This window comes from Misgurnus anguillicaudatus, chromosome 13 (assembly GCF_027580225.2).
Source record: "Misgurnus anguillicaudatus chromosome 13, ASM2758022v2, whole genome shotgun sequence".
Lineage (NCBI taxonomy): Eukaryota > Metazoa > Chordata > Actinopteri > Cypriniformes > Cobitidae > Misgurnus > Misgurnus anguillicaudatus.
This window is the reverse complement of record NC_073349.2, coordinates 18,006,183-18,582,898: the sequence shown is the minus strand read 5'-3', so window position 1 is coordinate 18,582,898 and position 576,716 is coordinate 18,006,183. Positions and strand designations below refer to the sequence as shown.

Genomic DNA, 576,716 nt, shown 5'->3' with positions numbered 1-576,716 from the left:
CAAACCAAACCGTGTAAAAATTTTTATGGTCATTTTAAGGTACATGCTCCATTAAAACTCAATGCTACGAGTGAGCGAGCTGCCTGTGGTAAGATGGCTGCCAAATGCGGACGTTCCACTGAATTGACCAGCAGCATGGGCGAGACATCTAGCCTTTATACATATCTATGGTGAATGTACCGTAAGAGAAGCTATCGTAGCTGGCACAAACATGAGGGACACATTTTTGAAAAGTTGATTTTTTGAAAAGTTGCCTGCCAGTATTTTTTGTGATATTTACAAAAGTTTCACAAAATGTCTTCCAGGAAAATTTTCTTCTAAAAACATACAAATATATCAAATATATCTGCTTTCAAACAAACAATAAACAAACAAACAAACATACACTCTAAAAAAACAAACGGTGCTATATAGCACCAAAACTGTTGATTTGAATCGCAACCATAGAAGAACCGTTTCCAGTGCCATACAGCACCGGTGAAGCACCTGCGCAGAACCATATAGGTGCCATATAGCACCACTATAGCACCACATTTGGTTCTACATAGCACTATATGGTTCTACACAGGTGCTTCACCGGTGCTATATGGCACTAAAAACGGTTCTTCTATGATTACGAGCAAAGAACCTCTTTTGGTGCTATGTAGCACCGTTTGTTTTTAGATTGTACAAAACGGGGAAAAAACGTTTCATCCTGTCTATATTTTTTTCTCTGTTTATAAAATGTTAAATATGGGTATTTTTCTTTAAAAATATTTTTTTTTGCAAAAAGCTGAAATAATTGCATTTTTGTAAAGGAATTTTGTTAGAGATCAGATTCTGAAAGATTATCAAAACATACATAAAGTTTAAAATTAGTAAATAACGGCTTCAATTTTTCATAAATTGTGTATCGCGATATTGCAGATTAACATAAAAATTCACCAGGAACACTTTTATAATGCAATTTCTTTCTTAATCGATAACTTGTCAATGGCGGGGAAAGAGCTAAAGATATCAAGGTTATATACTCACAGATTGTTCTTTACATTATGTTCGATTTTATTTAAAAACTTAAGCTGCATTTTCACGGTCAGCCTCACAAATGTATTTGTTTTTAATTTATGATAATCATTAACAGCACAGTCCAAACAACGCAAAAATACCTGAATAATGGATCATGCTTGCTGAAACCATGGAAAATCGAACAGTTGTTAAAGCTCATTTATTTCCTGGTACAAAACATTAGTTGTGCTGTCTAAGTCACTAAACCCCTCATTAATGCCAAATCTATTCAGACAATAGGCTGATTTGTTCACAGATACGTTTAAAGTTTTCCACATTGCTATAACAACTTCAATTATGGCTGTTTTATTATCACAGTTACACATCATTAGCTCATCAGGCCTGAGGTTTATTTTACTTAAACAATGCAGTGCCGGCTCATTTCTTTGCTCTTATGCTCCATGGACTGGTGACCAGATGAAAGTTGGTCACTTCATTTCAATGAACATGCTTTAGGACATGGCTGTCAGTTCAAAGAAGGTTCTTTCGTCCTCAGCCGAAGGCAAAATTCAATTCATAGCTGCCCTTCAACTTGAAGCTAAATGTCAGAATAGCTTTGCTTCATGGTGTTTTGGCGTTGTTTTAACTCAACAGGTTGAACATTTTTCTTGATCTCTCCTTACTGTGACATGGATCATAAATTGCACCTTTCAGATCTCTGATACACCATTATCTTTTCTGTCATATCAAGCATATGACAAAATATATAGGTTTTTCGTTTAAAATCTATCATTGGTTTTTCGGTTTTTGCCTGTTATTTTCAGCTTTGATTGGATTGTTTTTCTCCTTAATTACAGGTTGGAATAATGTTCCTGACAGGTATCCATTTTCTTTTTCGTATAATGTGCGAACTTGTCATTGCATTATACAAAAAAAGCAAATAACAGGTTTTTGTTTGTACGGCTGGTATAATAACATACAGTTAAATTTTGATGATATTTTCAATCGCCTCTTTCCTTTTCCTTTTAACGAAACAGCAGCTCAAAGAAAGCTTTTGTGCACCCATTTCAGAGCAGCATTTTAAACGGCTTTATTGTCTAACAAATACCTGACATGAATGTTCTTCTTAAACAATTATGTCACATTTATACAGCTGATTTTAAGGCTCTACAGGCAGCATTATGGGATCAAAGAGCATTGCTCGGGTCAATTAGGCAGAAATTTGGCTCCCAGCAGTTTAGCAGGAGAGAATTAATGAGGCGGGGAACCTGTTGGAGTCATTTTACCAAATGCTGCTTAAAATGGGCTTCAGATAGAGTCTGAATACAAACCTACAATAATGCAACCTATAATTAGTATTTTACAATCAGGCTGTATTTGGTTGGCTTTGTACCCTTGTGACGGTTTACGCTCTAGAGAGCATAGTGCAAAACCTGTCACTGGGGCGTTACCCCTTTTAAATGTCAACTTTTGTTGTGTTCATCATTACGTTTATCTTACATATAAGCATAGCAGACACTTCGAATGTTACGAATGTTGAACTATGAATCTAAAGGAAACAGAGATATAATTTTACCTTATAATTCTATCAGTAGCAAAACGGGAAAAAAAAAACTTGTGTAAGTTAAATTCTGATATGCGTTGCTAAATGATAAATTGTTAAAGGTGCAGTGTGTAATTTTTAGAAGGATCTCTTGGCAGAAATGCAAAATAATATACAAAACTATATTATCAGGGGTGTATAAAGAACTTTCATAATGAACCGTTATGTGTTTATTGCCTTAGAATGACGTTAAACGTTTTATCTACATACACAGAGGGTCCTCTTACATGGAAGCCGCCATTTTGTGTAGCAATGTTTCTACAGAAGCCCTTAACAAACAAACTTTTTTTCTAAGTTGTCTCCAACGGTAAAATAACGTATACATGCAGCTTCTCTATGTGTTTTAAAAGCAAGATGTGAGCAGTGGACTGAGCCGTTGGTTGCAATTCACAACCACTAGATGCCATTAAAATTTACACACTGCACCTTTAATAAATCGGGATAAAACAGGGGCAGAGAGTTTCTGTCAAAAATCATAACGTTCAAACATTTTATTCTGACTCCACATTTCCATCTCCTAATGTCTCAGCGGTTCTCAAGTCAGATATATAAGATTGTGTAGGTCACGCATGCTCTCTGTGGGAGAAAGAGTTGACAGGATTTCACGGATTTCGACAAATTGGTTAAGTTTGTTGTTTCTGTCTAAAAGTTTACAAACGTTAAAATGTCACAAACGTGCTAAACTTTGATTAAGTAAACATTAAATAGGATCATTGGTGAGAAACGATAAAAGAGTGTGCTAGTCAGATCATTGCTAGTGGTTTCGGACAGAAAGCGTCGTCGTGTTCATCTTGAAAGAGCATGTATGGTGGTTGTATACATTTTGACAGATCCTGCACATCAAAGCTCCTTTTGATGGCAGCTAGAGCAGAGGTCCTCATCCACCAGATCGCAGTTGCCACCGGGTTGCAAGAACATCCTGAAAAATGTGTATAATAGCCATGTAATATCTTACTCGGGTATTTGGTCCTTTAAGAGCCGACTTCAAATAACACCGATAATTTCTACAGAGCCACGTTCTCTCTTTTTCTCAGTCTCTCTCTCTCTCTCTCTACCAGCGCATTAGCGATCACATTACTGCTGTCATTAGAGTTTTGAGCATACAGTACTTCTAAAACACAATTGATCAAAGAATTGCAGAGGTATGACTATGAATCATTTGCAAATGTAACTCGCAAATAATGTCAATACACGGAGACGTTCAACTCTGTAACATCGCAAATGACTGAAGTAATTTTAGAATTATCCAGTGATCGTGGCACCATGACCAAAATAAACTCTTTTACTGCAGTAATAATATTTATTGGGTACACTTTTAACGTATAGGTTTGAAAGGAACCTAAACATTAAGTCATGTGTCAATCATCAAGTCTCTGTGACTCCGCGCCCAGTGTTACATACATACATCAACTCAACTTTGATAAAAGTTTACTAGTTTACCATTGCCAGATTTATCCTGCCTTTAACACAGCTGTATCCCAGGTTTTCTTATGCTGCGTTTACACCAGCCACGGTAGAGGCGTGAAGTGCGAGTGATTTCAATGTAAATGTGAAGACGCGTTGACGCGCGTCTGGAGGTCTCGCGGTGCGGATGAGGCATTTTGCGCGGAAGACGCGATTCCGCCTCATTCGCGCTTCTAGTTCGCACAAATGGCGTGAATTGAACGCCTGGCGCGATACACACGAATGGTGCTTTTTTTGTGAATTTTGCGTTTGATGCGAATTGCCGGCTGACGCCCGAGTTGAAAAATGTGAACTTTGGCAGAATTTCACGGCGCGTTAACCAATCAAGAGCCTGCTTGCTGCTGTGGCAGCAGCCCCGCAAGGAGTCACTGATTCAACCTGAAGGAACGCTTGATATTGTCCGTAAGCAGTCACCCGGAGCTATACGACACAAGTCCTTTTTTTATATAGGAGACTGGAATAAAAAGGACCTCGCTTGGAAGAGTGTCAGTGAGGACATTGGGCAACCTGGTAAGTTGTAATACACATTTCACTTTTGAGTCATGTGACGATTATTGACCCGCCTTGTTTATTTTCCCCCTATAGTAACCCCGGGTTTCCATTCAAGTCAATGTATATTTTCACCGACTACGTTCCGAAATCCATCACAGCTCAGGCCATCCACAGCCCTCCGGAACAAATACGCAGAGGTTCTATTTTTGCCGGATGCCGGACAGCTCGGAGCCATGACTATATCGCGTGATCATACCTGATCTCGTGTTGTGATCTGGGCTGGTTTGTAAAAACGTCATAATTTAACTTCATAATGGGCGGAGACAGAACTAGATATTGCGCGATCATCACGTGAATTTGCGAGACCTCATGGGTCCTCGTCACTTCAGCACGCAGCCGCTCTGCAACAAATACAGAACTGGTGGGTATTGGCGGACGGCCGTAACGCAGCGGAGCCGATCTGCAGGCGCTCCGCAGTTGGTGGAAATCCGGGGTGAGGTTACCAAATACAAACCGGTAACTCTCTTGATAAATGCACAATCAACATCAGTCATCTTGCAAACAGACAACCGCATAGCATTTGCCCCTCCCACAAGAAGCAAATGCTTGCTTGCCAAATGCTTGCTTTTTCCGCACGTCTACTTTGCTCTACACGCGCAAATGCATTCAAATTGCAAGCGGCAAACTAGGCGCAGTAGACGCGATTTTGACGCCTGAAACGCGGTTGGTGTAAACGCAGCAATAGGATGTTAACCTGAGAACAATGGCTTTCTCCGTGAAGATGGATTTTTGCAGGCTGTCTCTGTAGTGAGCCCTAAACTGTGGAATTGCCCATACGTCCAAAAAGTCAAGAACACACATGCACTGTAAAAAAGTTGATTCAACTTAAAAAAGTAAGTTACCTGGCTGCTTTAAAATTCTCTCTTTTTTGAGTTAATACAACTTAAAAATATTAGTTGTCAATCATTTTTACCCAACTTTTTAAATATTTTTAAGTTGAATTAATCAAAATTTTACTTTTTTAAGTTGAATCAAAAAAAATCTTTATTAATGTGCTGATAAAGAAAATGTATAGCTTAAATGCACTGTAAGTCACTTTGGATGCAAGGGTCTGCCAAATGCATAAATGAATGAATATGTATAATGTATTATGTATCATCATAAATTATTCTGGTTCTGCTAAATCAGTGTCAAACCAACTCAAGTCCACTTTTATATTCATTACACATAGTTGCCTGAAACTCAATCTATCCTAAGGTGTACATCCTCTATTCTGTAAATATATATCAACTGATGTATAAGCGCTTGTCTGATCTGTGCATTAACTCCTCTGTAGTGATGCCAGGGTAAAAAATAAACGTCATTTGCAAGGCTCTACTGACCTTATTTTTCCTCTGGCATATCCAATCCTTTGTGAATGGGAAGAAAATAATTTATCTTGTATTTTAGTCACATTAGGGCCTCTAGCTTTTCCCTTCCCTTGCACAAAAGAAGACCCATGGAAATGTATTTATTGCACACACAAAATCTTCATTTGGTCCCAGATGCATTAGGTTGCATTAGGCAAAAGTTGTTTACTCTTGTTCTGTGGTCTCATTTATCAGAATCTGTTCTGTTACGGTGGTGAGAGAGAACAATGGGTCACAAAGAGTCGACAGACATTCATCCATCAGTTTTCTATTTATCCAACATTAGTCATCCTGTCTGCAATCGACAAAAACGACAGCCCAGCATTACTCATTATTGTACTAAATGACTCACAGCAGTGCGTCTGTAATGTTGCAAAGTTTACTTTGAAAAATGTGAAAATGCATGCAGCAGTTAGAAAGTAGGCTAAACTACATAGGTTTAGTAAAAAATAGATATAGGACAAAAATATAAAGAAGTTTTATTGCCCCCATGTCCAAAACCAACCTAATCTCATGGAAATTTGTACATAGAGTATTTTTCGAATTGGCTAACTTGTATAAATTCTTACAAAGTGAATAGTACAAAACGTACCACGAGTTCGAATTAGCCATTTTGTAAAATACGTACGAATTGCCGTGAGATTGCATTGCCAGACCCTGAGAAAAATAAGATGTAGCTAGGCTTTAATTTTAAAATTATTTTGGATCTGTAAAACTATAAACAAAGAGTATAACTGTAATATATTAAGTAAAATAAGAATTTAAGTAATGAAACTACTGTACTAACATTGAACTCACTGAATAAAGACCCATAAAGACTTAACTAAATTTACTAAATATTTACTAAATTGAAAAAACACATTTGCCCACTTTGTTTTGGTCTCAACTAAGTTTTTAGATCTCCTGCGTTTCCCTAAATCTCTTTTCAGTTTGTATGTTTAATCAGGGATGAAATTCACAGGTTTTGGAAATCCTCTACAACCCAATCTAAACCCACTGAAATGAAGACCTAAACATGTAGGCTATCATATACAAACTGAAGGGTGTTGTATCTAAATGCTTTGAAAGAGTGACCTAACACTAACTGAACTTATCTCCGCTGCCAACCAGCTTATTCTGGTAGTGTTACAGGAAAATAACAAGGCATTACACCCCAGGAGACTTTGAGAACTGTATGTCTCTCACAGTTTGAAGAACAGCTTTGGCTCACCCTCTGGAGGACCCTTCAATTATCAGCCCCATCACAGGGGCAGCCACACAGCACTGGCATTAAAATGGTGCTTCAGTGGGCAGAGAATGAAGTCAAATGATCATTATCAAGAATAAACTGCTGGTGCTGAGACTTTACATGGACACAATCACTTTGAAGAGGCTTCTGAGTTGAGAACAATTGCAGAGAAATGATTCTGACTGGGCTCTTCAGCCACACAGCTTGAGATGATGTTTCATAGCTAAAGTTTTGTGAGAGTCTTGAATTCAAATGTGAATGTATGTCTGGATCTTACAGTATTTATTCAGTATTTAATTAAAATTTTGGGCCCAATGGAAAAATACAAATATTTGGTTCCCCAAAGAGCCTTTCAGTTCGTAAAGGGCCATTAGGTCTCATCACATTAGGTGGCATCACATTGATAGGGGATCCCCAACAGCCTGTTTTGTGTGACTATGCGGTTTAAAGGGGATTTCACAATAAAGAAAAATAGTTGGATTTGTATAATAACAGTCAGCCACACAATGACGACTCATTTTTAAAATGACAAAATTGAAGTTTTATTAAGTAAATTACTTCAATTGGTATCAACTAAAGAAATGTAAGCTTTATCAACTTAAAATTTTCACGCAAGGTGAGAAAAAAATAAAAGCAGGAAAAAGTTATATTTTAGGCGTTATCAATTAAAGTCAATTTTTAAGTTAATCAAACCTTTACTTTTTACACAATGTAGATACCTATACTTTTGTTTTTTACTCCGTTTGAAATTATTATTAGAGATGCACCGATATTATAATTTCCCACAGATACCGATAGCCGATATTCAGAGTGATAACTGCCGATACCGATATTTTGGTGGCAGTTATGGCCGTGACTTCTTTTTCAAGTGCGGACAATGCGAAGTTCGTCACAACATGTATGTAGTCTGTCATGTGTGGTTCGTCATTTCAAAATATGTGTTCAGCACGTCAAGTGAATTTATGTGCATCACGTGTTTTGTCAAAATAAGTGCCTGCTGCAGACGCATCTAAAGGGTTTATGATAAAAGAGACACTCGCGTTTGCCAGATATTCACATAATCTCATGCGTAATCAGAGTTTACTGTTAAGTGAGTGTCTTGCGTGTATTTGTGAACGTGAGCGTCTCAATTATCATAAACAGAAAGAGCAGTCACCAGCCACCACATTAACTTGCATTAACTAAATTCTAAAGATTACCTTTTTAAATGTTATTCATTCACATAATGAAAACAGCGGTATACAGATAAGTAAATTGTGTGAAAAATACCATGTTTTTTATACATGAAACTATTGCTGGGCAAAGATCAATCGCGATCAATCGCATACAAAACAAAAGCGACCTTTTTTTTGCACAATATATGTGCGTGTACTGTGTCCAATCACCGTGTACATTTAACCACACACACATTCATATATTCATTTCAGAATTGTTTTGCTTATATATAATTTTTTTAAATGTATTTTTAATATATTTATTTAAATAAATATATATAAACATGTAAATGTTTCTACAATACATACATGAATGTGTGTGTATTTATCTATACACAACAATTACACACAGCACATACCCATATATTATGCCAAAAATCACTTTTATTTTGTATGCGATTAATCGCGATTAATCTTTGCCCAGCACTACATGAAACATGAACACATGTTATATTGCGCACTGTAAAACACAATCAAAGCTTCAAAACACAGATAGATCTGGACCTTTAAACTATTGGCCGACAGTAAAAAAAAAGCTTTTATTGTCCGATACCGGTTATTGGTGGATATATTGGCGATTCTTTCATTATTATGTCATAAAATCCTAGAAGTGCAGAGTGTACAAACTGCAATTATGTTCGTCACTGTGACCCAATTCAATAATCACATAGCATCCGCCTTTTTAAACAATTGGCAGATGTCCTATAGGCTGATATATAGTATTTTTATTTTATTGAATTGGTACCTAATGTAAAGACATTTGATTGGCACTCAGATCGTTCTAATATCTTCTCTTCTTTTCATGTAACTCACTTTCATGATAATGTTTTCATACCCACAAAACTTCACACTCAATTTGAACTCTGACTCTCTTCTCAGTTTTATTATAGCTGTCACTCACCCTGAAATCACCTCTGTCTGCAGCTCTCTGAAACAGAAGAAAAGAGCACAAGAACAGCCAAGTGCAAAGTCAAGGTTGCATGCAATCAGTTAAAAATCACACTGGTGCTCTTAGCCAAGGTAAGATCCATTTATCTCAATATGCATATAAATCATAAGGACTATCAAGTAGTGATTAATTGTATTTTATTGGATTAAATAATTAGCATATTATGTAATTAATTAAACTGAAATGTCTTAATTGTGAGTTCTATATCAAACGATTTGTACTGTGTTTAATGATTTTTATAAATGTTTTTTATAAGCTGAAACCCGTGAACTTAACTCTTTCCCCGCCATTGACGAGATATGGATGTCTCGTCAATGGAGATATCTCGTCAATCAAGAGAAAATCCTTCCCCGCCAATGACGAGTATTTCCGTCTTTCTGCGATACCGCTATTATCCACTACGTGGCGCCCTTCCGCAACTTTTTAAAACCGGAAGTATTGCCCTATGGCAAGCTGCTGCATGTCCGTGTCTGTTTTAAAGATCGCTCTGAATGGGATCTCTATGAAAAGTCCGTAACAGAAATGGAATTATCTCTGCTTTTTGCTCAAAATGTGGTGTTTTTGCAGAAACCTACCCATATTCAAAAGCTGATTACAAAAGAACTTCTGAAGGTAGGATGAAACATTTTTGTTTGAAAGCAGAGTGTCTGTTCTTTCATTTGGTATATTGTATGTTTATATATTTGAAGAATAACATTTTCTGGAAGGCATTAAACTTTTGTGAAAATCATGAAAAACGCTGGCGCTGGCTGGCAACTTTTTAAAAAAACGCTGGTGGTGAAAGAGTTAATTGGCACAGGTGAGTTAAGTTTTCTATGACCTCTTTACTCTGACATTTCTCACTATTTTTGCTCTTTCTGTGTTCATAGCTGATGGGAAACTGCATCTGGGGTTCTCATACTGCTTCTGTTTTTGTATGTGATGGCAGTATGTTGTGTGTTGTGCTTGTGTGACCTTTAGTTAGATGTCATCAGAATATTTTGTGTGTTTTGTCGAGTATACTTTATGTGCAGTTCAGTAACCTGCAGCATCTAACTTTTACATTCTTACCACAGATTAAACGGGTGGATTAAACTTTTTAGTTAAAGGGCAGTGCTTTAAGTGGGCCGGAACGCACCGGTACTCAGTACCGCCACTTTCAAATATAGCTCTTGAGCGTACCACCACCTCTCCGTGCGCCCAGAACGTGCTTTTGGCGTACCGGAACGCTCATTTGCACATCTGTTTAATTTAATCCTTTGGCTGCCCTGCCGCTTTTCAGAGCACCCTTCACAATGTACGCTTCCTAATTCGTCCCACCGAGAGCAGAGACTACACAACCCATACACCCTTGAGTTTACAAGTTAAAAGCGCATACGGACTTCCGGCACATCCGGGAACTTGACTGTAAATTTCGTCACCGCCCCTTTTTGGGGGATTTAAAACCAGACCTTCCATTGACTTCCATTCAAAATAGCGGAACAAAGCAACATTTTTACACAGTCGGCAGGCGTAAATAACTTATGAAATCACTCAGATTTAACATGTTGAGTAATTATCTGTCTACCCTGCCTGCCATAGAGCGTGAAAAATACATTAACACATTTAATTTGGTCAATATAAAAACATGTCCCTTTCATTCTCACAGCGTCAAATTTGTGTAACAATGCCATCCAGTGATTGCTGGAAATATCGCTAAGCCAGTTAGTTGTGTGGCTCGATGGAAAAGTGCACTCATTACTCTAAATATAAAGACATAATATATAAATACGAAGTAACTTTCAAATACGAAGTAAAATCATTCACTTGCTTCCCTGTTGACTCGATAAGGTACGAGTAAATGTCCGGGTAAGACACCTCTGGCCAATAGGGAGCGTTGAAACGTGCAATGAACACTTAATATGCCCTCCTGGCTTTAGACTCTGAGTAGTAAAAGAACAAGGTCAGAATCAGAGGACTCGCTGGCTGACATCCCACCAAGCCAGAATGATAGTTGCAGGTCAGACGCAAAGCTTTATCCAATACCCTTTTGTAGGTACGTGACAATCTCCGCTGTCGCGGCTGTCAGTTTGGTTCCCCTCGACGCAACTTCGGATTTCCTCAGGCGATGTGCAGAGTAAAAACATTCTTAATATTGTAGTTTAATTGCTAAACTACAAGTGAACGAAAATTCAATGAATTTGAACAACACGCAAAGTAGAAAACAATGGGACAAAATGAAGTGATAACTTTCTAGTTTCAAATGGCCAGTATTTTGTTATTCTTGAACCCATAGATCAGTGGTTCTCAAACTGGGGTCCGGGGCCCCCAGGGGGTCCGCAAGATGGTGCCGGGGGGGGGGGGGCAGTTTTATGACATTTTATAAAATACATTAATTTATCATGTGTAATTAAACCTAAAAAATAAGGCTACTAACCAACAGCACTACTTTGTATAACTTAATATGTTTTGTTTAAAACAGAAATACGTTTTTGGGCAAGTACAACAAAACATAAGTGTTCAACTCCTCAATTGTCTCTTACCCTGATTTGCAACAGTAAACTTTTAATAATGCTTTACAAATCGATCTGTTTAAGATTGCATTAACAGTTGGATTCATTACATTACCTCAGTTGTTGATCTGCTAAATTAGTAAGTTGATATTTTGTTTTTATATAATAATAATAAATGAATAATATTTAGTCTTTTGTCACACTTTATTTAAAGGTGCAGTGTGTAAATTTTTGCGGCATTCAGTTGTGAGGTTGCAAATTGCAACCAACAGCTCAGTTCACAGCTCACCCCTCACTTTTGAAACGCATAGAGAAGCTACAGTAGCTGACACAAGACAAACATGTTATTGTTAGAGACAACTTAATAAAAAAGTTTGTCCGTTAAGAGCTTCTGTAGAAACATGGCGGCACAAAATGACGTCTTCCATGTAAGGGGACCCTCTGTGTATGTAGATAAAAACGTCTCATTCTAAGGTAATGAAAACATAACGGTTCATTATGAAAGGTCTTTATACACCCCTGATAATATAGTTTTGTATATTATTTTGCATTTCTGTCAAGAGATCCTTCTAAAAATTACACACTGCACCTTTAAGGTGGATATATTTACTATTATTTATCTGGACAGGAGATGAGTTGTTATAACTACAGATGAGTTGTTATAACTTATAAAATATAGTTGAAAAAGTCAACTTAATTTTTTAAGTTGAAGCAACTCATTTCTTGTCAAGATAAATAATAGTAAGTTGACATGACTTGTAAATATGAATTGATTCAACAAAAAATTAAGGCAGCAAAGCATTTTTTTTACAGTGTACTAGTAATTTATAACATATATCATATTTATAATATTTTATTAAAATCATATTAATAGTACCACTAACCCTCAAAATGTCTGTGCACGGCTCTGCTGTCAGTTACAATTTTGTGTAAAATACCTACAAATTACTGTAAAATCAGGTTGGAATCGGAGTGCTCGTCTCTGTTAAGTTGGCTGATTATATAAAATTAAACCAAGAAGCTCCTAAAGGCCAGGAGACAACAGTGAAGATTGTATTTATCCACACTGAAATAAATCTCATGCCTCTGTATCACAGCCAAACCTCACATCATTCCACCTGGCTGATTTCAAACATTGAGCGACCGCTGTTAGACACGGCACAGCTGGAGAAAAGGCTGCAGACTTGAAGCTCAGGAATGGTTTTATTTAGAACACTGATCTGAAACCAGTTGCACAGACTTTCGATCATTATGCGTGGTATTTCAGAAAAGGACAGCTGGTCCTAGGTCAATTTATAGTTGCAGAGCTGTGGTTGTGTTGCTGATGTACAGCGTCCGTAATTTCCTTGTCAATCTTGGGCTTTCAGTTAACAGGGTGAATTGGTGCAATTACCATCATGGGCCAAACTGGGGAGGTGACAGGGAAAAGTTTTCACCTGAGTTTAAGAAGTTGCTGTAATGGCCTCAACAGACTTGGAACCATTTACAACCCAGCTCATTTACTGGTGTCTACATAAAACCGTTCTAAAAAAGTAAAGAACATTCTGTGAAACCTCGATTCTTTTTAATATTATCTAAGTAAGGCCATGTCAAAGATTAAAAGAAATGTGAAATCAATGATTGAATTCGAATTTGATGTTCCTATCTCAAAATTAGATATGAGACTTTAGCCGCGTCATATCATAAGATGTCTAACTCTTTCCCCGCCATTGACGAGATATCTCGTCAATCTGCAATACCGCTATTATCCACCAGATGGCGCTATTCCGCAAATTATAAAAACCGGAAGAATTGCCCTAGGGCAAACAGCTGTATGTCCGTGTATGTTTTAAAGATCGCTCTGCATCTGATCTATATCAAAAGTCCTTCACAAAAATGGAATTATCTCAGCTTTTTGCTCAAAATTGGGTGTTTTTGATGAAACCTACACATATTTGAGAGGTGATAAAAACAGAACACATGAAGGTAGGATGAAACAGATTTTTTTGTTTGAAAGCAGAGGGTCTGTTCTTTTATTTCATATTTTGTATGTTTATATATTTAAAAAGGAGCATTTTCTGGAAGGCATTAAACTTTTGTGAAAATCATGAAAAATGCTGGCGGTGAAAGAGCTAATAACCTATAAATAAGTGAAATTAAATAAAAACTTAAACCAAGCAACTTGTAATTACTGACTTTGCTTACATGATGGAATATCATACATCTCGCAAGTTATTTTGGCAAAAACCTATAACCAGATTCAAGTTTGTTTTGGCTTGAAGTGGGTAACTCAGCTGTAGTCTCCTCCTGAAAAAAATTGGTTTAACTTAAAAAAAAAACCCTAAGTTATATGGTTGCCTTAAAATTTTTTACAACATTTTGGCAAAACTAAGTAAATTACTTTTTTAGTTGAACCGACAAATCATTTTTACAGTGTTAGTTGGCTATTATAATGATGGCTATTGCTGTATCTAAATGTACTGTTTTGTGGCTGTTTGTTAGTAGATACATACGAATGTGTGAGATAAGTCTATTTTAAATTAAATGAACAAGTTTAATTCAGTTCAAATTTATTTTGTCACCATCCTACCAAACAGTGGCAGTGTTTAACATATATAACAATGAAACCAGTGTTGAGGAAAGTTACTTTTAAAAGTAATGCATTACAATATAAAGTTACTTCCCCAAAAAAATGCGTTACTTAGTTACTTTTCATGGAAAGTAATACTAACGTTATTTTTTAAGTTAAGTTACTTTTTTACTTGGCTGAGGCTTGATCTCTTTTAGGGCTTGCAGATGTTTTTAAGACTGAAGCTCTGCATTCAGAAATTGCATATTTCCATTGCAAAAATGTCAAGCTCTGGCCTGCAATCTCCGTTTCTGACTCAGGCGCGTATACATTTAAAAAAAATCAAATTAATTAAACTGAAAAGTAACTCACATTACTTTTTTAAAAAAGTAACTCAAATATTAATGTGTACATTTGTAAAGTAATGCGTTCCTTTACTCGTTACTTCAAAAAAGTAATATTATTACGTAATGCAAGTTACTTGTAATGCGTTACCCCCAACACTGAATGACACAACCTTGACTTAAAGGGATAGTTCACCCAAAAATGAAAATTCTGCCATCATTTACTTTCATGTTGTTACAAACCTGTATACATTTCTTTGTTCTGATATTTTGACAGAGGTGGAAAGTAACGAATTACATTTACTCACGTTACTGTAATTGAGTAGTTTTTTTGTGTATTTTTACTTTTTTGAGTAGTTTTTAAAATCTGTACTTTTACTTTTACTTAAGTATGTTTTAATTTAAAGTATTGTACTTCGCTACATTTTAAATCATATCCGTTACTGAGTAAAAAAATATTTTAAAAAGCAAGGTGATAAAGACGCGCAACGGATGTAAATGGCCGGGGCCCGGGGGAACGCGCAAAAAGAACCATGGAGACGGACGAGACAGGCGCGCGCTAATGCAGACCCCGCCTCAGTTCAAATCTTATGAAAGAAACCCCTGGTCATATTTAAGCGACCACTTTCCACTGACGCGAAGCGAGTGTTTCATTTCTATGAAAGGTAGGATTCATGCTCTTAAGTACGAAAATGCACGACGCGTTTTTAATACCATGCGCATTATCTTCCGAGGTCTAGCAGCTTCGCGTCAAGTCAAACAGAACTTCAAAACGTCTTCGAGAATGCGCAGGTCATTAGACATTGCAGAGAGAGAGCGAGAGAGAGAGAGAGAGAGCAAGAGAGAGAGAGAGAGAGAGAAGAATAAAGGTCATCAGGTCCCCAGGTCAGGGATGTAAGAAGATAATAAACGTGTCAAATGTATATAGACATGGCACTCATCTCATTATATGCTCATTTAACCTAGATATATAGTTTAATAAAATAATGTATGTTACCAGCAATACATCAATTACAACCTTACTATAGTGATTGTATTTACAAGCTGCTGACCACCTTCAAAAGTGCATAACTCACATGCAAAAATCATTAAACAATTCCATAAATGTTTCTTACTTTAAAAAAGCGTTTTATTTTATTAACTTTTTGTTATTGCACTTTAATTGTAAAGATGTTCCTACAATTAAAAACAACTAGTTTGAGATGTATATTCCCTTGTCGTTTTTGAACTATACTAGAATCCTCCACCTCTTCCCGCTGTAAAAAAGTAACTTTTACTCTGAGTAAAGTTAAAATGACTTACTTTTTACTTTTACTTGAGTAGATTTTTAGACAAGTAACTTTACTTTTACTTAAGTAAAATATTATTAAAGTAACTTTACTTTTACTTGAGTACAATATTTTAGTACTTTTTCCACCTCTGTATTTTGAGAAATGTTTGTAACCAAACCATTCATTAGCCCCATTTACTTCCATAGTATTATTTTTCCTACTATGGAAGTGAAAGGGGCTTCTGATCAGTTTGGTTACAAACATTTCTTAAAATATGTTTTATTTGTGTTTATCAGAACAAATTTTTTATACAGGTTTGTAAAAACATGAAAGAGAGAAAACAATGACAGAATATTAATTTTTGGGTGAACTATTCCTTTAATTCAATATGCCAATGTCCCTAGGGGATGTTGTACCATTTTTGTATCTTATTGGTGAAGGAGTTTTGACAGGCATTTTAAAATGTAACACACGTTACCTCACGTGGAAAAACTGTGAGACAGGGACATTAATAAGAAAGTCAATAGAAAAAGAGAGAGAGAGAGACACAGAGACAGATTTTTGCCTGACATGTTTATGATAACAAGTCAAGCCACGCTGAAAAGTAAAGACTCGAAATGAGCCCACAGGATAAAAGTTGATCAACCATCTTGATGGAAATTAAAGAGACTGAGATAATTACTCTGCTGTCATACAAAACACTGTGTGCTCTGTGATTGCGTATTGTGTATGTCTCACTATTTTATTTTGTTAATAAAAATGTAGAAATGTCGAGGATCACACTAGAAATGTTCACCCCTCTGGCTCTGTTTATAATTTATTAATTTAGTAAAATTACGGCAAGGTTTAAACAAACCCAATTACAAAGGCAACAGGTGACCACTGTTTGTTCTTAATCTTACCTACTGCTTTGAGGGTAATATTCAATGTCTCTCCTTCTTTTAAGAGCAGGACGTAATTTACATTTCACCCCTCTCTTTGATCTTCAGTCGGATTAATCAAAGTTGCCTGGATTTATGATCTTCTTTTTCATTTCGTACTTATCAACAAGGCTGATTGTGTTCAAACGGTTTCATTTCAGACTGAAATTAAAGGACTGAGAGATAACAAGTCACGTACATTCTCCAATTCTACATATCTCCAATTTTGCAAAATACATTTGTAAAATTGACTATGATTTACTTTTGCAGCCTTTGCTATTAAGAATCATTACACATCAGTTTAACCAACTTAAAATGTCCTAATGCCTTACTGGTATCATCCAGACAATACTGGCAACCAGTGAATAACAACAGCTTTATAACCCAGTGTGCTCTGTTTTTTTTTATGTTTAACATTATTAAACCATTCACTTAAGTAAAATATTTAATTAACATAAAGCTTCATTTAACTCTCCTCATAACCACAGCTGGAAATAACACATTATATTTGAAATACGTTGCATTTTTCAATAGATGCCTATTACAGGAGATTAATTACTGTGCAGGCACATGAAGAAATTTGATTACAGGGTTTAATATGCAAGAAGAGGGCATGTGTATGCGTATCTCTATACACCAGTAAGTCCATTGCTAAATATGTGATGCTTTAACACGCATGGAAATAGATTCATTACTATTTAAGATTTATTAAACTTTATTTAACCCTGGGTGAGTATCCTGTGGGTTTGCATAATATTTGCTGGCTGTCAGATATTTTTTATTTTTTGCATGGATTAACTGTGTTTATCAAAATATTTACAGAGACACAAATGTATCATGATATGGTAAAACACGTTCTGTGTTTATAAATACACACTTCACTTCCATCTGTGCCATTAGACAGGTCCTTGGTTATAACACGCACCGGCCGAGTAGCGTCTCGCTGCAACCTGCGGTGGACATCCAACCCCGCCCACATCCAGGCGTGACGTCAGTTACCACGTCCATTCACATCTCACTCCAACACAGTAGATGGCGATAATGTACCTTATGTTGGTGCTTCCCGAAGAAGAGAGAAAGCACGAAGTTGAAGTACTAAAGTTGTTTACCACGTCGGTAAGTAAAAGTATTTGTTTCGAAAGCCTAATGTAATTCCAAAATTTATTTATATTAATACATATATTTATGCTTGATAAAATCATACGATATATTCACAAGGATTGTACTGTGGTGCACGTAACCTCTTTTGCTGCTGTTAACTTTACGTATCAGATATCTGTCAAGCCAAAGTAAAATAAAACTTAATGGTAGCTTGTTTTGAAAAATTTTTAAAATGTAAAACATTGATAACTTAAAAACTGTGAGTCATTTGTGTAGTTTATGCACATACAGCTTGATATGCCTAGTTGAACTTCACACATGCACGTTATTAACGTTCAACAGTGTTGATAAATTTGTTGATACATTCTTACAGGTTACTTTATCTAAAAAAAGAACTGAACTGTGCAGGACCACATCCCATTTTTACTGTTTGAACTGCAGCCAGACTGTAGTACGCAAGGAAATGCCAAATGCTTTATGACAGAAGAACTTACGGCATCTTCAGCTCCCTCTGTAGCTGCATGCTCCACAAATAAACCTTTATTTATTTTTTATTACAGGATTACAGAAAGAACATAAAGTGGAAGTTCATAAGGAACATTGGTCCAGCATGGTCCTGGGTAGAGAGTCACAGCAAGATATTCCTTGGAGAGGTGATGGAGCCTGTCTTTCTCCAGATGGATTTGTTTTCGAATATCTGGAGGATCTGAACACGTTTATTTCAAACTGTTATGAGGAACAAGGCCTGTACGGGCCATGAAATATTCTTGTTCAATAATAAATACAAGAAATGCCCAGTGAAGCAAGAAGTGTCTTTTAATTTATCTTTAAGTATCTGGGTGACCTGGACATATTCATGTCAAGTTGTTAAAGAACAAAACCTCTAAGAGTCAAAGCCATGTTACTAAACTTCTACTAAAGTGCAATATGACATTCTAGCACATGCCACTTTTGGTCTCATTACACAATGTTTCCATTATTAACATTTGGCGTCTATGCTCCACTGTCAATTCTAACACAACCACTTTGTGTTTCATTGCACAATGAAACATACAATGTTTACATCTATGAACATTTATGCTCTATGCTGTATTATGTTGTGTTTTATACTATATTGGCTACTTCGTTGTGATTATACTGTATATTGTAATATTGTTGTGAATATTGTAAATTGTACAGTCATGCTTAGTGCTTCTAGTCTAGTGTATGAAACTTGTTTATAGTTTTAAACATGAAAACTGATATATATTTGTATTTATCATGAAGGCATCTGAAGCTTGCTCCACCAGAATGTCATTGCAAATGTACAGTGAAAATAAAGATCTTATATAATCTATCAAAACAAGTAATTTCTCTATTTAGTCTATATGTATGTATATTGTGTATGCTATTGCATATTGATCCTATAATTGACATATTTAGACTTTATGATGAAGTGGAACAAATGTTTAGAAAATTAAATGAAAATAAACTCATGAAAATATGTTAAGCATTAAATTTACAATACTAAAAAGTAATGTCCACTTAAATGTAAACTTGTTTTGGCTATGTTACAATCGATCATATTAAATGGGAATTTATATCATTACATGCTGTAAAGGAATAAGGTAAAGCAAGCATATGTTATTGTTTAACCAATGAAATTAGCTCCGTTTATAATGTTTTTATGAAATTGGGGGAGGGTGGCCTAGATTTAATTTATGTCATATTAGTTTGGATATCGTTTACAAATATAAGAATACGTGTATTGTTAAAACGAAGTATAACCTTTTATTTAGATTCTAAGATTGCAATAAACTGCTTTAACATACTTCGATAGGATCAACGGGTTTCCGTGGGGAACACACGCTTTGCCATATATGGGAGTCACGCGGTGACGTATTGGACGTGGGCGTGGCGTCTGGCGTGACACTTGGATGTGGGCAGGGTTGGATGTCCACCGCAGGCTGCAGCGAGTCATACTTGCACCGGCCCGGCGGCGGGCCCTAGGGGGCGTTTTTACGTGTTTTTGTACTTTGTTTAACATCAAATATTCAATCAACAATCATAAACTTTGCATTATTTGAAAGTTTAAACACTCCAAATTCATGTTCTGAGCTTATTTTTGCAATCAATACACTGGTGTGGAAAAAATTTAATGAAATGCAGACGGAATGCATATAAAAAATTTTGTGGGTACTCACATGGCTTGCCATATGGTTCTGACAATTTCTGACAATTCCCAAAATCTTCAACGTACATTGCAAGGTAAGGGTCCACTCTTCAAAAAGCATCCCACGTTTTAATCCATAACAATGAAAAATAGTGAGAAATCCAGCAATATCCTCCTTTGTTTACATCCGCGCGTCCGCTAAGTATGATCGATCATGTTTATTTTCTATCAAATATCGATTTTTATCAGTGAAAATCCATCTCTTCCTGCTTCGTTAGACTGTTCAGATAAATATCCCGCCCTATTTTTCTGTTTTGTCCAATCAGAAAAGGTTTGACAACTCAAAATCTCATGCGATCAATGATTTGCCTAGATAGATGTCCTTCAGCTTGCCATAGGCTTTTGACTGGATTACACCAAAACAAAGCCAGCCAATGCATAGTGAGCAAAGCTTTGATTGACAGAGGAAGTAACCAATCATGAAACGATTACAAGGATTCAACTTACGTCAGTAAAGTGTACTTCTGCGCAAATCTACAGAAGCGCATGGAGAGAAATGCCCACGCCCCCTCCATGCGCGTTTGTTTGTTTGGGTAGCATAGCAGCCAGCTAAGCTCTCCGGAGCCGCTGAGAAACCTCTTCAAATGTTAGATATAACATCTCCATTGTGGATCGTGGACTACAGATGACTTTTTTGTGTTGAAAGTGTTTTGGAGAAGTTGATAAAGAGCATGATCGCGGATCAACAATGCAAGACTGGATATAAACAAAGCGCGTCGTCGAGGAGAGATGGACCGGATTATGAGCTCAGCTGCGCTCGCTTGGATAAAGTAAGTGGATTCTTTTGTTGATTTACGTTACATTTCTTGTTTCATGTTAGCTGTTTTGATTATAAAGTAACACTGGAGATGACTAATATACGAGTTTTACATGGTTTCGTTTTTGTATGACATGTTATATAAATGCATCATATTTATAGCTATATGAATCAAATGCACAGAATATACAAACTAAAAACTAGAAAATAAGATATGTGGTGGAAAATATGAGTATTACCAGCTGAGAAATATAGGTTATTTGGCAAACATAAGACATTTGTAATTATAAATAAATATATTCATGTAATGTGTGTGTGTTTGTGTATATGTATTATGTTCATGTATATTACATCATAGTTTCTCATACAAATAGTTGTATGTCTCTAACTTTTGACTCAAACTAAAATCCTCTCTTGCTTTGTGTGTGTGTGTGTGTGTGTGTGTGTGTGTGATGTGATGTAAAACAAGACTTCAGCTGACACAGGAGGACTGGAATCTGGAGTGCATTCATGAGCGACCATATTCAAAATAGCAAGTATTTTGTTATAATGTGCAAATGTTTTTTTCTGAAATAGTTTTTTCTATGTGCTTTGGTGGGCAGAGAAGTTCTGAATTGATATACATAATGTAATATGTAGTCCTGACTCATTTTCTTTTGATAATCATGTCATATTGTTATCATGTGTATATTTGGAGTTTCCAAGTGCACTTTTTCTGAAAGGACGCCTGGACTTTTTTGAAATAAAAGCTCACAGAAACAACATTTTTTGGAGTATCATTCTCAAATTTGAATCACAGCATGGTCAGACATTCAGTTCACCTATATGGTGTCCCCAGGTGTCTCACATGACCATTTCATACCTTTTTTTGCTAAGTGAATGTTATTTAAAGAAAAACGGAAGTCATTTAATGTATATTTTACCTTGTTTTACTCTGTTTCTTTACTACTCTGAGTTGTTATGACTATTAGGCAACAATATGTCAAGTGTCTAGTTTCAAACAAGACCAGAATTATGAATATAGACCATAGGGTTTAAGAGCTGCAGATGTTTTAGTTTGGAGTTGTCGTTTTTCAGAAAATGCTCAAAAATATAAGTGCTAGCTAACAGGTTAATTAACATGAATTTGAATCAGCAGCATCTTATGCCATGTGACAGCTAGACTGAGACTGAAGTTGTGCACCTGCAGGTATGGCCTTGTCATTTCACATCACAAAGATTCATCACTGATGATGTTGATTTCAGCATAGGAGTACTCCAAACATTAACTTTAGTTCTCAATTAACTTCAAATTAACTTTAGTAAGTTTTCTAGGACTTACAAGTGAAACAATCATTTGAATACAGATCAAAATACAGAGCATTGTAATGCTACGTACACACCAAATGCGGGGCATTGCGTTACTGCTGGTTTACATCAGACACAAGTTCAACGATTTGCGCGAGTAGATTACATACAAAGTCGATGTATGTAACCCACAGTTATGCTACGTACACACCAAACGTGGGGCATCGCGTTACCTGCTCTAGATTACTCGCGGAATTTAACGTCGTGTCATGCAAATGTTTCGCTCGAGTTGAATATTTTCACTTTGGGTGTAGACACGTTTGAGGCGAATAGTGCATGTTTTCGCGGCAACCGCGCTGCCTATATCACGTCATTCGCATCGCCCCACGTGAGGACACGTCTGATCGTGTCTTTGCATTGACTTTGTATTTAATTTACTCGCGCAAATCATTAAACCCGCGTCTGGTGTTAACCCACAGTAATGCTACGTACACACCAAACGCAGGGCAGCGCGTTACTTGCTCTAGATTACTCGCGGGATTTAACTTCGTGTCATGTGAATTTTCCGCTCGAGTTGAATATTTTCAACTTGGGCGAAAACGCGTTTGAGGCAAATAGCGCGTGTTTTCGCGGCAAATGCACCGCCCATATCGCGTCATTCGCGTTGCCCCATGCGGGGGGGCGTCTGATCGCGTCTTTGCATTGACTTTGTGTTTGTTCTGCTCTCGCAGATCGTTGGACTCGCGTCTGGTGTGAACCCACAGTTAGTGTTCATACAAATAATAAATAAACATTCTGTCATTTTGTTTTTACCCTCATGTTGTTGAAAATCCATATTTAGAATATTTGACTTGTTTACTTACTAATTGTTTACCAAAAATGCATAACATTATACTAAAAAAAAAATTCTCAGATACAGGATACTTGATTCAATGCCTTATTGTCTGCTAAAGCTTTGCCTATTGGAAACATCCTTCCAGAAAAAGAGCTGAGTCCTGAGGTGCTGAGATTACAATTCGTATTTGAGTCTTTATTTTTTTAATGCAGGTTTGAGATAAGCCTCAGGCTAATCCAATTCGTCTCAGGGATATACATGCAATCTTTAACACCCCAAGGCTCAATTGTGACAAGATACATGAAATGCAAGATACATGGGTTGGTAATTGTTGTATCAGATGTACCCAAATTAATAGATTTTTAAAAGTGAATAACTTGAACACTTCATCAACATTTCATAGCTGATTGTAATCAAACCCACTCGTGTACTATAAACTCATGTTGTTTCTGATTAAACCGCCTCGCTTTACTAAACTGCTACAAGTCTGAAACTGTTGTATAGTGCACTTCTGTGTGCTGTAGGCAAGATTGCATCAATAGAGTGAGTTGTGTAGCTGGAGGAAATGAGTAAACTTGAAGGAGCATGAATAACCGAAGTGTCACCGCAGTCATTTCTCTGTGGCAGTTTCTAATGCCTGTCACATCTCACTATTCAAAATCGCATCAGAGCAGTCAGAAGAAATAACAATCTAATGATGCAGAAATTAAAAATGGAAAAAAGTGCTTGGACTTGCTTGACCCCATGTATTCAGTAAATTTTTTTTATTTTGAACGCTAAACATTTCAGTAATGTTTCTGACTAATTATGCACCCTTTAGTGTACAAACAGCACAAGAGTGTATGCTAAATAAATGGTCCAATCAAATTAGCCAATGAATTGCATTCAGAAGAAAGTGTGCTATGCTTGCTTTTTCTGGCACTTGCAATTTCTGGAGAACGATTTCACTGCAGTGGAATTAAAATCCAAAAGCAGCTTTGGGGCCTACAAGTATGATTTTTCCTGCCGCTGTCATTTCCACAATCGTTTGAAATTGTGGTGCTTCCAGGTAACACTCTATTTTAATAGTGAGTTACTAACTGTGAGTAACTTGGCAACTATGGTAACTACTGTAGCATTAATTTGAAACGTATTTTTCTAATGCTAGCCCTCTAACAGTGTACTAATACTCTAATGAGCTGACATTTAGTTGCGATTAAGGAGCGTTGATTGACATGTAGAGCGTTAATTAACATGTAGTTAATTGATATATAGTTAAGAATGTCTAAAGTGAACTATCAAAACAAAGTGAAACTGAAAACACTAGTTTTTATCATAAACCCTTTAGACGCGTCTGCAGCAGGCACTTATTTGACAAAACACGTGATGCACACAGGATCTCTCGAGGCGCACACACATGGCTACATATATAGTGTGACGAACTTCGCGTCGAGCGCCCTCGAAAAAAGAAGTCACCAGCCGCCACTGGCAAAATCACAACAAAGTTATGTGAGTCACTTCACACAAGTAGGCTACACCCATTAATAAGTAAGTATTTATTTAAAATTCTATGATTTTGTTAAACAGCAGATTTATAGGCTATTTTTTACAATGTACTGCATTGTTTTATTAAACTATGTATATACATATTTTAATAAACAATATACAATACATTTTAGATAACTTCAGCTAGGTAACTGGTATTGCAGTGGTGTGAAAAGTGTTGCCCCCTTACTGATTTTTTTTGCATGTTGGTCAGATTTTAATGTTTCAGATCATGAAACAAACTTGAATTTTAATCAAATATAACACAAGTAAACACAACATGCAGTTTTAAATGTTTTTTTTTTTATTATGAAGGGAAAACAAAATCCAAACACACATTGCCCCGTGTAAACAGCAGAATTTATGATACCATTTATCACAGCAAGTCTTCCAGGTCCCGAAGCAGCAAAACAGCCCCAGACGGACTCACACTACATCATATTTTACTGTTGGTATGATGTTCTTTTTCTGAAATGCTGTGTTACTTTAACGCCAGATGTAATGGGACACACACCTTCCAAAAATGTGACAAACATGCAAAAAAAAAAACACTGTATAGGATGTGGAGTGGTTCACCATTGTAAAATGTTGGGAAACACTGCCTTACCAAAAGGTTTAGTGAATGAAATGGATTATCATTTGTGTCTGGTTGAATTTAAGTGATTATGTCAATTAGCAAGTAATTTCTTCTCTGTCACCTATTTCATTCAGTGTAACCAGATCACAGTATTTTTTGAACTGTACAAAACCAATTTCATTCTGAGTTAAACTTATTACTTTCAGACTCACAGACTTTTATTACTTTCATACCAAACTTATTTTCTACACTGAAAAAATCTCCGGTTGCACATGATTGAATTTAGTTTTCTCAAAATTATTTTTCTTAAAAAAAATGGTTGGATTTACGTCATTTAATTGTACACCAGTTCAACATGATTAAACCAAGTTGTCTTAAAACGAAATTAATTTAAATTTATGTTATTTTCATTTTAAGAAAACCTAGTTTAATCATGTACAACCGATGACCAGACGTTTTTTTTTCAATGTAATAAACCTTGTGTGAACCAGAGATTTCACTCAAAACAATTGATCGATTCATGCATTAAAGGGACATTCCTTTTTTTTTTTAAATATGCTAATTTTCCAGCTCCCCTAGAGTTAAACATTTGATTTTTATCATTTTGGAATCCATTCAGCTGATCTCCGGGTCATAGCTGCCCATCAACTTGAAGCTAAATGTCAGAATAGCTTTGCTTCATGGTGTTTTGGCGTTAATATACAATAATATACAATATATGGCGCTAGCACTTTTAGCATAGTTTAGCATAATCCATTGAATCTGATTAGACCATTGGCATCGCGCTAAAGGATAACCGGAGTTTAGATATTTTTCCTATTTGAAACTTGACTCGTCTGTGGTTGCATCGTGTACTAGGACTGACAGAAAATTAAAAGTTGCGATTTTCTAGGCAGATATGGCTAGGAGTTGTACTCTCAAACTGGCCTAATAATCAGTGACTTTGCTGCCGTTACATGGCTGCAGCAGGCGTAGTGATATACACACTGACTGAAAATGCTCGAACTGATTTTGCCAAGTGGTTGATGTCCTCAGGGCAACATATTGTGTTGACCCAAGGACAACATTTTTCTAAATAAAACCTAAACCTACCCCAAACCCCAACCCTAACAATAACCAAACCCTAAAATCAGAGGGACATGATAAGTAAAAAACAATGGTCTAGAAACAGCTAATCTTGGTTGTAAGCTTAAACTTAAAACAAACTATAATCTTATTTCTGAAATCTGATTGGCTGATTGAAATGTTGTTCCAGGGTCAACATAATGTTGCCCTGAGGACATCAACCAGTTGGCAAACTCAGGAGAGCCGACTGAAAATAGTCCCCTTGGTTACTTTCAATAGCAGGGGACTATTTTCGGGCAGTGCGTAATATCACTACGCCTGCTGCAGCCATGTTACAGCAGCAAAGTCCTTGATTATTACGCCAGTTTGAGAGTATAGTCCTTGGCCTAGAAAATCGCAACTTTTAATTTTCCGTCGGTCTTTGTACACGATGTAACTACAGAAGAGTCAAGTTTTAAATAGGAAAAATATCGAAACTCTTTGGTTATTTTTTAGAGCAATGCTAATGGTCTTATCAGATTTAATGGATTGTGCTAAGCTATGCTAAAAGTGCTAGCCCCAGACCAGGAGATCAGCTGAATAAATTTTCCAAAACGGTAAAAATCAAATATTTAACTCTAGGGGAGCTGGAAAATTAGCATATTTTCAAAAAAGTTTTTTCAGAAGTGGATATTTTAACATGTTTTACTATTTCTGAGGACATTTAACAAACAAACAAATGCACACAGTCATTAATGGATTACCAGTTTAACCAAGGTGCATCCATTTTAATCACATTTTAATCAATAATACATTATAGAATTAAAAAACTATAAAACCAGACCTAACTAACCAAATTCATATAGCAAAGTTATGAAAAGGCTTGAGAAACATTACGTTACCAAGAAAAAATAATTCAAGCAAAAATCTTGTTTAGACATAAGAGAACATATAATACTCAGATGAGCACCCTATTCCCCATTCTCATACAAATCCACACAGGGATCTCATCTCCAAAGACAGGTTCACTGAGGGACAGGTCGACTTAAGAAAAACAAACCGAATCTACATAATGAGCGGCTTTGCGTGGGTGAAGATCAAGAGTGGTTGAACGAGACAGATCTCCAACACTCTATAGTCGCACACTCCTTTTATTGTTGCATTTGTTGCATGTCATTGGTGAATCCGAGATTAAATGTGATGCAATAATGCCATCTCCAGAATACCTGGGGGCGTCCGTGAATCATTAAGCATCAACACACATTTGCATGATTATGCGCACACACATAAAAGCACAAACCATCTACTTCTGTTACATATACAGTACACACACACATAACCAAATATAGGTGCATTCTTCAACAAAAACGCAAAAACGAATCTGTGAAAACTTGCATTCGTGGGGATGCTTTACTGGTGCTGTGAGAGGGGGTGTGTTTGACTCCCGCTGGAGGAGCCAGTCACGCTGAGGATGCGTCAGGGAGCATGTCTGCTGTAGGAAAGAGGCATGATATGTTGTGTCAGAAGGCAGTGGCCCTCATAGTTGACCTATGCACTCGGGACAGCCCACAGCTGGACCACGACACCTGTGAGGAGTTTCTCTTTCACATCTCCAATCAAGAGTACAACCACAAAGAACCTGGTAATGAAGATTTTTACAATTCAACTACTTTTACATTACATCATAAGTTTTGTGGATGTTGTAATATGTTCGTCTGTAATTCTTCTACTTACTGTTTTTTGTAGTTGTTTTGTGATGTGCTTAAATCTACTTTTCTGAATGAGTATTTCATTAAATCGGAAATGGGTTTTTTCTGCTTTTGGCACAGAAACATCGAAAATGACAGTTTTGGTTAGCACAGTGCCAATGTCTTGCTGTGTAGTATCAAGTTAAAATTATCTTCTCCTAGGATAGCATCACTCACAGACTGCATTTCTGTGTGGGCTGTGGTGAAAAATAATTATCATCCAGCTGCCAGCTAAATGACATTACTGTCTATTAAATCAGTTTGGCAACATCGGTTCAGTTTTTGAAGAGATAACGATTGTTTTGTGCATGGATGTGCCATGGGTTTTGTAAATATGTATTGGCATAGAAATGTTTATAGCATCGGAAAACTGTTATATTATTATCATCGCATATGAAATATGCTTGAAGATATTTTTTGTGACAGGCACATATTGGACTTGTCTTTCTGAGCTCAGGTCAAACGGGGTTCCCTCTGTATAACAAAAATAAGATCACCGAGATACCGAGATAAGGAATAGCTCTACATTTTTGACAAATGAGAGCACAGATGGTGGATTGTTTAATTGTCCTATAAAAATTTGTGTCACACTTATTGTATATTTAATCTGGAGCACTTAGTCATTACTGTATGTCAACAAGAGCTTCTCATATTATGTTATTGCATGTTTAATAATTTTGCTTGCAGCAATAAGGATATTTTTGGCTGAATGTGTACTGAAGTCAATGTGTTGACAGACCTCTGCTTAGAAGCAATGTAGACAAAATCCTATGTCACTTTATATTAACCTCACCAGGCAAATCGATGACACTCCAGCCCACCATTGGCATCTATATCTAAGCCGTGTGGGCACGGCATGTTGTCAGCCCATTATATTGAATCGCTAGTGCCAGAAAACGCCTAAACAGAGACTCTTATCTTATTGTTGAGGGACTTGGAGCGTCAGGTTCCCCTCAGATCACCAGAAGAAAATGTCAAACAGTTTGCTTTGTTTAGAAAGACGGTGTTGTTTTCATACGAACAATTTACATAGAAATTATGTGATTATGTGATAATAATGTGAGTTGATGAAAGGTGAAAGTTTGTCAAAATTACTGTTTTTTCTGTTCTTTCCAGTGTTGTGATTCTGTAAACAAATCAATTTTCACCAAATTAACGTCTTTAAAGATGCATCGCCAATGAGGGTATTCAAAATGTGATTGATAATTTTTGAAAACTCTGGCAGAGGAAACTTATGAGACTGTGTATCATATTGTTAGGTTATTTGTAGGCATGCACAGGTTTCTGTGCCAAAAGCGATATTCGATTACGTAGAATAACATCTACCGATACCAGCTTATACTGATAGATTTACTTTTCATTCCTTGTTTCAAATGACAGCCCAGTCTCACAAGGTTTTGTTATATAGTCACGTAACTTTTTGATTCTTTTTTCGTGATATTATCACGAATTTCCGTGTTTTGTCGTGATCGTATAACGAATTCCTGTTTTCGTTTGATTATCACGTATTGGTTACTATTTTCTTACCATTGTCGCTTCGGTTTAGGGTTAGATTTACATAAAATGACATCCCTACCCAAACCCAACTCTAACCCTAATGCCAGGCGACATATAAAAACAAATCAGAAAAAATAGTATAAACCAATACATAAAGTGACATTCTAATGCAAGCACCAAATCTAACCCTAAACCGAAGTGACAATGGTTTGAATAATCACACAAAAACCAAATTTGTTATACGGTCACGAAAAAACTTGATAATTCGTGATAATATTACGAAAAAATAATCAAAAATTTACGTGACTATATCACGAAACTGGGTAACAAATGTTGATTTTGTGAAATCCCAGAGAGGCGTTGTCCTAAAGTGGGGAAAAAATGCTTTTATCTGCTTATACAGATTATAGGCCGTTACATCAGTGCATCCTTAGGGCGCGCTCACACTATACAAACCAAACAGCGCCCGGGAACATTTGACCCCCAAAGCCTGGTTTGTTTGACTAGTGTGATCGCTCTGTACCATGCCAGGGCGTGGTTTGGTTAATCGCGCCCTGGCAAAGCTTGCAGAGGTGGGCTCGAGTGCGTTACTAGTAAAAGGAATCAGGCTTTGGGGGTTAATGGCGCCCGGGCGTGGTTTGGTTTGGATAGTGTGAGTACGCCCCTAGAGTGAATACACCCCTTAGTTATTTTTAACCCAGTGTTGGGTCAAAAAGGAACAAACCCAACCCTTTGGGGCAGTTTCCTGGACAGGCTATAGATTAATCCAGGACTAAGCTTTAGTTGTATTATGACATTTAAGTAGTTTTTACTAACATACATTATAAATAACAATGGTTTGAATCTTGAGACAAAACAATGACACTGATATATGTTAAAATATGTCAGTGCTATTTTTTTTAATTAAATAAAATCTGGGACTAGGAAAAGCCCTGTCCTCGAAACCACCCCTTAGGGGGCGTGCACACCAAAGCTTTTAAGCCCACGGCCGGCGTGTGTTTTCTATTGTTTCCAATGGAAGCTCAGTGTTTTTCAAAAAAGCCAGCAGCTAGGTTTTTTTGTGCTGAAATCCAGCGCTCTGCGCTTTTTCGCGCTCAGCGTTGACCGCAGAGAGTTGAAAAATATTTAACTTTTGGGTTGTGCACACCAAAGCTTTTAAACGCAGCTGAAAACGCCTGGAGGACGCCGAATGCCAGCTGTTTTATCAGCTGAGCGTCAACTTTCTTTAGCTGACAGTTTGGTTCTGAAAACCCTAAGAAGTTGATTGAACTCAAATGATTTGAGTAAGCTCATTCCTTCAAATTAACTGAGTAATGGGGTCTCCCAAAACGTGCATATTTAAGTTTACTTAACTTGGTGGCCACATAGACTGAACTTAAAAATTTAAATTCACCAAACTTGGAGTTTGTACAGTGCACTTAAACAATTAAGTTCACTTGGTGTTCATAAAGATTGAAGTTACATAGTCATTTAACTGTATATAACAATGTGTAATGAAAGGTATTCAGGACTGACTCTTTGTTAATGAATGAATGAACTTAATTCTCCACAAAAGCACACAACACATTGCACTGTTCACGTCTATCTTCATTTTAGTGGAAAGAAATACGAGTTAAATGTGGTGCATGCATACCAAAGGAAACACTGATCACCTGAACGGTCACTTAACAAAAACTATAATTGACAAAAAAAACATAAATAATGTTACAACGAGTGTAAAACTCTAAGAAATTTTATAATCAACTTATATGTCCTACCAGTTGTTATTCTTAGACCAACGATAAATCAATCTTAATTTCCAGGTGCAATGGCTTATGGGTATACCTCACAGCATTTTGAACTGATAATCTTAAGTTAATTGTACTTGATTTTTTAAGTTTATGGATTATGTAAGTTAATAAGTTAAATTAACTAGTTATGGATCCAAAAAGCAAAATTTAAGTCATGATTGCTTGACTTTTTGAATAAAAACAGCATTAGGGCTTTCAGTGTGATACTTCTGCTTTGTTTATCAGTTGTTGTAAGATACGCCGGTTGGTTGATGTGATATTTGTCCCGCCCCTCCTCCACTGTGATTGGATGGCCGTGTGAGAACTGACATTGATGAGCTGAGTTTTTCATTCAAAGTTGAATATTTTTAAACTCTTGGCGCTCAGCCGGCTTTCAGTGCGGAAAAAACGCCAACCTTCCATTGGAAACCATTGAAACGGCCGCTGGCGTAAAAGCTTTGGTGTGCAAGCGCCCTTAGGGTTGTAATTTATCCTATGCTGGGTTGTTTCAAATCAAAACCCATTGTTGGGTCAAATATTAACGTTTTAAGGGTTTATTTAACCCAACGGTTAGGTCCCTTTTTGATCCAATGTTGGAACCCAGCATTTTTTTTATAGTGTAAGTTTGTATTGCTATAGTTCTTATAGGGTTTCAAACACTTCCAGTTTAAAAGCTTTCATGCGCCTGTCTGTATATCGGAGAACAGCTGCTGTTCAGAACTGATGGGACACTGTGTCGCTGTGGATGACGGATGAAATGCCCGCACAATCCCATTAACAGTCAACAGATGTCTAAAGACGAGACACTCACAGTAGAGAAAAACAAATTTGCCTCTGTGAGGTTGAATTCGCTGTTTTATAACTGAACAGAGGGGCACCTTCACAATTGTCCTTGTCTGTAACGAAATCCATCGAAATGATGGATTCCAACACACAGGTGATGTGTCAGATTTGCACATCAGCTCTAATTACATCTCATTTTCATGAATTTATTAAGCTGGGCTCCCTAAACATTAGTAGATTTGCTGCATAGTGCAGTTCTTTGAAAGATAAACTACATTTTGCATTGCAGCTAAAAAATAAAAAATCTATTTGCTTTACTATGGGGTTTTCATCTACACGCTAATGTTTTATGCATTTTGAGGACAAATGGCCGGCAGCCATTTTGCTTCAGAAAAAAACTATACTCTTTTGCTGGTGTTAAAGATACAAATGGTAAGACAAGTTAAACAGTAGTGGATAATTTACATGATTATTATGTGTCTTTCTGGTAGCAGGGTAATTGTTACTGTGTTGGTGGCGTGCGTGTTTTAGGACCCAGGCTTAAGGGGAATGGGCTTGAGGGCGGGGGGTTGGCTGGGAGATGAAACCAGTCTGTCCAATATAAATACATGCTGCAGCTGATAAGAACATTAGCAGTGGTGTACTAATGCAGGAAGCCATGTGTGTACCATGTGGGTTGTTTCAGGAAAAAATTGTCAAAATATGTACCCCAGCTGTCACTGAGGATGTACCCTATTAAAATTACAAATTGAACCTAAAGAGTTAATAGTAGTATCTCAAAGGTACATACTGGTACCAAATCTATATCTGCACCTAAATGGTACATATTAGGAACTTTTAGGAAAGGGTAACTTTTAAAAGTGATGCATTGCAATATTAAGTAACTCCACAAAAAAGTAACGAATTGCGTTACTTAGTTACTTTTCATGGAAAGTAATGCTTACGTTTTATGTTTGCGTTACTTTTTCTTACTTGCCTAAGGCTTGATATCTTTTAGTCCTTGCAGGTGTTTTTTATGATCGCAAAAATGTCAAGCTCTGGCCTGCCATCTCCGTTTCTTACTCAAACTGTTCCCGCTCAGGCACACAGAGTGCGCAATTCTATGTTAATATGTTCAATTTAATTCAGTATATTATTTTATTTTTAAATTGAAATAATTAAACTGAAAGTAACTCGCATTACTTTTTAAAAAAAGTAACTCAAATATTAATGTGTACATAATGTGTTACTTTACTTGTTACTTCAGAAAAGTAATATTATTACGTAATGCGCGTTACTTGTAATGCGTTACCCCCAACAGTTCGGTATGTGTGTGTGTGTTAAAAGCAGTATAATAATTGTAATTAATATAAAACCAGGCAAAAAGTGTTAGATCAAACATAATGTGTCTTAACAGCCACAGGAGTACATGTTTGGTAAAAGTGATCCAGCAATCCAAACATTATGAGTGAGAGGAACTTTGAATAGACTGAAGTAATCCATAAAGAATTTGCATACTGTATATGCTATCACTCTTCCAGAAATGATTATTTTAGGATAATCTTGCGAGCTCTTTCACAAACTCTACCCCCACAGGACATTTTTCATCGGATCATCTTCAAGATAATGAATGCAGAAAAAAACTTTAATGAAACACTGTCCCTGTGACAAGAAATCCCTGATATTCTTGACTCAACTAGAATAGCACTGTAGAGTCAAACCTACACCTGCTGTATGACCACAGCTCTGGGGTAATTGCTTGACAGACTAATGAAGGAAGGGGAGAGGTTGTGCCACCCAAGTGCTAATTGGATGAGAACACAGTCTATTGCTTCCAGGCTTTGTAAAAGTCCAGCATAGACATTTATGAGTGAATACACCAAAACATGTTTTTTTAGAACCAGTAATAGTTCCTCTACGGCATGACTGTGAAGAACCTTTTGTAGCATCTTTACATGTAAGACCTCTGTACATGTAAGTTCATCAAACACTACATTTTTATATAATATTATGTAGTATTTATCATGATGCTGATTCACAGAATACTATCATTACAGATTATTTTAGCTTTGTATATCCATTATTTATTGTGCTGCATAACAGGCAACACTCATTTTTAACACATTACATTATGTGTCGTGTAATATGTTCCTTGTCAGTGTCAATGCAAATGAAGAAACATGCTTAGCAGCAATCTCTTCCTCTGGTTCCATGTCTCGCTGTGTTAACAGACAGCCTGGGTGCCACACACACCAGACGCATCTGCTCCAACGACAACAAAGCTTTACAGACATTATCTTCTCTGTTTCCTGGAATCCAATGAATCGAGGAAGCTAAAGCTTTGTTTTCCTTCAAAGGAACCCCTGCAGACATGACCACCGCAGCGGGGGTGCCGTCATTATGGGCATAATGTGAACAAGCAAAATAGTAACAACATGGAACATCAGTGCACAACAGGCTAATAAGGAAAAGAACAAGATCGTATACACGATCTTGCACAAGCTTTAAGCTTAAGGTCTATTTTTTGCCTACAGGTGCAGAAATAATGTTACTGTTTAAGCGAACCAGACAGTAATAGAAAATTTGTGAGAAGATCTAACGGTGTGTGAGAATAGACTATTAGCAAGAAATAGTATTTGAGTTGATTAATCCAAAGCCATTTTTTAAATGCTTTGGGGTTGTCTTAGATTACAATAAGTACATGTTGTTAAGTTGAAACTTTAGATTTTATTTCAACACGTAATACACAAAGGTTATTTTCAAAAAAACATTCAGTCAAAGGCTTTTCAAAGAACCTATATAACTGCAGGACAAGGCAAGATACCTTTTATAAACTAAACCAAAAATGGTTCATCTATGGCATCATGAAGCACCTTTATTTTTAAGAGTATATCATAGTCTTCACCTTTGTGCTGTGTTGCAATTTAATGCTCTCTGGCCTGGTTAATAATTGTTCCTGCGGCTCAGTAGGCAGAGCATTATGTTAGTAACGCAGCAAAGGTCAGAAGTTTAATGCTGATAAAAGAAATATATACTGTAGATTGAATGCACTATAAGTTGCTTTGGATAAAAGTGTCTGCCAAATACCTATTCTATTTCATAAAAGAGCCCTTATTACGTTGCTAAAAAGAACATTATTTGGTTTATTTGGTGTAATGCAATGTGTTTGTGTGGTTTACCCTCTGGGGCTTGGCTGATTTTGCATCCTTGATCAGTTTTGACCTGCACTGACATTTGTGCTTTTTTCAGTTGCTTAAAGGACACTCCACTTTTTTTAAAATAGGCTCATTATTAAGCTCCCCTAGAGTTAAACATTTGATTTGTACAGTTTTGGAATGCATTCAGCCAATCTCCGGGTCTGGTGCTAGCACTTTTAGCATAGCTTAGCATAATTCATTGAATCTGATTAGACCATTAGCATCACGTCTAAAAAAATAACCAAAGAGTTTTGATATTTTTCCTATTTAAAACTTGACCCTTCTGTAGTTACATCGTGTACTAAGACCGACAGAAAAGTTGCGATTTTTTAGAGTGATATGGCTAAGAACTATACTCTCATTCTGGCGTAATAATCATTATTATGTAATTGGTTATTTTGAGCGCTATGCTAATGGTCTAATCAGATTCAATGGATTATGCTAAGCTATGCTAAAAGTGGTACTGCCATGCCTGGAGATACCGAAACAATAAAAATCAAATGTTTAACTGTAGGGGAGCTGCAAAATGAGCATTTTATTTTCAAAAAGTGTCCCTTTAAAACATAATAATGGCAAAAGTCACATAACACTGTGTTCAGCACAAACTGGGCTACAATATTATGTGAGCAACATGTCTGTACATGTTTGTATATTTAAGAGAAAAATGTTTATGCATGGTTTTTGAAGAAACAACATTTTTAAGTCACTGATATAAGTCCACAAAACTCATACTAAACATGTTTTTACAAGACTTTTTAAAACAGGATCTAGTAGTCTAGAGTTTTTTTTCTTTAAAATGATGTGAAAATCATTCTGCCTACTCATTCACATAAATCAATATATTGATTTAGAATTTCTAAGACTATGTGAGAAGACGTGAAAGCTCCTGAATAATCTGTGAACGAAACCTGAGGAAACAAAACACATTATTTTCCACATACTGTACATTATTGTTGCTCCTCTATGCCCCGCCTTTCTGAAACGCATTGATTTTTACAAAACTCATCTTCTGAAAAGCGTTGTGTGCTCTGCTTGGCCAGCTATCCAGCATGTTGTGATTGGCCGAAGTATGCGCTGGAAATGTGACGAAATCCTTACCATATTTAAAAGATCAGCTTTCAAAAGAAAATAATATCATCTTTACTACCTCATCAATACGAGCCCAAATCTAATGACCATCGTGTCCACGTCAACTCGCTGCGGAAGTAAACAGTTGCCTACAATCCTAGCGTTCATTGAAGTCCAAGAAAAGAGATTTTAGTTGGAGATGATTACTCGCGTCATTGTAGACTCTGGGATTTGTAACTTTGCAGGTTTTTAAAATGTACCAACACTCACACACCAAAAAAAAAGTAAAATCATGAAAAGGAAAATAGGGGATTTTTATTGCATTTGTGACCACCATTATACATACTTGAATACATGTATCCCTCGGGTCACTTTTAAAATTCTGCCATGCAAGCCTACAGTAGAATCTACAGAATAATTCATTATCTCTCAGATGAATCTGGTCTTTCACTACAAAGTGATCCCAGTGGTGCATGCAGTGCTTTAAGTGGCCCAAAAGAGGTGCTGGTACTCTATTTTTTTTTTTTTTTTTTGCTGACTCGACTCCTATATTGAAGGGGTTTTATATTTAGCAGTCAACAGACGACCTTGTAAAAAATAATTAATCCTTTTATAAATTTGTGGATTTGCTTGAGCTAGAAATAGCTACTGAATAAAATGTGCAAAAGGATTTTGAAAAAATACCATTAGAAAGCGCTACTGTAGAAAGAGTTTTTGAACATAAATAAAATGTGCAAAAGGTAGATATGTGAGTAAAATTTTCAGCATGGTTAAACGCTAAAACTAGTGGTTCAGATAGAAAAAGCTTGAAAAAAAAAAACTTTAAAATGACACCAAGACCATGTCTATGGGGTCAAGAATAACAAAATACTGGCCATTTGAAACTCTAAAGTCATTTATTTTGTCCCATTGTTTTCCATTTTGCGGCTGGTAAAACTACACTCTTAAAACGAATGTGTTAAATTAACACATCTCTGTGTTATTTTTAGAACAACACACTTTGTGCTGTCCCAACATCTTGTGTTGTCCCTTTTATTTATATGAACTCTAAATCAGCACGAAATGACACATAATGTGTTAAAATTAACACATAATGTGTTAAATAGTTTATGTGTTAAACACCCTGGATGTGTTAATTTTAACACATTGCTTTGTGTTAAACTATTTAACACATTATGTGTTGTTTTTAACACATTATGTGTCATTTCGTGCTGATTTAGAGTTCATATAAATAAAAGGGACAACACAAGATGTGTTAAAACAACACATTCGTTTTAAGAGTGTACTGTGCACGTCGTTCAAATACATTGAAATTTCGTTTACTTTTAGTTTAGCAATTAAACTAAATGTATATTACAATTTCAAGAATGTTTTCTGCACATCGCCTGAGGAAATCCGAAGTTGCGTCGAGGGGAATCAAACTGAAAGCCGCGACAGCGGAGATTATCACGTACCTACAAGGCTTGCGTCTGACCTGCAGCTATCATTCTGGCTTGGTGGGATGTCAGCGAGTCCTCTGATTCTGACGGCGTTCTTTTACTACTCAGAGTTTAAAACAAGGAGGGCATATTACGTGTTCATTCATTTTAACCGAGCAGCTATGGTTGTGCGTTTCACACACAAACACACACCTCTCCAGAGCACGTTGACACTGACTGAAGGACGCATGCGCTTTTAACTTGTAAACGCAAGGGTGTATGGGTAATGTAGTCTCTGCTCACGGTGGAACGAATTAGGAAGCGTACATTAAGGGCGCTCTGAAAAGCGGCAGCGCAGCCAAATGATTAAATTAAACCTCTGATTTTTAAACAGATGAGCGTTCCGGTACGCTAAAAGCACGTTCTGGGCGCACGTAGAGGTGGTGGTACGCTCAAGAGCTATTTTTAGAAGTGGCGGTACTGAGTACCGGGGCGTTCCGGCCCACTTAAAGCACTGGGTGCATGTAATTACGAGCAAGATGAGGCGTGTATGTTATCATGCAATGACAGAGATATGCTTCTCATTGACTGCTACAAAGCTGTAAACCATGTAGGTAAAAAACAGCACACGTTTTTAGTAACAACACAATGTCTATAGCCCACTCTACTCATCTGGTCGTACACGAGACATTTCAGTTCATTACACATCAAAACAGTCGAGTTACGCAGCCAAGCAAAAAAAAGCATTTCAAAAGAGAACTGTTATCTCTCCATACAAACACAGACATTGTCACATGGATTGAATTGAGTTTTGGATGGCACTTTTTACCGAAACCAGAGGCCCACTTTATTTGAAATGCATCCGTGAGAGAATCATGAGCACAATAATTAGAAAATGTGATGGAAAATAATGAAATGATTCACTGCCCATTGAAACTGGAGGGGAAGAGATATGAGACTCGTGCTGCATGTTAAACAGTACGGAGGAGATATCAGTGGCAGGAGTGGGAAGAACATTTTGGTCAGACTGCCTGATATGAATGACTAATGTCAATGTTTTTTGTATAATAAAGTAATTTGTTCTGCCCTGTCTGTACCTTAGGAAAGTTGGGAACATAACTTTATTTCCATTAATGGCTTGCTGCCCAAAAAAGACTCTGTGACTCTGTTCCTTAGATTTTACCCGAGTATGTTACAACCCAGCACAGTACCAAATAAAGGTGTTCCTATACACTGATTATATCAGTGGTTCCCAACCTGGGGTCCGAGCCTCCCTTGAGGGGGTGCCAGAGTTCACGTGGAGATATGATCATGGGATCCGATATGCTTTGAGGAGCTCAAATAAAGATGCATAAAACGCTTTTTTTTCGTTTTTTAAAATCATATGCACACAATGCCAAATTAAGGCAGTTAAAAAATTATCCTATTAAAAAGTAATAATTTCAATTTTGCTCGTGCCATTTCAACATGATCGTCAAATGCATTTGCGCTAGGGTGACCAAATGAGATTGGCTGAAATTCGGGGCGGGGGGTTACACGTTACGGAGGGGAGGTCCTCCAATAATAGTTTAATTTATTTATTTTATTTAATAATACATGATAATGAAATTCAAACTGAACCAATCATATTGATATAAGTACATATGCACATAAATACATTTATATTATACGTATAGAACTATTTTATACTTCATCCAATAATAGTTTTCTTTATTTTATTTAATAATAAAAGATAATGAATTTTAAACTGAAGTTACTGAACCAATCATATTTGTATTAATATAAGTACATATGCATATAAATTTATATAATACATATAGAAGTATTTTTTTAACACAGTGCCTCGCCCTCGACCAATCGGACTCCATCATGCTACTGACTGTCACTGCCTGCACTTTCAACTGTCCTCGCGGTTGCTGCAACTTTCACTCTCTTAACAAAAAGGCGACAAAAAGGTCCTATTGTCTTTGTGCATATAGATGAAGTAGATACATTAATAGAAACAATACGATGTTAGCATATTTCGCGGAGGTTTTAACTGCTGCCAGCACTCCCGTGCCTTACCAGTTCATATCTTAATGCGTGCATGTATATATATAAAAAACAACAAGATGCTGCAGCCAATGAGCAGCCGGCGGGGGCTGGCTGCAGGATGACTCAACCTCCTCGCTTATGTTTTATCAGACAATAACTAACTACTCAAGATTTTGCTTCAGTATAATTTTCGGGACAATTAGAGCAGGCGTTCTGGTCTGAAAACGAAGTGTGTTTAGGCGCATTGTTGGCGCGTTGCTATTTTGAGGCAACTAAAATAGACTACGCCATTGACCAACTAAAACCTGGTCTAAAGTCTAAAGTCAATGGTGCAATAATGTTTTTTATTTAGGGAGCGCGTTAGTAATGTGCGCCTACAAACGGGACGACAGCGAGAGTTTGCTTACACGTGGATGCGCATTTTTAAATGTTTTTTTTTAAATGCCACCACACGGATTTATTGTATATGATGACTCTGTACCTGTGGATATGGTTAGATGAGAACCGTTTTTAAGTAATGCTTTTTAAAAAACCCATGGCGCTGTCCGAGCGCTGAAACGGCTCTCCGCACTTTTGTAAACTATTTATCTCCTGTTTGTTACAAATAAAGTATATTTTAGAATACAAACCTTTTCTTACATATTTGCTAATTATTTTATGAGATTACAATGATTATACAGGATATCAATACATTTACAGCATTTCAAATCCTGCTATTTTTACTTCCATGACTAAAAGAAAACATCTTTTAAAGGTTTTAATCCAAAAAATAACTATTTCAATAAAATGAAAACAACACAATTTTTTTTATTTTTCTTAAACTGGTGGTCTTCTTCCTCCGCTTAGTTTTTCAGTTTAAAAAGTCTGTCATCTAAATAGGGATTAGACATAGCGCCAGTGCAACTGGCTTTTAAAGGGGATGAGAGATAATACTCTCATTGGTTTATTGCACGTTATGCCCAAAACACACCCATTGCTCATTAGGAGAATAGGAACAACCCTTTTCGACCGTGCGCTTGGCGCACAAACCATTTTTCCCATCGTTAAATTAACAAAAGTGGAATCGGACACCCCCGTTTAGACCGTGCGCTTTAGACAATGCGCTTAGATCATTAAAATAGGGCCCTTAAAGTTTGTTTGTGGGACCTACCGTTATCGTACAATTACACCGAAAGTGACAGTAGTGCAACTGTTACAGCTTACGTGGTTTGTTAAATGTAACAAACAGAGAGTTAGAAAATTTTGTTTAAACAAATAATTCAATAAAAGTCTGTCTATATACTGTGGATATTGTTTATGTTTCTGCCTATAGATATAGATATAGATAGATAGATATCCACACATTCATCCATCCATGATCCTTCATCTAATGATCCTTGTATTATACATCGATGCATAGATTTTTTCCGTAAGGGCTGCACAATTAAGACAAAAAATTATAATTGTCAGTTATTTCCCCTGATCTTGTATTAACAGTTATCATTTTGATGAATAGTATTTACATTGTTTTAATTTCATTATCATTGTATACTGCAGGCTTAGTTGTAACACTGTGTTACTGTAACTAACCCCGCTGTGTAAAAATTTTTTTCAATCTCAGCTATCAGTTACGAGGAGTTGCTGATATGTTTCGAAATGGTGTTATGTTTTACGTAAAAAGACAGTGATTAAAATAAAAGGTTGGATTTGGTGACTCAGAAAAAAACAAAAAACAAACATAAGACGAAGATGCAATTAACCCTGCGTTAGTTTGTGTCCCACTCACCCCTATTATAATGCAAATTTTCATTATATTTTGCGTACATTATAGCCTGTTAGAATAATTAGCATGTGAAAAACCTCTAAAATCGTAAAAAAAACATGCAGCAAATATTGACATGTGCCAGTTTCAGAGAAGGACACTTGTAGTTAATGTTTGAATAGATGATAGATAGACTGTAACTAAATGCCTGTGCACGCCGACGTCAAACGCGCTGAACGACAGGAGATCAATGCAGAGAAGCTCATGTAGATTAGCTGAACAATATGTATGGTTTCTGCTGACCAAAGCAGAATTTAAGAGTACAAAAACGCTGCATAGAAAGGGTCTTAGACCTTTGTAAAAACACAAAAAAGAATCAATAACACGCCTTAAGTGTCTAAAAATAGCAAAAATAGAGACACCCTGAACAGGAAAGTAAGATTACTGTCAAATATTCTAGTATCACTTCAGTGCCATAATAGAATCAGCAGGATTTCATTCAATAGCAAGGATTCGATGCATTATGCATTGTCCACTGTGACATTATTCAGCTAGCTGCATTTCAATGCCTTTCTTTTTCCTCTTTTGTAAAAGCAGCTCACTTTGATCAAAAAATTGAAACAGAGGCCTGTGAAATGTTTATGTTTATCCCATTAGCTAAACAGAGAGTTTTAATTGGCTTGTTTATTTGCTGTGAAATTAACTCAACTGCCAAAGAAATTCATTGGCTTATAAATGCACTCGAGAGCACACTGAACCACAATGACAGAAATTCCCTGAGACATCAGAGCTTTGAAACGTCAAATATGAATCACCACCCTTATATTTTTACCCACAATACAATTCAGATAGCTTTCACAAAGTCTATCCTTAACCTTCTTCCTTCCTCTTAAGCGCAAGTGCTGGTCTGGTTCAGCTTTGTAAAATAGGATTGGTGGATTTCAGAGTCCTTAAAGGATGAAGCTTCAAACCTGAGCCCTTTCCTTCTTTGAACTTCTCGCCCAGAGTCCCTTAGCAGTCTTCGGGTGCTGTCAGATCTGTGTCACGCTTGTTGTCAATGATGACCAGAGGTGTAGATGTATTGTTCATTAGAATGATGAATGCCATGTCCACCGATGACTGATCCTGGAGCTGCTGAAACTGGCTTTACGCACGTGTTCAGACCACAACGTCATTTTTTTCCCCTAGCGGGACTTTAATGAAGCGGAATGTCTCGTGAGGTTTAATGTGTCAAAAAATGAAAAATTTAGTTTGTTACTTATTGACATTTAAAGCCCCTTTCATTTGTCTTACAAATACAAAGACATCTATCATCACTAACATTAATAAAATAAATGAGGCTTTCTTGGGGAATACAAAACACAGCTTTGTATACTTACTTGAAATATTCACTTATAAAGAATTACTAATACTGTCCAGAAGACATAAAATCTTCTGATTTGATCTTGTATATAATTGTCTATGGACAGTTTTATTGATACATTTGTAAGTCTTATATTTGAGTCAAACGATAGTACAGTATAAAGGGAGGACTCCTTTATCGGCGGTTTGTGAAAGAGTGTGAATCCAGCAATGTCAGGTATATGTAACAGTGACAAACATAATTTTCAAATATTCGTTACTTGATTTAAAAGTGTAATGCGGGACTGTGACTGTGAATTGAAACCAATGGCTCAATCCAAAGGTCACACCTCATTTTCGAAACACAGAGAGAAGCTACAGTAAATGCCACAGGCCAAACACGTCATCGTCAGAGAAACCCCCTATATCCATGCTATATAGTAGGCGAAAAGCAGGTTTTGGGCGCATCTATAGAACAGTTAAGGGCTCGTTATAATCGTGCGTAGGTCCTACGGCGTAGCAGCGACGGCGTAGGTTCCGCGTCGGTTTTCATTTATACTTTTGCGTCGTCGTCCGCGTCGACATGCAAACACACGTGCGACCGCTGGTGGGCAGTATCCACGCGTGTAATTACAGTAGCAGCGCGACCGTCAGAGAAGAAGAAACCGGGCAAGTTAACCACAAACGAAGAAAAAACAGCAACTTGTTGTGTATGTTTTGAGAAGACCAGCAATGATGGAAGTAAATAAACAGCGACTTTTGATGCAGTTTGAGTTAAATCACTCCTCAACTTGGCTCATCTTTGTTTTCACCGTCACAAAATACCTATGACGCTTTTTTTTTACCTGACGGGAGGGGTTCTTGTGGACCAATCACAGCGCTTGCGGTCCGCGTAGAACTGACGCGCTGTTAAAAATTTTGCGAGGTACGCGTCAGGCTACGCAGAGCTACGCACAGTAGCTACGGCATAGAACCTATGCACGACTATAAATCGCCCTTTAGTCTGCATTTAGGGCTACTATGCAACACGGTGGTACGAAATGGCAACTTACATTGTAAGGGGATCTGTACTCTAAGTACTGTTGATAAAAATGACTCATTCTAAGGTAATAAAAACAATAGCATTCATTTAGTAAGTTCTTTAAAGCCCGGAATACAGTGCAGGAGTTTTGCCCTCCTATAAGATCATTACCTTATCACACTGTGCGACATGGATCGTTTAAACTTGGGTACGACAGGCATGTAGACTGTACGATAAAGACACGGAAGCTTCAGCGGCTGCGTCACATGTTAGCGCAACGTCACCAGCATGCGCTCGTGGTAAACAAATACCGGCGCGCAGGTCGTAGCAGCAAACACACTGTGCGGTGATCATGCCAAATTTTTGACACTGTCAGAAAACTATCGTAAGCTATCTTTGGACGCAAGACCGGAAAGAGTCCGTCTTTGAACCTCTCTCATTGTACGACATTGGACCACCGATGAAAAGCCACGATCACAGAAATCGATCACGATGGCAATCTTTCGTCTGGGACAGCCAATAATCGTGCAGTGTATCCGGGGCTTAATACACCACTGACAATATAGTTATGTATATTTTATACCATGGTCTGTTTAAATACTCGATTCTGATTGGCTGGAAGGTGTGCATTAAAACCGTTTAATGCACAGATAGTTCCAGGCAGTTTGATTACAGTTAGAAATTAATCCGCTACTATAAACATTGGTAACCATAGTAACACAGTTACACTTACAGCCAGAGAGAGAGCGAGAGCAAGCCTCCGCTACGCGTCGGGTGGTTCTTCGCCTCTACGTCGTGCATTAAAACCCTTTAATGCATGGCTAGCCGTGGATTATCCCTTACATGTTGCATTTCTGTCAAAAGATCCTTCTAAAAGGCCCACACCTTTAATGTATTGTTTTTCTATATGATATGTGTTTCAGAGATTGTACACAAGATAACTGCTGAAATATGTTAAGATTTGCTATTCAATGTTATACAATTCCCAGGAAATGTTACTGCTCAGATGCCGATCTTCCCAAGCTTTATGAAAGTATCGATTTTGTTTCAGGTTTTTCTGTAAAATGTTGAAGGACTTAAAAATACAATCAAGTGGTGGAGTGAGCATATAGAGCTATAAAGATAATGTGGAGAGCACAGTTTAGATAATTTGGTCATTAAAGAAATGAAAAATATAAAAATTTGTGACCATGTAAAATCCAGCCTAAAGTCTAATTGATTTCACATTGATTTCAACCGTACTCCTTAAAAGGATAGTTCACCCAAAAATGAAAATAATGTCATTAATTACTCACCCTCATGTTATTCCAAACTTGTAAGACCTCCGTTCATCTTCGGAACACAGTTTCAGATGTTTTGGATTTAGTCTGAGAGCTTTCTGACCCTCCATTGAAAATCTATGTACTGTATACCTTCAGTGTCCAGAAAGGTAATAAAAATATCATCAAAGTAGTCCATGTGACATCAGTGGGTCAGTTAGAATTTTTTAAAGCATCAAAAATACAACAAAAGTACGACTTTATTCAGCACTGTCGTCTTGTGTCTGCTTGCACGAGACTGCAATGACGCTGCTGGCGTACTACGCTGCTGACGTGTTATCTGGTGCGCCCCAGCTTTTTTGTTCGCCCGGGCTTCATTTACAGTCTAAGGGAGACGTACGCTGTAATTTTGAAAAAAAAAATTGCAAACATGTCTGAGGATAACACGTCAGCAGCGTCACTGCAGTATCGTGCAGAAGAAAAGACAATGCTAGAATAAAGTTGTAATTTTTAAACCAAAGTGTATTTTCGATGCTTCAACAAATTCTAACTGACCCATTGATGTCACATGGACTACTTTGATGATGTTTTTATTACCCTTCTGGACATGGACAGTACACCGTACATAGATTTTCAATGGAGGGTCAGAAAGATCTCGGACTAAATCTAAAACATCTTAAACTGTGTTTCCAAAGATGAACGGAGGTCTTACAAGTTTGGAATAACATGAGGGTAAGTCATTGATGACATTATTTTTTCATTTTTGGGTGAACTATCCCTTTAAATATATTAAGGTTATATTTTCACAATATGTTCTTTACATCAAGTACAAAAAATGACTTAAGCTTTGTTTTCACAGACCCAGTCACATATCTGACTTTTGATTAAACACAGGTAAACCTAAACATAATTGGAGACGTGTTGGAGACTCATTTAAAACTCCAGAGAAGGAGACACATGTGTACATGTGAGATTCTCAAGGAAATAAAGCACATAACTGTGTGATGTAAGCAAGTCTCAATCTGTTGTTTGTTTTTAGTGCACCTTTTCTGCACTAAATTAAGTCACAAATTAAGGAGAATCAATTTGCTATTGCAAGCATAAAAATGCAATTTAACAGAAACGTTCTGCTGCGATCACTCTAGGGCTCCTGCGTTGCATATGTTACTTCAATCAAAATGATTTTCATTTATCACAACTGCTGTTTGAGGAACATCGGGTATTGCCCCTGGCGGGATAGATAGCAGGCAGAAGGAAAGCAGTCCCAGGGTTCGACTGCTACCCCCATTCAGTGCTCTGCTGAATGCAGCTGATAACATGATGGTAATCTAAACAGAGGAGACAGGAGGGTCCCGCTATCTTTCCGGCTCGGGTGAAGGCAGTGCTGCAGTATACGTTTGAACCCGCAGCAGTGGCTGTAGACTAAAACGCAATACACCCAGTAACATTTCAAATCAGTGCTGTGTCTCACACATGTTCTCGGTCATTGACAATTTCTCACATTATCTCCTTTTACTCAAAAATGGTGCCTCATCCATACTGTAGATTAAACATGTTTGATATTCATCAAGTCACCTGCATTAACATGCATGCGTCAAACTTATGCAGCGCTGCTCATTTGTTATTCCAGTTAGTCTGGCATAAGATCACAACTGTTTCTCTGTTGATAATGGCCCCCATGACAGAGAGGTCCATGCCCTGTGTGTTGTGCGTTGCGCTGTGCGGTGTGACACCACGGGGAATATGGGAGTGTGGAGTGTTTGTAAGTGTGTGCAGATCTGAATGAGGTATCTGCCCCCAGCCCAGTGCCGTATATTGCTGACTGGCTTGCTCTCACTGCCATAGAAACGAGCTTCTTAAGCACGGTGGAGGCGCATTCTGCCTGGGCGCTGCCGCGTGTTAGCATCACAAGGATCAGGGAGGAGAGAGAGTGAGAGACTGAGAAGATTTAAAGTGTAAAAAAGAGACACGTATAGGTGAGTATGCAACTGTTACACATTTTTGGAGCAGTTTGGTGACTTTCAATTGCTTGTGGACTGTAAAAAAGGATTTGTGCATGAATGGGATGATGGAGAAACAGGTTGCATGCGCATGTTGTGATAAAGAGAAACAAATGTTATTGCACATGTAGAAAAAAAGCAGACACGTGCTGCTTTAATTTTACTACCTTAGGGTGGTATTAGGGTGTCGGTGTGCGAATTTGCTACAATTTTGTGCGCGTTTGTGAGTGTGCACGTGTTTGCAGCAAGTGTCCACTACATCAAAGGTGGGATGCAGTTGGTTCAGAGACAGCTCTCATGATCGCTTTATTGCTTTTGTTTTATCTCCACATCCGTCTCCATGGCTGAATGCGAACACTTTGAAAACAGCTGACCGCTGAGCGGCACTGGATTATAGGTTAATTTTTTTTATCACCTGCCCTTTCAAAAAGCTTTGTAAATTTGACATCAAAGGGGCTTCTGCACATACGCACTGCGTGTGTTTCTTCTTTTTTGTTTTTGTTTTGTTGTTTTGGTCTATAGTTCTCTTTTTTCCATGTGCCGGCACAACATGTGGTGATCTTGTATCTCGTAGTATGAATTGTTCTCAGCAGTACACGGTGACTTTGACAAGTATGACTTTATTTGTTTGTTTTGTGTATTAAGTGAGCCATAATCAGGACTGCGGGGGACATATGGTCCCACAAGTGATACTATCTAACCTGCTGCGTAATACTTGCGTGGTAACTTGGCGCCACATTGTGCTACAGATCAGTGCGTGTGGAAGGTGTCGACTTCAATAACATTCAATTTTTTGAAGCCTGATCAACTGGGGCCGGTCTCAATATCTAGCCCTGCTGGAAACACACCGTAAATATGTCACTCCATCTGTGGGGCACAGCGCTGGCTCTCGCCAGTACCGTCACACCCTCGTATCATAGTGAGAAAGAGTCTCGCTCCAGCAGTGTAGCAGTGCAGTTAAAATTAGCAAACCTTGCCTCCCAAATATACAGCACTATCATAAATCAATAGTGTTGCATTATTCAAGAAGTAGAAAGCATTTTAGGGGCTGACGGTGGTAGAATATAGTGTAGATCTGCACATCATGGCTTGTGATGAATGTTTGTAGTGACACTTACCCACTTGCTTCATGCGGTCACTTGAGGTCCTTCTTATCAGATCTGCAGCGGGCGCAGATGTTTAGCGGTCACAGAGGGCAGATCATGTGATTAACGCAGTCATCATTGACTTGATAGGGGTTGATCGCTCTGACTTTTTTTGTTCTCTATTTCTGTATCTTTTTCTCTCACTTTCAATCCTCATCTTTATTTCATTCTTTCTCCAGGGGCTTTTTCCACCACATCTAAACAATTTTAATAACAATACCCATTACAGCAAAACACAATCATCTTTGACTTTTTAAATTAATAGGTCTTTATATTCATATATATATATATATATATATATATATATATATATGTATATATATATATATATATGTATATATGTATATATATATATATATATATATATATATATATATATTTATATATATATGTGTATATATCTATATATATATATATATATATATATGTATATATATGTATATATGTATATATGTATATATGTATATATGTATATATGTATATATGATATGATATGATATATGTCTGAAAATGATATTACATTTAAGCATTTGGCAGATGCTTTTATGTAAAATGCAGTCAAGCTTTACAAATGGCCATTTGCACTGCTAATATAATGCCTCACCAATTAAGTGACAGGAACATTAACTCACAGTAAAAACACATTGCATTTCACTAAATCAGATGCAAAAGCCACTCAGTGCCACCTCCGTCAAAATATGATGATTATATTAAAGGACAAGTTCGGTATTTTACACTTAAAGCCCTGTTTTCAGATTTATGATGAAATAGAACGGTTTTGACTGAAATTTCGACATATGCGGCTGCCCCGAGAATTTTTGGGTATTTGTGTTTCACCTCTCACCTCTACAATGGCTGAATAGGTGCACTGGAACAATCCTTCCTAAAATGCATGAAACTTTCATTTACAAAGACTTGAAACTCACCGAGTGGTCAGGGGTGTTCACTGATATGCTCGCACAAAAAATCGCTTAAAGGTGCCAAAAAATGCATTGAAATAATATGTTAAATTGTTCTTTGATATCTACATGGAAGGTATGTGGCTTTATTAAGTGCAAAAATTATCCAGAGAGGGTTTTACATGTCCATTTACAACCCTAGGATTTGCTTTTAGAATGAAATGGCCTATTATTACCTTATTTTAAAGGCGCTCTAAGTTAATCTGTGCGACGTCACTTTTTGTTGATGTTTGAACTGTTTTCAAACAAACGGAGCATAGCTAGCTCCTCCCCCTCCCCCTCCCTTCCATGCTTTCATTAACGCGCCCAACCCCCACCCCCAAATCCTTCTTGTCTTGGAACACTTTGTTTCGTGGTGCTAGGTTTGGCCACTGTGTTTTTTTTTAGGTTTGTGGAGCCTGGGTTGTCTACAGAGATCGCGTTTTTTTACCGTTTGATCAGCGGACAGGCAGCAAGCAGATAGTGAGGAGATGTTTGCTGTATGTAACAAAAAATGTTATGGGTTAAAACGCGTGAATTCGCTTAAAGCACCTTTAAAGGGTCATAAATAATAGGTGTGTCAACAATAATCGATTCGGCAATGCATCGCAATGCGCACATGCACGATTCAGCATCCATGCAGCAAAGTGCCATAATCGATTATGTCACTGTTTATTTTCTGGCCTCGAGTGGACAATAAAGTTGTGAAGTTTCAATTATTTCCGGAAGCATAACAACAACAATCAAGATGGCTGAGGCGGAGAGAGATGACAGTGATAGACGGGTAAAGAAAAACGCACCCTTTTCCATGGAAAGTGGACATATGGGCACATTTCGGATTCTACGAAGTTAATGGGAAGCTAGACAAGACTTACGCTGTGTGTAAATTCTCATATCAGGTATATAATTGTCATTGTCTTAAAGCTGCTAAGCTTCCGTTTTTTTTAGAATAGTTGCACTTGCCTTGTTGTGTATACACTGTAGTAGAATTCTGATGCATCGCAATGCATCGTAGAATCAAGTTGAATTGAATCGTTACCTGGTGAATCGTAATTGAATCGAATTGTGAGGGCAGTGCCAATGCACACCCCTAATAAATAATAATGTTTAGCTCTGTTCTGATTGGCAGAGCAGGTTTTTATGTGGCATTCACACCAGACATGGAAGAGGCGGCAAGCGCAAGTGATTTACATGTTACGTCAATGCAAAGACACGAATAGGCATCCTGCGGCACGGTAAGCACGAATGGCGCGGAACGCGCGGATGTTACGTTCCACGCAAAATGAACGTTGCCGCGGGAAACGCGCAAGTTGAAAAATCTGAACTTTGGCGGATATTCGAACCACGTTAACCAATCAGGAGCTTGCTCAATAGTGACGTGATGACAGGCAGCGAGCTGAGTCGCAGAAACCCCTCCCATGACGTGAATTTCCGCATAAATATCTCAAATGTCTCAAATTTCACATGCGGCTTTCACGTGCGAATGAAGTGAGTAAACCCAAAATGTTCAAGCGTCCAACTACGCGTGAATAGCGTATTTTTGCAGACTCTACCGTGGCTGGTGTGAACGCCACATTAGAATAGCTGTGTGTGTGTAAACAGACCTTATGTTTCAGCCTGATCAGACGAAGATACGAAATTTGAGGAACAATCAATTGTTTGGAGATTGTTAAAAATGCACCTATTTCATTGCTAAGAAACAACGTTATTTTGTGTATTTGGTATAATGCATTGTGTTTATTTTCCACATGCCGTACATTTTTGTAGCTCCAGATTTCCCTATCTTCCTAAAATGCACAGATTTTATACAAAACTGTCCCTGATTGGCCAGCTAATCCACACGTTGTGATTGGCCTGAATACCTCTGACATCAGCCAGAAATGTGATGCTCCTTACCATGTTTGAAAGATTCGCGCACAATGCAATGCTGACAGGAGAGAACTTATAGGCTGTGAGTCTAAGCGGTAGGAATTATAATAATGTCGGTCTTGTTTCCTACAATCTGTGGATGGTCAAGGGAATGTGAAGAAAAACATTAAAACATTAAATTATACAAAGAAGTAGTGATTTTGGTTAGTAGCCTTATTTTTTTAGGTTTAATTACATAGAATTCATGATAAATTAATGTATTTCATAAAATGTCCTAAAACTGGGGCCCCCCTGGCACCATCTCGCGGCCCCCAGTTTGAAAACTACTGGCTTATTTTACCTAAAAAGAAATAGGACTGTAAGTACACATAACTTAAGGCTTTCATATTTTATGAATTATTTCACATGGTACACGGCAAGTGGCGAAATCGATGTGCGGCTACAGCTTTTTGTTGTGTAGTGGAAGTGTTTTTTGCAGCATTTAGTGCCAATTTGTTTATCTTCAATAGCGCCTGCCATGAAGAGCCGTGTCCGCAAACGGATAGGATTTTTGGGTGCACGAGCAAGGTGTGTGGACCAACTCGGCTTCACTGCTGTAATTGCCCCAGTTTTGCCGCTTTCCACACGTCTCCAATTGAAAAAGAACTTAACCGTGTACCGTGTGAATCGCCCATTATAGTGCAATATCTGCATCAGTTTCATTCCAACTGTCAATCACTGAAGACCCCTGACAGTTAAAGCCTTTGCCTTAACAACATTAAACATAAAATTGAAGGTGCTGGCAGGTAGGGTTCCCTATGGCTTTGGCCCTGCGGAACGCTTTAGGGCTTCACATTAAAATGTCACTCGTGGACAAAACTGTGAAAAGTTTCCTACAGCAGCTGGTTGCATGAATCTAGCGAGATTTGTAAAATCTGTACTGGCAGGTGGCAAATCTGAGTGGTGAGGTGTGAGATGTGCTCTGGAGAACAAAGCAGTCTGTCTTATGAGCGTTAAATACCTTAAGTCTTCATGTGAAGAGTCTTCATTCTTGAGTGCACAATTATTGAAAATAACATCATTCAGTCTAGTAAAATGTGACAAGAGATGCATGGACTAATTCCAACAGTTTGCTTTACTGCTTCTGTAAGTTAAGTAAGAATGCTTTGAAGTGGAATAGTAATCTTACAATAGTCAAAAACTTTCACTGTAAAAAAATGTTTTTGCACTTCAATTTTATAAGGCATTTTATTTAAGAAGGTTGCAAAACCTGACACATTTTTAACCTCCAAACCCAACCCTAACAAAAACCTGTTTAAATTTAAAGATGTAATACAAAGCGTTATTTAAACTATGTCTATATGATGTCATGGGTCTTTAAATATTGAAGTTGAATATTTGAAGACTGCAATTGTCCTCACAAGTTGGTTTTTAATAATACTAATGTGAAAGATATAGCTCTAACAAGTACAACAAAACTTGTAGGTACACAGAAATAGTGTAAGGATACAAAATAGAAAAACAAAAGTAGGGTATTGTTTGTACTAGATTGTGCCAATCAATAATTTCGCAGTATTTTGCCCATGCAGTATTAATTCTTCATGTTATATTAATGTAAAAGCACAATGCTTCAACTGGTCTGAATCCTTTCACTCTATTCCCAGGTGAAGAACGTCCTGTACCCAATAAACACGTATCTGTACAGCTGGTCGATATCAACAAATCAATCATTAAAAGGTCAAGGGAACGTGAAGAAAAATGAGCACAGAAATAATGTTCATGGTTACTCTTGACGCTGAACATAACTTATTTTTCCTTGTCCACTGCTTTGCATTGAATATGTGCAAAACAGACTCTGCATCATCTTCTTGTCAGGCTTAATGCGGTACGATGTTATGCTGAACAGCCCGTGACTGCCACTGTCATGGTGCTGTCAGGATCAGTGAAGTGATGCATCTCGCTTCAGCTGACATGATGTTTATTTCCTGTCACAGGCCAAAGGCCAGAAGGAACCAAAACCCTGATTCACCACCCCGGATTTGATTAGTCAACAATTTGCCGAAGCATTAATGCCATTTTTATGTGCAAAGGTTCAAAGTTGCATCTGACCTTCAGATGAGCTAGGATTTGCAGTAGGCCTAAGGTTTGATGTGACTAATGCGCATAGACACCCTTAACGCAAAGGGTTGTGAAAAGGACAAAGTTAATTCTACTGGTAATCTTACTTTATTTTCAGAGTTAAAATGATGTTGGGTTTTGACTTAAGTATGCCGTTGGGTTATGACGGCAGCCCGAGGTTGGGTTTTGGCATCAACCCGACCTTGTGTTTGATGGCAGTCGGACATTGGGTGTTGATGTCAGTATGACGTTGGGTTATGACGTCAGCCCGACGTTGGGTTGTGGCATCAGTCTGACGTTCGGTTATGACGTCAGCCCGATGTTGGGTTGTGGCGTCAACCTGACCTTGTGTTTGACAGCAGTCAGACATTGGGTGTTGATGTCAGTACGACGGTGGGTTATGACGTCAGCCCGACGTTGGGTTGTGGCATCAGTCTGACATTGGGTTATGACGTCAGCCCGATGTTGGGTTGTGGCGTCAACCCGACCTTGTGTTTGACGGCAGTCGGACATTGGGTGTTGATGTCAGTACGACGTTGGGTTATGACTTCAGCCCAATGTTGGGTTGTGGCATCAGTCTGACGTTGGGTTAGGACGTCAGCCCGACATTGGGTTATGACGTCAGCCCGACGTTGGATTGTGGCATCAGCCTGATGTTGGGTTATGACCTCAGCCCGACGTTGGGTCATGATGTCAGCCTGACGTTGGATTGTGGCATCAGTCTGACGTTGGGTTATGACCTCAGCCAGAGCTTGGGTTTTGACTTCAGCCCGACGCTGGATTGTGACAGTAGTCTGACGTTGTGTTTTGATGTCAACCCAATTTTCATTTACAAATGAAACAGAACACATGGCCATTGTTACAGCTTGACTTCTGGCTGCTTTGGCCTTTTTAACTTCATCCCTTGAAATACAGACATTTCTGGTTGTCCACTTTCTTTTATGCACTGAAACACAAAGATTAAACATTAGAATAAGATCTGAGTAATCCACACACGACACAAATGCAAAATTATAGTGCTTCCATTGGGGCCCATCTTTATGACCTTGCCTAGGACCTACAAATCATACAAAACTTTATCAACTGTTGCTTGTCACATAAATCTTCACACACTCGTATACTGTTTCCAATCTCAATGCCATCCGATGGGATGGATGATGCCTAATGTTCCCTCCTTTATCTTTTGGGATGTTTTTACTCTCAATAATGAAGGATTTATATATCACTCCTGATGGACCCAATTAAATTCTAGGATATGTGTAATAGGTAGACATTTGTGATAGGGTCAGTTATTATGGAGACTGTGAATGCCGCAGTGAACAATGGGGGATGGGCTGTAGCTCTTTTATTGCCACTTCACGTATTTAATTGGCACACCTGAATCTGCTCAGCTATCCATGCGATAACAGAGGACAAAGTTGAAAATAACTGATTGTTGAACCTTTACAATACTGGTCATATCTATAGAAAATGTGTTTAAAGATATAATTCTAGCGACCACCAAAATGTCACTCTTGTGAAAGTCAAACAACTTTCAAATGTCAATTTATATTGCATATTTACTGATTTGGTCTTTAAACGCTGCATGATTTGATGTTTTTTTTATGCAAAATAGCCCAGCAGCTGTTATTCATATAAGCAAGTACTTATGGTCTGGCTTCAAAAATGAAAAAAAAAGACAGAGAAATATTTCACCTAATCTTATGGCTTCAGAAGTCTTTAAATAAAGCACACAAGTCAAAAGGGCTATTATGCTGTTTTTGTGTTAATCCTGAAATATCATGACTGTACATCTGCCTACATAAAGTATTTATAAATGCTGGGTTATGTTTAACCCACTGGGTGAAAAAAAAGAAAAACTCAACCATTGGGTTATAAATTAATCTCTGCTGGGTTGTTTTAGCCTAGAATGCTGGGTCAAATCGAATCTGTCAAATATACTTTTTGTAGTTAATTTAACCCAGTGGTTTGTTTCTTTTTGTTCCCACTATGGGTTAAAAATAACCCAGCGGTTCTTTTTTAGAGCGTGTAATGTTTTTTACATTGTTGTGCAGTGGTTAGTTGTGGGGCTCAAGTGGATTTAGTGCCTCTTAATTTTAAAGTGGTTTTGAAGAAAGTTGTCAGGATTTTCAGAGACATATGAACAATAAACACTTTAATATAAAACAAGAAAACAAAACCCAAGATGGGGCAAATAACAAACAATAAACTGAACAAAAGACAGGATTTACACAGGACTATACTAATTAGACTAAACTACAAAAAACAATAACAAGCAACTGGCCATAGGCTAAACTAAACAGACTTCAAATACTCACACTGACAGGACAAAACGGACCAGTACAAGACACCAAACACAAGGACTTTAAATAGGGAAAACTTAATGACACACACCTGAAAAGAATTAGAGTAGGGGATCGGGGAAAAAGTAACGAGACCTGAGAAATGCGTGGTCAGAATAAGCCAATACTAAAACCACGCATCTCCCACATGGGACACTGTACTGTCAGAACCCTGCCATGCTAAACTAGATCTAAATACAAACAGGAATCAGGCAGGATCCTGACAGTACAATGTTTTATGTGGGAGATGCGTGGTTTTAGTATTGGTTTATTCTGACCACGCATTTCCCAGGTCTTGTCACTTTTTCCCCGATCCCTTACTCATGATTCTTTTCAGGTGTGTGTCATTAAGTTTTCCCTATTTAAAGTCCTTGTGTTTGGTGTCTTGTACTGGTCCATTATGTCCTGTCAGTGTGAGTATTTAAAGTCTGTTTAGTTTAGCCTAATACCCCGTTTACACGAAGGAAAGACGCATATATTTCCCTGCGGTTTGGCCTGTCATTTACACGAAAACCGCGTTTTTATTACAGAAAACGATTATTTCTAAAACCTCCGGCCAATGTGGATATTTCTGATTACCCCGGTTATGTGTTGCCGTGTCAACTGGGAGAAACGGGGTTATAGGTTCTTAAACGTCACATTTTGCGCCAGAAAATGTTTAACGTCATGAGAGCGCCCTTACAGTTTGTTTGGCTACTGATCAATCAGGTTTATTATGGCTGAATCCCAAACCGCCTACTTCCATACTATATAGTATGTAAAAAGTAGGGATGCACCGAATCCAGGATTCGGATTCGGATTCGACCGAATACTGGGCTTTTTGACGGGGTTCGGGTTCGGCCGAATCCTAGATTTTTTTCCACCGAACCGAACCCTAGGCTTGCGCTACGCTGGTCGACGTCACGCGGCAGTTGATTACACACATCGGGTGCTGACGTGGAGATTAGCTTTTTCTTTCGGTGAGCCTTAGGGGCTGGACACACCAAAACTTTTAAACACGGCTGAAAACGCCTTGAGGACGTCAAATGCCAGCTGTTGTTCAGCCGAGCGCTTGGTAGCTGTGACGCTTCAGCTGTGAGCCGGTTGTTGCTGTGGTAATGTCCCGCCCCTCCTCCACTGTAATTGGACGGCCGGTTGAAAACTGACATTGACGAGCGGAGCTTCTCACTCAAAGTTAAATATAGTTTTCAGCGTGGAGCTGTTTGCTTATTGGAAAAACGAGCCTGTCGCAAAGCATCGCTTTCATTATGCATAGGCTTATGGTTATTGTCAAAATAGTTTTTCCAACTTGTCATCCTGGCATAATGTACAGTTAAAATTAAATAAAATGAAAAAATACATTGCTGTGGACGTTGTTTACTTCATGTGTTTTACTGTGTTAATGGAATAAGGATGCGAGTAGGATTCGGTATTCGGTTTCGGATTCGGCCGAATCTTAAACGGTGTATTCGGGATTCGGCCGAACCTAAAAAATCTGGATTCGGTGCATCCCTAGTAAAAGCGCTACTTTGCGTACTATATAGTATGGAAGTAGGCGGTTTGGGATTCAGCCCATGTTTGCTGTTATGAAAGGAACAGGAAGTCGCTCGTGTTCTTCGTTGGTGTCGATTCTGACGATTTTGATTGGCTTGCATGGCTGTATTCCCCTTCCTACACTGCCTCCCACAGGTTTGGCATAGTTATTATGCCGCTCAACGGCGTATTTATGCGGGTTGATGTAAATGGAAAGTTTTTTTGAAAACGATGTTGTGTGCACGATGTTGAAAACGGAGGCGGGAAAGTATTTGTTTCTCAAAATACCCGGCTATGTGTAAATGTAGCCTGAGTCCGGTTGCTTGTTGTTGGTTTTTGTAGTTTAGTCTAATTAGTATAGTCCTGTGTAAATCCTGTCTTTTGTTCAGTTTATTGTATCATTCACACCATTGAAACGGAGCACGGGCAGGGATCGAAGGGGGACGTCACTCAGTAACTGAAGGAATGCTTCTTCGCACTCAGTCCAAAGTATCCATTTCTCCATGAAAATTTTGCAGTGCATTGACAATGTCCTCATCCAGGAAATCTGGCCAACTGTCGTCAGTGTTTTCATCAGCATCACTGTCATCACCAACATGTTCAAAGCGGCTGACCTTTGGCAGGGTTGGGTTTGTGGCCCTCAGTTGTTTCAACCTTTTCGGGGTTTCCTTCAATTTCAGGCTCTTCAACAAACGTTCTTTTTCTGTGTGCTTCCAGCATGCGTATCCTGCTCACATCTGGCAGCCGTACTCCACGATGTAGAACGTTTTTAAACCCCGTTAAAGAAATTTCACCTTTACCTTTACCTCTGTGAATCTTGACAGAATGATCCAGCCAGTCAAGGACCCAGCAGGTATCGGTGGACTCGTCATGGACACTTATTGACAGGCTGCTTTAGGAGATCTGCCGCCTTCAGCCAAAGCCGTCTGCCCGGCCACTGCCACAGTCACAGCCGTCTGCCCGGCCACTGCCACAGTCACAGCCGACTGCCCGGCCACTGCCACAGTCACAGCCGACTGCCCGGCCACTGCCACAGTCACAGCCGTCTGCCCGGCCACTGCCACAGTATTATAGTCTTGTCTTGTCCATTGTCTTGTGTACCCCTTTGAGGAAAGCCTGGAGGCGTTCCTTTAAGGGGGGTAACTGTCATGGTCCTGCCAGTCTGTCATAGTTATTCATAGTTGTTCATGGTCCTGTGGCAGGATCATGGCGGTACCCATGTTTTGTGTAGTAGCACGTGGCCTTTGCTTTGTGCTGCTGTGTCTTGTCTCTGCCCCGCCCCCTTGTTCCCTCGTTAATTATTCATTATTGGTTAACTCCCCTCACCTGATCTTCCCTTGTTATCTTGTTTAGCTTCTCCTATTTAAGGCCCCAGTGTGTTCTGTCCTGTGCTGGATCGTTTTGGTTTGTCAGTTACGTCTTAGTGTATTTGAGAGTGTTCATAGCCAAGTCTTGTTAGTCTAGTCAAGTGTATTGTCTTGTTAATTATCTGGTCTTTGTTTTCCGTTTTCTGTTTTGCCCAACGTGGGCTTTTTGTTAATAAACCCCGTTTGAGTTCACCTTTACTTTGCACTTGGGTCCCGTTCTCTGTGAATCATGACAAAAGTGAGTTTAATATGTTAGCTGAGCAATGTTTTAGTGGTGTCCATTAATGAGACTGTTTTGCACACAGCCAGTATATTAATGCAGAACATTCAAAACCTCTATTGATGTTTCATTTCCTCCCACCTCCAGTTCATCTGTTTTTCCATTCAGTTTGTTTTGTGCTGGTATGGTATAAATATGCAAGTGGGTGTGAAGTTCTAAAAATAAACAGGTTTTTTTTTAGATATCAGCCAGGAATAAATTTACCATCATAATTAATTTCTGCTTGTTTTAAATGTAAATGTGTGCTAAGACCTGGAACAAACATTGAGCGTAAACTGCAATGTAACCCATTTGTTGACTTTTGGAGGATTACAGTGTATGTTTTTCATGTTTCATCTGGGAATGATGTGTATCAACTGTTGATATTCTGATTAACGAGTGTAGTATTCTCAGTGGATTGCCTGCTGTAATGTTTTTGGTAGAGAGCCAGAAACAAACACAAGAGCTTAGAACAGACGCATGAGACACCATGCGCATCTCTGGAGCTTTGAGATCCCTTATGTTTATTCTGTATTAGGTTTTAGTTCTGTAGATATCTTTACATGATCTAAAACCAACATCAAATTCAGGAATAAGAGTTGCATTCAGGTGCGTCAATACCTATTACTTATTTAATTTCCGCTCACGCTTTAAATCTAATCCCAAGAAGGTGGATTCCTAAATGTGGCCATTGGCTAAATTAGCTTTTTTCAAGTGTTTTATTTATTGCCTGATTAGAAGCCTAAAATATGTGTTAGCAAGGACAAGTAAACAACATTTTAATTAGTTCAAAGGCCTGTTTGCACATGGTATTGAGTTTCAAAAGTGGTTTAGAGGAGACATAATATCATTTTTACCTAGTTAAATCATACATCTGAAATGTGTCTCCTTGCACTTGTGTTTGTCAAGGGATATGTAAGTGATTTCATCACAATGTAAACACCTTTACAGGTGTGAGCACATGGAGTGTTCCAGCATGTTAATTAACAACAACAACAAATAAGAACAAAGTAAAAAATTAAAAACAGCTAATCGGCACTAAAATGGCACTTATTATGCAAAATACACTTTTAGAAGGTGTTTGGACATACGTGTGTGCGAACACAACAACATAAAATGAAAAAAAAAAACAATTCACTCTCTTCTTTTTTAATTTCTGTTAAACCAAAGCAGTCTCGTTAGACATGCTGTTTTGATATTTTTGTTAATGTGACATCACACTGATAAAGCCCCACCCACAGCCTCTGACTGACTGGTTAATTTTACCCAAAAGCTTTTCTACTTTACTTTCAAGACTATAAGCCGCACCGGAGTATAAGCCGCATCTTTAAAAAATGTGTCATTAAGATGAAATAACATTTCGTATAAGTCACAGTGGACTATACATCGCGTTTATTTAGGAATTTATTTCACAAAATCCAAGCCGAAGAACAGACATTTAATCTGGAAAGGAAAGTTATTCGACTAAACAATAGCGACAGAACAGCAGGCTGAATAGATATCTCTATGTTAAAGTAATATTATCAGTTATTTAAACGATAAACCATAGCATACAGAACTTACCTGGAATGTTGAATAGGCTAAATTAACCGAACAAGCCAACTAGCGTGAAGTTCGCATACTTGTCATTCCACATTACTAAACCTATTGAATTACTTAAATACAGAAGCAGCATATGGAGGACTCTCGCGGCTATAGACAGTAATGTTGTCCCTTGCCTCATAAATGTCAAAATTAATTCATACTGACTTACAAGGCACACCTGACTATAAGACGCAGCACCAGCCCAAAAAAAAAACGCGGCTTATAGACCGAAAAATAAGATAAAAGAGTGAAAAATAAATATGGATGGACATTAAAACTTTACTAAAACAACAAAGCTGGTGATGGTGGCCTTTTGACTTTTGCACAGTACTGTACTGTATATGTTTAAATACTTATGGAACCAGTAAAATAGTATATTTGTTGTGAAGTCTATGAAATCATGCTTGACGTTTAAAGGCCTTGAAATTGCAGTTCATTTCTTCAAGGCTCGACTATTGTAATGCTTTATATAAAGGAATAAGTCAGACATCTGTTTCGATCTTGCAAAAAGTTCAAAAATCAGCTATCAGACTGAATATCTTACTGGGTATCAAGAAGCAGGAACATATTACACCCATACTGATCTCTTTTCACTGGCTCCCAGTCATATTACAGGATTGATTTTAAAATTCTGTTATTAGTGTACAAATCCTTACATGCACCGGCTTATCTTTCTGATCTATCTGAGCATCAGTCTGGGCGAACTTTGAGATCAGCAAATTAGAACTTACTAAAAATGGACACATGAAAGAACCATGATACATCTAGGGGAAGAGGATTGTGTTTTTGCTATTGCAGCACCAAAATTATGAAACTTTTTGCCAAAACATATACAAGACTCAGCTACTCCCTGCTCAAAAAAACAGCATACTAGCAAGACCAGCATTGTGTTTTGGAGCTAGTTTGCTAGTGAACACCAGCTAAACCAGCATCAAACCAGCATAGACCAGCATAATTCCCATGCTGGTCCATGCTGGTTTGATGCTGTTTTTTTTTCAGCAGGGCTGTACAAGTTTTTAAAACAGAATTGAAAACACATTTGTGTTATATAAATAAAGTTGCCATTGCCACTAGTGTTGTGTTGTTAGTAACTTAAAGGAATATTCAATTTTCTGAAAAGAAAAATCCAGATAATTTACTCACCACCATGTCATCCAAAATGTTTCTTTGTTCAGTCGAGAAGAAATTATGTTTTTTCAGGAAAACATTGCAGGATTTTTCTCATTTAAATGGACTTTAATAGACACCAACAATTAACACTTAACTCAACAAGTAACAGTTTTTTTCAACTGAGTTTCAAAGGACTATAAACAATTCCAAACGAGGCATAAGTGTCTTATCTAGCAAAACGATTGTCATTTTTGACAAGAAAAAGAACAAATATACACTTTTAAAGCACAACTTCTCGTCTAGATCTGGTCGTGATGAGTCAGGTGACCCCACGCAATACGTCATGACGTCAAGAGGTCCCAGAAGACGAACGCGAAACTCCGCCCCAGTATTTACAAGTGTGTTGAAAGAGGACCGTTCCTACGTTGTTGTATGTCAACTGATACTAATTAATGTCTTTGTGTCAGTTTATTGTTTACAATAATCCGCAAATGTGCGTTTTATATATGTAACACGTGACCTCCCTAAGTCACTACGCATTTACGTTAGGTCGCGCTGGACCGGACCTAGACGAAAAGTTTTTTTATTTTTCTTGTCAAAAATGACAATCGTTTTGCTAGATAAGACACTTATGCCTCGTTTGGGATTGTTTATAGTCCTTTGAAACACAGTTGAAAAAAACTGTTACGTGTTGAGTTAAGTTTTAATTGTTGGTGTCTATTAAAGTCCATTAAAATGAGAAAAATCCTGCAATGTGTTCCTAAAAAAACATAATTTCTTCTCGACTGAAAAAGAAAGACATCAACATTTTGGATGAAAGAAAATGGAATATTCCTTTAAGTATGCTAGGATACCATGTTTTAACTGTCAAAAAAAATGGTCCATTGCTGTCACTGGGGCGGTATAGCGTTTTAAAACATAATTAGTACCTCAGATGTACTGTACATATTGGTACCAAAGTGTGCAAAGAGTGCATAGCACCTCAGGGGTAGGCTACAAATTGTATCAAATGTATACAGTACCTGAATGGTAACGGTTACCTTTTAAAAGTGTACTGCCCAAGTGACGCTTGAGATCATTTTTGATATTTTTATATTCTGATATGTAACCTAGTTTTAGGTTTTATTTGTAGTAAAACCATGGCAACTTCAAATGACCCATGGTTTTACTACAGTAAATTCCGTAGTTTAGCTTATCAAAGGAGGCTCTGCGCATTTACATACAAGAAACACTGGGCTTGTACCTGATGAAGGCATGTTTGTGCTAACAGAAATTGAATGTGAGGGAACACAGCATCAGTGTTTCTGCAGAGAGGTCTGTGTGATAGATTCAGATCGATAAACACTTGAGACAATCACGCTGTGTCAAATCTATACTGAGAACAGAAAAGAGCATAAATCTAATAGTGTGTGTCTGTGCATGTAGTCTGTTGTTAAAACCAGTGAACCATCCTGTGAGACATGCAGGTATAGAGGGCAAACAGATCAACTGGGTTTGCTATAAGGATATAGGAGAAGTCTAGTGATTAACATTGCGCTTCACTTAAAATATCATACCATTGTGCACCTGAGTAATAGTAAAATGATGATTCATTAAATCATGTGACCCTGTTTAAAACCCAGTCGTTTTTTTAGATTTTTAGATTTACTATGTAGATATACATAAAATCATTCTACATAATGTAAAGAACATTCTGTGAAAATATAGTCTTGATATCTTTAATATTGACTGAGCAAGGTCATTGATTGTCAAAGATTGAAATCAATGTGAAATCACTTTGAAATGAAACTTTGATGCTCCTAATCTCAGAATTAGATTTTGAGATTTTAGCCTGGAGTAGCTTGAGTCACATATTTTCCGGTATGTAAAAATGGGTCTATCACTTGCAAGATGATTTCATGGAAAGTCGTGTTATAGTCATGCAAAATTTGATCAATTTATTTGTGTCCATGGTGCGAATTTCAGCTTGTTTACGTGCCTTGAGCACAAATGTATTTTTCGTGCCACTCGCACAAATTTCTATAAATAGTTTTTCGTGTCTGTGGCACGACTTTCTTTTTCGTGTCATTTTATGTATTGTTTTCTCCTTTTATGTTGTTGCTATTTTTAAATCATTGTCGCTTGGGGATGGGGTTAAATTTGGGGTTTGTGTTAGGATGTACTTTTATGTATTGGTTTCTACATGTTTTCTTCCGTTTTTAACAATATTCTCGCCTGGAGTTGGGATTAGAGTTGGGGTTTGGGTTAGGATGTCTAAAAATGTAACAGAAAGTGATTCTAACCCCAGCGCCAAGCGATAATGGTAAGAAAATAGGAAAAAACAATGGGAAAACAATACATAAAATAAAATGAAAAAGAAGCCGTGCAACGCACACGAAAAATTATATATAGAAACTCGTGCAAGACGATTGTGCTCAGGATCAGCCGATCACTTTACATATATTATGCTTTTTTGCATCAGTCCAAATTTGTTTATTATTTTATGTATTTGGTATAATACACTGTGTTCGCATGGTTTATGTTAACAAAAACACATTATTTTCCACATACCGTACATTTTTGTAGCTCCAGATTTTCTGAAACGCACGTTTTTGTACAAAACTGTCCCTGATTGGCCAGCTAATCTGTACGTTGTGATTGGCCTGAATACCTCTGACGTCAGCCGGAAATGTGACGCTCCTTACCATGTTTGAAAGATTCGGTCACAATGCAATGCTAACATGAGTTAACTAACAGGATTTGAGTACAAGCGGGAGGAATTATGATAATGTCGGTCTTGTCTACATCACAAATCCCAGGAAGTAAACTGTTGCCTATAATCCGTGTGTTTGTTGTAGTTCAAGAAAAGAGATTTACGTTGGAGACGATAACTCACGTCATCGTTTACTTTGGGGTTTGTACCTTTTGCATATCGTTAACATGTACTAACACACACTTACACACCAAAGGAAATGTAAAAACATAAATCGGGCAATTGGTGCTCTTTAACTAAAAAAGCATGCAGAACACCCTAATTACTTCACATTTCGCATCGAACCAGATTTTTAATTCAAATATTTATCAAAATGTAGTAATACTTTTACTGTATACTGTATGTGCTCTTGGATAGCACAGTGGTTGAGCATTGTGTTAGCAGTGCAAAAGGTCATGGGTTTAATACCGAGGGAACGAATACTTATAAAAAATGTATACCTTGAATGCACCTTGTAAAGCGCTTTGGATTTAAGCGTCTGCCGAATTTAAATGTAATGTGACTGGAACAAAATTGCAATCACCATTGTAAGTGGAAAGCAGACAGCCCTATTTTAAAGACAAAACTGTTTAGCATGCTGGATCAAATTTAGTCGTTTTATTGCAATACGAGAAAAGAACATTACCTGTTACTTTGGTGACCTTTTAAAAACTAATGACTTTGGCCTCGAGACTTGAGTGGTCTTATCCTTAACAGCAAATCTATGTGATCTCTCTGCTTGTATGTAATTATCACTATAAATGAGCAAGCATAGGCACACATATGGTTACTATTTCTGTTTGCTTATCTAAGTTAGATACTTTGCTCCATAATTCAAACTGCTTGAAGAAAAATTATTTTTGGTTATTAAGATGTTTTATTAAAGTATAAATTCCCTCATATTTTTACTGTCTGCTGAATAAAATTATTAGCTCTGGCTGTTTAGGTCTATACACCCTTTAAATAAGTTTCTGTGGACATCGTTTAGTGTTTGAATTATCGTTAACTTTAAAGAAACCACGTCTGTGAAGATCTGAGAATGTTTTGATTATATTTTAAATAGACTCGGCTTACACCCTTGGGTTTACTTTAAAGTCTCATATACTCTAAGCGCATGTACCTAGAAGGAGGTTTCCCAGAACAATTTCGCCTACATGGAAAAACTAATTTCTCCAAATCTTCTGGGGGAAAAACAGTTATATGTTACTCCTAAGGACATGCTCCATAGGTGCATCTGATGTTGTTACAGTGAATATGTGCCTAAAGCCCTATAAGAGGCTGTTTATCTCCCTAAGTCTTAGCGCATGAATTCTGTATTGGTCCCGGTAGTCCTTCAGTTTGAGAACCCCGGCTTTGTTTGCTATTGCTTCAGCAGTCTGAGAATTGGGGAATTAGGGGATTGGAGAAGGAGAGGAGAAGGAGCTGTGAAATAGAGTGATCTAAAAATGGCCCGGATGTGGCGAGGAGATTTACTTGCAGAGCCAATATGTTCCTTCCGTGCAGATATGAGGGAAAATCTCCCTTCCTTCCAATGCTCGGGCTTTCATGTAGCTCCATGCAGTTCACATTTACTGGTTTATCGTAGTAATGGTCTTTTTTTAAGAGCATTGAGATGCAATGCAGTATTTGGCTTTGATCATACAAGCAATTTACAATTGGCAAATTCACATTATGTTCTTCTTTACAACTCAATTTAATGTATTCAAGCCAAGTTAATTGATATTGCACTAAAAACCACTGCAAGGTTTAGCTCTTTCAGGGGCTACTGTAGATCTTATTTGCATACATCCTCAGGAGTTATAACCAATCATGACCTCACTTCTGCAAGAGCCATACGGTGCATTTTCACCCAATAATAGTCGAAATCATCCAAGCTGGTCTTTGAAGCTAGCACCACATGTCCTTTAAACATTTCATAAGATTTTTGCCATACATCCCCTATCAATAACCCTTAGCGTTCACATGGGAACAGTGATTTAGTTCAAAGGCATGATATAAAAACACGTCTGTGCTCTCCCTAATGGTGGCTTCTCATTGTGATGCCAGTTCTTATCAGTGCGCCTCCAATTGTCCTGAAAATATCAGCTGGCACGGAGATGTGTGGGTGCAAGACAGAGTATATAATTGAGTTAACACACAATGTCACTGTATTCCTCTGTGATCATCCTTTGTATGTGGACAAATGATAACCATTTTCTATGTAATTAATAAATGGACTTTAGTAGTTGCTGTATTACTAACCACATCAAGACACATGACCCTTCTAAAATTGCCCCCGCTTATATCCCAATGTCCTTTGAAGACACAACAAAGCTCTTTGTTTTTGCCCAGAATTAGATGATGAGAGCTGACAGTTGCGTCTTATGGCTTGGTTTCCATGGAAACCAGGTTACATTTGAAGACATTTGAACGGAGAGCCCCCGGGCCCCGGTTGGCGCTCTGACTCGGTTTCAAAACAAGTCTTAATTGAATTTGTGGGCCTCTTGATATTACTCATGTGCTCCAGCCATGGCCCAACCCCGTTGAACCCTGTGCCTGAGGAGGGGAGGGGAAATTATCAACCCCCCCCCCCCCCTTCATGTGCTATCTCATAGGACAGAATGTTCTCCTCTCTGCTCCTGCAGCACTTGGCTGGAAAATTTCACTATATAAGCGCCAAAAGAGGCTTATAAGTTGGATACAGGTGTGAAATGAATTCGGCAAAATTAATTTATTATGCATGCAAAGGCTGAAACAACATTTATTTATTTATTTTGATGATTGCTTTAAAAATGTCACACCGTTGGTAGTTTGAAATAAATAGCTATGCAGAGTAAATAACAACATAGCCATAAACTATTAACATTTCGACTCGCTTTTTAAACAAGATGTGATGTCATCCAGTGTGTGCGCAGACTTGATTTTTAGTCATTAAATCAACATTTGACATCATATATTAAGTCTTGTTTTCATAAAAATGTGAGGTGAGATTATGCTTGAAACAAGAATTAGTATTGGTCAGTGGGGTAAGATTAATAAACTTAATTCAAGTTTCAATTTAATAAATTTTTTTAATGAACTTCAAAGTTTAATTCCCTTACCCACTGGCATTTTTTCTTTTTTTAAGCATAAACTTTTTAGAAAACAAGACCTAATACTCCTAAAAGTCATTTTGCTTTAAAAAGGCACCTATTGTCCGATTCACGTTTTTACATTTTCTTTGGTGTGTAAGTGTGTATTACCAGTGTTGGGGAAAAGTTACTTTTAAAAGTAATGCATCACAATATTAAGTTACTCCCCAAAAAAGTAACTAATTGCGTTACTTTTTTAAAGTTCTTTTCATGGAAAGTAATGCTTACGTTACTTTTGCGTTACTTTTGAGTTACTTTTTCTTACTTGGCTAAGGCTTGATCTCTTTCAGGCCTTGCTGGTGTTTTTTATGATCGCAAAAATGTCAAGCTCTGGCCTGCGATCTCCGTTTCTGACTTAAACTGTTCCCGCTCAGGCGCACAGAGTGCGTAATTCTATGTTAATATGTTCAGTGTAATTCAAGACATTTTTTTATTTTTAAATTGAATTAATTAAACTGAAAAGTAACTCGCATTACTTTTTTTTAAAAAGTAATTAAAATATTAATGTACATTTATAAAGTAATGCGTTACTTTACTCGTTACTTCAGAAAAGTAATATTATTACATAATGTGCGTTACTTGTAATGCGTTACCCCAACACTGTGTATACGTACATGTCAAAGATATGCAAAAGGTACATACCTCAAAGTAAACGATGACACGACACGAGTTATCACCTCCAACGTAAATCTCTTTTCTTGGACTACAACAAACACACGGATTGTAGGCTACAGTTTACTATCGGGGATTGGTGATGTAGTAAAGACCGACATTTTCATAATTAACTCCTGTTAGCATTGCATTGTGAGTGAATCTTTCAAACATGGTAAGAAGCGTTGACGTCAGAGGTATTCAGGCCAATCACAACGTAAAGATTAGCTGGCCAATCAGGGACAAAGCGCTTTTCACATCTATGAGTTTTGTACAAAATCAGTGCGTTTTAGGAAGACATATATCTGGAGCTACAAAAATGCACGATATGTGGAAAATAATGTGTTTTTTGAGCCATAAACCACGCGAACACATTGTATTATACCAAATACACAAACTGTTTTAGCAATGAAAATGTGCACTTTAGTATTTTTGTGTTGTTTTCTAGTACAAACATGTACAAATTCTAAGTAAAATTCCAACACAATCACATTACATGCATGATGTTGTGGTTAGGGCTGGACTTTCATTTTTTTTCATTTTATATATAATAATCATACATATTTGTACGATTTGCTTCAATAGCCAATTCGTACAATATGTTCAAATTCCCATGATTTCAGCTGAAAAAAATCATCTTTTTTGCGGTGTACAATTTAGCATCTAAATTTGTATGGAAATTGAACTTGTGCCCTAGGAAAAGCTTCTGTTGATTGACTGATTGCATTTGTGAACCATTATGTGTACGGCTCATTAAGTGAGTGTTATAAGCAGCACTCTGCTGAATATCAAGCTGGTTTGCAACCAGGTCTATGGGGAGTCACAGTGTCACGCAGTTTAAATTAATTACCCGTATATAACTGAGTGCAGGACAACCTCTGTGTTCATGCTGCTTCACTGGTTCGCGTCTTATTGCTCCTGTCTATACGCTGATTACATACAAATCATAATTTGTGTCCAGTTTGCATACTGTGTCCATACCATAAACATTTGCATTGGGCTATGGCCACATTCCAGATTCCGGTATCAGTTTTGGCGCTGTAAATATGCTACTACCGGTAATTTTTGACATGCAGTAATAAATCACAAATACATTGTTTAATCCCTTAATGAATCTGCCATATCTGCTTGACATTATCAGCACTGTCCAGCTGCGAGTGCTAACCAATCTTAATAAAGATCAAAAGTCAACACACAAATCGTTTCAGATGACAAAACACAAGCTGTGGCAGGGTGTGGATGTGAAAATCCTGTGCACACATAAATCCCTGGACCTAGAAATTTCATACCCAACCAGGATAAACCCTAAGCCTTTTAAATGGCCACTTTAAAGAAAGCAGTTTACAGAATTCAGAGCCTTTGACAGCTTATTCACATAAAAATAAAAACAGTCACTGTAAAAAATGATATCAAATCAAAATATATTTTTATGTTAACTAAACAATTTCATCTTGTTTTTATAACGTTGTAATATTAACTTATCACAATTCAAAACTTAAAATAGTAGGTTGAATTGACTTGGATAACCAAGTTGTTATTACTTCATGCTGCTACTTTTTAAAATGCAAATACACTGTGAAGAATTCTGTGTTGCAACAATGCATTCACACGGGGCGTACCCATTAACGCTTTCCATTCACTTTTAATGGGTGACGTCATGCATTGCCAAAATGAATTGTGGATCCGTCAGTTGCTCGCGGTAGAAGTTGAACATTTCTCAACTTTTCAAGCGACAACGCATGCATCAGCCAATCAGATCACCTTATGCAAATAACCTAGCCAGCCAAATACGTTTATGGAAGACAGGAGCATGTGTTGCGGCCACTGTGGTTGGTTAAGGTGATATTGGAGTAAAAAAATGTAAAGTTTAGTTTCCTGTGCTCATGTGAAACTTTCATGTGCTCACGCGAAACCTTTATGTGCACACATGATACTTTCACGTGAACACGCGATAGTTTCACGTGAACACGCGATAGTTTCACGTGACGCGCAATAGTTTCACGTGCGCACGCGAAAATAAATGCGGTAGTTTCACGTGCGCACGCTAAACTAACCTTTATTTAAGTTTTTCTCCATGTCCCCTTAAGGGCTACGTGGAGTTCAAATAAAGTTGAATTAGCTTAATTTATTTTATACAACTTTATTTTTATAATTTATAGCAACTCCTTTCTAGTCAAATTAATTGTAATTTCAAGTTGATTTAACTTAAAAATTTAAGTGCAACAAAGAATTTTTACAGTGTACTTTACTGATGATTCTGATACTCATTTCTGAAAGTATTGTACTGTAGTACCAAACTTACTTTTCCATCTGGCTTTGTCATAAACCAGTCATAAATTAAATCATTTAAAATACACAAGACATGTTTGGCTATGAACAGCTATAACTATAAATGTGTCCATCTTTGTATTTATCATTCCTGTTCCTTCTGGAATTTAACTATGAATACCATCTTTACATAATGTTGTGCGCTTAAAACAGTCAATTAATAATAAATGCTTTAAGGAATGAGGAGCTGTATGAAGAACAAAAGCCCCAAAAGACTCTAAATTAAATTCGGCCCCAAGCTATGTGAACTGTTAGTAGAGATTTATATTTCGTTTGAGCAAGGACACATTGTACACTTCTCTGGGAGCCCAAGGAGATCACAGCATGCATTATTTCCAATAAATCAAACCAGTCAAAGCTGTGGGTGGAGAGGATTTGTACAACCGCTTGAAAAATAATACAATCAGTATTTTTTTTAATGTGAGATGAGAATAAAAGTGAATATTGCCGGCTCAATATTACTGCACCTATAGAACCTATATTTCTATAGAGCTTCCACAAAATATGGCGCATCTCTCACCGCCCTACCCTTTAATTTTAAATTAATGTTTACACGGTGCTTGTCAGCAGTCTGCGAGCTTCTCCAATCCATTCGCTCTATTACAAGCAAACTCTCTGTAATCGTGAAGAAATGAGATTGAGCTTCCCTTCCGCCTACATGCATAAGAGTCATTCATGGATGGAAAACTTCTCAGTGAGAGCCCTTGATAAGACTACGGCGTCATCCGCTAGCATTGTTCTGTTGGAAAGAGATTATAGCCCATAGTGACACAATATCCACCATAACTTTAATTACTTTTTCGTCATTTCTGCACTCTGTGATTGTGAGTATGTGTGGGCATGATGTTATTTTATGGTTTTGCATATTTAGGCCCACAAGTGGTCTCTGATTTATACAGTATTGCTGTAAAACAACTTTAAAGTCATATAAATGAGATACTGTTAATGCAGGGAGACTGGGGCTAGTTGTCACGAGTGAACATAATTCACATTAGGGTACTTTTTAATGTCAGTTCGATGTACTTAAATATTTTGAAGAAATATAGCAGTGTAGTTTTATTATGTTAATTTCATTTGCTAATCGCTAGAAGGAATAATATCAATATACTCATTAATAATTTCTTAAATTAAATGTATTATATTAAATCTGTGTCAACCTTACCAAAATTTCCTTAATTATTACCAGTAACAAACTATAAACGTTGGATTTTAAATTTTTGTGCAGTTTCTAATGAATTTTCAACTCAAATAAAATCCTCATAAATTTAGATTTTTTAAATATTTATTTTTATATATTAATATTATTTATATATAATTTATTTAATATTGTTTAATACAAAATTGTTTAAAGATACTTTAATGCAATTACAGTAATTAAATGACTTTAAAAAAAGCTATTTAGTTACAGTAGTTAATTAATTAGTAATGTATCACACCCAACACTGTACTAAAACACACATTGAGTTTTGTCTCAGATACTTCCTCTTGTGACAACTAGCCCCGGTCTCACCTATACATAGAGATCGTTACTCATTTGACCCTTTTTGTACTTAATGCACTTTCCCTTCTGTCTGTCTCACTGTTGTGGCCATCTGTTTGTCCATATCGTGTGGCCCATTACTTCCGGCTGGCTTTAGACATCACTGTTGGCGTTCCCATTGGCGTGATAATAGCGTGTGGCTTGGCACTGCTGTTGCTTACCACATTTGTCTCCTGGAAGCTTTGCTGGGTTCCTTGGAGGAACAAAACGCTCTCATCGAGTTCAGCAGCCCTCGCCCCCGAAGACTGCCCTTCGCTTCAGCTACCATCTCTTTCGCAGAGTCCTCAGCCGTCCGAGGTCGCCATGGCGACTGAGAAGGAAAAATATCCTTTGGCATCAATGGGCTTCCTGGAGGCAGCTGTTAAAATAAGCCAAACATCTCCAGACATCCCTGCTGAGGTGCAGCGCTCCATGAGGGAGCACTTTTTGAGGCGTACGCAGCGCATGCAAAGACAGACCACCGAACCGGCGTCATCCACCAGGTAACAGGTCCAAAACAGCATCCAGGAATGCACATCATAAAGCTCATACACAAACATGTAGTTTTTATAAATATTCAAGTAGGTCCCTTATGCTTGCATGAGCATCCTGTGCCTGCAGTCATTTACAGTGGAGTCCAAAAGTCGGAGACAAACATGTTAAAAACAGAATATGAATTCATGTCAGAATTTTTCTCATTCACCATGGATTTGTATCTTTTAAATGATCTGGCATGGACTGTAAATTTGTAATCCTAATAATCCATGTTATTCCCAGCACAACCATCTCGCGCCTTCAATGAGATTTTGTGTTTAGTTTAAACTTAAACAACACATTTAAAATATGGACTTACACATTTACAGCACATTTATGCATTAAGCAGACGTTTTTATCCAAAGCAATATATGGTATCAGTAACATGCAGAAGTCTATACACCTGAAGGCATGCAGACCGAGCCAAACATCTCTGAATACATCCATACACACATACACACAGTCATAACTCATTTAAAGTCGTACCCGGATTCCCGCATAATTGGATCTGTGTGCTTTCTCCTATAAGCATTGTGGACGTGACAGAACAGTGATTCTTCCATTAAGAAAGGTCTCTAAAGACATAATTAATCATATCTAACTCATCCTAAGTCTCTCAGGAACATTACAAAACAACAAGAGAAGCTGCATTTTCAAGTTATATTGCTGATGATGCATACATTTCAGAAGGCTGTGAAGTCTTTCATCTAAGTCTACTTTGTTTTTGTACGCCTTAGATTATTTCTGTGTCACTTCGGGGTGTTTGTTTAATGTTTAACTGTTTAAAATAGTCCCTGGATGCAACTAAAGTGTCACGCATGCTGATTAATTTCAGCACACTTCATTATGGCAAGGTACTCCAATTATATATTTGTCATGTCATATTCGCCTATTAGGGAGTCCTGTCTAATTTAGTTTCAGTGTTTGCCTGCTCTTGGAGGCCTTTTCACAGATTTCAAGTTATTAACATTTCACCTTAGCTTAGCTCAGCTGGGAAATGGTGCTTTTATTAATATTAAGTAAAGTGTGGTTGAATTAATTCATTAAATTCATTCAAACCCATTCATTGTAGTACTGGAGCTACCTTAGAGGATAAAAATTACATAACAAATTATACATTACTCAACTCCTTTATTGTTACTCTTTCTCTTCTTTACCTTATGTCATCAGACACAGTTCATTCAAACGTCACCTGCCCCGTCAGATGCAGGTAAGCAGTCTGGACCTCGGGGACGACTACGAAGTGGACGAACAACCAACCAGCATAGGTCGCATCAATCCCGAACTCTACAAGCAGATCGGCACAAAGAACGAAGACTCCAGCAACGGTGAAAGTGGCAAAAACTGTGGGAAGATTAATTTTTCACTCCGGTACGACTACGAGAATGAGATGTTACTTGTTAAGATACTCAAGGCTTTTGATCTACCAGCCAAGGATCTTTGTGGCAGCTCTGACCCTTACGTAAAGATCTACCTGCTGCCAGACAGGAAACAGAAATTCCAGACTCGGGTGCATCGTAAAACGCTCAACCCCACATTCGATGAATCCTTCCAGTTTCCTGTTACCTACGATGAGCTGGCTGTCAGGAAACTCCATCTGAGTGTTTTTGACTTTGACCGATTTTCACGGCACGATATGATCGGAGAGGTCATACTGGACAATCTGTTTGAAGTGTCTGATCTCTCAAGAGAGACGTCCATCTGGAAAGACATTCAGTATGCTACCTCTGTAAGAATACTCTGCTTTCTTTACTGTGAAGTATACTTGTGGTATAATAGTTATGGGAAAGGGGTGATAAGCATTGTGCATCAGCAACATCTCTGACACATCACTTAAGGTTGGTTAGTAAGATAAAGGGTGATTTAATGAAACCCCAGCAAGTACTCCTGATTTTGGATTGGTCAGACAGTTTGTGTTTGGTGGAGATAAGGAAATCCATTGAATTATATCATAAACAACACAGCCATTAGCTTTATAGTGCCTGCTGAGCTACATGAATTCCTTGTTGGGTTATCAACATAGTCTGTGTAAATGCCATCCCAATTTTCACTCTTTCTGGGTTATACACCTGCGTCTAAGCAAAATGAATGAGTGTTCAGGGATCTAGTCTCATTAACACAGAGATAAGTTGGTAATTCACACATGAGGTTGACAGACACAGGCACGTTTGTTTAATGGTTGAAGTAATTGCGTTTTTTTGTGATGGGTACTAATAAGAGTTGGTGTCAATCAAAACGTGCCTCAAGACCGCAATATTAATCGACGCGCTTAACCTCCAAAATAGGTATTGAGGTCATCGGAGGTTAGTTGACGACTGCACTTCTTTCTAAAGCTAACCTCGCAGGAGCAATTCAATAAACCTGTGCTTATTGCTCTCATGGCAGGGAGCCGGCTGGACATTTGAACAAAAGCACTAAATTTATCTCACTTATCATCTGCTCACAACTATTAAAATTAGTTTAATGCCGGAAGACACATTCCAGAGAATATTAACGAACAGAGAAAGACATTAAAAATCAATTAGCCACTAAATCAGACAAACATTTGGGCTGTTCAGAGAATATATTTTTTTACAGCACATTGGACAATACAGTCGAATTAGTCCCAGTACAGGTATAGATACACTTTTCGTTCCATTGCCTTCTATTCATAACCAAGCGAATGTGTCAGACTGGAAGCGCAGGCTTGTATGAAGATATTTCGCTGCGTACCAAAGTTCAAGTCTGGTGAACTCTGTCTTGCTAATTTGTATCAGATGAAGAGATGTGACCAGTAGAAAATCGGTATGTCACGGCTTGACCTTTCTTTTCTTAAAAGCAAAGACGAATAGGAGTGACCACACACTTATCTCACAAAAAGTCTTATTTTTCAACCTTGATTGCTTGACTGTAATTATTTAAAGGAAAACGCCACAATTTTTCAATATTTTACTATGTTCTTACCTCAACTTAGGCTGCGTCCGAAACCGCATACTACACAGTAGGTACTGAATGAGATGAAGTACCTACTTACTTACCGTTAAAACAGTAGGTACTGTATAGAATGAATCCCGGTAGTATGAATAACGTTCGGACGTACTACATCCACTATGTTGCTACATCACGTGACATACGTCGTCATCACGTCATGTCATTCCAGCCGAATTCAGCCTACGCATTGTCTTCTTCGTTGGATAACTCCTCTCCCGGGGCATCATGGGATAGTGAAGTGTCCATCGTATGCACACTGCAAAATCTAACCGGAAGCAGTAAGTCATCCGGGTCCTTTTTGCATACTGTTTTTCGAATAATATGTATTCGAACATACTACTCGCCTCGCCTACTGCTTTTCACTTACTATATAGTATGGAAGTAGGCGGTTTCGGACGCAGCATTAGACAAATTTATACATACCTTCAATGTGTGCACTTAGTCTTTGTACAGCGCCTCATAAATGTGTTAGCATTTAACCCAGCCCAATTCATTCCTTAGGATCCAAACAGTGATGAATTTAGAAGCCACCAAACCCTTCCAGGTTTTCCTGATTTTAAAGACTGACATGAGTAGTCACACTCGGGAAAACATGGAAGTTTTTGGTGACTTTTAAATTCATCCCTGTTTGGATCCTAAGGAATGAATGGGGCTAGGCCAAATGCTAACACATTTGCGAGGCGCTGTACAAAGATTGAGTGCGCGCATTGAAAAAAGATAGGGATGTATTCATTTGTCTGAGTTGAGGTAAGAACATGGTATAATATAAAAAACGGTGGTGTTTTCCTTTAATTATTATTTATTAACAAAATTTTCCTTGTCATAAATTAATTAGATTGTAAAATTTGGTATAATTCAATAACAAACACTCCAAAAGATGCTGGGTTATTTTCAACCCAGCGTTGTGTCGAAAAGTAACACTGAGGAAATGTTTATATATGACCTAACAATTAGTTAAAGCAACCCAACATTTTGGACTGAAACAACCAGGATAGGTTAAATTATTTTTTAGAAGGCATTCGTTCAGTATCCATGAAGTTCACATGTTTTTACAAATACTTTATTGTGACTTGTTTACAGTTGTTTTACAGCCAAGTCTGGAATTGTGCCCATCCATCAATCTGCTTTAAAAAGTCTCTTATGTGTAATACTGAACAGCAACCTGCAAATAATCACCTTAGAGGGCTAGAGAGACATTAAGCCACAAAAACTAGAGTCATGGGATATGTCCATCAGACCGAGGCTTACTGAGCTCATTTAAAGTGATTCATATTTACACCACAACTAATACTGTTGAGAGGATAAATTCCAGCACCATGAGAACTTTTTCTCAAAGTTGGCAGTCTTGAAGTATACAACTGTCACTGTCTTAATGAATGGCTTTCATCTTCCTTTAATGTGTCTGTTTGCCAGGATTTTCAATTTTAGGGTCTTATTTAAAGCACACTCTAAAAAATGTTGGGTCGAAAAGTGATGAACCCAGCTGTTGGGTTGAATCACCCCCCCTCCCCAAAATGACAATTGAGGAAAAAATAATGTGTTCCAACCTGGCCAGCATGGTTAAATAACAACCTGATGTGTTGGGTTTGACCCTTTTTGAAAATAACCCAGCATTTTTGTGAGTGTAAGTCATTTACATTTGCATCTGATGAGCAGTTGCATATATCAGTAACTATGGCGTATTTGGTCAATTTTACTATACATAAAAATTGGTATTTGGAGGACGATTTTGAGTCAAATAACTTGAAGTTTTCAGTATTTTTGAATAGAAAAATCACATGCTGCGTTATTAAATTAGCTGTAATAAAATGACGGGTCACATGCAATAGCTTGGCCCCTGGTGGAAAGCCTGAAATGTTTAGCAGAGCTGATGTTTAATTAACGGGTTGCTGGAGTGGCATCCTGGAGAATAGCACGACATAGACAATCGTAACAGCTAATTGGTCACTGTTGCTACAGTATATATGTCCAAACTGCACTTCCTTAGACCTCAATATTGAGTCATAGGCTTATTAAACCCGACCTTCACAGTACAAATGCCAAACCACATTGTCAAATACCAATGAATAACTTCTGTCAACACTAAGTAGCCTTTGGCACATCAGTAAAATTACTGACATCCAATTGGCAATTTTTCTCTGTTCAGCCCTTGTGCAGACACGAAGGTAAATGGCTGCTAATACTTTATTGACACTGATGCGTCCGTGTGTCACAATCTCTGTCTGTTCTTTCCTTGGTTTGTTTGTTTCCCGCTGTCTTCAAAAAAGCTCCATTTCCTATCATCATCCATCCTCCCTTACTTGTCTCAGGACTCGTGTCATCTTTACTTGTCAGCCACCATCATCTTTTAAGCTTGCCTGTTTTCTACAGTGGTTGTTCGTTCTCATTCATGTACAGTATAGTCATATTTGGTGTGTCTTCATCCCTGTCTGCCTGTTTACTTCTTTGTATTCTTGTAATTAAAGTTTTGATCATGTCTCCAATCTTCTCCCTCCACACGCAAAGCTGACACAGTGATAGAAGCCAGCATGAATCGTGCACATCAAAGCTCAGCTTGCTAGAAACAAATCTATAAAATTTGAAGTGACATTCTATTTTAATTGACACAAAATTGCTAAATTCTTCATTATGATTTTCAGCACTGTAGTATAAGATCCAAGTGTATAAAAACACTAAAAATGCCGATAGCTTTTTCATTTTTTATTTTCCTTTTAATTACAAATTGTATTTTCTACATACAGTAGTAAGTTTAAGTAAGAACTTACATAAAATATATATTTTTCCAAATGTCCTGGTAATTGGTATGTCCACATTTGCGTTTATGACAGCGCTCCACTTTTAGCACAAAGTGAACACTTTTAGCAACACTAACAGTAGGAATCTGGTCTCTCATCCAAGCAGATCCGTCATGCATGCCCAATCCAATTTTGAGCCTATCGGATTTTGCATGCAATCTTGAAATCAAAGAAACGTCCGGTAATCTGTTACTTGCCTTTTTATCTGTTTAATATAAACATATATGATTAATTCTTCTCACATTTCAGAATTCGTCTGGTGTTGCATGTAATTGTAGGCGGCATGTGCTGCAAATGCAACTGCGCATTCCCAAACGTCATCAGCATCTTAGCGCGCGGGATCCTTGCTGCTGCATTTTGCTATCTGAAGAATTAAAACGTCGTCAGAAACGCATTTCCAAACCCCAGTATGGTAATGTGCAGTTAACCCTCGGTGTATAGAAAATATATGGTTTAAAATGTGACAGTCTCGACGTTATATATATAAGTAGATGTCTTGGTACAACGCCAAGGTTGTTACATGCTCACATATGAGGTAAAATTTTAAACAAAAATGCGTTTCTCTAATAATTTAATATAAACGGGTTTTTTTTATCATTATCGAGCATTAAAATAGATCAGGTGACTGCTTATGTTACTTTTATTGTTTATATACGTTAGGATTTAAATTACATTAATTATAGCAAAACGCAGTTGTTGTGCAAATGCATTAATTGCACAATTAAACAAGTAATTAAACAGAACGTAAACAAACCAAAAATGCCATTTCAGATGTAAATATGGAGCAAATATGTCATTATTCTGATTGAATTATTTAATATAGGCTACAGTAAGTATTTGATATGAAAGTTAGTCAACACCTTTATTTTGGAGTTTTTTATATGAAGTAAGGGGGGCTCAGATTGCTAGAAATGAGAGTGCCATGGAAAAGACTGAAAGCTCTATAATATATTTTTTTAATGTTTGTGTACGCACACATTTCTTTGAACTGTGAACATTGTGCCCCCTTAAATTGATGCATGACGCCCCTGCTTCCTAGTAGTGGCCAGGCTCAACCCTGCTTAGCTTTAGTTGGAGCTTATAAAGCAATATGATGCATTGCCAACATATTTCACTGGTGACCTCAACTTAATTTCCCTCACTAAATTTTTGTCAGTATTACTGAATGATAAAACTCTTTATTTCCAGGTTAAACCCAAATCCCTGATTATTTATGTGGACCCCACTGTACTTTTTAATAGTTGTCACTGTACCATATTTTTAATACTGCCAGCTATAGCATTTATACCCAGGCAGCAGACACTCCGGATCCGCAACAGAACTGCCGACTTTGGCACGGATCTGGTGGATCGTTTTCTGTCTGTGTAATATCTGATCCTAATTACCAGAACTTTCTGTTTATAGATGGTGCAATGTTGTATTTGTCTGAAACATCACTGCACCATTATTTTTTTACACTGTTTTCTCAGAAGTTCATGCATTGAATAGCTGACCTTTATAAAAGAGTGGGCCATTATGTTGTTACATTTACTTTTGTGTGTCTAACAGGAGAGTGTGGATCTTGGTGAGATCATGTTCTCGCTCTGCTATCTGCCTACGGCAGGCAGACTAACACTCACGGTCATCAAGTGCAGGAACCTCAAGGCCATGGACATCACAGGATACTCAGGTACATTTCTGTCATTTAACATTGTGCCGCCTCGTAGCATTTAAATACAAAGCCGAGCGTTGAAGTATCATTCAAAAGGGTCAGTTTATTTTTTAACAAGGTCGAAAGTGCATTTTGTAATTTTTTAACACAATCCCATGGCAATTCGTACTGTAGGTAATTTACAAGTTGGCTAATTCGTAGTATTTCATATTAATCCATAACGTTGGGGTTAGGGGTGGGGATTTATTATTGCTATTTTCAAATACACTGAAAAAAATGATTTATTCAATTTACTCAATTTTTTAATGTAAGTAGGTGCAATCAATTTATCAAAACTTTTGTTTAAATGTAGCTTAAATAAATTGATTTCAACCACTTACCTTTAAAAAATTAAGTAAATTGAATGAATATTTTTTTCTCAGTGTAATTGTATGTTTTTGTACAATTTGCTTTAATGAATTAGCCAACTTACATACACATTCCTTTAAAATTAGGCTGAATTCTCTCAATGTGCAAAGCTGCTTTTGCAAAGATGCTGATTTGCAGAGATGGGATAGTTAAACACTTTATTGGACTTGCAAAGAGTGTTTTATAGGCAGAGGTGTACAAAACAAATGTTTAGTTAAAAGAAAAAAATAAAGAAAATGGTCATGATAAATACTCGTACCAAAATGTTTACAAATGTTAACTAATTATACATTTTGTTGCATTTGTTTAAGACGTCAATAAGAGATATATTTTTTACTGCTTCTGGAAAACCGCTTTGCTTTCTCATACTGTTATACTGTATGTTAAGTCCAATCTTTTGCATGTTTTTTATTACAGATTTTTCTGTATGGGTTTAATTTAAACTTCTCAGTTTCCAAGGTATCCAGAAAGTAAAAAAACAGCATTTCAATCGTGAGACAGGAGACAATTTTAAGCTCCAATAGCAAAATATCTCCCACTGTCATGGTTATTCCTTAATGATATTTCACGCACCATCCATTTTTTACTTTTATGCGCCCAGTAAACGTTTTTCATTTGTAGTGAAATTGAATTCGCACGCGCTGGATAATATCTATTATGAATTGCCTCAAGCAAATTTGATGTCAGAACAAGTACTTCTCATCTGATTTATTCTGCCTGAGCTGGATGTGGTTCATGGCTTAGTAATGCTAAGCATAACAGATCAGACAAATCTTGCAATGATGGGGAACGATGGAAATCAGTATGTTAGAATCAACTTTAAAGGCATTTCATTAAAACACTGAATCTCAACGCCCTTCTATTCACACTGATTATTAACTTGGATCAATTAAAATAACCAGCATTCAATTCAGAAAATAAATTATAGCATAATTTTTAAGCTTTTGTTAGGGGATTCATTAATTCACATTTATTATTAGTGAATGCTAAAATAAGAAAGAGTTTAAGAAAATGTATAATTAATTTAATATAACTTTATAATAAATTGAAATGTATTGATACAAGTGTTTTGTCTAAACAGATCCCTATGTCAAAGTTTCCCTCATTTGTGACGGAAGACGTCTGAAAAAGAAGAAGACTACCACAAAGAAAAATACTTTGAACCCCACATATAATGAGGCCATTATCTTTGACATCCCTCCTGAGAGTATGGACCAAGTCAGCTTATACATCTCTGTCATGGACTATGATCTGTATGTAACACAGTCAGCTTTCTCTGATTTCATTTAAATGTGTTAGTGTTGATTCTTAAAAAAATCTTTTGCTAATACTATAGCTTAAAATGCACAAAAGGTTATTTTTGGAGGTATTTTCTTGAAAAAGAATGTCTGCTTCTATGTTCCTCAGAAGAAAATAATATGGGTTTGAGATGACATGAGAGTATTTTTGGGAGAATTGTTCCTTAAAGTAGAGATTCGAAAAAGGTCAGGTGTCTGAACATTCACTGTTCACCTCTCAACAGGTGGTTGGCTGGTAGGAAACCCTGCGTGTATTATATTCAGCAGTCTGAAGCAGTCTAAATCCATTTTTGTCAATCTGTTTATAAAGGTGAAGAACAAACAGCTTTAGATGAAAGACTCGAAGCTACACAATTCTCCTTTGTGGGTTCATATAGAGTACTCATCTAAAGATCAGTGCCACTAACAAACAGTAAATGTATATTGATATGTTTTCCCTGTGGCACTTTAAAAACCTCCCTTTGAATTACAAACATGCACATAGAGTTTGGAGAAGTGTGTCACACAATCAAGCACAAACAAACCGAGACGAGCTGATTAGGTCACGTAGTCCTTATCATCAAAGCTCATTATCGAAAGAAATACAGCAGTGTACAAATGAGCAGATAAACACATTATATTTATTTCTGGAAAAAAGTGCACGAATGGATGATTGTAATGAGATATTTAAGTCCTGGGTTTATGTTTTATATATGGGATTAGTGGTAATATAGCGTTCTGTTTATAAATCTTCAGATAGTTTCTATTTACCTTGGGTAACATTATTTATTTTCACTGTCTAGAGTGGGCCATAACGAAATAATTGGTGTGTGCCGTTTGGGGAGTGGTGCTGAAGGTTTGGGTAGGGACCACTGGAACGAGATGCTGGCATACCCCCGTAAACCCATTGCACACTGGCACCCCCTTCTGGAGCACAAGAAGTCTGAAAAAGAGGTATGTCACCCACACAAATTCAGTTCAAAATCCTGAGCAAAAATATTGGCGAGGATAAGATGTAATAAACTTACTGAATCAGGTTTCTTTTCAAATGCAAACTGCATAGAATCCATTTAAGACCGGATGGGATGCCAATCTCTTTGGAAATATTAAACACCCTCAAGCCGCTTCTTTAGACTTGTAATGTGATAAATAATGCATGAGTAGAATATTTCAGTGTTGATTTGAATTTACACACTGAAATATTATCTGGTTTGGTGAAAAGTTAAAAGTTACTGAACTATATGTAGTGTGGCAGTTTTATTTCCTCGGTGCTCTATACTCTACTGTATGCTCTCATTGATTGTTTTTTCATGTGTCTTCTCTTACAGTGGAAAACTAGGACGGCCAGTTTTGACAGTCAGGGGTCTTGTCCCTCCCCCAAACCTCCTGCCAGCCCTTGATCAGAGCCAGATGTAAACCCACAGCCTCGGCATCTTCACTCTCTTGCCGATGTCTGTCTGTCTGTCCGAGGAAAAGAAAGAGAGAGAAATATACTCCTGTTATCCACTTTTCCCCACGGGTTGCATCTGGATGCTTCCTGATAACCCTGATCTAAGATCAGACCCTGTCATCTTTGCCCATTGTTCCTCGTGTTCAGAATGTTCCAGGCAGTCCACAAGATCTTCAGTCGGCTCCTGGGGGTGTTGTGCAAACTACTTCTATATCTACCGTAGAATACTCTACAAAGCCAACGTTGTGTTCCTAGAATAGTTTGGTATCGTCAGCAGAAATGTTTCTTCCCCAGATTGAAATGTGACTGTGGTGTCCTGTATTCAGTCTGTGTGCAGTAGAACTTTCCACACAACACTGCAGATCTTTGCGGATGCGGCTGCTCAGATCTTAGATTTTGAAAGCAGGACCAATCGACTTGGGAGACTGAGGTTTTGAGAATGTGGGCAGAATGATGAAGGTAAATTAGAGGTTGAAAGAGAAAAATATTGTCTTATGTGGGAAAGCAAATGAAGAGATTTGAGGAGCTCAGATGCAAAAGGCGCTAAATGCCAACTCCATCAACAATGAGATTGACCGAATGCTCTCGCCACTTGTTCATCAAATACCTTCGCTTCAAATCCACTTAATCACGGCCATGGGCCATTCAGAAATTCGGCTTTGTTGGCAGAATCCGCTAAATGAAAAAGTGCACGAAAGATGAATTGGATGAACGAAAGCAACAAGCAAAACGACCATGGGTCACATTTAAATTTGGGTCCCTTGTGAGTACTTGGACCTAAATACAACCCGTATGTGGCAGTGACATGGATCACAGCCCCCTAATGTGTGGTTCAGTTTATTCATTTTTACATTCATCATTTGTAATGATTCTAGTTGCATATGTAGTGATTTTGCAATTGTTTACTATGTCTTGCCCAAAGAAGTGAATTTTTTTTAGAAGAGGAGGTTTTTGCCAAAAAAGCTTGCATGCACTTTGCAGCAAAAGACAAATTTCCAATGAAATGAATAAGGCATTTCAATAACTGACTTATAGCATTTTCATTGCCACTACTGTGAGAAAAACATAAGAGCCTGATAAAAAAAAGGTTCAGTTACAAAAAAACATGCAGATGCACTTAAAGGGTTTTGCATCTGAACTCCTCATTTGTTATCTGCTAAGCTATGAACATTTTATCTTTAAAATCCTTGTATGAATATAAACTGCGTGAAGGTATGAAGAATATAAAAAAATAGCAGTTTATTGATGTTGTATAAATGTTATATGTGAAAAAGAGACTACATTTTCTCAGAGCACAAGAATCACGAGAAAACAGAGATGGTTTACATGTAAAAACACACAAAAACACTTCATATGTAGCTGAGGAAATCTATTTGATTACATGAATATTCATGTGTATACCAGGAGTACAAAACTGGGCATTTGATGTAAGAGTTAAAACATCTGTCTTGGTTAATGAGTTTTTCGGTTTGCTTTTTAAGGAGGTGAAGCAGAAAAGTAGCATTGCATTTAATAGATTCAATTACTCTTTGAACCCTCCCAACGTTCCATTTTAAACGTCTTATGTTAACATCTCATTCAGTTGACATCTTTTATTGTGAGTTTAATTGGACTGTCAAAATGTTCCATATTTTGCTGGAAAATGTCTAGGGTAAGGATTATATGCCTGCATTTCCCCCCCGCACTATATGACAAGAGCAGGGTTGATATTGCATCAAAAAATTATGAGCTATTTAAAAGTATTCTTCTAGTAGGTTTTATATGGTTTGTTTTATTGGACACCAATCAATCATATTTTGTTTATGACAAATGATGTGAGGAAATACATACAAGTGCAAGTACATACAGTCTATATCCAGAACAGCTGTAACGTAGAAAATATTGTGAGTTAACAAAAATCCTTAAAGGGGCCATGGCATGAAAATCTGACTTTTTCCATGCAAGTGCTATGATTGGGAGCCCCAGTGTTAATTGCACAATTGAGTTTTAATTGCAACAAACCACCATCATTGTGATAAGTGTTTGAATTTCATCAGCTCATTTGCATTTTAAAGGACACACCCAAAACGGCACATTTTTGCTCACACCAACAAAGTGTCAATTTTAACATGCTATAATAAATTATTTATATAGTATTTTGAGCTAAAACTTCACATATGTGCTCTGGGGACACCAAAGATTTATTTGACATCTTAAAAAAGTCTTGTGCCATGGCCCCTTTAATATATAAATGATCATTTCCAAAATGAACACGATGCAATCTTGTTCAGGAATAAAATTTATATCATTTAGAGCTGGACAATGCAGGTAAAATAATCATTAATGCTACTTTTTGAGCAAAATTCAACAATTAAGTTGCTTTTATAACCATATTTTATTTATTTTTCTGATTTGGAAATAATCTTTGTCTGATTTACTGCCTACTGTCATTTTGTTTTACATTGCTATTTACAACATCAAGGAAATATAAATTGAATGGACTTGTTACTCTTTAAAGGGACAGTCCACTTTTTTTGAAAATATGCTAATTTTCCAGCTTCCCTGGAGTTGAACATTTGACTCTTGCCGTTTTGCATTCAGATGATCTCCGAGTCTGGTGCTGCCACTTTTGGCATGGCTTGGCGTGGTCCATTGAATCTGATTGGACCATTAGCATCGCGCTAAAGGTGACCAGGGAGTTTCGATATTTTTCCTATTTGGAACTTGACTCTTCTGTAGTTACATCGTGTACTTAGATACTAAAATTAAAAGTTGCTTTTTTCTAGGCAGATATGGCTTACGATATGGGTTATGGCAGCAAAGTCTTTGATTATTACGCCAGAATAAGAGTATATAGCAATATCTGCCTAGAAAATCGTAACTCTTAATTTTTCGTCGGTCTAAGTACACGATGTAACTACAGAAGAGTCAAGTTTCAAATAGAAAAAACATCGAAACTCCTTGGCCACCTTTGAGCGCGATGCCAATGGTCCAATCAGACTCAATGGACCATGCCAAGCCACGCCAAAAGTGGCAGCTCCAGACCCGGAAATCAGCTGAATGGATTCCAAAACAGTAAAAATCAAATGTTTAATTCCAGGGGAGCTGGAAAATTAGCATATTTTCATAAAAAGTGGAGTGTCCCTTTAAACCTACAATAAAACTCTATATACAAACTGCATTAGACAGAGCTTCCCGCTATATCTTGATACCATGTTTCAAATCAAAGCGTAAAGAATTGCAAACAGACAAACAGTTTAACTGCACAACTGTCACAAAGTCACAAGACATGAGTCCCGATAAAGTGAATCTTCTATGCAGGAAGTTTATTGTTAACTGAGGCAGCAGTCCTGCTGCTTGGGTATACAGCTCAAGATTTCAGAACAATGACTTTTCACTCATATCCAGCTGAGGTGTTGAAATATCTTGAAACATATATGGCACTCGGGGCTAGTTTTAGACAATGTCCTCCATCTCACAGGATAATTGTTAAGTTTTAAATATTTCTATATAGTAAAATAGATTTAATATTTTAACAGAATCTTTGAAAATACCAGTTAACTTGTTGAGGAAATGGTTGTGACAACGTACAACTTTTTTGGTCTTACCTGTTTATACAATATTAATATGTTGTAATACTCAAATAATATAGAGTGTGTTTCTGTAAGTGAATAATATACAATAAGGTTTAGAAATATAAACTGGTTATTTACCTCATCGCTAAATCTTGTGTGCTGTGTTTTAACAACCTGTTTCTTCTCCCTTGTGAATCGAACAACTTTCTAATTTTGTATTGATCATTTGTACTTGCAATATAAATTGTAATGTTTAAAGAGGTTCTTGTATTTCAAAAATGCCAAAATAAAACATTGGTTCAGTCATTTCAAGGATCGATTTGCTTTTGTGAATTCCCATTCCCAACAATCACTGAGTCAACAATCAGAAAACTGCATATTGTCTCATATATACATTTTTTGTTATAAAATGTGCAACTGTAGCAAAACCTCTGTGTACCAATAAAGTTGAAGAAAACAACTTTTTTATAGCCAGAGTTTTAAAGCCCTTTATGGGCTCCAAAAGCACACTTTCTATTCTTCGGGAGGTGGCATTATTGCCCACAGCTTCTTCTTCAGCGCTAACTTATAAATTATTTGGTACCCATCATCCCAGGCATAAAGCTGTCGCTCCTCAGGATTGTATTTTAGGCTGGAATGAGTGCCGTAACGCCTGGGGAAATAAACCAGAGGGGCTTCGCCGCTGCTTACCATATCATTCACATCAAATACACACTGCACACGTGAGCGACTCGGTGGCTTGGTGTTATAAACCACATAGACTGTGCCGCAGACAATAAAAGCCGCTTCGGCGTTGCTTCTCGGGCATGCCGTGTCCCACATCTGCTCTATGTCCAGAGAGTTGGAGTCCATCTTAGCTAGATTTATGGTATCCCCAGAAGGATACAGGGCCCACAGCCCATCCTCATCTGCTATTAGGTCCACCAGAGTCTCTGGATTAAGGTTGTACACCGGGCTGTTATCTTCAATGGGAAAAACTGCGCTGTCTGCAACCGTACCATTTTTAAGGTCATATTTAATAACTCGAAGCTCTGAGCTCTCGCTGATATAGTAGAGAAAGCCATCGAATACTGCATGCCCAGTCCCGTTCCAGGCAGACGGCAGGGTGATTTGCCTGCTTTTAGACATTTCTGATGATGCTGAGAGCTCTCGCACTGAGTTGAATTCATATAGGGTGTTATCAGACGTGCTGTTGAAGACATAGACTTTTGCTGACCTGGCATCTTTGGTCCACACACCTTTGGGACTCCCGAGCCTTTTAAGAATCTTCATCGCTCGAATACTGGATACAAGGTTAACGCACACTGTCAATCAAACAAATTTCAAATTACTTACAAGATGAACATTAACTCTTTCCCCGCCATTGATGAGTTATCTCGTCAATTAAAGGTGCAGTGTGTACATTTTAGCGGCATCTAGTGGTGAGGTTCCGAATTGCAACATACGGATCAGTCCGCTGCTCACCTCTTGCTTTTGAAACACATAAGAGAAGCTACGGCAGCCGCCACCGGACAAACATGTCATCATTGGAGACAACTTAGTAAAAAGGTTTGTCCATTAAAGGCTTCTGTAGAAACATGGCTGCACAAAATGGCGGCTTCCATGTAAGGGGACCCTCTGTGTATGTAGATTAAACGTCTCATTCTAAGGCAATAAACACATAACGATTCATTATGAAAGGTCTTAATGCACCCCTGATAATTTAGTTTTGTATATTATTTTGCATTTCTGTCAAGAGATCCTTTTACACACTGCACCTTTAAGAGAAAACATTTGCATAAAAACATGTTCCTGATGAGGCACACTAGATGGCGCACTTACACAATTTATAAAAAAATTGAAGCCAATTTTTTAAATAATTTTAAACTCTGTGTATGTTTTAATAATTGTTCTGAATCTGATCTCTAACAAAATTCCTTCACAAAAATGCAATTATTTCAGCTTTTTGATAATTTCATTATTTTTTAAGAAAAATACCCTTATTTAAGAGTTTATAAGCAGAGAGAAAAAAAATAGGTATGATGAATCCGTTTTTTCCGCATTTTGTTTATTGTTTGTTTGAAAGCAGGGGGTCTGTTATTTTATTTGATATATTTTTATGTTTATATATTTATAGAATAATTTTTTCCTGAAATGCATTTTGTGAAACCTTTGTAAAAATTACAAAAATGCTGACGGGCAACTTTTCAAAAGAAGGCTGGCAGCGAAAAAGTTAATAAAGTTCATAGCAATATTAAACAGATCTGCTTTATTTTTTATAGATTTTTTTTAAGATAACCCTTAGAAATGATCAATTAAAAACAAGTCAAAAAATGTAAGGGTTACTGACAGGGTTTTCCTGGGTACCAAGGTCTTGGTACTACAGGTATAAGGACAGTCATTCAGCCTGTACTACACAAACACACCACCAGCAATTTTCCTTTTTTCCAGTATCACGATTTTCCATGAGTAAACTCCAAACACATTCAGTGTTCCCAACCCACCAGATACTAAATTTAGCCCACGAAAGTAAGTTTGTGATTTAAGTTGAGATTCATCTTCATCAACCACCCAATTCCCTCTACTCACCAGAAACCTCAAAAAACTCGTCCTTGTTCCTCTCTTTGACAACCACGTCCTGTTCTACCATTTTGTCTGCTGCTTTAACACAAGGCTTTGGAGGATTCTTGGTTTCGATGTAGTCCATCTCTCGTTCCACTCGGTCCACCCGTGCTCCTGCTCCCTCCATGTCCAATCGCACTTTATTGTACTCCTTGGCCAGCTTCTCTAACAGATCTGTGGATTGCTGCCTAAATTCACTCAGGTCTGCATTGTAGCGGTTGTTTTGTTCATGCCACAGGGCAATACGTTCCTGAAAGTATAACAAACTGACTCATTAGACTAAATTTATGCCCAAGGATAAAGACATTGCAGTGGTAAATAGAGCATTCTGTGCTTATAAAAAGGGTTTGGCGCATATGCTGAGGAGCTTGGAGAGAATGTTTGATGGCCTCTTTACTCAAAGAGATTAGAAAGCTCATTCATCATTTGAAAATAGTGTTAACATAAAGATTTAGAAATCTACCTGTGATTCAATAAGGAAGGAGTCTCAATGATTTATAACATGTTATATAAGATTTTATTTTATTATGTAAGGGACTATTTACAGTCACCCAAAAAAGGCAAGTTGTAAGTTTTCTCCCATAAATCTTTTAATGTATTTTCAATTTATCTAAGTATAATTACATACCATCTCTTAATCTGGGGACTCCTAAGCCTTTTGTCATCTGTCAAAGGCTTAAAGGGATAGTTCACCCAAAAATGAAACTTCGATCACACTGTAGCTTAATAAAGTAAGTGTTTGTTCTGCCTTAATATTTTGAGTTAATTAAACTTAAAGGAAAACACCACTGTTTTTTTAAATTTTACTATGTTCTTACCTCAACTTTAATTAATACATACATATCTTTTTTCAATGCGTGCACTTTTAATCTTTGTACAGCGCCTCGTGAATGTGTTAGCATTTAGTGTAGCCCCATTCATTCCTATGGCTCCAAACAGGGATGAATTTAGAAGCCACCAAACACTTCCATGTTTTCCCTATTTAAAGTTACACGAGTAAGTATAGTGGCACAAAATAAAACTTTTGTTTGGAGCCATAGGAATGAATGGGGCTAGGCTAAATGCTAACACATTCATGAAGCGCTGTACAAAGATTAAAAGTGCACGCATTGAAAAAGATAGGTAATGCATAATTCAAGTTGAGGTAAGAACATAGTAAAATATTGAAAAATATTGTCCATTACTGTACAATATTAGTTAACTCAAAAAGGTGATGTAAAATTACATTACAAACACTTTTTTAAGTTGAACCAACATTAATGTTTTACAGTACATCATTTACACACTCTTGTTCTTTTAAACTTGCATTTTTAATTCGGTTGAACTCAAAAGAAAATATTTTGAAAAATGACTGTAAGCTCACAGTTGACTTCCATAGTATTTCCTTTTCCTACTATGGAGGTCAATGGGTAGCGTCAGCTGTGTGTTTACAATCATTTATCAAAATATCTTTGTGTTCTAAAGAAGAAAGAAACTATGCTTTTACACTCATCAGAAAAATAATGCTTAGGTCGTCAGATGCTGGTTTTACACACACACACACACACACACACACACACACACACACACACACACACACACACACACACACACACACACACACACACACACACACACACACACACACACACACACACACACACACACACACATAATCTCATGGAAAGTCGTGTTATAGTCACGAAAAAGTGATTAATTTATTCATGTCCATGGCCATGCCATCTTGTTCGACTTTTTTAGTCCTTAAAATTATTTTTTTTATTTTTTTGCACATTTCCTGTATTTTCTGTTTGTATCTTAATTAAATTGAATATATATATAATTTCCATCCATATTCATTGACACTATTTAAAGCTTTTGTTTATTAACCTCCTCAAGCAGACTTGTCTTTCCATAATATGGAGATTGACTAAATAAATTTCATTAATTTAATGAGGTGTCTCCTAAATCATGACAATAATTGTTTACTCAATCCTCTTATTATCTACAAAATGCTGAGCTTACTCTGCTTGCGGCAGTGTACAAAAAAGACAAAGATTAAAAATCTAATCTTCAAAGTTGATTAATGAATTAAACACATCAGCGGCTACGAAAAATGCATTACACACACTTTCAAACTGTTTATCTAAGCCATACCATTGATGTTTGGTTTAAGAAAACACGGTATGGTCATTGCTGTGTTGTGGTTGATATGTCTGAGGGGTTTTGCTTTACAGTAAGTGAGTAACTGTAGTGTAGTTGTGTCTCTGTAAACCTACACTTTAAAGAAAATATGCGTTTAGAGACACTACCAACAACTGTCATATAGTTTAATGAAAGTAATGAATTCTAATAATTGTTCGGTTAGCATTGTTATAAAGCACCGTACCTTCTGTGTTTCCAAATAAATTCATCAAATTTAAAAGTTTCTGCTAAAACTCTGCCTTAAATGTTCCTGAAAATAAGTCAAGCACTGACAGGATTGCTGACAACAAAGCTAAACAATGGCTAGACAAACCATATTTTTCTTACCTCCATAGCAATCATCCTGTTTTCCAGGTAGTTCATCAGGCCCTGGTAGTGGTACTGGCCTCTGAAACACGGAGTCAAAATGGTGAAGAGAATGAAGAAGATGATTGCTTTCATGGTAGCTTTGGACAAGAAACACTTTTAGGTACTCCACAAAATCAAAGTACATTCAGAACTCTGAGAGGCTGAGGTGAAGCAGCTGGATCTGGAGAGTTCATGTGTGTGCTCACAATGAGAAGGGACCAGTAACAGGGACTTCCAGGGTTTCAAATTCGCTGGCTTTCTCATTTGGCTGGAATGTTTTCACTAACACTGAGGGAGGAGTCATGTGTCCCTGGACTCTCTCTTTCCTTAAGACAGAATAAAATACTGTAACTGAAATATGAAGTCTCTGAAGTACAGTAAAATGTTGTGCTGTAAGTAAAATACCTGTTTTTTTCTGATTTTTCCTTGATGTTGTTCTTTCATCCCTTTTACAAATCTGGATTCATAGCCAACAGTCTGAAATAATATCCTACATTAATATCTGCAGGTTAACTGTCTCATACATGCAACTTTACATATATATGCTAGTGTAGTTACATAGTTATAAGTACATACTTGTCTTGAGTTATGCAAACAATTTCATTTAAATTGTGATATTAAAACCACATACGCACCTGAAATTCACATCATCCTCCTCATGCATAAATCACTACATGTGCATCTACAGCAGGAAATCTAAAGTGAAATGCACACTTTTAAATCTAAACTGAATTCTGCATAATAAAACACATTTATATTTATTATTTATTGTTTATATGTTCTACATTACATTTGTTTTCTATATGACTGAAGAGCCAGACTTCTTGCCAGATTTATCAAGGATCCACAAAGCCTAATGTAATGCTGTACCGCCGGGTTGCCTTAAAAAACTAACGTTGGACTGACCTCCAGATGTAACATTGGGTTGACGTCAAAATCTGAACCCAACGTCAGCCTGATGTCCAGGTGTAACGTCAAGTTGGCATAAAATGTAGTATCGGGTCCAGATGTAATATTGGGTTGACGTCAAAAACCAACATCATACCGACGTCAGGCTGTAATGTCAGGTTAACATCAAAACCCAACGTCGGCCTGACGTACAGATGTAACGTCGGCCTAATGTACAAATGTAATGTCATGTTGACGTCAAAAAACAACGTTGGCCTGACGTCCAGATGTAACATTGGGTTGATGCCAAAAAACAACATTGGCCTGAAGTCCAGTTGTAATATCGGTTTGACGTCAAAAACCAACGTCATTCTGACTACAAGCTGTAATGTAAGGTTAACATCAAAACCCAACGTTGGCCTGACGTACAGATGTAACGTCGGCCTGATGTCAAAACCCAATGTTTTTCAAGATGTAACGTTGGGTTGACCTCACAAACGAACGTGAGACTGACGTCCAGATGTAACAGCAGGTTGATGTCAAAAGCCAACGTCATACTGACATCAAGCGGTAATGTCGAGTTGACTTCAAAATCCACCGTTGGCCTGACATCAAGCTGTACCGTCAGATTGACGTCAAAAACCAATATAATACTAACATTAAGCTGTAACGCTGGGTTGACCTCAAAACCCAATATCAACTTGACATCAAGTTATAACGTCTGTGGACCTCAAAAAACAACATCAGACTGACGTCAAGCTGTAATGTCAGGTTAACATCAAAACCCAACATCGGCCTGACATCCAGATGTAACGCCGACCTGATATCAGAACCCAATGTCGGCCTGACGTCAAGGTATAGCATCGGGTTAACATCAAAAGCCAACATTGGCCTGATGTCCAGATGTAACGTTGATGTAAGATGTAACCCTTTCAGTTGGAAATGAAAATCGGGCTGACATCAAGCTTCAAAATAAGTTTTGTTTACTTATAAAAATAACTGCTTAGGAGTGATTCACATTTCTTGAGTGCGTCTTTTGCATGTTCAAGTTCGTTATTTCAAATGTAGGCTCATTATGGCACTCGTTTTTTCCAGGCGCGTCCACACTGCATCGAGTTAAAAACATTTCAATTTTTTAGAATGCCACAAGCGCACCGCAGGTCATGTGACAAGAACATGACAACTGAAAACAAGAAAAAAAAGACAACTGAAAGGAATGAAAATAAAAACCACTTACACTCAAAACACCCATTCAGCCATAAACTCTTTTCTAAGATGTTTTTTTCTGATGTTTTATAGTGCCGACTCAATCATTTCTTTATTTTTTTCATTCTAAAATCATTTATTTATTACTTTGTTTGTATACTGCACATTGACTCCTCCTTTGCCTTAACTGCCCATAAAAATTATATTTTCTACTGTAAGTCTTTTTTGTTTTAATAAAGTTATACATAGTTATAATTGCCTTTAAAACTAATTACTGTTTTTTCTCATTTGTAAATCTGGTTTGATATAAATAGGTTTTAAAATAATAGGATCTGCTATTTCAAACTCTTTTTGGGTTTTTCACTCTTCGGCCAACCAAAACGCAACTAGATCTCAGCCATATATTTTTATTTTTCCAAACTGAAGCTATAGGACTCAACCAAAAAGGTGCATTTTGCGTTTGGTTAGCTAGACTCACGTCACAACTCAGCCGAATGCTGTTTCACAGGAAAAGAGCCAGAATTAAGCCCAGTGTACGCCAGATTCGGCCCAGAACCTGTTGCTCTCTGGAAAGGCAATATTATCAACCTGGCAAATATGGAAGCGCTGTTGGTATATCGCAGCAACGGGCCAAAGCAATCAATGCAGCATTTATGTCTGTCTATCTATAGATAGGAGTCAGGACATCATTTTTTATATCCTAAATTAAAGGCACTTTTTGCTAGGTCAAACATTTTGCGTCTCGACAGGAGATCCCAACTCTGAGCAAAGAACTTATATTGACAAGAAGTGAAAGTAAATAGAACGTCCCATTGCAACAACAGCGCCCAGCAGCAGCCCTACGAATCCGCCATTTTGGAATGAGAGCGACTCGGGAGTCAACTAGAAGTAATGGCAATATCAAATTTAAACTGAATGATGATAACACAGAATAACATACAATCAGACCAGTGATCATTAATTCATTTTTACAGCTTATTTTCAGATATTTAAGCAAGTCTTCTACTTTTAAATAGGCTATATATACATACTGACATAAAATCATCCACACATATTTTGCCCCATATACATACACATATACACACATATACATCAGAATTGCTCGAAATGGATTAAGTACAAAAAAAGTGTAAAAAACACACACACACACGCACGCACGCACGCACGCACACACACACACACACACACACACACACACACACACACACAGCCACTGTCCAAAAGTGGCAATTATAGGATAACAGACAGAGCAATGCATCATGTTCTATAAGATTATCATGTTTGAAGCGGGATTCAGGGGATTAATATGTACAAAATATATTTCATACCTAGTAGAGTTGGTAACTAATAATAATAGTAAATGTGTAAAATAGCATAAATTAGAATTACATAATAAAGCAAGAAAAAAACTACCTTAAATGTGCATCTATTTAATGATTGGATTCCACAACTGACAACAACAACACATACATACAAGACAATACAGCGTTTCGTGTAGGTGTAGCAAGTGAACAAAATTTTAATTTAAAAAACTTACTTTTGCGCTTCTGATTTGGCTGTGAGATCCGCTGAAAATGAATTGGCTGTGAGAATTTTCATTCCAAAATGGCGGCCGCGCTACTGAAGCGCCATCTAGTGGCTGTTGCCAAAAACGAATCAGAGTTTCCCCTCTTGTGCTTCTATAATCTTTGCTCTGAGGGAGTAAACTAGCTGTGAGAAATCACTTCACTACAGCTGCTTTTGACAGGTAATGTGATGTCATACCTATAGGTAAGTTTAAGCTTCTTACTTAACACTAGATGATCTGATGCCCTGCTCCTTAATGCTCTCTTGTCTTCACTTGCAGAACCATTTAAGTCTAAATATGCTCGCAGTATACGCACACAGCTCATAAAACAAAGCCAAAGATTCAAATAAACCAATGTCCATGTTTTCTGCTATTCTTGTGTCACTTGTACCGCTGGAGTTGTTATGGCAACACTGCTAGCAGCTTGAACTCTTGATGTTGAAATGCTGGCATATTTTAGGGCACTTACCCGAGTAATTTGGAGAAATTTTAAGAAAAGGCTAAACTGAATCTCAATAACAAATGTAGCCTACTTTAGCCGCAGAAGTTTCCTTCTAGCTGCATGCTTTCTGTTTTATCATGTATGTCCACTAGATGGAAGTGTAAGCAAGCTGCAAAAAGCTTATGGCTTACCTGACTTCAATTCATTGGTTTATAATAGTTCATATAGTAGGTAATAATGCCATGTTAATAATAGATTATAATAATAAATCAATTTCACAAACCAAAAAAAAAATGTATGTACAGTGTAGTTTTTTCATATTAAAGCAGATTATTATAAACTTTTTATTCGGTGCATAATAAACGCTTTACTAGCAATCTTGAATTTTTAGACATCATTAAAAGATGGCAACTAGTATGAAGATATATGTGTCGTTTTCATGCACGCTTTTGTGTCATTCATTGTTGGTCCATTGTGAATAAATAGATACAGTGTCACTTATATTACCGTGGGCCGTTCACTGGTAGAACTCCTTCACCTTCTTAAACACAACCTAAATACATATAAAACAAGAGATATTTATTGGGTCGAAATAATGATTGAGTAGGTCAGAAAGCATGACCGCCTAGTGCCAGGTCATATAAAAGAACAGACTGTGCAGAAGAGCTATAAATCCCCGTGCCTCTTGTAAATAGCTTTAATACACCCGAGGCGCCAAATCACTTGACCTGTGTTAGCCTCGGCGTTTGGGAAATTTCTGCTTGACTGAATGTTCTAGACCCACCCCCCTTCTCTTCCCATTCTCTTGCTGTCAGTACAGGTAATAGTCAAGTCATAATTAGCAGCACACTTATTTTGTCTGACTCTAGGTCCATTTTGTGCACCTAATCAGGTTGCAGGCCTGAGCGGTTACCAACTGGACCTCGAAACAAAGCTCCTCGCGTTTTCACATTGACTTCCAAAGTAGTAAAAATAATACTTACAAATATTCCACAAAATTTCTTTCTCTGAGTTCAGCAATTAAAATGTACCTTGAATGCACCCTTTGGATAGAAAGCTTCTGACAAATGCGTAAATGTAAACGTAACATAAAGAGCATATTGATGTTTTATGTGTTTCTATAGGTGAAAAAATATTATACCCTTCAGCTGAGTTGTAGCAGAAGCAGACTCTTGTGCAATGATGTACGCATCCAGGAAACCGAGGGGCTTGATGAAGCATGTTTGCGAATGATGCCGCCTACGTTGTTGGTCGCAATGTCAATTAGTTCATGCGGGAACATTTATGTAAACCGAAGCGAATAAAGCCACGCTTATGTAATGCCTCCGAGCTAGGTAAAATCTGCATCATCTCTTTTACCAAATCCATATTCGAAATGTCATCACACCCCTAATTTGTACGTTAAACTACGTGTGTTAGGTCAAGCACTGCAGACATCAGACGGGCAGAGGACAGTCGGCACCGTTAGGGAAAGTCCTAACAGGGCGGCATTCATTTCGCAGAACGCATAGTACAGGACTCTTGCCCATTGGAAATAAAGACACAGTATCTAGACATGTCCACAGAGAGCTAAATCCCGGAGTTCCCAGGTGCCTGCTGAGCTGTGCCCCCCACGCAGGCTACGTCAGTGCCCAGACTACGCCTGAGAACCAAAAACAAACTCTCTCATCAAAGACAAACCTGTTCATTCGTACCTCACACGTGTCCCCCGACGTACTCCAGGCGAGTGGGCTGGAGCAAGTAAAGCACAGCGGCTCATTTAGGCCCCGTTGCAGCTGGGAGCCACTTGTGGGTTCATATGGGCCGCTGGTCAACGGCCAGCCGTCATGGCCAGCTTAGACTGAGTTGGGGCGTCCAGGCTTTTGGCCAGACCGAGACCTTGATGTCAGATTGCCAATGCTCCACTTGTTCTCTCTTTCTGAAAAGCTTTATGAACAACCGGGGGGCGTGACCGCATACTATTATATCACCGAGCACTAATTACATGAGCCACAACACATCTCGACAGCCAAACATGTTGTCTCACGCTCAACTCCAAACAGCCGAGCTCTCAGCGCCGGTGCTGTAATATGACTAATATATGTGGAATGTTTCAGAGTTTGTTCAGTGAATCCTTAGTGTTTGCTAGATAATGCAATTAACAGGATCTCAAGCTCGATTGTTCTTCAGAGTAGAGATAATGACGGTTGTGGATTGGTGGAACTAAAATGTAATCCTGATTCCAGGTCTAGGATTTAGAGTTTAGTTTCGGTATTTATAATAGCAGGTATAATGCGTGCTCTTAGGGTAATTGTCTGTAATTATCAAGGCCACCTACGGTACTCTATAGCATCCATCCTATGTGGTTGCTAAGGTGCTCTGAGGGTTTTGTACAATGTCAGAAAATGTATTTTAAAAACTATTTCAAGCTTCTTAAAGAGGTACTAATATGTACCATTTAGAAACAGATATGTATAATATGTATCTTTGAGGTACTAATATTAACACTGCACGTGCAAAGGTGTAATTTTGAAAGGGTACTGCCCAAGTGACAGCAAGGGACCATTTTTTCACAATTTTTGTCTGACAGTGTGATATGTTGTGGTATGATCTGTCAAGATCAGAGATCAGTATTCTTTTAAATTACTTATGGAGAGAAGAGACCCTTTACGAGGTTTAGCAATGGCCTTGTTTGAGGGATCACCAAATTGTGATGCATTCGGTTTTATATCCTGTTTGTGTAAACCCAGCTTTTTGCGATTAACCAGTCCTTCCAGAGTTTTTTTGTGATTGTTGCGGGCAAAAATCCTTGATCTTGCAGCACTTTTTCTTAAAAAATGCGATGGAATATGCGGGATATTTATGCAATTTTATGCGCAAAAATTGCGGGAACTTGCAAAAACTGTTTGCAGCTTTTCAGTGATGTTCACGTAACATAGTCACGTCACTTCATAACGTTTCCATGGCAACAGGGGACATGGTTCGCTTGTGTGAAGTAAATGCACATTTTTTTTACTTTCTGCTAAGATATATGTGATTTTTGCTACAAAAATATTTTGTGCACGGAAATCTGCAATTTATGCTGCGAAAGTGCGGCGTATATGCGCCCCCCACATAAATATGTGAACTTAGGCATCACACCCTAACCAAGGTATTTTTTTGTAGCGTTTCTTTTTAGGACAGTCGAGGTGCGAAATGTTGTCTTTCGTAGCCCTTTACTGTATCCGTAAGAATCATAGACAGTAAAAGATAGAAAATACGTAAATCGTAGCAAGCTAGCCAATGCTTGTCAGTAGCCTACTGGTACTCGGTAGGTACTCAAGATGGCAGCATGACATAAAAGGTCACATGACTGATTTTCATCTATAGTTATGAAACTTGGTTTGGTTCATCAGCAACATGTTCTAAATGCACTTGTAAACCTTTTGGTGCCCCCTAGTGGTCAAGAGATTTGAGGCTATATCTCTGCATCGCCTTATCGTATTTACACCAAATTTGGTGGGTGTCATGGCAAGCATGACCTGAGGCAACAACCATTGTTTTGGTGCAACACCACCTAGCAGTCTTAAGAAATGTGGCTATTTTGCCTAAATCCACTGCAAACTTGAATCTAAAATCATAACAGTCATCACCAATGATGATTCATTTTGTGCCTTTGATCGGCTTGACCCAGTATTGCTGCTTGCAGCTATATATTTAGATTATGAGACTTTAGCCTGGATTTTATAAAACGGGTTTCCATCAAAATGTGATGCGAATCTTTTTTTAAGTTCGCAAAAAATAGAAAAACAACCAAATGCGACGTGAGTGCATTTCCATTAAGTTGTTCGAAAAAAAAAATAATGGTGGTATCCATGTTGTGTTTTTATTGCTTGATACTTTATTTTAGTTCTTGAATGTAATGTAATGTTTATTGTACAGCACTTTGGTAAATACTTGTTTTTAAAAAAGTGCTCTATAAATAAAAATGTATTTGATTAGATTTGGTATTGATAACCTAGTAACAGTGGCAGCTCGTGACTGCTCATCCGAGGGGCGCAAATTCAAAATAAGTGATCAGAGTGTCATGTGTGTTGCTTGCGTTTTCAAAATATGTGTTTGTTGCATCATGTGAACCATGTGCATCATGTGTCAAAATAAGTGCCTGCTGCACACGTCTCAAAACCGTTTATGATAAAAGAGACGCTCACGTTCACAAAATACACGCAAGACACTCCCTTAACAGTAAACTCTGATTACATGAGATTATGCGAGCATCCGCCAAACGTGAGCGTCTCTTTATCATAAACCCTTTAGATGCATCTGCGGCAGGCACTTATTTTGAGAAGACACATTATGCACACAGGATCTCTCGACCTGCAAAACACATATTTTGAAAAAAGGAACTACACACATGACGGGCTACATACATGTTGTGACGAACTTCGCAACGAGCGCCCCTTGAAAAAAGAAGTCACCGGCCCCCATTGCCTAGTAACCAAAACAAGACACGCTTAGAAAATAGAGACAGGACTGCATTTAGTTACGATTGGGCAAGTTATATATTTATTATCATTATCAAGTCAAAAACCACCTCAAGCAAGCGTAAAAACTGTTTTTTATTTGAAATTTGCCGTTTCCATCACTTGTTTCATTTTCTCTTATGGTGCGTTTACACCAACCGCGGTAGAGGCGTGAAGCTCGAGTGATTTCAATGTTAAGTCAATGTGCAGACGCGTTGACACGCGTCAGGAGGTCCCGCGGCGCGGAAGAGGCGTTCGGCGCGGAGCGGAAGGCGCGTTTCCGCCTCATTCGCGTGTGAAGCTCGCGCGAAAGGCGCGAATTGAGCGCTGTGCGCGGTACGCGCGAATGGTGCTTTTGTGCATTTTGTGGTTCACGTGAATTTGCGTCTGACGCCCGAGTTGAAAAATTTGAACTTTGGCGGAATTTCGCGCCGCGTTAACCAATCAGGAGCCTGCCTGCTGCTGCGGTGGCAGCCCCGCCCGGAGTCACTCACTCAAGCAGTCACTCGAAGCTATATGACACAAGTTGTTATTTCTATAGAGGAGACAGGAATAAAAAAGACCTCGGTTGGAAGAGTGTAAGTAAGGACTTTGGGCAACCTGGTAAGTTGTAAATACACATTTCCCTTTTGAGTCACGTGACGTTTATCGACCCGCGCCGTTTATTTTCCCCCTATAGTAAGGTTACCCAATACAAACTGGTAACTCTCTTGATAAATGCACAAGTAACATCAGTCATCTTGCAAACAGACACTCACAGCAGTTGCCCCTCCCACAAGAAGCGGATTTTGCCTCGGACGCGCGTCAAATGCTTGCTTTTTCCGCGCGTCTACTCCGCTCTACACGCGCGAATGCATTCAAAGTGTTCAAGCGGCAAACTAGGCGCGGTAGACGCGATTTTGACGCCCAAAACGTGTTTGGTGTAAACTCAGCATTAAAGATCGGAAGGTGACCCTTAGTTACCATATATACCTTCACATTGGGCCCCCAATTTGCAAAATCCTCAACTGTGGATAATATAATTATGCCGCAATAGTTAGTCTGTCTGGAACTAAGCTGATTTAAACCACATCACTGTGTGACACTTTACATGTGAACGGCCCCTACGCTAATATGATTTTCTTTTTCTCTCCCTGTCTCATCCTTGACCCCGAGGACAATGAGACAAACAGACCCAGTTCCGGTAGATGTGAAAGTCGGCACACCTTTGATCTACTGGCCGTCCTTCAACGTGATGCCCAGCTGATGCCTGACCAACGATCACCGGCAGAACCCGCTTAATCTCTGCTTAATCTCCTTATCCATTTATATGTGTGTGTATATATCTCCCAAAGTTTTTTCCTCCTAGGATTTTTTTTTTATTTCCTCGGCTAAAAGCCCAGGGTTTTTTTTCTCCTAGGGTTTTTTTTTACCCCGGGGAGGCAGCCTTCTTGGGCTTAACTTAGCTTCCTCTTCTAGACGTTACATTAGTAATACGCTCGCTTATAATGTTGAGTCATAGCCGCAGCAAATTTAACTGCTTATGTTATCGTGTATTATGTTGTGCTATCTGTCGTTTTTCTGTGCTTTTCACTGCTTCTATTAATGTAAAGCTGCTTTGAAACAATTAACTATTGTGAAAAGCGCTATATAAATAAAATTGAATTGAATTAAATTAAAAAAAATTGTTTCTTATGTGAAACTTCAAGATGCGCATAAAATCGGGGACATGGAAACCCAGCTATAGACAGTGTCACATATTTAAAGTACGAATTTTTATTCCTACCATAGGATGAGGGAGAAAGAGAGTTGGGAGGGGTATGTAAATGAGTAAGAGATGCTGCCGCACAGTCAGACTGTCTGGCTACAGCAGGATCCCCAGCACTCAGCATCACATGATTCCAGGGGTCAGAGGTTATCCCTGCTGATGAATATCAGACTGAGGCCAGTCGCACTCACTAAAGAAAGGGAGTTGTTTTCACTCCCGGAGTCTGGAAAGTTTATTTCAGGAATTTATTCTGCCAGCATGAGATTGTAAACCTGTCCCACATTGAGAAAATTATGTCTACAAATTTTCGTTTTTTTCCCTTTAGACGCAATTTGGCTTCTAGAGTATCAGCAGACCTTTTTCTTTTCTGTTAAAGCGCTAATACACTTATCTGCATGCGGTAGGAAAAAGATAAAGTAAGCTGTTTTTTGCTATATAGTCACATTGTACGTATGGTCATCCCTTTGTTATTAAAAATGATCCCACTTCATATCCTTAATAGAAATGCCTCGAAACGCAAACACTGGTAATAAAATGATCACAGGCACTTCATATAGCACCTTGCTGTGGACGTCAGGGAAAGCCCTTAGATTATTGCAGCCATGTGGAGGGGTAGGCCATGTTATGAGCTGAAAAGCTGGTACAAATGTTGAGCTAAGCCGGACCATTACTGTATATCAGCCGCAACCACAATATATTCTCACCTAGGCGTGATCTCAACAATCCCGTACAGTTGTCGAGGAAATGTTTCGGGGTGAACTCAGCATGGAGGAGAAATGCGGCTGTGGTATGTGAGAACTTGCAATGCCAAAGTCGAAGTTGCAAATTATAGGTTTGACAGTTATGTAGCCCTAATATATTTTGGTTCTTGTTGAGTGTATTTCTTTACTTTTATGCACTCCCTTTTAACTTTCATGCACACACACATACACACACAAACCTTAAAGCTGTGGTTTATTAGTGAGGAACTTTTGCAATGATTTATACATTAAGATTACTTCTAAATCTAACTTTTACACACACCTGACAATGACAATATTTGACCCTGTCTATAAAATCCATCTAATTATGAGATAAGGAGCATTAAAGTTTGATTTCAATTTTACTTTTTAGTCAATATGAAAGACATCAAGGTTATATTTTCACAAAATGTTATTTACATTATGTAGGATGATTTTATGCAGAAAAGAGTAAATCACAAACATATTAGATAAAATCTTTTATGCATATTAGATAAAACATAAAGCTGTATTGCAATCTTATATCAGCAACTTAAGAGTCCAACCATCATCCAAAATACATCCACTGCATTTTCCAGTAGTGACATCAATAGGCCTCTGGATCCTCTATGCTGCCATTACCCTCATCCCAACAGGGGCACTGACATTAGAAAAGCAGAAAAACATTACCACCAAAGACCCAACAAACACCTCATCTGTAACGGCACTGACATTTATTAACACTGTAAGAAAGAAAGGATTGAGTGACGGCACGACGGCTGGCTGAGGAAAGGGAGGGGGTATGGGCTCTGCACAAAGCCGTGTCAAACCACACCACATACCATCACCAACGGGAGAATGAGAAATCCATTTGGATTGTTGACATTGAACTTTATGAACCAGAGAAGGCAATAATTCAGATTTTTCTCTTTCTGGCTATATTCATCTCACTCCTGTGCTACTCCTGGAGAAGCCTGGAACCCATAATCATGAACTGGTGGCCGGTTCAAAGGAAAAACTTATTGCATGTCTATAGATTGTGATTTCTGGTTATGAATCGATGCCTTTTGAAAGCAGGCAGTCTTTTGAGAAATACTCCCTGAAAATAACTTATGTAATTATGATGTGAAATACGGACAGAATTGTTGAGTTGTTCATGATTTTGGCATTAAGTTATAAGGAAATATGTGACCCTGTCTGTAAAATCCAGACTAAAGTTTCATAATCTAATTGTGAGATGAGGAGCATCAATGTATGATTTCACTCATTGATTTTATTGTAATTCTTTGACATGACCTTACACTGAAAAACATATAGGCTGGATTTACTTAAAAAAAAAAGTAAATACAGTGCATCATTTATGCATCCAATTTTTAAAGTAAGTTTTACATGGAATTTTAAGCAATTTAAGCAATTGCACTTTTTAAATTAAGTTTTAAAAATAATTTTAAGCAATTTAAGCAATTGCCATTTTTAAAGTAAGTTTTACATGGAATTTTAAGCAATTTAAAGTATTGCATTTTTTAAAGAAAGTTTTACATGGATTTTTTTTAGCAATTTAAGCAATTGCAATTTTTAGGTAAGTTTTACATGGAATTTTAAGCAATTTAACGTATTGCATTTTTTAAAGAAAGTTTTACATGGATTTTTTAGCAATTTAAGCAATTGCAATTTTTAGGTAAGTTTTACATAGAATTTTAAGCAATTTAAGCAATTGCAATTTTTTAAGAAAGTTTTACATGTAATTTTAAGCAATTTAAGCAATTGCAATTTTTTTAAGTAAGTTTTACATGAAAATGTGTAAGCAATTTAAGCAAATGCATTTTTAAGTAAGTTTTATGTGGAATTTTAAGCAATTGCATTTTTTAAAGTAAGTTTTACATTAATTTTAAGCAATTTAGGCAATTGCAATTTTTAAGGTAAGTGTTACATGGAATTTTAATCAATTTAAGCACTTGCAATTTTTTAGGTAAGTTTTACATGGAATTTTAAGCAATTGCAATTATTTAAGTAAGTTTTACATGGAATTTTAAGCAATTTAGGCGATTGCTTAAAATTCCATAACGCATACAAATTCCATGTAAAATATACCTAAAAAAGTGGATGCACTATATTTTTAAGGAAATACAGCCTATGATTTAGTCCACTAGTTATTTATATTTACTAAAATAATGCAAATAGTTTCAACCAAAAATTATTATTACATAATTACATTTTAATTACATGATAAAATTTAGTTGAATTTACTAAATAATGTGTTCCCTTTCAGTCGGTCACTACGACGTCACGTCGTGACCGACGAATTGGGAACCGCTTCGCGGGTGACCTATCTACTTCGAGAACTATCAAAAACGCCAATGAACTTGGCATGCAGGTATTTGCATAATGCCGGCGCCGCCCCGCCAGGTGCGTATATAAGGCACAGGTGCATAATACCAAATCAGCTTTATTGCTTCGAAGCCGGCAGACATCTGCTCACGAGAAGCTATTCTAACTGATCTTCGTAGATCCTGTTCTGGGAAGAAAAGTCTCAGCTTGCTGAAGTTGGTTGGGCAAAGACACCTCAGCGGAGGCTCGCAGTGTTTTTTTCCCCTTTCTCTCTCTCTCTGTCTCTTAATTTAGGACTTGAGTTCGAGTGAGTGCGTTTGCCTCTCCCTGTGTGTTTCACCAGCTCGCACAAAAGAGTGATTTCCCTAAAAGAGCAGCACGTTTGAGCTTTGTGTCTTTTTAAAGACAGCCACTCATTCGTGTCACGGTCGGGGTCGTCTTTTTAAAGATGGATTTCCGTCCGTGCTCCGTTTCTGGATGCGGTGTGTTTATCGCCCCCCAGGATGGCCACAAGCGTTGTCTCTCGTGTCTGGGGCTCCAGCACGCAGAGGCAGCGTTGCGTGATAGTTCATGCCCCATCTGTGAGGGCATGACTATAGCGGATTTGCGGAGACGGGTGTCGTTCCTCCGGCAACGGCCCCCGCCTTCCCAGTCTGGTGCTGCTAAGGGCGCAGCTACCAGATTGGCGAAGGATGACCTCCGTATAACGGTGCTGGGTCGGTCTGCTGGTTCGTCCAGTAGCTCCCAGCGCCCTGATCCGTTGCCAGCGGAGGTCCCGATGGAGACGAGCGGCCCGTGTTCTACAGTGTCCTCGCGCTCTGTCGAGCCTCCACCAGAGACGAAATCCACCGTAACGTCGGAGGGGGGGTTGTCAGCCTCAGACGTCGATCCGGATCCGCTCCCGCCTTCGGGCCAGGTTGCGGCTTCTGCGTTCGACCCTGAGATGGCAGCCATGCTCGCTCGGGCGGCGGAGGCGGTCGGCTTGGAGTGGACTAAACCTCCCCCACCTGAACCGTCCCGCCTCGATGATTGGTTCTTCGGGGGTGCCAGGGCTTCTCAGTCCTCGCCCCCGGTGCCTTTCTTCCCCGGGGTGCATGAAGAGCTGACGCGGTCGTGGAAAACCCCGTTTTCCGCCCGGAACCGGCCGTATCAGCCTTCACCTCTCACCTCTCTCGAGGGTGGAGATGCCAAGGGGTACACTGGTATCCCGTCAGTGGAGCGCCCGGTCGCGATGCAGTTGTGTCCGGCCGGTGTCGCTTCCTCCTGGCGGGACCAGCCTACTCTCCCCTCACGGGCCTGTAAGCAGTCTTCGGCGCTGTCCGGTGCTGCTTACAAGGCTTGTGGGGAGGCAGCCTCTGCCCTGCATGCCATGGCATTGCTGCAGGTCCATCAGGCTAAGGCTCTGAGGGATCTGCACGCGGGAGGTCACGACTCGGCGGAGTTCTCTGAACTACGTGCGGCTACTGATCTGGCGCTTCGTGCGACCAAGGTCACCGCACGCGCCGTCGGGCGTGCGATGTCTACCCTGGTAGTCCAGGAACGCCATCTCTGGCTGTGTCTGGCGGACATGAAGGACGCTGATAAAACCCGGCTCCTGAATGCTCCGGTTTCCCAGACCGGCCTGTTCGGCGAGACGGTCGAGGAGTTTGCCCAGCAATTCTCCGCGGCCAAGAAGCAGACTGAGGCCATCGCTCAGATCATGCCACGTCGGAAGCGTCCTGCGCCTGCCCCATCCACGTCGGCGCCTCAACCTGCTCCTCGCCGAGGGCGTCCTGCGGCGGCCGCCTCCGTTCCTCCCCGGGGCTCTTCTAAGAAGCGAGGAACCGGTCGTCAGCAGCCCGCCCCGCCCGCTCAGCCCGCTGCAAAGGGTGGTAAAAGAAGATCAAAGCGGCCCTGAGACGGGCGACCTAGAGATGGAGGGGATCGCTCTTCGGGAGATGGTGAAGGCACCACTCCCCCCACCGGAGGAGGGCCGGTTGGGGAATCTTTTGTTTCATTTTTCTGTTCCGCCGACTTTTCAGTCGGCACCCACAAATCCACAAAAAGAGCGAATTCCACTTCCATCTCTAGGTCTTCAGATGAGCTCCGGAGATACGAGAGGGCTCATAACCCCCCCTCGTTCTCCGACTCATCAGAGGAGAACGAGAGCGACGCACGGGCTCATAACCCCACCGCGCTCTCAGCCGGTAGGAGACAGCTACGGGCTCATACCCCATCGTCTCCCTCCTCCTTCGCCAGAGGGTGCATCGAGTGGTGTGAGGTGTCTTCAGCAGAGCCTCCCTTACTCAACCACCCAGCAACGGACTCAGGTGAGTGTTATCACACACAACACTGCTGTCGGTGCGGCCGTTACGCACACACCGGCGATCACCTCCGTTGCGCCCGCCGCGGGTACACCGATCGTGCCTTTAGTCCCTCTCGCACGGTATCTGGGGGCGTGGGAACAGCTTCCCAGCCCGTCGCGTTGGCTTTTACGCACGATTCGTCTCGGCTATGCGATCCAATTTGCCCGGCGTCCCCCCAAATTCTCCGGCGTTCGTTTCACTACGGTGAGAGCTGCCGATGCGCACGTCCTCCGTGCGGAGATCGCTGTCTTATTGGCGAAAGACGCGATTCAGCCGGTCCCTCCAGCCGAGATGAGGTCGGGGTTTTACAGCCCTTACTTTATTGTACCCAAGAAAAGCGGCGGCTTGCGACCGATCCTGGACCTGCGTTCGCTGAACCGTGCACTTCACAGAATGCCGTTCAAAATGCTGACGCCCAAACGCATATTTCCATGCATTCGTCCAAACGATTGGTTCGCATCTATCGACCTGAAGGACGCGTACTTTCACGTATCGATTCTCCCCCGACACAGGCCGTTTCTCCGCTTTGCGTTCGAGGGGCGAGCATACCAGTACAAAGTCCTCCCATTCGGGCTCTCTCTGTCGCCCCGTGTATTCACCAAAGTAGTGGAGGGGGCTTTACAACCCCTGAGAGAGAGAGGTGTCCGCATTCTCGCGTATCTGGACGATTGGCTAATAATAGCTCAAACACGTCAGACGCTGTGCGATCACAGAGATTTAACTTTAAAACACCTCGCTCGTTTGGGTCTTCGGGTCAACTGGGAAAAGAGCAAGCTTTGCCCCGTGCAGAGAATCTCTTTTCTCGGTATGGAACTGGACTCGATCGATTTGACAGCTCGTCTAACAGAAGCGCGTGTACAGTCGATTCTGACTTGCCTGAATACATTCAAGAGCAAGAGCGCGGTCCCGCTGAAACAATTTCAGAAGCTTTTGGGGCATATGGCAGCAGCCGCAGCTGTAACTCCGCTCGGACTGCTTCATATGCGACCGCTTCAGCGTTGGCTTCACGATCGAGTCCCGAGGAGAGCGTGGTTGCACGGCATTCACCGTGTTATCATTACACCTGCGTGTCGTCGCACTTTCACTCCGTGGTCAGACCGTGCGTTTCTCCGAGCCGGTGTGCCTCTGAGACAGGTCTCCAGGCACGCGATAGTATGCACAGATGCGTCAGACACGGGGTGGGGGGCCACGTACGATGGGCTTGCGGCTTCGGGGGTCTGGACGACACCCCAGCTGCATTGGCACATAAACTGCCGGGAAATGTGGGCTGTATATCTTGCGCTCGTCCGTTTCAGCAACGAGTTACGGGGCAAAGATGTATTAGTTCGTACAGACAACACTGCGACCGTGGCGTACATCAATCGTCAAGGCGGTTTACGCTCGCGTCACCTGTCGCATCTCGCCCGTCACCTCCTCACTTGGAGTCAGAAGAATTTGAGGTCTCTTCGTGCCATTTACATCCCGGGCACGCTCAATGTAGAGGCGGATGCGCTCTCTCGGGCTGCGCGTCCCGGCGAATGGCGACTCCACCCCATTGCGGTTCAGCAAATTTGGAGACGTTTCGGCAAAGCGCAGATAGATCTGTTTGCTTCCCCAGAGACGACCCATTGTCGCCTGTTCTATTCACTAGCCGACGACTCGCTCGGCGTGGATGCATTGGCACACAGCTGGCCGCGAAACATGCGCAAATACGCGTTCCCTCCGGTGAGCCTCATTGCGCAAACCTTATGCAAAATCCGGGAGGACGAGGAGAGCGTGCTGTTGGTGGCACCGTATTGGACAACCAGGAGCTGGTTTCCAGAACTCTCTCTCCTCGCGACAGCCCCTCCGTGGAAGATTCCCCTGAGGAAGGACCTTCTTTCTCAACAAGAGGGCACATTATGGCACCCGCGCCCCGACCTGTGGAACCTCCATGTGTGGTCTCTGGACGGGGCACGGAGGATATGAGTGATTTACCGCAAGAGGTATCTAACACTATTGCTGCTGCGCGAGCGCCGTCCACGAGACAGGCTTACGCGCTTAAATGGAACCTGTTTGTCGACTGGTGTTCTTCCCGAAGTGAAAACCCCCGAGAATGCCCGATTAGTGTTGTGCTTTTATATCTCCAGCGTCGCTTGGAGAATAGGCTGTCACCATCCACTATTAAAGTCGATATCGCTGCGATATCAGCTCACCATTCACCCGTAAACGGTAGAACAGTGGGTCAGCACGACCTAGTCATTAGATTTCTCAGAGGCGCTCGAAGACTGAATCCTTCGCGTCCCCCCTCTATTCCTCCTTGGGACCTGTCCTTGGTGCTGAAATCACTCCAGGAAGCCCCATTCGAGCCTCTGCATAGTGTGAGTGTTAAGTTTCTTACAATGAAAACTTTAACTCTCCTTGCTTTGGCTTCTGTTAAGAGGATAGGGGATATTCATGCATTTTCGGTCGATGAATCGTGCCTTCAGTTCGGGCCGGCTGCATCCAGCGTAACACTGAGACCCCGGCCCGGCTTTGTGCCCAAAGTTCCCACCACTCCTTTTAGAGATCAAGTGGTGAATCTCCAAGCACTGCCTTTGGAGGAGGCAGAACCAGCCATGGCTTTGTTATGTCCTGTTCGTGCACTACGTGTGTATATAGACAGGACGCAAAGTTTTAGGACCTCAGATCAGCTCTTTGTTTGTTACGGTGGTCAGCAGAAATGAAAAGCTGTCACCAAGCAGAGGATGTCACATTGTATTGTGGTTACTATAGACCTTGCATATCAAAAGCAGAATGTGCCTTGTACATTTAATTTACGTTCCCACTCTACTCGCATTGTGGCATCATCTTGGGCACTGGCTCGCGGTTCCTCGCTAACAGATATTTGTAGAGCTGCAGGCTGGGCGACACCTAATACGTTCACAAGATTCTATAGTGTTCGTGTCGAACCGGTTTCCACTCGGGTTCTTTCTACTAACTAGTTAAGAATGCCGAGGGTCGGCTCGTGTGTCGGCTTGGAGCCTCTATTTTGGTGCTGCACATTTGCACCATTATGGAAGGCCATCGGGGCAAAAACGTCTAAAAAACTGTTTTTGCCTCTCCTCCACCGCCCTGATAGCTGGTGTTGCGGAGCATCCGCTGTCAACCTATCACTGATGTATTCTCTGTAAACCTGTGTAGGCTAGGCGTCCACATTTGTCCCCTACGTGGGGTTCATTTGTGTGTATAGTCCGTGGGGTTCTAATCCTCCACGTTTTTCCTTAGCAGAGCCTGCTCTGCACCTCTCAACATACCATGTATTGTTCAGAGACTTTATTTTGAGCAACCTGTCGGTTGTTTCATATATTTTTATGTCATCCATTTAACCTTCTTAGGGGATGGCTTTCGCAGTGTTCTAGCTCCGCTCAGTTTAGACGCTTCTCCCAGTTCGCTGCTTCACTATCGTGGGTTAAGGAACAGGTAGTGACCGGCCTTCTGCATTTCGCCTTAGGTTCCGCCCCTTATGTGGAGGGCGGAGGGCTTTTGCAGGCACTGGAAGGGTTCAGCTGCAGTGGCGTTTTGGTAGGGATTCCCAATTCGTCGGTCACGACGTGACGTCGTAGTGACCGACTGAAAGGGAACGTCTCGGTTACGTATGTAACCCTCGTTCCCTGAAGGAAGGGAACGGAGACGTCACGTCCCGTCGCCACAGTTTGCTGTTCCATTGCTGTTCAGGCCGGGCACTGTTGCTCGGCTTCTCAGCAATAATATAGCTGATTTGGTATTATGCACCTGTGCCTTATATACGCACCTGGCGGGGCGGCGCCGGCATTATGCAAATACCTGCATGCCAAGTTCATTGGCGTTTTTGATAGTTCTCGAAGTAGATAGGTCACCCGCGAAGCGGTTCCCAATTCGTCGGTCACGACGTGACGTCTCCGTTCCCTTCCTTCAGGGAACGAGGGTTACATACGTAACCGAGACGTTCATTTAGAATGACTCACTTTTTTGTGTTATATTTACTCTAATTTGGTTAAAACACAATAATACATTTTTAAATAGAATTTACTCATTTTATTTAGTTAAATGTACTAAGCCACACATTTTTTTCTAGTGTACTTAGTCAATATCAAAGAAATTAAAATGATATTTTCAAAATAATTTTTCACATTATGTAGGATGATTTTTTTAAACAGTAAATAACTTGAGCTGGGTATTCACAGACTGGGTGACATATGACACCTCACTTTAATGAACTGGTTCTCAAACTTTTCGACTTACCTTCCCCTCTTGTGTGATGCATCCCTTCGCCCAATGCCACCCCTCCGCAAAGAAAATTCATGACATAAAACAATCTCAAAACTTAGAACTTGAATGTAAACAAATGCTTATTAAATGATACAATGTAGTGTGATTGGTTAGTAGTCGTATTTTCTATTGAGGTTTAATTACACAGAAATTATGATAAATTAATGTATTATGTCACCCCTGGCACCATCTTGCACCCCTCCGTTTGAGAACCAATGCTGTAATGGCATTAAAACATTCGTTTTTTTCTCCCTAATGAATGAAATAGAATAATTATAAAAATTAGAGGTTAGACTTAATATAGACCTACTCATTTAAATTAGCCTACTTAGTTTGTAGTCTCATATGGACTCGTATTACACAAACACTACAGAATGTACTGAATGAAGAAACAGCATATTAAGATAACACGGGTATGTCATTTAAGTCCAGGTCTGATGTTAATGTCCCAGACAGGCTTTGATAACAGCTCATTTTATCAGAATGCTGGTTTCATTCATTTGTTTACTCCATCATCCAGACAAGTTCCCCATGCATTTTCCCATCGGTCTTGTGAGGGGCACCGCAGCTCCTCCACTTGTCTTATCACTCAGAGCTGAGATAATAGAGGCAGATTTAGCCTGATTAGTGCTATTACTTCTATCCATGTCTCCTCATCAGAGATGCTTGACATGTTTTTCATAACAGCCCAGCACAGTGGCGCTGGGCAATGAGACTGACTGATGGCTACTGGACACGAGGGCTAAGGTGTTATAAGCCATGTCAGTTAATGTGTGGGAAATACATAGATGCATGCAACAAATGGATTCTTATGAAGGCCATAAATAAGGGGAGTATGCAAAAACAAACAGGATCATTATGAGAACTGTCACATTCCAAAAAAGACATGGATGCCGGGCTCAAATCTGTACATGCAATTGTCTCTAATTGAGACATTGATTCGGATAGATCTGCATTCTTCAGCCTCTTACGGTTTTCCATCGTGGCTCTCGGAGTCTGGGGAACCATCAACACGATACCAATCTAAACCAATGGCTCCAGTTTGGGCCTCCCACGGTCTCCGAGGGGCAACCTGTCCAACCCTAAAGTACCAAAATACCCCCTTCCCCCTCCATTTTTGCGGACAGACGGGCATTAACATGAGCAGTGTGCCACTGACAGATGCATGTCAGAGCAGAGGCAATTATAAAGACGTTCTCAAAGACAGCCCGTGTCATCACGTCTTGCTGTCGCCATTCTGAAGTGAACATGCCCAGCCGATCTGTGTTTATTAACATAATGATGTGGCTATGTGATTCATAATGTATCTACCTTCAGGGTGTTGCCTTGCAGATTTAAAGGTGAAAAGAATGCAAACGGAATTTGCTTAACAAATGTATGACTATATTACTTACTACATCATAACTATAATAACCAGAGAGTTTTGGTTACAAGCAAAAAAGCTAATAATAACATTGCTACATGTTATTTAAAACTGACAAGATGTTGACTGAATGAATTATGCTTAATCGCTAAATGTTGCTTTGAATAATCCCTAATTTAGATCATATAAATAACTTCACACTTTCTCTCTACACACACACACACAAACCAGAAATACACAAAGACGGCAGCATCGTTCTCATTCCTGGCAAGTTCTTCTGTTTCTTACCGGAGTCTCCTTGTCTGAGCAATAGCTCCCGCTCACAATTTATAGGAAAATCAGTCATTGCTCACTGTCTGTGTACTTTGCTCATTCCAGGCTTTACAGTGCTGCACATTTTAACGTAAGCTTGGAGAGAGACGTCAGGCTTATTTATAACCCAGAACACCACAAATACAAGTGGACTAAAAAAGAGAACAGGATCAAAGAGAAGAAAAAACAAAACAACGTTGCCAGGTAGATACATAGAGACAGGCAGTGGATGAAGAATGAGCCATGAGAGGCCATGCGTTACAGTGATTTTACCATGGGTTCCCTCTTGTATAATCACTCTAATGCCACAAGTGGCTTCTTGTATGTATAAAATAAGAACAGAGCAATTCCAGTGTTATGGATGTGGCATTTGCAGTCAAAACTTGAAACCATCTGTTTATATTTCCCTAAACCCCTGAAGATAGTGTCCAGACATCAGAAAAATATCAATCTATTTGCAAGTTTTCTATTTAAGATTAGGGTGTCATGTTCCTGTCCTCAGGTCACAGGTTTTTAAGTCTTAGGCCTGGTCCACACACGGACACGGGTATTTTTTTCCTCCAAAAAATCTCATCCACACATGCTCGGTTTAAAAGAAATCTCCGTCCTCATGAAAAAGCAAAAACAAGCTAGCAAGCACTGTCAAGAGCATGCCACACCAGCAGGCGGCAATATAACCCAAATCGTAAAGCCACCTCGGCCAATCAGAAGCCTAACAAAAGTGACGTCGCAAGGCAAAAACCCCGGTTTTACTGTCTACACGACAACACTGCAACCAGCGTTTCTTAAAGGAGCCATGGCATGAAAATCTGACTTTTTCCATGTTTAAGTGCTATGATTGGGTCCCCAGTGCTTCTATCAACCTAGAAAATGTGAAAAAGATCAACCCAGTAACTTAGTTTTGGTAAACCATTCAATACAAGCACATGAAAAATAGGTCGTTGAAATTTGGCTCTCCTTATGATGTCATTTAGTGCAGAGAAAAGCACAATTGAGTTTGAATTGCAACAAACCACCATCATTGTGATCAGTGTTTGAATTTCATCAGCTCATTTGCATTTAAAAGGACACACCCAAAACTGCACATTTTTGCACACACCTACAAAGTGGCAATTTTAACATGCTATAATAAGTTATTTATATGGTATTTTGAGCTAAAACTTCACATATGTGCTCTGGAGACACCAAAGACTTATTTGACATCTTTAAAAAGTCTTGTGCCATGGCCCCTTTAACTCTTTTGCCGCCATTGACGAGATATCTCGTCAATTAAGAGAAAACGCTTCCCCGCCAATGACGAGATTTTCCGTCTTTCCGCAATACCGCTATTATCCACCAGGTGGCGCACTTCCGCAACTTATACAACCCGGAAGTAGCACCTCACGTGAAAGAGAAAGAACTCCCTGTATGTTTTAAAGATCGCTCTGCATCTGATCTCTATCAAAAGTCCTACGTAAAAATGGAATTATCTCAGCTTTTTGCTCAAAATTGGGTGTTTTTGCAGAAACCTACCCATGTTTGAGAGGTGATTACAAGAGAACTAATGAAGGTAGGATGAAACCTTTTTGTTTGAAAGCAGAGGGTCTGTTCTGTCATCTGATATATTGTTTGTTTATATATTTAAAGAAGAACATTTTCTGGAAGGCATTAAACTTTTGTGAAAATCATGAAAAATGCTGGCGCTGGCTGGCAACTTTTTTAAAACGCTGGCAGGGAAAGAGTTAAAATCCTCACCCTGGCAGGGGTTTTTATAAAAATGTTTTGTCTCCTGACCCCGCCCCCTTGTCTCCTCTTTAATCACCTTGTTATCCCTTATGAAAACTAACTATGGTTTTATTGTGGTAAACTATGGTTTTATTACACTAACCATGGTTTAACTATGCTTTTTGAAAACCATAGTTGTCAAAACCATGGTTATTTTGTGGTTACCATGGTTTTCCAACAGTAACTATGGTTTTTTGGTTTTAACTGTAGTAAAACCATGGTTAATGTTCATAAGGGATTGTTTGATTCATGTCACCTGTTCCCCTCTTGATTTGCTCCGTTATTTAAAGGAACGGTATGTAGGATTGTGACAAAACTGGTATTGCAATCACAAAACTTGTGGCTAAAACTGGTACTGCAATCACACAACTGGTGGCCAATACACAACGTGACAATATAAACATCAGTTGAGGGCTACAACTCAACTTTTTAAATGACCATATCCTGGCCGGACCACTGTTGTGAGTAACAACAAATAAGTATTTGAAATGAAAATGATTTCTAGTGACATATCAGGGCCATTTTATGATTAATTAATATAAATTTCTTACATACTGTTCCTTTAATGCCCTTGTGTTTGCTGTACTGTGCTTGATCGCCTGTTTATATGGAGTGTTTGTTCCTAATCAAGTTAAGTCAAGTCATATAGGGGCGGTTTCCCGGACAGGGATTAGACTAGTCCTAGACTAAAACATTTTTAAGAGCTGTCCAAACTGAAAACAACTTGAACTGACATATCTTAAAATACACCAGTGCCCTTGGTTTTGCCTCAAAATGCACACAGGTAATGTTTTTAGTAAAGCATGTTTGTTAAAACTAGTTATTTTTCCTAATTAAACCAAGGCCTAGTCCCGGATTAAGCTAATCCCTGTCCGGGAAACCGCCCCATAAAGTCTAGTAAGTTAATTCTAGTCTATTTTGTCTAGTTTAGTGTTACCATGCAAGTCTTTCTGTTTATTGCCTTGTTTACCCCCTCGTAGGTTTTCTGTTTTGTTTTGTTTTTTGTTCAATAGACCTGTTTAGTGTTCACCTGAGTCTCCAATTGGGTTCTGTCTTCCTACATTTATGACATATGGAAACATGTATGCGTTATGGACAAAAAAGGACACATTTTTGGGAGACAATATACTTCATTTTGTGAATTAAAGGTGCCAAAGAATGCATGATACAATGTTACATTGTTCTCTGATATCTACATAGAAGGTAGCCTACATGACTTTATTAAGTGCAAAAATTATCCGGAGATGTTTTTACATGTCTATTTACAACCCTAGGATTTGTCCCTAGAATGAAATGGTTTATTATTACCTTATTTGAAAGAGTCATGAATAATAATGTTGAGCTCTGCTTTAACTGGCTGTTTCTCAGAGCAACTTATTTTCGTAGCTCTCTGTATGTGTATCAGATGTAGATACAGATTTTGGGGTGGGCAGTATGACCAAAAATGAGTGTGAGTCATTTTATTTCACGGTAACAGTATATTTCATGGTATGCATGTTTTTTTTAGTTTATATTGATTTTGGAATATAAACATTTGCAGAAATTTGCCACTCACTATAGCTTTGAACTTAATGCTCACCACAGTTTTAAAATATGGGCAATTTAAAGTTGGTGTTAATAATAAAATGCCTAGAAGATAACAACAGATTAAGTCTTGATAGACAGAATCTTGTTTTTAAATCAGCAATGCGCGACGCAAGTGTCTTTCACTAGTTGCCACGCAATTATAATTTTCACGTTTAGCGCTGCGTTGTTTAAATAGCAAATGCATTTGCGCCCATGGGCGTTCTGGTCTGAAAACGAGGTGTGTTCAGGCACATTGTTGGTGCGTTGCTATTTTGAGGCAACTAAAATAGACTACACTATTGACCAACAAAAACCTGGGGCAGGGAGATGCCTGTGATGTCATAAGCATTCAGTTTTTCAGATTGGGCTGTTTTCTAGCTGACATTTCTAAAAGAGGAATTTCTATGAGACTGAGATGTTTAGAATGTCTAGAACTTTTTGTATGTTTGTGAATGCGGCTAGACTACCATTATTCAACAAAGACAAGGTAAAAATGGTTTTTCATTCTCTGTCCCCTTTAATAGGAATTAAACATAGCGCCAGCGCAACTGACTTTTAAAGGGGATGAGAGCTGAGACTCTCATTGGTTTATTGCCCAAAATACTCACATTAATCATTAAAAAAATAGGACCAACCCAAAATGGCGCACAAAACATTTTTCCCGTCGTTAAATTAGCAAAAGTGGATTCGGACACGCCCATTTAGACGTTGCGCTGTGCGGTTTAGACAATGCGCTTAGATCGTTAAAATAGGGCCCATAGTATGCAGTGTATTATGTATTTTTGCATACAGTACATTAAAAATAGCAGTATGTAAAATGAACAGGTATGAATATATGCACAAACCTAAAGATATATATGAGAGACGAATCTATAGATATAGATATTATTAATATGACAGGTGCTATGATGCGATGACCATGGAGTCTTGATGCCCTTTACTTTCTATTAGACCTTAACCTTTGCGTGGATTCAGTGGTGCTTATTATGAAATTACAAAAATAACTTTTTTAGAACAATGTGAGGAAATTATGAAAAAATTAAAATTTTTAGATGAACTATCCCTTTTAATATTGACAAACCCAAATGTTGGGTTTAAATTAACTGGGTTGTTTCAACCCATGGTTGGGTAAAATATTGATATTTTCTAGGTAAATTTAACTCAACGGTTGGGTTTGTTCATGTTTTACTCAACCATGGGTTAAAACAACCCAGCATTTTTCTTTGTCTAAAAATAATGTTAATAACAATGAACACATTTCCAAGTTGAACCACGATGTGCTATATAAAATGAAAAATAAATTAAATAAGCACGTTTGTGGTTTTTTAAGTTTAGCTTTCTCTTCATCCGATCTTTCATCCAATGGACAGAATAAAGAGACAGGAGTGAGCTGTTCCCATAGTAACAGTGATGTTTGGTGGTGACTGGTATCAGTGAGACCGGGGCTGAACAGAGCTGTTTAGAGTAACTCGGGTTGCCATGAAAAAATTCTAAGCATGCACAAAACATAATATACAGGGACTCAGCGTCGCCCAGGGAGAGAGTCTCTCTGTCTGCTCCGCTCTCTACAGGTGGCCTTGTTTGGAAATGCTGACAAATAGGAAATTTGGAGCAATAGTAGAGAACCACAACTCATTCCAAAAGCAAAGTCCACTGCCATGGTCTTGTATAATGTCCAGGTATAATATTTTGTGTCTTATTTCAGAAATAGAGTATGGTCATTGGGTCACACATCTCAGACGTCAACTCTCATAATAGTAGTGTATGTATGCAGCATATTTGGGGACTGGGGTTAGTTGTCACGTAGGAAGTTGTCACAAAATCTCTATTCCTGTATGTTTTTAATTTAGTTCAAGTGCATACAGGCTTTGTTTGTTTAAGAGTGGACATTTATACTGCTTTCAAAGATCTACCGAATCCAATATTTGTAAAATATTTGTTTGTGTTATATTCAGATTTTGCAGTTTCAGTTTTATTATTTGAGTTTGGGTTATAAGGCCATTAAATAGCCTATTAAAAAAATTAATACAGATAAATTGTGAAAGATGGTTTTGAATTACAGGGTTCCCACTGGTCCTTAAAATTCTTGAAAGTTTGTGAATCTGGGGGGGAAATTTAAGGCCCTGGGAAGTTTTTGAAAATAAACATACATAGATACAGGTCATTGAAAGTGCTTGAATCTATTTTATGCAAGAAGTTTTATGGAAAAAAATCCATATTATTCCCTGTGTAGTGTAGGATAATATCATAAAAATCTAGCTTTTTAAGCAAACGTGCTAAACTGTTCACTTTAAATGCTTATATCTTCTGTATGCGAATGTTGATTCATACCAAAATGCTTTTTTGCATAGTTGTGTTTGACACATGAAAACGTCTCTGGTTACGAATGTAACTGTTGTTCCCTGAAAAGGGAACGAGACCCTGCGTCTCCCTTGCCATATTTCCTGCATCCCTGTAACGCCGTCTTTGGCAATATTTCAGATAACGATATACTTCCTGGATCCCACGTCACCCTGACTTTGTCGTTAAGCCCCATTGGTTGAATTTGATATACACATTCAGACGCACTTGGAGGGCGCGTCCCTAAAGTGTTACCGCAGTGACGCAGCGTGAGTTCCCTTGAAAGGGAATTGTAACAATGTATCTTAAAAGGTAACACGATGTAATCTTGCTCTCACTTGAAATGTGTCCCCACATTTAGTTCTTGAATTTGAAGGGTATTGGACCTGGAAAGTCCTTGAAAGGTCCTTGAATTTAAAGTTAACTAAGATGTGGGAAGCCTGAATATACAGCAGGTTCCCCTTGTGACAAGTTACCCCATAGCCAAACAACATCATTTCTGTAGTGGTTTATCTACTAAAAATATACACTAGGCTAAAAAATGCAATTAGCCCTGGCATCACAAATGTATTGCAAAGTTGAGGTATCCTTAAAATCCTAAAATCTCAAAAGTCAATTATTTCATTAAAACTATCATAGTCCACCTCTTTCTACCTGTTCACCTCCTTAAGAAAAAGTACAATATTTTACTGTACAACAATGACAGCACTGATTTATGAAAAGCATGTCAGTTATGGGTCAGGACTTAGTGTGTAACTACAGCTTCAATTTATCTCAGCAGATAATCCAAGCTGTTATCTTTCTACCTGTCCGGTTGTTGGGAATGAGGAATCCATTAATTAAAACTCTGTTAAACCCATAGACTAAAGACATATGCTCCGATTGTTTATACAGTGCTGAGCGAACAAGGAAACTTGCACATTCACAATGGAACCATTCATAAACGTTCAGTCTCCTCTCTGAAAAAAAAAGAGTTGCTCTTAGCATTTGGGCAAGAGGTAATTGGGATCACTCAGCTTGTCTGATGCTGATAATGGGGCAATGGGAAATTCCTGTCAGAGAGTTTGTGGTGCAAGGCAGTTTCGCAACCACCTTGGCAGCCTCTGAATGCTCCACACTAGGACAGCGCATGAGTTGAAGCATGCTCGCATAGCTGTCATTAAACATTTAAAACAACAACATAATAGCAATCAAGACAAAGCTCTTTGCATTGTGCTAAATTCTTCATTTTTAGAGTTAATAATATTAATAGAATCATTTGTATGGGGTAAATGGGTTTTTAAACACCTGCAGTGGCTTCTGAGTTACATATGATCAAATTCCATTCTGAACAAAAAATATATAACATTTTTGTAAGGAAAAAATGTAATATTATTAAAATTAAATAGTTTGAAAAGAAATATTTAAATAAGAAAGCAAGTGACAATGCTGTTGTATGAAATACATGTGTATGAAATATATGCAAAATTGAACAAGAACGCAAAAGACCTTTAGGGCCATTTTTAAAATGTATAAGTGTCGAAAAAGAGTTGATGAGTTATATCTACGTGCTAAAAATGTACTATAATATTAGTGTACCTAACCACATGTTTCGGTGCTCCAATTAATGTTATTTTAAGAAAATGGCCATGCAGCCCATGTGCCAAGAGTTTATATGCCAGGCAAAGCATAGTTAGTTTTTCAAACCACATGTTCCAATAACCACAGAATAAATCCTCAACACAACTATGAAGGAGTTTAGCGATCCATGTTTTCACTGAAAAGCAGCTTGTCTGAAAATGATGTCTAGAACATAACTCATTTTCACACATTAAACATCCATGAAAAGAAATAAACAACATTTGTAAATGTAAGGTGTTTTATGCATACAGCGAGTGTTTACATGCACATAACAGTACAGCTTTGTAAAAATGTAAAAACATTTTCCAAACATGAGCAGAGCTGTTAAATTATCCAAATATATATTTAGATTATAATAAATTATTATAATTTTAGACAGTTAAGTTTAGACATGATATAGCTTCTGTGTGTGTACAGGCTAACAGCTGAAACAGATTACCTGCAGATGCTGTGTTACTACCACTCACGTTTCAATTATTACCCCTAAGTGCGAGGCGAAAAGTGGTGCAAAATTGTCACAAGTGTTTGAGGTCTTTTATGTGTACATTTTTCACATAATAAGGGCTTAATTTAGTCAAACTGTTACAGACGATTCTCGTACAGTGCTCAATCTGTTCTTTATTCATTATTAATATTAAGTTCTATTTTGGATATTAAATCTGCATATTAAAGCAGCAGATAAAAGTACTCAAAAAATGAACTTTCACGGTTGCCAATTTTACTCAATTCTTTCATGTTGTGATAACTTAAAAAAAACTCAATTTAACAATGTGAACTTAATTTAATCAACTTCATTCAACAAAAAATGTGTCTTGTCAGCTTTACTTAAAGATTATTTGTTCAGCCAACATAACATTGTTAGATAAAAGTAACAGATTAATAAAACCAAGACAGACTTGCATCTCATTGGCTGAGGATTCTGCAGTGTATTATGGGTAATTGTTGTTCTGGCACCCTCTTGCAGAAGTGTAGCACCATTAGATAGGTACGCGAATAATAAGTGGCCAAATATGAGTCAAAGAACTTGTTCTGATATATTTTAGAACAAAACAAACAAGTGGTTTGGAATGTAACATTGCATTTCAAATATGTTTGTGATGTGTTTGATAAAAAAGGTGTATAATGAGTTGTATTGAGCAGATGCACTTTGGTTGATTGATTCGGTGTTATGGACTTAAATTTTAATTAAAAGGGTTTATAAAATGCATTATTAAAAAATTTTTGTCATCATTAATGACATTTTTCATGTAAAATTAACTCAATTTGTATTTGTTGACTCTACTAAGGTTTGTTAAGTTTACTTAAACTTCTTTTGAATTATGAACTCAATTATTGTTTGTTGAGATTACTTAAACAAATTGTGTGGAACCTGTTGACATAATATTTTTAATTAAGCCCAACATTTCATTTCATTTCAGTAAGGGGCAAACTGCTGGTATCAGTATTACAAACTTGATTGTCATGAAATCTAATTCATGTTCAAGAACAGCACTTAAACCACAACGTGTAGATACAAACTGTGCAATCGTCTGTTTTCAGTCAGATTTACTAGACATGGTGCTGTTTAGGCGGACAGTGTGTATGCTGTAACCTATCAATACGAGTGCTGAAATAAATATGTGCTGCCTGTGGTGTGAATCAGACTTTACAGCTGATGGTTTTACAACCGCCTGACAACAAGACTGCAGAACGTTGCACTACACAAGCTGTGGTATTGGCTCAAAATGAAAGCTGACCTTAGTGGTCGTAAGAGAAGTGAAGACAGTAGCAGAACTTGCCTAATATATCCACCGAAACGCAAACATGAGGATGAAAATCAATGCTATGTTTACACAACAACAATTTTGACTAATTTTGTGCACACACAACAACGCTGCCTAAAAGATCTGCTGTATTATGCGTGCCAGGCCAAAAGTGCGAAAACTCGTGCAATACATATGCCAAATTCCAATACGCCAGTCCTTCCTGTTCACTTAAAGAGCGCCTATTGTCAGATTCATGTTTTTACATTTTTTTTGGTGTGCAAGTGTGTATTAGTACATGTTTACGATATGCAAACAATATATACCCATAAGTAAACCATGACGCGAGTTATCATCTCCAACGTAAATCTCTTTTCTTGGACTACAACAAACACACGGATGGTGGGCAACTGTTTACTTCCTGGGATTGGTGATGTAGACAAGATCAACATTATCATAATTCCTCCCACAGCCTGTAAGTTAACTCCTGTTAGCAACCGAATCTTTCAAATATGGTAAGGAGCGTCACATTTCCTGCTCATGTCAGAGGTATTCAGACCAATCACAACGTACAGATTAGCTGGCCAATCAGGGACACAGAGCGTTTTTTAAATCTGTGCGTTTCAGGAAGAGAATGAAATCTGGAGCTACAAAAATGTAGGGTATGTGGAAAATAATGTGTTTTTAACCATAAACCACGTTGGTTTCCCTCCAAACTAGTGGTCTTACTGGGGCTGGTACTGACAACTGTGCGTTATCTATCGTTCCAGTGTGTGTTAAATCTAAAAAGGGAAACAGTGTGGTGATAACATATGCTTTTCTTGATCCAGGAAGTTCCGCTTCTTTCTGTACAGAAAGTTTGATGAACAAGCTCAACCTCCCTGGAAAGAAAGTTAACATTCTTCTCAGAACTATGAGTCAAGATAAATCGGTTGGGAGCTACGTTCTAAAGGACCTGGAGGTTTCAGGGTTAACTCAAGAATACTACTGTACATTGCCTGAAGTGTATACACAGAAGACCATGCCTGTGACCACAGCAAACATTGCCTCACATAATGATCTTAAATGTTGGCCTTATCTGAGTCATATCTGCTTACCTTTGATTAATGCTGGGATTGAGCTTTTGATTGGAGCTAATGTTCCAGAAGCATTGGAGCCCTGGGAGATCATACGCAGTCAAAACAATGGCCCATATGCTGTAAGGACCCTGTTTGGATGGACTGTCAACGGACCGCTTAAAGGAGTAGGCATGAATGGAGATGATGCTGTCAACCAACTTCCCGTGACTGTGAATAGGATTGCAGTAATGAAGTTGGAAGAATTGTGGAAGCAGCAATTTAAGGCCGATTTTCCAGAGACTGCTCATGAAGAAATGGTAGAAGCATCTAAAGAAGATCAGCAGTTTTTGGATTTTGTGTCCAATTCAGCAGTACTGAAAAATGGTCATTATTACATCGGTCTACCATTCAGAGATGCCAATGTAGTTATGCCTATGAATAGGAAAATCGCTGAACAATGTGCTTTAACTCTTCAAAAGAAGTTTAAAGTGAACCCTTCATTTCATGCAGATTACAACACCTTTATGGAGGATGTGATACGTAAGGGAAAAGGTACCTGCGGCCGAACTGGAGAGACGTGATGGACGTCTGTGGTATTTACCCCATCACGGTGTATACCATCTTAAAAAACATAAGATCCGGGTTGTGTTCGATTGTGCATCTTCTTATCAGGGTACATCACTGAATAGCAAGCTTCTACAAGGTCCAGACTTAACCAGTTCTTTGGTGAGTGTACTTGCACGGTTTAGACTGGAATCTGTTGCCCTGATGGCCGACATCGAAGCTATGTTCCACCAAGTCAGAGTTCATCCAGATGACTGTGATTTCTTGAGATTCCTGTGGTGGCCAGAAGGTAATGTAAACAGCAGTCTAGAGGAGTACCGAATGGTGGTTCATTTATTTGGGGCTACGTCATCACCAAGTTGCTCGAGTTTTGCATTGAGGAAATGCGCAATGGATCAAAAGCATCTATTTGACTCTAAGACGACGGATGTTGTTTTCAATAATTTCTATGTGGATGATTGCCTTGTTTTTGTACCTTCCGAATCAGATGCTGTGCAGCTGTACAAGGATCTTACTGGAATGTGTGCTAAAGGAGGGTTTCGTTTGACAAAATGGATGAGCAACAGCCGTGCTGTATTGGGTGCTGTGCCTGAGGGAGACAGAGAGAAAAAGGTAAAGGATTTGGATCTGGATTGTGACACTTTGCCACCGGAAAGAGCTTTGGGAGTGCAATGGTGTGCTCAATCGGATGCCTTTCAATTTAAAGTGGTAGTGAAGGATAGGCCTCTTACCAGGAGAGGGATTCTCTCAGTGGTTAGTTCGATCTACGATCCTCTGGGGTTCTTGTCACCTGTGATCCTGTCTGCCAAAAGGATACTGCAAGATTTGTGTAGAGAAGGAATTGGATGGGACAATGATATTCCTTCAGTGTATGTTCAGCGTTGGATGAACTGGCTGGATGATCTGCATCACTTGGAGAGTTTTAAGGTCAGAAGATGTCTGAAGCCTGATGGGTTTGGAGAAGTTATTTCTGCTCAAATGCATCATTTTTCAGATGCAAGCGAGCAAGGATATGGTGTGGTATCCTATCTGCTGCTCTATAATGACCAACAACTGGCATATTCTACCCTGCTGGTAAGTAAGGCAAGAGTTACACCATTAAGATCCATCACAATCCCTCGCCTGGAACTTACAGCTGCCACTCTTGCAAGCCGTATCGACAAGATCTGGACAAAAGAGCTCAATATGCCCTTTCAGAACTCTATTTTTTGGACTGACAGCACTTCAGTACTTAAATATCTTCGAAATAGGACCTCAAGATTTAAGTGCTTTGTGGCTAATAGAGTGTCCGAAATCCTGAAGGTCTCTGATGTAACACAATGGAGGTATGTGAATTCGTCAAACAACCCAGCAGATTTGGCATCTAGAGGAGTGAAGGTCGATTCATTTTTGAAGAATGAGATGTGGATTTCTGGTCCTAAATTTCTCGTTCAGCCACAAGAGGAGTGGCCAGTGGACCCCACCCAAAAGGACGCAATATTGTCTCACGATCCTGAGATTAAAAGGAGTGCTTTGGTAAACGTGACAGAAGTCAATGAAAATTCTGACTCCATATCACGTCTCTTTGTTTACTTCTCCTCTTGGATTCGACTAAAGAAAGCCATAGCTTGGATCCTTCGTTTGAAACACATCTTGTTGGAACGAAGTAAGAAAAGGAAACAACTGCAGGCTGAGCTTATCTGCTCTGATAAAGACCTACATGAACAAGAGATGATTGTTAATCAGGAAATGCAGAAGTTTGAACCCACAGTTCGTAAGGACTTACTTTCGTTGGAAGAATTGGAAATGGCCGAAATGGAAATCATCCGACTTTCTCAGAGAAAGAGGTTTCCAGAGGAATTAAAGAGTCTACGTACGTGTGGAGTAGTCAAGCGTAATAGTCCCCTCTACAGTCTTAATCCAATACTTCAGTCTGATATCATCAAGGTTGGCGGACGCCTTGATAATGCATTGATTCCTGAACACTCTAAACACCCAATGATACTGGCAAAAGACTTACACATTTCTAACCTAATCCTGCGACAAATTCATGAAGAAGTAGGACATGGTGGACGGAACTTTATGTTGGCGACTCTTCGACAGCGATATTGGATCCTTGGAGCTAGCGTAGCCATAAGAACGCTTCTGTCCAAATGTGTAGTGTGTAAAAGGTTCAACGCAATTGCAGGTCATCAACAGATGGCTGATCTGCCTCATGATCGAGTCTCACCAGACAAACCACCCTTTACCTATGTTGGATTGGATTGTTTTGGTCCTTTTGAAATAAAGCGAGGAAGAACCGCTCTAAAGTGCTACGGAGTCATCTTCACTTGCTTGACCATCAGAGCCGTTCACATTGAAATGGTAGCATCACTGGACACCGACTCATTCATTCACGCACTCAGACGTTTTATAGCTCGACGAGGACAAGTTGCTGAAATTCGTTCGGATAATGGAACAAACTTTGTCGGGGCTGATCGTGAATTAAAAGAGGCAATACAAAGTTGGAACCACAACCAGATAAACAATGTTCTTCTACAGAAGAAGATTAAATGGACTTTCAATCCTCCTGCCGGTTCACACCACGGAGGGATCTGGGAAAGGCTCATCAGATCAATAAAGAAAATACTGAACTCCATCCTTCGAGGTCAAAGTTTGAATGAAGAAGGTCTTCATACTTTCCTTTGCGAAGTGGAGTCCATACTTAACAACCGGCCCATAACCAGATCATCTTTGGATCCTAACGACTTGGAAGCTTTAACACCTAATCATCTCCTGCTTCTAAAACCAAAGTTTACACTACCACCTGGATGGTTTGAAAAGGAAGATTTATATGCCCGTCGAAGATGGCGTCAAATTCAGTATTTGGCCGACCAATTTTGGAAAAGATGGATTGGCGAATATCTACCTCTACTACAAGGACGCCAAAAGTGGATGGCCAAGACACGGAACTATCAGCTGGGAGATGTTGTACTGATAGTGGATGAAAACGCTCCTAGAAGTTCCTGGATCATGGGCAAAATTGTTCATACGATAAATGACAAGAAAGGATTCACACGGCAAGTTCAGATCAAGACGAACACATTGTATTATACCAAATACACAAAATAACATTGTTTTTTAGCAATGAAATAGGTGCTCTTTAATACGGCCCATATTTTGTCTTTTTATGTATTGGTTTCTAAATTTTTTATCATTGTCGCTTAGGTTTGGGGTTAGAACAACTTTTCGTAACATAAAATTACATCCTTACCCAATCCCCTAGCCTGGGTGCCAGCCAATCTTAGCCCCGCCCACAACATTTTGAGAACGGGAAGATCGGTCTGGGGTTTCTACGTTGAGGAGCTACTATGCTAGAGCTGGTTGAACCAATCAAATTGTCAGGGCGGGCTTTATACGATGATGGACAGATAATCAACAGTAATGTAATGAACCACGTCACCAAAGAGCGCGTGTGTTGAATCTGTTTACAACGAAATGGCTGCCGCTGTAGAATCCAGATGTGTGGATTCTGACATTGAGTCTGTTCTAAAAGATATCGACAGAGCATTGATTTTAAAAACAGAGAAACGCGAGCAAGGCATTTGTTGATGTTTTTGCCGTCCTTTCTACGGGATTCAGCAAAAGTTGGTCGCAACTGAAATGGGTATCACGGCGACGCAACTCGGCGTGCATGACGAGATGCATATAATTAGCGGTCGTTGCCAGCTTCTTTTCGGAAGCCCGAATAAGTGGAGGGACATGCTAGGCTCCAATATTTTCAAGCCAACGTCATGGGTATCGTCGTGGATGAAGTTCACCTAACGTACAAATGGTAAGAGATAGTCTTACTGTATGACTTAGTAAATACTTAATGTTGTGATATAAACGAAATGTTGTAAACGTTCGCTAACTCAGACTTAGTATAATCACAATGTTAGTGTCATTGTAGCGAAATAACTAGCAGTTCAGTCAGGCTGCAAAGACGTAATTTCAACATACGTCACACACTCTATTGCTCTGATTGGTCATAGGTCTATCCAATTGAGTGCAGAGGCATTTATCGGTTGAGACACTCCTCATAATTATAGCTCAATGGAGCGGTATCAGACTCAAATTCTGACTAGAATTTAGTATGACAACGTCAGGCTACCAATCCTAATCCCAACTCCAAGTGACCATGGCTTAAAATTAGACAAAAACATGGGGAAACCTGAATAACATCCTAAATCAAATCCCAAATCTAACCCCAAACCCAAGCAAAAATGGTTTAAAAAACAGAAAAAATTGAGAAACCAGTATATAAAACGACACAAAAAATGTGCCATTTTAAGTGAACAGGAAGGACTGGCATATCATATGCATGCAAAATTGGAATTTGGCGTAAATGTATTGCACGAGTTTTCACACTTCGTGCGGTTTGTATGCATCTACATGAGACTGTGTGCTAACATGCGCATTCTTTAACGATAGATACAAACAATCGTAGGCCGCCATTGTTGTTTTGTTTATATTCATGCATGCCTATAGGCTGAATTAATGCATGCTCATGACGTCACTGTTATCCAGTGGCGACTGGTGACTTCTTTTTTCGAGGGCGCACGATGCGAAGTTCGTCACAACATGTACGTAACCCGTCATGTGTGTGGTTCGTAATTTCAAAATATGTGTTCACCACTGCCGTTATCACAGATTTGATACATAGTTTACACAGAGATGAAATGGTTATCAAAAACTTGACCTTTAAAACCTGTCATCAAAAGATTGCGTATCAGAATCCCAAAATGCTGTTGTCATAAACAAATAAAACACATCTAAACGCATAAAAACTTTCCTGTTTACAGTTAAAGACGTTGTGTAAACGGCCCCTAAATATAATTTTATAAAGCTTTTGTGTGAAACACTATTAAATCACACAGAGATTTCTTAAAACACCAAGATCTGTGTGAAAACATAACTATCTGTTGGCTTGAAACTCTTAGAAAAACCTATAAGATATAAGTAGAAGACAAGATGTGAGTGACTTGTTTATCAGTGTGGCATATTAAATGATACTTGATGACACAATTAAATTACACTTAAATGTTCAAAATTACTTTCCAGTGTGCCCAGGTGGCATGCCACCATCAGTCTATTTGGCATGCAAAGGTATTTGAGTTATTCTGGATTATTTACAATGGAAATGATGCAAAGAAGCATTTTCCACACTACTGCATGGAATATTTTCCAGGCACTGCAGCTACAGTGCAGTTACAGTAAAACTAAAAGCATTGGAATTCTGTCCTTCCTGCTTTATTGAGCAGAAAATTAAAATGCTAGCAGAATTTCAAAGCCCATTAAATTCATTTCGAGTCAACCGCAGGTAGGCCCAGGTAAATAGATATTCTTTATATTTATTGAATACAGTTTATTTCCATTACACCACAATACAAGATACTGGAAAGCAAAGGTTTAAGCTGTCTTGCTTCATTTATATTCACTTGTATTGAGATCTATTGGAAGCCTAGAAACTAGTTTTAAAAAAAATAAATCTATTTTAATTGGCAGATACATTTAAACATAAATAATCTGTATTTTTTTTAATTGTACATGCGAATATATGTGCATCCTAAAGATGAAATCATTTTTAAAATAAGCTGGGGAAATAAAGAAAAGTTTGAGATGTAAAAAAACAGATGATGTATTTAACAGTACACAAAATGAAAACTCAGCAGGAACTTAACATGTCTAATGGATCATGATAGTAGCTTTGCAAGCACACATTCGGATCAGCATTATTGTCTGGGAGTTTTACCCACTGGACATAAAAACAGACTGATCCTCGGGGCTTATTGTTTTCTTTCTTTGTTTCTTTTTCCAAGTGCTTGATTCCTTCTTTTGGCCAAACGTAATGGAAAATCTGTTGTTTATGAATAGTACGGCTCTCAAACACGCTTTTTGGATCTGTATAGTAAATAAAACGTTGTCTAGCTTATGATATTTAGAAATACACAATACAGTCACGTATGCACAATAGAAGGTGTGCGTTTTGTGTTACACCTTCAAAACATATTAGACCTTTAAGCCCATAGATAAACCCATCTTGGGGTGTATGAAACCTTTCACCATATATAAAAACAAATTGTGTATATAAACATTATTGACTAGGAATAGGGCGCTGACATGGTGCACCAATATCTAGGTACAAAAATCTCTTATATATCATTTATGCATTTGGCAGACACTTTTATCCAAAGTGACTTACATTGAATTCCATTACAACACATACATTTTTTATCACAATGGGTTCGAACCCATGATCTTTTGCGCTGATAACGCAATGCTCTACCACTGAGCTATACAGGATCAAAATATATAATATAATATATATCTATATAAGTATATCACAAAATACGGTCTGGTTGGTACCATTCTGTATAAACACAGGACGCAAGAAAAAATTCACTGTAAATGGCACAGTCAAGGCAGATATGAATCCACTGTCCTCTGTCAAGTCTTTCAGTATTGCATCCGACTGTTTTCGCCTCTAGTAGCTTTGTGGGTTTTCATGTCCATTGCTCTTTCATGAAGTTTAAACAGGCAACAGCACTCGTATGAAGAGATATGATGCTGAGTGACAGTCCAAAGAGCAGCATTGCAGTCTTATGTGGCTCGCCAGATATAGGCGAGGATATAAGCGAGGCTATACCCCCAACAACATGCCCATGAAATCTGAACCATTCTGTATTGTGATAGATGCTCCAGCTGCATTGTCCACAAATATGGAGGTGTACTGCCCAGCCTATTAGAAAGAAAACATTGTATTACAATGTGAATTGCAGCGTGTATCCCAAAAGGTACAACATTTTAAAGGGTCACTCCATTTTTTTGAAAATATACTCATTTTCCAGCTCCCTCAGAGCTAAATATTTGATTTTTACCGTTTTGGAATCCATTAAGCTGATCTTGGGGTCTGGCGCTACCACTTTTAGCATAGCTTAGCATAATCCATTGAATCTAGACCATTAGCATCGCGCTCAAAAATAACCAAAGAGTTTCGTTTTTTTTACTTGTCTGTAGTTACATTGTGTACTCAGACCGACAGAAAATAAAAGTTGGGATTTTCTAGGCAGATATGGCTAGGGACAATACCCTCATTCTGGCATAATAATCACGGACTTTGCTGTAACATGGCTGTAGGAGGGGCAAGATATTACGCAGTGCCTGAAAATAGTCCCCTGCCATTGAAAGTTACTAAGGGAACTATTGTAGGCTGCTGTGTAATATCATTTCTGCCTAGAAAATCCCAACCTTTAATTTTCAGTCAGTCTTAGCACACGATAGTAACTACAGAAGAGTCAAGTTTTAAATAGAAAAAAATCGAAACTCTTTGGTTATTTATAGCGTGATGCTAATGGTCTAATCAGATTCAATGGACCGTGCCAAGCCACGCCAAAAGTAGCACCGCCAGCCCCAGAGATCAGCTGAATGCATTTCAAAACGGCAAAAATCAAATGTTTAACTCCAGGGGAGCTGGAAAATCAGCATATTTTCAAGTGGAGAGTCCCTTTAATGTGTTGTATACGTATAAAGGTACAAAAATAAACCTTTGAAGGTACCACCACCTTTCTTTGTGATGGTGTTTTACAATTTTAATCTTAAAGTCGCAATGAAATTTAAATGAAAAACTGGAATATACTGGTATTTTTTTATCACATAGCACAGTAGTAAAAACGTATTTAATATTTAACTGAAAGTATGTTGAACTATGTTTTATGTACTGTAGGTGGTTGCCTAAGGCTTACCTGAAGTTCGAGCAGCCCATGGACATACACTGTAAATATCTTGCTGTTACTTTCAAGACCAACAATCATTTCCAATGATGTACACAAAGTACAAAGAATATTTATTTAATGATTACTTTTAATAATATCATACATTATGGGGTGGTTTCCCGGACAGAGGATACTTAAAGACAGGACTAGGCCTTAGTTTAATTAGTTTCAACAAACATGCCTTATTAAAAACATTACTTGTGTGCATTTTGAAGCAAAACAAAGGGCACTGATGTATTTTAAGATATAGTCAGTGCAATTGTTTTCAGTTTGGACAGCTCTTAAATTTATTTTAGTATAGGACTAGTCTAATCCCTGTCCAGGAAACCGCCCCTTTGAGTCTTCTTTAATGCACGAACAGAACAAAACAGTTTTGTCACAATACAATGTATGTGATCTCATTTTGAGATCGAAGTTTGACATGATCTTACTCTGTCAGTATTGAAGATATCAAGATGAATTTTTTTTACAGAATGTTCTTTACATTATTTAGAAAACAGTAAATCACTTTAGCTGGGTTTTCACAGGTTTTCTGACCCAGATCAAGATGGCACAGCATCAGCACCAGTTAATAGCCACATAGTTACTTCCAATATAATTCTTATTAGATATAAATTCTGAAGTACCCATCTTATCCAGTGATAAATATGAAGAATTACCCTTTGGTACTGTTGCTAAAACCAGCAGGGACCCATTGAGTCAAAGGTGGGCCAGTAAAGGTTAGCAGGGTGATAGGGATCAGACGGAAGGCGAGAGGACATTTTTTAAAGGCCTGCTCTATAGTTTAACACAGGAAATGCCTTGCTGGTTCCACACAAACTAGAACAGTCAACATGCTTTATAGCCCATGAGATGCTGGACTAACAACCAACATAAACTGAAAGAAAGTTTATCCAGAATTTCAACCTCAGTTCTCACTCCCCAACCATCAGTACCTCTAATAGTATATTTCTTTTAAGTAAAATCATTTTTGCATGATTTGTGAAAGAGGATTTTTATGACATGCACTCACACGCCTAAACTACTAAAATAAAAACCACACGCTCAGAATTTATGAAGGAGCTCAAGAAAAATACTCATTTTCATTTGAAGCAATGTATTCCTTTGAGTCATGAATTTATATTGGAGTCATGATTTTATGTGGATGTGGTCTGCGGATGCTGAGTCCAAAATCGAGTGTTTGTCTCTAATAAACAGTTGACTTGGGGGTTAATTATACATAATACTGTATAATCATAATAACTTTCCTAGGAACAATCCTGGAGTCAGATCTTCGGACATTGTCTGGCAAAAAAAAACAAAAAAAAGAGCGCTACCAAGACGTTTGAGTGGCCAATGAACTTTTTTGTTGAAAACACAATAATTATATCAGATCACAATACTAAATTAGTTTTAATTTATGTTTAACAGAAAAAAGGAAACCAATCTGATTTTAAATAATGCAACATAAAATGATGTCAAAATTTTAAAGGGGTGGTTCAATAGTTAAGCAATATCGTTCGAGTAGGAGTGTGACACAGCTCCACATCATCACGGCTGTGATTAGGCCAGAGGCACGAGGCCGTAGGCCGAGTGCCGGAGGCAATCACAGCCGTGATGATACAGAGCTATATCACACGACTCCGAGACCAATATTGCTTTTATACAACAGTTCGACGGCACACGTTTGAAAAACGAAAACTAGAAAACAACAACGGAGTTATTTTAAAAGCCTCTTTGTTTGAGAACTACTTCTTCCGCCACGGATTTGAGGGCGGCCAGAATGACAGGTAAAACTTTCGGCTGCTTTGAAGCTCATAACAACTCAATGGACGGAAAAGCCGTTACTTTATATTACCGTTTCTTGGTCACAAAGTGTAGTTTTAAGATTAGTTCAGTCGAGAATGTATATGTATTATATTTAATTCTGCAGTCGATTAGTAAAGATAGCGCCTGTTTGAACGTTTGCTTAGTGAGATTCAGTACGAATGAGAACCAAAGCATGAGCGGACGTCAGTGTTCACTCGCCCCGCTGACCACCGCCCTCTCTGGGCTACATCTCTGACAGAGATTCCCTGGCTCTCATGTTGGCCTTGTTTGTTTATGATGGTCAAAATGAGATCAAATCAGCAGTATTTGGTGTCATGATCAATGATCAAACTATTACTTGTTTTTTTATTCATATTTAGTGTCTTTTGTGTTGTTATTGTTTTGGCGCGAGGTAAAAGTTAATAAAACTACTTGTATAACGTTACTATTGCTTTCTCATTTATTCTTAACGTGATACGAGCACTCAATTATTATTATTAAACTTTGTTCTTGTCAGTACTATATAAAACGTTTTTTTATAAGTGTCAGAGAGATGTTTTTGCATGCTGCTTATAAATAACGTTATACCAGTGGCGATATCTCATAACATGTTTTAATAGTCACGTCACAATAAAGTAAATGATCAATGTCCACATTTAAAAGCTGCGGTGCTTACCTGCTGTTTCACGGTGTTTTCGCGTTCTGATAAGAGATATAGCTCCAGAAAAAAAACGAGTGTTTATATTCCTCTTTCCAAGTGTTAATTGTCCACACGATGTGACAAGACATTTCTCCCATTAACTTTGACGTAACATCCAAGAGTGCTGATCTTTGACGGAATAATAACTTCCGATTGGGGATTAACAGACTGATTTATGAGCTAATAAACTAATGAGATACACGGAGAGTGATTCAAAACAGCGCGTCTGTGTTTTTCCATTCAGAGATGAGCCTGCTTAGGACCTCCATTCACTAGGTGGCGGAATGATACGAAAGGTGAAGCGGTTACAGTGCCGATATCAGCACAATATCGCATAGCTCTTAGCCAATCAGATTCGAGAACCAGAAAGAACTGTTGTATAATATTTCATATATTCTGACTTATTAACACAGTTATAGAGTTGTGTCCTCATGCTAAATGTAGGCAAAGTGTCAAAAAAGCAGTTGGGCGAGTATTTCTGTGCCAAATGCACTTCGCCAGGGTTCGTACAAGTTTTGCAAAGTTTTTGTAGATTACGGGTCCAGCTGACGTTTCAGGGGTTTCTATACGTATCACTTCTTTTTATGGGCACTCCATCGAAAAAAACCCGCCCACCTGTCAATCAGCGGGAGACGCTAGCACTTACAAACATCATATCACGCGACAGCTTTGTTTAATTTCAAAACTCAACAATGGCACGAAAGAAGAAGTGTGTTTTTGGATGTAAGGAGAAGAAATCCAGCCTTATGGAAACAATGGATATCATTTATTATCCGGGGTAGCAGCGGAGTTTTGTCTGGGTGTGTGTGTTTAACGCTGGATTTCATTGAAAAGTCCCAACCGGGTCATGAGTTGCATGCGGCAAGTAAGACTTCTGTCTTATGTTGGAAATAGTGCATATTATATAAATGACACGAACATATAGTGAATCATAAGTTAAACAGGGTTGTATAGTGTTGCATGACTCGTGACTCGCTCCTCCCGCAGTTCGTAACTCCTCCTTCATTTTTTCGTACGTTATCGGACAGATTCGGTAAAGCTAATCTTTCTTTTATAAATCTGATTAAACTAAAGACTCTTCGGAGATATAAAGGATGTAATACTACTCTATAGGTACTCCAGATTAACATCAGAAATGCAGAAACAGCATGTGTTATGGGAGCTTTAACCTTTCTATAAACTAAAAGGAAACTTACGTATATCTGTGGCAGAGTGATTCAATGCAGATCAAAACTCTCACATTATCTCTGGCTCTCAGCTGGTTCTTACTTTTCTTCACCTCAGTGTGGTCTACAAAAAAAAGAAGATGATGATGATGATAAATCCTCAAATCAATGCACACAGAAAGTAATATAAGAATGTCCTCTTTAAGAAGACTTGAGAAGAATACAGTTTTCAAAGTCTTGAGTTTTGTATCTACGGCGCATAGTGCCAGAGCCAGTCATGTTTGACCTCCCGCCGCGTCTAAATATTGGTCTCTTCTACAAGTCTGCAGTGGATTTGTGAATTTGTTTGGGTATGTTGAATTTTTTCTGCCACAGTCTACTGCAGAGAGCCAAATCCCTTTCTCGGAGTTGCATGGTGGCGCCACAGCTTAGGAGAGTTTTGTGTTCAGGGTCCCTGGGGCTCATATGACTGTAACTCAACATCAGCATTCCCTCTAAAGAGAGGATAAAGTCAACATGATCATCCATCCCGTCCCTCAAGACCATCAACCAACAGGAACATGGTCATGCTTTCTCAGGCATGGTACAAGTTTTTTTTTAATTGTGAGATATTGTGCAAGACACCATAAATCTCAAAAAACAAATGCATCAGTGGGAATGTGAGTTATAGGAGAATGCAATCCATGTGTTGAGAACATGCCAAGTCTAAAGTACATTCATTGCATGGTGCCATCTACTGTTGGAGTAAATGTTGCGTAATTCATGTGTTTTATGCTTTAGTGTTCGTAATTTTTGTATTTTATATGTTTTGTGGTTATCTTAAAGGAGGGGTTCAATTATATTTCATGCATTCTGACTTATTAACACATCTATAGAGTTGTTTCCTCATGCTAAACCAATGCAAAGTGTCAAAAAATGCACTTCGCCAGGGTTCGTGCGAGTTTCGGAAAGTTTTTTCAATTATGGGTCAAGCTGACGTTTCAGGGGTAAGATATACGCATCACTTCTTTTTATGGGCACTTCCCCCGGAAAACCCTGCCCACCCGTCAATCAGCGGGAGAGCGAGAATCGAGGATGCTAAGTTTCAGGCATCACTTCACGCGACAGCTTTGTTTTATATTAAGACTCAACAATGGCACAAAAGAAGAAGTGTGTTTTTGGATGTTAGGAGAAGAAAGCCATCATTATGGAAACAACTGATATAGTTTGTTTATCCGGGGTAGCAGTGGAGTTTTGCGTGTGTGTTTGTTTAACGCTGGATTTCAATGAAAAGTCCCAACTGGGTCATGAGTTGCATGCGGTAAGTAAGACTTCTGCGTTATGTTGGAAATAGGCACGTAAGTGCATATTATATAAACAACACGAACATGTAGTAAATCATAAGCTTTCCAGTCAGTAAGTTGACTCATGACTCGCTCCTCCCGCAGCTCGTAACTCCACTTTCCGAATTTTTTCGTACGTTATCGTAAAGAATCGGTAAAGCTAATCTGGCTTTTATAAATCTGATAAAGACTCTTCGGAGATATGAAGGATGTAATATTACTCTATAGGTACTCCAGATTAACATCAGATACGCAGAAACAACGTGTGTTAAGGACGCTTTAAAAAATCACTTAATGGTATTGTATTATTATCTGAATTGTTACTCTTAGACAGCAAGTAAATGAAATGTAGACTGATTAAGCCTCCTGCTTCCATATGTTTCCCCTAAAAAAACTATAATCCAACGTCTAGCGTTTTAAATGAGATCTTAACAATGTCACAAAAAGCTGCGTTCCCCGAAACCTTCTTAGCTCTACGTCGTTCTTAAGTTGTACCTTAAGCTGTACCTTATCGTTAATACGTGTTTCCCGAAACGTTCTTAGTTACGTATCACTTCTGTAAGTCGTTCGTTCGGAAGGTTGGTCTGGAGCACTCTTAGCTATACCTTATCCCACTTGACTCCGCTAGGGGCCATGACTGTGATAAAAGCTTGTGTATATTGCAGTCTATATAACTAAATATCTGTTAAAAAAAGTTGAAGTACACTCCGTGTTAAATTAGGCATTTTTTATTTATTTAAAGAATAAAACATTCACATAATTAGACATTATTACACTGATGGTTGTTAGATGTTTTATATTTTTTTCCAAAGGAACATCAGCTGTGAACTATTATTACAGGCTAAAGAAACTATTAAAAAAAGATTTTGGGAGGAGGAGTTGGTGAAACTATGGCAGGCAGCTATACAGCGAATCTTACTATTTTATTTGTGCATTTCATATCCGTTAAATCTTTAGTTTACCGGCTATTTTAGCTGCAAATAAAACAAATCAAGTTAAAAAATTGCATGCCACACGGGAGCACATTCATCACGAAATTATAATTTTTGATTTTCCTAAATATTATTATTGATGTTAATTCGACTTTGCATCGAAGTTTTTTTTATGTTTTATAACTTTGAGGCAACTGCATGCCATATTCTTTATAAACATTAAAAAGAAAATGCTCCACTTGATAATTGCTTGTATAAGGTCAACAAATTTTCCACATTAAAACTAATCAAAGCTTAAACCTAAAACAATCATACTATATATTTATATATCATATAATATATATATTATGTTATATTTAAGGTTAACAGACAGGCGCGGCTCCAGAAATGCGTCCATTAAGCGTTATCCGCATTGTAAACGCGCTGCTTGCGCAGTGTCCAAACACATAAACGCGTGAACTAATGAACAACAATTTGTTTTTCTATATTTTAAGTGTAATGCCAAGCCAGGTGACTTGCACGACCCACCTTATTCCCCTGTGCAACGCATTTATGGGAACCCCTAATATAAATTATCCTTTAAAGTGAAGGAATAATGGATGCATTGGAGCACTTTATGCATGATACTTTTGGACATGAAGTTGCGAGTTTTGCATGGATTTGATATAAAATAAAATATTCAAGGTTTATATTTAGTTGTTTGCAATTTGAAATATTTTTACCAGATATTCCCAATAAATGTAACTTGAACTATTTCTGAAATGTTTATTTAATAAATAACACCGCTCTCTCATAACGCAGCGAAGTACCTATTACATAAAGTGAACAATTGATTGTCGAGCAATCGATATCAACCTATTCAGCACCATCGCCATGGACAGCACCTGGTAACGTCGTACGTAAGAAAGTATACCTTAAGAAACCCTCTAAGGTACAGTTCGGGAAACACGCCTAGAAAAGGTAAACCTGTAGTGAAGGTTTAACTTAAGAGTCTTCGTAGCGCGCTAAGAGTCAACGTTATCGGGAAACGCAGCCCAGATTTAAATACAAGAGTTTGCAATCAAAGGTCAAAGATTACAATGTTCAAATGGTCTGAGCTAAGCTATTTTACATGTATGCATTTGGCAGACACTTTTATTCACCTCCAGTGACCTACAGTGCATTCAATCGATACATTTTTAACAGTATGGGTATTTCCTGGGATTTAACCCATTACCTTTGCATTGCTAATACCGAGTTACAGAATCACTTATAGCAGACTTTATAATTTTACAGTATAGTCAGCAATTGTCTCATTTGTAGCTTTTGTCTCTTATAAAATTTTAAAAGAAACATCTGAGACCTGTCAGACAATATGGTCGAAAAATTGTCCCTAGCTGTCACTGGGGCAGTACCCTTTAAAATTGTCCCACAATGTATACCATTTAGTTATATTAACTTATTATGTGCAAATTGGTACCACCCAGTAACAGAACTTTCTTTTACCATTTTTTCTGACAGTGTACTTAAATTTTATTAAATGTCCCAAACTATGAAATCTCTATTATGCATTATTCTTCAAATCGCTGATTATTATATTCACATACTATGTCTCTTACACTGGAAAAAATGAAAATAAAGGTTATGAAAGATTGAATATTGTTTACTGGTGAGGTGAACCTTTTAACCTTTTCTTACCAATATGAACATTGGCAGAGAACTGATAAATTCCAGTTACAGGAGCTGTAAATCGTCCAGTGGTCTGATCCATTCCCGTCCCTCTGAGGAAGGCACCTTTGGCAGGAGGCTGAAGGTATGAAACAGGTGAGAATTATAGAGGACATACAATAAACATCGCACATCAAATGACCAGTTTCTTCTTGACACTATCTGACGCAGAAACTACTTGTCAAACATAAACAGCAGTCACTCCTTATTAAAAAATTTGAATGATACACAAACACATAAAATGCAGACGGGCATTCCAAGCATTATTGTCTTAGATATTTGTTTATTATCTGACTGAGTTCTTTCCCTCCACCATCTAATAAAGCTGCAAATCAAAGCATCCCGCATACACTGTTAAAAAATGAACAAGTTTTAGGGCTCAGCTTGGGAGCACATAACCATTAAATGACTAGAAATATGTAGATATCTGCCAAGAATCCTCCGATTCTGTTTTTGATCATAACTGCAGCATGCAGCCATGCCAGACCGCATTATTCTGCATTACGCCTCCAGAACCCACCAACAGTTCCAGACGAAGACGCTTTAATAATGAGTGCTCCAGCTTAGTGTGCTAAATGCGGTTTCAGTTATGCCAGTTTTGTGCTGTCAACTTCGAAAACACGCAATGAATGCCTGTCTTATACATGTCAGACCAAAACAGACACGTGAAAAGAGTCCGATTTCTAAATTTGACATGCAAAACTGTTATTTTACCCATGTGACAGGTTTGAAAAACATATATATGATCGTAATTTCGCTAATATGAAAAAGTACAATTAGATGATTTATGATACTACTTCCCTACCATACTGCATTTACAAGTGATGAAGCATATTTAATAATGAATGATAAAGGATATTTAACAATAAGGTTGCATTTGTTAACATCAATAAGTGCAGCTAACATGAACTAACGATGAGCAATTCTTCTAAACAGTAAAATAGATTTGTTGGTTCAACTTAAAAAGGAACTTACCTGTGGCCAATTGCATAAACCTAGCCACTAAGTTAAGTCTTAAAGGGACACTCCACTTTTTTCGAAATTATGCTCATTTTCCAGCTCCCCTAGAGTTAAACATATGATTTTTACAGTTTTGGAATCCATTCGGGTCTGGCGCTACCACTTTTAGCATAGCTTAGCATAATCCATTGAATCTGATTAAATTAGCATCGCGCTAAAACATAACCAAAGAGTTTGGATGTCGTTCCTATTTGAGACTTGACTCTTCTGTATTTGCATTGTGTAATAAAACCGACAAAAAATGTAAAGTTGTGATTTTCTAGGCAGATATGGCTAGGAACTATACTCTCATTCTGGCGTAATAATCAAAGACTTTGCTGCCATAACATGGCTGCAGGAGGCGCAATGATATTGTGCAGCATCCGAAAATAGTCCCCTTAGTATCTTTCAATATCAGGGGACTATTTTCAGGCACTACGTAATATCATTGCCCCATTGTTACAGCAGCAAAGTCCTTGATTATTATGCCAGAATGAATAAGTTTATTCAGAAAACCATGAAATTCCAAAAGGTTCACATACTTTTTCTTTTATATGTTAACAAATGCAACCTTTTTGGAACGTGTTACTATGACTGCTATAGAGGATACTCCACAAATAACATGGATTTTCGTTGTACGCTGGTTATTGACATAATCAAAATAACACAAGCCTTAGTTTTTCCCTAAAACAGGGTGTTGTTTTGAATAGTGTCTATTTTTATCCCAACTACTCACTAGTCCAGAACCCAGACAGAGTACCTTTTGTACACCACAAAAAAGCAATGTGTCACACTGCATATAAATATTTTAAGAGGCTTTACTTGATTGGCTGATTGACCAATCCAGCATCCCATTACAGTACTACGCTCATATAACAAGAGCCAATCAGAAGTTACTACTGTATGACAGCTGGCTCTAAATTCATTTGTGAAGCACACACAGGTTGGAAGCTCTTAGAATTGTTTTTCAGTATTCGGAAAGCTGTCACTATGAAGACACAACTATGTGATTTGTATCCAGATGGAACCAAGACAAGCCAATTTAAAATCATTTTAAGAGTGGAATTTCTTAAGCTCTGACAAGAGCGTAACCTACCGCTACAAATAATTGATCACATGCACTTTTGAAGTTTTACTGTAAATGACTGTGTCCCTAAATCACTGGAATGCTTATTCGAATTGGCATTAATGTTAATTTGCTACTCTTGGTATTAGATACCCTATTTCCTTCTTTTTTTTATCAGCCTCTCAGCACTAATGTGCTCAATATGATACACTAGTGTAGTGATGCAAACAAATGAGCGGGTTTAAAACAAAAAGATAGTGAAAAGGAGAAATGTAGATACACATATTAAAGGGGCCATGGCATGAAAATCTGACTTTTTCCATGTTTAAGTGCTATGATGGGTCCCCAGTGCTTCTATAAACCAAGAAAATGTGAAAAAGATCAACCCAGTAACTTAGTTTTGGTAAACCATTCTCTACAAGCACTTGAAAAAAATAGGTTGTTGAAATTTGGCTCTCCTTATGATGTCATAAGGAGCTCTTATTATAATAATACCACCCCTTAATCTGCACTATCCGACCACAGCACTGCCATTTAGTGCAGGGAAAAGCACAATTGAGTTTTAATTGCAACAAACCACCATCGTGATCAGTGTTTGAATTTCATCAGCTCATTTGCATTTTAAAGGACACACCCAAAACAGCACATTTTTGCTAACACCTATAAACTGGCAATTTTAAAACGCTATAATAAATTATTTATATGGTATTTTGAGCTAAAACTTCACATATGTGCTCTGGGGATACCAAAGATTTATTTGACATCTTAAAAAAGTATTGTGGCATGGCCCCTTTAAACTTAATAATTTACCATTTTAAATCCAGTATGTCACATACGTGATTCATGTTTACCTCTATTCTCTAAAAAATGTTGAGTTGTTTTAGTCATCGTTGGTCAAATATGGAAAAAGCCAACTGTTGGGTTATAATTAACACATGTTTGGTTAACAAAACCCATAGAGTTATTTATAATCAAACAAAAACAACCTGTATTTGACCCAATGATGGGTTGAAACAACCCAGCATTTTTAAGAGTGTATCTTTATACTATCATCATTAAGTATTTGACACTTTTTAGATGTTCGTACTAAATTAAACCATAGTAGATGTATTTTGATGGTCCTCTTTAGACATTCTGACTTTAAGCAACATTGCGCCTACTGTAATAAATAAAAGTCCCCTCAGGTGAGATTAAATAATCACAATAATATGAGGTGTAGTGTATATGGTAAAAAAATGGACAACAAAATTATTTGGCCAAAAGCCAAAGCACATTATTTAATTCCAAAAAATAGTGGATTTTCCTGAATATACAAAAAATGCATAGAGAATAAACCTCATAGAATATAAAGCATACACTGACTGAAATATATTTGTTGATCCTCTTTTGTGGTAATATTTTCTAGTCATTGTCCTAGTTGGGTTATGTCTATAACATTGCACATGTTAGAGTAAAGTTAGAGTTTAGAGTAAAGATGTCAATTGTTTGAAGTTGACCATCACTTTTGACCACTACTGTACATGTCAAAAAACTCTCAGAAGAGTATAAGTTGAGTTTTAGTGTCTGTTAAGCTAAGTACTAGGTCGGTAGTCGGGCAGGTTTTAAGAGTTGTCTGATTTAGTTATTTTGGTGTGTTTTACACCGTTGGCTAAAGAAAGTCATTATCCCCTTTTGTTAGCCAATTCACCATATCGAATCGGCATTGGCACTTGTCTGGGAGACATATAATTGGAATTAGCTGTTCAGACCAACCTGTGCACAAAAAGAAAAACAGAAGTGATGAAGCAAGAACGTGTTCCATCTGTCATTCTAGTACGTGAATATTTGACAAAAGATATGTCTTATAAGTAAGGTGACCAGATTTTTTTAAAATGAAAAAGCAGTGACATTTCCTAGTTCAATGGTCAAAATATCATTGAAATCTTATTTGTTATGATCTATGAATTTAAAAAACGGGGACCAAACCTTTTTGAATGTTTTTTTGTGGGTTTTTTAAGGGGAGAACACCAAAAAACGGGACTGTCCCAAGAAAAGGGGGCCACACTCTGGTCACACTTTAAAAATGGCTGGGTTATTTTGGACCCATGCATAATGGGTATATATTGGACAGAACACATGCTGGGTTAAAAATTACCCAATGTTGGGTTGTTGTTATGCAACTATGGGGTAATAATAACCCAACAGTTGGATTACAACAACCCAGCATTGAGTCAATTTTAACCCAGCGGTGTGTTCTGTCCAATATTTACCCATTAGGGGTCAAAAATAACCCGCATATTTTTTGAGTGCACCTTACTTATACGGATATACAGTATCACGAAAACTTCTGTGATTAGTGACATTTGTGTGAAACTGGTAAGCGGGTCCTGCTTTGTTTTTATTTTTTGTATCCTAGCCGTCACTAGGTCTTCTGGTTTCCGTTTTGAATAATGAAAACCAACTACTGCCACCGACTGGTACGGAAAGTTATCTCACGCAGATGCAAAATAGATGCGCAATGGCTGTTTGGTGTGACGGGGCAACTTTGGACCCACACACAGCCGGCCACCAAGAAATGTTAGTCGACCTCACAGTCTGTGCTACTTTGTGGGCTTCGGTTTGATGTGTCCCTACCTTTAGAGGTAGGGTTAGCAAAGTTGACATACTTGCATTGTAAGTCGAATGTTTGTTAGGGGATCATTACAATAAATTGTTATAGGATATTCAGCAGACAGTGAACTAATATTTGAATGATAGTTAGCTGACTTAGGTTTTTTAGAGCCAACAGAAAGTCAGTGAGGATCATCAAAATAAAGTGATACTGTTTTTATAATTTTACTTACCGTCTGAAAGTTTTGCAGCTCTGTCAGAGTTTTCTTGTCGACGACTACAGGTCCTCTGAGTTTGCAGTGAAACGCTTCTTCGATTCTTCTGAACGAGGTCATGCCCTCTAAAGTAATAAGAGTTGTGGGCAGCTGACTGGGTTGGTTGGGCTTGTCCACTGCAGCTCGCCTCTCTGTGGCCTCTGTTCAAACAGACAATTAAACACATCACTAAAGACAGTTCATTATTTTGTATCTGACTAAATGTCCAACTAATCTTTATGATAGCAACTTGAGGATAAATTGCAATCCCTTACAAAAATTTTGATGCGTGTCGTGGGCCCTCACCTTTGATCATTTCTTTGAACTCTCGCAGGAGGACCTCTTGAGTGACCTCTGCCCCGGGAGATCCTGGAGGTCCCTGAGGCCCTGGAGGACCGGGAGGGCCCGGTGGACCAGGCTGATAATCAAAAGAAATATAATTGTTCCACTTTTTTCAAATCAACCTCGTGAAGCTCAAAAAGGGTGTTTCGCTTTATGTAAAACATGTCACAACTTGCAATGCATAATAAATTCCTTGGTAGCGATAAATATACGTTAAAAGATTAACATTCACAGTTATTGAATATATGTAGTGCAGTATCTCTATAATTGTACTTATTAGTTTTATTGTCATCTAAACTTAGCGCCTGTGTTCCCACCTAGCCGTTTGATTTATCGTCACTCAAAAAATATAGAGGAGAACTGTACTGTATGTTTTTATACCCTTATGTGCTTCTGTCAGTTACGTCTCTGACATTTGATAATATGTGATTGTTAAAAATTTTCCGCACCAGTGGTCGTTTTCGCTTTCTGCATTTTCCGGGAAAGTTGCCCACAGGTCTCTTCACGAAATCCAACCATGATCCAAGAGGGTCCACTCTCTGGTTCTCACTGACCTGTCGAATCAAAACCAGAATTGATGCATTTCTTTGCCACGCTTGCTGTTTTTTGATATTTTTAGAAGATACAGATGACAAACTCTTTTAGTATTAGATTCGGTTAACACACGCCAGAGAGAAAAGGCATGCATTATAATATCTGATGAATCATTGAAAGCGATCTATCAAATATTTAATGCCATTCTCTAGTTGTTGGCATTTCATGCAGTATTGTAGCGAAGCTGAATGAGTCATAATTTCTGCTTACAAACCCTCATAGGAAAATTTTGCCTAAAGATGCTATTAAATGGTGCCAGACATCATAGCAGGTTGTACTCTGTACCCTTTTCTTTCTTTCTCTCCTCTACATTTCAGTAAAGGAATAGGTCTTTGTGTGGCATGCCGCGCTATGCCAAACACATTCAGTCAAATAAGTACTTTACCCTTTGCTTATTTACTCATTTTCAGTAGTGCTCTCAGGTGCTACGTCAGTTTTGCCCAGTAGGGTCTGTAAAAAATAAACAGCCTTTCAAAACTGATCTGGTTAAAACAAGTTTCCATGAGCAACTCAAAATGAGAGGTCCAAGACTTGTTGCATTATACTGCGGGTTGCTTTATGCAATAGTTAAAAGTGGTTAACAGTGAATGCATTGCTGCTTTGTGAGCTTTCATGTTCATGTCTCGGAGGTAGAAAGCTAACCCAGAACGAGCTTATCAAATATGCTATATTTAATATAATTCACTTTGTTTGGCAGCAGTTTGAATCCTCCATATCCCAGCCTGGAATGTCTTCAACAACCATCAGCCAAGTGTAAGACATATCCTTTCCTTTTTGGGGAATATTGTAACATTTATATTTATTTTCTAGCTATTTTCTTAAAGAGCCCCTATTTTCCTTTTCATGATTTTACATTTCTTTTGGTGTGTAATGGGCGTTTCACACGGTACGCGGTGTGAAGCATTTAGTGCAAATATGTTTATCTTTAATGGCACCTGCCATGAAGAGTCGTGTCCATGGAAGAGGCATGATTTTGGGTGCACGAGCAATGCATGCGGACCGACTCCGCTTTACTTCTGTAACTGCATTGTTTTGCCGCTTTCCACACGTCTTTTCTTAACAATGAACTAAACACTCGCGGCTGCCGCGTACTGTGTGAAACTGCTTTAAGTGTGTGTTAGTAAATGTTCACGATCTGCAAAGTATACGATGACGCAGTTATCGTCTCCAACTGAAATCTCATATCTTGGACTACAATGATTAAAGGATAGTAGCGAATAGTTTATTTCTGCAGCTGGTTGACGTGGACTTTATTATAATTCTTAAATTAATTATTAAATTCTTGATCTTGCAGCACATTTTTTTTTTAAATGCGATGGAATATGCAGAATATTTATGCAACTTTATGCAATGAAATTGCGGGAACTTGCAAAAATTAAGGATGTGGTTTGCAGCTTTTCAGTGATGTTCCCGTTGCGTAATTACATCATTTCATAACGTTCCCATAGCAACAGGGGACATGGCTGCGCTTGTGTGAAGTAAATGCAACAATTTTCAACTTTCTGCTAAGATATATGTGACTTTTTGCTACACGAAAATGCGGGGATTATGAAATCATGCAAGCCCCGCATATTTTGAGTGCAGATATCTGCAATTCATCCGGCGAAAGTGCAGCGTATTTGAAAAAATGCGGCTCCCGCATAAATATGCGAACTTTGGCTGATTATGCATTGAATCATGCGATTGCATAATCACGTTTTTCTGCAGAGACTGATATTTAAAGAAATCGCTACTGACTATTCAAGGCCTGATTCAAACATGAGTTTAAGCAGTAAGGAGTAACGCTTGTTTTTTGTCGTTTCAAATGCAGACATGGTTTTATGTTTTAGTATCCTAACCTTTAGTATTCTTAGGGGCGGAGCACACCAAAGCTTTTTTATGCGGCTGAAAATGCCTGGAGGATGCCAAATGCCAGCTGTTTTTTTTTAGACTTGTCTCATCCCTCCTCCACTGTGATTGGACGGCTGTGTGAGAACTGACATTGACGAGTGGAGCTTTTCACCCAAAGTTGAATCTCTTTCAACTCTCGATGCTTAGTGCTGAGCACGGAAAAAACGCAGAGCGCCGGCTTTCAATGCAGAAAAAATCTGCCAGCTGCTGGCTGTTTTGAAAAATGCCGCGCTTCCATTGGAAGTGCTTTGGTGTGCACGCCCCTTAACATAACTGATCAGCTGTTATGTTCTGCTCAAGCTGCGCTGGCAAAGTTCGATCAGCTTGGTTATCTGCATTAGATTCAGGCTCGTATTGATAAGGTAGTAAAGACGATATTATCTCCAGTTGGGAGCTGATATTCCAAATATGATATTTGGCCAATCACAACGCACTATATAGCTGGACGATCAGAGCACACCGTGCTTTTTTCAGAACATTGAGCTTTGCTTTCTCAGGGCATAGAGGAGAAAAAATAATGTAAGATATATGGAGTATAATGTGTTTTTTGAACCATAAACCACACAAACACATTGTATTACACCAAATAACACTCTTTTCAACAACGTAATAGGGGCTCTTTAATAGCTATATACAGAAATTAAGAAAAAAAAACTCCAGTGTTCTGAGAATTTGCTTGCTTGTATAAAAGAACACGATGTTTGGGCCCAAACTAAATATGAATTTCGAACACCCAACCACAAACAATTCTAAAGAGCTGATGATGTTTCGTTTTGGATGAATTGCTGGGCTTCTTCAATCAAATAACCACAAATATGAATTGCATCTCTTTAAGCCCTTCCCTAAACTTCAAGTGACTGCGGTTGAGATAGAAGCAGAGATAGATACGAGTTAAAGAAGGTGAGCTGTCTGAAATGGAATTTGTTTAGGTTTGGCACTGAGACCCGGATCACTTATCTGTTAAACTAACATGCTGTGGCTCTTCAAAAAGACCTGCCCGTGTTAAGCAACAACAAAGTAAACTGTTGTTTTTCTTACATATACTGGAATGAGAAGAGCTCATATTTTTGGTTGGGTGTAACAACCCGTTACTTATGACAGGAGACAAAATAAACAACTTAACTAGCACACAAGTGAATGTTGGCTGTCGCTGTGTTATTGGTGCAAAAAAATGTCTGGAGACAGATTTGTTCTGATACAATTTCCCAAACACTGGAACAAGATGGGCGATTGGTTTTATATTTCTATTGTCTTATATGGAATGCTTTATAAATGCTGATTGTATCGTTGGTATGTAAAAATAGGGCAGAGTGGGTAAGAACTAGCCACAGGATTCTTATGTTACCAGAAAGCAAAAAATACTCAGGTCATGAAGTTCTCGTAATATTGTTGATACAACACGGTTCAATTAAGGATCTTTGACAGGTTCAAACAGCAGAAGCTTTTTCAAGATGACAAAAACTCAATACAGTGCCTAAACACCTCAAGAGTTACAACCAGTTTCCACAAGATTTGCAAGATGGACAAGCCAACACCTTCACTGAAGCACTTAAGAACATATGAGGAACCTCCATTAACACCACCGATGATCAGAGTCAGATCAGATAGTAAACAGGGAGGATCCATAATTCTGTCAAGGCAAGGATTAACTTGCCTGAAGTGCCTGCTTGGAAATAACGTACAAGTTTGTGAAAACGCATCAATTCTCCATGTAATCTAATTTTGTCATGTTCTCTCATGTTCTCTTACACACAAAAAGGAGAAAACAATATTTCTAAATGCTGATACGCACACACGTTATCACACAGATCGTAGCTGTGAACGTAATGATCAGCTCTCCACTACAGGTCTCTGAAACAATCTTTGGAAACACGAGAACATTTTATTTAGACTTTCGACTCGTGTGGAATGTGCAGTGGTTAGTTCAGTGCGATAAAGTTTCCAATATTTCAGTGCACTGTGTACACAGTTGATTCAGTTGACAGCGGTAGCATGGCTTGTATGAAAAGCTTTATGCTGAAGTTATTCAGATCATGACAGATCATGGCAAGCTGTTATTATCTCAGCATACCACTGGGGTGAATTTTTCTCCCATAAGTTTGTTTTGGGACAGTTAAAACAGCAGACCTTTGTGGAGAAAAGCTGCCAAATGCTCCATTAGAGACAGAGTTAAAAGAAGTCTAGTAAAGGGCTTTGGTGAGACTATAGATGTTATAACAGACCCAGTAAGCAAATCCTAAGCATATTACAGTAATATAAAAGGTTGAAGATGATAGGGAAAGTTTGTATAGCATAGTGCTATGAGAGATTTATTAACTGAATGTGAAACGTTTTAGGTATTTATGAGCCAACACAAAGTGTCTTCACTGTAAGGTCATTTTTTCACTTAAATTTTTAGGTTTAATCAATTTGAATTTACAATTCACTTATTGACTAGTGAGGAGTTGCTATAAATGATAAAAAATAAAGTTGAATTAGCTTAACTCATTATATGATTTAAAGAGCACCTATTGTCCAATTCACGCTTTTTAATTTCCTTTGGTGTGTAAGTGTGTATTAGTACATGTTAACGATATGCAAAAGGTACATATCCCAAAGTAAACAATGACGTGAGTTATCGTCTGGGATTGCTGATGTAGACAAGACCGACATTATCATAATTCCTCCCGCTTTGGACTCACAGCCTGTCCTGTTAGTAACCAAATCCTTCAAACATGGTAAGGAGCATCACGTTTCCAGCTGACGTCAAATCTATTCAGGCCAATCACAACGTACAGATTAGCTGGCCAATAAGGGACACAGAGCTTTTCAAATGCATGCGTTACAGGAAGAGAGTGAAATGCGGAGCTACAAAAATGTCCGGTATATGGAAAATACAGCCAAGTCTTACGAAATTTCGCTATATAGTCATGTAATTTTTTTTTTCTTTTTCGTGATATTATCACAAATTTCCGTGTTTTTTCGTGATCGTATAACGAATTCCTGTTTTCGTGTGATTATCACTTATTGGTTACTAAACTGTTTTGTCCTGTTTTCGTACCATTGTTGCTCCGGTTTAGGGTTAGATTTACATAAAATGACATCCCTACCCAAACCCAACTCTAACCCTATAACGCCAGGCGACATATAAAAAATAAATCACAAAAAGTAGTATAAACCAATATATAAAGTGACATTCTAATGCAAGCACCAAATCTAACCCTAAAGCGAAGCAGCAGTCGTTTAGAGGTAGGAAGAGGCAGTTGAGTGGCCAATGCGTGATAATCACACGAAAACAGGAATTCATTATACGATCACGAAAGAACGCGGAAATTTGTGATTATATCACAAAAAAAAGAATAAAAAAATACTATATCACGAAACCTTGTGAGACTGGGTAGGCAAAATAATGGGTTTTTTACCCATAAACACGTTACTTGGGAACGTTACTTTAAAAAAGTAATTAGATATAGTTACTAATTACTTCTCACAAATAGTAACTGAATTAATTACCAGGAAAAGTAATTACTGCGTTACTTAAAAAATTCTAATATTTCAAATAATTTGAATGCCCCTTACAAAATTAAATATGTTAAATGACTAAAATGGATACTAAAGAGAAATCACTAATTTTGTGGCAGCATGTGACGATGTGAGGTGCTTTATTAGATCAGAATTACTTGCCACAGACGTGGAGAGACTTTTTCTTCATGGGCATAAGTTGCACATTACACAAACATTCTTGACTTTCACCTCAACAATGGAAAAGTAGTGCTTTATACTTTGTGTTTGCGACCGCTACCTTTGAGCTTGTTGTACTTGCCATCGCCCTGTCGCCGGTGTTTTCGGAGTGATTGATGCTCGATGACCGGGCTGCATGTCAGTGCTTTGAGATGGGGCACACCGCTGCTCTTTGAGAAGAGAAAACGACGCGTATTTTCATGTCAGTCTACAAAAGTCTCCGACCACGCCAGAAAAGATAGCTAGATTTGTCCTATAAAGTCGCTAAAGTGATAGAAAGTTGCTAAATCTAGCGACAAAGTTGCTCAGACTTTTTTACATTGCTCGCTCGAACTCGGACTGTGTGTGCGTGTCTGTTTGTGAACTCTGCCTCTGGCTGGCTAACGATGGAAATTAAGCCAATCATCATCAGCTATGTGGTTCTCCCACCCACTCTAACACACACAAACCAATCATCATCAGTTATGTTTCTCACAACACACACACACACATACACACACAAGAGAAAAACAGTGTTTGGCCGAGAGAGCGAGCATACGCGGGTGAAAATCACTACAGTGAATCAATTTTAGTAACGCGCAGCATTTTAATGTCAGTAACGATAACGGCGTTATAACGGGGGAAACAGTAATTTATTTGATTACTCGTTACTGAAAAAAAATAACGCAGTTACTAACGCCAATTACTTATAATGCCGTTTTTCCCATCACTGCCCATAAACCACGCGAACACATTGTATTTTACCAAATACACAAAATAACGTTGTTTTTTGGCAATGAAATAGGTGCTCTTTAAAGTAACCGCTCACTATTCTCTTGTTTCTAAAATTTTAATAAATTATAATTTCAAATTGTGCAAATCTAGAAATATTACAAATGTTGTGTTAGGAATCAGCTTTGCCTCTGCCAATAATAATGATTAATCTATTAGGCCTCAAACATTATTGTTTCAAAAATGTAATTAATTTACTTTCAAATTTCACAACAAAGAAAATTCAAGGTTTATTAATATTTGTACAGTGTGTATTAATAACCTGTGCTGTAATAATGCAACATTTTTCCAGATCTCATTTAGAACTCACTATTTGTTTAACCTTTAGGGAAAATGAGAAAAATATATTTTAAGAAAGAAAAGTCACAGACATTTTTCATGGCAGCGCGCCACAGCAAACATAAACACAGCCATAAATATTTGCCTCCAGGCCACGTTCAACAATTATATTGCAGTGTTTGATTGTGAAGGACCTTGTAGACGCATTTAAGATTTGTCTTTTCATTTTATTATGCAGGTATATATGAAATGGTATTGGGATTATTGGGAATTGGTCTGTTTTATTATAGACGTGATACAGTGATAAAGTAAGGTGCTTTTGTTTGATCTGATTTTTTTGAGTACGGCATGAAAACGAAACTCTAAAAATTACTTGTTGCACTTAAATTTTTAACAATAATTCATTTTTAGTGATGAGTTGCTACAAATTATAAAAAAGAAATAACTTTAGCTAACTCAACTTTATTTTTCTTATTTATAGCAACTCCTCACTATAAGTCACTATTGTAAATTCAAGTTGATTAAACTTTAAAAAATTTACAGTGTGAGTTAACATCTCATATTGGTCCTTGAACAACAATCCTGTCATGCCACCAACCCAACCCTAACAATGGCACTAATCCTAACCATAAAAATCTTAAGAGCTGTCAAGTATGTTGTTCCAGTACCAGTAAGATGTTAAAAAATCTGCTTCATCAAATGACTGAGGGTTTTCTTGTTGTTTTTAGATGTATCATCACTGTCTGTGCATTCATCCATGCATGGCTCAATGATTTTTCCACCCATTGCTTTTGAGGAAAGACCTCCTCTTTTGTATTTGCTCGAGACCTGTGTGCATCCTCCATATCACCCACCCATCATCTCCCAATTCACCCATCATTTCACATCTATAGCTGACAAAAGAGAGCCTGATGGATAAGCCATGGCCACATACTTGTCTACAGATATTCCCTGTTATTACACACCTGTCAAGTCGAGATTGCGGTATGTGCCTATGTGCGAGATAACAACGTGTGATGAAGGTAGGTTCCATAATGCATCTTATTGGGTCAAGTCAACAGATTTATGGATTTGATTGGATTTGATGAACCAGTGCATACCTGCAATTAAGGTTTCTGTTGGTACCAAGTCATTACAGCTTTGGAACTCGACACACAAAGAGATACAAAAAATAAATTATTATTTGGCTGGATATCAAGCACCAGAAAGCTTCAAAGGGCATCATTTAACAGGTAACAGACCCAGCAGCGCTGTATATTTCATTACAGAGGCCTCATTACTCTGTAATTCCTTCCCTGTGGACAAAGTCTGATAACTAATACACTCCAAATGGACGACAGATACAGTTTTTCGTTCACATGTATGCCGAATATTTGTTTGGCAGTTACCGTAAAGTTCCTTTCATCGCATTCTTACGCGAGCAGTGAAACAGGCAGTTAAACACTGTGTTATTACTCATGGGGGGAAAGTTGGAAATTCGCCCGTAAAGCCCACACGTCATTAAATAATGACATCAAAGACGCCTGAATCTAATTTACTCAAAACTTACCCATTCTCACCAAGAACAATAAGACGTGCAAGTCAGAATACACTCGAAGTAGCGTACATGTAATGAGGCCCTTGTGCGGTTCTAATAACTCCCTGTTTCATGGCATTGTGGCAGGGTAAACATTGTTTAGATATTTACATGAACGTGAAGTGCGCATTCCTGGCTAGTGAAGACATGTGAAAAGAGACGGAGCCACGGGACCTATTATGAGATCTGCTAAAGAATTGTTCAGCCTTCCTCTCGCATAAAAAAGTTAAATAGGGTTTGATTGCAGCATCACACCTGCTTTGTGTTCAAATTATAACCTTCAGCTCGTTTGCGTTGGTACTCATTTTCCTATTATCTGTGGTAGGTCAAATGGACAGCTACGAGAAGATCCGCTCTAACCGTAATGCTGCACTCTCCTGGAAGATAAATAACTGTGGTTTCGAGGTTCTGGGAATGATAAAACTGAGTATAACTGTAAGATTATATCTTAGGTAAATAGCGATTAAAATGCTTCGTCTGTAGAATAATTTGGAATAATAGTAAAATGTTAGATAACTAAAATTGTCTGAAAGGTTATTGTTACTGGCAAAAATAAATTAAACAAAAAAAAATGTAAACTGTAAAAAAGTTGCTTCAACTTAAAAAGTAAGTTACTTGGTTGCCTTAAAATTAGGGCTGTCAAAAGATTAATCGCGATTAATCGCATCCCAAATAAAAGTTTGTGTTTACATAAAATATGTGTGTGTAGTGTGTATAATTATTATTTATATATAAAAACACACACAGTCATGTATATATTTAAGAAAAATTGGTTATATTTATATATAAAATATTTATGTTTCTATATAACATAAATTATATACATTTATATACAGTATATAAATACAAATATTTCTTAAATATATACATGAATGTGTGTGTATTTATATATACATAATATTTATACACAGTAAACACACATATGTTATGTAAACACAGACTTTTATTTTGGATGCGATTAATCGCGATTAATCTTTTGACAGCCCTACTTAAAATGTTTAAGTGTTAATTAATACTAAAAATATTTAATAAACTTTGTTTGAGTTAACTATTATTTTTTATGTTAAAATAACTTAAAATTCAACCTGATCTTACGAATTTCCGTAGAATAGACACAGAATATTTTGCTCATTTATCCATGTCACGGATCTCTGCAATTTTCCTTGTCCGTACCACAAACTTTCTTTTTTGTGTCAGTTTCACGTATTGGTTACTCAATTGTCCTATTTTTAAACCATTTTTACTTTGGTTTGGGGTTAGGATTGGATTAGGATGTGAGTTTGACTATTGGTTTATACTATTTGTTCCCGGATTTTTAAACAATTGTCGCCTGACTTTAGGGTTAGAGTTGGGTGTGGGTTAGAATGTCATTTTATGTGACAGAAAGTCGTTCTGTCGGAGCTGATGGTGTAGTGGACAGTGCTCCAACATATGGTGCAGATGCACTTCCGGCGACCCGAGTTCGAATCCCGGCTCGAGGTCCTTTGCCGATCCCATACCCCTCTCTTCCACTGTATTTTCCTGTCGCTTCTCAATCACTTACTGTCTATCAATAAAGGCAAAATGGGCCAAAAAAATTATATAAAAAAAGAAAGTTCCAAAACCCAAACCCAAGCGACAATGGTAAGAAAATAGGAAAAACAATTGAGTAACCAATACGTAAAACTGATACAGAAAAGAAAGTCTGTGGTACGGACACAGAAAAATGCAGAGATCTGTGACAATGACACGGATAAATGAGCGAAATATTCCGTGACTATAACATGGAAATTTGTGAGATCAGGCTGCAAAATTTTAAGATAAACCAACAAATCATTTTTTACATTGAAAAGTTTAAAATAAAAACTGTATTTTATCTATCTATCTATCTATCTATCTATCTATCTATCTATCTATCTATCTATCTATCTATCTATCTATCTATCTATCTATCTATCCATCCATCCATCCATCCATCCATTTCTTCATACTGTTCAGCACGAGCTGTGAGCTTATAATTAAAGGCACTGTTTCATCCAAATAAAGTGCTATCCATCCATCCATCCATCCATGATTCCAACCATCCATGCATGCTTCCATCCATCCATCCATCCATCCATGCTTCTATCCATCCATCTCTTCATACTGTACACACGAGCTGTGCGCTTATAATTAAAGGCACTGTTTCATCTATATATCCAAATAAAGTGCTATCCATCCATCCATCCATTCATGCTTCCATCCATCCATCCATCTCTTCATACATTACACACGAGCTGTGCGCTTATAATTAAAGGCACTGTTTCATCTATATATCCATATAAAGTGCGATCCATCCATCCAACCATCCATGCTTCCATCCATCCATCCATCCATCTCTTCATACTGTACACACGAGCTGTGCGCTTATAACAAAAGGCACTGTTTCATCTATATATAAAGTGTCATCCATCCATCCATCCATCCATCTCTTCATACTGTACACACGAGCTGTGCGCTTATAATTAAAGGCAATGTTTCATCTATATATACAAATAAAGTGTTATCTTTCTATCCATCCATCCATTCCTCCATACATCTATTCATCCATCCATCCGTACCTCCATCCATCCATCTATTCATCTATTCATATTGCACTCTTAAAATGGCTGGGTAATTTTTGACCTATAATGGGTAAATATTGTACAGACACTGCTAAAAATTACCCAATGTTGGGTTGTTGTTATGCAACCATGGGGTACAATAACCCAGCAGTTGGGTTAAAATAACCCAGCATTGGGTCAATTTTTAACCCAGCACGTGTTCTGTCCAATATTTACCCATTATGGGTCAAAAATAACCCAGCCATTTTTAGAGTGTGTACAGCACAAGCTGTGCGCTTACAGTTAAAGGCACTGTTTCATTTATATATCCAAATAAAGTGTTCTGTAAATATCAGGGTAAGTTTGTGCTTATAAAGTCATTTTTAACCTTTATCAAACAATACTTTTCAAAAACGCATAACAAATCTTTTTAGTTTTTTACTACATGCACTGTACAAACTAATTTGATGCCTTATTTTTTGTTTAATCAACTGAGATTTACAAGTTTCAAGTTCATTTATCTTGACAAGTGATGAGTTGCTACAGTTAAAATTAAATAAGTTAAAATAACTAATCTGAGTTGAAAAAGCAAATCATTTTTTTTTTATGTTGTTATCGTGTAAAAATAGCAAAATATTAGCAGCAGACTTGTTGGTGTTTTGTCACTTGTTTGTCTCTTTGTTGAGATTGTCCGACAAAGCAAGTTTTATAAATAGCAGCACATTGATCCTATAAATCTCATCCTATACCTCTAAAGGTGATCTCCATCACTAACTCTGAATGTCACTTTAACCCTGCAGTGGCACAATCTGAGTTTTACAGTGATTATGTCATTATGCTCTGATTGTATTGGACAAGATGAAAAGATATTTAGCAAGGGGTGGAAGAGTGACTAATCCTTCTCGAGGTGTCCCCTTTCAAGACCCTTTCTGTGAGGCATTGTGAGGGGCTTACGCAGCCTGCTGCCTCGGTTTTTCAGGGGGCCGCACCGCGCCTATCGGATGTCCCAGACACAGCGGAGTCAGCCTGGTCTGTGAATGACAGAATCAATGGGCTGGGAAAGAGCTCTGCCAAGGGTCTTTAAATATCTACCCACCTAAATTTCCCAGGAATTACATCATGGCATCCTGCCTATGCTGGGAAGAAGATGAAGAGGATGATGCAGTCATGAAGGAGACACTTGGGGTGTGATGATGAGGGAGCAACGAGAAGTACAAATAAGTTACAGCTTAGAGAGACCATGGAGGTTGACACAAGGTCACCAGTCATCGCATGTTTCCTGGGGGTTGAGCACTTCAAATAAACATACAGTATAAAGATAAGGCACAACCAGTATGCCACAATAGTGATTTGTAAAAATGAAAAACTCTATTACTGACATTTATCTGAATAGGGCAATAAGTCTTGTCAACAAGATCACTGAAGCACATTAGTTATGGAAAGAGCGGTTGGCATAAGGGTAGGGGGGTATTTGTAAACGCCAGCTATATGGGTGGCCTAGAACAAGAGCTAATTTTCCAATGGAAACCCCAATATCTAAACAATACGGAAGCCATAAACAAATAAAGATTTCAAATAGAAATATTCAGACCATGCTGGAGCCAGAAAATGTCAACGTACTAAAGCCTGATGACATTTTCCATGCTCATAGAAATCAATGGTAATTCTTAGAGTTGTGTTTGTTTTATACGCAGACAAATGCCATAACAAATTTGTGTGTGCCAAGGTCTGTATCGTAACTCGTAACACAAAACGATTATCAACGCAGCGTCTCTTACTGTAGCTCAGCATTGGGTCAGCATCGCAAAAGGTATGGGTTTGATTCCCAGGCACTCACTTTGAATAAAAGCATCTGCCAAATGCACTAAAAGTATATCATTTAAAGGCCATCTACCGTACATTCTGATAGAAAGTCTCCGCTATTGAAGGAACAGACTGATACTCTAATCAAACTCTTTGATTGTGCATTCTCCGCATAACTCAAGCAGTCGTCCACTTCACCCATATAGAGTCTGATCTTGAGCCTTATTTAGACGTGGTGTGAAGATCTGTCTCTGGAAACCATTCACAAGTGATCAGCCCAAATCTCCTTTACACCTGCTAGTAACATGCGTCCCAAGATCGTCTCCTATGGGACTTGTTATTGGATTTTAAAGCGACTATATACTTGACGCATCTTTAACACACAGACATTTTTCAAACTAATTTTAATATAAAGCTCATCTGTTCCTGTAAGTGTTTCTGTAGCTCAATATTTAGAGCATTGCATCAAAAAGTTGTATATTTTGTATATACACATACCCCTTATCCGCTTAATCCCGGCCTCGGGCCATTCAGAAATACCGGTTTGTTGGCAGAATGCATTAAGAGTCTGATAAAAAAATGCTACTTTACAAGAAAACATGTCAGACGCATTTGGGTTTTGCATCTAAGTATATAGTATATACATACATTAACACTAAGAAAGGATGTGTTAATTTTTTACACATTGTTTTGTGTTATGATATTTATCACATTATGTGTTTTTTAAAGCGACATTCCACTTTTTTAGAAAATATGCTCATTTTCCAGCTCCCCTAGAGTTAAACATTTGATTTTTACCATTTTGGAATCCATTCAGCTGATCTTCGGGTCTGCCACTTTTAGCACAGCTCAGCACAATCCACTGAATCTGACTAGACCATTAGCATCGCGCTCAAAAATAACCAAAGAGTTTGGAAATTTTTCCTATGTAAAATTCTATAGTTACATTGTGTACTAAGACCGACAGAAAATTAAAAGTTGCGATTTTCTAGGCCAATATGGCTAGGAACTATACTCTCATTCTGGCGTAATAATCAAGGACTTTGCTGCTGCAACATCGCTGCAGGAGGCGCAATGATATTACGCAGCAGCCGAAAATAGTCCCCTTTGTAACTTTCAATTGCAGGGGTCTATTTTCGGGCAGTGTGTAATATCGCTACGCCTGCTGCAGTCATGTTGCATCAGCAAAGTCCTTGATTATTACGCCAGAATAAAAGTATAGTCCTAGCCATATCTGCCTAGAAAATCGCAGCTTTTCATTTTCTGTCGGTCTTAGTACACGCTACAGAACAGTCAAGTTTTAAATAGGAAAAATATCCAAACTCTTTGGTTATTTTTTAGCACGATGCTAATGGTCTAATCAGATTCAATGGGTTATGCTAAGCTATGCTTAAAGTGGTACAGCCGGACCCAGAGATCAGCTGAATGGATTCCAAAACGGTAAAATCAAATGTTTAAGTCTAGGGGAGCTGGAATATGAGTATTTTTTTTTTTAAGTGGAGTGTCCCCTTAACACTATATGTGTTGTTTTAACACATGTCATTTTATATTAATTTTGTGTTCAATAAATAAAAGGGACAACACAAAATGTGTTAAAATAACACAAAATGTAATTATGTAAGTGTAAATAAGAATTAGTTGATATAAATATTGATACAGATATATACACCTGTTTCGTTTTAATCAGATCTTTTCAAACACATCTCCATTACCAGGTGTAAAGACGGGAGTCTATGGTGTCTAGACTGTACAATACCACTCTCTCCCTTCTTATCACACCAAACTTGCACTATATAGAAAAAACAGCTGCAGTCCTCTCCTTGGGCACATATAAAAAACTGTTATTGCCTAAAACTATCAGTCTTGCTTTCTGATGTCCCCTTACATTTTCTTTACCCTTTTACTTCGTGTGGTTTTGACACTTTACAGAAAGACTCTGTTGCTGAAAAGCATCAGTGTGTGCTTTCCCCATGTGTGGCATAGCATTTACATTTATGCATCTATGCATTTGGCAGGCACTTTTATCCAAAACCACCTACAGTTCAAGGTATATAATTTACCAGTATATGTGTTCCCGCTGGGAATTAAGGCCAGGACCTTTACGGTGCTAACGCAATGCTCTACCAGTTGAGCTACAGGAATTCTGTGAGATTAACTTGAAATAAAACCTTCATTTCAAAACTTTCAGAAGTAGCACCTTTGGGTCATATTTTTCTTTCAAATTTAGTTACTGAAATGAAGACACAAAAAGATTGAATAAATAGCACTTAAAAGAACACATCTTTTGCACTTTTTTAAGTTAAATCAACTAGGATTTACAAGTCATTTCAACTACCTTGACAAGTGATGAGCTGCTTTAACTTAATGAATCAAGTTGAATTTGCTTTAGTTATGTCAACTTTATTTACCACTGGCCAATACAGTTGATTAAACTTAAAAATGTAAGTGCAAAAAGATTTCTTCCAGTGAACATTTAACACTGCACATTAAACAGTAAATTAATTCACTTTTGATGCAAAGTCAGAGCGAAGATACAACAACATAAGGACTGACCTTAACACTGTCATCCTGTTCCTCACTGTTGGAGATGGTGGTGTTGAATGTTTCAGTGTGTTGTGGACTGAGCTCCTTCTGCTTCTTACGTGCCTTCCTGCCCTCAGCCCATCCTAGAAGGATGCACTGACTCCAGAGCACTGCCGTCACTAAAGCTAACAGCCAGAACCGCATCTTCACCCCACCAGTCTGGAGACTGCTATCCCGTGAAAAATCTCCTCTTGTTGTTCCCACTGCAGGAAGTTCTTGGTCAGGAATACAGAGCAAGTGTTCCTGGGTTTTAAATCATATGCTTGACCTCACCGAAGAAAATCAACAGGCAAAGTAATGAAGGGACCTTTTCACCCAGTGGGAATTAAGCTGGCTGATAGTTCAGCTTGGTCTTGATCTTCTTAAAAACCAGCAAAATGAGGTTGAAGCTCCTGTGGCAGCAGAAACAAAGCAAAGCTTACTCGCCTATGAAATGTGTCAAGCGGAGTGGTCCTGGGAAATGACAGGTCGCCGCTGAGCTGACAGCAAATGAACCCATTAGTGAGATTTTTCACGCTTGCTGTCCTATGGTGGGGGTCCAGAAGATAAACGTCCAGGCAGATGAAGTAAAGGAGAATGGATGAAGATTATTTAGATTTCCTCTCTCTGCTTCTTTGCCTCTGTCTCGCCGTGGAGCCTCAGTGGTGTAGCTGTCAGTGATCCATCCAAGTTGATTCTCTGGTGAGCAATGCCGAGCTCTCGCCCCATCAGTCTTCACATGTGGTTCCTTCTTGAAGCTGAGGTGGAAAAAAATGTCCCGGGGGAATTGGAAGTTGGAACCGCTCCAGTATTCGTAGCCTTTGGCCTTCTTTTGCCTTTTTTCCTTGCAGGGAAAAAATTGGTCCCCCGCGGCTGCCCCGGGGAAACTTCAAAGCCGTGAAGCACTTCACGAGACAATCGTGTGTTTTCTCTGACAGCTTCAAACGTGCCCACTTTCGCTCAAGTCCCCGGCCCTAGAGTAATTCATCAGCCTGGTCCGGCGGGGAGATAAAAACACATGCACACTCACCTCTAATTGTGCGATCAGCCTGGGATTTGTGGTGGGTCTTTCGTGCTCTGTGCTTGCTTGTTTCAACACAGTTGTGTATTGGTGTTCTCACTCTGTCTAGATCTTATGTTGCTACTTCTGCACTCTCTCACTGTAAGAGTTTATCACAACCCCCTTGCGCTCTCTCTCTCTCTCTCTCTCTCTCTCTCTCTCTCTCTCTCTCTCTCTCTCTCTCTCTCTCTCTCTCTCTCTCTCTCTCTCTCTCTCTCTCTCTTCCTCATCAGTGAAACTGGCAACCCCAGTGGGCTCAGCCCTGTTTTATCTCACTAATGAAATACTCAAGTCTTGTGAAAGCAAGGGAGAGCTCTTTGGCAGGCAGACTCAAGGGAATGCGTGTGTTCATGTGTAGAAGTGTAAATGTGTGTGTGTGAACTGTCCTACTTTGGAATAGCTATGTATGTGTGACATTTAGTCACAAAGAATTCAAACAACCCACAAAGAACTGCATTGAGGCATCACTAGATGCTTTTGCACTGTCAGGTGAGTGCGAGCTACAAATGGGCCTCACTTGGCCAATAGCATTCGACCTCCAGCTGCGAGGCCAAAATCGAGACGTGTCAGGCCAATAGTGCAACAGCGCTTTAGAAAATCACGCCCTATACACCCACCTGGACCTAACGTCGCACAATCCCACCCGTTAAGGAGGAAGTTACTTCAATCTAACAGGAGACAGGAGTTAGATCGCATCATCAGACAACAAACATAATGGAAAGAACCATATATACCCTGCTGAAAAAAACAATAAAACCATTACAGAAAATTCGATTGGTTTCCATTAAAATACCTATCGGAACCATTAGCTTTTACCATTAAAACCACTACACTGTAGTGTGTTTTGGGCCATATTCCATTAGAACCAATACATAGAACCAATACATACCATTAGAGACCAACAAAAACCAATACAATGTAGAACCAATAAAATTCCCAATAAAACCATTAGAAATTTCTGTAATGGTTTTATCGTTTTTTTCAGCAGGGTACCATAATGGTATATAAATATATACACACACACACACACACACACTGTATACACATTAATGGGTGTAATAACTGTAATTGCTTGCAAATATGTCCGTCTGCGTGTACACTAACAGCTGTAAAACATGACAAATGGAGAAAAAGACTGGTTTTAAAGCCTGGGTGAAATTGCGGTGTTAACATATCCTTTACTATTTCTATAATTTTCCCACATGTAAAATTTCTGTAATATGCCTTCGTATTTACACTTTCGTATTTACTATAGTGAACTGTAGTGTTTTTTTTTTACTTTACCATTGTAAATATTAAAGTATACTACAGTATTTTACTGCTGGTAATCAATTCACTGTGGTGGTGGTACTACTACAGAATACTATACAATGCATTAACCAAGTGTAGTAATTGTTATAATATAGTACATCATACTATATTTTAATGCAGTTAACTATAGTAAATAGTAATGTTTACAATCATATTATTTGGGTTAACACAATCTGCTAATGTCATTTATCAATTTGTACATACTGTTATACATGAAATAAAAAACAATCATAGTAACATGATAATAACCTATTAAATTGTAATAATTGTCATTTTTGTAACTGTGGTGTCACAGCTCTCTGTAACAACTGCTCGGTACCTGGAGCTCTTTCGCCCTCTGGTGGCTGAAAATAAAACATCAGAAATGCAGCTTCATTTTGAATGTACAGTGGCAAGAAAAAGTATGAACTTTTTTTAAAAATTCATGATTTTCTGAATAAATTTGTCATAAAATGTGATCTTATCTTCATCTAAGTCTGGGGTATTGACAAACATAATGTGTCCAAAAATAATTACACATAATAAATTCTGATCTGTCATGTCTTTATTGAACACACTCATTCAAAATGGCTGTGGAAAAAGTAAGTGAACCCTTAGAATGAATAACTGGTTGACCCCCCTTTGCAGCAATAACCTAAACCAGGCGCTACCTGTAGCTGTGGATCAGACCTGCACATCACTGAGGAGGAATTTTAGCCCATTATTCCTGGCAGTACTGCTTTAGCTCCGTTATATTCTTTGGACGTTTCATGTGTGTGGCCCTCTTCAACTCAATCCATAGCATCTCTATTGAGTTAAGGTCTTGGCCATCTCAAAGGGCAGATTTTGTCTTTCTGAAGCCATTCTGTTGTGGACTTGCTCCTGTGTTTTGGGTCATTGTCGTGTTGCATCACCCATCTTCTACACAGTTTCAGCTGACGTACAGACATTCTCACATTATCCTAAAGAATTGTCGGATATACTTGGGAATTCACCTTTCCCTAAATGATTGCAAGTTGGCCAGGCCCTGATGCAGCAAAGCAGGCCCAAATCGTGATGTGTCCTCCACCATATTTTACATTTGGGATGATGTTTTAATGTTGATATGTCGTGCCCTTTCTACGCCAGATGTAGGGCTGTGTTTTTCCAAATAGTTCAATCTTAGTTTCATCAGTCTACAAAACATTTTGCCAATACCGCTGTGGAGTGTCAATGTGCCCTTTTGCAAACTTCAGGCATGCAGCAATGTTCTTATACGCAGTGGCTTCCTTTGTGGTGTCCTGCACTGGATACCCTGCTTGTTCAGTGTTTTACGTATTGTAGACTCATTAACAGAGATGTTAGCAAGTTCCAATGATGCCTTTAAATCTTTGGTTGTCAATTATTTTTTGACACATTACATTTGTCAATAACCTTGACTTAGATGAAGATCAGATCACGTTTTATAACTAATTTATTCAGAAAACCAAAAAAATCCAAAATGTTTACATACTCCCCTGCCACTGTATTTTTTCATTTGAATAGTATTGTAACAGGACAGGAGATCTAACAGAACATTTTTTAAAGTAAAAAAATAGCGTTCATTGCAAAAAATAAATAAATAAACATACACTTGCTACCAAACGTTTACATACATCTTGCAGAATGTGGAAAATGCTGAAAATTTGGGGAAAAGGAATTTAGAAAAGTAAGGTTTGTTTTTAATTTAGTGCCCTCAATAAGTTATTCCATATGAGAGATTCTGTTTACAGAGAGTTAAACAAAATAATAACATAATTTCTGGGGAAAAAAAATGAAAGTTTACATACAACTGATTCCTAAAACTGCACAATGTTACCTGGACAATCAATGACAGTTTTTATGTTTTGTGATAGTTGTTTAAAGGCTTCTTGTTTGTCCTGATCTATTAAACTGTTCCCTTTAGTCCTGCAGAATATTTTAAGTCTCGGCTGTGTACACCCGTCATCATTTTTGCACCAAAACTAACAACATTCTTCAAAAACCTAGTGATCTGATAAGGAATGATTGGCGTTTTGACAGAAAGCTGGCTGTCCCATCATGTGTAGTTAGATGCTAGTACAGTAGATGGCGATACGCGGTGTATGCGTCCATTTAACCTCGCGTTAGAAGAAAAACACGTCATCCTGACAACGTAGCAAATGTTTCTGTTCTGAAGGCTTGTCAGATGTCAGACTGATTGCTCATCGATATCTTTTTTATTTGTGTTTAACCAGAACTCAGAGACAGAGATAGAGAAAATTGTTAAGGTTATAACCTGCTCCAGTGACCAGCATTTAGTCTTTAGTGGAGACGTGTACAGGAACTGCGTGATGAGCTGCTCATAGACGAGCATTACAATACGACAGGACATCGTTTACTCATCTGTTTATTTCTGCTGAGGACCGCATAAGACGACGGGTTCGTAGTTTATTCTTCATTTTGGGTCGGTGTTGTCCTGGTTCATATTCAACAACAACTGAAATAACGCTTGTGTTTATGCTTAAAACATGTTTTTGCTTTTTTATAGTATTTCTACATCAGTTTGTGACGTTGAAGGGGTAAAATGATGTCCAACTGGACTGGCTGCCTATCTATCGCATCGCTGGCAATGGTTTTGATGCTGGCTTTGAACGCTCAAGCAAGGCCTGCGAACATGTCAGCATTAAAAGACAAACATCCCAGCAGCAAGGAAGACAATGAGATCCTTCCACCTGACCATCTGAATGGTGTGAAGATGGAGATGGACGGTCATCTCAATAAAGACTTTCATCAGGAAGTGTTTCTGGGGAAGGAAATGGAGGAGTTTGAGGAAGACTCAGAACCGAGAAGGAACCGGAAGAAACTTATTGAAATCTTCACCAAGTATGTCTGAAATCATAAGCTTTACTATGGTACATCCTGTTGTTACTATATATTTACATCCACACATTGGATCAACAGTAGATCAAATGCAATGCAATTTTGTGTGTTATCAACATTACTAGTCATTAAATGCATTGAATTAGGGGGTGATGTATGAGATATTTTAGATTGAAATAATTTCTAAAAAAAAAACTTGATCCAGTAATCATGAATGATGTTCTCCTGTAGCTCAATTGGTAGAGCATTGTGTCAGCAATGCAAAGGTCATGGGGCCCAACCCCGGGGAACATATACTGATAAAAGAAATATGTTGCTTAAATGCATCATTAGTCGCTTTGTTTGAAAGCATCAATGATTATGTAATGTAAATGAATGCATGTGGAATGTGTGTTATCAAAGCATCAACATTTTCTGCATTTCAAACAACCGGTCCTTTACTCTTTGCCTCTAGGGTGGATATCAATAAAGACAGGAGTGTTAGTGCTAAAGAAATGCAGCGCTGGATTATGGAGAAGACAGAGGAACATTTTCAGGAGGCTGTTAGAGAGAACAAGCTCAGCTTCCGTGCTGTGGATCCTGATGGAGACGGTAAGTTACAAGCAAAGTTGGCCTTAGTCATACATTATATATCTGATTTATGTTTACTAGACATCAAGTACCTGATGATCAGACTTCTGTGTCATCTCCATACATCTCCAAATCCAAACCGTAAGTGAGCAGTCCTTTTAATTAAGTGTACTTGTATTTTGCTCTCTAAGGATTAGTAACTTGGGACGAATACCGTGTAAAGTTTTTGGCCAGCAAGGGATTCAATGAGAAAGAAGTAGCTATGAAGATCAAGAACAACGAAGAACTAAAAGTGGATGAAGAAAGTAAGTTTTGTGATGTTTCATGTGTAATTGTTTGATATATTTTGCTCTTAATAAACCCATTCATAATGTATCATAAATTAAACATGGTCATACCACAGCCCAGGAGGTTCTGGAGAGCTTGAAGGATCGCTGGTTTCAAGCAGATAACCCTCCAGCTGATCAGCTGTTGAATGAAGAGGAGTTCCTCTCTTTCTTGCACCCAGAGCACAGCAGGGGCATGCTCAAATATATGGTCAAGGAGATTGTCCGTGATCTTGGTAAGCATAGAAATCAAAAATTTAGGAGGATAATTGAGAACAAAGCTATAAGACTGTAAACCAAGTCTGCATGTCGTGTTTTGATTTTTTTCCGTTTGCTGACAAATTTCATTGAATCTTGTGTTTTAACTTATTGAACAGATCAAGATGGAGATGGAAAGTTGACTCTTGCTGAATTTATCTCCCTCCCCATGGGGACTGTGGAGAATCAGCAGGCTCAGGACATCGATGATGAGTGGGTTCGTGAACGGAGGAAGGAGTTTGAAAAAGTCATTGATGCTAACCACGATATGATTGTAACCATGGAAGAGCTGGAGGTTGGTTTTTCATTTGTGTTCTAGATGAATTGGATACGTTTGTAGGCTCCGTTCTAAGTCCTATTGAGTTGTCTACATAGTTGGCTAATTTAGAACCATCATTAAGTAAACTGGTTATTGATCTTGTGTTGGAAGCATGCCTGACACCTGAAAATGCTCTTTACAGAGGCATCTCACAAGGTTTTGGTCTTTGTCTTGCTGACTTGCTCTTTCTCTTTCAGGAATACATGGACCCCATGAATGAGTACAATGCCCTGAATGAGGCCAAGCAAATGATTGCTGTGGCAGATGAGAACCAAAACCATAATCTGGAATTAGAGGAGATCCTTAAATACAGCGAGTACTTCACTGGCAGCAAACTTATGGACTATGCTCGCAACGTACATGAGGAGTTTTAGGACATTTATCTTCGGTTTAAAAATGAAAAACTAAAGGCTATGCTGAGGCTTTTGTCAAAGTGTCTAAAGAATGAAGTTAGTCATTGCTTGCCTCGCAGATTGAAATTAAGTAAATTTGGTCGTGTTTGTAATTTTACAAACCTGAGCACCAGAAACCACTTTCTTATATTGCAATGCTGAACTGTGACAAATTATTAGATTTTGTCTTTGTAATGTCATAGCTGCTCTTATGTAATTTACAAATTCTATACAAGCTTGCCCCATAATTATTTTTAGGTGCTATCATGTTTATGAATTATTTTTGGAGTGTTAATAATTGAAAGAAATGTATGTATATGTGATGAGGGGAAGGTTTTCCACATGTAAATAATATAGTTATTTGAAGTGCCATAATATATAAATGTATTGTCATGTTTGGTGGCTTGAGGGCTGCAGAGATATGAAGACATGGGAGATATGAATTCATGCAACTGTAGCGTAGCACTTCTTTTTGAGATGATATTACATGCAGAATAGTCAAATTTGTCAAAAGCTTAGTTAAGAAATTATAGTAATTGAAAAGGCAAATCCATTCAGACCTATTGTATTATTTGCACTCTGTAACATTTTTATGCATCTCATTTTTGGTGGTTTATTTAAGTCATAATTGTATATAGCCTGAATATTATAATTTTATTCAATTCACCCTGTTACCTCAGTAATCCCTTAGTTTTATGTTTATTAAACAATGTTTTTATCACCACAGTCAGAGCAGTTTATTCCCTAAAACGTTTACTGTGCTTCTTTGAACGCTCACATTTTTATGAAATGAAAGTAAATGTGCTTAAATGTAAGACCAACTGAGAAGAAGTGGATTGTAATTGATCCTTTTTTAATCAATATGAAAATGAAAGGACAGTTTCATGTGTTTTCTTGGTTTGAGAATAAAATTTTAATTAAAATGCACAACTGTGTCAAAAGAATTAGTCTATCCCCGGGTTTCACAGACAAGGCTAAAGGCTAGTCCTAGACTAAAAAACAGAAAAATCTGAACACTGTAAAAGTCCCTTTTTTAAAAAAGTTTATAACGGCAACGTTTTGGTCAGAGACAATAACTTTTACAGTGTGCAGATCTTTTTTCTGTTTTTTGATTCATCTTTTGATCTTGCACCTGATCAAGACTTTTTTGGATGTGCGTATCCTGATTTCTCTTCATAGTCAATAGTCCTAAAACACAGTTGAGCAGATGTCTCCACTGAAAATAACTTGCAATATACAGATCCTAAAATATGTCATTAATTTGTCTTAAAGGGATAGGTCACCCCAAAATTTAAATTCTGCCATCATTTACTCACTATCGTGTTGCTACAAACCTGTATACATTTCTTTGTTCTGATGAACACAAATGAAGATATTTTGAGGAATATTCGTAATCAAACAGTTTGTAAGCCCCATTTACTTCCATAGTATTCTTTTTATCCTACTATGAAAGTGAATGGGGCCCACGAACAGTTTGGTTACAAACATTCCTCAAAATATCTTGGTTTGTGTTCCTCAGAGCAAAGAAATGTATACATGTTTGTAACAACATGAGAGTAAAAAAATCATATAAGAATTTTAATTTTTGGGTGAACTATCCCTTTAAGACACACAATAGCGATGTATCTTTCTAAGGCATGTTTATGAAAAATGCATAAGTGTCTTAATTTAACTAAGGCCAATATATATATATATATATATATATATATATATATTGCTTTATCTTTTTGGAAAATGTTATGTGTGTTTCTGGATGCTAAACACGAAGTCTTTGAAATGCATCGTGTTGCTGTTTATTCATTCATAATATTTTTTATTCTATTTTTATATCTGTTTAAACATATTTATATACTTATTCATAATTATAAATTATTTTACTTATTTACAAATAAAATTTATTAGAGAAGATGACAATATGCTCATAAAAGCACAAGAAAATAGTGGCCGTTTCTCAAACGGAAGGCTGCATCCTCCGAAGGTCGCATGCAGGTTGCATGCGTCATCAACACTGGTTTATTTCAGTTAACTTAGCATTACATTCGCAATATTACGACAATTTAATACTACATTTTATAATTGTTAATACTCTAAAATAAGTATTTATGATATTTATTATGACGTATTCAGCCTGCGAATGCGACCTCCGAAGGGTGCAGCCTTCTGTTTGAGAAACGATGGCCCATCGCCATTTTCTTTTGCGGAAGTTCCTATTATAAACACGAGGTGGCAATCAAGTGTCAAAATTCATAAAGACTTGGTATAAAATGTTGCTTTTAAACTACCCTGATAAATATTACTGTATGTGTTAATTACACAGCCTTCACAAACTCTAGTATACCTTCAAATATCATAAATACTTAATAAAAAAATTAAGAGATTTTTTTCCATAAAAAAAGAATGCATATCACTTGGATGTTCTGTGCATGTATGCACATCAATTTTAAAATGAATACAATTATAAAGATTCTGGTTTACATCCAAAAAAGAAACAGTCCCAAACGATGCAGTTCTAGCAGAGATCTACTACAGGGTGTGGCATTGTGTTGAGAGCAGACAGACGGGTTTCAAGTACAGCAGTGGTATAGAGAGGCTTTTTCACTGGTAGAGACTGTTATGTAAGGAGAGAGAGTCTTCCCACCTCCCCTCTCTGTTTTTGTTTTTCTCAATGAGCCAGGCTCTCCCTCATGCAGGCCCCTGCGCCTGTCCACTAGGCCCCTTTCCTGGAAACAGAGCCTGGCAGGGGCCACTCAGGGGCAGGTTTGGGGGAGAGAAAAACGATCGTAGGAGGGGGTCTCCTTCCCGTTCCTGCAAATCACATGGTTGCAGACGCAAGTCTGAACTGTACAGAAACCTCCGATTTAGTCAATCTGGGGACGGCTCTTGTTAGGCGTTTACATTAGTTACGATCAGGTCATTGAGTCTATTGACTGTAAGTCAAAGGGAGTGGAGAGGCTCTAGGTAGGATAAAGTAGCTTATATCATGTTCACTGATTATTTATATGTGGAAATAACCTGTCTTAATGATATCTCAGGTGTACGTACACCCTGTAAGCTGAGGATTTACAGGTTTTTAATATTATTTATTTATTTACTGTTTGTAAAAAATGCTTCCAAATACAAAAAAATTAAAAGAAAGTTATATTGTAACAGAGTTCACCTGACCAGCATGTAAAACAGTGTACTTGTTTTCTTGTCTTGCTAAGAAGCTGCAGGTTTTAATTTTACTCTGCCCTCGTTCAAGGCACCAATCCAAAATTGCAGCCTTGTGAAAACATTACGTTGCCCTTTTGGGTGAGAGGCTAGGATTACAGTTTGCATTTAATGGACTATTGGGGACCATGTACAGTTACTCTATGATGGAGGTTTACAAAGGGGAACTAGAACAGTATTCATTAAATAAATACATTTTGCTTGTGAAAAAGTCTTTATGATCTTTATGATTATATCTTTTTATTACATAGGTCAAAAATCATTTTCAGACTCGGCGTCTTTGCTGTAACTGTTATATTAATCTTGGCTCTCAGCTCAACACAAAACAAATCAAGATAGAGTTTTAGTACATACCTCTTTTATATCTCAGCTCTGAACTTTGTGGAATGCTAAGTTGACCGGACAAACAAGGGGCACTGTCTTCAGCAAGAAAGAGGCGGTGAAATTTCTGTAACACATAAGCATTTTTACTAACTATAGATTTAAGAGGTCCAGTCACTTATGGCAAAATATGGCAAAAAGCAGTGCTATTAATAATTTTTTTATGTAACGTTGTCCTTGTTCAAGGCACCAGTCCAAAATTGTATTAGGTTGCCCTTTTGAGTGAGAGGCTAGTATTACAGTTTAAGTGAAAGACAGCTTTAGTCTTTTTTATTTTTGTTTTATTTTAAAGTTTCTTTAAACATCTCACAATTTTGATGTTACTATGCATTATAGTAGTAGTAATGACTAATGTCATATTAATGTGACTGTATGTTGCATGGAGTTGCAAAATAACTTTTTAAAAGCAGAACCAGTTTTGGAGCTCTTCTATTTTAATCACATATCTAACATCTGCACAACTTCCATATTTTTTAAAGTAGGAATGTAAACAAGGGTACCATTCTTGTTTACGTCTTGGTTTTGTGGTATAGCATTGGTCCCATTTGGGAAAGGCAGGAATAGGTTTTTAACATTTTTAACAGTTCTAGGCGTACTCAGACTCGTCTGACAACACACATCTTCATTTTAATCATTTAGATTTACCGTCCTCTATGTTTCCCAAATTAGAAGATATGCAATAAAACACACGTGTGGAGGCAAAGAGTACATTATTGTTTGAAATTATTGTTTGCCCTATAAATCGCACAATACAGCTGTTTAACAAATAAATTATTGAAAATTATTAACTGTAGTACACTTAAAAAATTATGTGATCTACATGACATAAATGTATTAAAATACGTTAAGCAATTTGTATTATATTTTTATAAAAATTCTCAAGTTAAAAAATAATCAGTAAATTTGATTATACTTAAACGTTTAAGCCAGTAATTGTTTTTACATTGTTTATGCATTAGCAAATTTTAAGAGAGTAATTATTTAATTTAATTAACACATAACTGGGTTGTGCTACAGAGCAGTTAAGGTTGGTCAAGAGTGGCTAGGAGATTTTATGCAGCTGACCGTTGTAGTTTGACAATGATGTCTTCTCGAAAGTCCATTTATAGGCACCATGAATATTGTTGTCAAAGCAAACAAGTTATTATCCAAGAGCTAACACTGCCTGTGGGGCTGGCAGATTTCTTTCAGAAATTACTTTAAAGTTTAATGATCTCACTTACAGCTTACATATATCTTTAGTGATGCAAGTCATGTACGGCACTATATGCTCGAATCTACATAAGACTTTTTTTATACATGCAGTTCAATCTCAGCACACAGTACTAAACAACTTTAAATTACTAATGATAACGTGATTTAGTTTATTTGTTATTTACTACTTTAATACATTTTTTATTTTTAAATAGTTTATATCTATTAAATTAGTTTCTTTTCATCAAAATTAGCATTTTTGTCACAGTATTCCCAGTACAATTATGCACATATGTAATCCAAAAAAAAATGTTTAAATGACGTATCTACAATGCTACAGTGCATAGTGCTAGCAGGGCAAAGGTCGTAGGTTCGAATCCTAGGGAACACACATATACTGCCAAAGAAATACATGTAAAATGAATTGGGATGCATTTTAAAAACAAGGCGGAAATCGCTTTAAATGGCATTGCTCGTTTATGTTGCCATTTCCTCATTTTTAAAATAAGTATTCCGACGGTGTAGTTTAGGTTTTGGTTTAAGTACGACTGCTGCTTCGCACTACTGATTCGCAACAAAACCAGCACTGGAATGTTGTCAGTGTGGAGCGTGCAGAAGAATGCTTCAGCTACTCCCACTTCCTGGAGATCCAATCCGAAACGACCAGCCAGTTTCAAGGCGCCCCTTTGAGTCCGTCCAAAGCAAAACAATACACGGAAAAACACAAAAACGCTCAATTGTTGTAGATTTTCGATTATTACCTCTTTATATTACAAATCTGAACGAACTGGTCGTGTCGTTCTTTAAAATACGCTTTTGGATATAGCCCAGTTACGGGGTTGTTTATCTGTAGTAAGGGGAACTTGAAACCGTCCCGTGCCCCATGTCCTCGGTTGTTTTTCTTCTTTCGCCTGGATTCTCCATGTTGTTGGAGAAAAAGTGAGGGCTTTACCTAGACTAGAGGGGGCTAGGGATAAATATACAAGCGATAACGTAAACTGAGACTCAAAGGCTACAGAATAGCAGATAAGAAACAACAAAACAAAGTGTCATGCCCCTCCCATGTGGAAGAGAATAGAAGGCGGGAATAAATAAATAAGAAAATTATTTGTCGCCGTCGGTTTGAGATCGTTTTTGCGCGGACGGAAATTATTCATTTCAAGCATCGCTAGCTATTAATGCCACTAAATGCGGGCCGACTGTTTGTCGCTGGAAAAGGCTGGTTGGACGTTAAGGGTTGTGCGTTTGTTAGATGGAAAGTTCTATTATCACTCAAGTGCAGAGAGAGGATTCTCGGTCGCCTTCGAAAACAGGTAGGCGATGCACTGTCACATGTTAAATTATTATGTTCAGCGCTGTCATATGAGCTGAACACTTTGCAGTTATTTACTCTCTTTATAGTCAATGAGTCACAATGTTCAATAATAAAAGATTCGAACATGTTCGGTTCTTGAGCGGTGACAGTTTTATTTGTTATTGGGCTGATTGACGGGTCGCAGTCGCGAGCGGAATTCGTCAAGTTACAACGGTTGAGCTTGGCGGATTCCGCTCGCGACTGTGGCGTGTCGGTCAGCCCAATATAATTGTAAATAATATAAACATATGCACTTTATTTCTCATTTAAATAATGTCTTTTTATTATTTACATGCCTTTCTGTTGCAGTAAGGCAGATATTGATTGTTTACGTAATATAAACAGGTTTTTTTTAGATAACAGATTTTTTTCGTTAATATTTTTTGTTTCTGTATTTCTTATGTTTTGTTTTGTTTTATTTTTCTACCCCTACTGTTGGACGCTGACGTACATGAATAAACTATTCATATACGAATTATTTATTTATTTTCCCCTCCAAACAATGGATATGATGTTGACGGTTATGACATTTTAAAGCGTAAAAATACCACAATAATTTGTATTGAAAGAAACGTCTGTTTCCTCTTTTGTAATGTTAAACGGGCTACGTTTCATAGCTGGGTTAATGGATAATTCGAGCGACATTTTGTCCTAACGTCACGAACATTGTGTTTATATTTTTAATCGACGTACCTACGTTCACATATCTCACGCCGTACCTCACTGAGTAGAAGCAAAAATATCGAGTTTAAATGTGGAAAACATCGGCCTAATGGAGAACGCAAGGTGCCGCGGTGGAATGCACAAACACACCCCTCAGCACACGCCCTCCATCTGCCGTGCGACGAACAGCCACCGACATTGATTAGGCGTGTTCTACTTAATGCGGTGCTGCGCAGAACAATCAGTTATGACATCAAAGTAGCGCGAGAGCGATTCGAAAGCACACCTTTCGAAGTGCTCTCGCGGTATTTGGTGTCATAAGCTGATCGTTCTGCGCATCGCCGTATGGTTCAAAACAATAAGAAACAAACAAGCCGTAAAGGTTAAAGAAGGCCTTATTCTGAAAACGTCAACACAGGTGGTGTTTTGTAGAATAGAGACCACTGGAGACAATATCTGAGTCATTTTGTCCCTTTAGTTACTGTGCGACTGTGTGTTGACGTACAGTGTACCACTGTGTTTATCGTGTACCTCGTAAATATGAGCACAGCTCGCGCTAATTATGGATCTGACGTAAATACGTTGAATATAAAACTCGTACTGCCACTATTACCATGTGTTGTTGATGTTAATACAGGGTGTGATTACAGATAATAAGAAATAACTAGTAAACAATAATGTTTGGAATAGCCAAGCAAACATGCACATTTTTTAAAACCCATAAAACTACGTACGTTAAAGTACGTACTTACAAATGTTTATAAAATTAACACAACTGCACATTTCTAACATCAGCCATGACAGCAAAGAGACAGAAATAATGGCGCTCAGAGTGTGAACAAATACTGTGCTAATGTGAATAAATGCCTAAGGCAAAATATGTTTTCAATGTTTATGTAAAGTATTGTAATATCGAACCTGGCGAAATTACCATAAATGATGAATTATTCTGACAGTATTCAAAAAAGCAGATAGGCTACTTAAGTTTGTAATATTACTATTGTGATAAAGTAGCGATCCAACTATTATTTAATTTGTTGTAGGCTACATTATAACAAAGTTATGAAAATGCACTATATGAATCGAGGCAATGAGAAACAAAGCTTAGTAAAAAAATGTAACTGTGTCATTTTACTGCATAATACATTATTTAGCATCATTTTAATTTATTTCCACAATTTTGTGTATTTTTTACTTAGGGTACATTAGATAGTGAGTTGCCAGTGCAAAAAAAAAGTATTTTGTCTGGAATAATGTTGATCTGTTTTTTTTTAAAGCATTTCGAATTTTTGTCCATATTTATTATTACAAACATGAGCACAGGACAAAATTAGTGATGCAAAAGCAATATATTTAGCTTATTTTTTAAATACATTTATTTTCTTGGAAAAAAACACTTAAAGGGATAGTTCCCCCCAAAATTTAAATTTTGTTATCATTTACTAACCATCAACTTGTTCCAAGATATTTCGAAGAATGTTATTAACCAGCCAGATTTGGGGCACTATTGTATTATATTTCCTACTATGGAAGTCAGTGGTGCCCCAGATGTGTTTTTTACAAACATTCTTCAAAATAATCTTCCTTTGTGTTCATCAGACCAAAGAAATGTATACAAACTTGTGGGTGAGTAAATGAAGTCAGAATTGTATTTATTTGGTAAACTATCCCTTAAGCTATTTGATTAGGTCTTAACATGTTTATTAAAAAACCTAGTCCCTAACAAAACACCCACCCCTCTTTTTGTTTTATTCAGAATGCTTGGTATTGCTTCATCTGCATACGTCAATTGCTATAAAGGGAGTTGACTTGAATTCATGGATAGATCCATTTTTGTTATCAGTGAGTGTATAGATGGGCAAACACAGCACAGAGTAAATGATGACGATGGAGGCCATTTTCTCTCATCTTCACTCCGCCGCACATGCTACTCGTATGTTACATAAGACTATTCCTATGGCTACATAAGTTCCGATACGGGAAGAATGCATGCATTGTTTAAAAAATGCCATCATTCCCTTAGCCGAGAAAGGGGGAAAACATTACTAGTACTTAAGTTACATCATCAAATAAAAAACAATCATTGCATGGCATACTTGTGGAAGATCTTTCAAGTCCATTTAAAAAATATTTGCCTTCATATAATCCTAACAGACATGTCTGGACAAAACCGTGTTTCACTTACATGCTGATATTTGCAAGCAAAAATATGCAGAAGCCCCCAAATATGCAAGGAGCCCATTGTGATGCATTGCAAAGCTTTATACATATACCATAGCTCGTTTGTTTGTTTATTTATTGTTTGTGTGGTTATGCATTGTGCACGGGGCGTATACGTTATGCGAGAGCTTGTTTATGCCAGAATGCTGTATTAAAGCGGCAGGAGTGGTGTGTGTGCGTGCTAGTATGTGTATGTTTTACTCCGAAGGTACTGCAGAAATGTGTGGGCTTTCCCGCCCTCTGAGATTATATAACGTATACCAGCCGTGGCCAGCAGTCTCATTTAAAACAGATTTTCTGTTTTTGTACAACGTGTGCCATCACTGGAAAAGGGTGGCTGCTGAGCGTTTGGTCATTTTGATGTTTATAGGCACTTTGTTAAGAAACTAAAACATTTACTTTACATTACTTTTAATGGAAAATTGAATCACATTTTGTCTTAAAGTCATGCAAATTGTGTAATATTTACATTTCACATATGCATTTATATTACAGTGCTGTGCTATTTAAAAATCTGTCAAAACCCTGTTTGATGCAAATGTAACCAGCTGATATCTGATCAAACAAATTTTGGTAGTTGGAAAACAAGCTTGTTTTCATCTGTTGGAAGTAAAAAGTGGTTTATAAAATGATTAAAATGTGCTACAAGTGACATTGCTTGCTTTACTTGTTTATAAATCACACATGGCTTTTTATTTTAAATATATGAAGTAGTAGAACAAATATATGCAAATTATATAATTAATTAAACTTGTTTTATTGTGTTGCCCTACACTTCAGATCAGGTGAATAAAACCTCACCCAAGAAACCTGGAAGTCGGAACATCTTCAAAAAGCTCATCTGTTGCCTTCGAGCACAAGATGCCCAACTGCCAGCTTCACCTACCCATGATGCCTTGCTAGCACCTGAGGAAAATGGGACCAATGCCAAAATAATATAGTAACCTTAAATCATCATTGTATCACTTTGTTTTATGTATAGTTATTAAAAAAATACATTTGTACTTGGAAAGCCACTGCATTGTACTGCCCAGTGGAGTGAACGTGATAAACCATGGTGGGGTTTATTCTTTAACGTCTGAATGTATGAAATCGTGCACAAAACAGAAAAAAAATTATTTTTCCCCAGTCGATAATAAGCCTTTGATCTTGTTCGTCTCTGCGTCACAAGCCTACATTATTAGGAAATGAAAATGGGTATGGAAACTTGTACTCATCTTAGACGTTATGCCCTCATCTCTAGATACCAGGAGAGTGTCTTCTACCAGCAGTGACCTCTCAGGACCAGGGGAAAATCTGTGTTGTTATAGATCTGGATGAAACACTCGTGCATAGCTCATTTAAGGTACGCCCATCACACTACGAGAAATTGCATACCATGTCATGTGACGCTTCGGATAAAACCAAATCCATACATGTAAATAAAAGATGCTATGTATTCATAGTTGGCATATATACCAATGTTTATAAATGTCCACATTGTCTTTTCGTAGCCAATAAACAATGCAGATTTCATTGTGCCTGTGGAGATTGAGGGGACCACACACCAGGTGAGATGTGATAAATGCTGGTATATGTGAGAAAGACTAGTAATCCTCTGCCAGCAAGCTGGTGTTTTTATTGAATCGAACTGTGCAGGGTACATGTGCCCGAGGGAAGAGATGTTGTTCAATATTGAAAAATGAATGAAGAGCGCCCTCTGCTGGATTGCTGTGAGAATGCATTGGCAGTGCTAAAGGATTGTGATGTCACATCAAGCAACATTTCCAAACACTGGTGTTTCAGCTATAAATAAATAATACGGTCTATGAAAAATACTGATGTGCATTTGTGGTTGTCTTGAAAATTGTCTTGAGTTTGGCTTCTCCCTGATTCAAGTAATCCAGGATAGGTTAGTTCCCACTAGTACGGCCTATTCTTGATTACTTGTTTCAGGAGGCGGCTACCAGCGACAGAATATAGAACTGCAGAACATATTACTTAAAATGCATTTTGTAATTTACAACAGATTTTTAATATATATATATTTTTATAACAAGGAGAAAACCCCTCTAAACTATTTTGTAGGTGTATGTGTTGAAGCGGCCGTATGTGGATGAGTTTCTTCAGAGGATGGGAGAACTGTTTGAATGTGTTCTGTTCACTGCCAGCCTTGCTAAGGTAGCAAACCATTTATCAAGTTGTAAGTTATTTGACCTTAAGGTTAAAACTTAACCTGCCAAGTAGTAAAACTGAATTATGCCCTTATAGCACCATTTTCTTCACCCGTATCAATCTAAGCTTTTAGATCCATTGCATTTGACCTAAATCCATCCTTTCTTCCATGTCTTTCCTCCATCTGTTCCTATGATAGTATGCAGACCCAGTGACTGACCTGCTGGATCAGTGTGGTGTATTTCGGACACGGCTGTTTCGAGAGTCTTGCGTGTTCTATCAAGGCTGCTATGTTAAAGACCTGAGTCGCCTCGGCCGTGAGCTCCAGAAAACCTTGATCCTGGACAACTCCCCTGCCTCTTACATCTTCCACCCTGAAAACGCTGTGGGTTTTAATTTACTGCTCCTGTTTAGACCAGTTCTCCTTAAGCCTGTTTGGTACACGTTGTACCATTTATTTAACACATCTGAAACACACCTCAGCTTATTTGCAAAGAGATCCACTACTAGGTGCAATGCAAAAAATGTGCAATGCTGTGAGTGGAAGACCAGGATTAAGAACCACTAGTTTAGATGTTTAAGTTGTTCCCTAACCTCTCCATTTAGCACACATTTAGGGGCGGTTTCCCAGACCGGGTTTAGGTTAAACCAGGATTAGGGCTTAGTTATATTAGGAAATGTAAGTTGTTTTTACAAACATACCTTACAAAAAACAAAACTGGTGTGCATCTTGAGACAAAACAATGGCACTGATATATGTTAAGGTATGTCAGAGCTATATGTTTTTAAATTAAGGCAGCTCAAACATGCATTTTAGTCTGGGACTAGGATAAGCCCTGTCTGGGAAACCACTCCTTAAAGTTTTATAGTCATGGTTTACAGCATTAGCATTTTTAATACTTAAAGGGACAGTTCACCCAAAAATGAAAATTTTGTCATCATTCGCGCACTTTTATGTTGTTACAAACCTTAATACATTTATTTGCTCTGATAAACAGAAATGAAGATATTTTGAGGAATGTTTGTGACCAAACCGATTAGAGGCCCCATTGACTTTCATAGTAAAAATAAAGAATACTATGGGAGTCAATGGAGCCTCTGATTGCTTTGGTTACAAACATTCCTCAGAAAGAAAAGAAATTTATACATGTTTGTAACAACATGAAAATAAGTAAATTATGAAAAAATATTCAATTTTTGGTGAACTACCCTTTTATTATACAGTGGGGTTCAAAAGTCTGAGACCACTGCTTCTGTTTGCATTTATGATTAAAAATTTATTTTATTACAAATTATATTATCACCATAACAATTTGAGTGAAACATTTAGTGAAAACAATATGTTTTATATCATTAATTTTTCTGTTAAATGGACGTCATATTGTTTTTGCTGTATTTATTTTAATTAGCTGGGTTAATTGTCATCTTCCTAATTTTTGATGTGGTTTCAGACCTTTCGGTGAGCCTCTAAACATTAAGAAATATTTATACAACCCTTTAAAGTGCTTTATGTACTTAAAGGGGACATAATTTGACTTTTTCCATGTTTAAGTGCTATAATTGGGTCTCCACTGCTTTTATCAACCTAGAAAATGTAAAAAAAGATCAAACCATTCTCTGCAAGCATGTGAAAAAATAGGTCATTGAAATTTGTCTCCCCTTGTGATGTCAGAAGGGGATAATACCGCCCCTTAATCTGCACTATCCAACCACGGCACTGCCATTTAGTGCAGAGATCAACTCATTTGCATGTTAAAACAGCACATTTTTGCTCACACCTACAAAGTGACAATTTTAACATGCTATAATAAATTATCTATTTTGAGCTAAAACTTCACATATGTACTCTGAGGACACCAAAGATTTATTTGACATCTTAAAAAGTCTTGTGAAATGTCCCCTTTAATACACTAATATAATGGTGTTCATACTCTTAAAATACCTAAATTCAGAAGATTTAAATGATCACATGGAACAGATGCATGCACTTTTGTTGCCAGTTCAATTAAGCTATGTACATTTATGGTGATTTCTATTTGACAGGTTCCTGTGTTGTCCTGGTTTGATGATGCAGAGGACACCGAGCTGCTTCACCTCATCCCAGTATTTGAAGAGTTAAGTCAAGCTGATGATGTCTGCAGCAGACTAGAACAACTCAGGGGTCCATAATCCCTACACACTGTCAGACCAGGGCAAACCTCCATGTTGTGTTGCACTGACTGCCAATCACACACAAGCAGCTCATATGACAGTAGACTCCGCCCACTGACCTAAAAACATAAACACAAAAGCTCATAATCTACTGAAGACGGAGAACTGTGCGGTTCTGTTACTTGATCCGTGTGACCTTCAGCAATTTGGGGTGAAAAATATTTTTGTCAGTGGCTGACTCTGTCCTAAAGCCTTTTGCAATAATTATTTACCAATTTTGTATGAATTTTTTTACTTGTTTATGTTTTTTACATTTTTAATTACATTTTTGGGAGATTAAACCAGATGCTGTGGAACAGGATGATATACAGTGTTTAATCAAATCCATGTACTGTGGTAAACGGCTCAGCAAACGCTTCAAAGCACAGTAAACATTCGGGCCAATCTCTCTATGCAAGTTCTGCCTGAACTCACCATTACACAGTTTGTTTTCATCTTTATTGATTCATCATAATCATACTTTAAATATTTTCTTTTATGTATTCCAGACTCATAATGCAGGAATTGTGAAATGGCATAAGTGGGATACATATCGTAGTCCTTTCAACATGCTATGCATATTTTTTTTCTTTAAACACATATGTTGATACACTATTCAGTCTTATTCCTTTATAATTGCCTTTTTTATGTCACTGCGGTGCATTAATGTAACTTAATGAAATACCTGTTTTTACACTGTTTCACGTGTATTACAAGCACGTACTGTTTATTTGCTTTTGATATTTACTGTATTTATCTTAAAGTGGCCTTATCTCTGCTTCAGATCTACTTGATAAGAGTTTTGTTATACTTGAGAGGCAGAATTAACACCACACAGATTGAACCAAAGAAATGTACGTTGTTAAGTTTATATCATATGCTCGTTGAGGGTTTACACCATGCTGTATTGTGAAACTTATGCTGTCATCTATATGTGTATATTTGGTTGAAACTTGAAATGTCCCTTTTTGTATGAAACTTTACGTTGGCATACCCAGATGCTTCACCTCTTTGTTTCATCTTGTAATATTATTTAAACATGATTAGTTGTTTTTTTATAGCGCAAGTATTAAAATGGCCATTTTATAATTACAGCAAAATGTTTAAAGGGCGAAAATGATATGCCCTGATACGGTTTGCGTTATGTGATTTTTGACTTTTGTACTGCAGACAATACATTTTTCTGGGCAACCTTGTTGAAATGTTGAAATAATTTCTTTGTTCTCACTGAAGCATCACATCATTAATACGTAATTCAGACATATACAGCCCTAAGAATGTAAATATAATAATAGCTAACATATTCTTTTGAATTAGCAAACATTCAGATAATATATAGAGGTAATATAAAATAATATTAAAGGAATTGTTCTCCAAAAATGAAAATTCTGACATAATTGACGCACCCTCATTTTGTTACAAACATATATACATTTCTTTGTTCTGTTTAACACAAATAAATATTTTTGAGGACGCTCTAATGAGGTTCAGCGTATTATTTTAATAATTAGAAAGTCAATGGGGCTTTTGGTCGGTTTGGTTACAAACATTCCTCAAAATGTCTTCATTTGTGTTTATCAACACAAAGAAATTTATACCGGGTTGTAAAGACATGAAAGATGAGAAAATTATTACAGAATTTTTATTTTTGGGTGAACTATCCCTTTAACAAAGATGGCAGGTCCACATAAAGGAAACACTTGTAGCTTGTAAATCCTTTCTTTTGCCACTGGGGGCACCCAAACCCAGCTTAACTAAACCATGGCTTTTCAAACGTTTCCTCAGCCAAACCCCCTTGGCCTAAATATTTACTTGAACTATCCCCTGAGATTTTAAGTTAACATTTCAATAATTTAATAGCACATTTGCATGTTTAACTTAAAAAAAAAACATACATTTTTTTATCTATATTTTACATAGTTATTGGTATTAGTTGTTATTGGACCATCTGGTAACTTTCTTTTATTGGTACATAAAATGTTTCTGTCTTTTATGTTTCTGCATTTATAAATTTTAGTGTGTAATAGTCACATGACATACATTTTAAAGAAATAAATTATATATTTTGATAAGAGATGTACCAATGTAAACAATTTCCACCGATGCCGATAGCTTAGATCAGTGGTTCCCAAACTTTTTCAGCGTGTGGCCCCCCTTGTGTACAGTGCATTCCTTCGCGGCCCCCCCCAAAGAAAATTTGTGACAAAAAAACATTCAAAAACTCAACATTTTAATAAAAAAAAACCCATTAAATTATACAAAAAAGTAGTGATTTTGGTTAGTAGTCTTATTTTTTTTTGGTTTAATTACACAGAATTCATGATGAATAAATGTATTTCATAAAATGTCGTAAAACTGGGGCACCCCTGGAACCATCTAGTTTGAAAACCACTGGCTTAGATTATTCAGACTGATATCTGCAGATACTGATGTCGATACCGATAGTTTGGTGTTTATATTAACTTGCATTAACTAAATTCTGAAGACTACATTTTTTGAATGTTACTTATTCATTTATATCAGGTATGGGCAACTTCGGTCCTGGAGGGCCGGTGTCCTGCAGAGTTTTGCTCCAACCATAATTAAACACACCTGAAGCAGCCAATTAAGGTCTTTCTAGGCATACTAGAAACATTAAGGCACTCCAGGACCGAAGTTGCCCATCCCTGATTTATATAATGACTATTAATATTAAACATTAAACTAGTGATGTTCCTTTACATTTTTTATAAACAGAGCTCAAATTCATTGAATTTTCTTGTTCCCTTTCAGCTGAAAAACGATTAAAAATAGCTTTTATCAGCCGATAGAAATTTATGGGGAGATATCTCGGTGCATCTCTCATTTTTATGTAAGTGCTTTATTGAATAGTTTTTATTTTAAAAATACTTATTTACATTTTATGGTTTCACTGTACTTGATACATTTTTCATCAACTCACCAACCTCCTGCAACTAAAAAAAGAAAAATATGTAACAAACAACAAATATACTTCAAAAGGATTTATTGAGTTGCATGAGTGATGACGATTGCTTAGAAAGGAGATTATGAAAACACATATGGCTTTTGCAGGACAGAGTGAAACAAAAATCAGATAGCACCTTATATAAACATTTTACAGATATATTAACAACTTCATCATAAATTCTTTTGTAAACATACCAAACTAATATAAAATATTCCTGACAATAACAAAGTAAATAACAAAGGTTATAATGGCAGGCAAATGAGGAATCTAAGATGATAACATAAACTACATAAAAAAATCAATAAAGGGTTTTGTGTCAAACAGAGTGTCATGCGTATAAGATTAAAGGAGTAAAACATTTTTTTAATTTTACATGGGCCAGAAATGACTTTTGGGTGGCTGGATGAGAATGTATGCATATTCGGGAATGTTTCAAACTAGCTTTCTTATAGTTGATTTATTAAAATAACAGGTTTTGAGGTCATCACATACAAGTAAAGATTTGGGTTGTACTATTATCTACTAAACTATGGCTTTTTGTGCAATCACGTAATAATGGTAAAATGTTCACTTAACTGTCAAAATATTCAATGCAACACCTTGACTTGAATTGCAGCAAATATTTTCATTTGTTCAGATGCGTTTATGGAACAACATGACCATTCCAACAAAAATCCCTCGCTAAATAACTTGGATAATTTCTAACAGCTGTAGTGGGTTGTGTAAGGCAGATTTTGCATCATTACGTCAACCGAGAAAGAGAGTGAATGAATCGCCTGCCTTGTTTTAAAATGAGCTGGGAATGGTTGATTGTGTACTTATTTTTGTTGTCCATTAAGCCAAACATTAAAACCCTGGAGAATCCTGGGAAGGCCTTGTTAAATGTCAGTGATTGTAAGCAGTGTGATGAATAAAAAACATTAAATCATTATAAAAAAACAAAGTATTAATACATCATGGGCATATCTGGAGAACAAACAAACCAATAGACACATAAAGAGACGTATAAAGCCAGGCACGGTACATATTTCAACAGAACTTAAAAAAAGTAACCAATAAAATGTGGTCTTGTCTTACCACACCATTCAAAGAAAATAAATAAATAAAAACGTAAAAAAATTCACTGTGGAACACTGTAGCTCTGGACAGCACTTGTGTTGCTTGCTGCTACACGTTTTTTCTTTAAACACATAATGAACCAAACAAAACTCTTAAATGCAACACAAATGTGTTTTTTTTACTTTTCTTATTTTCATGAATATGCATATGAATCGAAAATCACATATATTAACATTCACTTTCCAATAACTTTACACAAATGTTACCAAAGAATGTGCACGGATGTTGCATGACAATACCAGAACATTCGGTGAGTTTGAAAACTGGAAGACTGCTGCAATGAACCGAGACTTTGGAACGGTCTCCGAAGCTAACTGAATGCTAAAATAACGAGTTCATGACATCACTACGATGCTACCACTTGAAACAGAGAACACAAATGAGGTGACAGAGTTGATATAATGGTTCAAAAAATGAGATCACAACTAACACGCTGTAAAAATCCTTCTTCCATCATCAGGCTATCTCAGATACAAACGTGTGTATTTAGTGTACAGGGGATATCATGTTCTGTGAGCTATTCTCTGTCGAAAAAAATGGATTTTTCCATAAGTATCCACCTTTGAAAAATGTCTGATGTGTGAGAATCACCACAAGTATCAGTTTTACAAAAAGGTTGGTACCTGGTTATTATTCAGTCCTAACCTCTAAAACTTCAGCCTTGACTACCACAGGAGGAGAGGCTGTCGTAGAGAGAGTCACTTAGGGACTCGGGGGTCTCGAGGACTTGTGGATGGCTTGGAGACAAACTATCATCTGGTCTCTCTCTTACCAACTCTAGACCAGTGTCCCTCGCCATCTCTGGATTAGCAGGAATACGGCTTTTGCCTCTACGTGCCTGATCGGGTTGAGGAAGACTTCTTGGGTCGCCTTCTCGGTTGCTTACGGGGGCACTAATCTTGTTGCGCTGCAGATAAAAGAGTCCAGTGAGTTTATACGCCAAAAGTATTTGCATTTCATTTTGATTCAAGCTTACTGCAATGAATAACTTCACTTTAGTGCTTTGTCTAAACTTTTACACTTCGATATACAAGCTAATTTAACTCATTCACCGCCAGCCTTTTTGAGGAAAGTTGCCCACCTGCATTTTTGTGATTTTAACAAAAGTTTCACAAAATTCCTTGCAGGAAAAATTATCTTCTACAAATATATAAACATACAAATTATATCAAATTAAAGAACACACCCTCTGCTTTCAAACAAACAATAAACAAACAACAAACAAACAAACAAACAAAATGGGGAAAAACGTTTCATTATATATTTACTTTAACCACTAAATTTTACCACTGAAATATGGATATTTCTCTTAAAAAATACAACATTTACAAATTTTACAAATTGCGTTTTTGTAAAGGAATTTATGTTAGAGATCAGAATCAGAATGACTATCAAACATAAAGGCAGTTAAAATAAATCATTAAATCTTTTTAACTTCCGCCATCTAGTGGATAAAAGCGGTTACACTTTCACTTTGAAATTCGTCCAGAAAGGCGTATTTATTAGTTAAATATTAACTCATAATTGACGAGATAACTCGTCAATGGCGGTGAATAAGTTAATAAAACACTAACATGGATGTTGTTCATTGTTTTATGATTCTAGACGAGATTTAATAAATTGATCCTCACCCTCTTAAATGAACTTTTATGGCTGACTGGCTCTACACCATCTCCAACACCAAGATAAACCTCCGATGGCTCTCCTGATGCTTTGAGGTTAGGAAACGTCCAGTTTTTGGTGGGGCCTATTTTCATAGGTGCTCCACAGATATCAGTGCCTGGAAAAGAAAATCAAAGCTGATTATTTAGAGAGGCAAAGGAAACTGTCATGATTTATGCATTACATTTTATATGTATCCATTTGGCATACGCTTTCATCCAAAGCAACTTAAAAGTGCATTACAAGGTATACATTTTTTATTAGTATGCGTGTTCCCTAGGATTAAAATCCATGAAATTTTGCGTTGTTAACAAAATAGTCTACCAAATGAGCTAAAGCAACACTTAAAATAACTTACTCTATACTCAAAACTGAGTAAAGTAACTAAGTAAAGAGCAAGTATTTTGACCATTCATGTGATTTTGCAATGAGTATAAAATTAACATCACAATTAAATTACAATAATCAAGACGACATTTAGTAGGGGCAAAAAAGTTGGTCAAAATTACTTTTAATATGACAGTTGCCTTCTTAAAAAGTCTTTTTTTAGTAGCACACTGAGTTGCCTTATGACCACAGAAAACATGTTAAGAGCTCAGATGCAAAAGCCGCTAAAATGCTACCTCCGTCAAAAACAGTGTTGGGGAAAGTTACTTTTAAAAGTAATGCATTACAATATTAAGTTACTCCCCAAAAAAGTAGCTAATTGCGTTACTTAGTTACTTTTCATGGAAAGTAATGCTTACGTTACTTTTAGATTACTTTTGCATTACTTTTTCTTACTTGGCTGAGGCTTGATCTCTTTCAGGACTTTCAGGTGTTTTTTATGATCGCAAAAATGTCGAGCTCTGACCTGCTATCTCTGTTTCTGACTCCTGTTCCCACTCAGGTGCACAGAGTGCGTAATTCTGTGTTAATATGTTCAGTTTAATTCAGTACATTATTATATTAAACTGTGGAATTTCCACTGTATTTTCCAGACTATAAGTCACACTTTTTTCCATAGTTGCCTGGTCCTGCGACTTATAGTCAGGTGCGACTTAAGGGCGATTTATAGTCGTGCGTAAGTTTGCGTAGCTCTGCTTAGCCTGACGTGCACCTCGCAAAAATTTTAACAGCGCGTCAGTTCTACGCGGACCGGAAGCGCTGTGATTGGTCCACCAGAACCCCTCCCGTCAGGTAAAAAAACTGCGTCATAGGTATTTCCGTTTGCGACGGTGAAAACAAAGATGAGCCAAGTTGAGGAGTGATTTAACTCAAACTGCAACAAAAGTCGCTGTTTATTTACTTCCATCATTGCTGGTCTTCTCAAATCATACACAACAAGTTGCTGTTTCTTCTTCATTTGTGGGTTAACTTGCCAAGCTTCTTCTTCTCTGACAGTCGCGCTGCTACTGTGGTTACACGCGTGGATACTGCCTACCAGCGGTTTGCGCGTGTGTTTGCACGTCGACGTGGAGGACGACGCAAAAGTATAAATGAAAACCGACGCGGAACCTACGCCGTAGGACCTACGCTCGACTATAACGAGCCTGTTATGTCAAAATTAATTCATACTGACTAACATGAACCAAAAGAAAACATTACCGTCTACAGCCACGAGAGGGCGCTATATGTTGCTTCTGTAGCCTACCCCTGAAAAAAAACTGTTAACTGAAACATTAACTTAAAGACAATGGAGAAAGACTTAACAAACAAATTGCCTCCCAAAAGAATAATAATTTTATAAATAGATGCGATTTATAGTCCAGTGCGACTTATATATGTTTTTTCCTCTTCATGATGCATTTTTTGACTGATGCGACTACTCCAGAGTGACTTATAGTACAGAAAATACGGTATATTAGGATATTGACCAAATTTCGAACCTTTTACTTTGCCTTTTATACTGAAAGGACAGTGAAGAGCAACTGGAGACTTCTTTATAAGTGGAAAATTTGAGTCAAATTTGTTAAATACCAATGAAATGGTTAAAGTGACATTTGTCAAAGGCATTTCAATTACTGACTAATAACCTTTTCATTTACTTTAAGTGTAACTACTACACTTAAACATAAGAGGCTCATTTACAAAAAAACATTTCAGGCGCACCTCTAGGGTTTTTTTTTTTTGTTGCAGCTGAGCTCTTCAAGTAACAGGGCAACAATTTGTAACATATCCACGAAAAATTCCAGGTCTATTACATTTTTGAGAGATCTCTGCTCCAAAATGGTTATGGCTGAGTAGTGTAATATTCCACAAGCACTTTAAAATTGAACACAATAAAAAATCCATCATATCATATTTCCATACGGATGGTCAAGTTCAACAAGTTCAATTAAACAGAAATCGTTACAAAGCAAAAGTTGAATTCATACCATCATGCACAATGTTTGCAATCTGGCTGGCTGGAATCTTGTTTTCCAACGTGCTGGTGTGATGATCAATATCCTGACTCCCCATATAATCCTCTTCTAAAGAGGACAGCTCTCTCTCCAAAGTCCAGGCCTTATGGGAGATTTTTATCCCTGAGCCATGTTTTCCCTGGGAAAGAGAAGGGTCGCTCTCCCCGTGGGTCTTTCCTTTGGGAATGCTTTTGCAGCCGGCATTTGCACTGTAGTCGGGAAGCGGAAACGTGCCAATGCCACTGTCAAGGGTATGTGTGGAGATTCCAGAACCTGCAAGAGAGGGTTTGAATTTAAAAAATAAAACAAACATGGTCTCGCACTATGCTTTGACTGATTTTATGATTTTTACTTGCATTTGGCTGTCGCTTTAATCCAAAGTGACGTAGGGCCCTATCATACACCAGGCGCAATTCAGCGCAAATCGCAACGCAAGTGTTTATTGCTAGTTTCAGCCCAGCACAGTTGTCATTTTTACGTTCAGTGTCACGTTATTAAAATAGCAATGATATTTGCGGCCATTTTTGCAACCATGGGCATTCTGGTCTGAAAACGAAATGAGCATACATGAGCATATTCATGAGCATACATCAGCAATTACACATGTTTAGGGGAATAGGGCATTATTAATATGCCATGTACACGGCAAAAAATGATTTTCAAGAAAAAAAAATCTTAGTATCCCCGTCTTGTTTTCAGCAAAAATATCCAAAAATTCCCAAATTAAGATGCTTTTTCTTCAGGATCAAAACTACCCAGGAAAATAAGTCTAGTTTTTAGACCAAAAACATCAAATTTAAGTGATTTTGTGCATAAAACGAGGAAAAAAATCTGCCAATGGGGTAGGCAAATTTTTCTTGAATTTAGTGTTTAAGAAAAATTTTCAAGATTTTTTTTAATTATCCCATTGGCAGATTTTTTTGCTGGTTTTGTGCACAAAATCACTTCAATTTGATATTTTTGGTGTAAAAACTAGACTTATTTTCTTGGGTCGTTTTACTCATCAAGAAAAAGCATCTTCATTTAAGAATTTTTAGATATTTTTACTGAAAACAAGACAAAAATACTAAGATTTTTTTTCTAGAAAATATTTTTTTGCAATGTAAGGTGGTATGTGCTACAAATGGGTTAAAGGAATAGTCTACTCATCTTCAACACCAAAACATGGTATCACCTCAACCAAGAACTGCCGAATCATCCCTCTGTCATCTGTGCGTGCGCACGCAAGCACCGGAGCGCGCTGCGACGCTACGATAGCATTTAGCTTAGCCCCATTCATTCAATGGTACCATTTAGAGATAAAGTTAGAAGTGACCAAACACATAAACGTTTTTCCTATTTAAGACGAGTAGTTATACGAGCAAGTTTGGTGGTACAAAATAAAACATAGCGCTTTTCTAAGCGGATTTAAAAGAGGAACTATATTTTATGGCGTAATAGCACTTTTGGGAGTACTTCGATTCGGCGCAGTAACACCCTCCCTCTCCCATTATGAGAGTGAGAAGGGGAGCGGACTTTTCAGGCGAGTCGAAGTACTCCCAAAAGCGCCATCACGCCATAAAATACAGTTACTCTTTTAAATCCGCCCAGAAAAGCGCTATGTTTTATTTTGTACCACCAAACTTGCTCGTATAACTACTCGTCTTAAATAGGAAAAACGTTGATGTGTTTGGTCACTTCTAACTTTATCTCTAAATGGTACCATTGAATGAATGGGGCTAAGCTAAATGCTATCGTAGCGTCGCAGCGCGCTCCAGCGCCCACGCGCACACACACAGATGACAGAGGGATGACTCAACAGCTCCCAGTCAAGGTAACAACATATTCCAATATTGAAAATGAGTAGACTATTCCTTTAACCACTATCAATAAGTCAACCCGTGGATTGGGTGCACCGCCGGGCCAGGGAGTGTCCCACATTGTCCCTCAGAAACATACACCTTGTCCCCCCTTGGGCTTATTAGCAGGTGGTCACCCTAGACGTTAGAAGGAGTAAAGAGCAGCTTCACCTGTAGCCTGGTAATAATTAAATGTTTTGCTTTAAACAAATGGAAAATTGCATTTATTTTTAATTGTTTTTTGTTTAATGCTACCTCACAGATTTATTGTAAGAACATTTTTTTTTTAAGAAATAAGGACCTTTTTTTTACAAATAAAGTGGTTTTAGAGTACAAACCTTTTCTTGCATATTTGTAAATTATCCTTTGAGATTACAGTGATCATGTAGGCTATCCATACATTTAAGCAATTTAAAGCCTGCTAATTTTACTTCAATGACTGAAAGAAAAACCAAAGGTTTTAAGACAAACTGGTGGTCTTCTTCCTCCGCTTAGTTGTTTAGTTTACAAATTCCAACATCTCAATAGGGTATTGGCAGGGGATGAGAGATGAGACTGTCATTGGTTTATTGTACGTTACACCCCAAACACACCCAATACTCATTACAAGAATAAGAGCAACCGTTCGTTGTTAAATTAGCAAAAGTGGATTCGGACACACCCTTTTAGGCTGTGCGGCGTGCGCTTTAGACCATGTGCTTCGATTGTGAAAATAGGGCCCTTACAGTGCATTACAAGGTATACATTTTATCACTATTCATCTTTCCTTGGAATCATACCTTTAACACCCAAAACATAGTCAAATACATCTACCATGCAGCTGTTGCTAAGCATGAATCACTTTGACGCGCCTAGATAATTCATCATCTGTGACTGTAGAGCCAGGTTATAACCTGTTTAATGTGGCTACAAGTTAACCAATAAAAATTCCACGCCACTGGAAACACTGAATGCCACACATTGTAATCATTCTTTACCTGCAAAGTGTTCATGATGAATGTTCTCAGCCAGGTTGTCATCTGATGTAACATCTTTACTCAGTAAAGTAGAAACCTGTGAATGTGTCAATTATTAGGTTATGTCCACTTAAGTAATTACAAACCAAAAAGTATATTATATGTGACCCTGTCTGTAAAATCCAGGCCAAAGTCTTATCGCCTAATTCTCAGATCAGGAGCATCCAAGTTGATTTCAATCTTTGACATGACCTTACCAAGTCAATATTAAAGATAAAGGTTATATTTTTACAGAATATAAGAACCACAAAAAAAAACCGTTAGCTGGGATTTCACAAGCAGGGTCACATATTAGTAAATCATCTATTGGTGATAAATGATTTTACCTTTTGCATGTCATCACTGCTTCGTGTCTGAATGGCAATGCCAGAACTCTGGTGACTAAATACAGGTCTGGATTTACAGTCAAATGAGAGACGCCGATGTGCCATGCTGATGGCCCCTGTGTCCTTCCCATCAACCCTAAAAGAATGAAAATATTGAATAGTTTATTTCACATTAGATGGCTCCGACATGGCTCTCAAATTGTACCCTGTCTATTACAACCCCAACCCCATAACCCACTAAATTTCTCAAGTACACCGATAAGAATACGCAACTTTCAAACCAGTTGACTCGAAAGCCATGTTCAAATTAAGCAAATTAATGCAGTCTTAAAGCACAACTTTCATTCCTGTTTTTAAAATGTGTATCTGATGTAATGACGTTCATACATTTTCAGTTGATACAAAGTAAGGATGCACTGATATATCAGCCTATATTCGACGTTGGCAGAAAAAGGATTTATTCCAACCAGCGTTGTAGTCGAGACCACCTAAACCGAGACCAAGACAAGACCAGAGGGTGACAAGACCACGACAAGACTGAGACCAAAGACAGACCAAGACCAAAACCATCAAACAATGGATGGAATTACATCTTGGATATTGTGGGCCTTTGAATTAATTAGTTGACAGATTGCATCGACAAATCAAATAAGAAATAAGTCAATGATTGTGTTTAAAGCCAAAAAACTTTTTTTCATCCAATCACAACAATGATGATAAAACATAAATCAAACCATGGACCAGCAATTTAGTGTAATTCACGCAGTTGTGGTCTCGATCGGTCTTAAAAATAAAATCCTGAGACCACTAAGTCTGAGACCAAGACGAGACCGACACCAAAGACATTCGAGATCAAAAAAATAGTCTTGAGACCAGTCTCGAGTACTGTAACTTTAAATCCAACTATTGGACATCGGCCGATTGTTTAAAAACATCCAATGATCAGGACAGATTACATCATGTCAATGCTGTGTGACTTGGGTAGTTTGAATAGGGTCATATATCTGTTTCTAAGTAATTGAATATCGGTATAGGTGCAGAAAGTTGGTGCATCCCTGAAACAAAGCATAAAATCTATATGTTGTTCTGTACTAACCGGTTAAGCAGTTGTTGCATGAAGTTGTCAGACGGCACTCCTCTGTACATCACAGACAGCTGTCCTTGGGCCTGGTCCATCACCACCTCGCAGGAATGTCCTTTTCCTTGTCGGTCCAAAGCCACTCCATTCACATAAGCCCGTTCCTCTTCAAGAGCTTTATGTAAGCCCTCAGCCTTCTCGATCAGCATAGAAATGTTCAAGCTCTCACCCTCTGGTTTTCTAGCAGCCCCCTTGGAATCCTTAGAAGATATATTGAGTTTCCATTCTCTCTTGTCATCTTTAACTTTTGATGATTCTGGTTTTCGGCTAAGAGCCGGCAGCTTACTCTTTCTCAGGCCAAACCAGCTAGCGATTCCGTTGGAAGCCTTTTGCTTGACCTCAACCATTTGCCCTTTATCTTGTTCTTGCAATTTCAGCATGTTTTCCTCAATGCCTTTCATGACCTTCTGTTCAATAGAAGACTGTAGACTGGGGACAGAGTGTCTCTTTTCTTCTGCTACTTCTACTGGCCTTGGTGGTGGAGGAGGAAGACTCTCTCCATAGGAATTCTTCTTCTTATTGGCCCTGAGATGGCTCCTGTCTTCAGATTTTGACATGTACCGCTGAAACTCCTGGGTAGGTTTCCCATCTCGGTTCATAGAAGGTGGAACAGTTTTGGTTGGTGACTTAAGCTGTATTTTACTGGGGCTACCACTGACATTTTTTCCATTGTATGAAAGGCTATGTGGCGTTGTATTTTTAACATAGGTGCGCAAAGCCTGTGCAGCCTCCAAGTTGGCAGATGGTGGATGCATCTTTGATTTTGGGCTGTCTTGCTTGGCTATGAATGTTCTGGGAGATTCATGTTCAGGTTTAGATACTAACGTGCTAGAGGGAAGAGACCTGACCACTTGCTCGCCATGCTGAAAAGACCCTTGTTTGGGGAGAGCACCATCAAGATAACCTGAATGATATGATTTATCATCATTGGTTTCTGTATTTTTCGGAAGTCTATATTCTACTGATTTACAATCGGAATTTCTGTCAGCAGTTTTGATTTTCTCTTGGGGATGTGCTACTATACTAGCTGTGGACTGAACCTCTTTCTTCTCTGCAAGCTGGGGACAAGCTGTTGATTCCTCCGGGTTCCTTAATTTACCAAGGGCAGCCAACCTTTCTTTAAACGAATGGCTCGATTCACCCGAATGCCTTCCGATCCCTGATTTTTTAGGAACAGGAGGTGGATCGTTCCTTTTGAAAGGTGATTCTCTGTTTTGTGTATCAGCATCAGTTTCGCTTTTCTCTTGGCTTCTGGAGCGTGTGCTGATCCCACTTTGAACTTTCTGGGATGTTGACTGAGTAGGTAGACTCCGAACTTGCTTATGCCAGACTGGGCTCTCCGAGCTGTCCTCTTGATCTGAAAAATCTGATTCTGGCGAGACATCTTTCTGCTTGAGATTTGTCGGCCGTTCCATAACAAATTTCGACTGCTTCACTTTTACTCCTTCACTACCAGGGCTAGAATTGCGAAGAGAAGAGCTCACTTCCCCGAGTAACTGGGATACATCTGTACTACATGTTTTGGAGATATCTGAGACGTTTTCATAATGTGGTATTTTTTGAGGGGTCCTCTGAACGTGAGAACTTTGTGTAGGTTTGGCTACGCGACTGGTTTTAGGTATACCACAACTAAGTTCTTTTGTCAGCGGTGTGGGAACATCTTCGGGCTGGGGTGGAGATGTGGGCGCAGATTGAGACTCTGATTTAGAAGCAGGCAGCTGTCTTTGCCTCTCTGTTGTGGTGGCCTTTCGTGTGGCTACAGGCGACTGGTGAACCTCATAGTTGTTGCTTCGGCAAGGAATCTTTGAGCTACGCGTCAACTGAGGACTGAGACGAGGTGGAGTAGGTACTGCGGTACGTTCATTAAGAGTGGGTATCTTAAGGAATTTGAGCAGTTTGGAGGGTGAGGCCTTGACCTCTCTAAGGCAGGAAACTTGACTTGGGCTGACCGCAAGTTTTGATCTACAGGTCTGAGGATCGGATGGCGTGCTGTCTTTCACGGGAACCGAGATGTCATCTAACACTTTTGAGGCGGTGTGATTTTCATTAGGAGAAAATAAAAGACCTTTGTGAACCATTTCATTGCTTTCCATCTCACAGTGTGCATTCTGTAAATTCTCTTTGAGTCCAAGAGTAGGCAGCTTTGAAGCGGATATGTTGCCTCGACAGAGATAGTCCGTGTCATCTTTTACTGCAAGCTCTTCACTGCCACGGTCCTTCTCAAGTCTCTGTGGCACTACAGCGTTTAAGTGCTTCAGATCAGAGTCCACGTCAATTACGCTGTCGTCACAAATTGTGTCATTGCAAGTGCTGCCACTAGACCTGTTTGACATAGACTCGAGCAGAACGTCAGATAACCTATTCTTGTCTCTTGTGTCTACTGAAATATGATCAGAAACCGGTCTAGTCTGATCTCTTTCTGAGATCGACGAACGCGAGCATGAATCCGGAGCTTCTGACTGGTGGGAATCTATAGATGGACCTTGTTCCGCTGAAAGAGCAGACAGGTCAGCAGATGTCCTATTTACAAACAGTTCACTTGTACCTGCAACAGGCTTCACAAGGCTCTGCAAGTCCGTATTCTCCTGAAAATCAGGCCGAGACAGATTGAGGTTATCAATAGTGATAGGTGATGAAGTGCAACAGTTGTGGCTACTCTTCGTTAAGCTCACAGAGTCTTTATTGGACAGCATCAGGCATGTGCTACAACTACCACACTTTACATTGCTGTGCTCTCCTCCATTCAAATGCTGATGTGTGCAAACATCTGGACAGGAATGGGAACAATGTGCTTTGGGTGCATTGCACCTGGACGAACTGTCTCTGCAGGCTAATACGGCCTCTTTAGAGGCAAGAGCCTGGCTGTAGTCACAGATTGAAGGAATGCCAGAGGAACGATGGTACCGAAGCGGATCTGTTTCTTCAAGCTTGCGGAGGACTTCCAAGATGTGTGCTTTCTTTTTCAAGAATGGAGACATGGCCTCCATGGAAGTGGATGAACCCTGGGTATCAGGTATGTAATTTTGTGCACATTCACTGGGTCCCTAAAAAACATAATTACATATTATTACTTATAGGGGCGGTTTCCCGGACAGGGTTTATCCTTGTCCCAGACTAAAACGCATGTTTGAGCTGCCTTAATATAAAAACATCTTACACTAACCCATCAGTGACATTATTTTGTCTAAAGATGCACACCTGCATTGCTTTTTTGTAAGGTATGTTTGTACAAACTACTTAAATGTCATAATATAACTAAGGCCTAATCCTGGATTAATCTAAACCCTGTTCGGGAAACTGCCCCATTAAAAAGATTTAACAAAAATTGCTGCTTCGCATTTTTTTTATTGTATATAGATTTTACCTTTGCCTGTGGATTTCTCTGAGCCTCTATTAGTTTGTTAGATTCACTGTGTTGCAGCTCGCCGATGTGGTCCAAACAGGGTCCTGGCTGCTTTGATAAAACACAATCAGGTTAGCTTTAGGCATCTTGTTATATGAATCAGTTATTGGATTATATACAACACAATGCACAACAAGGGTACTTTTGTTCCCTTTTAGTCACATAAACAATTGCTGCACAAACAGACTAAGAAAATTAAACAGGAAAATGTTAATTGAGCAATTTTCTTTAGTTTGCAAACAAACGTAATAGGACATCCCTGTGGGGTTTAAAGAATGCTTTGCGAAAAACACAGCATTTAAAAAACAACACGAATAGCACAGTGCATGATTTCTGTTATGATATTTTTAATCATACGTATAATCAGTTACCTGCTGGTGTACACATGACTGACTGTGTAATTTCTCCTGTAGGAGTTCACACAGGGTTCGGTTCTGCCTCTCCAAATCAAACACCCGCATTTTCAGCTTAATGCATTCCTCTCTCAGATCCTACGGCATAAATTTGTGTTTAATACATTTTGCAGATTATATTGCTAAAATGCCAGGTTAACAATATTGTAGGGCTGTCAACGTTATCTGAATTCTTTGTATGCCAAACTGAATTATTACACAAGGTCCAAAGAATTGAACACGCTACGATGCATAAAATATACTGCTTTTACCTTTTGATTGAGCAATGCTTGGACAACATGGTTGGCCACCTAAAAACAAAGCACAGGAATTTAAACATTAAAATACTTTACTAATCCTTAAAACCACGAATTAGAAAACTACTTGGCTCTCGGCATTAGCCAAAACCGTTGCAAATCTTCATTACAGAAAATGCACTAAGTGCAGAAAACCATATTTATCCTGTCAATCAAAACCCACCTCATCCAGGCATCGCTCATATGCTTCTCTCTGACTCTCATTTGCCAGGGAAAGAGCAGAATTCTCAGCCTGAACAAAATAGGAACAGTTAAACACAAAGTCAATACGAGACCGAAATCAAACGGAAATAAACACTTACCTGAAGTTCCTTCACTCTCTCCAGAAGCTCACTGCTACTCTCTTCCTCTAGATAGGACTCAAGATCCCCCTCCTCAGACTCAAAGTCCTCATCCACTCGATTTTGGGCCTCTTCCGACATTGTTTATACCTGACAAAGAAGACAAATATGTTTGTTTATTGGACTATTCCTGGACATCCGCTTAAAGGCACTTTGGATAAAATTGTCCAACAATGCTTAAATGGAAACGTTATTCATAGTGCCTAAAGTGGATGTACATAAATATTTATGTGTCAAAGGGACATTCCACTTTTTTGAAAATATGCTAATTTTCCAGCTCCTCTAAAGTTGAAAATGTCATTTTTACCATTTTGGAATCCATTCAGCTGATCTCCAGGTCTGGCAGTATCACTTTTAGCATAGCTTAGCATAATCCATTGAATCTGATTAGACCATTAGCATCACGCTCAAAAATCATCAAAAAGTTTATATCATGTACTAAGACCGACGGAAAATTAAAAGTTGAGTTTTTCTAGGCTGATACGATTAGGAACTATACTCTTATTTTGGGGTAATGATCAAGGACTTTGTTGCCGTACCATGGCTGCAGCAGGTGCAATGATATTACACACTGCCAGAAAATAGTCCCCTGGTATGAGAGTATAGTTCCTAATCGTATCGGCCTAGAAAATCGCAACTTTTAATTTTCCGTCAATCTTAGTACACGATGTTACTACAGAAGAGTCAAGTTTTAAATAGGAAAAATATCCAAACTCTTTGGTTAATTTTTGATTGATGCTAATGGTCTAATCAGATTCAATGGATTATGCTAAGATATGCTAAAATTGGTACCGCCAGACCCAGAGATCAGCTGAATGGATTCCAAAACGGTAAAACTCAAATATTTAACTCTAGGGGAGCTGGGAAAATGAGCAGGTTTTTTTTAAAAGTGGAGTGTCCCTTTAAATCATGTTCTGCTATCCCAAAAACAATATGCAGAAATAACATAAGCAAACCATATATAGTTTGATACACTGAGAAAGTGTTAAAGCTGTCAAAATCTTGCCGTTTTACGCATACCAAACAGCATGACCCAATGAGCATGAATTTGGGGCAGGATCTGTTTCACCAATTCTGGCAGACAATGGCAATGTTTGGGAATTACACACTTTAAATTATCTATTCTTAGTTTTAAACCCTTATCCACTTAAACCACAACTGACTGAGCAAGTTGTATACCAGCTTTCTAAACAATCTTTTGTACCTTACAAGCTGAACCGCCTTTGTATAATATTGTAAAGACTGAGACAGTTGAGACTGTAAAAACAGATCTAGTGTCCCAGATCTAGTTTACATTAACAGTGTCCTCAGAGCGGATTACACAGAAGAGGTTTGAAGACACCGGAGGATTCCTATCGTCATGCGACCTACTGACTTACTGACCGGGTCACAGATCTGGTTCTTCCTGACCTGCATTCAAACTTAGGAGGAGTAGTATTGAGCCATGTGATCTAGTGTATGATGCAGTATCATTCTCACATGTCGGATTTGAAGTAAAACCATATATAAAAGAACGGCTTAGCAAATCACTGTGTGGTTTTTAGGATGATTTATGTATGGCAGGGTTCCCACAGTCTCGAATAGTCACACTGCCCAAAGCAAAAAGTCTGGACTGACTGACATATAAATAGTTGTTGTTATAATTTCATAAATTTGATAGAGTACATTTTTGTAATTTACTAAATGTAAAGAACATTATTTAAAAAATATCGTAAGGTCATGTCAAAGATTGAAATCAATGTGTTATGAAATGTAACTTTATGCTCCTAATCTCATTAAATTATGAGATTTTAACCTAGATTTCACAGACAGGGTCACATATTTTTTTTAAAGCTTAGACCACCTAGAAACTGTTTCATGACTTTCTTATCGCAATTTCTTTAATGCTAACAAATTATAATGCATCAAATTTCCAGTAGATTTCTTTCATCCACCCCTTCCCATCAATGCACTATAGCACAAATGTGACCTTCATAGTGAACACCGGATGTAGTTGACGAATGGACTATCATTGCCAAACTGAATCTAAAAATCAATACGCATGTTCATGGGACTCATTTATAATTGATCCTCTAAGCATTTTGTGTGCTCACTTATGTGCCAAGCCTATGTATAGACGCCAGACTCTTTGCGAGTGAATAGTTTAAATGGAAACTCCATATCTGGAAGTAAATGAATACAAAGCTTTCTGGGGCCAGAGGGCTGACAGGGTGCGGAGGGTCAGAGAACACTGTACTGTTTTAACAGTAAAGGATGGCACTGGCGCAAGCTCGAGGCTACTCTATACAATTGCAAGCTCTTATAGAGCATTGCAGTGCCAGGAGGATCCCTTCACATGATAAACTCTATTCATAAAGACATGGGACAAAATCTGTACTATATAACTGTAGCACATTTAGCTGTATTTCATCTTATCCAAAACATCTTACAGTAAAGGGGATATAGCCTATACCAGTGATTCGTTCGTTTTTAATATATATTACATTTATCTCCCTTAAAAACCCTTAAGAAGTTGTGAATGTTTCCCCTAAAATATTTAGCTGCCAATGTGCCACATTTTAAAGGGGACATATCGTGAAAATCTGACTTTTTTCATGTTTAAGTGCTATTAAATTGGGTCCCTGGTGCTTCTATCAACCTAGAAAATGTGAAATATATAAACACAGTAACTTAGTTTTGGTAAACCATTTTCTGCAATCATGTGAAAAAATAGGTAATTGAAATTTGGCTCCCCTTGTGATGTCAGAAGGGGATAATACCGCCCCTTAATCTGCCCTATCCAACCAAGTCACTACCATTTAGTGCAGAGATCAGCTCATTTGCATTTTAAAAGACACACCCAAAAAGGCACATTTCATTTCGCTCACTTCTACAAAGTTTCAATTTTAACATGCCATAATAAATTGAATATATATTAAGGGTGTCACGGTTCTCACAATCCTCGATTCGATTACATTTTCGATTCTAAGGCCACGGTTCGATTCGATTCTCGATTTTTTTTTTTTAACCTTTTTTTAAGCACAAAAAATGCTATGCCATTTTTAGACTACACTTTTATGAAATCTAACCTTGAACCCGGAGATGCCCTGCCATGTTAGTTGTGCTGCCAATGGAAAAATATGGTATAAGCTAGTGATGCTCCGATCAATGCCGATCTCCGCTAAAAATACGTGGTCGATCACTATTCTGAATCGGACAGCCGATCTTATTCACAGCTATTTCATGTACTATGGGTTTTAATCAGTCCTTATCAATCTAAAATCATTGTTAGTTTGAGTCGTTTATAACATGCATTTGAAAAAGCAACACTCATCAAACATAATTATTAAACATATTTTTTATTATCATAAAAATACGTGAAAAGGTTTGAGGAACAGCAATATAAATATATCCCTAAGACATTTCCTGGAGCTGCGTGTCATCATTGCTGCGTGTGTATTGTTCTTCGTCTACAGCGCATTTTGAGTTTCTGCACGAGATCGCCCCCTAGCTTTTGGATGTAGTGGCATTTCGCCGTAATTCATTGAGAAGCATAGCAAGCATTATCGGCTGATCGATCGGAGCATCCCTAGTACAAGCACATACCTGATAAAACAAAACTTCCTGTCAGATGAACATTCCTGTCAGTATTTTGCACTTGGTCATTTAAACACGAGCGGGAGTAATGACGAGTTTATATGGACGCAAGCAAATATTATGTCGGAGTCCGCTGTGTGTGTTTCGCGGCAAGACGACCGGACGTGACATGGGGGCGCGGCAGCATCGACGATTCCATCTTTTAATTCAAAGTTTGAGGTTGTGACTTAATTTCGATCCATTTAAAATCGAAATTGTGACACCCTTTATATATACAGTATATATACAGTATATATATATATATACAGTATATATACAGTATATATATATATATATATATATATATACATACACACATACATACACACATACACACATACACACACACACACTAGTCAACATTTGAAGTGGATCTAAATCTTTAATAAAAGTTGTCTTAAAACCAATACCAAATTCCCGTTCTTGTCTTAGGACAACTTTGATGAACATTTATATACATATATATATATATATATATGAAGAGTTTGGTTCCAAAACGCAATAAATCCATTTTGACAAATTTTGGTAAAAACGTGTTTTCTATACCAAGAAAGTGACAAGATGAAAACAACTATTTTCTGTTACAAACTTTCACATAGCATCTTTAGATTATAACAACATAAAAAATTCAAATCCATAAGTTGATTTTCAAAGATTTATTATAAAAACTGATTATTTTTTCCACAAAATGCAATAAATCCATGACAAGTTTTTAATCAAAATGCTATAAATCGATTGAATCAATAGCCTATATAAATGTGCATTCATCTTTGCCATGTTATATTCATTTAGTTGACTAGTTGTACACACTAATTAAAAATAAAAACATTAATGTCATTAATCAAAACACTTACTTTGTCATATTAAGAACCCTGTCATTGCGGTACTTGACGTCGTCAAGTAGTTTATCGCATTTTGGGAAAAAAGGGAGAAAAGATGACAGAATAACACGGCGGATATTGGATTTTGAGTAAAATTAAGAATTTACTTGTAACTACTGACCTGATATAATACTGATTTTGGCAGTAACTCATTTTTTTCAAAAATGGCGTTTATCGCGTTATGGAACCAAACTCTTCATATATATATATATGGTATTTTGAGCAAAAAACTTCACGGACGTATTCTGGGGACACCAAAGATTTATTTGACATTTTAAAAACGTCTGGTGAAATGTCCCCTTTAAATTAAAATATGAATTTAGTCATTTTACAGTTTTAATCATAAAAAATTTAGTTTTGAAGAATACCTAAGCTTGCATTTTAAGACGCTTTACATAGCCCGTAAGGAAAAATATCCGAGAGCTATCCTGTAATACATTTAAAAGGTCTGGTTATTCTGTTCAGTTTAAACGGCAGAAAATACTCTTAAAGGGATACTTCACCGATTTAGCATTCAGCTTTGTATCTGTAGAAACCCGGCAGTATTACTGAATGACCATGTTTCCCTCCCTCATTTCCCCCTGAGAGGAGAGATATCTGCATTTTGGTTCTGCAAAAAAGTCCTCCGATGATGTAATATGACGATTTTTGCATCATCGGAGGACTTTTTTGCAGAAACAAAATGCAGATATCTCTCCTCTCAGGGGGAAATGAGGGAGGGAAACATGGTCATTCAGTAATACTGCCGGGTTTCTACAGATACAAAGCTGAATGCTAAATCGGTGAAGTATCCCTTTAAGTAGAAAAGCCAAAAACTCACCGAGAAATGAATATTGTAAAAATCCAAAGCCTTAGGCCCTTAGGTTTACACCTGGGAATAAGATGCTTTTTGGTCGAACGGATCACAAGTGGACGACGCTAATACAGGTGTAAACGGTGTGAAACTTTTTAACTTGTCCACTTTCGACCACATTCAGAGGTAGTCGAAAACACATTCGACCGGATCGCTACGCTTATGTGGTTAAATGTGTTCAAACACCCACAAAAGAGCGCCTACGGCTGCTCTCCGCCTCTTTAATTTTTTGTTTCATTTTATGAGCGTGTGAAAAGTGCGTGAGCTTATCTCATCAAATATCTGTGACAGCCCTTACGTATACATGTACAAAATATGTGCAGCATGTTTACTAACAACACAAGTAGCTCTCACATATTATTAGTGCGTGTCAACTAAAACCTGTCATTTCCCACACTCGTGTTGTAGTAATAGCAGAGGGACTCACCCATAGACCGTCCCCTCGAAGTTATCAGGACAGATGCATACATAAAAGACGGATTATAACATCAAGTGTGAACGGGAATGCGTCTCTCTCATCCACTTGTCATCCGATCGACGAAAACACATTTTAATACCAGGTGTAAATGTGCTGTTAGGCATAAAATCATAATAGATTTAAATGTGTAAATAGCAAGTTTATGTGATATCCTTCTTTGGTCTGCATATAGCTGGAGGAGCAAAAATAACTGGTATTCCTGGTTAGTACTCCAGTTTCATTCTCAAGCAAACAAAAAAAGTTTGGCTAAAACATCCGTCTGAAATCAGTGTGCCATGCTCAATTTTCATTTGTGTCTGTCTGAAAATGTAATTTGCGTCTGCCAAAAAGACAATATTAAGGACGACGCCCTTTAAGGAAGTAACATCTAACCACACCATGGTAATTACGCGATGACAAGACGGTAATAAATTTTGTTCGCATTTGTAATACTTCTGGATCAGCCAGAACCATTTCATGACTTTGTTTCATTTAACTGCACTGCTAATGATTGTTTTCCGATTGCTGTTGGCTAGGGTTGGGTCACCCTCAACCTCAAGAGATCCACCAAAAGCCTCGATCATCTTTCCCTTTCATCTATGAATCACTGGTGAGCGTTGAAAAATTAATGGGTAAGCCGATTCTGGTGAAATACAGCCTCAGAAGCGTATTTTTATCTTTAAGATAATACTTAAGGGTGTATAATCAAAAACAGCGATGACTGCTAGCAAAGATCTGTACTGTCAGTCTCTATGAGAAATTCCCCTTTACAGCTACTGTACTTTTTTTTTTTGAAGTCTACAGAAAGCTTTACAGACATGATCCAACATTCCTCAAAAGTGATGTAGCTTTATATGTTTGATAAAATAACAGAGGGCCTACAGCCTTGATAAATAAACCACTTTTTCTCAGTCCTGAGAAAGTAATGGCTTCTCCAACCTTGCATCAATACCTAAAAGCACAACCTGACAGAAGCCCTCAATTTAAACAACACGTCTAGACCATTTCATTTCATCTCCACGTGAACTAAACAGACATTCTTAGTTTCCGTCCTGAACTACCACACCTGGTCTAACCACACAACTGGTTGGCACTCCTCAATAAGGTGTGTTAGTACAACAAGGCATGACCAAGTTATTCCTCTACACCTCATATGGTGCCTTCAGGACCAGGTACAAAAACCACTGACCTATTATTTATGAAATGTCTTTTAGACGCATCATGAATGTCAAATGATTAGAAATGACAGCTAGGAATTCAAATCATGACTAACATTTTGCTGTGATCATAGCGCAACTACGCGAGCATTAGCCATACCTACAGTTAAATCATTACTAACACACTGAAGTACTCTGTTCTCACGTCCTAAGTGGAACAAGACTAATCCCCTGTGCTCTTATAAGGACCTAAGCAGATTAGCATCAGTTTGCATCAGGCTCTAAACTTAATGTTTGCGCTTTATACGGACCCATTGTGGGAATCATGTTGCTCTTTGCTGGACACGCGTGACAATCCACCTAGATTAGTAATGGGATCTTATGCGGATTAAATGGATCATTAAATATTAACTGGAGCACACAATCATATTGTATTCACGCTGGTCTCTAAATTTCAAACACATTTACTACAAAATACAGCAGTGATTGCCTAACGGGGCATGTGCTGTTTCTGTAGCTCAGTATGTAGAGTATTTTGTTAGCAGCAGTCAAGGGTTTGAATCCTAGAGAACAGACATAAAATTCCCATAAAATTGCTTTCTGTGTTCCTGGGATCGATCCCGGAATGGGGATCTAGAACATTTCCGATATCAGTCCTGGAACGCGGCCTGTATGTAGTAGAGGCATGAACAATGTGTGTTGTAGTGATGATGTGTGTGTCGTTGCAACGATATAGTTATCGTGCATCCCTTTGGGGTTTTTAATGTTCACAAAGAAAAATGTGTGCGAAATAGATGAAGCAGAAACCAAGAAGCTCCTAACTATCCACGCTAAAGCCGAGATCTTTTGCCAGCTTAATGGAATGGTTTGTGATGCGCTAGCTTATGGTTGAATCAGAAAAAATGCAAAAGGGTGAATTCTAGAGAGAGAAGACAAAGCTAAGGAAATAGGGATGCATAACGATTAATTGCGATTAATCTATAGCAGAATAAATGTTTTTGTTTACATCATATATATGTGTGTGTGTGTGAACTGTGTATAAAAATTATGTATATATAAAAACGCACACATGCATGTATAATTTTAAGATTTTTTTATATATTAAGTATTTATTATAATATAAATTATAAATTAATATGCAAATGTAAATGTAAACATTTCTCAAAAATATACATGCATGTGTGCGCATTTATCCATACAAAGTTATTATACACAGTTCCCACACATACATGATGTAAATCAAAACTTTTATTCTGCTACAGATTAATCGCTATGCATCCTTATAAAGAAACTTAACGCTACAGAAAATATTCCACCAAATGCACGATTAAATGAAATTACACTCACACCTTAATGTCACAAGTCGCCCACACATATTCCAGAATATCACTGTTGGTGTAAATGCACCAAAATTAAACGATCCTGGGATTAATCAGTGTATTTTCCAAAACCTCTATGTGAAAAGGACTTTACTGAATAAATTTATAGCTTGAATGCACTGGAAGTCACTTGGAATAAAGTGTTTGCCAAATGCATAAATGTAAATACGCCAGGGGCTAGTTTTTGTTTTCGTAGGCATGAATTCAAAATGATTTTTTGTTTACAGTGAACAGGTTAACCCATTCAGTTTTTTAAGGTAATCCAGGTTTATTCTTAATTATATATATATATATAATTATATATATATATATATATATAGTTATATATAGTTATAGTTATAGTTATATATAGTTATATAGTTATTGTGCATCAATTTGGGGTTTTTAATGGAGATCAACATTCACGAAGAAAAATGTCTGCGAAATAGATGAAGCAGAGACGAAGAACCTCCTCACTATCCACGCTACAGCCGAGGCCGTTCACCAGCTTAATGAACGGTATGTGATGCGCTAGCTTATGGTTGAATCAGAAAAATCAGAAAAAATGCAAAAGCGTGAATTCTAGAGAGAGAGAAGACAAAGATAAGGAAATTGGGATGCATAACGATTAATCGCGATTAATCTATAGCATAATAAAAGTTTTTGTTTACATCAGTAATTCTCAAAGTGTGGTCCGCGGACCACTAGTGGTCCGCCAAACCCTCCAAGTGGTCCGCCAAAAGATGACCTAAACTAGGCAAGTGTTTATACAATCGTCACTTATTTCAGTAGATTTTTAATGCACTTGCGAAACTGTGATATCAGTTCTTGCCATTCCGTTTTAATAACGTAAAAATGTATCGGTGGCTAAACCAAAGAGGAGTCAAAAGAAGGATCAAGTGTCAACTGAAAGCAGCTAAAATCCACAGATCTATTAGTTTTGTAATGTACTAGTTTTTGTTCATGTGTAAAATCCCTGTAATTTCAGTGATTTTGAACATTAAGGGGAATTTTTTTTCAGTATTTTATTGTTACCATAGTTACAACCATAGACTTCATATACCCACCACCTCCGTTTAAAACTAATGGCTCTTTGGAATGACATTAAGTGGGACCTAGTCTGTTATAGTATGTTTAATTGCATTTTTTTTTCACATGTGCAGTTTGTTGTTCATATTAAGCTGCAACTCATTTCACATTTACTTTTTCAAATGAAATAAAATTCATATAATAATTTCTGAACATAGCATTGCATTTGTTTAAAAAAAAGTTTTTGACTTGAAACAGTTGCATATTAAACTTAAACTTAGCTTGTCCTTCCTATTTTGTTGTTTTTTTGGGGAGTGTTAGAGTGGGATTTTGTTAGGTGGTCCTCAGAAAAAAATTGGAAGATAAAGTGGTCCTTGGGCTGAAAAAGTTTGAGAAACACTGGTTTACATCATATATATGTGTGTGAAATGTGTATAAAAATTATATATATATAAAAACACACACATGCATGTATAATTAAAAAAAAAGTATATATTTAGTATTTATTATAATATAAATTACACATAAATATACAAATGTAAATGTAAACATTTCTTAAATATATACATGCATGTGTGTGCATTTATCTATACAAAGTTATTATACACAGTTCACACACATATATGATGTAAACAAAAACTTTTATTCTGCTATAGATTAATCGTGATTAATCGTTATGCATCCCTATAAAGAAACTTAACGCTACAGAAAATATTCCACCAAATGCACGATTAAAATGACATTACACTCACACCTTAAAGGGATAGTTCGGCCAAAAACGATATTAAACCCATGATTTACTCACCCCCAAGCTGTACGAGTTGCATATGTCCATCGTTTTTCAGACAAACACATTTTCGGATATTTTAGAAAATATTTTAGATATTTCTGTTCATTAAATGTTATGTTACGGGGTCCAGCAATAGTCCACGACCTTCAAGTCCAAAAAAGTGCGTCCATCCTTCACAAATTAAATCCAAACGGCTCCAGGATGATAAACAAAGGTCTTCTGTGGGTAATCCGTGCGGTGTTTTTGTAGAAATATCCATATTTAAAATGTTATTAACTTTATAAACTAGCTTCCGGTAGCGCCGCCATTTTGGAGTGATGCGCATTCAGGATGAGAGCTTACGCAGCGTACAGAGTTTCTCTGCTGCTGCTCGGTGCCCCCGCCCTCCGAATTTGTCATACGTCACTAAGAAAAGTGCGTACACTACGCTAATCCTCTCTCCTGAGTCTAAGATGGCGGCGCTACCGGAAGCTAGTTTATAAAGTTAATAACATTTTAAATATGGATATTTCTACAAAAACACCGCACGGATTACCCACAGAAGACCTTTGTTTATCATCCTGGAGCCGTTTGGATTTAATTTGTGAAGGATGGACGCACTTTTTTGGACTTGAAGGTCGTGGACTATTGCTGGACCCCGTAACATAACATTTAATGAACAGAAATATCTAAAATATTTTCTAAAATATCCGAAAATGTGTTTGTCTGAAAAACGATGGACATATGCAACTCGGACAGCTTGGGGGTGAGTAAATCATGGGTTTAATATCGTTTTTGGCCGAACTATCCCTTTAATGTCACAAGTCGCACACACATATTCCAGAATATCACTGTTAGTGTAAGTGTAAATGCACCCAAATCAAACAATCCCGGGATTTATCAGTGTATTTTCCAAAACCTCTATGTGAAAAGGACTTTACTGAATAAATCAATAGCTTGAATGCACTGGAAGTCACTTTGAATAAAGTGTTTGCCAAATGCATAAATGTAAATACGCCAGGGGCTAGTTTTTGTTTTCGTAGGCATGAAGTCAGATTTTTTTTTACCGTGAACAGGTTAACCCATTCAGTTTTTAAGGTAATCCAGTACACTGAACATATTTCAGGTTTATTCTTAATAATTCAATACAATTGATAAAAAACTTTATCAACCAGTGATTGAAAATTGCTGTGGGTAAAGAAGGCTTAAATGTATACAAAAATACAATAAAACCACACATCAAACAACATCAACTGATAACGATACTTGAACCTTTGGGGTTGAAAAACAGATATATGACCCAATGATTTTCTGGGTGGTGGTGGGGGCGCATATTTTTGCTCTATATACAGTACTATCATGTTATGGAGTCAATTTCGTTGACACGCAAAACGGAGGCAAACAAGTACCCATGCCAACAAGAATCTTGGCGGTGCTCTGCTACAATGCCAGCCCCTTAATCCAGGGATTTGCTGTATAGTAAACATAGCAATAAAGCATTGTGGCATACCCTAAACAGGGCCCCAAACTCATTTGTCTGTAAAGCAGTACATTTATTGAAGCTAAGCTTCTGAGAGACTACTGTTAGTCTTGTGCATTAAAACACAAGACCTATATTCCCCCATACTTCTGAGTCATTGGCTTGGTATGATGCCCAAAGGAGAAGTCTGCTGAATGTGACTAAGACTAGAAATCAAAGCTTCGCTCTGCAGACGCGAATCTCACAAAGCATGGCAGAGTCAGACACCAGAGGCCACTGTCTGTTTTACTAGACATATCAAACATAGGAACGACACTCTTATCTGACAACGTAAAGGGAAAAGACTGAGTTTTCATAAAGATTGGCAAACAACTTGCTAAAATGAGTTAAAGGGAACTACATTAACATGACATGTATGGCAGAGTGCACATACACTGCGTTCAATTTATACATTTCTTATCAGTATCTGTGTTCCCCTCAAACCCATGAGCTTTGCATTGCTAACGTTACGCTTTGAAACCCATTGAGCCACAGAGAGACGATTCAATCAGGGAGATGGATGTAGTAGATTTTAAAAGTGCTGACATTCTTTATCCGTCTCAAAGATTCAGGCATCCATTTTATTGCCTCTCTGCAAAATGCACCACTTAAGAGCATCACAACCAAAAAAAAGACAAATAACAATCACATGCCATCCAATAAATGTATGTCATTAATTATACACTTTAACCAATTACAACAGAATGGGTGGCAGACAGGAAAAAACATTTTAATATGGCTAAATGGACAAAGCTGATCACTCCATTCATTAGTACATTTCAATATTCTTTCTATACAATCTATACTTGTCCTTTGATTTGATTCATATGCAAAAATCACAAGCTTCAGCTGTTTAGGTCACATTAATGAATACACAAATGAATGAGGAGACGTGGATTTGGTGCCTACGATTCCTTTTCTGGGGGGATTTCATACAGTTAAGAATGATATCTTGAAAAATGCAAATACGGATTTACACGAGTATAGATAAAAAGGGTTGTGGATGTTGGGGGAGGTCCTGAACGGCTCAGAGGGGTGGAATAAAGCCAGTGTGAAGGCAATCAAACAGAAGTAGGGCTCACTGGGATCCCAAAATGTGCTGCGAGCTCCGCCTGCATCCCCCACACTGGAGGAGTTATTAGGAAGCAGCCAATAGGCACCGGCTCAGACGCTCTCTGATTATTCACACCCTGCACAATGGGCACAGAGCCCACAGACACCTTCATAACCCAATTATTGATCTTTGCGCATGATTTACGAGCAGATAAAATGATCAATCAGGCTTCGAGAGAAAATAAACTCTTTGTAATTGCAATGAATTAATGAGTTACGATGAATAAAAGCAGATGATGCCTACATTCAGAAAAGAAAACAAACAAGAAGACCTTCAGGCAAATCCCTAAGGGCATTAGTTTTTCTCTTTGATGTCAATTATTTTGGCGATAAAGACTCTTTGAAGTAAGTGAGGCGGCTGCTATTCCTTAATGTGCCATTAAATATATACAATCTTTAATAATGCAGCTTATGCATCTCCATTATGCGCTTAAAGAGCATTTTATATGCACACTGCATCAGTCACACTCTTGACAGCATGCAGGGCCCCAAAATTTTATGGACTGTGTAGTCCTCCATTTTGCTCCAAACATGAAAGGTAAGTCATGTTTCTCTGAGGCTTTGAGCAAAGTTAGCGTGCAGCCATCTGCAAACTCATGCATTATTGTTGTTTTTTACGCAGGGGTGCACCTATGTGGGTTATGTCTGGATGATATATATATTATCTGCTTTTTTACGTTCCCAACTGGAGCATGAGCTACCAAACAGCTCAAAAGCTATTGCTTGTTCAAGGACTGTTTTGATGTGGGCAACGTATGAACTTTACCATATTTAACTCAAAGCCAACTGCAAGAAATAAGGTGAATCACTCGCACCCAAACAATGAATCTGTCAGACATCAGAAAGATAAACGCGTGTTGTTGCTGATCCGGTTCAAGCTGACATATGTGTGCATTAACATTTTAACATGCAACTGCTTCTCTAACCCAGATATAAATGAAATGTAAGACTTTAGTCCTTTAAAAAGGACATCCTGCTGTTTTAAAAAAACAGTAGACTCTTTATTCATTTAACCTGGTTTATGTAAAGCGTTGTGCATGCTTAACATATGGAAATGATGCAAATCAATGCCACGATGACCTACCTACAATAAATGTCGCACTGAATGGCGTGCAAATTTTATAGCATGCATGCACTACTGCAGCAAGTTTAATAAAAATGAAAAAACAACTGCCCGCAAGAAATAAACGTTTATCTGATATTTCCATTGGAGCACAAAATATATCACATACTTAAAAAAGTCACTAACGTACAAACAAAATGGAGCCTTTGTACAAAAACAAGGTTTGTGTTGCAAGGGTAGTTATGCATAAAATTACCTTTAATTCCAGTCAGAGCATCCCAGGCGTTTTAGTGCAACCCATGCAAGGCAACCGTGAAGCAGAGTGCCACAAAAAATGGCCTTGCGACAGAGGCGAATTGTCAGCAATCTCCCTTCCTTTGCGAGCATACAGTACTCTCCTTTTCAGGGAACTAGATCGGCTGTCCTAAGGTAAGTGTAAGGAAACTGTCTGTAGCGTCTGCAGTGGCCTCCATGTCCTCCCATTGTTCACGGGAGTGTGAGGCAGGCATCCTACCCCAATAGACCCAGCCTACTACAACAGCTGTGGGCCAGCCCCCTACCTCTCCTCTGAGTATCTCTCCCTCCTCCAACGGCTGCAGCTAAACATTAACCCTACAACTGCCGGCGAAGCCATAAAATCGAGAGGGTTATATTTCAAGCGAGACAACGCCGCACCCCAAAACAAAGATGAGGGAAGAGGCCGAAATCCCAACGAGCACGAGGAGAAAATGGAGTTACCCAGGCAACTCGGCTCCCGTCAAGGAGCGGGAGCTTCTTTTCTAAGAGGATTGGACTACTTTATCAGACTTGCACTGATTGGATTGAGACTGCAGAGGCTGTGGCGGTCAATATAGCGGCATGACCACAAACTGACCTCGATAACTGATGAAGATAGATGCTTATAGATGTTAGGTCACAAATACATGCAAAGGCAGCTATAATTGTGACTAAAGGCCCAAATCATACGCACAGGCGAGAATACTTTTGATTTGTACGCATACACAAGCGTTCAACGTATGCGCAATGCAACAAATTGCAATACCTTTTCTGGCCTACATACTAAATATTCCTTTGGTCATGCGCACTGTACGCTGAACCTCGCTTACACGTAAAAAGTAAAGTATACCTTCAAGGGTATTTTTCCACGACAACATTTGGTCTAAAAATGGAAAAGGTTTTAATAGGGCTGCATAACAACTAATTGCAACTAATCGTTTGCAGAATAAAAGTTTGTTTACATCATATGGGTGATTCTCGCAGAATTTGACTTATGAGGTGTTTTGATAATAAAAGTAAATGTAAAGTAAGAGTATCACAAATATCTCTTCATGTACTATTTTGCCCATGATTTCAAGTGACATCATACAAACCAATTTTGTTGTTTTTCCAAATTTAGGGAGAAAATTTTCATTACCGCAACGTGTCCATGACTGGATTTTGGTTCTTTGACCTGGAAATATTTATAATTAAAAAAATCTACAAAATAAAAAGCTTCAGTGCATGTTATACTATAAACATTTACAGTAAAGAAACATGTGGTATTTGGTGATCATTGGTAAATGTAGAGACAATAATAGGGAATATAAATGTGTCCAAGACCAATTTTCTCATCCTCCGCAACAATTTTCAATAGGAATGCACCGATACCGATACTGGTATCGGCCTCGATACCACATTTTATAAAGTACTCAAACTCGTTAAAAGCAATTACTCGTATTCCAAAAAAGTGGTATTGGTGTTATTTTTTCTCTCCAGACAACTTTTTAGTTCTCATTACCGAAACAAGAGTTTGTTAATAAATGCATATTTTTAATGTAATATCGCATTGCGGTAATGATAATTTTTAAAAAAATGTAAATAATTCTATAGGAAATATTTTTTAAATCCTCTAAAAATAATGGTTATAATAAGTTCAGACTTTAATCTTATATGGGCAAAAAAATTGGCTTCAATGGCATTTAAAAAAAATCTGATGCTGGACACCATTTAAGTCTCAAAATACATACATGCATGTGTGTTTTTTATATATACATAATTGTTATACACAATACACACACACATATGATATAAACAAAAACTTTTATTCTGCGATTAGTTGCGATAAGTTGTTATGCGGCCCTAGGTTTAAATTTGTTTACTAATTTCGCGTACACCACAAGATTGTGCACACAGATCAGCAAAACTGACTAAAATGTAAATTTTTTTAAAGAAGCGTTAATAAACTCAATATCTTGAATAGCACACACAGTCCTTTAAACCACCACTGTTGCGCATACTTGCAGACTGAACAGGTAATACGCATGCGCTTACGTCACCATTTTCACATATTCTTGTTTTTATCATTTAAATAAAAAAGAAAGCCATGTCATTTTCAAAAAATTGTACGTTAAAGCCTATTTCAAAAGTTCACATTTTCTAGACCCAAAACGCAGTTGTTATGCATGCAAACACCTTGGTTGAAAACATTGTGATGTAAACGTGACCTAAATTGGGTCAGACACACTCGTAACTTCACTATTCAATCCCAAAGTTGATTACACCAACGTAATCTTCTCCTAATAAAAAAAATCCATTGCCACTACAACAAATTCTTGTAAGCATAAACTTAAAACATAAAATATCTTTTCAGTGTTATGTCTACTAGGGTGGTATACAAGGGCAAATGGTTAAAAACCTGTCCCTGAATGTGAACGAGTCTCAGATCATGCCCCACTAATTCATATGTGCATGCCTGAAGGTGGATTTCCACCTCTGCTATGTTAGCGTCTTCACATGAATTCACTAAATTAGATGAAATAAACCAAATGCAAGGGGGTCACATGTCGTCTTGGAGTCAACAGTCAAGGGGCTGGGAACATTGGAGACAAAAGGCCATTGTGATCCCTTAAACTCCACTTTCACCTCTCTAAACACCGAGACGGATAGACTTACGGTTTTACACACAATGATACAGAACCACAATGAGGTACAATGTGACACGTTGGTCTTAAATGTCACGTATGTAGAGCAGGGAGTTCATATTGGGGGTTGTCATCGCGTTTTGTGTAAGCAATGTGTTGCCAATTCACTACTCAGCAATGACATGCAAACCGGAGCACACTTGAAAGCGTCGGTAAGCCCCAGGTGCCAAGTGACATTAACATGCTTGTAACAATTCTGCTCCTTAAACACAGCTGGACATTTGACCCAATTAGAAAATCTCAAAGGAAGCAACGCGGGCAATTACATTTCGAGTTAATTTAAGCTTGAATTGGCAATGTTTGGAAGTGGATATTGGGAGTGTTACATAACTGTAATGACGTTGAAATTTGATTGAGATTGTTATGAACATTTGGATTCTGTGTGGTGGATGATGACGCTGATGAAACATTCAAGAGAGAGATATTCTTAGGATCTCAGAGGATAGTGCTTTTCTCATCTATATATATGCACACATATACACACACATTATTTGTTTATGTCTAGCTCTATATACAGTATATTGGCCTAGACGTTTGCTTGTGTGTGTTCCACTTCCATTTGCCAGCAGTTGGTCAATGACAAAGCATTTGGGTGACTCGGGATTAAGAGAATAAATCAGGCTCATGGCAAAAAAGCCCCATTGAGAGTGAGACAGCTTAATGGGCGGTAATGTGCTGAACTCCATGTGAGGTGGAGGGGTTGATCCACCTTTTAGAAATGTGACACTAGTCTGGGGCGGGGGGTGAGGGAGCGGCAGTAGACCACGGTGCTAAACTGGCCAGTCTTTATCATCATGAGTCTGAAGTGTGTCTTCTCCTGATATAAAAAGTATTATCTTTTATAATAAACCAATCGTATTACACTTACCTAATAGCATTAAACCTATTTGTTAACTGGGAATGTGCAAACCCTAAACAGTAAAAACATGCACAAAAAAATGCTTGACAAAGCATATTTGACTTGGAGGTCAAAAACATGCAAGTCAACGCTGTGTTTATTGCACAAGGACATCTGGTAAAACCAAGGCGAATAATCTTGTATCCATGGTTACCACCTTGACTAAAATGTCACGCTGGCTACTGTATTGGCTACGCTTACAAAAAATAAAACTAGGGGGTGGAGAAAATCAGATTATGTTCCTCCAATGATAAACCAAGCTACATATTTAACAAACCTGGAAAAATGCTCTTTCGTTGTAAAATAAACAACTTTGCATAATAAAACAGTGGGCTATACGCTTGGTTAAAAAGCGGGCATGTGAGTTGGTGTCCCCGTGCCTGTACTGCAGTAAAACGCAGTGAAGCCTGGCCTTCTGCAGACTGCAGAGCCAGTGAACATGGACACAGCCGCTAAACATCTGGACACCAGGCGTCGTGGCTTAAAGCAAATGCCCTCCGGCACCTTCCAGCTGGGCCGATGCAGTCATTTTAACTCCCTACCTTCACTCTTTTGTTCAGGTCAACGTGACCACAGTCCACTTAGAAACGCAAAAATCCATATTTAAGCCGCATTAAAGCATTCCGCGTGCATGCTAGCTCTTCATTTCCGTTTCTGATTAATCCTTCTGCTTAAGTCTGCGCTGTATAAATATGCGATTTCTCCCATCCAAAAAAGCTACCATGATAACAGACTGCCGAAATTTCCCTAAAAGCAGACTGCTAGGGTGGAAAGAAGTGACCCGCTAGCATGGTAGGTTGCATAGTTAACATAAACATAACATACATCAGCTTTGGTAAGCCTCTCGGGGGAATACTTTGGTGTAATTAACGGGCTAAAGGTCACAAGATCCTAAACCACCAAAGCTTTCATTTCGGGACAAAAAAGGAAAATGAAAGCATGGGGGCACTTTTTGCCTCTTTCAAACAGGGTGGCTTGGCTTTTCAAAAGGGTCCATGACTGTAGCCCCTTTGTGCCAGAAAAAAGGGACCCCTACCATATCATATGTATGGTGCTGTATAAATGCCCCACTCTAAACCGTTCACCACGAGGTTTGTTTGACTCTCACCGCGGCCCAACCAAATCGTGGACATTTATCCCCTCTCTCCCCAAACAGGATGTGCCATTGACCTGGTTTGCTTGAATTGATTAAGGCCACATTCCTAAGCATATTTCCGAGTAAAAGTATGAATTGAATGTTTGTTGCAGCCGAAGACTGCCGCACTGTGAGAAACCAAAGCAAATGTTTGCTTCGGATTTTTTTCGCGCAGTGTGAATGCGAAGCAAAATAAATCCAAATGGTTTGCGCCGGTGCACTTCTTTCGGTACGTCCCAGCTGACGGGTTCTCTAAGCACCACTGTTCGACGTGAAAGATACTGTTACTGTCGAAGAACTAAGTATACAGGAAGTTAACAGGAATGTTTGACAGGCCCACTGTAATAATATATACATAAAGTGTGCAAAACACAGCATATATATATCTAGAATGGATATGCCAGAAAGCCCTCACTGTTTTTGAGCGCACACTGAACCCCAAAACTGAAACAAAGGCTGCAAAAAAAAAAAAAAAAAAGAGTAATTGCCATGGTACAAATATCTGCACTGTTTGTGAAAACAGTAGTAATGTCTTGCGGAGATGGCAACCAACTCCCCCGCTGTGTACGCGGCATATCTTTCCAGCATCCCGGAGTAATTGATGAGTTTCTACATGCTTATATGATCCCCCAATCCATAACCATGGTAACTGTTTGCCGGAGAGCAGGGGGGCAACGCGCCAAGGGGAAAAACTGATAACAGACATGGCAGACCCAACGCAGCATGAGTAAAATGAGCGCCTGTGTGTCTTGAGGGAATTTAAACATGCTTTGTGCCAACAGTGACCCATCAGCCTTTCCAGCCTTTTATGTTGACAAGCAAGATGCTGCTGTAACAATGGCTTACATTTACTCACTCCAATGCGAGACTACTGAACTCCAATGGTAAAATCACGCACTGCCAAAAAATAATTTCATACCTCTGCCCTATTTTCAAGAGAGCAACGTTTAGATGACCAAAACCATTTAAAGGGGCCATGACATGAAAATCTGACTTTTTCCATGTTTAAGTGCTATGATTGGGTCCCCAGTGCTTCTATCAACCTAGCAAATGTGAGAAAGATCAACCCAGTAACTTAGTTTTGGTAAACCATTCTCACATGAAAAAATAGGTCGTTGAAATTTGGCTCTCCTTATGATGTCATAAGGAGATCTTATTATAATAATATCCCTGAATCTGCACTATCCAACCACGGCACAGCCATTTAGTGCAGAGAAAAGCACAATTGAGTTTTAATTGCAACAAACCACCATCATGATCAGTGTTTGAATTTCATCAGCTCATTTGCATTTTAAAGCACACACCCAAAACGGCACATTTTTGCACACACCTACAAAGTGGCAATTTTAACATGTTATAATAAATTATTAATATGGTATTTTGAGCTAAAACTTCACATATGTCCTCTGAGGACACCAAAGATTTATTTGACATCTTAAAAAAGTGTTGTGCCATGGCCCCTTTAATGAAGTGAAAATACCGGTCAACAAATTTAGATTTAGGGAAGGGGTCACTTCTCTACCTTCTAAGTTGGTTCCTCAATTTTGTGTCGTGTAGAAGTGCAAAACAACAATTAGGAGTCATAAGCTTAAAATTAAGATCTCTGCACGTTATATCTGATATACAGCTTTGTGATGGCAGCTCCTGTATAGCAGCTGATCAGAGCCTCGGCCCTGTATTAGGATCAGGTGGCCAGAAAAATCTCCCCCAACCATTCTGGGCTCCGATCCATAAAATAACATCATGAACCACAACCTGGAAAAACAACGAACAGCACTGTTCACAGGCTACAACACAGAGTAACAACTACTGGCCATGTGGGATTCGTAATGTGTTGAAATGGATTTCTGCGCTCACTGATAGTATCTCTGTTTAAATACATATACATAGGAACAATAGCAAATATGCGAGGGCACAGCAATTATATTCAAGAATTTCAACTAGACACTTTTAACCTGAGTCAGTGGATTTTTGCAGAATTTGCTAAGCTGATATGTATGTGAATTAATTGCCAGGAAAACTTATATAATGAAATGTTTGGTGAGTATGGTTATCATTAAAAATGTACATAATAAATGTTAACATTTTAGCACAGTACAAACCAAAGAACATTTGCACGCATACGTGTTTCCTTGAAAGAAATAGGACCATAATTGCATAGGAGTCCAACAAGAAAATCCGCCTCACTCAAAAGTGCCTGAAGCATGTGTGTGTTCTCCAAGTAAGGATACACCCACATTGGCATGTGCTGCTGAATCTGTCTTGAAAATAATATACAAAAAACCCCCACACACTGTTTATACTCAGAACAAAGATAAATTACCTGTTTGTCTACAAAAACATTAAGTTATTTTTGCACACAACATGAGAGAGAACTCAAAAAGGAAACCCATCACAAACATCCTGAATTCCTCTTTAAGTGTTTTGGAGTCATTAATAGTGTGCTCTTGCCTGTGTCATCTGACTCCCATTAAAGACAATGTATGTCTCCCGGGCATGCAAAAAAGATCAAAAGCAATGCAAAGATAATGTTGTGATCATAGGGAGTAGTTCACAAAATTACCAAACAACCATGACCATCAGTAAACAGTGAGCGAGCCCCCCTGCTGCATGTAATGTCCTTTGTGGCCATTTGGTAAGCAATTTGAAGTTTATCTCGCTTTGAATTGCTGTCAGCTATTTTGGGGACATCATTTATTTCATGCACTGTGTAATGGGCATTAAAATTCCAAGCAGGAATAAATATCTCAACTGCACAATATTAAATCTAGTGGAATTGTAGGTTGTACGACCTTAACGTGGTTTTAAACATGAGACTCGCAAATGTGAAAAACATCTGTAAAATATTAAAGAGGAGGGGCTGAGGGCATGCGTTTACCCTCAATTACTCTTGAATTAGTTGCTGTTTTAGGGTCTCATGCAGAATGAACTCTTCCAAAATTAGCAATTTTACAATGCAGGCAAGTAAACACTAAAGTTGTGGGTTGTCTATAAATATAGCTACACGTTTGCTATGCTTGACAAAGGGGGTGGGGGAGTATACATTTAACTATGTGAAACAATATACATAGTGATCCGATGCAAAGGATTAGAAAAAATACAACTGTATTTGTTTATACACTGACCCATATGTACGACTCATTTTAAAAAGACAAGTTTCATGCATGTTGTTTCTGAACAAGGCAGGATATCATCACGACAAGCATCCTCAGTCTACAAAACCCACCGGTGTCCCACATAACGTTACTAGCCGGATGGCTAATGCCCCACATTTCCTTTTTCCATCTTAAATCCCACACATCAACGTTTAACAACAAAACAAACCAGCTATGTGCACATTACGTTGTATTTTGCATCCTTTCAACAATTAAACAACAAACTGTGCATGCGCTAACCGGGGTAAAATAAATCTTTACCTCGCGCGATCCTTGTTTCTTCTGTCAGAAAATGTCCCCGCTAAATATTGCTAAGAAATGCCTTTAACTGTACTTTTACACTGGCAGCGTGTGGACATCTTTGTCTGTTTTCCCAGCCGCTGATCTGAGGTTTTATCGTCGTCTCTTCCCATCCATCTCTCTTCCCGTGTTTAGGTTAAAGCGCTCGGCAGGAAAAGTGATGTCATGGCTCGAAATTGTGTTGCCCGCCCCACTTGGAGTAAAAGAATCTAGGCGTATTCGACCTCGTGCAGCTTTGCGCAGAACGATCGGCGTTTGACATCAAAGTACCGCGAGAACGGTTTAAAGTTATGCTTTTAAGTCACTCTCGCGGTACTTCAATGCCATACACCGATGATCTGCCAGCGCCCAATGAAGTAAAACACGCCTCCTATCTTCATGCGCTCCACGTAGCATTTTCAAAAGCCTGTTTTTTATTCTATACTTAAAAACACTTTTTTTGCAGTATAATTTAATATATGCTCAACCAGTTTATTTTGTTAAGATAAAATATCCGACTCCAGCGCACTGGTGCATCTGCAGTGAGTCAGCATTTGTGACTAACCAGCAACTCAGCATTATTTTGTAGTCGTTAACATTTATATTTTAAGTAAATATAGTTAAATAATAAGATACTATATAGTTTTTATTTATGCAGTCTCGTTTGTAACTAAAATGACCGATATTGTATTCTGTAAATAAGCATTCAAGAAAGTTTTTCATTGTAGTTTTACACACACATGACAATAAAAGACTTTCAGCCAACTACCAAGATACAACTTCGTTGTCCTCATGTGCATCACTGTAATGAATTGGAGCAAGACATGATGTAAAGATTTATTTTAGTAAACAAATCTCAGTATGAGTTATTAATGCCATAAGGAAACAAATATCTACTGTATAAACAAAGTGCTTAAACACTACGCTATGTAGTTTGGCAAGAATCTAGATATCATACTGCCTAAAATGAAACACCACATTGCCTTGTCTGAAATCATGTAAATGCCACAACCAATGAATTTGCATTTAATGGTTAAACTTGCCCGTTAAGCTTCACAAGAAGCACAAATTGTTACTGTGCTATTTAAAGAGAAGGTTGGAATCACGAATGCTTCTGCAATCCACATAGGCTTCCTGGAGTATGGCTTTTAAACATAGTTATTTAAACAGTTTCAACAGTATGGCAGCTGAGAAAATCAGGTCACATGGTGCTCAAGATAAAGCATCTGTTGTTTTCATGTGAGAGTCCCTTGATGAATTCTGTGTGGATACCGCTTGTCCAACTGCTTCGAGCATTTCAGACTCAACCTGTAAAAAGACAATAAATAAAGTGCATGCTCACTTTACAGAACAGATTTGAATGATTGCACTTACAATCGTAAATGTATTACTGTTTATTCCAGCAAATGAAAGTAACAAAAATACCTGATCTTCCACAGACACCTCATCTCTATCTGAAAGCTCTGCATCTTGGGCTTCAAAACCTTGCTCATCCCCTGTCAGAATATCCATGGGTGCTTCTGCAATCTCTCTTATGGTTTGGTCTTCTAAAGCAAGAGCTGTGTCAAACTGCAGGGGAGATGGTGGACACTGCAAACCCTCATCTTCAACATCAAGATCCTACACATTAAGAGACATGTCGTCAGATGTAATGACATCACTGATTGTGATGTTGAAGAATGAAAGATGAATTCATAAAGCAGATTAAACAATTACTTTCAGGATAATACATTTTGGGGCGGTTTCCCGGACAGGGATTAGACTAGTCTTAGACTAAAATAAATGTAAGAGCTGTCCAAACTGAAAACAACTTGCACTGACATATCTTAAAATACATCATTTTGTCTCAAAATGCAAACAATTAATGTTTTTAGTAAGGCATGTTTGTTAAAACTAGTTATACTTCCTAATTAAACTAAGGCCGAGTCCTGGTTTAAGCTAATCCCTGTACGCAAAACCACCCCATAGTGCAGACATCAGTGACTTACAGTATAGTACACAAGCCCACCAGTTAGTTTGAGACAGTCATAATAATTTCATTTATATGTCTCAATTCATGGCACATTTCTTCAAACTAACACATTAAAAATGCTTCAAGAGATTTCTAAAAGAAACAGGGTTCCCATACCTTTGTTAACTTCAAATTCAAGGACCTTTCAAGGACTTTCCAGGTCCAATAACCCTAAAATTCAAGGACTAAATGTGGGGTTACATTTCAAGTGAGAGCGAGGTTACATTGTGTTGTCTTTTAAGATACATTGTTACAGTTCCCATTCAAGGGAACTCGCGCTGTGTCACTGCGTGACATTTTGGGGAATCCTCCAGGGGTAAGTGCGTCTAAATGTGTATATCAAAATCAACCAATGGTGAGGCTTAACAACAAAGACAGGGTGACGTGGGAGCCAGTAAGTATATCGCTATCTGAAATATTGCCGAAGATGGCGTTACAGGGACGCAGGAATTATGGCAATGGAGACACAGCGTCTCGTTCCCTTCTCAGAGAACAACAGTTACATATGTAACCCGAGACATTTTCATGTGTCAAACACAACTATGCAAAAAAGCATTTTTGTATGAGTCAACATTCGCATACAGAAGATTTAAAGCGAACAGTTTAGCATGTGTGCTTAAAAAGTCTAGAATTTTTATAATATTATCCTACATATTGATATTATGGATTTTTTATTCATATTTATAAAATAAAGTAATTTCAAGGACCCGTGGGAACCCTGAAGAAAATACGTTTAACAGTGTCAAGGTTTTAACAAGCAATTGTTTTGTCAACTAGCATACAAATCTGAAAATCCATCTTTCTGTTATTTGAAGTGAAAGTAACACACACAAAATGAGCAATGTGTGTAAATTAGTTTGTATGAAAGCAATGTTTTAGTAAACAGACATATGAACAAAGAAGAGCTCAGACACAAAACCCACCAAGTGAATCATGAATAATTTTTTGTAAGTAAAATTTTTTTATCAGGATTTTATGTTTAGGTTCAGTTTCACTTTATTGGGAATAAAAATATTATTAGTCAGTAACTTAAAATGTTCACAATTATTTCAAGGGCAAAACCCTCTAAGTACATGCAAAAATCTCTACTTCTAAAAGTCTCCAGTCACTCTTCATTGTGCTTTCTGTATTACGGTAAAAGGCTTAAAACTTCAGTCAATATCTTTTCGTACAATACTTATTTCATAAACCTCCTCTAACTGGGTTATAAACCATTACACCTAGATATGCGCGCGCCACAGGTCATCCAAATCTTCTGTGCATTTAAGAGGATTTTGCTGAACAACCATTTTGGATTCGGACAACAAACCATTTCTGAATGGCCCGAGGCCATGATTAAGCGGATTTTACTGGAAAATACTTGATGAACGTAAGCTACATGCCGAGAGCATTCGGTTAACATCATTATCTTATGTTTGACGAAGGTGGGAGTGTACGTTTTTGCATCTGAGCACTTTAAATAATGAGACAGCAGCACATAAGAGGAAAATAAGACTTTCAAAAATAAAAAATGAAATGAGGTACACTAAGAGCATACTGAAAATGTCAAACATTTAAAATTAAAGGTCACGTTCTTTCTGATCGCATTTTTAAACGCTAATTCGTGTGTAATGATGCTATAATAGCATAAATAATACCTGTAAAATGATAAAGCTCAAAGTTCACTGCCAGGCAATATATTTTGTTTAACAGAATTCACTTTTTCAAAGCCTACAGCGAAAGGACGGTTTGGACTACAGCCCTCTATTTCCTGCTTTAATGACGTCAGTAGAACAGTTTTTTGACTAAACTCCGCCCACAGGAATACGTCAGTCGCCAGCTAAGCTAACGGCAAGCTAAGCTGCTATCGAATCACAACACACTAAACAAACTACACAATCAGAACTCGTTATGTATTTCTGAAGGAGGGACTTCATAGAACAAGGAAGACATCAGCCCGTTTTTAGGACAGTGAAAACAGCGCTATACAGATAAGTAAATTGTGTGAAAAATACCGCGTTTTTTTACTCGCGAAACATGAACACATCTGTAAACACAATCAAAGCTTCAAAAACACAGAAAGAATGGGACCTTTAAAGATGACTAAACATTTAGAAACACTTGTTATTCATTTATGTGACACTACAGGCAGGTGCATGATTTCCACAGCAGGGGATGTGTTTGAGCAACTATGCTTGCAGGCATGTAGATACTTGATTGATACTTCTGTAATCTGTTTTTTGATGAACAAATTTTGTAATTATAGTAATTATACTGTTAATATAAAACTTTGTTTGAAGGGATGTGCCAAAACAATTTTGAAAAGCATTTGCACACAGTAATTGTTTAATGAGGAAAAGATCAATACAAATCATACATCACTGAATTCCAAAGGTAGATTTTCTGTTGGTTGAAGCTCTGCAGCACTAAGGTACATATCTGTGGGTGCAGTCGTTAGTTGCTCGGGGGCAATAGATTCCTGTTCAGGTTGGTACATGGGTGGAGGCAAAGACAGGTGCAAAGGGCAACGAGGCTCGCCTGACTGTCCCATGTGCACGGGGCGATCACATGGAACGTCCTTTAGACCTGGGCACATCTTGAATAAAACTTGGCTACTGTCTTGATAAATGTCTGTTGTTAAAGGTTAAGGCAAAATATATTATATGTAGGGCTGCACGATAAATCGCATGTGATTGTCATGGGGATCCTGTCAGTAAAGTCGGTTCCTTGATTATTAATCAATTGCCATCATTTGGGTTCCCACAACTTAGTTAACTTTAAATTCATGGACCTTTCAAGGACTTTCCAGGTCCAATACCCTCAAATTCAAAGACTAAATGTGGGGACACATTTCAAGTGAAAGCAAGGTTACATTGTGTTACCTTTTAAGATACATTGTTACAGTTCGCTTTCGAGGGAACTCGCGCTGCGTCACTGCGGTGACACTTTGGGGACGCCTCCAGGGCTAAGTGCGTCTGAATGTGTATATCAAATTCAACCAATGTTGAGGCTTAACGACAAAGACAGGGTGGCGCGGGAGCCAGGAAGTATATTGCTATCTGAAATATTGCCAAAGACGGCATTACAGGGAAGCAGGAAGTATGGCAAGGGAGACGCAGCGTCTCGTTCCCTTATCAGGGAACTACAGTTACATACGTAACCAGAAACATTTTGTGTGTCAAACACAGCTATGCAAAAAAGCATTTTGGTATGAATCAACATTCGCATACAGAAGATATAAGCATTTAAAGTGAACAGTTTAGCACGTGTGCTTAAAAAGTCTAGAATTTATGATATTATCCTACACTACACAGGGAATAATATCGATTTTTTCCAGAAAACTTCTTGCATAAAATAGTTTCATGCACTTTCAATGACCTGTTTCTATGTATGTATATTTTCAAAAACTTCCCAGAGCCTTGAAGTTTTCCCCCCAGATTCACAAACTTTCAAGGATTTAAACGACCCGTGGTTTAAGATAGAGCGGCATTTCCTACACAAAGCTATAGTTTACTGATAACCGGGACAATTTCACCTTCATTATCGTGGACGTATCGCCTGGGCAAGCTTTGTGTAGTAAATGCTGCTCCATCTGAAAGCAGATCATGACGATTTACTACTAATCAAGGAACCGGCTTATTGACAAGATGCGCATGACATTTATAGTGCAGCCTTAATTATATGCATATTATAAAAATAATATTGGCATACTTGGAAAACTAATCACAAACACTTATTTGAAAAGAAACCAAAGGCTGAAGGATTTGGTAAGAAGTATTGCTTCAAACTGAACTGACTAAACCCATTTACATGTCATGGGCAAGTCAACAGACTATTGGAAGACTTTGATATTAGCCGCTGTTTGAAACCAACAGCTACAGTAAGCTGTGGGCCTTGATTCAGGGCTTCAAGAGACAGTAAATATGTGTCTCTATATAACAAATCTTTATGAATTTCCAAAACTATTAGCCAATTGTTATTATTCACTACTTGATAAAGTAACGTTTAACAGATCTGAACAATAAAAGAAACAGATACTCCAATAACAAAAAAGGATACGCGATACACAATGTCGCGTCATCGGCAGGCATTGATTTGAACAGCGCGTTCCTTCCACAAAGGATATGCATCTCTGGCCTGAGCGCATTGCCTGTCAGAAAGAGCACAAAATAAATGTATTTGATGAAAATTACTGACCATCACAGAAGGTTTCATAAGCTTTTTTCTGCAAGAATTGATTTTATATATTTAACCTTATTTTTAATTAGGAAAATAAATAAACTTTTGATGTCAGATTCAAGCTTTTTACCTGTGGTGTTCCACCATCTGTAACCGCTTGCCTGCGTTCTCTTAGCTGGCGATGCAGCAAAGCCTCCACACCAAACCGCCGACGATACCGACGTAGGGCCTTTAATTTTTTCAGGTTTTCTCGTTCCTTCGAGGACAGACCCTCTGGGCCTGTAAGCAAGCTGCTCCCTGCATCACAAACACCAGTGATCATTCACATAAATTACGGCACATCACCGCCAGTGTAAATTTCAATCAATTTGCAACTGCCTTACCAACGGTCTCGTGCTCGATTTTGCGGCTGTGCAGGTAGCGCCTTTTCTTTTCTTTCAATAAGTGTTGAAGACGTTTAAACTGGTCTATGTAGAGCGATTGAAGTCTGATTAGCTTTTCACGTGTGATGAGTGCCACTTCCTCTGCAGTGTACACACCAGCATGCCTACAGAAAATAAGTAAACCTCCATTAGTTGGCATCTCAGGTAACATATAGAAACAAACACTGTTTTATAGCAAGCAGATCAGTGGATTGAGTTAATGGGGAACTCTCTCTCACTTCAAAGGGTCTTCATGGTCAGTGTCTAGACTTTCAGCCTCACTGTCAGGGTCCCCTCTCCAAGTCTGATCCAAAACAACCTGGTCCTGCTCCTCTTCACTCCAGCTGTCATCATCTAAACAAGGAAATGCATACAAAATGTATTACCATAAAATGTATACATAGCACACAGAACTTACCTGGTAAAACTAATATCACCAATAACCTTCCTTAATGATTACAAGACCAACAACCTGCTTGTTTAAAGGGGACATTTCACAAGACTTTTTTAAGATGTACAATAAATCTTTGGTGTTTCCAGGGTACGTATGTGAAGTTTTAGCTCAAAATACCATATAGATAATTTATTATAGCATGTTAAAATTGCCACTTTGTATGTGTGAGCAAAAATGTGCCACTTTGGGTGTGTTCTTTTAAATGCAAATAAGCTGATCTCTGTACTAAATGGAAGTGCCGTGGTTGGATAGTGCAGAATTATCCCCTTCTGACATCACAGGGGGAGCCAAATTTTAATGACCTATTTTTTCACAGGCTTGCAAAGAATGGTTTACGAAATCTACGCAACTGGGTTGATCTAGTTCACATTTTCTAGGTTGATAGAAGCACTGGGGACCCAATTATAGCACTATAACATGGAAAGAGTCAGATTTTCATGATATGTCCCCTAAGTATAACTAGTAAGTATAATCTTACCCAGTATGCGACTAGCTTCACTACGCCCCTCCTGACTGTGAACTGCAGAATCTGGCCGACTGTAGCCACTTAGCTGAGACAACAGAACGTCTGGTGAAGGTCCTGATGAGGCTTTACGCATTTGAGCTTGCTGAACCAACGCATTTCTACGTGCATGCTCAGCACAGAACGTTACCCTGCAAGAACAGAAAGCAGCACAGTTGTTTAAACATTTTTCATACTCTAGGCATCATAACTACATTAAAATATAAACATACTCACGCATCTTTTTTCTCTGTTTTTGGGGCTGCGTTGGGGCAGCGCTTGCCATTTTTGTTGGACACATAACTGCACTGCTTGTACGGGGCATTTTTATCTTCAAGAATGTGTTTGATGCAAAACTCGAGGCCCTCCAGTCGAGGATGCGAACAGGGTCTTTGGGTATAGGCGCAGGTCTGGGGCTCTTGGGTTCGTGCAGCCTGTGTCACTCTACCCCTGCTGGACGGTAACACGTGGATCCGAATCCTGTTCATCACTGATGCGAAGTGAAAATCAAATTAAGTAACTTAAATGCAGACCATTATTAGTGACAAACATTTTGGAGACCTCAATTAACATGTTATGCATAAATAAAGACGTGTGCCGTTTAATATAACGTTACCAACATGCGACATTCCCTCAGATTCTAGAAAAACGTGTACGTAACGTTATCTCTCTTTAGATCGTCCAGAAATCCAAATATTATTGTATTTATTTTGCATTTACACAAATGTCACCTTCAACAGAACAATGACTCCAAGCTCTCACAGCAGCAAAAGAAATTAAACGACCGATGTTATAATTTTATGGTGAAAGCGCCAAATTCATACCCCAATGCTGCGGCCATCTTTGAATTGAGAGCTAACGTAAACGTACACACATTCATGAATCGAAAAAAACGTAACCTCACCTAAACTGACTCAAAACTGTTTCGTTTTTATACGGAGTGCGTTCCGACAATCCTGTACATTCAATCTTAAATTTCCTCTGGAAAACTTACCGAATATATTATGTTTTTATTAACCTTTTAGAGATAACGACCCTTGCCGATCCACCCAGTGAAGTGCTGAAGTACCACAATACGCTGTAAAACGAACGTCATCCATTTTAGCACCCGCCCACATTTAAGTTCATTGGCTCACAATCGTATAAGAAAAGATTTGATTGGAGGAAAATACTTCCTGGGTGAGTATCTCTCTTTTTTATTGGTTGTTTTTCATGCTCTACCAGCAAACGTTTGCATACAGTATCCATGAGTGTAACAAAATAAAAGCCGTTATATTTATTTATTTTTATTGTTTTTAATATTTGATGAAAATGACAATAAATAGAAGTAGACATTCTTTATTTAAGTAATTAATTTAACACAAAATGTAAAGCGCAGAACGTTTTGTTTCTAAATTCATGCTTAGTTTTGTGAAAGAGATTTATCTTTTCCATAGAGTTGCCATGACTTGTACATTCTTCTCAGTTTCCTCAGATTTGGTTTGGGAAGATCCTGTAGGCATGTAAAACATTACTATTAACATACACGCTTAAGTGTTTTATATATAGTACTATATTCTTGAATAAAAATCATTATGGACACAGGGTGGATATTGCACAGTGTTATTAAGTCTTTATTCAAACCTATTTAAAACTGTCCTAAAGTAGCACATTCAAGAGGGGATTTGTACCTGCTGATCTTCTAAGTGGTGAAGATCTGCAAGTGGGACAATGGAAGGTCTGCCATGGGCACATTGGAAGGGAAGCTGACAAGAGGAGAGCGAGCTCACCAGACTACAACATTCCTCTTTACTCAGAATGTGATTGAACTTAATTGCTCCTGTAAATTTAAATCACATATTACTATTAAAATCGGCATGAAATTGTTTAGACACATTGCAATTTTTATATAAAAATATATATTTTTTTGTTTTATACACTAACCATGACAAGCTTGTGAAGCAAGTACATTATGAACTGTTAAAGGCAGCGTTCCTCTCACTCTTCCTGTTGAGCGCAGAAGCTGCAAATGTGAAACAAAAGAATGAAACCCATTAAATCCCTTAAAGGGGACTTTTTAAGATGTCAAATATATCTTTGGTGTCCCCAGAGTACGTATGTGAAGTTCTAGCTCAAAACACCATATAGATAATTTTTTATAACATGTTAAAATTGCCACTTTGTAGGTGTGTGCACAAATGTGCCGTTTTTGGGTGTGTCCTTTTAAATGCAAATGAGTTGATGTCTGCACTAAATGACGCGTTGGTTGGATAGTGCAGATTAAGGGGTGGTATTATCTGACATCACAAGGGGAGTCAAATTTTTATTTTCCTATTTTTTCACATGCTTGCAGAGAATGGTTTGCCAAAACTAAGTTACTGGGTTGTTCTTTTTCAGATTTTATAGGTTGGTAGAAGCACTGGGGAACCAATTATAGAACTTAAACATGAAAATAGTCAGATTTTCATGATGTCCCCTTTAAACTTTAAATCTACAAGAAGACCATTTGCAATCCAGCCTGTGAAAACCCAGCTAAAGTCCTCATTTTGTGATTTACGATTTTCTACATATATTATGTAAAGAACATTATGTGAAAATATAACCTTGATATCTTTAATATTGAAGGCCATGTCAAAGATCAAAATTAAAGTAAGCTCAATGACTGTAATGAAACTTTGATTAGCCGGGATTTCACAAGTGGGGTCACATTTGATTTGTTTACCCTACTGAAAAATCCAGCTAAGACCACCATAAGCTGGTAGCTGGTTTTAGCTGGTATAAGGTCTAAGCTGGTCCTCCCAGCATGAAAAAGCTGGTCATGCTGGTGGGCCAGCTGGTCTTCCAGCCTGACCAGCTAAGTCCAGCTAGACCAGCTTAAAAAGTGACCAAAACACAGCTAGACCAGCTTCCTACACCAGCAAAACCAGCTAAAACCAAGCTGGAGACCAGCTAAAACCAGCTCACCAGCTTGTGCTGGTCTTAGCTGGATTTTTCAGTAGGTACATATTAGAAACAAATTAATTCAACATCCTGGCTCACCTCAATTTGTTCTCGTAGGTAGTCCTGCAAAACAAAAGATACTGTTTAATAAGAGAAAACAAATGTATGTTTCTAAACTACATAAAAACATCACTGAATATTAAATAAGTGAGCTTAACCTCTGCAATGGTTTTAATTATAGACTGCCTTCCACGCCGGAGCTCTGCATTCTCTTTCTCTATGAAACATGTGGGAAGTCTCTCCAATAACACATTTAGTGACTCACTCTTCAGGAAGCTCACATCTAAAGCAAGACCCCTCAGAAAAGCCTGACAAGACCTTCAAGGACAAGAGATATTTATAGAACCATTAATTCAGTGCAGAACTCATTGAAGACACATGTAGGTTTCAGGGACATGATGATGGTGTAGTCAGGAATGTTGAATCCAGACAGCAGCTGCACTGACCTCAGAAGTCTCATATCTTCCTCTGTCACACTAATCTCCAAGGGTGGAGTTACAATCGAGGAACACAGCCTCTTTTTTCCAGGTGTGTCTGGATCATCCTCGTAGGAGTCTGCACCAAACAAGCAGCAGCATGAAGAGAATGTTAATGAGTTTTAACCGAGTAATATTCCTACTTGAAATTTGTGACAAAGAAACATTACTGGTGCGCATCTGGAGTTAAAGGGACACTCATTTTCCAGCTCCCCTAGAGTTAAACATTAGACTTTATACCTTTTTGGAATCCATTCAGATGATATCTGGGTCTGGCGCTACCACTTTTAGCATAGCTTAGCATAATCCATTGAATCTGATTGGACCATTAGCATCGCGCAAAAAAAAAAACAAAACAGTTTGGATATTTTCCTATTTAAAACTTTACTCTTCTGTAGTTACATTGTGTACTAAGACCGACAGAAAATTAAAAGTTGAGATTTTCTAGGCAGATACAGCTTGAACTATACTCTCATTCTGGCGTAATAATCAAGGACTTTTCTGTGGTACCATTTTTTGGTGTGATTCTAATGGTCTAATCAAATTCAATTGATAATGCTAAGCTATGCTAAAAGTGGTAGCGCCAGACCCAGAAATCAGCTGAATGGATTCCAAAACAGTTAAAATCAGTGTTTTACTCTATAGGGGAGCTGGAAAATGGGTATATTTTCAAAAAAAGTGGAGTGTCCCTTTAAAGGGGACATTTCACAAGACTTTTTTAAGATAGATGTCAAATAAATCTTTGGTGTCCCCAGAGTACATATGGGAAGTTCTAGCTCAAAATACCATATAGATAATTTATTATAGCATGTTAAAATTGCCACTTTGTAGGTGTGAGCAAAAATGTTCCCTTTTTGGCTGTGTCCTTTTAAATGCAAATGAGTTTATCTCTGCACTAAACGGCAGTACATTGGTTAGATTAAGTGAAGAGTTTCGTTGCAAAAGGAGATAACCACCGTTTTGTTAATTTTTCAGAAATCGTTTTTTGGTTCTGCATTCCAATTAATTTCAATGCAAGTGCAGTTGGTTTGTTTTGATTTAAACCTTCATAACTTAAAAAATACAGCTAAGTAGCACCATAAAACAAAATAATAACATGATAACATAATAATAAACATGTTTTGACAAAAATGTTAAAAAATGGATTTATCTCGTTTTGCAACGAAACTCTTCAAGTGCAGATTAAGGGGCAGTATTATCCCCTTCTGACATCACAAGGGGAGTCAAATTTGTAATGACCTATTTTTTCACATGCTTACAGAGAATGGTTTAGCAACCATGAACTACTGCTCCTCACTGCCTTAAGCCCAAGATACATTGCACGATTTTTGGCTGTCCCAGACGAAAGATTGCAATCGTGAAACAACAATCACGATTTCTGTGATCGTGGCTCTTTATCGGTGGTCAGTGTGATAAGGTATGACCTTATAGGAGTGCAAAAATCCTGCAGTGTATTCCGAACTTTACAAACAGACAGTGAGCGCTTTCAATTAAAATAGATCTGATTGATACAGTCTGAGACAATAGTATCTAGTGGACAGAGTACAACTTGCTGATTGTGGAAACTATGGTAATGCAGGACTGTAAGTGGGCAGGGTTTAATCAATGTGACCTCACATTGATAAGAAAATCAAAACGGCATGTCTAATGAGACTGCAATGGTTTAATGAGCGGGTGGATTTTTTTCATTGTAGGGTGGTTGTGTTCACACACTGCTAACACACATTATTTCCAAACATTATGATTTTGCATAATAGGTGCCCTTCAAGTTATAATATATGCTTTCTTATCGGACTAGTCACAGAATCATTTTTTAAAATATGGACAGTCACTACATTTACCCAGCACCAACGCCTCCAGTCGGACTCTTTCATGGGCAGCATGTTGATCAACCAACACAAGAAGATTTCCTGCAAAGGGAAAAAACAACAACATGTGTTTAAAACAATGGCATGCAGTTCAATGTAATGATTTTCAATGTAATGTCACCTTCATTGTTACTGCTTTCAGACACTTCATGCTCTGCTGTATTTATTAAACAAGCAAGAAACTTCTTGTCCACTTGATTGATGACCTGAGGTAAAAACAAACTTGAAATTCATTTTCATTTAAAACAAGTAGTTTTTACTAAAGGTATTGTAAGTGTCGAGCACAAAAAGGATAGAGGGGAAATACTTGCTTTCATCGTGTGGATCATATTCTTGGTAAACCGGCAGGGGTAAAGAATGTTGTGGATTTTCACAGCAAGGCCCTCCGCTTGTCCACTGGTTACATCCAAAGCAACCTTTTTAGAATTAATTGGAAATAAGTGTATGTTCTTTAAAAACGAAAACTCATGGTGGCAATATAAGTGAAAGAAAAAACGAACCTCTGGAGGTCTTATAAACACTGGGTTGGTCCATTCTGAAAACAGGGCTGAAAGTGAATTTGGACCTTGGACATCCTCTTAAAAAAAGAAAAAAGACAATTAGTAAAGGTGAAATCCAAAGTTTTGAGCCTATATGCTGCATTCTATATAAATTTGTACCTCTGTTGTCTGTCAATGAGCAAAGAGCTCTCTCTGCTCTGGGCTTGGGCAGAAAGGGAAGTACAATATTTGTCTGAAATGGATAACACCTGTACTCAAATCCTATGAGCAGAGAAAAGCGGATTATAATACATATATACATATTTTTATAAAGCTTTCTATGATTTAAAGATAAAATAGTGTCCCCTGCATTATTCCTACCTGTTTTTGAAATTACGCTAACCATCATGTTAGTAATATCTGTGGTACATGGCACTTGAGCCTCCTCCACAGGAGGAGAGTTGTATTTGCTGAGCCCTGTAACCTGGTTAATGTAAACCAGCTTACCTAAAGAATTGTCATAATGGGCCAGCCAGTTGCTGGAAACTGGGATTGCTTCTTCACGACTTTCATTTATAGTCTGCCATTCATCTTTTGCACTGTTAGACAGTGGATTATGCTCAGAGGTTATCCCAACTTCATAAGCGGTGTTAACACTTCCTCCAAAGGAAGTCATACACGGGTTGCAGAGGTGTGAATCTTCTAAAGCAGAAGTGATTTTTGTGCCCTGTTCAATCAGATCAATGTCTGGATTTTCTGTACAAGGATCGGCTAAATCAGAAGATTCATATTCAAGAAGTTTTCCCTGATCGTTTCCCAAGGATCTTTGTTCTAATTCAAAAGACATGGAATCGACAGGAGACATCTTATCAGAAAAAAAGTCTTGCACATCTGGACAAGACAAAGTTTCATTAATGAGCCATTCTGCCCTTGTCCTAGCCTCGTGTGATGGCTGATGCTGGTGTAATGTCTCTTTGTCACGTTTTAAATGCGAACGTTTAACATTCAATGATATATTGTCTTCTTTGTTCCTTGGTGAAGATTTAGCAGAACTTGTAGTATGTGCAGATACGGTATCTTTAATGTCCATTAGTACTGGCCTGTCGGTGTACTCTAGCCCAGTAAAACCAACAGAGAGGTCATTTGAATTTATAAAGGGCTCTGGGTATAAAATACTGCTTTTGTCCATAGACAGTTGTTTTTTATCACCATCCTTCCCGAACAACCTTCTGAACTTGTCAAGAGATCCAGTTTCAAAAGACAGAGTTAATTTACGGCATGCTGCAGTTCTGACGCTCTTTGAACTGGGACCATAAAAAACATGGCAATCCTGTTCGGCTCTTGCAGTGTCATTTAATGGCAATTTTCTCTTTCGTGGATGAAGTTTGTTCGACAGACTGAATTGCTTCAAACTATCCTCCACCCATCTTTCATCTTTCATGGATGAAGTATTGAAGTACAAAACTGAAATCTTGTCACTGTTGCCTTCTGTCTCTGTCCCAACCGTTGAGTCACTATCTGTACAGATTTCATTTACATGTTGGTCAAGTATTTCATCATTTTTGCTATTGTTAACAACTGGTAATGTGGTCTGTATGGGCAAACTGAAACTTTGAACCGTCTCTGATTCTTCACTGGGGTAACCTTTTGTGTTTGGTGTAGATTGCTTCAGCATTTGAACACCACCAGAGACTTCCATATCATCATTTTTCTCAGTCAGAGCTTTATATGCTTCATGTGTTTCGTTAATGTTTCGTTCTTCTGCAGGGGTCTTTACACTCCTCACTGGGTCTTGACTACCAGTTGGACCATCAATGTCATTCACGGAAGACTCCGTCACTAGGTTTTCTTTAGCGAGGAATGATTTTACTCCTTCCTCAATGCAGATTAGAACATTATCCCAGTCTTTGAACTCGATAAGGGACTTGGCTGGTTCTAGGCATATGTCATATTCAGAGTAGTGACATTTGATATTTAAAACATAGACTCCATATAGATCCATCCCACCCCTTTGTTTAGGACTTGATGTCAATGCGGATGAATTTGGGCTGTTGTTTTGTCTAGCTGTGCAGCTCACTTTCTTCAAAAGACTGTTGAGTATTTTATGAATGCGTGTCTTCAAAAGAAGCCTCCCGTTTACGTATAAAAATTGTAAGCTGTTGTTGTAGTGACCCTCACGACCAATGTGACCTGTCATTTCAAACTGCTCATGAGCATAACTGACCTCTCCAAGTTTTTGGGCTCGACTCAAGCCGTGAATCTGAACAAACCTGTAAAAGGTATTACTTGTTTTGGAAAGCTGTACTATCATTTGGGAAGAGTTTTCTTTTTTTAATGTGAAGGACACAGATGGATGCATTAAAGATATGGCCTCCATTCTCTTACGGATACGTTCAGTCTCTAAAACGTCATCTACTCTTTTTCTTCTGACTGGCATGTTGTGGAAGAGGTTGTAGACTGACACGGTTGTCCCTGCGGACGGGCGAACAGTCTGTGCTTCAAAAACATCTGATTCTTTTGTCTCATTAAATCTTTTAACGTAGGTTTTTGCAGTCTGCTTAGTTCTAGAGTTTATTTCAACCACCTCAGCAAGAGAGACAATGCTGGAAATGGCCTCACCCCTGAACCCATAAAAGCGGAGGTTATCCAGATCTTGTACTGTACTGCATTTGCTTGTGTTGTATCTGATTCCTACTTTCTCAATGTCTTCTCGACACATTCCTGAGCCGTTGTCGATCACCTGCACTTTGAAGGCAGCTACATCTATTTTGACAGCAACACATGTTGCTCCGGAGTCAATGCTGTTTAATATGAGTTCCTCTATACACTGCTGTAATGAGAAGATTGTTATGCCAGAGCGCAGTTGTGCTTGAACATCTTTGGGTAAACTCTTTATCATTCTGGAAAAAAGGGAAAATTGCACAGCAATTAAACGTGGTAAATATTAATCATTAGCGTTAATATCAATACACATTATTTACTGGAACTAGAGAGTTTTTAATTGATACTTTCAAATGAATGACAAAAAAACTTTGTTTTTGTTTGTACCTCTTTGGTGGGGTGTGAAATGTCAGCTGTGTACACAAGCAAATGATAAAAGTTAACTTTAAATAGCAAGTTTAACATTTTAAATCTCTGTCAGTCAGCTGTGACCGTGTGACGTTACACAAATAACAGGGTAGTCCGTTTGCTAACAGCTAAGTTTAATTTCAGTCCGTTAAAATTGAAAGGTTTCCTTTACCTTTGACTATTAATGGGTGTTTCTGTACATACTCAGATGTGATAAAATAAACGTGTTTCTATTATTTATTAATGAAATACAGCGATATATTTTGAAGTCGCCGCATCTGCAGCGGAAATGACGTTGATAAATGGACAGCGTGAAGTAAACGACATCAAGGAAAAGGTAACATTGCGACGCACGTAGTAAACAAAAGACTCACAATTATGCAAATATTTATCTTAAGTAAATTAAAAACGTACGTTTTTTTTTAAAGATGACCTAAGCCCGTTTTTCATTTATAATGTTTAGCTAAACATTTTGACAGTTTCAACGATAAGTTAAAGAAAACGTTAAAACAACTAATTAGGTTATAAGCGCAATAAAGTATAATGTGATGTTACGACTAAAATAAGGTTGTACAAATTAAAGTTGTATGTATATCAATAATTTTTTAAAGAATATATAATCCATTAAAAAATAACTAAAATATTAATTCTAAAAATCCATGAGAAATACAGCATGGCATAATTATGTATAATAGTATGTCAACAGTGTACAATAAAGTCCGGTTTTACTTTTGAAACGGGATATTCCAGATATAATGAAGATTCTAGTTTTAACAATTGAATTTACACATAAATTAACTCTGGATGCTTTACCATTAAGATAAGATACCATGATTGATAAATGTTATATTACAAAAAATATATATTTTCTGAGTATTTTTTAAGAGACACATTCTTGACAGACCATATGCAAATGACAAAGAAAAAATACTTACCTGGTTTAATTTGTGTAATTTTTGTAGCTTTGTTTAACAACAGGAACCAGATCTGTCAGCATCAAATAATTAAGATGTGCATGCTGTCGAGTATATGAAAAAGATGTGAATGAATTGACAAATGTATCATAATTATTATAATAAATGTGACGTTTATTAGTAGTATCAATACAAAAAACCTACCAAAGTAATGTGATCACATTTAAACCTATTTTTTTACTCACTGGGGTATATGAACTCACTCAATCTCAAAAACAAGTGCAATTAGACTTAAAATATATTTTACCCCCATAAAAAACAGAAATGAAAGCCATACTTTGTGTGTAAAGTCTTTTCCTTGCTTATTTTTCTCTTCTTTCTTTTCTTTCTTTTAAATATAACTGAGTAGACTAGAAAAATAAATCACAGTCACCTTCGTGGCCAATTAATCTTGTAAAATCAAGTCATAAATCATACATAGGATTCTAAGATCAAGACTATTTCATTGTGTTTATTATAGGATTAGCAATTGCAAAAAATATTCAAAGCAATCAATATCCAATTTTCAGGGAAACTAATTGCCTTACATTGTGCTAGTTAGTGAAGGATGAGAGTGAAAGAGAGCGAGGAGAGAGAGAGAGAGAGAGAGAGAGAGAGAGAGAGAGAGAGAGAGAGAGAGAGAGAGAGAGAGCGCGTTTGATAGTGGTCAGCAGTAAATCTGGCTGCTCTCCAGGGTGCTGAAATGGGTTGCCGCTGAATGTCGAGGGCATCATGGCATGACCTTCAGAGATAAAGATGGGTCGTATGTAATGTAACCCTAGCCTCCTAAGTTTTCAAACATTCTGTTCATAATTATGTTGCAAAGAAGCACAGAAGGAATCTGGTAACAGAGATACTGAAGTGCACCAACCTGAATTTCTGTCTAACAGTCAGGGCTGTGTATCTGTCAAGGCTTATACACGTGTTAGTTAACGCGCAGAGCATCAGGGAATAGAAGGTCGCTTAAAGATGCTGCACATCACGAAATGGCGCGATATGAACTGCAGAGCGCGTGCGAGTGGGCGTGAGGATGGGTTGCGAAAAACTACACGCTCCTCGGGGGATGCCTGTCCTTTAAAATGCATTTCATTAATTGAAATAGATCAGCCATGTTTTTACTGGAAAAGTGAATTAGTCAGACTCTTCTACCACTCCCAGCCCACCCACCCCTCTCCATCTCTCTTGCGCGCTCGCTCTCTCTCTCCCCCTCTCACACACGCTCACGCACGGCCACGGGAACGCTCCTGGCTGCCGTGGACGACATCGAAAGGTATAAAGCTGGAATGGCAGATGCTGCATAAACCCAAATGGATTTTAGGAAAGAAGGGTCTTGTCTTCTGGTGCCTCAGAAAAGCCCGTCGCACGAACAAACGGCGTACAGAATGCGGATCACAGGAGACGTGTAATGCGAACTACTTGAAACATTTCTGCAAATAAATCCTTGACGACGATCAATCCACGGTTTGCCAAGAACACGTGAATGAAACTGGAACATTGAAGAACTAGCTATCCCTGGCCTTGCACCACATTTCAACGGTGTTGGAGCGCAAAGGAGGAGAGAGACCATAGCATCAGTAATAAGACCAGGAGAATCTCAGCACCCTCCCACGACGATACCGAACCACACAGCTGAGGCGGATTCATCTGCAGCATTGGGGTACAGGATCGTATCACTGGATTTGGTTGAAGACTGTGTTTGTAGGCTAATACATTTGGATAGCGAGATCTGGTGAGCACTGCCATATGCACCTCAAGAGCATCTTCCAGTTTCGGACTGAGAGGCAGGTGTAGGTGCAAGGGCGCATCCATGAGCGTCTTCTCCCGGGACGGCATGTTTTTAGTTTAGGCGGATTTGTTGAAAAGACTGGTGGAAGAGGAAAGGCGGGTTCTGAAGTTTTGATGCATATGATCACAACCACCATGATTTTTATGATCCTCGGTGCTTCAGTTGTAATGGTAAGTCTGTCACATTTTCATTTACAGCTTTCAAATGTCAATTTCTGTCATGCTTTAAAGTGAAACGGGGGTTTAGAAAAGCACTGAAGTACGTGAAGTCCACTTAAAATCTAGTTAAGACAATGTTTCTATTATTGGCTGATATGGACATGTATCAATGTGTATTTCCCCCTGCAGTGGTCACAGTACCAGGTCATGTAGCGGTTGCTGTGTGCCAATACTGCTTGTCATGTCCCGGTTGACTCGAATGGTTCTTTGCAGGCGATAGCGTGTTTAATGGACATGAACGCACTCCTGGACCGCTTTCACAACTACATCTTACCGCATTTACGAGGGGAAGACCGCGTCTGTCATTGCAACTGTGGAAGGTAAAAAAGGATAATAATTAATAGCATCTTATTATTACGATAGGATTAAATGGTGCATCTATACCCACAGCTTTTAGGCCTGAACCATTCTTTAGGCTTCGAGAGACTGTCTGTGCTTTAGCTTTTCATTTATTTATTGGGAGATCGTCACATGACAGGCCTTGAGGTATTCGTGGTTTTTGTGTCATATTTTCGGCCGTTAATTCGTATGGTTATCAATATATCGGAGCTAGCTAGGTTGCTTTGCGTCGGTGTTGCCTGTATGAGAATCTCCTTGATTTCTCAGCTTGTGTTTTTTCTTTCTGCGTATCAAGGTGTGATTTTCTCCTAGTCACAGCTTGAGATGCTGTTCTTTTTGATATTTTTTATGCCACACAATTGCAAAACGTTGAAATTGAAGAGTTTATATGTATGGTAATTGAAGTAAATATGCAAAAGCAGTTTGTGGTTTTGAGGAGTGTAATACAAAATAGGCTTAGTTTATGTGTAAAAAATACAAAGATTAGGTGGCCCTTTTAAATTGCATTTGTTTCTTTTTGATAGCATATCTTATGTTATTATGAAATATACTCTTTGTTTCCTATTCTATATATCTTAGGCCTATATGTGATCCTCCCAAGTCTCATAATATGAGCATCAAAGTTTGATTTCAACCATTGATTTCACTATAATTTCAATCTTTGACATGACCTTATGAGACAATATTACATTTATCAAGGTTATACTTTTACATAATGTAGGATGATTTTAACAGTAAATCACAGAAAATTACTTTCACATGCAGCATTGTTGCCTCTGTTTAATCACAAACTGCTATGTCAGTTCATCACTTGTTGTTTATGTTAAAACATTTAGATGAGAATGTTAATGGGGTCAAATTAAAATAGTTTTCATCTATATAAGTAGTGTATGCTTTAATAATGTTCCTAAATGTTGGTTAGTCAAAAATATAATACAAAATTACTTTATAAACCAGACTACATACATTATTACAGCAGCAACATTCACTTATGTAACATAGTTTTCTGTGTCATATATCAGGACCAAATTATTGAGTTATTGAACTGTGTTTAGTGAAAACTTGCTCAGTGTCTTGGTAATTTGCAGAAATAAAGCATGAGTTAGTTTTTTCTGCATAAAGCTTTATGTGGTGGTTTAGACCTTAGTTTAATTAGGAAATACAGTTTTAACAAACATGCCTTACCAAAACCATTACTTGTCTGTATTTTGAGGCAAACAAAAGGCACTGATGTATTTTAAGATATGTCAGTGCAAGTTGTTTTCAGTTTGGACAGATCTTCAATTTTTTTAGTCTAAGACTAATCCCTGTACGGGAAACCGGCCCTATATGGATATATATATATATATATATATATATATATATATATATATATATATATATATATATATATATATATATATATATATATATATATATATATATATATATATATATATATTGGTTACTCTTTACACATATTGATCACAGACAAGCTCTTAATGCAAGTTATTTTCTTGCCATGTGTGTTTCTGTAACTTTCTGTAGGACAATAATTTCCATTAACCTAAATCTGTATTATTACTTTCTTCTATCACACTTAAATATATGTGTTACTTTATATTTAAATGTTTAGTCTCAGTATTTTTTTTCATTTGACAGCTTCTTCCGTGGCATAGTCACAGAATTTTTTACTCATTTTTCTGTGGCATTATCACAGATCTCCGCATTTTTCTGTGGCAGATTGGTTACTCAACTGTTTTGTCCTATTTTCTTACCATTGTCGCTTCGGTTTAGGGTTAAATTTACATAAAATGACATCTTTACCCAAACCCAACTCTAACCCCAACCCCAGGCGACAATTGTTTAAAGTATAGAAAATATAAAAGAATACATCAGAAAAAGTAGTATAAACCAATAGTTAAAGTGACATACTAACGCAAACACCAAATCTAACCCTAAACTGAAGTGACAATGGTTTGAAAATAGGAGAAAGCAGTTGAGTAACCAATCCGTGAGAATGCCATGGAAAAATGAGCAAAAAATTCCGTGACTATCCCACGGAACTTTGTGAGATCATGTTGCAACAACTCGTCACATAGGACACCAAAAGTTAGATAAACACATTTTTTATAATACATTGCAAAAATTACGACTGCATCTAGTATGAAGTCAAAAAACAAACTGGTTCCAAATAGATCCATAATACCAGTACAGAAAATTTGTTTAGTATGCCCTGTTCGGGAGTTATTAAAGCACTTTTTTGCCCTAATGTGATTTGTGTAGGTGACATAAAGTGTCCTAAATGTATATTTCCTTATCTGTTGTTTTCAACACATATATACATATGAAGAGTTTTGTTGCAAAATGAGATAACAATGCAACTGCAGTTGGTTTGTTTTGATTTAAACCTTCATAACTTAAAAAATACGGCTAAGTAGCACCATAAAACAAATTATAATAACATGATAACATAATAAAACATGTTTTGACAAGAATGTTAAAACGGATTTATCTCGTTTTGCAACGAAACTCTTCATATATATAATTTTTTAAGTTAAGTTAAAGGTTGTTATTAATGTCTTTACCCTATTCTAAAAATCATTTGTCCTCATTCACAGGCATCATATTCACTATGTAATTCCATATGACGGAGACCATTCACTCGTGGACTCATCTGAGAATTACTTTGTGAGTGACAGTGTGACCAAACAGGAGATGGACCTCATGCTGGGGCTGTTGCTGGGGTTTTGTATCAGCTGGCTGTTGTTGTGGCTGGATGGGGCTTTACACTGTGCTGTGAGGGCCTGGAGAGCCAGTCGCTACTATGGTGAGTGGAAAGAACATTGTAACCAAATGTACAGGGAGAGCATATATTTCGAAAGATGTAAAGACCAAAGATCGTGTTTTTAGGACCCATTCAGACCATCCCAAAATTATGGATATTAATGGAGGTTTTTTTTACATCACAATGCATCAAATCATGTTTGACAATTTAATCAGTATATTTTTAACAGAATGTTGACATTTTGTGCTTGAACTTGAGGTGGAAAGAGATTGAGTTTTCTTTCTGTGCTTTTTATGTGTTACTCTATGTTAGCACATCTTCAAATCACTGTGTTAAAAATAAAATCATTAACATGAAACACTTTGCTGTCCAGACCAAGTGCCTTATAGTGTCTGTGCCCTAGCAAAATTATCAAAGTTTGTGCTGTTAACGTTTGGTGCATTAGTAAAACTAAATGAATGGAAATAAAGATTACACTCGTTAATTATACTAGTATATATACGATTAGCTAAAGTCATTAAATAAAGCACAGTTGGTGTTATAGAGTGATATTATACCAGAATTTGCATAAGACTAAATCCTCAAAAATTTCTGTCCCACTGTATTAATTTTATGTAAATAAATATATTTCCAAACCTTTCAAAAATTCGGTTTTCTGTCCCCAAACATTTACACAGCTCTATTTTAACATTTTCATCAGCTGTCAGCACTCCTTTTCTGCCCTGTTATTATCACCCTCAGTAATGAATGCATTAAGATGAAGAGCGTGGCTGTAGAAATCAACAGCAGGCATTCACTGAATGTAACTGAATCACAGCAGTTGTTTATAGCAGTTGCAATGGACTGTTAGAGAAAAAGTACATATGTTCTGGGAAAAGATGTAGACGCTGCTTTTAGTTCAAATACAATCACTGTGTTCCACAGATGCATCATGTTGTGGCTTATAGGAATAAACTGCAGTAAAAACGTAATGGTAAAAGAACTTGGGTGGCCAGAAACAATATGCCTTTTGCCTTTAATAGCATTAAAGGGATAGTTCACCCAGAAATCATCATTAACTCACCCTCACGTTTCTATTCTGTGGAAAACAAAAAACAATAGTTTAATAAATGATAAGCACACAGTTGTACCCATTAACCTCAATACTAGGATAAACATATAGCATCAATGGGTTGTGTCGTCAGCTGTGTGCTTACCAAGGCTTTGAACTGGTTCACGAAGCGCAAACCAGAAACTTTTGATGTTTTGCAAGGAACAGAAACGAAACCAGAAACTTAAAAAATTTATGTTCCGGATCAGAATCGTTTTTTTTGTTCTTTGACAAGATTTCTTTGCAATACTCGGTGAAGTTCACTTCCAGTCACTAGAAAAATGAGAAGCTTCACCAGCAAGTAGCCTACTCAAGCCAAAGTCTCTAATGCTCAATCATAAGATGTAAATATCTTAGGCTACCAAGTATCTCAAGTACTTAATACTAATTAATGGTGTAACGGATCGCAGTTGATCCGTACAGATCACTACCCACGATCGGCTCGCATGCAATTCGTGCATTAATACGCAAATTTAAATAGGGTGAAAGTTGATAATTTGCACATGTTTCAAAGGCTTGCAAATGTTAACACTTAAGTGATTTTAAACTATTTAGGCGCTAAAGTGAGTAATTTCTGTACGCACAGACGCACATGCGGTTGAATGTTTCCGGTCCAACTCCAATCAAATGTGATTATCCCTATGCCCTTCAAAGATCAAAACTCTTGAGGTATAAACTTAAGAAAGAGTTGCGCTACTGTGTCTCATCCTGTAGTAAAATACATTTGGCGAATAAAGCACTGAAACACAACGTAATTTTCACTTTATGTGGAGCGACTGTTTATGCTGCATCTTCTTCCCGAAGGGCCGTTTGGAGTTTGTCCTCCGTCTGTGTGTGTGCACGTGTTTAAGTGCAACAAATTTACAGTTATGCCACTTACATAATGTAGCCTTTTTTTAGTGTTTGATGACAAGATAGAGACTTAAGGAAAATTATGTAGACTTCATAGAATAATTTAAGTTTAATGTCCTAATGATCAGCCTACTTATTTGTATGTCCTACAGCTGACATGGAACGTTATTAACCGTTTCTGGAACTTTATTTTTTGTTCTAACCAATTTTAGGGTTGAACCGAATACCGGAAACATTAAAATACTGTTTCTGTTCAGAACGAACCAAATGGGGAAAAAATCTGGTTCAAAGCCCTGCTGCTTACTATCATTTATCAAAATATCAAATTTTGTGTTAAAACAACATAAGGGTAAATATTTTTTATTTTGAGGTAAACTATCCCTTTAATACAAATGTTGGTATTCCAAATGTGTCCTGATTCAAGAGAAGATGCTACATCCATAGGCTTTAACCTACTGCAAAATGTTGGGAATGCCCCTCTAGTGAAAAGCACCACAGCTGTGAAATCATGACGTTTGTGGTGGGTCAGCCTCATTTAGCCTTGTCAAAATAGGGAGTGAAGGTGAGTCTAACAGAGAGAAAGGTGGGAGGGAAATGCAGTTGTACCCCCACCCCCACCAGTACGCACACGCTCTTGCACCCTTGCACTGTGCAAGTGCTAAAAATAGACAAAGAGCAGCTGGAAAGAGAAGGCAACTTGGCGAGACATGTAAGAGTGCGCTCACATACCAAATATATATATATATATATATATATATATATATATATATATATATAAAATACTGTATTGTACACCGAGACAGGAACCATTTAAAGTGGCCTTATATGTACCATTTAGGTAAGATATATACCTTTGAGGTACCAATATGTACCCTTTAGGTACAAATGTGTTTATATATATATATATATATATATATATATATATATATATATATATATGCATACATATCCATACATTAATTCAGTCCCAGCTTTTAGAGGTCACCGACAGAGGTCCTGCATCCCTTTCATAAGCGTATCTTCACTCAATTCTTCCTACAACGTACCTTTCTTTTGATTTAGATAAGGCTTAAAAAAAAACTTATTCACTGTCTGCCTTTGTATACCCTTCACAATAGTCCTAGTTGGATGGCATACTCATGAAATGCTATAAATAACCACCCACCCCTATTGCATCTCTTTCACGCACACTGACACACTTCCAACAGGGCCGGTTGTGAGGGGCGGGGCCATCTCAGGAGCTCTCTCGCAAGGTCCTGCTATATCTCAACCTCCGTCTTCAACCCACATGCTGTTTCCATTAACACGTTGTGTAGACATGCTGGTTTATTGTAGGATGTTGTACATTTTGTTCTATTTCTAACCATCTTATTAGTAAAGTCATTAAGAACGTATGAAACTCCACAGGGAATTCAATGTTGGGTTTTTTTTTGTCGAATTGCATTGACAGTACTCATAAGCTAATGACTTTCTCAATTAATCGCTCACAGATACCCCATCCTGGTCATGGTTGCCACAGTTTTGTAACCTTCGGGATCTCCGTAGACGTGCGCAGCTTCGGCAGCTGGAGGATTCCAGTGGAAACATGGTGCACATCAAGCAGAAGCTTTATCATAATGGTCACCCCAGTCCTCGTCACCTCTGACTCTTTTACGGCAGTTTTCCCGAAACTGCTCCATTACCAGCTGCTGCCTCAGAGACCCACTTTAATCGTTCCAGTCTGAACCATCTTTTAGATCTTCTAAAAGCACTCAACACATTTAAATATTTGCCAAAATTCAAGACGAATCGTTGCCAATGTCCTGATCTGTGTTCACGTCCGTCACGTATGAGACTGAAATGTGGGGCGAATGTTTTTTCTGTACAGACATGTTATTTTTCATTGCTGAATCTAGGCATGCACTTTTAGAACGGGGAAGATGGTTTTGTGAGACATTGGGAGTCAATTAATTTTTATCTTGCTTCCCCTACCTTTTTTTAGCTTTTTCATCTGAATATGATTTTTTTGGGAGATGGGGATACATGGGTTGGGGTGGGTGGGTTGGAGGACATGGTTTTGTGATAGTGTAGTTAGAGATTAGCTATACTGCTAATGTAAATAGTTATAAATATTGTTTTATGGGATTGAAGTCAAAAGAGTAGGATGTTCTAAGAAAACTAGTCATGAATTGTAAGAAAAAGAAAGAGGTAAAAGACAAAATAGTGTATTTGAATGCAGATGTGATATGTGAACGTTTTGGATGGATGAAGAAGAGACTTTAAAACGACTGATTAGCTTTGTTACTATGTGAAATAAATGAATGTAATAATTTTATCTGTAAATAAATGAGAGTGCAGGAAGATTGAAATGAACGTTCAGGGCTCTTTTTGCTGTTTCAAACGTCATCTGTCAAATGCTTGCATTCGCTTTGTCTTCCCTACACTGTGTCCAATAGCCCTTCCAGGATTGCTTTAAAAACTACTCCATACTCAAACAAGAACAACCAGCCTGCCAGCAAAAAGAGTCCTGACCTAATTTTCTCTTCCTCTTTATGTCCAGACATTGCTGTTGTGAAGATAAAATGTCTGTTTTATTAAAAGTGCCACTGCAGCACAACAGTGACCCCTAATTTTTGGATGTGTCATTTCTTAACAGCTGAAGGTGTTGTTGCATTGGGCAAATTACAACCAAGGTAAGTTACACAGCCCTGTTATTTGAAATTGCCATTAACATTATTGACATTAATGACTTAAATAAACAAAATATTTGGACAAACTCTTAAATATTACAAATACTTGAATTTTGATTCTGTTTGAGAAATAAAATGGGTGGAAGAATCCAGAGGGATCAAAATTAACTAAACCTTAAATAAAATGTACTGAACTAGACTTAAACAAGCCTAATATTACGGAGATGCCATAATTGCTCTGTTCCCATGCAATATTGTAATGCATGTACACTGTCAGAATTTTTTTCCAAATATGTACCATCACAAAACCCTTCCAAAATCGTACACCTTTGTTCCTAAAGAGTTTATTATAATAACTCAGAGGTACACATTGGTACTAAAGAAAGCTTATTAGCACCTCAAAGATACATATTCGTATCTCAAAGGCAAATATTGGTACCATACTTATACGTACTGATTCTGTACCTATTGTACATATTAGGACCTTTTTTAAGGGTATTGCCACAGTAACAGATACAGTAGGTTTGAGTGAAATGCACATTTCTATACAGCCTTAGCAGTTTCAGTAAATGTCTTGTAAATTTAAACAAATTTAAAGACAAAAAAATTACATTCATAAGAAAAATAAAAAAATTCAAGGCATCATGTGGTTATTAGACAAGATTTGGTTGATTTACGAGAAAGTAACAAACATCAATGTATGGTCAATTTATAATTTGACTTTTTTATACTGACATTTACCGGGATAAATATGCACCTTCAAGGGGCGCATTTAAATTAAACGATCTGATTGTTTGACCTGAATGCAAATGCACTCTTCTGATATCCTGCTTTCTTCGAAATTCCCTACATGGAGGTCAAACGGATTTGTAAAAAAGCTCTTCTGGCAGAAGTGGGACTCGCTTGACAGATAAACGTAGACCACTCAAGTTGAAGCCCGAATAAGCCTGAATTGCTTTTGATCCAGGCGTCACTATATCTCCGGGTGGGACTGAGAAAAGGCCAATAAACATCTTCATCTGAGTTTTACCTTGAAGGAATGCTTCTTCAACCATAATTCTTGATTTATCTCAAACAAGCAAGGGATAGTATAGTCAGAACAATAGTGTAAGTCAGCTCTCACTGTTATTGCAGGTGCTTGGGATAAAAAATGAACCTTTTATGAATAAATAATGGGCCTTTCAAAATGCATGTATTCACTGTTTTTTCTCTTAAGCTGATGAGAATGAATAAGTGCTAAATTCCTATAAATAAATAAATAAATATATATATAAATATATTTTATTATATTTATTATTATTATTATATTTTATCATTATAAATAAATTCTTCAGAATAATTTTTATAATAACAAGAAGATAACCTAAATGACATCATCAATGATTAAATTTTATGTTCAGGACAGGGTTATATAACCCTGGGTTAATTTCAGGGATAACCTCACTTACAAAGTGAAATGCTCCTTTAACCCAGGATTAAAAGCGCGGTTTAGAACGAAGAGAACTTGTTTAGATATCACTGTAGTTGGTTGCCTCAGTACACTACAACAACCCAGGTAAGAAAATTTAGCAAATATTTGATTTATGGCTAAAAGACAATGATTAATATATATATAATATATATACAGTTTTTACGTGAGGTTACCTTTGATGAAGTGGTCATGGCTACCATCGTTTCCAATCACTGGAAACCGAAGCACTTACGTTTATGGAACAAAATTCAAAATCCTTTCTGGGTTTCCGTCTCTGAAGACATCTGTAGAAGCATAGCCCAGGCTTGTCTCCTCGTCGGTTAGTGCGTTTTATTGCACGACAACTATTCAGTAGGCTAGTATTTAGGCTAAACAAAACAACAACAACAAAAAACACTCAATTCTTAATCTGCGGACAACGGCAAATAGCGCTCTCTTGCCCTCCAGCGGTGCGTGTGCGTGACGTCACATGATTTGCGTCATCGCATTTGGAGGCGTGGCAATTATCAGCTTGTGGTATTTAACTACTATTCAAAGTTTTAAAGATATATTCTCCTACATAACAGTACCCAAGTGTAAAATGTCAGTCATGTTCAAATCTCTCAGTCGCACCTGTAAGAAGTTGATGGTAAGCTGATTATTGATTGTATCTGAAAATTATGCGCATGATGATGCACCCTGATAATGTAAAGAATTGTGCGTACGGTGTCTTATAATTTCCCGCAAGTTAAAGTTTAACTTTGACTACAAATACAATCTCTTGTAAATTTTATGTAGAGAAAATTGCTTTTTTAAATACCTAATGGAGAAAATTGTTAGAAAATGTTTGAGAAAATATTGTTTGGTCGTTCACTTGTCATTCACGTTAACATGTCTACAGAGAACTTTGTACCTCTTTATTACCTGTACATTTACGCTTATCTAAAGAGGTCCTGTTAAACTTTCAAAATGTGAGAGTACAATTGGGTTTGTCTTTTAATATTATATCTGTTTGTGCAACGATGCTTTTTGAAGGGATCACAATAAATGTAGTTTATAGTAGGAACATTGCGATTTATTTTCTAGTGCGAGTTTAATAATGGTGACATAAGACGGTAATTTATCAATTACACCGAGAGATGGCGCTCTAGTAGAAACCCGCGCTAGTGGATTTCAACATTTTTGACTTGCCCCAGTTGTCCACAACAATATCCGAAGGCCACTTACAATTAATTTTAATCCGATAAAATATATTTAGGTTGACATAACTTCAAAAATGTATGTTTGTTACGAAAAAACCCAAACACTGTAAAATAGCTTTTTTTAATGCTTGTTTTTTCCATTATAAATATTTTTAAGTCATCTTTGCTCCCTTGGAAGTTTGTTGAGGCGACCCGGGGTTCAATAATTACATGAACTTCAGTCATTTTTAGATAACATCTTTCAGTCATTTTTAGATAACATCTTTCAGTCATTTTTAGATAACATTTTTCCTTTCTCTGTCTACTGCAGCTGGTGCGATATGCCCAGATAGCAGCTGGCCCCTCTCCTATCACTGAGCCAAAAATAAAGACATTTCAAATTTACAGATGGGACCCTGACACACCTGGTGACAAGCCACAAATGCAAACCTATAAGATCGACTTGAACACAAAGATGGTTTCCCAATGTAGATGTGGTCCAATGGTGCTAGATGCCCTCATCAAAATTAAAAATGAGATAGACCCCACGCTCACCTTCAGACGTTCCTGTAGAGAGGGTAATATCAGATAAAACAAATAAAAAACTTTGATAATTATATAGACACATGTGTGTGCTGTGAGATGAGTGTGATATTATTTACATATAAATTATAATCTTACAGGTATATGTGGCTCTTGTGCTATGAATATCAACGGAGGCAACACTTTAGCCTGTTTGAACAAAATAGATACAAATATCAGCAAAGTAACAAAGATATACCCACTGCCTCACATGTATGTTGTAAAAGATCTCGTCCCTGTGAGTATGCCATTCTACGAATAACCATTTAAGTGTTCGCATTATTCAATCCACATGTATCTTTCAATTCATTTGGTGTCATTTTAGGATATGAACAACTTTTATGCACAGTACAAGTCCATTGAGCCTTATCTTAAGAAGAAAGATGAGTCAAAACAGGGGAAGCAACAATACCTCCAAACAATTGAGGACCGTCAAAAGCTGGTATTTAACATCCTGCCCAATTTAGATGAATTGTGTTGACGTGAAGGGTGAATGTGCTCTTTCCTAATAATTTTTAAACACACTTTTCCATCTGTTCATAGGATGGACTGTATGAATGTATTCTGTGTGCATGCTGCAGCACTAGTTGTCCTAGTTACTGGTGGAATGGAGACAAGTACCTCGGCCCAGCTGTGCTTATGCAGGTATATATTATTTACAATTTGGCTTCAGGGCCATGAATGACTTGGGGCCCAGAGCCAGGGACGGACTGGGGCTAAAAAACAGCCCTGGACTTTTTCACAAATAGGCCCATCATCCGGCCATTCTCAACTAGCCGTGCGCAACAGACACAAGGATGTCCTGATACGTACAGACTTTCGGACAAGGTTATTTAATATTTTGTCAATGTCATTTTACACTTTGATGTATAATAAGGCTGTGAAATAATGAAAATGGCGCGCCCTATTAATTTAGTCTGTAAAGCTTTCACAAACAACCACCAGGTCTTTGCCAATTCCACAATACTAAACACAAATATAAAAGAGAAGGAAAAACTTTACTCTGATGGAAGACAGACAGAAAGTGCAAGTTAGGATTTTTTGGTTAAACTAATATTTGGTCAATTATTTAACCCCTTTCTTGTATTTTAGCATGTTTAGAGTGGTCACAATGCATGCCTGATATTTTCCCGTTTAATTCAATACCTTCATTGTAGCAGAAAATGTGAGCTCATTACAACCTCTAATATACAATAAAGTCAATGAAAGAAAAGAAAACCAATGCAATACGATGAATGTCCAAAAATATGACACCAACAGACTGTTTTTAAACATGGTTGGATAAATATTTTTTACTTTGGTGTGTGTGTGTGTGATTTTGGTTAGATGACAGTTGTAGGTTACAGTTTGACAAGAGTTTACAGTTTGACAAAAGCACAATGTTTTGTTTCATTGCGACTGCACAAAACTATAAGCAAACACTTTGCAGTTTGAATGATGTCCCATATGAACAAAATGACGGAGTATGTATTTTTTACGTTACCACTCTTCAATCGCGCCCGCGCCTCTCTCCCTCTCTCTCGCGCGTGCGCGCACGCACACACACACACACACACACACACACACACACACACACACACACACACACACACACACACACACACACACACACACACACACACACACACACACACACACACACACACACACACACAGACTCACATCACGTCTCTCTCTCTAAGTAGTTGCGCATTACGTTAATTTTCATGCGAGTTTTAGTTTTATTTATTTTTATATCGTGTATATTATATTATAATATCACGTGTCCTGCTACTGGCACTTACAGGACCTCTTGCTGATGTGAAGTTAACTTTGTCTGTCCCTCATCATGACCAGGCTGCGGATGCTCAGGCTTGCGAACATAGACGCTCGCGAATTCCGGTAATCCGTGGACCAATCACGGCTAGTAGGCCGACTCTTCTTCCTTGTTTTTTTTACACGTAGCAGCATATAAGTGATCGTATTAGTGCCCCTGTTGTTGGCTCTTCATATTGCGTTATAAGACTTTTTTTGACGTCGGCCGGGCGACGGCCCTCCGTTGAACGGCCGTTCTGGACTTTTCCAGACTGCACAGATTGCCAATCCGTCCCTGCCCAGAGCAAAATGATTTGGTTGGGTCCCCGAGGCTCAATTAAACATACAGTCAGTGGACAGTCATTTTGCCAAGACGCATGCACATGGTTCACGTGATGCAACGAACACATATTTTGAATTTGTGCCCCTTGGAAGAGAAGTCACCGGCCGCCACTGCATACAGTACAGGTCATTTATTATTTTTAAGTTTATAACCTTTATAAATGTACAATAATTGTTGTAATCCTGCAAACACATTGATTGTAAATCCTGAATATTGCCCAGTTCTTGGTTTGTTTAGATCAACACATTCATATAAACAATATTTGAACTCTTGTTAAGTGATTTTGTCACCAATTCAATAGGCCTATAGGTGGATGATTGACTCTCGGGATGACTTTACGGAAGAGCGTCTCTCCAGATTACAGGACCCTTTCTCCCTTTACCGCTGTCATACAATATTGAATTGTACGAAGACATGCCCCAAGGTAGGTTTATAACCCTACCATTACTCTGCTCTTCATTTGATAATGCTTAAATCAGGATTATATTTGTTAGACAACAAAGTATGTTTGTTTATGTTTTTTGTTAAGTGTCTATCATGCATTAATTTAACTGTTTAATTTGATCTTTTTTGTGTTTTATCCTCTTTAGGGACTCAATCCTGGAAAAGCTATAGCAGAAATTAAGAAAATGATGGCAGTTTATAAAGAAAATAGATCTCTTAGCTAACTTGAAAATATAGAAATTACACTGGTTTAGAGTTTATTGTGTTTTAATTATTGTATATTACTCAACAAATATACATTTTGAACGTATGTTGTCTGATAGATAAAAATATGTTTATTTTAAACAGCAGAAACAGCCTTCATTTGCATGTGCACAACAAAAGTAGATCTGGAAACATCTGCACAACATTTATGATGAATTAATAAATTAATAAAAGAATTCATGACTTGCATGTTTACTTCTACCCTACTTAAAGTTTAGTATAACAGCATTGTGAGTATTTTTGACACTTGTATACTGAATGGATGCTTGTAATGTTCCCAATTTCTAAATCACTGTGAATAAAAGTGAATGCCTATAAATGAGTCTTTTACAATGCTATAAATAGCATGGGGATACCTGTATGTTTCAGTCATAGACTGTAAAAAGGGTTTCAATGCACGATTTTGTAAAACAGTAAAAACGACATGCATTCTCACGATGTCCTCCAGATGGCGGTGTTCAACGGGTGTGTTCTACTAAGTACCGAGCAGAACATAAAGGAAGAGGGGCTGTAGCGTCACATTACACAACTGAAACTGTACTGTATGTTTCGGCTTATTACAATGGCTTAACATTGTTAAGTATGCGCTTTAAGACTCATGTTTTAATACACAGATGGATTCCCGTGGTAAGTGCATGTCACGTGCGCATTCTTTTACTGAATGAAATGTCAACAAATCTTAACATAAGAATTAGTCGAACTTGGCAGCATTTGATTCATGCATTATAATTAAATGTAACATATAAATTTGATGCATAAAATAAATATGTGTGCTTTCTGCATGCCGTTATTGTAATCGTTTAACCGAGTCTGTGTATGACAGCTGTGCTACTGCATAAGTTTCGTTGTATGGAAACTAGTTTGTGATTAAAACAGCCAGATGATTAAAAAAACAATACTAACGTTGAATTACGCATCGCTAGAAGTTTTTGTTAGCATTTGTTTTTGCTACAGTCTCTAAAACAGCCAGACAACATGGATTTAATTAAAGACAGATTGCTAACGGGACCATTAGAAAGTTAACACATGAAAAATACAGTAGTATACTGTAATATTTGTAATATTATGAACTGTAGTCAGAGTATACTGTAGTAATTACTATACGATTTAATGTATACATAATATTTCTGTACTACAATCAATCGATAAACTGTACTTTGTACACAAGTGAACTGATAGTAAATTCTGTACTAAACTTTAATATTTACTATGGTAAGGTTTAAAACCACTATAGTGTCAAAGAATGTTACCACGGTTTACTATTGTGCACAACCCTTATTGTTGTATCTGATCTGTTTCGGCCTTTTAAAGCACACAAAAGAGACAAGTTCGACTTCATGACATCACAGTACCGCGAGAGCGATTCAAACGCTGTGCTTTCAAATGGCTCGCGCGGTACTGTGATGTCACGCGCGCATGAAACCACGCCCTCAGATTATTAAAGAATGTGGGCGGAGCTGTGTTGGTTTACCTGTGCAAGTATTTCTAAGTTCACTTCAGTCAGCTACCTACCGGCAAATTTACAGTGAATTTTCAATACCTCGTGGATACTTTATCCCCCAAAAACAACTAGAATGCCGTAGAAACATTTTTTTGAATGTTACTGGGTGTTGCAACAAAAACAAGATCAAAAACAAAGTGAACTGTGGTAAGTTTACCTTCCTGTAAAATACATCTGGAGTTCTTCAGTTAATAGACTGGTAATTAGTAATAGCTAAACTAAAGTGTCTGAACACTCGAAGGTAGTTGATTTTGACTTCATAAAAGATTCCTATTGTGTTATAAAGGAGAACATTTGCCTGATACACTTACTTCTGAATGTTCTTGTTGTAGTTTTTACTCAATTGTGGTGGTAGAACCAGTTTTTCAAGATCAAGCTCCGTAAAGTTATCCTGTCAGGGAGTTATTGTATTAGATGTCTTGCAATGTGTCATTATGTTAATAAGTGTGTTAATAAGTGTGTATCTAAAGGGCAAAAATGCGTTTACATTTGCTAAAAGGATTTGTTTTAAACACGTTAGCTCATCTTCAGATTTAGCTCAAATTCAGAACACAGTGAAGTGTTTGTTGAACAGTATGGCTATAAAAAATTTTCAATGTGCTGATTTTTAACTGCTAAAAATGTTAATGCATTAAACTCAATCATGTATATTTTGGTCTACGAATGAATCAGGCATTTGTTAAATGAAAGTCAGAACAATCTTTTTCCATGCGTTAAAAACATCACTAAGAAAGCACATGATCTTAAAAAAAAAGAGGAAAAAGAAGTTCACACACATTTAGTCTATGGGATTAACAGAGAGATCTGAAACTACAAAGACAGCCGTGGTCTTTAAGCTGTGTGAAGTTTAAAGCTGTAGTGAAGCATGGCTACAGTATATTTAAGATGGTGATGTGAATTTTAATATAACCTAGGAATATAAACCAATAGTTTATGAACTGTGGGAAGCCGTTGTGTGTAATGACTAATCTGATGTCTTTCTTTGGATAAAATATTTAAATGTTTGAATTAAACCTGTTCGAAATAGTTTTTGAACTTTGCTTATTTAAAACATGAACAAAATGTGATGTATCTTAATGACAAAAGTTCAAGTAAGCATGACAAATATCAAAAACATGTTTGGCTTCTGTTTTTTTGTTCAGCTTTTTTTGAAAGACAAAAAGCTGACTTTAACACAAAAGTCGACTTCAAATGCCATCACATGATGTTAAAAATAAAGCATCATGATGATTTGGTAGAATGTGACAGTGGTGTGCACGTGGCAAGCAAACAGGAAGTAGGATTCTTCTGTATTTGGTTAAATGTCTCAACAAAATATAGCACCCATCTGACAGTAGATACTAGTATTTACAAAACGGGAGTGTACAATACAAAGACTGTGCTTCGTGTCTTGTCAGTTGCTTAACAGGATTGATAATTCATCATCTTGTGTTATAGCGAGCTGGGGTCAGGGCTCGGCTGAGGCGACCTCTTCAGATACAGAACCCCTCACAAAGGATCCGACGCCCGGGGAACCCTGTGCTGTCTCACATATGGTACTATATTGTGTCAAATTTAAATAAATAAATCAAATACAGTATTTTTTAGCCATAATAATGTCTTTATTATAATTTTTTTTCAGGATGTTCAGGGGTACAGATGGGTATGTTGGAAGGTGTGGCTGTGTCGTATTGGGGCAGTATGTTCTTTAGGTCTACTGCTGGTGCTCTTCAACTGGCGCCCTCGCCTCGGCTTACTGGCCCGGTGTTGCTCCTGTCCCGTTCCAATGGCGGATGTTTTATTATTAAAAGTATTGCCTTATCATGTCATGTTATTGATGGTTTAAATACTGATTTGTTAAATGTTAACAAAACAGGGAATGGAATATAAAGAGAATATAAATCAGTCCAGTTTTTGTATTTATAATTAAGGATTTTTTTTGTTGGTTATCACAGGACAGATATGGCCAGCAGTTTGTTATTGATGTGCATACAGAAGAGATTGAGGAGGGCAGGTACAATCCACAATGCAAAAATTGTTTACATGTACCGAAATCATCTACTTGGGTTATTTTTTTGCATTTGATGTGGTAAAACATTTTGTTTTACCTACAATTGTAAATGTGTAGTTTCATAAATCGATGAATGTAATGAATTACATTTGTTCTGATTGAAAAATAAATATATCACCTTCATCATTATGTGACACTTATGATAATGAACTTGTCCTAAGATGTATTTTTCACATTATAGTTTGGAGTATGCAATAGGAGAGGCAGATGACAATGAATGGAGAGACACTGTGCAGCTGCACAAAGATAAGGTAACATAAGGGCAGTCAAAAAATGTCACGTTTCTTGACCACCCTGGTTAATCATCTTGATTCATCTTTTCCTTCAATCTAGAAAACATTGCTTAGATATTATGTGTTTGAGGGCATGCGTTACATATGGATGTCCAAGAAAGGTGCTTACTGCAAAGCGAGGTACTGTCTGTTTGTATTTGTTGAGAGCTTAATACTGTATGTTTATGTAATGATAGCCGAAGGCTGTATGGTGGTAACATGTCATCTGTCCCCAGTATTCTCAATGAGAGTTGGACCTGTGTTGACTTGCATGGCCAAGGGCAAGGATTAAGTCGTGCAGACCAAAGTTCAAGGTCTGTAACCTAAATGTCTATATGACAAAGGAAAAATAATATGTATCTTACACAAGGCCTATATATTTTTTTGCCTTGCATTGTTCTTCAGAAAGCAGATTTTTGGGACCAATATTATTGATGTTCCTGTGAAGTCCTATTTGCAACTTCTCTTTGAGGAGGTATGTTTTAATTGTGTAATCATACATGCAATAATTTACTGTTTGAAATATAAACTGATCCAGTTTTCTTTGTATTTTCCAGGTCCTCAATCCATTTTACATTTTTCAAATGTTTAGCATCATCCTGTGGATGTCAGACAAGTACTATTATTATGCTGCTTGCATCGTCATCATATCCTTAATTTCCATTGCCGTCTCTCTTTATGAAATTCGTAAGGTGTGAAAACTTTATAAAAATGTTGTGTTTGTTAACAATTAACAGCACTTCTGTAGAATTTTACCCCTTAACTGGCGCTGTCCCGTGAGCTGGTCACCTAAGTTTACTTCAATATTTTTCGTGTAAATAATACACATTTAATCTATCACGACAAACTCTATATTGTTGGAAATGTCTAAGAATGTAGTTTTTATATTTTAAAACCTTTTAGCAGTAATAATAATGCAGTAACTGTAATTTTTTCTTTTGTGACAAGAGTATGCAGCAAACCCCACAGCAAACCAACACAAACCTCAGTTTTTTATTTTATGTATTAAAAATAATACTATATTGCATTTTTTATTTATTACAAATAAATGTAAACTGATATAAAAAAATATATTTTCACCTACAGATACTTCTGTAAAAAACGTTAATGCCAGAGTTATATTAATTTGAAGGTGTACATGACCTTTTCACCACCCCCCACTCAAAAAACGGCTGCACCAGTTAAATGTTAATATTATAAATTCATATAAACATTTTACTATAACATTTTTAATATCAAAAGTTGTATTAGTTAACCTTAGTTCATGCACAGTGAACTAACATCAAACATTATATTGGCATTAACTAATGTCAACAAAGATTAATATATGCTGAAATACTATTTTGCTTATTGTTAGTTCATGTTTGCTAACGCATTTACTTATGTCAACAAATGACGCACAGATGCAAATGCCATTAAACACCACCTTTTTAAAAATAAGATAATGATGCTATAATGCGCTCTGTACGTATTATATGTTCATTAAATAATTTTGCTTCAAATTTGCTTAATCTTAGCCTCAGGCAATTCAGAAATACCGGTTTGTTAGCAATAGACATTTTTGGAGGAACGCGCCCAGATTTTGGGAATTTGGCTTGTTCGCTGTGTCCCCCAGAGTTAGATAAGTCCATACATACCTTTCTCATCTCCGTGCTTGGTGCTGTAACTCTGTCTGACGCAGCCCCTGCTAGCTTAGCTTAGCACAAAGACTGGAAGTGAATGGCTCCAGCTGGCGTGCTGCTCCCAATGAGTGACAGAATGGCGAAAACATTTTCCTATTTGTGTGTTGTGATTTGTATAGTCACACTGTGTACAAATAACAAGGTCATATGAGACACAGCTATCTTTTAACAGTATGTGGGAACTATATTCTCAAAGACGAAGCACAGCTACTTGGGTGGAGTGATTTGCAAAACTCCGCCTAAGTAGCAGTACTTCGCCTTCTGAGAATATAGTTCCCTGTATGTATACTGTTAAAAGATAGCTGCGTCTCATATGATCTTGTTATTTGTACACGGTGTGACTATACAAATCACAACATATAAACAGGAAAATGTTCGCATTATTTTGTCGGTTGTTGGGAGCGGTGTGCTGGCTGGGGCTATTAACTTCCGGTCTTTGTGCTGGGCTGGGCTAGCGGGGGCTGCGTCAGAGAGAGTTACAGCACGCACGGAGATGAGAAAGGTATGTATGGACTTATCTAACTCTGGGGGATACGGTGAATAAGCTAAATTCCCAAAATCTGGGCGTGTTCCTTTAAAAGTGGAGATTTTTGCATGTAGAGCGTTTGCAGCGAAATCCAGTCAAATTTGTTAAATGCCTAAAGTGACATTTGTAAAAAATTAGGCATTTCAGTTACTGACTAATATAACCTTTTATTACCATTAAAGTGAAATTACTAAACATAAGAGCCTGATAATAAAATTCTTATCTTCAAGAAAATGTCAGCCGCACAGAGAGTTTTGCATCTGAGCTCATTAAATACAACTTTATTGTAAAGTGTTACCTGCGTTGCTTTTAAGTTCTTACATGTAGTTTGAATTCATATAGTAAGATGCAATTTTATGTCTTTTCAGCAAAGCACCACTCTCCGAAACATGGCACGCTTGGTGGTAAACGTTACTGTGCGCAGAGACACTGGAGGTATGACGGTACACGATTTAGTTGTTTCCATGCAAACTGGTGTCAGTGTTGTTCATCACATGTTTTTTGTGTGTACAGAAGAGGAGTGTGTGAATTCTGAGGAGCTGGTACCGGGCGACTGTATCGTGATTCCAGCTGAGGGGCTTCTCCTGCCCTGTGATGCCGCCCTGCTGGCCGGGGAGTGCATGGTGAACGAAAGCATGCTGACTGGTGAGAGAACACAAGCCGTATGTAAACTATAGCATAATTGTATAGGAGAGCGTGCAAATATTAGCCAAATCGTTTAGACACTAGCAGTTCATCAGTGTATGATATATGTTTGTAAATATAAAGAAGTTTGCTTTATTTTCATGTTTCTGATGTGCGTCTGTCAATCATTGTCAGGGAAGTAACCCAGACAGCAGATGACTCCCGTCATCCGTTTCATAGCCATTTTAATGGAGTTTCCACATTTTTTTTATTGCTGCAGGGTTCCCACAGCGCCTTGAAAACCTTGAAAATTTGTGAATCTGGGGGGGGATTCAAGGCCATGGGATGTTTTTGAAAATATACATACATAGATACAGGTCATTGAAAGTGCTTGAATCTTTTTTTACGCAGTTTTTTTGCATGGAGTTCCCTGTGTAGTGTAGGATAATAGCATTAAAATTCTAGACTTTTTAAGCACACATGCGAAACTGTTCGCTTTAAATGCTTATATCTTCTGTATGCGAATGTTGCGAATACCAAAATGCTTTTTTGCATAGTTGCGTTTGACACATGAAAACGTCTCGGGTTACGTATGTAACTGTTGTTTCCTGAGAAGGGAACGAGGCGCTGCGTCTCCCTTGCCATACTTCCTGTGTCCCTGTAACGCCGTCTTTGGCAATATTTCAGATAGCTATATACTTCCTGGCTCCGGCATCACCCTGTCTTTGTCGTTAAGCCTCACCATTGGTTAAATTTGATTTACACATTCAGACGCACTTACCCCTGGAGGCGTCCCCAAAGTGTCACCGCAGTGACGCAGTGCAAGTTCCCTCGAAAGGGAACTGTAACAATGTATCTTAAAAGGTAACACGGTGTAACCTTGCTCTCACTTGAAATGTGTCCCCACATTTAGTCCTTGAATTTGAGGGTATTAGACATGGAAAGACCTTGAAAGATCCTTGAATTTGAAGTTAACTAAGGTGTCAGAACCCGGTTGCCGACTCGTATACAGATTCTGTTGTAACCTAACTTTTTTATCTTACCATCTCACTGACTGGTGAGAGTATACCTGTAATGAAGACGCCATTGCCTGCATCTGAGGACACATTCAGTGCAGAGTCTCAGCGGAGGCACACTTTGTTTTGTGGCACACATATCATCCAGGCTAAAGGAGGCGGTCGTGATGGAAAAGGGGCTATAGCTGTTGTAACAAGCACAGGTAACTTTAGAGTAAATGTACATTTTTATTACACAAAGTAGGGTGTAGAAGTCTACTAGTGTAATATTTTGCAGTACAAGCAAAATCCAACAGCTTTATGATCTCAGACTTTTGATAACCTGCTATATGTAGATTAAACCTACCCGGATTCACAGACAGAATAGTGATCACGTCTAAATCAGTGTTGGGGAAAGTTACTTTTAAAAGTAATGCATTACAATATTAAGTTACTCCCAAAAAAAGTAACTAATTGCGTTACTTAGTTACTTTTCATGAAAACTTGCTTACGTTACTTTTTAGTTACTTTTGCATTACTTTTACCTTGGCTTGGCCTTGCAGGTGTTTTTATGACTGAAAAGTTCTGCATTCAGAAATTGCTTATTTCATCACAAAAACGTCAAGCTCTGGCCTGCCATCTCAGTTTCTGACTCAAACTGTTCCCACACAGGCGTGTACGCATAGATTGCATAATGTGACTATGTTTAGTTTAATTCAGTACATCATTTTTTAATCAAATTAATTAAACTAAAAAAGTAACTTGCATTACTTTTTTGATAAAGTAACTCAAATATTAATGTGTACATTTAAAAAGTAATGCGTTACTTTACTCGTTACTTCAGAAAAGTAATATTATTACGTAATGCACGTTACTTGTAATGCGTTACCCCCAAGACTGCGTCTGATATATCACTGATATATCTGATATATATTATAAACAACTCTGACCTAGGCTAGAAGATGGAGAAGCTACAAAATGGCTTTTACTTGATGGCTTTCTGTGTTGTTTTCACATTTAAACCACCTTGATTTCTGTTCCCCAGGGTTTTTTACGGCCAAAGGTGACCTTATTAGCTCTATCCTGTACCCTCAACCATTAGACTTCCGCTTTTACAGGGACGCTATGAAGTTTGTACTGTTCTTAGCAGTTTTGGGTGAGTTGGGTTATGTCTATACGTACACCGTGACTTCTGTTTATGCATTGATCTAATAATACAGAATATTGTGTCTTATCAAGAGAAATGTGTTTGTTACAGCACTGTGTGGCACTATTTATAGCCTTGTGATACTTTCAAGGAGTAATGTAAGTATTTTTAAGTTGATATTTCGATTTCAACTTTTTTTTTAATTTTCTTTCACTTCAAATAGGTTTCTTGCACATTTTGACCTTTATGCAAATAACCCTTGCTGTGAATGGCTAACCTCTTTGCATGTAAAACGATCAGGGGTCTTGCTTAAATAAACTCAAGGCACCTGTTTCTAGGATCTCTAAGCAAGGCTATGCAAAACTGCAAATCCATCCTACTTCAGGTTTACTTCACCATGACATCCTTTTAGGCATTTGAGTGCTTTAATGGCCAAAAGTGAATAAACCGTATGCTGTGTCATAACTGATCTTTATATGTAAAAAAAAAATCACTTTTGAGTTTCTCAATGCTTGTTCTTCTTTCAAGACCAACATTCAAGAACTTATCATTAGATCTCTGGACATCGTGACAATAATCGTTCCACCAGCCCTTCCTGCTGCTTTAACTACAGCAACCATCTACGCCCAAAGCCGTCTGAAGAAGCATGGGGTGTTCTGCATCAGCCCTCCTCGCATTAACATCTGTGGCAAGATATCGCTGTTCTGTTTTGACAAGGTGAGAGAACAAAGATCATTGTAAGATTGCCAAATGAGGGTATATTCTAAACCTAAATTTACAGCGGGGAAAATAAGTATTTGACACATCAGCATTTTTATCAGTAGGTGGATTTCTAAGTGGTCTATTGACACAAAATTTCCACCAGATGTAGCCATCAATCCAAATATTGAATTCATACAAAGAAATCAGAACATTTAAGTATACAAGTTGAGTCATAATAAATAAAGTTAAATGACACAGGCGATAAGTATTGAACACACTTTATTTAATACTTTGTAGAAAAGCCCTTGTTGGTGACTACAGCTTCTAGACGTCTCTTGTATGGAGAGATCAGTCGTTTGCATTGCTCAGAAGTGATTCTGGCACATTCTTCCACACAAATGGTCTTTAAATATTGAATGTTCCTTGGGCGTCTTTTATGAACTTTGATATTCAGTTCTCTCCATAGATTTTCTATGGGATTTAGATCAGGTGATTGACTGGGCCATTCAAGCAACTTGACTTTCTTTCTTTGAAACCACTTCATTGTTTCCTTGGCCTTGTGTTTGGGATCATTGTCTTGCTAAATTGTCCACCATCTTTTCATGTTCAGCTTTCTGGTAGATAGCAGCAGATTTTTATCCAGATTGTCCCGGTACATTTCTCCAATCATCCTGCCTTCAATAATATGAAGTCTGCCAGTACCCCTTGCTGAAAAGCAGCCCCAAACCATAATGCATCCACCCCCAAACTTAACTTTTGTTATGGTGTTCTTGGGGTGGTGGGCAGGACTATTTCTTCTCCCAAACATGGTGTGTTGAATGACTGCCAAAAAGTTCAATTTTGCTTTCATCTAACCATACTATGGTCTCCCAATAATCCACACACTTCTCCAAATGCTCTTTCGCAACTTCAACCGAGCCTCAACATGCTTTTTGTTCAGCAATGGAGTCTTGCGTAGTGAGCATGCATGGATGCCATGACGGTTCAGTGCATTGCTTATAGTTTTCTTTTAAAGAACAGTACCTGCTGATGCAAGGTCTTCCTGAAGTTCTGCCCGAGTGGTTCTTGGAGAACTCTCCTGATTATTCTTTGGACTCCTCGGACAGGGATCTTACGTGGAGCACCTGATTGTGGCCAGTTTAAAGTGAAGTGATTCTCTTTTCATTTCTGGATAATGGCCCCCATAGTGCTCACAGGAACATATACGCCTATAACCATTCCCATCGAAATGCTTATCGTCGAGAGTTCTTTGCTTTTACCCATCATGAAGTCTTTCCTGTGTGCCTCCTGGGTAATGAGAACCCTTTATAGGCCATTAATTAGGACTAAAGCAGCTGATATCAATTAGTCATTTCACTTTATTTATTATGACTCAACATGTATAGTTAAATGTTCTGATTTCTTTGTATGAATTCAATATTTGGCTTGATGGCTACATCTGGTGGAAATTTTGTGTCAATAGCCCACTTAGAAATCCAGTTACTGATAAAAATGCTGATGTGTCAAATACTTATTTTCCCAGCTGTATATGTCAAACTATATTTGGCTTTTCAAAGGCTTTGTATCAGGCTGATTAATAAACTTTGTTTGATTGCTTTGAAAAGACCCACTGTTTGTATAAAGATTGGCTTTTTTGTCCTCTGGTTTAAAACTAATTCCTTTACTGTCAACTCATGGCAACTCCCATCTTTAGTAAGAGTGTTTACACAGTATATATGTTTAGAGTATAACCCATGATGACTAATATGATCTCTGCAATGTGATGCCTAAACTGCTACAGTCTTTGCTAAACATCAAGATCCTGTTCAAAGTACAAACATAGACCCTTCAGAAAAGTCACTCCACTTGGCGCCCATATTTGCAAAGCATATGTGCAGTTGTGCAAAACTAAAGTCCTTCAAAAACAGCTAAAATAATGTGTTAAAAACACAATAAAACAACATATTTCTGACAAACAATTAAACCTGACCAATTGATATCATAACCTTTGTTTCTTAAGCTCAAATTGTGCTAAAATACCTTGTTCAAGGTTGTTTTAACTACTGTTCTTGTGCACAGATTGGCAAGTACCTTGCACATACAAAGCCCCTCCCCTAGATAATTATCAGTCTTTATTGATTGATGATTGGTTCTTTTTATTATAAAGCTGGACTAATATCACCCGAATGGCCAAATTGAGTGTTTCATGATTCAATGTTATATCTATCGTCTTTGGTATAAATGACAAGACTATGGATGTATTGTATTCCCAAGTCAAACTATGCAAATTTTTGTTTTTAGACTGGTACTCTTACAGAGGAGGGTCTGGATGTGTGGGGTGTGGTGGAAGTTAACGGGACAGCATTTAGTGAGGTGGTCCCTGATCCTCGCGGCCTTCCTTCTGGACTCATGCTTTCAGCTCTCGCCTCCTGCCATTCTTTGGCTTTGCTACGGGGTCAAGCAATTGGAGACCCTCTAGAGCTCAAAATGATCGAGTCGGTTGGATGGGTAATGTCCGGTTTCAGTCCTTAATGCCATTCTAGATGATTCTTTTGGTGAACTATTTCTTTATGAAACTCTTGTATGGGTCAGTCTGTATGATAACTTTGATGTTATGTTGCATTTCAATGACAGGAACTTACAGAGCCTGAAAATGAGCTGGGACTTGACCCTGAATTTGGAAAACACAGAATATTAGCAGTGATGAAGCCACCTGAATCTGATCTCCAGTCTCAAGAAAATGTAAGTTATGGCTGAACAATAACATAAGTCATGTTTATAAGTCGGCTTTGATGAAGGAAGGTTTATAACAGATGTTTGATTGTTACACTCCTAATTAAGATGTTCTTGCTGACTGTTTTTCAGTCTATCTATGAGCCGGTGGCAATAGTGCGTCGATTTCCTTTCTCCTCCTCTCTTCAAAGGATGAGTGTAGTGACTGTTGGACCTGGAGGAGTTTCTCCTACTGCCTTTCTTAAAGGAGCGCCTGAGATGGTGGCCAGCTTGTGCCTTAGAGAAAGTGGTGCGGACCTGACCTCCTGTACTTTGATTCTTTGTTCGCGCAGTGTTTACAGAATGCTGTGCACTCACTTTTGTTCCTCTTTTTGTAACAGTGCCTACTCATTTTTCACACATTTTACGGGACTATACAAGCAAGGGCTTTAGAGTCCTAGGATTCGCCTACAAGCATCTTTCTAAGGAGACTGATGTAAGCACTGTTGAAAGGTCAGCTGTTTTATTTTATGTACATATTTACCACATATTTGCCAGTATTTTATTTCAAAACTTTGAAGCGTACAACAAAGAAAGTACAAGCCTTTCTTAATGTCAATACTGCCACATGTGTAGCACATACAGAGAATGGATATTGCATTACTCTTATGCCCTAGGTGTATACAGATACGCTACATAATAAACAATATAACATTAACCCCTTTAGACCCTCCATCCACTGGAATGAACATCACATGTTTTGTGGTTCAAACCAATAAAAATGTTGATCAACCAATCACTGATTAAACACCTGAAAAATCAGGTCTGTAGGGGTTAAATACTAACGGAAGAGTTTTAAACAAATTGCAAATACATACAGTCAATATTTACATTACAATATTTAATTTTTTTTAAATATATAATATGAAAATACAAGGCACATGGCAGATAGAGTGTCAGTAAGTAACAGTGCAAATATACTGGGTATGGTGCAAAGAGAAAATGTACAGACTTAGTAAAGCATTAGTATATTAGAACAAACTTGTGAATTGGGCAAAACAGTAAAAATATTATATAATTATATGTAAATTATTATAGGTATACACTGTAAAAAATAATTAATTTTAATAGTAAAAAAAATTATAATAAACTAAAAAATAATAAACAAAAAAAAACTTACAGTTAAAACCTGCCATAGATTTAACAAAACATTCAATTTGATTTTACAGTAAAATCAAGCAAAATGTGTGTTTTAAGGTGAAAATCTCTATAATGTTTAGCGGGATTACACTTTTTTTATTGTAAAATATTGTTAAAAACAGTAAATGATTACTGAAAGTTACTGTAAAATTTACAGTGAAAAACAGTTAAAGGACGTTTTCACAATTCCCTGCGTTTTTAACTGTAAAATGTTTCCTGTATTTTTATGGAGATTTTCCAGCAACCACAGCTTCCACTTTTTTTCTGTACATTTTTTTACAGTGTACAAATGCAGGATCAGTTTAGCATAATAGTTTCGGTTTGAACTCATTGGTTACTCGCGTGGCAGCGCTGACATCAGATCTTGATTAATGTTTGCTTTTAGGGTTGAGTTGGAGAAAGACATGAACTTCCTGGGTCTATTAATAATGAAAAACCAAGTAAAGCCAGAGAGTGCAGAAGTAATCCATATCCTCAAATTGGCAAATCTTCGGCCTGTAATGGTTACAGGTATGCCCATAAAATACCTTAACCACTGTTACGTTGGATAATCATTGTACTGTATATACACTGTGTTTCTCACTATGATTCAGGTCTAGTGGAATACTCACTAAACATTTGAGTGTTATTGTTGTCTTTTTTATTAGCATCATGTGATATAATTATGGTCATGGTTCTCCTGCTCTCTCAGGTGACAATATCCTGACAGCTGTAAATGTAGCACGTACATGTGGAATGGTGTTGTCAAATGAGAAGATCATTTTTGTTCACGCATCGCCCCCTACTGCAAGCTCAATGGCCTTACTACAGTTTCATCAAGGAGATGGGGTGGTGGGCACCATTAATACTCAAGAGTCTATGGACAGTTTAACACAGGTTTGAACATTTGGCAAGATAAAATCGCCATTGACATCACATAGAAATTTATTAGTTGAGAACTGTTGTTAAGATTTCTTTTTTTTGTATACCAAGGGCCTCTATCAGCATGGCGGTGCCTATCATTTGGCTATTAATGGAATGTCCTTCGCTGCACTTTGCGATCATTTCCCTGAATATCTACCCAAGGTGACTTACTAGATTAAGTTTTGCAAATATCGATTCATTTCAATTTTAGATTGGTGATGCTCCATTGTTTTGTGCTCATTGATTGCCTGTGTTACAGATCCTGATGAGAGGTACAGTGTACGCCCGAATGACTCCAGAACAGAAAACCCAGCTGGTGAAGGCACTGCAAAAACTCAAGTGAGTATAGCATTGGTATATTAGCATATACACTACCGGTCAACACTCACTCGTTCTTTATTTATATATTTTTCCACATTACAGAATAATAATAAACTTGTCCAAACTATGGCATAACACAAATGCAACTGTGGGAATTAAATGGTGTGACTAAAATCATCTGTTATATTTTATCATCTGAAGTGAAGTCAGTCTTTTCTTAGAAATTGTGTGTCATTTTTTCAAGAAGCTTCTTGAAGTTTACCTTACACATTTTATCTGGGCTCTTATTGGCTGCTTTTCTTTCAATATTCAATCGGTCATCTATTTAACAAATATTGTAAAAATATAATATGTTAATTTTCTAACAGAAATTAATCTGTTTGACACACATATATTTTTGTCTATTAAAGTAATTTCAAGCATTACATTTATACACCTCTTGAGATTAAATGATTTTTAAGACCAACATTTCATTCAAGTGTTTCAAATTTTTTGACTGGTAGTGTATATATTGGTATAGCATTGGTATAGCAATGCAAAAGGTTGTGGGTTTGATTCCCAAGGAACACACATACTAATAAAATGTATAGCTTAAAGAGTAACTTAACCCTAAACCAACTTTTTTAGTTAATGATCTGTAAGAATGATGCTTTATTAGTGCAGTTCATTGATTTTAGTTAGTATTTTGACATTTGGATATAAAGCCCTCTTCAGGTTGAACGGTTGCTACTGCAGTTGAATTTTCCTATTGGATGTTGGGTCCAAAAATGCCTCGTGACGTAAGCAGGTTCAAGCTCACCACGCCCTTTTTACGATTTCACCACTCACTTAGTTCGTACCCTCTATCTCCATTTGGATCTGCCCACTTTTCTTGCATTTTTCAAATATTGCCAGTGGGTGGAGTCAGGCTCTGACTAGGGGTTTAGTTACGCTTTAAAGGCACCGTAAGTCACTTGAATAAAATGCATAAATGTAAATACAAGGTGTAGTAAAGAACTGAAAAATACATTGTTTAAGAACTGACATGCATATCAATATTTTAACATTTAAAACTACAATAAATTCAGTAAACATGCTTACAATTATTAGTATAGAGAGAAGAGGTCTTCACAGGTCCACTTAGATTCGAAAACCTGAGGTTCGACCCGAGACTCGAGTGGGTTTGGAGAGAGTACGCATTTGAACAAATACAGTACTGTTTATGCCAAAGAAATTAATATTGAGAACAATGGATCTGGTTAAATCTTTTAATATCTTTTTACAAGACTTTTTTAAGATGTCAAATAAATATTTTGTTGTCCCCAGAGTACATATGTGAAGTTCTAGCTCAAAATACCATATAGATAATTTATTATAGCATGTTAAAATTGCCACTTTGTAGGCCTAAGCAAAAATGTGCCGTTTTTGGGTGTGTCCTTTAACATGTAAATGAGCTGATCTCTGCACTAAATGACAGTTCCGTGGTTTAATAGTGCAGATTAGGGGGCGGTATTATCCCCTTCTGACATCACAAGGGGAGCCAAATTTCAATGACCTATTTTTTACATGTTTGCAGAGAATAGTTTACCAAAACTAAGTTACTACTGGGTTGATCTTTTTCACATTTTCTAGGTTGATAGAAACACTGGGAACCCAATTATAGTCTGATTTTCATGATACATCCTCTTTTTCCTATATCTTAAAATGCCTTTTCTAAAATGATCAGTGTCTTTTAACTGTTTCTCCTTCTTTCTTTAAAGTTATAAAGTGGGAATGTGTGGAGATGGAGCCAATGACTGTGGAGCTTTGAGGGCTGCAGATGCTGGAGTGTCATTATCTGAGGCAGAGGCATCCGTGGCTTCTCCTTTCACATCCAAGTCTGACAACATTAGCTGTGTACCTCTGCTCATTAAGGAAATAAGCATGGATTATTTTTTATTCATTGCTTCATGTTTGTGACTGTCAAGACATCCAAGTTGTAATAATATAAGGGTGAAAACTGAACACCAGTACTAGCTGCAAACTTGTCATATTAATTCTTCAAATTCGCAACTGCTGTAACATTATTGCCAAATAATAAATTAATGACCAAGCAATTTGTGTTATGTTGGTAACACAAATGACGCATAAATTTGGTGCTTTTTTCCAAATGCACGTTTACTGTTATAAAATGCCATTATAAATTGGTGATAATCTGCTTGGCTTCTCTTCTTGATGTAATAAAGGCCCATATTTAATTGTGCATTTACATTTTAATATAGATTTCAACTTAGAGGGCATGTGATTTTGGACCGGTGTTGTGTTTTGACCCATAAACATAATTATACTTAAATAGCGTATTGTATTTTATAGTGAATTGCATGTATTGTTTTCTAAAATGAAATGAAATGCTTAAACTTATTTTGATATAAAAACTTATTTTAAACAGGGAAGGCAGATGTTCACTCGTGACCTCATTCAGTCTTTTCAAGTACATGGCCTTGTACAGTATTATCCAGTTTGCCTCTGTGCTAATACTCTACACTGTAAGTATATAACAACACATTTTATATCAGCTAAAATCAACATTTTAACAATACCGACTGTGGTTTTCCTACTGTAGGAGAAAACAAACTTGAGTGACTTGCAGTTCCTCTTTATCGACTTGATCTTGGTGACAATTTTGGCTATAGTGATGGGACGGGGAGGGCCCAGCGATGAGCTTCATGTCCAGCGACCACCTGCCAGTCTTTTGTCCCTGACAGTTTTGGGCAGTTTACTGGTGCACACCTTTCTGCTAATCCTAGCACAGGTGTCTGCACTGCTTATCACCATGTCTCAAGACTGGTAAGTAGTTTGCCTGAGACCTAGTTTACAGTAGATGTTCAGCCCCAGACTATTATTTTTTAATTTTTGTGACTGTTTTCAGGTATGTGCCTTTAAACGCCACTGTTTCAGGGGCGGCCAACTTGCCCAACATGGAGAATACAAGCGTATTCTCCTTATCAGGGTTTCAGTATATCATCATGGCCATTGTGATAACTAAAGGATATCCTTACAAAAAGCCGCTGTTTTACAATTGTGAGTTTTTTTATTATTCCTCACGTCATAAATGTAAACAAAATGTTCATGTTTTTTTCTCTGCTGTTAGTTTGGTTTCTAGGTACGCTGCTGATCTTCTTTGCATTAATGATCTGGCTGGTGCTTAACCCTTATACCATCATGCATAAAATTCTCAAGATCTATGACATTACAGACATGAACTATAAACTGCTCCTGTTGGCTTTAGGGGCACTTAACTTCTTCATATGCTACCTGCTTGAGGTAAGAACAAGTATACCTAGAACGTCACTGAATAAAATATGTGAATTTGCATTACTCATGGAGTTCCTCTTTTTCGTAGATTCTCATTGACCGAGGTGCCTTGAACTGCCTTCGCAAACTACGAGGCAAACGCGAGTCCAAAAAGCAGTACAAACGTCTGAACATACTTCTGGCAGAAACGCCCTCATGGCCGCCACTGAACCAGCCCTTGTACCCACCACAGAGTACCATCATTGGTGTTAGCTAACACCAGCTTCCCTTTTTAGCATTCTGGCTCTCCCGTTACACATATTCAAGGTCGCCAAATCTGGTACCACCTCTTAAAGCGCTGGTTAGGTGTGTGTACCGGATGCTATCCTTGTCTGCCTATTATATATGGCACAGAACTTTATACAGCAACTGAAGTAAACTAATGATCTCTTAAGTGTTGGTGTTTCTAAAGCAAAGTTAACAAATACATTTTGAATAAATAAGTATTTTTGAATGGGTGTGCTGGTTTATTTGAATAAGTGGCTGTACTCTACAGGTGAAAAAAAGAGGTAAGCTGGGAACTCTTTCATGAATGTTACTATTTGAGTCACGCCGATCTGAATTGCTGAACGGATAAAAGGGTTGTTTAACCATATACAAATTCTGGAATCATTCGAACCTTTTTAAACCTATAAAATTATTTTGAAGAATGACAAAGGAAGCTAGTAGTGCTTCCAATACAGTGAAAGTATACGGTGACCTGTGTGGTTGTCGCACTTCATTATGCTCGGGTAAAGAAACAATTGTTATAAAGTCAGTGTAAAGTCATTTAAGAGAACTGTTCCTAAACACATTAAAAATGGTAAAAATGTATTGCTGAAACACGTTTATGGAATTATTTCTACCACAATGCGTACGCTAGATCACATTTTCAGCACATGAAAGGGTATTTACTAAAGCTGTCTTTTAATTTAGATTAATCACATGATTGTCATGAGTTACTACTCGTGTCATGAGTTACAACTCGTGATTAAACGCAACTTCATCACACATTTTTATCTGTTCTATATTTACCTTAATTTAACACACTTGAAGTTTTTAATACTCTAATCAACATGGGCAAATATGGATGCTTTATGCAAATGTATGTTTATTATTAGTAAAAATAATAATTTTCACCCCTAAAATGCACCATAACACAATCACGAACAGTGGGCGTGGTTTCAGCGCCGACACTGGACACGTCCCCCACATAAGAGCAGAAAATCGTGCGTGTTTTTAATTTGTTTAATTTATTTGATTTCTTTTATTATTCAAATTTGCCTGGATTGTTAATATTAAATTTTTTGGTTGTTTTTACAAACTGAGAACATATTTAATATCGAGTTAAAGGTCACGTTTTTCCTGATCCCATTTTTCACACTTTAGTTAGTGTGTAATGTTGCTGTTAGAGCATAAATAATATCTGCAAAATGATAAAGCTCAACGTTTACTGCCACACGATATATTTTCTTTAACAGAATTCCCCTTTCATAGCCTACAGCTAAAGGCCTGATTGGACTACAGCCCTTTACTTCCCGGCTGAATGACGTCAATATAAGACTAAACTCCGCCCACAGGAATACGTCAGGCTCTGGCTAAGCTAAGCAGGGCTGCGTTCAGCCCCGACAAAACGTTGCACAACGTTTAATAAACTGAAACGGTGAAGCATTGAACACCCTGTTGTGATGACGCTAAAGTTGCAACTACGGTAGCTGAGAGGCCATTCTTTGTGTTCTTTTTAAAATGTTTCTGAAGCCTGATGAAATCGTTATAAATGTGTGTTTAATACTGTAAAATACCCTCGATGTTACAGTCACTGACCTTGCCGTCCAGAATGAAAGACAACATTCCAACTTGAACCCATTGAGCGAGCTGTCTCTTTACTATCGCGTGGTTTTATACATCTTGCCGCTGATTGGGCCGACATTTCTGACACACCCACCAAACAAGAGAAAACGCTTCTAAAACCTGTTGCATTCCGTTGCACACCGTTTCAAGGAAACATGTCGTTCAACCCGGAAACCGTAGCAAAACGTTGCGCACCGGTGTGAGATTGAACGTGCCCCTGCTGTCGAGAATCACAACACAACACACTAAACAAACTAAACAATCAGAACTCGTTAAGTATTTCTGAGGGATTGACTTCATAGAACAAGGAAGACATCAGCCCGTTTTTTGGAAAGTGAAAACAGCGGCACAGAGATAAGTAAATTGTGTGAAAAATACTGCGTTTTTTTTACACACTGGAAAATATGGCTTTCTTACTTAGTATTTTTGTCTTGTTTTCAGTAGAAATATCTAAACATTCTTAAATTAAGATGCTTTTTCTGGATGAGCAAAATTACCTAATTAAGACCGTTTCAGCAGTAACAACATAGACAAGCGGCTGCATGTAGCTTCCGGTGGACTCCGCTGAGAATAAATAACAACAAAGTTCTTTACACGTAGTTTATTTATATAACAAGCAAAAAAACAACACATAGATTACATAGGAAACCTAAACATTTGCTAATTTCGACGAGGCATTTGTTCAAGAGATCAGTTTAGCAACTAGTCAGAGCATTAAAAAAACGAAACCGGAAATAAGGTTCGGATCCAGACGTGTATCACGTGCTTCCAATGAAACCGTCTATAGACAAAAAATATACAATTTAAGTGAATTTGTGCTTAAAACAACCAAAAATAACTGCCAATGGGGTGAGAAAAAAAAATCTAAAAATAAGTTTTCTTTTTTCTTAAACACTTAATTTAAGCAAAAATTTCAAACCCCTTTAGCAGATAATTTTTTTAAAAGTTTTAAGCACAAATTCATTTAAATATTATAGTTTTTGTCTGAAAACTAGACATATTTTCTTAGGTCATTTTGCTCATCAAGAAAATACACCTTGATTTAAGAATTTTTAGATATTTCTACTGAAAAGACAAAAATACTAAGTAAGAAGAATTTTTTTTTTTTGCAGTGCATGAACACATCATAGTGCGCACTGTAAACACAATCAAAGCTTCAGAAACACAGGAAGAACGGGACATTTAACATGGACTTGAAATGTAAAATTAACCCCTTCAGACCTGATTGTTTAGGTGTTTTAATCAGTGTGCCTTATTTTGATTGGTTAATCACCTTTTTTTTTGGTTTGAACCACAAAACGTGATGTCCATTCCAGTGGACGCAGGGTATTGAGGGGTTAACCCTTACAGACGTTGTGTGTTTCTGTTTATCACAAAACAACACATTTCAACTCAATATCATAATTTCAATGTTTCTATGAATGTAACCAGTAACCATGGCCCACATTTGTGAAATTGAATTTCATTCCTATTCTGTGACTCAAGTAAAATTGTAGGTAAGCATAAGGAAAACTTAAGATTATTGCTCAAATGTATGGTATCGGTTGAGATGAGTGTCCATACCTGTATGGAAAAATCCAAGCTAAAGACTCAATCAAATTGATTTTGGAAGCAGAGAATGTTCTTTAAATTATGTAGGTTGATTATGTGTTGAAAAATTTCTTAAGCTGGGTTTTCACACCTAAACAGTCTTTCACAGACTGCGAAAAATATCCCTATAGGCAACGTTAAACCAAAACCTGAAGAAAAATATCCAGAAACGTTATTTAAAAAGTCTTTATTAAATGGCCATTTTTAAAAGTATTTACAGGCAGATTGCTGTGTTCTCAGGAATTCAGACAAACCTGTCTGGTCTGATGTGTTACAGCACAATAGGTGAACAATGACATATCAGGTTAAAGGGTATTACCACCATAAACTTCAGGGTCATTTCAGAGACATCATTCATGGACAGCACAGGAAAGCAAGGTGTTTTAGGGTGACAAGAAAAGGTAGTATGGCTCTTCATAAAAGGACATTGTATTGCAAGAGCCAGAGCAACTATAGGTCAACTGACTTAACACTTAAAGTTGCCTTGATAAGCCACTGGTGCTATGCACACATCTTAGGTTTCAATAAACGTTAAATAATCTCTTATAGGATATCTTATCTGTAATCCAGTCTTGGAGGTGTTTTTCAAACCACCTAAGCTTTTACTTCATGAAAGCTTAACATTGCACCATCGATCAGTTAAAAGCCTATCCTCTCATACACAACTTCATCCTCATAATTCCTTAAAACAACCTGAGTTCCTACATCAGTAAAAAAAAGAAAGAAAAGAAAATGGTCAACAGCAGATCTGATGAGAAAGTGAAGCGAGGGGAGCCAGCGTAATCGTTTTTCCCCCTGCTTCACTCCCTTTGGTTTATCCCAGCACAACACGTATATACAGAAGTCTCTTATCTGTTAGATTTCAATTAAAATACACAGCTCTAAAAATGACTACTGCCTCAAATCATCTAAAAGGCATAGAAACTGCTTAAAAATGTCATTTGCTGCACTCGTTTAATTCTCTACTCGTTTGTTTTTATTCTTTTGACTTTATGTAGAAATCAGGACAGTCAGAGGAAGACCCATGAATAAAACAACATATGAAAATAATATAACCGTAAACAATAAAGAACAAACTAAGTCAGCTTGAGTTTCCACAACGACCTCACCGTTCCTTACCGATTTAAAAGCATATGGCAACTTAAAACAAACACAATACATACAAAACAACTTGGGTGGAACAGTGGGGAAAGAAGATGTGAACATTTCATGATCAATCTAGAATTATTGCTGAAAGAAGCTGGTGCCTAATGTCATCATGTATACCGCAATGGTGACAGAACTTCCAGCTCTGCCTTTGTCACCGCTATCTTCTTCTTCTAATGTCTTTTCAAAGGGATTTTCACGGCTTGCTCAAATGGTGTGACGGCTGAGTATAGGAAGTAAGGGACATTGGTTCTGCAGTTCTGTTTTCCTCCGTATTCTCTTTAATTTAAAGGCGCGGGGCTGGACGTCACAGTGAGCCGTGTCCGGAAGCGAGGTCCTCATCACAGTGTAAAACCGGGAATGCAACATTCCCCATCCGCTCCTCTGTGTAACGTTGTCCTCTGAGTGCCACACACTGGCATACGTGCCGTGGTGGATTTGAGAGGGTTTTAGATTTATACGAAAAGCATCCCATATTCTAAATATTGATAAAATTATTTGAATTTTGACTGTATTGGGAGATCGACCCAATATGACTTCTCCCAGGAAACACTGTTATTCCTATCTGCGCTGGTGAAAGCCTTGTGTACCATCTGGACCTGCTGGTTGTCGAACCACATGGTTTCCTGATCTGCTGTCTTCCGAAAGTGTATGGTTGCTTCCGCGTGGGGATCTGATCGGGGAAAAATGACAGTAAACCTTTTTAAAACATATTTTAGATCATTCAAAAATACTAATTTTGACATGAACAAAAGTACAGTTCTCCAGGGTTCCTACTCCATGCCAAATGTCAAATTCCCTGACTAAAAAGCTTAATTTTTATAACCTATGTGTGAGATGCCGTAAGCCTGATAATGTAGTGTACACTGAGTTTATAAGTAGCTTAAAGGTGCTGTAGAATGTAAAACTGTACAACCAATCAGAGCAGAGCTCAACATTATTATTCATCACCCTTTCAAATAACGTAATAATAGACAATTTCAAAGCCAAATCCTAGGGTTGTAAATGGATATGTTAAAACGTCTCTGGCCATTTTTTTCACTTAATAAAGCCTCTTACCTTCTATGTAGATATCAGCAAGAGAGTTTGAAGAGTTTGGTTCCAAAACGCAATAAATCCATTTGGACTAATTTCGGTAAAAATGTGTTTTCTATACCAAGAAAGTAACAAGATGAAAATCACTATTTTCTGTTACAAACTTTCACATAGCATCTATAAGTTATAATAACATTAAAAATTCTAATCCATTATTTGATTTTCAAAGATTTATTGTAAAAACTGATTATTTTTTTCCACAAATGCAATAAATCAAAACACTATCTATTGAATCAATATATAAATGTGCATCATCTTTGCCGTGTTATATTCATTTAGTTGACTAGCGGTATACACTGATAAAAACCATTAATGGCATTAATCAAAACACTTAGCCTGCTTTGTCATATTAATAACACTGTCATTGCTGCTGCTATACTTGGGACGTCGTTGCTTTTTTGACAGCGATCAGCTATAAAATATTTTGGTCCTGCTCGATTTTCGTTGACTTCGAGTAAAATATTGGAAAGTTTTTCATAAGATCCCTGGGGTCAATGTGTTAGCATGACAGAAGCTTTATGCTGTCGGGAGAACAAGCATCAAACTGCATTTTTCTGTCTCCCGAGTGCCTCTTGCGTAAATTATTCAATTTTGATGGCTTACGTTTTCTCCCTGTCACAGAAAACCACCATAGGTTTATCAATGCCATATTTTGTTTTTCTTTGTTTGTTGACCATGAAGTACAAAGTAGATGAGGAAAACTAAGATTCTGTGTGTATTCAATGCGCCACCATTGTTGTTTACAATGCGTGGAATGGTGCGCTGTGATTTGTTAAACGGATTTATTGCATTCTGCTGAGAATTTATCGCGTTTTGGGAAAAGGGAGAAAAGATGACAAACTAACACGGCAGATATTGGATTTTGCTAGGGGTGTGCTGGTTTCGGATTTGGTGATGACGGTTATGACGAGAGTCAAATGTGACGGTTCGTAACATAACCGTTTGGAGGGAAATGGACATAGCAACAGTAACTAAGGGGGTTGGATCTTTGCGAACGGTCAATTGACCTGATATTTTCTCCATGTTCGTGAGTCAACTGCACATCTCACTTATGCTGTTTTCCAAAGATTCAAATACAGTTGGAAACGACATAGACAATTAATAACACAGACTGTTAAAAATTGTTTTAATCAGTATTTAAACATTCTCTATGATCATAAATGTTTTAAAAAATATATTTTAATAACACGGTTTTGTCGGTTATAGAGTAGGGATTGACCGATATGGAGTTTTTTTGTGCCGATATCACACCCCTAGAGTTTGCATAAAATTAAGAATTTACTTTTTAATACTGACCTGATACAATACTGATTTTGACGGTTAAATAAAATGGTGTTTATCGCGTTTTGGAACCAACATCTTCAATTTAACATCATTTCAATGCATTCTTTGGCACCTTTAAATGCCTTTTGATAAATGCAAACTACGATTTAATGCGACAAACAAAATCTCTAATATTCCATGATGTGGACAAAAAATTCCCTGACATTCAATGCCTAGAATAGACCTTTTAAATTCCATGATCCGTAGGAACCCTAGTTCTCCCACAAACTGCAGTAACCGTGCATAAATCTAAGTTTTATTTCCACTTTATTCACTGTGTCAGTAATTTACCGGTCTGAATTAGGCCTCTCCTGGGGTGTTTCATCAGGTGTAGCACTGCCAAGTATTCTCTTCCTGGCTTCTGCATATTCAGCCTCTCGCTGAGCTAAGGATTTCACTTGCGGGGAGGGTCGGTTCTGCGTCACAGACGATCCCAAGGATCCATTACTGGAGGGTCGCTTCAAAATACGAATCTGAGGTGGGGGCGCGGCAGGGAGCGAGTCATCCTGGATGACAATCGCCGTCTTCATTGGAGATCGGCTTGAACTGCCACTTGAAAGTCTGAAAGGGACATCAAAAGATGATTGCAGCTAGCACATAAGGGAGAACGTGGGCTCAAAAACCTGAGGATGACCTGACATACCTCTCTTTCTGACTGATTCGAAGCTTTTCCTCTAGTCTTCTTTCCATTTCCTGAGTAAAGAAATTAAGATTTAACTTATGCGGCAATCTTATAAGTAATAGTAATATGAGTGAAGTGCTTTATTTAAGGAAGGGCTGCTGCAACATCAAGTTTTCAATTTCACAAAGTTATTTATAAATCTCTAGTGCTGTGGCTAAATTAATGGCAGGGCCAAATTACAGAGTGGTGCTTGAGTATTCTGACAATATGAGGGCTTATCAAAGCAAAAGACTTAATGGAGGGAAGATATGTTTACAGTGGTCAGGCTGTAGGTGTTACTGTCAAAACAATGTTGAACTTATGATTTAACTTTAACAGTGAACATGAGAAACCACAAAGGAGTGCATATTGCTATATCATAAAACAAATGATTCCTATTTATTCCTATATTTACACTTTTCTAAGCTAAGCTACTACACCAGAGCAAATAAAACAATAGGTCATTATTAATTCTTACAAATTAACCTTTACTGTCAAGTGTCAATTGTCATTTTTTAAGTTTTAGGTTAGTCATGCAAATGAAATAAGACAGATCTAAATACAATCATCTGATAAAATGTTATCATATAGTAAATGACTATAACTATACCTTTTTATAAACCTTCATTTCCACATCACTTCAAACACTTTTGCTAAAATAATAGGCATGTTGATTGAATAATCCAATAATATCTTTTGAAGAGACCTCAAAGACGTGTTGAGAACTTAACTGCCTGTTGATTATCTGAATGGAGACTACCCGGAACTTTGAAATCGGCGTAAGTTACATTTCAATTCATAACTTTGAACATAACTAAACTGAAGACTACGTTTATTTCAGCACGACACCCAACAGGTCTCAATTCATTGGAGCAGCCATCTTTGATTTCTTACGCGATGGCAAAGAAACCTTTTCTAATTCGACACAACTTCTCCCGGCTAACTAGCGCTAGTTAGCAAGCAATCTCGTTTCATCATGCCGCTTGCCTATAAGACATATTGTTTAACATGACGCTAAAGCTGTAACTTTAGATCGTGATCGTCACTATTTATTCACACCGGTTAAAAATAGGAAATATCCCACGGTATCTGACTAGTTTCCCTTTAACTGTGGCCTACTTCCCAACTCTATACACACACACTTGGGTGACTAGCGCGCTAGCAAGAAGCTAGTTAGTTGTATGAATCGCCCTAAAGCTCCACGTGAAGCTATTTACACTGTGATGAGAGTTCGTACGAGTGTGAAGAAAGTACATTATCGCGTATTTACCCCACTGTCGGCAGCCTCTTCCCAACTCTCGGCGACCTCCTCATCATCCATGTTTCCACTCTTAGCTACTAACTAGGGGGTTCCCTCGATCCACAAGCTAACGCACATTTTCCCTCTACAGCGTAAAAGAGCCGCTTAGTGAGTCAAAGTGTTACACCACACCGCCACCTGCTGTACGGAGGACATGAGGATGACTGTACGGAGGAATCTTGTGGAAATAAATGTACACAAATGAACAGAAAGCTGACAGCTAGAGCTGCTAACACTCGTTTTTTCTTTTTTCTTTTTTTATTGAGCTTTTTTCGATTTTGGTTCTGTTATGACAAGTTCTACGAATCAGGTGTAACACATGTATTTATAGTTTTAAATAGTCTACAACAGTGGTTCTCAATCTTTTTCAGCGTACGGCCCCCTTTGTGTATGGTGCATTCCTTCGCTGCCCCCCCAAAGAAAATTTATGACAAAAACAGTTCTAAAACTTCACATTTTAATTAAACAAAACATTAAATTATCCAAAGTAGTGCTGCCTTATTTTTTTAGGTTTAATTTCACAGAATTCATGATAAATTCATGTATTTTATAAAATTTCATAAAACTGGGCCCCCCCTGGCACCATCTTGCGGCCCCCTGGGGGCCCTGGACCCCAGTTTGAGAACCACTGGTCTACAAAACAGCAATTCACCGTACAGGTGCCAAATGCATTAACTTTGAACTTTGACCAGCCTTGAAAAATAAAACTAACCTGTAAGACTAGTCTAACAGCTTAACAGCCGTCGACAGATCTGTCTGCCTGAAACTGAAACCATAGCTTTCTACACATTTACATGTTTTTTTTTTTACTTTTTAAATAGTTTCAATTGGCGGCTACCGAAAAAGGTAATATAGATAAGCATAGGACGAAAACGTCGTACGTAAACGCCTGTTGAAATATTTTGTCTGTAAGTTGACGATATAGAAGATTTGAGAAAAAATATTGCCTTAAAATTGTTTAGCTTGCAAAATAAAATTTGTAAGGTCAACTTCATGAAGTATAACGAAGTGACTAATAAAAACTTCTTTAAAAGTCGAGACATTAGCTGTTTTCAGTGCAAATTTTAATGAAAATGGTTATGCTTAATCTTTGACATATAAGGTGGAAAATTATGGATAAAAAAGTACGCGGGACATTGGGTCAAGTTCATGGTATCCCATTACTTGAGTGCATAGTGAAACAATGGACAAAAGTGGAAAATTTCCAAGCATCGAAAGAGGATTTGCTTATTGCCACCTATCCAAAATCAGGTAAGGTGCAGATCTGTTTTATTTGCACAATAAGGAATAAGAATTAAACGATAGCATAATGAAAATAACAATACAATCGCTTTATCCGTAATAGGAACTACCTGGTTACAGGAAGTAGTGGACCAAATTTTAAATGTTGGAGATGCAGAAAAGTGCAAACGCGCTCCCACTCATGTGCGAATGCCTTTTATAGAGATGGCCCCTACAGAAGGTGTACCCTTTGGTATGTTGTACAGAAACTGAAATTTTTTTGCATGCATATTTTAATCTATCCTATATATGTGCATCCGAAATAATAATATTATTACTTATAGACGGTGTAAGTATTCTAGACACCATGGATCCCCCACGTGTAATCAAAACTCATCTTCCTATCCAACTTGTGCCTCAGTCTTTCTGGGAGGCTGGTTGCAAGGTTAGAGGTTTTGCTGTTTTAAGATTGTTATTGTGCTGTATTTAAATCAACAACTCATTTTAAAGGATCTATTCTCTTTTTAGGTTATATATATGGCCCGTAATCCCAAAGACACTGTGGTTTCATATTATCATTTTAGTCGCATGAGTATGAACCAGCCAGAGCCTGGCTCTTGGCAACAATTTCTGGAGAAGTTCATGGCAGCCCAATGTAAGTCATGCAAGACAAATGTTAGATGAACTTCTGATAATTTTATCTTTTTAGTGGGTTGGGGATCTTGGCATGACCATGTTAAAGGATACTGGAGGGAAAGGCATAGCAAGAGAATCCTTTACGTATTCTTCGAAGACATGAAAGAGGTCTGTTTGCAATATCAATTAAACCATCTATTTGACCCTTCATCAATGAATTTTTTTATTTATTTGTTCCTGCTTACACACAACATACAAATTCAAAATATTCATAATTTACTTGTTTAATATTATCTATTAATATTTTTAGGACCCTCTTCGTGAGGTGAAACGCATTGCTGTATTTCTTGAACGACAGTTATCAGAAAGTGCAATAGATTGCATTGTACAAATGACAAAATTTTCTGCTATGCGGGAGAATCCCATGGCAAACTACTCGACTATCCCAGACACAGTTTTTGATCGTACATCCTCAGATTTTATGAGAAAAGGTGATTACTTACATTTTTCAAATATATATATATATATTTTTAATTAATTAATTAATTAATTAATTAATATATTTATATATTTGGATTTTTTTTAGGTGAGGTCGGTGACTGGAAGAATCATTTCAGTGCAGAAGAAGATGCTGTATTTGAGAATCAGTATCACAAACTGATGGCTGACTGTCCTATTCCAATACGATTCACAATATGAATGACTTATCTAAAATAAAGAATTTATTTCTTAGACCAGAAAACATTAAGTAATGTTTCAAACAGTAAATATCAGAATAAACAAACAAATGTAAAAACTCTCCTTTATTTCTGTGCTTATTTTATGATGTAAGATGTTTTAAGTAGATGACTGATAGGCATTGACTGTTCAAAGCTCATGCATGCAGTATAAAGTTTACATGCCATCATAAAATCTGTGGATCTTTGATCTTCCAGTATGTAAATATCTCTTAATTGTTATAAAATAGTCACCAGTAGAGGGCAGAAATGAAATGGTAATTTCTTTGTATTGCTTTCTTTGCAAGTTTGAACCATTAAATTTATTATCATAAAAAAAATTATTCAGTCAAACTTTATGCTTGTGAAAAAAATACCCCCCCCCTCCAAAAAACAAAACAAAAACAAATACACCATGAAGAGATGACAGGTGTAAAAATGAATCAAGGCTTAAGTGACCTTTGATACTCTGCTCCCAATCCTCCAACTCTCATATCAGCTACTGATAAAGGTTTTACATGAATGAGGTTTTCAAACAACTCAAAAATAACACAACATAAGGTCAGTGGTATTGGGGATTTTGACTTCTGCTTGGATTTTGTTTGTGTGGTCTGTTTGACGTTTCACTTTAATAGGCATGTCGTCCTTTATTTCCTGGTTACTTCCAAGCGTTCCTACTTGGTTAACACCAGGAATTGATCCTTTACATAGTGTTTTACAAGGTGAGTTATAAAATGGCTCTTTTGTTAACAAATCTATTTATATTCTGTTTCATTAATATCTTTAATATTTATATATTTTACTATTTTCACATGTTTTTTTAAGTGTTTTTTTTTTAGAACAGTGATAAGCTGTATGCACTGTGAAATATCTCTATGTCTTCTGTTTGATATTAATCACAGGTATAGTGGGTGCTTGTGGAATTTTGGTTCTCCGTAACCTGTTAAAAGTTTACTTGTTTGTTGATGATCAGAGGTAAGGATGTTAACTAAAAATAAAATGAAATGTTTTGTTGTTAAATATATTATAAATACAAAAAATACACAGCTATTAGGTCTTCATAAAATATTAAGTTTTTGTGCTTTTTTGATGCATGTATCACCCGTCTATGAAGTGTTGCAGATCCTAAAACAGACAATAAACCAAACAAACGAACTGCTGGACTAACAGAGAAAATTCAGTTCTGGGTCCTAACATTGATTCTTTCCATTGTGGGATCTCGTGTGGCATCACTGGTGGTTTTAGAGTTCTCTCTCCGAGTCATTTCAGCGCGGATCACAGGAGGATCAGTACGAAAATTATTTACAATGAAATTCTGCATGACTATAGCTAACTCTTTCTGGGTTAAATACAACTTTTCTCTTGTTTAGGACTCAGTAGTTGATCCATTGTTACAGCAGCTCATCCAGTGTCAGTTCTCCCTAGGCTGTGCACTAAGCTGCAGCCTAAATTTCCTCCATGAGGGGGCACCACAAGCCTGGCTAAGCCTCCTCCTTGCAGTTGGCCTGAGTTGGTTTTTGGCAAGCCAGTGCTGCAAACTATGGCAACATGTTCAGACAATGTATCCAATACACAGCACACAGCGCTACTGTGGACTCTGTATTGGGCTCTTAACTACTGGCTCTTCTATATTAACTTGGCTCTGCAGTGCACTCATTATAACTTTTAGTGTGTCTGGAATTGCTGCCATATCAAACATAAACCAACATTTTCTTTCAACAACCGAGGCTCTGAGGTTTTGGACCCCACTTACAATATGCTACACTCTACTGGTTGTGTATATGAATGGTAAGAGAACAAAATAGTAGGACTAAGAAAACAGATTTATTGGGGGAAATACCATAATATCAGTTTATGTAACAATTAAGTGCGCCCCATGCCAACAGTGACCATGGTTTGAATCTCTTGCCATATTAGAGTATATCATTCATTACTGTTCTTTCAGAGGATCAACGTCAGCCTGGCCAGCAAGCTCTTCTGAATACAGTTGTTGTGCGCCTTGGTGGGCTTTTTGTTTTACTGATAACAGTGGGCAGGTGGTCAGATGTACTCCATGTCCTGATCTGCTTCATTGGTGAAGCTGTATGTCTGCTACTATCTCAAGACCTTTTGGAAGCCATATATAAGGTTAGCACTAACATGCATGCTTTAAGGTCTCTCTATCTGCACTGAACTAAGTAACAAGTTACAGGACTGTATCCCAAGATGTACCATAGAATATTATATGATATATTTTGAGCATTAAATGTAATAACTTATTTTTGTTGTTGCATTTATGCATCTTTGCAGCATGTTATCCCTGTTCCTGAAAGATCCATAAAAAGGCCAGGAAACCAGACTGGACCAAAGAAATGGGAAAAATTTGACTGAGCTTGGATTAAAACAACAGCAGAGTTATATTTTAGAGTTATAACAGCAATAGTAATATTTTACAGCACTACTTTCTCTACAAAAACATGGTCGCTCAGGAATGCCACCTAAGCAATTCCATAAAGGACTATGGTTTGCACAGTATGGACACTGTACATTTATACACAAGGATTATTTATGCATCTGTCCCTTTCCATTTTAACCTTATTGAATGAATTACATCAAAATAAAACTATTTAAAATCACTAACTTTATGTATGATTAATTCAAATCCAGCTACTTCACACCTAAATATAAGTAACACTGATATTATTTAAAGAACACTTCTTATGAGACAGACTGTACCTCATACATAAATAGCTTTGTGTTATTACGTCGTTATTACGTACCTTAACTCTTCACACACAATTTTTATATGGCTTATTTTAATTAAGCAGCTACACTCGCAGGTCATCAATGCATTTTAACATCCAACAATAACATTTAAATGTAGCACACAGTTGCACTCCAAGATATTTTGTAACACTGTAACAATTTAGTTTCGTCAAATCATACAGGGCAACGTTAAAAGTGCAGTCATAACATAAACTCAAAGAAATCTCTGGAAACAAAATGGCCGGGGCGCATTGTATTCTTTTGTTGTGCTTGGTCTTGTCTATTCTAGGTCATGCTCAAAATGGCGTCATATTTCAAAGAGCATTCTTTAGTAGAATGACGCCAACAACTGTTTCAACGATTAAAAAACACCTAAAACCTTCAGAAACGTCGATTGCGGGATTTTTTGTAATGTCAAAGTCGTTATGTTTGACCTGCACTTGTTTTTCTCCAATGCAGCTGTTTTTCGATATTTTAATGTGTAGAAGACAGATGGACCATTTTATCAAAAAGATTCCAGAGGATTTTGTTTACAATTCCATCGTTTCCTGTCAGATAAATACACATTACAATTACGTTTTTGCCAGACGGTTAAACAATTTCTCCATTCCTTTAGAAGTAGCCGTCTGTGGTTTAGGAACGAAGAAAGAAGAATAATAAAGTGTCCAAATGTCCAGGGGATTCATTTATTATATAACATAAAACAATACTGAATAGGTCTGCGCTTTTGTATTTCCAACGTGTAACAAATCCAATCCCAAAGATACTGTCAATGGATTTTATTAGGTCAAATCCAGAAATATTAAGGATTTAGGCAGATCCATAAAATCCATACAATTCCAGTGAAGACTGAATCGGAAGATTATGTGGCTTGCTCAAGATACAACCCGCTTCGTCTCGGTACAAGTTACAGAAATTTCTGCAAGTCAGTGGGCTTTGTAATTGCTCTTTGTCAAAACCCTGTGGGCGTGTTGGGCGCATGCGGAATGGAGCCATTGCGGTCCCTGTTTTGCCGCATTCTGGCGCATGCGTGAATCAAACCTTACGCCTCGTGCTCTTTTAAGTCAGTAGGCATAAATGGAAAGCGGTCAAACCCGTCTTTGAACATTTGAAATGGTTGGTCACTCTCTGTGCTATTTGAAACAGTATCGATTGCCACGCAAACTGCCTTGTAATTAGTCAGACCTTATGTAGTTTTCTTTGAATTATGGAGAGTTGACTAAAGTTGCTGAACTGAACTTAATTATTAAGCTTACATTTGACGCGAAGCTTGTCTTTTAAATAACTAATCATATACAAGGCGTTGTTCTAGATTTATCTGTAGTTGAGACTGCGGGTAAAAACAAATAAATTCCCACAAAATAACGAGTAAAGAAGTGGGACATGTAAGTCCTTAGGGAATTATTTAGTTGACAAAAATTACCATCTAACATGAAAATGCCCCAGCACTTTAATTGGCACCCTATTAAGGAAGTCGTGTATCTATGGCTCTTTTGATGCTTTTTGTCTTAATTTAAAAAAATAAAGTGTATCATGCAGATGTTATTCAACACAAAATGCTTGTAAAGAAAACAAATGTACAATTTGCAAACTTATACGAGGCAGTACTAATAAATTAGACATAACCGATGAGTCATTATTGTAGATAGCAGCAGTGGTAAACCACATACACTGCCTATCTCAAAAAATGTCTAACTTGCATTTAGGCAGACTTTTTTTCACAAATAATGTCACATGTCAAACTGCATTTAGGAGAACGTACTCAAATTTCATATTGTATGCAATCTAACTCGACATACACTAATATTAGTCCAATGTAAAGATACACATTTATCAGATTAAAAGTGATTCACATATAACAATGTGTTGTCCGGTTTCATTCATGTGGTATTCCAGAAGCTCGCTGCATACGTTCCTTCTAATGCGCGATCTCGTCATGAACCGGAGCGCGCTCCTCGACAGCAAGGTTCAGGCTCTCGTAGTCAACACAGCTTTCAAGTGCAAGCGGGTCTAATCGTAGTGTCCAGTCAGAGGAGCTACTCGTCGTTTTCGAGCTTGGCACATCTTCTCAGCGTCCCAGTCATACACACATTCAGTGGAGACGGATTTACCTCAATAAAATCTTCTGTATGATCGGGGGACACCAAAACGCAGTATGGTCCGGGAAACCAGACATTTATGGGTGGGGAATTTACCAGAAAATGTACGAGAGGAAAAAATTATCGAGCACTTCAAACGGTGAGTGACAATTTTCAGCAAAGAGAACATCTAGCAATGTGCTTCCTTTAGACGAGCCGTAATCAAGTGCCGAGAGAAAACAACAGAGACCCACCGGTGTGTGCTTAAACATCCCAAATCTGCACCTTAAATATGTGCTACAACTTTAACAACAACATGGCATTTGAGTTGGCTCATTTTGGCTTCGCTTATTTTGACGCTGGCTAGTAAGTTAGCTCAAGAGTCGCAGTTGTCGCTAGGTTGCTAATTAGCACAGAGGGTCGCATATAAGCGCATTACTTGTGGCTGCACAACTCTCTGCTTCAGTATGTTTCAAATTGCAATCCAGAACTAAACATTATTTGTAAAAGTATGGCTAGCAAGTACTGTGTGTTGCTCGATGGCTAAAAACACTGCGAGCAAGTTGAATGAGCTAAATTGTGTCTACTACTGAAGGCATTACTGTGAAGCTTTGGTGGGTGTTGTTTTGAACCTTCTCGGCTCAAATGTCATGTATGTCAGGCAAGCTGTGACCGTCAAGTAAGACAATGGAAGCTTAGGGGCACTTTCAATACAACGTCTTATTGTTACATGACCATTTTCACGAGCAGTTTTCAAATTATTGTTAATGTGTGAACATGTGGCAAAAACTTGTCTGTCCTCACCAGTGTGACTTTTAAGTTGTCACTCGAAGGTTTGTATATAGAGGGGAATATACTTGTGTACTGTACACTGGTGTATGGCTGTCCTTTTTGCACATTCTGGCAACTATAACGTTACGTTGAGTGTAAGCATTAAAACTCGTCATCCATGATCCATTTCTCATCTCGCCTCTTTACTTGCTGTAAGTCCAGCATTACCAACAACATATGTGGGGGTGTATTTTTTCCCCCAAATTTGACCTGCATGGCTTAAATTCATTCAGAAGCTGTTACTTGGGTTTAGATGAAAGGTGGTGAAACTAAATGATGTGCATTTGTTTTGATCGGTTAGGGCATCTGTAATTAACTGGAATATTTATTTATTTATTTATCTATCTATTTATTTATATTTATAAAACAACTATTTGAGGAAAGCAGATGCAGTCGAACTCAGATCTCACGTTCGTTTATAATATGTTATACTTTTGTAGCTAGTTTTACGATGGAGATATCCATGCTCCACTGACAGGCTGTAGTTTATGAAGGCTAGACCTTAACGCCTATGCTTGAGAAAAGAGCTATTTGCAAAGCAATTATTAAATAAAATTTTAACCAACTGAAAACGTATACATATAAAACGGGTCATTTTTATCGTTCGCTTTGCCTTTTGTTCAAATGCACTCTTGTTCAAATGTTTGTTTAGATTTGGCATTTTCGGAAGAACGAAATCGAAACGCTTTAATTAATCAAGCTTACGAGATATTACTAATGCACGCAGGGTTTATTACGTTATATATGTATCTTCTGTTTATATCTGTATCCATTTGCGCGGGAGAATGATGTGGTTACAGTGACTGAAAGCTCAGGTCAGTGCAGCAGAGGTGCTTATTGAAGATGCGGAATGAATAAGCAGTGTGAATAGGTTTGTAAAATGGCGACGGTGATTGTGTGTAACAGTGAGTGTGAGAACTGGTGTGTCAGGCAGCTGCTCACCTACAGCACAGCACACAGCGGTGGGGTGAGCTGCACCCATTCAATGCCTATTGTTTTTTTCCTCATTTTCATATTTTCACTGATGCCTACCGAGTGTTATTTTAGCCATCGGTAAGCCTGTCATGTATTGGATATCATTTATATCGACAGTTCAAACATTGACAGAAGATAAATGCATTAGTTAGACCCACGTCGATTTATGTGCTGCCGATGTTTATAGGCCCAATTTTGATCAATGTGGCATAACGACTGAGAAGAAATCTATATAACAATTAAAAACTATGACTAATAGTATAACACACTGGTAGTTTGTTATTAAACTGCACAGAGCCGGTATAAGATTTTGGCAGTATGATAACCTTTAGCAAAAATAACACGGTTTCACGGTGTTGCGGTATTGCCATTGCAACCCTAAAATGTCTTATTTTCAAATGCCATGTAAAAATAAAGCCTTTAAATTATAATATGCTTTCAAAAAAGATATAACATTTTCGTAATGTATATTAAAGGACAAGTTTGGTATTTTACACTTAAAGTTCTTTTTTCAAATTGTTTATGATGAAATAGAACGGTTTTGACTGAAATTTCGACATATGCGGCTGCCCCGAGAATTTTCGGGGGTTTGTTGTATCAACTCCCACCTCTACAATTGGTGTATAGGTGCACTGGAACAATCCTTCCTAAAATGCATTAAACGTTTGTTTACAAAGACGTGAAACTCACCGAGTGGTCAGGGGTGTTCACTGATATGCTGACACAAAAAAATCGCTGCAAAAGATGCTTTCCAACAGGTGTTTTAGCATTCGTTGTAAACTTGTGGACCTATTTTTCCAAACGCCTCACACCCGTACATTCTTCTGCTGAGAGCTTAAATAATAGACACTCCAGCCCAGTTGGTGGCGATAATCCACCTTTGCCAATTGCAAGAATACAAACAAAGTCCCGGCGCGGAGTAATACCGTACCTCAAGTCAATGGAGTTGGACAAAACTACGCTAAAACCTGTTGGAGTGCATCTTTTGTAGCGGTTTTTGTGTGAGCATGTCAGTGAACATCCCTGACCATTCAGTGAGTTTCACGTCTTTGTAAATGAAAGTTTAATGCATTTTAGGAAGGATTGTTCCAGTGCACCTATACACCCATTGTAGATGTGGGAGGTGAAACGACAAACACCCGAAAATTCTCGGGGCAGCCGCATATGTTGAAATTTCAATCTGAAAACAGGGCTTTAAGTGTAAAATACTGAACTTGTTTAAATGTAAAAATCAAATCAATCACATGACTTAATGATTTAATGAATTTGGCACAGCTTATACCTTGGAGACGGTATCACAGAACATTTTAGTGGTTTTGAAACCTTGACTGTTTAAAACCTTGGTATACCTTGAAACCGGTAACCGGGCCATGCCTTGTTGTATAATGACAAAAATAAAGCATGGCTGAAATAATAATAATAATAAAACATTGTTCCGTAAATAATGATATCACAATCAGTTAATAACTGTTTTTAAAGCTGTAAAATCCGATACTAGATGCATACCTAGTATGCATGTGATTATATGCTCCATATATGTCATGAGCTTTTCAATAGTGAAATCAGCAAACATGGCATGATAAGGTACAGAGCAAATATTATCACTTATAACGTATCACCATGTCATTTCACACGTGATGCTTGCTTGCTTGATTGTAGTCAAGTTGCTTGGTGGCTGTATTATCACACGCACACGCTTGAATCACACTGGAAAAAGATAATACGAGCCGTATTGGTTCATTTGTTGTTTGCAATTCTGTGGTCCACCAAAAACAGACCACTCTTGTCATAATCCTGCCTTTGCAGATTCCCAGTACGCATGATGTGTTTTCATACAAGTATAATTGACTGAAAGTATCATGTAATGCATTTGCATTGGCAACCAATCATTTATAAAAAAATGTGTTTGCCTTTTTCTTAATAGATATGGACGTGTGGAGAGTGTCAAGGTCCTTCCAAAACGTGGATCGGAGGGTGGAGTTGCTGCCTTTGTGGATTTTGTGGACATTAAAAGTGCTCAGAAAGCTCATAATTCCATCAACAAGATGGGAGACAGGGACCTACGCACCGATTACAATGAACCAGGAACTATTCCCAGTGCAGCTCGAGGCCTGGATGATAGCCTGTCCATAGCCACTCGTGGGCGGGATGTTTCAGGGTTCACAAGGGGGGCGGGGGGCCCTGTGTATGGGCCCCCTGTGTCACTTCACAGCAGAGAGGGACGCTTTGAACGCAGACTAGACGGGTAAGTGGACATAGTTTTTCTGAAGGCAGGGGGACCATTCGTTTCTTGTTACTCATCTCTCCCTCCCGATTATTTCCGTCATTAATTGGGCTAATTTATTGTTTTGCGGGCGGGGGACATGAGGGAAATTAAGTTAACACTCTGCAGGGTAGTAATTTATGCATCACACTTTGATAGTTGAGGTGTGTCATCACTCACCGTGTAAAACAAGTTTGCAAAAACATGGTGAACGTGCACAGAAATGCATAATTACGTAGAGCTTAGCGTGCCTCTGCATATGGGGATTCTCTCTGAGCCGTATGTCTCTTGAGTTGGATATCGCAGCGAAGATGTTATGGATATCAGAATATTCTGGGATTTCTGGAAGCCAGAGAGAATCGGTGACCGTGACCGTACCTGGGATTGCCTTATTCTGGAGTACTGTACGCCCAAGGTGGATTAATGCCTTACCAAATGTGGTTTTGCTCTGTTATTTTAACAGCATTGCAGTGTTGAATTAAGACACATTTATTGGTAATTGGATTATTGAAATGGGTGGTTTAGGAACAGTTCATTCTTTCCGTGATCTGGAAACCTCTGGATGATATTCTCTGGATTCCTAATCAAACTGGATTAATACTACCTATACAAGGATATTCTATACCTACCTTGCTGTTTTTTGGGATTATGCATGGTGTTAGGGTTTTGCTGGTAATTACATGGGGTACTTTGGCCATTGATCAACATGGTAGAATGTGACAGAAACACAGTGAGCAAATCTATTTATTTATTCATTTCTTATTTCTAAACCATTTAAGTTCATTTTTGCCTTTTTTAAAACTCCAAATAATAAAAGAATGGATTTATAGTAATATACGTTCTAATTTGGAAAAGTGTACTGTTTTTTTGGATCAACAAATTAAAGCATGGAGGTATTGCTGTTGTGGGGCTGAATATTATTCAACTTGGATGTTAAAAATCCCATTGGATTACAAAGCCCCATACTGGATCTAGAAAGACTATGGATACAGTGCTGTCAAGAAGAGACGCAACAAAAATTGGAACCTTTCTGCTCATGGACTATTCCTGTGCCAGTGGATTATTGATCTTCTTCCAGACATCAGTCAAGATTCCAGTGGGATTTGTAAAACAAGAAGACAACTCCCATATTTCCAGAGATGACTTGGATTACTCACAACAGTTAGAACATTGTTACTTTGTTTTGGTGGCACGTCTGGAAACGTCTTTTCAACATCCTAAAGAATGTGGTTGTACTGTAGGATTCAAAATAAAGCACCAGAGATTTTTTTTATCTACGCCGAGAAGAGGGATTTAGTAGCTCAAAGGCACCATGAAAAGCTTTTTGCAGTTCTTCAAATATCGAGAGAGAGAATTTGTTTCAAAGGACTTCTAAATGAAGAACAGAAATGATGCTGTGAAGAGAAACAATGCTGTGGATTTATTACGTTTTTGGACTTAAATCTTCATACTGTTTTTTGACCTGTATGGGAATTCTTGTATTGGACTTGAACTGGACATCCTCCCTCCTAACTATTACCTCCGTATGCTTTTCCCAGATAACAACGTAATTTTTTTTAAGATTCATGGATTCTTTTTGGCTGAACTATTATGTTGGATCCTGAAAAATAAGGATTACTTCGTTGATTTTTTTCTTACCATTTTTACATTCTACATTTTTAACCCCCTTTTTTGCTCACAAAGTTCTGTCTCCCTAAATTGTATTTGGAATTGTAGGTCGGGTTACCGCTGTCTTAAAAGGTTGGTATGTTCTGCCATGTGTATATTAGCTGTTCTCTAACCCCTAGTATGATCCCCTGTCTTTTCCATCTCCCACTAACAGATGTAGCCGTTAAAACAGGCTGTTTTATAGTAGCTTGTTGGCATTTGAACATTTTTACCTCACTTTGCTCTCCTTTTCCTGATACTCACTTTCTTTCACACTCCCTGGCTTTTTGCCTCTCTGCTCAACTAGGTGAATAATTTGAATAAGGTTTCAAGAAAAAGGTTAAAAGGATTATTAAAGAATAGAGAAAAGTTGGCCAATCAGAAAACACCTCTATGGATTTGGAGGAGATGGCAAATGAGCTTGGAGTGTTGTGATGCAATGTGTCACCACTGTTTGTCAGTTCTTGTGAAAATGACAGGAATGAAATATATGTACTTTAAAGGTTGATCACAGTCAAGTTACACAGCTGGCTTTCACTAAACCAAAGCATTCTTTTCTAATAAAAACCAAGTGGTATAATGATGATAATAATAATAATAATAATAATAATAATAACAGCTCATTGAAGAACAATAGGTCAGATTTACTGATATATGAATACTATTTTTACTACTATTATTGACTAACAAAGACTTATTCTAGCAATACATCTACTGTATTAAAATGACAGAAATGTATGTTTATTTAAAAAAATAAATTAATACAGTTAATAAAATAAATTGTTTTAGAGAGGTTTACAAAAAAATTGTAAAATGAGCATTACGAAATAGCTAAAGCCACGATCTTACTAGATTTGCACAATTTTTAAGCATACCCTTGCAACAACCGGATATGTTATCTCGTGTAGTTTTTTTTATTCACACAAAATTTATCCTGATGTGCTTGCACCATTATGGTTGCTTTTATTATTTTTGTACAAAATATAATTGTGTATTGTTTTCCATTTTTCCTCCACCTGAAAAGGTCACACTCACTGACATATTGATCACATGCCTTCACGTGATACGAATTCACAGATCATAGTCCAACATACTTGTACTTTGGAATCCCGTGAAATGTGATTTTATTTATCTTGCATTATTGGTCTGACGTATTTGCGCGTAAGAAGTAAAGTCTGTGGAACAAAAAGTGCAGTGTGACCATATCTTAAGTCTTTAAATACAATAAATATAGTAGTTAAATCTCTAAAGGGGGTCGCATAACGGTTGAGTAATGCCACGACGCGTGTTCGACAGCTCGCAGGTATGACTCAGTGCACATGCACATTCAATAGTGTAAGCTTATGCTACGTACACACCAAACGTGGGGCATTGCGTTACTCACTCTAGATTACTCGCGGGATTTAACCTCGTGTCATGCAAATTATTCGCTCTAGTTAAATATTTTTGAGGCGAATAGCGCATGTTTTCGCGGCAAACACGTCGCCCATATTGCGTCATTGCATTGACTTTGTATGTAATCTAGTCATGCAAATCATTCAACTTTCATCTGGTGTAAACCGACATTTAGACAGGCTGCTAATGCATGTTTTGCATCTGGAAATAAAATCTATGTTAATCGTTAACGACTTTGGACAAATATGATGTTATTTAATGTTAAACTATGTATGTGGCGTGACAGGGATTTGTGCAGTGTACAAAGTCACAGCTTTGTCAGGAATTTTTTGGTTGTGCCCGGTGTGCGACCTCCCTAAAACCTTACTATAGAAACAGAGAAGCTATTCTAAAATAATCAATATTCTTATATAGCTGGTACATTAATAACAGTTACTGTGTTGCTAGGAAACTGTACATCAAAGCAAATGAACAGTTCACAGTTAGGCATTGGTGTCTATATTAAAAATAATATGTTATTATGGTTATATGTGTTTTTTATCTGTTAAATCATGATTTTCTGCTTTTTTAATATTTGTTGCAGTCTAAAGAGTATTGAAGTTTTGCGAAATGAAATAATTGCTTTTGATAAAACATTTATCTTTTTAAAAACAGAATACTTATGAATGTAGAATGTTACAGACCTTTTGATCTTTTTAGAAAGATTCACCATTCTTGAAGCATAATGCGTCATGTCAATCAATCATAGAAAGTAGGTTGTTTTAGACAACAAATTCGTAACTAAACTAAACAAATTGAAACTAAACTGGTTTCAGCAGTAACAACATAAACAAACAGCTTTCGTGGAACAAACGTGACTACCGGTAAACTTCCAAAGAATCACTAAACAATAGTCCTTTTGAGTAGTTTATTTCTGATAACAAGCAAAGTAAATATCAAATACACTGAGCTAACGTTACTGCGTAAAATAAATGTATACAATGTTAACTAGAGATTGGCTGCCAAACTTCCCTTGACGTAGCAGTGATCCATGATCGCTATCTTTAGGAAACCAAAACATATATTTTTGGTATTTCTTCCAGAGTCCAGTTAAACCACTAGCCATACCATTAAACAAACAGAGACCGGAAGTTAACCTCTGTTCAGATGCTTAAACGCAACAATGCACGTGCATCCGATCAAACCGTCTATAGTAATAAAACATTTCTGCAGTGGATATGTAGTTGCAATTTCTCACGCAAACAAACCTCAATTTAGCTGCACAAAATGTCAATTTCCTGTTCAATCCCAGGAAATGTACATACTAATAAAATGCACAGCTTGTAATGCACATTAAATCGCTTTGGATAAAAGCATCTGCCAAATGCATAAATGTGAATGTATTATGAAAATCACTAAAAGCTTTTTCTTTTAAACACATTAATCTTTAATACATTTTTCTACCCTGTGTAACTTGGAATGTGACTGACCGTGGCATGCATGACTTTTGTCATGCATATTTCTTCTTTATTCAAATATGAAAATGCAAAATATAAACACAAATTACAGCAAAGACAAAAACAAGCAGATATACAATAAATGCTTAAGTTTTTTTTACAGTGAACTCTTAAGTTGTTTTACATGGTGTCAGTATTTGTATTAAGCACTACAATAAATAGAATGATCTAAGAGGATAACTTTCCAACATGCACCTGCAGTTGTTTTGAATAATTCACCTCTTTAACGCATGTCACTTGATACTCATCTCTATCAGGAAACCACCTAAGAAAAATAACATTTGTTTCATTCTTTCCATTTTTTTCTTTGCCATCCTTCATTCCTTTCCTTATCCTGTAGGACGACAGACAGTCGGGAGCGCTCTTACGATCACAGTGCCTATGGACACCATGAACGCAGCACCAACAGCAGTAGTTTTGATCGCCCACGCCACTATGAGACTGATTATTACAGAGACTCAAGGGACCGGGCCCTCAGTGGAGCCAGTGGAAGTGGCAGTTCTGCCAGTGGCAGCATTGGAGGGAGCTCCTCCGGGGCCAGCGCAGGGGGCGGTGGGAGCGTCACGGGAAGCAGCAGTGCTGGTGGCAGCGTCAGCGCTGCCGCAGGAGTAGGAAGTGGAGCGTCAACACCAGGAGCTATAGTCTACTATGGTTCACGAAGTCGAAGCCCCAGTCGTTTTGAGACTACAGAGACTCGGTACGAGCCCCGTGCGAGGGAATCTTTCACTTTGGCCAGTGTGGTCCATCGGGATTTATACAGAGATGAAAGAGGGAGACGAGGAGAAAGGACATACCACCACAGTCGAAGTGGTTCACCACACTCTTCACAATCACACAATCCATCACCGCAGAGGCTGGCGAGTCAGGCCGCACGGCCGGCGCGTTCCCACAGCGGCTCAGGATCCCGCAGTCGCTCCTCCAGCTCTGATTCAGTCAGCAGCACCAGCAGCAGTGGCAGCGGCAGGTACGTTTCAAAAGATCTCATTAGCATATTTTATGCAGGGAAGTTATTTAGTGTCAAATGTTTTCGTGACTTCTTGTACTTGACCTGCAGTGTTGCACTTTTAAGGGTTTGGTGGTCAGGCATTCATTTGAAACTTTAAAATACTTTGACCCAGCCCAACTAAAGACATTCTTAAGTTGATTTTCTTTGAACGTGTGAACTCTGTGGAGCTTCCAAATATTTATCAGAGCATCCTGACCAGCTTGACCAATAACATTTGGTCAACCAGTGGTTTGAGGTTGCTGTCCACCAATCGAATACTTGATGGCAAGTCTTTGAAAACTGGTGACTGGTTGGACAAAATGACACAATTCACCTTTACACCATAAGCATGTTGATGCTGAAAATCCCACAAGCTTGGGAGTTTCAGATTATGTTTAACTATCTTGATAACCTTGATAACAAATACTTGATTAGCATGTCGTGGCCATATGTAGTAGGATACTTCTCAGGTGCTTAGTCCTTGATCTTTGGACTGAAGCCACATGCTTTCATAATGACATGTGATAGCTTTGTGTTCAGTGGTCTTGGTGATCACCTAGGTGTCTGAAACAGTCCATAACCATGGTTACTGATTACAGATCATTACCTCCATTAGGCCCGCTCTAGTCTTTTTTCTTGTCTAAAGCCCTATTCGCATGGGATTAGTATTACCTGGTGACCTTTAGTCATTTGTGATAATTGTGGTTGTCTGTGATCTTAATCCAGTGTAAATAGGCCATGTCAAAATTCCACCGCCAATGACTTAACATATTTCGCCAAACAACGAGGTCATGTGATAATTTTGCGGCTGTTTAGACAAAAACTCTGATTAACATGGCGTCCCGTGTAGCTAGAACACGGTGTTATGCAAAGCCTTGACATCATTACTGGCGTCACTTATGCCGCGTGAATGCGCCACGCGAAATTCAGATGTAGGGGGGTAATTTCTTAATCACATGAGGTCCCCAGATAATACTGATCCCGTGCGAATATGGCTACATTTACATGTTCTCAAATATGCTTGTTGAGTTTATTGGTAAATGTTCCACAGGAAGCCTATAAAACTTTTCATCTCCATGGAAATGTACAGCATCGATCCAGAGAGGAGTTAATTTGCATTTTGTGACACAATAGTTGAACTTAAAATGTTAGTTTGCAGAAGGTAACACCCCATTCAAGTAAATATTTAGTAGATCTACCTTTGTTAACAATTATAATCATGTCTGAGCCACAGAAATTTTACCTATTCTTCCTTGAAAAATTGTTCATGTATTGAGATCGAGTTTGTAACCTTGTTCCTCAACACGCATACATTTTCTGTTTAGTTGAGATCTGGTTGCTTTTAAGCTGTGCCTGTTTTGGCTGTGAATTTATGCTTGTGGTCATTGTCTCAGTGGAAACATCTTACTAGCTGCAGGTGTCTGTCAAGCTTTTCTCGCTTTATTCATTTAACCCCAATAACCCTTTCATTTTCTTTCAAGCATCACAGTAGTGTTGTGTGGTTTACCCAAAAATCTATACCACGTTTTTTAGCATTCTAGTGGTTTCACAGATTATCACGATCCTTCCATAAGACTTCTGGATTTTCCTCTTACTTTAAAATGAATGCTTAGTTTGTGGTTCATTTTTAGTAGGTACGTTTACTAGGGCTGGGTATTGTTAGCAATTTCACAATTCGATTCGATTTCGATTCTTGAGGCTTCGATTCAATTCGATTCGATTCAATTCAATATTGATTTACTTCCTTCGATATCGATTCAATAATAAGTAAATACACAAGCAATTAAGTACCCGAGTATATTTTTAAATAATGTGTGTAGTATTACTAATGTTCAGAGGTTGAAAAAGTACTAAAATATTTTACTTTAAGTGAAAGTAAAGTTACTGGTCTAAAAATCTACTCAAGTAAAAGTAAAAAGTAAATCATTAAAAAGTTACTTTTTTTTACAGCAGGGAGAGGTGGAGGATTTTAGTATAGTTCAAAAACGACAAGGGAATATAAATCTCAAACTAGTTATTTTTAATTGTAGGAACATCTTTACAATTAAAGTGCAATAACAAAAAGTTAAAATTAAAATAAAAAGCTTTTTTAAACTAAGAAACATTTATGGAATTATTTAATGATTTTACATGTGAGTTATGCACTTTTGAAGGTGGTCAGCAGCTTGTAAATACAATAACTATAGTAAGGTTGTAATTGATGTATTGCTGGTAACATACATTATTTTATTAAACTATATATCTAGTTTAAATGAGCATATAATTAGATGAGTGCCATGTCTATATACTTTTGACACGTTTATTGTCTTCTAGCGTCCCTGACCTGGGTACCTGATGTCAGACCTTTATTCTCTCTCTCTCTCTCTCTCTGCAATGTCTCATGAGCTGCGCATTTTCGAGGACGTTCTGAAGTTGTGTTTGACTTGACGCGAAGCTGCTAGACTGCGATGAATAATGCGCATTGTATTAAAAACGCGTCGTGCAAATGAGCATTAAAACCCGGTCTGCAATTTCGTACTCGAGAGCATGAATCTTCATAGGAATAAAACACTCGCTTCGCGTCAGTGGAAAGTGGTCGCTTAAATATGACCAGGGGTTTCTTTCATAAGATTCGAACTGAGGCGGGTCTGCATTAGCGCGCGCCTGTCTCGTCCGTCTCCATGGTTCTTTTTGCGCGTTCCCTCGCCCATCAATCATCCGTTGCGCGTCTTTATCACCTTGCTTTAAAAAAAATACTCTGTAACGGATATGATTTAAAATGTAGCGAAGTACAATACTTCAAACAAAACATACTTAAGTAAAAGTACAGATTTGAAAAACTACTCAAAAAAGTAAAAGTACACAAAAAAATACTCATTTACAGTAACGTGAGTAAATGTAATTTGTTTCTTTCCACCTCTGCTAATGTTTGATCACGTTGATGGTGCAGGCTTGAAAGAAGTGCTGCTGTTTGCCATCTTTGATCTTTCTGTTTTGATATAGCGCGTCTTGTACAAGGCTGAATGCTCTCACTAGAGTGTTGCCCACAGCGCCGCCACTGGCCGGGGGGGCTGAATCGATTCATAGGATTTGATGAATCGATATTGAATTGAGAAACAAATAATTGCAATGCATTGATGAATCGATATTTTTACCCAGCCCTAACGTTTACATACAACCAAATAATCCATTTGTAATCGTGTTTATGGCTCAATCGTATTGAAAAGCCTTTATGTAAACACCTAAATCAATACGATTGGGGTCAATCGGATGCAAATTTTGATCGTATTGAAGGAGGTGGTGTAGTCCGATATGTGATCCAATCAGCAGGAGAAAAGTATGCATGTAAACACGTGAATCGTAGTATTTTCTCAGTCGAATACAAAAATACATTGTGCACATGCGCAGAACATTTGTGCTCAAGTTCACGTCTTATATTTACCTCTTATTTACGTCTCACATAATTCTCGTCACAGAAGCATGCAATAGCAAGGCAATGGCACCACGCATTATTAAGGTAATGGGCGCTATACACATGCTGTACATTCTGCAGCATTCAGGTGTATTTTCATAACAATAGGCTACTTAAACAAATAAATAGCTTCGTGCATTTTGAAAATTGTGTTTTCATTGCCTATATCCGAAAATGTTTGAATTATTTAGAATTTCAGAAAATTTCTGAATATTCTCCTACTCAACTTTGTACATTTATCCATAGATAAAGCGTGAACTCGACGAGATTCCCTTCATTGGTTATTGGTATTTGAGCTGTAAATATTCATTGGGATGCTTTTGGGCTAGTTTTGAATGTCCATAGGGATGATTTTGATACGCGAATCTGGGAACCTTGGCTGTGCGCTTCTGCAGACGTTCAGTTCAGATTTTATACAATGTACATGTAATCGAACATTTTTGTCAGATTGCAATGTTTTGGGTGCATGTAAACTGCATTGTTGTTACCTTCAATCAAATTAAATTCAGTCGGATTGACAATATTTTGTGCATGTAACTTGTGCATGCTTTTTTTGAGAATATGGCACTGGATGACATCAGTATTGGCACATTAGATCTGTTTTACTTGACATATTTTCGTTTTGAAACTGTGGCGTAACAAATAAGATAAAGGTGGGCTGCCACAGTCACATAGTTTGACTTTTGTACTCGCGTCTCGCATCTTTTGCAGCATCTCTTTGCAGCGCCTTATGCTGATTAATTTCATCTCGCAGTGCAGCTCATCAATGTCAGTTTCAGGACAGTTGACATATCTGAAGACCCCGCAGGCGGAGCAAGCAATGCAAGCTTTTGTTTACAGTAATAAGTTGACATGTAATTCAAACCAGTTTATCATTTGAACCAATATATTGCCCAGCACTACTTCACATTTGGGATGGTGTATTATATGATGATAATTTAAAGTCCGATGCCTAAAAAGCTAAAGAAACCATTAAACCTTTCTTAAAGCTAGTTTCAGACTTTTTTTTATTAACATTGTTTATCTCCTTAAAACCCTTTCATATATCATATACACTAGTCAACATTTGAAGTAGATCAAAACCTTTCCTAAAAGTTTTCTTAAAACCAATATCCAATAGCCGTTCTTGTTTTAGGACAAATTTGATGAATGTTTTTGATCCACTTTAAATGTTGACTACTATATATCATGTTTGTTGCTACTGAAGTACTCTGGCAACTACAGGGCTTCAGACTAAGTTTTACCAACTTTGCTACCAACTTTCTTAGTGGCTTGGAAAACTTTCTCGTTTGTCACAGCTTTCAAAGCACACTCAGTCACGGATACGCAAGGATGAATTTGAGACATTGTAGTACAAATGATTTCACCAGCATGTGATTTGGTCGGACACTTTTATTACAACAACATTAATCAATGCATGCAGTTGAATGGTTTTGCACTGATGTAAAGACCTCATGTTGGCAAAATGTTTTAATCTTTTAACTCAGAAATACTGTATATGAGATGCCGCTTTATCATTGCTCATCGAGAGAGAGAGTGAGATTTTTTTCTCAAAAGCATTTTTAAATTTAAAAATAAAACAAAATAGTATAATTTTATGTTTTTATGCATCAATGCATAATTGCTTCATATCAGCATCGCAATGCATCTATTAAATGATGATATTCCACAGCTCTACCATGCATTCACGCAAATGCAACCACGTCAAATTTTAACTCGCACATTCTCAAAAAATGGACTCAGTCTGTAGCCCTGCTGTCATTTGCACAGCCTTTCGCCAATCCCTGCCAGTGAAGCTTGTTACTCCTTCAGTCATTGGTCTCTCTCCTACCAGTCTCGTCCTTGCACGGTTATGGGCAGCACAGTTTTTGAGGCAGATTCAAGCGGATTTACAGTGTCATATTCTTTCCGTTTCATAAAGATTAATTTACCTGTAGTCCACGAGATATTCGGTCACTTAAAATCTACACGACCTCCTTTTGTGTGCATTTCAACTACATTCCACAGAGTTGCTTATAAGTTTATAAGTTTCTTATTATGTTCTGCCTCAACACTGACTTTTCTACAGGAAGTGTATATATAATAATCTTTAATCAATTGATAATGGTTAAAGGAATAGTCTACTCATTTTCAATATTAAAATATGTTATTACCTTAACTAAGAATTGTTGATACATCCCTCTATCATCTGTGTGCGTGCACGTAAGCGCTTGAGCGCGCTGCAACGCTTCGATAGCATTTAGCTTAGCCCCATTCATTCAATGGTACCATTTAGAGATAAAGTTAGAAGTGACCAAACACAACAACGTTTTTCCTATTTAAGACGAGTAGTTATATGAGCAAGTTTGGTGGTACAAAATTAAACGTAGCGGATTTAAAAGAGGAACTGTGTTTTGTGGCGTGGTGGCACTTTTGGGAGTACTTCGACTCGGCGCAGTTACACCCTCCCTCTCCCATTATGAGAGTGAGAAGGGGAGCGGACTTTTCAGGCGAGTCGAAGTACTCCCAAAAGTGCTATTACGCCATAAAATATAGTTCCTCTTTTAAATCTGCTTAGAAAAGCGCTACATTTTATTTTGTACCACCAAACTTGCTCGTATAACTACTCGTCTTAAATAGGAAAAACGTTGATGTGTTTGGTCACTTCTAACTTTATCTCTAAATGGTACAATTGAATGAATGGGGCTAAGCTAAATGCTATCGAAGCGTCGCAGCGCGCTCCAGCGCTTACGTGCACGCACACAGATGATAGAGGGATGTATCAACAATTCTTAGTTAAGGTAATAACATATTTTGATGTTGAAAATGAGTAGACTATTCCTTTAATCTAATGGTTATTTCTGTTAACTATTCATGTGCATAAATAAATAAATAGTTTTACAGTGTTTATTAGTCATTTTCTGTAGATCATACCAAATCAAGTACACTATGATCCAATTCTGTAATATAGCACCAAAGGAGTGAGTTGTTGTCGAGTCAGCCATGTTGGGAAGCCCTGGAGCAGATAAATGCTCAATCTGGTCAGGAATTGCCCCCAGCAGGTTTTAGGCCAGATATTCATCTTTGGGAATCACTTTATATGCTGGAAGTGCATTTGAGCATAAAACTTTAAACTTTTGTGATTTCATTAAGCCCTATGATTCAAGCTAAAAATTAATCAGAGAAAGTGCATTTTGGCTGTTTTTTGTTTTCGCCCTTTAGACATTTACATTTTAAAGAATACCCTTGGCTTAGTGAAATCAGTGTCTTCTTAGCTTTTACATTTGCTAATTGTAGTAATAATTTAATTGAGTGCCGCAGGGATGACATTTTTGTAGGCCAACCCGGAAGTTAGCGGGACACTGGTTCTCTCACAAAAAAAAACATAAATTTTTCCCATAGACTTTTGGATTATCACACAAATAAGATATGTGTTTAACAAAAGTTTGACAATTACACGTTTTGTCCAACAACATAATCTCCAAAGATTAACACAATTTCTAGAAACTCTAATGCGTTTACTAGAAATGAAAAGCTAACCTTACTGCACATTCACACCGCCACCAGCGTCAAAGTGCCCGGAAGTCATTCATTTTTCAATGAAGCTATCTTTACACTCGCGCCTTGGTCTGTAACGTGAGTCTCCGCTAACCGCACGCTCAAACAGACGAGGGTTTATAGTCGACGTGCTCGCTGTTGCACTATTCTTTGAAACAACAGGGGGCGACGCAAGCAATCGAGTCAAAAACAAACACAAAGAAGAGGATAGTAGAATTTCGCTGAAACAACACTGGTGCTTGTAACATCAGAGCTAGATATGAAGAGTTTGGTTCCAAAATGGAATAAATCCATTTTGACAAATTTCGGTAAAGCGTGTTTTCTATACCAAGAAAGTGACAAGATGAAAACCACTATTTCTGTTACAAACTTTCACATAGCATCTTTAGGTTATAAAAACATAAAAAAATTCAAATCCATAACTTGATTTTCAGAGATTTATTATAAAAACTGATTATTTTTTCCACAAAATACAATAAATTCATGACAAGTTTTTTTATCAAAATGCTATAAATCTATTGAATCAATAGCCTATATAAATGTGCATTTATCTTTGCCATGTTATATTCATTTAGTTGAACAGTTGTACTACACATTGATAAAAAAACATAAATGACATTAATCAAAACACTTTATATAGTCATATAGTCATTGCTACTTGACGTCGTCGCTAGGGCTAGGCAAAAAAATTGATTCTTCGATTAAAGGCGGAGTCCACGATGTTTGAAAAACGCGTTGGAAAAGGAGACGGGCCGACTACCAAAACACACTTATAGCCAATCAAATCAAATCAAATGCCGGGTTGCGTATGTGTGGAGCGAGTCTATCAACAGAAGGTCCAGATTCTATTGGGGTAGGGGCGTGTTTGTTTAGGTGATTTCAAATATCAACATTGGCTTTCAATCATCATGGACTCCGCCTTTAATCTGTTTTTTTTTTAAACGTGGTCGATTAAAAATCGATTCTCAGAGCAGAATCTATTTTTTTTCATATTTATTTACGCAAACATTGAACGGAGGAATGGAAGCATTTTAGATTTCACAAGCAAGACGTGTTGTTGCTTTTAATTTCTTTTTATTAATTACCCACTTGTAAACTGCTGTTCACTGTTCTTTTTTATTAATATAGTATTTGTATTAATCTATATTCATTGAGTTGAATCGAGAATCGAGTATAAAAACCTACCTGAGAACCGGAATCGAAAATTTAGCCGAGAATCGCTATTAAAGTATTATTTTGTTTTTGTTTGTTTGTTGATCACGAAGTACAAAGTAGATGAGGAAAACTAGGATTCCGTGTACTCAACGCGCCGCCATTGTTTGTTTACATTGTGTAGAATGGTGCACTGTAATCTGTGGAGCGGATTTATTGCATTCTGTAGAAAAGGAGGAGTGGCGTGTATCGCGTTTTGGGAGAAAAAAAGATGACAGAATAACACAGCGGATATTGGATTTTGCGTAAAATTAAGAATTTACTTTTAAATACTGACCTGATATAATACTGATTCTGGCAGTAACTCATTTTTTCAAAAAATTCCCTGTTCATTTTCGGATGCGGAGCCGCTTGCGCAGTTACAAAAATTGCCATGCACACCTCCACGCGAAATGGGGTCTCGTGCACGCACAAATGTCCTCATGCGGACGCTTCGAGTATAAACAAAGCTTTATGGTCGTTATGGGCATTGAGGAGAGTTGAAATCAGCTTAACTTAATGGTAATGAGCTGATGCGGTTCGGCAGCAACAGCAGCGTAAGACGGAAATGTTCAGTGGCAACCAATCAGACGGCGGAGGAAGATTCCAGAAAATGCATTAGAGCGTCAGAGCATCCACTACACTTTTTCTATAGCGCCGTTGGCAGGGCAGCCAGAGCTATTTTTTGACACTCCTATCGACGGCGGTGTGAACGTACTACACGCAATTATGCTACATGCAAACTACCTGATAAGGAAATACTTGATGAATCTTGATGTTGATGAATCTTTGTTGTTTGAGAGTGTTGTATTAGATGCTATAACTACTACCTCTGCATTTTTTGACTTGTCAGTACTGTTTTTGAATCGGATAGAACGAAACTTAAAGTGCAAATTACCCATTTTGCCAAGATAAAGATGTGAAGGTTTTTGAGCTGCTCAAAACAGCCATTATATTAGTAGCGTCTAGTATGATCTTTATCGTTATCAATTCCTTGCCATAATTATATCTCTGTTATAACATGCACCACCAGTCTTATTTTAATATGTTTTGTGATGCACACACATCTAGAGCACATGACCTTCCATAACGACTACACCCAGACAATAGACGCATCCAAATTCAGTCTGAATCAGTACATGAAATCACAGATGTCTTCTGCTAATAGCTGAACTAAATGTCATTTGGAAAGCAATTTTTATCTGAATGATTATTTTGTTAAACCTCTTATTTATTTTGCTTAAGTAAAAGAAAGATTATTAATGGCTAGATGCATTTTTGAATGACTAATATATGTAAATATTGAGTGTTTTGGTAAACAGTGGTTTTTATAAGCATAAACCAAACAGCTATCTTTGTGTTGTTTGCTCCTCTAAATTGCAGGATGGGCTCCATCGCTGTTTTAGAGAGAACTATGACTATGTTTTAACTAAAATGCAGAGTGGTTCATTTATCTGAAAAGGTTTGTTGTTAAATAAATTTCCTATATCAGTAGTGTGTGCTTGGAGGAGAAAATGCTGTAGGGGAATTTTAAGAAACAACGGCTGGTGTATTTTCACACTGCCCACTTGAACTCCCCCCACCCCCGTGAGATCCAGTTGGAACTGGAAATTTCTAGCCACCGCTGGCTCCTTGCCCACTCCCATAGGCCAGCCCCTATCAGCAGCACTGAGAGCAAGAGCGAGTGGGAAAAAGAGGGCAGTACAGCGATGTAAACAGACAAAAGGAAAGCAGTATATATGGCTGAATCATAGTGGGAAAAGTAGTTAACCACTGTAATGCCATGGCCAAACCATAATGTTAATGTTAAGAATTCAAGATGTACATATTAAGTCGTTGAAATGTGTAAAGATATTGAAAAGATAACATTTTGATTACTGAACATTAATATGCCTTAATCAGCACCACAATGTGAAAAATAGGCAACCATATCCTAGTAGATGTCATTACATGAATGCTGTTTTGTTTGTTTGATGTTTAATCTCATTGCTGACCCTTAAGACCAATGCTTTACACATGTATTTTATCATTTTACTGTTTCATGTTATTTATTTTCCCCTTGTTCGTATGCCTCTACTTTACAGAAATGTTTTTTTCTGTAAAGCTGCTATACAACCATGCAAAATAGCACTATTAATAGGTGAACTCATTCACCATTCAAATAAATTTACATTTTTACTTTTTTTTTTTAAACAAATATTAGCTTTCAATGCAGTGATTTGTAGGCATATCTTGCTTTACTCAATAATGTTTTATTCTAGTATAGGAATGTATATTTTACTTTTAAAAACACTATTATTTGAACCTTAAAAAAGAACCAGCACCCTTACACTATTGACGTTTAGCTTGATATGTGCCAGATTGTTTGCAAGTTTCCTTGTCTTTTTGGTGACCGGTATAGTCATTCTTAGCAAATAAATATTAAAAATGTTATTTTATGCAAAGACCAAAGATGGGATATTTAAAAAAAAAGGTGGCATTTTTTTGCCTTTAGTGCCTCTTAGAGGTGGGAAAATGAACTACAGTTGAATTGAATCAATACAAGTTGTTTATTTATACTTACTTAACATTCCACCACTAAGCAACCCAGGTGAAAAAAGTACACTAAAATCCGCTTTAAGTGCACTATGTAAATATAGGTATAACTTTACAATAAGGTTCATTAGTTAACTACATTAGTTAACATGAACTAATAATGAACTGCACTTATACATCATTTATTAATCTTTGTTAATTTCAACAATTACTAATACTTCATTAAATTCTTGTTAATGTTAGTTATTGCACTGTGAACTAACATGAACAAACAATTAAAAGCTTTCTTTGTATTAACTAACATTAACAAAGATTAATTAATACTGTAACAAATGTATTGCTCATGGTTTGTTCACGTTAGTTAATGCATTAACTAATGTTAACTAATGAACCTTATTGTAAAGTGTTACCTAAATATACTATTTTCATGCACAAATTTTGTACAATTAGTAAAAAAGTGAGTTACTTCTTAAGATAAACATAAGAATGTCTATGTTGGGAATGCATGTGCTATTTTGAGACACCATTTATTTCAATACACTACATTGTTTTTAAGTATTACTAGAATTTAGTATACTTTTTCAAGTGCACTGAACTGCTACTGAAGTAGAACTATACTTTTAATTAGCATATTTTGTAGTGTATAACTTTTAAGGGGGTCCCACACCGGCCGCGCAGCGCCGCGTCGAGTCACGTCTAGGACAACTCGGAGGTATTGTAAACCGGAAGTGCACATTAAATAGCGCAGGCTTCGTCAGATAGCGTCTACTTCAAAATGCAAAATATACGTTAGCAGCCAATGTTAATCGTTAATGATTTTGGACAAATATGATGTTATTTAATGTTAAACTATGTGAGTGGCGCTGTGTTTGAGCAACTTCCTGAGTCACAGCTAGGCGGCACGGACAGGCGCTACCTGGCGGCGCCGGTGTGCGTATACTCATTAGAAACATTGTTCAATTTTTTTTTTTTTAGAACGGCGCGGCGCTGATCTGGGTGGCCGGTGTGCGACCCCCTTTACACTTTTATTTAAATAACAATGTAATACAAGTGTACTTGCTTATATTTATATTTTTTGTACATTCAGGTATACTTTATTTTTTTCCTGGAAATTAATTTAACTTTATATCATTTTATTTACATGGTACTTTAAAATACTTAAAGTGTGTGTTTTCTTTTTACTCTGACAGCAGTGATTCCAGCAGTAGCTCCAGTGATCGTTCCCCAGCTCGTTCTGTACAGTCCACAGCGGTTCCCGCTCCTTCTGCTCAACCTCTACCTTCACTAGACAAAGATGAACCTCGCAAAAGCTTTGGTATTAAAGTGCAGAACCTCCCTGTGCGCTCAACAGGTAAGGTTTGATTTAAATTAAGTCCAAATTAACTTTTAAAACAACACAACAAAACAATATTGCTGAGCATTGTTTTGGAAAGATTTCATATATATGTGTATAATTTTGGTCAACCTGTTATTTCAGATACAAGTCTAAAGGATGGTCTCTTCCATGAATTCAAGAAGCATGGCAAAGTGACATCAGTTCAGATTCATGGTGCCTCCGAGGACCGATATGGATTGGTGTTCTTTCGCCAGCAAGAGGACCAAGAAAAAGCCCTGAGTGCATCTAAAGGAAAGCTGTTTTTTGGGATGCAAATTGATGTCACTGCTTGGCATGGCCCAGGTTTGTTCCCTATGTTTTGTACAAAGTTAATTTGTTGTTAACTTTAGAGTTAGCAGTGGACTCATCTTGGTTCTCTAATCTTTTGCTCAATAGAAACTGAGAGTGAGAATGAGTTTCGGCCTTTGGATGAACGTATAGATGAGTTTCACCCCAAAGCAACAAGGACATTATTCATTGGAAATTTGGAGAAAACGACAACCTATCACGATCTGCTAAACATATTTCAGCGTTTCGGAGAGATTGTTGTAAGTAGATATTATGGAAATCTGCATGCATGATTCTGGAAAAAAAATTACTTATTTTAACACGATTTTGCCTTTACTAGGATATTGATATCAAAAAGGTAAACGGATCACCCCAGTATGCCTTTCTCCAGTATTGTGACATAGCGAGTGTCTGCAAAGCAATCAAAAAAATGGATGGTGAATACCTTGGCAACAACAGGTTAAAGGTGAGGATGAGATCAAATTGATTAAATAATTCAAAATATGTATGGCTAGTATATGGTTTCCTTTCACTGACAGCCAAACTTCATTTACAATCTTTTTTAAATTCTTATTAAAATTAAGCCTTTAAAATTTCTGTGAGAAATATTCGTTCAAGTAAGTAAGTTTTTTTTCTTTCCTGCAGCTTGGGTTTGGCAAGAGTATGCCTACTACATGTGTGTGGTTAGATGGCTTGGCCTCGAATATTACCGAGCAGTATCTTACAAGACACTTTTGTCGTTATGGACATGTTGTAAAGGTACTTATACTTGCGATTTTACATTTCTGTTTTTGTGTTTACGTTATATATCTTAATTACTTTCATCAATAGAATGTACATTTTAAATCTTTAATTATATAAATTTCTAAAATTGCAATTATTTATCAGGTTGTGTTTGACCGACTGAAGGGAATGGCCCTCATCTTATATAATAATATAGAGTATGCGCAGGCCGCTGTCAAGGAAACAAAGGGTTGGAAAATTGGAGGAAATAAAATTAAGGTCTGTAAAACAGTATTAATCATACCAGTGCACTTTTGATTGACTGTACAACTGTTTGTTTGTTGATCTTAAATTTTTAAATGATTTGTTTGTAGGTTGACTTTGCCAACCAGGAAAGCCAGATGGCTTTCTACCGTTCAATGCAGGCATCTGGACAGGATATAAGAGATTTCTATGAAATCATTTCTGAACGACGGTGAGCTCTATATTTTAATGTCTTACTTGTTGTGTGGTATCATGGTTGTCTTCATATCCACTCAAATTCTTTGTTTTTCCGCTTTTACAGAGATGAGCGCCGGCCGCCATATCATGAGTTCACAACTGACCGGACATACTATGAGAATGTGCGTACCCCAGGCTCCTACACAGAGGATCCACGTCGAAAATATCCTGGCAGAGGTCGAGAATTTTATTCAGAATGGGATCCTTACCAGGGGGATTACTATGACCCACGATACTATGATGACCCCCGTGAATACAGGGATTATCGAGACCCCTATGAGCAAGATATTCGGAAATACAGTTACTTGCAAAGAGAGCGTGAAAGAGAAAGGGAGCGTTTTGAAACAGATCGTGAACGAGACCATGGTCGACGAACAACTGAACCACATAATCAAAGCCCATCCCATTCACGTCGGCCTGCCAGCCCTGCTGCTTCCCCGTCCATTTCAGAACGTCCACCCAGTGACTCTGAGCATCTTGTTTACAGTCACTCATCTGAGCGAAGTGGCAGCTGCAGCTCACTATCTCCACCACGCTTTGAAAAGCCAGACAAAATTCGTTTGGAAAGGCACAGTAGGAGTGATAAATCAGAGAAAGACAAATCTCTCTTTGAGGCGGAGCGTGGAAGTGGAGGAGAAAAAGAACGTCATGCTGGCCGTAAAGAGAAAGGAGAGAAGGATAGAACCGAGAAGCAGAAGTTGAGGAAATCCAAACTTGCATCTCCCACTGTTCCATCATCAGAAACAGACTTTGAATTTGACAGGGACAACAGCCCAGAGGCTAGCTTAACTTTGCGAGGGAAAGCCAACAAATCATTAATCAAAGAGAAAGACTCCTCTGGAAAAGGAAAACTTGATTTGCTGCCTTGTGTTGTCCAGCTGACAAGAGTAAAAGAGAAGGAAGGAAAGTTAATAGAAAGTGTCTTCATTGAGAAACAAAAAACAAAAGCTGTGAGTGATCCAGTGCGGTCTCCAACCACACCCCCCTCAACTGACCACAAGAGTATGTCTTTTCGCATAGAGACTCAAGGTAGAGATTTCTTTAAGCAAGGAAAACCTCTCAAGGAGAAAAGCTTGGCTAGTCAGGTTGAGATTGTGGATAAAGAGAGCAAGGTGAAAAATAAAAAATACTTTAAAACTGATCCAGCATTTGACACCATTTCTTCTGTGGATGCAGACCGCTTGGCTGCACGTAAGAGGCGTTTTGATGACTCATTTGGAAAAGCTGATAATTTAAGCAGGAAATGTCAGGAGGAAGATGAAGGCAAATTAAGGAGAACCATTGATGATCATTTGCCAAAAGACACTGATTACGATAAAAAGATTAGAAAAGAAACTCACAAGAGAGAGCAAAAAATTAAGCCAGAAAGAATGGCTACTGTTAGTACAACAAAAGAAGAGGTGGACACTATTATGTCAGCGGGGCTCAGTCTAGATCTCCGGTCTCGTCTTGGGGAACCAACTGAAGAGGCAATTGATCCCTTAGACTGTCTTGATCAAAAAACAGAAACTTTTGGAGGTAATAGTCAACCAAGTTTAAGTCTTGCAGTCTCTGATGATGGGAGTGTAGAAATGGAATCTTTAAGAGACCAAGAATCACAGCACTTAAACTACGAATTACTCTCCACTAGGCTAGAAATAGATTCAGAAAGTAAAGAAAGGTTTCTCTTAGATATTGATCACTCACAGAGCTGTAGAAAACAAATGGAGCAAAACCGTCGCATGCAACAACTTTTGGAATGTAATAAATCTGATAAAACTGAAAGCACACCCAGCACTGATGCAGAGGACTTTGACCGTCGAAGTCTTGTGCATGAAGTAGGAAAACTACCCCAGGATGTAACTGGTGATTCACCACCAAGTAAGCGAAAAAAGTTAGAAGCATTAGAACTGGACAGTTACCACAGCGTTAGACAGATAAATGATGAACCTGATAGGAGATTTCCTGCTAGGACATCTTTTGCTGAGGAGGACAGAACTGTATCACAGTTAATGGTAGATAATTCACCAGTGGAGAAAGAATGCTTTCCCTTTGAGGTATGTAAATACAACATTGATAATTCAGTGCGTCAAGGGCCTACATGCCAAGCAGAGATTTTAAAAGTTAAAGCATCAATGCCTGATGAGGAGTTTTGTTGGGAGAGCAATATTCGGCAAGGCGCAGTGAGACAAATGAGCTTCCCTACCAGCATTGTTAAACAGGAAAGTATACGAAAACGTCCTGAGCATGAATTGGAACCTGGGGAGGTTCAGTCAGACTCTGATGATGATAGTGACAGCAGGCACCTTTCAGTGAAGCCAAACTTCTTTAAAAGAGATCATGAAGAGAGGTTGGCAGACATAAAGTCTTCTGAGTCTCTTGAAAAGAACAAGTTCTATGAATTTGCATTAGATAAGACCATAACACCAGACACCAAAGCCTTGCTTGAGCGTGCCAAGTCTCTGTCTTCATCTAGAGAAGAAAATTGGTCTTTTCTTGGTCATGATTCAAAATTCAAAAACTTTCGCAATAGCACAGACAAAGAGAAGTCTGAACCCACCCCAAGACCTATTCCTTCATGGTACATGAAAAAAAAGAAAATCCGCTCTAATTCTGAGGGAAAGCTTGATGATAAAAAGGATGATGCCAAACATGAGGAACAAGAACGACAAGAGCTCTTTGCTTCTCGTTTTCTTCATAGCTCAATCTTTGAGCAGGACTCAAGGCGACTTCAACACCTTGAACGTAAAAATAATGATCCTGAAGTTAGACCCAGTAGAGATAGTATTATATGTGATCCCCAATTGAACCAAACTGGAACAAAGGGTTCAGACCTCTCCAAAGAGCCAAAAGTATTGTTTCATAGCCGCTTTTTGGAGCTTCAACAACAAAGAGATAAGAACCAACAGCTGCACCTTTCAGAGAGAGCCAATGTACCTGATCAGTTGGACGAAGAGAAGATAATGGAGGTAGAGCTTGGGCCTTCCAATGTATCAGAAATTTCCCAAGAAATGTCAGTAAGTCCAACTACAACATCCTCTTTTTCCAAAGTTTCTGAGACTTTTGTGCAGTCAGATAAGCCAGTTTTGCCCTCTAAATTAACAAACATAGATGTTCCAGCAGTCATGGATGAGAAGTCAGAAGATTCTTCATTAGTTTCTTCTCCATTAATTAGCCTAAAGGAGGAGGACAAACCCGTCTCACTAAATGCCACACCCCTTAAAATCACGATTAACGAAGAGTTAACAGTTGCAGAATCTAATGAGAAACTGAATGAGGACAGAAGAACTGTGACATTAACTGTGGAACAGAGTTTTGATGTTAAACCACCTACTCCTGGTGCATCATTAAATAATACTGAGCCAGAATGTAATCCCTTACAGGCATCTTCTGTGTTGATTCCAGAGGCTAGCCAAACTCAACAGACTGTGGAGCTTCCAGAAATCAAAACCGAACCTGTTAGTGATTCTGTGCACCTGGTTGCATCCCCACTTGAGGTGGAGTTGCCAGTCATTGAACCAGAGGTTGAACAGCCACAAACACTAAGGAAACACCCCAAGAGTAAAAAGACAAAAAGTGTCTCACCAGCCACAACACCAACTCCTCAAGTTGGTAACGAGAAACCAGCTACGAGAAAGAGTGAGCGCATTGACAAAGAGAAGCTAAAAAGATCACCCAGAGGGGACTCTACAAAACTTATGACTGATTCTAGGAACTTAGCAAAATCTCCTGTTCATGCTACAGATTTGGAGCAGGGCCATGAATCAAACGTGAACTCTGGGAGAACACGACAGCGGAGGAATGTGCGGTCTGTTTATGCAACACCCCATGAAGGTGAAGCTCCTCAACAAACTGGAAAAGAGACTACAGAACCTCTCCGTTCTACTCGCAAGCGTGGTAGTGATAAGGATGCTGCAATACAACATATGGTAAACACACCTGCTCCACACACCAGGAGAGGTCGTCCACCTAAAACCCGCAAGAAAGGAGAGGATGTGTCACCAGTTAAAGCAGATCAGACCAAAAATTCTGAGGGTGAAGACACTGAAAATAAAGAATTAGTTAATAGTGAAGTTTCTATAATACCAGAGGGATGGCGATCCCCACGAACTCAAAAGGTGCATTTGTCACCTGTAAGAGCAGGACAAAGCAGAAAATCATTAAAATTTGATAAAATGTCTGATAGTTCAGAATTTAATCAGACAGATAAAGTAGAGACGGATATGCCTGCTACCCTAGTGCATCAAGATGAAGCCAAAGATGAAATTCCAATGGAAGGTGGGCAGGTCTCACATGAAATCAAACAACACACTAAACGAGAAAAAGAACTTGAATATCCTGCTGAGGAGAAATCTACAGATAATAAAGAAACCCTTCCTGTAGATAAAATGCAGACATTAGAAAAAAACGAAAAAGTTAAGACATCAAGATCCACACGGAACACAAAAGTTACATCTGATGAAAAGTCCCTAAATGTAGTTAATCTCACTGTGGATGCAGTTAAAGATTCCCTTCATTCTGGTGTTGAAAAACCTGTAAATTTTGAGGACTCTTTGAACAAGACCAAAGCCCCACTATTAGAAAAAGAGGACCCAAATATCCCAATTTACCACAAAGAGAATGATCATAGTCCTGAGAAAAAGGAAGAGCCTCTATCAGAACCGGAGCCTCCTTTTGATCCTGTGGTTGCCTTGCTTGCTCGTCAAATGGAACTGGAAAGGGCTGTGGAAAATATTTCCAGGCTTACAGATGAACAACATCCAGTACCATACAAAGAACCACAAACTGAACCACCAACTTTAATACCACCTGTTGTAGTACAACCAGTAGATGAAACTGAGGTAGAAAAGCCGGCCAATCCAGCAAGTGAAACTGAACTTGCTGCAGCAATTGATTCCATTACTGCTGAGGATATATCAGGTGATGCAGATGGATTTTCTGCGCCAACAACATACACAGCTCTACTTTCCACAACAGAGACACTAGTTTTGCCTGTAGCAAATGAGGTTAATGAACCTGAGACAGACTTGACTATAAAGAATTTTATGCAGGCTGAACCAGAAAGTTTAGGTCTAGAATCGAAGTCATCAGAAACAAATACCACAGAAGCTTTAACAAAATCTCCATTATCAGAGGCAACCAAAAAAGGAGGACGAACACGACCAAAAACACCAAAGAAATCTAGAGGTCGAAAGGTTTCTTTAAACAAAAAAATTGAGATTGCAGAGAATACACTGTTGGAACCCAAGTCAACAACAGTCAAACTTCCAGAGTCGATCCCAGAAGAAATTCAGACTGCCAACCCCAAGGCAGCAACATCCACAGCTGCAGCAGCTGTAGTCACTGTCGCTGCTGCATGTAAACATGAGGCTACATCTACAGTGATTTTGGACACACCAAAAGAGGCAGAGCAGCCTGCGGTTGACCAGCCTGAACCTCAAGAATCAGCCTTCCACACTGGAAATAATAGTCCTTCATATTTAAGAACACAACAAGCATCTCCAGACCCTGTAGCACCTGCCCTTACTTCACCCACAACCTGCCTGAATTCACCTGCATACTCTGCAAAGACTTCTCTCACACCACCTGAGTGGAAAACCAGGACAGAGGAGAAGGCAATACCACCTAAAACACAAGTTAGTGTCACTTTGTCTACATCTGGAGTGGGGGGAACTCCATCAAATCCTCCCATGCCCCCTGACACAAAAGCTTCTGATATTGACCCTAGCTCCAGTACATTGCGAAAGATTCTAATGGAGCCAAAGTATGTATCTGCTTCAAACAGTATTGCAGTCCCAACCACACAATTCACAACAACTTTAGCCGATCCACGGATGTCTGATAATGAAAATTCAGTTGAGGCTCTGTTGCCTTTAAAGTCTTCTCTACGTGAAGATAGACCTAGCCCTATAACCCAACTTGTACCCCGTACAGTACCACCACAGCCACCTTCTTTACAACAATGTGAGGGTCAGCAGATCTTAAAGGAGAAACTGGCTATAACGTCTACTGCTACTTCTGTCATTAGTCGGATACCTATGCCTTTTGATTTTGAGGAAACACCTCGTATCTCTTTGAGCAATCGTAGTCCTGGAATATCTTTACCCAAGCAAAAATATCGTTCAGGCAGTAATGAAAATAGCAGGTATCATGGACTTACTCTATCTGATGATGTAGGAAAAGTTGGACGGCCTACTATTGAAAGCACGCATTGTAACATGGGGTTAGGTAGTGGTTTAAGAGTAAATACATCAGAGGGTGTAGTTGTATTGAGTTATTCTGGACAAAAGACTCCCGGATCACAGCGGATCATTGCCAAAATTAGTCAGGTTCCACCAGCCAGTGCAGTTGATATTGAGTTTCAGCAATCTGTATCTAAATCTCAAATAAAACAAGAACAGCCATCACAACCCTCCACCCCAAAAGGTTCACAGACACCAACAGGTTATGGACACACAGGAGTGTTATTAACTGGCCAGTCCTACAATGCTCAAACGGTTATTTCCTCCATTAGTCAGGAAAGTCCTATTTCTGAAAAATCTGAACAATCCTACCACACCAGTCAGCAAGGAAGCTCAGTGAAAACCTTCCAGCAGGCCACTGGCAATTCTCAACTTCTAAGGTATAGTCAGTCAGTTACACAGCAGCAACATATAAAAAAAAATGGAGCAACTGAGTCTGTTTCAATAAAAGTTGAAATGAAACCATCACAGACCTTCAATGTAAACCCAGTTTTAAGCCCACACCACCCTTCTTTATCAGGCAATCATATTTCAAGTCCAGGGGCTTCACATGAACGAGTGATCACACAACCGAAGCAGGATTCACATTCACCAAGGGCATCAGGTCATTCAGCTTCAAGCTTTCCGAATGTTCGTCCTCCTAGCAACTCTGTTGTTTTGGGATCAGCTGGCCCTATATCTCAGTACTCGTCAAATCTACACCATGCTGAGCAGTCAGTGATAATGCCCCCACATAGTGTCACCCAGTCTTTGCCCTTAGGTCATTTGTCCCAAGGAGATGTAAGAGTCAATAATCCTTTATCTGGAATAGGTTATGGTATTCATGCATCTCCACGGTCTGGACCTCAGCAACGCCCCACTACTCCCCAGCCTGCGGTGATCAGAGATGTGGTTCTGAAATCACATGCTGGTTCAGCTGCTGGTGGCCAGATTGGTGACATAAGCAATGATGATATGCAAAATCACCCACAAGGACATCGTAGGGCATCTGCACCCCAGATACAGCCAGAAAGCATGGGAATGCAGCCTGAATACAAAGGTCTGCATCACCGGGCATTGCGCTTTGATCAGTACAGCAGAGATGTACGGCTACTTGTGCACCAGCATTTAGCTGACCATCAAGGAGTTGAAAGTCGTCAATCTCGAACACCAGACGGAATGCAGTCTCCCTCACACATATTGTCTACTAAGTCATCCCCTGTTTTAAAGACTACTCCACAAATTGTGAGGGATGCACCAAAACCAATGGAGATAAAGATGCCGCCCTCCCCTCACTCAGAGAGCAGGATAATAGGACACCCACCAAGCTCTGTGATGGTATCTCCTCAAGGAGTACAGTTGATTCATCCTGGCAATGCAAATCACATATCTGAATACTACAGAGAAATCCGTGGTTTTCATTCCCAATATCCAAGTCACTCAGTAATTGGGGTTAATGTGGCTAATCGTGGAATTGCATCTCAGGTGAGATACTGCTTGTGATATTGTAAAGTTAATATTTCTGTTAGCCGTGAAAAATCTTGTATTGTGGAATCTGTAGATTAAAGATGTGCAAGTTGTGTGAGATTTCGTACCTAATGTTATATTTATGTATCCTGTTTATAACCAGGTATCACAAGACGTTGACCATGGTCAGAGGCATAAGGCTTCTTCTGTCTCCTCTATTGGGTCAATGGGAGGTACTGGTGAACCAAAACATGACAGTTCACACATTCGACACCCGAACTCTATGGATTTGTCCCACATATCACGAGTTCAGGGTGAGACTGGATCACCCTCTTACATTTCTCCAGTGACTTTAACTCCCAAGTTGGACTTGCCCATCTCTGTACAGAAGGGACCTCATGGACAGATTACTAACCAAATGGCACCTCCATCCTCAGCCTCATCTCACGTGCGATCAGACATTAAACTTGATCACACAGGGCGGTCTGTTGATATGGTGCAGTTGTTAACGGTTTGTATTTTTTTTAGTAATTTAATCATAATTGCTAATAAAAACAATACATTTTTACCTTAATAGTTTTTTGTCTTCCTTAGAAATACCCAATTATTTGGCAAGGTCACCTGGCATTAAAAAATGACAGTGCAGCAGTACAGCTGCACTTTGTTTCTGGTAACAATGTTCTGGCTCACCGCTCACTGCCACCACCAGAGGGAAGTCCCTTGCTTCGCATTGCCCAGAGAATGCGCTTGGAGGCATCACAACTTGAAGGGGTTGCAAGACGGATGACTGTAAGCATCCCATTCTCTTTCTTCGACTATCAATAATTTCCATGAAACTAAATAAATTGTGTTGGGAATTTAATTAAAAAACCCTTTTTTTAGGTTGAAAGCGAGTACTGCCTTCTGTTGGCATTGCCTTGTGGATTGGACCAAGATGATGTCCATAACCAGACCCATGCTCTCAAAACTGGTTTTATCAATTACCTGCAAGCAAAACAAGCTGCTGGAATTATCAACGTCCCCAACCCAGGCTCAAACCAGGTAAGTACTCAAATTTAAACATAGACGCAAGGCAAACTTAGCGTTGACGGATACTTCTCAGAAAATAGTTGTTTAATGTAACACAATTATTCTAATACACAGCGCTTTCCCACGATCGAAACCAAACATTTTATGAGTGGTAGGAAACGGTTACAGTTATGTTTTCCACTTCGCCGTGGCACGATTAATTTTACTCTGAATTCTTAGCAGGGTTGTCTAACTAAGTAGTTGTCCTAAAAACAAAATATGATAATTCATCATAACTTGCTTGCTTTTTACATCACATATCGTCTTTCGTTATCAAATCAACAAAGTACACATTTGTATTACATTCCAAAGGACATGTGGTGCTTTTCCATTGCATAGTACCCCACGGTTTGGTTTGGTTAAGTTTGGGTGGGGTCAGCTTACTTTTGGGAGCTTTTCCATTGGGTGCAGTACGTAGTACCCGATACTTTTTTTGTACCACCTCGGTTGGGGTTCCAAGTGACCCGAGCTGATACCAAACGTGACGTGAAAACACTGTAGATCACTGATTGGTCTGAGAGAATCGTCACTACCAGCGTCATCGCTACAATGTAAAAAATTAGCTTTACCTTAGTGCTAGCTTGGACTGTCTCGAGCAAACATGTTGTCATCTGTGCTCTGCTTTAAGTTCCCAAACTCCCTTTTAGCGATGAAAAACATTCACAGGTTCAGAATCAGGGACACTATAATAGTTTTTTTTCCAGACTTGCAGTTTGTTGCGGAACATTACCGACAAGCACGTCAGCATTATATATGCCTAAAATGCAACTTAAATGAGCCTCAGCGGAGCGCCGTCAACTGACGCCACGGGTGTTTGAACAGAAACTGTCAGACAAAGACAGAGGTAGTGATAAACGTGATGTGTAAACATTTATTTGTGTTGATCAATTTTAATTTACTTGTATGATGTCACAGCAGTAGGCATCGCAAATATAACGACAAGCCTATAATCCCTCCCACTCCGAAGTGTTACTAAACTTGATGGAAAAGCTAACCACGCCAAAGTGAGGTGAGCTGGCCTGGCCTGACCTGACCCAAACCGCGGGGTACTATGCAATGGAAAAGCGCCAATAATGGAATGGTTACACAATGAGAACAGTTTTGCACAAGGATGGAAAAGCAGCTATGGAGTCATTAGTGAATGAAAATGATACAATGAAATAACATCTTTGTTTCCTTTCTCTCCCTTACAGCCAGCCTATGTTGTCCAGATTTTCCCTCCCTGTGAGTTTTCCGAGGGCCACTTGTCTCATCTTGCTCCGGACCTTCTCAATAGCATCTCTAGTATCTCTCCCCATCTTATGATTGTTATCGCTTCTGTATAAGAAGTTTGCAGCTTCTCACACATACAGTATGCCAACACCAGCCTTGGGAACTTGCCAGTTTTTTTACTCTGAAAAGGAACTCATTATATTGAGAGTTAATTCCCTTTTGGCCATTTACTCACTCTCTTTTTGTTCGTTCACCAGCTTTTTAAATCCATTGAAACATTGCCGCTTCCATCTCACTGTGCACCACTTTGAAGTGCACAGAGTCAGTGGAGCTACTTACAACGATCAATTCTCTGATCATTTATTTTATTTTTTCTTCTTTTGGAGATTTTTATCTATGGTTTTTAAAACAGTGAATATCTTTGAGATTATTAGGACATGGGGGTTAAGTTTTCTTTCTTTTTTTATTGATATTGTACTGGTTTTTTTTGTTTCTTTCAGTAATCAAGATCAGTCATTGCACTATGTTATGAAAATCAAAAAAGTGAGACAACTTTGTATAAATTGTTTATTGAAGTTGTACCTTTACATTACTACATGGACATGCTTCATTCACCAGCCATTTTGTGGTCAAGAATAAAAATGTTATCTTGTCAAAGCAGTTCATAGAATTCCTTTGACGATTTTTATAATGTAAAAAATAATGTAATATAAAGCAGCTATTGTTCAATCATAAGTAAACAAGTCACTTCCATGTCATTTATAGAAATGGCTCTCGATATAACCCTTGTTCTTTCCAAAAGGGACAAAAATGGGAGTATTACGAGTTGTACAGTTTACACTTGACGCCTCAATAGGGGACTGTATGTATACTTTTCTGCTTTCCTCTGAACTGATTTTAAGGCGTGACTGTAAATATGTATATATTTAAAGACTTTCAAAGCAGTCATTAGACATTGCAGATAACAAGATTGACAACCTATTGCCATCAACCATGAAAATTAATTGTCTGTTACCGATTGAGTGTCTTTGTGTCCTGTGCCATAATCTTTTCCATGGAGAAAACTAAATTAATTGAGATTGATCAAACTTTATTTTGATATTTTGTATTTGTGACTTGATCTATAAGGCCTGCTTGATCTGTAATTGCCTTTGTTTTATGCTTTCTATTCCCTACCTCTAATTTCATCTTTTTTTATTGTCATGTACGTAACTAAAGGGGGAATCTTAACTGATGATGCTGCCTTTAGGACCCCTAAAATGTATAATTTTGTTTCTTTCTTGGTTATTTTTTGAACATACCTCTGAATGTCCAACATGAACAGTGCAATGCAAGTGGTAAAATACTTTGTAAAAAGAAAAGAGAGATAAACTATGTATAAATCTGTCGGGAGACATGTTTAGAGGCCTGATTTGGGTCTAATTTCTTCACTGATGTCTCTTTGAGCCAAGCTGTATATAATCATTTGTGTTGTCATGTCTCTGTTTTTGTCATATGTCAGGGTCATTGTTTTGTGAGACAAAACAAAAATATGTAAAGAAAACCGATGCAGAAAGTATAACCATGAGTCTTAGTTTTGCAGTTTATTTGGGTTGACTACAAAATTTCTCATGGTAATTTTGAAGGCACTTACATTTTTGATATACAAAATTTAAGATATCAGAATACCAAAAGAAAGAGCAAACAAAAACAGCAGATCTTAAACTTTTGTCTTTGTTTTATCTTATTTCATCATTTTGAGTGTATTTTGCTGTTCCTCTATGAGGACATTTTAAAATGTAAAATAAATTTTGTTGGTTAACACTTCTGCAGATCATTAAATGGTCATTCGCTATCTCTATGCTGGTGTTGCTTTTTTGTGTGTCGCTTTTTTGCTTTTTAGTTTTGTTTGGTAACTTGATGCATATATTGTTCATATACAATTGTAATTTATCGTACAAAACGGCAGCCTTCAAAATCTGAAGTGTAGCAATTTAGGGTAAAATGTTTAGTTTTTCAATGGTAGTGACGAAACCTCCACTTGATGGCAGTGTTGTGCTAACATTCTATACAGCTAAATAACTAAACGCTAACTCGCACTGTCTTACAAGCTCTCTGAATTGTCTGTAACTGTTATTATACATTATAATAAGACATCAAAACCCTTTATATTATCAAATACAATATATGAATTCGGATAGACAACCAGGTAGCTTCAAACCAAGTCATAATAATGTTAGGCATTGATATATTTTCAAATACGTTTGCCCTGAACTCGATAATAAAGTCACAGTTAAGACGCTAAATTGAAAGTTGTTTTAAAGAAATTATTGTTTATTACCTGACATTGAGACCGTAACAGTACACACCCTGTACGACCCTGTGCGGTGTTACTGCAGAGTTTTAAGCACAGCACCACATGGTCACCCGACATGCAAGCTTATGCTATGTCCAAATGAAATGTGCTGAACCATATCGCATTTTTAAATCGGTCGCTTTTTGTCATTTGTCAAAAAATACAATTTTGATGTTATAAAAAATAAAAACCATTCAAATCAAATAATTTTGTTTTGTCAAAAGAGGAAAAAACAATTCCCCTAAAAATAGAGAGTGAGTGGAGTGGAAAAAAAAACTTTTTTTAAACAACGTAATTTACATCGTGTTAAGCGTGTATTTAAGCACGTGACTTATAGGCCCAATCTTAATCTTCTGATTGATGTTTGCTAAACTGTGAAGTAAAAAAAAATCCTAGATAATAGTGTTATATAATAGTAAATATTAAAATATTCTACAGTATTTACTACAGTTTGTCAGTTTATTATAATACTGCAGAATGGGATAAGTGCATTTATTTCATTGTTAAAGGAGTAGTCCATTTTCTTAAAAAAACAAAAATCCCGATAATTTACTCGCCTCCATGTCTTCCAAAATGTTGATGTCGTTCTTTGTTCAGTCGAGAAAAAATTATGTTTTTTGAGGAAAAAATTCCAGGATTATTTTCACTTTAATGGACTTTAATGGACCCCAACACTTAACAGTTTTAATGCAGTTTAAAATTGCAGTTTCAAAGGACTCTAAACGATTCCAAAAGAGGCATACGAGTCTTATCTAGTGAAACGATTGTCATTTTTGGCAAGAAAAATAAAAAAATATGCACGTCTTCCTCCGGTCCTGTGACGCACTAGCGCGACCTCAAGTAATACGTCATCACGTCAAGAGGTCACGGATGATGTATGCGAAACTACGCCCCACTGTTTACAAGTGTGGAGAAAGATGACCGTTCTGATGTTGTTGTATGTGAAATTATACTAATTAATGTCTTTGTGTGAGTTTATTGTTTAAAATGGTCCGTAAATGTGCGTTTCATATATGTAACACGTGACCTTTCCACGTCATTACGCAATTACGTGAGGTCGCGCTGGCTTGTCACACAGTCGGAGGAAGACGAGAAGTTGTGGTTTAAAAGTGCATTTTTTTTTATTTTTCTTGTCAAAAATGACAATCGTTTCTGTAGATAAGACCCTTATGCCTCGTTTGGGATCCGTTTGGAGTCCTTTGAAACTGCAATTTTAAACTGCATTAAAACTGTTAAGTATTGGGGTCCATTAAAGTCGATTAAAATGAGAAAAATCCTGGAATGTTTGCCTCAAAAAACATAATTTCTTCTCGACTGAACAAAGAAAGACATCAACAGTTTGGATGACATGGTGGCGAGTAAATTATCTGGATTTTTCCATTTTCTCTGGTAAACAGTATTTTCAAGCAAGCAAAAGCATGTTTTTTTTGTGTTATGTTTGTAAAATGTTTCATAAAAGAGTTTGTGTGTGTGTGTCTTACATTAATAGTCTGATGTATAAATTTATAAACTTCCATGATGTTCCAGAGAGAATTCATGGAATTCCCAGGGGCAGTGTCTTGTGGTGAGGATGGCATGATACTAAAAACATCTCTCAGTAGATTTGTGAGTGTGGTGAGCTGGAAGACGCATCACAGATGACTTTTCTGATGATCAAATTTTATCCCATCCTGACCACAATGCACGTTTTTCAGAAACACTATCTCTTTCCAAAGCTGTGGCTTTTATGTCAGATTTAATAATAAAATGAATACACATTGAATGAATGAGCACCTATATTTTAAGATCACATTTTAGCGGTAGACAAAACGAAGTTACAGACAGCTTATCCCGAAGACATTTCCCTCTCATCTTTCCTTTCATCGCAGTAGGAAGAGGGGTGTGTTCGTGGAAAATGAGAGGTGAAATGCCTAAGATTTACAGTGCTATGACAGGCCAAGACCAGGAATGTTAATTGACACCCGTTCCCAGTAAAACAGTAATGCATTTGGAGGAAGTACGGTATGAATCCTGAAGAAAGAAAGGAAAATAAAAGCATCTATATTGCTCATCTTCAGCCGACGGCAAAGGTAGCAATAGTGCAGTAGGGAGCTTGGTATGTAGTAAAAACCAAAGTTAGAGGACACAAAGCAAGAATAGACATGCAAATATCTAATTCTTTTAAATTGCTGCGAGTGTTTTTCACTGCTTTATTGGGGCCATATGTAGGATTTTCGAGTCCATGTGATATGATACTTATATGGTATTTTTCTAAACACAGATTGCTTTAGGAATATCTGTTTTGCATTTATTCTCAAGTCTCATGAACATTAGAGCAGGTTTATGAAAATATGAGAAGGATTTGCTCATGAAAATGATTCAGATGTACATTAATGCATTTATTTTTCTTTTCGAGATTAGTTATGGTGTGTGTGTATACAGGTGCAGGAATGTAGTTTGTCCGTTGAGAGGTCGAAGCGTTTTTTCATGGCACGTGCTTCATCTTTTTAGTTCACTGTAATTCTATGGACATAAACCACACTGACTAGGCTCCAAAAGACCAAATTAGAAAGAGAAGGAAAATGTTAAGAATGTTGAAAATAGTAGGGTTGGCTTTTCTTTTTCTGATAAGTGTCTACTTTCCACCAGTCATTTGGCCACGCTAAACATCTTTGCAATTTAAATGATCTTACAAGTTGCTGAGCTGATACATTCCCTATCAAAAATAGATGTGCATATGCAGTGTGCAGACTCCTGTTTCCTTAAAGCTTTTAACCAAGAAATTCTCAATTTATTAGTCACTGCATAACTGTATAATGTCTGATAAAATAGACTCCTGGGTGTGTGGGTTGATGCATTGATTGTTATGGAATTTAATTTTGCAATAACGGCTGGTTTATAATCATTACGGCACTGTGAGAAAAATGGTCCCTACACTGAGGGCAGTACCCTTTAAAAAATGTCCTAAGTACCATTTAGGTACAGATTGTACCTTTGAGCTACTAATATATACTCTTTAGGTGCAAAGATGTACTTTTTAAAGAGCACCAATGGTCCATTTCATGATTTTACATTTCCTTTGGTTTGTAAGTGTGTATTAATACATGTTAACAATATGCAAAAGGCACAAACCCCAAAGTAAACGATGACGTGAGTTATCATCTCCAACATAAATCTCTTTTCTTGGACTACAACAAACACACGGATTGTAGTAGACAAGACCGACATTATCATAATTCCTTCTGCTTCAGACTCACAGCCTGTAAGGGGCTGTTTACACTTGGTATTAAGATGTGTTTTCATCGATCGGATCACAAGTGGACGAGAGAGACACATTAAGTTTACACCTGGTATTTAAATCCGTCTTTTTTGTCCACTTTCGACCGCTTCTGTGCTGAATACTATGAGAGGGTGGTCTGTGAGACGGTGGGCGAGTCTCTCTGCTGTCATTCAAACCCGAACGGGAGTAATTATGAGTTTATATGGACGCAAACTAGTATTATGTCGGAGTGCAGTGCTTATTTAGCAAGTAAACATGCTGCAGAGTGTTTTGTACATGAGTATGTAAAAGCTTTCTTTGAATTTTCAGCGCAATTGATGAAATAGGATCGCGCAACTTTCACACGCTTTCAAAACGAAACTACGGAGATCAGCCGCTTAGTTTTATCAATGAAAGGCTAAAAATAACGCTGTTCACCGAATGTTGACGCCAGAAGTCAATAAAGACGTAAAACTTGTGTTTAATGCCTTTAAACCTTTAGATAAATGGGCGGAGAGAAGGCGGTTGCGTGTGGCTGTTTGAACGCATTCAACCACATGTGCGTTCCGCAACTCCAAAGCAATCCGATCGAAAGTGGTTTCGACCACCTCTGGATGTGGTTGAAAGTGGTCGAAAGTGGACGAGCTCAAAACGTTTTGAACACCGTTTACACCTGGCATTAATGTCGTCCACTTGTGATCCGATCGACGAAAACACATGTTAATGCCAAGTGTAAACAGCCTTAAGTTAACTCCTGTTAGCATTGCATTGTGAGCGAATCTTTCAAACATAGTAAGGGGCGTCATATTTAAGGCTGACATCAGAGGTGTTCAGGCCAATCACAATGTACAGATTAGCTGGCCAAAAATCTGTGCGTTTCAGGAAGAGAGTGAAATCTGGAGCTACAAAAATGTGCGGTATGTGGAAAATAATGTGTTTTTTTAACCATAAACCACGCAAACACATTGTATTATAACAAATACACGAAATTATGTTGTTTTTTAGCAATGAAACAGGTGCTCTTTAAAAGAGTACAGCGAAGGACCATTTGGGGCTGTATTTTTTGGGGAGTGTGGGCCAATACATAAGGAAAAACTTATTTCTGAAACAAATGAACCAACTTACATTAATGCATTTGCCAGCAACTTTAGCCAAAGAATTCATTAAGTTAAAAATACAGTTGGATGGCAAGTGACTCTGCCTGTAAAAAACCTAGATAACGTCATTTTTAGTGATTTTTTTATTTTCTATTTCATAATTTAAAGAACATTCTGTAAAATATAACCTTGACATTTTTAATATTGACTGACTAGGTCATGTCAAAGATTGAAATCTAATTTTGATGCTCATAATCTCATAATTAGATTATGAGACTTTAACCTGAATTTCACAGACAGGGTCACAAAGTGTTTACCTCACTTCTCTAAGATTTTAAAGTTTTTTGTATCTCTGTTGCTGCTAAGCTTGCATTATGTTCATAAGCTGTTCATATATCTGTCCTAAAGAGCCTTTTCAAATTAGTTTTCTTCATTTTCTTTATTGTCTCGGGATGAGTTGTGCAATATTCTCATTTTTAAAGGGGTCATAGCGCCCAAAAAAATCAGACTTTTTTCATGTTTAAGTGCTATAATTGGGTCCCCAGTGCTTCTATCAACCAAGAAAATGTAAAAAAAAATCAACCCAGTAACTTTGTTTGGGTAAGCCATTATCTGCAAGTGTGTGAAAAATTAGGTCATTCAGATTTCGCCTGTTTTGTGAGGTAGGTAGCAAGGCAAATTACAATAATACCGCCCCTTTATCTGCAATATCCAACCACAGCACTGCCATTTAGTGCAAAGAGAAAGAGGGAGAAAAAATAATTGACAGCACAATTGAGTTTCAATTGCAACAAACCACCATCCTTCTGATCAGTGTTTGCATTTCATCAGCTCATTTGCATTTTAAACGACACACCCAAAAACGGCACACTTTTGCTCAAGCCTACAAATTTGCAATTTTAACATGCTATAATAAATTATCTGTGGGGTATTTTGAGTTAAAATTTCACATATGCACTTGGGACACCAAATACTTATTTTACATCTTAAAAAAAAATCTCATAACATGACCCCTTTAAGTAACAGTGTTTTATTTGTATAATATAGTATATATATATATATATATATATATATATATATATATATATATATATATATATATATATATATATATATATATATATATATATATATATATATATATATATATATATATATATATATATCACTAGCATTGTTGATTTAGTAAAGTTTTAATGTCCATCCACAATTTTTTTGAAGTAAATGTCTTCTTCAGGAATCAGTCAGTATTTAGTGTGACCTCTCTTGGCACGAAACACATCTTGAGCTTTTTTGAGGAGACTGAAGTCCTGAAGTCATTTAATTAGAATGAGAAAGTAGAATTTAATTTCATTTAGGTTTAAGAGATCCTGCAGTTTCCTGCTATTGCTCAAGTGGAAGGGGAGTTTACCCTAAATACTTGACACTTCAGCATTTACTTTTATAGGCCTGTTTTTTATACTACATCCACATTTCCTGTATTTTCTGGTTGAATTCTAATAAAGAGACAGAGAAATAGTTATATATGATCACTAAAGGCAAAAACAACAAATCCCAGTGCTGCTATACTACACCAATTAAGTGTTTTATAACTTTTATAACATATTTGTAAAACTACTAAGCATGTGAATATTTGCTTTTAAAATTAGTTGAGGGCTGTAAATGGTCAGTCACCCTTTAATATTAACCCCTTTTACCTTACATGACAGAAAAAAACACAAACACACAAATCTACACACAAATAGTCTGAAAAGAATGCATGCCTAATACTAAAAAAAGCTGTAATAATCTTTCTTGTTGTGGTTCTCTTACCTCTGACAAGCAATCATGTCATTTTATAATCATATTTAACAGACATAAATTGCTGCTGAGGAGGTTAAATCGTCCAGTACTATTTAACCCTCCAGTACATTTTGATCTAAGTACAGTATTCACTCAAAGTGTCACTCTATTACCGTCATCCTTAAGCAGACATTTGATAGCATAAATATAGGCTTTATTTATATCATCATTTCACTTCAATGACATACTGTATTTATGTGATATGAACCTCTTTCAGGATGGCAAATTTAAACCAAACCGCTTGATTTTTTTACAGGGACCTTTGAAGAATGAGCCTAAAGCGTCGTTCTCAAAGTCTCAGCACAGTTCATCATCACACTGGATGAAAGAATGGATGACAAAAACAATAAAAAGTTTTACAATGAGAGCTGCCTGACCTTTCAGTTAGGGGAGATTGAAATTAAGATGCCTGAAAACGGAGACTGCAATGCGTGACTGAGTGTAATGATAACATTTCTAGATAAAGCCATAATGGATGACGTATATCCATAAACCAAGCTGTTGTGATTCAATTGCTTACAGAACAGTCCGAAGAAAGCCATAGGATTTGATTGTGCTCCTCTTTTCATATCCAATACAATGGCCTGGTATATGTTTAGTGCTGGATCAGGTGGCACTAGGGAATGGAAAAGGTCAATGTCGCTGCGATAGGATTCACCTGGTGACTGATCTCATGTAAACACGCAACCTCCTCTCTGACATCATCTCCTCTGCTCGGAGGCTGAAATATAATCCTGAACACAAGTAAAGACGGGTTTTCCTCATAATAATGTCTCACATAAATAATGTTTCTCCTTATTTCAGTTTGGGCAGAACAGACTTGATCTCGGACCAAATCTTATAGTGCAGGTACAGTATCTGGTTAATTTTTTTAACTGCAATGTTTACAATGCCAAATGTTTGCCAAAGTGCCAGTTTGGAGGTAGGTACCAAAGAACAAATAAAATGTTGAAGATGCTTTGGGTTAAAGTTTCTAGTGTACAAATAAATGTTTGCTGCTTAATTGAACATGATCCAACAAAGTCAAAGTCCAACAATAGGCTATCTGAGTTTTGGGTGACTCACTATTTGGGCATTTGTGATTCTGGGTTGATGGTAAAATGTATCCAATATTGTAACTGGATTATAAAGAGTATCAGAAAAGAAAAATGAGAAGAAGACAATAAGCTTTTCTCATTATGTTGAAAAACTGTCCACCTTAATTTTGAAGAGGTTATATTATATGCCAGGGTAAAACAGACAAAATAGAATAAGTCATAAGAAACACACACACACACACACACACACACACACACACACACACACACACACACACACACACACACATTTCCATAGATGTAATGACTTTTATACTGTACAAACTGTATATGCGTGCGTCTCATGTTTTCTTGTAAATTAGCATTTTTTCCCAGGCTCTTATGTTTAGGTTTAGTAATTTCACTTTAAAGGGGACATATCATGAAAATCTGACTTTTCCATGTTTAAGTGCTATAATTGGGTCCCCAGTGCTTCTATCAACCTAAACAATGTGATAAAGAACATCCCAGTGACTTAGTTTTGGTAAACAATTCTCTCTTAGCATGTGAAAAAATAGGTCATTGAAATTTGGCTCCCCTTGTGATGTCAAAAGGGGATCTTATTATATAATACCTCCCCTTAATCTGTACTATCCAACCACAGCACAGCCATTTAGTGCGGAGATCAGCTCATTTGCTGTGATCTTTTGTTGTATTCAGGTTCACCAGGGTGATCCTCACGAAATCCAGACTTAGAAGGTGTCCTTCAGATTTTTTTAAAAAGCCCTTGAAGCTATTTTTTTGCACATGTAAGCTTAAGGTCTGAATTTACTATAACCATTACTTTAACGGATTTAAAAAATATTAGAATTATAGAATTATTTACATTTTTTAGATTATCATAATCAAAAATTATCATTACCGCAACATGATATTATATAAAATGTATGCATTTACAAACTCATGCTTCGGTGATGAGAACTTAAAAGTTGTTCAGGTACTATGACACACAAAATTTCAACTTTTATCTGGAGAGAAAAAATAAAAACTGCTTACCTGGTAGCCATCTTGAGTGTTACAGTTAATTATGTCCCTTCCAACAATTTTTTTAATGTTAGTTCATTGAGGGCTTAAACAATGATTGAAAATTGTTGCGAAGGATGAGAAAATGTTTCTTAGATACATTTATTTTCCTTATTATTGTCTCTAAATTTACCAATAATTACCAAATACCACATGTTTCTTTACTGTAAATGTTTATAGTATAACATGCACTGAAGCTTTTTATTTTTTAGATTTTTTTAATTATAAATATTTCCATGTCAAAGAACCCAAATCCAGTCATGGACACGTTGCGGTAATGAAAATGTTCCCCTTAGATATGGACAAAACAACAAAATTGGTTTGTATGATGTCATTTGAAATCATGTGCAAAATACAAACATACGAGATGTTTGTATATGCTTCTTATTTTGATACTCTTACTTTGCATTTACTTTTTTTATCAAAATGTTTCATGACACCTCATAAGTTTAATTTCCTGAGAATCACCAGGTTTAAATGTGATCCACAGTTTCGCGTGCCATCATTCATCTAATTCATCTTGCGCACACTTAGAGGACTTTGCTATCTATGTGGGCCTTAGCAGATTCTGCCAATAAAGCAGTATTTCTAAATGGCCTCAGGCAGGGATTTAGTGTATTTGTGTTTGATAAACATATAACACATGCTGAGAGCATTAGGTTAATATCATTATATCATTTTTGAGAGAAGTGACATTAGGTCCTCACACCGAAGTGATTACTAGGTACACACGCACACACGCACGCACGCGCACACACACGCACGCACGCACGCACGCACGCACACTTTCTCACGATTAATAAAATGCCAGTTGCTATTCGGGTACAGTGGGCATGTGTTATCTTGAAAGAAACATATATGCAGGAGAACAAAGCAACATTTTATATTGCATAAGTCATTCCTGCCGGTTCTAAGTCTCCCACACCCTTCCAACACACCCAATTTATTTGTAGTTAAGGTGAAACATGTGAGGGACAAGTAGGAGCAAGCAAAAGGAATTACGTGAAAAGGAAATTTAAAGCAGAAATTCTGAGGGAGAGAGATTCAGAACAATAGTGCTGTAGGAACATCATCAATAGAGCAGTTACATCATGTACTACACTCTTCTTATTAAGGTAAAACACTCGTAGAGACTCAAGTATTGCTACTTTGTATAACTAAAACATGCTAATTTATACAATTTAAACTACATGCAACCAACTAATTTACTACATTTAATTGCTTGATTCATTCATATGCTTTTTTTTATCACAGTGTCGATATATTGATGGCCATGCTGTTTGCTGCTGTATTAAAGTATCAGTGCTTGTCTGTGGATTATTGTGAAAGCATGCCTACATTTGGAACAGGTTGGGTAACACAGCATCTGCATTTTAAGTGGTCACCATGTGCCAATGCGTTTAAAAGGAAGAGTTCTGCTGTCATCTGGTGAATCATTCTTAAGGGTCGTATTTACAATCAGGCCATCAAAGACAGGCACGTTCTCGCACCTCACATAAAGCCCCCATGAGAAGATGATGGGCCACAGATTCACAGCCCTGCGTAAGATCTGACATCTGTCAGCGAATGATTTGCAACCTTCAATTTAAAACCTCTACTTACCTGTCTGTTCAGCTGTCAGCTTTATTTGTAGAGTCCGCATGATCTGACCTCAAGGGTTCACCCCATTCAGGCCAAAACATTAATAGAAAACTTTTTTAAATGTATATTTTTACAATAATTCTGACTTTTTGTTTATGGAATTCTATTATGGAGATTTTATACTGAATTCCATTTTTTTTCTGGAATCTTAACGCAGTACACGGTCAGAAACAATTGTAAAAAATGGTCCCATTGGAGGCAGTACCTTATAAAAAGGTCCTAAAATGTATATGTATACATTTGGTCCTAATATGTAATATGTAAAGGATTATTAGGAACACCTGTTCAATTTCTCATTAATGTAATGGTGTGGGGGATGTTTTCTTGGCACACTTTAGGCCCCTTAGTGCCAACTGGGCATCGTTTAAATGCCACTGCCTACCTGAGCATTGTTTCTGACCATGTCCATCCCTTTATGACCACCATGTACCCATCCTCTGATGGCTACTTCCAGCAGGATAATACACCATGTCAAATGCTCAAATTATTTTAAATTGGTTTCTAGAATATGACAGTGAGTTCCCTTTACTAAAATGGCCCCCTTAGAGCATCTTTGGGATTTGGTGGAACGGGAGCTTTGAGCCTTGGATGTGCATCCCACAAATCTCCAATAACTGCAAGATGCTATAATATCACTATGGACCGACATTTCTAAAGAATGCTTTCAGCACCTTGTTGAATCAATGCCACGTAGAATTAAGGCAGTTCTGAAGGCGAAAGGGGGTCAAGCACAGTATTAGTATGGTGTTCCTAATAATCCTTTAGGTGAGTGTACACTCTAATATACACTCTTTGGTACTAAAATGTACCCGTGAGATAATATGAACTCTTTAGGTACAAAGTAGGTTAGTTTTTGTAAGAGTACTGCCCTAGTAGAGACCATCAACAGTGTACACTATGTTGCGTGACACCCAAAGGATCTTTTATTAGTGTAGATTGTAATCTACCCAGTGATTTTTGTGACCAACATAACCGAACACCTCATTCCTGAGCTATTGCTGTGTAAACCCACAGTCTCCTGTTTTTATCAAACGGATAACACATTCTCATTTTTATCTTGTTTGTGACTGATCTATGCTTTGATCCTCCTCTCCCTTTCCTCCTCTTCCTTATGCGGTACAGCAACATTATGAGTTTCCTCCCTCTTCCAATAATTTACACAGCTGCCCTCCACTTTCTCTTGGCACTGACCCCCTCCTTTATTGGGTAAGGGAGGAAGGAAAGTCCAGTCAGCTGGTTGGGGCGGGGGGGTTGACATGCCTTACGTTCCTAATGCCTACCTCAATAAACCAATGTTAACATCCCAGGGCTCAGACTGCTGGAACAGGTGCCTATTGCCGTCTGCTCACTCAATACAACACAACAGTAAAACTTCACAGGGAGCAGTTAAATGACCACAAACTTAAGTTCAGTTTAAACAAACAGTGTAGACTTTAGTCGTTTTATCATATGTTAAAGCACCCAACCCCTTCCTGTTATTTACCGCTTTATCCAGGCTCATCTGATATATGCATGACTGATCGTTTTCAATGCTGGGTGGTTCATGAGCAATGAATCAACAGGTGGCTATTCAACAAAGATCTCATTAATAGAGCACAAGTAACGTTTGGATGTGATTTATACAGACTTTATTAGGATAAGGTAAACTTGAAATGTGATTCCAACAAGTGCACAATCTCTTACACCAGTTTGAAACAATTTCCTCCTATACAGTAGATTCATTTTCTGGTGGATGAATTGTGACAAGGTCATTCGCCTGCATCGAACATCTAGACCATCCATTTATCCGGCCTCGTGTTAACTGAGCCTTGAGCATATCTAATTGAACAGGAGGTATATTGGTGTGTTCCAAGTCAGAGCATTGGAATGTTGTTATAAAGGAGCTCAGTGCCCAGAGAGCATTTATTCATTCGAGTGAATATGCACACTGCTTCATGCAGCGATCACATGACGACCTGGCTATCAGTCGCTGCTCATTTTCTTGTCCGATTCAAAAGATTCTTAGGTTTGTTTGTGTTGCGTGCGTCGGCGAAATGATAAATGAGAGTCAATCTGTTGTACCAAAAACAAGAATTTAAATTGCTGCAATCTGCAATTTAATAGATAGCACAACTTTTATTCCCCTTTAAATGAGTTTTGAGCCAAGAAAGAATTGTTTATTTTAGGTCAAAAATAGTCCAAAATGCTGTAGGAGAGTCTACATTTTGATCAGTACAATAATCGGTTTATACGTTAAAGATGCAGTGTGTAGATATTAGCGGCATCTAGTGGTGATGTTGCGTATTGCACCCCTCCATTTCAAAGCACGTAGAGAAGCTACAGTAGCCGTCACACAACAAACATGTCACTGTCTGAGACAACATAGTGATGTACTTTATAGAACAGTTTGTCCGTTTAGTGCTACTATAGAAACATGATGGAACAAAAGGGCGGCTTTTATGTAAGGGGACCCGCGGTTTATGTAGATAATACGGCTCATTCTAAGGTAATAAAAACAATACAGTTCATTTTGTCAGGTCTTTACACACCACTGAAAACATAGTTATATTATATTATATAACATTGCTGTTAAAGATCCTTTTTAAAATTTACACACTGCACCTTCAAATGACAATCAAACATGTTAAAGCAACACTAAAGAGTTTTTGCTCTTTGCTCCCCCTACAGGTTGGAAGCGGAATTGTCCATTACCACTGTCGTAAATAATTTAACCTAGTGCAGCAAAGCTGGCTCTGATTGGATTGTAGGTCTGCCGTAAAGCAAGTTTTTGTAATTTTCACTCGAACTACAGGACCACTACCCGACGGTTGGAAACTTCTTTAGTGCGGTTTTGGCCAATAGAGGGCTGCAAAGCGAATGTGGACGTGCTGTTAACTCGAGTGGATGAACGACTGAAACTATTTGGGAAACGTTATTTTAAGGTTACAAAACTCTTTGGTGTTGATTTAAATAGAAAAGGTAATCTTACAAATAGAGATTATTTAAAATTTGTTTGTTCATGCTGCTGCTACAGTCTCACTAAATGATGTGCCTATAGTCACATAATTTTTTGATTCTTTTTCGTGATACTTGAATTTTGATCATGAATTTTCATAATCGTATCACAAATTTCTGTTTATGTGTCACTGTCACGTATTGGTTACTCAACTGCTTTTTCCTTTTTTCAAACCATTGTCACTTCGTTTAGGGATAGATTTGGTGTTTGCGTTAGGATGTCACTTAAGTATTGGTTTATACAATTTTTTCTGATTTCTTTTTTTATATTTTCAGATTTTTAAACCATTGTCACCTGGCGTTAGGGTTAGAATTGGGTTCGGGTAAGAAGATTACCCTAAACCGAAGCAACAATGGTAAGAAAATAGGAAAAAACAGTTGAGTAACCAATACGTGACAATGACACATAAACAGAAATTTGTGATACGATAACAAAAATTCGTGACAGTATCATGAAAAAGAAAAAAAATGATGTGACTATAGGTACATAATTTCGTGAAACTGAGCTGGCTGGTTACCCCTTAACAGTAATACTTGCTCTCACATGTATTATATGTTAATAAAATATCTTTGCTTCAGTATCTTTGCCACACGTTTTTTTAGCAAAGTCTTCTGAAGTGAATTAAATGAACGACGCATGCGGAAAGACCGTGGATCACATTCAAACTTGAGTACCTTGTCAGTACTTGAATACAAACTGAATGTGACAGCCACATGGATCACAGTGCCCCCTAATTTGTGGTTCAGTTTCTTCATTTTTATATTCCAACTTTCATTTTCTTAGTTGCATTTTTAGTGATTTTGCAAAGGTTTACTATGTCTTGTCCAAAGTAGTGGAGGTCTTTGCCAAAAAACTTGCATGCACTTAGAGGTTTTTGCAGTGAAAGACAGTCAAATTTGTTTAATACCAATGAAAAGACTAAAATGACATTTGTGAAAATAAGGACATTTCAGGTACTGACTTATAACCTTTTCATTGCCATTAAAGTGAAATTACTGAACTTAAACATAAGAGCCTATAAAAAAAGAAAAGTGTTTTGCATTTATTCTCCAAACGTAAGATGTTGTGATACAAAGTTACGAGTGCTAAAGATCCCACCCTCCTCCTTCCCAATCAAAAGTGAGATATGGGCTGTATTTCAAAGATGCTGAGGAGTCGGAAAATCGGTTGGAATGGAATTTCTCTTTATGTTCCTTCCTCGCGACCGCACAGTCTTGCAGTAATTTGAGGGTTAGGGCCACTGTGGCATCTCCCCCATCCCATCATTATGTTCATCTGCAGCTACATACAATAAAGCATACAGTGCGTCTCAATCAAGATCCTGAAACTTCTTTTAACCCACAACTACCTGAAGGGAAGCACTGAATGTTTGTGCTTATACAGTAAACACTTTCTCTCACTGGTTAGATGCAGAAGTCACTTTAGTATCCTTACAGCTGTTCATATTCAAATTTGCTGTTTTATGACGTCAATGTGTGTCATTGGTAATACTAAAGTTTGCCACATAAACTGCCCGTGGTGATGGTTCCCAATTGAAACTGATGTTTAGCCTCTTCATGTGGCCCAACGTCCCCAACTGTGTGTGGTCTTGTGCTCTCAGCCTATTTTAAAATTGAAACATAGTCTTAGTAAATTGAACTCTGAACACATTTTAAGTAAATATTCTACCAAGCCTTTGTATTGTAATTCAAATCATCTTCTCGAACCTTTGACCCGGTTCACACATTTACCTGCTGACTCTTATCATGTGATAGGACACAATAAACGCAAAATTGATACGGATACGTTTGTAACCATAACAAACTGACAACCATAAAAGTATCACACCACATCTACTTCGACACAAAATAATATGTTTTATATAAAGGTTTGTCATTTGAATATACTCAGTTTTTCAGATTTCTATTCAAGGAAGTGGCAGAAAGAGTTTGAGGAGGAAGTCTTATCACAAAGGTGATTCAGTGAGATACACATTAGCTCACACATGCATCTTTGAGCAACACTTGCTGCTGTATGTTGATGGGCTCATAACAATGGACCTGCTGTTTGCTACTTTGCCGATGAGTGGACTACCACCTGTCCTCCAACAGCGATCCCTTCACGACCTCCCCCCACAGTTTCAAACTACCCATCTCCATCTATTCATGACTGTTAAGTTTTAAAGTTTACGATATGTTCATTTCCACAGTATAATCTCACACACTTGTATCTAGCATGCTCTACATTGTTTCATCTCAAATTGTTCTTATATATGAAAAAATACAGTATGCAAATAGCCTACATAAAATATGGTCACTTAGTACTGGGAGAAAATTTAAATGGATCTCTTTTCCATTAAAGCATAAAAAACAAATGAAGTTATATAATTATATAAAATGGTTTTATTTGTGCTTTACTACGTTCAAAATATTACATTTTCTCTCTCAAATCAATCTGAAATTCATGTACTCGTGTGAAAAGAGGGTGTGAGGTGAGAACAGTGGGGCGTGGAAGTAAAGGAGATGGTATTGTTAACCAAAAGAATCTCTGAAACACTGGGATCAGCCTCTGGTGTGAAGGACTTTGTGGATACAGTGGCTTCAATGGTGTGTAAAGAAGACAGGAACGGCCAATGACAGCAGAAATAAACTCTGATAAACAGGTAAAAGACCACAAAATGGGGCTTTTGTAATGCAATAGACCTTATTTTTAACTGAATGATGAAGAAGTCCCTTCTTTGTTCTTGAAACAACTATGTAATAGTTTAACATTTAAAATAAATAAAATGAACTAAAATAATCTATTCCCTTTGCTAGACATTCCCTGTGCTATATCCAAAAGAACTGAAAGTGCTGTCAAGTATTTCCTTTCATATCAGCACTTTTTGTTGTTGACTCCTCTATGTGGCTGTCATTGAAGTCAGCTAAGCAGGGCTCTCAAATCACAGAGAGCTTGACTCTAAAATTCCTAAGAGTTGCTAGGGGACACTTTTGTCACTGGTGTCCCACATAAGTTATGTATCCAAATCCAACCTTTTCCTATTAAGCATGCCAACATCCCAACAATTTTGCAAGCATGCTTTTGATACATTTAGATAAACACTAAAAATGCTAGGTTGTTTCAACCACTCGATTGGGTCAAATGTGGACAAATCCAATGATTATTACACATATAAAGACAGGCAGACCGTATATACAGACATAGATTGATAGACAGACAGACAGACAGTATATATTCACTATAGAATTAATATTACAGAATAGCCTACTAAAGTGTATGTTAACTAAGTTTATTACTTTAAGTATTCTTTAGTATTTATGTTGGATTGTTACTCACAAAAACCTCGTTAAAAGGTTTGGTTTACTGTAAATGTTACAGGTAGGTTGAGAGGTCAGGGGCGGGGTCGGATCTCATACATGTGAATGTTCATGATCAACCCTTCTTCCTATAAGGACGTCCACTGCATTCCAGCGGGCGGGTTCACGGCGCTCTGCATTTCTCAATGAGTTTGCCGAGAGCGCGAGTGAATTCAGTGTGGAGAAACCTACAAACCTGTCCACTTCACTGAAAACATGGATTACAGTCGGATTACACGTGTTTTATTTTTCTGTATATTTATGAACTGTGTATTTATTTCTCTTCAGAAAAAAGAAGGTACGTGAAATTTGCTACTTTTTTAGACTTTTCAAACATATCTCAGTCAGTTTGACTCACATGGTTTAAACTGTGTTCAAATGCTACGTTCTGTTGCGTTTTGTATTAAATGTATTAAATGCAAATTATTATTTGCCTGTGATCGGCACAATGTAAAATCTCCCATGGCTTTTTTTTACATTAAACCTCTTATGTATTAGTTAAACTGGTTTTGCGGATCTCGTGCGACTCTGCGCGATTCGGTGTGAATTTCGAAACGTAACGATAAATAATTAAAATTAGTAAATGACTGACATTTTTATGTTTGACAATTTCTGACAAATTTGTTTTTTGATTTTATAATAAAACCAAGTAAAGTGCGTAAATTGCCTTTCAGTCAGTGACTACAAATAAGTTACTGCATCGCTCTTTGGAGCACGCAATATTTTCCCTAGTTTAACATCAACGGTATTTTTTAAAGGTCCACGTTTTGCACGTGTGTACTTTAAAAACCATGCGTCTTTTTACGTTTTTGGCATCGTAATGAGCTATGTATCCTGTCAAAAAAAAGTTTTACCATAAGCATATTTGTGCGTTATTACAGAGGTGCTGTTGGATATGACGGCATCCGGAGCAGAGTTGGGTTGGTTGACATCGCCTAGTGATAGTGGGGTAAGTTGACTGGATTTCTTTTATAACTGCTGAATTTCTATGTGCCAAACTCATATTTCAAAAGGTTTACGCTTGTATTATTAATTTTTTAATGTGGGTTGTCATTAGTGCATTGGGATTACTGCGTGACTTTGGAAAATACTTTGGGAAAACTTGCCAGTATCGTTGCCTGCTCAACACTTGTATTCTCTTGTGATTTTAAAGGCCTGTGTTAGGGATTGTAAAACTAAGGGTGTAATTAACATTTAAAGGTTGGCGCATATGGTGCTTCTGTGACGTGAGCAGCAGTTAACTAGAGTTTTAGCATAATGTTAACTAGAATTAACATTCTTCTTCATATGATAATGTTCAGAGATGGCAAGTACCGACTTGTCCAATCAATAACCAGCCTGACACTGAAGGTTGTACCTAAAATTGTAAGGCAAAATGTTAAACAGCAAAGAAGTATAAAGTAATAAAAACCTGTGTAGTTATTTTTTTTCATGTGTAGTGGAAAAAGCTGAGGATTTAGGAATGCGAACAAGGTGTCAGCATGTTTGTTTTATGGAAAGTTAGCTGTATCTTAATGAGCTGCTGTTCATTTAGACTTCAAAACTTATGAAATACTTTTAACCGCAGCAGCATTCATTTTAAATGGAAGCATTTGCTGCTGAAACGCTTTTATTGCCATGCCACACACTGAGAAATCAATCCTACACTCCTGTAATTAATGGCAGAGGTTCGGAAATAGGAGAATGCACGCAAACACATACATACAGCATTTGAACATGTATGTGTTACGGTACATTACATCAGCCAAGCATCAGAAAGACTGTTGCATTGTTCTTTGCCAGAGGTTAGTGGGTAATTGACCATCATCCTCCTCACTACTACTTAAAATTCCACGGTTTGGACATTTTGTGTTATTTCTGTCCTCAGCACACGCTGGCATCTTTTCTTTGAAATTTCTGTTGGTTTTGACTTTATTGCTAACATCCATTTTACATTCACGTTGCAGTGGGAGATCGGCCAGAGGGCTGTGAACGGCTCTCTCTTATATAACTATTATATATGTAACGTGGAGGAACGAGAACAAGACAACTGGCTACGTACTACGTTCATCCAACGCAACCCAACCGCCTCTCGGGTCTTCGTGGAGCTGCGATTCGTAGTCCGTGACTGCAACTCTTTCAATGCAGACTCCCTTATCTGCAAAGAGACGTTTAACTTGTACGCCTCTGAAGCTGATGCCGACATCGGTACTGCTTTCCGCAAAGGCCAGTTCCGGAAAGTGGCGACCATCGCTCCGGATGAAATATCCAGTCTCGGGGAGATGAAGATGAACGTTGAGACCAAAATAGTGGATAACCTTTCTCATAAGGGCTTTTACCTGGCCTTCCAGGACATTGGGGCCTGTGTAGCTATTTACTCTGTCAGGGTTTACTATAAAACATGTCCAGCAACAGTGAAGAGCTTGGCAGCGTTCCCTGAGACAGTGGCAGGGGGAGAAAATCAGGCCCTGCGGGAAGTGGCTGGGAGTTGTGTTGAAAATGCAGTTAGCGAGGACCAACCTCGCATTTATTGCACGGCGGATGGGGAGTGGGTGGTACCCGTGAGCCAGTGCCAATGCAGAGCCGGGTTTGAAGCCATGAAGAATGCGTGCCAAGGTAAGATGAGTTCCTTTGTCTCATACACTTTTCACATTAAGAAATAATCTGTTGTGACATCTGATTTCGCTTAAGGACCGGTTTGGGTCGAGAATTTGAATATTGAGAAGACTTCCACATGGATTGTGATTTTCATTCCATTTGTAGTAGCCTATATCATTATGCAAACTACTATATCATTTTCAGAAAAGTAATGTTTTTGTTTTGTATGGGATGGATGGACAAATTTTACCACATTACTTTTTGCCAGGTTTTGAGATAAGCAAGCATACGATAATGCACATATGAGTTTTTGTTTTTATTTAGGACTGCATAACGATTATTCATATATATATAAAATTTTGGGTGCACCTAACTTTTGTTCTGGTGCACCTAAGAAAAAAGTTAGGCGCACCAGTGCAACCAGTGAAAAAAGTTAGTCTCGAGCCCTGAATTTTCTTATAAAATATAATGTAGTATTCTATATATTCTACATTCATTGAGTTGAATTGAGAATCGAAATCTGAAATTGAATCGAGAATCTAAATGAATCAATTATTTATTCATGTATGTATGTATGTATATATATATATATATATATATATATATATATATATATATATATATATATATATATATATATATATATATATATATATATATATATATATATATATTATAATTTCGCAACCGATTAGTTGCGATTAATCGTTATGTACACAAAAGCTAAATTCTTTACTTTTGAAGTGGGTTAGGTTTGGTGGTTTTACACCATGCAGTTTTCACAAAATGTAGTATTCTATATATTCTACATTCATTGAGTTGAATCGAAATCTGAAATTGAATCGAGAATCTAATATATAATCTATATATATAATTTCACAACCGAACTATTTTTCACATTTCAAACATATGTTTTTATCAGCTATTTTATTTCTGCTGTTACACCTAAACGCCGTGTTTCACAAACATGTTTGCTCTCCTTAACTTTGGGTTTGACTCCCATAACCCCCAGCGTTCTCAACATAAGTTCAAAAGTCAGCGACTGTTGCGAACAATTGTGCTCCAGGCACAGAACGCTTTCAAGGACTGTTTTAAAACTCGCTTCGAGCCTGTAACAATTTCTCTCAATTAGCCAAAGCACGTATCATAATCACCTGCTTTTTTCTCTCTCCTTTACTCTTGCCACATCACGGATGGAGAAATAGTCATGTGACAGTCCTCAAGTGTTTTGTGGCTGCCGTACGAGCACACGGACGTGCTTGGACCTGTTTACGATCATTCCGAGTTAAACGTCCAATGACACTTTAACATACATTGCCTACGATACTACCACATGAAGTGACAAGTAAAACACATCCAAAGTTTCTTATATAAATAGTGCCTCAGCATGAAATACCTTTTCTTCTGCCTGGCACGCGCATTGTTTCGTTTGCATAAATTCCTTGATTTATAGACCCAGGATTGTGGAAACAGGTGTGTGTGCCTGTTGAAAAATGAGAAGAGAGATAAAGTGTTGGACTCGGGAGAGGAAGGAGGTTGTAGTGGTAAGGTGCAGAATGGAATGTAAAGGTAGCAGAACAATGTAGTGCTGTGTTCAGCCAGAGACATGACCCCACCTCCCCACCTCTTTCACTTTACTGATGCATTCCTGCTAGGTTTATTAAGGAGCCTCCCCAACTACTGCAGGCTGGAGGAATTCCCTGGGGAGAGCTTCAGGCCAGAGGCGACTCACATTGATGGATGTACTGTTGATTAAAGGCAATCATTGTCAAATACTAAGATCAGGGAACTGAAGAACAGAATGGGGTAAATCTGTGGGTGGGGTCCAACCTTTTTTTGTCCGAGAGGATGGCAAACTGTCTACGGTGGGATTACTTAAAACACAAACATAAAAGCATTACGCGCACACAGACAGAAGCGAACACCGTTGCATTCAAGTTGAAACAGTGTTGACATTGACACAGTTTTCCACTAATAAAACACACCCATTCTCAGTCACAACGCTCCGTGGAATAAAAGAGCACATACCTTAGGTGACCATACAAAGACACGCTGCCTTATCTATCTTAGATTGTTTCATGCACACACCCTACCATCAGCGGTAAGCTCCAACTTTTCCAGAGCTGGATAAACGGCTAAAGTTACTGGAACATTTTATAGGCAGTTGGCCTCTTTATTGTTGTTCTATAGGAAAGTCTGAGGTCTGATGGTCTTGAATCTTTCATTGTAATGCAGTTCAGCGTAGTGGAAGCCTTGTGCTTAAGATTTTTTTTCCTCACTGAAACGTGCTGCAGCCGAGAGTTATGGGTGACCAAGCTAGATCTGTATGTCTATTATATGTGGTGAGTGGATGGCTGGGTAGTAATTGACTTTGGGTGTGTGTTCTCAAGACCTAAAAGTACTGGTTTTGGATGTATCTTCCTATCCTATTGCTCATGTCTTTCTGTCTCTTTATTTGTCGGTAGAATTTTACAATAAAGTTGTATTTGTTAACATTAATTCATGCACGATGAACTAAAATAGACTGTATTGTATTGGCATTAACTGACATAAACAAACATTAAAGGGACACTCCACTTTTTTTGAAAATATGCTCATTTTCCAGCTCCCCTACAGTTATTTGTTTTTGCAGTTTGAGGAATCCATTCGGCTGATCTCCGGGTCTGGCGGTGCCACTTTTATCATATCTTGGCATGGTCCATTGAATCTGATTAGACCATTGGCATCGTGCTAAAAATAACCAAAGAGTTTCGATATTTTTCATATTTAAAGCTTGACTCTTCTGTAGTTACATCGTGTACTAGGAACTATACTCTCAAACTGGCGTAATAATCAAGGACTTTGCTGCCGTAACATGGCTGCAGCAGGCATAGTGATATTACGCACTGCCCGAGAATAGTCTCCTTGGTTACTTTCAATAGCAGGGGCCATATCTGCCTAGAAAATTGCAACTTTTATTTTCCGTCGGTCTTAGTACAGGATGTAACAGAACAGTCAAGTTTTAAATAGGAAATATATCAAAACTCTTAGGGTATTTTTAGCGCGATGCTAATGGTATAATCAGATTCAATGGATTGTGCTAAGCTATGCTAAAAGTGCTAGCGCCAGACCCGGAGATCAGCTGAATGGATTCCAAAACGGTAAGAATCAAATATTTAACTGTCCCTTTAACTGACATGAACAAAGATTAAGAAACGCTGGAAAGCTGTTTTGTTTATTGCGCATGTTCGCAAATGCATTAAATAATGTCAACAAATACAATATTATTGGACAAAGGCAGGGTAAAAGTGTTCCTGTAGCTCATTTGGTTGCGCATTATCGATCCAAAAGGTTATCAGTTTGATCCCAGGAGACACACATACTTACAAAATGTACAGTATAGCATAAATGCACTGTAAGGATAAAGGCGTTTGCCAAATACGAATGTAAAGTAATAATATTTTTTTACCTTCCTTTACATTGTTCCACCTTTATCCCAAATTGTACAGGCTGATCATAAAGAGTTCTTTCGAATTAAACCAACTGGTAGGCACCATGGATTATATTTATTGTTATTGGCTGTTCTGATGACCTTATATTATTTTTGGCCTTGATTGCGGGTCTTGGATGTGACATGTATTGAAAGGGAAACATACCATTTCACACGGCCCTGCAAACTCTGTTTACCCTCCTCTGTTTCATTTCCAGCGGTGTCTTGTAAATAAACAGCTTTGCTTATCTCTCTGACCGTCTTCCAATACAAATAGATCCTTTTAGACCATACCCAGTTTACACAGAAAACATTTTAAATAAACTCATATACCACGATGCATGCAATTGTGTACGGTTAAAAGGCTTGAGAAACTTCACAGAGAGTGCACTGTGTGGCAACAGATGGATCTCAGGTCTATAAGGAGAATACAGAAATCTTGAGTCTAAATGCAGCCTGCAAAGTAAGATATCCGCTGAGCTCGCAGGGTCACTGAACACAATGTACACAAGGACAGTCAAAGTAAAAGTTAAGATAAATATAGAACATATAAGTGAGCCGTTTATCCAGTAAAGATCATTTGCATTTGAAGTATAAAACAGCATAGCAGTTTCTTCTACCAGCTAATTTCATATCTGCATTATCTGATGCTTATGCTCTCCTCTTTCGGCTAAATAACATAAATAGTTTATCTCAACCTTTAGGATTAAACTTCATTCACTAAGTCCACCCCAGCAACTCATTTTATCGCAGTGTCATCTGCCTGGACAGGTTTACATAACGATGAGTACTTCTATGAAACAGTTTGTTTGTCTACTTTAATCCTCTGTCAACTTAGTGTCAGGTTTGAACATCACATGACAAATGCGGTTATTATGATAGTCATCTTAATTTCAATATAATGGTTTATGTACAATTGAAAATAAAACTAAACACTGGAAACCAAAGTCCCTCACAGGCGAGCAAAGTTTAATAGTGACTAGGGCTGGGCAAAAAAAATTTGATTTTTCGATTAATCGTTTTTTAAAACGTGGTCAATTCAGAATCGATTCTCAAAGAGCAGAATAGATTTTTTTTCATATTTTAGATTAACGTTAATCAAATTACTAGTCTTCTTCACTAGATGTCACCTTCTTTTTTTGCCTTGCGCGATGTTACCAAGGAGCGAGAGGTGAGCCTGTCATTCTTTCATCAAGTGCTTAAAATGGCTGTTTAAGGTGCTTCATTGACGTTGATGCCACCTTCACATAAAAAGTAAGAGGTATGGAAGCATTTTAGATTTCGCAAGCAAGACGACAACGTTAGTGTTGTGTTTTTTAATTTCTTTTTATTAATTACCCACTTGTAAACTGTGTTCACTTATGTTCACTGTTATTTTTTATTAATATAGTATTTGTATTAAATCTTTATTCATTGAGTTGAATCGAGAATCGAGTATAAAAACCGACCTGAGAACCGTAATCGAAAATTGAATCGAGAATCGAATCGATTTGATAGCTTGTGAATCGAAATTGAATCGATCTGGAACATCTTAATCGATACCCAGCCCTAATAGTGACTCACTATAAGGAAGGATCTGGGGATTTTTCCACCTTCGTAATGTAATATGTCACATAAAGTATGAGCAATATCAGTTTTGTCTAATACACTGAAGTCCATTTTATTTCAGCATTGTGTGCATGTGCCGAGCGTTTTGTGCGTTGGTGTGTGAGTTCAGCAGTTTCCTGCTCTTGTGTCAGCTCCGTGTCCCCCGAAACAGGACAAGCTATACCGGAAACCGGAGGCCTGTTAATCCTCGCTGACCCTCCAACCCGTCAGCTCAGGGTTTTTATTGTGACTGCCAGCCATGAGCTCCATTCATCCTACTTATAAAAGTATTTTGTTTATTGCTATGCTTCACTTTTTGGCTTAAAGATGCTTCCCATCTGTGTTGTCATTTCAACGTTTAGACAATGAGGTAGTGTTTTGAATGTTTTGGACGCCAGTGCGTAAGAATCTTCAGTGTTGCATGAGGTTTCCTAATTAACCCTTTTCCTAATGAACAAATCTTTTGCATGGGTCTCCTTTTGTCCACACTCATCTTCTCTTCCTCATGCCCTCTTTCCTTTAGAATGAGTAAAAAGTGTGAAAAAAGAAGGATTAGTGCATTTATTGTGTCGGTTAACGACTAGATGAAAGAGTAAGTGGAATTGTAAAGCGTAGATGTAATTCTCTTACAACTCTTCCATTGGTCTGATAATCCTTTGCACTAATGCTCTCACCACACCTAGAGACCATTCACTCCCCAGTGGCCTCATGTTACCATTACATCCCCCTCTACACATACAGACACACACAGATCCAAACACTGACACACAATTCTGGCTTTGTCCGTTCGGGAAAACCAATCCAAGCCACTGACCATTTAGCGATGGTTAAGGTTTTCTGCAGAAAGCTATTATGTGATATAGGGTTAGGCTTTTCTTAATAACATTATTACTTTGCATCAAAACTCTGCAGAAACGTGGATCTCATGACACGATTGCCCTTAATCTTAATCTTTATTTTCTTACGTGCACGTTTTATTTTTTTAATGGCTCCCCTTTTGTATTTAACCTTTTCCCCTGCGAAACGGGCCCCGGGCCGCTGTCCGCACTTACTCTACTGCCGTGTTTGTTTTACTTGGCCCTCAGCACCTGGTGGTGCGGTACACTTTAACTCAACTCTGCCTAAGGCTACATGTAAGCCCCTCTGCGCCTAGTTTTAAATGACTGGGCCTTTTGTTTATCTTTCCTTTTTCTTATTTGAAACACCCCCGCCAAACTCCTGTCCTGGAGGGCTTCGTGCTGTCCCGCCACCGTGTAAACATTCATTCATTCGGCCCTTCTTCCCCTTCTCAGGCGATCCATCCATCCATACATCCGTCCATTAATGTCACGTTCTCATCAGTCTTCACTTTGACTGTTTCACTCAACCCACACAACTCACAGACCCCGGCAGGTCAGCGGCGAGCAGGATTCAGCTACTCTCACAATAAACAAACAGTCACTCAGAGCCTCTTAGGGCCTAAGCCCGTGGTGCCAAAAAATGAGACGGGGCCCTTGAAACAGACACGGTTGCATCTCTGCAGGAAAGTTTGTATTGCGGTAATGTAATCAAGGTTCCTCAAAAGCCATAAGTCTTTGCTTTCCATGACCGATTTTTGCATGCTTTGATTGGCTGACTTAGGAAGGAAGCAACGCGTCGGCCTAGTCCTTCCTGCTTCCTGTTGTGTCCGAAACGCAAAGACAAAGCCCCTGAACTGCATTCCTAGTGTATTTTGGAAAGTGAAAAGTTCATGAAAAATGCCAAGTTAGGCATTCAATACAATAGACTTTCGCTTTGAGGGTTAGAGGTGCTAATAAGCACAAAGCATTTTCAATAAACCCTTTAAAGTCTATTCTCAAAGAAGTTTTTGGAAAATACCGGTGCACAAAAGGATTGACGTAGCACTTGAAAGCCACCGTACACGGCACTCCAAAAATGCTGGTGTTTTTTTGTCCGTTGCTGTTAAGAAGCCAACCAGCGTGTCATGTGGCATCTACACTATTCGAAACAAGTGTTTTCTCTCCAGCCGTGCCGAGTGGCTTTCCGCGCCTGTTGTCCAGACTGAATGAGCTGCCTAATGTTGTGCTAGATCCTCACATGTAGCCATGAGGCAGGCGTGGGGACTTAAGAATTTGGAGATTACGAATGTGTGTTTGGGGGGGCCGCAGGCATATGAAACTGGCTTCACCGCAGCTGCTGTTTGGCCCCCTTCTTGGTGAATAGGACAATTCTTTTTCGTCTTATTCTCCCCCTTTCCTTTCAATTCCCAGTTGGACTTGTTATACCCCCCTTTTTTCTCTCCCTCTCTCTCTCTCAGTCTCTATGTCTCTCACACCATGCCCACCTCCTCCGCAGAGAGCCGTGTTAATGAGTTGCAGTAAAGTCTCCGCAACAGCTGGCACAGAAACTCGATGAAGAGTTGACTTGAAAGAAGGAATAAATAACACATTGGCTCGATCTTCCCTGCCACACTAAATTCTTTTCATGCTGAGAGTTTTCTTTTGAAATAAGAGAATGCGTGCTTTCAGATATTAGAGGTAATGTATACCACTGTTAACCCCCTTCCTGTGAGGGAGACCAAGTGGCTCAACCCAAAACAAGGCCTCAATTGATACAGAGCATTCAGGAAGAAAGAGGCACAGCAGTCTGTAATTATAACTGTTTGGCAAAACTTCAGATAACAAACTATTAGAAAATGCAAACAGTGATTTGGTTTGTGGCTATTGTGTTACAGGAATACAGTAACCCGGGAAGACGACTTAGAGACTCAAGTTACACTTAAAAATACATGAATGTCATCACATCGGATGATTAAATGCCAAATTGTTTGTTTGAATAAAAATAGCTAACTAACACACTTTTCAAGCAAACCCTGCTAGATTTCAAATTAGTCGAGTATGATTGTGTAACTTAAAGGATTAGTCCACTTTCTTAAAAAAAATCTAGATAATTTACTCACCACCATGTCATTCAAAATGTTGATGTCGTTCTTTGGTCAGTCGAGAAGAAATTATGGTTTTTGAGGAAAACATTTTCTCATTTTAATGGACCCCAACACTTAACAGTTTTTGATGCAGTTTAAAATTGCGGTTTCAAAGTGCTCCAAACGATCCCAGTCGAGGCATGGGGGTCTTATCTGGCAGGACGATTGTCATTTTTATAAATGTAAAAAAAAAAAATAATAATATGCACTTTTAAAACACAACTTCTCGTATATCTCCGGTTCTGTGACGCGCCGGCGCGACCTCACGCAATACATCAACACGTCTAGAGGTCAAGGATGACGTATGCGAAACTACACCCCAGTGTTTACAAGTGTGGAGAAAGAGGACCGTTCCGACATCGTTGTAATTAATGTCTTTGTGTCAGTTTTCTCGTTTAAAATGGTCCGCGAATGTGCGTTTCATATATGTAACATGTGACCTTTCCACGGCATTACGCAATTACGTGAGGTCGCGCTGGCTCGTCACACGGCTGGAGGAGGAGGAGAGGTTGTGGTTTAAAATGGCGCATTTTTTATTTTTCTTGTCAAAAATGACAATCGTTTCGCTAGATAAGACCCTTAGGCCTCGTTTAAGATCGTTTAGAGTCCTTTAAAACTGCGATTTTAAACTGCATTAAAACTGTTACGTGTTGGGGTCCATTAAAGTTCATTAAAAAAAGAAAAAACCTGGAATGTTTTCCTCAAAAAACATAATTTCTTCTCAACTGAACAAAGAAAGAAATTAACATTTTGGATGACATTTTTTTAAGAAATTGACTAATCCTTTAAGTAGAAAATGTCTAAAGTTATGTGATTAACTATTTCTATATGTACATTTGTGAACTGGCTTTATTTAAAATGTAAGTAGAAAATAGCTTAACTGAAATCAGTTCTGTAAAAAAATATATTTTTGTATTTAATACGATACTCGTAGACAAGTTGGGATAAGTTTAATATTTTTCCTCACCATAGGGTGTAAACGTATCCATTCACATTCCTAAAGTGTCTTTTACACTGACATGATTCCCTGGATATTTAATCATTAAATCATATTTAATCTCTCGTGTCACGCTGACAGCACACGTTCACGAATCATGATATCTCACCTGCGTCAGACACATGGTGTAAATGATTGTGTAATGCAACTAATAATCTGCCCGGCTGTGTCTCAGCTTGTCCTTTGGCTTATTAAACCCACACGTGAAACTGAACGCCAGATATCAAGCGCTTCATTGTGAATGTAAAAAATTGTACAGTATGGATAGACAGGATACAGTGTGTGTGCATGTGTGTTTGTACGGGGTGGTGAGGGATTGTGAATATATTTGAAAGCGGACAGAGGAAGGACATGAGTTGGTCACGTTGGAATGTTTGTAGGCAGATTCCGAAGACACTTTTCTTTTTCTTCCTGTTTGTACATTTAAACATCCGATTGTCTAAATATATGTATGTATGTTTACAAATTCAGTTCTTTCTTTGCCTTTCATATATTCATTCATATTTAAACACTTACAGCATAAAACGCCTATATTTAATAGTCATAGAAAATGTGGTACTTTCAAAATCATAGAGGTGGTTTCCCGAACAGGGATTAGCTTAAACCAGGACTAGGCCTTAGTTTAATTAGGAAATATAACTAGTTTGAACAAACATGTCTTACTAAAAACAGTACAACAGTACAAAACAAAGGGCACTGATGTATTTTAAGATATGTCAGTGCAAGTTGTTTTCAGTTTGGACAGCTCTTACTTTTATTTTAGTCTAAAACTAGTCTAATCCCTGTCCGGGAAACCACCCCATAATGTTCAGGCATGGAAACATTATAAGAGAATCAAAGCGTTTCCACAGCTATACACAGTACAACATGTAGTGAAATCTTTGGACTTCTCCCCACAGTACACGATACACAAGAGAAAAAGAAAATAAGATTACAAAATTTAATAAATCTAAACATTTAAGATTAAGAAAAACAAGATTAAGAAATTAAGATATTTATTTTTAGAATTTATTACAACACAGTGAACCTAATATGATACCGTATTTTCCGGACTATAAGTCACACTTTATTCATAGTTTGGCTGGTCCTGCGACTTCTAGTCAGGCGCGACTTGTAAGTCAGTATGAATGAATTTTGACATATATAAACCAAGAGACATCATCCATTATTGCCTACAGCCATGAAAGTCCGCTATATTCTGCTTCTGTATTTATGTAATTCAATGAATTTAGTGATGTGGAATGACGTGTATCGTGTAAATAACTGATAATGTTACGTTAACGTGCAAACATCTATTCAGCCTGCTGTTCTGTGTGCTATTGTTTAGTTGAATATCTTGCAATTAAAAATTAAATGTGTGTTCTTCGGCTTGGATTTTGTGAAATAATTTTCTAAATAAATGCGATGTGTAGTCCATTGCGACTTATATATGTTTTTTGGTCTTTATGACGCGTTTTTGATTGATGCGATTTATACTCCGGAAAATACGGTAACTTTATAAAAGAAGAAAGAAAAAAATATATGAAAAGCATTTATATGAGTATGCATATGACTATAATACATTTAACCCTGCATGTGAAAACCCAGCTAAAGTAATTTTTATTTACTATTTTCTATATAAAATCATCCTACGTTTTGTAAAAATATAACTTTGATATCTTTAATATTGGCTGCGTAAGATCATAGAGATTGAAATCAATGATCTTTGATGCTCCTAGATCTTAAAACTAGAAAAAAAGACTTTATTCTGGATTTCACAGACAGGGTCACATATATGCATAATAGTATGAAAAAAGCAGTAGCAACAGTGCATAATGGCTCAGCTTAAAAATACTTTGTCAGCTAGACGCTCTTTGTGACTGCAATTTCCACAAAACTATTGTTAAAAATCCTTGTCCAGTAATAAAAGTCATGGAATATAATAGATTCACCAGTCAAAAGGTGTGGGAACGCATGGTAATACAAAGCATTAATACAATATTCACCAGACAGTTGAACAACAACAATATTTGTCTTTCTTAAAACGTTTTAGGCCTTTTGTTAGTTGAAGGATTCATCCTTCATGTTGGTTTTATTAGTTTTGTTCTGTTTTCTTTCGTGGAGTTTGTCAGAGATGGTTCTAGTCTGGAATGTGGGATGACTGGTCCTGTTTGTAGAGAATGGGGGGGATGGTTCACACAGGATGAGTAGGAGTGTGCTTACTTAGTCTTGCTCTGTCAACTTTGCACACTCTTGCACAGAGCCTAAAAACTGTTGAGAAAAAACACCACATCAAAGCAGGTTCATTAATAGTGTTCATACACATGACATGTACAGTATGCCGGGAGCAGTTTAATTGCAAGATGTTCCCTTTGGTCTTTTTGCAGAATGTCGCCCCGGATACTTTAAATCTTCAGTGTCCACCGAACCTTGCAAACCTTGTCCGAAAAACACCCAACCCTCGGGCCCAGGTGCCGTTAGCTGTTCCTGCATGGAGGGCTTTTACCGGGCACCTGAAGACCCCGAGACAGCAGCTTGCTCAGGTGAGAAACCACCGACGTTCTATCTCACATCTTTGTTCTCATTGTGACCCAGTTTAGCCACCTGTCATTTTATATTTACCTTTGCAGATCTTTAACCATGTCACCCTTTTCTTTAGGGATTAACTTAACCACAAGTTCCTTTGAACAGGTGAACAGGTAAATAATGGGCTTGTCTTCTTTGTCTGCTTAGGTTTACCTTCGTCTCCTTTAAGTCTGATGGCCACAACAGCTCAGATGCCAATAGGAAAGCTTCGATTGTCATGGAAACCACCCGCGGACACCGGTGGGCGCAGTGACATCACATACTCCGTAGTTTGCGAACGTTGCGAAGGAAAATCGTGTCAGTCCTGTGGCGAGAAAGTTCGTTTCGACCCAGGTAACACCGACCTGAAGGAGGCAAAAGTCACCGTGAGTGAACTTGAGCCGCATCTGAACTACACTTTCACCGTGGAGGCCCGGAGCGGAGTGTCGCGGTTCAGCAATAAAAGAGCGGTCGACAGCATCAACACTGCATTGCATTATACAGATCTGTGACTCAATTTACTATTATACTAGCAAAATACATCCGAATTCACCAAAATTAAAGGTGCAGTGTGTAATTTTTAGAAGGATCTTTTGACAGAAATGCAAAATAATATACAAAACTATATTATCAGTGGTGTATAAAGACCTTTCATAATGAACCGTTATGTGTTTATTACCTTAGAACGAGACCTTTTTATCTACATACACCGAGGGTCTCCTTACATGGAAGACGCCATTTTGTGCTGCAATTTTTCTACAGAAGCCCTTAAAGGACAATTTTTTTCCTAAGTTATCTCCGCTGATGACATGTTTGTCCGGTGGTGGCTAACGTAGCTTCTCTATGTGTTTCAAAAGTCAGGGATGAGCCGTGGACTAAGCCGTTGGTTGCAATTTGCAACCTCACCACTAGATGCCGCTAAAATTTACACACTGCACCGTTAAAGCAAGTGTGAACACAAAACAAAACATACGAAAGAAAAAAATACTATATGTTTACAAATGCCATCCATATGTGGTTTGAAATCTGATTAAAATGACATTTTCTGTAATGCAAGTCAGTCTAAATGGTCAGATCAGATCAGATTTCACATTGTTTATTTTTGCAACACACATCTAACATCATACAAAGTATGCAGTGTTGTCTGGAGCTGTGGTCGAATACACAGCTCATTTTTATTTTCCCATAACTATGCAACATTGTCTATGTACTAGTGACTCATAGTGAATCTGTACGAACAGATCTAAACGTAGGCAAAAAAAATCATCTCTACATAGACAGCTGATTTGAGTCATACTTTTACGTGATCTTTTTAGCTAAACCATAGCCATTGGGTTCTTCTGATTACACAAAGAGATCCAATTTCTTTCAAAATAATCTTAACAAAGCCTTAACTTTCAGAAAATGTGCTAACACTTAATTTTTGTTTATTAATTCCAGATCCCCCGAAAGTAACAGCCATGCATCTAGTGGAGAGCAGTCCCACCAGCCTATCGCTGCAGTGGTCCGTCTCTCATCGAGCCAAACCAGTCACCACACGTTACGAACTGATGTATCGTAAGAAGGTCAGGAACGTGTCCTCTTAATCTCCGAAACTCGCCTCGCAAATGCTGATCTAAAGCAGCCGTTGTTATTCTCCATTTCATCATGGTCTTTCATTATCATGTCCACAGGAAAACGATGAGGAGAAAGCCCGAGGAAAGGTCACTACCTACACCGTGCTGGTGCTGGAAAAGAGCTCAGTACAGATCAGTGATTTATCTCCTTCCACTGTATACTTGTTTAAAGTCCAAGCCCTGAGTCCAGAGGGAAACCCGGGGAGCTACAGCATGGAGCAGGAGTTTTCAACACTCCCACAAGGTAAACAAAGTAGAAATGCATACCATTGTCATTATATAGGCTGTGAAACTATTTGGGTTTTTGTGTGTAGCTTGTTATTCTGTTATGGAGTGACTTATTTGACTGTTGTTGTATTTTCAGCCCAAAAATCTGGAAATACTGCGGTGATCCTCGGTGCAGCGGTCGGTGGAGGCGTCATGCTTTTCATCGTCATAGTGGTCCTGCTTCTTCGAAAACGGTACATAGACACTCGAGCTTTGTTTCTTTTCTTTCAGTCAATCAATCCATTCAGTTCCACTTTTTTTTTATCTCTCGCTGGTGGCTCCTCCTCACCATTTTGGAGGAAAAATCTGGTTCGCTGACTGCTCAATAAGTGAATCTTAACAAGTGGCATGTTTTTCAAGAGCATATTGTGTCAAATAAGAGCAGTTTGTTTTTTTGGGGTTGGAGACTCGTTGTAGCGATTCTGTGAAGGTGACCCGAGCCTTTCGTAGCTCCGTGTGATAACCTAGACCTCCGTCACCACTTGGCAAACACAGGCAGCTTTTTTATCTAAGCACTTCTCATTGAATAGATCCACCACTAGCCACTTTTCAAACTTGGGTATGAATAGAAACTTGTAAAATGGAGCTTTCATGGAGTTGTTTTTCTTTTACAGCCGAAGAAACTCTCACACCAGACAGGGGCCAGAGGACACCTATTTCTCCAGCCCGGGTTAGTGGTGTTGAATTTCATTCAAAGAAGTCGCTTTCTTCTTTTATTACAAGGTGTTCTTTTTAAAAGCTCACTAAATTCTCTTTAATCCAGACCAACTGAAGCCGTTGAAGACTTACGTTGACCCTCACACGTACGAAGACCCCAACACGGCCGTGCTCAAATTCGCCAGTGAGATCCATCCTAGTCACATCACTAAGCAGAAAGTCATCGGTGCCGGTTAGTACATAGAAAGTTTTTTCTTGGCGCACTTCACTCATTATTTATTTGAAGTTATGTTCCAGTTCATTGCAAGTGACAGCATTTTTACAGTTCACTGGAGTGACAGCTCCAACAAGGCACGAATCAGATATTATTCGATTCAAAGTCTACATGTTAGAGTTGGAATATTTTTAGTGTAGCAATTCTTCCCCTCCGGAGAGCTTGTTTTTCTTTTCAGCGTCACTAAGAATGAATCAGTGTTGTTTTTTTAAGTCACTCGGGAGGTTTTTTTATATCCCACATGAGGCATAGTGCTATTTAAAAAAGTAAGTTAATCACGACTTTAAAATAAAACAAACAACCGCTAAATTAGTTCTGTGTCTTTGAATGAGATGATCAGTCTCTCAAACCGCCCACAGGACATGAATCTTGTCCACTTTTTGTCTTCTTCTACACAAATTCTCATGCCCTTATGACCCCCTCCCATGAATCCGGTCATATTGTCCATGGCCTTAGCTCAAGGTACACTTGTTACTCACCCTCCCTGAATGTTATGTTTTCAAATAACCCCTATGTATCATGAGACAAGATGTTGTTATCTGATGCCTGCATGCCTCTCAATTGAATGGTTTGTGTGCTGTAGGTGAGTTTGGAGAGGTGTATCGGGGAATATTGAAAGCACCCGGGCGGAAAGAAACAGCAGTAGCTATAAAGACGCTGAAGCCAGGATACACAGAGAAACAGAGGCAGGACTTTCTCAGCGAAGCCAGCATCATGGGACAGTTCACGCATCAAAACATCATTCGCCTGGAGGGGGTGGTCACCAAATGTGAGTGCGATATTCACAAAGTTAATTATTTAAAACTTTAATTTAATTTAGGGCTGGGAAAAGCTTAATCGCGATTAATCGCATACAAAATAAAAGTGATTTTTGACATAATATATGACATAATATATGTGTGCTGTGTGTAATTATTATGTATATATAAATACACACACATCCATGTATGTATTTAAGAAACATTTACATGTGTGTGTGTGTGTGTATATATATATATATTTATATATAAACAAACAAACAAACAAACAAACAAACAAAAAAAAATATATATATATATATATATATATATATATATATATATATATATATATATATATATATATATATATATATATATATATATAATATTTAAATTTTTATATATTATATATTATATATACATTTTTTAAAATTATATATAAATACAAAAATCTGACATGAAAATATGTATATATATTATGCAAAAAATAACTTTTATTTTGTATGCGATTAATCGCGATTAATCTTTTCCCAGCCCTAATTTAAATGCAACTTTTTTACTTTTAATGTTTTGAATGTATTTCTATACATGTTTTTGCTTTTCGTGTTGTAAAACCTCTCGGTCTGTATTTTTTCTCTTTTGCAGTTAAACATGCCATGATTATAACTGAGTATATGGAAAACGGCGCTCTCGACAAATACCTAAGGGTACGCTAGTTAAATTCATTGCTTAGATTGTAAAATGTTGACAGATGGTAATGGCATGTCAACCATTTTGTAAAAATGCCCATCCCAAAAAAAGCAAAAATAAAACTCTTCTTTTCTTCATAGGATCATGATGGCGAGATGTCCTCTTTCCAGTTGGTCGGTATGCTCCGTGGCATTGCGGCCGGAATGAAGTATCTCTCAGACATGAGCTATGTACACAGGGATCTGGCTGCCCGCAACATCTTGGTCAACAGCAACCTGGAGTGCAAAGTGTCTGACTTTGGTTTGTCACGTGTTTTGGAGGATGACCCCGAGGGAACCTACACCACCAGTGTAAGTTCACGTACTGTAGGACGTCAATAGAATTGTGGTTAGAGTCTTCTTTAAAGCTGCTCTTAACCCCAGACGTCTTTATTTGAACAAAGCTACAACCTGGTTATTTTCCGAAATTACAAGTGACACTCGTCTGTATGGTTTTTCCAATAGGGAGGTAAAATTCCGATTCGCTGGACTGCACCGGAGGCCATAGCTTATAGGAAATTCACGTCAGCCAGTGATGTGTGGAGTTTTGGCATTGTCATGTGGGAGGTCATGGCTTTTGGGGAGAGACCTTACTGGGACATGAGTAATCATGAGGTACAGGAATGCGACATGGCACTGACTCTAAACAATAATTTGGTGAATCCGCCGTTTGTAAAATCCGATTTCTTTCTTCTGCTAGGTAATGAAGGCCATTAATGAGGCGTTTCGGCTCCCTGCACCGATGGACTGCCCGTCTGCTGTGTATCAGTTGATGTTGCAGTGCTGGCTACAGGATCGCTCCAAACGGCCCCGCTTTGGTGACATTGTCAGTCTATTGGATAAACTCCTGAAGAGCCCGGATTCCCTTAAGGCCATTGCAGACTTCGACCCACGGAGAGAGCTTTGGACATACATAACCACCCAAAAAAGGGGATTTTTAAGTCATTAATTTGAGTGAAAAACTTATCAATTTAGTGAGGTTACCCATATTAACTTACTAATACATATAAAGGGATCATTTTATTATATTTTTTGCCGCTTTTTGTCACTTTGGAGCTTGACAGCCTTGGTCTCCATCCATTTTCATTATGTGAAAAAGTTTATCTTTACCAAACATTTACCATTTTAGTGAGAAGGAAAGGGAGTCATGCAGGTTCAGTATGAATAAGTGTAAATAATGGCAAAAAGTTTGGTTGTTTTTTCATGGGGGTAAACTGTTGCTTTAAAAAGAGTTTTGAGGCAGAGAGATGTTCAGACATGTACCGTCTATTACACAATTTTAAATAACTAAACAAGTCTAATTGTACATCAAACCAGCCCTTGGTAAAGTTAAGACATGTACAACAGTATGCACCAGTGTGACGCCTGGAATGGTGTTGTCATCCGATGTTTATCGCACTGTATATGTGCACAAAGGAAAAAATCTCTATCAGATCCTAAAAACTGAACCGACAGGTTTTCCTCCTGAAGTGTCCCTTTACCACCCAACAATTACAACAAGGAAAAGCCAAAATAAAGTCTCACTGTGTGGTTTGCTGAAAGTATTTGTGTTCTGTCCCTGTCAGAATTTCCATTCGGCTTCCCAGCACCAGCGGCTCAGACGGCTCACCCTTCAGGTCTGTGGCCGAGTGGTTGGAGTCCATCAAGATGAGCCAGTACAGTGAAAACTTCAGCATAGCCGGAATCGTCAGCATGGAGCAGGTGTTGCAGATGAAGAGCGAGTGAGTAATGCACAGTTTCTCTCATTCCGGCCTTTGGGAATTCTGTGGAAGGGAAGAGTTGCTGTGAATAATTAGATGAGGTCACACGGACTGTCTAAAGAAAGATCCAGAGAAGGTGCAATTGGCTCGGTTCTTTCTTCGATGTGTCACATCCTGGTTTCCCAAATATATTAAATGTTAGGTTTGACACACACTTAACTAGAATCAGTTCTCTAGGGCTGTCAATAATTAACTAATAAAAGCAAAAGCATCAAGCACATAAAGAAGTCCTTTCAGTTGTAAATTTCATGATAAGTATATTAAAGAGTGTACTTTTCGCAACCATTCAAACAAGAAATACTAAACATAAATAGATGCGATTGAAGAAGAAATTGAAAAAAAGGAGACTTTTTGTTTTTAGTAATGCATTTAAAAGTATCCTGTTTGGACATGCAAAGACATATTTTGCAGTCTTTTTCTCTCCTACCTCATCCACAAACTTTTTTTAGGTTTCTGATATTACATTATGTAAACCAATGGCCCTAGATGTACATCACTTGTAATTGAGAGTCCTGGAAATTTAGGAAAATTTTGGAGAACTCTCTCCCGTTGCGCACAGAAACAGCCTAAGCTGATGCTAACTGGCCAGGACTGAATTTAAAGATGATATCAATAATTCTCAAGAAACTGAAATATTTTCCATGTTTTTGTTTTATGGATCTGGTAATTAAATGTGTCTTAAGTATGTGCTTTGGTTACAATGATAATCTTGCACAGCCACAGACCATTTATAATTCACTATGTCTGGCCAACATGAAAACCACATAAATAGTAATAGTGATTTAACCTCCTCGATACTTTAATTCAAGTCAACCTTTTAAAACGGTAAACGGCATTTTATTATTCTAAAACCTATCAACACCTTAAATCGCTGTTTATTGAAGCAATCTTTAATGAAATAAGATCAGGAATAGGCTTGGATATGAATGGCCTGGATGTGGTGAATTACGCCATGCTGTTCTTCTTCTGTTCTGCCATCATCCCATTCCTCCCACTGTTTGGGCTTCATTTCCCAAAGCCTGAACCGCCGTTTCTGCCTGCTGGGTTATGCGACTACTCCCCTTTAGATCAACAGGATTGAATTTTAAAGATAGAACATGCCAGATGAAAGGGAAATGGGATGGTGAGCTGATGTGAATGTGGAGGTGGTAGACTTTGACCTTCAGCCAATTTAGACAGGAAGCTTTTAAATTGACCAATCGTGGTTTGTTTCATTTTTACTTGCCCTTTAGGGGCGGGCCATAAGATATTATTACACATTATTATTACATATATTTTGCAAATAAGAACCGCCTAAAATTAATAACACAGACTCATCCTGGTACTGTGAGTCATCTTGACAAGCAGTTTAATACTTTTAAATATATTCAATATAAATACGCAGAAATAATAACACATGGCATTTTATGTACAAATGATTTAACCAAATGTATGTTCGCCTTTCAACTTGTTTTACCGTGGGTTCACACCAGACGCGTTTGAGGCGTCACATTCGTGTCTACTGCGCGTAGCTGGACGCGTGAACATTTTGAGTTACTCGCTTCATTCTGCGCGTGAAATTCTAGTTATTGAGACATTCATGCATTTATGGGAGGGGCATCTGCGACTCCACTCGCTTCCTGTAATCATGTCACTACTAGAGCAAGCTCCTGATTGGTTAATGCGGTGCGTTTTTTCGGCAAAGTTAAATTTTTCAACTCGTGCGTTTTCTGCGGCAACGCTCAATTTGCGCCATTACTAGAACTAGATGCACGAATGAGGCAAAATCGCATCTGCCGCACTAATGCTATGTTCACACCAAACGCGGGGCATCGTCTTACTCCCTCTAGATTACTCGCGGGATTTAACTTCGTATCATGCAAATTTTTCGCTCGAGTTGAATATTTTTAACTTGGGCGAAGACACGTTTGAGGCAAATAGCGGGTGTTTTCGTGGCAAATCGTGCCCATATCGCAGCATTCCCATCGCCCCACGCGAGGACGCGTCTGATCACGTCTTTGCATTGACTTTGTATGTAATCTACTCGCGCAAATCGTTGAACTCGCTTCTGGTGTGAACCAACAGTAACTGTACATTCACAAGGGGCGTAAGCGTTAACGCTTGCCATTCACTTTTAATGGGTGACGTCATGCATTGGCGAACTGAATTGTGGATCCGTCGCCACGGTGTCACTGGAAGTTGAACATTTCTCAACTTTAGATCAAACTAATGGATCAGTATAAAAAACAAGCAAATGATGTTTGCCGCTACATCTGAAAGTTGCATCAGACAAAGTGGGCGTTCCCAAGGAGTGCCGTCTGAAGCGGAAACTAATGGAGGTTGAGACAACAATATTGGGACCTGCGGAGGAGGAAGTTCGACTGATGAAGGGGTTGGAATAGCTGAATAATGTGTGTGTCTTAAGGGAGGAGGGAAGCGGTGTTGCTTCAAGCCCTGAGACCTCTGGCTCAGCTCCCATGGGTGGTTTTAGCCTGGAAGCTGGGTGAACTTTGTGCGGAGGACCAGAAGGGTCTTTGATGTGTCATTTTTTATGGTTGAGTGTTCCATTCGGTGTCATCTGGTAGCACTCTTTAAAACCAAAACTATTTACAGGTCTTCCACTGGCCAGCTCTCCTTCATAGTGGGCGCAGGGAACCCTTGTTAAATCATCAAGGCGCTAATTAAAAATATAATTAGGACCTGGATACATGCTGTGTGGCGTACAGGGCCTCCCTCAAAATTCCATTATGAAAGATAAGTTTATAGTTTTCCAGCACCCTCCCATTCTCATCTCACACGATTTTTCCTTTCTGTTCTCAGGGATATTCGGAACATCGGAGTGCGTTTGCCGGGGCACCTGAAGAGGATTGCATACAGCATCTTAGGACTTAAGGACCAGACCAGCACCCTGAGTGTATTTGCAGTGTGAACTCTTGTTAAAATTTGCCAAATGGAAAAAAAACTTGTGTACTGAATAAACTCAAATATGCCTTGGGATCGGACTGCAGGGACAGCCCTTGACCTGGCCATAACCCTCCAGCCTATCAAGATGGACTCTCATCGCCGTTAAGACTTGATGAACTCATCAAAAACGGAGGGGGTGGGGGAAAAGTGCGAACGTGTAAAACAATCAAAAAGCTATTGATGTATGCATCAAACCATGTACATTAGATATATATTTTTACCATACGCACATGTTTATTTTTTAGAGACGTGTATAGTAGTTTCTTTAGTTTCGTTTTTTTATATGCATGCTTAATTTTGCCAGACTTTGATCAATGCTAGCTTGCAGGCTTCACATTTAGTAAACGCAAGCATTGCTCATCTGATGTTGTTATAGGGGAACTGGCCGTCTATTTGACTGAGCTCTTTAGCTTGGTGCTGCGGCAATGTAACATGCCTCTATGCATTAAGAAAGGGAACCGCATAGACACACACATACGTATTTCTCTACCAGTGAAATCATAGCTGGTGGTTATGGGTTTAACTTAAGACTTAGTGATGTTCAACAGAGATCAAGGTGATTGTAATGCGCTCTGGTTTCTATCACGGCTTGAGCTGGCCATGATTGGATGTCAGTCGCATTGATGGCATTTCTACAATTACAATCTCAGCGCTATATGCTTTGAACCATCAAGTTAAACCCTCTGGTTTAAATGAAACGGAGAAGTCTTCAAATTCGACGTCTTTTTTGCAGATGCAGCACCATGAAATTAAAAGCACTTAAATCAGAAATCTCAGCAGCTGCGTGGACGCGACTTAAATGCGGGTTGTCTCATCCCTTATCATTATGGAAGCTTGCATTCAGGATCGAAGGGAACACGGAGCAAGCAAAATGACAACATGGAAATGGTTAAAGAATGAAAGCGAGGAGATACCGGGACAGATTTTGGCACGCAAAACTGTAAACCGTCACGTCGGGCCGAATCAAATGGGAAAACATGTTTGGCAGTGGGCTGCAAACAAATGCACGGATCTGAATTTGAGATATTTGCATTGAGCGACAATCCTAGCAAACTAAGGAAATGATCAGAAGAAATCTGCTTAGGTTGATATAACAACGTCTGTTATTCATTCTGTATCAGCAGATTAAAGCGCAGTTGCCTGGAGCTGTGAATTGTGTGGACAGTCTTTGGCAGATTTAGTTTATGATTAACTGATACAAGATATGGAGGAATGAAATGTTATACCCTGCATTGACCTTCTTTGATTATTTCCTCTGAATTACAGAACCTCAGTGTGGTTTAAAATGGGAGTGTAGATACGAGTATGGAAAGTTTAATGGTTTAATGATAAACATGAAGGTTTGGGTTATTTGTATTTACAGAGGATAGAATCAACTACCTAATGTCCTTTAACATTTATGGGGCCACTTATGGTAAAATATATTGCAGTTCTTTGTTCATTTTAACTTTATTTTGAATATTGGTACATGTTGAATGCAAATGGGCTCTTACATATTTCTGAAATGACATTTTAGTTTTTGTTGGCAGAACTTTCTTTACTAAAAAGTGTGCTTTGGGACTGTAATGACAGGGCACCACATTTTGTATTTTTTTATTACCTGTCTTGGTTTTTGATTTATGCTCTATGCTAACTTACTTTTCCAAAACATTATTGAAATTTTGAATCGAACACAGATCCCATTCATGAGCACAACTTCCACACAAAAAAAACTATAATGATTGGGCCAATTGTTTTATACTTTATTTAATAGTTTTATTTATTTTTTAATTTTATTTATTGTCTTAACAACACTGAATTGGGATTTATTTGTAATTGAAGTTTGTCTTTCAGTCACAATAAAATCTTGGTAGATTCTTTGAATTCAATGTCGCTTTTATTTTCCTATTTTTTATTACACACAACAGTAAGAATGCATTGCAATAAAATATAATAATGCAATAGAAAATAACATAAATAAACAGCTTTTTCATTGTAATAGCCTCATATGTAATGCTGTGGTAAAGGAAGCCGCAAACTTTGCATCACTGCAGTATTTAATTGCTCCTATTTAATTAGGTGCAGTTCAGCAGTAAACTATTGCAGAATCAACGAACCTTATAACTCTTGAGGGATGATTTACTTTGTTCTCAATTGTTCCCCATCCACAGCCTCACTGAACCCAAATTAAGAGCTTCTTTTGTCTGGCGCCCGGAGTATTAAATTTATCGGCTGCTGCTGAGTGATGCAGGTAACAAAGCCACTAATGCACCCTTTGATAAGGTGGAAATGTCAAGGATGGAATGTAAATATTTATATACAAGTGTAATCGGACAAGGGAAGCTGGCAAAAAAAAAAAAACGAATGCCATCATGGAAGTCAAACAGGTAGAGCAGGGGATAAAAAATGTCCAGCTTTCGTTTCGTCGTCCATTATGTGTGCGTGTCTATCTTTGACAGTGCAGATTTGTCATCCTTTGTTTAGCTGTACCTGCATTAGTGGTCTGGAATAGTGTTGTGTGGAAAGACCTGAAAACCAGAGCTTTTCTTCATGCCTTGTATATTTACATTTATATACATAATGCATGCCTCATGTGGTTCAGTGTGTTTATGCTTGTCTCTTGTGGAAATGGGTTAAGGAAAGTACAAAGAGAGAGAAAGAGAGAGAGAGTCACGTTGCAGTGAGGGGACGTCATGTATGTAAATGACACATTTACATAAACATGTAAGCAATGAGCAAAACTGTTTACATCAGAAATGGACCAAGATGTGAATAATTGGAGGCACATTGTGTGTGTGTGTGTGTGTGTGTGTCTGTGTCTGTGTCTGTGTGTGTGTGTGTGTGTGTGTGTGTGTGTGTGTGTGTGTGTGTGTGTGTGTGTGTGTGTGTGTGTGTGTGTGTGTGTGTGTGTGTGTGTGAGAGAGAGAGAGAGAGAGAGAGAGAGAGAAAAAGAGAAAGAAAGAGAGAGAGACAAAGAGAGAGAGAGAGAGAGAGAGAGAGAGAGAGAGAGAAAAAGAGAAAAGAGAGTAAAAAAGAATAAAAGAGTTAAAATTTTTATCCCAAAATGTGTAATATAATTTGAAATTGGATGGTATTTAAATATATATATATATATATATATATATATATATATATATATATATATATATATATATATATATATATATATATATATATATATATATATATATATATATATATATATATATATATATATATATATATATATATATAATTTCTGAAATTATTTTTAAATTCAACTATATATTTTTTAAAGTTTGTGAGGAAACATAAATATATTTTTTTATTAATTAATATAATTATAGGGGTGCACGGGGCAAAAACGCGGGGTTAGTTGTAACACCGACTGTTTACATTGTTGTACAAGGTTGAGTGTTTTGGTTTTCCAGTATTTTTTTACGCTGTCAAAAGACGATTTCCCGCAAATTATTGGAAATGTATAATGTTTTTCCAGAGAGTTATTGATGAACGAGTGTTTTGGTGGCATGTAAGTAAATTTTTTAACCGTTTTTTTTTGGTTTCTAAGTTGGGTGTGTAAGATACCAAATTCAATGCTATGTCATATTAATCCGTGTCTTTTTGACTAAAACAAAGCATTTTTTTGAAATATGTTTGCAAGTATTATCAACTTTTTTAGTGGGCTTGAAAATATTTTGACCCAGCAGGGTTAATTGTAACGCTGTGTTACAACTAACCCCTCAGCACTTACGATACGAATTGTTACTGGCTGCCAACAAAATAAATGTGCCTGTCTTATCAAAAATCGTGTGTCAAATTTATTTTTGTTCATTTCTTTAATATTTATTGAATAAGGTCACGTCAAAGATTGAAATCATAATGAAATGAATGACTTAAATCAGACTTTGATGCTCATTATCTCAGAATTTGATTTTGAAACTGTAGCATGGTTATCACAGACTGGGTCACATATAAAAAAAGTTTTGTCATAATTGTGCTGCTTTTTCTCACATATTGAGACATTTGTATCCATTTATAATTGAACTATTGTTAGAAAAACACTGGATGAATGAATACAGTGTGGATACCTGTCTATTATAGACAGATATATAAACAATATCCACTTCAAGTATAGACAAAATAGTATTGAAATCTTTGCCTGCAAACTTAATTTTTAGCACACTGTAAAAAAAACTTTGCTGCCTTACATTTTTTGTTAAATCAACTCAGATTTACAAGTCATGTCAACAGAAAATAGTTGTCACAACTTATAAAATATAGTTGAGAAAAGTCAACTTAAATTTATAAGTTAGAACAACTCACCTGTAGTTATAACAACTCATCTCTAGTCAAGGTAAATAATAGTAAGTTGAAATGACTTGTAAATCCGAGTTGATTAAACAAAAAATGTTAAGGCTGCAAAGTATTTTTTACAGTGCAAGTGTTACAACTAACCCCCTGCCGGTTACAATTAAGCCCACCTATGGGGTAAGTTGTAACGTTTGCACTTCTGTCACGTTTGGTGTAATTGTCCAAGAATGTTAAGTACTAGAAACAAGCTTCAAATTGTCATTTGTAGCAGAGATGTGTGTGTTTCTTATAATATATATATAATTAATCAAACTCAAATATTTTTTGAATGATTGAGCCAAAACCAAAAAGCGTTGTGCCGCGCTCTCTCCTTTATATAGAATTATCTAAAATCTCTGCTATGTAACTACCACAATCTTCAATAAAGGCAAAATAATACCGCATAATGAAATAAATAAATAATTAAATATAGTAGAAATACACAAACCAAAAAAATTTAAATGTGACCATTTGAGTTTGGGAAACTATAGAATTTAAAGCCTTCTCAATTCATTTCTGAATGGCGCATGACCCTGGTGCATACGTTTCTTTGCCAAGCCTAAATTACAGGCTACTATAGCATAGGTGAGGACTGCATTGAAGGCTGGGCCACTGTGTTTTATGCTTTGTATACATGGTTTAACCTTAATGGCCAAATGTCCAGTGTGAGGCCTGTGGCTTTCATTTTTAGCTTTCCTCCATTCGAGTGGCTTTGAAGTGTTTTTGCTCTTTAGAGAGCTCGCATTGTAAAAATCATCATTATACTGTTCGAGTATAAGTTTTCCTTTTATATTTATTTCTCGTCTTTTCCATTGCCCGTTTCATCTGAACACACAAAGCCAGAAAGCGTTGTGGAATTTCATCCCTGGATAATTTTAGAGACGGGTTTCTAACCAAAAAACACATCCTCCCAATTTGGGGCTATATTGGTCTTCCTCTCTCACTTTTTCTGTATGTTTCTCACTTATGCTTATTGCTCTTTTTCCCTGCAGATCGTTCTGTTTGTCTGCATGGCTCTTTTTTAACAACTTGTGTTGATTCTCAGTTGGCTTTGATTTTTACATTGCGAATTTGGTTGAGATCTAACACAGAGAAATCGAAACTGTTTAGCACAGAACTGTGTGTCCTTAAACAAACAGAAAAATAGCAAACTATACTTCCTTCTATAATTTTCCAATGACTTTATGTTATTGGTGACATCTCTCTGGAAACGCATTTATTTGCTTGATAAACACATGCGCTGACACATACATTTGTTGCAGGGCTCAAACAAATCCTGCTTTGTGATAAGTGTCCTTGATTTTTAAACACAGCTTATCTTATCTGCATTTTTACAACATACAGGGCTGTGTAGTTTGTTTAATTACGATCGCTAGACTGTAACTTATCCGTCAGTGCGCCTTTCTTAACTTTATTTCAGGTTTTGACAGCTTGACAATGAAATATGATCTTTTTCCTTTCCGTGTTGCTGATCAGTTACGCCATGACTTTAAGACGACAGCCGCAAACGGCACAAATCTTGGTGATTGCTTCCCCTGAAGTTTCACAGTGTTGTTGTAAGTTTTTCAGGTCAAATAATGACTTGTTCAACAACACAAGCTCTATTTTCACTTCTCTGTAGTCTACTCACAATTAGCTCTGTTTATTCTTCTTCCTAAGCATCCGCGACAGTCCTTTCAAACTTTATCGACCCTCTTTCTGCTGGCATTCTTCAGCAATTCCCTTCGCCCCCTCGCTCCTGTCCGCATGTGTTCTTGAAGCCATTAATCGCCCCTGTCTGCACAATGTGAACCCCAGCAGATAATTACTGTAATTAAACCAATTAGGCAGCATATGGAAAGAGAGTTTGCATGCCCCGAGGACACAGAGGCCTGCAATCGTCCCCCTACGTGAGCTGGTGCTGAGGTGGTCCTTGGATCTGGCACTGCTTAAGGAAGGGGCCGAGTAAATTGCTTCAACCCAATTTTGGATTAAAGCAATTTCCTTTTAGCCGAGCCTGAATGCTGCGTCGCAGGCAGATGTACGCTGCTGGGCTCTGGATCCTCACATTGTGGCAAGAAGGTAACAATATAGGACAACATAATCAAGAGTGAGATGATATTTTAAACCGTGAAATTGCACCTTAATTCTTATAATACTGGGACTTATCTCTCAGTGGGTTAGGTTTAGATATGAGTTTATTATAAGTGGTCTTAATAGCTATTTTATACTATTACATTGCTCAATGAAGTGCTTGATTTTCTGATCATTCTGTGGTCAAATAGTTTTGGATAATGACAGCGAAACTGGCAGGTAAATTGTGCTTTCGGCTGTTGTTCCAGGCATTTGATCTTATACGCAGTGCTAGTTTCGCTATTCATGGCACTTTGCAGTTTCCTTCATGACTCAGGATGTTTTTGGTAGGTAGCCATGTAATAAGATTTCACAATAAGTCTTTGATAAATCATTATTTTAAAATAAATTATGCAATACCTTATAATTGTTCTGTCAAGATTTATCTTGCAATATTGTCTGACTAACACCTTTATTAAATTTTTAGTACCTAAATCTTTTTTTTTTGTAGTTTTTCCTCAAACATGACACATTTTACACGAAGGGTAAATGCTTTGTAATAAAATATTTATAATTAATTTAATATTTATATTACATTAAAATGAGTTAACTCGTCAACTAAGAGAAAACGCTTCCATGCCAATGACGGGTTTTTCGGCAATCCATATTTCCACTATTATTCATCAGGTGGCGCTCTTATCCAACTTATAAAACCCGAAATCAACCTCTTAGGCCAAACAGTAAAACTCTGTGTATGTATTGATCATTAATCTGAATCTGATCTCTATCAAAATTCCTTCACAGAAATTCAATTATCTCATCTTTTTGAAGAAACCTACACTGTAAAAAGTAAAACATTGCTGTTTTTCGTTTGATATAATATTTTTTCATTCCATAGCCTTAAATTATTAGATTGTTCAGTAAAATTACATTTTTTAATTTGTATGTATTTCAATCTATTTTCTTAGATTGATACAATATAAAATTATAACATAACAATGAAATTCAAATTCGATCAAATGACTTTTCTTAGATTAAGCATGGTTTATATTTGAGAGGTGATAAAGAGAGAAAAAATAAAGCGTTTGGGAACAAATGGTGCATTTTTTTTTTAAAGCAGAGGGTCTTTACTTTTATTTGATATATCGTATGTTCATATATTTAAAGAAGAACATTTTCTGAAAGGCATTAAACTTTTGTGAAAATCATGGCACTTTTTTTTAAAAAACACTGGCGGGGAAAGAGTTAAGAAAAGTGGAGATCATTAATGTGTGAAACACAAGTTGTGTCCAACCCGATCTCACAGAAATTCATCATATTTTACGAGATGGCCAGTTTGAATAAATTCGTACATTGTGAAATGTACAAAAAAGGTATGATTAGTAAAAAACAATGTTAAAGCCACAAACTAGCCCCACATCTAACCCGTCACAGGGCGAAGGCAAAAGGTACGAATGAGATCATACGAATTCATACAAAAATTTTGCACTTTACATTTTTTTAAAGTATAATCAACTTGAATTTCAACTTTTTTCTTGACTAGTGATGAGTTGCTGTAACTTATAAAATAAAGTTGAATTAGCTTAACTTATTTCAACTTTATTAGCAAATCCTTACTAGTCAAGATTAAAATAAACTTGTAAATCCAAGTTGATCAGTGGCAGCCGGTGACTTAATTTTTTGAGGGCGTTCGATGCGAAGTTCATCACAACATGTATGTAGCCCATCATGTGTGAGGTTCGTAATTTCAAAATATGTGTTCTGAGCGTCGAGTGCGTGTATGTGCATTACGTGTCTTGTCAAAATATGGCCTGCTGCAGACGCGTTTAAAGGGTTTATGATAAAAGAGACGCTCGCGTTTGCCAGATACTTGCTTAATCTAATGCGTAATCAGAGTTTACTGTTAAGTGAGTGTCTTGCGTGTATTTTGTGAACGTGAGCGTCTCTTTTATCATAAACGCGCAGGGACTTATTTTGACAAAACGCGTGATTCACATGGTTCACATGACGCAACAAACACATATTTTGAAAACACAAGCAACACACATGACACTCCGAACACATATTTTGAATTTGCGCCCCTCAGCAAATTTTTTGAGTGCAAAAAAATTTGTTTACCGTGTATGTATAATTCATGTGAGATTGCGTAGGTAGTGTTACCCTTTATCAACCTTTGTGTATCCAACTTACAGTACACTGGCTTTCTTGAAAATACCCTGATTTCTAAGGCAACACCTCCCTTTTTTAATTTATGTTTTATAAATTTACTATTATTATATTATTTTTTCTGTTCACTAACAAGACATTACTTGTGTGCATGCCTGCCAAATTCTGTTTCAGTAAAGTTTATTTCTGATGTAGGCCTAAGTCCCAGTGGTGTTTCAACACATCTGTCCTAGAGCAGTTTAAATTAGTCAAGTTTACGTTTTCTCGTCTTACATTACGATATTAACTGCAGTAAAAATATTTTCGTGTAACAGTATCAGCCAGAAACAGGAACAGACAGGAAGCTGGATGCCTTCTCTACTTGACAAGCATTTGCAAGCACCGGACCAAACCTCTACCAAGAGGCACTGAGCATTGGTAAAAACAACAAGCATTGGCACATTCAGATCATATCTACAAATCCGTCTTTCAGCATTTTCTACGAGGCAGTAAAAGAATGTGTAGAGTTTTCTGTTCGACGGCAACACGTGGGGGGTTGTGAAGGATAGCAGCAGGTGAGACTGGTGAGATTAGGTTTGTCTGAAGAGGTGTGAGAACAGACGACAGTAGGGAGTAAACAGTAGTGGAAACCTGCTGAGCCGGTGCATGGGCCTTTACAATGGGAAAAAACACTGGACAGGAAAAGCAGATCAGGTTTCTAAAGGCGCTGATGTGCTGAAACAATGAACAAATGAGTTCATTAATGACTTTTGGCATGTGGAAAATATACTATCAACAAATCTTATAGGATTTATGGGTTTGTGGTTATAAACCTCTGCTTTGGGAATCCCCTACAGTCCCTCTGAATAGCTGATGACAAATGGAGATGTGTTTAATATGTTTCAACATGAAGCGGCTATTTGTTGCCATTATTATGTATATAATGCAAATATAATATATATATATATATATATATTTCTTAGCCCCTTCAAATAAAGATGTTTGGGGTGGCACTGCTGTCGCACAGCAAGAAGGTCCCTGGTTCAAGCCCTGGTTGGGTCATGTTTTTCTGTGTGGAGTTTACATGTTCTCCCTGTGTCAGTATAGGTTTACGTTGGGTACTACAGTATATGGTTTCCTTCCACAGTCCAAAAAGTATACACATAATGATATATACACACACCGAGGGAAGGGCAATTTGACATCTCCAATTCACATAAACTGCATTTTTAATCTAGCAATTAACCACCATGAATATAGCCATAAATGCTAAAAATGGCGTTAAGAACTCTTATTCAAAACAATATTAATATTTAAAGAATTTTGTTTCCATATTTGTTGCAACAGTTTTGGAAAGGACGTTTTCTGTGCTGAAATGACTGTGCGCCTGTGTACAAATCATTGATGGGTTAGGTTGATGAGGTTTGGGTGATGAATGTTTGGCTCAGAGCCTGCAAGTCATAACAAAGATGTTTAGCTGGGTTTAGGTCTGGGCTTTATTCAGACCAGTCAAGTTCTTCAACACCAGACTGAATCAATCATTTCTTTTTGAATCTTGCTTTGTACATGGAGCATTGTCATTATATATATATATATATATATATATATATATATATATATATATATATATATATATACATTTTACGTTTTACATTTTAAAATAAGCTGCAACAAAGATTTAGATGTTTAATAACATTCTCTGATATATTCCTTTAAAGAGTTAACCTTTATTTATTTACTATTTGGTAAGTGACCATGTAGGCTAAGCAGGATAAAGTCCAGTTGTCCGGTCATTATGACAAAATAAACCCCATTAGGATCTCTAGTCTAGGTTTTTTCAATAATGTCAAGCGAAGTCAAGCACATTTATTTGTATAGCATTTGTGTTATGTTTCATTGCTTCAAAGCAGCTTTACAAGAAAGACAAAGAAAAAACTCAGAAGAAAAGAAAAGTCACAGAAAAACGGAAATTATTAAACATATTGGCATATGTATATATATGGGCCTATATAATAGAATATGTACACTGTAAAAAAACAACTTGGTTTTGCAAGTTAATTCAAGCTACTATTTTAAGTATTATAAAAACAATTTGAAATTGTTTAACTTAATTTGTAAAAAAATATTACTTATAAAAAATATATATATATATAAAAATATATATATATATATATATATTACTATTTCAGCTTTTGACATTTTGGAAGAAACCTACCCGTATTTAAAGGTCACGTTCTTTCTGATCCTGTTTTTTAAAGCCTAGTTAGTGTTTAATGTTGTTTTAATAGCATAAATAATATCTGTAAAATGATAAAGCTCAAAGTTCACTGCCAGGTGATATATTTTCTTTAACAGAATTCGCCTTTCAAAGCCAGCGAACGGCCGGTTTGGACTACAGCCCTCTACTTCCTGCTTTAATGACATCAGTAGAAAAGTTTTTTGACTAAACTCCGCCCACAGGAATACGTCAGTCGCCAGCTAAGCTAATGGCAAGCTAAGCTGCTATCGAATCACAACACACTAAACAAACTACACAATCAGAACTCGTTACGTATTTCTGAAGAAGGGACTTTATAGAATAAGGAAGACATCAACCCGTTTTAAGGACAGTGAAAACATCGCTATGCAGATGCAAGTAAATTGTGTGAAAATACTGTGTTTTTTTACACGTGAAACATGAACACATTATATTGCGCACTGTGTAAAAACAATCAAAGCTTCAAAAACACAGAAAGAACGGGACCTTTAAGAAGTTATAAAAAGAGAACAAATGAAGATAGGATTAAACTTTTTTCCTGTTTTGTTTGTTTGTTTGAAAACAGGGAGTCTGTTCTTTTCATTTATTTTTTTTGTGTTTATATATTTATACAAGAATAACATCCTGGAAGGCATTTTGTGAAACTTTTGTGCTTTTAAAAAAAGGCTGGCGGGGAATGAGTTAAGATTGTAATGAACAGATGACTGAACATTATCCATTCCTTAAATCTGTTCAAGATTTAGTCAGTTATAAAAATAATAAAAAGGACATTGTCACAGCTTTAACAGAGTTTTAAATAACGTGCTTTCCAAAAATCTGCAAAATGAAACTTTTCTTAACTTAATCCATTTAAAATTGATTTTATGTAATAAACGCTAAGCTGCAATAAATAATTCTAAAGTTAAACTGAAATTTTGTAAAGCTTGTGTTATTCATATGACTACAGGGCACTGATTAATGCATTCAGTCTTGCCTCTCCAGGGGAATAACCACTGACACACTCATAAAAATGGATTATTGCTTTAGTCGTGTTATTTATGGTAACAGCGATATGTAAACTGAATGGAGACTGAGCAGAAGAACACAAAGCCAAAGACCTCCAAAGTCAGCAACCAAAAATAAATTCTTCTCTCATGGAGTTTCAGCTTGTGGAAATGTTGGAAAAGAAGTGACTGGGGATCAAACTGACAAATCCCATGGGAAGGAGGAAGGATTTTCTTCCCTGAACAAAACATTATAATCACAGAATCTCTTTTAAAAAAAACTTTTGTGTTTTGTGAATTTGTTCGTTTATTGGTTCAGAGAAGCTGATGTTTACAGTGTGGTTGAGAACAGAAACTGCATGTAATCCTTTAAAAATAGTCTTGCAGTTTACTATATAGGCCTACAAAAGCATTTCGATGGAAACGTTCCTTTCTTTCAATAATCTTACCTACATTTTGGAAAACAGAGGGTTAGCATTTTCCAACAAAAATATAAACAGGGGTCTTCGAACTGACTCATGTCATTTCTAATAAATATATTCCTTGTAACTATAACTAAAATAAACAGGACAATTGGAGAAGACAGCTACACCCATTATAAAGTATTATCAGAATTAGCGTGACATTATTTAATAAACAAGCCTAATGTTTGCAAAGGTTTATCAGTCATATCATAATGAACCAAACAGCAGTGTTTATATCTGAGTGTTTAACACAGCACCTAACAATCTGCTATGAACAGCTGGAACACATTAAAAGGTTTGTTCATCCAGTAAATACCAAGAGAGTTTTGATTATTCTTTTTAAGCCACTTTGTCCCTTTGGAGGGATCAACAAAACACACGGATGAAGGTGAAAGTTATTAAGATCATGAGGAGAACACAATGTACAATTAAACTGAAGATGCACATCCGTGTGGACTAGGTTTGTGTTTCTGCAGATGTTCATACTATACCCTGATCTTTAAGTTGGCCTAAAGTTTATCACATCTCAGTGTGTCTTTAGCAAGATATTATATTAGCAAATCTAAAACAATATGCTACTGTTTGGGTTGTCTGAAACATCGAGTGGAGATCCACCTGGTCAGGTATGCCCTTCACAAAGATGTATCTTGAATGATGAAAGAGTACTATTATACAACACAGGCACATGTATGCTCCAACATGAAATACAGTTTCTCGTAAATTAAAGTTTATAAACAAACCATGTTTTGTCTTGTTAAAAGGTGATTTGTTCAGGACCTCGACTAAACCCTACTGAAAAATCCAGCTAAGACCAGCATAAGCTGGTGAGCTGGTTTTAGCTGATCCCCAGCTTGGTTTTAGCTGGTTTTGCTGGTGTAGGAAGCTGGTTTTGCTGGTGTAGCAAGCTGGTCTAGGTGTGTTTTGGTCGCATTTTAAGCTGGTCTAGCTGGACTTAGCTGGTCATGCTGGAATACCAGCTGGCCCACTAGCATGACCAGCTTTGTCTGGCTGGGAGGACCAGCGTAAACCACCTTAAACCAGCTAAAACCAGCTAAAACCAGCTACCAGCTTATGCTGGTTTTAGCTGGATTTTTCAGTAGGGAAGGCATATGAATGATGATGGTTTACATTGCAATTGGTTTTGTCCTACGTTTTAGCACTGTGCGTTACTACATGATGAAGACGAAATATAGTCAATAATATTATAATAAAAATTGTTATTTAATCGGTCCATTGACAATGTAGCAGCAATATATAGAGATTTGGGGAGGGGGTGTCAATATAAGTGGATAAAGTGCCACATTTTACCCCCATTCACTCGGAACATAGCAGTTATGATTAAACAAATGTAATCATAAACGTTATTCATAAATTTGTATTATATTATTATGTAAACATGGGTTGCAGAAAATTAACATTAAAGTGAATGTTCCCCAAGTTTGCCTACTTAAATATAACCTACCTGCAACGTTCTGGGAACGTTATTTTACGGTTGCTTAGCCTACGCTACTATTTGATTTTCAAATAAATAACCAAATGAGTAGGCCTACTAAATGCTAAAGGTTGGAAATAGTATGTTGGATGGGTTGCATCTGTGATTTTAAATGACCATTGTGAGGCGTATGATGCAAACAAACTTAAAACATGTAAACACGTAAGGTAAGATCTTAAATTAGCTTACCATTTCCACTTGATTACAAACGACTTCACCCACATGGAGGGGCATCTTAAAGGTATTCAGTCGCTCTCTTTAATTTAGGATGACTTCGCTTTTCCTTCCGTGATTCAGTTCTCTTTGAATAGATGTAACGTTAATGATATATCATGTAGTTTTCCAAGTTGGGATAAAGAGAAATAGACCCGGTTTGAGGGGCATGGAAAAACTGCTGGAATTGTAAAATGTATGTGCCCACAAAAGTCAGGCATACTTATAAGCAAATTTAACCGTAAGTTTCTACGAGATATGATCAAAATAGAGCCTCGTATTTTTAAGATGAAATCATGAGATGTGTGCGACACTGTGCAGATAAATCTGAATATGACGTCAAAGTACCGCGAGGGCGTTTCGAAAGAAGCGTTATGCTTTCAGGTCGCTCTCGCGATATTTGATGTCACAGGCCGGTTGGTCTGCGCACCGCCGCATTAAGTCGAACAAGCCTTGTAATTACATTCAATAACCACAGTAAGTCAGGCTTTCCCCGATTTAAGCATTATACTCTTAGGGCGCACTCACACTATCCAAACCAAACCGCGCTCGGGCGCGTTTGACCCCCAAAGTCTGGTTCGTTTGACTAGTGTGAGTGCTCAGTTTCCCGGACAGGGATTAGACTAATCCTATACTTAAATAAATGTAAGAGCTGTCCAAACTGAAAACAACTTGCATTGACATATGTTAAAATACACCAGTGCCCTTTGTTTTGCCTCAAAATGCACACAAGTAATGTTTTTAGTAAGACATGTTTGTTAAAACTAGTTATATTTCCTAATTAAACTAAGGCCTAGTCCTAGCTTAAGCTAATTGCTGTCTGGGAAACCACCCCTTAAACTAGAACTAATACATTTACACGCAACTTATTCATTACACTAAAGTGTAGAGAAGTTTAACAAGAAAAGTTAAATGAATTGAAGTGTTTATGCAGTATTTAACATTACATTCATGAAGAAAATGCAGCACTTTATGGGGCGGTTTCTCGGACAGGGATTAGACTAGTCATAGACTAAAATATTTTTAAGAGCTGTCCAAACTGAAAACAACTTGAACTTACATATCTTAAAATACATCAGTGCCCTTTGTTTTGCCTCAAAATGCACACAAGTAATGTTTTTAATAAGAAATGTTTGTTAAAACTAGTTATTTTTCATAATTAAACTAAGGCCTAGTCCTGGATTATGCTAATCCCTGTCCGGGAAACGACCCTATATGTTATTGCTTCTTTAGGATAAATTGGATAAATGCATAGTTTAAAAAAATGTAAGTGAAATGTAACATTCTGTGTGCATGCAGTTACAAGTGATCAGAAATTTCCCATGTGCACGAACTTGACCTCGAGGGTGACGTCAGTAAAAATGCATTTCAACAATGTTTGCTTACTGAATTACAGGTTTACAAAAGACAAACTGAAAAGAAGCCACAAGTTCAGACGTGTGCGTCCCTGACGTGTTCTTCAAAGATTGACTTTAACCAGTATACAAAACTCTGTGAACTCCTTGTCACAGTTAATAAAATATCAATGCTAAAATAATATTGACCTACATTAATCCTTATTGGTATATTTAATGAATGTGTTTTGGGTTTATTAACTTTTTTCTCTTGTTAAAGTATCTTTATTTAATGCTTATGACTATGCTATTAAAACAAAATAACCAAAATCTCATGATGGCCCAAAAATGGCCACATGCTAACCAGAACTGTTAGGTTGCTGTGTACATCTATACATTCACTTTCATTAAAACACATTTAATTTTTTTTCAATCTCGCATGGAATAGATAAGAGTCAAAGTTATTGAACAAATACAAAATAATATTATTCAAATTTTGCAAATACAAAGGATTAAAGTTTCTGAATAGTGTGCTCAGTGTGTCAATATTACTATAGTTTATCTTTACATATAATATAAGAAATGATAATATATTAATAATGACAGTTCCAAACCATAATACCTTGATCCACATTCAGATAATTTTTAGCACTTCATCATTTCTGTTTTGCCCTTGAGGAAGATTCATATCTACCCAGGAATTACTGTATGATTCTATAGCCACATAATTCACATTAATTTAAATGTTATACATAAAAAAATGTTTAATACACATTAAAAACAAAAATGAAAGCAATTTTCAATCATTTCAAAAATACAGTCTATCCTTTTCACATTCAGTGTGCTGTTGAATGCACATTCACCTAAGTAACACTAGAGGGCAGCACAATGCCAACGTCAAAGTGTTGACTTATGAGCTGCTATCGTGTTTACCTTAAAAAAAAAAAAAAAAAAAAATATATATATATATATATATATATATATATAAATGCAGCTTAAATTCAAGCACGTTCCACTAGCTGAACATATCTAATCTCATACCCCAAATTATCCCCATCTCTCTCCCTGTTATCTGTCATTCAGTCTTCAATCTCATTCTGGTTACTTTCGAATGATTACACACAAATTTCACCCATTTATCCTCAATGAAACGGTGGTATTTTCAGTATTCAGAGGGTGTTGAAGTTGCAGCGCTGAGGTGGAAAATGAGAGCAGGGAGGGGAGGAGAAGAAGAGAGGAGGGACTCTACGTAGACAGTCAGTGTGATGTTTTCCCCACTTATTCTCTCTCCTTCTTTTCCTTTTCTCACTTCCATCCCTACTTGTTAAACAGACAGTGCTTCATTCACTGTACAGATGGACACCAGATCTTATTTGATCCTTTTTCTGGACCAATCTTTTTCCTTCCCCTCTGTCATTTAGTTCTCTCTCTCTTTCCCTCTCTCTCTCCCTCAGTTGTTTATTTCCCCCTTCGCCCCACTTTAACTCAGCATGGTGAACAGATAACTGCTAAGCTGTTGAACATGGGCTCCTGCCTCTGCAAAGGTCACCAAGGTCAGTCTCATCCTGATTGTCTCTGACTTTATCTGTCTCTGGATCTCATGCAAGTCTTGTTCTCTGTGTGTCCTGTGTCCATCAGCTTACCTGTCAGTCTGTTCAGCCCTCCACCTGTCTGTTATCTCCACCTCAAATCATTCACATGGTATGTTGATACATATATTATTTAGAATGCAAAATGTGCATGTGTGTTTATATAGTTGTGTTTAAAATAACTACAGCTTATACGAGTGGTTTTGGCAAACAGTTGTGATAAGTATAGATAACATGCAGAGTTTTATTACTGCGAATGTGGCTTTTATGTGTTATGTCCTCCTGGTTCATACCCCGAGCGTTTAAATGCTTTTATTATTATTTTGTGCTTAAAGAAGCTGCTTAGGATTCAAAATGGGAATTTTTCCTTGAAGTTTCCCTGAGCTCTGTGTACCAGAATAAAGAAGAGAGGAGATTATTACATTTGCATTTGAAAATACATATATCATAAGACTCCAAAACAGTTCAGTCTGTGTTTATGACGTACCACATTTTATAAATGAAGGTTAGGGTAAAAGATAAAACAACTTAATCTTCAATGTGTTCTCCAAGGAAACACCAAGCGGCAGGGTTGCAGTGAAGTGTATGATCTGTAAATCCCATGGAGCAGTGTTTGTTTGTCTGAGCTCTGTGCAAGGGTGAGAAGGATCAGGGACAACGTAGCTAAGGTGAAACGGTTGTGTGTTAAATGCCAGGGTCGAAACGTATGTATAATGCATATGTTAGATAGATGAAGTTTCACTGTAATGAATGGGAGGTGGGTTTTATTGGGGGGACAAACGACCAACGTGTGACATTGTAAAGGTCACGCATTGTTTGTTATTTGATACCTATGAATTAAGTGTCCCTTCAGAACGTGCTGGTGGATCCCTGAAGCTCTACAGGTCTGAGATTAGCTGTCTTCTTTAAGGTCTCACCTCAATGAGATGCAGGCCGCGACGAAAACATTCTCGTGCACTGGGGATCCCCAGGGAGGTGTTGTCAAGACAATCTCTTGTTGCTATGGAAACATGAGAGCAACAGGAGTCGGTACCCGTCCATCCACTCCGGTTCAAACGCTAAAGGGCATATCCATTTATGCATTTAGAAGATGCTTTTATACACAAATCGACTTAAAGCAAATTAAAGGTATACATTTTTGGCTAAGACAATGCTACCAGTTGAACTACAGGAACATCAGTACAAAGTTTAGACACATTTTTATTATATTTTTTCTAAAATATTGAAAAATAGTACACATTAATTTATCAAGTTGTATAGTTCGAATTATGTCAAAGTTATAGGTGGTCCCCTAGCTCAGTGGTTTTCAAACTGGGGGCTGGGGGGGGGGGCAGTTTTATGACATTTTATGAAATACATTAATTTATCATGAATTCTGTGTAATTAAACCTAAAAAAATAAGGCTACTAACCAAAAGCACTACTTTTTGTATAATTTAATGTTTTTTTTTAGTAAAATGTTGAGTTTTAGAACAGTTTTTTGTCACAAATTTTCTTTGGGGGGTCGCTAAGGAATGCACCGTACACAAGGGGGGCCATACGCTTAAAAAGTTTGGGAACCACTGCCCTAGCTAATATATTTTAAAGCATTTATATTCACATCGCACTGGAAGAATGTTACAACTTTGTTTATGTTACAAACCTGTAAACATTAAATGTTTGAAAAGGTTAAACGTATATATTCAACTATAAAAATATACTTTATAAACTTCTTTATTTTGGCCAGGAAAAAATATTTTTTGCCATATGGGTTGTATAATTATAAATGTATTTGTTGCCATGAAATACATTTTGAAATATTTGATATATGAAGGTTAAAAATAGGTTAAATATAAATATATTGTCAAATTAAGAAATACATTTAATTAAGGTTTAGTATAGGCACACTTTAGGGTTTACATTTATTTCAGAAATGTTTTGGATTCGTTTATTGCGAATTCGGGACAAATAATGGACAGCATCACTTTGTGACAGCGTAGCACGAAAAATTAAAATTCATGTTGTATTTTAAGTTAATAAAAACCAGATGTCCCCCTTATTTATATTTTTGTGCTTTATAGCAGGTCTGGGACCACCCATAATATATATATATATATATATATATATATATATATATATATATATATATATATATATATATATATATATATATATATATATATATATATTATACATCTCACGTCAAAAGCCAACTCACGTCAAAAGCCAACGTCTGTCTGGCATCAAAACCCAATGTCTGTCTGAAGTCAAAACCCAACGTCTGTTTGATGTCAAAAGCCAACGTCAGTCTGACGTCAAAACCCAACGTCTGTTTGACGTCATAGGCCAACGTCAGTCTGACGTCAAAAGCCAACGTCTGTCTAACATCAAACCCCAACACCGGTTTGAGGTCAAAACCCAACGTCTGTCTGACGTCAAAAGCCAACATCGGTCTGACGTCAATAGCCAACGTTGGTCTTTTGAAGTCAGACAAACATGTTTAATGTCTGAACCCAACATCGGTCTGACATCATACTGACGTTGGTCTCCCTGCCAGAATCTGACTCTCTTTAACGTGCGCATGACACTGGTTTATTTCTCCTTCGACAAAGACCAGTAATCGATAATGTAAGAAATGCAGAACAATTTGTGTGCATGTGATCATGCTTTTTATATATTTAAAATATTCATTATTTATTTAAAAATACACCTCCAGAATAAAAATGATCATGGAAAATATTTCAGTTAGTGTGTCCAAACCTTTCTCCGGTGCTGTATATGTTAGAAATTTATATTAAAAAAAAATTTACAGGTAAATAACAACATTGTTGTCTCTACAGATCTTCAAAGTGCCCAGCAACTTCCTATGGAAGAGCTTCAGTCTTACGCTGAAGGACAGCCTATTTTCCAGGTGCCTTTATGAGTTTTTAACATGATTATGCTAGTTTATAATCATCAGCAATTCACAAAAAATAATTAGCCATCATACAGAAGTCTCTCTGTGCCAGCGTATGAAAGTGTATACATTTCAAAGATACATAGGAGTGCTTTCACACCCAAACAGAATGTGTGAGAGTTAGGAAAAGCATCTTGTTAGGTGTAATTAACGCTTGTGACTCACCACCTAGCTAGGATTTGTGATATTTCAAAAGCTTGTATTCGTATGCTATGCTTTCATGTGTATTTACTGTTTTGTTATTTCATTTAGGGTAACCATCAGTCCTACAATGGGGGTTTGTCAGATAAAAGGAGCAGTAGTGGGTATGACATTGGAGAACTGGCAACATCTTCCCTGCTGGGTGAGCAACACGGTGCAAATTAGACCCAGCGTGTGATGTTTTTTGTTGTTGTTGGCTTTTGTTATCATTCAGAATCATTCATCTGAATAATAAGTGCATGCTCTATGTAAGCTTCTGCTAATGTAATTTCCCTCTTACTAAATATGTCATTTATAAACGCTCTCTCTCTCTCTCTCTCTCTCTCTCTCTCTCTCTCTCTCTCTCTTTCTCTCTCTCTCTCTCTCTCTCTTTCTTTCTAACACTACCTCTGTAGCCACCTGTTTTTTCTTCCTGTTTTTAGCTTGACTCCTCCACGCCCACTCTATTCAGGAAATTAATTACAGATATTAACAAGGCGTTAAAAATAAACAACTTTTTTATACTTTTGGTTTAATTATAAATGTAGTCACCCTGCCAATAAATGTGTATTATGAGGAACTACTGACAAATCTCTGATTAGCCGAATTGTTTCATTTCTTTATTTTTTGCGAAAAATTTAAATGATCTGAAGCACTTGGGGAAAGCTATTAAAAAGACACTTTTACAACCCATCACAAGGATGACAGCACATTAGTCAAATGTTAGAATCACTTCTAGAGGCATGCAGTTAATGGCTTATTGAGTTTCTTTCCCACTCTTTGCTTCTAATGAATGAGAGAATATAGAATATCTTTCGTACAAAAGAATAAAGTCATAAGGTGCTTCTCAAATTGGACACTTGTGCACTATTTTACATCATTTTGCAGTATAAATAGCATAAGTAGGTTCACGTCGAAAATTCCAAAAAAGAAATGCTCATTCAACCGTATAAATTAAGTGTCTTACGCTGGACACTTCATGCACTCATCAGTCTGAGTTTTGCTTATGTAACAGAAGACTGACGTTGATCACCTTGCCAGAATCTGACTCTCATTCACATGCGTATGACACTGGTTTATTTCTCTGTCTGCCGTCAAACCCAGCGTCGGTCTCACGTCAAACCCAACGTCTGTCTGACGTCAAAACGCAACGTCTTTCTGACGTCAAAACCCAACGCGGTCTGACTTCAAAACCCACCGTTGGTCTGTAGTCAAAATCCAACGTTGGTTTAATGTCCGAACCTGGTCTGACGTCAGACTGACGTTTGTCTCCCTGCCAAAATCGGACTCTCCTTTATGTGCACATGGTTTATTTCTCTGTCTGAGGTCAAACCTCAACGTTGATCTGACATCAAAACCCAACATCTGTCTGAAGTCAAAACCCAACGTCTTTCTGATGTCAAAAGGCACTGTCAGTCTGAGGTCAAAACCCAGCGTCGATCTGACGTCAAAACCAACATCCGTCTGACGTCAAAACCGGACGTCAAAACCCAGCGTCCGCCTGACGTCTAAAACCCAACGTCCGTCTGACGTCAAAACCCAACGTCCGTCTGACGTCAAATCCCAACGTCGGTCTGACGTCAAAATCCAACGTCTTTCTGATGTCAAAACCCAGCGTCTTTCTGATGTCAAAACCCAGCGTCGGTCTGACGTCAAAACCCAGCGTCCGCCTGACGTCAAAACCCAGCGTCCGCCTGACGTCAAAACCCAACGTCCGCCTGACGTCAAAACCCAACGTCCGCCTGACGTCTAAAACCCAGCGTCCTTCTGACGTCAAAACCCAACGTCCGTCTGACGTCAAAACCCAACGACGGTCTGACGTCAAAACCCAACGACGGTCTGACGTCAAAACCCAACGACGGTCTGACGTCAAAACCCAACGTCCGTCTGACGTCAAAACCCAACGTCCGTCTGACGTCAAAACCCAACGTCCGTCTGACGTCAAAACCCAACGTCCGTCTGACGTCAAAACCCAACGTCCGTCTGACGTCAAACCCAACGTCGGTCTGACGCCAAAGCCAACGCCCATCTGACGTCAAAAGGCAGCATCCATTTGACGTCAAAACCCAACGTCCGTGTGACGTCAAAACCCGGTCCCACGTCAGTCTGACATTGGTCTCTCTCCAAGAATCTGCCTTTGACATCAGACAGACGTTGGGTTTTGACGTCAAAACGCAACATCGGTCTGACGTCAGACTGACTCTGACTCTCCTTCACGTGCGCATGACAGTGTTTTGTTATTTCTCGTTTAAATGGACATTTATCTTTTCCATACAGTGACACAAAGTCCAGTCAGTGATAATGTAAGGAATGCAGAACAATTTGTGTACCCTTTTTTGATCATGCTTTTGGCTTTACTCACTGATTTACACTGCCATAGAGTTGTTCAGTTCTCTTTTAGTGTTTGTGATGTGTTTTCCTAGTGTTGCAGTATCTAAAATCTGTCAATTCAAGGTTGTTATGGTTGTGTATAAACTGTATAAACGAAGTTAAATTGATTTGAATTGGCTTTTGCTATTATTTCACGTCGTTTGTGAGGTTATTCTTGTGATTGTTATGTATTATTGACTACGAGTTTAAATCTTCCGGTTAGTCAAAAACAGTGTTTACTCTTAAAATGAATACATTAGACAGTTGAGTGCATAGTGCATAGTTTAAAAGCATACTAGTGAATAGTATGTAATTTGTGACACAGCTATACAGTTGTAAAAATTACATGAAAGTAAGTAAAATAATTTTTTGGGTGAACTAAATCCCTTAATTATTCCCAACAATGTATCCATAATCCAATGTTATCATTTTTCTCTCTCTCAAGGCCTCGCTTCCTCACCACCTCCTATTTTCCTTCATTTCATTTGATTTGCATTTATGCTAATCCCTCCGATCTCCTCAGGACTGCTGGCCACCATTAAGGACCACATCACTAAACCCACGGCGATGGCCCAAGGCCGGGTCGCCCATCTGATTGAGTGGAAGAGTTGGGGAGGCGAGGCGACGTCTGGAGGCTTGTATGGATGGAGTAGAGATGGCGGAGGCTGGGGGGGTGTCGGAGCGGCACTGCAGGAGGACGAACAGCTCTACTCTCACCTCACTGATGAAATCAAGGAAGCTCGATTTGCTGCAGGTGAGACAGCCTTTTTACTTTTAAACATTGTGTGGTAACTGCAGGATTGATTGTGCATGATGCATGACATTGTACTGCACTTACAGCACACAATACATATGAATGTGACACAATTCATATAATGCAACAATTTTTTTACGTTTAACAGTATGTAAAATGATTACAAAAGCATGCATCACTAGTAGAATTTCTCATATGGATTTATCTAGGGATGCACTGAAATAAAAATTCTTGTCTGAAAACGAAAACCGAAAAAGAGGAAACCAAGGCCGAAAACCGAAAGAAATTATTATGCCAATTATTAGTACCATTGCATTTATGGCTATCACTGTGTACTAACTTTACTAGGGGTGTGACGGATCACAAAACTCACGGTTTGGATCACATTACAGTTTTTGAGGCACGGATCTGATTATTTTTCGGATCAGCAAAAGGGGGGGTGGGGAAAAATCTAATAACAAATAAAGAAATTGCAAACATTTATAAAAAAGAACAAAGTTGCACATTAAGTAAGGTCTGAAATTAGCATTAGGTACAGAAATTGAATTAAATGAGTCATAACACTGTCTTTATTGTTTAAATTAAATATAATTATTATTATTTTTTGATCTACAGAAGTGATTTTCTCTTTGTTTTTGGTTGTTTGATTAACATAAATGACACAGACTTAAGTAGGTTAATTGAGGTTACTGTCTCTTTAAGACCAAATAAGCACAGACTGGTTTCTGACTCTAATCTATACATACACTTAAGACATAAACAAATGTTTTTATTAGAAAAAGAATACTGTGGAGATCATTTTGTTTGTGTCCTGTAAAGAACAGAAAGATTTTATGTTCGCTTGCTTTTTGAAACGCGTCTCTCCGTGTATTCACAACTGAGTGCCCTTAAACGCGCGCACACACAGTCACTCCACATAAAAACGTTACGTTGTTTTTCATTGCTTTATTCGCCAAATATATGTTAATGGACAGTATGATACACATTAGTACAACTCTCTTTAAAGTTTACACATCAAGAGAGTTCTGATTGATCACGTCTGACACATTTAACCGCATGTGCCTCTGTGCGTACACAAAGCTGCTCACTTTAGCGCCTTTTTGCAGTTATACGTCAACACCGCAGATGTTGCTTCAGACAAGCACGTGCATGTCGCGGTTTCTGTTTGCGTCATCACATCATTTCGGCCGTATTGTTTCATTGACAAAAGTATTTCGGCCAAAAACCGAAAATGCTCGTTTGGGCCATTTTCGAACGCAGAATATTCGGTGCATCCCTAGATTTATCCAAACCCTAAATCTATTGTGAGGTGCTGCCTTTCCCTCATATGACTCTTTCCGTTGTCCTCATGCTTACATCATGCTTCCTCATAAGTCACCATAGCAACGATGTATATTACAGATAATAAAACACTCCCTGAACAAAGAGACCTGATTACATCTATATCTAAATGAATGAATACATTTGCCACTAAATCATAGCAACATCATTATGGTGGTAGACTTATGGGTGGGCACCACTCACATTTCATAATGTTAAATGTTTTATTTTTTACATAAGATGTATGTATGCAAAACACAGAACTTGTAGTGAACATCTCTGCTGTTGTAGCATGGCGTTCTGTCTTTCACAGGTGTGGCAGAGCAGTTTGCCCTGGCTGAGGCAGCGATGAATGCCTGGTCCACACAAGACATTGAAAGTCAAGCCACCACCAGCACAATCCCATTACAAGGTAATTGTAGCACCACCATTAAACCCACTGAAAAAAGATGTAATCAAAGTTTCAATCCTGTAATGGAAGCAACCGTGCTAAAAACATAAGCATTGTTGTAGCATCTGTTGTCTTTGAGACATCGGGTTGGTGTTTGTTAATGATAATTTATGGTGGGAGATTCTCTGTGCTACAAAATGATGATATTCATAACATTCAGGTGTTCCTAACTGGTAGAGCATTGCATTAACAGTGCAAAGGATCATGGGTTAGATCCCAGGGAGCACATATACTGATAAAATATATAGATGTAATGCACTGATAGTCACTTTGGATAAAAGCATTCACATCAGCTGAATAAAAGTAGCACAGTACTTTGTATCTGCTTTATTTCACCACGTACCTCTCTCAGCCTGCATGTGTACAAATACTCTTATTTCATTATAAAGGGAATGATAGCTCTTTCACAGTTATAGGGAGAGAATAATGATAAATGGCCAACGCAGACGAGCACCCAGGTGCAAAATGGATCACAACATTATACTGTGGTATTGACTCTGAAGTCTTACAGCCGTTCTTTAGAAATGACTGAAAAAGAAATGTTTCTGTTGTGAGAAATGAACACATTAGATCTTTGTTGAGCTTGGACTTAATGGGCTTCATCATTTATGATATAGTTTTCATTTGAACAAAGAATTTTCATTTAATTGCTTTCAGTTTTCATTCTAGAGAAAGATGCCTCTTTGTGCTTGAGGTCTTTTTAATTTCTGCTCTCATAATAATAATGATAATAATGATATCTTTACAGACCCCGAGGGCCTTTATCTCTCTCAGTTCCTGTTGGATGGAGGGAGTTTAGGTGTTCCTCAGCATCTCTACAGAATGCACATGGAGGCTAATGATGAAACCAGTTCTCTGGGTCCTTCTCAGCCCCCTAAATCCCATTCCCCCAGCCAATCCTCGCAGCGTCCTGAACAACAGCAGATCATTTCTCAGTCGGAAAGGGCCATGCGACACGCGGACAGCATCTCTTTGTCGGAGGATGAGGTTTTTTATAACTGACTGACGGCTGGTGATGAGAAGGATCAGCATTTTTCGTCTGTTGTTTGTGTTTGCCGATGCGAAAGAGAAACGGGATGAAGTTACGCCTAACAAGGTTATCGCTTTACTGTTGAAGTACATTGCTCAGCGTCTTCAAACAATGAATGCAGGGATCGATGTACGTGCGATCATGCTAATTCCATATCATATGACCTTTCTGCGAATGAAACCTTCTCTGTTTTCAGTGATGATGACTTTGAGTCAAACCCATCTAGACGCGTATTTATACAGCAACTGCTTGAGACTCACTGCTCCGCCATGAAAAGAAGTGGATGTCTTTTAGCACTAAACAGAGAGCCAAAATAGACACGCTTTCATCTCCCAGATATTACACAGACTTTTTTCCTGGTGTATAAGAAGAGCTTGTTGATGCTACAGAGTGCATAGACGTCTTATGTGAAGAATTTGAATGGCCCAGGATAAAACTGCATATGCCTTTAAGTAAAGCTGCAATCATTAGCTGACATTGAGATTGTAAAGACTTTGAAGTTAGGGATTTTGAGTGTAAAATATATAACACACCAAACAACTGGATGTTGAAGTGTATACTTGCTGAAGTGTGTACTTTCTGTGCTCACCAAACAGAACTTTAAAATGAATGATTGTTGCAAACAATCTGAACACTGCCATTGGTTGTACAAACTTAGTCCAGCCCCAAACTAATGCCATTGGTCGGGATGCTTAAATAAACAGACCCTTTACACTTCAAAATCAACCCAAATGGCATATATATATATATATATATATATATATATATATATATATATATATATATATATATATATATATATATATATATATATATATATATATATATATATATATGTTATATTTATATTAGGGCTGTCAAAAGATTAATCGCGATTAATCGCATTCAAAATAAAAGCTTGTGTTTACATAACATATGTGTGTGTACTGTGTATAATTATTATTTATATATAAAAACACACCCAATCATGTATATATTTAAGAACAATTTTTTATATTTATATATAAAATATTTATATTTATATATAATATAAATTATAAAAATGTATATACAGTATTTCAATGCAAATATTTCTTAAATATATACATGAATGTGTGTGTATTTATATATCCATAATATTTATACACAGTACACACACATATGCTATGTAAACACAAACTTTTATGTTGGATGCGATTAATCGCGATTAATCTTTTGACAGCCCTAATTTATATCTGATAGGATAAGGTATTTTACATAAATACACACTTTAAAGGAACAGTATGTAGGATTGTGGCAAAAACTGGTATAGCAATCACAAAACTTGTGGCTAAAACTGGTACTGCAATCACACAACTGGTGGCCAATACACAAAATGACAACATAAACATGAGTTGAGGGCTGCAACTCCACTTTTTAAATGACAATATCCTGGCCAGACCACTGTTGTCAGTGATATAAGTATTTGAAATGAAAATGATTTCTTAATGTCTAGTGACATATCAGGGCCATTTTATGATTAATTGATATAAATTTCTTACATACTGTTCCTTTAACTTTTTAAAGGTGTATAGTCACACTTGCCACAGATTTATACATTATGTATGGTGAATTCAGACTGTCAAAAACTGTCCCAATCAACCTGAATTCATCCTATACTCTTAAAAAAAGAAAGGTTCCTGTAAGGTTTTTTGTTGGTTACATGAGGAACCTTACATATGCAGAATGGCTTTGTTTATGCTAAAGGTTCTTTAGACCAGTGGTTCTTAAACCTTTTAGGCGTGTGGCCCCCCTTGGGTCAAGTGCCCCCCCTTGTGCCCTCCGTGGCCCCCCAAAGAAAATAGTAGTGGTGATGGTTATGTAGTGGTGATGGTTAGTAACCTTATTTTCCTGAGGTTTAATTACACAGAATTTATGATATAAAATGTCATAAAACTCTGGCCACTAGGACAATCTTGCGGCCCCCCCAAAGGGCCACAGCGCTTAGTTTGAGGACCACTGCTTTAGATGATAAAAAGATCATAAAAAATGGTAAGAATCTTTGACTTAAAGGTTCCGTGTGGAACCAAAAGTGGTTCTTCTATGACATCACTGCAAAAAACCCTATTTACAACCATTATTTTAAGAGTGTTTATGAAGAGCTCGGATGCAAAAAAAGGCTAAATGGCACCATCATCAAAAACGAGATAATGCTTTTGGAACGTAGCATACATTCATCAAATACTTTTGCTTGTAATCTGCTTAATCCTTGCCATTTAGAAATTTGTTGGCAGAATTCGTTAAACGCCACAATGATTTTTCGGTGCACAGAGGAAGAATTTGATAAATAACTGCGCATGTACATCTTGGTGCAAGTTTTTCCTCGGTTAAAGGAGGTTTACTGAATATATTAGTATATGGACAAAAATTTTGAGACTTTTATTCAGAAAGGACAGTGAGGAGTGACTGGAAACTTTTGTACTTGATGGTTTCGCAGCAAAAGACAAAAAATAAAATTTTAATTACTGACTTATAACCAGTGGCGGCTCGTGACTGCTCTTCCAAGGGGCGCAAATTCAAAATATGTGTTCGGAGTGTCATGTGTGTTGCTTGCGTTTTCAAAATATGTGTTTGTTGCATCACGCGAACCATGTGCATCACGTGCTCTGTCAAGACAAGTGCCTGCTGCACACGTGTCAAAACAGTTTATAATAAAAGAGACGCTCACGTTCACAAAATACATGCAAGACACTCCCTTAACAGTAAACTCTGATTACGCATGAGATTATGCGAGTATCTGGCAAACGCGAGCGTCTCTTTTATCATGAACCCTTTAGACGAGTCTGCAGCAGGCACTTATTTTGAAAAACCACGTGATGCACACACGATCGCTCGACGCGCCGAACACATGTTTTGAAATTACGAACCACACACATTTCGGGTTACATACATGTTGTGACGAACTTCGCATCGTGCACCCTCGAAAAAAGAAGTCACCGGCCGCCACTGCTTATAGCCTTACCTTTCCAATGCCACTGAAATTACTGAACCTAAACATAAGAGCCTGATAAAAATGCTTATTTACAAGATGTCAGACGCACATATAGAGGGTATGTGTATATGTAGAATTGAATTGAAGTGTTACCTCAGCTGCCTTTAAGTGACTTGCCTTCATACAGTATAGTGTTTATGATTGTTATATTTGTGAAAAGTCCTTTGTACATGTCAAGTATGATTTTATCTTAAAATCTATATTGCTGAAGAAATGCTTGCGAACAAGTAAATTCTTGCACTTTCGTGTTCTGTAGGACACAAACGCAGGAGAGCTGGAATAACAATCATCTACCTTCTCTTTGTAATTAGCCCTATTCACACACTACTAACAAAGAGAGGTGTCGGAGAGAAAGAGAGATTGTGAGAGAAAGGAGAGACGAAGGGATTATAGAGGCAGAATGAGTAGAGGAGCGATGAGTGTTGGGAGGTGGAATGGTCAAGTGTTATCGTGCTCTAGGGTCTTTTAATAGAAGTTTACACCGTGTGATCCTATTGTGGTGTTAGATAATGTGCGGGGCTGCTTTTGTGCTCTTGGGGAGGTTTGCTGTAGGATTTAATTGTGTAGACAGACGCTCTGAGGTGGTGAGCAGAATCAAAATGGTGTTGTAACTGGAATTCGATTTCAACGAAATATATTATGGAGAATTACGCTGAGAATTTAAATGAATTCTTTTAAAGCCTCTTTGGTGTTTTGGCATACACAGAATAATGAGGAAAGTACAGAGAAAAACAGAAGCCTTTGTTTAAAATGGTTTCTTTTGTACCCTGTTGGTCTTAGTTGAGAGGTTACAGACATATTCAGTTTCACTACCCAACAAGCAATTTTGCATTTTAAAGAGACATATAGGCTAAAATACAGTAAACAAATGAATGAAAATTGAACAGATGTCTAACGACAGCCCCAAAATAAATAAAAAATGAAACCAAACACCTTGTAATCACTGTTGGCTTTGCTTACATGATGGAATATCATACAGTGGAAATAAAAAGTATGTGAACCCTTTGGAAATTCATAGTTTTCTGAATAAATTTGTCACAAAATGTGATCTGATCTTCATTTAAGTCAAGTGTATTGACAAACATAATGGGGCGGTTTCCCGGACAGGGATTAAACAAGTCCTAGACTAAAATAAATGTAAGAGCTGTCCAAACTCAAAACAACTTGCACTGATATATCTTAAAATACATCAGTGCTCTTTGTTTTTCCTCAAAATACACGCCAGTAACGTTTCTAGTAAGGCATGTCTGCCGAAACCAGCCATATTTCACAATCAAACCAAGGCCCAGTCCTGGCCGAAGCCAATCCCCGTCCGGGAAACCACCCCAACGCGTCCAAAAATAACAACACAAAAAATTCTAATCTTTCATGTCTTTATTGAGAACAACCAAAAAACTCATGAAAAAAAGTATGTGAACCCTTGAGATAATGACCTCAGAAAGCTAATTGGGGTCATGTTTAGACCACCTGGAGTCTCATTAAGATAATACGCTTGGAGGTGTGGTAAATGGTAAATGGTAAATGGACTGCATTTATATAGCGCTTTCATAGACCAATGGCCATCCAAAGCGCTTTACATATTGCCTCACATTCACCCATTCACGCACACATTCATACAAGAACACAACAAAGTTATTGATTCTAAGGGTTCACTTACTTTTTCCACTGCCAATTTGAATGTTAAATGAGTGTGTTCAATAAAGACATAAAAGATCAGAATTTTTGTGTAATTATCTTTAGACACATTGGCGTTGTTTCCCGGACAGGGACTATCTTAAGCCAGGACTACACCTTAGTTTAATTAGGACATATAACTAGTATTTAACAAACATGCCTTACTAAAAACATGACTTGTGTGCATTATGAGGCAAAACAAAGGGCACTGATGTATTTTATGATATGTCAGTGCAAGTTGTTTTTTAGTTTGCACAGCTCTTACATTTATTTTAGTCTAGGACTAGTCTAATCCCTATCTGGGAAACCGCCCTATTATGTTTGTAAATAACCCCGACCCAGATGAAGACCAGATCACACCCCACGACAAACTTGCCAAAAAAACAACAACATAAAATTCCAAAAGGTTCACACACCTCCCCTTGCCACTGTATATCTCGCAAGTTATTTTGGCAAAAACTACATGTTCCAAATTCAAGTTTATTTTGGATAGAAGCCGGACTATATTAGATTTATATTTAACTGACAACAGTAGGGTTCAACCAATTAAAGGGATTTGGAGTTATTTTAGTAAATGTCTTTGCTCCTTCAAGCTTCATATTGGTAGAAAATAAAAACTTTTGACTTTAAACCCCCCCAAAAGTGCATCCATCCTTCAAATAGATAATCCACACGGCTCCAATGGGTTAATAAAGGTCCAGGTAATCGATGCGATCTTGAAAAAAAATCAGATTTTAAGTAAACTGTAATAACTAGCTTCCAGTAACAGCGACATCTTGGACTCACACGATCCACGCGAGGTTTAAGCGTAGTGCGCATTTGTTGCCATAGGTACGTGTGACTCTCAGTGACTCTCATGAATCGGGCGAGTCCAAGATGGCTGCCAACGGAAGCCAGCAACCACAATCTATAAAGTTAAAAATATGGATATTTTTCTTACAATATCGCATCGATCACCCGCAAAAGAACTTTATTAACCCATTGGAGCTGTGTAGGATGGATGCACATTTTTGGGCTTCAAAGTCAGAAGTTGTTCCCTGATCCCTGTTTTTTCGCATTATAAAGCTTGGAAAAGCAAGGACACTTACCGAAATAACTCCAAATGTGTTCGTCTGAAAGATGATGGACATATGTATCTCGGATAGCTTGAGGGGTGAGTGAATCATGGGGTAACTTTGAAGGTCCCGTTCTTTCTGTGTTTTTGAAGCTTTGATTGTGTTTACAGTGCGCAGTATAACATGTGTTCATATTATGTGTTCAAACCCGGTATTTTTCACACAATTTACTGTTTAGTTTTTACTGTCCTAAAAACGGGCTGATGTCTTCCTTGTTCTATGAAGTCCCTCCTTCAGAAATACGTAACGAGTTCTGATTGTGTAGTTTGTTTGGTGTGTTGTGATTCGACAGCAGCTTAGCTTAGCAGAGCCGTTTGAGATTAGCTGGCAACTGATGTATTCCTGTGTGTGAAGTTTAGTTAAAAACTGTTTTATTGACGTCATTCAATCAGAAAGAAGAGGGCTGTAGTTCAAACCGGCCATTCGCTGTCGGCTTTGAAAGGGGAATTCTGTTAACTCTTTCGCCGCCAGCATTTTTAAAAAAAGTTGCCAGCCAGTGCCGGTGTTTTTCATGATTTTAACAAAAGTTTAATGCCTTCCAGAAAATTCTTTAAATAAATAAACATACAATATATCAAAAGAAAGAACAGACCCTCTGCTTAAAAAAAAAAGTTTAATCCTACCTTCAGTAGTTCTTTTGTAATCAGCTTTTGACTATGGGTAGGTTTCTGCAAAAACACCACATTTTGAGCAAAAAGCTGAGATAATTCCATTTTTGTGACTTTTAATAGAGATCCCTTTAAAACAGACACGGACATGCAGCTGCTTGCCATAGGGCAATACCACCTGGTGGATAATAGCGGTATTGCGTAAAAACGGAAATACTCGTCATTGGCGGGGAAGCGTTTTCTCTTGATTGACGAGATATCTCGTCAATGGGGGTGAAAGAGTTAAAGAAAATATCGCCTGGCAGTGAACTAGTTTGAGCTTTATCATTTTGCAGGTATTATTTATGCTGGAAGAACGTGACCTTTAAAGTTAATAAGCTGTCAGTCAACACAAGGACTAGATAAATTTGAAAATAAATTGGCAGTGCACAGTGTTTAGGAAAGTGTTGTGTTTGTTTCCATTTAGTACTTTGGTAGAACATTGAATTACAAAGGCATTTAACCTGGGGGACTTTTAGCCCTTTTGTACCCTTACTAAATCCCTATTTCATAAGATCACCTCCTCATTTACAATGAATAATAATTGCTAAAACTCCATATAATAATCCAAATAAATCACCACTAGATGAAACCATAAAGATGATTATTAAAGTAACGAGATTTACAGTGAGAAGTATAAATGAATGCCCGTTTTCAGTCCACATACAAGCTTGTCCTGCACTCTAAGAAAGAGAGATACAAATCTGTCACTGGGGTGGTACCCATTCGGAATGTACACCTTTGTACCTATTAGTACCTAAAAAATACTTATTGGTACCTCAAAGGCACATATCTGTATCTAAATGGTACACATTAGGAAATAATAATTATTTAAACAGTATCATCCCAGTGACACATTTTGTACCTTTTTTTCTGCATTAGACCTCCTTTGCCATTTCTTCGATTATTTTCTTCATCTGAAATAAAAATAAGGGTTTTAAACAAACAATTTGCTGCATTAATATAGTGGGTGTAACCAGTGTGTATTTTTCAGTATTTTGTTTGTGCATGTCTCTTATCACCTCTTTCCTTGTGAGGACACCATACAGCCGCCCGATCTCTGTGACAAACAATCTCTGCTCACCCGTGACACTCATGATACAATGGGCCTGACAGAACAAACACAAACATGCAATGTTTAAAACCATGTGCACAATACACGCGGTATAAAGAAAATCTATATGTTAATCTATATGCACACTGCACCTGCTTCACTGTGGTTTCTGGAGTCAGATGTAGTCTAACTGGTTTAATGGCACATGCTTCTTCTAACTGTTTATATAACCCCTGCAAGACAAATGATTCAGTGATGCTGAGAAGCCGGCCTCTTAATTCAAATCCGTTCATTATTCTTTCATTACCAATGTAACTTTGCACAATTCATGTTGTGACTCAGCAAATAATAGGTTCAATTACCTCATTTTTATTCTCTTGCAGAAAGTCTTGCAGCTGTGATTTGTTGACTGTGCCCAGGAGAGTGAGGGAGTCTGCAGATGAGAGGAGAGAAACTAAACTCAAGCCTTCGAGTATTAGTCCCATTTCGCTCAATAGCACTTTCATTGTAATGTATTGAATCATTTTCTGGAGAGTCCCACCTAGGCTATTTCTCAAGTCACAATTACTGAATAACTTGACCTCTGGCATCTTCAATAGCTCTCAATCTGCTTTGTCAAGCACTGAGATGAGCTACATAGAAACTAAAGTCAAGAGGTGAAATTGCCGCTGCACTGATGACGTGAAAGATGAGGGCTCAACAATAAATATGGGGCAGTATGATTGAAAATCAGGCTAGGTGACGTAACAGCCACTTGCGGTAAAACATGTCCAGACTTCACTGTTTGCTATGTCTAAAATGAGATAAAAAATTAGAACCATTAGCCTGGCTAACACCAGACCAGTCTCATAGAGAATTAGACATGGTCTGTCCACATGCTAATTTTCTCATATTTGAGGCGTGATTTACGAATGCCCAGAGGCGTTTATTGGCCGCTATGAATGTCTATCAAATACATTTATATGTAGCTCATAGCCAATCGTTTCAATTATACCAGATGACATATGTAGAGCAACATAAATTCAAGCGTCAACAACTTTTATCGGTACGTGTGCACACAGCTGAAAGCTATGCAACTAAACGGGTAGCTGTATATTGATATTGAAAAGCAACACAACTTATAGACACTGTGAAAACCACAGTATGTAGACTACAGGCATAATGACAATATGATATTAATAAATACCACTTACCATTTATAAGTTAAATGGACTTCGTCGACGAAGATGCCTAGCAGGTTGGTCCTATAAAACTCCGTGGCTATCATGTCTTGCCATATCCAAACATCCTTCTTGGATATGAAATTGTTTTACGCCAAAAGTTTTTTTATTTTTTATAAATTTGCGTTTAAAACTACTTCGAACACTATCTAAAGCTGCATTGAAAAGTAACTTCGCGTCTGCTGCCATGTTGGATAAACAAAACTGCTTCGGTGTGTCGCATAGACGTCGTCATTAGTCCCTTTCACACATACAGTCTTTACTGGTAATTTACTGGTAAATTGCCGTTAACATGTCATGTGTGAACAGAACCTTTCCGGTAAATCAGTGCTACCAATTTACCAGTAAGACAGGTTGTAAGATTACCAGTAATTTACCGGTAAGCGCTGTGTGTGAACGAAAATTATAGGATTACCGGCAGTTAGAATGGACGACGTCAGACCGTGCTGACAGCTTCGGGCCAATCATAGCGTTTTAATACAGATGACGCGTTTACCCCCGCAGTGTTTACTGACGTTTCGACACACATGCTGCTTGAAACTTGAGCACACCTGAAGTTTACGTCCACATTTCTTCACCACAGTTGTTTAAAACAGCTTACCGCCGAATTGCCGACGTCCTTAGCACGCCCTCTGTGAAGCCTAAAGTGCAAACTGTTGTTAAAAACGCATTTTCGGTTTGACGTCGTCTCATTCAATGTTGTTTGGTCATGAGCAACTTCGCGACTGTTTACCACAGACATGAAAACAACAAAATACGGACCGTGGTTATGAACGACGTGGATTGTTTACAAATACAACACTGAGCTCGCCGCGTGCTACAGGTACTTCCGCTTTCTCAACAAATTTACCGGTATTTTGATACTGGTGTGTGAATGATGTCTTACTGGTAAAATAACGGAACGCCACTGCGTGTGTGAACAGCACATTTTTGTATTTACTGGTAAATTCATTCTAGTAAATTCATGGTAATTTACCAGAATTACTGTGTGAAAGAGGCTATTGTCTTGCTGCCCCCTCTCCGTTATGTGATTGGTTCCCTATTTCCGGGGAAAAATAGGTCCATGGTTTCCATGCTAGACTTGCAGCGTGAATAAATTTGCACGCAAAGCAGCATAGGAAAACCCAGGCTAGAGAACTAAATTGTATGGCAGAAAAGCACTTAGTTGGCAGCACTACGACCTCGGCGCAAAGTAACATCATCACTCCTGACAACTCCCACTCTGGCTCAAACTTCCATCAATATTACTGCACCTGAGTTCAAAGTGCTGCAAACTAAGTGCTCTTCCGCCATACAATATAGTTCTCATTTTTTATCTGCTTAAAAAATCGGCATGTTTTATTTTGTGCCACCATACTTGTGTAACTTACTCATATATCAGTTTTTAAATAGGGAAAACATGGAAGTGTTTGGTGGCTTCTAAATTAATCCCTGTTTGGATCCTAAGGAATGAATGGGGCTAGGCTAAATGCTTAAACATTCACGACGCGTTGTGCAAAGATTCAGTTCACGCATTGAAAAAAAATAGGTATGTATTAATTTGTCTAAGTTAAGGTAAGAACATAGTAAAATATTGAAAAATGGTGGTGTTTTCCTTTAAACCCTGAAGATCATTCATCAGACTAACCGTGAGAGTTCACAACAGGGATTTCTTCCTCAGTGTTATCGTTTAGGATTTTCTGCACGCCTGTCAGTCCCTCATCCCTCTCCAGCACTTCTCCTGCTGGGATCACAAACTGCTTGATCTGAACTGAAGCCAACCTGTTGGAAGGTGTTTATAATAAATTCAATATACTGTCCAGCCGTCATTGCATTTATGTATACCCCAGAATTTTTTACAGATCTTGATTTGGTAAAGAAACAGCAGTGCAGCTATGTCACTTTAAAGGTGCCAAAGAATGCATTAAAAATAATATGTTAAATTGTTCTTTGATGTCTCCATTGAAGGTATGTGACTTTATTAAGTGCATAATTTATGTCAATTTCCAACCCTAGGATTTGCCTTTAGAATGAAATTGTCTATTATTACCTTATTTGAAAGGGCCATGAATAAAAATGTTGAGCTCTGCTCTGATTGGCCGTTTCTCGGGGCAGCTCATTTCAGTAGCTATGTGTGTGTGCAAACAGACCTTATGTTTGAGCCTGCATCAGACAAAGTTATAGATGTTGAGGAATAAAATTAATTATTCAGAAATTGGAAATTGACATTTTTGTTTGTATGGACCTGCAAAACGTAATTGTAACATAAATAGTAAAACTTCAGCCTAAACATAGCCTAATATAGCATTAACTAGCATATAATGCTAACTCAGCAGTCACACCTTGGTTTTTAGCATTGTAACAACATTGTACTTAATGTGTAATTTAATCTTGGGGGCATACATCACGACTGGAATGTCATAGTCGGTGTTATGTTGAGTTTGGCCTGTTTTCCAGCTGTCTTTTACATAAGAAGAAGGAAACAGTCGTGTTTGAGGGTGTACTTATGATGAAATGTCATTACCAAGGACAGAACGTTTATTGTTCATCTAAGGTAAATACAGTTTTACATTCTACGGCACCTTTAAGAAATATGAAGTAAAATTTCCAGACATAAAACGGTACAATCTGAAGGCAACAAGCAGACTGTTACTCACTTTGGACAAGCACGAATGAGGGATGGCAAATGTGGGAGCTTTTTAATAAGAGATATGCCATCGTAAAAGGATGGACGATGCTTTGCTCGAGCCACCGCGTTGGACACCAACGTGGCAACCAGGGCAGGGACGGCGTGAGTGCACTGGCCGGTCATCTCAATAGCCAGTAAGGCGGGAGAGAGAGTCTGTGTTACAGCTCCAGAGAAAGCAGCTGCTCCTACACACATCAATACATTATAGAGGCCTTATCGTCTGAGTCAGTCTGCAGTATTGATAATCTCCATGCAGTAGGTTGACAGGTTAATAGGTTTGTTTACCAGCCAAAGCGTAGCCCCCAGGGTTTATCAAAAGCTTTGCTGAGAAAATGTAGGCAGAGCCTTCACCCACAAAACGGCCCACAGCTGCACCTAAACCACAGAAAATGGCTTTTTAATAAGGGTGTAAGACATCGATTGGTTCACTTAATAAAGTAAAAGGGTTTGGTTAAATAAAATACGGCAATATGATTCTGCATACATTAGGAGATAAATATTTTGGCTATGCCATTGGGTAAGCATGGGCAGTGAGGGATGGGGTATGCTATCGCATTGGTCATTATAATAGCCATAATTGTACCTACCATAAATAAACACGGGCATGAAGTAACCAGCAGGTAAAGGCAAGGTACACGCCACAACCAACCGTCCAACCTTACAGAGAGTCACAATATTAGGATATTCAAATCTTTGCTTATTTGAACAGAATACTATTTAATTCATTTTTCACCTTTGTAAGAATAAAAAATCCCAGTGTTTTGAAGTAATTCCCATCGGGTGGGTTCCATGCTTTCCAAAATGTGTTTTGAGGCTCAGGCAGCCCTGTTGCATTTTGGGAAATGGTGTGCCATGAAGTGGCATCTAACAGGGAAGAGAGCAGCTGCTTCATTGTGAGCTATTAGGAAACAAAGTTAAATTTAAGTATGAAGACAACAGAACAAAAACTGTTTCGATTTTACAGCCAATATTTCTGAAATAGATCCTCACCTCAGCTGCTATGAAATGTCCTGCTGAGTGATAAAACGTAAAGCAGGCAAGAAGAAATGCCACGATGGCTGAATAAAGAGCCTTTCTAGATGAATATTTCAAACATGAGGCATCATAGTTAGATCACTACTAATATTATTAGGCATTTAATCATAAAGTGCATCTTAGTTAACCTTTTCAATGTTCTCTAAAAAATACTCTGTGCCAATAAAGTTTTTTGATACTCACTCTGTTGCAAGGAATCTGCTAATGAGTTTGTTTGTCTTGACAAACCGCAGAGCCCAGCGATGACAATATAAATAAATACAGCAGATAAAACCGCAGATCAGCCTGATTTAGCAGAAAAGCATGCACATGTAAGACACATACACAAAACCATTGAAGAGTTTGGATGCAAAACCCTCTATGTGCGTCTGACATATTTTCTTGTAAATTAGCATTTTTAATCAGGCACTTATGTTTAGGTTCAGTAACTTCACACTCAATAAGGGCAATGAAAAGGTTATTAGTCAGTAATTGAAATTGCTTATTTTCACAAATGTCACATTTTTGCCCAATTTATATTTAAAGGGACACTCCACTTTTTTTTAAAAAAAATGTGCTCATTTTCCGGCTCCCCTGGAGTTGAACATTTGATTCTTACCGTCTTGGAATCCATTCAGCTGATCCCCGGGTCTGCGCCAGCACCCTTAGCATAGCTTAGCATAATCCATTGAATCTGACTAGACCATTAGCATTGCGCTGAAAAATAGAATTTTTCCTATTTAAAACTTGACTCTTCTGTAGTTACATTGTGTACTAAGTCCGATGAAGAGCCTGCGTGCTCGAAACGTAACCTGATGCCATGCACTGTTTTTAAACAATAAATATTTTTGATACTTTTGGAGCTTTGGTGTTGCCGACTTTGCATTACTACAGACCGTTTCAGCAGTAACAACATAAACAAGCGGCTGTGGCTGTCCGCACGTAACTTCCGGTAAACTCCGCTAAGAATAAATAACAACAAAGTTCTTAAAACGTAGTTTATTTATATAACAAGCAAAAACAACAACACATAGATTACCTAGGAAACCAAAACATTTGTTATTTTCGACGAGGCATTTGTTCAAGAGATCAGTTTAGCAACTAGTGAGACCATTAAAAAAACCGAAACCGGAAGTAAGGTTCGGATCCAGACGTGTATCACGTGCGTCCGATGAAACCGTCTATACTATTACGTTTTATTGTCGAGCACCCAATTTAAATTGATGTGCGTGCTTTAGCCTGCTTATTTACTAAGACCGACGGAAAATTAAAAGTTGCGATTTTCTAGACAGATATGGCTAGGAACTATACTCTCATTCTGGCGTAATAATCAAGAACTTTGCTGCTGTAACATGGCTGCAGAAGCCGCAATAATACTATGCAGCAGGCGAAAATAGTCCCCTTAGAATCGTTCCATAGCAGGGGACTATTTTTGGGCACTACGTAATATAATTGCGTCCTGCAGCCATGTTATGGCAGCAAAGTCATTGATCACTACACCAGAATGAGAATATAGGTCCTAGCCATATCGGACCAGAAATTGCAACCCTTAACTCTCCGTCGGCTCTAGTACACAATGTAGCTACAGAAGAGTCAAGCTTCAAACAGGAAAAATATTGAAACTCTATGGAGCAATGCTAATGGTCTAATAGATTCAATGAATTATGCTAAGCTACGATAAAAGTGCTAACGCCAGACCCAGAGATCAGCTGAATTGATTCCAAAACGGTAAGAATCAAATCTGTATTTGTAGGGGAGCCGGAAAATGAGCATACCTTCAAAATAGTGGAGTGTCCTTTTAACTAATTTGACTGTATTTCACGGCAAACCCCTCTAAGTCCATGCAAGCTTTTTGTGCAAAAACCTCCACTTCTTAAAATAATCCAACAAGACATAGTAAACAGTTGCTATGGTTGATTTTTCAAAGGTTGAAAAATCAACATGTCATTTATCGGATTCTGCCAACAAATCAGTATTTCTGAATGGCCTGAGGCTGGAATTAAGCGGATGTGAAGCAAATGTATTTGAGAAACATATTATACATGCTGAGAGCATTCAGATAATAATATCTTAACAGAGGTGGCATTTGGCAGGTTTGCATCTGAGCTCCTCAAAGATATTTGATAATAATATTACAATAAACCCATTATTATTTATTTAACGTAATGCTTAGTCAACATTGTTGATCAGGGACAATAAAAAGACAATAAAATGCAGATGGGTTTATGTATGTCACAGACAGAAGGGATTGATGAGCAGTCACATATTATTGCTGAAAAAACTTGATAACTTACCCAAGCAGAGCAAAAAGAAAAATTTCAAATGGCTGGAAAGGCAACTCTGCAGGATAGCTGGTTTTAAACAGGGCCTGAATGGTTTCTGTAGGCAAGATGTATCTCTTATTGTCTCTTTAACATCCTTACATTTTCTGCCTCCTACTTAAAGTTCAATCACATCTAAATTCAATAATGCATCAACTCATTGGGTCACAAAATACAGCCATTGGGATTTCTCAAGTGGTGGGTCGGAAATCTGTGCTATTGCATTAGAAAAGCAAATAATAACTTGCAAATGATAAAATGCAATTATACAGTCATGCAAAATATTATTAACAGCAGATAACGCTTTTATAGCACCAACATCAATCGCACATAGCTGAATTTTTTTAACTAACTTTAAACAATTACATTCTGTTTTGGGTTACCCATTAACCTCAAGTCAGCCACCATCAGGGGGCGCTACAGGTAATGTAAAGACTCTCACCTTGATCTCTACTGAAGACTGAAAGCAGTCTAAAGGTTATTGCTCCACAAGCTGCTGCAAAGAAGCATGGACAGTAATTGCTGACCGAATAATGAGACCCCATTACCTCTATACTGAACAAAACCCCTGTGAGAAAAAAATATAAAAATGAGTTAAGCAGTTTGATAGTCTGATGAAATGCATTATAATTTTTCTTCTTTTCTTAAAGGATACCAAGGTGGTTACGTCAACTTGCCACTGATTGGAGCCCCAAAACAGCTTGCTACACCCACTGCTGCTGCCACAACCAGCATTTCTCCTTTAGATGTTCTCTGCGAGACTCGGATGAAGAGACTGATATGAGTCACCAGCATAAGTACCGTACAATTTCGATCTGTTTTCATAATAAAAAATTACAGAACTGTGAAACATTATTTATTTCACAGTACGTGTCTGCTACCTGCTTTCCACCACGACAGGAAACATGCAGACGATTCATGAATGCACCCACCATGGTGGATAAATGGACAAAGGGACCCTGTTAAGATGACAAGTTTTATTGCAAAAGGTCATAATACTCAAAATGTCCATTTATACACCACATACAAATCACACATTTGCATATTAAACGGGTCCTTACCACTTTGCCAAGAAACACTGTGCTGCCTGAAGCTAGTGTACAGGTCATGCCAACCACTTTAGCGAACAAATTGGAAAGAGACAGGTAATCTGGCATGTCCATTCCTAAGAGAATAGCTCTCGCCTCAGGAACACCAGAACCTGTATGAATGAATAAATTAGAATGTAAAAAATCTGACCTTCTTACAAAAGCCATGTTTGTGTTCTCTTTCAGATTTGTGATGCAGTTTAAATTTGTCAGTCGAGTTGACCCCTTACAGTGTAGTGACCATTTTTAGAGTATTTTTTACCATTTGTTAAATGATGATTTTACTTCAAAAACCATGTTTAAATTTGGTTACTATAGCAAACTGTGGTTAATTTTTTAATAATCCTGGTTTAGTAACCATGTTTTTTATTTGCAGTAAAACAATTGTTATTTTATTACAAATGGTCTGTACTATGTATATGTAAGTAATTTACATATACTTACTACAGACTATTTGGTTTATATTAAAATCTATATTTTTAACTACCCACTCTCATGTCTCTCAATACTTTTTTTGAGGAACATCCTTCCTAAAATTAACCATGGTTTAATTAAAGTAGAAGTGTAGTAAATACGTTTTATTGTTTTTATTACCATTTGTAAAACCATGATTTTACTACATAAACCATGGTTAAATTTGGTTACTGTAGCAAAACTATGTAACTATTAATTTGTAGTACAGTAATCATGGTTAAACATGTTTTATTGTTTTTATAAACATTTGTAATATTTTACTAAATAAATCATGGTTAAACTATAGTTACTGTAGCAAAACCATGGGTAATTATTGTAGTAACCATGGTTTAATTATAATTAAATACGTTTTTTGATTACCACATGTAAAACCATGATTTTACTACATAAATCATCACTGTAAAAAAATCAGTAAAACATTTGTAAAATTAACGGTAAAAATACAAAATATGTAAAATAACGGTCACAATAAATTACAGAAATTTTCCGTGATACAAAAATACATTTTTTTCTGCAATTTTACATTAACACTGTAAAAAAAATCTGTTAAAATTGTAAAATTCCGGCAGCTGGGGTGCTGAAAAAATACCACAAAATAACGGTCACAATAAATTACAGACTTTTTCCGTGATACAAAAATTCTGTTTTTTCTGTAACTTTACATTAACAATGTAAAAATTATTTGTAAAAAGAAAACAGTAAAATTCCAGCAGCTGGGGTGCCGGAAAAATACCATAAAATAATTATAGATATTTTCCGTTGTACAAAAATTTTTTTTCTGCCATTTTACATTAACACTGTAAAACAAATCCATAAAAAAATTTTTTAATTCTGGCAGCTGGGGTGCCGGAAAAATACCACAAAATAACAGTCACAATAAATTACAGAAAATTTTGTGAAACAAAAAAAAAATCTGTAATTGCACTGTAAAAAATCTGTAAAAAACTGTAAAATTACGGCAGCTGGGGTTCCAGAAAATTACCATTAAATAACGGTCCCAATAAATTACAGAAATTCTCCGTGATATAAAAATACATTTTTTTCCTGTAATTTTACATTAAGTTACACCGTAGTTACTATAGTAAAACCATGGTTAGATTTTTCGTGTCCCCCTTTAGTTCAAAGAGAAGATCAAGGGAACTGGCAAAGATGAATGTGAATAGTAGTGTTTCAGAAGCTCACCCGGTAGAGCATTGTGTTAGCATAAAAAAAGGTTTTGGGTTCGATCCCCAAGAAACACACACACACACTGAGAAGATGTATAACACAACTATGAGTCACTTTGGATATAAGCATTTGCCAAATGCATAAATGTAATCTAATTACATCATGACATGGGCAGAACCACAACTTCCCACATGATCAATATGCTTACCAATATCATTTACTCTAAATTGATTTTAGCATTCAAAATTTTTAAAGATACTCAAGGGGAGTGTTGACCTGCAGAGGATGGGCAGATGCTGTGGGAGAAGCCGGTGGATAGAGCACAGAGACAGGCAGGGTACAGCGTCCAGCAGAGGAACTGCAGCAGGTGCTGACCCTTAAGACAACCGTACAGCCATTGGTGAGCTAATAAGAGACAAGGGCACAGGCTTTGAATGATCGGTGTGTAAATAAATGCTAGTGAGTGTAAGGTTAAATCTGTTTTTGAAACACCTTGCCACACAGCTGCCAACAAGCGACAGTGCTTAAACCATTGACTATTCCAGCTATATATATTTATGTAAATCAGCCTTTTCTCATTATGTAAATTTAGTACTGTATTTTTAAAAAGGCATCGAGAGCAGCTCACCATTTATCACTTTGGCCACAGTCAAATCCATGAAGAAGCTTATTAGAGCAGTAAGCATCCCTAAAAGGGCGTAACAATACCACTCCATACTAGCCAAAGAGACCATAGCCTTCTTCATACACAAGACACAGTCTGCACAGAGTCAAAATCAATCAATCACTTATTGTTGTTAAAAATGATAATACATTGAGTTTATGTCACTGAAATGATTCAACCTCACCTCTGATACGTAACCGACTATGTTTCCATGGTTTCCAGGGCTGTTTGTTAGAGCTGATAAGCTTTTCCTCTGCATTATCTGCATCAGTCTTATCTTGGTCTGTGCACTGATCTTTACTTTGATCTGGACGTTTCACATCTACACAAATCTGGTCCATCGCCTGAAGAAGTAAAACTTGCTTGTTCAATTTGAAATGAACATCTGATAAATGTGACCTGGAATATTTCTCATCATTTCACGTCAATTCCAACTCCAAAGGTTTTTTGCTGTCACTAAGTTCAAAGATAAAGTTGAAAGAGAGCTTACCTGTCAGCCTGTGTACTCCACATGAAAGACGTTGAGGTCAGTAACAACTCCCAATTCACAGCCACCGTGGCGTCACTACATGCAGCATGAATGGAAAATGAATCTTTAACTTATTTATGGTGCACGTCCTCGACTGCTTTGCCTCTGGGCATGCAGTGAATTGGAACAATGTGAGATTGAAGTTGTCTTATTTGTTTTTCTTTCAAATTTTTATCGTGCATATATCAGATACAGACGGCCTTTGGTGCTTTTAATTGGGGGGTTGATGAAATGACCTGTGATTCATTGTAGATCCCTGTGCAATGGCAGGAAGTGCAGATCATAGAAAGGGATGAAAAGCAACTGACCTTTCATATTATACGCATATACCACTCACCTGCTTGTGAGTCTCTTGTTGCATTGGACATTTCAAGTGATTGCCCATATTACATTAACCTTCATTCAAGGTGAAAGCAATCAGGTGCACACACCCCTCCACCCAAACACACTGTCACATACAATCATTCATTTCCAATTAGTTGTGTTTTGCTCCGAATTTCTAAAATCTGTGTTACTGCTGATCAAATATAAAAAAGTATAATTCCACATAGTGTCAGTCTGTGGGTGTTTCATTAAGTAATTACAGGCAATTAAAATAATAATGCATAATTTTTGCAAAGCCTTTTTACATCCTACCCTGTGACATTTTTGACAGGCATGATGAGTGGCATTGGCACTAATTAAGATGATAAATAATTTTTTTTACAAAAATCATTTAGATCAGGTTTTGCAGTTGACACACAAAAGTAAGAGTGTAAGCATTTAAAATCGGATTGCTAATAACACATTTTTGGTGGACTTTAAGGACTTCAAGGGCACACACTCGACAGTTTTAAGATGAACATTAAAACTTTGGTGTTTCCAGAGTATGTATGTGAAGTTCTAGCTCCAAATACATATAGATAATTTATTTTACCATGTTAAAATTGCCTGAGCCATTTTGGGTGTGTCCTGTTAAATGCAATGAGCTGATCTCTGCACTAAATGGCAGTGCCGTGGTTAGATTAGGGGCGGTACTATCCCCTTCTGACATCACAAGGGAAGCCAGATTTCAATGATCCAATATTTTCACATGCTTGCAGAAAATGGTTTACCAAAACTAAGTTACTGGGTTGTTCTTTTTTACATTTATTTTTGTCAAATCAATATATATATTGATGTTACTTTAACTTAAAAAATAAAGTTGAACAATTTCAACTTGAATTTATAAGTTATGTCAACTTTTTTAAGCCAAAACTTAAAACAGTAGGTTGAATTGACTCGCAAAATCAAGTTGTTTTATTTTTGTGCGGCATATTTTTTACAATGTAGGTTAATACAAACACTGAGGACCCAATTATAGCACTTAACTCTTTCTTCGCCATTGATGAGTTAACTCGTCAATTAAGAGAAAACGCTTCCCTGTCAATGTCGACTATTTCCGGCAATACGTAATACCGCTATTATGCACCAGGTGGCGCTCTTCCGGAACTTATAAAACCCAAAAGTATAGGGCAAACAGCTGTATGTCCGTGTATGTTTCGAGGATCGCTCTGAATCAGATCTCTATCAAAAGTCATTCACAAAAATTGAATTATCTCAGCTTTTTGCTCAAAATTTGGTGTTTTTGAAAAAACCTACCCATATTTGAGAGGTGATAAAAGAGAACGAATGACGGTAGAATTAAACTTTTTTTTTTTTTAAGCAGAGGATCTGTTCTTTTATCTAATATATTGTATACATTTCTGGAAGGCATTACACTTGTGAAAATCTTGAAAAATCCTGCCACTGGTTGGCAACTTTAAAAAAAAAACGCTGGAGGGAAAAGTGTTATACACGGAAAAAGTCTGATTTTCATGATATGTCCCCTTTAAATAGCCCCTGAATATTACTTTTATTTTCCAGTCTACAAAGGATTTGACTCTACCTTACAGCTCAGAACCAATTTCATGTCATTTGATTTTGTAGTGAAGCCCCAACACCCACTGAATGACAAAAGGTAAGCTATTTATTTGAAATTTCAAAGCCCCTGATCAGTTTGGATTTGTTTTCCCTCACGGTAAACTCGATGTGTTTTATTCTCAGAGTCGCTGAATCAATAGTAAATATGTTTGAAATATCACAATAATAAATCATGCCCGCCTCACTGTGTGTGTCTGATGAGTGCTTACCCTCTGTCATCCCATATTATGTTTGTTTTTCCTGTAGTTTTTTCTCATACAGGTCTAGAAGTCAGCATAAAGTCATCTAACCAGGCTATTTAAAGTAGTATTTCATCTTATTTAGTATTGCATGATGTTTGTTTCCAGAGCTGCATTTTTTCAAGCAGTGACAGTTAAAGGGCTAGTTCACCTTAAAATGAAAATTCTGTCATGATTTACTCATCGTCATGTTGTTCTAAACCTGTATGAATTTCTTTTTTCTGATGAACACAAAAGAAGATATTTTGAGAAATGATGGTAAACACACAGCAGATAGTGACCATTGACTTCCATAGTAGTAATAAAAATATGATGGAATTTAATGGGTACCGTCAACTGTGTGCTTACCATCATTTATCTAAATATTTATCACAATACTTCCAAAATATTTTTTCATACTATGGAAGTCAACTGTCACTATCTGCTGTGTGTCCATGATCAGCCATGATCAGCAGCTGAGACTAACATAAGCACAAGCAATGTAGCACAACACAAATTTGATTTCTAGTTTACATTTCAGTGTAGATACATGGTTTTATCATTAACAGGTGAGGAGAATCAAGATAAGTATTGTTATTTTATGTTAAAACACTCATTTCAATGGCAACTATAAGTAGGACAATTACAATTTGATTTCCCTGAAAAATAAAAACAGTGGAGCTTAAAACATCCCCCAAACTCCTCCAATATAGTCCTTAAAAATCTGCCATCATTGTTTCTCAGTTCTGCAGCCAGGGCTACAAATGCCATGTAACCGGTCACACTGAAGTCATTATGAGAATGCTGAATGACTGATGGCACCACAAGAATGCAAACAGGCCCAAATCACTCACTAGTGACAATCCTATATCCTCGCTCTGAAAACAGGCAAAATTAGAGTCACTGAATTAAATCAATAAAATATTATAATTTAACTCAAATTGTTGCTGTTCTATAACAATTAGTTGATGGCTGTTTTTAAGTGACTGCCAATGGAGAAAGATTTTACATCCAGATGGTGCTGTTACAAGAACTGCCAGCAGGGGTTAAGTGGGCAACCCATGGTGCACAAAAGCTTTCAATTCTGACCAAATTGTTTACCTCCGCATGGCCTTAAGTCTTTTCATGTTCCCCATAGAGCCGTCCAGTGACATCTTTGAAGTAGATCAATACCTGCAAGGGTGTCAGTGAACTTTATAAAGTGTACTCACACTAAGCTTGAGGACAAACTGTGCCAGTACTGATTATAGTGCTGACTGATGATTTAATGCTCTCTCTCTCTCTCTCTCTCTCTCTCTCTCTCTCTCTCTCTCTCTCTCTCTCTCTCTCTCTCTCCAAAATCAAAATCAAAATAGAAAAGATGCATTAGTGACATGCTGTAGGAGTTAATAATGACTTTCTTGACTAGAAGAACTTCTTTACGTCTTGAATTATGCACTGGAGATGACACCAAAATTGTTGGAATGTTAAACAATTCCAAACATATGCTGTTTATCATCTTGAAACCTTATATTTCCAAATCCTGTGCTGTGCATCCCCACTACACGTTTTAAAGACACACATGCTAAAATAAATGTAATACTGTTATCAAGAATAAACCAGAAATGAGTCTAAAAAGTTTATTTTTAGCAGTCATTTTCCAAAAACAAACTCCTCCTAATCCATTTTCCTAACATCGTTTGTCGCTCTACTACACACTCTCATCTGCATTCCTTCCAGCATGTGAACTTTAATTCTACAACCCTGTTGTTTATAAAGAGACAAGCGTTCTTAACTCCGCTGTAATTTAGGTTACAGATTCACAGAATAAAAGTACATCTGCAAATCAAAGCTAATTACTCTGGATGGCAAGCTGGAGAGAAATGGATGCAGAATGGGAGAGATGGCTATTTCAGGAAGTGTGTGTCTGGAATGCCAGCTGCTTGCTCGCCCCTCTCTGCCTATCTCTCTCTCTCTTTCCTATCTCTGAGTCTTTGTCACAGTCCCTTTCTCAACCTCAAGCCCTCATCACACAAAAACTTTTCCGACCACAGAGCCCCTATCCCTCACGGGATAAATATAGCACGCTGTCGTCCTACAATTAACACACATACTCATGTGAGCGCATCTACGCAGAGAGACACTCAGTGGGCAAGTAAACCCAGACCCACCATATAAAGACGGTCTGATAGACAATACCCACAGACTGTGAGAAGAGTTTGGTACGAAGCAACGCTCAAGAGTGGATTCACACAGTGTTTTTAATAAGGACAGGCACAAAGCTACCTCATTTATAGCCTTTGGGGCTCATCACTGTAAAGTTCGGATTGGATATTGATTTGAGCCAACGAAACCCTCTAAACACTAATGAGTGTGACAAACTCTTCTGCTTATCGATCGGAGCGCAGGAGCAAGACTTCCTCTTCATCCACCACTAATCCATACATGGAGAAAAGCAGAGGACTCTTTGCTGAGGACTTTGGATCTTTCATGTGTCCAAATGATGCTTTGGGATTTCCAAGTGAGTTTTAAAGCTTAGTGGCAGTTCATTGTGTATCTCTATTATTTAACTTTTACTCTTTGAACACTTTTGTTTGTTTTCCCACAAAATCTCTTTCTATATATTTATACATATAGTCTTCACTGTTTTTCTACTCACATGCATATCTACAAAATATTTGTATTTATTTCCTTTTCCTTAATATTTCCATTTACAGGTCACTCACTATGATAAAAATGATAAATGTGACATCTGATGGGTTTATTTATTGTAGTATATTTGCCTTCGAGACTCCATAAGACATCTGACAGTTTGTCTGCATAAGCGGTGTGAGCTGTGTAATCTGTTACCTTAGTTTGTATATGTGAAAGTAGATGAATGTTCACACAGTGCTCAGGCATGTGTAAAAGTATGCAGTTAAATACATTATTTTAATGTACTGGCATTGTCAGTGCCTTATTCAAGGGCATCTGGGGGACAAACTGAGGGTGAGAATTTGTGGCGCAGAGTTAAAGCTGTGACTTCATTGTTGGGGAATGACTCAAGTGGCGCTGCCCCAGAAAATGACTGCGGGCTTATGAATATGAAGTATAGGGTGAGATTCATTAAATTCCCATATGTCACTAGCTAGGTATCAGTGCATAGCAAGAATGCCCATTTGCAATATAGTGACAACTGTGCAGACTCAAAGTTGATTTAATTAACTCTGTCATAAATATACATAGCAGGGGTCTTCATGTCTTTTCAGGGAAGGGACCCTCTATAGGTGGAAACACTGTAAGAAAAAAATTGGTCAAAATATGTACCCCAGGTGTCACTGTGACAGTGCCCTTTAAAAAAGTAAAGCTTTGCAACTAAAGAGTTCATATTAGTACCTCAGAGGTACGTATTGGTACCAAAGAGAGTTTAAAGGTGCAGTGTGTAAATTTTAGCGGCATCTAGTGGTGAGGTTGTGAATTGCAACCAACGGCTCAGTCCACTGCTCACCCCTCGCTTTTGAAACACATAGAGAAGCTACTGTAGCCACCACCAGACAAACATGTCATCGTCGGAGACAACTTAGTAAAAAAGTTTGTCCGTTAAGGGCTTCTGTAGAAACATGGCGGCCCAACATGGCGGCTTTCATGTAAGGGGATCTTAGTTGTATGCAGATAAAACGTCTCATTCTAAGGTAATAAACACATAAAGGTTCATTATAAAAAGGTCTTTATAGACCCCTGATAATATAGTGGTGTATATATTTTGCATTTCTGTGAAAAGAACCTTCTAAAAATTACACACTGCACCTTTAATATTACCTCAAAGATACATGTTAGTACCTCAAGGGTATTGCTACAAAATGTATACATATCTGTACCTAATAGTACATATTAGGACCTTTTTAATGGGTACTACCCCAGTATTTCTAGCAGTATAGAGAGAAGAGTTATGAATTATGAAACTGGGTGTTCTGGTCTATAATGTGTCTGGTATCACATTATTACTGTACATTTATATACTGTGTTGTGATGCTTACAGTACTAAGGCATTAAAATAATCATTGTTGATGTCAAGTGTCATGTTCTTGTATACATCACATTACAGTTCATACATTTTTATGTGAATAAAGAAAATATACACCTTTGCCTGACAACTGTCAAATTAATTTTTTTGTGTAGTGCATACTTTTCCTTTCACAAAAATTTGTTTGAGATCAAACAATATTTGACAGTCCATCTGTAGACAATATTGTGTTTAAATTGTAGCCGAAGGGTCTGATAAAAATATAGCAGTAAAGCTTCAAATTATTTTCTCACACTTGTAATACCAAATATAAGAATGATAGTCCCAGATATTGTTAGATAATAAATATTTATGGTTTCCTTTAGACAGAACAGGAAGCCCTGGGAACATCAAAACACTGGGAGACACATACGAATTCACAGTGGATGTCCGAGACTTCTCACCTGAGGATGTTATAGTCACCACTTCTAACAATCAGATTGAAGTTCATGCTGAAAAGGTAAAAACAAATGCATTTTTTAATGCATCTGAATCTTCAAAATATACATTCAATTATGTCTGCATTTTACTCAAAAGCTTGCTACTGATGGCACAGTGATGAATACTTTCAACCATAAATGCCAGCTCCCAGAGGATGTGGATCCCACCTCGGTGAAGTCATGTTTAGGGGCTGATGGGACTCTCACTATAAAAGCACAGAGAAACCCTGCAAAATTGGAGCATGCACAAACGTTCCGCACGGAGATCAAAATGTAGATCTTTGTCCTTCAGTTTTCTTATGTTAACTGAACTTTGCTTGTTACTTAGTTTTGCTTTGTCATTCCTACATGATCTCCTCTCATTACTTTTTATTACACTATACTAATTTAATCATGTTGCTGCATGTGTGCAAAACACTGAAGACAAATACACTGCTAACTTCAATTTCCCAGTTACACTGCACCTTATACATATAGTATATAGTGGCATCCAAACGTCCGACAGCACACTTAAAATAATAATAAATTTATGTTAAGATATAAACTTCGAACAATTTTTTTAATTCCAATTCCTATTTCTGTGTTACTAATCAGGGTTTTGATATTGACTGAGACTGTCAACATTCTGCCTTTATGTTTCACAAAAGAAAGAAACCCATATAGGTTTGGAACAACATAATGATGACAGATTTTTATTAATTTGTTTTGTGCTCAGTTTTTCCTCTACTTTCTTTATACTAATGTAAAGGTCCTTTTTATTGCTTATATTTGAACAAACATGATGCTGCAACATTTTCATCACACAACAAAATGGGTCATAATATTTCTAATGATAATAAATGTATTAAATTAAAAATGACGCAATGCAAATTGGGCAACCCATTCCCAAGTGTCCTCAAACCTTTGCATTGAACTTACTGTATAATTATTATCAAAAGTTACATTTTTAAATATAAAACTGTGGTGTTGTGTGTAATTATAAACACTAATTTAATTAAAACATATTAAACAGAATAAATCCAGCTAATTCATCCTTGTAAATATTTGATATATATTTAAAGCTTGTGAGTCAGTGGTTTGTGCTTTCAGTATAGTGGACATCATGACCATGAGCAAATAACAAGTAGGCCTACTCAGTGTGCTATTGAGTACTTGCTCTATGAATAGAGTCTGCTGTCATTTTTCAGTCTTATCATCTACTATTTTTGTGCTGTATGTCAACTTTCAAGCTGTCACTGCTGTAACAGATACAAATGAATGTCAATTGGTACTTGCACACAATGTTTTTTAATTTTCTTTTTTTGCATTAAATTAATAATTTAATGTGACAGCTAGAACTGGGCTATAGTTTTATATATTGCTAATAAAACACTGTCAATGCTTTTCCCCAGAATAAATTATCCTTCTATCCAGATGGATCTTATGGCACTTTTAATATAATGCTGGAATAATCAACAGTGAGTGTGGATGTATTATTCTAAATCTTTTTTCTTTTATTTTTTGATAAAATCTGGATTTTTCATGAACTATGAATTGCAGTACTAAAGTACTAAAACTTAGCTGGCCTGTTCATTTTTGCCCAAAGCTACAGCGTCATGGTTCACTGGTTATTTAGTTAATGGCTAAAATGTGCACTAAAATAAGCATACAGGCTGATGTTTGCCCGCAGACTTGCATGTGTGATTTACATTTCCATAATGAATATAAAATGGTCATGTTTAAATGCAAAACGACCAGAATAAATAAAAATGCAATTTACTTTTCAACATTTCCTCACTTCAGTCATTTCTGTATTTAATGAAAGCTCAAGCGCGCCGCCATGTGACAGAAACAAAAACTGCGCGTGCGCAGTTGATGCTCGACGTCAGCCATTCGCTCGGCCACTATCAATCGATTAGAGAGTGGAAGATGGCGGCTCATCGAGGCTGAGCATCGAGATCGATCACCGAAACACTCGATTGGACGGATCAGTTGAAGTCCGGGAAAGCTTGAAATTCGTCCATTATACGAGGTAAATAATCTAAAACATGACTCGATCATTAAATTGCTGTTAAAATCATTTTTTAGAGTAGGCTTTAAACGAATGCGTGGGGAAAATAAGTAAAGACGAGGCAGATTTTCTACGCGCCTCTGCCTGCGCCATCTTGATCCAGCAGGGCCAGGCACGCTGAATTAATCCCGGAGCAGAGTGAAGAGAGAGAGAGGACTCATAATCAATCCGCAACATCGTCAAAACATTCGCGATGGGCAATGGCTCCTAGATCAATAGACAAATACGTTGTCGCTTTCTACACGACTCAACCAGGCATCACTATATTGGTTGTTAAGGATAGATTGAAATTGAACGCAGGACTAAATGTCCTAAGCGACCTCGAGATAATCGTATCAGTGTCGCACTGAAATGTTATGTTACATAATGATAATGTTTGTTTGTTGACAGAAATAATCAAGTCTGTTTTAGGTGATTCATGCACATGCTCATAACGAGACAGATGCACCATAACGGATTCAATTTGCTTCTTAGATTACATAACTGTTTAATGTTATAACCAACAACATCCAGAATTTATAAAACACAAAATGTGACCCAGTCTGCGAAAACACAGCTACAATCATATTTGTGTATAAGATAGATTTACTGTATCCTGCATAATGTTAAGAATGATTTATGAGACAGGGTCAAAAACATGCAACCCTACTAACTATCAGCTATAAATAGGAAGCTAAATGTTTTTGATTTTGTAAATACAACTCTGCAACTGGCTAAGATGTGATGTGCATTACAAAAATCTTAACTTTTGCTAAAGGTTATTTAAAGGCGACATTTCACAACACTTTTTTAAGATGTCAAATAAATTATTTGGTGTCCCCAGAGTATGTATGTGAAGTACTAGCTGAAAATAGGGTCTTCACAATGATTAAACAGTCATCTCATCGCCATTGTTTGACCTTATCGTGATGATTTCAGATCACCACAATGATTGCACATCTCTCTAAAAAACACAAGGGGGAGCTGCAGCTCCTACAAAAATGAGACAGTGTCCTTTAACTCTAAATTTCTGCCTTCTGAGGCAGCATTCCAAGGCAGGAAGGCATCAAGGCAAATCCGAATCCAATGCTAGGTTTATTTTCTGACTCCTGAGATACCTCCGTTGTCCTGTCCCACAATTCTGTATGTGTGGGCGCTCTCTGTTTATATTATAAACATGTTGCCTATAAAGTGTGTCCGAAAGCGTTTCTCTGAGCTGGCTTCATGCCTCCGAAGTCATTGCCCCATGAAGCAGCGAGTCAACAAGTCAGCTGCCTAAAGGGGGTCGCACACTGGACGCACATCTCAGCGCCACGCTGTTTAAAAAAAAATCGAACACATTGTTTTCTATGAGTGTAGTACGCACACCGGCGCCGACAGGTGGCACCTGTCCGCGGCACCCAGCTACGACTCAGGAAGTTGCTCAAATCCCTGTTGCGCCACAGTGCGCCACTCACATAGTTTAACATTAAATAACATTACATTTGTCCCAAATCATTAACGATTAACATTAGCTGCTAACGTATATTTTGCATTTTGAAGTAGACACTATCTGACTAAGCTTGCGCTGTTTAATGTGTACTTCCGGTTCTACGATACCTCCGGATTGTCCTAGACGCGGCGCTGAGCTGCGCATCCGGTGTGTGACCCCCTTAAGTTTTCGGATGCAGCCAGTATCAGATGGCCCTCCTTAACATACATTTCCAAAACAGCAATTACAAATTTAGGGAAGTGAAGGATGCTATTCTTAAGGATCTGTAAGGAATTAATTTTTTTGCAGCCACGTAAAAGACATGTGGTTCAGTACTAATATGACCTTAGTAGGATTGGCTTAATTTTCAGCTTTTTTTAGACACTTTGTTGTGTATCTTATGAAGAATTTTCAGTTTTTGAAAGATATATTCATTAAATAATTACTTTTAAATATGTGTTATGTGTATTAATATTTAGAGTCCACGATGTTTGAAAAACGCTTTGGAAAAGGAGACGGGCCGACTACCAAAACACACTTATAGCCAATCAAATCAAATGCCGGGTTGCGTATGTGTGGGGCGCGTCTATCAACAGAAGGTCCAGATTCTATTGGGGTAGGGACGTGTTTGTTTAGGTGATTTCAAATATCAACATTGGCTTTCAAACATCATGGACTCCGCCTTTAAATAATCACAACAATGTGTGAAAATTATTTCATGAACTAAAAAATGTATGAGAATTAAATGTCAAAGCAGTAAAACAGACGATTCATCGTCATAATTGATTAGACAATGGACTCTATGCACGCTTAACTTCCGCGTTTGACTCGAGGCTGCTCTTCAGTTTCCGGTACGGGAGATTTAAAGCGGAGTGACGGCAGAATCGCTAAATGTACTCGTTGCTTGCTGGATTTACCCAAATTTACAACCTGTGATGTGTGAAGAATTGTCCAGATGTGCGAACTCGAGAAAGGTTGCAAGTCGTCTTATCTCTGTAATCATTATGATGTGCTCATCATACTAGCAGAGCTTACATTGTGCTGTTTTTATGATTCAGGATTAATGTCTTTGTAATGTTATCTTAAAGTGTCAGGTAAATTAAAAGACGTAAATGAAATCTCACTGCTATATGAGGAAAAAGCAACAAACTGCAGCAGGACTGATATTAAATGTGACGTTTAATACCTTTTTTTTTGTATATTCACGTCGATTGTCAAAACATTTTTACTTGGATATTTTTGAGTTATATCTTGGAACTTTATAGGATATAAATAACAACGCAAAAAGAACTATTGACTATGGTAAAGTCCATTTAAGAAATCTATTCCATTATTTGTTTATTTCTTGTGCTGTTTGTTTATTTTAATACCCCGTGTATTTAGTTTGTTGTGTGTGTGTTTTATTTTTCTCTGAAGTTATTCTTGTTGTCATTGATATGAATTTTCTATTTGTATTTTGAATTTGTTATTAATAAAGCATACATAAATGCGCAAAATACACTTTTTTTTACTGTTCTAACATTTTGCTCGTATAACCACAGATGTTATTCGCTAGTACTGATGATAACAATTATACAAAATTCATAAGTATATCAACAACAGATGAATAGCACTGTTATCAGGGCAATTTCTATCTAAAACTAGTGTTAATGCAGAGACAGGGTAGCAGTGTAGAAGTTGTCATGCTTGAGTCTAATGCTGTACACACCAGTGGTGGCTAGAAGTTCGGTTCTCCCGTCTATAAAAATATACTTTCATACGTTTAAATGTCATTATGGTATTAAATGTGAAGTATAAGTTATTTCTATGTAAATTAAACAAGCATCAACAAAATTTGCAGTGTTATTTTGGCTGTTTTGGCATCCAACGTTACTGAATATCTTCGAGCTCTATGACTGGAGGAAGTAGTCCAGCATCCTGAGATTTCACCCGAAATAAGTCAAGCACCGCCGTGCATAGAGTCCATTAACCGTCAGCCAAATTTCATAACCGTGACAGCCCTAGCTGAAAATACCATATAGATATTGCCAAATTGCCACTTTGTAGGTGTGAGCAAAAATGTGCCAATGTGTCTTTTAAAATGCAAATGAGTTGATCTCTGCACTAAATGTCAGTGCTGTGGTTGGATAGTGCAGATTAAGGGGCGGTATTATCCCCTTCTGACATCACAAGGGGAGCCAAATTTCAATTACCTGTTTTTTCACATGCTTGCAAAAAATGGTTTCCCAAAACCAAGTTACTGGGTTGTTCTTTTTCACATTTTCTACGTTGATAGAAGCACTGGGGACTAGTGCTGTGTTCAAAATATCGATACGACGATACATCGTCATGGACGGCTGACAATGCGCGCATCGATACAGCATCTTCCGTATCGATTCGGATGCACTTTTTAAAGTAACGTGACCAATCGCTGCTGATGCGTGATCTATATGGAAATAACGCATGTGTCCCGCGGAGTACGTAGAGTTAAAGGTAGCGACGTATACTTTCACTTTACGTGTCTGTCTCGCTGGCGCACGTGCCTGCATAGTGAGCCGTGTACTCGCTCTCTCTCTCTCTCTCTCTCGTATTTAAAATCAATGAGTTCAGTATGAAAGCGAAGATATCTTAGCCTATACTTATTAGTCGCTCTCTTATTAAACAGTACTAACGCATTAGAGAAGAAACACGACAAAGATTTGCATGTAAAAAGTGTACATCTAGAGAAGAGATACAGAGCAACTTCAAACTATAGCTGTCATATTAATAATCTGATATCTATTAAATAGTATTAAGTCTGACTGCATGTTTACACATATATAAATAGATATAGGATAATAAAATGAGAGACAAATATAATGCCTAGAGTAAGACACTTTTTCTTTGTAAAACTGTTTAAAAAAAACATAAGTTAAGTATTAACTCTGAGATTTTAAGAATTTCTATGAGTTACACCAAAAGCTAATAAATGAATGGTAAAAAGACAACCGTTACAACATTGCTTATTCAATGTACATTAAACAATAACAGTAATAATGTTACCTAATTCTGAACAAAAATGTCTTGTATCATGATGGGCATCGTATCGGGGCCCTTGTATCGGGATACGTATCGAATCGGGAAACTGTTGGCGATACACAGCCCTACTGGGGACCCAATTATAGCACTGCAAAAAGTCTGATTTTCATAATATGTCCCCTTTAAATTATTTTGGAAACACAAATATGACCGAAACACTGGTTGTGATCCTCAATAAATCAAATTATAAAATTATTTTTTTATCCCATCAGGATAGTCTCTCCTACAATCCACTCCATCAGTTATGGACTTTCCTTGGCATAGCGGGAAAGTCCTTGAACAGCTGAATGAACAGCGTCAGTTGGGTCTTCTTTGTGACTGCACGTTTGTTGTGGATGGAGTAGACTTCAAGGCCCACAAGGCAGTGCTGGCAGCATGTAGTGCTTACTTTCGCACTCTGTTTTTGGACCAGAAAGATGTTGTTCATCTTGATATCAGCAATGCATCAGGTAAGCCTGCTTTCTGATGGAGAACTTTACTTGATTTAGTGTCCTTATGCATTTCTAAATGACTTTTTGTTTCTGCAATGGGTTCAATGCTTGGGTACAGGACTTGAGCAAGTTCTTGAGTTTATGTACACGGCAAAACTCACCTTGAACCCTCAAAACGTGGAGGATGTGCTTGCCGTAGCGTCTTTTCTTCAAATGCAGGAAATTGTCAACGCTTGTTCGGCTTTTCAGTCCTTGGCTGTTCCTTTATCATCCAAGCCTGGTAAGTGCTGAGTTCAGATTTTATTTTGAAAATGTAGGTATTAATGCATCTCATGGTTGCTCTTCCTCATTTGTGTTACTGTAAAGGAGTATTAACAGAGTCTGTGGAAGAACATCAGACATCTTTAAAACCAGAAGATGCACCATCTCAAGAGGAGCAGGCGGTGGTCCAGAATGTGATACCCGAAGAAAAGGAAGCCCCTGCACAATCGCAAACAACACAAATCCAGGAGGATTCATGTAGTACAGCTGAGAAGCAAAGCACAGAGACTCAGAGAGCTGTCAGCAAAGCTAGTGGAGCGTCTAAGCTCACCAGACAAAAGAAAGCTGATGTCTCGGAGTCTAATATAGAAAGAGAGGAAGAGAGAGCCACAAAAGATATTCCACAACATCAAGATGATCCTAATGATGCAGACTACACTCCAAGTCAGTGTTTCTTCTCTGTTCTCATTTATTTTGTTAATGTAATCTTTCGAGACTTGTGTGACACTATATTGTTCCCACAGAACCCCAGAGGGCGGCAGCTAAACGGTCGTATGTTAGCACAAGAAGCAAATCGAAATATGCAACTGCTGCAAAAGGTAAACATCTACCTTGTATAACAGTGGTCTTCAGCTACCGCACATATATGTTTTTTTAAAGACGTTAACATGTTTTAACAGTTAACCGAGGTGAGGACAGTGTGTCAAAGGATGAAAGTGTTCAAAGAGTGGAAGAAGATGAGGATGAAGAAGAGGTGGAGGAGGAAGAGCAGATGGAAACAGATGAGGGAGAAACAGATGAGGGAGAAACATCTGATTCAGAGGATGAAAACCTGAAGACTGGAACTGCGGCTGAGCGCACCGAGTCAAGAGCATATGGCTCTGTCACTCACAAATGTGAGGTGAGGGATCCTTTTTATGCTGCGTTTACACCAACCGGGGTAGAGGCGTGAAGCGTGAGTGATTTCAATGTTAAGTCAATGTGAAGACGCGTTGACGTGTGTCTGGAGGTCCCGCGGCACGGAAGACGTGTTTCAGCCTCACGCACGAATGGTGCTATTTGTGCATTTTGCGGTTCATGCGAATTTGCGGCTGACGCAAAAAAAATTGAACTTTGTCGGAATTTCGCACCGCGTTAACCAATCAGGAGCCTGCTTGCTACTGTGGTGGCAGCCCCGCCCGGAGCCACTCATTCAACCAACGCTTGATATTGTCCGTGAGCAGTAACCCGGAGCTATTCGACACAAGTTCTTATTTCTATAGAGACAAGAATAAAAAGGACCTCGCTTGGAAGAGTGTCAGTGAGGACATTGGGCAACCTGGTAAGTTGTAATACAAGTTTCACTTTTGAGTCACGTGACGTTTGTCGACCCGCGCCGTTTGTTTTCCCCCTATAGTAAGGTTACCAAATACAAACCGGTAACTCTCTCGATAAATGCACAATCAACATCAGTCATCTTGCAAACAGACAACCGCATAGCGGATTTTGTCTCTGACGCGCGTCACATGCTTGCTTTTTCCGCGCGTCTACTCCGCTCTACATGCGCGAATGCATTCAAACTGTTAAAGCGGCAAACTAGGCGTGGTAGACGCGCTTTTGATGCCTGAAACGCGGTTGGTGTAAACTCAGCATTAGACTATAGTGTTTAGACCTTAATAAACACTTAAAGGTGCCAAAGAATGCATTAAAATAATGTTAATTCTAATGCATTGAAATAATAATTATTATTTTCTATCCATTGTAACAATCTGATTCTTGCAGGACTGTGGGAAAAAGTTCACACACACAGGCAACTTCAAACGACACATTCGCATTCACACCGGTGAAAAGCCGTTTAGCTGCAGAGACTGCAAAAAATCCTTCTCAGACCCAGCTGCCTGCAAAGCACATGAAAAAACACACAGGTGAGTCCTATCTGCATTGAAAGCTGTAAACCACATTTATAGAAAGAACGTGCAGTTGATCTTACTCATGTTCCTGCTATCGCACGCTGCTACAGCCCCCTGAAACCATACTGCTGTTCTACCTGTGGAAAAACCTACCGGCAGATCAGTCTGCTAAACCTACACAGGAAGCGGCACACGGGCGAGGGGCGGCACAGCTGCGAGGACTGTGGGAAGCTCTTCACCACGTCTGGGAACCTGAAACGCCATATGCTGGTGCACAGCGGAGAGAAACCCTACCACTGCGATTACTGCGACCGGGCATTTTCTGATCCCACTGCCAAGATGCGGCATCTAGAGACCCATGACACAGACAAGGGTCACAGATGTCCACATTGTGATAAGAAATTCAACCAGGTGAGGGATCATTTTAAGTATGTGTGTTTTATCTGGGCATCGAACCCATGACCTTTGCCCTGCTAATGCAATGCTCTACCAATTAAGCTACAGGAAACACCATATGTCTAAGTGGAAAAGCAGTTAAAGTTGTAAGTGCTCCTGTATAGCTTAGTAGTAGCGCATTGTGTTAGCAGCACAAAGGGTCACGGGTTTGAACCCTGTGAACACACATGATGATGAAAAATTGTAAACCTTGTAATGCATTGTAAGTCACTCTGGATAAAAGCGTCTGTCAAACGCATAAATGTTTTTGATTTGACCCTTTTCAGATAGGGAACCTAAAAGCGCACCTGAAGATTCATATTGCAGACGGGCCACTTAAGTGTAAGGAGTGTGGGAAGCAGTTTACCACCTCAGGTGAGATTTATATGCACTAAGGTGAGATGCTATATAAACATGATTGACAGAATTGTAATATTTGCTTTTACTGTACACAGGTAACCTAAAAAGACATCTACGTGTACACAGTGGTGAAAAGCCATTTGTCTGTATGCATTGCCAGAGAGCCTTTGCTGACCCCGGGGCCCTACAGAGACATGTGCGAATCCACACAGGTACAGCTGTTACTTTTTTAAAGGATTAGTCAATTTTCTTTAAAAAAATCCAGAACATTTACTCACCACCATGTCATCCAAAATGTTGGTGTCTTTCTTTGTTCAGTCGAGTAGAAATTCTGTTTTTTGAGAAGAACATTCCAGGATTTTAATGGACTTTAATGGACCCCAACACTTAAGAGTTTTAATGCAGTTTAAAATTGCAGTTTCAAAGGACTCTAAACAATCTCAAATGAGGCATAAGGGTCTTATCTAGCAAATCGATTGTCATTTTTGGCAAGAAAAATAAAAAATATGCACTTTTAAACCCCAACTTCTCGTCTTCCTCTGGCTGTGTGACGAGCCAGCGCGGATGATGTATGCGAAACTAAGTCTCAGTGTTTACAAGTGTGGAGAAAGAGGACCGTTCCGACGTCGTTGTATGTCGAATAATACTAATTAATGTCTTTGTGTCAGTTTATTGTTTAAAAGGGTCCGCAAATATGCGTTTCATATTTGTAACACGTGACCCTTTGACGTCATTACGCAATTACGTGAGGTTGCGCTGGCGTGTCACACAGCTGAGGAAGAAGATGTGGTTTAAAAGTGCATATTTTTTATTTATCTTGTCAAAAATGACAATCGTTTCGCTAGATAAGACCCTTATGCCTCATTTGGGATCATTTAGAGTCCTTTGAAACTGCAATTTTAAACTGCATTAAAACTCTTAAGTGTTGGGGTCCATTAAAATGAGAAAAATCCTGGAATGTTTTCCTCAAAAAACATAATTTCTTCTCGACTGACCAAAGAAAGACTTCAACAATTTGGATGACATGGTGGTGAATAAATTAACTGGATTTTTCTTTTTTCAGAAAATGGACTAATCCTTCAAACATTTCACGTGGAGTGGATTTGATCTGACTGTATTTTCCTGTTTTAGGTGAAAAGCCCTGTCTGTGTCTGATTTGCGGAAGAGGCTTTACACAGGCCAGTTCGCTCATTGCTCATGTACGCCAACATACCGGAGAGAAACCGTATGTGTGTGACCGCTGTGGCAAAAGGTAACTAAGATAATGCATGAATGATTTCTCAATGGCACCTTTGATGAAAAGAATGATAATGATGACTATCTAACCTTAAAGGTTCGTCCAGTCCAGCCAGCTGGCCAATCACATCCGTCATCATGACAATATCCGGCCGCATGTATGCCAAACCTGCAACAAAGGCTTTGTCAATGTGGGAGATCTCTCAAAGCACATCATCATTCACACAGGTAGGATACAATATCTTCTATATTTAAGCTTTATATTACGCGTTTATCTGTCCTCTGCTATTAATTACTTTCTGACTGCAGGCGAGAAACCTTACCTGTGCGATAAATGCGGGCGAGGATTTAATCGCGTGGATAACCTCCGTTCCCATGTGAAGACGGTACACCAAGGGAAGGCAGGCATGAAGAGACTGGTGTTGTCTGAGGATGACAGTGAAGAGAAGCTCCTCCCCGATTCTGCCACGGGCTCAGAACTCGACACTAATGAAGTCAGCATCGTAACCGTGACTACCGAAGACATCGTGACTCTGGCCACAGAGGCTCTGGCTACCAGTGCCGTAGCACAGCTTACAGGTGATGGAGCTTAATACGTGGGACTATGGGGAGGTATTGTGTGTTTGTGGTTCCTCTCTGACTTATTACACAGTACTTTGAATAAATAATACTTGAGCTGTGAAAAGTTTGAAAAATAAGATTGTGGTGGTTGAATGATCACCTGACATTTTGTGTTTTTCTTGACCCCTAGTTGTGCCGGTGGCAACCTCTGTATCTGCAGACGAAACCGAAGCCCTAAAAGCAGAGATCACAAAAGCGGTGGAGAAAGTGCAGGAGGCAGGTAAGGCAAAGATAACAAACAGCAGAGGCCTGTAATTAAATCTGAATTGTGATATTTTTAGCTGCGATACAATTTTGACAAGCATGTTAACTGCTGTACTCCTTGCAGATCCCAACACCCAGATCTTGTATGCATGTGACTCTTGTGGTGAGAAGTTCATGGATGCCAGCTCTCTTGCCCAGCACGTCCGAATTCACACTGCCCAGGCCCTGGTCATGTTTCAGGCGGACTCTGACTTCTACCAGCAGTACGCAGGAGACGGCACATGGCAAACCACTGAGCAGGTTATTCAAGGGGGGGAGCTCTTGTTTCGGACTAGGGAAGAGGAGGGTGAGGAAGTTGAGGGAGCTATAGCCCAGCATGAACCTCAGAATGATGGGGTAGATGAGGTGACCGAAACACAGATGGAGACGGAGGACGGGTCTGTGAAAGTGGAGTCTGAAAGTTAAGCATAGTGAGAGGTCACTGAACTGTATAAGCCAAATGAGTCACGGACATTGAGCCACATGGAGACGGTCACAAAGCTTAAAACATAACAACTGAATTTTGAGTCTGTCCTCACTGGGATGGTTATTAAATAATATGATGTAAAATATTTTAGGTTGAGCATCTTGTAAAAAAACATGGATTGGTGTAAGATGATGTTACACACAAAGCACCGTGTGTGCAGAATAATAAAATACAAGGTTATATTGATTGTTTAAATAATTAAATTATATGCTCTAAATCTGTTTGTCAGAAATATTAACACTGGGTTAAAAGCTGTATATATATATTTTGTCAGATCTTGTATTCACATGCCACAGATCATGTTACTTTAAACATATTACTGTCCAACAGCTTTCATTTCTCAACAAAGCGTGAGTGAGCTTATATTTATTGCTTCATTTTTATGTCGAGCTTAAGCGTTTTTGTAAAGAAGACTTTAAATTGCTTCAGTATTGAATTGCTAATGTAGTTGTATTTTCATAACTGGTAGATGCTGAGTCAATTCTAAGAAATAAATGGTACATTTAATTTTATATAAAAATGGATCATGTTTATAAATAATTTCTGGTCAGAAGGCCTTATTCATAAAACACCACCAGATACATTTCTGTGTAAACTGTTATAACCCCGTTTAAATGAATGTGTCAGCTTACACAAGAATATGATTTACATAGAAAATCTGTCATAAATACGATTTCATACTGCTTAATGCATTGCATTCTAACTTACTGAATTGTCATACTACATAGTACATATTTTAAGATAAGATTGCTTGAAATGCAGTTTTTGATTGTCACACCTGTCATCAAATGCTTTCATATACTGGTGTTGTAGGTAGTTATTCATATACATGTTTTGTAAACATTGCCTTGGGATTTATCCAACAAAAAGTGGATGCACCACAATTAGACACATAAACTATTATTTAAATGGAATTCTGTCACTTTGTATCAACACTCAACATCATACGTTTGCAATGTAGTTGTTTCTTAATAAACTAATATATTTTGGTTGAAAACGAGTTGATAAAAATTGCATTCTGCACCACTGCCATGCAATCAAAACTAATGGTTGTTTACTATAATTTTATGGTAGTCGAAGATGTTTGTGAAAACTCTTTAAGAAGAGGTAGGAGAATGTAATCAGTTTTGAAACAGAACCTCTTGAAACACCGAACATAGTTTTTTGTTAGAAATTAGTTGACAATAACAGGCACCAGAGGGTGGTATTTTGTTGTTTGAAAATGCTTGTTTTGTTGAGTAATTGGAAATAGATTGCTGTAATTGCAGGTCACACTTTAAAATGATGTTACAAGTTGCAAGCTACTTTAATGATGTTTCACTTCTAAAAGAAAGTAATGTGTTTACTATAAATGAAAAACAGGTATGAATTGCGATTTAAAATATATTCTATTTAATCATACATTATCTAGCCAAAACTATGTAATTAATGGGTTTGCATGTCATTTACACGTATTAGTAGCAGATGTATGAAGTTACAAGCAGACATTTTTCATAGAATGGTTAATGTTTTCTTTTCCAGCATAATAATGCTCTGTGCACAAAGCCTGGTCTATAAAGAAATGTGCTGGGTCTAAAATCTGCTCTAACGCTTTAAGATTAACATCAGTGATTTTGCGTCTGCATGCATGATGCATTTTTTGTGTAAACCCATTAACAATTATTCTTGAAACGAAATAGAACAAAAGAACGTAATGCAATTTTAATTTCTTAATGGTTAATATTTTTTGATACACCGAAACAGAAGCAAAATTGTGCGGCACTGCACCCTGCTGGTCATAAAAATTTATGACAACAAATGAAACATAAATTCAGACTAAAAGGTAAATCAGATCGAGTATTTTCCTTTTAAAATATTTAATTTTAATATTGGCGAATCGTATTTTTGTATTTTTTTGTTTTGTTTTAGTTTTTAAGGTAAATCCATGCATGTTAAGTTAAATATTTTGTTCAAGTTTAATTTAATGTCCTCCTAAATATACATTAGTATTTCTGTACAACTAAATAAATTAAATACCTTACAATTATGTGTATCATAAGGTGTGTTCGACTTCATGTGGCGCCTTCAAGAACTGACCGGCGGATGACGTCAAGTACCGCGAGAGCGAGTCAAAATTAAACCTCTCACATCAGTCTCGCGGTACTTTGACGTCATTTGCTTGTCGGTCCTTGCAGCGCTGCGTTAAGTCGAACAAGCCGATATTCTTCCTGCACACACGTGATTCCATGGGGCAGCACGCTATTGGCTGCAGCTCCTGGTCAGAGTTCACGCCGCTGTAACGCTGACGTTGTCCAACGGAGGAAAATGGCGAATGGTTGCTTGTCAGTGAGGGACTCGGCGACTGTTTCAACATTATCCTGCAAAAGACGAAGATCTACAATGGTCCCTACATTGTCTGGCTCCTTCTCCAAGAGCACTCTTTTTATTTTGTCAACGGCTTTGATGCTGCAGGCGGTTTTAGGGGACGGAAAGACTCTCGTTTTGCTTGACAATCTCAACATCAGAGACACTCATTCAATCTTCTTCCGCAGTTTAGCAGGTGAGCTGCATATCATACAATGCGGCTGCGTTACTTAAAACTATATTTTATTTATTAATGCATTTTAAATAGATGTATTAGGTTAACAACAAATGTATTTTATCTCATTTTATAGTACGCCTCTAATAGGCAGTATGAGTGTTGTTTCCCAGTCTAGGCTTTGAGTTTGAACCTAACAGAGAGACATTGTACTAACATGACCAGCAGTTGGATTTGAATATTGCCTATTTTGTTTGTAGTGCTCTTATCTGGTGGTCAGACATTTTAATACTGGTTTAAACACATCTCTGTAAACTTATGTCTATCCACCAGCTTTCAGATATCAACAAAGTGACTAGGAAACTTTTTTTGTTCTAGTTTAAGCCTTTTTTCATTGAACAGTCAGTGCTACAAGTTGCATAAAATTATAATTTTTTGCATACTTTCGAATCATTAAATTAAAGTGATAGTGTGCATAACAATATAGGTTTGGAAAAATTAGCATGTAGTATTTTAACTATGACCACAATTTTTTTCAGATCGTGGGTTCGACCTTACATTCAAGTCTGCCGATGATCCTAGTCTCTCTCTGATCAAGTATGGCCAGTTCCTCTACGACCATCTCATCATCTTCTCTCCATCTGTGGAAGGTGAGTCAATCACAGCAAACATACCGTTTTATGAATATTTTTATGGCTATATGTCTACTTGTGTGTATATTTATTGTTTTAACAATCTATGTCATTCTAATGCAATAGATTTTGGGGGCAATATCAACGTTGAGACCATCACAGCGTTCATAGATGGCGGAGGAAGTGTTCTAGTTGCTGCCAGTTCTGATATTGGTACGGTTCCAGTTGTAATTTTTAAACAAGTATGCATGTATACGCATTGGCTTGTAGGTAGTAATGTTAGCAATAATCACATATCTTTTCCAGGTGACCCACTGAGGGAACTAGCCAGTGAATGTGGTATTGAATTTGATGAGGAGAAAACTGCTGTCATTGACCACCATAACTATGATGTTTCTGACCCTGGAGAGGTGCGTTAAAGGAAATTTTATTTAATTTACAAGTTATACGTTGCAACGTTCTTGTTGGAAAATGGTTGCATGTGTTTTAAAGTCACTTCCTTTATGACAGCACACATTGATTGTTGCCGATCCAGCAAATCTTCTTAAAGCCCCAACTATAGTGGGCAAGCCCACCGATCAACCAATCCTGTTTAAGGGGGTTGGGTAAGTGTCTTTTAATGTATCCCATGATGGAGTTTATTTAAAACACTGCTGTTCAAAATTCAAAGTTACAAGTGCTTCTCTTCCTCAGTATGGTGGCTGACCCTGATAATTCTCTGGTGCTGGACATCCTGACAGGTTCCTCAACCTCTTATTCTTACTTTCCTGATCGTCCTGTCACACAGTATGTAAAAACGTTTGTGTCAGTTGAAGTGTGTTTAAATTATTTTTAGGGCTGCACGATAAATCGCATGTGTTTGTCACGCGCATCTCGTCAGTAATGCCGGTTCCTTGATTAGTAGTAAATCGCCATCAGATGTTTTCAGATGGTGCCGCTTTAACTACACAGAGCCGTAGTTCCCTGACAATCGGGGCAATTTCGCATTAATTATCGCGGACGTATCGCCTGCGATATGTATGCGATATGGCCCAGCTTGTCAGGGAACTACGGATCTGTGCAGTTAATGTCGCGCCATCTGAAAGCAGCTGTTGGCGATTTAATTCTAATCAAGGAACCGGCATTTCTGACGTGATGCGCGTGGTATCGCATGCGATTTATCGTGCAGCCCTAATTTTTGTTGCTTATAGAGACAGAGCGCAACGCGTCATAACCTGAAAACCACACCCACCGGGGGGAACAATCCATCCGTCTCCATTGACTTTGTATTGCGAGAGGCTGCCTCCTTGTCATATCGGGCTTATAACAAAAAGCATAATAATGCCCAAAGTCTTCTGTGTGACAAGATGTACTTTTTTATAAGCTGTCAACCCCAAAAAACAAGTGTTTAAAGACACAAAAGTGGATATGGGCAACTTTTCATACTACTATTATTAGAACTACGCCCACTGGAGGGAAACATAGCTGGCGGTCCACTTTTGTGTCTTTAAACGTTCGTTTTTTTTTGGGGTCGACAGCTTATTAAAACTTTTTTTTTTTTAGCTTGTTAGCTGTATACCTTTGTCACACGGCAGCTTTTAGGCATTATTCTGTTTTTGTTATAAGCCAGAAATGACAAGGAGGCAGCCTCACACAATACAAAGTCAATAGAGACGGTTGGATTGTTTTCCCCCTGTGGGTGTGTTTTTCAACATCTTTATTAAAGGAATATTTCACCCAAAAATGAAATTCTGCTATCTTTTGCTCACCCCCATGTTGTTCTAAACCTGTATAAATTTCTTTGTTCTGCTAAATACAAATAAAAAGTTTGTTAACAGATCTGGGGCACCATTGATTTCTGTAGTTTTATTGTGTCCTACTTTGGAAGTCAATGGTGCCACAGATCTGATTGGTTGCAAAGTTCAGAAGAACAAATAAATGTAGGTGTGGATCAATGTGAGGGTGAGTAAATGATGATAGAGTTTTATTTTTGGGGTGAACTATGCCTTCTAAGGGGTGATGTTTCTCCAATATTTGTTGTAACTTACAAACTACAGTATGGTTTTTATCTATGTCAAAAACTGCAATAAAATTTTATGAAATATGATAAATAGGATGGAAAAATGGCTATGGTGCACTTTTTGCTTTTATTTCTCATTCTTGTAAATGTGTGGCACATGTTTGACACACTTGGTGTCATTTTTGCCCTGCTTAGTTTTTGACACCCACTCATCTTAGTCTCTTCTTGTCACACAGTATCCTCATGCAGTTGGAAAGAACACCCTCCTGATCGCTGGTCTCCAGGCTAGAAACAATGCACGTGTGGTTTTCAGCGGGTCTCTGCATTTCTTTAGTGATGCTTTTTTCAACTCGCCTGTACAGAAGGCTGCACCTGGATCAAAAAGGTCTGTCGCTTTATTGGAGTATATAGACATTTATGCTTTTTTGTTAGAGTATTTTTGTTATTCTGAGATGTGAGAAATAAAGGCACCAAATAAAGCTAATGATAAAAGATATTGATTTTTATAATGCAGGTGTATTTTTTTCTTAGATTTGAACAGACTGGTAACCAAAAGCTGGCCGAGGCCCTGTCCCGTTGGGTGTTTAAAGAGGCAGGTGTACTTAGGGTTGGGGCTGTTACCCATCATCCAGTTGGAGAGAGCACACCCCCTGCTGCATATACTGTTACTGACCTTGTGGTGAGACATGCCATAATGCATTTGATAAAGCCTGATACACAGATATTATAGTCTATTTGAGAAGTTTAAGAAATATTATTGTATAGTCATGGCTTACTATCTGAATCTGAATCATCCCAACAGGAATACAGCATTGTGATTGAGATGCTGTCTGGTGGCAAGTGGGTGCCATTTGATGGCGATGATATTCAGCTGGAATTTGTCAGAATTGATCCATTTGTTAGAACATACCTTAAGAAAAATGGTATGTTAATACTGTATTTCTGTGTTCATAAGTTCTCATTTGCAGGTATTTTATTGATAAATACCATTATTTACATGCGACTGCTGTTTGTTTAGGTGGAAAATACAGTGTACAGTTCAAGCTGCCAGATGTCTATGGAGTATTTCAGTTTAAAGTTGATTACAACAGACTGGGCTACACGCACCTGTACTCCTCAACTCAGGTAAAAATAAAAATGGAAATTGGAAACCTTTCATTCCGTTGACTTTATTTTCTGCATACTCCAAAAGAGGTCATTTAGATTTTATATTTTCATGTATAAGATCCAAGCTTGGGGAAAATATTTAGTAATTCTCTTGTTGTTCCACAGGTATCAGTCCGGCCACTGCAGCATACCCAGTACGAGCGCTTTATTCCCTCAGCTTTTCCATACTATGCTAGTGCCTTCTCTATGATGGGAGGACTTTTTGTCTTCAGTATCGTCTTTCTGCATATGAGAGAAAAAGAGAAGTCTGAATAAAATAAAGTTGAGAAGTGAAAAGAAATGAGAGAGATTAGAGGCTTCAGACCTCTAGCACATGTAAAGATAAAAAGATGTGGGCTCATTTTCTTGAGTTGGTTGGTGTGCCACTACAGTTTAAGACAGCATTTGTTTTTTTGGGGTTTTGTTTGTACATTTGTTTTCCTTGGATTTTTCTTAAGGGTAATCAATCAGGAAATACATGTTTTTTGTTTTATATGGACTGGTTAGGCCGTTTGGTTATTTAAATTGATTTATGGGGCACATCATCTTATTTGTACAAAAAGAAGAGTAAATTGGGTTTTTAAGTGAAAAATTATAATACAACATGCACTGATGTATTGCTCTTGCTAAAAAATGGTTTTGAAGTCTACCATTTGTAGATGAATGAGGATTGGATGTTAAGTGTGGTTAAAACATCTGAAGTCAGTAAAGTTTTGACATTCCACCACTAAATGTTTGTGCTTTTTATTGGTAAATTACACCTTCTTTGGGTCACACAGGTGCGGTTTCCAGGACAGGGCTTTTTACAAACATAAATTACAAAAACATTACTGGTGTGCATATTGAGACAAAACAATAGCACTAATATTTTAAGATATGTCAATGCAAGCTTCTTACAGTCAAGACAGATGAAACATGCATTTTAGTAGACTTAACCACTGTCTGGAAAACTTAACACCATCAGTAATCAAGATTAATAATCCACACTATGTTGTGGTTTCCCAGACAGGGTTAATCCTAGTCCCAACCTAAAATGCATGTATGGCTCAATTTAAAAATATCTTGCACTGACGTGTCTTAACATAAATCAGTGCCATTGATTTGTCTCAAAATGCACATCAGTAAAGTGTTTCTACTTGCATTTCCTAAAATAGCTAAAACCTAATCCTGGATTAATCTATACCCTGTCTGGAAAACTGCCCCTTAATCATTGATAAAAATGCATTTGACACCCAACATTTTGGTCAACTTAGTTTTGGGACAAGTTAAATATGTGACCACAAAATAAGTTACATGCGTATATTTGTAGCAATAGCCATATTGAAAATTATGATATTATTATCATCAGGTTCCATATTTTGTAAATTTCCTAGCAAAAAAGTATAATTAAAAATATGGGTTTCTAAGTTAGGACTTCATCTGTACAATTTTAAAGGCATTTTAAATTTAAAATTTAGACCTGTTACATACAGGCATTTAACCACTGCATTGTGTTGTTTTGAATTACGTGGATCATGTCATAGCGGACTTTTATTTTGAAATGCTACATAATTTAATAAATCGAACACTTATAAAAAATACACAGTTTATAAATATAAACGAACAATTTCATGTTTTAAAAAGTAAAATAAAATAAAACGTCTTTAGACAGTCATAAACTGAACTACTTCAGTTTATATGTAATTAACAGCAGCATACACTCGTCTAAATTTAATCTGCACTGCAGTCAGGGGGAAAGTTTCAAAAGGAGTTCATTCTGGTTGTACTCTGTTACTTTAGCTTATTGACTGCTTAATAAGATAAAGATGAAGTAAGATTTAAGTAAGTTACATATTATAGGACTCTATGCGAGTAACTTGAGCGCATGAAATGGGTAACGTTAATTTAATAACCTGTCTAAAATTAGCACTTAGTTCGGCACAGAAACAGGCGTGTATTTTTTTTTATACAAACGAGTAACCTTGTACATAATTGCCTTTGTAAGTTAGCCCCGTAGCGTTGCTTTAGTTTTTGTTTGCGAAATAAACAATTAGCCGTTTAAGCTAACAATTTATTCGCCCTTAAGTGTTGTGCCAGGAGGGAACAAAGAGATCAACGCAATTTCTTAAATGCTTTTGACAAGGAAAGTAAACCTCTTTCAAAACATTTAAATAATTTGTGTCAACATGTGTATTTGTATTAATGGACTGTGAACATGCCCGTGTGTCGGGAATCGGGAGCGCGCGTCAGCTGACATCCGCTGAGAGAGTGCAGCGAGACATGGATCAACTCAAAGTCAAAGACAGGATCCTCGAAAATATCTCTCTCTCTGTTAAGAAGGTAAGACATTTCTGTACATCCAGCGAGAATATATTTTGGTTTACTTGAGTGTATTATTTGAAGGTATGAGTGAGATTGTTGCGGTTTACACTATCAAAACAGTCGGGCCTCCCCCTACATTATAATAGGTATGTTGCTAACTCCGCTGTCGCGGCTGACGTTTTGGTTCCACTCAGCGAAACTCAAGATTTTCTCAGGCGGCGCGCAGTGCTGTTTAAAATAATGCTTCTGTTGGTTTGTTGATGGCGAAATTTCTGAGTTTTTATTGTTAACACCACCGGAAGAACCATAGGTACCTTCTCGTTTTCAGTCACAACCTTTCATGTTTAACCACTGGCCGTGCGAGCTCGCCAAAGTCGGTTGTTTGAAAAATAGTCGTTGTTTTTGCTGAAGTTGAGTAAAGACATTCTTGAAATTGTAAAGACATTTAGTTTAATTGCTAAACTACAAGTGAACGAAATTTTAAGAAATTTGACCGACTACCAAAGGTGGTTTTACCTCTACCAAAATCTGCTTGAATGGTAAAGAATGGGACGCAGCCGTATAGCCATGTAGATGATATCTGTATATATAGACTGAATAAAGAGTGTTATTTGGTGTAATTAGTGGTTTGTTTTTTTATATATCTGACTTTTCAGAAGTGGAATATGTAGAGGATATATCAAACAGCTTATCCTGAAAGATTCAGGTCAATATCTTAACGATTTAAAAAGTTATAGCTAAAAACTTCATAATTTTCATGATTCGGTCACACATTTTCTTGAATTTTAATGGAAAACATGGGACCAAATAAAGTGATGATTTTCGAGTTTCAAATGGCCAGTATTTTGTTATTCTTTAACCCATATACATGATATTGGTCTAATTTAAAAGCTTTTTTCAAGCTCTTTCTATCTGAACAACTCGTTTTAGCATTTAACCATTTTAAATTTTTTTAGCAACATACATAATTATAAGCAAAACGCCTTAACACCTTAAAAAAATCGTGAATGTTACCTCATAAATCAAAGTTTAAATAGTATCAAATTAGTATGCAGGCAGTTGGTCACATTTTGTTGTAAAAGCCTTCATTTTGTACGTACAGCGTTGTAATTACTCGTGTTTATCCGTGAAAGACATGAAAGTGATGAAGTCATTCGGGGCTCAAGTCAAGTAAACAGTTAAATGCATGATGATGCATTAAAACCAGATGATATGATACTCCGTAAACAAGTGGTGTCATCAAATGAGTTCCTATTATTAGGGCAAACATGGGTTGCTACCCATTTTGGGGGGGCCATCTCAGGTCATTCTGTTTCTACAGTATAACCTTCTTTGAGTTTTATTAATGAATTGCATGTTTGTTATGTCTATTGATCTGTACACTTAACATATCTAAGTGTCACTCAATGCTTTGCAAAATCTGTCATCTTTAATCTTAGATATTTAGATATTAGCCTATATTTTATGACATCATTAGCATTAGTGTGTTCCTATAGATTTGTGATGGACTTTAAAGTTTTACTTTCACAGGATCACGTTGCTGAAACAGCAAAATGTTTGAAATGCATTTCTTGTTCATCCAGATTGCAACAGAGTGCTTGAAATGCCAGCGCTGCCTGCACTTTAAAGGCCCCATGATATCAAAATTTGACGTTTTTTGGTTATAGTATGAAACCAGTGCACTTCAAAACATTAACAAAATTCCCATTACAAAATACAAGCGTTTAAAACTTAACAGTCTTTTATATCAGCCAATACTAATCAGTAATTTTTATGACATCATTCTGCACTTCAGCTTTATCAGATTCCAGGCGGTGAGGTAAACCATTTTTAAAGAGGCAGGGGATCCTCAATATGCCCCGCTCTTACTTCTTGTTTGAGTGGAAATTGTACACATTTTTTTATTCTGTTGAACACAAAAGATGTTTTAAAAATGATAATAACTACACTGAACCGTTTCGCTTGCACAGTAGGAAAACTAAATACTATGGAAGTGAATGGGTACTGTCAACAGGGTTCCCATGCGTCCTTGAAATCCTTGAAAGTTTGTGAATCTGGGTCAAAAAATTTAAGGCCCTGGGAAGTTTTTGAAAATATACATACATAGATACAGGTCATTGAAAGTGCTTGAATCTGTTTTATGCAAGTTTTCTGGAAAAAAATCTGTATTATTCCCTGTGTAGTTTAGGATAATATCATAAAAATTCTGGACTTTTTAAGCACACGTGCTTAACTGTTCGCTTTAAATGCTTATAATATCTTCTGTATGTGAATGTTGATTCATACCAAAATGCTTTTTTGCATAGTTGTGTTTGACACATGAAAATGTCTCTGATTACATAACTGTTGTTCCATGAGAAGGGAACGAGACGCTGCATCTCCCTTGCCATACTTCCTGCATCCCTGTAAAGCCGTCTTTGGCAATATTTCAGATAGCGATATACTTCCTGGCTCCGCGTCACCCTGTCTTTGTCGTTAAGCCTCACTATTGGTTGAATTTGATATACACATTCAGACGCACTTACCCCTGAGGCATAGGCAAAGTGTCACCGCAGTGACGCAGCAAGAGTTCCCTCGAAAGGGAACTGTAACAATGTATCTTAAAAGGTAGCACAATGTAACCTTGCTCTCACTTGAAATGTGTCACCACATGAATTTGAGGGTATTGGACCTGGAAAGTCCTTGAAAGGTCCTTGAAATTGAAGTTAACTAAGGTGTGGGAAACCTGTGTCAAATGTGTGCTTTTATTTATGAAAATATTTTGTGTTCAACAGAATATAGAAACTCATACAGGTTTGTAACAACTTGAGAGCGAGTAAATTATGACAGAATTTTCATTTTTTTGAGTGAACTATCCCTTTAAGGCACTTAGGTGAATTGACCAGGCAGAGCAAACTCAATTTGTGTGAATCAATATCAAGCGATCATTCTTTAACCTTTCCTAACCTTTAAACGTGTAGTTGCAGAGTTACTTTGCCGCCTGTGAAGATGAGACGCCGGCCATCAGAAACCACGACCGGGTTCTTCAGAGGTTGTGTGAGCACTTGGATCACGCTCTTCTCTATGGGTTAGACAAACTTCACCACATTTATGTTTCAGTTCAAGGATTTTAATAGAGATATGTAAGCTTACTGGCTATTTTCTTTATTGGTGTAAAGGTTGCAAGACATCTCATCAGGTTACTGGGTCCTCGTATTACACTTCACGCGGCGAGAGGCAGTCCGACAGATTGATGAGCTCCAGCACATAGCCACCAATCTAGGCAGAAGTAAGAACAAACCTTAACACCACCCATGATGACTCTGTGATGTGCATTATGATTGGCGTGAAGTAAATATCAAATATTTGCATAAACTTTGCAAAGTCAATTTTATCTCTTGCATGTATTTAAATGTTTTGGTACTGAGTAAATATGTGGTCTTTGTTGCATGCATCTAAATATGTGGTTGTTGTTTAGGTCGTGCCTGGCTCTATTTGGCACTTAGTGAAAGTTCTTTAGAAAGCTACCTCCGTTTGTTTCAAGAAAATCAAGGACTGCTGCAGAAATACTATTACAAGTGAGTGACTTGTGTTTATACTGTTCCTGTAGCATAGCTGATCTTGCAACGTCAATGCAATGGGGTCAGTCCCATGGAATGCATGGGCTGATAAAATCATGTGTTAACATCACACACACTGTTCCTTTAAATAAAACTGTGCATATGTAAAACACTTAATGGTATTAAACATTATTGTTCTACATTCATGTAACCTGTTATGTGATTTGTGTTTGTGTACATTATGCATATGTGTTTGCTTCTTTACAAAAATGCATTGGTTTGCAGTCATGATCATCTGACTCTGTTTCTTACACTTGTCTCTGGGCTAGAATTCATCCGCTTTGACCTCGAACTGGTATGACTGTGCATTGATTTGTCCTTGAAATAGATCAACTGTTCCCGGACTTGTAGTACATGATACTGAATGCATTTAAGTACAACATTTTAGACTAGTTCTCTTTAGACTATGTATATGAGGAGCTGCAAAAAGCAGCTAAACGCCACTTATTTTATGCTCATCAAATACCTTTGCTTCAAATCCTCTTAATCCCTTTTTCACGAAGTCCTCTAAGTGCGCAGAAGATGCAGAGAAGTAGAGGTTTTAAACAAAAAAGCTTAAAGTCGCCATGAAACGGAAGTGGCGATTGCCTTATTTTCCCCGTGGTGACACATATCTGAGTGAAACCGACTTCTAAAATGAAATAAGACGGGGCTGGATTTGATCTGATTGGATCGTTTAAAGTTGGGTCGATTGGGCATTATAAGGGCACGTGATTTTTTAAAAGAAATAATGAAATTCACAGATAAGTCGTTAGAAAAAAAACACAATATTCCAAAACAATTGACAGTTTTTCATTTTATATTCATGGCAACTTTAAATGCACTTAGAGGGTTTTGCAGCAAAAGACAAATTTGTTGAATACCAATGAAATAATTAAAGTGACATTTGTGAAAATAAGGCATTTCAATAACTGACTAATAACATTTTAATTGCCATTAAAATGAAATTACTGAATCTTAACATAAAGCCTGATAAAAATGCTAATTTAAAAGAAAACATGTTTGACGCACTTAATAGGGTTTGCATCTGAACTCCTTATATATTTGCCACTTTTTTGCTTTGTAAAGAAGATGTTGGATTTGCCTGCAAAACAAGTAAATCCATTAATTGATATTGTTATAGTTTAATTTTTATTTATATTTGGTCACAGGATGTGCCATACCTGGATGTTGCTCCTTACATGCCAGAATACTATAAACCTCAGAATCTGTTGGATTTTGAGGAGAGGTTGCCAAGCTCTGACAGTCTGTCTCTGCACTCATTTACTTCACTAACCTCCACCAACCTTGAATGGGACGACAGTGCCATCGCCCCGTCTAGTGAAGGTATGCTGCTCAGATTGAATTCCCAGTGTCACTCTCTCTACCTTTGATCCTGTCTCTCTTTCATTTACTTCTTACCGATTTTATCTTTTGCTTTTCTTATTATTTTTTATAAAGTGGTGTATTTAATTCTACTACACCAGGATGGCAGTAGTACACTACAAAAATATTATCCTCCTTTGTATTATGGACAGTCATTGGTCACACATAAATGCTTTCATTCATTCCATTCAGTGACACCAAAGCCCATTATGTCACAATGTCTCTTCAGTTGTTGCTTTTGGTTCCTCATATATCAAGTTTCAGTTTTAATATTTACCACATTCTGTTTTTTTTCTCCTTATCTCTTCATCTTCATAATTTCCTGCTTACTGATGAGTCTTATTTCTCCTTTTTAGATTATGATTTTGGCGACATCTTCCCTGTGTTGCAGTCATTGCCAAGTGCAGACTGGGAAGGTGGGGCTTGGTTATTTACCCCCTCCCCAATCTCAATCATTACCTTGTCTGTACTTTCATACCCACTAACCAGCAATCATGCATGTCTATTTTATTTGATGCATGCTGGTTTCATGCAAAGTTAGTAAAGCGGTTGTGCTTGTGGTCTGGAGATCATGTGTGTAGATTTGCTGGCATTTTTATATTTTACTCTATACGCTTGAATGTACTAATGGTTTTGGACTAAATGTGGTATTATGGTAAATTATACATTTGCACCATCTAAAATTCGCTGTCTGTTATTGGCCTGCATTTCCTGTTTTAGCACCTGCATCCATTTTGCAGCTGCTCTGCATGTTTTCTGACTGTTTTACCCAAAAACTTTAAATACAGCTGTTTTGAAAGTGAAGTAATTTTTTGTTTGTGTTCACTGGTTGATACAGCAGTTGTCTTCAACTGGAATGATGACTGTGTGAACGCAACATCATGCAGAAGTAACAACAGTTCTGGTCGCTTTATCAATAAAGCTGTTGATAGACACTAAGGGGGCGTGCACACCAAAGCTTTTATGCCCGCGGCCGGCGCAGAGTTGACAGAGATTAAACTTTGAGTGAAAAGCTCCGCTCGTCAATGTCAGTGCTCACACGGCCTTCCAATCACAATGGAGGAGGGGCGGGACATTACCACAGCAACCAACCGGCTCACAGCTCAAGTATCAGAGCTACCAAAGCGCTCAGCTGAAAAACAGCTGGCATTCGGCATCCTCAAGGCGTTTTCAGCCGCGTTTAAAAGTTTTGGTGTGTCCAGCCCCTAAATCCCTGCTTAAGGCCCACACCTTTTAGTCCTTTATGTTTGAGATTTTGTTTATTCTTCTCACTCACCTTTCTGACAGAAGGAGATCTGACTGACCCTGTCCGTTCCTTTGGATCGAACTCTCAAACCGTTGTCAATGACTGTGTGGTAGTGAGGGGGTCCACAGGCACCATCAGGACCACGAGCCTATCGCGACACAATCCCTTTAACGACGACTCCGACACAAACACTTCGGCGGATGTCACTCCGGTGCACGTGGCTAGCCGTCATCTTTCCGCAACAGCCGAAGATGTGGAAATCACCAGCGATGGGCTGGAGGTCATTAGGTAGGTCTTAAAGGGACACTTTTTTTAAAAATGGGCTCATTTTCTAGCTCCCCTAGAGTTAAACAATTGATTTTTTACCGTTTTGGAATCCATTCAGCCGATCTCCGGGTCTGGCGGTACCACTTTTAGCATAGCTTAGCATAATCCATTGAATCTGATTAGACCATTAGCATCACGCCCAAAAATGTCCCTTTAAAAATTAAACATTTTTTTTGGTGATGTCAAAAATAACCATCTTTATGCTACACCAGGATGGCAAGGCGCAGAAAACCTGGTAAGAAACGACGGGCAAGGGGGTCGACGGATTCCATGAGCAGTGAGCAGAATCTAATCTCTCCAGATGGACCCGACGCTGAGGAGTGCCTTCAGATTTTGGTTGAGAGGGACAACCTTAATGTGGACAGTTGCGGTTCTCTGGATGGACCAGATGGTCCTGAACCAGAATCCATGAGGAACGGAAGAGAGGATGAAGATCCGGAGGCTGGACTGAGGCTCCCTGTGATGACAGACACCTCTATGGACAGTGTGGGCCAACCCCTCAGTGATGTTATGGACAGGTTGAACGGTTCTCTGGATGGAGAGACCTGGGAACAACGTGAAGGAGACGTAGGAGGAGCTCGTGCTAGTCCTGATGGTACCAACTCTGCCACAGGACCCCCTCAGCAGCGGCCCTTTCGAGAGGACATGGATGGAGAACCTCCGGACCCAAGCTTCTTGCAGGCCCCACGTCCACCTGCTGACTTCTACTGCTTTACCTCCCAGAGTCCAGACCCTGCTGCCTCGTGTGGTGGCCACAATGACTCTTCAGGGAATGATGAGCCGCAGGATGTTCCTGTTGGCCATGAAGATGAGGGAAAAGCAGAAGAACAAGCTGCCTCCGTCCACATAGGGGAGTCGGTTGAAGAGGAACATAGTACAGCAGAAGAGCAGGAAGAAGATAAAGACAAAGCGATACAGAGCTCCCATCCTGCAGAGTTTAAGTGAGATGATAAACTGTGGTTATGTTTTGATCAGTTAGATGTGAGCCTTGAATCTAATGTGTTTTTTGGGTTGTTTTTGTTGTACAGGGTAGATAACAATCACCTACTGCTGCTCATGATTCACGTATTCAGGGAGAATGAAGAGCAACTCTTTAAGGTGACTAAGATACAGCTTTAATAAAACATTCCAGTCTGTTAATTCTGTGAATTTGCAATATTGTAATGTTTATGGATTTGCATGCTGTGTTTCAGATGGTGAGGATGAGTACAGGCCATATGGAAGGAGATTTACAGCCTCTTTATGTGTTATTGACAGACTGTTACATTTATCTCTTGCGTAAAGGTCAGCGAACCCTTCTGAAGTTGTTGGGACACAATTTGTTTGCATCGTTTTTGCTGACCTGTGCCATTGATTTTTAGGGGCGGCTGAGAAGCCTTATTGTGTTGAAGAAGCTGTATCTTATAATGAACTGGACTACATCTCTGTAAGTAGATGAATCGGCATCTAAATAATCTGTTTAACTCTTTGCATAAAGATTAGAGCCGTGGTTTTGTGCCGCAGGTTGGACTACACCAGCAGACTGTGACCTTAGTGTGCACCAACAGAAGACGACAGTTCCTTCTGGACACAGCAGACTCATCTCTTACTATCTGGTTTTTTTTTTGTGAACTACTAAAGTAAATCTCTGAGATTTAATTAAGCAGCATCATTTTATGTTTCTTCTCAAACTCTGCAGCTGGTTTCTGTCCGTGTTGCAATCGGCAATGGAAAAAGGCTGCCGGGAGACGCCATACCCCTCTGTTCTCACTGACGCCACTATGGAGAAACTAGCTCTCTATAAATTTGTGTGCCAGGAGACTCACTGTGAGGTAAATGGAGATGCATCATCCTGAATAATACATGAGTGTCTGGCAGACAGTGGCTCACTTTGATAATCTTTATGCCAACTGTTCGTGTAGTGCCTACAATTAAAGCATATAAAATGCTGAGACGTTCAAACATATCCATTTTGAGATAAGGTTTTACTGTTGACATCAAACCCATACATGAGACTCTTAAAGGAATAGTCAATTTTCTTAAAAGAAAAATCCAGATAATTTACTCACCACCATGTCATCCAAAATGTTGATGTCTTTCTTTGTTCAGTCGAGAAGAAATTATGTTTTTTGAGGAAAACATTGCAGAATTTTTCTCATTTTAATGGACTTTAATAGACACCAATACTTAACTTAACACTTAACAGTTTTTTTCAACGGAGTTTCAAAGGACTATAAACGATCCCAAACGAGGCATAAAGGTCTTATCTAGCGAAACGATTGTCATTTTTGACAATAAAATAACAAATATACACATCTAAAGCACAACCTCCCGTCCAGATCCGGTCTTGATTCGTCACCTCTACCACACGCAATACGCCATGACTTCAAGAGGTCACAGAAGACGAACGCTAAACTCCGACCCAGTGTTTACAAGTGTGTTGAAAGAGGACCGTTCCTACGTTGTTGTATGTCAACTGATACTAATTAATGTCTTTGTGTCAGTTTATTGTTTACAGTGGTCCGCAAATGTGCGTTTTATATATGTAACATGTGACCTCCCTACGTCACTACGCATTTACGTTAGGTCGCGCTAGACCGGACCTAAAAGAAAAGTCGTGGTTTAAAAGAGCATATTCTTTATCCCTCTTGTCAAAAATGACAATCGTTTCGCTAGATAAGACCCTTGTGCCTCGTTTGGGATCGTTTATAGTTCTCCGAAACTCCGTCGAAAAAAACTGCCATGTGTTGAGTTAAGTATTAAATGCTGGTGTCCACCAAAGTCCATTAAAATGAGAAAAATCCTGCAAAGTTTTCCTCAAAAAACATAATTTCTTCTCGACTGAACAAAGAAACACATCAACATTTTGGATGACATGGTGGTGAGTAAATTATCTGGATTTTTCTTTTAAGAAAATGTAATATTCCTTTAAGTAGTATTCGGACGGGATTAGTTTTACACATAGAGGTGGGGTAAATCAATTTTTATCGGAGCTTCTCAGTGATTAGTCCCGTACGAATGCTCCATGTCAGTAATCATTACAGACAATGTCAGTCAAAGATTACGGCGACTTTTACCTTCTGTAAAAAGGTCCACACATAAATTTCGTCATTTCTTGTTATTTTGCGCATTTTTTTTATATAGAAGCACTGAAAGAAGCATTTACTTGTGTTCTAGGCAGAGGAACAAGTCGGTGGAAATAAATCTGATATGAATCGGATACATGCTTTTGCGTTTGCCATGTAAGCAGACAGATTGGATTATTCCAATTTTAAGGGTTCTGGCTAGAGGGAATACAGCTAAGGCAAGGCCAAACCTCACTAGATATTGGGTTTAGGTATGATTAGGATGAGAAACGGCAGTTCTGGCTAAATAGAATACAGCTACGGCTTAAATCCCATGAAATATTGGGTTTAGGGTTCGGTTTGGGGGGAGGGTTAGGATAAAAACAGCGCTCATCTGGTGAGATTTCACGAGAATTGGTTGTAGCTGTATCCTTTCTAGCCACAAACCATCTCAAGACATATCGTGCGTCATTGAAAATGCAATGGTGGCAAATGAGGTCAACTGGACATCACATGACTCTTCTAAGCAGTGCAATGGAGAACAACGGCTTCATTTGAAGCAATGTTGAAATTTTATGTATTAAAATAATTATTTGTTACAATAAATAAAGCTATATAATCTTGTATAATCATTGTGTCTGTGTCCATTGCATTCGCGACATTTCACTTCCTCTGTGGTTTAAGGGTCACTATGTCTACCTTTAAAGGTTTTGCCAAGTGTTAAGTGTAAATGCAGATATCGGATACAAGTCGCTTTTAACTTTTTCCCCGCCAGCATTTAAAAAAAATTTGCTTGCCAGTGCCAGCATTTTTTTTTATTATTTTCACAAAAGTTTAATGCTTTCCAAAAAAAATTATGAAAATCTTTATGAAAGAATAGACCCTATGCTTTCAAAAAAAGAGGAAAAAATCTCATCACTTTTTCAATATGGGTAGGTTTCTGATAGACATCAGATTTGGAGTGATCCTCAAAACATACACAGAGTTGGAACTGTTTGCCCAATGCTGCGTTTACACCAACAGCTTTTGAGGCGTCAAAATCGCTACTACGGCGCCTAGTTTGCTGCCTGAACAGTTTGAATGCATTCGCGCATCAAAGGCAAAATCTGCTTCTTGTGGGAGGGGCAAGTACTATGCGGTTGTCTGTTTGCAAGATGACTGATGTTGATTGTGCATTCGAGAGAGTTACCGGTTTGTATTTGGTAACCTTACTAAAGGGGGAAAATACACAGCGCGGGTTGATAAACGTTACGTGACTCAAAAGTGAAAGTTTATTACAACTTACCAGGTTGCCCGATGTCCTCACTGACACTCTTCCAAGCGAGGTCCTTTTTATTCCTGTCTCTATAGAATAAAAACTTGTGTCGTATAGCTCCGGGTGACTGCTTACGGAAAATATCAAGCGTTCCTTCAGGTTGAATGAGTGACTCCGGGTGGGGCTGCCGCCACAGCAGCAAACAGGCTCCTAACGCGGCGCGAAATTCCGCCAAAGTTAAAATGTTCAACTCTGGTGTCAGCCGCAAATTCGTGTCAAATGCAAAATTCACCATTCGCGTGTACTTGCCAGGCGCTCAATTAGGATACATGCAACTAATGGGAATTGAGCATCTAGATTTGCAGTCTAAATCCATCCTTAGGGGCCATTCACATGTCGCGCCTATGTGCCGTGGAAAACCTGCGGTGCACCTGCAGCATTTTGAAAAGTTAAGATGTTTTTTAACTCGATGTGGTGCGGACGTGCTTGAAAAAACGAGTGTGTCGCACCGTGTGCGCTTCGCGGCTTCTATTATGAGCGCGCATACCGCAAAAGACGCGATATGTGAATGGCCCCTTAATCACCTCGATTTTGTGCTAACTGTGTTTGTGAGTTGTCCGAGTTGAGCATACGCCTGTATTCTCTGGTTCACTGGGAAGACCCAATGGACGCATCAGTTGTGTCGCCTACATCTCCGTCCGCCTCCAGAGAATCAAGCAGCACTAAAGAGGGGATGCTGTTGTATCGGGCGGGAAGCTCCTATCTGGGGAAGGAAGTGTGGAAGAGCTGTTACTTGGTGCTCAGGTACAAAATGTCTTATTGCATAGTGTTTGAACTAGCTGTAATGAATCCTAATCTACTGTGTACTTTGCAGTAATGGCATCCTCTATCAGTATGCAGAGAGAACAGATGTTACACCTCTGATGTCTGTTACCATGGGGTAAGCTCCTGTTGTTTTTTCACTTTTTAGTTGGAGTTAACAAATGAATGTGTGTTTTCCCTAGCGGTGTTTTATGCATTTGCTGTGACATTTATAATGTTAGGTTGTTTTAAATGCAGATTTTACTGTGTTCAACAATTACAGTGTGCCTGATAGGTCAACTTGTTTTTGATAAACCGCAATAGAAATCCTAAAATGAAACTTTTTATAAGGGCTTGTGCACATTACTGTGTTTGTGTCTTAGGGGTGAGCATTGCGGAGGCTGCAGGCGTTCAAACAGCTCAGAGAAGCTACATGCATTTCATGTTATTTTAACTGACCATCCACCATTAGAGCTCTGTGCTGAGAACGAAGAAGAAATGGCGGACTGGATGCAGCTGCTCTGCCAGGCCGTCTCTAAAGGGGTGCGTAAACATCACATCAATGTACTCCAGGAATATTTATTTGAAGCTGCAGTTCATGACTTTTAGGGTTAGGTTAGTTGTTACTCGTGGGTTCCTCTTTACTTCATTGGGTATTCAGAGTTGTGCCTTAGGAGTCATCTTGCTTCTAGAAAGGGTAGCCACAGTACTAAACTGTCTTCATTTATAGACAATTTGTCTAACCGTAAACTAAACATTTTGAGATTGTTTTGTATCCCTTTTCAGCCTTATGGATCAAATCACATTTCATGGCGAATCACTGTAGAAAACCAGTTTATTCCAAGGTGTTCACATACTTCTTGCCACTGTACAACAGTTGCTTGGAGTGGATCAGATTCATCTGAAAATTGGACTAAACTTGTGATATTTTTTACAAATTACTTACTTCATTATTTTTTTTTTTAATCATGTGCCTTAATAATTTTTTTATCAAAAATGCAAATCTCCTGCCCTCCTCAAAACGAGCTTACTTCCGGTCATATGGTATGGCAGGTGGGCGGGGTCCGGGAGAATCTCGCCGCAATTAGCAACAAGACCCAAATTCAAACGATCCGATCAGATCTCAATGGACAAATTCAAATCCAGCCCTGCCTTATTTCATTTCAGAAGCGGGTTTCACTCGGATATATGTCACCACGGGGAAAATTAGGCAATCCCTTCTAACGTTTCATGGTGACTTTAAGGAATGCCACTTTAAATGTATGTGTATTAATAAACTGACATTTCCCGCAAAATCCGACCCAACAGTTCAACTATTCATTATTATTTTAAGCTGATCATTGTGATTCAGGCTAAGCTAAGTAGTTGCATTCCTTGGAAGCTGTATTAAATGTGCCTTTTCATTGCATATGGTTTTGCCATTTAAATGTATTATGGTCTTCTGAGCTGTTGTTGTGTGAGCAAAATATGGGAGTGTGCATGTGAAATGCTTCCAGAAGCATCATGTGACACTGACCGTTTGTTGTTGTTCCTCATCAGTTCCAGACCTACCAACAATCTGTCTCGAGTCAGACAGCTTTATTGCTTGCATTTTAATTAAAATCAGCCTGTTCGGACGTAAACAAAATATCCCAGCTGTTGACCATAAAGATTTTGTTTTTGATCTATTCTGTGTTTCTCAGGTTATCCCACAAGGGGTGGCCCCTGCCCCCTGTATCCCATGCTGCCTCGTGCTCACAGATAGGAAGTTGCTCACGTGCCACCAAGACTGCCAGACAAGTTTTTTCCGTTCTCTCGGATCAGCTGATCTGAACGATGTCACAGCTGTACGCTTGGAGGAGGATAAAGAATACTGTGTCATTGTAAGACCTCATTGCATTGTGTTAGATCCTCTTTGTCAGCAGTTTGTTGTTCTACAAAAACATTAAAGGGGTCATAGCATGAAAAAGTTAGCATTGCCACCCTGTAGGTCTGAGCAAAAATGTGTAGTTTTGGGTGTGTCTTTTAAAATGCAAATGAGCGGATGAAGTGCAAACACTGATCACAATGATGGTGGTTTGTTGTAATTCAAACTCAATTGTGCTGTCAAGTCCTTCTTTTCTCTCTCTTTCTCACTGCAATAGATGGCGGTGCAGTGGTTGGATGGTGCAGATTAAGGGGGTGGTATTATTCTAATAAGATATCCTTATGACATCATAATGAAAGCCAAATTTCAATGACCTATTTTTGCTCACACCTACAAAGTGGCAATGCTAACATTTTCATGCCATGGCCCCTTTAAGGGTGTTCCTGATTTTTTTTTAATTATGCATCCTGTTATGGATCATACTAATAACCACTTTTATTAAATACGTGATCTTTTATGATTTACTGATTCACTTCCTATGTGCCCTCTTGCCCCTTTTTTAGGAGTTTGCTGAAGATCGTGCTGAGTTTCTTCCTCCCTGGGTTTTGTATTTTAGTGGATACGAGGAGCGAGATCGACTGCTAGCCGAATTGGATCGTGCATGGACTGCAGGTTTCCAGGTTAGTAAATGCACGTAAGACGAGTGTGAGGCTTATGTTCAATGATAGGGAAATAGAACAAGCAATATTTACAGTTTTGCATTTAGCACATGATTTTATAAAAAGCAACTTTGAGTGAATTCAAGCTATATATTTCATCACTGTGTGTCCCTGGGGATCAAACCCAGGACCTTTGTGTTGCTAATACAATGCTCTACCATTTGAGATACAATTCATAATTGATTGACAATATCTAATTTCTGTATACTTTGTCTCGATTGGTCCAGGTGAGCCTAGCTCGTAAGCCGGTGTCCGATCTTTCGGTTCAGAAGCGGTGCAGGGAGGCGGTTGAACTGATGAAGAGCGCCTGGCAGAGGAGCGACAGCATACACAGAGGCCGATCAAAGAGAGAGCCCTGGTGCTGACTATCTGTCAATCATCCCAGAAAACACAGGGTCAGATAGGACCCAATGGAAGAAGAGAGCTTACCAGCAAACCCACTGTTTATGTAGGTACAAGCAGACTCTGTGAGCTTTTCTGTCCGTATATCTCTCCTGCACAATGCACATACTAGAGGACAGCACGATGTGGCTTCATGTGATATTTAAATAAGGCGTGACCTCGTTTACATTTGCCTTGCACAAATATTTAAAGAGTTTCATTACGCTCTCTCAAGCAAAAGCTTGCAACGGGAAAAACGGACACAAGATCTATAAGTTCTCTCATATGTAGTGTAAATGTGTAAACTGCAACTTTTGTTCATATTGTAAAGTCTTGTACAGTATACAGAGGTACTACTTGCTTTTCGAGCACTAATGAAGGAGTATTTTAGTTTTGTTTACTATATTGAAGCTCCTTTAGAACAATCACTTGGACATATAACGGTTTGCATGGCAGTAATTGCATTGACATTCAACATGAAGCGACAGAGGAAGACATTAATCTACCTTTATTTTAAATATTATCAGTCAATACTAATAAATAACGACGGTACTCTGAATTAAAAGTACCAGCATGAGGCCACTCTTGATCTACTAGACTTGAATTATTTGCTATTCAGAAATATTTATTATGAGGGCACATTTAACTAAAGTGATGAAATCGTTACTAACTGAAGGAGTTGCTTGCAAGCAGAATTGCACAAAGTTATTTGGCGTTTATTTTTTTAAATGTGTTTTTTATTCATGCATAAACATTTGTAGCACAACCCCATCAGCATCAAGAGGAACGCTGCTTTTATTTTTTTATTTTGGTCTTTTACTGTGATTTGAATGCTGTCAAACATTTAATGTCAGGCATTTTTAATATTATTATTTTTTTAAGTCATCAAGTTTGATCAATTTTTTTTACGGATACGACATTTATCTGTTTTCCAATTTTAGCTGAAATATAAAGTCATTCCCTGTTTCTTGCTCAGTGGTGGATCAGTGGTATACACCACTTTAGTGAAACACTGTAAAGTTCGTTTTAAGAATGTAGAGGGTTTTTTCAGAAAGCAGACATTGGGTATTTTCCTGGCTGAAATGAATAAAACGACAGGAAAAATCTCAGGTATGATGAAGTTTGTTTCAGTCAACAGTGATTTTAAAACGCACATTGCTGGACAATGGTGGAATACAGTTGTTCGTTAGCTATTTGAACTGAAGGGGTTAAAGTCTTTTATCATTTTTTAAAATGGTTTTTATTTTATGGTATGACTGCTACAATGGGAGTGACCTAATCTGTCTTGTTCTAACACTTTCATGTCTCAGATACACTAAGTGCTGCATGTCATTTTTTAAATGTCGTCATATAATTAATATGATAGCAAATGTAAATATGACTTTTTTGTAAAAGGGAAAAGTATGAATAAAAAATTAATAATAGCTTCATTTGTCATGTCTATGGTACAAATTTGAAAGGATGATAAGATTAGTTCTCATCTGTGGGTGTGAAAAATGATGATGACAGAAAATAAACTGTAATAGTGCCCACACTAAGTGTGGAGGCCGAGAATGGCCATGGACTTTTATTTTGTTTACGGATTTTTATTTAAGCACTGTTATCTTGTGATAACGACTTATTAATTCGTTATCTCGATATAACAAAGTTTGTTAAAATCCATAAAAAAATAAAAGTCCATGGCCGTTCTTGGCTTCCGTACTGAAGGATCTATAAAAAAATAAAAAATTATTGGCGCCCTCTACTGGCAAACAAAGTAAACTACCCTTCCTTACAGTACAAATTACTTCTCATTAAACTGCATGTGGAATTTAGATCTTGGATTGATGGAATTTTTTGTGTTTTTACAGGTAAGGGCTTATTGGTAGCTTGACATAAGAAACAATGGAGGTTTTGCACAACAAACCTCCGTTTTGTGCAAAACAGGTCGCATTGAAAAACAGCTTTATGTACTGAATGATCCCACATTGAGAAGTTCTTGGTATTCCAGGGAAACCAGCAGGTCTTTGCTTCTTAGTGGCTTTTTCATTGCTGCATTTTTCTAATATTTTCCTTAAAAAGTCTTAAACTATAAATCTTAATTTATTAATAGTTCAATGATTTCTGTTCAGTTACACCAAATATAAATTGTTATAAGAAATAAATTGCTTTAAGATAATGCACACCTTTTTGTCTTTTTAGAAAGGTATTTTTTCATCCCCATAAGTATGAAAACTACAACTTGCTTAATAATGTGGAACAACTTTTTAAAGTAGGTTTTCCTTTAACTAAGATCTCCATGCAAACTAATAAATAAACCTGTCTGAAATTGATACCAGTTAGCTAAAAAGATATGGGAAAAAAAACAAAACGCCAGTTCTTTAAAATCGAAATAATTTTTTTTGAAATCTGATATTTGACATGCATAATAATTTGGAACACAATGTATATAAAAGAGTAGATAGATGAGATCGATTAAATAGACAGATAAATAGATAAAATAGTTTTGCATAGCGGTTAAGTGTTTCCAGTTAATCATGATTCATGATCAATTTCCCAAGTTGTTGGCTTGTGGTAATTACTTCCTTTAATTGAAATGGTTTCAGTGGAGCACTGGTTATTTGGACTACTTACGCATTCAATCGATCCGCTATTGTCTTCTGTGCTTTTTCTCTTTGTTTTATTATAGAAGTTGTTTTTATGTTTTACATCTTTATATGTTTTCATAAGAAGCTCTTGCTCAGTTGCAAGAGGTATCTGCACTGGCTTTATCATTTTTTTCCATGTGATCGATCCAGTGGTCTTATTAAGAATGCCATGAACATGCACTTATTCTAGCTACACCTGGCTTGACATAGCTGCACGTTCTCATCCTGGCTCTGCAAACATGAACTGGACTAAGCCAGGAGGCACTGATTCAACTAGATCAAGCCGGGCCTTTTTTGTTATTCTGGCTTTCTTAATTTTGCTTTTGTGCAGTACCCCCCTGAATTTAGGCTAACGCAAGATTAAAGGGCATCAGGACTATAAAATGAAACAGACATTTTCCCATAGTGTCTTGTTTAGTCTTGTGCATTGTTATATAATGACAATTATAGTCTACTCACAATTATGCTTATGTTGGTGTGAGGTCTGTTCACTAGGCAATTCCTACAACATTTGGGGGCAGTTTCCCAGACAGGGTTTAGATTAATCCAGGACTAGGCCTTAGTTATATTAAAGGGACATTTCATTTTTTTTATATGCTCATTTTCCAGCTCCCCTAGAGTTAAACATTTGATTCTTACCGTTTTGGAAAACATTCAGCAGCTCAAACATGCATTTTAGTCTGGGACTCGGATAAGCCCTGTTCAGGAAAATCGCCCTATGTAATAGTATTTGCCAAGTGCTGCTTTCTTTTTATTTGCAGCAATATTAAAAAAAAATGTAAAGGAGCCATATTTAGGATTTCACCACTAGTGGTCACATTTTCAAAACATGAACAAAGACTAACCTTAGCAATATTATGCGAGATGTCGCCTAATCGTGTTCACAGATGAGGTTATTAATGAGCTTTTTATCACCTATAGGTTTACATTATTTTATGCCATCATAATGAATTAGCTGTAATGGGCGATTTGTGGTCGTGCGTAGGTCCTGCGGCGTAGCAGCGGCGGCTTAGGTTCCGGGTCGGTTTTCATTTATACTTGTGCGTCGCCGTCCGCGTCGACGTGCAAACACACGCGAAACCGCCGGTTGGCAGTAATCACGCGTGTAACCACAGTAGCAGCAGAAGTCGTCACAGAAGAAGAAGCTAAGCAAGTAAACCCACAAACGAAGAAGAAATAGCAACTTGTTGTGTATAATTTAAGAAGACCAGCAATGATGGAAGTAAATAAACAGCGACTTATGTTTCAGTTTGAGTTAAATCACTCCTCAACTTGGCTCATCTTTGTTTTCACCGTCTCAAACGGAAATACCTATGACGCAGTTTTTTTTACCTGACGGGAGGGGTTCTGGTGGACCAATCACAGCGCTTACGGTCCGCGTAGAGCCGACGCGCTGTTAGAAATTTTGTGAGGTGCGCGTCAGGCTACGCAGAGCTACGCACAGGCTACGGATAGCCTACGCCGTAGCTACGCCGTAGGACCTACGCACGACTATAAATCGCCCTTAAGGCACAACAGCTGAGTTCTAGATGCTGTATAACCACTAGGGATGCACCGAAATGAAAATTCTTGGCCAAAACCAAAAACCGCAAAAGAGGAAACCAAGGCCGAAAAACCGAAAACGAAACACCGAAAGAAATTATTATGCCAATTATTAGTACCATTGCATTTATGGCTATCACTGTGTACTAACTTTACTAGGGTTGTGTGACTGATCACAAAACTCGCGGTTCGGATCACATTACAGTTTTTGACTCACGAATCGGATCATTTTTCTGATCAGCAAAAAGGGGGTGGGAAAAATCTAACAACAAATAAAGAAATTGCAATCATTTATAAAAAACAACAAAGTTGTACATTAATAAGGTCTGAAATTATCATTAGGTACAGAAATCAAAGTAATCATAACACTGTCTTTATTGTATGAATTAAATATATTATTTTTGGAGCTACAGAAATGATTTTCTCTTTGTCTTGGGTTGTTATGCCGCTTGTTTTTATTTGCGGCATAACAACATTTTGGCCGTATTGTTTCGGTGATAAAAGTCTTTCTTTTTGCTCTTTTTGGCCATTTTCGGCCGAAAATTTTTGGTGGCCGAATATACAGTGCATCCCTAATAACCACCACTTCCGCATTTGTCCACTTGTGTTGCCATAGTTTCTACAGCAGAAACCATGGATAGTGCTAATATTACTTCAATGAAAAGGGATGAGACATTATTTAAAATTTTGCTGGATTTACAAATACTTGGGAACTTTTGGGATAATCTAAGGACACACCTGCATGAAATATATCACATTCTGCAAGTGTTTTTGTTTTTTACATTTTATTACAAAAATGTACATATTGTGGCTTTAAATGGTAAGGATCCAATCAGTGACAACAGGCAAGTGTATTAAAAACAATCTGAAATCCATTGTGTTATGGTATAAGTATTATTTTTCATTTTGTATATTTTGTTTCCAGATTTGTTTTTACTTCCCTCTCATTTCCTCCTTTCCAGCTATTTTTTTATTAGTTTGCTTCTCATTAAAAGAGTTTAAATAGGCAATGAGCATTAAGTGCTTAAACCCTCCTCCTCTCTCTCTTGCTCTCTCTCTCTCTCTCTCTCTCTGCACTGCAGCAGTAACATCACATGGAAAGTGTGAAATATTAACGCAGCACAGTGATTGGGGGCTGGGTTAGATAAAGCAAATAAAGGGGGCAAACATATAAAAAATTTAATATTTGAAAAGGTGCACACAGTCCATGATGTGTGTTACATTGCATTATTTATTTGATTCAACCACAATTTGTTATGTGAATTATGTGAGAAATGTGAGTTGTTATCATTGGCTCACAGCCAAGCATGCAGCACTTAACGACTGACCCTATCTAATGTTGAGATTTAATTGCAAATGTGGGAGTTTTTAGTGCAACACAAATGCACACAATGCAATGCAGCTAAAGTATTGGTAAGAAATGAAAGTGCAGTGCTCTCTAACCCTCGGCGATGACTCAGACTTATGTTCAAGCACAAAGCCAACCCCTAGCAAATCTTCAGTATCCACTGCGACAGATTGCATCTGCTGAGTCTTTTTTCAATTTTAATTTTGACCCCCGAGTGGTCTGTTATTCTAATGGATCATTGACTTCTTTAGGCAATAAGGGTTATATGAGCCTAAGATAATTTAGCACCTCTGTAAGCTCATAGTAAACTATAAACATTCACATCATCCTCAAGCTTTGAGTAATTGTTTTTAATGTATATTGCACTGTTTTTATGTATACAAAATAGAAGGTAGGTAGGTGTGTTTACATACATGTGATGATGAACGAATATGAGAGGCTCCTATTCCAGCAGAGTTACGGTAACGCGCTCTCTGGAGTGCTGAGGAGACAGAGATGCTCTGAATGAGAGAGAGAGAGAGAGAGAGAGAGAGAGAGAGAGAGGTTACTGCAGAACCACTTCTACATTGTTTTCTCTCGTCCGCTGCACTTAGTACATTTCCTCCGGCTCTTCTCGTCCATCTCCTCCTCTGAGAGGATGCATTAATACTTATATCTTAAATTTAATTTCTGTGCATAATTTATTGGAGGCTGATCGTGGAACTGTGTGCATTTATACAGTACATCCTGCAAATAGAAGCTCTGTATTTGAGTTTAGCCTTTTGTAGCTCCACCGCTGCATCTGGTTCTGACTGTTTGGGATCATCATGCTGAAGAGGAGGAACCCTGAGGTGCCTATGGACAGAGAGGTCCTCCTCGACCTGGACTATGGAGAGACGCATGGCTCTGACAGTTATGGAAGTCTGCAAAATGGGGATTTCATCCCTCCCAGATATGTGAGTGTTTTATCTTTTCGTAGAATATGCAGTTGTTTGTGTGCTTGCTTGCCAGATATTTTGTGCAAAGCTTTGAATCTGATGCTGTCGTTCCTCTGTGGAGCATTAAACCATACATTCATTGCTTGCAAAGATGTACTGATGTTGTTTTGTTACTATAGACAGTGTATAGACAGACTATTAGACATTTGAGGTTGTCCCCCCCAAATCCATCTGATACTATTGCTGATTAATGTCACATTAAAATTCTGACACATGGGTATAAAACATGATGTTTAATGTACAATTCTTCTTCAGACACTTATTTATCCTCTGATAATGTCGTATGTTTATAGATGAACGCTGCAGCTAATGATGACTATGATGACCCCAGCTACAATTACTGTGAGAGGACCATAAGCCCTCCAGCACGGCCCCCAGGCAACTACTTCAGAGATGGCCAAAGCAAAATAGGTAACAGTTTAATGAAAGGGCTATAAATATACCAGCAGCAGTGTTATATAAACTACACTCTTAAAAATAAAGGTCCTACATGATGCTAAAGAAGAACTGTTTTGGGATGCATGGTTCTATAAAGAACCTTTAACATCCGAAGTACCTTTCTGTTGCACAAAAGGTTCATTGAAATTTATTTTGAAAATGAAGAGAGAAATTAAAGAGCGCGGATGCAAAACCCTCCAAGTTCATCTGACATATTTTCATGTAAATTAGCTTTTTTTTTATAAGACTCTTAATGGGTTCTGCCAATCATTAATGGGACACATTAAAGGGACATTTTTCCAGCGTAAACATTTGATTTTTACCGTTTTGAAATCCATTCAGACGATCTCCGGGTCTGGCGGTACCACTTTTAGCATAGCTTAGCATAATCCATTGAATCTGATTAGACCATTAGCATTGCACAAAAAAATTATCAAAGAGTTTCAATATTTTTCCTATTTAAAACTCGACTCTTCTATAGTTACATTGTGTACTAAGACCGACGGAAAATTAAAAGTTGCGTTAATTCTAGGCTGTATGGCTAGGACCTATACTCTCATTCTGGCGTAATAATCAAGGACTTTTCTGTCGTAACATGGCTGCAGCAGGCACAATTATATTACCTAGCCCCCGAAAAATCATCCCCTTGGTAACTTTCAACAGCAGAGGACTATTTTCGGGCACTATGTAATATCATTGCGCCTCCTGCAGCCATGGTAACCAATGTAACTACAGAAGAGTCAAGTTTTAAATATAGGAAAAATATCGAAACTCTTTGGCAATTTTTGAGCGTGATGCTAATGGTCTAATCAGATTCAATGAATTATGCTAAACTATGCTAAAAGTCATACCACCAGACCCAGAGATTGCTGAATGGATTCCAAAACGGGGAAAATCAAATGTTTAACTCTAGGAGAGCTGGAAAATGAGCCTATTTTCCAAAGAAGTGGAGTGTCCATTTAAGCGGATTTGATGCAAAAGTATTTGATAAACCTATAATACGTGCCGAAAACATTCGGTCGATTACTCATTTTTGACAAAGGTGCCGTTTAGCGGCTTTGTTACGTTGCACAAAGCGTGGCCTATATAGCACTGTTTTGAGTTTATTCAGGCAGAATCTCATATAAATCTTTCCTAGAAAACCTGAAGCACAGCACAGAAATAACCTGCAGGCTGCACCATATTAATGCCTGTGGTTTTGAAGTTAAAGGTAAACTCTGGTCTCTCTTCCCTCAGACTTTGTATTGGTGTGGGAGGTGAAGGTACGACGCAAAAAGAGAAGCCGAGGGCAGTCGCAGGGAGAGGCGAATGAGGAGGTGGATGGAGTGCAGGAGGAGAGCAGGTCAGAGAAAAGAAAAGCTCAGCTGGCACGATGGAGGGACAAATTCATCCTGAACGTTCAGAATGCTGGTCTCCTGATGGAGAAGGTACAGCCTTATAGGTCTGCTTACACAAAGCAATGTCGGTTATGGTTTATCCTGCCTGTGCTGTAATGGTCTTTTCTATATTGCTAGGAGGAATCATCTAGTGCAAAGAAGACTATACATTATCTGAAGCTCAGTGCACCTTGGGATGTGTTGGTATATTACGCTGAAGAGTTGTGTCTTAGAGCCCCTCTGCAGGTTAAGACTATTATAATGATTTAATGTTTGGCTGTACTTATTTTATTTTCCTTACTACTGAGCTTCGGCCTAGCAGAATGCTAAAAATGTAATATTGGAATTAGTAATAAAACTGATTTGGTGGTACATTTTGAGAAGAGTGGGTTTTGTTCATCCCAGGCACAACCAACCCCAGACTTCAACATTTCTGCTCGAGTTCTGCAGAAGCTCTGGGTGCCAAATATCATGACTGACTCTGTGCCCAACCGACCCGTGGACTACTACACGTGTGCCTTTCGCAAGTCCAAGATGGAAAGGTAGCTTTTTTAGATTTAAGGGACATTCCACTTTTTTTGAAAATATGCTCATTTTCCAGCTCCCTTATTAAACGTTTTTTTTTACTGTTTTGGAATTGATTTAGCTGATCTCCGTGTCTGGTGCTACCACTTTTAGCATAGCTTAGCACAATCCGTTGAATATGATTAGTCCATTAGCATCGCCCTAAAAATAACCAAAGAGTTTCGATATATATATATTTTTTAAACTTGACATTTCTGTAGTTACATCGTGTACTAAGACCGACGAAAAATTAAAAGTTGCGATTTTCTAGGCATATATGGCTAGGAACTATACTCTCATTCTGGCGTAATAATCAATGACTTTGCTGCCGTAACATGGCTGCAGGAGGCGTAGGGATATTACGCATACTCACTGCCCGAGAATAGTCCCCTTGGTTACGTTCAATAGCAGAGGACAATTTTCGACCAATGCGTAATATCACTACACCTGCTGCAGCCATGTTACATCAGCAAAATCGCAACTTTTAATTTCCGTCAGTCTTAGTACACAATGTAACTACAGAAGAGTCAAATTTTAAAAAGGAAAAATATTGAAACTCTTTGGTTATTTTTTAGTGCAATGCTAATGGTCTAATCAGATTCAATAGATTATGCTAAGCTATGCTAAAAGTGGTACCGCCAGATCCGGAGATCAGCTGAATGGATTCCAAAACGGTAAAAAATCAAATGTTTAACTGGAAAGGGGAGCTGGAAAATGAGCACATTTTCAAAAAAGTGGAGTGTCCCTTTAAGCAAGATACACAAATATTCAGACTTGTTAATGTAGATGTTTACCTTGTTTTTTTATTTTGTTAGATTTCTGGGCTCTTATGATCGTGAAAACTATTTTACCAACACACAAAGACACCGAATTGTAAGTGTACAACGCATTTATAAGGAAAAGTATATACATTTACATTTATGCATTTGGCAAACGCTTTTAAAGTGACTTTACAAGGTATACATTTATGTATGCCTGTTCCCTGGAATCAAACCCACGACCTTCGCGCTGCTAATGTACAGTAATGATGGTGTATGAGGAGGCTAATACTCGTGCTTATTCCAGGTGTATGAAATCTTGGCAAGGACTATATATGGCAGAAGGAAGCGGGCAGAGGTTGGCGTCGCCCGGCTGCTGAATGAGGGGGCTTTCACGGGTGCCTTCCCTTTACATGAGGTTAGGCACGGGACACAATATACAGCATTGTCTTATATACAGCATAATATAATATATAGGGGTGTCTTATTGCTAAACACACTCACATTTCTGACCTTTACATGAGGGCCCATACGAGCTTCCAGAAAATGACATCCAACCAGATCAGTTGAATAAGAGACAGGTACTGTTCCACTATTGGGCCAGCTGGATGAAATGGTATAAGTACCAGCCCCTGGATCACATCCGTGAATACTTTGGAGAGAAGATAGCCCTTTACTTTGCATGGTTGGGTGAGTAAGCACTATAGTATTTGCATATTTTGTTTGTGATGATGTGTCTCCAGTACAAATTTTTAAGCAAGAATAAATTATTTGGCAAAACTGTGTATGATAGTAAGACATTATGCTACATTGTTTTTCCTGACACAGCTGGCATATAATTTTATCTTGGTTTAAAAATGCATTCAACAGATTAAGAGAGTTTTATGTTTAAAACAAAAACAAATTATTTGTTGAGGAAAGAAAAATAAACTTCACTGTAATGCACAAGTTTATTGCTTTAATATTTGAAAGGCTGTATAAGTCTTTTTTATTTTTCTCAGGGTTTTACACAGCTTGGCTCCTTCCAGCTGCATTGGTTGGGACTTGTGTTTTTGTGTCAGGCATTATGACAATGGGCTCCAATACTCCAGCGTAAGTGACCTCCTATGATATTGATGCTGCACTGAACTTGTTACTCCATACTGCTCACACATTTATTGCTCATGTAAGCTATTTTGCTGCATTGAGAATCAATGTCATATTAATGTGGCTTTAACAGTTTCCATAGCAACCATTGACCATAGTTGTGTCCCAGTTCGAAGGCTGCTACCTGCTAAGGACGTATGCTAAGACAGATTGCAACTTAAGGCTAGTAAGGCCGTCCCAATTCAAAGGATGCTTAAAATGAAACCTCAAAATGCCTCCTTATATGTTCGTGCTGCTGAAGATAGAACGAATGGATCCTTCAAAGTCTAAGCCAAGATTCATTGCGCGTCTGTAACGGCTGAATATAACAGCTGAATATTTTAAAATAAACATTTATAACATTAAAAAAGTGTGTATTATAAATTATATGTTGCGTATTTCTAAGGTTGAGTAATTTGGTATACTGTTGGTTAGTTTAATCTACATCGTGTCATATTTTCTAAAATAAATTGATAGTTTTCTGGTTCCATATTTATCATTATAAAACGGTTAGTTCCAATCCTTGATTCTGATTGGTCAATAGGTGTGCTTTATTCTCGATAAAACACTGCTATGACCGCTTCACCCAACGGTTCTATTTAATATCACTGCGCCCTTAGCAACATCCTTAGCAACACATAAACATATAATGAGACAAATGCTGAGTCCCAATTCGCCTACTTATACTACGACCTAAAAGTATGTACTGTTTGTGAGCAAAATGTACATACTTTTGAGTGTGTAGCAAAAGAGTATGCACGTTCTGGGACGTACTTCAATGACGTCATGCAACGTGAACGAAAACGTGGTTGCCTAGTTACGCACACCACGACTGTTAACAATATTTCATTCATTCTTATAATTTTATTTACTATTCCCATCTTTTTTTCTCATCGTTTTTTTTTCACAATACATTTTACAATGTGTTCTACCAAGTTGAGGAGTGAAGCAGAGCGTCATGAACCAAACGCAGGTCGTTTGTGATGCGGCTGGTTCTGACGTTCATGTGCAATGTGTGTAACGAAAGCTACTTATTTTAAAGTCCAAATATTAAAAAGTTCATAGTATAACTATTGTTTAACGTATTTTATACTTAATTTTATACGTATGTATATAACTCAAAAAAAAAACCCCAGATGAAAATGAACCATGCTTTTACTACAGTAAAAGTGTAGTAACCATGTTTCTTTCGTTGGACTTATAAAGTTAACAGTTGTACAGCCATAGTATTACTACAAATAAGCAAGAGGGTGAGATGGTTCTCACTGCAGAACACAACATCCAGGGGGCGGGGTTGGATCTAGATCCAACTCCTCCCACTTTATATACTTTGTTCCGCCAAATGAACCAGTATATTTGTGTTGTTGCAGCCTGCAATTAGTTGCAATCTGTGGTCGCCAACGTTTGCTATTATCAATTTAAGTGTATGTTTTATTAATAATATAGTCAAGAAAGATTCATAATTTAGAAAGTATCACAGTTAGGTGTAACGGGAGGTAAGGACACGTTACCGACAGTGTGACATTCCTGAAGGGATTTATGTGTACATTATCCCACTTATTACACAGCTATTCCTATACGAGTAAATATAAAAACAAATTTATTTTATATCTTTTATTAGCAAAAAAAAGTAAACCATCTACGAGGGAAACCTGTTTCCTAATGGCTCTAAGCAAAGACGCTTTAAAACAAGTTCAAAGTCCATACAAGATAAACATTCAATTTATTAAACATGCCATAACCTATATATTGTAATAATTATACATATTTATACTGTATCCATTCATAGGTCTTAAACTGAATGTGGTAAGATTATTTGTAGTAGGCTTTTACCCGAAATGTTTTACTCCAAAACATTATAGCAAAAAACTTACATTTCACCCTAAAGGCATTACTACTTTTATTGTAGTCATAAGTAAAGTTCGTTTTTATATCAAAACAATAACTTAATTTAGTTACGACTCAATGCGGAAATGGTAACGCAGCAACACGTGTATGACGTGTCTTGTAGTAAAACTGCCGACCAATGGGATCTCTGGATCTGGATCCAGCTCCGCCCATGGATCTGAATCCAACCCCGCCCCCTGGATGTCGTGTTCTGCAGTGAGGCGCTACTGAAGAGGGTCGGTGTGGTTAAGCTCCTCCCTCCCGCACGCAATGAGTTGTGGGCAATATTAGCCGTTAGAGTGTGCATTGATCTGCACTTCGAATTCCAGCCGGAAATAGTAGACCATCCGGGTATCTTTGGGATACTCATTTCAACATACTACGATTTGGGACGTACTAATTCTAGTTTCGAATACTATTTAGGATGGATAGTATGCGAATTGGGACTCAGCGAAAGTCTGAGAACAGTTTGTTGTTTTTATTTGAGCTTTTATGTTGTTGTTCGCAGTCAGGGACTATTTTTTCTAGCGGAAGGAATGCTTTTATTGATTTAACTTCATGAAAGTTGCACTTCGCGTCGTGCCTAACAACGCCCTTCAGGCGTTACTTATTCACGATACAGCACAGCCTCTCGTACCTTATTGCTTACGTATTCCATATTAAGTCAGAAACGTCTCCGTTGTCTCCCGCTGATTGTTTCAGTTCTCTTCGCAGAATTCTGAGGCTGCCACCTTCAAAGACCGAGTGCTCACATTCTAAGTTCGCTGCCCTTGAATTGGGACACAGCTTATGCCATGGTCACACGAGAATGTTCCATTGACTTTCATTCATATGGTGTGAATGTGGCAGACCAGAAAAAAAAGTATATTTTGGTTTACTTCAAGTTTTCTGAACTCTGACCTGCGAATTTGTATCACATGGTATGAGCAAAAAATGATTGAAACGTCAAAGCATCGCATTTTCAGGTGGAGGAAAAACAAAAATAACAGTTTTACCCAATTCCAGTAATGACAAAAGGTGCAATAAGGTCAGAATCCATGAGACAATACATAAAGGCAGGCTGCATGATTTTTGAAAAACACTTTCGAAAAGAGAGTCGGGACGAGTACCAAACACACTTGTAGCTAATCAGCAGTAAGGGGCGTGTCTACTAACCGGCACCGTTGCCTGGTTTGTGCATATGTGGGGCGGGTCTATCAAAAGAAGGTCCAGATTCTATTGGGGTAGGGGCGTGTTTGTTTAGGCGATTTTAAATGTCAACATTGGTTTTCAGAGATCATGCACTCCGCCTTTAACACTGTGATATTAAATTCAGTTGCCCATATACACAGAGGTCTGCATAGGAATGTTTAGTCGAGTGTATTGGGCCATAGTGATGGAATCACTGGAAAATTTGTTGCAATTTACAACAAGGAGAATGGAAAATACATGAGAGAGAGAGAGAAAGGAGCAATCGAGAATTAATTACATGCACTAAATCTGTATCTGTATTCTCAATGAGGCACTCATTCGTATACCGAGTCTATTGATCTTTACATAAAAGTAAACTATTGCTTTTAGTCAGTGGCAATACTCTTGAGCTCATGGGGCCTGGAGCAAAATTGTAAGCAAAATTATAAGGGTGGTCCCTAGCCATCATTCACGGTGATGTAAAGACTTGTTAAGCAGTCCACTTCATCACAAACACAACACTCCTTTCTCTAGTAACCAGACTCTTATTACATACTTTGAAAACATAGACAAAATTTGTCGTCCACTTCATCTCTAACATTGCATGTTTTACTGACTTTCTACAGGAAGGAGATCTGTGAAAGTGGAGGACTCTATCTAATGTGTCCTCTCTGTGAAACCTGTCAACCCTGGAATATATCAGACATTTGTCCTATGGCCAAGGTAAAGTAATCTGCTCATCTGGCCCCAAAAGGTTCAAATTGAGCTGGATGTTATAAATTAAAAGAGCGTTTAATAATACTTTTTGAAATTGAAAGCTCGAATCCAATGACAACATTAAGTTATGTTTAAGAAGTCTATTGATTCCCTTTGAATCTCGTCTAAAAGTTGTATGTTTTTTAGTGGGTTTAGGTCTAGGTATGTTTTGGAATAAAGAGGTTAAGCCAAACAATTTTTTTTGCTTGTGATTACTCTCAAATCTTTTTAGGTGGGTTATCTATTTGATCATCCCGGCACGGTCTTCTTCAGCATCTTCATGTCCTTATGGTCCGTCACCTTTCTGGAGTACTGGAAACGCAAGAACGCCACTCTCGCTCACCACTGGGACTGCATGGATTTCCAAGAAGAAGAGGTTTGATGTGATTTCCAGGCTTACAATACTATCAATTTGTATGAAACATTGGGGATGCGCTGACCAAAAGTAATCAAAACAGGAACCTCCGCGTCCTGAGTTTGCTGCTATGGCAACCACGATGGAGGAGAACCCAGTGACGGGAGTGAAGGAGCCCTACTTCTCTGAAAAAGCCAGGATTTCTCGCATGGTTACTGGCTCCATGGTTATTGTTATTATGGTGAGAGCCATAGGGCTTTTCAGAGGCTTTCTGGAGCATCAAATCATTTTATTGAAAAGTCAAAAGGAACATAAAGTGGAATTGATTGAAATTAAGATTTTGAATACACACTCACCTAAAGGATTATTAGGAACACCTGTTTAATTTCTCAGTAATGCAATTATCTAATCAACCAATCACATGGCAGTTGCTTCAATGCATTTAGTGGTGTGGTCCTGGTCAAGACAATCTCCTGAACTCCAAACTGAATGTCAGAATGGGAAAGAAAGGTGATTTAAGCAATTTTGAGCGTGGCATGGTTGTTGGTGCCAGACGGGCCGGTCTGAGTATTTTACAGTCTGCTCCGTTACTGGGATTTACACGCACAACCATTTCTACGGTTTACAAAGAATGGTGTGAAAAGGGAAAAACATCCAGTATGCGGCACTCCTGTGGGCAAAATTGCCTTGTTGATGGTAGAGGTCAGAGGAGAATGGGCCGACTGATTCAAGCTGATAGAAGAGCAACTTTGACTGAAATAACCACTTGTTACAACCGAGGTATGCAGCAAAGCATTTGTGAAGCCACAACACGAACAACCTTGAGGCGGATGGGCTACAACAGCAGAAGACCCCACCGAGTACCACTCATCTCTACTACAAATAGGAAAAAGAGGCTACAATTTGCACAAGCTCACCTAAAATTGCACAGTTGAAGACTCAAAAAATGTTGCCTGGTCTGATGAGTCTCGATTTTTGTTGAGACATTCAGATGGTAGAGTCAGAATTTGGTGTAAACAGAATGAAAACATGGATCCATCATGCCTTGTTACCACTGTGCAGGCTGGTGGTGTAATGGTGTGGGGGATGTTTTATTGGCACACTTTAGGCCCCTTAGTGCCGATTGGGCATCGTTTAAATGCCACGGCCTACCTGAGCATTGTTTCTAACATGTCCATTTCTTTATGACCACCATGTACCCATCCTCTGATGGCTACTTCCAGCAGGAGAATGCACCATGTCAGAAAGCTCAAATCATTTCAAATTGGTTTCTTGAACATGACAATGAGTTCACTGTACTAAAATGGCCCCCAAAGTCACCAGATCTCAACCCAATAGAGCATCTTTGGGATGTGGTGGAACGGGAGTTTCGTGCCCTGTATGTGCATCCCACAAATCTCCATTAACTGCAAGATGCTATCCTATAAATATGGGCCAACATTTCTAAAGAATGCTTTCAGCACCTTGTTGAATCAATGCCATTAAGGCAGTTCTGAAGGCGAAAGCGGTCAAACACAGTATTTGTATGGTGTTTCTAATAATCCTTTAGGTGAGTGTAGACTTGAATATATTCCTATCTAGGGAAGAGAATATTGACCACATACGGGAAGCAATGCCCTAGCTTTTTTATCATATACTCAAAAAAATAACCCAGCATTTTTTTAGTGTGTATCTTTTTATCATTTTTATGTTATATTTATATAAAAAATCAGTTGTTTGACACATTTTCTCCATCTTTCTCTCTGTTTAGCTGTGTGTAGTGATGATCTTTCTGGTAACTGTGATCATATATCGCAGTATAGTGAGCGTAATGATGTTTGAAACTGGGAGTTCAGTTCTGCGCACTCAGGTTGGCACACCATCCATCTGTATTGAATTTAAATATAAGATTACTCGATATAATGCACCATTTCATTAATGTCTTCACCACCTGCAGTGATTCCCACATTCTGTGCGTACATTTTGTCTTTCAGGCTGGGAACATTGCCAATATCTCCAGCAGTTTGGTGAACCTGGCCCTGATCTTGCTGATGGGGCAGGTCTACACAGCTCTGGCAGAGCAGCTCACTAAATGGGGTAGGAATTCTGTACGCATCAGATCCCATAAAGCAACACATCACATGCCTGGGAAGTCATTGCTTTAAATTAAATTAGTCCAGTGTTGCTATTGCCCGTGGTTTGGGGGAATGAACCTGCCCATCCACACTTTTAAAATCAATAAGCCATTAGGGTTTAGAGCTCTTTCCACTCTCTAAAGGCAGTTATAATGAAGCATTGAGAATTGACATATCTAGCAGCCATTACCATTCTCATTTTTCTTGAATATGGTTGCTCATAAAACATTTTCCCTTTCAGAAATGCACAGGACTCAGACGCAATATGAAGATGCCTTTACATTTAAAGTCTTCATCTTTCAGTTTGTCAACTTTTACTCGTCCCCTTTCTACGTGGCTTTCTTTAAGGGCAGGTAACCTGTACACTTGTATTCGCCACAACAGAGCAACATTACATCAACATTTAGCAAAATCAGTTCACAACTTTGGGTCCTATCTTACACCTCGTAAAATGCGATTCAAGAGTTTTTTGCTAGTTTCAGCCTGACGCAGTTATCATTTTTACATAAAACACCATGTTGTTTAAATAGCAAATGCACTTGTGCCCATTTGTTTGCCCATGGGCGTGCTGGTGTGAAAACTAAGGGGTTGTGCACACCAAATCTTTTAAACGCGACTGAAAACGCCTGGAGGAAGCTGAATGTCAGCTGTTTTTTTGGCTGAGTGACAGCTTTCTTCAGCTGAGCACTTTGGTAGCTATGATACTTCAGCTGTAAGCCGATTGGTTGCTGTGGTAATGTCCAGCCCCTCCTCCACTGTTATTGGAAGGCCGTGTGAGAACTGACATTGACGAGCGGAGCTTTTCACCCAAAGTTGAATAATTTTCAACTCTCTGCGCCCAGCGCAGAAAACGCTAAGTGCCGGTTTTCAGCGTGGAAGAAACCCGCTAGCTGCTGGCTTATTTGAAAACAGAGCATGCATTGGAAACAATTGAAAACATGCGCCGCCCATGGGTGTAAAAGCTTTGGTGTGCACGCCCCCTAAGTGTGTTTTTAGGCACATTGTTGGTGTGTGGCTATTTTGAGGCAACTAAAAAAAGATTGCACCATTGATCAAATAAAACCAAGTCAATGCTGCAGTATTTTTTATTTATTTACAGGGCACATTAGTAGCAATGCACCTATAGGTGGGTGCACAATGCACATACAATCTGCTTATTACACACAGGGGCGCGCATCAGCACACAAACATGCCAAATATTAAAAAAGCAGCTTTTAAAATATAAAAGATTATTATTTTTTTCATAAAGATAAAAATGCCATAATGTATAGTCATTGAATGTATCAGAATTACCTATTTAAAGAAATGACGACTACACATCCTTTGGAGAAGCGCTCAATCTTCGCTCTTGCAATTTCCACCATGTAAACAGCGAATCCACCATTATTTAAGTGCAACCGGCTTTTAAAGGGAATGGGAGATGACACTCTGATTGGTTTATTGCACATTACGCCCAAAACGCACCCATGACTCATTAAGAGAATTGGTGCAACCCTTATGGACCATGCACCTGGCGCCTTTTCCATCGTAAACTAGCAAAAGTAAATTTGGAACCGCCCTAAGTGCACCTGCGCCATGCGCTAGATTGTTAAAATAGGGCCCATGAAGTGCGCTATCTATTGATTTGAATACTGATTTGGACTGATCTTCTATTATTGCAGATTTGTGGGCTATCCTGGTCATTATGGGACATTGTTTGGCATGAGGAATGAGGACGTAAGTGCTTGACTTTTCGTTATGTGATTATGGCCTGGTTTCACAGACAAGGATTAGTTAAAGCCAGGACTATGCCCTAGATAAATTAAGATGTTAAAGCTTTTTTATAAACATGCCTTAGAAAAAGACGTTACTGGTGTGAACCTTGAGACAAATCAATGGCACTAGCATAAGATCTTTCAGTGCAAGTTATTTTCAGGTAAGACAGCTCAAACATGTGTCTAGGACTAGCCTTAAGCCTTGTCTGTGAAACCAGGGGTAAATGTCTTAATAATTTGTTTGTAGACCATAAGGCAGGCTTATAAGATCTGTGTTGTTTTTGTAGCTCAAGTGATAAAGCACTGCAACGTAAAGATCATGGTTTCAATACCAGGGAACATGCATAATAATGAAAAAATGTATACCTTGAATGTACTGTAAGGTATTTTTACATAAATGTAAAAGTTTTGTTAGACACCCACACTGTTACCTGCATTTTAGCAAACGGTTAGTTGCCAAATGCATACATGCAAATGCAAAGTCTTGCAAAGATTTTATAAGTTTTTATAAATGGCTGTGAAAACACCCAGCTAAAGTTATTTTTGTAACTTATAGTTTTCTATATAAAATCATCTTACATAATGTAGGATGAAAATATAACATCAACATCTTTAATATTGACTGAGTAAGGCCATGTCAAAGATTGAAATTATAGTAAAATCAAACTTTGAATTAATTAAATTACAAGACTTTAGAAAGGATTTCACAGGCAGGGTCACAAGTTTTTATAAATTGGAAAAACACAGATTTGCTGTATAACATGTTTATGTGTGTGTATGGTTTCAGTGTGGGCCAGGAGGCTGTCTGATTGAACTGGCTGAGCAGCTGTGTATCATCATGGTGGGAAAACAGCTTATCAACAACATTCAGGAGTTTGTCATCCCGTACGTGTTTCCTTTAAGCTTTATATTTCATCAAACAATTCATATGTCATGTAGCTACACTCATCCTCTTATGTAGTTAAGGAAACCACAGTATTGGACAATTAAATCACTGCTGGAATTGCATTTCTGCAGAGTCAAAATTACATTATCTGATCTGAGAACAGCCTATCAGCATTGTGTGATTAAACAAGTGTTGCATTATGGGTCAGCGCTGCAGCACTGGCACGACGAACTACTGTACTTGGAATCCTGATTCTGCAGAGGTGTGTGTGTGTGTGTGTGTGTGTGTGTATGTGTGTGTTAGTGAGGGAACCAGTGTAGCACTAGAGCATTGTCTTTTACGCTATTTATAGTAATAGTAATGTCAAACCTATTATCTTTCGTACCTCTGAGGAAAGTGAGTTTAAAACAACATAAGTGTGTAAAAATTATGACAGACTTTACATTTTTAAGTGAACCATGTGTTTAGGATATTATTTAGTATATTTATTATACTATCCTTTTAAGGGCATTTGGTAATATACTAAGCCCATTTTTTTCCCAATAGACTTTTGGATTACTGCAAAAATCCAGATAATTTACTCACCACCATGTCATCCAAAATGTTGATGTCTTTCTTTGTTCAGTCCAGAAGAAATTATGTTTTTTGAAGAAAACATTGCAGAATTTTTCTAATTTTAATGAACTTTAATAGAACCCAACATTTAATACTTAACTCAACACTTAAAGGGACACAAGGCAGCATTTTTATGTTAATAAATCATCTTCGTAAGTCGGTATATGGTTAAATGACTCATTACATGACGAATGAAGACCCTCTCGCCCGCCCCTACCGTCTGTAGGAAGAATACCCCACTTGCAAGTTCGCTGTATCCGACCCGGTGTCCTTCAGTCTCGTAAAGTCTCAGATATAGAAAGCATTTACTCCCAGACACTAGGGGGAGCTAGTAGAGAAATAATACTCAGACTTGCCTGGTGTGCCTTTAACAGTTTTTTTCAACGGAGTTTCAAAGGACTATAAACAATCCCAAACGAGGCATAAGGGTCTTATCTAGCGAAACAATTGTCATTTTTGACAAGAAAAATAATAAAGATATACTTTTAAACCACAACTTTTCGTCAAGGTCCGGTCCAGCGCGACCTAACGTAAATGCGTAGTGACGTAGGGAGGTCACGTGTTACATATATAAAACGCACATTTGCGGACCATTGTAAACAATAAACTGACACAAAGACATTAATTAGTATCAGTTGACATTCAACAACGTAGGAACGGTCCTCTTCTAAGACGCTTGTAAACACTGGGGCGGAGTTTTGCGTTCGTCCTCTGTGACCTCTTGACGTCATGACGTATTGCGGTGACGTAGTGGGGTCAGCTGGCGCATCACGACCGGATCTACACGACGAGAAGTTGTGCTTTAAAAGTGTATATTTGTTATTTTTCTTGTCAAAAATGACAATCGTTTCGCTAGATAAGACCCTTATGCCTCGTTTGGGATTGTTTATAGTCCTTTGAAACTCCGTTGAAAAAAACTGTTAAGTGTTGATTTAAGTATTAAATGTTGGGTTCTATTAAAGTCCATTAAAATTAGAAAAATTCTGCAATGTTTTCTTCAAAAAACATAATTTCTTCTCGACTGAACAAAGAAAGACATCAACATTTTGGATGACATGGTGGTGAGTAAATTATCTGGATTTTTCTTTTAAGAAAATGGACTAATCCTTTAATCAATAAAGAATAACGATTCTTTGGGGGAGGGGCTCGATTATTAAGAACTAGTATCTAATTAAATAAGTACTAGTATCTAATAAACAAGCATTAGTATCTAATTTTTAGGTACTAGTAACTAAAAATAAGAACTAGTAACTTAAAAATAGATACTAGTAAATATAAATGAAAAAATGTCAAAACGGCTTGCCATAGTGCTTCTGCATATGTAACTGAAATGACCTTGAAAAAGCCATGTTATCGCAATTCGAGCAGTAGAAACAAAAGTTATGGTCCAGTTGATGTCAGCTTTAATCGGTGGTTGGAAATATGTTGTTAATATGTTTGTGTTTGATTTTAACACACAGTTTTAAAGATATCTGTCTTTCACCATTCAAGTATAGGACTTTAGACTTGCATGGGAATTATTTCACCATTTCATTGTTTGGAAATCTGATTGAATGATGACATTGCTGTCAATACCTAACACATTGCATTATGTGTTTTCACTATAGAAATAAAGGCATACAGGTGGAACATCTTCACTTCTAAGCCTCCCTAAAAACGCTGCTTTTGTATATATTGACGGATATGTGTATTGATCAATCTGCAAACGTTATTGTAGTGAGCAGCTGGCAAGCATGAGACTGTAACACTGCCAAAGCTTTGGAAGCAGTTTCAGTGTTTCAGAAAGATACATGCCAAACGGGAGCTTTCAGGTCTCTCCTTAATAATACATTGGCCTCAAGTTCAGGAAAATGCGATTAGTTCAAAAATCCTATTTTCTCTAAAGATCCATCATGTCCTTCATAATATCATAACACTAATGTTTGCTTTCTCAGTCTGTCAGTGTTATGATCTTTCACTTTCTCTCTCTGTTCCTCAGTAAACTGAAGGCCTGGAAACAGAAACGGGCCTTAGCATCTGTAAAGAAGGCCCAGAGCTCAGAAGAACCCAAGCGCTGGGAGCAGGACTATGAGTTGATCCCTTGTGAGGGCCTCTTTGAGGAGTACCTGGAGATTGGTAAGATGATGTTATCAGTGGTGATGTTAAATGAATTTTAATGGAAAATTTGAAAAACAATAATCTTCCAGTTTTTTTACTTAAAATAATTGTGCAACCTTTTTTTCAAAAGTTTAGATTTAACCTTTACATTTTTGTATTTGGCATACGCTTTTACCCAAAGTGACTCATGCCATACATTTTATCAGTATATGTGTTCCCTAGGATTAAACCAATGGCCTTTGCATTGCTAACCTAATGCTCTATTAATTTAGCTATTGCAATACAAAATCTGAAATCATCAAAGTATCTTTTAACACGCAAATTAATTTTAATGCATATGGTGCTTTAACTACAGCTTATTTGATCTCCATTTTTGCTAGTTCTGCAGTTTGGCTTCATCACCATTTTTGTGGCGGCTTTCCCACTGGCTCCTCTCTTCGCTTTGTTGAATAACTGGGTGGAGGTCAGGTTGGATGCTCATAAGTTTGTGTGTGAATACCGGAGACCCGTGGCTGAGCGAGCTCAGCACATCGGTGTGTGGTTCATCATACTGGAGGCTCTGTCCCATGTGTCGGTGATAGTCAATGTGAGCGCTCACACAAACTTACTACTTATGTGTTATTTTACCCGTTTCACAGCTTTGGCTGACATTAAATGACCAATTATTCAATACTATGGTAACATCAAAATACTATAGCATTTTAATCTAATACAGGGCTTTTCAAACTTGATGTACATTTTTTGTGGGACCCCCTACCCAAAATATATATTATCTATATATTTTTATGTATAGCGAGGTTACACTTTGAGTAAGGGGGCGTGCACACCAACGCTTTTACGCTCGCAGCCGGCGCATGTTTTCAATTGTTTCCAATGGAAGCTCAGAGTTTTTCAAATAAGCCAGCAGCTAGCGGTTTTCTTCCCCGCTGAAATCTGGCGCTCGGACGTTTTTCCGCGCTCAGCGCTGAGTGCCGAGAGTTGAAAAATTTTCAACTTTGAATGAAAAGCTCCGCTCGTCAATGTCAGCTCTCACGCGGCCGTCCAATCACAGTGGAGGAGGGGCGGGACAAGTATTGCGGCAACCAACCGCTTCACAGCTGACGTATCAGAGCTACCAAAGCGCTTAGCTGAAGAAAGCTAGCACCCAGCTGAAAAAACAGCTGGCATTTGGCGTTGTCCGGGCGTTTTCAACCGCGTTTAAAAGTTTTGGTGTACACAACCCCTAATGCGGGCTGGACACACCGCCCGCGGCCGGCGCATGTTTTCAATAGTTTCCAATGGAAGCTCAGTGTTTTTCAAATAAGCCAGTAGCTAGCGGATTTCTTCCGCGCTGAAAACCGGCGCCCGGCGGTTTTTCGGCCCTCAGCACCGAGAGTTGAAAAGCGTTCAGCTTTGGATGAAAAGCTCCACTCGTCAATGTCAGTTCTCACGCGGCCTTCCAATCACAGTGGAGGAGGGGCGGGACAAGTATCACAGCAACCAACCGTCTCACAGCTGACATATCAGAGCTACCAAATCGCTTAGCTGAAAAAAGCTGGCACACAGCTAAAAAACAGCTGGCATTCGGCGTTGTCCAGGCGTTTTCAGCCGCGTTTAAAAGTTTTGGTGTACACAAACCCTAGTGCCTTACAACCCCCAATAAGTAAGATAAAAGGGACTGTAATTAGGAAACACAGCAAGATACAAAGCAAATATAAACAGTGTTGTGGAAAGTTACTTTAAAAGTAATGCATTATAATATTAAGTTACTCCCCAAAAAAGTAACTAATTGCGTTACTTTTCATAGAAAGTAATGCTTACGTTACTTTTAAGTTACTTTTGCGTTACTTTTTCTTACTTTGCATGTGTTTTTTTATGACTAAATATGCATTCAGAAATTCCATATTTCCATCTCCAAAATGTCAAGCTCTGGTCTGCCATCTCCATTTTTGACTGAAACTGTTCACGCATAGAGTGCGTAATTCTACGTTAATACGTTCAGTTTAATGCAGTACATTGTTTTTTACATCTAATTAATTAAACTGAAAAGTAACTCGCATTATTAAAAAAAAAAACTTAAATATTAATGTGTATATTTAGAAAGTAATGCGTTACTTTACTCGTTTCTTCAGAAAAGTCATATTATTATGTAATGCACGTTACTTGTAATGCGTTACCCCCAACACTGATTATAAATGTTTCTGGAATGTACAGTATGTAGCAAGAAGTGAAAGATAAAATTAAATAATTTTTTTCTTTTTCTATGAATTTTTTAGGGACCCCCTAGAACCTCCTGGAGTTTGAAAACCCCATATCTAATAAATTCACTCTGCAATGCTACCGCCGTTTATAAATTTTTCTATTTATGGTTACATGTTCAAGCCTTATTTTCTTATCATGCATTTTTCTCTTTTGAAAAAGTTTCTCAATGTATTCTGTTATCCACAGGCTTTCCTAATCGCTTTTACATCAGATTTTTTGCCCCGGCTGCTTTATCAGTACAAGTTTAACAATGACCTGCATGGTTATGTCAACTTCACACTGGCTTACTCTCCACCCAGCTACAATCACTCCAGCCACACTGTTTGCAGGTAATACTGTTACCGATGTTATTATTTTTGTTTATATTCTGTATAAAAGTATTGAATTTTATGTGCAGTCTGATATATACAGGTCCTATACTGACACCTATTGTCATGTATGCAGAATTACAGAAAATGTTGTAGTTAACTGATTCCATTGTATAAACTATTCACTATTCAGTCAACCATGTTTTATTACGAGATCAAGCTTCCAAAAATCTAAATAATGCAAGTAAAACGGCTTTTACTAATTTGACTTGAGGGTGAAAAGTCTCTAAATTTTTTATTTCATGATTAAAAATTACTAAGTGCCCCATTTAATACGATTTCTCCCCACTTATTTGTAGACATTTTCAAGTCTTTATGTGGAGGAATTTGAATATGAACTAAGTTCGGACATTTCGCAGAAGTGTCTTGACTGGTGCACCATTTCACACAGTAGACTGCAAAATTTCCAATCAAAGCAGTGAACCGTAAAATTGTATCTGTCAGCACTGTTCGTTTTTTTTCTTTTGTGGTTTTAGTCATGGTTTCTCTTGTTATCAGATATAAAGCATTTCGAGATGAAAACGGAAAATACAAGCTGATTTACTGGGAGCTGCTGGCTGTCAGACTGGGATTTATCATCGCCTTTGAGGTGATAACTGATTTGTTGTAGCTATAATAATAAAGTCAGATTTTAATGTACTGTTTACCAATTTTAGGTCAACATGAAATCTAAAATTGGAATGTAAAGCAATTCATTGGTTTATTGGTACAGCTGTATTTAGGCATTGCTTTAATATTTTAGCTCTCATTTGTGATCCTGTCTGTGAAATCTAGTCTAAAGTCTCATAATTTCACATTGATTTCAATCTTTGACATGACCTTACTCAGTCAATATTAAATATATTAAGGTTATATTTTTTACAGAATGTTTTTTACATCATGTATGATGATTTTATGTAGAAAATCGCAAAAAATTACTGGGTTTTAACAGACTGGGTCACATTTGTAATAGCTCAATTCTGCTGATTTTCCCAATATGTAACATTAAGAGAATGTGGTGCAAATTCACTGTCATTTCTCTTTTGTATAGTTAAAGTAATTTCTAATCATCTCATTAACCGTTTTGCAACATCTTCAGCATGTGGTCTTTTTTGTCCTGCGTGCTATTGACTGGATGGTTCCTGATATACCTGAATCTTTGGAGCTGAAGATCAAGAGGGAGCGGTACCTGGCCAAACAGGCACTGGCTGACAATCAGGAGGCCCTGCTGGTGAGTGGCAGGATGCCTCATAGGTGAGGTTAGTGCACAAAGTGACGTCCACACCCTCACTGTAAGCCAGTGTGTCTCATTAACACGCTCGCATCAGAGAGCCCACAAACTATAGGAATCTCACACAGGATTTACCACATCACCTTATATTTCAAGTCTAATGCGAAAGAACAAGTATGTACATGACAAACTTAGTACAATTGGAGCAAAGACTTTGGTTTAAATTTGTACTGCAATCATTTACATATTCTATGATTAGAGGGTAGGGCTGGGTATCGATTCAGATGTTCCAGATTGATTCGATTTCGATTCACAAGCTATCAAATCGATTCGATTCTCGATTAAATTTTCAATTCCGTTTCTCGGGTCGGTTTATATACCTGATTCTTGATTCAACTCAATGAATATAGATTTAAAACAAATAATAGATTAATAAAAAAGAACAGTGAACAGCAGTTTACAAGTGGGTAATTAATAAAAAGAAATTAAAAGACACAACACTATCGTCGTCGTCTTGCTTGCGAAATCTAAAATGCTTCCATACCTCAGACTTTTTATGTGAAGGTGGCATGAACGTCGATGAAGCACCTGAAAACCGGCATTTTAAGCACTGAATGAATGAATGACAGGCTCGCCTCTCGCTCCTTGGTAACATCGCGCAAGGCGAAAAATTGGGTGAAGAAGACTAGTGATTAGATTACGTTAATCTTGCGTTTTATGTTTGCGGAAATAAATATGAAAGAAAACAATTTATTCTGCTTTTTGAGAATCAATTTTGAATCGACCACTTAAAAAAAGATTAATCGAAAAATCAATTTTTTTGCCCAGCCCTATTGTGGGGAAGATCAAAATACATTTAAGCCAGTTTTCTGAAAATATGTGATACATTGATGCTCTGCTTCTGCTTAGAATGCATATTTGGCCATTTGACCTTATTTCTAGCTTTTAAAGGTGCAATGTGGGACTTTAAGAAGCATCTCTTGAGAGAAATGCAATATAATATAGTATATGTGAAATCATTAGTATATTACTTAAAGATGATGTTTCAAGAAAATATTTTGTAAATTTCGTACCGTAAATATATACAAACTTTATTTTTGTGAGTGCACTTAAAAAAATGATTCTGTGCCTTAGTAAATTTAACTTAAAAGAAAATATTAAATTCTATTAAAAAAATGTAAAAAGTAAAAAATAACACAAAAAATTTAAGTTAATTCTAAATTAACAAATTATTGAGTAAATTTCACTTAATTTTATTATGTAAAATCCACCCAAATTTGTAAGAAGGAAATTTTGTGTTGAAACTACTTGAATTATTTAAGTAAATATAACTAACTAGGCAGTGGGCTTGTACTTCCCAGCATGCTTTGCATGGGACTGCATTTGGAGAGTAAAATTTGAAATTAAACGCTATTTTTGTGTTTTTAACAAAAAAGAAAGACTTGTTAGTGTTTCAGGTTAAATTATCTTTGAGATTTAGAAGAGTTTGTGTTTCTGTTTGGAGTTTTGTGGTTACCATCATTCAGAAGAGTGGTGCTTGTGTATAGACAATAGGCGACACGATGAAAATCATGTTGTAAGCAATAACTGTGCTTATGCCAGTACTGAGATCTATTGAGTCTCTTCTTACTTGCTCAACATAATGTGGCAGTTAAATATGAAAAGTTAAATAGAATAAGAGATTAAAAAAAGGATTGGATTATCTTAATTTTAGTATGTAGAAATTAAACCATTAAATTGATTTGTTTGCACATAATTAATTTTAGTGTACTGAACATAAAAAATTGAGCAAATTTTACTCAAAATAATTATGAATATAATTAATCTGAAATTACATATAAAATATAAGTACACTCAATTGATAAATTATAAGTACACTCAACTTAAAAAATATATCTGGAGTTAGATAAATTAATTGTGTGCATCTTCTTGTCATAATAAAATTAAGTAAATTCAACATAACATTTTTTTTCAGTGTGGATGCAGCAAAATCGCGAGATTGGCCAAAACTCGCCTACAATCTTCGTTTTGCTAAGATCCTTAAAGATGTTTCATTCATGCTTGGTTTATGTAAAAGCTCACAACCTCCCCTTTTCAGTCCACAGTGTAATTTCAATTTAAGCCAGCAAAGAGCGCTAAAACAAAACTTTTTGTTTGTAATATATGCTAGGGTGTTTTTTGCATAATAAAACTTGAGATTTTCAAATTATTATACCTTGGCCAAATATTATACCATAACAATGGAAAGCTTATTTACTCAGCTTTCGGATTATATTCGGATAAACATTACCAGAGCAATGTTTGTGGTAAACGTGGTATAAGCGGAATAATTGACTCCGGTCCTTTGAATTATTCAAAAATAATGCACATTGCGTGCCACATTACCACCTTGGGTGTTCATAATTTTTTTTATAATTCAACAGCCCGTCATCAATTTTTCCTTACGTATTGTTTTTATTAGCTTAGAATTAGCCGTTTTTATCTACATACACCGCGGGTCTCCTTACACGGAAGTCACGCTGTCATGTTTCTACAGTAGCCCTAAATGAACAAACTGTTCTGCAGAACACGTTTCATCCCGGCATTGTCTCAGACGATGACATGTTTGTCCTGTGGCAGCTTTGCGTTTCGAAATTGAGGTTGGTTGCAATTCGCAATCTCACCGCTAGCTGCGCCTAAAAACCCACACTGGACCTTTAAGGTTGGAGATGACCAAATGTAAAAGTTTATATTGGCCATTTAAAATGGATCTGCTTACGAACAAGATCTGCTTTACATCTGTAACATTTACAGACTTCTACTCTAGGCCATATTGTGTGACATTATAATAAATTTAGCCCATAGTTTTATCTACTACATATATCTAAACCTTTAAACCAAAGCCGTTTCTCAATATGCGTTCTTGTGGACTTGTGAAACGTCATCAGTCGCGGCCCAAGTACTGTTCCAATTCAAAGTTCGCATCAAGCCCAAGTTCACATAAAATCCCCAGATGTGTTCTTGATCTGTCCATTTTATCGAGGATTCATCAGAGGAGACTTGTGTGGACTTATGACAGTGAAGTTTCCCAGAATGCATTTCGCATCAGGAGTTCGTTCTTCCGAGTCAGAACTTGCAAGTTCGAACTACGAAGGACACAAGTCCGAGTTTGGCGTACTTGGTATTGAGAAACGGCTCAAGAGTCTTGGCAGTCAGGGCAGGTGGATATAAAAACATCCTGTGGCTCTCTCTGTGTACATCGTTATGTTGTCAGTGGTGTGTACGTCTCAGTGTTCTGACCATACTCTTGTGTGTGTGATGTTATGCGTCCAATGTTCCCATTTCCTAAATTTAAGCAATTAAGGTGAAACCAGAAGGTGAGTACATGATTTTGCTGTAGTAAACTGGATTCATGATTCATAAAAGCATGTTGCACATTGCAAAAGAAGAAAGTATTTCAATATAAATAAATGTGACTAGGTGACACAATTACAAGTACTAAAATGTTTCTTTCTTTCTTTTTGTGCTTTGAAGCAAGCAAAGCGTCTGGCTACGTGAGACGGACCTACAAAGCTGAAGTTACACCAGGAGAGGGCGCACTCGCTAGGAAAACACTTGACACCCTTTGAACTGAAAGACTTATTTGATGTTTTTATATAAAAGTGCACATGGACTAAAACTTGGCTTGTGTTTAGTTGTGGTTGATTTTGTGGATGTGTGTGTGTGTTTGTAAGCATGTGTTTCTAAAAGTGGAAGTCTATGCCAAAATCACCTCTACTTTAACAAAAGTCTGTTTACACATAAGGCATCTTCTAGCTCCAACTATATACAAAGACATGTGATCACTTAATCTCTCCCTGCCCTCCCGACAAATGATATATTTCTATTTAGATTTAGTAAGTTTGCTTTTTCTACATGAATACTTAAGAATATATTTGACAAAATAGAGATTGTGAAAGATGGCTGAAGTGCAAAGAGCCCATTCTTCATATTACGTGTTAATGTGAAACGCTTCTGTGAATTATACCTAAGGATATTTACCATTGTCATGTTTATCTCTGGGCTGAAATAAAGCTTCAATAGTTTTCAAGTTTCAAACTGTGAAACTCTACACAACGATTACGTGCTAGGATTTAAAGGCTTTAATTCATAGTTACAGCCGTCATTTCAAACAGAGCCTAATTGTCCCAAAAATGGTTAGCTTGAACAAGAACAAAAAATGATATGCTTGAACAAGTTAGAAAGGTGAATAAGACAACATTAATGCGAAGCCATTGAAGCTTTGTATTCCAGAGCTGAGAGCCGATGCCAGCTGGCAAAAGCAGCAGATCCTTAATCTTTGGTTAACACGTCTATGTAGGCAGCTCTTGCCCCACTTTTCAGCTCTGCTTTCTGCAGTCGATCTCTTGTTCTCACATTCCATTTAATTTGATCAGACAATCAAGCCCATGGAAACTGCCCTTTTATAACCCTTTAACTCCAAACAACACACTCATAGAAGTAGAGATTCTTACAAACTTCATCTTTGCAAACAAACCTCCTCTTATCAAGAACCAGTTATCAAAGTATAGGATTTCTGGGTTGATCATATAGTTCTGTTTTAAAAAAGGCCCTTTGTGGTGAAAAAAGGTATGAAAGAAATGGTTCTTCTAAGAACCTTTAACTGAAAATGGTTCTTTTATGGCATCGGTGTGAAAAGGTTTGATGTAGAAAAGGTTCTGCAGGCACTAAAAAGGTAAGAAATAAGAACTTTTAAAAGGGGAATTTTTAAAGATGTAAAATAAATAGTTTGTGTCCCTGAGGTACGTATGTGAAGTTCTAGCTCAAAATACCATATAGATCATTTATTAAAGCTTGTTAAAGTTGACACTTTGTGTGAGCAAAATGTGCCGTTTTTGGTTGTCCATGCAAATGAGCTGATTTCCGCACTAAATGGCAGTGCAGTGGTTGGATTGTGCAGATTAAGGGCGTTATTATCCCCTTCTGACATCACAAGGGGAGTCAAATGGTCTACCAAAACTAAGTTACTAGGTATTTTTCATATTTTTTAGGTTGATACAAGCACCGGGCAAAAGTCAGATTTTCATGATATGTCCCCTTTAACTAAAAGGTTTTTGGATAATAAAAAAGGTTATTGTATGGCATCACTGTAAAAACTCTTTCTAGCATTTTTATTTTTTAAAAGTGTAGATTTTTCTAGTGTTTTGCATAAATTTATTTGTCAGACACTTTTATTCAAAGTCACTTAAGGGAACGGTAAGTAGGATTTCCCCCCATCTAGTGGTGAAATTGTATTTTGCATTCAAAGGAATAGTGCTCTCTAGCGCCTCGCTTTTTCAAATGCATGTTGCAACCACTGTAGCTGTTATGTACTCGCTGATCTCCTTTCAGCTGGTTCACGTGTTCTGAATGAAAACGCATTGCGGTAGGCTAGGCCTTAAATTTGTTCCTTTCTGCTATTATAATTTTCAATATGGCGGAACGACATAGAAGCCTCCTTGGACTTAACCGTTCAATGTAAATAAAGAGAAGAAATTCTGAGCTTATAAAGAAAAGTCAGATCATTGGCAGAGGTCATTTGAAACCAATGAGGACATATTTTGACTAATAAAATACTTAAAAAAACTACACATTGTCCGTTTAAGGCCGAAGTATGGTCAATTTTTTTGTGTAGGCGAAAAAGTCCGCGTACAGTGCACGTGATGCAATTTTCATTATAAAAATAGTGCCTGCATACCGTACGCACCGCCCTGTGTACAAAATGCACACTAGTAAACTTAAAGGTCCAGTGTGGGTTTTAGCGGCATCTAGCTGTGAGATTGCAAATTGTAACCAACCTTACAACCAATTTCAAAAGGCAAAGGGAAGCTACGGTAGCTGCCATAGGACAAACATGTTGTCATCTGAGTCAGGGACGAAACGCTCTGTCTGTGCCCAAGCTCGGTCCTGGAGGGCCGGTGTCATGCAGAGTTTAGCGCTAACCTTAATCAAACACACATAATTAAATTCTTACTAAGCATAGGAACTTCCAGGCACTGATTTTGGGCACCCCTGGTTTAGGGCTACTTTTTTTTGAGTAGATAAAAACCGCTCATTCTAAGGTTATAATAAATATATTATATTGCATTTCTGTCTAGAGATCCTTCTAAAAGTCCCACATTGCACCTTTAAATGACCTAATTTAACAAAAGCTGACTCGATGCTTAATCTAAGCCCTGTCTGTGAACCCAGACCTTAGTGTTTACTGGTAATCAGACCTTTGACCTCAACATTGCATTGCACACCTTGCCGGTTAAGCTATACAAATATTTTCGATAACTGTCTAGAAAAAAATATTTTTAATAGTGCATATTTTTTCCTAAAAATGTCTGACCTGTATGGTTCTAGCTTTTACATAAATACCCAGATTTATTAAAAGTTATGAGGCAGGTGTTCTGTTAATGATTTCTCTCTAACCCCACCCACCCAGAACCAAAAAAATGTCTATAGCCCAGAGCTCCTTGACTTCTCCCCTCTCTCTGCTTCTCTCTCTCTCTCTTTCATTTTTTGATTGTTATGATTGCTGTGCGTTCCTGTGCTGTTCAGCCTGCAGGAGGGGTGGGTTGGTACATGTCAAAGTGCTGAAATATGCGACGTGGACAGCAGCCCTTTTTACCAAATTAATAATGTGCTTCATTACCTGCAGCCTATTACACAAGACCATTTCGCAGTCCCAACATGTCAATAACCAGATACGGATTAACATACAAGGGCTTTGTTAACAAAAGAGCACCAGCTTAACAGATGATCCATCAGTCTTGCCAAAGAGTTCAATGATGTTAGCTCATCTCTAGTGATTGGTTGATAAACCACTCAGTCCTTTGCAAGTCAATAAAGGAGCGCGTGTGTGAGTCGAAGAGGATTTAAAGAGCATATCTGAGTGAGTTCAAGCATGCCCTCTCAGCTACTTGCCATCGTCAAACTGATACTTACCCAATTATAAGCGTGCACATGCACACACTCGCTTGCAAAGAGGGATATTCACATTCAGTCTTTATCCCACCCTCCTCTTTCCCGTTTCTATCTCACTTCCCCCCAAACTAACCCCCCCTCACTCCCTCCTAGCCAACTGACTGCTATCCACTTCCAAAGTACTGCTGTTGACACATAGGAATCCAGACTTGCGCACACACACACACACACACACACACACATACTTGTGCTCCGTGTCCCTCTTTGGGAGGAAGGACTCTCCTATGAACCAGACGACAGCTCGCGTCTCCCTCTGCTTCTTTTCCTCTGTTGGCAGGTGTTAGAAATAAAACCATAAATATTTGGCAGAGGGAGCGTGAGACGGCGTGAGAGCGGAGGACAAATGTCTGTCTTCTTTTGCTGCCGGAGAGACAAGCCAATGGGAACAATATGGAGCAGAAACCTGCATTTTTAAGTGCTTCGAACAGTTTGTAGTTATTTTTTGCTTTTGGTTAGGTTTTGGTTGCAGTAAGAAATTGAACTGTGTGAAGCTCATGGGAAAGACGATAATCAAGAGGAACACAAAGAAGTCGGGCGCTATAACATTTCAGCTGCAATCTTGTATGGATTGGATTTGCACACCGGCGTTGGACCCCGTCCACCCTGCAGTCCACTGATACCAATGAGGTACTGTCTGTCTTTACATCTGTATCTGTGGAGATCTGTTGTATGTTGGCTGATGCCACCATAATGTACTGGGAGGTTGAGTTTTTTTTTTTTTGGTTTGTTTTGACTATATAAGAAGGGATTGTACTGATGTTGGGATCCAAAAATCTGAGATCACTAAAACTCAGGATTCAAAATAGTTTAACTTAAAGAAGGGATTTTGAATGTTATTACTTGCAATTTTTATTCTTATTATCTTTATTTAAATGTAAATCTCAAAGTGCTGAACAACATCAAACAATAATACAAATAATACACACATATACAGAACAACGCAACAACAAATAAAACCAAATGTTCAATTAAAAGCTAACCTAAAAAAAAGTTTTAAGGCGAGATTTAAAAATGGTAAGCTTGCCTTATCTCAATAGGTAGTTCCATAGTTTTGGAGCTAATGAAGAAAAAGCCTTGTCGCCCATCGATCTTAAACGAGTTAAAGGAACCGTTAAAAGGCCAGTCTCATAATGGGGCAGCATTAAGTATTGTTTTAAACTATTGCAACTCAAGTGCATGCTGCCATTAATGCAAAAGTTTCCTTACTTACTTAATCCAAAGTGGGACATAAGGCCATTAATTCAAAAGATTGATATTCTTAAAAAATAAATTTTTTTGCTTAAGTATTTTTAATAAAACAAGTTATGTAAAAAAACTTGCTCTCAGATATTTGTATCCCACTGTCTTGTTCAGCCATCATGATTCAAGCGCTGCCCTATAATTTTTGTGAACAATTAAAGCAGTTGAGTTTTATTGTTGCTATATTTTTCTGTTACCACTACGTACAGAATGTGCAAGAAATATGACAACTTTCTGTTTACAGTGTGACACGTTGAAGGTCTTATAAGCAAAGATTATTCACCGTCACACAGGATCTTCACATTGCTACTTTCCTTAATCAGATGCTTATGTGTGAAGTAAAATATTTTGCTTGCAAATCTGATACTCCTCACCTGTACGGACAAAGCTCATGATTGATCTGGGATGTGGTCCAGCTTTAAAATCCTAATCAAGCGGGCCGCAACATTGCCCTCCAGCACCTCTAAAAGACGCAGTCAGATGTAAATATGCTGAGCGCTTACAAGCTACTTAATTTTGCATGCATAATAGTGCATTAGATTTATTATAAGGATATGAGGCATAAATATTTAAGTGCTCCGGGGAGCAGATATGGTAAAAGCGTATATGCGTGAGCTGAGGTTGATGAGTCGGGCAGGTGAGTGCATGTCTGGAGCGAGAGGCTGTTAAAGGACTGTACATGGATGAAAGCAGCACAACCAGAACTCAATTTCAGTGGGGAGGTCTAAACTGGGGGTCTTGCTGTGGGGGTTTTAGGAATGCTTTTGTGTAGTGTAGATTAACAATTAAAATAATTTATATAATTACATGTTTGTCTGATACAGTGCAGAAATGTTTCTTTATTTTCAGTAAAGCTTACTATTTTGTTTTGATTAAAAACAACACTTTGATAAAAGACATTAATCTTATTTAAGTGAGTTTTAGATTCGTTCACATTTTTGCCTGTAGTTGCTTTCACAGCTCAGGAATGAGAATAGACACAAACAGGAAAATGCTGATATTTAGATCTGGGTACAGAAATATGACTTTAATGTTGATAAATTGTTGTCAAGATAAATTGGTTTTGGATATATGAGAAATGCTTGAGTCATCTGTTATCTTTGCAAATCTGAGCATGGTTTGTGACATCAATGAGATGTTATTTGAGACGCATACAATTACTAGGGACTTATATACAAATATATGTCTGATCAGCAGGAGCAACAGTCTCAATTTTCTTTTGAGCTAATCTCATTGCCTATAAGAAAATATTGAGAAATATAAATCGAGCAGTGTGCTATTATGGCAGATAGAGTAGATTCCACTGAGTTAAATTGTACATTTAGTTCGATGACTTTGATGTCATAAGTTTTGCCAAACTCATGTCAGTGTACTGTTGCATATTTATTTAGTGTGTTTTGTTAATCTGTCTGTAGTGGATTTGACTGTTCATGGCATGTGTGGAGCATGTGTTTAAGGGTTTTGTTTTCTTTCTGATCTAACACCTGTCTGATGGAGGGCTTTATGCTTTCCTCTACACTACTGTGAGAGGAGCAGCAATTATCCTGACTGCCCAGACAAACGTTATTCAACAATACAAATCTTGAAACTGTGAACTTTTTCTTGTCTAGGTTTTTTCTTTCCAGTAAAAATATCTAAACACAAAGATTTTTTGGATGAGACCGGTTTAGTCAGAGATAAGTTTAGTCTTAAAGAGACACTCCACTTGAAAATATGCTAATTTTCCAGCTCCCCTAGAAGTAAAAATTTGATTTTTCTACCGTTTTGGAATCCATTCAGCTGATCTCTGTGTCTGGCAGTACCACGTTTAGCATAGCTTAGCATAATCCATTGAATCTGATTAGACCATTAGCATTGCGCTAAAAAATAACCAAAGAGTTTTTTCCTATTTAAAACTTGACACTTCTGTAGTTACAGCACTGCCCGAAAATAGTCCCCTTGGTTACTTTCAATAGCAGGGGACTATTTTCGGGCACTGTGTAATATCATTGCGCCTCCTGCAGCCATATTACAGCAGCAAAGTCCTTGATTACACTGAAAAAAATAATTCATTGAATTTAATACATTTTTTAAGGTAAGTGGTTGCAATCAATTTATTTAAGCTACATTTAAACAAAAAAGATTAGTAACGTAAAATAAAATAGAAAACTTTTGTTTAAATGTAGCTTAAATAAATTGATTGCAACCACTTACCTTAAAAACATTTATTAAATTCAATTAATCATTTTTTTCAGTGTATTACACCAGAATGAGAGTATAGTTCCTAGCCATATCTGCCTAGAAATTTGCAACTTTTAATTTTCTGTCAGTGTTAGTACATGATGTAACTACAGAAGAGTCAAGTTTTAAATAGGAAAAATATCGAAACCTTTTGGTTATTTTTTGCGCGATGCTAATGGTCTAACCTGATTCAATGGATTACGCTAAGCTATGCTAAAAGTGGTACCGCCGGACCCAGAGATCAGCTGAATGGATTCCAAACCTGTAAAAATCAAATGTTTAAAGGCGTAGTCCACGATGTTTGAAAAACGCTTTGGAAAAGGAGACGGGCCGACTACCAAAACACACTTATAGCCAATCAGCAGTAAGAAGCGTGTCTACTAACCGACATACTTGCCGGGTTGCATATGTGTGGGGCGGGTCTATCAACAGAAGGTCCAGATTCTATTGGGGTAGGGGCGTGTTTGTTTAGGTGATTTCAAATATCAACATTGGCTTTCAAACATCATGGACTCCGCCTTTAACTCTAGGGGAGCTGGAAAATAAGCATATTTTCAAAAAAAGTGAAATGCCCCTTTAATTAAGTCTTTTTTCAACTTATGATAAAATAATGATGTTTATTTATAGTTAAAAAAAAGTTTTCTTATTCTAAAAAATATTATGCAATTTTGCTTTTCTGATAAATTTATATTATTTAATGGATGCTTCAAATGTTTACTATAGAAAACAAGTTAAAAACTTCTTACAAACTGGCCTCATCGAATTATGAGATTAGGAGCATCAAAGTTTGATTTCAGTCATTGATTTATTTTAATCTTTGACATTACCTTACTTAGTCAATATTAAAGATATCAAAGTTATACTTTCACACACAAAAATTACTTTAGCTGGGTTTTTACTGACTGGGTCACATATTATCAGATTTTTTGTAGTCAACTTCAAATAAAAGCCGTGTCATGGACCATGGGTTAAAGGCCACTTGAGAATATGGGGTAAACAAAAAAGTATCACATCACAGAAAAGTCCCCCTCCCTTATTCATCTTCACTTTTATTTATTCTCATCCTGTACAGCCTCAGAAACCATTGCACCGTCATTCCACTGGAGATGTAACAGATATCCTTTTAGTAACAGATTATCCCACTCAATTACAGGGCCTTTTTCACTGAAGTAAGATCAGGTGGTTTTCTTCCACCCACAATGGACCGGTACAATAAACAACAAGCAGATTGACATCTGCAACATTGTGATCAAGACACGCAAACATTTCAGTGTCTTCATGGATCTTTGGTAAAAAGAGTGAACTTTTGATACTGTTTGTTTCAGTGTGGATAAATCTCATGGAGTGTGACTTGGTGGTGCTTTGTGTTACCACTGTTGGCAGCTATCAACGTCAGCGGGGAACTGGAGGGGGGGGGGGGGGATTCGCCACTCCTCCACCTCGGCTGTGCCAGTCTGTGTTTTTGCTGAATGTTTTTTCATGACTCATTGCATTCTCAAAGTTCTCTGCAGGTCTGGATTCATTATGAATGCTGGCAGAGATAAGAACAGCATTGGATGGCACTGGCACTGTTTGGAAACAAAACAGTACAACCAAACAAACTGGCATGTATATCCAGTCTGTGAAAACGCAGCCAAAGTCATTTCTACATAAAATAATCCTACATAATGTAAAGAACATGCTGTGAAAATATAACCTTGATATCTTTAATATTGCCTAAGACCATGTCAAAGACAAGCTCACATATGTTGAAAACGTATAGGCTATGCAGCAATCTTTATGTTTATCCATCAGGTGTTTCTAACATCTAGTCCCTCCAGAAAAATGTGATTATGCGATCGCATGATTCAATGCATAATCAGCCAAAGTCCGCATATTAATGCAAGGGGCCGCATTTTTTTAAATACACCGCACATTCGCCACATAAATTGCAGTTTTCCGCTCGCAAAATATGCGGGGCTTGCATGATTTCATAATTCCCGCATTTTCGTAGCAAAAAGTCATATATATCTTAGCAGAAAGTTGAAAAATGTTGCATTTACTTCACACATGCGCAGCCATGTCCCCTGTTGTCATGGGAATGTTAGGAAGTGACGTAATTATGCGACGTGAACATCAATGAAAAGCTGCAAACAGTTTTTGCAAGTTCCCGCAATTTAGGCAAGTTCCCGCAATTTTATGCAATGAAATATCCCGCATATCCTATCGCATTTTTTAAGAAAACGTGCCGCAAGATCAAAGATTTTTGCCCGCAACAATCACAAAAAGAAGTACTATACTAAAGTTCTCTTGAAGTACTATACTAAAAAAAGAATTTAAATAATGAGATTATTATTACATTTACATTACAATTGGAAATGGTATCAATAACACATACCAAAGTAATACCATGTTTTTTGGGCTTTTTTTGTTATACTCTGGTATTTTTGGTAACCCTAACCATGGTACACAACTTTCGTCATTTTGGAAATCATTTTTTACTTCAGTTAAGTTAATCTTAAGTGGGACTGATTTACAGTGTGTTTCACACCATAAAATGATATGTACTCCCCTCCCTACCACCATTCTCTGAATTTGAAGCACCTGCCCCATCACCTGTCAGTTGGAGGCAACAGGCTGACTCTGTATCTGCACATACATGCACTGGATCTGCAGTATGGGGGAAAAAGACGCCGAGCCACACCTAGTAATCCTCTATCCCAGTTGGGTTCTGTATGCAAAGTTCTCTCCTCACTTACCCTTATTTAGCTTGCCGAAATCGGGTCAACAAGGCCACTCGGGGTGGAAGGGTTATCCAGATCCTTCACTCAACTCTATTAGTATACGATTGGACTTAAATAGGTTGTAAGGGCTGAAAAAACAGCAGAGCTCACCTGCCGAATGAACAGATGGTGACGGAAGAGAGCAGTAAGAACAGGCCTTGTTTGTGCGACAGTTAGTACGACAGTTAGCTTCCCCCAGCGGTACTGATAGGATGCGGCTGGACAAACAGGGAGTGTTCTTGTTGCGTGAGTTTAGACAGACGAGGCTCTTTGTTTGTTCCCGGGCTACAGCTTACTGGGCAATTTAAGTGGAATGACAGAAGCGCAGTAATTCAGGGAATGTGTCTACATGTGTCAAAGATCTTTATTGTGAGTGGAGGTCGGCCATGAAAATGAACTTGCTTTGCACGGAAGGCTTAATGGTTAACCAATGCATTGTTTTTGTTTGCATTCGCAAATGGCCCTTGAATTCCAAGACGTATATAAGAAAAGAATGGATTGGTTGTTATATTATATTAACTTTTATCATACTTTTTGATAAACTTAATGGTTTGCACGCGCCACCTGGAAGTTAGCTAGTAGCAAGCTATTTAATGCTTTTTAATGTACGAATAAATGTGCGTCATGCTTCTCTCATAATGCAAGCTTGCACAAATGTGTGCATGGGTGTGCGAGTGTGTGCACATGTTTGTGATTGTCTGTGAAAGCGATCCTGAAAAAGCCAAGCCCTACAGGTATGTGTAAAAGGCCTTTCTCTTACTCTGTGCACACCTGTTTAGCTTTGTAGCCTGCGGGTTTTTCAGGCACGCTGTTGGCATGGAACCATTTCATCTAATGGGAATAAAATACTTTAGCTGTGTACAGCCTCACTGTAAAAAATATATCATAACATATATTTTTTATGTTACTTTACAAATTAAGTTAAACGATTTTAACTTGTTTTTCTAAGTTATGTCAACGTATTTTAAGTCAAAACTTAAAAAGTAGGTTGAATTAACTTGCATAATTAAGTTAACAGTGCTCTCATAGAAAATCTTAATAAATTCTAGCTCTGCATTAAATAAATGGTGATTTCCAATGGATTTTTGTAATTTAAAATTAATCAACATCTGAAGTAAATCAAAACCCTGCATAAAAGTAAAAAGGGTCGGACCCGATGGTGTAGTGGGCAGCGCTCCGACATATGGTGCAAACGCACTTTTTTTAAGGAAAGTCAATAAATTTATTTAAGTTAAATTTAAACAAAAAAAATAATAATAATAAAATAAAAAAATTTTTGTTTAAATGTACCTTAAATAAATTGATTGCAACCACTTACCTTAAAAAAATTGTAAATTAAATGAATAATTTTTTTCAGTGTTGATCTTGATACAGTAAACTGTGATTTTCTTTTTTTAAAGGCTATTTATGCTGCACAAACATTGCATTGAAACTAATATGTGTACATTATACCAGTGGTTTTCAAACTGGGAGCCGGGGCCCCCACGGGGTCCGCGAGATGGTGCCAGGGGGGCCCCAGTTATATGACATTTTATGAAATACATTAATTTATCATGAATTCTGTGTAATTAAACCTAAAAAAATAAGGCTATTAACCAAAACACTACTTTTGTATAATTTAATGTTTTTTTTTATTATTAAAATGTTGAGTTTTAGAACAGTTTTTGTCACAAATTTCTTTGGGGGGCCGCGAAGGAATGCACCGTACACAAGGGGGGCCGCATGCTGAAAAAGTTTGGAACCACTGCATTATACAATATCACAAATATTGATGCAGTCTGCAGCATGGTGAATCTTAAGGTGCATGCATCGTACCTGATCACATTTCAAAACAAGCAGATCAGAGAGACTAGTCTTTACCTGTCCATATAATAAAGGAGAGGGGGTGGGGGGATCACTGGCTCAGTTCACATCTCAAACAAAGTAAAAGAAAACAGGAAGCTGAGTGTGAATGAATGTGACGTAAATAAAACAGTAAAAGTAGGTCATTATTTTAATGTGGCACACATTTAACAGCACATTAAAGATCTGGGCAGTAAAAACCCAACAAACATTAGGAGGACTGCTTAAAGCATCTGCAGGGTGAGGTCATGTAAATCATGATGATAAACAGATTAAACAATACATTATTAAGTATACCATTATCTGAAATATACAAAAGAACAACATTAAGCTGCAAAGTTGCTAGTGCTTTTTTCTAACTTGTGCTGGAAATCATCTGCTGCTCTGTGCACACAATTATTTCAAGGCTTTGTAATTAAGTAATTTTTTAAAGTACTGCAAATAAAGACAATAATTGGTATTTTAATAAATCCTGTATATTCTTCTGTGCATTATGCATCAGACGGTTAGGAAACAGGCTGTGTGTGATCTGTGGGTGTGCCGTCTGAGACTAAACCTAATGGACATTGATTAGAGTCAGTGTTTTTAAACAGAGGTCTAAAAAGATACAGTAAAACAGTAAGTTTTACAGTAATGTTGTTTAATAAATGCTTTTGCTAACATATAAACAATGAACAATACTTTTTTCCCATTTATTAATCTTTGTTAATGTTTAACAGTTACAATTTTGATTTCAAAATTGTGTTAGTAAAGGCTAAAATTAACATGAACTAAGATAAAAAAAAATACTGTAGAAGTATTATTCATTGTTAATTTGTGTTAACAAATGGATTATTACTGTAAACAAATACAAAGTGTTCACTTTTTAACATTTCTTGGTAGAACTACAGATTTAAAAAATATTATTATGTATAAAATAAAAAGTGGTTTAGCTTAAAAAGTAAGTAAACTGGCTGCCTATATCTCTTTTGTATAATGGCTTAGGAAAGATTAAAAAGGGATAAAACTGACACAACCCTGTTTAACAAATATACAAATTAGTTGATTTGTTACAAACATACATATACTAAACTGCAGCTTTTAATTATAGTGATTTGTTTTCAACATTTAGCATACTGTCTGTGTGCATGACCTCCTGTATTTAACTGGGTGTGTTCAGTATGGGAGGTGTTGATGTTAAAAGCTGAGGGAACAGATAAATGTGTAACATTTTTCTTTAAGACAGGACCTTGGTTTAAGACAATCCAAAGAAACATAGCTTGTTATAGTAATATCATATACCAGGCATTGTTGCACCTGTGGGCTTCTGTCTCTTTGTTATGTTGGTGTTGAGAGGTTTGAGGGCAATGTCAATGCCTTGCTTATGTGAAAAGGGATTTCGGTGTCTGTCTTGATGGAGTAGGTGGAGGAAGGCTCCAGGCACTTTAAAGGATCAGACGGCCCCACACCAAACACAAACAAAGAAGTGTTCTCCACCTCCAGCTGTCCCCGTTCACCCCTCCAGAATTTAAATCTATACATGCTCTATCATTTGAAACAACCCAGCAACTGGGTTAAAACTATCCAGCATTAGGTCGTTTTTAACCCAGCATTGTGCCCAATATTGGCCCAGCCATGGGTAAAAACAACCCAGCAATTTTTAGAGTGTAAATCATTTAAATTATTTTGTAAAATACAAACAACTGTCATGAGGTTGTGGTATTTTTTTAGTATGTGTGTTCCCTGATGAGTAAAGTCCCCCTGTTGTGAAAATCAAGTTTTAAGGTTGTTTATACTGTATGTCTATGTGGTGATTTTAATATGCTTTAAACAAACCATGTGCAAATTCAGAATTTATCACCATTGCTAAGTATTTTCTACATAAAACTGGATTTTCCTAAAGTCTCATTCCTGGAGCCTCGATTTCCTAAACATGCATGTTACAGTACGTATGCATTGTGTGAAACTGGACTTAGTAGTTATGTGTCTAAAACTGCTGAATCGGCATCTACTTACATACATAAATATATATAGGGGCTAATATGCATATTCATAGATCCACGTATACCACATGAGGAATGGTGTAGAGTTACATTAAGGCTGTTTTAAAGCATGAAGAAATTACTGTCACAGTTAAAACTTTTACATATGCTATTATGATGCTCAAAGATGAGTTAAAGGGGACATTTCACAAGACTTTTTAGATGTAAAATAAATCTTTGTTGTCCCCACAGTGTATGGATAATTTATTATAGCATGTTAAAATCGCAGGTGGGAGCAAAAATGTGCCGTTTTTGGGTGTGTCCTTTAAAATGCAAATGAGCTGATGAAATGCAAACACTGATCACCATAAACATGTGGTTTGTTAAAACTGAAACTCAGTTGTGCTATAAATTATTTTTTCTTTCTCTCTACACTTAATGGCAGTGCCGTGGTTGGATAGTGCAGATTAAGGGGCGGTATTATTATAATAAGATCCCCTTCTGACATCACAAGGGGAGCCAAATTGCCATGACCTATGTTTTCACATGCTTGCAGAGAATGGTCAACCAAATCTAAATTACTAGGTTAATCTTTTTCATATTTTCTAGGTTGATAGAAGCACTGAGGACCCAATTAAACAGCACTTAAACATGAAAAAAGTCAGATTTGACATGATATGCCCCCTTAAAGTAATATTATGGACTACAGGAGGACTTTAAAAAGTTTTTGCATTACTACCACAATGCGTTACCTTGGAATGCTATGTTTGGATAAAACTACTACTAAATTGGTACAACACAACTACTAGCACATAAGAAACATGCACTACTCTTATGTTTTTATATTTAGGGCTTAATTTAGAAAATACATAGGTGGTCTTTCTTTGTCACCACCTGCATTTTAAATAATGTGCCATAGTTTCAGCAGCTTAAAATGAGTCGGAATTGTAAAAAGCAGATGCCATGATGCACCCTAAATCTTTGCTTTTCCTTAAAGGCCAATTAGAAGAGCGGCGTCAGTCTGCCTCAGAGTAATGTAACACACAAACAGTAACCTATCACACCATACTGTTAGACCCTGTGCCCAAACAAGCTACAAAATCTACAAATTAAGACGAAAAAAGGGGCAAGAGTGCTTTCCTCTGCCTGATTTTGTGTTTTGACTATGGTCTTAATAGATTTGTAGGCACTTTTTTAAATAAGTTTGAACTATAGGTTCATTATTTAGAGCACATGCTTCACAGCAGTAGGCATTATGTCCATCTAGACATCTACAGTCTACTGATATGTACAATCTTTATTTTTCTTCATATCTATTGTTATTGTTGAAACTGCTGAATGTTTCATTACATATTTGTGGAGTCATGTGCTTCTTTACTCTCTGCTTGGTGGTCAGAGGAGAGAATTTGTTTCTTTGATCACAGCTACAATAAAGAAGATGGCAGTTTTCTATTCATTTACTTTGCAGACGCCCTAACTTACAGGACCCCTCCAAAATTACAGGGAAAATAGATACAACAAAGACCAAAACATCAGGAAATAACACGTTGAGAATAAGGAAAATTACATGGTGGATTTCACTGTAAATTTTAAAGGGACGAGAGATGAAATTGAATATATGGCTGTTTCATAATGGGCTTTAAAGGCGGAGTGCACAATGTTTGATAGCCAGTGTTGATATTTGAAATCACCTAAACAATCTCCCCTACCCCAATTGAATCTGGACCTTCTTTTGATAGACCCGCCCCACACATGCGCAACCCAGGCAACGAAGTTGGTTAGTAGACCGCCCTTTACTGCTGATTGGCTACAAGTGTGTTTTGGTAGTCGGCCCGACTCCTTTTTCCAAAGCGTTTTTCAGAAATTGTGGATATACTTGGATATAAAGCATAGTTTATATTCGTATTCATTTTTGCAAAACAAAGACCACCATTTAGCTGTTGGTCACGATGCATAAGTCATTATATGTAAATCTTTTTCATTTAAGTCATCACATTCCTTTGTAATAAACCAATTGACTATTATTTCGGTATGTGCGTGTGAGAAACCAGATTTGCTCCATAACTCTCAAATCTCCTGTGCACCTGAGAACTATCCCCATCTGGGGAAATAATGGGATCCTTTGTTTGAGTAGGGAACAGGTAACCATTTGTGTTTTTGGGTTTAGTTGTGGAGTGTGTTTGTTGTGCAGATGTGGGTATAATTTTTTATTAGAACAGAGAGTCAGATTGTGTTGACTGGGCTTTTCATATGCATGTGTGCGAGTACTCATGCGTGTGGATCATGTTGAATCGTGCAGTCGAAAAGAAGAATTAGCTTTGTGTACATTTGGCTTTCAGAGAGAGACTGAGATAGAAAAAGACTTCTTTTGTGCTCTCAGAGAAAACCGATGTACAGCAGATGTTTGAGTGTATGGAGATTTACTACATCACAATAAACAATGGTTTATTTTATTTTACATTTCCTTTGGCTGGTTGACGTAAGTCAAAATTGTACTGTATATAGGGTTTAAAGCATCTAGTGGCAACTGAACCAGCATTCTTAGTAGGATTTCATCTCTAAGTTTAGAAAACATCTCTTTTTATTTCATGGGTCAGTGGATAAGCTGTGGGTCATCAGAAAGGACAGCCTGTCAAATTTTTATTGCTTTAATAGCTCAGGAAATGTCATAGCTTAAGCTAGCTGAGGTATGCCTGTCCCTTAAGGCAAGACATTGAATGCTTATAAGAGTTGCCTCTGCTATGACCCAGATTGTTTGGGTAAATGGAAAGCTGTTTGGAAACAGGGGAAATATGTAAGAGAAAGAGCGAGAAGCCAGGCAGAGAATCGAAGTTGACTTCCTCTGTCAGGGTTTCCATTGTGTGGCATAGGTATAAGCTGCTAGCAATGGTAGAGATGTGTCCTCATGTGACTTCATGCTAAAGCTGCAGTACAGGAGCCATTATGTTTGGAGTGAGGGATCCAGCTGTAAATGATGTAGATAAGTACAGGGGATGAGGGCTGCATGCTGCTCTCTTTAATTACAACAGGAAGATCCAGCAGTAGCGACTGAGCCAAGCTTGCTACAGTATGGGGGAGAGGAGAGCCTGCAATATTTTTCAGCTAGACTTTAACCGGTTACACAGAGGAACGCCAAATCCACTAAAACTGCAGAGATAAGAAGAGCTTTACTGTGCATCAGTTTGCGCTGACACAATAAAAACAATGGCCAGAGGGATCTACTTCTCTGTGTTCATATGTGGAGATACAAAAGCTAAGATATGACCTATGCACAGCTCCAACAACAACAAAATCTGTGATCAGGGATTTTAAAATGAACCAAATGAACTTGAGCTGTGCTACTCACATTCATTTTAAAGCTTAATACTCTTACTGCATATCAACTATTCAATTTGTATTTCAACTAATAACTTGTATTTATGTGTATACAGTACCTGAGGTATAGTATCTTATGTTCTTTGTCTTTATTTTTTATTTGTAGTACCCATGTGCCTCCTGAGCCATGCTCCCTGGCTATGGATTCTCTCCTCTCCTTGACTTCCAGCCTCACCTCCAAGCGTTTCATTGCAGAGGCGAGAGCTCTGACATGTGGTTTCCAGGCACAGTTGAGACCCAAGCTCTGAGCGACTCTCGGGAGGGTAGGCCTCTCCTGCGGCAGCATCAACACATTGCCGTGTGCCAACAAGAGACGTTGGCCTTCCTTGACCTTCAACAGCCTAGCACTAATGGTTTTCAATCACGCACACTAGAGAAGCCCAGTTCCTACCCTTGTTCCGAGCCAGCAAGATGCAATGAAAACAGGCCCTCTGACTCAGCAAAGAATGGGACTACAGACCCGACACTTGAAGATTTTGTGGAGGTGGTTCAGGAGCGAATGTGGACACCCATTACTGACTTACCCGAGACAGTTTATGAACAGCCTGAACCAGGATTTAAGTGTCTCAGTTCTAGAGGCTTGTTTTTGCCTCTCTCGCCTACATGGGTCCCTGGGGACAGGGACTCATTGGAGTCTCAGCAACAAAGTTCTCCCTCTTCCCCCACAGAGCTTCCATCTCTGGACCCAGTTCGTCCACAGAGACGCACATCCCTGGGATCCATAAAGGAGAAGTCCATACGTAAGTGCCAGTCTGGGTTTAATGGGTCTTGACACATACCTCCCACATTCTTGCATTACCACAAATAGTTTGTCACAGTGCAATGGTTCCTGTATCACTCTTGAGACTGAATGGCATACAGGAGTTACAGTTAATGACATACATTTTGTATAGACAATTCTGTATTATGAGATTTTATTGTTAATAGATTAAGGTGTTTTGGTCTCATTGTGAATTTTGGCATGTCGTTTGGTGTTGCTAACAGGGCGTAAGATGAGGGTGTACTCTCCAGACACTCTGATTGATGCGGCTCTCAGCAGCCCTGGCCTGGAGTGTGACTACCTGATCCCAGGATCCTTTGAATCTTTCGTAGAAGGAGGGCTTGGCTCGGTGGGTTCTACCATACCCACATCTCAAAGTTCCAGTCCTCTTCCAGGGCTAGATGAAGAACTCTCTCCTTTTGCAATATCAACCCCTCCAAAATCCTCCTTGGATTCATTTCAGGAGGCTACCAGATTAGAGGGGGGCATTAATGATGGGGGTAGGCAAAGGCTAGGACTGGAGGATTGTGGGACTTTGGAAGACCCTGCCCTTAACAGTGAGACCTTGCTGCCACTCCCCCGTTCTCGCTCAGCAGACAACGAGCGCCGGCGCTTCTCTGCCTCTGAGCTCATCTCCCGCCTGCAACTCTCACAGAGAAAAAACTCCTTTACCCTTAAGCTGGGCAAGTCCCTCTCTGCTCGCGTTGCCTCCCGGGACCGCCACCTGTCTGGAAACCTCAGTCCAGATTGTAAGTGACTCATGAGCACTGTTTAGCTCAATGAAAGACTTTTTGTACTGTGATGTCATTATGACACTTGGGTGCTACATTTTCAGGTTTAATTCTTTTGTATACCTTCTCTCTCCCTTCTGTGTTTGTAGACAAACCCAACTCCAGACAACGTTTCTCAGGGGGATCAAGTGACAGTGTGCCACATAGCCCTGTGGGGTCTGCACCACCACTGCCCTCTACTGACTCTAACCTGCATGTTCAGAGAAAGATCTCCAAGCAAAGGTGTCCATAACACACTATTACCAACAGAAAACATCTTACTTGAATATGAGAACTCATTTTTGAATGACTTATGACCTGTTCTCCACAGAATGAGAAGAATTTCAGTTGATGAGGAAGGAGGCAGCCCTCCCAGTAGCTCTAAACGTCTTTCACGTTTCCTGCCAAACTGTAAGTTTGCACAATAAAGCATCTAAGATTTAAGCATAATTTATATACCCATTTTCACTTTTTCATCCTCTCTCAGTGATTTTGTATCAGGAATACAGCGATGTTGCTATTAACAGAGAAATTCAGAGGCAACAGGGAGCGGAGCCTGGAACTGATGAGGAAAGGGGGGACTCTGTCTCTTCTGGCAACCTCTCCCCATCCAGTTCATTTCGGTCATCGAGAGGCTCCGCCTTCTCACTTTGGCAGGATATTCCTGACGTTCGAACAAGTGGACAACTGGACAACTTCAGCAATGAAGAGCGTAAACTACAGGAGGTGATTTTACATTCACATACATGTTTTTTTATTCTTCCAACACATTTTGCTAGGAAATCTAATCTTCACATGTTTTTCCTATTTCAGGCCAAGTTTGAGTTGGTGACATCAGAGGCCTCATACATACGCAGTCTGTCTATTGCAGTTGACCATTTTATGATGTCCTCGGAGCTCTGTGAGTGTCTGGGCACACAGGAGAGACAGTGGCTCTTCTCCAAGCTGCCTGATGTGAAAGAAGTCAGTGAAAGGTGAGGGAAAATGAAGAGATCTATCTCTGCACTTCTTTCTTTATCCCAGATGTGTACTCCCATAAGGAAAAAAATCTTTACTTTTTTGTAGAAAGCAATGACTTTTGGCTTATGTTACCAGATTTTTTCTTGCTTCTCTACTAATCTCACATGTGTCTCCTAGAGTGTCCTAGAATCACAATTCCTGTTTTAAGACCTGTATTTTCCATATCTATTCCCTCTCCATAGGTTTCTTCAAGATCTGGAGCATAGATTAGAAGGGGACATTCTGCGTTTTGATGTTTGTGACATTGTGTTTGAACACTGTCCTGCTCTCAGGAGAGTTTATCTGCCTTATGTCACCAATCAAGCTTATCAGGAACAGACCTATCAGCGGCTTTTGTAAGCATCTGAGGAAAACCTAACACCTTCTAACCATCAGTGCCAAAATATACATGATTTGATCGTAGCAAAATTTAGGAGGTGCAAACATTTGCTTTGTGGTTTCTTAGACAAGAGAATCCCAAATTCCCTGGAATCCTCGCCCGCCTGGAAGAGGACCCAATATGCCAGAGGCTTCCTCTTACTTCATTTCTCATCCTTCCTTTTCAAAGGATCACACGTCTCAAAATGCTGGTGGAGGTATGCCATCATCCACATGCAGAGTGCTCATAGTAGTAGTGTGTTAAGCAGGCTTTATACGTCTGCGTTGATTGTATGGTGTAGCCTACGCAAAGATGCAAACCCTATGCAGTAGCCTATGGCATAGCCTTACGTTCACCTCTCCCAAAATGCACCAGCACGTCAATGCTACGCGGACCGCAAGCGCGGTGATTGATCTGCTAGAACCCCTCCCTTCATGTCAAAAGATCTGCGACACATTTCCTCATACGGGTTTCCGCTTATGACAAATATGGGCCAAGTTTAGATGTGATATTTAACTCAAACTGCAACAATATTCACTGTCTATTTACCTTCATCACTGCTGGTCTTTTCAAATAACATACACAAGCTTCCACTTCATTTGTGGGTTTACTGGGCAAGTAGCTTCTTCTTCGGCTGTTGCTCTGCTATTGTGGGTTACATGGGCGTGTGTAATTGCACGTTAACCAGAACAACGAAGCAGAAGTATGAATGAAACCAACAAATCGGGGCTACATGTAATGAGCCCTTTACCGGCCCTGCTGTACACCTGCTAATATCGACGGTCACAGATGTTGATCACACACTGCTGTTTACTTAATACCAGATTTAGACAGAGTAACACAGTGCTAAATATTTATTTTTAATTTCCTTATTCTTTACCAAATGGCATCATATATTATAAAAAGCCCTAAAACAAGCCTTATTTAGATCTGTAGCAGATGATACCATCAGTGTTATTCTGCCTGTTTAATAGTGCTGTGTCCATTGTAGAATATCCTAAAAAGAACAACTCCTGGATCACGAGATGAGGACACAGCCACCAAAGCTCTTAATGAGCTCAAAAAGGTAAGAGAGTAACAATGAGGAAGTAAAACTGTCACAAACAATGATTTACAAGGATATAAATATATGCGTTAAATGAATTAAAAGCTGTCATCTACTGCACTAGATTATAAAGGAATGTAACTCCAGTGTGCAGTCCATGAAGAGGATGGAAGAGCTAATACATCTAAATAAGAAGATTCACTTTGAGGGCAAGATATTTTCTTATAACATTAAGCAGTTGACTTTTATTCAATGTTTATGTTAACAGAGAAACCACACACACACACACACACACACACACACACACACACACACACACACACACACACACACACACACACACACACACACACACACACACACAGCCCCCATATCTCTCTCTCTGTCTCTCTCTCTCTCTCTTTCTCTCTCCTTCTCTCTCTCTCGATGGTTACTGGGTATACCTAGAACACCTTAGCAACACCTTCCTACTAGGGTGGCCATTTGTGCCAGTTTCGCCAGACGCGTCCCGGACAGGATTTCGGGTGCGTCTTCCGGAAGTTGCATTGCTTGAACACATACGTCATCAGTTAAAATACATTAGAAAATTAAGGTTTATTTCTTTTAATACAATCATTGTAGTTTCATTCTTACCTTGAAATGTAATGGTTGCTTTTTTTAAATAGAACCTGAAATATTAAACCTTGATGACATATGCGGTCGACCAATGCGACTTCCAGAGAAAGCCCCCGAAATCCTGGCCGGGACGTGTCCGACGAAGCTGGCACGAATGGCCACCGTACTTCCAACCAGATAGAAAATCCTAACCGCTATTACACACTAATAACACACAGTACTGACCTAAAGAATGCCTAGCAACCAGCTTTACCACTTTAGCAACACACAGTAACAAGCTATACAGTACCACCCTAGCAACAGCTAGTGACTATGCAAAACAATCAGCATTTTTCCCACTTTGTCCACCATTAGCCCTTAGCATTTGCCTATTTCGCCTATGCCTAGGGCCGGCCCTGTCTCACAAGGTTTTGAAACAAAGCTTATGCAATGTAAAATTTTCCTCTTTTTTTTTAGATTTTTCCACTGATCTCTCAGTCTCGCTGGTTAGTCAAACACGGTGAACTATTAGAGGTGGACACGCAAAACCTGAGTATATCTGGGTCAAAGTTTAAACTTACCACTCGGCCTGTGTACCTTCACCTGTTTAATGACTGTCTTCTGCTGTCCCGAAGGAAGGAGTAAGTCTAATAAAAACTTTCTCATTACAGTAAAATTAAGAAAACTGCATTATTTTTAATAACTCATTAGAAACAGCATATTATTTAATAAATTGATACAATATCTTCTTCCCTGTCACAGCACATGGAAATTCGTGGTATTTGTACATGCAAAGATTGAAGACCTTAAGGTGAAAGATCTAAGCCAGAAACTTCAGGGTATCTCAGGCTTTATCTTCTACCTGCAGTTATGTGAGGGACAACAGCTGAAACATCAGATCCTGCTCAAGTCACCAACGGAGTGAGAACAATCACAAATATTAACATCCACACACCTCACACTGACAATTAAATATTAGTTTCTCTAAAACATAATCCTCACAGGATGCATAAAACCTGGTAAAGAACAGTTTAATATATACAGGAGCAGTAAACAGAGGTGGATCACAGCCATGTTTCCCTCCAATCCAAAGGAAGCTATTGAGCAGACCAATGAGAATGATGGTGTGTACTTATCACTTCTGACATATCACTTGTTATTGTGGTTAGTGGCTTTGCATGTCCAGTCAGTGGAGTGATTTTTGCCAAAATAATTCAAAACAAATTCTTCCGTCGAAGCGTTTATGAGATCTTAAAAAATTGAATGCCATTTAATGCCAAACTTGACATTTGCCAACAACACAATGTAACTGTTTATCTGTATATGTCTGTACAGATCTATCTCAGGTTCAGTGCATCAAGAGCTACCAGGCTCAGGAGCACGATGAGTTGACACTGGAGAAGGCGGACATTCTTCAAGCTATAACAATTACAAGTGACGGTAAGAAAATCTTTTCTATAATTTTCCTTTCAAGTAATCATTTGGAGGACTACAAATAGGAGATTTACGGTTTGTCATGTTTTTAATTCACAGGGTGGGTAGACGGGATCCGGATGTCTGATGGAGAGAGGGGCTGGTTCCCCAAAGCATACGTGGAGGAAATCACAAGCCGCAGTGCTCGTTTGCGAAACCTCCGCGAGAACATTCGCATTAAGTGCGTCTCACAAAAATTGGAGGGAGAGACTCTTTAAGGCCTTGAAGTATGGTAGTCACTGCTACATGTGCTTCGCCAAACCAGAGTAAATTTTTAAGTCATTTATTTAAAATTCCCATGGCTAACATTCTAGCTGTACTAGTAAGTTATATTGTATACCTTGTAGATGTCTTTCTTCTAAAATGTATTGCATATAGAAAAAATAAAGCTATGCATTGCATATTTGAATTACATGGTCAACAACTTTTGCACTTCAGTTGATTTTTAAGCATTGGTTCTGTAGAGATATTATCTTTATGGTTTTGTTGATAGATCTTTTGCATGTTTCAATACTGTATGTAGTATATGATGCTGAGCTTTTTCAGTCTACAGATGCACTTTGGTCGAAACGCAGCTGTCATGAGTTCATCATATGGGTGGACAAAATCTGGATATGTAGGCTACTCTGTTTAGCATAATTATAATACACCTTTTACACAGGTTCATATGGTACATAAGCCATATTACAATTGAGTGTTTTCATTAGATTTCTCCATAGCGTGTCTCCAAAACATGTGAGCGAGATGTTTACATGTACGTAGGCATAAAGGCTGCGTCCGAAAGCTCCCCGAGATAGGAAGGCATTAAAGCACATCCGAATCCAATGTTTCCTTTACTTCCTGTCTCCTTAGATACCTTCATCAGGTCAAGTTTTGAAGGATGCATAGATGTGTCCCACAATGCTATGCGTATGCGTGCACAAGGAATGTGATTGGTCGAGCCTGGGCGAGTTTGAAAAAATAAAATAGTGGCCACAACAGTGCCTGGAGTATTTCTTTTTGTAAATGATGTTATATTTTCACTTTTTACAACTTTTGATTGCATTTCTATCGGGAAATTAGTATTGTAGTTTTTAAATATTCGATTAGCAGTCACAAAGACACTTTCCGTTACTGTGGGTTCACACCAGCCACGTTTGAGGCGTCAAATTCGCGTCTAGTTTGCCGCTTGAACATTTTGAGTTTACTCGCTTTATTCGGGTGTGAAAGCCGCACGAGAAATTCTAGTCATCAAGACATTCACACAAAAATGTGCGTCATGGGAGGGGCTTCTGCGACTTTGCTTGTTTTCTGTAATCATGTCACTACTAGAGCAAGCCCCTGATTGGTTAACGCAGCTCGTTTTTTTCCGCCAAAGTTTAAATGTTTCAACTCGGGCATTTCCCGTGGCAACGCTCAATCCGCACCACATTCGCACCAACTAGACGCGCGAATGAGGCGTAATCGCGTCTACCGCGCCGCGCTTAACGCCTCATTTGCACCGCAAGACCTCCAGATGCGCGTAAATGCATCTTCACAATGACTTAACATTGAAATCACTCGCGCTTGACGCCTCAACCACGGCTGGTCTGAACGCAGCATTACGTTACCTATGAAGGCTGTCCGAATGCGTTTCCCTGAGCCCACTTCATGCAGTATGCTGCCACTGAAGTCATTGCCTCATGAGGCAGCTGCCTAATGCGGCTTTCAGACATGACACGGTGTTTGCTTTGCTGTGCTATAAAACACACTCATTTCAATGGCTTGCGCCACACGAGGACGGTTTGTTGTTGCGTCAACCAAAGCACGAGCACAGCGAAGCATAGCTCATGCCGCGTTCAAAGTTCAAAATAGTTTAACCGTGTCCTGTGTGAAAGCCGCATAAGCTTTTGGACGCAGCCATACTTTTGTTTTCAGCAAATTTACCAGTAACACAGTAAAGCAAATGCACAATTCACCAGTGGCACAATGGAACCAAATGTTAGGCATTGTGAATGATGCTGCTATATTGACATTAGTCTCCTGTAGAGCATCATTTACTAAATAGTATTGGAATATAAAGACATACAGCTTTAAATTAAAATGATGAACGTTATTTATGTCAGAGATACTGCTGTTTATTTTGCAATGGGCAATTTCTTTATGGTGTACTGAGATAACCTGAGCATGTTCTATGAATCACATTTGAAATATAATCATTTACGGTGACTATGTAAATAAAATAAATGCAAACATTCTTACTGGAAACGTCTCAAGTTGTCTTAAGTTTAACTTTCAGATGCTGTGTAAAATTCACCTTACTGTTACCAGGATTCCCAGCAATGCACACAGCTACAACAAAGAATGCCTCATAAAAAAACGAGTTTCATTCCAGACTCACCTCGTATCCCATGGGGCAATAAAGCAGCCGGGTACAAGGTAAGTAGAATGGCTTCTTTGTCACAGCTGTTCTTAAAACCTTGAATGCTTTCCAACTGCTGTAAATCAGAGTGAAAGGCTGCAGAAAGGAAGCCGCAGTTAGAGACAGATAAGAGACGAACTCCCGGGGCCCAGGAATGTATTTGTAATTAAAGCAATTTATCAAATCTCACTGAAACCTTTTGAATTCGTTTTATGCTTTGTACTTATGAGTGGTTTGTTTCCAATGTGAACAAAGAAACGTAGAGCGGTCGATGATATTATTCATTTACATTAGTCTGTTAAGATTATTGTTAGATGAGTTCAATCAAAATAATATATAAATTTATATCATAACAATTGAATTCAATTGGCTTTAAAATGTATCATTTTTGTGAAGTTTTTTGTTGATTTATTTAATATGAGTTGACAATCTTCCTTTCTACTTGGATCACTTCTGGGTAAAGCTTTGCAGCAATAACTGCGGTGCCAATAACATTTTTAGATTCATAAAGTCTAGTGAAACTTCTGCTAAGGTTAACATAAAAATTACAGGCGTGTCACATAAAAAGTGCAACATATAAAAATAACAAATGGCTTACCTGACAGAAGAGCATAAAATTATCAAAACTGAGTGCCATGCATATCTTTATGCTGTATCTTAGCAACTCTTTAGACGATTCTCACCAAGCTCCGTTGAGTTTTTTTTTTTTTTTCAAAATAAAGGTTTTGAATTTTAAAACGTAGCCTATCATATATGTTTTATAGGACTATTTAGTTTTTGGTTGTACTTTAATAACATAATTTCAACAAAGCATTTACGCGTTAGCTAGTGGTATAAATGTTTGGCAACCGACCAAAGCTGTCAAAACAAGAGGTGGAAAGTTCGAGTCCAACCTCGGGCCTCAAGTTTGTTATTAGAAACCTCACACCGCTGCCGTCTGTTGACCATAACTTGTAACTACACATTAAAACATGGACTTGTTCAGGTCCTTCAAAATATTTATATATTAAAATATTTATTTGAAGCTTTCTATCAAGATGAAAGTGTGATTAATGAAGAATCTGCCACATCAGAATTACTTGTCGCATATTTTACCCCCTTTTAATTTTAACAATTAATTTTAAGTTCGACAAACTGCTTTGTTTTGTTAGGGCCAAGCTTGAAAAATCTGTCCTACACTGTAATATTTTTTTATTGAATCAGATTACTGTAGCTATTAACTTTAGTAATAAGGAGTTGAAATTGATCAACATGATAAGTTAAAGTAATGTAAAAACATGTTGATATGATTTTCTGACTGATTTTCATTTTTTACAGTGTAGGTCTATGACTTATTACACACAGACTTGTTTTTATCTGGGTCACATTTTTTTTTAGTTTTTTTTTTTGGGGGGGGGGTGAATTCAAGTAGATTTGGACACTTTTGACACTGTAGATAGCAAAAACTGTCTCAACTGATCTGAATTCACCCTACTGTCAGGTGTACTGTCACCAATTTATTATCTATCTTGTGAATGCTGTAAAAATGTCCAACTTAACTTTAAAAAACTGCACTTGCTGTCCTATATTTTTTTAAGTATATAAAACTGATTTTACAAATATTTTAAACTCACTGTTTATTGACTATTGAATCGCTATAACATAAAAAAATGAAATTGCTTAAATTATTTTAATGTAGGAAGATATGTTGTCGTGACATTTACCACACGTTCGTAAAGTCTATAGACTTTTTATGAAGTCAGTGATTAAAGAAAATAGTTTGTAAATAACTAGTTAGTTAATTAAAATTTCGTTAACACTTTACAATAAGGTTGTATTAGTAAACGTTTAAATGCATTAACTAACATGAACAAACAATGAACCTATATTTTTTCAGCATGTATTAATTCTTGTTAATCTTAGTTAATGTCAATACAGTTATTTATGTTAGTTTATGTTGCATTAGTTAATGTCAACATACAACACTTGATTTTATAAATGAATTAGTAAATGCTGAAATGAACATGAACTAAGATTTAAAAATGCTGCAGAAGTATTCTGCCCTACAAAGCGAAAGCGCAGTAACTACGCATTTGGTCAAAATTGAGTTAAGGGTTAAAATGGGCTTTGTGAGATCTGTTGTGTCTTGTGACAAAGTCTCCTGGTTAAATTTTGTCCCATTTCAGAGAAATGTGTGTGCCAAAATTGCAGTAACATGTTTGAATGGCTGGTGTAAAAAACTTTAAAGCCATTTTTCTCAGTTTCAGTGTTTGCGTAGATACTGCACTTTGGAGGGCAGTATTGGGTAACACTTTATTTTACGATGTCTTTGTTACACATGCTACATGTAATTATTATAGTAATAACAGTTAATTATGCATAGTTACATGTAACTTACCCTAAACCAAACCTTAATCCTAACCCCAACCCTATAGTGAGTACATGTTGTTATTACTTAGTACTTAATTGTATAATTACACTGTAACAGTGATGCCATAAAATAAAGTGTGACCAAGTATTGTTCATTCATGTTAGCTAATGCATTACCAATTTTGAACAAAATACAACTTTATTGTAATTTCTCATTTGTATTTAATTGTAAACTAGCTAACAGTGTTTACAATTTTAAGAGCATACCAAAAACCTTACCATTCTTTTTTTGGACATTCATTGTGGTTGACCAATAAAAATTGGAGAAATAAATATAAAAGATATACAAAACACAAAGTTTTGTTTTTACTAAGTTTCCTGTTCATCTTTGACAAAAATGAGGACATTCACAAATATAAAGCTCTATAAACAGTCACTGACAGACATGTGGGTGCAAACCTCAGAAACCTTCAAAACTTAGGCTGTGTTCCAAGAAAAACTGCAACCTGGCAGAAATATCTGTGCATGATGTGTAATATTTTGTATACAGCTTGGTCCTGAACAGCTACACAGTAAACCTAAAGGCTTATACTTTTGGCTTATTGGATGCAAATCATAGAGATTTCAAAGGTGCAGTTAAACCGTAAATGTCATTTTTTTTACTGCAACTCATTTAAAGAGGATCATGTATTTGTTACGGCTATTCCAGCTTTAAAACCCTTGAACAGTTTCCAGCTAATGAAAAAAGATGCTGAAGTTGAGAGATAAGACATAGCGCTCCGAGCCCAGACATGCGTGTCTAATTAAAGTCATTTATTATCTCACTTAAACATTCTGCATTTCATACAACGTATGTAACGCGTGCGTGTGAGGCTTGATCTCATTTAAAAAAAATGGAAACTGTACTAATTATTATCTAACAGAAATATCTGCACAGTTATTTTAGTAACTGTGTTGAGAAGGGGCTTGCGAGTAAAATGCAGTACACAGTAGTCAAGGTCTGTTTTCCATCAACAGCATTCATTTGTCAAAATGAATGACGGGAGAGTTTGATGTGTCGAAGAAACTGAACACAGTCATTTTGTGTTTTTAATCTTCATATTTTCCTCAGCTTCTGCGCTTTTTCGGTATGAGAGGTGGAGGGGTGTGATGTGGCAATGAATCTGTCACTTTATCAGGCTGTGAGGGAAGAAAAATAACATGTTAACTTGTTTAAGATTTATTGTATATATTATGAGTAATATGAGTTAAAAGGGACAATATTTAAACCATGCAAAAGTTTAAAATGATTTGTTCTGCTATAACCACGATAAATCTATAAATGGATAAAATCTGTTGCAAAAGTGTGCTGTACCTGTTGCAACTGGAAGATCCAGTTTTGATAATCCTCAGGGTAAGTACAGGAGACTAAAAGAGGCTCCATCAGTTTGCCTGAAAAACACATTACGCCAGATGAGTATAAAGATTACACAAGTTTAAAAAACAGACTGAACTTGTTTTAAACTGTTGTGTGTCTTGAATTCGGTCATGAACTGTCTGACCCATGCGGCCCTACAGTACGTGAAAAAATGCACATATTCAGTTTTCAAATGTACTTTAATAGCTTGTGAACTTCCCAGTAACAACCAATTAGGTTCAAATAAAAGTCGTTTTCATAACTTAAAGTAGCCTATTGCCGTTTTAGCAGTTAGACAAAATCCATGCTGTAAGGGGAACATTGGTAAGCCAGTCTGGGTGTTTATCATATGGCTATTTTTGTGAAGGTGAGTCATACGATTCGGTATGACTGAAACAGATCACTTGACTCTTAACTGTCTTAAAGTGTTGCTTTCTTAAGGTTTATGAAGGACCAATATATCCTGCCAGCAAACTCTGGTCAATTGATGATATATATACACTGTAATACACTTCAAATGTAAGGTATTATGTTGCTACATTTACCCTGTTTTTGCACAAAGGCCTGTATACCACAGGCCACAAACGTTTTTTTATAAAGCCTGTTGCTGTGTGTGGCGGCTGTATTTACTATCTTTAAACAACAGCACTCCACAGTAACCATGGGGCCTCATTTATAAAATGCTGTGTAAAAACCATCCTATATTTGATCTTACCATCATTATCAAAAATGTGTACGTGTGATTCATAAACCGAACGTACGTGCAGAAAACATGCGTACCTCTTTCAAATTTATAAATCACGAAAGAACTTCAACTTGTGCGCAGCCAAGCAGTTTCAAATCTCCGCATTTAAAAGATGCCTAATTTAATGTCATAGACAAATAAAAGAGCACTTGTCAATGTTTCAATCTTTTACAATCAGCATGAATGGCTTTTATTTCCAAAAATCTGCAGCAATCCGATAAGCAAAAGTGTGTAGGCCTACGTCTGCTCAGACCCTGACGTGGCGCTAAGCACATTTCCACGTCAAAAACAGTTTTTGTAAATATGAACTTTGCTGTGGATTTTTGCGTCACACTTTACAAATTAAATCTGTGCGTACGCAGGATTTATAAATGAGGCCCCATATCTCATCATTATGAAGATTTAAACCAATTCTTCAGCTAGTGATCTAGTAATAGTTCTATAATTGTATCAGTATTTAAAGTGTTGAAAAACTAGATGCTCAAATAAAACTGATAAACGTCTTATGATACTGATTCATACCTGTGAGTTCAAACTCCAGCCTGCCAGGTAGAGCAGACCTTTCCCGAGCCTTGATGCTTTTTAGTGGTAATCGGCCCTGCCGTACAAAATCAGATAACTCAGTTAGTGTTTTGATGTGATGAGCAAACAGTACACGCTGTAGCAGACACTTAAAGCAAGCAAGTAATAGTCTATGAGTAAATGGCTTTGAGTAACCCACTTCTAACCCCACAAAATTTTAATTTGGTTATATGTGACTTTTGTCAAAAATAACTTGCGAGATTGATTTTTTTACATTTTGCCATGTTTTAGCCTAGACGTCTGGTTTCTGTGTGGACGGCTATTGGCTATTTTAAAGTGCCCATATGATGCAATATCCGGCTTAACCCAAAGCACTAGCTTATTTGCATTTAAAAAAAAACACCACCTTTTTTCAACATATTTCTATGTTCTTACCTCAACTTAGACAAACTAATACATACCTATCTTTTTTCAATGCGTGCACTTTAGGGCTGAAACGATTCATCGAGTTACTCGATTTACTCGATTCAAAAAATTCCTCGAGGCAAAAATTCTGCCTCGAAGCCTCGTTAAATTCCTATGACGCGCACTACACGTGCCGAGATCTGATTCACATGGACCGTTGTTCAATGTTCAGGAAGCACATCATAGCGCGTGGTACATTTTGAATTTAGTTGGCGCGATGGCGGAGAGCAAATATGTCCATAAACGGCAGAGAGAGAGAATGTCTAAAGTTTGGGATCATTGCATTATCATTACATTATTGATACATTATTGAAACATTACTGATATTAGCTTAGCACAGGATTTTGTAACATTCTAAAAGACTTCACCATTTAACTTTTTATTTACTGTTCATTAGTCACTTTTTTTCTACGTTATTTACTTTTTTAGGTATGTAGTGCTAACATATATTTCATGGTACCAATAGAATTTCTGTATTTTGTAATTTCTATTCATGTTATTATTGCAAATTATATATTACCATCCTATTTCTATATATTTTTCTTCTTTTAGTTTCATGTAAGCCTAATGTTATGTCTAACTAAATGTCCTATAATCTCAAGAAAACTACATTCTGTTCAAGTACAAACATTTTACAAGGACTTTAAAATTTGCAGGAATACCACATATCCTATATATACTTTTTTTTTTGCATGTAACACTACAAAAAGCTCTAAATAAATACATTTAAATTGAATTGAATCGAATTACATCAATTTGAACTGAACCAAACTAAATTGAATTAAAATGGATTATCCAGTGGAAGTCAACCCTTATTAATTAAGATTGTCACATACACTTCTATGGATCACTAATATATATTGCTCGTACTGTGCTTAAGTGCTTTGTGTCTAATACATGTACAGTCTCAAGTCTCAACATGATATTCGAGATCTTTGGTTAATCTTAAAGTCTCTAATTTTGGCTCTTAGCTAACATGTTTGCAAAATGTAATGTATTGTTCTAGCCTCTGCCACTGGGACCGGTTGGAAAATCCATAGACCCATTTAAGGAGACACAAATTTCGACCTGCTGTTTCAGATTTACAAGGTCAGTCTGTCACCCTTCAGCCAGAAAGATCATCTCACCTCATATTTCACACGTACACGCTGACAGTCAATGGACAGAATGAGGAGGTCAATTGGAAACAGCACAAGCAGACGTTCCTGAGGTCCCTGCAGGATCGGCTCCTGTTGTTTGATAGAGGTCTGTTTAGTACCAAATGTGTCACGTGAATAAAACTCTATGATTACAGTCAGCTGTATCTGACCTTTGAGTATACACTGCTGATGTGCACCAATGAAATGTATTTTGGATAGCCCATATGTTGAATGGGATTCCCCTCCCATTGCAAGATGGGAGAACGCAGTAAGTATCTTTTAAGCTCCTCCTTCTTCCAGTTCTCATCACATGGTACCTGAAAGAGTACATACAAATGTAACCCTTTTTAATAAAGACAATTTGTTGTTATATAGAAATATTATGTATTAATATAAAATTAAAAAGAAAATACCAGATACGAAAGAGCACTATGGGAGGGGCTCAGCTGCTGCCTTTGGCATTTGTATCTCCTGTCCTCAATGTTCTGCTTCCAGATTTTTGTTTCGGCAGAATTGGCACAAATGAAGATCTTTGAGTCCACCATAGGTCCTGCAGAGAAAACCATAAATTAATGCATTTTGATCCGAACATTATATGACACATGAGGCGATGATATAGACTCTCACCGCTAATTTTAAACATATGTGGAGAATTAGGGTCCTGTGGAGAGATCAGATGCACCTCAATGGCAGAAAGAGGAAGAATGCCCTGAAAAGAAACAAACTGATATTTCAGCATGAGGAAATGAGAGCTTAGTATAGGTCATGCCATTAACCATTAGTTCTTAGATGTTAAAGGTCTTTATGGAACCATACAGCCAAAAATGGGTCCTACCTCATAAATAAAATCATGATTAATGCTGTCCAAAGCCAGGATTAACAAATGGAAGGAAAATAAAACCAGATATCGTTCACTCATAACCTAAAAATAAAAATTGTACAGTATCGATTAGAAGTACAGAAGCAGCTAAAGGACTGTACATACTGGACTATATTCTGTCAATGTGTTGAAAAAGTGTTACCTTTGTGTATCCACCATGTAAATACACAGAAGATGAATAGATAATGTCTCCATATGTATGTGGTGCCCGCCCTTCCCATTCTCTGATTGGTTGAGTGTACAGCCTATGATGGATTTCGTCTTTTGTCCATCCCCAAAGCACAAGTTGTGAAACAATCAACCACAAAATAACACAATGCGTTTAATAATTATGATATGTGGAACTTGTAATATGCTGTGAACCCATGAACTGATGAACTTAGATTAGCAGACATACTTGTGAATTGGAGTGTTGTGTCAGCATCTGTGCAGAATCTGGGTTCTTGCACAAGAAACATATGTTGAAAAGTTGACACTCAAGCTCTTTTTCAATGTGCACATAGCACTTTACATTTATGTCTTTTTTATATTCGAAATGTTGCAGCAGTTTCATAGTTTTGGCGAATGCATTTTATACTGGATATAAGCAGTTAGGGCACTTTATGAGGGGTGTACTTTTGTGGCATACTGTGTGTGTATATATGTATCTTATTTTATGACCTTTGTATTAGCCTATGCATTGTTTATAGTTTCTCACATCTTCTTTGAAAACATAGCTACGCCCTTCCCCACATCCTGTATATACTGGCTTACCTCTTGCTTTATGTTTGTTAGAGAGAGGCAGTGATAAATACTTTTATCTTTTTCATTCACTGTGGAAATCTGAAGGCCGTGATGATGATCTTCATTGTTGTCATTCATTATGGACATCTGGAGCCGGCTTTCAGCAAGATTCCAGAGCCTGAAACATCAGATTGCTAAACAGTCAAATCACTTTATCCAGGATTTAAGTAAATTAAATGCAAACTTTTGTGCTCTTCACTATATGATCAAGTCACTGGAAAAAGATTTGGCTGTTTTCCATGAAAGTTAATGCAAACAGCTTGAGCTTGCTAGAAGACTTTGAGATGATGGCACGTATCGAAAGTGCTAAAATGCTAACTCCCTTCCGTGTTTTGCCTACAACATGTCATCCCTGCAGGTACTCTATATACCTACAGTACTTTTTCCGGTTAATAGATTTGTTGTTGTGTTTACTGACTAATTTGTCATTGTGGATTTTGTTTTTAGACTTGCCTTTGTGTTTTTAATTTTTTTAATTGCTTTGAGACTTGTTGCTTTGTTTTGCACTTCACGGCCACTGTACATCACTGCCCATTATGACCATAGATATGTATAATAAAGGCTAGATGTCTTACGGTGGAGTCGCTAACGTCATCGCCTGGCGGCCATCTTAACCCAGACAGTTCGCCCACTCGTAGCATTGCGTTTTAATGGTGCCTTGACTTTTAAGTAACCATAACTTGCTCAATTTTCTATCGATTTTCAAATGGTTTGGTTTCTTACAAATGCTATAATTGTGGCTATAATTCTGGATGCTTTAAGATTTCATAAAAATTATTCATGAGTATGCAGTGATAGGTGCATCTCTGACCAAACGTTTGAAAATTGGTAGAAAATTGAGCAAGTTATGGTCATTGCACCATAAAACACCATGCTAGTGGTGAGAGAGCTGTCTGAGGTAATGCCGCCAAGTGCGGACATCAACCTCCATTGGCCAGCAGCACGGGTGAGACATCAAGCCTTTATTTTACATATCTATACGACATCCTCATCCATTGTAACATAATCACCCATTATGACATCATTACTAATTATGCCATTTTTACCCATTATGACATCCTCATCTGTTGTGACATAACCACCCTTTTTTATGATTTACTTTTTATTATTTTCCATTATTGCATAACAGTAACCAAACAACAAAATACACCAGGGTTTGTTAAAAAAGATAAATAAATAATTAAATAAAGGAAAGGGGAGACATACATTCTATACATACTATCGTCAAAAGAAAACAATAAAAAATTAAAAAAGGTACCCACTACTCACTTTACTTATTCTGGATAAGAATGATGTAACAGCTCTATCGGGTTAGCAAAGAGGAAATTGTATAAATAATTTGACATAACCACCCTTAATGACAATATTCATTATGACATCACCCCCTTATGACATCAGCATTCATTATGATATCAACCCCTTATGAAATCATCACTCATTATGACATCACTTATCATTATGACACCACCTATTATGACATAATTTCTCATTATGACATCACTGATCATTACGACACCACCTATTATGACATAATTTCTCATTATGACATCACTGATCATTATGACATCACCTATTATGACATCATTTCTCATTATGACATCACCGATCATTATGACACCACCTATTATGACATAATTTCTCATTATGACATCACTGATTCATTACGACATCCCCTATTATGACATCATCTCTCATTATGACATCACCCATTATGAAATCATGATTTACAATGCTTGTTCCACATGCGGCGTCACAAGAACCGGCAGGCAGATGACGTCAAAGTTCCGCAAACCTTTTGAAAGCATCATTTTTCGAATCACACTCGCAGTGTTTTGACGTCATCGGCCTGTGAGTTGGTGCAGCGCTGCATAAATTTGATCAAGCCTATTATGACATCCCTGCCCATTGTGACATCACCACCTATTAACCAACCCCTCATCCAAGGTTCACCCCTAAATATTTCCTATTTTTATCCCCAGATCCTCAAAGTATCTTGGTTTTACTCCATCCTTTTGCCCAGACATACAGTAAGCAGCTTACTGGGGTGCTGATTGACAAACAGACACTCACCATCTGACCCTCTCTGGGCGCCAATATTTTAACTACTCATACTCAAATTAAATCAACATGTGTGTTTCCCCATATAATAAACAAATTAATCTTCCTGTTACTTTAAACACACTTCTGTAAATAAGACAATAGGATTGTGTGCATGTAAGTATTCACACTTTTCAAACAGATGTGTCTATTTTTCCCGATTGTCTGATCCTGTTCCTCTGTTGGTTTGGGCACATAAAGCCCATGAGCTCTGATTAACTCCCACTCTAATCCCTACAGTCTCTTAATGAGAGGATTGAAGCTTGCAGGCTGGCGTAAGACAGCAGACTGTTCAAACACACTGCGCTCCTTTAATAAGCTATACTAGCTGCATTAGTTCTGCCCCATTTGTTGTACGAGAGACTCTAATGAGATCTGTAGCAGCATGAATGCTGCCCATCCGTGGCAAACTCTATCATCACGACGAGGATAAACCTAAACATGCAAGGGACATTTCCTGCAATTTCAACAGATCTTAACATGTTGCATTTAACACATTTGATACTGACAGAATTGAAATGTAAATGAGGAAGATTGCATCTAGATAGATAATCAGATAATCATCTAGAAATCACGTACTATACTCACTGGCTGAAACTGAAACTCCTTTATTGCATGCTTCTGTAAATAGTATTCCTCTGAAAACAATTCCAGCAATCTCAAAATGCAAGTGCAAAATTAAAAAATAAGCCTTTACTATTTGTTTCAACCAGTTTTGTGTGACCACTATTTTAACATCCAGGTGATTATGAACAACAAACACTACTTGTTCCTATTTAAACCTTTTGTTTTTGTTAAATAGCAGTCAAACATGATCTAACACTCAAAAAGAAGGAAGTACTATTTCTATGACTGTTCTGTATGTTCGTAAGTCTGGATTCAACAAAGTTGCATGTTAAAAGAAACGATCACGGTTGCGGCTGAACTCTTACCCTGTATTGCCGACTTCCATGAGTTCAATCTCATCAGGCCCCACTTCATCAGTTCCCATGTGCCTCTGGGTCACACTGCAGCATCCCATAGTTCTGGTCGCTTCACCTTACCACTGTTCTCCACTGCTGGTCTCTAATGCCTCTTCTTCTCAACTACACACTGAGGGCCATCTGCCCCAAAGCTTCAGTCACCCCCACACCCACAAACCCCAACAGCCACTGAGGTACAAGCAGAGAACAGAGTTGAAAATGATGCACAGATTGAAGTCTATCCTAAAAAGCACTGGACGAAGCAAGACAACTTAAACCAAGTGTGTAAAACCAAGTACAGCGGTTTAACTGGCCCAAATGCTGCAGTGTTTCTTCCTGTTGCTAGTATAGTGGTGAGGTGGTGACGCAGCAGAGATCAACGCAACTTCCTCACCTCGCTCTCTGACAGTTTCACAGCTTGGCTGATCTATATGCAAAACTTGATTAGAAGGGAAATGGAACTGTTTGGTTTTAACTACAGTTTTACAAACATGGGATGCAGAGCAAATCCTAGTTAAGATGATTACACCATGTGAAGTCTGGACACAAAGTACGCACAACAACAAACCACAGCTGAACATGAGATGCGTGTTGCACGGTGTATTTATTGGTGGTGAGGAGCGTGTTATAGTGTAGTCTGGTGTTTGTTTTGTCGCATTTCCTACCAATGGAGGAAGAAGGCGGAATTTGTGGCTGCATTAACATCCCCACAGGCACAAAGACATGCACTACTTTGAACTTTGTGCAAAGAAGAAAATGAACAAATTTTACAGACATGAACAATGCAAATGCAGTAGACCGTACCTGCATACTCAAAACAGAAAAATATCAAATTTTAAAGGAAAACACCACAGTTTTTCAATATTTTACTATGTTCTTACCTCAACTTAGACGAATTAATACATACCTATATTTTTTTAATGTGTGCACTTAATCTTTGTACAACGCGACGTGAATGTGTCAGCACCTAGCCCAGCCCCACTCATTCCCCAGGCTCCAAAGAGGGATGAATCCAGAAGCCACCAAACACTTCCATGTTTTCCCTATTTAAAGACTGCCACGTGAGTAAGTATGGTGGCACAAAATAAAAAAATTTAAGCGGATAAAAAATGAGAACTATATTGTATGGCGGAGGAGCACCTAGTTTGCAGCACTTCGACCTCGTTGCGCAGCAACATCATCGCTCCTGACTACTCAAACTTCCCTCAATATCAATGCGCCCAATGTCGAAGTGCTGCAAACCAAGTGCTCCTCAGCCATACAAGATATTTGTATTAAAAATCGGCACGTTTTATTTTGTGCCACCATACTTACTCGTGTAACTACTCATGTAACAGTCTTTAAATTCAGAAACATGGAAGTGTTTGTTGGCTTCTAAATTCATCCCTGTTTTGATCCTGAGGAATGAATGGGGCTAGGCTAAATGCTAACACAGACAGTCACAATGTGCTGTACAAAGATTAAGTGCATGCACCGAAAAAAGATAGGTATGTATCAATTCGTCCAAGTCGACGCAAAAACATAGCCAAACCTTGAAAAACAGTGGTGTTTTCTTTTAAGCATGTCAAAGTTCAAGTTTGATAAAGCTCAACCTTCAAATTCATACCACGCAAAGACGTGTGACTGAAATATGGTCAAAACATCATAGCATGACCTTTTTAGGTGAAGGATAAACTGAAAATAACAATATTGCACAATTTCATTTAGTGCAGCCCATATGCACTAAAAATGTGGCCAATTAATTATCCCTAGAATATCAAAAGTGTCTAAAGGTGGTAGATCCTTTTAATATCTAGTCCCTAAGCTCTGGAATGATTTACCAAATAATGTTCGAGAATCAGACACAGTCAATCACTTTAAGTCTAAACTTAAGACATTCTTCTTTAACAAAGCATTCACATAAAATGTCAAGTACATGTACCTATCCCACAAAAGTTAGTTTGTCCAGAACAAAGCATTCCCATTACTCATCTGGGTAATATACTTATGCCGCAATAGTTAGCCTGTCTGGAACCGAGCGGATTTTAAACCAAAATACTGTATGACAAATGGCCTCTACGCTAATAGGATTCTGTTTTTCTATCACTGTCTCGTCCTCGACCCCGAGGACAATGAGACAAAAAGACCAAGTTCCTGCTGTGAAGGTCACCACACCACTGATCTACTGGCTGCCCTTCACGGTGATGCCTAGCCGATGCCTGACCATCGACCACCGGCTGAACCAGTTTAATATATATGTATCATATATATTTAAATATATATCTCTCTCAAGGGTTTTTCTCCTTCTAGGAATTTTCACACAGGGTTTTTCTCCTAGGGGTCTTTTCATCCCATGGATAGTCAGCCAACATTGGCTTAACTTAGCACTTTCCTGTATACGTTACATTATTACTATGCTCGCTTGCTTGTATGGTTTATTATTATATGATTTTTCTGTGTTTTCCCCTACATCTATTAATTTATAGCTGCTTTGAAACAATTAACAATTGTGAAAAGCTCTATATAAATAAAATTGAATTGAAAGTGACCGAATCTTATTTGTAAAAATCACTTAAAAACTTCAAGAACTTTATTAAAATAATGATGGTTATGAGGAACAGCAAAAGCAAAAGGAAGGTCACTGTAAGTCAGATAATTCTAAAGCCTTCAACATGTGTTCAGTTCATTATTTTTTTTATACATCCTCTTTTGTCTTTTCTTTAGACTCCTTCTTGTTCATCTGAGCCAAATGAATCTTGGACGTCTTTGGGTTGCAGCTTACATGGTCCGTATTGTCCATCTGTCGGCCCTGAGCTCCAAGTCTTAGTGTGGAATTTAAGCCATTGCTCAGAGCTGGTGTAGATAGAGACCTGATTGCACTTTTCATAGACATCAGGCATGCAGGACCGCTAGAGATCTCCGCAGGTTCCTGCCAGGTGCACTTGCTAAGGTGCAACTCCACACGAACAGGTTTCGGCTGGGGTAGTCGGAGCTGATTGGTTTCTTGATCTCTGGATATCGAGATCTTCTCTTTTACGGCTGCTCCACCGCAAAGTAATTCCACAGGTTGCTGTGAAGGTTGGCTGATATTGGGCCAACCATAGACAGGTGGAGGACGTTTGGCTGGAGTTTCTTTCGTGGCACGATTAACGGAACACTTGGTGAACCTGTTTGATGATTTCCATGTTGGTGTTGTCGTGGCAGCAGATGTGTGTGTTTTGTTGGCATTGTTATGGGTGGAGCTGCCCTTTGAGTTGAGGTTTAAGAGGGGCCCTGTGGTTTTATGCCTTTGCTTGCCTACTGCTGTCGACTCACCATCGTGCAGCAATACAAAATCTCTTTGACTGTTCAGAGGCAGCAGCTTTGACCCACAACAACACTTGTTGAAGATTTCAAAAACCAGGTCTAAAAAGGGAGAAAGGAAGCTATTCTGTCATGTGTTTTCACACCTTATTATGCAATGTTTATCACGTAATGTATTAAATTAGTATTCCTATACAGTACGTGCATTACATCATTACAACAGTATGCAAAAACAAAGTTCAGTTTATTTGTCTCTTTGTTCAGAATAAAGTGAAATTTTACACTGTGGATATTTTGCATTCAGTAAAACATTCGCTTGTGGATTATATGAAACCTCTATTGAATGAAAACAGCTCACCGAGGGTCTCTGTGACTGTGCTGGGAATAACTTCTTTCAGTACTTCACAGTTAGTATGCAGGGCAGGATTACAGTTCATCTCTAGCAACCAGACCTGCCAAAATAAGTACACATCATTATCAAGTGCTATCTCATCATGTTACAACGATTAAATAAAAAAATTTTTGCACTAATTTGAACCAGTAGAGGGCAGTCTTACCCTACTATAATATACTGTTCTATTAATTTTAACTCTTTACCAGCTAATAATACAATAATTTGTGCACAATAATGTGTATAAGATGCAAAGATCACAGTTAAAATAGCACACTGACATAATTTTAATGTGGCAGCATCCTAAAATCTGTCTAGGTCCTAATGCAAAGCTTAAAAACGACTCGAATAGCAATATATGATACGTATTATTTAATGCATGCAGTGTAATTTTATTCAGTATAAATGCTGTTGTTAAGTGTGCATCCATAATGATCCAGTAACCTGGAGACCAGAATCCGCCTGGCCTGGGGAACACATGTTTACACTGACAGTAAACGTGTTGCCTAGCAACTCTGTGCAGGGATTGAATTTAGGATGCTCCATAGGGGGACAACTGGTCTCTGAACATCATGTTTCCATAAAACCATAGTAGCATAAGAAAATGTATTTTAATTGTCTTGAAGGAACTAAGCAGATTACAGTACAGATAAATAAAGATTTAATGTTTGTAATGCTTCTTACTACATTAATAAATTATTGTAATACTAATCCTGGGTTTAGCCTGCCAGGCAGCATGAAGTTAACACACACACGCGCGTTTTCATCCTAGGGGAATTATTTTTTATATTTTGAACCTTTCAGGACCACCTATAATGTATTCATGAATTATTTATGACATGCATTGCTATATATAACACACACAGTTTTTGCTGTTGAAGTCTCTTTTGTCTCACCTTGAAATTCTCATCAATCAGGAAGTCACAGCCGATTAGGTCAAAATAACCAAGTTTGCAATCCAGCTTTGCTTTAACCGCCTGAAAACACTGCATAATAATATGTTGCATTCTTTTCTGCAAAATGACAACATAGTTTTATTACTGACAATGATTTATACTTAACGATAGCTTACATTTTTAACATAAAGGAGCGGTTTCCAGGACAGGGCTTATTCTAGTCATAGACTAAAATGCATGTTTTAGCTACTTTAATTTCAAAACACTGTGTACTGACATATTTGAACATATATCAGTGCCATTGTTTTGTCTCAAGATGCACACCAATATTGTTTTTTGTAAGGTTTGTTTGTAAAAATTTCTTAAATGACCTAAAATAACTAAGGCCTAGTCCTGGATTCATCTAAACCCTGTTCGGGAAACCGCCCAAAAGATTGTTTTGTTTAGGCTTTAAGATAAAAATAACGACCCTTATTTAGCAAATATTAAGACTGTCCCATTCATCTGCATCATTCTCAATGTATTTTATGAGCTTTTAATACTACATGTTGAAATGGTTGTTACCATGACAACAGTGCATCGGCATCCGTTGCAATTTACATAAATCTACATGCACAGTCATTACTTTAAATAAAATTGTGGTTACATGTACACCATCCTACTGTACTAAATTCTGTAAGGTTAGAGAGCTCAGTGTTGCCAGATTTACTATAATTACCGTATTTGTACCATAATTTTGACCTCTGTACGATCAATAATGGAAAAAATCCTATAATGTACGATAATTTTCACATTTTGTGACACTTTAAAAGGTCGTGGCAATCATAGGGCATCTATACGTATTGATCTATCTGTTGATCCTACGTCTACCAACATAATTGTGACGAGAATGCAAATGCGCGTAACGCATGTCTTCTATGTCTTGGTTTTGGCTAGAATGGATACAGATATGGCCTAAATCTTGCAAGATGTTGGGTTTAGGGTTAGGTTTGGGGTACGATTAGGATAAAAACAGTGCTCATTCTGCAAGATTTTATCATGTTGGTAGTTGCTGTTTCCCTTCTTGCCACAACTCCATGTCTTCTTACGTTATGTCTTCTCGGCCAATCATCGTTGAGAATGACTCTCTTTCTTTTTTAGTTGTTTTGACTCTCCGACTTAGTCATTTATCTACTGGGAAAACCTACAGGCTATCAAAAGTCTAGATATTTATTCTGCACATTTTACTTGTGTACCATCATTTTCTTCCAAATACCACAATTTTGAGGTTTTGGTACACTACTTGGACATTTCCAATCTGGCAACACTAAGAGAGCTAGAAATTTCTTTCACTTTTTATTTAGATCATAAGACTGAAGTTTAAATGAAACTCACAGCAAAAGGACCCAGAGCCCAATCTTTGGGTAGACCCTTAGGGGCCATGTATATCTCATTGATGTAGTCATTAAAGTGCTCCATTGACCAAACTGTATCTTCTTTGAGTAGACTGTAGAGAGGATTCTTCTTCTGCATGTACTGAAACAGAAAAATCCTATTATCTGGTGTTATTTTTTTTAGACACTGACAATCTATAGACATATTAATCACATATATAATACACAGTAACTCACTTGATTGGTCAGGTGGGCTGTGATATTGTCAGATTTGGGGTCATAAGGGTTGCATGTCAATCGGATGTATCCATGGCGAAAAAACACCATGTATGGTGAAGTGGAAGCAATAAGGAAGTACGACCTCACATCAAATTTCCTGCCCATAAGAAGCAACGGATTCTGGATGTACCTTAAAAAAATTAGAAGGTATAAAATTGACACAGTATGGTTTTAGCATACTGTATGCTATTTAGTTCATGCTTGCTATATTTTATGCACTGCAGCTCCATAAATTGTTAAAACATGCCGTTTTAGATTAAGCCTCAGTGATAAAGGCACGAAATTAGAAAGGAAGTACTACTTCCGTTTTTGTAATGTTGATAGATGTTTGAATGAAAGGCTTATTAAAACACGTGACATTTAAAAAAAAAATGCTTATCTTTACCCACTCTTGAACAATCCGAGCTTGTGGTAAAGTGAAAGGTGATTTCCTGTTTGACTGCTGCTCTGTTTTGTTCTGCAGTCTTTCTCTGAATGTTGCTATGTCTTCTGATGTCCTCAATAAAAAAATACCACGGCCCTGGTTAAGGCCTGTTGGCTTGCAGATCCACATGCTGCTTTTATCATCGCATACTCCTAAGAACAGACAAATATATTTATCTTAATAATATTAAAGGTTTAAATTCCGTTTAAGTAAGGAATAATTGACAACAGGCCGTTGAATTATAAGAAAATAATGCACACCCAAGGTGGTAATCCATTTCACCGCGGGTGTGCATTATTTTCAAATAATTCAAAGGACCGGAGTCAGTTATTCCGCTTATACCACGGTTACCACAAACTTTGCTCTGGTGACTATTTTTAAGACATTTGACAAGTTAGATGTGCGGTTTACAGAAAAATAAGTAACACCCATGGCACATTTCTCAACCAATCAGAATAAAGCATTGAACAGACCCTTGATATAAGTCTAAAATTAAATGTGTTCTCAGATTGTCCCACCACAGAAAAATGTTATTGACCACCCAGCCAAATATGAATGATTAAAAGCCAAATAAAGAAAATACTGGAAGTTATCAAAATCTTGGAAAAACAGGCGGGATTCTCCCTCTCGAAAACCACGCCCACTCGTGGGATATCTGACATCTCTCTCAACTTTTAAATAGTATGGTTTACATGCACAGAATAAGGGGATAACTATTTAAAAAATCTGCTTATTTAAGAAACCTGTTTTAATGCATTTACATGCAAATATTAACTGGCTATACAGAAAACTGCGTTGACATGGGATTTGAAGATTTTTGTGGGGGATTTGAAGATTTGTCAGGTTTCTCCCAGGCATAGATATATGCACTAGATGTCGCCTTTGGGTTCTAAGCATGCGTCAAAACCGCCGCCATCTTGAAATAGGGGCCTTGCCATAGGAAGTAGCGCTGCAATCTCCGCCTGTACTTCGAATTCATGAACGATGCCGGACTTTTGTGCTGCGTATGGATGTTAGGCTTACTAGCACTATGCATTATAGTTAGAAAAAGTAGTTTTTCATAATATCAAAACTTAAAATTTTTCTGGACTCAATGCTAAATACATGTCTGACTGTTGGAACGAACAAAAAAAACTTGACGATTTAGAGTGATTTTATTTCCGTTACACGATTGCCTGCAATGATGCTGATGCAGGGCTCCCCTGTTTCAAGATGGCGGCTCCATTTGACACATTCGTTCCATTGAACTGCCATAGGCAAGGCGAAATCTAGTGTAGGCTACATATCTATGACAGGCAGTGACGTCACCGCCTATAGTAGGCTACATGTAGTTGTTCAAAAAAGCCGGCGGGAAATCTGTCTTAAGCTATATTGTTGTATCTCTTCTCATGTCTGTAGAACCTGTAAATGTAACACACAAGCTTTTATTTTCGCAGTTTCTATGCCAACTGAATGAGTGAAGTGAAGACTTTTATGCGTTACTTTGCACTTACTTCCACGTGTGAAGTTTACCTTTCACACATGAACAAAACTGCGAGAAAGTTGGTTAAGGTGTTTACATGGACTGTGAAATGGGGGTAACAAGCAAAAACTACCTGCGCAGATCGGTTTTTGCTTACGCCGTTTATGGGCTCCGAGCCACCGTTTTAGGCCCACCCAAATAATTCTAAACACTGAAATGTGGAGGACTGTTTAACGGTGTAACACCACAATTCAGTACTACATACTAGTTCAAAGTCTACATAGTCTTAACGTGTTTCAGCAATACATTTCTAACATTTATCAAATAACTTTACACTGACTTGTTTGTGAATCATCACAAAACTGTTACACCTGTAAACCTGTCATTATACTGTACCATTAAAGAAAGCGTCTCTCTCTTCTTTCATATCCATACGGTAAGTGACAGGAAAGAAGTCCTCCATCTTCATTCCCCTGCGATTTGCAAACAAATACCATACAGACATATAAAGAAAGCATTTCAACAGTAAAGTTAAGACAAAAGCAAATAATTAAATACGAGTTATGTTGCTGTAAATATGAGTTATGACCTGTTTCCACAGCCATAGTTGACTTTGCTGCTGACTCTCTCGTATTCTCTCAGGCTGTTCAGCAGGCCTATCTTAGTGGTCAGGACCTTATTATTGGGTATCTGATAAAGCAGCTGGCTACCTGTATGCACATCAAAAGACAAGTGTTCAGTGGTTATTGATGAATGATTGTTGTGGACCTAAAATAAGGAAATGTGGATCACCTGCTTTGAAGTTGAAGTAGGTAGCAGGTGATTTGATTTCACACCACTTCAGTTTGTAGTCCAGCCTTGTCTTGTCATATATGCGCTGCCAGCCTCGACTCTCACAATATAAAACAACTCTAAATATCAAACAGGGATGGATTTCATCTTTAAAAAACGGTTTGATAAATGTTTATAAAGGGATACATATGTTATTTGCTTTAAAACAAAATGTAAAAACTGTTAAAAAATAAAATCTCTACATAAAAACATCTCTAACAATTACTCACATGGAGGCTCCATTGTTCCCCCCAAAAAAGAAGAAGGGTCCAGGGCCTCGTGGCTCTTCAAGACGCTTGTCTCTGTCCCTTTCAACAAACGAGACACTCACTGGTCACACACGTGCATACACACACTTAATTTTACAAATACATTTTTAATTAAACAAACTATCCTGCACTTAATTATTCATGTAATGCAACTGAATACAATGAAAATGTTTAACAAAATAATCCATTTGTAAAATATCTAATGTGTTTAGTTATATGCTCTGCCGGCCAGGGGGAAGGTCAGAGGTGCAGAGATGGGGGTCAAACGAATCCGATCAAGTGTTTAATTAATCTCACCTCCTCTTTGTGACCCATGAGTATCCACCTGTTTCTTGACGTAAATGTGGGCACCGCCAACTTTGAGCTTTCCTGTTTATGCTTCCGGTGAGCCACTAAAGCTAATGGTAGTCTATTGCGAAGGACACAAGTCTGCCGTTTAATGTTTATTATGAAATCCAAGAAGACAGACATAATTTGTGCAGTTAGGGGTTGCCATAATAGCTAATACAAATGCAGTAATTCTCTACAAAACATTTGTTTTAACCCCATGCACAAGAAATGAATGTGAATGTGGCACATATGCACTCATGATCTGTATTTACAAATCCATGCAGTAAAACCTTTCATAAAAACTGCCAGTAAACAATAAATACAATTGTTTAAGAACAACTAACGTTATTAAAATATTAAAATATGCTGATTTAGCTGTTTATTTATTCTACTATATATTATTACAAAAATGTGATTACAGTACAGAATATATACAACATAATCTGCTTAGTTAATGTTTATAATAGTTTGTAATGTGTTTGCGCGTACTTTAAAAAGTAAGCAAATCATTTCATAAGCTCATGTCTTCACCTAGTGCGTAAAAGTGATGTAATAATATTTTCATAAAACGAAAACAATACTCAATACATGTAGTTTAATATGTTTATTATTGTTTGTTCAAATAACTTACAATTTGTTGAATGATATTGCTGACTGTGAAGCTCAACGTGTCGCCATTAACAAGTCCATTAAAAATTGATGTTTAAAAAAACCACACACCAGAGGGACAGTTGTGACATTTTAAACCAGCCCCTGAAAAGTTAAAACACGAAGTCTTGGAAAATCCAATGTACAAACACTCGACTGACTTTCCCATTGTAAAGATACTGGTATGTCTCTGTGCTTTTATATTTGCGCATTGAAGACGCGTCACCTTCGATCAACAACACGAAATGATTTAATATATCTTCATATATCAAGCCACTTGTTATTTTCATCCTCACACTGGTTCATACATGGCAGGTGTAGTAAATATTAAAGGCGGAGTCCACGATGTTTGAAAAACGCTTTGGAAAAGGAGACGGACCGACTACCAAAACACACTTATAGCCAATCAGCAGTAAGGAGCGTGTCTACTAACCGACATCCTTGCCGGGTTGCGTATGTGTGGGGCGGGTCTATCAACAGAAGGTCCAGATTCTATTGGGGTAGGGGCGTGTTTGTTTAGGTGATTTCAAATATCAACATTGGCTTTCAAACATCATGGATTCCGCCTTTAACTGTATAAATTATGTTTTATGCGTGCTCCCACTACATTGTTTTCTACCGGCTGGCTATTGAACCGGAAGTCTCGCACCGGAAAGGAAATACGCCACATCACTTACTTCCGCGTTCGAGAAAAAGGTGGATAACCTTACCAAACTTCACCATGTATCATGTTTTCAAGTTTGTTTGCTGGAAGTGAGCCACAGAAAACTAAATGACACCAGGTACTTTCACATACATTTAAAATAATACAATAATACAGCATTCATGTGTAAAAAACCTAAGAGCTCAGTTTTTTATACTGGTGTATTCTATTGAAACAGGAAACACGAGCAGGGCCTATCACACAGCATGCCCCCTTTTAAAATATCCAATAGTACATCTGTGGATATTTGTAAGTGTATAAGATTAGCAAACAACCAAAACTAACATACACAACAGACAGACTCAAACACACACACACACACACACACACCTCGGATGGCTCCGTCTGCTTGTTTTACACACCGTCTGTGCATCTTTTGCGTTGCTCCCTTCTTCCTTATCTCCCTGGTGTCCGTCTCCCTCTGATCATCCATAGTTTGCTGTGTGTCTCTCTCATTAGTGACATGTTGTTGGTCCAGTGTCTGTCCAGCACATGGCTCTACTACTCCGGGATCCACACAGCACGCTGATGACATCACCGTCACTCCCCTTAAACTGCCTTAGATCTATGGAGAAGGAGCAGGACTTTCCATTAGCTTCACAACAGTGCCTGACTGACCTCTGTAGAGACTTAGTAATCCATAAAAAGCAACATTGGTATGCATGGCTACTTTTCAACTCAGTATTTATTGTGGTCACTGAAGTGAAACAGAGCAGTTGCTTGAGAAAATAACCTTGAAACTGCAATTTCAAAGAGTGATTTGAGCTTTTAATGCAGTTGTACAATAGACTGTGGTAAGACGTTTAAATCAATACAATTTAAAAACGCCATTTATCTATATCTTTCTATTGGAGAGAGCAACAGCATGCACTTAAAAGATCTCTTAGATAATATTTAACATCTAAGCGAGTTTTACAATTTTAGCAGTTATATATTAGCTCTTGAAACTCAGTAAAATAGTTTCTATTACACTTACACTGTGGATACTGCAGATCAGATAATGCTTATTCTTCAGTTCTTCTATAACAGACCTTTCTTCCTTGGGAACATCTAAACTAGCAGTGCTGGCAAATGATGTGATAGTCTAACATTATTTAGTCAAGTACTGCAGGAGACATTTGGAGTTAAATCTACGCTAACCAAACTTACCAGGCCAATGTAAACAACTTCTTGTTGCCTTGGTAACAGGTGTCTTAGTAGCAGCTTCTAATGGTGGGTTGAACAAAATGATTCCCAGTGTTACCAACCTACTCTGTGGCTTAACGTCATTTATCATTAATTGTATTACAGATTACCGCTTTGTCGTTGGAGTAATATGAGAATGGGTTTCAACCGCAATGAATTGTCCTCTCTTAAGCTATTGTGTGCAGTTAGGTGTAAAATTATATTATAGCCATGGGGAAATCTGATCTAACATTAAGCTGAAACAAAACATAATCAACTAACCCTATTGATTTTCCCTCTCCATGCCCTGAATGATCCTAATTTTCAAAACGGATGAATGTCCCACAAAGACATCAATGGCTTTAACGGCATAGAAGTTGTATAGAAGTGGAGGGCTCTTTATTTTTTACGATCATATGGTTTGGGCTGGTGCACAAACAATTGTGTTGTCATGATAAAACATCAAACAAACCCTGAATAAAGGCACACAAATATCGAAGCCAAACACACCTGTCTCTATGCAATTACCAACATAATAAAGAGACTCTACAGTCTTTGACAGGACATGCTCTTGTTTACAATCTAATTGTCTGTACACCTATTGTGTTGCAAATATTCAAAACATTCTTTTCGTTTCACTTGATAAAGAGCTGAGGCGATCAACCGTCTGTATTCACAAAATATTATAAGCTCTAACTTGCAGTATATAAACTGGATTTCAGATACAGGTTTTTCCATGTTCCAGAAGTGCTAGTCAGTTCCCAAATTTAAGGATGTCTCCAAGAAAGCGTGAAAATGACTGCTCTTCATAACACTGGAAGACACACCCAGACACTACTGGCAGTTAACTGTAATCCCACTTAGACACTCTTTAACAGTTATGTTTTTCGGAAACAGGCACGCGTTTTAGGATAAGTCTTGTTTGAAAAAAAGAGCACTGCATAGAAATCACATTATGTGAGGGTAATGTTACATTGTACATATTAAGACCTTTTTAAAGGTACCATCCTTGTGACAGCTTTTGTACTTTTATTTTAGACACTCTTGTGTGGAGATTTCTTTTATCATATTGTCATCCACCAGACACAAATCACTTAAAGGGATAGTTCAAAAATGAAAATAATGTCATTATGACTCGCCCTGATTTTGTTCCAAACTCGTATGACATCCGCTCATCTTCGGAAAATAGTTTAAGATGTTTTATATTATTTTAGTCTGAGAGATTGTTGACCCTTTATTGAAAATCTATGTACGGTATACTGTCCATGTCCAGAAAGGTAATAAAAACATCTTCAAAGTAGTCCATGTGACATCAGTGGGTCAGCTAGAATGTGTTGAAGCATCGAAAATACATTTTGGTCCAAACTTTAAAAAAATTACGACTTTATTCAACATTGTCTTCTCTTCCGCATCTGTTGTGAAGCGCATGCGCGTGACTTAAGTCACGTGACGCGGATAACGTGTTATCCTCAGACATGTTTGCAATTTTTTTTACAGCGTGCGTCTCCCTCAGACTGTAAACGAAGCCCGGGTGCACAAAAAAACTAAACAAAAAACAGCTGGGGCGCACCAGATAACACACCATTCGCGTTGTACGTCATCTCAGTCACGTGTCTTTAGTCTCGCGCATGCGGTTCACAACAGACGCAGAAGAGAAGACAATGCTGCAATGTAAAAAATGCTTTTCTGCCTTAAAATGTTTTGTTGAATCAACTCGGATTTACGAGTCATTTCAACTTACTATTATTTATCTTGACTAGAGATGAGTTGTTATAACTACAGGTGAGTTGTTATAACTAATAAAATTTAGTTGACTTTTCTCAACTATATTTTATAAGTTGTGACAACTCATCTCTGTTGACATGACTTGTAAATCTGAGTTGATTTAACCAAAAATTTTAAGGTAGCAAAGTATTTTTTACAGTGTGAATAAAGTCGTAATTTTTGTTATTTTTGGACCAAAATGTATTTTGGATGCTTCAACACATTCTAACTGACCCACTGATGTCACATGGACTACTTTGATGATGTTTTTATTACCTTTCTGGACATACCGTACATAGATTTTCAATGGAGGGTCAACAAACTCTCGGACTAAATATAAAACATCTTAAACTGTGTTCCGAAGATGAACGGAGGTCTTACGAGTTTGGAATGACATGAGAGTGAGTCATTAATTACATTATTTTCATTTTTCAGTGAACTATCCCTTTAAGGTGTAGATGTTATAACGTTACACCTCTTCTCAAAATGGCTATACTGTATACACGATTTAAGAGATAATTCAGAGCACAAACTTAAGTTAAGAAAACTAAAACGGGACTCTTACGTTTCTGATTTCATTTATGCTCCACCTTAAATAGATCAATAGACCATAAATAAATCATCAATCCTTATAACTTCGCTAATACATAAACTATTTAAATACCGACTAACGGACAATAATTAATTTTCTTTCATTTCATATTTAGTTTAGTTTTGTTGATGTTGTTCTGTCAGCTGGAGGCTTTAAATAAGCCATTCAGGTTATTTTTTTGCCTCTCCCTGAACAATAAATGGATTGTACTTAGTTTTTTATTGTAAATATCTTTTATATTTGTGCAAATAAACCAAACCAAATGAACAGTTTATAATATGTAAAACGCTGAAAATAAATATTTAGGTTTAGTTATTTGTTCAATTCATAATCCCTGTAAACTGTATGAAGAGATGCTATCAAAACAATAGGTATTTATTTTTAAATGATTTTGTATTTTGAAAGTGATCTTTGTACTGTGTTCAATTATATAAATAATATTAAAATGTAAAGTAAAAAACATTACATTTTTGCTTTGCATGTACATACAGCCAATGTCTGTTGGATTGAGGCCACAAGTTCTCACTGTAGCGGCCTCAGGTCTTTAAACATGGCTTGTAGCACATAACCAGTTTCCAGGTTTCAGCCACACCTTGCCAGCAGGCTGCAATCTGATAGACGTTGTGTACAGAGTGTGTGTAGGTGGACAAAGAAAGCAGGTTTGTTTTACAGCCATGTTACTCCCCTGGCTCACCATCTGCTTACTAGTGTGTGGGGGGGAGAAGTGGGTTGAGAATATTTTTGGAGACTCACAATCACATCAAAAATTATTGAATAATATAAACCAATGTGCTCAGTGTTTTAAAAGAAATGTAATGTAATGTTGTCATGCCATGTCAACAGTAACTTGTCCGTTAGTCAGTATTTAAATAGTTTATGTATAAGCGAAGTTATAAGGAATGCTGGTTTATTTAATGTCTATTGATCTATTTAAGGTGGAACATTAATGAAATGGAAGTCCCATTTTAGTTTTCTTATCTTAGGTTTGCTTTAACTGGACACATAACATTCCAAAAACATTCAACCTTATTTTTAGAAGGGATGGCTAAAGTTTCTCTAAAAATATTGCAGCTATCCAGGGAGTTCCCTACACGTGAGTACTACTTATCCACCCTAAAGGTATGTCACAACCGTTTAAACACGTGTTCATCTGACAGCCTGTTCCACCTCATTAGTAAACCTAGTTTAACCTTACTCTGTTGTCTGGAATCTAGTTGGACTACATCTGAGCATGCACAGACCAGTGTCGGAATTCTTCACAGTCTTTCCGGCAATGTGGAATTCTCATGATGTCACGCGATGGCGCTTCTTTACTTTATCTTTTGTGTATTTAACTCATGTCAACGACCATATGCATTTTTATGCATTATAATTAAGCTCCTTTGTAATATTTTACACCACACTGTATGATTATGCTATGTTAATCAGCTAATTTTCTTATAATAATATTTAATTACTTCTTATGACAGATGTATTATGCTACTGTATAAAAGTAATTACATAGCATAGAAAAGTATAAGTATAATTTACATTAGCATTATAGGAAAACTAACTTTTTTTTTTTAGTCTAGCACTTGAAAGCTTTAAAACTTAAAATTTATTTAACTTTGAACAAACTCTTGCCAGTAAAGAAAATAAATTTAAATCTACCGTAAATTACCGGCAACCCGGCTGCAATAACATTGTAATTTCTATGGAATTTTTTTACAGTGAACTTTACAAATCCTGTCTTGATGTCTCTTGTTTTTAAACTATGTATTAAAAAAGGATTGCTCACTTAAGCAATGTGATTTTTCAACAAAAATTAATCATAGGAATTTACTTTAATATCAAAACCTTCAAAAAATTCTGCTGACATGACTGGAATGAATATCCATGCGCATATGTCATAATATATTAGTGCTGGGCATAGATTATCTAGATTAATCTCATACAAAATAAAAGTAATTTTTGCATAATATATGAGTTTGTGCTGTAATTATTCTGTGTATATAATACACACACAGTCAGGTATGTATTTTGAGAAACATTTACATGTATATATGTATTCTATGTTATATATATATAATTTAAAAAAAGATATATAAACATTTCTTAAATGTATGTATATGTATATGTATGTGTATGTGTGAGTGTTTAAATGTACATAAAATTTACACACAGCACAAACTCATATATTATGCAAAAAACTACTTTTATTTTGTATTTATATGCGCTGGGCTATATATATATGCGCTGGGCATAGATTCGTCTAGATTAATAAAAGTAAAATAAAACAAAAAAAAAATACAAAATAAAAGTAGTTTTTTGCATAATATATGAGTTTGTGCTGTGTGTAAATTTTATATATACATAAATGAATAATAGTTTTTTTTTAAAGTTATGGAGCCTTATATATTTATTAGTTCATTATATTTAATTTAACTTATATTAGGCCTTTTAGTTCCCTGTACTGAATAAGGGCAATGAATACTCTTTGTAATCACGGTATGCACAAGGTTATTTTTACTCCATGTACTACAAGTCAGAAGCAAAAAGATTAAGAGTTCTTTGTATGTCATGGCTTAAGACTACAAAACATTGTCTGAGTTTGGTGCCATATCACCGAAACAGAGAAAACCAGTTCACAAACTAATATTTCAGAGAAACACAATATAAAAAGGGCCTTTGTGTTTATTTTATATCATGCATTTAATAAATCAAACAAACAAACCATTTTGATTTGATCATTACATGAGAAGTTTATTGAATCATTCATGTAAATTTACATTCACAGTGGTGTAAGAAGGTAAATCGTAAGGTAAAATGCTACTTTACATGTCATAGTGTCCTTGCACCCAGTCCTGACTGGCAGTGAGTGTGCTTTCCAAAGCAACACAATGAGTTTCTGGCAGAACAGGGGAAATTGAGGTACTTTAAAAGGAGCTCTGTTCACATGTAACTGGATCCGCTGCGCTCCGAGGCCAGGCATTCCGGTCGACCCGCTGAAGAGTCGCATGAACACAATGACCAGGCCAGCGGTCACAGAGCCAAGCCCAGATTTACTGACAGCTATTAACATACACCTTATCTGACTGAAAACACGTCTGGCTGACTCGATATAATCTAAAGAAACGTCTCAGACACACTCGATTAGAGTCTGAAGTGCTTTCATACTTTTAAACACGTTACTATTGATATCCATTTATTCCCATATTTGCAGATCTACGATGAGCAGGTAAAAGAGAGGACAGTCAGCTGGATAGAGGTCTGTGTCTCACTACACTGTGAATACTAAGGGCTTTTATCCATGTGAAATTTTGTTACTATGGTAACACGGAAAGATCGTTCTATTGGATAATCAGCAAGTGACAAAAATCCTTTTATCAAGCCCATTTCTGATCTATTTTTTACATACCCTTCATATACAGCGTGTAACTCAGTATCTCAGTTGCATCTATATCACTTCAGTTTATGATGCAATCTAAGGAAATGCACAGAGCGAAACACATTAAATATATAGACACATAAAATATACATAAGTCCTAAATTTCTACTCTTCCTGTAAAGGCAAAATTATGATTGGAGGTTCAATGCAGAAACTTTGACTCATAACACATGGAAGTGAATTGCAAGATCTCAACAGTCTTCCAGTGTAGGGTTCATAGTTCCTTATATAATTATAAAATTACTTATAATGTATACATAAGACACATTGGTGACATACAGTGGGATCCGAAAAAGCAAGATTACTTGTGAGACAAAAAATTGAATTTAAATATTTGGAAAATGATTTAAAAAGAAGTAGTACAAAGAGTGATACATATTTATATTTGTAATAAAATTAAATAAATATATAAATCTGTACAAAATGTATTTCACATATAATCATGTCTATTTGTGTCCTGTTCTCTCAACACAGCACTAGGCGTCAGTAAAGACCGTTATAATGTAGCTCAGGTTTGCATCAAAACGACTAAACACTAGATGTTTCTTGATAAAGACGTGACATGACAGGAGCTCAATTTGCATATGTAGATAGGAAAATAACATCAATGACAAATATTTCCCCCCAGGTTATTACATCCTCTTAGAGACAGAGAGCTGAATGAAGTTTATTCTTTCAAAGGGACCGTACGGACGGCTGGAACAGGAAGCGTTGACATTGCCACATGATGGACGGCATTACCAGACAGTATTAGACACAAGGTATTAGATCTAACCATGTCTGGTAAGACGCCTATCAGCAGGCCTGACTCTGTGACCACACACCTGCTCAATGATAATGAGAAAATGATGTTAACTGTCAAAAAAGAAAAACACACAGATAAAGTACCCTATACGACCATAAAACGGTTTTGTTGGGAACAAATATTAGCACAGGCTTGAATCCACAGTAAAGTGATTAGAAGGAAAATGAAGAAAAGGAAACCTGTAACCCTGGTTTGAGAACGCCTAAGGGACCTTCTCTTAAATGACGTGGTTTTGTATATAAAACAAAAAGGGGGGCAGTGAATGACAAACACAAGTCCATTTCAAACCTATCAGAGGATTATAAAAGTACCCCAGACAGGCAAATATGGGTGTGGTGCAATATTTGCGTGTCAATTCACCCACCTTAAACAAACATCGTGGGTTTTTTTACGCCCATTGGATCCGTCCATACATTTAAAGGTGTTTAAGACCAATGAGTATCAATGTATTTCATAACTACGTACAGGTGAATTTGGAAAAGTGATTTTTACATGATTTTCAATGGAAGCATATCCAGTCAATGATATAGCAAAATCGAAGAGAGAAAGGGGAAGAGGTGGAGCTGAGGATGTCACTATGTCTATTTTTATCAGAAGTGTTACGCTGTGATCATGTGTCAGTAGCAGGATGTGCCACGCAGGTAAAACAAGCTCGTCCAACCACAGCTCATCCTGCTTTTACAAAAGCCAAACCGAGCATAAAAGGGGGAGGGGGAGAAGCAAACTTTCAGCCAGTCTGGTTTAACAGTCAACGGACTGGTATTCTTTAACTAAGGCTGGGTGGGGTTCGACGTCTGAAACAAAAAAACGGGACAATGACTTGAATGAAACAAAGCTGTGGAGAATGAACTCTACCACCCATTTACCCCCTCAAGTCAATTTTTTGATCATTTCTAAACTGCTTCGTACAAAGGGCCATATTAAAATCGTAACTTCTTTACTATTCTCCTAAAAAGTCAAACATTAGCTACATTTCCATCCACTCCTACGAGGACGAATACGAGGTATATTCGAAGCCAGCGTAGTTCGTTTTATGGTGTTAAAGTACAATGAAGTGCATAAATGGAGGCCATATGGTTTCTGGGAAAACATGGCCTGTGCACACTGTCAAACCAACAATTTGTCATCTTTACGTTGGAAATAAAGACAAAGATAAGCTGTCAAACACCATAGTGTTGATAAGAATCACTACTATGACAACAATACAGCTTAGTGTATTCCCTCTTATCACCGTTAATAGTTGAACATTTACAATCATAGCTTCAGACTATAAATATGTAGGGTCACGGATAGACATGAGGCTGTAAGGATGTGAACTAACACCAAGAGTTCCCCTCGCCGCCATGAGGTCACCCAACAAACATCGTTACCAGACAGTGTTAGAAAACAGATACACAGTCCAGCACTGCCAGGTAAGATGACTGCTAAGTGCCAGAGATGAGACTCTTAATGGGTTAATAATTCCAGGATTTGTTTTTTTTTTGGAGGGGAGCTAAATAAAGTCTTAGATCTTCCGATGTGTGAAGTTCGCGGACAGCCCTCATCATCATTACCAGGCAGTATTAGAAAAAGTAATGAAATCCAATGCTGCCTCGTAAGATGGAGAAGACTACCCAGATCAATCCTGATAAAGCAATTCAGTACATTTTTAAACAAACGTCAAATATAATTCAGCATTGCATGTCAATTAAACAAGTTACACAGTATCTTACACTACCCATCTCTTGCGTGCATAAAGCCCAACGTCATTCAAGAAGAGATCCACAGAAACTGGGTTTGATAAGAGATGTGACTCAGTTAGTAAACTGTACCAGGGAAATACTACAGACAATGGCTACGCCAACGAAACAACCTGCTCAAAAAAACAGGTAGAGCTAGTATGGCCCAGGAAATAGACGGCTTTGTTCCTCTTAAAACTGGAGCTTAGCAAGCAACCAAAGCAGTGAGTGGGCCACTAAGGCAGTTAATAATTGCCCAAACCTGTTCTGACTGGTCTTATATGACATCACGGCCAGGCTGGGAGGGCTGTACGGTTTAACAATATATGTTTGAGGAAAATATGCATTCGGTTCGCCCCCGACTCTTTGTGCTCAATGCAACAAAGGCCTTTACTGGGTTTTGAGAGATTAGTCAAACTTGAAGTCTAAAGTGTGCACAATGCAAACGTATTGTTTAATAAATCGTGCGAGAAACAGCGTTACGACAGGTGCGGGAGCGATTGACTGATGCTAATGATAGCCATTGCTGTATGTTTGGCTGTGTGTAGTGATAACACCGAGTTGGAATGTTGTTCCGGGCTGATCTGCGACCGGATTCACTGGGAAGGTCATTCCCCACACCTCTTGTTTACTGAGTAACGTCTGTATCTCGCCGAGTAAAAAATTCCATCTTTGGTATACTGATCTATCATGAACATGGTTAAATTTACAATTAATTACAAAATTTTAAAAGTTCTGTCTCTGTAACATTTCGCATGTATAGAATGCCATTAGAAGCCATGGTAAATGAAAAAACAAGAGCTAAGTAGTTAAAAGAATAACAAATAACTCAAAACATTGTTTTACAAAGCAAAACAGCTTGAAAGATCTATATGACAGAAAATTTAGTGAGTTTGTGAATGAATAAAAGAAAGGGACGTAAAGAGAGAGAGAGAAAGAGTAAAAGAGAAAAAGCCAAAGGTAAAGAGACTGCCTGTAACCTTACCGTCATGAAAGGGACCCTGGTAAAGTAACAAAAAAAAGCAAGTAAGGGGGGAAGAAAGAAAAAAAATCTCAAATTTCCACCAAGTGTCTTTAAAGCTTCTTCTCGCTCAGTCAGTACCCATGCAATGAAACCACAAGCAGACCTGCTCTTCCAGACTGCAGCCTCTATTTGGTTAATCATCAGCATTATAAACCAGTGCAGCAGGGCCTTCTGAGAAAGAAAAAGCGGTAGAGGTGAAGAGAGAGAGAGAGAGAGAGAAAGAGAAAAAGTATTATAGAGCAGAAGAAGAAATCATGAAAGTTAAGCACATACTTCATTACGTCTACCCTCAGCGTCCTATAGTCGCCTCTGTTTGGTTCAAATGTTTCCCTTCTCATATCAGCTCCAGGTTTAAGCTTTCCTGTCTGCCTGCATCGGTCTTTAGGTGTGTGAGGTGTGATCAGGTAACCCTGCCCTCCTTATTGGAATGTGACTCCACGCTGAAATGGACAACCTGAGGGGTAAACTAGGCTTGGCCTTAATCAATAGTTTGTGAAGAACAAAGATAAGGAAACCCTAAACCTTACTTAAAGGCGGGCCTTGCTCGGATGACTATTTGCGTTTCAGGTTTAAATGGATGCGTTGTTCCTGTTGTGCTACTATGAGCGTGTAAAGAGAAAGAACTATGTAATGAATATTATTATTTTTTTGGATTCTACCTGAGATTTTGCAAAATTAGAAATTTTGCTTATTTGCTTGGAGTTTTAAAGTTTCACTTTTGTTTTAATGGAAATGAAGAGTTATTTGCATGTGATGTTACTTGAATTTCCAAAGAAACAGATTTGATGCTCCAGTAAACTGATTTTAGTTTCTTACTACCCTAAACGACCTTGAATAGAAAATGCTTTTTACGCTTTTAAGATCAATTCTTGAAACTGTAAAAATCCTGGACACCTGCTAACATACGAACACTAAACGTGCACTACTCCGAGTAAAATGTCTCTCTTAAGTACACAAGTTCAATGTGCTGCACTTCTGTGACCCCTCACCCGTGTGCGGTAATTAATACGCCATTTTCCTCTCTGTGCTCACATAGAGGAACAAACACTACAGGATAAACCACTGCCCACTTCCAGCATTGACTTCACACTAACGGCTCTAAAGTGATCTCATGGCTTCGTCGCCCTATTGTGGAGATCTGTTACCTTTCCACATTGTCCCGAGGAGAGCTTTACTCTAATAATGCTTTGGCTGGGTTATAAGACTCTGACAAATGACTCATTCAGATGAGGGAATGAAACAGACTCATTTTCCTCCACCTACCAATCACAACCCTCCACCTCACTGTGCATCCATTGTGCTGCCTAGCCGACATTTTCTTTCCGCTGTAGACGTGCTCTTTCAAAATGCACTTATCAGCAAATAATCAAATTAGTCAAACTTCCTTAAAAACAGTAGTTGATGAGCTCTAGTAATCGTGGCCATCAAAAGAAAGCATGATAGATGATCCATTAGTCTGTATAATCTAAATGGCATCTATTGCACTAAAATTTGGCAATACAGTAATTCTTGCATGCTTAAGTCACTTAAAGTCTCACTGACAGCAAGTTCTTAACAGGAAAGCAAAAGCAACCGTAACTAATCTAATACTAAAGTGTTTTTAAAAGATGAACATACTTCTAATAAATACGAGCAAGTAAATATATTTAATTTTTACTTTATGTAAAAAAAACAATATCTTGCTGAAGGCCGTACTGATACGTCTTCAGATATTAGCGAGAATGTATTTTCGGGAGGGAAGAGAACATAAGCCCCTCTCTTTATCCCCTCTGACAAGTCTGGCGGTTTGCCTCTACCTGCCCAAACTGGTCTATCCAGTCAAGGAATGACGGTTTGTGTCTATTGTATTCTCTTTTTCTTTCTGTTTAAATAGACAGGAATTTAATGCGGATTGTAATAGCGCCCCCAAACTTTAATAAAAATCCCCTGGTGTTACTTATGAGCTATTAACTTGTAATATACGCGTCGTAAATACCCCTATGCGGCTATACAGTGACAACTGCTCCGTTGTCTGTTAGCAAACAGGAACAAAAGTGAGGGTGGAGACGACGACAGAAAGCAATTATGAAAGTCAACCAAGCCAAACGACAGAGAAAGAAACAACTAATTTTGAAGTTAAAAAGTTACCCATTCTATCCTCGAAATGATCCAGTGTCCAGAAACCTCGCTGCCGGTTCAGAAGTTCAGTCCTCGTCTTCTATCTTTGGTAGAACGACGCCCTTAACATTTTTGCTACCGAAAGCCATGTTTGGAGACGGACGGAGACCATCTTGGGCTGGGAACTGGATTCCCGACACAGCACGAGGCGTAAAAATAGCAAAGAGTAAAAATCAACAGGTGAGCCTTTGTCTTAGCGAAGACGCGTTTTGCCGGGAGCTCGAGGTGATGCTACCTGTTTAACCTCTTCGAGACAAGAGACAGAATTTGTAAAGAGCTTGGTTTACATGTAGCGGGCGCCCTCCACCCCCACAGGTGTAATTTTCATGCGGCAGCCAATCTCCTTAGCCTCTAGCGCTTGCAGGTGTGGCCCTAACTCTATGATAGGTCAGTCCCGCCCGGGAGAACCCTCACCAACCACCTGCCCCCGCCCAACTGCTTTGTGTATGTTTATGATGTCATCTCTGGCTTTGTGTGAGTGCACCTTCTTTTCCTATTTCAACAGAAAACTCAATTCAAAGAGACACGCCACTATCGGAAAAATGGGGGTATGAGACGGAAACGAAATAAAAGAAAATGTGGCCTGACAGGTAAAGACAAAGTGCCCTTTGCCCCATTTTATTCCCACACCCATGTGAACTGTAAACTTAAGTCATATAAAACAGAAGACTCGCAGTGCGATAAATATTATAGCAGAGGGGACGCAGGTAAAGGGGAGGGGGGGTTATGGTTGTTTGTCACCTGGCAGGAGTAGCCAGGCCTTGAGGCATCTGTTCTAATCCCTGTCTGCAGCCTGTCGGGGCCAAGCTACATACTGGGGCCAGTAATTGCTGGATTAGATTGAACAATGAAAACTGCCTTGATACTGATCCCGTGTCTGACGAATGTCAAGGAAAATCAGGAGAAATCATAATGGTTAAATGGCTTCGCTGTTGTTGACAGATTCAGAACAGAAATCAGGTTTCTCTTGGGGCAAAGTACTAGGAGTTAAACTGCTTGATTTTAATCACAATAAATGAAGTGGCTTGAAAAGTGAAAGGACTGTGATTTTGAGTGTATTGGTGACAACACTGGTCTATCCAAGGAGAAAGCCTCGGACATGAAAGCAGCTAAATATGACCAGAACTGGGTCAGTAATAGAGGAAAATTAAGTCCTGAGTGTTAATTAAGTGACAGTGGCTCAGTGGTTTATGTAGGTTGTCTACAAATCTGAAGGTTGGTGGTTCAATCCCTGGCTCCACCGTGCTCCAAACGAGCTGGCTGGCGCCTTGCATGGCTGACACCGCCGTCGTTGTATGAATGTGTAAGTGAATGGGTGAATGGAGGCAACTTTTAAAGCGCTTTGGATGGCCATAAGTCTGTTAAAAGCGCTATAGGCAGTCCATTTAACATTTACCATTTAATAGGCTTTATGCCCAGCTGCACTACTACCTGAACTTCAGCCAGCTCCTTGTTTCCTGTCTGTCATTATAGGAAAAACTGATTAATCCAGGTGTGTCTGATTGTTGTTGTTGTGACTGCTGAGGTCAGGCACACATGGATTAATCAGTTTGTTTGTGATTACTGAGGTCAGACACACCTGGATTAGTGGATCAGTTTGTCCAATAATGGCAGACAGGAAACAAGGAGCTGGCTGAAGTTCAGGAAGTAGTGCAGCTGGGCATAAAGCCTATTGTCTCCAGTTTCCAAGATTCAGCCTCAGGTCAACATTGCATTAAAATCATTCATTTTGTGCGATTATCCTTAATCTTTTCTGCAAAATGCAAGAACCTTCCATTCATTTATAGATTTTTCTTCATGTAACATTTTCATTCATGCTTTTTGATGGAAAACTAACCCATGACACTTTTACAAGCCACCAAATGTAAATGTATGATGTGTAGATCTGGCCAAGACAAATTAAGTCAGCAATAAAAGACCAATAAATAACAGTTAGGTAAAAACCCTAAAGTTGTGTTCACACCAGCCGCGGTAGAGGCGTCGAGCGCAAGTGATTTCAATGTTAAGTCTCGCAGCCCGAATGAGGCATTTAGCGTGCCGCAGTAGACGCGATTCCGCCTCGTTCGTGCAAATGGCGCAAATTGAGCTTTGCTGCAGGAAACACAGGAGTTTAAAATTTTGAACTTTGGCGGAAAAACGCACCATGTTAACCAATCAGGAGCTTGCTCTAGTAGTGATGTGATTACAAGAAGTGAGCTTAGTCGCACAAGCCCCTACCATGATGCAAAATTTCCACGCGAATGTCTTGATGACTAGAATTTCACGTGTGGCTTTCACACGCAAATGAAGCGAGTAACCTCAAAATGTTCAAACGACGCGGTAGACGCGAATTTGACGCCTCAAACGTGGCTGGTGTGAACCCACAGTTACTCTGAAAAGTGTAGATAAATTTATACACTTTCACTTGGTTCCGTTTTTTATTGTTCCACCGTACTTTGTTGAGAAGTTACAAGGCATCATGATTACTAGACACTCCCTTCCCTTGTAGGACAATCTTTATGAATTTTAAATCTTTATCAATTTAAAATGTTTATCGGAAAATATCTTAGAAACTTTAGCCAACCATCACCTGTTTTATAATTCATCTAATCAAAATATTTAAGAATAATTTTTTAGACTTGATCTCAGAGATTAATTATTTCCCCAATTTTTATTTTTTAGCAGTTAATGTTAGTTATTAAAAGTCATTATTAGTGATTAGTCTATTGAACAAAAACAATAAATTATGTAAAATGCAATGTGTTTCACTCAAAAAACAAACTACAATCCAGTTTTATAGTGAAAGGCATTGCATTACATAAAACCACTGTGTATTATTTTATTATTTATTTTATATTTATTAAGAATAACTATATATAAATTTAAATACAAATGTTTAACATTTAAATATTTGCAGTATAGTACACCATCAGAGAAAATTGGTCAAAAATGGTCCCAAGCTGTCACTGGGGTATACCCTTTAAAAGGTCCTAATACGTACCATTTACAAATTAGGAAATGCTAATTACAGCATTAAAAAATGCTGGTTTATTTTCAACCCAGCATTGGGTCAAAAAGGGTTGAGCCCAGCAGCTGGGTTTAAATTAACCCCAAAAAAAAAATTATATTTGACCCAACAATGGGTTAAAACAACCCAGCATTGTGGGTTAATATACAACCCATCAGGCTGCACTCTTAAAATTGATGTGTTAAAAATTTACACAAAATATGTGTAAAAGGATTCTAACACATTTTTGTGTTGGAACTGACACATAATGTGTAAATATTATGCTTTACTGCTTACACAATGAATGTGTAAAACACGTTAACCAGTACAAAATAAAATGAAATGCATAATTATTGTAGTTTAATGACGATTTATATTTAAACGAATTAACATGAAAAAATGTGATATAAAACACTATATCCTGTCGTTTTCATAAAAAAAGTGATTTAGGCACCGTGCACTGACACTGATTATCCAGTACTTTTGTTTGTTATAAAAACCAAATATCATATATAACACATTCCTTTATCAAGTATAAGATGTTTGTGCAACAGGAAATATACAAGCAAGTTCGGTCAAAAGCACAAAGTCTGCACTTCACCACAAAGTTAAATAAAAAATATAAAGTTTTACAATGCAACTTTGTCCTTAGTCAAAACGATTTGCCCAGGAACAGATAATATATTTATGAGACCAAAGATTGTCCATAAGACAGTACCGAAAATAAAATACACTGTTAACCACTACTAACACATAACACCCAGCGGCCAGCGGTGATTTTCAGAAGGACTTGCCGAGATCAAGCTGCGTTGGGCGGGGTACATGAGCGCTAAGTACCCGTTGGTTGTCTGGATCAGAAATCCGAAAAAGTCGGGGCAGATTTTTTAATATACGCTCTCTTTATAAACCGACCGCAAATTTGAACTTTTTATACATACATTCTCGCCTAAAAAGCTTTTGAACATACACTTTGTGACACAATAAGAGTAATATTTCAAACATTATGCAGGCGTTCTCTTCCATTGGTGGCTGTCGTAAGTTCACACGAATCTGCTGATGACGTTTCACATGGACAGACAACTACGCATTATTGTATTTTTAATAGTATTTTTGCGTGTGTTATTTTTATTTAATTATTATGAAAATCATGGTCATTATTATTGAGCCTTGGCTGGCAGTCTGTTTTGAATTTGTTTTATTGAAAAAACAAACACACAACGCTTATTGTGTTGCGCCTGCGCAGTGACTTTCTTTTCCAACCGCCTTTCCAGTCAAGAGGACGTGAAGAATGTTCCTGTCTGCATCAGGTAAGAAATTAAATTAAAAATTACAGTTATAATATGATATCTATTTTTCATATAGTGTAAGAAACGTTCGTATTAATTGTGCAGGAGACTGTTAATTTAAACTTTATTATGGTAACGTTAAATGCTCGCTCGTTTTGCAAAGTTACGTTTGGAGATTCATGTTAACAGTCATTGTTTAATGAAAGGCACATTGGACTACGTGTTAGTAATATGTGTGACACTTGCTTGCAGCACTGTAAAGTAAATCGTTAACACCGTGTCCTAAATAGACGTGACACGCGGTAACGGGTTTTTTTCAGTTTATGTCCTTACGTTATAGGACGGGTCATTATAAATTATGCCTTTTGATTATCGCAACGCCTCGTCGCGTTTGGTTAAGTACATGGTGGAACAGTATACACATCACTGTACCTACTGTACACCTGTGAGCGGCATGACGAGACAAAAGACGGTAAAATTCATTATTAATCGGTGATGCTGTACATTCTGGATGATGCACAGCCACATTTTATAATACTGTTTTTTATTTTCGTGTCGCGCCGCTCGCGTTCAATATAAAGTTAGACAAGACGCAATTAATTACTGGGAGAGTAGTGGTCTAATGGTAAGAGTCGAACTTCACGAACCTTTCACTGCTTGCAGTAAGGCTAAAGTGCTACGTGAATAAGATTAGTGTAGTTTTGTGCTACTAGCTGTAAAGTGTTTTTGCACTATTGAGTTATAAATACTGCCCAGTAATACTTAACTAGATGTAAATCACAATTCTTGTGTCAATGTTTGTTTGTAATCTTTTTCAGCTATCCATCTGAAAAAGAAAAGCTGGCACTCTCAAAGGAGATTGTGTTGTTGGATTATGGTCTCATTTGGTCAAAAAGATGGACATGTACCGTAAGGATGCTTTTACATACTTCATTTATGTGTATGAAATTACTTACTTGACAATGTGTATAAAAACTGTACTTGACTCTAAGTGCTATTTTTGCATTGATCATGATAGGAGCATTTTTTTTTTTTTTTTTTTTTGATGGGCCATCACACAGTGGATTTATAAAAATGAGATTACAGAACATCAGATGGTAGCTTCAACAGAGTTGAAGTGGGAGGACATCATCAATAAAGAATGCCATTGACCAAACCTTCAGTCATCAAAGAAGATGGATACAGGTAATGACAAAATCACCAATTATTGGTGAAATCTTTAAGGAATATCCCCAATTTCTGGACATACCAGTGTTTGTAATATACTTAAAGGCGGAGTGCACAATGTTTGAAAGCCAATGTTGATATTTGAAATCACTTAAACAAACACGCCCCTACCCCAGTAGAATCCGGACCTTCTTTTAAAAGACCCGCCCCACACATACGCATCCCGGCAAGGATGTCGGTTAGTAGACACGCTCCTTACTGCTGATTGGCTATAAATGTGTTTTGGTAGTCGGCCCGTCTCCTTTTCCAAAGCGTTTTTCAAACATTGTGCACTCCGCATTTAAATGGAGATAACTTTACACAAAGTGTTTCATAATTCCAATATTAATATTTCTTTTTAAATTCACTGAAGGGGGACATCAAGTTTTCCAGACTTACCGATGGGAAAGAAGAAATGGGAATGTGACAATTATTGAGAAACTCAGGGAAAAAGCATCTTTAGAGAAGAAAATGGACATCAGACATTTATTGAAGAAAGCTGACAGTCAACATAATGGTATGATTTCCTATCTCTGTTCCAAATGTTTAATTTGGAAAATTACGTTTAAAATGTAACATTCAAAATACGATATAAAAGTAATCCTTTTTAAATAATTTTTTCTCATTTATATTTTGCATGTGACCTGCATGTTTACTACACCCAGATGAGAGCTGTGTTATACAATGTTAAGGATACTCGTTCATCTTCTGCTGTGTGAATTCTGCTGTGTCAGTCCTGTGGGACTTGATGCCGGTAGGCTTTGTGACTCTAAACTTTATATAAAATAAGTAATTTTCATGCAACAACATTTTCTAATGATGTTCATTGTTTCATTTGTGTAGGCTGGTAGCAGTGTGACGTCTTTGCTTACTAAATGATCAAAGGGTGTCTGAAATCAGCTCAGCCACAGTTGGTTTCCAACGGTTCTTCAGGACATGGAGGCCACTACGTAACTGTTGCAATGAACGATTCTTTTGCCTTTCCACCTGATGTTGACAATCTGACCTGTGCGGTACTGAAAGCAACTTATATCTTAAAATATATCAGTGCCCTTTGTTTTGCCTCAAAATGCACACCAGTAATGTTTTTTGTTGAAACCAGTTATATTTCCTAATTAAACTAAGGCCTAGTCCTGGATTAAGCTAATCCACTGTCCGGGAAACCGCCCCTAAATGTTTTGTGACGGAAATTTCTTTGAATACACTTGTCAAGTTCATTTTAAGTATTTTTCTAAATGTAAGATAACATGTTAATGTTTCAGGACAAGTTAAAAAATTTTGATAATTTGCTTGTTGGAAACGATTTCAGACATTGCTCTATTCAACATGTTTAACACAGTTGCTTTTAAATTCAATGAATTATTTTATAAATAGTGTTTTAAAACGTATCAATGTAATGTATGTTTGAAGTTATTATACTTGCACTTACATTTATTTAAATTAGCATACATCTAGCAACATACAGTACTAGCATATTTTCATGCAAGCATTAATTGTCAAATATTTGTTATTTTACAAATAAATAGTTTGTGAACAATATTCAATAGTTGTCTGCTTGATTTCATAATTTAAAATTTACAAATCATATGTTTTTTTTTTCTCTTTAATATTAAAACTAAACAATTACTCGGTAACACACAGTTGTGTTAGATTAATAGAAAGTTACACATTAATGTGTTTACTGAAGCAACACATTTTTGTGTTGCATTTTATAACACATATTCTGTGTTAAATTTAACTCAACATGTGTTGTCCCTGCGCACACTCAGAACATGTGTAAAAAATAACACATGTTGTGTTGTTTTTAACACATTTGTTTTAAGAGTGCACTATAGGAAATGTCAGGGGCACAAAGCAGCACATTTAATGATGTTTTTAAAGGTCTTAATGGGCAGGTGACTCCTCAGCCATCACTGATTGTGTGCGAGTATCATGTCAGAACAAAAGACTGAGGTTTTTCCCATGATAACCTGACACCCAAAGGTGTGGACCCTGATGACCTGCTTTACACCCCTGCCATCAAGAGCACATTCATCTCTTCTGTCTGATTTGAACGTTTCTACATCAGACTTTTTATTTGAAAAATATAGATGGAGGTTATGTTATAAAAGCAGTCTTATGTAAAAGTACAAATGGGTTGAAAAGTCTGAGACCACTAATGAAATTGCTGCTTTTTCGCATTTTTCAAACGCTCGAGTGATACATAGAATTTCAAAAAATATACAATTTGGATTGAAGCTGACATGTACTTCACATTTTGTTATTCAAGCATGATGTTCAATGTCTCACATTTGATTTGTGATAGGTTAATGTGACCTTAAAACTACAATGTTCTCCCTAATTTTACATCAGCCTCAAAATTGTTTTTAAACGTTTAAAAAATGTATGTTTAAGAACAAACCCACATTATAGGGACACTCCACTTTTTTTGAAAATATGCTCATTTTCCAGCTCCCCTAGATTTGATTCCTACCGTTTTAAAATCCATTCAGCTGATCTTCGGGTTACTTTTAACAGCAGGGGACTATTTTGGGCAGTGCGTAATATCACTACGCCTGCTGCAGACATGTTACATCAGCAAAGTCCTTGATTATTATGCCAGTTTGAGAGTATAGTTCCTAACCATATCTGCCCAGAAAATCGCAACTTTTAATTTTCCACCGGTCTTAGTACACAATGTAACTACAGAACAGTCAAGTTTTGAATAGGAAAAATATCGAAACTCTTTGGTTATTTTTTTTTGCCCGTTGCTAATGGTCTAATCAGATTTAATGGATTATGCTAAGCTATGCTAAAAGTGCTGGCGCCGGACTCGGAGATCAGCTGAGTGGATTCCAAAACTGTAAGAATCAAATGTTTAACTCTAGGGGAGCTGGAAAATTAGCATATTTTCAAAAAAAGTGGAGTGTCCCTTTAAGAAGTGTTCAAATGTTATTGAGAGCCAGTGGGAGACATTGTAATATAAGCAGAAATACACTGCTTTTAAATATTTGATACCTTACAATAGCCTGCAATTCATTATGGAAAGAAAAAGCAACATGACAACCGTCTCAGAAATGTAACTTCTAGTTAGTCATTGACTCTCATACGATCTCTTCTCTGATGAGGGCTGACACGCAGTATTTCTTGATCAGTAGAGCAGAGAAGTGCTGCACTAAGGTAAACGGGACAAATGGCTGTATCCATTATGCCCGACTGCTTAGAGTTTCTCTCCCCTGGCTGTTCGGCAGCGAAAGCCCCCTGTATGACTGAAAGGAAATTGGCCTGTCTAAAAGGTTTGCTTTGTTTGGCATCCTTTCATTTGCATCCCAAATAAGGTTTGAGACTGAACCAGCCAGGCACAACCAAAACTCATTTGGTTAGAGATAGATATCAGTCAAGACTGTCACGCAAGGCTAGTGGAGGGGACCGGCTTCTTTTCCAAAAGATCCATGCCGTAGACCAATCACGGCACTATGTTTATCGGTTTTATTTCATACTCTGTTCCACCACATGTCATTTTCCTTGATGGAAATGGGAGCGACAGACATTTTGAGGAATGCTTTTTGATAATATATTCTGCATTGGCGAGACAATGTAAATGTATAGTGACATTCTGTTTTTCATACTGGTTTGCATTCAGGATCCAGTATGAACACTGGCGATGAGTCACTTTGCGTTGGGGAGAAACAAACGAATCCACAAAGTCAATATATTCGGCTTAACATATCTAACTTTTGTACCTAGCTTGGAAAAGTGTGATGGTGCATGCTTATGGAGTTGCAATGGCGTCCAGATTTCAAACCATGACTTACTCTCACCATTTCAACAAAAGCTTGATCTACAGTATTCATATTTATTCATATTTATGTCTAATATGTTCAATGTTATACATACCGATGATTTAACAAAGACATTTAGAGCAGTGGTTCTCAAACTTTTTCAGCGTGCTGCCCCCCTTTTGTATGGTGCATTCCTTTGCGCCCCCCCAAAGAAAATTGACAAGAAACTGTTTTAAAACCCAACTTTTGATTAAACAAAACATATTAAATGATACGAAGTAGTGCTGTTAGTTAGTAGTCTTATTTTTTTAGGTTTAATTGCACAGAATTCATGATAAATTAATTTATATTATAAAATGTCATAAAACTGGGGCCCCCCTGGCACCATCTCGCGGCCCCCCTGGGGGCCCCAGACCCCAGTTTGAGAACCACTGATTTAGAGAACCTGAACTGGATTTTTTTATGAATGTAAAGAAATGTACACAACAATATAACAATAATCTGTAGATAAGACTGCTTTGTCTAGCGCTTATTAAGCCATACTGCTTGTGTGAAGATTCAGGTTTGAATCTGGCTTGTATCATTGCTTCCTATCACTATTGTTTTCAGTCGTTTCTCTGTGAATAAAATGAAATAAAAACCAGACAAATAATGTAAAAAAGTGCAGCATTGTGATGGCTCTGTGTACTTTAACACCTGTTGTATGTTTTTGTCTCTATGCGCCTCTCGCTTCATTTGGTCTGCTTTGTTTTTTGGTTCTGGTGACTCCTGGGTAATTACAGAGTTGTGTTTTGTCTTTGCAGGAAATAAGGGCTTAGGACAGATGGGTCAACGCGTAGGCTCTTGTTAACTAGACAACATTTCTTTAGATGTTTAGTAGTTTATACACACCAAGAAAATATATCAAGCACATTTTATTATTTCACAATCGTTTTAAGGATCTGGCATTCCTACAATTTTTACATTATATGTCAAACTCTAACATTTGGGAGTAAAAACTTTATAGCCTTCATCCGTTTTGAAAGGCGACAGAAAATTCACCCGGGAATAGAGGTTTAAGAGGAGACATAAGCGAATAAGCAACCACAGCCTTGCTCTGACTTGCCATGAATTATCTTCATTGGGTAATTGGCCTCTGGGGATTGTGGGTGTGAGCGTGTGTGTGTGTCACAAAGTCTGTCGTTGTGTCCCCGAGGATCAGTTGCTATAGGTGAGGGGAAGAGAGTCAGACCTACCAATTAATGATGCACCTTTTCTCTAACACACCAGCTAACAAATGACACCCGACACTGCCCGACCACTGATTTGCAAACTGACACGACCACATATATTTCAGACTTCAAAATAGTTAAGCATTACAAAAAGTTAAGCAGCTTGCAGTGCAAGCTATACATTTTGTCTGAACCCATCAAGTTGGTGTTGCTACATGGTGCTCAACTAGTTCATTTACAGGACATTCATGATTTAAAAAAAGCTTGCACCCTTTAAGCTGAGCTATAAGTTAATTGACAATGTTTAACAGATGACTGAATCATGCAAAACTTCTCTGCATTTAAAGGTGCCAAAGAATGCATTAAAATAATAATGTTAAATAGTTTTCTGAAATCTACCTTATGGGTTTTTTTTATAAATCCCTTATCCTGCCCGATTAAAACATAAACATTGCAAACAGTGGCGGCTGGTGACTTCTTTTTTTTTGAGGGCGCTCGATGCAAAGTTTGTCACAACATGTATGTAGCCCGTCATGTGTGTGATTCTTTTTTTCAAAATATGTGTTCTGCGCTTTGAGAGATCGTGTGTGCATCACGTGTCCTGCCAAAATAAGTCCCTGCTGCGTCTAAAGGGTTTATAATCAAAGAGATGCTCGCGTTTGCCAGATACTCGCATAATCTCATGCGTAATCAGAGTTGTTAAGGGACACACATGACACTCCGAACACTTATTTTGAATTTGCACCCCTCCGATGAGGAGTCACAAGCCGCAACTGATTGCAAATAACACCAGAAGTAACAATTAATTTACATACACATATCCTAAAAATGTATCTTGTGTGACTGATACGCTGTAAACCGGGTGAATTTAGTAGGGCTGCAACTAACGATTATTTTAATAATCGATTAATCTGTCGATTATTTTTCGATTAATCGGATAAAAAACAAAAACGGGAAAAGCGTTCATAAAAAGCTCTCTCAAAGTTTTATTTCTTTGTTTAATATCATTGGAGTTTGTCATTGGACTTTTTTATTGGTTCTATAAAGTTTTTTTACCCGCTGTCGTCGCTCAATAAAGCATAAGCGTGTCGTCTTTGTTTGTTTACATCTTTGCCGGCTAACTTCAAGGTGACACGCTTACGTTTGTTTGGGAGGAGTAAAACACTGACGTGGTTTTCCTCTACCTCCGCTGTTTTTTTTATCTTTGCTCCGCCCTGTCTATGAGGTGCCGAACTCTGCAAGCAACAGTGGGTGAGAGAGACTGAGTGTGTTCACACTGCACTTAACTTAAGTTTTTCCTTTTTTATAATTAAAAGTATCTGCGTAGCGCGACACAACGAATCGATTATGAAATTCATTGCCAACTCTTTTAGTAATCAATTTTTATCTATTTAATCGATTTGTTGTTGCAGCCCTAGAATTTACATCATGATTGTCAATGTAAGTCAATGAGTTGGGTATATTCCCATAGTTGGGTAAAATATGGACAAGCCCAACTATTGGATTTAAATTAACCCAAAAATATGTCCCTATTTGACCTACCATGGTTTAAAACAAACCAGTGTTTTGGGTTAAAACAGCCAAACAGTCGTGTTTGTCTATATTTTACGCAACCATAGGCTGAAACAAGCCAGCCTTTTTGAGTGTAAGAGAAAAGACATAAACAACTGCTATGATTTTAAAGGTGCTGTAGAGTTTAGAACTGTATTTACCTGGGCATAGATTAATTATAAGAGTTCTGTACATGGTGATGAGCCTCAAACATGATTGTTTCCTCTTTTTAATGTAAAACTTGTGCATACAAAAGACCGTTGGAAAACAGGCCAATCTCACCATAACACCAACTTTGATGTAACAGTCGAGATGTACGCCTCCAACAATATATTAAACAATAAATTAAGTACAACGTTGTTACAATGCTAAAAACAAAGTTGTGAGTGCTGAGTTAGTGCTATTTGCTCGTTAATGCTGTAGAACCATACTGTAACTGTACGTTCACACTGCCGCCGACTTGAGCTTTTAAAGTTACCGGAAGTCATTCATTTAGAATGGAAGCGTTTTGGGCGACCAAAGCATCAATCAGAAAGTTGAAAGAAGCTCAACCTTATGGTAATGAGCTATGACGCGGTTCAGCGGCAAGCAGCGGCAAAACGCCAGCAACCAATCGGAATATAGCCTATACAATCTTTGCTGGCTGATTCCGGAGAAACATACAATGTAAACTTTCATTCCTATCAAAACATTAGTTCTGAGAAAACAGACTTCAGAGCGGCCAAAGCGCCAACAAGCTTCCCCATACTTTTTGACAAGCTTCCTTGACTTGGCGGCCTGGGTTTCTTTGGAAGATCAATTCAGCGGCGGTGTGAACGTACAGTAAGAAGTGCTAAAGCATGACTATACTGTAGCACCACTTATGGTTTAAGACAGCACAATATGGTGCTACACAGGTTCTACAAAGGAGATGTTTAGCACTTAAAACCGTCCCCCTATGATTATGAGCCAGTGAACCACTTTAAGGGCTATTTAGCACCATTTTTTAGAGAGTACTGCTGAATACACCATATTATATTGTAATAGGACTTCAGTCATATTCTGTTAAGAATGATTTCATTTAGATTCAAAACATCCCTTTACATCCATATTAATGTATTGACTCAGTGCACACATCCAACATAAAGCTTCTCTTTTTCAGTATTACCCTCAACAGACCATCAAACACACCTGTGCCAGACCTGTTTTATGTCAACTAACATAATGAGGGAAAAACAAGAGAGAAGGAGTTTGTTTGGAAAACGAGACTGTCTGTTGTCTCGCAGATCTCCTCTTCTATTGTTTCTGCTAAAAGCCCGCTCTGCTCACTTAGCTTTCAGGCACACAGAGTATTGTTAAGCTATGTGTGCTTTTCAGGAGAGGATGCTAAAAAACAGCCATTACAATATCTCCTACTGTTACGCACCTGCCGGCACCATTTTTCAGGCGTATTTGCTTATTACATTGAGAACTTTATGGATGACATCAGAGCCCTATATGAGTCAGCATGCATGCGAAATAAAGGCAAGGGATCAATCGATTTTTATTTGTATCTGACCTTAAATCCTCCTTTGTGTTTTGCCATAAAATAAAAAGAGCTTGTGAAATATGTGTGTGCACAGATGGAAAAGCAACAGAAGGGCTGGTAATGATGCAAGATTTGTTTGTGAGTCTTTCTGCCCACAGGGAGCTCTGATCATGGTTACACAGACTCTTTCACAGACTCATCCCTATGGACCGGTTACCATGGATGACGTTAGATGTACAGGGCACAGTTTGTGTCATTGATTCAAGCCAAAGAGATTCATAAAAATATGTGAGTCGCTAAACGTATTGCTTATTTAAATGGAATGTGGATTGGGGTGCAAAAAATTTTAAGAAAGCACCAACCTAAGGGAGGTCATTTTCTTATTTCTTAACACTGTCAGGTGTCTGAGAAACAAATTTCAGATCAAAGTAACAAATATCTAAAATATCACTACTCTCAGAAGCCTCAACATGGTTTAAATGACCACCCATATATAAAAATATCCAGAAAAGTTTTGCCATGTCCGTTTACAACACTAGGATTTGTCCTTTGAATTAAATGGTCTATTTTTGCCCTATTTGGAAGGGTCATAAATAATGCTGAGCTCTGCTCGGATCGGCTTTGCGGCTCATGCCAGTAGCTCACATTAGTAAACCTGTAGGGTCGTACATCTTGATTGTTACATCATTCTTCATTCTTATGTTGAGATTGGCCTGTTTTCCAGCTGTCTTTTGCATGCACAAGGCTTACATAAGAAGGAGGAAACAATCGTGTTTGAGGCTCACGATATGTCAGTAGTACCATGTAAAAAGGGAAAGTGACAAGCTTGTAAAGTATGCAACGCATACTTGAAATGTGACATCTGCATTTAGCCCATCCTTAGTGAGTAGTGAACACACACACACACTGCAAGTCGTAAACACACACACACACACACGGAGCAGTAGCCAGCTATCCCAGCATCCGGGGAGCAATTAGGGTAAGGTGCCTTGCTCAAGGGCACCACAGTTGCAACCCGCCGGCCGTGAGCCTAGAACCGGCAAATCTCGGGTTATAAGCCCGATGCTTTAATAACTACAACTGCCCCTCATTACCACTCCTCATTACCATGAACATGCTTAGATAAATACTAAAGTTTTTTATTCTATTGCACCTTTAAACCCTTCTGAGGAGACTGAAGTCATAAGAATTAGAGTTTTATTTTCATTTAGGTTTAAATGGGGCAAATCATGAAAATCAGACTTTTTCAATGTTTAAGGGCTATAATTGGGTCCCCAGTGCTTCTGTTAACTTAGAACATGTGGAAAAAGAACAACCCAGTAACTTATTAATATCGCCTCTTAATCTGCACTATCCAACCATGGCACTGCCATTTAGTGCAGAGATCAACTAATTTGCATTTAAAAGGGCACACCCAAAAATGGCACATTTTTGCTCACACCTACAAAGTGGCAATTTTATCATGTTATAATAAATGATCTATATGGTACTTTGAGCTAGAATTTCAGATATGTACTCTGGGGACATCAAATATTTATTTGGCATCTTAAAAAGTCTTGTGAAATGTCCCCTTTAAGAGAGCCTGCAGGTTCCTGCTATTGCTCAAGTGTAAGGGGAGGTCAAACTTAATACAAAAATTAAAAGCTGAGTTTTTCTGTATTTTTTTTTTAAACATTTAGTCCATTTCTCTAAAAAAATCCAGATAATTTACTTAACACAATGGCATCCAAAATGTTGATGTCTTTCTTTGTTCAGTTGAGAAAAAATTATGTTTTTTGAGGAAAACATTCCAGAATTTTTCTCATTTTAATGGACTTTAATGGACAGTTTCAACAGAGTTTCAAAGGACTGTAAACGATCCCAAACGAGGCATAAGGGTCTTTTCTAGCGAAACGAAAAATAAAAATTATGCACTTTTAAACCACAACTTCTCATCTATCTCCGGTCCTGTGACGTGCCAGCGCGACCTCACGTAATTGCGTAATGCCGTGGAAAGGTCACGTGTTACATATATGAAACACACATTTGCGGACCATTTTAAAACAATAAACTGACACAAGGACATTAATTTGTATCATTTCACATGCAACAACGTCGGAACGGTCCTCTTTTTCCACACTTGTAAACACTGGGGTGTAGTTTCGCATATGTCCTCCGTGACCCCTTGACGTGATGACGTATTGCGTGAGGTCGCGCTGGCGCGTTACATAAACGGAAATAAATAAGAAGTTGTGGTTTAAAAGTGCATATTTTTTATTTTTCTTGTCAAAAATGACAATCGTTTTGCTAAATAAGACCCTTATGCTTCGTTTGGGATCGTTTAGAGTCCTTTGAAACTGCAATTTTAAACTGCATTAACACTGTCACGTGTTGGGATCCATTAAAGTCCATAAAAAATGAGAAAAATCCTGGAAGTTTTTCCACAAAAAAAACATAATTTCTTCTCGACTAAACAAAGAAAGACATCAACATTTTGGATGACAGGGTGGTAAGTAAATTATCTGTTTTTTTTTTTAAGAAAATAGACTACAAATTTCCTGTATTTTCTAATAAAGAGAAAGTCATTATGGTCATTATACCATCACAAATCTAAAAAAAAATCTAATGGTGGCACAGTGGCCTAATATTCTTGCACAGTACTATCCATAAGGCAGATTTTTAGGAAAATATTACATAAAAAAAACTTTTAAATATTAGGTGTGTACATAAAACTACAATTATACTGACTTGCACCTCACCACAGTATGACATCACAAAAGATGATGATCTTAAATCAGGACTTGTACATCCCAGGAGATGCTGCTGCTTTCCTCAGGGTGATATCAACAGTCACGGTAGTGAGAACAACCCCTGACACATGGATCCCATTATAGACAGACGGTATATCAAGAATTCACACAATTTACTAATTTCATTCAGATCTGCCCGTTACTAACCTGTTGCCTACTCAAGTACAATAAGATGCATGACCTGCAATTTATTGTGTCTTTACCAGGTGCCGCGTGCCCAGTTTCAAGCAACAAAATATTTCCACACTGAATGTGAAACTAATGTGTGTGAGGTGTTACGATCACATCCAATCAGAACACATTTAATGTTTACTACACAGTAAATCTAGAGGAGCGGCATTTTGGACCAATGAGATGTACCAAGGGCACAGAGATCAACAACAAGCTGTAAACATTTGTGTGAAGTACATGCATGTGTGTAACATGAAGATGTAGCAAGAAATATTAAAGCGGATTTGATCTATTCACTGACAAAAAAATCCAATGCTAAAACATGCTTAAGGTCTTGACAAAGGGATGGGATGTGCATTAACTGAGACAGAAACCTTGACATTTAGAGTAAATGAATAAGGAGGTAATGTCTCTAAACCTGCATGCTGTCCACAAAGAAATATTGTTAAATAAATGACATTCCTAACTGGAAATGTATCATAATAATACAAAACAAGTTCAATGTACTTTTATCCAGGATTAAAATATACTACATACTAACTACTAAATATTTTATTTTACTGCGTGTTACACCAAACCTGAGCACTGACAAATTTATTAACAATCATTTACAGTGATATAAACAATAATATAAACACAGAAAACAAGCAAAGCTTTAAAGCATAGGCTTCATATGCTCTTTAAGTGTATTTTCAAAATGGTAGACGTTATCTATGTCAGCCCACTTCACATCATGTACATATTTTTTATGAATTGTGAGGAATCAAAGTCCAAAGCCTTAAGCACCATCAGACTCTGTTCTTCAAATACAGTCTCTACGGGCCAGCTACACTGCATCACATGTGCCAATGTTAATATAACACAGCACTATCAGAAGGCTTGGTAGTTTTATTGCTGCACAAATACAGCCCAGCAGTTCAGTCCACCTATAAAACGGCTTTGCAACAATAAGCAAAAGCTTTTCAAAAGCAATTCAAAACATAAGAGTACAATCCAATTCCTAAATCATGCCGTATAATCCCAACATTGCATAACAGAGTAATTGGTTTAAGTAATGCTTTGCATGTCAATTTATGACCTACCACAAATATTAAATGTCATGAATGCATTATGTTAGCCAAGGGGTTAAACCCAGCGAACACACACATATGGACAAAACAGAATGCACTGTATAGACTAAGTCGCTTTGGATAAAAGCATCAGCCAAATGCATACATTTAAATCTGGTAGGATAATCGTCACAGAAAATGTCAAGGTGTGCCTGCTGTTGACACAGCAGTGCTTTCAAGCTCTCCACATGGATAAGATGACGTGTATGGACAAGGACATTGTATTCTTCAAAGAAACATTTGCATATAACGCAAGAAAAAATACACGTGCCCAAAGGCTTTGTGCTTTTACATTGGCTTAATCATACTACACAGAATTACAGTATATGACAATAATGTTGCATAAATATGCACTAAATGCAAATACTTCCATCATTGGTTTAACAGATTTACTCACTGTCATTTAAAATTGTATTATGTAAGATTCTCTATGGCATTAGGACAACTGCAACTGTGTTCCTGTAGCTTGACTGTTGTCAAGAACACACATATTGGTTAAAATATAAAATGTATAGCTTGAAGGCACTGTAAGTCACTTTGGATAAAAGCATTGCCAAATGCATAAATTAAATGTAAATTTGCATAAGCAGTAAAATGAAATGGTATCAAAAGTAACCTGTTTTTAAAATTAAATTAATACTTTTTATTATACATTTTTCTTTACAATGCTATGTCAAACCTAAAACCAAGTCAAACAAAAAAGCAGCACAGATGAAAGAGGATAACCATTGGCAGCAATAGCATGGGTGGTAAAAGTGACAGAAAGAAGGAGGAAGCATTGGATTATCAAATTATGCAGCTTTTGAGAACCCCTTAACCCCAAGTGACCTACCTCAGATGCTGCCCTCCAAACATACACAGCCAGATCATAAGCTGGTCAAAGTACCCACCAAAAAATCCATGCACAGAATTCACAGAAATGGCATTTCAAGAAAAAAGTGTTTTCCTAATCAGAACTTTTCTATCTATATAAAACGTACAACCAGACTCGCGTTTGGGGAAAAGATGTTGGGCGTCTGGGAAGACTGCTTTAAAGAATGCTCTAGTGTTATCACCAGAGGTTATGCAAGAATAGTTTGGTGGAAACCTTTGCCTGGTACAGTGCTGGGCCTCTGCTACATGCGGCCAAGGAATCCTGCTTTGAAAAATTCCTAATTGCCTCCATGAGCGGGAATCTGTCAGGCTCACCCAAGATGTACCGCTTGGGTTATCTCACACCCTTGCTATTTTGACATACTATTTTTAGTCTTGAACTACATCCTTTCCCTGATGAGGTCATCGCTTGAAAGACGTGGTATACAGGGATAAAATTACATAAAACTGAATAGCACTGAAAAAGTTTTTTCAGGTCAAATCTGCAGAAATGATGGGAAAAAATCATTTCTGTATCACTTTTTAGACAATACGCTATTTTGTTTCTTTCTTTTCAATACTGCAACGCATACGTACAGTACATACCGGAAAAGCAAAATAAAAACGAATTTAAGAATGAAAGACACACAATGACTTTGAACACCCCGTGTCAAAGGGTGTTACGCTCAATGGCGGTGAGGTGAGGAAGACGGGTATCAAATACTCAGATGAAAGCGGCAGTACAGATTTAGAGCCTTTTTTGTTTCCGCGTGTTCAAAGGAAGCAGCTGCTGACTGCACAAGGCTCAAGTCCCATTCATCTGTAGGGCGAGACGGACGCGGTATCCTCAGGCACAAAAACACACACCGCACAAATACACACTTCAAAGTCTACAGAGACACAGACTGCTGCTGTGTGGTAGACTTCGGGCTTCCTAACTCTGTCATTACTTCAGCTTCATACACAAGGCTCAGAGAATCCCTCAGTCCGCCTAAAGTCTGTCAAACAGGTATTTATCAGGCAGGGGTATCCTTATTATTCGAAACACAGAACGTGCCAATTTTAATAATTCACTGAAAATAATAATAAATCAATAAATCACATTTCCTATTTCTAAAGCCAGCTAAAGTCATTTTTGGGATTTATGCCCATTTCACAGATATTGATTTTTCATGAGGACGGAGACTTCTTTTAAACCGAGCATGTGTGGACGGGATTTTTTGGAGGAAAAACCCCGGTTATAAAAATACTTGTGTCCGTGTGGACTAGGCGATGTACACGATGTAACTACAGAAGAGTCAGTTTTAAATAGGAAAAATATCCACACCCTTGGTTATTTTTGAGCGCGATGCTAATGGTCTAATCAAATTCAATGGATTATGCTAAGCTATGCTAAACGTGGTACAGCCAGACTCGGAGATCGGCTGAATGGATTCCAAAACGTCAAAACTCAAATAACTCCAGGAGAGCTGGAAAATTAGCATATTTAAAAAAAACCCTGTCCATTTAAGGCAGACTAAAATGAATGTTTGAGCTGTCTTAACAGAAAATAACTTGCCCTGATATATCTTAAAGTATAGCAGTGCACACCAGTAATGTTCCTTTCTATGGCATTTTTATAAAAGTGACTTAAATATCCTAATTTAACTAATGCACAGTTCTACCTTAGCCTTGTCTGTGAAACTAAGAGTTTATTCGCTTCATTCGCGCATGAAAGCCGTGCGTGAAAATCTAGGCATCGAGACATTCACGCGGAAATTCGCGTTATGGGAGGGGCTTCTGTGACTCCGCTCGCTTCCTGTAATCACTTTACTACTAGCGCAAGCTCCTGATCGGTTAACGCGGTGCGTTTTTACACAAAAGTTCAAATTTTTCAACTTGCGCGTTTGCCGCTGCAACGCTCAATTCATGCCATTCGCGACTACCGAGCCACGCTTAACGCCTCATTCGCGCCGGGAGACCTCCAGATGCGCGTCAATGCGTCTTTACATTGACCTAACATTGAAATCACTCGTCCTTGAGGCCTCTACCGCGGCTGGTCTGAACGCAGCATTACCCTACAGTCACATTAGCTACAAAAGTGAGCGACACCCGCTTGATGGGCATTCCTTAGCTAGTATCTAAAAGCGGTATCAAAAGTCACTTCAGAGGTATTGTTAAGTTACAAGAACGATGTTTTTGAATTTAAAAGTATTTATTTCTCGATAAAAGTAACAAAGTATATGAGATAAAATGGCAAACTTATCAGATATATACAGAAATACGCATTTTCCGCCATCTTGAATTATTTTCTTCGACTCGGCCACAAACCTACGTCACGCTGCCCCTTCACTCCTAATGGCAGTCGCTTTGTTGCATCGCTCAGCAGTTGCATAAAATAGCCTGCTTGTCTATTTTGGCCACACCTTGCTCGCGCAGCGGCGAGCTCGTCGCTTGTCGCTGGCAAAAGGCCACTACCATTGAAAATGAATGGTAGCCTGTCACTCTGTCTCTTGTAGCTAATGTGACTGGGGGGTTAGACTTTTCAATAAAAATCATCCTACCGAATGTAAAGAACATTGTGTGAAAATATAACTTTGATATCTTTAATATTGACTGAGTAAGGCCATGTCAAAGATTGCAAGTAAAAATCACTGATTGAAATCAAACTTTGATGTTCTAGTCTTACATTGTGACTTAATACAAATAACGTGACAGGAATAGTCATATATGACTTATTTTCAAGTAGTGCTAGGAATAACAAAACATGAATGAAGGGTATTGAAAACTATTAAGAAATGCACAACAAAGTAAACACTGAGGTCATATGTCACTATGCAGGTGACATGCAAGACCCACGCCCAAAGGCAGCCGTCCATCCCCCAACGGCATGTGATCAGGTGTATTTTCCCTGTCGTTAAAAATTCAAATATTCCCTTGGACATGTGGACGAGTGTGTTTGGACCATCAGCCTCAACAAATCTTCAGTTAATATTTGCATCCCAAGCAAATCACTATTGTGCCAACATTTAGTAAAGAGAAAAATGTGCATGCCTTATTTCACCAATCGTATGTAAACCATGAGCTTAGTTAACGACACACTGGTAAACATATTGGCTGGTATTAAATATTTATGAAATTTGGTACCTCTCCATAATACAAACAAGCACATAAGCTGAATGTTGGATAGGAAATGAGGTCAGAAAGTGAAAGGCTTATGCAAACTTTACCAGTAGTAGAGCCAGCAATGAAAGCTCATTCTTCTATTTTCCTAGTCAAAGATATTTGCATAGGATGACTGAGTGATGCTTTTCTGACTTCCCATGAACAACCAAACCAACATGCAAAGCAAACTCCAACAGATCCGAGCACCAACATGCTGTGCAACAATATACTCGCACTATAACCAAGGTCATGTACCACCTGCTTCTGGCAGTTTGACTTCCATACTGCCGTGAAAACATATAGCACTATAACTTGAAATATAAAATTGCCAGGGTAGGCTGCATCTATTAACCTGTGACTTAAAAAAAACAATGGAAATGAAAGGTAAAACCAAACCCCAAATTGCTCTGAGCTTCTGTTTGATTCCCTGAATGGCTCCGAATCTACAGGTTCATTTCAAGAGTGATTATTAGTGGACCGAGTTAATGAGCCCCCATCTGCATCAGTACAACAGGACAGATGGTCCATACGACCACACCTCAATTACACTACACACAAAGGTAAAGAACACACCTCATCCCAGATTTACCACAAAATCCATATGATGTTGAACAGGTGTTTGTTTAGTCTACCTTGTGTGAACAATATTAAGCTCTGGTCCCACATTAGCTAACTGCAATGCATTCATCGTCCACATTTTTTTACATTTCATATGAATTTCAACATATTTCTCTTACATTCGACATGATTCAAGGCATGCTTCGCATTGTACACGGAAACAACAATGTGGCGTATCAGCGATGCAAGATAAAATAAGAACCTGTCATAGGAGTCAAACCCGTAAGGGCTTTCAAAGAGCGAGAGTCGTTGCATCAGTCTGTTCTGAGCCATGGAAACAGAGCCTCTCTGGTCCGCTCTGTGGAGCGATGCGCACACAAACATGAGTGCTCTCACGAAACCAGAGTCCCTCTTGCTACTGTCTATATACTGCAACCTTAAACCTTCATAAACTTAAAATATAAATGATTATGATTCGACTGCAATTTCAAGTTGTCACATCAATATTTTCTGCTGTACTTCATCTAGAACTCTTGTAAACATCAACAACATGGTAACAACATCTATAACACACTGTCCCCTAAACATCTTTATTTTAACTTTTAAAAGTCAGGAAATCAGATGCTACAATGAAAAAAGTGTCTTTGGTTTAAAGTAAAAATTGAAAATTAATGTAATTTAAAAATTACTTAAAAATTTAAGTAAGATGACGCAATTGTGTACTTTGATCCAAAGACACATTTTTTAGTGACATAACCACCATTTTCAATATTTTACTTTGTACAGCTTGTTGTGGCTGTGTTAGCATTTAGCCTAGCCCCATTCATTCCTTAGGATCCAAACAGGGATGAATTTAGAAGCCACCAAACACTTCCATGTTTTCCCTATTTAAAGACTGTTACATGAGTAGATACATGAGTAAGTATGGTGGCACAAAATAAAACGTGGCGATTTTTTAAGTGGATAAAAATGAGAACTATATTGTATGGCAGAAAAGTACTTACTTAGTTTGCAGCACTTCGACCTCAGGCGCAGTAATATTGACAGAAGTTTCAGACTACGTTTACACGTGGGCGGCTATTTTCATAAACGTACATTTCAACCTCTGCGGTTTCAAAAATAACGTTGTGCACACATGTCAGTTTTCAGAAAAGTGTTCATTTACTAGGGGTGTCCAAATCCTCGATTCAATAAAATTTTTAATTCTAATGTCACGATTCAATTCGATTCTCGATTTTTCTTTTTTTTTTGAAAGACAAAGAATGAAGTCAGATCACTAGGTAGTAATCCTGTTTTTGATATGCATTTCAAGGAGTAGTAGCAATACATTCCTCGTGTTTAAAATATAAATCGCGTTCCCCTGGACCGATGTTTTTGAAGGCACCTCTGAGAGTTTTTTTTACCCGCTTGGCAAGCCGACCGGATGTGACGTGCAGCATAGACGATCCCATTTTTTTTATTCGAAGTTCGAGGTTGTGACTTAATTTCGATCAATTTCTATTTAAAATTGAAACCGTAACGCCCTTATCATTGACACGTACCCGTGTATATATGCCGTCAAGAGCATGCCAAACCTCTAGGTGGCGGTGTAACAAGAAGCTCAAGCCCACGCAAGCCAATCAGAATCCCGAAAACAGCAACAAATCACTTCCTGTTTCTCTTTTGAAAAAGGTTGCACTTTTAGCGTAGGTGCGAACTCTGGCGCATACGGTGACATTGGCTGCCTCCGTTTGTCTCAGTTTACATGCAACCATGTAACCAAAGATATTCCAAATCTGCAGTTTTAGAAGAGTTTTTAGAAAGAATCGGGTTTAGAGGTGAGTTCTCCGTTTGTATCTCAGTTTTTCAAAATAACCATGTACGTGTAAACAGGGCCTGAGCGAGAGGGGGTGTAGTGATGAAGTGATGATGTTACTGAGGTCAAAGTGCTGCAAACTAAGTGCTCTTCCGCCATACAATATAGTTCTCATTTTTATCTGCTTAAAAAAATCGCCACGTTTTATTTTGTGCCACCATACTTGTGTAACTACTCATGTAACAGTCTTTAAATAAGGAAAACATAAAAGTGTTTGGTTGCTTCTAAATTCATCCCTGTTTGGATGCAAAGATTAAGTGCATGCATTAAAAAAAGATAGGTATGTATTAATTCATCTAAGTTGAGGTAAGAACATTGTAAAATATTGAAAAACTGTGTTGTTTTCCTTCAAGATATCATACACAATTTCATAATACTATACACTAACATAAGAATAGAAATAGTCTTGTAAATAAATGCTAGATTATTTGATATTTTAACCTTTAAAACCTAAATAGTAGGGAGGGGAATCATGAATATGATTAAAATATAGTAACCCTCACAGTAGCCTACTATATAACATACTATAATACACTACGATTTGATTTTATACTAATATTATAGTATTTTTACTTTTACTTTAACTTATTTGTTAAATACTTATTCAACCAAAAAAATCATTGGATTTGTGAATAGCAATAAAACTGGTAGACTTGTTATTCATCCTATTTCTGTACTGACTCATACATAATCTGCCTCAAATCACCAACCAAACTCAAATCACATTTAATAATGTGAAATGTGTCAAGCCTTTGCTTTCTTAGCTGACAGTTATCTCATTTATGATCATATATACTGCCTTAGGGTTAGCATTTGTTCATTCATTTTGCATTGATGCTAATTAAGATTTGTTTGTGTGTAAAAAAAAACATTTGAATGTTCTCCTCAACATATTAATGTTAACCATATTTTCTCGTTTTGTCGAGCACACCCTCACATACAGTATCTGAAGTCTGGTACAGGGTAGAGATGATGATTTTACCTTCACGTACTACACCTGGGACAGGAAGACTTTCAACTGACGCGAGGACGACACGAGCTTCCTTCAACAGCACGCGCTCAGCTGTCTCATTATTCAACAACAGCGTCTCCTTCTGGAGCCCATTAACATTACAGTTAATCACATTAATTTGTAAACACGCTTTATTTTTTAACTTAGACAAAGGGGAGCATAACCTCAATATAAAATATTATATAAACATTTCATAATATCACATGAAAGAGTTTTGACAAGATTTTTTTTATTTTATTTTTCAGTAGTACAAACAAATCATAATATTATAGTATATTTATAATATATATTATAATATAGTTTCCAGTGTTTGAATATAATAAAATATTTCAGAAACAACAAATAAATAAATAATAATTTCTAAACAGATTAAATTGATGTTTGAGCCAAAAATCCCTTTAAAAAAGTCCCAAAATAATCTCCGCTGGCAAAGCCTGTACAATAATTGACTTTAATGCCCCCCTCAGGTTATATTAAACCATTTAAATATGAGTTGTATGGCACAAAATGTAGAAATCAATGAACTTGGTTTATTTGTTTTATTTGCAAGAAAATGCAAGCTACAGAGTTTTATTACAAAGATGAGTAGAAAACAAAAATGTCATAAGATGCAAAGCATATCGACTACAATTTTATAAGTTATTTACATTTTCTTTTGAGCCTTGACTCTATAGGCTTTGCTCATGTGTTGTGTAAATAAGTATTTCCCCCAAAGCATTTTTCCACTCCCAAGCACTACACAAGATGAAAATAAAATTATTACAGTAAAACAAAACGACATTATACATATATTATTTATATTTACAATGCAATTGGCATTATAATTGATCCAAATACTAAACAAGTGCGAAAAATGTGTCTTAGGGAAGCAATACTATGAGAACTGCTATACAAAGTTACTTTCAGCTTATGTTTTAATGGTTCTTATTATATTATCATATATTTGATTAAATTGTGAATTCGTCAATATTGACATTAATTTTTGGGCACCACTGCGTGTAAAAATGTGTCTGTAATGCTCTCTATAACCAACAGAGGGCGACCTGCGTGTTTAGTAACAGCATAACACTGTTCATCATGAGACTTGTGTGGATGAGGATGAAGTAGCCTACAGGATCATTTGGTTGTCATTTACATGTTTGGCCTTTGACATTGTAATTTGATTAAATGTAAAGTATTGACATGGCAGCAGGTGAGTGCGGTACTCAGATAATTCACAGAGCACTTGATTGTAAAGGGTTTCACAAAGACACCTGCACTAAAACCGGTTGATCTTGTTTTCATAGGCCTGGCTTGCAGGTAGCATCAAGCACCCCAGCTCTAATGGAAAGAAACAACAGTGGTGTGTAAATAGTGCATTGATGATGGAGGTAGAGCCCCTTATGGAAATGGTAAACAGCAGATAATGTTTACATTTCACAGATTTTCGTGCTACAAAATTATTTGTTCCATTTAAGGGATAGTTCGGCCAAAAATGATATTAAACCCATGATTTGCTCAGCCCGAAGCCGTCCGAGATGCATATGTCCATCATTTTTCAGACGAACACATTTTCAGTTATTTTAGAAAATGTCTTGTATATTCCAGCTGCTAAACAGTAAAGTAACGGGGTCCAGCTCCTTCAAGTCAAAAAATGTGCACATATTCTTTCCCAAAGAAATCCAAACAGCTCCACGATGATAAACACAGGTCTTCGGAGAGTAATCCGCGCCGTGTTGTTGTAGAAAATCCATATTTAAAATTTTATAAACTAAAATAACTAGATTCCGATAACGCTGCCACATTAAACTCCTCTGTATTCAGGAGAGAGTATTAGCGGACGCGACTAAGATGGCGGCGTTACCAGAATTTTTAAATTACCCTCAGAAGACCGTTGTTTATCATCGTGGAGCCATTTGGATTTATTTTGTCAAGGATGGACGCACATTTTTTGGACTTGAAGGTCGTAGACCCTGTGACTTTACATTTGAGTAACTGAAAGATCTAAAACATTTTCTAAAATAACTGAAAATGTGTTCATCTGAAAAATGATGGACACATGCATCTCGGACAGCTTCGGGTTGAGTAAATCATGGGTTTAATCTCATTTTTGGCCGAACTATCTCTTTAAAGAGCACCTATTGTCCGATTCAAGTTTTTAAATTTCCTTTGGTGTTTCCAAAGTAAGCGATGACGCGAGTTATTGTCTCCAGCGTAAATCTCTTTTCTTGGACTACAACAAACACATGGATTGTAGGTAACAGTTTACTTCCTAGGATTGGTGATGTAGACAAGACCAACATTATCATAATTCCTCCCGCTTCGGACTTTAAGCCTGTAAATTAACTGTTAGCAACCGAATCTTTCAAACATGGTAAGGAGCGTCATGTTTCCGGCTAACATCAGAGGTATTCAGGTCAATCACAACGTACAGATTAGCTGGCCAATCAGGAACATAGAGCTTTTCAAATCCGTGCTTTCAAGAAAGAGAGTGAAATCTGGAGCTACAAAAATGTACGGTGTGTGGAAAATAATGTGTTTTTTTAATCATAAACCATGCGAACACATTATATTATACCAAATACACATAATAACATTGTTTTTTAGCAATGAAATAGGTGCTCTTTAAACACCATTCCTTGTCAATTTCTCTAAAAGAATTTCTCTTAAATGAACCAATTAAATCATAAATGCTCCCTCTTAAAGGACAAGTTCGGTATTTTACATTTAAAGCCCTGTTTTCAGATTGTTTATGATGAAATAGAACGTTTTGACAAAAATGTGGACATATGATGCTGGCCCGAAAATTTTCGGGTGTTTGTTCTATCACCTCCCCCCTCTACAATGGGTTGATAGGTGCACTGGAACAATCCTTCCTAAAATGCATTAAACTTTCGTTTACAAAGACGTGAAACTCACCGAGTGGTAGGGGTGTTCACTGATATGCTCACACAAAAATCGCTGCAAAAGATGCTTTTCAACAGGTGTTTTACCATTCGTTGTAATTTGTGGACCTATTTTTCCAAACGCCTCACACCCTTCCGTTGAGAGCTTGAATAATAGACACTCCAGCCCAGTTGGTGGCGATAATCCGCCTTTGCCAATTGCAAGAATTCAAACAACGTTCCCGGCGCGGAGTAATACCGTACCTCACAGCACACTAATACAACTCAATGGAGTTGGACAAAACTACGATTAAAACCTGTTGGAAAGCATCTTTTGCAGCAATTTTTGTGTGAGCATATCAGTGAACACCCCTGACCACTCAGTGAGTTTCACGTCTTTGTAAATGAAAGTTTAATGCATTTTAGGAAGGATTGTTCCAGTGCACCTATTCAGCAATTGTAGAGGTGGGAGGTACAAGAAACACACGAAAATTCTCAGGCCAGCATCATATGTCCAAATTTCAGTCAAAACCTATTTCATCAAACAATCTGAAAACAGGGCTTTAAGTGTAAAATACCAAACTTGTCCTTTAATCTCCAAAGGAAATCTTAAATAGTGACACATACAGGAGCTTAACTTGAAAAATGTTGGCATTGTTTGACCGTGTTGTTTTATATTATTGGTGTGTTTATATGACTACTACTGTGCAATCATTGAAATAAATATGTATTCAAAACTTGATTTATGGACCTCACTTGTTTTTGAATAAAAACTTCCCTGTGAATCTTTGTGAACAAAAACCATCAGGTGTTTGCAGATTCCAAACTGCATGCTTATAGAAAAAAACAAAGCAATTTTATGACCTAATTGGCCATCAGACAAACTAGAGGGTAAAGTACAGTGCATATCTTAAAATGAAGTCCTAAAATGACTTTGACCCTTATGAAAGGTGTGTACTGAAGATGACATAGGCCTACAATTCAATTTTATTGAAAATCTATTTTTGTTCACTGATTTATTTTGTGTTTGTTGTTTGACCTTGGAATTCATTGAATGTTTCCTAGGATGGGCTTATTTCTGAATCACTATGTCATAAAATCTTGATTACAAACAAGATGTAAAACATTTCCATTGTTATTGGACAGATCCAGCCTAAAACAATTAAAACATTAAAAAATTAAAGAAACATGTAAATTGTTGAATTGTATTATTTTGTGAAATGAAGTCTGCTTACCCACACGACAGTTATGAAAAATATTTTCAGAAATGTGATTTCACTTAAAAATATGTGGTTTACCCAAGAGTTATAGAAAAATATAATGTTTCAGAAGAGGTCAAACAAAGTGCATTAAAATCCAACACACACACACATTCTTCCTAAACCTCATGAGAATTGAAACACAGCCCTTGTACCAACTTCCAAATGTTAATGCTTGCTCAGTTCTCTTGATTTCAAATCAAACAAGGCCATAAAAGTCATCCAATCCTTTTAGTCAAACAACTTGGTTTGCAAGTGTGCAAGCACTCCACAACTTTCTGGTGTGGATATTTTGCATCACCTGCAACGACGCATCGTGTTGGTTTACAGTAAGTTGGGGGAAATGCAGTTTTACCTGTCCTTTGCTGTCAGGATATCAAGGGCATCTTAACAGTCATCTTGTTTGACTGCTATAATTATGTGGTGCTTTTTGTTAGGGGGGTTGGGTGACAGTTAGGCTGTATTGCTACAGGCCATGGGAAGGATAATAGATATTCAAATCCACTCAGCATCTATGAGCACATTTATGAGTATATGTCCTCCCTGGGTTCAAACCCCTGCTAATGCAATGCTCTACCACTGAGCAAATATTCATGGGAATCGAACACATGACCTTGGTGTTACTAGCTAACACTTTACTGTTTAAGTTGTAGAAAAACATTGTGTGTTTTCGCTGTAGTTGACACAACTAATAAACCTAAACACTTTTTGTAATATTCCATGTTTTGAAATGTCATGTTTTATTGATAGTGTTAATAAAGAAAACCACAAGGTGACACAGAGACTAACACATCTATGTCACTGGAGCCTATTTAGGGCACGGAGAGCCTGGGTTCAGAGGTCAATGCTGGTTTCAGCTTCTACTTTCAAAAGAAACAAAGGAGTATTATTATTTGTTTTGTCGCATATTTTATTCAACTTAGAAATAAAAATGGCTTTATTTAGTCACATTAGTGAAGGTATGTCACAGGTCATTGAGCAAGCATTGTTGTGTGATCATGCGGGACCGTTTGAGAAGTATCGGCCAGACATTCTTCAGATTCCTGTGGAATGAGATCCAGAGGAATGACATGTGTCTGAACTAGAGGATTTGATATTGACCATTGTCAGAGTCTGGATAAGGTTATTTTATATTAACAGATTACCAGCAGTTTGTTGCAAATGTCAGTTTACATCCTGAACATGTTGCTTTTGTGTTAAACGATCAATAGCTAAAGAGCTATCATATGCTTCTCATTATTTTCAAATGTCATTTCTAAACGCAAACAAAACTTGCTTTTGGCTGAGACTTCACATCGTATCCTCCTTATCTTATTTCCTCCAACGACAAACTAATACTGATTTCTCTCATCCTGTTTTTTTTCTAAGCAGAATTGTGTTGAAAATATCTTCTTCATCGTTTATCACAATACTATTTGTTTTGATTTTTGGGTGAACTATCCCTTTAAGACAATCATGTTTACTCTAAAAACAACCAAAATATTGACATAGCAGATGTGATATTTGTGCCTGATACTGTATGACTGGTGTCATGCAAAGGAATGTAGGTCTTCCCAACAGATGCCATAAACATTAAGCAATTTAATAATGATTATCAATGTTTTCATCTCTTCCTTAAAGCACACACTATAAATATGTCAGATAAAGGAAAACCGGAAGACAATTCTCAGATTTTAATTTTTAAATATGTACCCTAGCTGTCATTGGGCTGGTACCCTTTTAAAAAAGTACAGCTTTGCACCTAAAGATTTTATGTACATAGGCCTACATATTGGTACCAAATGTATACCTGTAACTAAATGATACATATTAGGACCTTTTTCCAGTGTACCGTGGTCGGAACATTACATTTCTTGACAGTAAACTTAAAGGGACACGCCACTTGTTTTGAAAATAGGCTCATTTTCCAGCTTCCCGAGTGTTAAACATTTGATTTTTACAGTTTTGGAATCCATTCAGCTGATCTCTGGGTCTATCGGTACCACTTTTAGCATAGTTTAGCATATTCCATCGAATCTGATTAGCCCATTAGCATCGCGCTAAAAATAGTTATAGAGTTTTGATATTTATCCTATTAAAAACTTGACTCTTTTGTAGTTACATCGTGTACCAAGACTGATGGAAAATTAAAAGTTGTGATTTTCTAGGCAGATATGGCTAGGAACTATACTCTCATTCTGGCGTAATAATCAAAGACTGTTGTAACATGGCTGCAGGAGGCCCAATGATATTACGCAGTGCCTGAAAATAGTCCCCTTGGTAACTTTTAATAGCTATTATAGACTATTTTCAGGCACTGCGTAATCACTGGCTCGCAACCATAGGGGAACCACCTTCAGTGCCACGCAGCACCTATTGTGCTATATAGAAACATATCTGGTGCTATAGTGGTGCTATATTACCCGCGGATGGTTCTTCATAGGTGCTCCATAGCACCAAAAATGGCTCCCCCATGACCACAAGCTTTTTTTTGAGTGCCTGGGTACCATCCCAGCAAGCAAAAACCTAACAGTGAAATTATGGCTTACTAAAGACCCTATAGTCCGGCTATGAGTAACCCACTCCCTAAATAACTTTGGATTTGGTTACATGCCGTTTTTGCCAAAATAACTGAGAAGTACTACACTCTAAAAACAAACGGTGATAAATAGCACTAAAAGTGGTTCACTGGCTCGTAATCATAGGGGAACCATTTTAAGTACCATGTAGCACCTATGTAGCACCTGTGTAGCACCTGTGTTGAACCATATTGTGCTATATAGAACCAGTGGTGCTATATCACCCCCGGATGGTTCTTCATAGGTGCTTTATAGCACTAAAAATTGTTCCCCTAAGATTACAACCTTTTAGTGGTATTTAGCACAATTATTTTAGAGTGTCTGGGTACCATCCCAGCAAGCAAAAACCTAGACAGCAAAATGATGGCTTACTAAAGACCCTATAGTCCGGCTATGAGTAACCCAATTTTTCCTAAATACCTTTGAATTTGGTTACATGCCATTTTTGCCAAAATAACTTGGAGAAGTACTACACACTAAAAACAAATGGTGCTAAATAGCACTAAAAGTGGATCACTGGCTCGTAATCATAGGGGAACCATTTTAAGTGCCATAAAGCACATGTGTAGCACCATATTGTGCTAGAACCATATCTGGTGCTATAGTGGTGCTATATCACCCCCGGATGGTTCTAGGTGCTTTATAGGTGCTATATAGCACTATTTTTTTTTCAGTGTACATTCCATCATGTAAGCAAAGTCAACAGGTGTTCAAGGTGTTTGCTTTCATTTCTTTAACATGTTCTAAGCGTATACGTATCACTATTCTTGGGCTACGGTTAGACGTCTATTAGACTTTCACTGATGGCCCAAATCTTGCCTTGTTTATCCAAAATTGCTTGCTGGGATTTTTCCAACAGTGATAGAAATATTACAAAAGAAAAACTTCACACTGTATTGACCTACTTTTTACATTTGACCATTCTTGGTAATGATAAACCAACATGTAGATCTCCATACATCTAAGAAGTTAGCAGATCATAACAAGACAAGACAAGCTATTGACAACTTCCTAAAATACCACCTGTTGACCATAATAATTTCACACATTTGAAGCTAAAGAGCACCTGTGCTTTATTTAAATCTTCCCTTAATCCCAGCCATTAAAAATACAAACTTAATACAAACTCATGCATATAAAGAGTCTTCCTGAAAACGACAAAACAACAGAGGACGGGACAGAGATGAAGAGAATAGAAATATTATACTCTCTCTGAATATACTCTCCTTCACCCCCCCACCACCGGCACTCCCTCAAGGCCATATTATTGTTCCTGCCTATCAGTGTCATTTCCATAGCGCGTGCTGAAAGAGAGCAGATAAATTGAGGCAGGTGAGTGTGGACGTGAGACACAGAGAAGGAGCAGGCAACAGCCCACCTGCGTTCAGCTCCGTTTGTTCTGGCTCCTGAAAGGACAACACTACATTAACAAGAGGACTGCTGACAGCCCTGAGCTGATAATGCATTTCACTCCTTAGGGAGACAAAGTGATGAGAAGATAAAAGTGGAATCACTAGAAGAGGGATACACATTGCACCGGAGCTTACAGGTAAGAACATGCGTTATACTTGCGTGGAGGTAGTAACTTCAGTTGACAGTGCAACTCGTGCGAAGAATAACTGCATGGATTACTTAACAACCGGAGTAGTTAGTTGACTATTGTTTGGGTGAGAATTATCTTGTTTATGAAGCCTGGCATATGATACAGTCGAATACTCTTGAATAGACAATATATTTCAGATTTTAGGATTAAAGATGTTGAAGTAAGAATCCAGAAGTTACATAGTGCTCAAATCGAAAGCATATAACTAGTATTAACTTGTAAAGTTTTTGAGCTTTAGCCCAGACCTGTAAGTAGGTTAGTGGAGCAAATGTAAACACCTGCATTACTGTACCTAACAAACCCGTTTGTGTCAACAGACATATATACTTAAAGATGTAACTAATTTCTTTTCAAGATATATTTTTTTAAAAGCACACCATATTGATTGACAGTTAATCTCTCCCAATGTCTATGGTGCTCTCAAGTTCAAGCATCAGGTCCTGTGCACATGGAGAAGGAGAATCAGGTCAAAAACCCTTCAAACCCATTTTGCTTGGGAATAACAGAGATGGTTGAGTTAATGAATAGCAAACAACTCGTGCGCTTCTGGTGGTCAAACTGTCCGTTAAGGCGGAGCTTGAGACAGCAGGTGCTTACGGGCCACGGCTCTGTACGCAGTGCTGAGAGATTGGCCGCCTGGGCACCTGCCCATTCTCCAGGAATGCCAAAGCGAGATCAATATAATGGAGAACAAACAGGAGCATTGTGCGGTTTGGAGAACGAAACATACACACGCACACGCACACATGCATACAGGTCAGCCCTGCAGGGGCCATCTGCTCCCGGCCAATGCCTTGCCTGGACCTGTGTGAGCACGAAACCACATAAAAGAGAGCAGACAGCATATGGAATCAGACACAGATACAATTTAACCGAAACATTATGATACTGAAGTTTGCTGTTGATAAAATGCTTAACGTTTTCGAATGCCAAGATCAGTGGAGCGATGACTTGTAGAGAGTCTTGTAGAGAGGACTTCTGAAGGACAAGTGCCGCTGACAGTAGGAAAAAAAAACAAGGACAACAAAGCAGTCTGTGTCTTACAAACACTGTAAGCATGCACCATGTGGTCTTGACCTTTATATAATGGAAAAACATATGATGCAAAACCCTTTAAGGGTTGACATGTGTTTTTTTTTGTAGTTTAGCTTTTTTATATCTTAATGGATTCAGCCAACAAACCTGAATTTCTAAATGGCCTAAGGCCAGGATTTAGCTGATTTGAAACGAAAGGATTTGTTGAACATACGTGCAGAAAGCATTCGGTAATAACGCCTCATTTTTGAAGATGGTGGCGTTTAGCGGCTTTTGCATCTTAGCTTCTCTTATGGTTATATAAGTTATTGATCCTATTGGGATTTTTTTTCAGTGAGTCCAAATATGACTTGACCAAATGACCAATGACTCAAAAGTCAGTTAGAATCGGTTAAACAGGACAGACAGTCAGACAAAGACATGCTGTTGACTTAAAAAACCTGTCTTGCCCAGGCTTGCTTTGTGTACTGTTTGTACAGTCATGTGCATACAAAGGGCTCCCCTCTCAGTGTCCACATACAAATCACCTGTTGTATAGTATATACAAAGATTTATATCAAACCATATATAACATTGTAACATTTTCATAGTGCATAAAACCAAATCTCTGTTTTTTCTTTTTCAGTGAACCTCCAAATAAAAAACTACATTCCTGTGAGATGGAGCCAGTCCCTATGGTGTGGCACACCCAGGTGGTCCCAGTGTACGGTGACCTAGAAAGGGCGAGTTCGCAACCCGAGTGCTCCATCTGCTTTAACACCTATGACAATGTCTTCAAAACACCCAAACAGCTGGACTGCACTCACACTTTCTGCCTTGAGTGCATTTCCCGAATCATGGCCACCTCAATGGACCCCCAAAACTCCCAGATCTCCTGTCCTTTCTGCCGCCATCACACCACCATCCCAAAAAAGGGTCCCCCGGCTCTGACCACCAGCCAGGAGGTGCTGTGCCGTCTCCCCGTCCACCAGCAACGCGAGGAGCAGGTATGGCTTGATGGAGAGAAGTTGTGCTACCAGCGACCCATAGATAAGCCTGGCACGCAAGCGTTCTGTATTTGCGTCGATATTGGGACCAATGGACAAGGTCTTGCTGCTTCTCCTCCTCAGACTCAACGGAGACTTGGGTTTCTGGAGAGGCTGATGGACTGGAAGCGACTGCTGCTTTTTATTTCCCTCATGGTATTACTCATGGTGATCATTTTGTGGCCCTTACAGTGCATCGTCACGACCGGGACTATGCGTTGTACTCCCCAGGTCCCACGGCCATCCACTACCACCGTCTCCACCACCACAACGACCACAATGGCTACAACGCATCAGTAAAATAGACATAAAGAGATGCTTTTGGACTTGCATCAGGATTTGCAATGTTTACATAGCTCTTTGCAAAGCCTGTTGGGTGCTAAGGGAGTTAGGGTGCGGTCGCACTACTTTGCGCTCCATTCGTTCACTAAGAATATGGATTAAAATATGACCAAGATTTGCATACCTGCTGTATTAATCCTACTGCAGATGTAAATGGGTTTGTGAAGCCAGACAGTGCATTACGTTTATATTGCATTGCATTACAGCATCTGCCAAAACTCACTGATAGGTACATTATCTGGTTGGCTACTTCTTTGGCCAAGATGTGGCAAAATCACTAAAGATGCAACTAGAAAGTCAGAAAGTTAAAATGAAGAAACTGAACCACGCATTAGGGGGCGCTGTGATTCATGTCACTGATTGTATTCAGGTCCTCACAAGGCACCCAATTTTGAATGTGATCCATTGTGCTGTCGTTCATCCATGCACTTAGAGGACTTTGTTCAAAAAAAAAAGTATTTCTGAATGAGGCCGTGATTAGGCTGATTTGGTATTTGATGAACATGCAATACGTGCCGAGAGCATTCAAAGAGGTGGCGTTTAGCGGCTTCTGCATCCAAGCAATTTTTAAAGACGTTACTTAAACTTTTTTACTTTTACTTTTGTATATTTGTGTACATTACATTTGAATGTATTTTATGAAATGTATTCTTTTTTTATAAACAATAAATGACTGTTGCTGCAAAAGCACATGGGTGTTGTTTACGGAAAACCACTTTTTCCCAGTTTTAACTGGTACGATGTTAATAGCTCAGGCTCAGAGTGACAAAAGAAGGGAAAAGCAAACAGATTCACGTGGCTGCATTATCTCACTTCCTGCTCTGGGACGGTTAGAGGAACACGCCTCAAAGAATAACCGCCTGAAACCTTAAACCCCAACCCCCACGTGACGGGTGCTATGAACCTGCTCACACCCACGTAAGCTGATCCAAGTGTTTTCTAATGGTTTTATGAGGAAAAATGCAATTAAACTGGTTCATCATTAAACCTTAAACAGTAAAAAGACAAGGACATTTTATTGTATTTAAGGTACATAATAATTTAAGGGCGAAAAGCAAGGTACAGTAACGGCATTATTATATAAGGAACAAACGTACAGATAGCCCGTATCTTGAATTTATCATAATAACTGCTTTGGATTCAATGTCCATTCTTGATTGTATGCAACGGGGTGAAATAAGACAAAAACATTTGTTTTAATTTGCCAGTGTATGCTTTATTATTCGATATCTAATCATGTATCGTCACTTGAGACGTAAGTTATTAAATCAGCTGTATTTGCCCGGGCAGAAGGCATTTTCAGTGCAAGAAGGAACACAGTCTTTACCACACAAATACCGTACAGTCAGCACAACACTATTCAGATCAAACCTATTGAGATTTAAAAAAAAAAAAAAACTCACCAAGAGAGTATTCAAGTAAATGTATAGAGAAGACTTTAAAACTGAGATAGCAAATAGGTTCACAACTGCCAATGCTTTACATAATATTAATAATAACGATAATTGTATGCATTCTAACACATTGTGCTAAATTTGAATATTTCCATCAGTGTATGAACAAACAAGTAAAATTTACAGACCAAAAAAGCAAAAAAATACCACACTGATGTCAAAACACAAAGGACATATTTTATAACATTCTGATTCCTATATAATTTCAATTTCAAGTACTTGTCTTAATGTCACTTAAAACGTCAAAGCATTCAGTTATACCAGTAGCACAAGACATGAGCACACACTTAAAAATAAAGGTGCTTCACGATGCCACAAAATAATTTTGAGTTTCTTTGTAGTGAAAACGTTTCTTTAGATTTTAAAGAAATGGTTTGTTGAAGAACCTTTGACTGAATGGTTCTCTGAGGAACCAAAAATGGTTCTTTTATGGCATCACTATGCACCTTATTTTTAACACTTTTCTCCCATACTGTAAGGTGATCAGATTTTTAAAGGGGACATTTAACAAGACTTTTTTAAGGTGTCAAAAAACTCTTTGGTGTCCCCAGAGTACTTATGTGAAGTTGTAGCTCAAAATACCATATACAGCGGGGAAAATAAGTATTTGACACATCACCATTTTTATTTTTATAGTAAGGGGATTTCTAAGCAGGCTATTGATACAAAATTTCCACTAGATGTAGCCATCAAGCCAATACAAAGAAATCAGATCATTTAAGTATACAAGTTGAGTCATAATAAATAAAGTGAAATGATGCAGGGAATAAGTATTGTACACACTTTATTTAATACTTTGTTGGTGAATCCACTTACTAATAAAAATGCTGATGTGTCAAATACTTATTTTCCCAGCTGTAGATAATTTATTATAACATGTTAAAATTGCCACTTTGTAGGTGT

At 37.8% G+C, this 576,716-nt stretch overlaps 27 protein-coding genes, 5 long non-coding RNA genes and 1 other non-coding gene across 67 annotated transcripts; 20 read left to right on the top strand and 13 right to left on the bottom strand.

Moving 5' to 3' along the window:
* The first annotated feature begins 17,823 nt into the window (after positions 1–17,823).
* On the top strand, positions 17,824–18,907 carry LOC129453411 (uncharacterized). The gene is made up of 2 exons (XR_008647416.2): positions 17,824–18,013; positions 18,559–18,907. It is a non-coding gene; the product is annotated as an uncharacterized lncRNA (long non-coding RNA).
* Positions 18,908–27,704: 8,797 nt separating this feature from the next.
* Positions 27,705–85,344, top strand: syt6a (synaptotagmin VIa). Its single transcript, XM_055188838.2, has 7 exons — positions 27,705–27,876; positions 71,770–72,154; positions 73,356–73,914; positions 79,499–79,619; positions 81,091–81,262; positions 82,090–82,240; positions 82,615–85,344. The coding sequence occupies exons 1-7, from the start codon at positions 27,720–27,722 to the stop codon at positions 82,684–82,686; spliced, it is 1,617 nt and encodes a 538-aa protein (XP_055044813.2). The 5' UTR covers positions 27,705–27,719; the 3' UTR covers positions 82,687–85,344.
* Positions 85,345–86,009: 665 nt separating this feature from the next.
* Positions 86,010–95,072, bottom strand: olfml3a (olfactomedin-like 3a). 2 transcript variants are annotated; one of them, XM_073875274.1, is made up of 5 exons: positions 95,055–95,072; positions 91,829–91,900; positions 91,403–91,749; positions 88,859–89,141; positions 86,010–87,594 (listed from the first exon to the last, which is right to left on the bottom strand). In XM_073875274.1, the coding sequence occupies exons 3-5, from the start codon at positions 91,514–91,516 to the stop codon at positions 86,804–86,806; spliced, it is 1,188 nt and encodes a 395-aa protein (XP_073731375.1). In that variant the 5' UTR covers positions 91,517–91,749; positions 91,829–91,900; positions 95,055–95,072; the 3' UTR covers positions 86,010–86,803. The 2 variants fall into 2 exon arrangements, with proteins under 2 accessions (XP_073731375.1, XP_055044821.2); XM_055188846.2 differs by lacking the exon at positions 95,055–95,072 and adding an exon at positions 92,059–92,621.
* A 33,673-nt stretch (positions 95,073–128,745) lies between these two features.
* c1qtnf12 (C1q and TNF related 12) lies at positions 128,746–161,818 on the bottom strand. Its single transcript, XM_073875272.1, has 8 exons — positions 160,108–161,818; positions 144,810–144,914; positions 144,325–144,436; positions 143,998–144,179; positions 139,081–139,189; positions 135,183–135,273; positions 131,466–131,547; positions 128,746–130,462 (listed from the first exon to the last, which is right to left on the bottom strand). The coding sequence occupies exons 1-8, from the start codon at positions 160,279–160,281 to the stop codon at positions 130,364–130,366; spliced, it is 954 nt and encodes a 317-aa protein (XP_073731373.1). The 5' UTR covers positions 160,282–161,818; the 3' UTR covers positions 128,746–130,363.
* Positions 161,819–164,581: 2,763 nt separating this feature from the next.
* Positions 164,582–168,120, top strand: sdf4 (stromal cell derived factor 4). The gene is made up of 7 exons (XM_055187397.2): positions 164,582–164,884; positions 164,994–165,328; positions 165,780–165,916; positions 166,087–166,200; positions 166,299–166,457; positions 166,599–166,774; positions 166,996–168,120. Exons 2-7 carry the CDS (start codon positions 165,030–165,032, stop codon positions 167,170–167,172), a joined length of 1,062 nt encoding a protein of 353 aa, XP_055043372.1. The 5' UTR covers positions 164,582–164,884; positions 164,994–165,029; the 3' UTR covers positions 167,173–168,120.
* A 921-nt stretch (positions 168,121–169,041) lies between these two features.
* On the bottom strand, positions 169,042–174,187 carry LOC129430285 (uncharacterized). Its single transcript, XR_008639486.2, has 3 exons — positions 174,023–174,187; positions 170,755–170,848; positions 169,042–170,029 (listed from the first exon to the last, which is right to left on the bottom strand). It is a non-coding gene; the product is annotated as an uncharacterized lncRNA (long non-coding RNA).
* ctdsp2 (CTD (carboxy-terminal domain, RNA polymerase II, polypeptide A) small phosphatase 2) lies at positions 172,759–181,752 on the top strand. Its single transcript, XM_073875273.1, has 7 exons — positions 172,759–173,288; positions 176,993–177,147; positions 177,459–177,557; positions 177,706–177,762; positions 178,280–178,372; positions 178,566–178,751; positions 180,410–181,752. The coding sequence occupies exons 1-7, from the start codon at positions 173,228–173,230 to the stop codon at positions 180,533–180,535; spliced, it is 777 nt and encodes a 258-aa protein (XP_073731374.1). The 5' UTR covers positions 172,759–173,227; the 3' UTR covers positions 180,536–181,752.
* Positions 181,753–183,903: 2,151 nt separating this feature from the next.
* nckap5l (NCK-associated protein 5-like) lies at positions 183,904–219,906 on the bottom strand. 5 transcript variants are annotated; one of them, XM_055188130.2, is made up of 12 exons: positions 219,684–219,906; positions 197,422–197,550; positions 197,283–197,351; positions 197,075–197,113; positions 196,782–196,901; positions 196,372–196,461; positions 192,966–196,051; positions 191,870–192,005; positions 191,505–191,580; positions 188,663–188,962; positions 186,275–186,423; positions 183,904–185,550 (listed from the first exon to the last, which is right to left on the bottom strand). In XM_055188130.2, the coding sequence occupies exons 2-12, from the start codon at positions 197,539–197,541 to the stop codon at positions 185,299–185,301; spliced, it is 4,437 nt and encodes a 1,478-aa protein (XP_055044105.2). In that variant the 5' UTR covers positions 197,542–197,550; positions 219,684–219,906; the 3' UTR covers positions 183,904–185,298. The 5 variants fall into 5 exon arrangements, with proteins under 5 accessions (XP_055044105.2, XP_055044110.2, XP_055044108.2 ...); XM_055188135.2 differs by having other exon boundaries at positions 196,372–196,458; XM_055188133.2 differs by lacking the exon at positions 219,684–219,906 and adding an exon at positions 211,531–211,798.
* A 618-nt stretch (positions 219,907–220,524) lies between these two features.
* On the bottom strand, positions 220,525–228,401 carry kansl2 (KAT8 regulatory NSL complex subunit 2). Of its 3 annotated transcripts, none has more exons than XM_055187632.2 (10): positions 228,243–228,401; positions 227,486–227,738; positions 227,225–227,400; positions 226,532–226,646; positions 226,254–226,417; positions 226,001–226,167; positions 225,751–225,841; positions 224,069–224,322; positions 221,127–221,321; positions 220,525–221,009 (listed from the first exon to the last, which is right to left on the bottom strand). In XM_055187632.2, exons 2-10 carry the CDS (start codon positions 227,734–227,736, stop codon positions 220,914–220,916), a joined length of 1,509 nt encoding a protein of 502 aa, XP_055043607.1. In that variant the 5' UTR covers positions 227,737–227,738; positions 228,243–228,401; the 3' UTR covers positions 220,525–220,913. The 3 variants fall into 3 exon arrangements, with proteins under 3 accessions (XP_055043607.1, XP_055043608.1, XP_055043606.1); XM_055187633.2 differs by having other exon boundaries at positions 228,153–228,303; XM_055187631.2 differs by lacking the exon at positions 228,243–228,401 and adding an exon at positions 227,865–227,976.
* LOC129431557 (small nucleolar RNA SNORA2/SNORA34 family) lies at positions 225,464–225,600 on the bottom strand. The gene has a single exon (XR_008639881.2). It is a non-coding gene; the product is annotated as a small nucleolar RNA SNORA2/SNORA34 family (small nucleolar RNA).
* A 169-nt stretch (positions 228,402–228,570) lies between the features above and the next one.
* mlh3 (mutL homolog 3 (E. coli)) lies at positions 228,571–237,093 on the bottom strand. 3 transcript variants are annotated; one of them, XM_073875270.1, is made up of 14 exons: positions 237,055–237,093; positions 236,099–236,124; positions 233,432–235,950; positions 233,231–233,332; positions 233,072–233,148; positions 232,883–232,987; positions 232,693–232,777; positions 232,545–232,613; positions 230,674–230,782; positions 230,386–230,545; positions 230,267–230,290; positions 229,172–229,250; positions 228,919–229,067; positions 228,571–228,740 (listed from the first exon to the last, which is right to left on the bottom strand). In XM_073875270.1, the coding sequence occupies exons 3-14, from the start codon at positions 235,947–235,949 to the stop codon at positions 228,651–228,653; spliced, it is 3,567 nt and encodes a 1,188-aa protein (XP_073731371.1). In that variant the 5' UTR covers position 235,950; positions 236,099–236,124; positions 237,055–237,093; the 3' UTR covers positions 228,571–228,650. The 3 variants fall into 3 exon arrangements, with proteins under 3 accessions (XP_073731371.1, XP_055043602.2, XP_055043605.2); XM_055187627.2 differs by lacking the exon at positions 237,055–237,093 and adding an exon at positions 236,292–236,489; XM_055187630.2 differs by lacking the exons at positions 236,099–236,124; positions 237,055–237,093 and adding an exon at positions 236,292–236,490.
* Positions 237,094–238,235: 1,142 nt separating this feature from the next.
* tmem240a (transmembrane protein 240a) lies at positions 238,236–246,727 on the top strand. 2 transcript variants are annotated; one of them, XM_055187634.2, is made up of 4 exons: positions 238,236–239,028; positions 239,290–239,396; positions 242,016–242,224; positions 245,615–246,727. In XM_055187634.2, the coding sequence occupies exons 1-4, from the start codon at positions 238,972–238,974 to the stop codon at positions 245,767–245,769; spliced, it is 528 nt and encodes a 175-aa protein (XP_055043609.1). In that variant the 5' UTR covers positions 238,236–238,971; the 3' UTR covers positions 245,770–246,727. The 2 variants fall into 2 exon arrangements, with proteins under 2 accessions (XP_055043609.1, XP_055043610.1); XM_055187635.2 differs by having other exon boundaries at positions 239,206–239,396.
* Positions 246,728–249,918: 3,191 nt separating this feature from the next.
* Positions 249,919–253,027, top strand: LOC129430439 (succinate dehydrogenase [ubiquinone] iron-sulfur subunit, mitochondrial). Its single transcript, XM_073875269.1, has 6 exons — positions 249,919–250,002; positions 250,108–250,244; positions 250,332–250,448; positions 250,550–250,651; positions 252,445–252,567; positions 252,734–253,027. Exons 1-6 carry the CDS (start codon positions 249,927–249,929, stop codon positions 252,809–252,811), a joined length of 633 nt encoding a protein of 210 aa, XP_073731370.1. The 5' UTR covers positions 249,919–249,926; the 3' UTR covers positions 252,812–253,027.
* Positions 253,028–253,320: 293 nt separating this feature from the next.
* On the top strand, positions 253,321–271,231 carry atp13a2 (ATPase cation transporting 13A2). Of its 2 annotated transcripts, none has more exons than XM_073875267.1 (29): positions 253,321–253,478; positions 255,790–255,887; positions 255,974–256,141; positions 256,287–256,345; positions 256,584–256,653; positions 256,736–256,815; positions 256,911–256,988; positions 257,080–257,149; positions 257,232–257,366; positions 259,251–259,317; positions 259,396–259,534; positions 260,571–260,725; positions 261,547–261,657; positions 261,760–261,806; positions 262,177–262,365; positions 264,631–264,837; positions 264,964–265,071; positions 265,195–265,351; positions 265,443–265,554; positions 266,627–266,751; positions 266,933–267,117; positions 267,214–267,306; positions 267,404–267,483; positions 269,205–269,361; positions 269,877–269,969; positions 270,047–270,270; positions 270,353–270,504; positions 270,575–270,747; positions 270,827–271,231. In XM_073875267.1, the coding sequence occupies exons 1-29, from the start codon at positions 253,466–253,468 to the stop codon at positions 270,992–270,994; spliced, it is 3,513 nt and encodes a 1,170-aa protein (XP_073731368.1). In that variant the 5' UTR covers positions 253,321–253,465; the 3' UTR covers positions 270,995–271,231. The 2 variants fall into 2 exon arrangements, with proteins under 2 accessions (XP_073731368.1, XP_073731369.1); XM_073875268.1 differs by lacking the exon at positions 253,321–253,478 and adding an exon at positions 254,464–254,499.
* A 3,138-nt stretch (positions 271,232–274,369) lies between these two features.
* Positions 274,370–279,849, bottom strand: szrd1 (SUZ RNA binding domain containing 1). Of its 2 annotated transcripts, none has more exons than XM_055188980.2 (4): positions 279,693–279,849; positions 278,405–278,454; positions 278,053–278,322; positions 274,370–276,016 (listed from the first exon to the last, which is right to left on the bottom strand). In XM_055188980.2, the coding sequence occupies exons 1-4, from the start codon at positions 279,741–279,743 to the stop codon at positions 275,905–275,907; spliced, it is 483 nt and encodes a 160-aa protein (XP_055044955.2). In that variant the 5' UTR covers positions 279,744–279,849; the 3' UTR covers positions 274,370–275,904. The 2 variants fall into 2 exon arrangements, with proteins under 2 accessions (XP_055044955.2, XP_055044956.1); XM_055188981.2 differs by lacking the exon at positions 279,693–279,849 and adding an exon at positions 279,033–279,394.
* A 497-nt stretch (positions 279,850–280,346) lies between these two features.
* Positions 280,347–282,378, top strand: sult1st5 (sulfotransferase family 1, cytosolic sulfotransferase 5). Of its 3 annotated transcripts, none has more exons than XM_055188979.2 (8): positions 280,347–280,630; positions 280,825–280,973; positions 281,068–281,196; positions 281,288–281,388; positions 281,472–281,598; positions 281,653–281,747; positions 281,890–282,070; positions 282,166–282,378. In XM_055188979.2, the coding sequence occupies exons 2-8, from the start codon at positions 280,835–280,837 to the stop codon at positions 282,276–282,278; spliced, it is 885 nt and encodes a 294-aa protein (XP_055044954.2). In that variant the 5' UTR covers positions 280,347–280,630; positions 280,825–280,834; the 3' UTR covers positions 282,279–282,378. The 3 variants fall into 3 exon arrangements, with proteins under 3 accessions (XP_055044954.2, XP_073731367.1, XP_055044953.2); XM_055188978.2 differs by having other exon boundaries at positions 280,350–280,568; XM_073875266.1 differs by having other exon boundaries at positions 280,348–280,973.
* Positions 282,379–282,790: 412 nt separating this feature from the next.
* tmem82 (transmembrane protein 82) lies at positions 282,791–284,910 on the top strand. Its single transcript, XM_055188977.2, has 7 exons — positions 282,791–282,856; positions 282,931–283,017; positions 283,198–283,270; positions 283,410–283,584; positions 283,666–284,083; positions 284,241–284,422; positions 284,585–284,910. The coding sequence occupies exons 2-7, from the start codon at positions 282,933–282,935 to the stop codon at positions 284,663–284,665; spliced, it is 1,014 nt and encodes a 337-aa protein (XP_055044952.1). The 5' UTR covers positions 282,791–282,856; positions 282,931–282,932; the 3' UTR covers positions 284,666–284,910.
* A 2,030-nt stretch (positions 284,911–286,940) lies between these two features.
* On the top strand, positions 286,941–322,098 carry spen (spen family transcriptional repressor). Of its 3 annotated transcripts, none has more exons than XM_055188974.2 (15): positions 286,941–287,278; positions 290,849–291,169; positions 296,066–296,689; positions 308,618–308,775; positions 308,902–309,102; positions 309,196–309,347; positions 309,428–309,553; positions 309,733–309,846; positions 309,976–310,089; positions 310,185–310,285; positions 310,376–317,996; positions 318,142–318,489; positions 318,573–318,767; positions 318,861–319,019; positions 320,240–322,098. In XM_055188974.2, the coding sequence occupies exons 1-15, from the start codon at positions 287,196–287,198 to the stop codon at positions 320,369–320,371; spliced, it is 10,449 nt and encodes a 3,482-aa protein (XP_055044949.2). In that variant the 5' UTR covers positions 286,941–287,195; the 3' UTR covers positions 320,372–322,098. The 3 variants fall into 3 exon arrangements, with proteins under 3 accessions (XP_055044949.2, XP_055044948.2, XP_055044950.2); XM_055188973.2 differs by having other exon boundaries at positions 308,615–308,775; XM_055188975.2 differs by lacking the exons at positions 286,941–287,278; positions 290,849–291,169 and adding an exon at positions 291,175–292,927 and having other exon boundaries at positions 308,615–308,775.
* A 15,792-nt stretch (positions 322,099–337,890) lies between these two features.
* Positions 337,891–363,824, top strand: epha2b (eph receptor A2 b). The gene is made up of 18 exons (XM_073875265.1): positions 337,891–338,146; positions 338,937–339,138; positions 339,722–339,789; positions 340,787–341,435; positions 352,799–352,954; positions 353,145–353,483; positions 354,420–354,541; positions 354,650–354,836; positions 354,957–355,053; positions 355,474–355,529; positions 355,623–355,748; positions 356,374–356,559; positions 357,176–357,237; positions 357,361–357,570; positions 357,724–357,873; positions 357,959–358,152; positions 358,824–358,979; positions 361,818–363,824. Exons 2-18 carry the CDS (start codon positions 339,057–339,059, stop codon positions 361,924–361,926), a joined length of 2,949 nt encoding a protein of 982 aa, XP_073731366.1. The 5' UTR covers positions 337,891–338,146; positions 338,937–339,056; the 3' UTR covers positions 361,927–363,824.
* Positions 351,262–376,194, bottom strand: LOC129430652 (uncharacterized). Its single transcript, XR_008639577.2, has 3 exons — positions 375,852–376,194; positions 358,783–359,021; positions 351,262–352,682 (listed from the first exon to the last, which is right to left on the bottom strand). It is a non-coding gene; the product is annotated as an uncharacterized lncRNA (long non-coding RNA).
* On the top strand, positions 375,740–388,574 carry fam131c (family with sequence similarity 131 member C). 3 transcript variants are annotated; one of them, XM_055188048.2, is made up of 7 exons: positions 378,437–378,762; positions 378,848–378,910; positions 381,617–381,687; positions 381,985–382,075; positions 384,806–385,036; positions 386,670–386,768; positions 387,556–388,574. In XM_055188048.2, the coding sequence occupies exons 1-7, from the start codon at positions 378,732–378,734 to the stop codon at positions 387,807–387,809; spliced, it is 840 nt and encodes a 279-aa protein (XP_055044023.1). In that variant the 5' UTR covers positions 378,437–378,731; the 3' UTR covers positions 387,810–388,574. The 3 variants fall into 3 exon arrangements, with proteins under 3 accessions (XP_055044022.1, XP_055044023.1, XP_055044024.1); XM_055188047.2 differs by lacking the exons at positions 378,437–378,762; positions 378,848–378,910 and adding an exon at positions 375,740–375,829 and having other exon boundaries at positions 387,556–388,573; XM_055188049.2 differs by lacking the exon at positions 378,848–378,910 and having other exon boundaries at positions 378,440–378,762; positions 387,556–388,573.
* Positions 388,575–393,351: 4,777 nt separating this feature from the next.
* clcnk (chloride channel K) lies at positions 393,352–406,382 on the bottom strand. Its single transcript, XM_055187296.2, has 19 exons — positions 406,138–406,382; positions 405,918–406,049; positions 405,566–405,694; positions 403,622–403,761; positions 403,442–403,519; positions 403,238–403,313; positions 403,003–403,128; positions 402,534–402,618; positions 400,444–400,545; positions 400,216–400,300; positions 399,959–400,123; positions 399,813–399,882; positions 399,511–399,600; positions 399,194–399,410; positions 398,185–398,318; positions 395,700–395,770; positions 395,490–395,570; positions 395,306–395,392; positions 393,352–395,200 (listed from the first exon to the last, which is right to left on the bottom strand). The coding sequence occupies exons 1-19, from the start codon at positions 406,292–406,294 to the stop codon at positions 395,162–395,164; spliced, it is 2,064 nt and encodes a 687-aa protein (XP_055043271.2). The 5' UTR covers positions 406,295–406,382; the 3' UTR covers positions 393,352–395,161.
* A 4,349-nt stretch (positions 406,383–410,731) lies between these two features.
* hspb7 (heat shock protein family, member 7 (cardiovascular)) lies at positions 410,732–414,868 on the top strand. The gene is made up of 3 exons (XM_055188797.2): positions 410,732–411,141; positions 412,989–413,122; positions 413,200–414,868. The coding sequence occupies exons 1-3, from the start codon at positions 410,988–410,990 to the stop codon at positions 413,377–413,379; spliced, it is 468 nt and encodes a 155-aa protein (XP_055044772.2). The 5' UTR covers positions 410,732–410,987; the 3' UTR covers positions 413,380–414,868.
* Positions 414,869–414,956: 88 nt separating this feature from the next.
* On the top strand, positions 414,957–426,619 carry zbtb17 (zinc finger and BTB domain containing 17). Of its 2 annotated transcripts, none has more exons than XM_055188795.2 (15): positions 414,957–415,113; positions 419,872–420,108; positions 420,209–420,370; positions 420,460–420,795; positions 420,876–420,950; positions 421,032–421,252; positions 422,113–422,255; positions 422,351–422,651; positions 422,963–423,050; positions 423,131–423,247; positions 424,167–424,287; positions 424,369–424,499; positions 424,581–424,850; positions 425,023–425,112; positions 425,221–426,619. In XM_055188795.2, the coding sequence occupies exons 2-15, from the start codon at positions 419,904–419,906 to the stop codon at positions 425,559–425,561; spliced, it is 2,601 nt and encodes an 866-aa protein (XP_055044770.2). In that variant the 5' UTR covers positions 414,957–415,113; positions 419,872–419,903; the 3' UTR covers positions 425,562–426,619. The 2 variants fall into 2 exon arrangements, with proteins under 2 accessions (XP_055044770.2, XP_055044769.2); XM_055188794.2 differs by having other exon boundaries at positions 420,457–420,795.
* A 1,268-nt stretch (positions 426,620–427,887) lies between these two features.
* Positions 427,888–432,649, top strand: ddost (dolichyl-diphosphooligosaccharide--protein glycosyltransferase subunit (non-catalytic)). Its single transcript, XM_073875264.1, has 11 exons — positions 427,888–428,161; positions 428,680–428,790; positions 428,899–428,985; positions 429,079–429,182; positions 429,283–429,377; positions 429,466–429,562; positions 431,011–431,156; positions 431,303–431,450; positions 431,574–431,694; positions 431,790–431,896; positions 432,044–432,649. The coding sequence occupies exons 1-11, from the start codon at positions 427,927–427,929 to the stop codon at positions 432,191–432,193; spliced, it is 1,401 nt and encodes a 466-aa protein (XP_073731365.1). The 5' UTR covers positions 427,888–427,926; the 3' UTR covers positions 432,194–432,649.
* Positions 432,650–433,739: 1,090 nt separating this feature from the next.
* plekhm2 (pleckstrin homology domain containing, family M (with RUN domain) member 2) lies at positions 433,740–450,225 on the top strand. Of its 4 annotated transcripts, none has more exons than XM_073875259.1 (20): positions 433,740–434,236; positions 437,179–437,285; positions 437,377–437,486; positions 437,676–437,775; positions 438,025–438,112; positions 438,969–439,143; positions 439,539–439,598; positions 440,473–440,716; positions 440,968–441,696; positions 441,784–441,853; positions 441,949–442,039; positions 442,117–442,181; positions 442,259–442,354; positions 442,441–442,566; positions 445,668–445,858; positions 445,929–445,994; positions 446,239–446,398; positions 447,538–447,717; positions 448,265–448,381; positions 448,648–450,225. In XM_073875259.1, the coding sequence occupies exons 1-20, from the start codon at positions 434,099–434,101 to the stop codon at positions 448,783–448,785; spliced, it is 3,051 nt and encodes a 1,016-aa protein (XP_073731360.1). In that variant the 5' UTR covers positions 433,740–434,098; the 3' UTR covers positions 448,786–450,225. The 4 variants fall into 4 exon arrangements, with proteins under 4 accessions (XP_073731360.1, XP_073731359.1, XP_073731362.1 ...); XM_073875258.1 differs by having other exon boundaries at positions 440,470–440,716; XM_073875261.1 differs by lacking the exon at positions 439,539–439,598.
* Positions 437,346–504,786, bottom strand: LOC129431081 (uncharacterized). 2 transcript variants are annotated; one of them, XR_008639712.2, is made up of 3 exons: positions 504,397–504,783; positions 503,778–503,894; positions 437,346–437,476 (listed from the first exon to the last, which is right to left on the bottom strand). It is a non-coding gene; the product is annotated as an uncharacterized lncRNA (long non-coding RNA). The 2 variants fall into 2 exon arrangements; XR_012372915.1 differs by lacking the exon at positions 437,346–437,476 and adding an exon at positions 497,705–497,877 and having other exon boundaries at positions 504,397–504,786.
* On the top strand, positions 454,839–478,671 carry ano11 (anoctamin 11). Of its 5 annotated transcripts, none has more exons than XM_055188792.2 (23): positions 454,839–455,253; positions 455,589–455,706; positions 456,970–457,160; positions 457,248–457,355; positions 457,515–457,651; positions 458,489–458,546; positions 458,739–458,849; positions 458,956–459,121; positions 459,433–459,523; positions 463,240–463,336; positions 463,602–463,745; positions 463,828–463,965; positions 465,475–465,573; positions 465,698–465,800; positions 466,080–466,191; positions 467,500–467,554; positions 468,380–468,477; positions 471,072–471,208; positions 471,571–471,776; positions 473,618–473,760; positions 474,298–474,388; positions 474,878–475,009; positions 478,523–478,671. In XM_055188792.2, exons 1-23 carry the CDS (start codon positions 455,125–455,127, stop codon positions 478,544–478,546), a joined length of 2,688 nt encoding a protein of 895 aa, XP_055044767.2. In that variant the 5' UTR covers positions 454,839–455,124; the 3' UTR covers positions 478,547–478,671. The 5 variants fall into 5 exon arrangements, 4 of the variants coding, with proteins under 4 accessions (XP_055044767.2, XP_055044764.2, XP_055044766.2 ...); XM_055188789.2 differs by having other exon boundaries at positions 474,878–475,032; XM_055188791.2 differs by having other exon boundaries at positions 474,878–475,037.
* Positions 482,132–503,644, top strand: arhgef19 (Rho guanine nucleotide exchange factor (GEF) 19). Of its 2 annotated transcripts, none has more exons than XM_073875263.1 (16): positions 482,132–482,626; positions 495,505–496,138; positions 496,383–496,907; positions 497,039–497,171; positions 497,260–497,339; positions 497,416–497,654; positions 497,742–497,902; positions 498,131–498,283; positions 498,394–498,523; positions 499,298–499,372; positions 499,476–499,567; positions 500,425–500,586; positions 500,708–500,866; positions 500,990–501,069; positions 501,281–501,385; positions 501,479–503,644. In XM_073875263.1, the coding sequence occupies exons 2-16, from the start codon at positions 495,526–495,528 to the stop codon at positions 501,634–501,636; spliced, it is 2,865 nt and encodes a 954-aa protein (XP_073731364.1). In that variant the 5' UTR covers positions 482,132–482,626; positions 495,505–495,525; the 3' UTR covers positions 501,637–503,644. The 2 variants fall into 2 exon arrangements, with proteins under 2 accessions (XP_073731364.1, XP_073731363.1); XM_073875262.1 differs by having other exon boundaries at positions 499,476–499,571; positions 500,429–500,586.
* Positions 504,787–507,233: 2,447 nt separating the features above from the next.
* On the bottom strand, positions 507,234–515,933 carry LOC129431329 (probable pleckstrin homology domain-containing family N member 1). The gene is made up of 12 exons (XM_073875257.1): positions 515,107–515,933; positions 512,048–512,195; positions 511,699–511,736; positions 511,437–511,587; positions 511,250–511,336; positions 511,042–511,123; positions 510,828–510,964; positions 510,585–510,731; positions 510,403–510,504; positions 508,811–508,886; positions 507,502–507,578; positions 507,234–507,326 (listed from the first exon to the last, which is right to left on the bottom strand). The coding sequence occupies exons 1-12, from the start codon at positions 515,193–515,195 to the stop codon at positions 507,255–507,257; spliced, it is 1,206 nt and encodes a 401-aa protein (XP_073731358.1). The 5' UTR covers positions 515,196–515,933; the 3' UTR covers positions 507,234–507,254.
* A 1,750-nt stretch (positions 515,934–517,683) lies between these two features.
* Positions 517,684–563,752, bottom strand: ttll10 (tubulin tyrosine ligase-like family, member 10). Of its 3 annotated transcripts, none has more exons than XM_055188920.2 (12): positions 563,644–563,752; positions 526,387–526,589; positions 524,305–524,382; positions 524,036–524,154; positions 523,833–523,953; positions 523,640–523,716; positions 521,747–521,933; positions 521,316–521,487; positions 521,080–521,220; positions 519,706–519,822; positions 518,777–518,870; positions 517,684–518,520 (listed from the first exon to the last, which is right to left on the bottom strand). In XM_055188920.2, exons 2-12 carry the CDS (start codon positions 526,557–526,559, stop codon positions 517,811–517,813), a joined length of 1,989 nt encoding a protein of 662 aa, XP_055044895.2. In that variant the 5' UTR covers positions 526,560–526,589; positions 563,644–563,752; the 3' UTR covers positions 517,684–517,810. The 3 variants fall into 3 exon arrangements, with proteins under 3 accessions (XP_055044895.2, XP_055044894.2, XP_055044893.2); XM_055188919.2 differs by lacking the exon at positions 563,644–563,752 and adding an exon at positions 538,646–538,960; XM_055188918.2 differs by lacking the exon at positions 563,644–563,752 and adding an exon at positions 527,001–527,212.
* Positions 542,780–545,984, top strand: LOC141369298 (uncharacterized). 5 transcript variants are annotated; one of them, XR_012372911.1, is made up of 6 exons: positions 542,780–542,968; positions 543,766–543,856; positions 543,966–544,132; positions 544,527–544,670; positions 544,819–544,907; positions 544,997–545,984. It is a non-coding gene; the product is annotated as an uncharacterized lncRNA (long non-coding RNA). The 5 variants fall into 5 exon arrangements; XR_012372913.1 differs by having other exon boundaries at positions 542,783–542,968; positions 544,009–544,132; XR_012372914.1 differs by lacking the exon at positions 542,780–542,968 and having other exon boundaries at positions 543,364–543,856; positions 543,966–544,157.
* A 7,929-nt stretch (positions 563,753–571,681) lies between the features above and the next one.
* Positions 571,682–575,046, top strand: rnf223 (ring finger protein 223). Its single transcript, XM_055187608.2, has 2 exons — positions 571,682–571,903; positions 573,618–575,046. The coding sequence occupies exon 2, from the start codon at positions 573,652–573,654 to the stop codon at positions 574,315–574,317; it is 666 nt and encodes a 221-aa protein (XP_055043583.1). The 5' UTR covers positions 571,682–571,903; positions 573,618–573,651; the 3' UTR covers positions 574,318–575,046.
* Positions 575,047–576,716: the final 1,670 nt, after the last annotated feature.

Bases quoted from the DNA above. Each gene is read 5' to 3' on its own strand.
- syt6a (XM_055188838.2), top strand. From the start codon at position 27,720: ATGTCTGCTGTAGGAAAGAGGCATGATATGTTGTGTCAGAAGGCAGTG. The intron at 27,877-71,769 runs GTAATGAAGATT...GGCTGGCTTTAG, and splicing joins GTACAACCACAAAGAACCTG to ACATCACTGTTGGCGTTCCC. The intron at 82,241-82,614 runs GTATGTCACCCA...CTTCTCTTACAG, and splicing joins ACAAGAAGTCTGAAAAAGAG to TGGAAAACTAGGACGGCCAG.
- olfml3a (XM_073875274.1), bottom strand. From the start codon at position 91,516: ATGAAAGCAATCATCTTCTTCATTCTCTTCACCATTTTGACTCCGTGT. The intron at 89,142-91,402 runs GTAAGAAAAATA...TTATACTTTCAG, and splicing joins ACAGGATGATTGCTATGGAG to GAACGTATTGCCCTGTGGCA. The intron at 87,595-88,858 runs GTGAGTAGAGGG...TTTGATTGACAG, and splicing joins CGAGTTTTTTGAGGTTTCTG to TGTGCGTTAACCTTGTATCC.
- c1qtnf12 (XM_073875272.1), bottom strand. From the start codon at position 160,281: ATGCGGTTCTGGCTGTTAGCTTTAGTGACGGCAGTGCTCTGGAGTCAG. The intron at 144,437-144,809 runs GTGCGGAAAATT...TTTGATTATCAG, and splicing joins GAAAGCGAAAACGACCACTG to CCTGGTCCACCGGGCCCTCC. The intron at 130,463-131,465 runs GTAAGCCTTAGG...TCTTTCTAATAG, and splicing joins ATGGGCTGCTCGAACTTCAG to GCTGGGCAGTACACCTCCAT.
- sdf4 (XM_055187397.2), top strand. From the start codon at position 165,030: ATGATGTCCAACTGGACTGGCTGCCTATCTATCGCATCGCTGGCAATG. The intron at 165,329-165,779 runs GTATGTCTGAAA...CTTTGCCTCTAG, and splicing joins CTTATTGAAATCTTCACCAA to GGTGGATATCAATAAAGACA. The intron at 166,775-166,995 runs GTTGGTTTTTCA...TTTCTCTTTCAG, and splicing joins TAACCATGGAAGAGCTGGAG to GAATACATGGACCCCATGAA.
- ctdsp2 (XM_073875273.1), top strand. From the start codon at position 173,228: ATGGAAAGTTCTATTATCACTCAAGTGCAGAGAGAGGATTCTCGGTCG. The intron at 173,289-176,992 runs GTAGGCGATGCA...CCTACACTTCAG, and splicing joins TCGGTCGCCTTCGAAAACAG to ATCAGGTGAATAAAACCTCA. The intron at 177,148-177,458 runs ATATAGTAACCT...CATCTCTAGATA, and splicing joins ATGGGACCAATGCCAAAATA to CCAGGAGAGTGTCTTCTACC.
- nckap5l (XM_055188130.2), bottom strand. From the start codon at position 197,541: ATGTCGGAAGAGGCCCAAAATCGAGTGGATGAGGACTTTGAGTCTGAG. The intron at 197,114-197,282 runs GTGGGTTTTGAT...CTTTGTTTTTAG, and splicing joins ATGAGCGATGCCTGGATGAG to GTGGCCAACCATGTTGTCCA. The intron at 196,902-197,074 runs GTAAAAGCAGTA...TTTATGCCGTAG, and splicing joins AAGCATTGCTCAATCAAAAG to GATCTGAGAGAGGAATGCAT.
- kansl2 (XM_055187631.2), bottom strand. The intron at 221,322-224,068 runs GTATGATTTGTA...CTTAATGTGTAG, and splicing joins TACCTTTGGAATTCAGTGAT to GATCTTGATGTTGAAGATGA. The intron at 221,010-221,126 runs GTATTTTTGTTA...GTCTTTTTACAG, and splicing joins AGGTGTCTGTGGAAGATCAG to GTTGAGTCTGAAATGCTCGA.
- mlh3 (XM_073875270.1), bottom strand. From the start codon at position 235,949: ATGATAAAGAGTTTACCCAAAGATGTTCAAGCACAACTGCGCTCTGGC. The intron at 232,614-232,692 runs GTGACATTACAT...TTCCCTTTGCAG, and splicing joins TGAAAGCAGTAACAATGAAG to GAAATCTTCTTGTGTTGGTT. The intron at 228,741-228,918 runs GTACAAATCCCC...ACATGCCTACAG, and splicing joins ACCACTTAGAAGATCAGCAG to GATCTTCCCAAACCAAATCT.
- tmem240a (XM_055187634.2), top strand. From the start codon at position 238,972: ATGCATATGATCACAACCACCATGATTTTTATGATCCTCGGTGCTTCA. The intron at 239,029-239,289 runs GTAAGTCTGTCA...GGTTCTTTGCAG, and splicing joins TCGGTGCTTCAGTTGTAATG to GCGATAGCGTGTTTAATGGA. The intron at 239,397-242,015 runs GTAAAAAAGGAT...CCTCATTCACAG, and splicing joins TGTCATTGCAACTGTGGAAG to GCATCATATTCACTATGTAA.
- LOC129430439 (XM_073875269.1), top strand. From the start codon at position 249,927: ATGGTGCTAGATGCCCTCATCAAAATTAAAAATGAGATAGACCCCACG. The intron at 250,003-250,107 runs GTAATATCAGAT...ATAATCTTACAG, and splicing joins CAGACGTTCCTGTAGAGAGG to GTATATGTGGCTCTTGTGCT. The intron at 250,449-250,549 runs GTATTTAACATC...ATCTGTTCATAG, and splicing joins TTGAGGACCGTCAAAAGCTG to GATGGACTGTATGAATGTAT.
- atp13a2 (XM_073875267.1), top strand. The intron at 256,816-256,910 runs GTACTGTCTGTT...ATCTGTCCCCAG, and splicing joins GGTGCTTACTGCAAAGCGAG to TATTCTCAATGAGAGTTGGA. The intron at 265,555-266,626 runs GTCAGCTGTTTT...GTTTGCTTTTAG, and splicing joins GATGTAAGCACTGTTGAAAG to GGTTGAGTTGGAGAAAGACA.
- szrd1 (XM_055188980.2), bottom strand. From the start codon at position 279,743: ATGGATGATGAGGAGGTCGCCGAGAGTTGGGAAGAGGCTGCCGACAGT. The intron at 278,323-278,404 runs GTATGTCAGGTC...TGTCCCTTTCAG, and splicing joins CGAATCAGTCAGAAAGAGAG to ACTTTCAAGTGGCAGTTCAA. The intron at 276,017-278,052 runs GTAAATTACTGA...TTCCCCGATCAG, and splicing joins GAGAGGCCTAATTCAGACCG to ATCCCCACGCGGAAGCAACC.
- sult1st5 (XM_055188979.2), top strand. From the start codon at position 280,835: ATGGATAAAAAAGTACGCGGGACATTGGGTCAAGTTCATGGTATCCCA. The intron at 280,974-281,067 runs GTAAGGTGCAGA...TATCCGTAATAG, and splicing joins TGCCACCTATCCAAAATCAG to GAACTACCTGGTTACAGGAA. The intron at 281,599-281,652 runs GTAAGTCATGCA...TTATCTTTTTAG, and splicing joins GAAGTTCATGGCAGCCCAAT to TGGGTTGGGGATCTTGGCAT.
- tmem82 (XM_055188977.2), top strand. From the start codon at position 282,933: ATGTCGTCCTTTATTTCCTGGTTACTTCCAAGCGTTCCTACTTGGTTA. The intron at 283,585-283,665 runs GTACGAAAATTA...TCTCTTGTTTAG, and splicing joins CGCGGATCACAGGAGGATCA to GACTCAGTAGTTGATCCATT. The intron at 284,084-284,240 runs GTAAGAGAACAA...CTGTTCTTTCAG, and splicing joins ACTGGTTGTGTATATGAATG to AGGATCAACGTCAGCCTGGC.
- spen (XM_055188973.2), top strand. From the start codon at position 287,196: ATGGTCCGGGAAACCAGACATTTATGGGTGGGGAATTTACCAGAAAAT. The intron at 310,090-310,184 runs GTCTGTAAAACA...ATTTGTTTGTAG, and splicing joins TTGGAGGAAATAAAATTAAG to GTTGACTTTGCCAACCAGGA. The intron at 318,768-318,860 runs GTAAGCATCCCA...CCCTTTTTTTAG, and splicing joins GGGTTGCAAGACGGATGACT to GTTGAAAGCGAGTACTGCCT.
- epha2b (XM_073875265.1), top strand. From the start codon at position 339,057: ATGGATTACAGTCGGATTACACGTGTTTTATTTTTCTGTATATTTATG. The intron at 357,874-357,958 runs GTACAGGAATGC...TTCTTCTGCTAG, and splicing joins GGGACATGAGTAATCATGAG to GTAATGAAGGCCATTAATGA. The intron at 358,153-358,823 runs GAGAGAGCTTTG...TGTCCCTGTCAG, and splicing joins ATTGCAGACTTCGACCCACG to AATTTCCATTCGGCTTCCCA.
- fam131c (XM_055188048.2), top strand. From the start codon at position 378,732: ATGGGCTCCTGCCTCTGCAAAGGTCACCAAG. The intron at 378,911-381,616 runs GTATGTTGATAC...TTGTCTCTACAG, and splicing joins CACCTCAAATCATTCACATG to ATCTTCAAAGTGCCCAGCAA. The intron at 385,037-386,669 runs GTGAGACAGCCT...TGTCTTTCACAG, and splicing joins GGAAGCTCGATTTGCTGCAG to GTGTGGCAGAGCAGTTTGCC.
- clcnk (XM_055187296.2), bottom strand. From the start codon at position 406,294: ATGGACCAGATTTGTGTAGATGTGAAACGTCCAGATCAAAGTAAAGAT. The intron at 398,319-399,193 runs GTGAGTAACAGT...ACCTTCCAACAG, and splicing joins CTCATTCGTGCTTGTCCAAA to GTTGGCTTCAGTTCAGATCA. The intron at 395,201-395,305 runs GTGATAAGAGAC...TTTTTATTTCAG, and splicing joins GTGTCCTCACAAGGAAAGAG to ATGAAGAAAATAATCGAAGA.
- hspb7 (XM_055188797.2), top strand. From the start codon at position 410,988: ATGAGTGTGACAAACTCTTCTGCTTATCGATCGGAGCGCAGGAGCAAG. The intron at 411,142-412,988 runs GTGAGTTTTAAA...GGTTTCCTTTAG, and splicing joins TGATGCTTTGGGATTTCCAA to ACAGAACAGGAAGCCCTGGG. The intron at 413,123-413,199 runs GTAAAAACAAAT...TTTACTCAAAAG, and splicing joins TTGAAGTTCATGCTGAAAAG to CTTGCTACTGATGGCACAGT.
- zbtb17 (XM_055188794.2), top strand. From the start codon at position 419,904: ATGGACTTTCCTTGGCATAGCGGGAAAGTCCTTGAACAGCTGAATGAA. The intron at 420,796-420,875 runs GTCAGTGTTTCT...TTGTTCCCACAG, and splicing joins TGATGCAGACTACACTCCAA to AACCCCAGAGGGCGGCAGCT. The intron at 420,951-421,031 runs GTAAACATCTAC...ATGTTTTAACAG, and splicing joins ATATGCAACTGCTGCAAAAG to TTAACCGAGGTGAGGACAGT.
- ddost (XM_073875264.1), top strand. From the start codon at position 427,927: ATGGCGAATGGTTGCTTGTCAGTGAGGGACTCGGCGACTGTTTCAACA. The intron at 429,378-429,465 runs GTAAGTGTCTTT...TCTCTTCCTCAG, and splicing joins ATCCTGTTTAAGGGGGTTGG to TATGGTGGCTGACCCTGATA. The intron at 431,157-431,302 runs GTCTGTCGCTTT...TTTTTTTCTTAG, and splicing joins GCTGCACCTGGATCAAAAAG to ATTTGAACAGACTGGTAACC.
- plekhm2 (XM_073875258.1), top strand. From the start codon at position 434,099: ATGGACTGTGAACATGCCCGTGTGTCGGGAATCGGGAGCGCGCGTCAG. The intron at 438,113-438,968 runs GTATGACTGTGC...ATTTGGTCACAG, and splicing joins TCCGCTTTGACCTCGAACTG to GATGTGCCATACCTGGATGT. The intron at 442,182-442,258 runs GTAAGTAGATGA...TTTGTGCCGCAG, and splicing joins ATGAACTGGACTACATCTCT to GTTGGACTACACCAGCAGAC.
- ano11 (XM_055188789.2), top strand. From the start codon at position 455,125: ATGCTGAAGAGGAGGAACCCTGAGGTGCCTATGGACAGAGAGGTCCTC. The intron at 455,254-455,588 runs GTGAGTGTTTTA...GTATGTTTATAG, and splicing joins ATTTCATCCCTCCCAGATAT to ATGAACGCTGCAGCTAATGA. The intron at 473,761-474,297 runs GTAATACTGTTA...TCTTGTTATCAG, and splicing joins TCCAGCCACACTGTTTGCAG to ATATAAAGCATTTCGAGATG.
- arhgef19 (XM_073875263.1), top strand. From the start codon at position 495,526: ATGCTCCCTGGCTATGGATTCTCTCCTCTCCTTGACTTCCAGCCTCAC. The intron at 497,340-497,415 runs GTAAGTTTGCAC...ATCCTCTCTCAG, and splicing joins TTCACGTTTCCTGCCAAACT to TGATTTTGTATCAGGAATAC. The intron at 499,568-500,424 runs ATTTTCTTATAA...TTTTTTTTAGAT, and splicing joins ATTCACTTTGAGGGCAAGAT to TTTTCCACTGATCTCTCAGT.
- LOC129431329 (XM_073875257.1), bottom strand. From the start codon at position 515,195: ATGGGATGCTGCAGTGTGACCCAGAGGCACATGGGAACTGATGAAGTG. The intron at 511,737-512,047 runs GTAAGCCAGTAT...TTCTTGTGCAAG, and splicing joins TAACAAACATAAAGCAAGAG to AACCCAGATTCTGCACAGAT. The intron at 508,887-510,402 runs GTGAGATGATCT...TTTGTACGGCAG, and splicing joins GTGTACGTGTGAAATATGAG to GGCCGATTACCACTAAAAAG.
- ttll10 (XM_055188920.2), bottom strand. From the start codon at position 526,559: ATGTCATCAGCGTGCTGTGTGGATCCCGGAGTAGTAGAGCCATGTGCT. The intron at 523,717-523,832 runs GTCATAACTCAT...TGCAAATCGCAG, and splicing joins AACTATGGCTGTGGAAACAG to GGGAATGAAGATGGAGGACT. The intron at 521,934-523,639 runs GTACAGTATAAT...GTCTGTTCTTAG, and splicing joins GAGAGACGCTTTCTTTAATG to GAGTATGCGATGATAAAAGC.
- rnf223 (XM_055187608.2), top strand. From the start codon at position 573,652: ATGGAGCCAGTCCCTATGGTGTGGCACACCCAGGTGGTCCCAGTGTAC.